The sequence below is a fragment of the Pezoporus wallicus genome, unplaced genomic scaffold, assembly GCF_028554395.1.
Source record: "Pezoporus wallicus isolate ANWC-B61680 ecotype Strahan unplaced genomic scaffold, APGP_CSIRO_Pwel_v1 contig_8705, whole genome shotgun sequence".
In the NCBI taxonomy this organism is placed as follows: Eukaryota; Metazoa; Chordata; class Aves; order Psittaciformes; family Psittacidae; genus Pezoporus; species Pezoporus wallicus.
The window spans coordinates 1,468,630-2,045,345 of record NW_026638439.1 but is presented as its reverse complement, the minus strand read 5'-3'; the positions used below and the strand labels follow the sequence as shown (position 1 = coordinate 2,045,345).

The 576,716-nt window shown below is 43.5% G+C and overlaps 4 protein-coding genes and 6 long non-coding RNA genes across 12 annotated transcripts; 9 read left to right on the top strand and 1 right to left on the bottom strand.

The window, feature by feature from the left end:
• Positions 1–11,292: 11,292 nt before the first annotated feature.
• GTF2I (general transcription factor IIi) lies at positions 11,293–89,874 on the top strand. Its single transcript, XM_057410705.1, has 34 exons — positions 11,293–11,339; positions 23,411–23,516; positions 24,911–25,049; positions 38,007–38,141; positions 38,556–38,739; positions 38,933–38,961; positions 40,095–40,143; positions 40,839–40,882; positions 42,205–42,282; positions 54,414–54,470; positions 55,229–55,285; positions 57,440–57,502; positions 59,211–59,312; positions 65,230–65,295; positions 68,238–68,421; positions 69,947–70,008; positions 71,978–72,049; positions 72,734–72,917; positions 73,270–73,328; positions 74,861–74,932; positions 75,363–75,546; positions 76,029–76,087; positions 76,755–76,838; positions 77,265–77,360; positions 78,665–78,730; positions 79,583–79,766; positions 80,344–80,396; positions 81,308–81,430; positions 82,276–82,359; positions 83,136–83,319; positions 84,337–84,365; positions 85,778–85,852; positions 86,939–86,977; positions 88,933–89,874. Coding segments are annotated over exons 1-34 (3,063 nt in total). The 5' UTR covers positions 11,293–11,337; the 3' UTR covers positions 88,992–89,874.
• Positions 89,875–99,566: 9,692 nt separating this feature from the next.
• Positions 99,567–107,247, top strand: NCF1 (neutrophil cytosolic factor 1). The gene is made up of 11 exons (XM_057410707.1): positions 99,567–99,740; positions 100,213–100,293; positions 100,611–100,686; positions 101,476–101,641; positions 101,748–101,803; positions 102,058–102,180; positions 102,666–102,773; positions 103,568–103,685; positions 104,518–104,625; positions 106,179–106,321; positions 106,960–107,247. The coding sequence occupies exons 1-11, from the start codon at positions 99,669–99,671 to the stop codon at positions 107,106–107,108; spliced, it is 1,200 nt and encodes a 399-aa protein (XP_057266690.1). The 5' UTR covers positions 99,567–99,668; the 3' UTR covers positions 107,109–107,247.
• Positions 107,248–108,720: 1,473 nt separating this feature from the next.
• On the top strand, positions 108,721–123,571 carry RCC1L (RCC1 like). Its single transcript, XM_057410706.1, has 11 exons — positions 108,721–109,014; positions 109,870–109,999; positions 112,130–112,258; positions 113,098–113,164; positions 114,264–114,315; positions 115,345–115,429; positions 116,424–116,605; positions 117,990–118,074; positions 119,131–119,304; positions 120,605–120,690; positions 122,281–123,571. The coding sequence occupies exons 1-11, from the start codon at positions 108,721–108,723 to the stop codon at positions 122,356–122,358; spliced, it is 1,362 nt and encodes a 453-aa protein (XP_057266689.1). The 3' UTR covers positions 122,359–123,571.
• A 13,237-nt stretch (positions 123,572–136,808) lies between these two features.
• On the bottom strand, positions 136,809–283,773 carry CASTOR2 (cytosolic arginine sensor for mTORC1 subunit 2). 2 transcript variants are annotated; one of them, XM_057410709.1, is made up of 10 exons: positions 283,741–283,773; positions 250,990–251,080; positions 187,322–187,392; positions 147,029–147,222; positions 146,363–146,495; positions 144,940–145,063; positions 144,267–144,377; positions 142,837–142,919; positions 141,205–141,299; positions 136,809–137,306 (listed from the first exon to the last, which is right to left on the bottom strand). In XM_057410709.1, the coding sequence occupies exons 2-10, from the start codon at positions 251,061–251,063 to the stop codon at positions 137,241–137,243; spliced, it is 951 nt and encodes a 316-aa protein (XP_057266692.1). In that variant the 5' UTR covers positions 251,064–251,080; positions 283,741–283,773; the 3' UTR covers positions 136,809–137,240. The 2 variants fall into 2 exon arrangements, with proteins under 2 accessions (XP_057266692.1, XP_057266691.1); XM_057410708.1 differs by lacking the exons at positions 250,990–251,080; positions 283,741–283,773 and adding an exon at positions 248,738–249,161.
• Positions 283,774–284,023: 250 nt separating this feature from the next.
• LOC130599942 (uncharacterized) lies at positions 284,024–388,628 on the top strand. 2 transcript variants are annotated; one of them, XR_008972327.1, is made up of 6 exons: positions 284,024–284,153; positions 311,500–311,623; positions 351,365–351,546; positions 351,774–351,899; positions 373,589–373,749; positions 388,182–388,628. It is a non-coding gene; the product is annotated as an uncharacterized LOC130599942 (long non-coding RNA). The 2 variants fall into 2 exon arrangements; XR_008972326.1 differs by lacking the exon at positions 388,182–388,628 and having other exon boundaries at positions 373,589–374,294.
• Positions 388,629–411,753: 23,125 nt separating this feature from the next.
• LOC130599884 (uncharacterized) lies at positions 411,754–415,106 on the top strand. Its single transcript, XR_008972313.1, has 4 exons — positions 411,754–412,327; positions 413,457–414,309; positions 414,561–414,632; positions 415,016–415,106. It is a non-coding gene; the product is annotated as an uncharacterized LOC130599884 (long non-coding RNA).
• Positions 415,107–422,238: 7,132 nt separating this feature from the next.
• On the top strand, positions 422,239–428,474 carry LOC130599943 (uncharacterized). Its single transcript, XR_008972328.1, has 4 exons — positions 422,239–422,307; positions 422,616–422,655; positions 422,803–422,894; positions 428,387–428,474. It is a non-coding gene; the product is annotated as an uncharacterized LOC130599943 (long non-coding RNA).
• A 5,519-nt stretch (positions 428,475–433,993) lies between these two features.
• On the top strand, positions 433,994–439,744 carry LOC130599946 (uncharacterized). Its single transcript, XR_008972332.1, has 3 exons — positions 433,994–434,193; positions 435,941–436,130; positions 439,608–439,744. It is a non-coding gene; the product is annotated as an uncharacterized LOC130599946 (long non-coding RNA).
• Positions 439,745–459,191: 19,447 nt separating this feature from the next.
• On the top strand, positions 459,192–463,372 carry LOC130599892 (uncharacterized). The gene is made up of 3 exons (XR_008972316.1): positions 459,192–459,340; positions 460,408–460,505; positions 462,937–463,372. It is a non-coding gene; the product is annotated as an uncharacterized LOC130599892 (long non-coding RNA).
• Positions 463,373–469,004: 5,632 nt separating this feature from the next.
• Positions 469,005–551,038, top strand: LOC130599902 (uncharacterized). The gene is made up of 4 exons (XR_008972317.1): positions 469,005–469,075; positions 488,252–488,379; positions 542,629–542,785; positions 550,552–551,038. It is a non-coding gene; the product is annotated as an uncharacterized LOC130599902 (long non-coding RNA).
• The last annotated feature ends 25,678 nt before the right edge of the window (positions 551,039–576,716 follow it).

The following is a 576,716-nucleotide window of genomic DNA, read 5'->3' as shown; positions in this document are numbered from 1 at the left end:
TTGGAAAGGCACAGAAGCGATTTTGGTTGCCTGAGTTTAACCAGCTTCTGAACAAGGAAAATATTTCCATCTGATGAAGTTCTTCACTATTTATGATTTTCATAGAGTCAGGGAATGGTTTGTGTTGGAAGGGATCTTAAAGCTCACCCAGTTCCAACCCCCTGCCATGGGCAGGGACACCTTCCACTAGAGCAGGTTGCTCCAAGTAACATCCAGCCTGGTCCTGATTACTGCCAGGGATGGGGCAGCCACAGCTTCTCTGGGCACCCTCTGCCAGGACATCAGCACCCTCACAGGGAAGAGCTTCTTCCTAATATCCAATCTAAATCTCCCCTCTGTCAGCTTAAAGAGGCTTTGATGCCTTTGGGATGGTGGGAAACTCCCACAGTAAGTACAAACTGATCCTGCTGATGCTCCACAGGTTGCGTATAACTCTGGAGCAAGAGCTGTGAGCATCCAGGGGACCCCATGGCTCCTCCGTATGCCTTGGGCACTCCATATAAAAAGCAACCCAGTAAATGGAGGGATATTTTGATTTCCTGCAATTTTAATTCCATTCCACTCCTGGAGTTTGGCAGCAGAAGCTAATGGTGCCAACCATTATTATTAACCACCACACTTACTTAACTTATGCTTTGTGCCTGCTGAGAGCTGTGCAGGGGCAAGACGTGGCAGGAGCTGATGCAGGTATGAGGGCAGCATAAGAAGCCAACAAGGAAAGATGCTGGCTGGTGTGTAGGTAAATGCAGCCCAGCATGAGCCACCAGTGAAGTGGGATGCCCTGGAGCTTGTACCTTTGTTACCGTCCTGAGCAGCAGCGAGTGGTGTCACTGCAGGGTGACCACTGCTGGGCATCCCTCTGGCCTGCAGGACCTGTCTTAACCTTTTCACAGAACAAACCTGTCCTGAAAGCAGTGGCCATTGTCTGCTGGAGGTGGATGGTAGCAGACACAGGATCAAAGTCACTCGTGGCAGCTTTTCTGAGTGCAGTGCGCTGCTTTATTTGTTTTACGGGTTTTTGGTCTGCTCAGATCGTTGTCTTCTCAGGCAATGGGAGGGTTTTTATGGTGAGTAGGAGTGTTTCAAGGCAGCTGCAGTTTTATTTCCTGGCTCTGAACTTGCACTGTCTGTGGAGTTAGATGTAGATGATCACATGAGATAATAAAAGCCTAAACAAACGTAGGAGCGGGCACAAAGGCGGCAGCTGAAAGAAGGGCAAAGATCTGTATCTGTGACCCCAATTAGAAATACTGTTTGACATCTGAGTGGTTGGCATCACAATCTGATGCCTTTCATGTTTCTACCTGATGCTCAAACCTGTGGCATCTGCCATTAGAAACATGATCCAGAGGTAAAAATCCAATTTTCTCTTCCCGAGCTTCTAAAAGGGGCATATTCACAGATCAAACCCCACCAAGTAAGCGTCTCCTAAGAGGGCACGCTCATTATATTTTGACTTGACTCCTTTTTTTGCTGTTAAAGAACTGAAGGTCTGACACCATAGCACCGATGGCAGCGGCGTAGCTCAGTAATGAGTGGAGATGTCTGAGGCTGCCCTGGGTCTGCTGCCGGCCCTGGCATCCCATGAAGGGTGTAGGTCTGGAGCACTGTACCCTGCACGAGGCCTAATTACTGCTGCTGAGAGGCAGGGTGAAGGTAGTTGATAGAGAGAAATCAGAGCATGAGAGCTGTACTGCAGGCTAATGATTTAGTTCAGAGAGCTGAATGCAGTCATACAGGCTGCAAGTGAAGGGAGGGAGGGATGTTTCCCCACTTTGCCTCTCCCCTCTTTCTCAGCTGGCATCCCTGGTTAGAAAGATGGGGCAGGGGAAGGCTGGCTGTGCCACTACAGCATGGTCTGAGCCAAAGCTCCGGGTTCAGGTTTTCTTCCTAAGTTTCCTGATCCATTCACTGGCGCTCTGCATCCCCCAGGCCCCACTAGCTAAGGGATAGTTTGTGGCTGCCTGGCACCTCCAGTATATCCCCAGGCTGGGTTTTGAGGCTGCTGGGTTCTTGTAACAGATGCATCATTGGGAAAGAATAGTGGCAATTCCTGCTGTAATTTCAAGGAGTTTCAGGGCCACAACATCCACTTCTCATTTTCTATGGCTGGGGTGGGAAACGCCTGCTCTCAGTGCCTGTGTTTGCTTGTGACCCTTCCCACTCTGGGAAAATGACAGATATTGCTTTATTACTGTTTTCCCTCAGCTGTAATTCTCGCCGCTTCCCTAATCTTGATCCTGCAGTTGCAGGGTATTTTTATACCCAGTTTTTGTCTATAATGTGATTATCTGCTGAATAGGATCTGTTCCATTACAATTACACAAGTGAAGATGCAGATCTTAACGCTTGAGCCACGTTTCTCATTTATTACTTTTCAAAGACTTGGGGGGGAAGGGGGGGGGGTGTTGTTTATGTGTTTACAAATCCAATAACAATCCTCATTAAGAGTTGCAAAACATGAAGCCATTTTGATCCCAGGCAGCTGGCAGCTAAATGAAGTTTAATTAAAGAATGAGAGCTTTGATTCCAATCATTTTTAAAAAATATAGTGCACCGAGATGCTGGAGAACAGCATAAACAGCATCTGTGCTTTTATTCAGAAGCATTTGCAAGGAAACACTTTGCAAACCCTTTCGGAGCAGTCACGGGTTGTGGGCTGCAGCTCAATGGGCCAGCACAGCAGGCTAGGTGAGCGTAGAAACCTCCTTTCCCTGCTGCTATGGCAAGGCTAGGAAACTAATCATAGAATCCCAGATTGGTTTGTGTTGGAAGGGACCTTAAAGCTCATTCAGCTCCAATCCCTGCCATGGGCAGGGACACCTTCCACTAGAGCAGCTTGCTCCAAGCCCCTCCAAGCCTGGCCTTGAACACTGCCAGGGATGGGGCAGCCACAGCTTCTCTGGGCACCCTGTGCCAGCACCTCAGCACCCTCACAGGGAAGAGCTTCTGCCTAAGAGCTCATCTCAGTCTCCCCTCTGGCAGGTTAAAGCCATTCCCCCTTGTCCCTACATGTTGTTGTCAAAAGCCCCTCTCCAGCTTGGTGTAGCCAAGTGTGAGGTTTTGCTTCCTTCCTTTTTTTTTTTTTATTTTTTAAGAGTTCAGCTGATGCCAAAGACTTGATTTGAGACACAGTTGAGTTTCAGGTTGTTTCCAGCAGTCATTACACCCTCCAGGCAGTAACTGGCCCTTCCAGCAGCATGTGAAGCAGTATGGCTTGCATATACATAAAACTTGTGCTTTGCATCACTTGGATTATTTTCTCTGGTTAATGGCTCAAACACCATTCAGTTTAAACTAGTAACCCTATTGATTAGGATTACCAGTTAAAACTATTAATTAATCAAATCCTATTGATTAGGCTTGCCTTACCCAGAGAAAGAAATCCACTGATGTGCCTGTGCTGTTGGGCAGCAGTGAGGCTGGAGGCTCCGAGGTCAATCAGGGGGTGGAATTGCAGTGCGGTAATTCATGAAGACACTGCAGCAGAGTATCGAAGTCTTTTGTTAAGTGAATTATCTGTCTCAGATTAACAGGTCCATGGGGCATAAAGGCAGACTGACGTAGCTGAATTGAACTGACACACTCTCATGCAAAGATTAACGTCTTTTCACGAGGAGTTTTTTTGGGGGTGATGTTTAAGTGGAACGAATCTCTGTGAGCCATCATTAAAGTTATTTATTAATTTTTTCCCTGATAAGATTATGAAATGGGCACTCATAGAAGGGACAGGTCAAATCCCCAGCAACATCATTTGTCTTACTAAAATGGCTTCATAGTCCCCATGGTAGGGGGAAATGCAGTGCTGCAGCACATCAGCTGCCATCGCAGCTCAGGAGGGAGGCAGCTCTGCCCTGTTCTGCTAATGGCAGATGGGCAAACAAGACTGATGGACATCTCCCCTCGTAGTAGCTGGGTGGTCACAGGAGGGTAACAAGGCTCCTTGTTAACCTGCACATTAAAATCTCTCTGAGAAGGGCCTGGGCAGGGGCTTTTTAAGGGAATGGGGAGGAGGGGAAGGGTGTTGGGAGTGGTTCATCAAGAATCAGGGAGGCATCTGTGCAGCTTTGTGGCAAGGGATGCCACAAAAGTTTGGGTGGGCTCAAAGGCAGGCTGGAGAAAACTTGGAAGCAAGATCTGTTGAGGGCTACCAAGCAAGCAAACCACATCAGGTGTGGGAACCTCCCCAAAATAGCTGGGGTCTGGGTAAGTACTTGGGGAAAGTACTTTTTGCCTGTGCTTGTCCTGGTCCCTTCTTAGGCCCCTTGTGCACAGCCACAGCAGTGCCCATCTGCGCCATGACCCACCCCCAAAGCCTGAGCAAGCATTGCCATGCCCCTGTGAAGTAGAGGAAGTGCTCTGGGTGGGAGGCATGTTTGGTTTTCTAACTTGGAAAACTCCAGTTTTAAGATAGACCCTAGGAGTGCCAGTGTTAGTCTATGGAGAACAGACTGCAGGCTCAAGGTCTTATGAAGGATTATAAAATCCTCGTGAAATAGGTGCATCTAACTTGTCTATGGGAATGAGCTTCCTTGCAGTTGCTTTACTGATATTAATGGCTCGTTTTAAGCTGCTGATTATGTTGCTGATGTCTGCATCATTAAATCTGTCTTCTGTTGCAACCTGGACAAAAAAAGACCCACTTCTTCACACACAAACGTTGATAGACCTGCATGTGGAATAATTGGAGATAAGGACGCAATAGGCTGGTTATGTTTGGAAGCGCTAATAAATTTGCAGGCATGTAAGTGATTGTGACAACCGACTGTGTTCAGCCAAAATCAAATAAGATGACCCAGTGTTCGCCTCAGGAAGCCTGTGCAGAGGATGGCACGGATGTGTGCAAATGCTCCTGTGCAGTGTGTTTGCATGCTGCTTGTGCACCTCCCCAGGAGCATCACCTCTCTGGGAAGGATGGTGATGGATGCAGACAAACACACTCTTCCTCAGCGGTGAATGCTGAATGGTTAGCTTGCACAAAACCCACACAGCTCTAAGTGAGGAAAACTGCATCTGGCTTTGACTTCTTGCCACTATGATGATCAGGGAAGAGCAATCCCACACCCGAGGCTCCCTGCTAGGAATACCGGCTGTCTCCTTGCTGCTCAGCTTTAAACTCGTCACCACCACTTTCAGGTGGTTTTTGGCCCTTTGGGAGAAGTCGTGCTGTATGCTGGGGAGGTAAGTTGGGGTGACAGGTTTAGAGCAGCTCTGCTACTAACCCTAGGAGATGATCCCCATCACAGCTCGCCTGCTGCTGCTCCTTGATGCTGTGGTTCTTAGCCACCCTCTATACTGCTCGTACAGGATTATATTAGGGGAAGGGATGGGCAGTGTGTAGGAAGATCAGACTGGAACCATAACTAGAACACAGGCAATTCCCTACAATGTTTATTGATTTTCTTGAAATCTTCTTACCTGTGTAATTCAGCTGCCAATGAAATTGTTCTGTAATGTAAAGCAAAACTGCTCCCATGCTCCTTTCTTCTAGAAACATAGATTGAGTCTGTCTTCTTTTATTGCAAACAAGTACAAGAATCCCTTTTCAGTCTTTGGTGTTGTGGGCATTCATATCAAATACGTAGGTGCCCAAATTGCTGCTCTGTTTGTCAACAGTTTGATCTAGGCTAAATGTTTACACTGGCAAAGATTTCTTAGTGAGGAGCATGAAGGGGGAAGAAGAACCCAAACCAAAATTAAAGAACCCCAAACCCTCTCTTGGATGATAAAGCATCACTGGCAAACTTTCTCCTAATGGCAAAAAATGAAGTAATTTAAGTTTATTTGAGGGATTGGCTGACTATATGAGGCACAAGCACTGCTGGCTTCTGAAGGTCTCTGTTTCGTGTTTGCTCCTCTGCCTGTCCTTCTGCTCAAGGCTCTCTACAGGGCTGGAGCGGGCGGAGGAGCACGTGATGGGTGCTGGCTTGTCTCCTGCTTTGCCATCTTGTGCACAACCATCTCGGCTTTCACTTTATAAACACTTGAGCCCTGGCTGGAATGGCTGGGAGAGAAGTTTGGGGAGCAGGAGCTGATGTGGCAGTGTCTGTAGGAGCCTGTGAGAGCAGTGACGGTTTTGAGATATGAATAATTACTCAGCAGCCATGGATAACATTTAACATTAACACATTAACTACTGCGCTCATTGAAGCATCTTACAGTATGGATTTGCTGGGATTTTCTAAGTGGCAGCTTCTTTGTGCTGTAAGTAGATGTGTTTAGGTGCCTCGATGACCTATTGCTAGCGCATGCAGGTTTGGATAGTGTGTCAGGTTGTTTATAGAGTTGTTTTTATTCCTGATCCTTGGAAAAATGCTTATTTACTGTCCCTGTAACCTTCTGTCACAAAATAGTGAATTATTTTTAAATGCTTCCTTCCTCTTTTAAAGAGTTGCAGGACACAAGCTAGTGCAGAATTCCTGCCTGCTCTTTATATTGTCGTTAAAAATAATGGTAATAGAAGGCTCTTAATTTAAGACCATCACTCTGTGGGGGATATAGAAGGGAGAGCCAAGATAGTCTAGTAAACATTCCTTGCTAAACTTCCCAGAACATCCTGAACTGAGTGCAGAGGAGTAAATGACAGAGGAAAACAGTGCCTGTGCTTTTACTAGCCAAATATTTGTACTGCCCATGTGTTCACCAGCCTTATCACGTGCACCATGTTCAAAGGAAAAATACAGGATGTCCTTATTTACTATTTACCAGAGAAAAAAAATAGTGAAAGAAAACTGCAGGGGAATATAGACAACTGGAGCAAAGGAGAATTGGTAAAGGAGCGTGAAATAACCTTATCTGGAGCCATGTGCTGGAAAAATGTGGATCACTGTAGTATTGTGCTGGTCTGTTATCCATACTGTGCTCTAACACAAAGAGTATGTTGCTGTTCCTGGGCTGCAGTGGAGCTACATTGTTCAAGGAATTGCATTTAAAAGAAATAATCTGGGAGAAGGAAAGAGATGATATCCACATAGAAATGGTGCAAAGCAGGGAACTCTGAACCCTGAGCTCTGAGAGTCTCATAGTTTACTCATAGCTTCCAGACTGCAGTCTGACTTTGCACAAAATGTTGGGTGGAAGTTGTCAAGCATATTCAGATTCACCCATACAAACTTCAAGGGCAATTTGACTGAACCCCTCTGTACATGTATGAACACATAGCTTGAGGTTAAACCTGTAACTTCATCCACATAGTGAAGCAAAGCCTTCTGATAAAGACAGGCTAATGTTTGTGAGTGCTAAAGAGAACAGTGCATGTTTCTGGGAATGAAGTAGAGAAATTCCCCAAACTAATAATAAATAGTAAATAATAATAAAAAATATGTATTGATCTCAATTTCTTTTCATAAGACGACTGTGAACTCAAAATAGAATTTCTCTGTTATTCGATGATGATAAAAATAACTCTGGCTCCCTTGTTTAAAAATAAATGTTTTGCTTGTCTTGTAGTCCTGTGAAAATCTCATTCAATCTGTAGTGGAAGCCCAGCTGGTTAACTAGTAGAAGGAAAAGCAAAGTGACATAAAATACTTTAAACCAAGGAATTTAGACCAAAATATTTTCTGCCAGAATACTGGTTCTTGAATTTTAAATCTAGAAAGAATATAAAGGTTAAGTGGTCAGATGCTATATGCAACAGTCAGTTCAGCAATCTGCTGGTAAAATTCCCCAGAGGCTGCATATTACACTGGATGTCTTTTCTAGAAGGAAGTTCCTGAATTTCCAGGCTCTGATCTGATGGAGAAATTTTTGTGGTCCATGGTAATGTGTTACAGTTGTTAATTACTCTAGCTACTAAAAACATACAAGTTATTTCTAGTCTGAGCTCTGATTTACAACAGCCAGCAAATGTCTCCAATGGATTTAGAAGCCTTAAGGAACTAATTTTTCTGTTAGTCATCCTGCAACCACACTGGGTAAATATTATTTCACATAAAGTGTGACTTCAGTTAACTCTCTGACTGCATTTAACTCCTAAACTTCATGCAGCTCCATAGCTCATGTGGCTGGATCAGGTGGTAGAGAGGGATATAGAAGAGTGAGAAAGAATCTTGGCACAGAGAAATGCCGAATTTCCACTCTTTGGAGGTCCCATGTGGTAGCAACAATGGTCTTAGCAGCAGGAAGCAGCTGCCATGTATGACTCTCAAAATAAATCTTGATGTGGTGCTGTGCAGCTAAAAGGCATCTTCTCTGCCATCATGAGCAGTCTGTGCCTGCAGGACAATGGTCTCCACACAGCCTCCAAATGATGTCCTGGAAAGGAGCTTCCATTTCTTATGCAGGTAAAATTCCTCCTGTCTTCCAGGAGGATTCAATTGAGTAACTTATGGACAGGGCATACTATGACATGTAAATCTGCCAGTATGGGCTGCGTGTGCAGTAAGGGTAGAAGATCTTGGAATGGTTTAGGTTGGAAGGGACCTTAAAGCTCATCCAGTTCCAACCCCTGCCACGAGCAAGGACACCTTCCACTAGAGCAGCTTGCTCCAAGCCCCATCCAACCTGGCCTTGAACACTGCCAAGGATGAGGCAGCCACAGCTTCTCTGGGCAACCTGTGCCAGCACCTCAGCACCCTCACAGGGAAGAGCTTTTTTCTAATGTCTAATCTCAATCTCACCTCTGGCAGGTTAAAACCATTCAACCTTGTCCTGTCCTACCTGCCCTTGTCAAAAGCCCCTCTCCAGCTTTCTCATCAGACCTGGTCGCTGCCCAAAGTTCTCTCCTTAAGGAGCCTTCTCTTCTCCAGGCTGTACAAGCCCAGCTCTCTCAACCTGCCTCCGAAGCAGAGGTGCTCCAGCCCTGCTGTCATGCAGTTATCATGGAGTGATGCGTTCCATTAAACTCATGTCTAAATACAAAAGGGAGCTGATGTATTGCTATAGAAAAGTTGTGGCTGCTTAGAATGATCTGGTGTCCCCTGTGCTAAAGTCCATCACCAGAAGTCAGGCCTTTCTCTGCAAAATGAAGCCACCCAATTGCCCCAGGGTAAAATGTGAACTAGGTAAAGGTGGTGATGAAAGGTGGGTATTTTGTCTTTTGAGGTTTTGGGAGTGTTTTGGTTTGTTTTGTTTTTGTTTTGTTGGGATTTTGTTCATTGGTTGCTCATTGCTGTTGTTTTTGCTAGGCCACTGCAGAAGGCTTCGGTCTCCTTTCCCACAGTATAAACAATGAGAACAGGTACGTCCAGCTAAATAGTGGCAAAGAACCACCAAGAGCCACAACATCTTCACTCACTCGAACATTTGCCATGGGGACACTGGTCGATGATTGCAGATGGGTGTTTTGCACAAAGATGATGTGGGAACTGCTAAAGCATCTCCTGCAGAGACCTTTCCCAGCAGACAGCTTCTGAACTTTATTCCTCACCTTATCACTATTTATTGCAACTAGGAGGAAGCTGAATGCTTTCAACTGAGCACTCTCCAGCTTCCTTCAAAAATCAGAATTACTTGAAATCATAGTGTTTGGTGGTTACTCTTGACAAGCTCTAAACACAGTTAATGTTTCAAAACGCCATAAAGAGTTTTATGTACATCCTAACAGTGCTACAACCACTATAAGCAAAATGTTGGATTTATGAAAATGATGGTGTGATTTAAAAACTAGCTCTTTTTTTTTTTTTTTTTTTTGCTTTGGAACAAGGTTTGAAACGCAACATTTCCCTTTGCATGGGAATCTGTTCACATTGCACCTAAATTCAAAGGAATAGTGAATTCAGCTGAAACATTTGCCTGGTTATACGAAGGAAAACAAGTCTTGTAGATGGCATCAGCTATACTGAGCACCTTTGTTAAAGAAATAACCTAACTTATATTAATGTAATTATTAAATATTTGAGGGTGCTAAGGCACTGGCACAGGGTGCCCGGAGAAGCTGTGGCTGCCTGTCCTGGGTTCAGCAGTAGCAGTCATTTATTTCTCCTTCTTAGTAGCTGGTGCAGCACTGTGTTTTTGACTTTCAGCCTGGGAACAGTGCTGATAACACCGATGTTTTTAGTTACTGCTCAAATGTTTGGTCTGGCCAAGGACTTTGTGAGCCTCATGCTCTGCCAGGGAGGAGGGGAAGCCAGGAGGAAGCAGACAGGACACCTGACCCAAACTGACCAAAGAGGTATTCCATACCACAGCACGTCATGCCCAGGAGGTAACTGGGAGTTAGCCGGAAGGGCTGGGACTGCGGGGTTGGGCTACGTGTCAGTTGATGCTCGGAGGGGCTGGAGGGGGCGAGCTATCAGTCGGCGGCTGGTGAGGTGCTGTATTCTCTTCCCTTGTTATTTCCCTTATCGTTACTGGTGGCAGCAGCAGTGGTTTTGTGTTATACCTTAGTTACTGGCCTGTTCTTATCTCAACCCGTGGGAGTTGCATTCTTTTGATTCTCCTCCCCATCCCTCCGGGAGTGGGGGAAGGGAAGGAAAAGGGGGGGAGTGAGAGAGCGACTGCATGATGCATGGCTGACTGGGTTTAAACCACGACACTGCCCCATCCCTGGCAGTGTTCGAGGCCAGGTTGGACACAGGGGCTTGGAGCCACCTGCCCTAGCGGAAGGTGTCCCTGCCCATGGCAGGGTTTGGGACTGGATGAGCTTTAAGCCCCTTTCCAACCCAAACCACTGCCGCCCACACACGTTCCAGAGCCTCCACCACAGGAACCCGCTCCCATTGCCGCGCGGTGCACGCCGGGAGCTCAGTCCATTTCCCGCCCCTCGGTCGGATCCCGCCGCCGCCATCGGACTGCGGCTCCCGGCGTGCCCCGCGCGGGACGCGCCTGCGCGGCCAGGGCTCCTCGGACAAAAACCTCCCCCTCCGGCTGCGTTCCCCTTGCCGGAGCGGCGCTGGGCTCAGCCCCCGACCGTGAGGGAGAAGAGCAGGGCCGTGTGGCGGCCGGACCCATCGCCGCCGCTGAGAGCCCGCGGGGAAACCGCCTCCCAGGAGGACTTGGGAGCCCGGCGGTGGGTGAGTGGGAGGGCGGGACCGGGCCCCGCCGGTACCAGGCGGGAGGGGAACGGCACCGTTATACCGCGGGTCGCTGAGGGAAGGCCTCCCCCTCCCTCAGCGCGGTGGGGCCGCATCCCCCGTGGGGCTCTGGCTGTGTGGGTGGGAAATGGCGGGGCGCGGTATGTAAAGGGCTCTGTGGGCCCTTCCTCACACCTTCCTGAGGGGTGGCGGTGGGGCCTGCACCGGGGCCCCGCACCCTCCCAGGTCGGGAAGCGGCTCGTTGCGCACCGCGGTGCCGGGTACCCCACCAGGGATGGTACCCCATGCGCGCCTGGGACCAGGACCGAGCCCCTTGTGTGAGCCGCTGCCCGAGCCCTGGGGTGGGGGTGCCGGGCAGCTCATGTGAGGAGTTCCTGCAGTCGCATGCAGCTCGCGGGAGGATTTTATTGATTCTTTTATGTTGAAACCTAGAGGCCTTTAGGGCTTCTTTTCCCCCCTTCTATATACCAGGCACCCGAGTCTTACCCCGTAGGTGGCTGCTCTGCACAGAAGCCGCTGTCAAAGGGAGCAGGTTACCTGGGGGGAATCAGAATCAGCTCGGTTGGAAAAGACCTTTAAGACCAGCAAGTCCAAGCTTTACCCCAGCACTGCCAAGGCCACCAGTAAGCCACGTTGTTGAGGGCCTCATCTACGCAGTTCGTGAACCCTTCCAGGGATGGTGACTCCCTGGGCAGCCTGTTCCGATGCCTGACCACCCTTTCATTGAAGACGTTTTTCTTAATATCTAGCCTAAGGGGCAGGAGAACTCGGCAGAGAGACCCAGAGGGTGCTCCTGCACACTGGCTCCTTGAGGCTGGAGTTCATTCAGGGTGGGTTTTTGTGCAGCAATGTCTCTGTTCCAAAGGACCTGCCTACCCAGCAGCAGAGAGTTGTTATAGAAGCCTATCGACCTGATGTTTAAGGGAGGTCAGTGTAAAGTCATACACCTGTCTGGATGTGTAACATGATCCGCCTCTCTTGAATTAATGACAGAGTTTTTAGTTATCATGTTTTGGGTATCATCTGTTGTGTTTCTAGTTCTTTAATTGCAGGCTTAGTGTATAAGTTACTTGAGAGAAACATCCACATGGTGACTGTTTAATGAGTGCAACCACCCCCTTGTAAGCTAATTGTGTAGTTGAGGAGTTGTCAGTGCGTGCGAATCTTTGGGTTAAGAGCTTGCAATAAAGCGCAACTCTTAGACTCTGTTTATAAACATGTCTAGGTTTTTTTTTCTACTTGCCTAACTTGAGCTGTGCAATTAAAATAACCCCTATGAAACTTGTTAAAGGATAAACAAAAGTAAAGGCTTATAAATCCATTAGGTAAATTAGATGATATAAAAGTTTGTCCCTACCATATGGACTGGTAAGAGGCTACAGTCACTTCTTTGTCTTGTCAATCAGCACATAAGAACCTTTTCATAGAAGTTTCATTGAAACTCGTGTTCCTCTGTGTCCTGGGTTCAGCAGTAGCAGTCATTTTTCTCTTTCTTAGTAGCTGGTGCAGTGCTGTGTTTTTGACTTTCAGCCTGGGAACAGCACTGATAACACCAATTGTTTTAGTTGTTGCTAAGTAATGTTTACTCTGACCAAGGACTTTGTGAGTCTCATGCTCTGCCAGGGAGGAGGGGAAGCTGGGAGGAAGCAGAGACAGGACACCTGACCCAAACTAGCCAAAGAGATATTCTATACCACAGCACGTCATGCCCAGGATGTAGAACTGGGGGCAGTTACCCGGAAGGGCTGGATCACTGCTCAGTCAGGCTGGATATCGGTCGGCGGGTGGTGAGGTGTTGTATTCTCTTCCCTTGTTACTTCATCATTATTGTTATTGGTGGTAGTAGCAGTGGTTTGTGTTATACCTTAGTGTCCTGGGTTCAGCAGTAGCAGTCATGTTTCTCCTTCATGGTAGCTGGTGCAGTGCTGTGTTTTGACTTCCAGCCTGGGAACAGTGTTGGTGATACTGATGTTTTCGGTTGTTGCTAAGTAATGTTTACCCTGACCAAGGACTTTGTGAGGCTCATGCTCTGCCAGGGAGGAGGGGAAGCCGGGAGGAAGCAGAGACGGGGCGCCTGACGCAGGCTAGCCAAAGAGGTATTCCATACCACAGCACGTCATGCCCGGGGTGGGGGGTAACTGGGAGTTACCCAGAAGGACACGGGCTTCTGGGTGGGACTCGTTTCTTGACTGGTGGTATTGTATTCTCTTCCCTTGTTATTTTCTCTTATCATTGCTGTCGGTGGTGGTAGTGGTGGTGATTTGTGTTGTACATTGTTTGCTGGACTGTTCTTGTCTCAACCCGTGGGAGTTGCACTCTTTCGATCCTCCTCCCCGTTCCTCTGGGAGTGGGGAAGGGGAGAGCTCCGGGGGGTGGGGTGGTGGGCCTAGACTGCTTCCAGCCCGGCGCCACTCACTGGGAGTGAGTGAACAAGCTGTCTGGCTAGGGTTTAAACCACAACAGTTCTTTTGGTGCCCAACGTGGGGCATGAGGGGTTGAGACGAGAACAGTCCAGCAACCAATGTACAACACTGTCCTGGGTTCAGCAGTAGCAGTCATGTTTTTCCTTTGTGTTAGCTGATGCAGTGCTGTGTTTTGACTTCCAGCCTGGGGACAGTGTTGGTGAAGCCGATGTTTTCGGTTGTTGCTAAGTGATGTTTACCCTGACCAAGGACTTTGTGAGGCTCATGCTCTGTCAGGGAGGAGGGGAAGCTGTGAGGAAGCAGAGATGGGGTGCCTGACCCGGGCTAGCCGGCGAGGTATTCCATACCACAGCATGTCATGCCCGGGGTGGGGGGTAACTGGGAGTTACCCGGAAGGACATGGGCTTCTGGGTGGGACTCGTTTTCTTGGCCAGTGGTATCGTATTCTCTTCCCTTGTTATTTTCCCTTATCATTGTTGTAGTTGATAGTAGCAGTGGTGATTTGTGTTGTACATTGTTTGCTGGACTGTTCTTGTCTCAACCTGTGGGAGTTGCACTCTTTTGATCCTCCTCCCCGTTCCTTCGGGAGCAGGGAAGGGGAGAGCCCCGGTGCGGGGGGGGGGGGGGGGGGGGGGGGCGGACACGGACCTCGATTGTCGTCTGCTCGGCACCACTCACTGGGAATGAGTGAATAAGTTACCTGACTGGGTTTAAAACACGACAAACACAAATCATGCCCGCTACCACCAACGACAACAATGATAAGAGAAAATAACAAGGGAAGAGAATATGATACCACTGGCCAAGAAACCAGTCCCACCCGGAAGCCCGTGTCCTTCCGGGTAACTCCCAGTTACTGGACTGTTCTTATCTCAACCCGTGGGAGTTAACATTCTTTCAATTCTCCTCCCCATCCCTCCGGGAGCAAGGTTTGGGAGGAAAGCAGGGGGGGAGTGAGCGAGGGCTGTGTGGCTGAGTTGCGAACTGGGCTTAAACCACGACACTCTGTAAGACTGAGTTTGTCATTGTCCTGGTTTTGGCTGTGCCCTGGGTTCAGCAGTAGCAGTCAATTTTTCTCCTTGGTAGCTAATGCAGCGCTGTGTTTTGACTTGCAGCCTGGGAACAGTGCTGATAATGCCAATGTTTTCAGTTGTTGCTAAGTAATGTTTACCCTGACCAAGGACTTTGTGAGGCTCATGCTCTGCTAGGGAGGAGGGGAAGCCGGGAGGAGGCAGAGACAGGCCACGTGACCCAAGCTAGCCAAAGAGGTATTCCATACCACAGCACGTCATGCCCAGTGTGGGGGGTAACTGGGAGTTACCCAGAAAGACACAGGGTCTTCTGTGTCGGACTCGTTTCCCGGCAGGTGGTATTGTATTCTCTTCCCTTGTTATTTTCTCTTATCATTGCTGTCGGTGGTGGTAGCGGGGGTGATTTGTGTTGTACATTGTTTGCTGGACTGTTCTTGTCTCAACCCGTGGGAGTTGCATTCTTTCGATTCTCCTCCCCATCCCTCCAGGAGTTGGGGAAGGGGAGAGCTGTGGGGGAGGGGGTGGGGTGGTGGGCCTAGACTGCTTCCAGCCTGGCACCACTCACTGGGAGTGAGTGAATGAGCTGTCTGGCTAGGTTTAAACCACGACAGGCTGGGATAGTGTTAATTTTATTCCTAGTATCTGTCATAGTGCTCTGGTTTGGCTTTAGTCTGAGAACAATGCTGATAAGCAGTGCTTATCCTAATCAAGGACTTTCCAGTCTCTCATGCTCTGCCAGTGAGGAGAAACACAAGAAAGTAGGAGGGATCATAGCCAGGGTACCTGACCTGAACTAGCCAAAGGGATATTCCATACTATAGGACATCATGCCCAGTATGTAAACTGGGGGAGTTGTCCAGGAGGGCTGATCACTTCCTGAGGATGGGCTGGGCGTCAGTCAGCAGGTGGTGAGCAATTGTACTGTGCAGAGCAAAGTTTATTCCTTCATTTCTCTCTCTTTATTTTCTATAGTTATTGTTGTTATATTGTTGTATCTTCAGTTATTGAACTGTTCTTTTCTCAGCCCTTAGGCTTTTACTTTTTTTTTTCTGATTCTCTTCCCTATCCTACTGGGGAATGGGGGAAAGCAAGTGAGCAGCTCTGTGGTACTTAGTTGCCAGCTGGGCTTAAACCATGACAGCAATTTTCTGACAGAAAGTTGCTGACACATTCCCAAACTCTTGCTTATGGGATTGACTTTTATTTCTGGTCTGGGGTCCTGGGTGGAGAGAGACTTCTAATAAGATTGACATAAATGCTTTAGTTCTTAGAAGAACATGTGTAATAGATTCCATGAAAATCACTGTTCTGGTTCATTTGGTTAAATACAGTACTAGGAACAAGGGAGAAGATGCAGAATGAATTAAGTGACCAGATAGAGGAGCCTGATTACTTCTGTACAATGATTGGGTAATGAGTTTCACAGGTTTCCCAGGGTGGTTGGATGCATGCTAAGCTGGGCAGGAGCACACCAGTGTGGGCACAGGGTAGTTCACTGCATGAAGCTACTGTCTAAGGTGTATGCTTCAGTCAGTATGTAGCTGGCATCTGGATGATTCTTTCTCAAGGTGTTTGAACACAAATGGATGTTCATTATCAGTTTAGCTCTTTGTGGGAACTCCAGAGAAATTGAAGGCGTTTTGTTTGCTCTTAAATGAGTTTGTCCCTTTTGATCCCTGTGACCGTTGCAGTATGACATAGAGATCCAAAGGACCAGCTCGCACTAGCAAGGATGACAATTTCTCACTCTGGAAAATGTGCTAGCACCAATTTGTTCTATTTAAATAAATACAAATGAAGTTTAGACTAACTCACTTCTTGGATATTATGTGTAAGTCTTGATGGGCAGGAACTAAGGTAATTGTTACTCAACACGATCATCATGTTGACTAAGTAGATGTAGTTACACTGGTAAAGACAAATTATTGGATGGTCAGGACTGCTGTGATTAATATTTTGTTTATGTGGTTTCACTGTAATTTATGAATGCCTTGGTGTTGCAGTGGGGCACTGCATACTTAAACACTCCAAAACTCAGTGATTTGTTCCTCAGGTCTGTCTGGCTTTAATGCAGCAATGATTTTACACTAATGGCTTCTTAACTACTCCAAACTGGGTAGTAAGTTCACTTCTATATAGTTGCCTTGTGAGGTACAAAGTTAAATACTGCATTTTCATTATATAACATCATTACATGATTGTTTACATTGGAATCTTCAATGAAAATCAAATTTAAATATCTCTTTGCAAACATACAGACTTATGAGAGAAATCAGGTGCTTCTAAAATAATAGTTGCTCAAATAATGTTTTTCTTTTTTAATGTCTATGAAGAGTAGCAGAGCTACATCTAGGCTGACTAAAAGTCCTCAATCACGAGTATCACAAAACTACCTAGAAAAACGGGAATTAATTATTACTTAATTATTTTAGTGGGTGAGTCTCGGAGTGGTGTAGTGAGCACTCCTAGCAAAGTGATGCTGGTTCTGTCAGACTTTGTGTTGTCTCTGTGCTCTCTGGTGTGTTGAGCACCAGGTGTTTCCCCCCAGAACTTTGTTGTTTGTTAGGGACCCTTTTTCTCATTCTTGATGGCTTTTGGTTGCTGACCTTCCGCTTTGGTGGCTGCCCTTGAAGGTAAAAAAAAATAAAGCAAGCTTAAGTCAGTGAGCACTACAGTAGGGATCTGGGACAGCGTGTCGCTTTACAGCGAGATCATGTTACCAGGTTGCATGCTTCTGCAAATCCTTTCATTAACTGGAGTGGGATGTGCTGTTGTAAGTAGTTGCTGGTGGGTTTTGTTGGGGTAGGCCTTAATATAGAACATTTGGTGCTGAATCTTGATGTTGCTGCTGTGAGTTAAATCTGTGTGGTGGGAGATGGACTGAAATGGTGACAGCAAATGTCCCAGCTGCTGTGTTTAATGGGTCACTGTTGCTGCACTTGTAATGGTGTGGGGTGTGAATGAGAAGAGTATGCTTCCCAGGAAGCTGCTCCTCGGGTGAGACTGTGAGTGCCACATCTGTATTCCTGGTGTCTCAGACTGGAAAGTGATATAGCTAAAGGCTAGGGAGATAAATACACTATATTTTTAGTGAGCAAAAGAGCAAGACGACTGACTGTGCACCTTTCCTGAATCGGCCGCTTTGCTGTTCCAGGTAAGAGGCTGGGAAAAAAGGCAAAAGAGATACTTCAGGGAGTATGTGAGGGGGGACAAGGGCAGAGCTTCCCTGGTACATTAAAGCTTCTTCAGGGCTGCTCTGCGGTACTTCAGAGTTATTTTTATTCATTCTGGGGGTGAGAGGGGTAATAGCCTGGGTTCTGTCTTAGCTAACAGCTGACCAGGCATATGTACATGCTGACTTCTGTAGCCAGTGAGTCCAGGTTTGTACCTCCAAGGGAGCCAACTTCTATCTGGAGCAGCTGACAGTAAGCCAGAAAAGAGTTTGAATTGACTGAATGCCCTCTAGTATCTCCATATTGTCTTTCCTTCCTGTTCCTGATGCCAGGAAGCTTAACCCTCTCAGTTTTGGTGTAGGCTGTAAGCAGAGTTAAAATCTGTCAGACCTGCGTCTGCCTCTTTGCATTGGATTGAGCTGCCTCTGAACATCTGGAGCTGCTTTTGTTTGGTATGGTCCAGTAGTCTTTGTATTTCAAAACAGGCTGGTCCTCCACAGAGGTAACATGGATGTTGCTCATCCTAATTGATTCGTAATCCATATGCACCAGATGCAGATGGTGAAGAACTGGCAATGTTTATGTGGAGGAACTCCCAGATCCTTTGCTTCTGTATCTCGTGGGCTACAGCTGGTAAAAATACTTCCTTTCAAAAAATAGCTGCATGTATCTGAAGGTAGGGCTGTCAGACAGTCTGAGCACCCTTGCTGTAAGCTTGTTTTGTTTCTGCTCTGTGTGAGCAGTTTAGTGGTTTGGAGGAGCTGAAAATTGTTCCTTATGGATTATTTGTATAATTTTATGATGATCAGTGACATGACATAAGAAGGAAAATAGGGCATTCTAACAGGATTGTGTAGGTCAGCTATGAACACACATTGGAGAGTGAAGATGACAATCTGACAATCTCCTAAATCTGTGTGTACTGCGGCTAGGGTGGATGTGTGTCCTGTGTTCAGCAGTAGCAGTCATTTTTTCTCCTTCTTGGTAGCTGGTGCAGCACTGTGTTTTTGACTTTTGGCCTGGGAACAGTGCTGGTAACACCGATGGTTTTAGTTGCTGCTCAAATGTTTGGTCTGGCCAAGGACTTTGTGAGCCTCATGCTCTGCCAGGGAGGAGGGGAAGCTGGGAGGAAGCAGGGACAGGACACCTGACCCAAACTGACCAAAGAGGTATTCCATACCACAGCATGTCATGCCCAGGATGTAACTGGGAGTTACCCTAAGGGCTAGAGGACTGCGGGGTTGGAGGAGGTATTGGTTGGTGCTTGGTTGGGCTGGGGGGTGTGAGTTATCGGTCGGCGGGTGGTGAGGTGTTGTATTCTCTTCCCTTCTTATTTTCTTTGTCATTATTATTACTGGTGGTAGCAGCAGTGGTTTTGTGTTATACCTTAGTTACTGGCCTGTTCTTATCTCAACCCGTGGGAGTTGCATTCTTTTGATTCTTCTTCCCATCCCTCTGGGAGTAGGGGGAGGGCAAAAAGGGGGGGAGTGAGAGAGCGACTGCATGATTTATGGCTGACTTTGTTTAAACCACGACAATGTGTTGCAGAAAATCAGAAGATCCAGTGGTGGCAGGTTTGCATCCCAACAGTTTCTCTGCTAGGTTAGGTCAGAACTATCAACCGTAACTCCCTCTGAAACGAGATCACTGAACCAAATTTTAGGAAAAATAACCGTTTTTCAGCCAAGATCCTTTTGAAAAGATTCATTGCACTTAACAGCTTGTGCATATTAATCTGTACAGTTTGGAAAGAACCAAATTCTCTCCTTTGTCAGAAGGCCAATATTTTGGCAGAGTTAAGTATGCTGAAATTGTGCCCAGAAGGCAAGGAAGCCCATGGGTGAAAGCTGCAGCAGCCAAGAAGCAGTGTAGCTTTGTTAGATTTGGTTTTCTGTAGTGGTATATTTTCTTATGTTCCTTTTTATTCCAGCTTTGTAATGAAATGTGTGCTGTTGTACTCTGCTAGAATAACTTTTTTTTCCCTGAAATATCAAAAGTGACCCCTGGGGATCTAGCAGGAGCTGGGCTTCTTTCCCCTAAGGAGCAGCAGATCTGCAGTGATGCATAGGATCAGCTCATATTTTGGGGTTCTTGAGAGTTACCTTCTGTGACAGGATTTGATTTAGTGTTGTAATGTGAGGTAAGGGGTTAGTGTAGAGAAACCTGCTTTGGCATCTGCAGCTACTTTCCTGGAGAGTAGCAGGCAATGGGTAGATTTATCGTTTGAGGAATACCCACTTGCACTGCATCTGACAAAGGGTTGTTGGTATTGCTTATTAAGGCTTTTCTCTAAGAAATGCCTATTCCTTCATCCCTGCCCTAATTTTACATGTGTCCTCTATATGCTTAACTAAAAGCTTTTCTTCATAAAGCTTAATTATTTTTATGTGTCTGACAAGCAACTTCTAGAGAGAGTATCCATTTCAGGTGCATTTATAGAGTTTGGCATGTGTGCCCCTGGATGAGTACAGGGAAGATGGAAAGAAACTGCATTTTGTGGTTTTGTTCTCTCTTGCCTTGAGTATTTCTATTTTTTGTGTCTTAAAGAAGCAGCCAGAAAGAAACATGGGGAGTGAGATACATGATGTACATGATGGTTTGATTTGGCTTCCTGAAAAGCCACTTGTTATTTTGTCCTTGGCTTTCTCCTTGTAAAAGGAAAACACAGAGGGTTTTCTAGCAATATATCCTGGTGACCTTCTCATCAGACAGTGTGCTGGATATATCTGGGATAATTTTCTTTGTAGCAGCTGGTATGGAGCTGTGTTTTGGGTTTGTGCTTGAAACAGTGCTGTAATTCAGGGATGTTTTCGTTATTACTGCTTCTGAGTGGTGCGTAGTTGCTGTCTGGAGTTAAAAGGCAGCCAGGAATGTCTAAATGCTACATCCTTGGTACTTTACCAGAGTGTTTTGCAAAGCTTTATTCATTGTTACAAGCCTTTAGGTGGGCAAAGGCTCATCTTGGCACAGTTAAGCTGAAGGATTTATATGTAATTATAACTAATATTAACTGATCTGGAAGTTCTTTTTTAGCGATATGTGATTAAGATTAATAGATACATCATAAGTGGTACTCTGGCAGCCACCTATAATTGTTCAAAGGGTGGTTTTTAAATTGGCCTTTTTGTGTAGCATGTTGGTAATGGGTGTTACGCTTTTCCCAAGCCTTTGCAGGGGGATTTATGTGACAACAAAGTGGGGTCAAGATATGGGGTGTTGTGTGACCATGTTGGGCAGTGGGGTTGTCACACAACTCTCTAAGAGCTTGGTAATGCAGCCAGGTTCATAAGATCTACTCTTTTTAGATCTACATTTATTCCTTCAAATAATAAACACTGTCCAGTGGTACAGATATAGTGGAGAAAACTGTTGTTTTAAATGGAGAAACTGGCAAAATGTGTGTGGGAAATCTTTTGCGTCCGACTTGCTGTCATGTAGGTAGGAAAAATATTGTTGTGGTGCCATGGTGCAACAGAATGTCTCTTGACTCTACATTAAACACTGATCTGGCACCATGCAAACTGTTAAAGAATGGGTATCCTAAAAATACAAGACACTTTATGCTTTGGAACGACTCTTCCAAATGGTATTAGAAAAGCAGCCCAGTGATAACATTACCCAACTCCCGATCCAAATGTTATTCCAAAATACTAAAGCTGTGGCCTCATGTACAGCACTAAAGGAACCCGGGATATGTTGTCTTCTCTGCAGAGTCAGGGTGGCTGTCTGTGGGGCTGTGCAGTGAATCAAGCTAGGACCTGGTCCAGTGGAGCAGTTTTCTACCCTGTTCCCTGGACAAGCTCCCTGCCTGTGGATCAGAAACCAGCTTCCAGGGATAGGAGAAATTCTGGCATTTCTCTGATATTCATCTTCAGCCCTCAGGTGATTGCTAGAATTTTCTTGGTTTGTTTTGTGGATAAGATACCTTTGCAAAATAGAAAGTAAGTTAACTCTTGTTTTTACACCACATGATTTTTCACCTAGAATCGGGTAGGTGTGTATGTTTGCCATTGCTGTCTTGGGAGATGTTGAACTTGATGCAGAACAACTGCATCAGACAATGAATGGAGACATGGGAGGAAGGGAAAATGCGTAGCTATGATCTCTCATCTGTAATATCAGATTGTTAAGATATGTTAAAAAATCTAAAAGCCATCATGTTTAAAATCACTGTCAGCATCCCAACCCTAAAGGAGCTCCAAAGATGAGCTTGAGAACTCTATTAGGTATCAAAAATAATGGCCCAGTGAAGACTGATTTATGTCATGTTATACATAATTTTCATTTCCCTCTGATATTCTGTAAGCAATAAGATGCCCTTCTTCCTTTGTAGACTAATCCCATCAGCTTCTGCCTCCCCATCCCCAGCTGACCCTTTCTTAGGTTACTGAAGCAATCAACATCATTCAGCAGTTGGTACTGATTTATATTCACTTTTGAAGTTCAGCTCCTTTCCCAGGCCTGGTTAAGGACCTGTTTGCCTACCCCTAGATGTAGCAGGCACTGGTGGTCAAACCTCGCATCCTCAAACAGCTACTGACTGCCACTGCCGCTTTATCCATAGCACTGTTTTAAAGCTGTTTAGACCTTGCTGGTCTGTGCCTTGAGAGCTGAAAGGCTGCTGGATGTCTGTTGTGAGCTTGCAGTCTTCCTAGCTTTTATTTTTTTCCCTCCAGTTTGTAGTCTAACGTGCTTTAAGTCCTGTCAAAGGAACAACACCCAGTGCCATTTATTCCAGTGTAAGTATTATCACATGCAATGGTTATTTGTGCTTCCTTGACTTATCTGCACATCTAATAGGCTTCACGTCACCTTTGAAAACTCAAGCTGTGTTGTGTCTCCAGGTTCTACGGGAGCAGCAAGCTGTCTCATCAGGCTGTTGTGAAATGTCTCATTTATCTGAGCTGTCTTGACTTTTAAAGTGATTCTGCTCAAGACTTGTGCATGGAGTAACACCTAAATCTACTGGTTTTCCTCCAGGCATGTCAGGTTATTGCTTTAGATATGTATAAACATAACAAGTTGCAACACTCTGATAGGAAAATGTGCTCTTACCAGCTGCTATATGCATTCTTGTACAGGCGATTCTGCAATCAGAAGCATAAACAACCCCTGATTATTACTTAAATAATTGTTACTACTTAATTAAGTTGAAAGTCTCCTGAATGACACACAGAAAATAGGTTAAAATCCCTTTTCTTGTCACTGCTGAAACTCAGTTTGTAATGTTAGCACCTTAATTGGGACTACTTTGCTTTGGACTTAATGCTACAACTAAAGAATATGCAAATAAAAATGTCATGTTCTGTTACTGCTCCTGCAGTTTCTGAGGCTGTGATCTTGGGGCAGGGTGGTGGCGGCTTGTTTTGAGCTAGGCCATAATAATTACAGGGAGGATTGTTCTAATACTTGTCTCATAACGATGATTTGCCATTTCTTTTTTGTATGTTAATGCCAGTGGGTTTTGCTTTGTTTAGGCTGCTGGAGCTGGAAACATGCTTAGGAAGAAAAATCAATGTAAATTTAGCTTATAATTTAGTATACATCTTTCTAAGCACAAAGAGTTTGTAGACTAGTAATGGCACAGCATTTTAACTCTTGAATGTTTAGCTCCAGCTTTGGATGAAACAGCAGGAAGCATTAAAGCATAGAAGAGCAAGGACTTCCTGTTAATTTACCTGTGTATTTGCTTGGTGGGGTGTGTTCTGGGGTTTTGAATAGTTTTTGATCTTTGCTTGCTTCAGAGGCGTTAGTTTTCTTGCACTGCTGTGGGTATCTGAACAGGGTTATTTTATTTCATTTTATAGGAAGAAAATGGCCCAAACTACTGCACCAGCAACATCCATTCGTGATAAGGATTTCTCTGAAAGCAGAATGGTGATTACATTCCTCATGTCAGCACTTGAGTCAATGGTTAGTAGAGAAATTAAGCAGCTGCATCATTACTCTCTTGGCATGTGCAGGATTACACCACGACATTGCCTCCTCTGGGGAGCAGGAAAGGTGTAATTTCATCTTCACCTTACTGTGTGCCGTCCAACCTGCTGTTAACTCTGTCTCTTTGCTTATGGCAAATCATGCTAACAGTCTTAGCAATCATCTTGTTTCTTGTTGTGATGTGGTTGTTTTAAAAATTATTTTGTCAAATAAACAGGAAATAATTATTGATTGCTCAGGTAGAGTGTGGTTGAAAGGCAAGAATCTGTTCTGGTCTTTGCCTTCTGTAATACAGGGTGAATAAACGCTCTTGAGGCTAAAGTCTTGTCCTCAACTGCTGTACCAATTCAACAAAACTTGTTCAGAAAAGACTTTTGTATTTAGTTGGCCTATCATCCGTTTTGTAGAAGTTATTTAATCATTGTGTTGTGGGGTTTAAGTTTGGCCCAGGGCTGTGAGTAGAAATGCTTGTCCTGTTTTCATAAGGTTGAGGCACTGTCAAATATTTGGTTCTTTAAAATCATTTTCTTAAATGATAAGAACAAAAATTTCCTTTTTAGCAATGGAACTTGAATGGGATGGTTATAAGGTAATTGATTGCAAGCCTTTTTTTCCAATGTCTGTATTCAATTCCTAAAGGTTTTGTGTCACTTTTTGCTCTTGCGCTGCAGTAGGTGGTGTTTTTTATAGGTTGCAGTAATCTCTGATTTGAGTTCCTAGGAGAAATTGACTTCTTGTGATCCCTTCTTGATGATCTCGCTAATTTTCTTAGAATCTTTGCTCTCTCCCTGTGCCACAGGCTTCTTACTTCACTTCTTTGCCAGAAATTTCTCCCAGCAGAATGCATGTAGGCGTTCACAGGGAAGGTGCATTCCTTCTGCTCAGGAGGAATTCACCTGAGCCTGAGCACAGCAGGTGGGACGAGGCAGACTGCAGGCAGCTTTCCTGCGCACAACCACACCTTTCTGAACAAACATGATGTGTGATAAGCCTGCTGCGACTGAACAAACTCCTGTATGCTCTGTTGAAAGTTGCAGTAAGACACTCAATATGATTATCTAACAGGGAAGTGATAATTTCACATGGATTGATGTCATAAATCACTTTAATTAAAAACAGTGCAATCTCTGAGTCTACACAGGGCCTTAATTTCCCTAATGCATCTACAATGCTTTTAAGATTCCTGATGAAAAGCACTTCAGATGTATAAATTATCCTTTGCCAATCGCTGATGTTATGTTACTCGCAGTACCTTCTAAAGGGTGGATGCTGGCAGCTGAAGTAGTAACTGTTTTACATGATACCACGTATATTTCTATTAACTGTACTCTTAACTATAGTAATAAAAACTTTTGTTTTTCTTTTTATAGTGTAAAGAACTTGCCAAGTCCAAAGCAGAAGTTGCCTGTATTGCTGTGTATGAAACAGATGTGTTTGTAGTTGGAACTGAGAGAGGAAGAGGCTTTGTCAATTCTAGGAAGGATTTTCAGAAGGATTTTGTTAAATACTGTAAGTTCCAATGTTGTGTTTTTATATTTCACAAGCTGTGTAATGTGTTTTGCATAATACTAATAACTTTTGGGAGCAAAGGTCTATATATCATGGCTACATGGTATAATTATGTTGACTATAGCAAAACCAGCTGTTTAAGAACATAAAAATGATCAGTAACAGTGGTCTTGTTTGGAGTGTTATTTCAACTGTGGATGAAAATGGTTTGTTTTTTTTTTCTTTACATAATGTGACAAACTAGTACAGAGAAGTATTAGACTTACACCACATCCTGCATTTCCTAGTACATGTTAATTTTTCTTTGCAATTCCTCTAAATCTTGCACTGGCAAAGGCTGGATGTCACATTCAACAGGTAGTGGACTTCTTCTTCTGGCAGCTCACATGGGCCTGATTCTTCAGATCCCTTCATGCCTTATTAAAGCAGATGCACATTTTTTGACAAGATATTTTTATGTAGCTTTTCTATATCACTGTTACTTACTAGACAGAAAGATGTATTTATATCCTAATGACTTAAAATCACATCTGCATTACACACATCTAGGGTGTGCTTTTTGTTTAATTTCAGTTTTATAGTAAGACAGTGGGACTTAATGGTTTCATAAACCCTTATCTATTGAGTATAGGACAGTATTTTTAGGAGGTAGGTTTCAAAGTTTCAGACTCTTTCGTGAAGAATTGATGTGCTCACTTAGGAAAGTGATGTCGATGGACACTGCTCAATAACAAAATTTACCTGCATAGGGAAAGGAAGAAGATGCAAGTTCAAGAACAGAGAGAAGAATCACTTTGGGGAGGGGGGGGGGAGTTTGGGCAACAGCTATAAAATATTCTGGTTTGACTAATTAAAAACTGCTTGGAAAGCAACTATGTTTAACATGTAATAAACATTTGCTTCTCAGAATGCTTTTGTTGCTAGCTAAGTTTCTCCTGGAGGTTTTGTCTGGAGGCCGTTCGTTTGTGGTGAGGCTCTGGATTTTTGCCACTGTCCTACTTGCTTGGACAATGACTTCGTGTGCAAAAGTATATTTACTCTAAGGAAAGACACCCCAATGTTGCGTTGTAACAGATAATTGATATCAAAACGCAGAATTACAGCCTGACTGAGGCAGTGCTCCCATACTGGTATTTATGAAAACTGTTAGCTGAATTATGGGGGAAGTTCAGTTTTTCACCTTATTTCCTCTTTTTGCTTGTTATTGTCCCTTAAAGGACTTCCCTGAGATCCTACATACTTTGTTTTATTGCCAGTACAGTGGTACTATGGGCCCTGATATACAGGAGGCTGTATACTGGGTATATCCATTGGCAAGGAGTCTGAAATAACTGGGATTTGGTGTTTAATCCAGGGAAGCACTGGCTTCTCATCCGTGCTTATGTTTGACTGTATCGTGTCCATGTGTTCAAATTTTACATCAGAACTGATAATCCTGATCCTTTGCTTTACTCCAGTTACAAGGTGCTTGTTCTTGGGCAGTGATTTTTATGCTGTCAGACTGATGAGATGAAACAGTATCCACTTTGGACACAGTGTTTTTGTTCTGCTTCTTGCAGAACATAGGGGTGTAAATCCGTCTGAATAAAGCCAACTAACCTCAGTCATTGCTATCATGATACGCACTTCACTAAGTGCGTATCCCCTGTTCTTCCTGGAGAGTTTTGGTGCTGGAGGTAGTTTCCTCCTGTTGCTGACAAAGGTGTCTATAATTCCAGAAAACCTGACTTCAGAACACAAATTTTTAGGAATAATAGTATTACATATTCCTGGTGATGCTGGTTCCATCACTGCCTCTGACAACTTTGAGGTCTTGATGAAATTTATAGTGTAATATCTTTTGATCCAAAACTTAGAACTGTGGAGGCAACAGTGCCTTTCCTTTAGCACCTCATGTCTTCAGTTAAACGTGAGAGCTAGCAATAGACAGTGTTAGTTGCAATTTTAGTAGGTCCTTTGGAAATGCCCAGGAAGGCCACAGTTCTGTGTGGTTTTAATACATTAGACTTGGGCCCTTTTTGTTCCTTTCTGATGGATAAAGGCTTCCAAGCAATTCTTATAGGGATGTTAGAAAGAAACTGTTAAAAATCCAGCTGGGATGTTGGCCTCTGGAGCACGTGGTGCTGACAATATGGAGAATTAGCTCTCCACTTGTGTGGGTCTCTTAATTTCTCTGTAAATCTGGAAACAAGCGTGGCTACTAAGCATTCCTCTGGTTATGTTTGACTGTTATGACAAGCCAGCATGTGTCTCCAGTCCTTACTTCCACTTTTCCCACAACTCTTGTGTGTAGTTCGAGTAAATATGAAGAGCTTTCCAGCATTTGGAGGGCTCAGGCTTCAAGCCTGCTGTTACTTTTAGTAATAAGTATAATTTAGTGGGCTAAATTGATGAAATGTGCACATAAGCTTTATGAAGGTAGTAGCATCTATGCTTTCTAGGAGTATAGGGCAGATAAAAATAACAGCAGTTCAGTGGCAGCAGCACTGGGGTTGAGTTTCCTGTGGCTTTCATTCTTGAGGATTTTCACCCACATGGGTTTTCTAATGCCTAGTGCAGGGAAGAAGTCCTGCACATATCTCATGTACTGTGGTACCCTAAAAAAATGCATTAAAACAAATTATAGCAATGTTTTGGGCTTTTTAAAAAAAATATTAATATGGGTTGTGTAGTGAGTGTTGAAGAACCAGTCAACAGGCAGTAGTTATTTAAAATTGGGGCAGATAATGTATTCTTCTGACGTGCTTAATGAAGAGGGCTGTAAGCAGTGTCTTACAGTGAAATGGTATGTTTCAATAAGTGTAGCACTGTGCTGTGCTTGTATGTATAACACGTAGCTTAAGTAACCTACAGTGAGTTACTCTAAGCCTGTGTAAGTTTATATTGTACATAAAAGTGTATTCTTCCAGTGCCTGCTTATATTCAGAGTATGGACAAGCATGGATACTTGTGCCCTGTAAGGAATCAAGATCATACACGTCTTGCTCTACCAGTGCCTCTTTATTTTAGTTGAAGTCTACTGTGTGGTCCTTAGTTCCTCTTGGATGGCCTCAGCAAGATGAAGTGCCTCCTTGCTCTCTGGATTTCTGTGGAGTTATCATCTGCCCTGAACAGGAAGACCTGTTGCTGGCAGGTGTCTCAAGAATGCTGTTTGCTTCATATATTCATCTGCATCATCTTGTCAGTTTCCCTTGAGTTTTGGTTAAGGCTTGGTGTCAGCTCTGTGGAATTCACTCTCATTTGATTGGAACTGGAGGTGGTTTATAGCACAGACAAAAAAAACCCAACCAAACTGTTACTGCTGAACCCAGGACAGACTGTCAGGTGAATATCAGAACAGCTTCCTCATTTGAATACCTTTTTGGTCATCTGCTCTGGACTTCGAGAGAGATGTGGGTTCCATAACATCTGCCAAGGAACTGATTGTTCTCCAGGAATCCTGGTTGCCTCTGCTAGCATTTCCAGTGGTCCCAGCTGTTGCACCGTTGGTATGTAGGTCTCACAGAAACATAATCCTGTGAGTTCTGCAACTTTCTGTCAGCTCTCCCAGTCATGCTGCTTTTTCCTTCTGTGGTGCCAGGGCTCTGGGCTCACTTGCCTGAGGTGGGGCCATCTTGCTTCTGTAGGTGGTTCATCTTGGATGATAGGTTCTTTATTAGCAGCCTTCATTTTCCTTCTGGTGGCCTTATGTTTCCATGCTGATCTTAACAGTGCATCTGATATGGGCCAGAGTTTGGCTTCAAGTCCTGCTAGAGACTTTTATTTCAGCGTCTTTCATTCTTTTTACCTGTACCTGCATGTCCATCCAGCCACAGGTTGTAAGAACTCCTTGTAGCTTCAAGAATGCTTAGAATCCGTATGTTTTTAATGGGCACAACTGTTCCTCCTGTTTGTGATGAAGGAATGGCACACGATGCTCCAAAGACCTTTTGGGAAAGATTGCTCAGCTTTGGCTCCTCAGTATCTTTGGTGTGTGGATCACTGTTCCCTTTTGGATGTTCTCCATCATCTGTAGGCAAGTAAAATGACTCTTCCCATAAACTAGGTTGCTGTAGCATCTGTGGCTAGGCTTCTGTCTCATTGAATTCTTCTGGCCTTTGAGCAAATACAAGTATCAGGTTTTCTGGGGAGGTCTTCATCTGACATTGTGCTCCCTTATCTCTTTCTCTGTTACTAATGTAATGCTTCAGCAGTTTAGAGGGGGATGGAAAAAGCAAACAAAACCAGAAACCTGAAAGGCTGGTTTAAAAACAAAACAAACTCAAAACTGGCAAGTTCTGAACTGGACTGGCAACTGTTTGACTACTTTGGCCTGCTGTAATTTCTGTCTGAATACCTAGAGTTGGCATTTCTGGGCTTGCAGTAGCTTGCCCCAGTAGTCTAGAGAAAATTAAGCATCTCTGGCTGAAGTCATACCTCATCTGGGGTCTTGGTATGGCAGACGCCAGCCTCCTACTCCATAGCTGAAATTACAGCCATGCAGTGACTGTCCTTGCTTCAGGGTTTGGCATCCACAGAAGCTGCTGTTCACTGTGCAGGATCTCTTCTCTGTAAAGAATGAAGGCTTCAAATACACAGAAAGACTACAGGGCAATCCTTTGGTCTTTGGGGATATGTAAATGGGATTCTGAGTACATCACATGTACATTGGCGGAGTGTCAGTCTGCTCCATCCCTAGCTGTTCATCCCCATAGGCTGGAGGATGCCTGTGTGGGATTAAAGCAAAGTTGCTGCATGGACCTTGCCTTCAGGCAGCCTCTTCCCAGCTATGCCAAAGAGGTGCAACTCACTTCTGTCTCTGCTTTCTGTGTTCCAGTCAGTGTCAGAATTTTAAGCTGCTCCTAAGGATTCTCCTCATGAAATCATACTCTTGCTGTTCAGTGAGTGACAGAAATCGTTTTCCTCACATTAAATGTTAATGTTTAAACTATGACTACACGGGACAAAGCTGCTCAGGTGTTGCTAGAGGCTGTTTTGCATCTCCAGCTCTGATGCTGCAGCATAGCAAAAGTGGTGCCAGTGAACGTGATGGCTTTCCTCACTTCAAGACATCTCACCAGCAGTAAATATGAACTCTGTGGCTGGTGTCTGCATGAGGACTTTCCTACAGAGGAGTTTGTGGCACTGGCTGGAGTCATCCCCTCTCAGAAAGTGCATATGGATGCGCAGCCTGAAAGTCCAACTGTTTGAAGGCAGTAGCTTCTTTTGTTTTTCCATCGTCTTACACTGTTTTTTACTGACATGCACTCCAAATTGCCTAATACATTTTTTCAAACTGGAGGAATCTTGTGAAATCAGTCTATACTTTTGTGATTGAAGCTTAAAGAATGTTAATATTCTCCATTGCATTGCTACAGGTGCAATTAGTTCTAATACTGGCCATAATAGTAATGCCAGCAACAGGGCCAGATCCTTAAGGCAACTTAGGTACCTAAAAATCTAGAGCAAGGCTTCTGAAAGTCTTGCATCTTCCTCACATCACCTCTACCTGTAGGCATCTAAATAGCTCATCAATCAGTGGGGTTGTCTTGAACTGTGTTTTCTTTGTAGGTGACAGTATCAAAAAAGCATGGTGTAGAAACACATGACTGAAGCATTTATTTTTTTTTAACCAAAGCTAAGTAAAGAGTATAGCATGTTGGTATAAATACAAATTTCAACATGCTGAAGCTCTGTTTGGCATGTTACTGCTTTCATTTTTTCTAATGGATGAAGCTGTTTACGTGTTTGTGTATCGTCTGTGTACTTTCACAATAAGCAATGCTGAACAGACTGTGGTATTTCAGGCCTGAGAGCATCATGCACAGATCGTGTATTTAGGAGGTGAGGGGTGGGAGTCAAGCTACAGTAGTGTGACTATTTTTATTAACTCAGTAGCTTTGGTTTAATTTTAGAATTGTGCTTAAAAATGTCTTTGCAATCTGCTGAGATAGCCGCTGATACTGCAGCATGCTAGTTAGTGCCTGTGCTGTACTGCTGGTCTGGATGTAGTGTTTCTATAGTACTTTATCTGGATGTTCCAGTAATGATGGAAATAAAGTAGTAATACACTTGATCTGCTTCTTCCTACCTGTTGTAATTACCTCTGTGTTCTGTATATTTGTCATGTCTGTAGGAATTCAGAAGCAGTATCTAAATGGGGTGTTTAGCTTTTCAGCTCTAAAGCAGAATGTATCAGACTTGAAATTGAGTAGACTGAATCCCCTGACCTGTATAGAAGCAGCCTAATGTCTTTCCAGTATTACTCTAATAACAGAGGGCATTAGTGGGTCTAACTGCTACTGATTGTGTCCTCATTGTAATATCTAAATGACAGTCTTCATCTTTGTCTCTGATTATCTGCTATGCTTTTATAGTGATGGTGTCCTTGGTTCAGCAGTAGCAGTCACGTTTTTCCTTTGTGTTAACTGGTGCAGTGCTGTGTTTTGACTTCTAGCTTGAGAACAGTGTTGGTGAAGCCGATGTTTTCGGTTGTTGCTAAGTGATGTTTACCCTGACCAAGGACTTTGTGAGGCTCATGCTCTGCCAGGGAGGAGGGGAAGCTGTGAGGAAGCAGAGATGGGGCGCCTGACCCGGGCTAGCCGGGGAGGTATTCCATACCACAGCACGTCATGCCCGGGGTGGGGGGTAACTGGGAGTTACCCGGACAGACACGGGCTTCCGGGTGGAACTCGTTTTCTTGGCCGGTGGTATCGTATTCTCTTCCCTTGTTATTTTCCCTTATCATTGTTTTAGCTGATAGTAGCGGTGGTGATTTGTTGCTGGACTGTTCTTGTCTCAACCCGTGGGAGTCACGACAGATGGCCTGGGTTTAGCAGTAGCAGTCAGTTTTTCTCCTTCTTGGTAGCTGATGCAGCGCTGTGTTTTGACTTGCAGCCTGGGAACAGCGCTGATAATGCCGATGTTTTCAGTTGTTGCTAAGTAATGTTTGACCTGACCAAGGATTTTGTGAGGCTCATGCCCTGCTAGGGAGGAGGGGAAGCCGGGAGGAAGCAGAGACAGGCCACGTGACCCAAGCTAGCCAAAGAGGTATTCCATACCACAGCACATCATGCCCGGTGTGGGGGTAACTGGGAGTTACCCAGAAGGACACAGGGTCTTCTGTGTCGGACTCGTTTCCCGGCAGGTGGTATTGTATTCTCTTCCCTTGTTATTTTCTCTTATCATTGCTGTCGGTGGTGGTAGCGGGGGTGATTTGTGTTGTACATTGTTTGCTGGACTGTTCTTGTCTCAACCTGTGGGAGTTGCATTCCTTCGATTCTCCTCCCCATCCCTCCAGGAGTGGGGAAGGGGAGAGCCATGGGGGGGGGCCTTGATTGCTTCCAGCCTGGCACCACTCACTGGAAGTGAGTGAACAAGGTGCCTGGCTAGGGTTTAAACCACAACAAGTGAAAATACTATTCTATAACTAGCTGACATCTTTTTGGTGTTGCCCAAAATAACACAAATGCAGCTAGTTTAAAAATACAACTTTCTGATGATGATGTGCCAGTATGGAAACTGGTTTCCCACAGTCATTTACTTTGGCCCTAAACTAATCCATAGCCAGCTGAGACTTTGGTGGCTTTTGCTGCTCCTGAAGCTACAGAATACTTTGGAAGAGAAAGGAGTCATTGAATTGTAGACCTAAATAGTAAGTTAAGAAGAAGAGTCAGGCGGAGGATCCCAACAAAGCACTCGTACAGTTTCATGTCTGCCGTCACTAATGTTACTATTTTAAATACAGATGGAGGGCTGTATCTATAATTCTTGCTTTAGATTTGGTCTTCCAATGCACTTCGAAACAGGTACACTTTATGGAGTGTGTAGCAGGAAAAAGGGATTTTGGAATAGTTGCTTTTTAAAGCTGTGACTGTCCGGATGGTTTTCTGTTACCAAGCCAGAGCTGTTTTACACCTCTGTAACTCTTGATCTCTTTTTTTCATGCCAGATTTCCTTCCAGCTGTTTGGCAGCGGCCTCTTTGAAACAACCTCTGCTAAATTCTGTTTCAGTATCTGCTGGAACAGGTTCTTCCTAGTCACCTTCATGGGAACTAGCTCAGCTGTGGCTCTCAGTTATGTTTCTGAGTTTTCACCTCCCTTTTTGTGCAGATGACTTGGAATATCTTGTACTTCTCCATATTGTAAGAACAGAAGAGGTTGCTGCTGGCTCCACTGACTGTAGCCCATCACCTTTTCTCAGACTAATTATGCCGGCAAACATGATGTTTAACAAGGTTTTAACTCCTGTGTCTGTCACTTGGGAGTTAAGACCTTGCCTCTCTGCTAGTGGAAGGGATCACATGAGTGCATTCTGTGAGCCAGGTTGCATCATGCCTGTTCAGTGAGGTGTTAATGATTACCTGTCTGGCTCTGCTTGGGCTTAATTAAGCAACAGTTTTATAACATTTTTGCTTGGGAGAGTTGTGGACATGGCAACAGCTGGCTTCTTGTGTATCTCCTTTCCTGTTCTGCAGCCCTCTGTGCAAAATGGTCTTCTGCAGTTGGGCCCAGACCCCTGCGCCACTGTAAAACCTTGCATTGTGAGTTGGTTCTGGGAGTCCCCATCTCCAAGGATGCTACAAAGATGCTTGTAGTGTTCTGATTGCTAAAATTTATGGAATATCTTTGTTTATTTAATAAAATAAAATAATGCTTAATAAAAAGCATGAAGCTTCAGATGTGCTTCCTAGCAAGCGAGGACACTTTGCTACATACATTGTGACTGCCCCCAGCACTCTGGGCTTCTGCTTTCTCAGTCTCTTGAAGTATTTACACTGTACTCTGTTTATTGGAAGCACTAGTTCATATTTTGCATCTGTTTCTGCCCCACCTCTAGCTTTTGGGGGAGTTTATCTGTTGTGGTTGTAACTGCTTGATAAAGTACCTAGTGTGTTCATTCTTGGCATTGCGAAAAGCTTTTTTGATTTAACATTTTGGTTTCAGTCACTGTCTATTTTGTATTTGCAGAATGTAGTTATGAGTTAAAGCATCTACCTTTGAAGACGTGATCAGTTTATTCTTGATAAATCACATGCATAGGAATTAGTTCAAAGATAACATTCCTAGCACTTGCCCAGCGGTTGCAGTAATAACTCTAAAACCCAGAGCAATCATCCCTGTCTGTCTTGCTATAAGAGCTGCTTCTTTGTTTGCCATTGCTGTTTCCATCTGAGCTCACTTAAATAGTCCATCTTACCAGTCCTCTTCTGCCTGACCTTTTGAAATGCAAATAATGTAGGGTTTGAGCTGTCCCATGTTGCATTTCTCACATGTGTTCATTATGTATTCATATGTATATATATATGAATATTATGTATTTATATGTATTCTCAAACACATGTTCATTAGCTGAACCCCACATTAACAGCCTAGATCTTCATGAAAGACTTGGAAATGTCGTTTAGCTTTACCTTGTGGCCTGCTATACTCATCCTTTGCTTTTCTACTATTATTCTTCCTTTTCCCAAGTTCTCAAAATGAAAAGAAAGATTCATTTTCAAAACCTCTGTTACACAATTAGACACAAGTTATTTTTTAAAGTGTTTTAGAAGCTCACTTTATGCCTCTCTTCCTCAGGGGTGCTTCCTTTGCTTCCATCCTGCTAAGAGCTAGTTTAAAAAACTTTCTTAGTAAGTTCAGTCACATTTCAGTGGAGACCACCCATCTCGTCTCATCAGAGTTGAAAACAGACAGAAAATTACAGTAGATAGCTGATCTGTTTGAAATTCCCTGGTTTCTAAATTCTGCCTCAGGTGATTTGCTTTTCTTGTGGTTTAAGTGATCCTTTGATAATCCTGAAATGATTTCTCTTTAATTTGAAGTTATTGTCTAATTTCCTGAACTGCAAAACTGGATGGCCTTAAAAAGCTCACAGATGAACTGGGTGGATGCATTGCAAAACAAATCAAACAGCTTTTAGCTACACACGTTTACTTTCCCTCTTTCATTGCTCATAGTTATTTTCACAGAGTAATTTTCCTTAAGCACAAATGGTAAAATGTAGGTACATGAGTGGTGTCACAAAATAATTGTTGCCCTTAAGTTGCCTCTCAGAGTGTCTGCACAGGGGTGACATTCATACTCTTACAATCACTTCGTGGCTTTCTCCACCTGGGGGATTAAAAGCCAAACCACCTGATTAACAACCTGATGTTTTAACATGCCGTATGTACCGTGGCACTGACAGCTCTTCTGCTAGAGGAGTGTTGAGCTCCATCACCTTCAGATACTGAATCCTACCAGCTTTCTCTGTTGTTGTTTGTGTAGCATCTCCTCTTCAAGTGACATTTTGGAGGAAATTTCACTCAAGTAAACTGTGTCTCTGCTAAAGCTTGATTTTTGTGTCTTACTCTTTGGTGACATGCAGATAGTGCTGATTTTGTCAATTGTCTGCCTCCTCCATGCAGCGGCATTCCTCTCACCTCTGGGTCGGGTCCTGTGAATACAGATGTGCTTTATGGCCTCTAGTCTGCCAAAATAGCACTTAGGCCATGCTTTAGAATACATGTTGTATAACACTGCTGAGCTGTAACACTCTTTTATCATTTTATAAGCATAACAGCATCTATTTAAAGCAGGAAGCTATACTGTCTACCCCTCTGGAGGTCAGGGTGTAGCTATCTAATTGCTGCCATACAACAGGAAAAAATTGCCAAGTTCAAATTTGATCATTTCAGGTATTTCCTTTTTTGTTCAGTCATAAGAATTTTTGTAAGAGGCACTTTTACTTTAAAGCAGCCTATTCATTTTATAGTATTTCCATTTTATATAAGGATGGTGGTAGCTGGGAGATTCCTTTTCCAGCCAAGTGGTAGGCTGGGCTGTCAAACCCGGTCTGCTGCTGATCAGGGAAGAGGGAAGGGTGTTCTGAATAACCAAAACATGGATGGTACAAGAAGGTAAGAGGCACTGAATCATATATGGACTCTTGAGTGCAAAATGAAGATTGTTGTTAGGAGCTGGGTCATCTTTAACCATGCTGAATCTGGAATAGCTTTTGCAGAGTAACAGGTCTAATCCTGCAGTATGCTCTCAGCTGTGTAGAAAGCAATTCTTTTCTGATATAAACATTCCTTACCCTTCCTGAGCTATTTACCTTGTAAAAACAGCCCCCATCCCTCTTTCCCAACAGGTCTTATTGCACATGTCCCAGGCATTCCCTCCCAAATATAGCCTGAATCCTCTTGGGTGCTCTGGTAGTTGTGGCAAGGGCTTGGTCAGAACCTGTAAGGTTTGTAAGCTTCAGCAAGTGGAGATGTGTCCATTGATGCTGCCACAGGAGATGAATGGCTGCTGGGTCTGATCAGTTTTGCAGAGCTCTCATAAATCTTACTGTGTTTGAGACTTAGTCTTGTTTGTCAGAAATTCCGTCAAAAGTGGGAGAGATTAGGGAGGCGGATGCATGATGTGAGCTTAAGAAAATGGGTTCAAAACATGTAATGAAACCCAACGATAAGAGTTAAGAAGGAAAATTTCAATGTCTTTTTGTCTAGTTCTCATTTTAATGGGAAGTGAGCAGTGTCATCATTTTTGTTTTGCTTATATTTAGAAAGTGTGGGTATGCTTTTGAGAAGCTACAGTCAGTAAAGGCGTTTTCAATGAATCGGTCTCATAGGTAGAAAAAAAACCCCACCCAAAAAGCAACATTGCATGTGGGTATGAATGGAAACTGATGTCTCTTATCCCCAGGTCTTCAGGCAAACTTTATAAGCTGTCATTAATTATACACCTATGTTATAGGTGTATAATAACATTCCAGTTTTGCAGTATTGTTTTTGTTATGGTACGCGCTGTCAGATTGCAGAGGAAGCAAAAGTGTCAGGCCTGAAGAGCTGGAGAGCTGAATGTTGTGTGGAGGTTGGATTCTAGTGCAGGAAGCAGACATGTGATTTGTAGAGCGAAAGAGAGATTCTTTTTTAAGCATAAAAATCCCAGTTTTTAAGATTATAAATGTCTTTAGTAAAAGCAGTGGTGTTTCAGCTCATTTCACAACTCATTTATAATCAGTTGTTTAAACAGATGTTTGTTTTCTTGTGTTAGTGTAAAGTGACAATACTGGCAGTGCAAAGCAGTGTTTCAGCCGTACTGCTGTGACTGCTCACAGTTAAGTCATGACACAGCTTCAGCACCGATCATCCTCTTGCACATAGGAACACAGATCTCCCATGCTTTTTCTTTCATATGGAGAGTGTCTGTTGTTTTCCCCCATTTTTGCTGGGTGATTCACAGTAAATCTTGGCAAGAACTGAGTGGTAAGAAAGGAAGGCTGCCACCTGAAAAGATCACTTCCATTTGCTTTTAAATACTGAAAGTGTTACTCCATCGGTCTTTTGGTAATGACTTTTGCTCAGAGACTATAACAAGGTCTAGGGCTGAAATCTTTGTTCTGTGTGCTGGTGTCTTGTTTACAACTTCTCCTATTCACTAATGAGGTGTGTATTTGAAATGTCTTTGAAAGGTAGGAGTTGTTATGACAAGTCAGATTCCTTCTCAGCTAAGCACATGCAGCATAAACAAACCAGGATGTAACGTAACATGCTGCCATAGGGCATCATGGGTAGCACTTTAGAGCTATGGAACCCTCTATGCAGGCATTTTAACCTTTTCCCTGGTGATTGTGTTAGTCCTACTTCTCTTGGCAGCTTTGCATTTTATTTATACTGAAATTAATAGTTTGCTACCTCTTCATGCCCCAAAAAATCCCTGCTTGGATGTCTCTTAATTCATCATTCTTATACCTCAGAGGGTGATATTTCTGAAGGCTGTAAGGAGGATGTAATGATTTTAGGGTAAATTTTAATTTATTCATTGTTCATGTACAGATATAAGTGCATTTGCTTCTAAGACGAGTGATTTCTTATGATTTTTTTGGCAGGGATCCTGCCCTAGTGTTACTACTCTAAACTGGAGGGACTGGGTACTGGGAGGTTTAATAACTTACTTTATTTTTGTCTTATTTTTATAACTAACTGCTAGGTGTTACAGAAGAGGAGAGGGCTGCAGAACTGCAGGAAACAAAGACTATACCACCTATAAATAGACTGCCAGTGGATACTGTGGAACTCGAAGCTCTCAGGAAGTCTGTGGAGGACTTTTTCTGCCTTTGCTATGGTGGGTGCTTCAGAGTCTTCCAAACAGATGTCCTGGATTTCTAACTTTTATTCCGGTTGGGAGGAAAGTACTGCATGGTCTTAGCCTTCCAACTACAGTGCTGTTAAGGTGGTAATTGTAACTTTTAGTACCCTATTCTAAAACATACCAATACATTGCATAATTTTCTTGATGTGGTTTGCATGGTGAGATGTGAAGGTATTGTACAACCCATTAAATTTCCTTTCAGGAAAGCCTCTATCGTAGTGGGTTCCAGTGCATATTAATGTGAGCAGTACTTGGTTTCCTGTAGAGATTTGCATCTACACTTTGCTTTTCCTCCAGACCTCTCCAAGTAAAAAGTTTTATGAGGGTCTTATCCTTTTCCCAATTTGAACACTCTTGACCTCAGTACAATCTCTTTTTATTCTCTAGGTAAAGCTTTAGGAAAGTCAACGGTGGTACCTGTGCCATATGAGAAGATTCAGAGGGACCAGTCTGCTGTGGTAGTGCAGGGCCTGCCTGAAGGACTTGCATTTAAACATCCAGCAAATTACAACGTTTCAACCCTCAAATGGATTTTGGAAAACAAGTCAGGGATCTCATTTGTCATTAAAAGGTTATTTTCTCTATCTTGTGCTAGTCTGTCCATTCTGGTTTTGTACTAAAGTCCAATTAATTTTAGTTTTTAATGAAATAAGTTGCAGCTTGTTTCTCTTAAACAGGAGCGCTCTCTCATTAATTTTACACTACCAAGTAAGTTATGATGTCTTTGCTAAAACTGTGGGTTTTCTTTCTGTATTTCCACGCAGGCCTTTCCTAGAGCCAGAGAAACACCTAGGTAAGTTATTACTTACTCAGACTAAATAGAAATCAGAATTTTAGGTTAGATAGCAGTATAGATACAAGAATTAGTTGTGTGGATAAAGTGGCAAGCTGTGCAGAAATTCTGGAGTGTGAAATGCCTTCCTTATGGAACTAGAACCTTTTCCTTTATGCGTTTTGCCAGGAGCAATTAATTAGAGATAAACTTTGTCTATTGCATTCTTCATTCTTTTACTGAATTTGAATTTATGTGGATTGGATAGTATCCTAGGGAAAGAAGTGAACTGATGAAGGACTGTATTGCATTTTTAGAAGATGCCAAGACTTTGCAGTGTTCTGTGTTCCTATGCAGAGCTGATTTTGGCATTTATATCTCATTTTAAACATTGATCTGATATTCTGAAGTAGCTAGGTGATGTAGTTCCTATGAAAGCCTCTATAGATGAGAAAAATTGAGCTAGAGTGTTTTAAAATTGCGCAAAGATTCACTCCTAGCTTAGAAGAAATCCCTGTTCCTTTCATGGGATCATGTTGTTTACTTGCAAAATTTGTACATGTAAGAATTTGTTTTATGAAGAGGATGAAGGAGTCTCAATAGGAATGTAGTCAAAAAGGAATGTCTTGGGAGACACAACCAGAAACTGATGCTGGATTAGTAAAATTAGATATGTGTTGTCTATGCCCAGTAAAAAGAATAAAAAGTGTGTAATCACAGAGAATCTGGTTATATTTCTATTAAAAATGCAGGACAGGTTTTCAGTGGGTTAAATGACATTCTAGAAGCATGAGCTGTTTGTGTCTAGCTGTAATTTAGAGCTATGCTGAATCTCTATTGAACTACCTGTTTTAGCACAGTTTAGGTGAAAGATTTGTTTACCTTTTTTCCCCGAATTTTCACCTGCCATCATGAAAAGGAGCAGGGAAAAGCATGAAATGTACATTTGAAGTAACTTTATATTGGTGTTGCTTTATAGATTAATAAAGCAGTTTAACGAGATCCTTCCCTCGTATCTGTGAATACAGAAAAGAAGCAGATACGCTTGTGAAGTGTAAACAGGTTTTCACTTCATGAAATCAATGTTACATTTTCAATTTGTATTTAAGGTAAATGGAGTGCAGGAAATTCAAAGATTGTCTTTTAACTTTCAGGAGCTGCTATGACAGATCCGTCACAATCAATTATACCTCCAGGTGGAAGGTGAATTTAAAATCATGGAGGTTTTTTGTATCAGCTATGTATTTTCATACAATTTCTTTCTCTTAACATGCTTTTTCTGTCCAGCTGACCTTTGGATAACTTCTGCTTGCCTGGGGTTATAAAAAGCATGAATCTGAATTTTCTCTTTCTTTTGACCATTATTTGTGGGGAAACTGTTACAAATTAAACAGATGGCAAAGTTTCCTTTTGGTTTAATTAGCCCAGTGAGTGTTCTTAATTCACAGTCTGTCAGTGAGGGATAAGTTTGTCATGTTTTATGCTATGGCAGCAATGGGGAACAGATGTAATGTTGTTTCCTTCCTCTTCCTCAGTAAAAGAAAAGCCGTAAAATAATTTTTTTGTTAGTAAATGGGTAGATTATGTCTGAAATAAATAAAAAATCAGTTAATGTGAAAACAGGGATCAGTTTGCTCTGCTGCTGAGTTTGCTTCTCATTAAATGGTAAATGTGCTTTGAATATCGTATATGCCAGGAATGTCCTATCCCTGCATTTCTGGGACAATTCCCTTGAGATAAATCAGATAAGCCAAAATGCAGGATTTCTTACTTTTGTGTTCCTAGTTGGAAAAAAAAAAATACTGGGAGATTGATTTTACTTGACAACCTGTAAAGCTTGAGGAACTTCCCAGAATGTTTTTATAATGTCAGTGTGCTTGCTTTGTGTATTTTTTTAGTTGTACTCCTGTTAAAGTGAAGACAGAACCAAATGAGGACTCAGGTATGTTCAACAATTTGCTCTTGTTTTCCAAAAAATGGTCAGTTTCTGTTCAGAAGGCTGAAGTTAAGCAAATATAGGAAGCTTTAAGAAAAGAGCAGCAAAGAGCCATCATTTGTGGGAAGGAAAAGCTTTCCTTAAAATTGTCCACTTTTCAGTTGGAGTTTTATCAAGCATTGAGCCTTGGCCAAATGTTTCCATTTCTAGAAGGGGGAGATCTGTAAAATTTTGTGGACTAAACCAATTTATCTTTGTAAATAGTTTAAACTGGGGAAGAAGGAAATCACAGGTTTTACTTTGTTCTAATTCAAGATTACTTTGTCCCTAATTGGGAGATAAAAACTTGGTTTAGTTAATATTACTAAAATGTTGAAAATTACAGAATTTCCCTTTTTCTTTCTAAAAGGGAAATGAACAAATAAGAGAGATAGCAAACCAGGTTAGTTTTTCTTGAGAAAAGCCCAAGCATTCCTAAGTTTCCTGCAGTTAAGACGTGATCCTGCAGGCATTGTCATCCACAGTGGAGCAATGCTTAAGTGTCTGCTTTGAGGTAAGGGTGTGAATAATCCCATTAAAGCCAAAGAGACACAGGTGTGCTTTGAGATAAGCTGGTGACTTTTCCTTTTGTTGGGTCAGGCCATACTGCTCAGTGTTTTGTATAAGAATGAAGTTTTTATGTTTAGTCCATTTCTTTGCTTCTTTGTGCTTCACAACTTAAACTTGTGATTTGGGAAACCTCCATGGTTAACATGCTCAGCATACACAAAGAGTTAACTTGAGCCTTTTGTCAAGGCAGTCCCAGACTCTTTCCAGTGCTGCTTCCGGGCATTTTAAGTAATTCTCCTTTTGTTGGAATGTTTTAAAAGCGTTGTGAAGGCTTATGGAGGGGATGCTTCACTTGAAGGAAGCCAAGAGCAGTTGAGCACTTTTGGTGTTGCTTCATCAGCAGCACAGTTTGAGGCAGGATGTATCCCAACTTGGCTGTGGAGAGGAGTGAGCAGGAGTTAGGTCTACAAGTACTTTTAGCACAAGTGATAAAACATATCTGATCAGAGATAGCATTTGCAAGGATTCCTACTTTGTACGGAAGCATTTAATCCTGAATCCGTTTGACAGTGACCAAACTGAAACATAATAAACCAGCAGGTCACTTGGTCACCTTTGGTTTAGCTCAACAGTTGTTTGGTGTCTCAGCACCTGATCTTTACTTTTCTTTTCTTTTTTTTGAATAGAGACCAGGTAGGATCTTGGTGGGTGTTTTGTTCGTTTTTTAAGAACCTGGTTATAATTAGTTTCCATATTTGATTCCTTTCTTGCTTCTACAGGAATTTCTCTGGAAATGTCAACAGTAACAGTGAAGGAGGAACCAGATGATCCTGATTACTATCAATATAATATTCCAGGTAATGGTACTAGCTTTCATATGTGTTTATCTCATGAAAATGTTGATTGCTTAAGTATTGCTCTCTCTGTGCCTTTCTTTTTTATTTATTCTTAGTCATTAAACATGCAGTTACTTTGTCAGGATATAACATTTCCATGCTGGCTATCATTTAAGTTATTCTGAAGAATACCAAAAGAGCTGAAGTATAAGAGCATATCCAGATGTGTGTGCTTGCTCTGTAGGAGAAGTTTCAGGAGTCTTTTCAACTGCTTGTGGTTTTTCAGTGACCTCTTTAAATAGGAAATAAACCATAATGACAATGCTGTGCAGAGCACTGATTGAATCTTGTATTTATTTTTAAAGCTTCAGTAGCTTTCATAGTGTATTTATCAGTCTTCTTGAATAGAATGACCAATATGTGTTAAAACTATTGAAAGGTTTATCTGGGCAAAGCATAACAACATTTAATGAGGCTCATGACTGGGGGCTCTGTGTATGCTTTAAGGTGTCTCTTAGTTGCTTTTCTTCATCTCTACATATCCGGTTAATACTGCATGGTAACTTCAAGTAGGAGCGGGAGAAGAAATTGTTATTTCTATAAGTTGACGTTGATGAGCGGATTGACTCCACAACTCATTAAAGTTGTAAAGTAGGTATGCTTTTTATTCAGCACTGAGATGCACGGGGATAATTCCTCAAAGTCATGCGTACCTCAGTGTTGTTTCCCTCTACATTTATTCTCTAAAGTTAGATATATTCATAAGGTTGCACAACACGCCTAGACATATTCATGTCCTATCCCCGCTTCGTATTATGATGAGCCAGAAGGTCCTCTGCACCTGTGCAGTGTCCCCTCTGGTCATGGGCAGGGGTCTCAAGATGAAGTAACTGAGTCTTCCTCCTGTGGGTAGGGGTCTTCAAGATGAAGTAAATGAGTCTTCCTCTTCTTGCACTTTTCACCTTTCAGTCTTCACATATGGCCTTAGGGTTTGGTCGTTATCCCAGCCATAAACCATCTGCTTCTCCCCCTTATCAGTTCCATATCAATAGCTGCTTATCAATAGGATCAAGTGTCTGCATTTCCTTATCAATAGGACCAGGTGCCTTTGTTCTGCTTAGCAGGCATTTACAACAGACAATACTTTTGTTTAAGCAAGCAAATTCCTCTAACCCCCTTGTACAACCCCCCTGTACATTGGTCAACTCTCTGCATCAATCCCCCCTTTTTCTATAAAGTTAGTAATTTCTTTTACTATATTATGCATGACAGAGCTATCCATGTTCCATCGATTTATGAAGTTATTTTGATATACACTGTGTTATACAAGGTACAATCATTAAAATGAGTAGTCCTGTAGCCAAGATTAAAAGGCCTTGTTTCATTATGTCCCTGAACCATCCAGTAACTCCTAGGTTATTTAACCATTCATCCAGTCTGCCTCCAATAATTCTAAGCTCTTGCATATTTTCCTGCAATTTTCACAGTTTAGCATGAATTGATTCAGAATGGTCAGATAAGTTCATGCAGCACATACTTTTGAAAACCCCACGACCATCCTATAACAATCTTTGTTACCTCCCGGGCTTGTGTGCTTCTAGTTGAAAGGCTTCTGGTCAACCTGAAAAGGTGTCTGTTAGTATTCGCAAATGTCTATACCCCTTTTTTCTGTCCTTTTGCAAATTCTTTTGCAACATATTTTCATCTAGAGTCTTTTTGAAATAGTTTCTTGTTTCTATTTGATACTTAAATTTCATTTCTTTTTCAATTTTCATCGTTTATCATAGATCGTTTACAATTCCAGGAAGAAAATTTTGTTATACCACAAGTAATCAGTATTTTACACCTGTGGTATTTAGTCTCCTATTCTGGTTCCTGGTGTAATACATATTTAAATTTCATTTCTTATCTGTTTCAGGAAGGCCCTGATCTTCTTCTGATTCAGGCAACTGTGCACACACCCAACAGTCACTACAATTAACAACTTTAGTAACATTCTGCATTAATTTCAGATATTAGTCCCAAGATGGTATGTCAGTTATCACATAAATCCAAATTATGACTGATATAATTTCATATGCGAGGGTCCTGAAGGTTCAATCCGCCATGTCTTCTCTGGTTCTGGTGCTTTCTTTATTCTTGCAAGCAGGTTGTTCCTTCATCTTCACTGCTGTAAAGGTGGCCAGTATTGTCTGATACAGTCAGCTCCACTTCTCCTGTAGAGGATCGCCTGAAAAATTCTTAACATAAACCCAGTCTCTGGATCTAAAAGGGTGAGTCAGGTAATCCATGCCTCTCACTCTTGTCCTTAGTATTCTCTTATTTCTTCTAATCGTTTTCCCAGATTGACCAGAAATTTTAGGAGACAACCTTCTCCCACTTCCAGAAGACTTTCTCCTTTAAACTGGGACTGATATGGTCTTCCATATAAAATTTTTACATAGGATAGCCTCTTCTTTCGACCGAGGTTTAGTAGTTGCCCTTGTAACTATTTTGCACTAAAGGGCGAGCCTTGGTCGGAAGATAGTGCCTCTGGTACTCCAAAACCTACAAGGGAATGCTTCTGGCCACCCTAAAAAAGTATTTCGTTAACACCAAATATTGGTAAAAATTTATTTGTCTAATTGAACTATGATATATAGATTCCTTCCTTCAATTTGTTCATCTAAGTATTTATACAAAGACTTGCTATCTCAATGAGTTTTATTATGTTCCTCCTGAGCTAGCGTCCAGAGTTGGTTATAGGGGATTATAATTCGCCCATCAGGTATCTGAACCCAATCTTCTTTGTTTTCCTCTCCTCCTCTGAGATCTTCAATACATTTTCTATCCTCCTTTGATTTTCTAGGTTTAGATTTCTCAATTGTTAGTTTGCCGTCAGGGATTAAGGGAATGAGTTTCAGCCAAATTTCACCTTGTTGATATCCTTGACAATACATAATAGCTACTTCCTCAGGTAGCTGAACAGCTTTCAGTAGTCATTTCTCCTGTGTGTTCAAAGGTCCTCGTTCTTTCCAGATGGCACCATGTGCATGGACCACACCAAATGCTTATTTAGAATCAGTCTTTCAAATCTGGTCTAATAGTTGCTGGATTGAACCAGTGGGCTTCTTTCTGTTCCAGGAATGCTGATACAACACAGGACACTAGTACAGTAATTTTTGTCCCAAGGTAAACATGCGGGCCTCTTCAACATTCATGATAACTGCTGCCACAGCTCTTAGGCATCCGGGCCATCCTTTGCTTGCTTCATTCAGCTGTTTTGAAAAATACACCACTGTTCTCTTCCAGGGTCCTAGTTTCTGAGTAAGGACCACCAAAGCTATTCCCTGTTCTTCATAGGAATATAGCCAAAAGGATTTAGTCACATCCAGAAGTCAGAGCTGCAGCTCTCATTAGCTCTGCTTTTAAATTTCTAAAGCCCTCCTCTGCTGAATCAGTCCATTCCAAAGAGAGAGGGGTTTCTTTTAACGTGGAGCTCCTTGATGGTTGACAGTTATGGAGCTTGACAAATGGCTTCTTTTCTAGCAGTTCCAAGTTTTCTCTGTCATCCTAGGTAGGAAACTCGGGTTTGGATTAGTTGGGCCTTTTGTCTGGTTACCCGATAACCATTCAGTCCCAGAAAATTCAATAATCCCACCGTCCACTGGATACATTCTTTCTTTGTTTCAGTAGCAATTAATAAGTCATCCACATATTGTAACAGAGTCCCCGTCTGAGTGGGTGGTTTCCATGACTCTAATTCCCGTGCTAACTGGTTTCCAAAAATTGTTGGACTGTTTTAAACCCTTTAGGTAACACTGTCCAAGTTAATTGGGTTTTCCTTACTGTGTCAGGATGTTCCCATTCAAAAGCAAATAAGTTCTGGTTTTCTTTGGCCAATGGTAAGCAAAAGAAAGAGTACTTTAAATCCAAGACGGCAAATCATTTTTTATTTGATTTAGTCAATACGGATTAGCTATTACTGAATATCCTCTACAAATTTGTTGATTCCTGAGATCTTGAACCAATCTGCAACTTTTCTTTACTGGCAAGATAGGAGTATTATATTCCAATTCACATTCAATTAAGAATTTATATTTTAAAATTTATGAATGGTTTTTTCATTCCCTTTCCTGCAATTTTAGGGGCTATTGTTTTATTCTAATTGGGCAGGCCCCCCTTTTTATTTCTACTTTAACAGGTAAAGCATTTTTCGCTTTACCTGGAACTTCAGATGTCCATATTCCCAGATATACCTGGATTAAGGATTTCTTCTATTTCAGGGAGGTCCTCCTGTTTGCTTTTTCTGTTGAATTAAAGATAAACTCAACTCTTTTAATTCCATTTTGCCTTCTTTAAATGTTGCTTCTTGTCCTAATAAGGATTTCCAAGAATTTAGTATGCATAAAAATTTTGTGCATTCTTATTTGTTTTTCCAATTTGCTTTTTTCCTTTTTTTTGGTTTGTTTTTTTTTTTTGATTTGTTTTGTTTTTTGTTATCCTTGGTGGCCAGTAGCTCCCACATCTGTAACAAATTCTTTTCCTTCTGAATTAACGCCGAATAAGTTGCTCCTGTATCCACTAAAATTCCACTTTATTTCCTCTGGTCTCTAGTTTTAATTTAACCAGTGGATCTACTAGGGTAGATTCCCCAGGTCCCTTGTCAGTCTAGTTTCAGTTCAGCCGCCGGAGTCACTCCGTGGCACTCTCTCCCCAGGGCAGTCTCACTTCCAACGTCCAAAATTCTCCACAGCACACACACACTGATCCGGTCCCATAGGAGAAGAACCCACTTCCCCCACCTTTGTCCGACATTCCTCCTTCACCAGTTTCAAAACATTCCACAACCTCTCAGTCCCGTCTATCAACACGTCTGTTCCCACTTGTTTGCCTGCCCCAGCACCCATCCCGTGCTCAAACACAGGAGCTGCGCGAGCTCCCCTCCTTTCCCAGTTTTCTCTCCTTTTTTTTTCCTTCTCACGGCTGCTCACCCTGCTCTGCAGGGGTTACAGATGCCTGCCTCTGCAACAGCACTTCTGGGTTAATGTGAATGTGCTGCTTGTTGCCAGTGACAGAATCTCCTCCTCCTTATCAATATCTGATAGGACAGATATAGAGGATGCTCCTCTCAGAGGTAACTGTGATATATAATTTTTCCAATATCACAGGCTGAATAACATCTCTCCTGCTTAGCTTTCTGGTTTTCTCTGTCCTTTTTCAAAGCCAAAATTAGGGATCTGGCAGAGCTATATTAATTTCACATTCTGTCTGCCACTCCGGGTGGTTTCTTGAAGTGAAAACCCTATCTGTATATAGTACTTCATCCCATTTTCCTGGCCACCTCAAAATCAACATTAATTTTAACAATGTATTGGTGCACGGATTGACTCCACAACTCGTTCAAGTTGTAAAGTAGGTATGCTTTTTATTCAGCGCCGAGACGCACGGGGATAATTCCTCAAAGTCATGCGTGCCTCAGTGTTGTTTCCCTCTACATTTATTCTCTAAAATTAGATATATTCATAAGGTTGCACAACATGCCTAGACATATTCATGTCCTATCCCCGCTTCGTATTATAATGAGCCAGAAGGTCCTCTGCACCTGTGCAGTGCCCCCTCTGGTCATGGGCAGGGGTCTCAAGATGAAGTAACTGAGTCTTCCTCCTGTGGGTAGGGGTCTTCAAGATGAAGTAAATGAGTCTTCCTCTTCTTGCACTTTTCACCTTTCAGTCTTCACATATGGCCTTAGGGTTTGGTCGTTATCCCAGCCATAAACCATCTGCTTCTCCCCCTTATCAGTTCCATATCAATAGCTGCTTGTCAATAGGATCAGGTGTCTGCATTTCCTTATCAATAGCTGCTTATCAATAGGACCAAGTGTCTGCTTTTCCTTATCAATAGGACCAGGTGCCTTTGTTCTGCTTAGCAGGCATTTACAACAGACAATACTTTTGTTTAAGCAAGCAAATTCCTCTAACCCCCTTGTACAACCCCCCTGTACATTGGTCAACTCTGCATCAACATGAACAATAATTAAGAAGTCATGATTATAAATGGCAATATAAAATAACTAGAGCCCTAAGTTTATTATTTCAGCCTATTTGCAGTTGTCATTAGGTTAATTAAGCAATGCAAAAGAACACGGGCAAGCTGCCATGCACCTCTGAAGAATAGCTGCATTTTCAGCAGTGAAGTGCAAAACTGCACATCCTTTCATTTTGTAATATTCTGTATTATTGAGAAATTTTTTTGCACATGTTTAGGCACAAGAGTCTTGAAAATATTTTCTAATGTGCTTTGATAACTAACTACAGGACTGTAGAATCAGTATTCTTGTACTAGTACATGTCAAGTAGTGTACGAGCACTGTTCAGGGAGATCTTCATGCAGCACAGCAAAATGCCACCACTCAAGTTCAGAAGTTGAATGGCATTAAGATTATCTTTTTCTTCTTTTCGAGGCTCAGAGGATGGGGGTGTTCACAGGCATGATATAAGGTGACAAAAATATATATGTTTGTGGAGACAGCCTAAACATTGTTCCTTCTAAAGCCAGGTATTGTCATCTTTTTGCTTTTCGGCCCCTTGTGGCTTTCCGTGTCATGCATAAAAACAGTGAATTTGGCCAATAGCCCATAGTGTAATCCAATGCTGTTTGAAAAGAGTCTCCCCTGAAATTTGGGGGGGGGGGGGGGGAAGGGCAGATTTTTCTTGGCGTTGCAGAACTCTAAATCTTCTGATTGGTGAAGAGCAGTATGTATATCTTTGAGATAAAATGGTGCTCTCTTAATAACTCCATCTTGTCTCCTCTCAGTGTAGTCCTCCAAACTTGCATTTAAAAATGAGACAAAACTGAGTATGTTGGTAGAAGTGATGGGGTGCTGTGAGCTAAAAAGAGATGTTGTCAAGTCAAGCTACCTTCCCTGGAGTAAAGCAGTTTCCCCTTCATTTCTTCAAGTTGCTACCACTCAGATTCAAGCTAAAGGTTGTACAGCTATAAATTCAAGAGCGTATAGGGGTTTGTGTGTGCACGATGGTGCTGTGCAGAGAAGTGAACCTTAGGAAAGTACAGTTGTCCTTGGGAATGACGCAAGTCTGCCCAAGCATTGCCTTTGTCGAGATGTGCTACAAAATAAAGAAAATGGCTAGGGTCATAGTTCTTACTAAAAATACCCTCCAGCAAAAGCTTATCGATTTATGAGAAGAAACAACTGTTAGAGAGCAGCAATCTGCTTGGGGCTTCCAGGAGAAAATGATCTACTGATGAAATTTTGCAGTTATTGTTCTTTTCTGAGCTTTTGCTTCCTCTCGCAAGTCTGAAATGCTGACCAAAGTACTCTGCCTGGCTGGCACACAGAATTCTTCTGATAATCAAAGGGGGAAAATTATACCTGTAGGTGGGCGTTCTTTTAAGGTCTTATTATCTTGTGGTAAGTTGCACCATTCAGATGTCACCATGAGTTAATACCGAATTACTAAATTTAGAAATGTTTTAGTAGTACACAGTAAGACTGAGAAATAAGGACTTTAGCCATCAAAAACTTCATGTGGGTGTTTTGACAGAGTATTAGGGCAGCTTTCCACTAGTGGCCACTACCACCAGTAGTGGCAGTGGGTGTTTTTTTCCAGTATCCTGGGTAATTGTGAAGGTCACTGCAGTGTTAAATGCTTTTTCTGACACCAAAGACAGCCTGTTCTGGAAGAAAGGCCCAGATTTTGACTGTTAACTACAGGAAAAGGACTGTTGAGGAAAAGGACTGAGCAGAGATCTGCAGGACTAAATAATGCATACTTGAGCATTCCAGCTATCACAGTTAATACTCCTGCGTATACGTTATCTGTAAGTACCACTTACGGCTTTTATGAAAAGAAACATTAGTTAAAATGCTATTTCTTAGATTAGGTTTTGAAATGTGGTTTAGACCTTGAACTGTGGTATGTACTTTTAGATTAAGCATATTACTATGCTGTAGGAATAGACCTGTTGCAGGGGGATAGCATTCATATATTCTGCCAGAGCTCCAGACCAGCTGGGTGTGTGCAAGGCCTGATCCTAAAGCCAGTACAGGGTATGTGTTCTGTACTGGTTAATACAAGTATACGCCTATAAATCCTCCTAGCTTCTCTACCAGCTTCCTTGCAGTCAGGAGGCTGTTCAGCTGATGGATAAATGTATTGTAAAGTTACAGACATGAAATTTGGCTTCTTATTAAAAGGCTGCCCATAAGACCCAGGCTATCCTGAAGAGTTTTAATGGAAAAAAAATGAGGTCAAAATACCAGTGCCAGAATGAGAACAGCTCTGAATCAATTAACAGAATAGAATTAAGAGCTATATTTATTTCTTTCCCCCACCCACTCCCGATTTACAGAGTAGCAGGAATACATTAAGAAAATGTCTTGGGGATATGTGCCACCTTCAGTCCTCTTCATCAGCGCAGAGTAAACGAAGGCTTTTTGGAGACAGACCAAGTAGAATGGAGTAATATGCTGACTAAGGACCAAATATGTCCTGAAAGAGGCATGTTATCCTGTGAGTTTTGTGGATGCAAGTCTTCAGTTACCACTGATGTCTTGAAGTTAAATCCAAGAGAAGAGGCAGTGGAAGGACAAGGCTGGAAGCAGTGTGTCCTGTGAATTGGCTGGTTCAGCTTATAAACCACAGTCTAATCAACTGACTGATTTAGCTTACAAACTTAGAAATGAGTAAAAACTGCCCAACATCTCTTTAAGACACCATGTGGTTGAACAGTGCAATTGGTTTTGGAATTTCTGGAAATGTTAGTGAGGCAGTTAAAATCTAGGACATTCATCCAAAACCAGATGAGATCGAAAATATCTTCTGCTGTGAAAAAAAGCCCAAAATGGGAATGTAAACTGTGTTTTTATTCTCTCTCTGAAACGTTGAAAGTCGTGAATGTCTTTTAGTATGTCTCTTAACAACAAAATACTTCTCCTTTGGAGATCTCTCAGAATATTATAAGTAATATCCATTTTTATGGGTCTAAAACTGTAAAGCTAGCAGTACTCTCATCACCATAGTGTAAAACTCAGCATGTAGATACTATTTTAAACCAAGAAATTCCAGAGAATATATCAAGATGACAAGGAAGCACAATGTTGTGCTTCCTAAAGGTGTTCTGTTATTATTCTGGTAATTACATATTGTTCATAATGTTACCATTTGCGTAGCCGAAAACAAAGACATAAGAAGTGAGCATTGCTAGTCCATGAGATGATAAACCCAGATTCCTTCTGCTGAGTGGCGCAGGTATGACTATGTGGACATAATCCATTAGAAACTGAGGCTGTGAGATTTGAACTCAGTGTAAGTACATGGTTTGTGGTGGGTAAGCAGAAGCAATAGCTGACACTGTCAAGGGACTGGTATCTACTCTTTAAGGGAATTGTTAGAATGTGAAAAGTGACATGTTTGTAACAGGCATTTCAGAAGTTTACAATTTCTGGCAATAACTGTCTTTTACAAAGGTTTCACTGCACTGCAGAATCCCAGCCCAACTGCATGATGTCGGTGCAGTGGTCTGTTAGGTATTTACCCGCTCGTGAATGACCAAGTTTTAGTGTGTTACAGAATATCTCGGTGTCTGTGTTGTGTGGTGAAGTTGTCTGTTAGCAGGAGTGTACTGAGTGCTTTTACTGATACTGCTTAGCTCCGCCTAGGGATCTTAAGTTCAAACTCTTAAGATGTAACCATACTGCAAGATTTTACTTCTAGTGTGTCCTGTTGTTTTAGTAATTAAATCTCCTACCTTTGTGTCCATCTTGCCTATTGCAGTGGAATTAGGTTTTTTCTTAAGTTGTTTTTTTTTTTCTTCTTTTTTTTTGTGACTTCCTCATCCTTTTATTCCTAGCTGGAACTTCTTTGGATCTGGTTACCACTGTAATTGGTTTTTGCTTTTCTTAATTATGTGATGTATGTGTATCTGCCTGTTACGTGCATGAATGCAGTGAAGTGGAAACGTATCTGCTTTTGTCAGTATCTCCCAGTGGTAGGAATATCAGAGTTCTTTTAAATTGAATTTTCTAGTCTTTACTAAATGAAGGTAGCAGAATATATTCATTTACACTATTTAAACAGTTTTTTCATACTGGTTTTTCCTATGTCAAAGCTTTATAACATGAAAAGAAAAAGCTTCAAGTTTCATCAAGTAATTCATGTGGATCACTTTGAAAAAAATTGGATGGATTTACTATATGTACTTTAGTTTTATTGTCATTAAAGCTGAAAGGGTTGAATTCTCCGTGCTTAATCCCGAGTGCTGCAAGCCTAGTAACTTAACTAAAGAAATTACTTAACCTAGTAATCCTTAACTAGAGAAATAAGTTTGAATGTATCAAAGACTTCTATTTTTCCTTTATTTGTGTCACAGCATGTTTGAGGCATGACGATAATGCAGTATAGAGAATACCTCAGAATATGTAGGTAAACCAACCCTGACAGGATTTCTGAATTAAGGAACAAATATAAAAATATGTGCTTATAATTGGATGCATGTTTCTGTGTGTCAGTGTGTTATGAATTATCGTAATTGCATGTTCAGAAGAGTTCCTAGGAAATGACATACCCAGTTGGCTGCATGCATTGAACTTGCTTATTTAAATAAAAGCAAACTGACTCCACAGGGATGTTTTCCAGCGCACACAGGTATGCTCTGTTCTATTCCCACATGCCCATGGCTGTTGCAGGTCACACTATTTGGATAAGAATTTCTTCTCGTGTGGTCTAGAGCAGCACCATTGCCTCTGCCTTCTGACCTGCTCCTTTTCCTCCTCCTGCTTTTCCCTGTCTTTGGACTGTGGTTTGTGCCAGTACCGCTCTTCCTGGAGCAATGTTTTGAACCAAATCAGGGAGCTTCTCTGAATTGAACAGACAGATAGGACAAAAATCCAGGCACCCCCCAGCAAGGAGAAAGGGGCAGAAGCAAATTAAAGCAGCACTTACTGAAAGAAATGAATGGAAAACAAAGATCTTTGTATAGGTTGCTCACTTGAAATCCTGTTAATTCAAAATCCCTTTGAAAATCTGAGTAATCAAATTAGGCAGGACAATCTCAAACCAGTATTTTGTAACCATCTAATAGTCATGATTTTCTTTAATCCCTGAATATTAATTATTCTTGAATAACTTGTAATATTGTATATGTTTTCAGTTGGTTGAAATGCTTATGAAGGCTAATTGTGACAGTATTTTCTTGCTTACTGTGCATATGAAATAGATTTTAAAATATTTCACAATAGCTTTCCTATTGTGAAGCTATTCATGTTCATTGCTGATACACTTGCAAATCTACCTATGAAGAGCTGTAATTTCTGGGGAGCTATGATCTTCTGCAGATTACTTTTGCAAACGAGCACAGAAGTGATTTGATTTACAGCAAACAACTTGTCCAAATCCTTCAGTTCCACCTAGTCGTAACACGACATTCCCGTGTGCCACACACAGGTTAGTTTTATATACCTGTGCTATTTTTGTGCTGTAGAATGATCCCCTGCTCAGTGTGAAGCCATTTGTGCTGTAAGCAATTCACTCTTTCAATGTAACTTCGGGAGCACTGCAGCATTAAGCAGTAGGATTTTAGCGGTGTTAATTTAATCTTTTAAGTGTTGTTTGTGTGCCGCTTTCTGTGACAGCCTCTTTAAAGCAGTTGGTATATATCCTTCAAAAGAGCTGCTGTGATGAAAAGCAAACAACCATGAAGTGTCTGAAATGATTTTAATCTCTCTGAATTTGTCTGTTTAATGTAGGTAGAAATTTTAGAGTCAAAAAGAACTCCCTGGGAGTTCAAATTTTAACAAACAGGATCAAGATTTAGCTGATTAAAAATCATTGGAAAAGGGCGGATCCATCAACATTTCATGTTCTAAATAAGTTTATTAACACCAAAATATTTTAAAACCTGCTGTGCTGCATGAGTCTCTGACTGTTCAGTAGTCAAGCAATGCACACCCCTGCAATTACCTTCTCAAGATGCTTATTTTGTTGAACTGTGTAAGTAAGGATTTATAGACTTCTAATATTTCACAGTCTTTCCAAAGTTTAACATTACAGAAAGTATGAAACAAGTATGTGATATATTCAGTGTTACTTGGCAAATTCCTCTATGGGCTGGAAAAGTGTTTGATGCAAGATGTTCTCTTTGTTCCCAAGCAGGCCCTTCCGAAACATCAGAGGTGGATGAAAAAAATGTTCTTGCAAAAACTTATACAGGTAGATCTTTTAATTGTATTTTTCTCACATCTGTGTTGGAAATGGAATGTGTGAGTTTCACTTTTCAGGGATCTCCTCCCTTTACTTAAAGTAAGAGGGTATTGGAACTTAAACTTCAACAGAAAGGAAAATTACGTTGCCTTAATTTTCAGGTGTCCCAGTAGAGACACATACAGAAAGGGAATCTCATGTCTTTCCTTTTTAAATTGGAAAAGAAACATCAGGTTGATCACTCTAAAATACTAGTAATTTGTGTGGAATATGTTTATCAGGAAATTCAGCCTGTTACGTAATTGATTATAAGGTTTAATAAACCTCTGCTTATGTATTATGACTACAACTTGATCATTCAGCTGTGTGTGAGGTGAACAGGCACATGCAGAAGAAAGTACATGGAAAGTCTGTTTAGGGGAAGGAATTCCTTACTGGACCTGAACAGTAGCTTAAATAAATTTGCCCCCAGACTGTACATTTATTTTAGCTTCTTACAGTTTGCATTAAAAATACCTGTTTGCTCATTTGCAAGCACTAAAAAATACTGATTTGTATTTCAACCCATGAATGTCTTTATGAAGTCAGAGTGCTCCTGCTCTTAAAAAGTGTTAAGATTCAGAAATTGAGCCTTCTGTATTTTATTTATGTGGGCATTATAGTTCTGGATTTTTTGCTTATGTAAATCCTTACTTTCAGTAGTTGATGTTAAAAGTTCCTTTTCTATTTTTATTATGGCATGTTTTGTACTTTGTATTTGTCTAAAGGAAGCCACCAGGGTTCCGATTGCAGAGAAGGAGCAGATGAGGAAATGCCAGTAGAAGGTTAGAGATACAAAATGTTTTTTCATGAGAATAAATTAACATCATTGGATGTTTTTTTACAGAAATGTTTGAAAAGATGGCACCTTAAAGTTGTATATCTCCAAGTGTTCTCTTTCCCCATTTCCACAAGGCTGGCTTTGGTTTTTTTTGGTTTTGTTTTGCTTTTAATCTCCCAAATCATGCCACTGTGCGGCTTATTATAAACAAGTTGTGATGGGATTTCTCATTCTTTTAAATCATAAGTTGTGAGGTGCTTGTCACCCAGCGTTTAGTGTTTTGACGTGACGTTGAAAGGACATCATTCTGCAATTAGTTTCATTCTGAGCACCTGACTTTCAAACCTGAGTCATGAGTATTTAAGGCCAAGTTATGCTAGCAGCAATACTCATTCTTGCAAATCCCATTAGTTTTGCTTTGAAGGTAAATATCACCATAGTTAAAGGGTACCATTACATGAGATTTAAAAGCTTTTCTCTTGATAAAGAAGAATAAAGTTCTTTGCTCTTGCTGAACTCTACTTATTTGAGAAAAAATAAGCTAGATACTTTGTTTTTCTAAGTATAATGCCATGAGCTTTATGCCTGGCTGTGAAGAGAGCCTTAGGAAAGAGAAGTGTCTTACAAAATGACTGAGGCTCTGACTGTGCTTTGATTTTTGACTACATAGAACCTTACAGCTACAGATTGAGTGCCAGAATATAGTTTTGTTACGCACCCCTTTCTCAAATCCTTTTTTCTTTGCAAGTTTCTGTAAGAGATGTGCTGAAAGTTGCACTGTTTTTGCTGAGTAGGATAAACCTGTTGTTCATGAAGGTTGGTATTTATGAAAAAGTTTAAAAACCAAACACTTCACTTTAGTGTTTAAACCAGTTGGGTTAGTATGACTTCAGAAGAACTGTCCCATCTGGGAGCTTTCTTCCAGAACTTCGATGCCATCTGCTTTGATATATTGACACATTCCTCTTAATTATGACTGTTTCTAAGGGATTTGTTACTGGACTAGATGGAAGATTTCATAGAAATGAAATTGTCATTTGCCAGTCCTTGTGGCTGTCCCTGAATTTCCAGAAGTTATATTTCTTCAGGGTTTTTTTTATACTCTTCTGATGCTCTCAAAAATTGTTCCAAGTAATCAGTTGATGTAATAGTCATTTTTATGACCATACTTTCCATTCATATCTACTAAAAGACCGTTGTCTCCTAATTTTTTCCTTTTGTTGTGCTTCTGATTTGCTGGTTATCCACCCTGCACTCACTCGCTGAGTTAGATCAAAACATCATGCTGTGTTTTCCATGGACTAGGTAATATATTAGACATAGTGCAAATATACTCCAGTTAAGGTGTCTCAGTAGATACTGCTGAATCTCTACTATACACAACATCATGTGAAGAGCCTTTGAAACAGAGATTCCTTCAGACTGGCTCCCAAAGTGATACCGTGCTTCCAGCTTACAGAGATATGAAAGAATAAATTCATCAAAATGCACTAGCACAGCATCACTCTACTTTGATAATTTAAACAGATACCTTCATACACTGCTACTTAGTTGTGAAATAGTTTCCAATACAATTAGCTTCATGTTTTCCAAACTTTGCTACTGCTAAGTGCAACTTGCTCTTTCTCCCATAGAGCATTGGTAGGGCTAATCCTTTTTGTGTTAGTGCAGACCGCCCCAATGAACACATTGTGATTATGAATTTCCCTCTCATTTTTCACTGTTGGCCTTGCAGCCTGTTACGGAAATCATTACAGTGCAACAGCTATTCATTAGTATAAATGGTAAAGAAATATATCATCTGTAAGGGCATGCAGCCTTTGTTTATATTTTCAGTAATCCTTGATAACAAAGAGAAAAATATCTCTAATTGTATTAATCGTATTAAGCCGAGAATAAGGAATTTCCTACTGCCATTAACACCAACTCTGCAGTGCTGCACATGCAGTTTAGCAAGTATAATCTCCACATCCTTACCCTTGTCTAGAGTTGCTTAAAAGCTTGTGGTAGAATATCTTTGCTCCTGTTTTTTGTTGCGCATTGTGAATGCCAGGGGCTTCTTTGACAAGTGCTACTTTAAATACATAATCATGGAGGGTTTGGTTAAAAATCTTTTCTGTGTCCATCACTCAGTGGTCCTGTTTTTTCCACCCTTTAGATTCCTCCCAGCAAACCCCTTCAGAAACGAGTGAGAATCCTGAGGTCGAGGTCACCATTGAAGGTTAGTTCTCCAGTTCATTGATTTCAGTCCATTGAGCATTTTTATGTCCAAAAAATGTTCTAAAATGCCTGCATTACTTGGCACATATAAACAGGATTATGTGCCAGTGTTGACTGCAGTTTGGATTGTGCAATGCTTGGTAAACTTATCCAGTCCAGAAGTTTTATAAAACCACAATATACTGAAGCATACTGGATTTATTGGGCTGGTTTTGAAATGCATGAGAGATTTGCATCTTGCATGTACATTTCAAGCACTGGTAGTGAAGAATACTCATTATTTAACATCCATTAATTTAGATTTTAAAAAGATGTTACAACATCCATTCTGAAGAACCTGTTGCTTTTATAAACACACTGTAGTTAGGCAAAATTTCTAGTTAACACTAGCTTCTGGGAAGAACTATACCAAACTAGAAATGGTGTTACAAGTTGTGTAAGTGATGCTTCAATTTGTCTAATATCGATAAATATAAGATAAAAACCTTTCTCCTTACTACCTCATCCTTACATTCTCATCTAAATGGCACTAAAGCCACTAACCAGCATCCATGTTGTTTTCATGCTAGGATGTTGGTTAAAAGTCAGCAGTATTTCTTGTGCTTGTGAATTACATGTCCTCTAACTGCTTTAAAACACTTCTGAGACTGGCTTTTGCAATGCTTGCTTCTGGACTGGGTAAGATTAAGACCAGCAAATTAGCAATTTAGAAATTAGGCAATGCATTCAAGGACAAAGTTGACACTTTGGCATTCATTTCACCCTTTTATAATCCAGCAGTAAAATAATTCTTTAATTATTTTACTCTCCATAGAAAAGGTGATAAGAGAACAGTCATTAACTGCTGTGTGTATGTAAAGGCTTTTACCACAAAAGTAAAAATGCTCTGAGAAGAATATGATATAATAATAACAGAATATGGTACAACCGCATAGGTGTGAGAGATGTCAATATGTAATATTACTTGTTCTAAGCAAACTATACCTTATGACCTGGACAGATGTTATTCTGTATGTGAAATTAATTTATCTGCTTTAACCATTTCCTTTCTCTAAGGTTGCAGGTATAGGTAATTGGACAGCCTTAAAAACTCATTAACTGGTAGGGAAGATCGTGTTTTGGATTGGGAAGTGACTGGCTAAGTAGCAGCTCACTGAAAAATACCTGGGGTTTGCAGTTCCCCCCCTCTGTCTGTATGTGATTGAGGTAGGGCTGATGCATTAAATAAATTTCAATTATCTCAGTCAGTTTTTTACATTGGATTGAAACATTTTAACGTATTTGAGCTCTTCAAGATAAAACTTGGCTACTGTCAGGACCTGTTAATGGAAGGATACTTCCAACTAGGTAAAAAAATGTAGTCGGTGTCTACATACTTTATTTTCTAATGTCTTTTGCTGTTGTGTAGTCATTTTATGATCATGAGATGTCCAGTGGTGTTTCAGAACACCATATTGTCTTCCCTGGGATGTACAGAAGCAGCTTTCCTTTTTGCTATTCCATGCTTTGTGCTGGCTCTCTTAATCAAGTTGTTCCTACTAGGCCAATAGCTTTCTGAAATTATTAAGATGAGTAATTCATTGCAAAGTTGATGCCCTGATAAAGTACAGTTCAATGCTTGCATTAGAACTCCGAAATTCAAAGCAGTTCCAACCTTGCATGTGACTTCTCTGAACATTAAAGCAAAGATATTTTTATGTTTCTTTAAGATGATGATGACTACTTGCCCCCTAACAAGAGACCAAAGAACACTGAGTCACCTAATGAAGCTGCCAGTACTGGGAGAAGAAAAGTGAAAGAGTTCAATTTTGGTAAGATAAGAATTAAAGATTATTTTGTCCCTTTTATTTTATAAGAAGTTATTAAGTAATTTCATACTGCAGAAGTGTGACACATCAGTGCCAATACTCATTGAAGACCCCAAGGCTCTTCTCGGATGTATTGCAGCAGTATCATCATCATCCTAGGCTATCTCTGTTGTTTCTCATGATTCAAAGTAACCATCTAAATAGGCACTGCAAGTATTTTAATAAAATAAAAATAAGTAATTTTGTTTGCTGATTTTTTGAACAAAAAGATAAGACTGAATTCACTAGTGCACTGAATCAAGACACACCAGAGGTCAGGAACCTGTCTAGCTGCTCTTTAATACATGCTGTGAACAAGATGTGCTGAGGGAGCCAGATTTGGGAAGGTAACCAAATGACTGGTATAGTGAGTAGCCTGCCTTGATGCCTGTGGACACACAAAGTTGGAGTCTTTCTGGTAATGTTCTTTCATGTTAGCTTTTGTAAAGTTCTCACTGCAGAAATGCATCCACATGCTGTAGTTATTCTGGTTAAAGACAATTCCCATGGGATTTGTTGCACTGTATACCTCTCCTTTGTTTCATGGTTTGGTTTCTGGGCAGATAGCCCATGAATCTATGTACTTCCTCAAGGTTCTGCGCAATCAAGGATATGTCCTTTGGCACAGTGTTTGAGATGTTTATTAGGAATGCTGGGATTTGACTTCAATTGGAAAAGTCCCCATGGAACCTTTTCTGACATCTGTTTTGTGTGAAACATGTTATTTCACACTAATTCCACTGAAAATGAATAAAACATTGTTCAGAGCTCTATTATCTAAAGATCATTACTTGTAATAGGCAATTCCACATGTAGCATTAGCCAGTTTTGGTTGGGTCAGGGAAACATAATGGCAACATTAGTAGAGAAGATCGAGCAGTTAATACTGCAGAAGCTTTTGCAAGACCAGTTTTGGTTGGGTCAGGGAAACATAATGGCAACATTAGTAGAGAAGATCGAGCAGTCAATACTGCAGAAGCTTTTGCAAGACTCTTTTCCCTTAGTAGAAAACAGCATCTAAGCTTGGCAAGCCAGCTTGAAGGAATAAACAGTGGAGAGCAAAGAGATATGGAGAGCAAAGATAATTATTAAGATGATAAAAATTTGAGTTGAGCTTGCAGTGTTAAGGCTGCAGTTAAAGAACATCTCTCAATTTACCTACTCCCTGTTCCTTCTGAATTCATGTGGTAGATAATCTCTCTGGGCTTTTTTCCAGGAAAACTTTGCTCTTAGCCACCTGCTGTGCTGTCAGATCACAGTTGTTTGTAGCTCCCAGGATTTTCAGACATCCTGGGCTTCCTAAATTGTATTGAGGTTATTGCCCTTCATCACTCTTGGAGTTCACCTGCAGAAAGTGGTATTTCATAGTGGTGTTGCAAGTTCTGGGTAAAACAAAATGAATTTGAGAAGCTGTGGAGTAGCAAACTTCATTTACTGTAAAGTAAAAAAAGAGCATCTGTTGGTAGTTGCAGTGTTGCTGTTTGGACATTTTGTAAGACCCCACACCTTTGTCTAATAAAGTCTAGTGTTGGATAATTGGACAGGAGAAAGAAGGTGTATAATTCTATCATGAATAGCTGTAAAATGACAAAGGCAAATGCACCCAGAGGACTAAAAAGGAAGGTAAAGATGCTTGAGATACAAAGCTATCTCATCTGATAAGGACTTGTGGTATTTACATAACATTGATGAGATCCAGATGTTCACTAGCTTTGGGTTGGAGACACTTCCTGTATGTCTTGATTGAGTCAGAGATCAGGTACCCCATGTGGCCCGAGAAACTGAAAAATGTGCAGTGCTCTTTGTTTTGTGGAAACAGGAGAACAAAGTGGAAAACTAAATTATTGTAACCCAGGGGAAGAATGAAAAGTGTCTGGTGAGATACTTGATAGAAATTCATCATCTTTGGAAAGAATTTCCAAAATATTTCTGACCCAACTATTTAAGGTTAAAAATATCTTTGCTGGAAGGAACTGACTTTGTCAGTAAAAATCTCTTCTGGCGATGGTTTTTGCTTTCTTAGACATGCTATTGAAAGCTCAGACACTTTGTTGTGTCTTGCAGTTGTAGAATCTTAGAATCATAGAATGTTTTGGGTTGGAAAGGGCCTTAAGATTATCTAGTTCCAACCCCCCTGCCATGGGCAGGACACATCACCCTAGACCATGTTGTCCAAAGGTCTGTCCAACCTGGCCTTGAACACTGCCAGGGATGGAGCATTCACCACTTCTTAGGGCAACGTGTGCCAGTGCCTCACCACCCCCACAGTAAAGAACTTCTTCCTTGTGTCTAACCTGACCTTCCCCTGTTTAAGTTTGAACCTGTTACCCTTACACCCCTATCACTCCAGTCCGTGATGAAGAGTTCCCCTCCAGCATCCTTAGCCCCCTTCAGATACCTGGAGCTGCTCGGAAGTCTCCACGCAGCCTTCTTTTCTCCAGGCTGAACAGCCCTGACTTTCTCAGCCTGTCTTTGTACAGGAAGTGCTCCAGCTCTCGATCATCCTCATGGCTTCCTCTGGACTTGCTCGAGCAGCTCCATGTTCTTCTTACATTGAAAACACCAGAACTGCACACAGTACTCCAGGTGGGGTCTCATGAGAGCAAAATGGAAGGGCAGGATCGCTTCATTTGACCTGCTGGTCACTCTGCTTTTGATGCAGCCCAGCACACGGGTGGTTTCTGGGCTGTGAGCACACACTGAAGTCGTGTTCAGTTTCTCATTGACCGACACACCCAAGTCCTTTTCCATAGGGCTGCTCTGAATCACTTCTCCACCCAACCTGTTGTGTGATACCATTTTAGTGGGAAAAAAAGTCCCCTTAGCTGCTGTCTCACTGTGACAGTGATGGAAAGCGTGCATAGTTTTTCCCTATTTTGACACACCATTGAACACAGGTTTTGCCAGCTGCACCATGCTTAGAATTGCCGTATGTTTTCCATTTTATTTCCCCACAGTACTGTGGGGTATATCGATGGTAATAGGAATGTGCATAGTACCTGAGCATCTTTTCATGTGTGCTGTACAAGTTGTCCCTACTGCAGTGAATGTTACCGGAGCATGTCCCCAGGGAATACAGAACGGGGTAAATTGAAGAGACTGTGGACAGCCTGGGGAAGTTTTCAGGATTGTTATTTAATTGGGATGGTGTTCCCATGTATGAGAAGGTGTGTATATATAGGAATTGAAGGAAGCCACCAGTTATCTTGGTGCTTGTGGGAAAACTGAACTGCTTTGCAGAGAGTGATTACCAAACCAGAGTATCAGCTTAGTTTTGGGTAGGTCTTCAACTTTCCTATGTGAACACAAAGTGTGTCACAAAAGAATGTCTTTACAGTAATTGGTCTGAATCCAAGGAGTTAATAATGCTGACAATTTGATCAAAATTATGCCAGTTACCTGATAACCCCTCTGAATATTGAAATATCTCTGTAGTCTACCTTGACAATTTACTCATGAAATACAAAAGTAGCTAAAAAAAAACCCAAACTAGTGCGCTAATCAAAATGTGATTCAGTTTATGTTTTTTTTAATAACATTTTTCTGTGTATTCACCATTCCAAATAAACGTGCCTGTGTTGTGATGTATTTGATTTTTAATCCCTGTAGTGTTGCCATTAGAGGGAGAGCAGCATGGAAGTAGTAGCTTGAAAAGAGCCACATGGAATATTTGGCCAGTGATTGTGGGGTTTGGTAATTGAGAAAAATGAAGCCTTGACAACTTAATGGCTCATGTAGGAACACTTGTGAGCATGCTAACAAGCAGAGGGAGAGCAGGCTGTGTGGGAGCAGCTTCTCCTAAAACTGCAGCAACAGCTATTCAGAACAATATTATTTATAAACTTTTACATGGTTGCTTTGTAATATGGTATGACATGCTTTTGGCAGTGCTCCCTCTGACGAAAACCAGGCTGACATTTCATAGAATCACAGAATCAACCAGGTTGGAAAAGACCTTTAAGATCATCGAGTCCAGCTGTTCCCCCAGCACTGCCAAGGCCATCACTAACCCATAGCATTGAGGGCCTCACCTACATGGTTTGTGAACACTTCCAGGGATGGTGACTCCACCACTGCCCTAGGCAGCCTGTTCCAGTGACTGATTGAAAGGGAGAGGAAATGGTTTGCTGAGTTTGTCCTGGAGTTTGATGAACTGAAGGTGTCTCAACTCTGAGACAGTTTACTTTGGGTTACAATCTAGTATTTCACAAGTGCCCTTCAAAACCCTTGACCCTGGGCTGTCCATGTGTGTTGACCAGCTCTGCTGAGGAAAGCAGGGTTTCCCCTTTAGGCCACTAAATTCTGACTCATATTTTCCAGACTCTTACTGGAAAGCTGATGCTAATCCATGTTCAAATCCATTGGTCAACAGAAAGCGCTGTCAGAGGTTGTACTGCAGTCAGAACTTCATTTGGCTATACATCTGCAGAGGGGGAAATGTCACAGAAATGACACAGGAATAGAGAATATTGAGCTCAAATTGTTTTTATCATCTAAGAAGCTGTGCACTACAAAATAGCAGCAAAAAGGGTGGCAGAAGCAATTATGTAGATTTATCCACAAGGATGCTACTTCAAAATATAAACAGGTTAATTGGTGTAGGTGATATGCCAAGTGATTAGAATGAAGAGTTTATGTGTGAATGCAAGGCAGTATGCCAAAACACCCTTTCCCCTCTAACCAAGGTCTTATTCTTGCCCACATCTGAAGCATGCTGTCCTGTTTCATGATATCCATGAAATTACATTAGAAAAACATAAGCTTAAACATGAAAACCAAAGTTGTCTGGGTTGGTCTGAGAATGAATATTTAAACCCCTTTCGATACGGACTTGAAATTCAATTCTCTGTGTTGTCTGATATAAGAAATTTTTGACAACTGAAATGTAACAGCTTAGATCATGTCATTTTTTTAACCTCTGTAGCTACTTAGATTCAGGTGTTTGGTGTAAGAAAGAAGGTGTAAGTACACTTGCTTATTAACTCATTCTTCAAAGGCCAGCCAGCATCTGGTACCGTCTACAAAAGAGTTGTGCACTTTCCTAAAAGCATTGAGATAGTACAAAAGGCTCTGAAAACATGTGCTCTCTGTTGCAGGCAGAAAATTAGATGTTAAAATTCTGCTGTTTAATCCAGCTTTCCGTGGAACACACGATTGGATTTGGATAGCTTCTGTTCTGCAGCCTGTATCTGCTTTCAGAAATAGGATTTATGGGGATATTTTGCAACATGAGGACTTAGAGAAATACTGGATTAAGGTAGAGGATTGCACGATGCCTCCTGACCCAGATAGTTATACATAGTTGTGCTAAAACAACTCTGTGTACTGTCTCTAAGCTTTATCAAGCTTCAGTAATTGGGCTTTTCAGCACCCAGATTTAGATAATTATCATCACCAGCTGCAAGATGACTTTACCCCAGTGGTAAGGATAGCTGCTGACTGAGCTCTCAAAGAGAAACCATTTTTGGAAGTTATTTTAGCCTGGTTTGTGGGGTTTTTTTAGACTTGATTTATCATCTGCACAGGTTTAGGAATTAAAGATTTTATTCTATAATTTTTCTTTCTGAATGTATCGATATAATTTAAAGTACAGCCTATAGTATACTCATAGAATCACAGAATGGTTTGGGTTGGAAGCTCACCCACTTCCAACTTTCCACTAGAGCAGGTTGTTCCAAGCCCTGGCCTTGAACACTGCCAGAGACAGGGCAGCCACAGCTTCTCTGGGCAAACTGAGCCAGAGCCTCAGCACCCTCACAGGCACCTGTGTGCAAGTGAGTAGTAAAAACACACTGCGTGTTTCGGTTGGCGGTAACATCCATTTTACAGGAGATTCTCAGTTTGGTTTGTAGTCTGACATGTCCTCCTCTTTTCCCTGCAGAGAAATGGAATGCGCGAATTACAGAGTTGAGAAAGCAAGTTGAAGAGCTGTTTGAGAAAAAATACGGTATGTGTTACACTCCCTTCCAAGCAATTGCCTCTACTCCTTTTCCACCTAAATCACGTGTCTTGTTGGTTCAGGAACACACAAGTGCTGACAGCGCCAAAGGGTTAAATATTATCAGAAGACTTAAATCTGGGGAAAGAAGCTTTTTCAATGAGAAGAGCAATTTCAAAATTGGCACCTAAGTGAGAAACTTTATCTTTCAGTTGTGCTGGGTTTCCTGGAGCTCCAGCATGCTCATGTCTTGGGCACCCGTATTTGAAGAGAGCTGCCTTTTGTTTCTGTATTTATACCGAGTTCTTAAGTGAAATGATCTTTTAAAACAGCTCTGGGGAGAGATTACTACTGATTGACTTTTTCTCTCTGGTTATGATTGATCTGCAGTGAAGCAACATCATATATTAATGGTTCTTGGAGAGAAAAACAAGCACACATCTTAGACTTTGGAATTTGTCTCTAGATGCTGCACCAGATGTATTTTGTGCCCACATATCACAGCCTGAAGGTGTATCATCAAAACTTTCAAAACAAATAGTGGTGCTCCTCTTCTGTGAAAAGTGGAATTGCTTTCATAATGGAACTTGTGATTTGGAGTTACTACATGTTTTGGGTGTGACTAGAGTCTGATATGTAAACAGCCCACTGAAAGCAAGTCACACCAAGTAAAAACAGTTTAGAATCTGATTCACAGTATTTTAATTGCTTTAGAAAGGAGCATCATCTGGGTAAATTGCTTTAATTTGGGTTTCGGTGCTCGCACATAACCAGCCTAAAACTCTCCTGTGGAGTCTGTTGAATACAGAGATATTCTTGACTCTCCATAGCAGGCCATATGGTCTTAAATTATCCCCCTTTTCCCTGTGGATGGCAAAATTTCATTAATTCACAAGCCAGTTCCATATCAGAATCTTTCTGTCTGTATGGGCATGCAATTTCCCGTTTACTGAGATGAGTTATGGATATCCAGCATTCCTAGAATGCTGCTCAGATTTGGTTGCTTCTGTAGCTCCAAAGTGTTCTAGCAGTGTCAGTCACTGTCATCCGTTGCAACTGACATGTATGAAAACAGATTTAGTTTTGTGTTTAGATGTATGCTAAATGGGATTACTTTTTAGTGTGGCTGATATATATGTCTTAATTTATAAAAATAAAAGCTATATTCAAGAGGATTTCTATTGTAAAACATGTAAGGTTACAAATCTAAGAGTCCTCATTGCAATGCTGATCATGTTTTTAGGCTGTCTGAAGAGTTTGCTAAAACATTTGCTGATTTAATAGAAATAGTCTGATTTTTCACTTGTAGAAACGTAGTCGCTTATTTAAACAGACAGGATTTTTGTTACTCTGAAGCTGTTTTTACTTGATGTTGTGTAGTGATTTAGATGTCCTTGATCTTTTTTCCTGTGGCTGTGGTTCACCAACTATCATTTCCATCTGAGGCTTGTCTGCTGAACTTGTTATGCTTCTCGCCACTTGACACAGAAGCCTCCAGGGCTGAAAGTAGCTTTTTTCCCCCATTTCTTGGAAGAGGAATATGACTGCAAAAAAAATGTAATTTAATGAAGAACTGGTGCGATACACGATACACAACAGCTCCTTCAGTGATTGTTCTGCAGCTCCTTTGACGCTAGTTTGAACAGAGTTTCTTCAGTCTATTTGCAAAGAGTCATCTTCAGGTTCATGTCCATCTCTGTGTGTATGGATTCTCTCTCCAGTTTTGGCCATCTTATATTTGGCAGCTGAAACTCAGTCTAGTTGAAACACAGTTCTTAGAGTCCTCACAGACCTCTTAGAGTGTTATCAGAATATAAGACTTAGATGCATGCAGTATTTTCAAAGCTTCCCTGTTTTGTGATAAACATGCCTAGGAACTGTTCTGCTTCCAAGTGGTTGAAAGAGCATGTTACTCAAATGCCTTTAAAACCCAAAGCGTCTTACTGCTTTTAAGAATTTGTGAGTTAATACAAGCATTTTGTATATACCACTGTCAGAACCACTGACTGCTTTCACATTTCCTTAAACTGCTTGAAAAGGTGCCCTGTGGGTAGTTTTGCTTTCAGAAATGACGCAACATCACTGTACTCTAAAATCGGCCTTAGCTTTGCTGTTCTTTCTTCAAATAGTTTCTTGCATCTAATTGCTGGAGCAAACCAGATTGTACCAAACTTTGCAGACCAGTCAGATGGTAATAGAGAGTTCTTGTTGTATGGCCTGCGGAATTAACATACCCCTGTGAGCATAAAGAAAACAGTCCTCTTGGTATTTGCAAGCCATGATGTCTCTGTTTGCCAGCTTTATAGGTGTGTTGGTATGAATACAGTCCTTATAACCTGAAGAAATACACTGAAATTATTTTTCAGCTGTGGGTAAATCTTGTTTTCATTTACTTCAAAGATTTCATTAGTAAGACCGTGCTTTAGAAGTGTACTGTTTATTTCATTAGTGATTCTTTGGCTTTGTAAAATATACCAAAGCTTTAGGAATTCACTCAAAAGAAGGCATGTGTGCCCCTCCTCCAAGGCATTAATGACTCTTGTAACCCAGTAGTAGTAATGAATAGTCATAATCAGAACTAATGAACTGAAACATGCTTGGTTTATAATTAAGTCCAGATAACTTCATCTGTCAAAACGTGCTGTTAAACAAAACCAAAATACTGTTAAACTTTGCTGTAGCAGGTGCAGTCTCTGTTATTAAATGTTTACAGGGTAAAGGGAAAAGCCAATCTGCATATGTAGGCAGGTCTGCAGCTTGTTTACTGTGAATTAGAGTAATTTTGCTATAAAACAAAACCAGCCCCCTTCAGTGAATGCTTGCATGTTTGAATGTGTTGAGGGGGTTGTTGCCTGTTGCTGGTTTTAATGTTTTTCAGAGTGATACCAAACAGATAATTTGAGCAGAGCCACGAGCCAGTCTAACGATTTTATTCTCCTTTTATCTTGAAGCACAAGCTATAAAAGCAAAAGGTCCTGTGTCCGTCCCATACCCACTCTTCCAGTCACATGTGGAAGACTTATACGTGGAAGGGCTGCCAGAAGGAATTCCCTTCAGGCGGCCATCCACCTACGGCATTCCCCGTCTTGAGAGGATACTTCTAGCAAAGGAGCGGATCCGGTTTGTGATTAAAAAGTAAGGAATTTTGTATTTGTGTCCCTGTATTACTCATTGTTTTCTGCTGAATCCACTCTGCTTCATTTTGTTTTCCAGAACTTCCAAACTTCAGTGGTGGCTGAGATCTAGACAGGTCTCTTCAATAGTACAGACTTCTTGTAATGAACAGATCTCTTTGTACTATTTTAATCATTGATACTTGTTGAAAGCCATTGACTTGGGGATGTTCTATGCTATCCGAGGATCCTGGCCTAAATTTTAGCTTGTGCCTTTATTTTTTTCTTGCTGGAATGCTGTATCAAGGTGTCTATGGCTGTATCTGCATATAGGACGTCCCATGGCTGGCTTGAGGACAAAATAGCTATTGGCCTGTGATTTACTTGGATCCATATCCTTATGTGTCTGGAGGTAGATTAGATAGTGTACATGAAGGGAGGGGACCTTAGATGTATGTAGAAACTGCTTGAGGGCTCCACAGCCTGCCATAGCAAGCCTGGCAGCGTATTGTCTGCCTTGATAGTGAGGCCATGAGATGCTTTGGACACCTTTCTTCTGCTTTTCCTCCTTTCTTCCCTTGGTGTCTTTTCTAAAAGAACCCCGACATTACTTTCTGCAAATGCAGGTGGGATTGGAAGGGAGCCTGGATGGAGCCTGAATTCAGGATATGCAGGGAGAGCTGCCGACACCTGTAGATGCTGAGTGCTGGATCTCTGAGCTGCAGAGCACTTTGAGACCCAGTACTGTGGAAATGACTGTGGCAGACTGATCCGCAGCTTTGGTCATGGGTGGTTATTTACCTTTGACAGTTTTGTGCTTCACTTCAGACAGATGTGATGTTTCACACCACAGAAGCTTCATTTACAGCTGAAATAGAGCTTCTGTGACTAACAGCTGACATTTTACTGTTGTTCAGTGCTGTAGCCAAATGTTTTTCAAGCGAATAGCAATGTGCTGATTGCAGTGGTCAAGTTTATGTCTCTGCCTGCTGCATTTAGCACAGATGCTAGCTTCTTGAACTTAGATGTGTATATTCATCTATATGTCATCCTAATGCCTACAGATAACCAGAAGAGATGAGAGTAGATCTACCTTTGTCTTACTTGTCAAAAAAAAACAGTTCAGCTCAGTGAGAAATGTCAGAATTTTTAGATTTTTGTGATTTTCATGTAGGTAAAACTCAATATATTTGGGGAACAGAAATGTCTGCTTTGAGATTTTCATTTTTTAAGGTTAAATTTTTGATTGGATCTTTGTTTCTAATGAAGTGCATCTCGGGCTTAAGAGATAGTTTTAATGTCATCTGCATGTTAACATGAAATGTTGTGACTCAGCTGCATATGGTAATGGGCATGAAAAATGTTTTTGTCAGTAGGGTTTCAACCAGCTCTAGAACACTTTGGTGTTAACTGGAATTTAATGTTGGGGGTCTTGATGTCCCCTGTTTTGTTTCAGTTTTGTGATCCTTCAGTGGTAACCTGAGGCTGTAACTACTGGTTTATCGAAGTGTATGTCACTGCTGAAGCATGTATCTTTCATCTTTTAGGCATGAGCTTTTGAATTCAACACAAGATGCGCCATTGGACAGACCTGTTGCAGGAGATATGTGTGAGTTGTGCAAGTACAGTATGATTGCCTGTTACTCATCTTCATAGTGGTGTCTGTAGTGGTCACCATTATAGTAGTTTCTACCATTTATTTTTACTAATAACGCATTGCAAATAGTTCCTCTTGTTTTACATCTCCTTTAGCTGCCAGGTGAAAGCAATATTCCTCTGACTGTACAAGCCAGTGCTGCTAACACTGTTATCAAATGATTTGATTCAGCTGGCCAGAAACAAAAACAATGAGCTAAGTGTTACTCTGAGATATGGAGAAAAAGCAAAGTTGATAGATTTTACTGGCTAGAAAACTGTATGATGGAATAATTGCTTTATAAGGTACTTACCAAAATTAGATTTAACTGAAATTCAGTAATGAACATAGTGGCTACAGTAATATTTATTATTGTAGAATCTGACTTGCTTGGATCATGGGACTTTTTATTATTCCGTTTTCACACAGCATTGCAAAGAAAATGTATTCTAACCAGTTTTGCAGCAGATGCATGCTCTACAGTGGCGGCCATGAGCTCATTTCCCTTCAAGCTGAGAGAAAAAAGTTCAATATAGAAAGAAAAAACACAAGTTTTAAAATAATGGTGTCTTTGTATGGGCAATAGTTCGGAAATTACTTTTCTGGACTTGTTTTTTTTCTTCAGTTGTATTCTACTGTCTCTTGGGCTTCAGGGTGGTTTTTAATTGTCCAATTAAACTAAGAGTTGAAAGCTTCTGTGCCTGAACCAATGGTAGCGGACAAATTGCTCCCAACCCCAAAATGCTAAGTGGCAACCTCAGCCTGGTTGAACTGTGAGTTTTTACTAGCACCAGAGAAATTCTTGGTTCAGATAAGGATGCAAGCATATAAATGGTAGTATCTGCACTACTGCAGCACCATTATATTCTGTTATATACTGATAGTCTTCTGTTGTAAAAAGTGTATCAAAGACTGTACTTAAAGTGAACATTACAGATATGAATTATGTCATGAGGGTGTCACTTTAACGTGTGTAGGAATTAAACTTTTCCTGCAGTCTAAGTTAACCTAGTGTCCTGACTCTTAATAACTTGCTGTTCCTTCAAGCACCAAATTTGACTACAAAAATAGTAGGTAGGCTGATGACTGAGTCATAAACCTAACTGTACTCTTACGTAGGTTTTAAAATTGGCCTTTTTCTCTGTTTTTGTTGTATTTAATACGGTTATACTGAAGACAAAACAGGTACACTATGTATCCCGTAAAACCCCTGTAGCTAAGGGGGGTAACTCATTTTAATGGCACATTTTAAGAGTCACTCTGTGCTGCTTGCTTCACTAGCTTGTGATGATAGTATATTCATGTGTGCCCCCTGCATTATTTCTGAGAGGACATCTGTGAAAACTATGATCCTATCATAGGGATAAGAAGACAGGAGCTGTCTGAGCCTCCTTTCCCTCAGTTTTCTTTTCTCCCTGTTTGGATTCCCTCTTTCCCAGTAGCTCTGCTGCTCCTTGTGTCTGCTACCATCTCAGGAGAGAGCTATGGAGCACCAGCCCCTGTTCTCAGCTCCTTGTGGCTCCATGTCCAGTGTCCTGCTCTGTCCATAGCCCCTACTAGCCTGTGTCCTGAGGAGAGGAATGGGATGGGTGCAGAAGCTGTAGTTTGGTTGGCAGAAGGAAGATGATTTGCATTTGCATTCCTGTGGGAAGTAGGCTTGTCAGGAAGATTTTATAAAATGGCCTCAGCTCTGATGCCCTGAGAAGGCTGATACTGGCTCCAAGAAAAGCCAGTCGAGCAGTAATGATTTGGTTCAGGAGTGACTGGAGAAGTATAAGCTAGGTTTTCCTAGTTCCAGGTTGAATCCATACTTCTTCTGCATAGTATTTTCTGTGTTATTGGGAAATGCAGGATGGTTGTGCATGCTATAAGCTGAACGACTGAAAGTACAACCAAAATGATAGGGAATGTTCTTTTTGTTCTGTGTCACTCTCAAATACAGTGAAAGAGGAGTGGCTTGCCAGAATGACCAAACTGAGAAAGACGGTAGATCAACTCTTCTGTAAAAAGTTTGGTGAGTTCAGTATTGCTGTTTTCTTTTCTGGCTTTGTATTTCTTGAAGGTTGCTTTCCTAATTTCCTTTGACCATCTACATGAAAGAGACCTTTGATCAGTGTTTTCAAATATTTACAATCCTGGCACTTGAGTGAAGAACAATGTATTTCTTTACTGCTTATGCAACCAGGTAAATTCATCGTTTAAAAAAGTATGTCTTGTATTTACAGCTCTTCTCATTGCTCTCAATTCCATCCTGTTTGGTTACTTTTTCCTTTGATGGGGAATAAAACAACCATTTACTTATTTATATCCATTAGTATTAGAATACTTCTGGGTGAATTTTCATGTTCTCTCCAATATAAAAAAAAATAGTCAGCTTCAGAAGAGCTAGAATAAAATGTTGTGTCATGCTCTATAATAGATTAAAACCTTCAGATAAAACTATGGCTTTATGCCCCAGTGAGGAACCCGGTAATCTTCAGTTAGCATTGGGCCTGCCCGATAGCAACATGATACAATAGGGTAGATTCTTATGGGTTTGATGTGCTGAGATTTGGACTCTCTTGTGTTTAGATATCCTACATTGTCCCTGGTTCTGAGATAACGATTACAACAGCCTGAAGAATCAGTAGCTTAGCTAGCTTTTGGTAAAGGTTGATGGCTGAACTGTCCGGTTATTGATGTATTTTGTTCTCAACAGCCGAGGCCTTGGGGAGTACTGAGCCTAAAGCTGTTCCGTACCAGAAATTTGAGGCCCATCCTAATGACCTTTATGTCCAAGGGCTGCCAGATAACATCCCCTTTAGGAGTCCTTCCTGGTATGGAATCCCTCGCCTAGAAAAAATCATTCAAGCGAGCAACAGAATAAAGTTTGTGATCAAGAGGTACGTGTTTGGTTTAATGCATGAACATGTTTGTGGTTGGGGTTGTGTTGTTTTGGTTGTTTGGATTTTTATTTTAACAAAGAGGCCCAGCAAAGCTTCCTTCGTGTCATCAAGCAGTTGACTTCATTAAGTCATGAAGCATTCAGTTTCTAGTTGGCAAATAGGCAGATTAAATATTCTGCATTATAAAGTGGCTATATGCAATTTGGGCAAGTCTTCCAAAATATCTTTGTAGTGTTCGCAAGTGTGAAATGCATAATAGAAAAAAACAAACTTTTCCATTCTTTTCAGGGTAGGTAATGGTATTTAGTTAATGTCAAGAACGGGCAGATTATTTGTTTTCTGGTTGCAGGCCAGAGCTTCTAAGTGTCTCTTCAACTGAAGTTATTCAGCCCAAGTCAAACACCCCAGGTAAGACAGGTGCTGTCTCCAGGTGGGAATGGAAGGGTTTGGTGGGGAAACGCATTTGGATCAATGTAACAGTTTTCAAGAAGTGTGGTGAGTGTGCTGACATGCTCTTCGTGAGGTCTGAAAAGAATAAATTGATCATTATGAGCATGGATGGCTTTTTGCCACAGATGTAGAGCAGAAGGAGACGGCAGCATTGGAGTTGGTTTAGGGTGGTTTTTTTGTGGGGTTTGTTGGTTGGTTTTGTTGCCAAAATCCTGATTGTCACCAGATTTGACAGTGAATCAGTAGCAGCATGTGTCAATGGTAGCAGTAAAAAAAGCAGCTAATAGAATCCTCTTTCTGAAAGAACTGATGCACAAGGATCATGATTCTTAAAACTCAGACTGTTCGTGTGTTCAGAATGATGTTTCTTTTTTTACCCTTATTTCACTGTATTTTTCACTAACTTCTCAGTGAGCCTGGTGTTACCAGTGCCCACAGAGCTTACCAGGGTCCAGGCAAACACAGCAAACGTTCTCTTGGGATAGAGCCCAGTGAAAACCATTTTTCCCAGGCAGCGGCTGAGGATCTTATTGAAGATGCAAACTTCATGTTGCTAAAGAATATTAGACCTTTTTTAAATCGAGGTATTACTCTGTTGCAAAGTCATAATCCTGTGCCCTCAATAGATAGTGTGTGAACAGCAGTTTAATTTCTTAAGGTACATCAGTCAGTCTGATTCCTTTGTTGGTAAGACCACAACATGTGAACAGTATAAACACATGTGCAGGTGTTAAGCAGCTGTGAAATCTATCACGTGAGTAGGACAGATTGCAAAAACTATTAATGCATCTTGCCTTGAAAAATCCTAGAAGCTAGAAATAAACTAGGTCAGGTAATTTGTTAGTCCTAAATATGATTTGGAAACAAAAAAAAATCCTGTATAGCTTCCTTCATGCATGCTTTCCACAACTCTGGTTCTACCTCAGGAGCAGGTAATTGTTATTTGTGGGTTATGATAAAAAAGTAATGAACTCTGATGCTGTTTGTCAGAAAAGAAGTGCTTTTTATCGCTGCTAGTGTTCTTTGCTTTCTTCTCTGGCTAGTGCTCCTGTAATTGGCTTTTATTTGCAATAGAAAACAGGAGTGAAGATGATTTTATTTTTTTTAATGCTAATCAAAATGTTTAGCAGAGCACTCCTTAAATCCTCATCTTTTATTCTAAAGAGTGTTATTATGCACAATGATGAATTAATTCCAGTCTGTAAAAGCCACTAGAATAATTTCTTCCTGTGTTTGAAGGTTCTGAAGATCAAGTTCTCCTGCTTGGGCCAATGACTGAAATACGTAACTACATTTAAACAGATTTTTCCATTATGTAGAAGGAATTGCGTGTATCGTTTAAGCTGTCATTAATAATCATTCTTCATTGTGTGGCCTTGTTGACTGTGATTGTGTTGATAGTTTTACAAGTTACTGTGTTAAAAGAAATGTGTTTGAATGTATGTCTTTATCAGAACTTGGTAATATTCTGACATATATCTGGTTTTCAGTGAAAGAAGATTGGAATATCAGGATCGCAAAGCTAAGAGCGCAAGTAGAAGAGATATTTAATACGAAGTTTGGTAGGTTAAATGTTAAATGAACTGTTTCATAATTCTGCTGCATTTTAAAATTCTTCTGTGAAAAGAGTTTTAAATTTTACTTATTTAAACATCAGAAATGTACCAGGACAGATACGGAAATCTTGACTCCTCTTGCCTATTTTTTACTGACTCTTCCCTGTAACTGACATAAATGACTTTATAACAACATCCTAGGCCTAAGAAAGTTCTCAGAAGAAAATATTAGGCACTGCAGGCTAAGGTGTTACCTGTAATAAGATGAACTAAGTCCCCATTTGCAGATTTTCTACAGAAAATAATAGAAAATCTGATTAAATATTTCTCTTGGGTTTGTTTTTTATTATCTGAGTAGCAGAGCTTCTGTAAGATCACTTGAGATGAAATACCACCCATTTGAATGTGTGAACTCTCATCAAATCTCTATTTACAGGCCAAGCTCTGGGGCTTTCAGAGGCAGTGAAAGTTCCCTATCCTGTATTTGAATCAAACTCTGAGTACTTGTACGTTGAAGGCTTGCCAGAAGGAATCCCCTTCCGGAGTCCCACGTGGTTTGGAATTCCACGCCTTCAAAGAATTGTCCGTGGGAGTGGCAAAATCAAATTTGTTGTTAAAAAGTATGTTTGTAATTCAGTTATTTTTACTCCTGATTTTGAAGTTATTTGATTTGCTTTAGGCTTTAAATGTTACCTAAATTCTGTTTCTATGAAACAGAACATTTTGCATGTAATTTATCTCATGAAAGGATATACTGTTTTAATAAATTTATATAGATGTATAAATTGCACAATTCATGCCGGAAGGATCTGGCGAGTAAATGGTCTTGTTTCTGGAGGCTTTTTTCCCTTCTTTTGTTTTTTTTTCCTTTAAATAAGTCCAGAAGAACATTCCAGGGTATAAAATGTAGCTTAAAAGTGATAAAACCTTTTGTGGTTTGTAATAGATGGAGAGTCACCCATGCTTCTAGCAGAATTCCATTTTAGAGAGCTGATGTTACATAAATTGGAGCTCAGCTGAATTCCCAGAAATGTGTAGCATTTGGCTGTATGTTTTTTTGTGCGTGTGTAATTGATTAGATCATGTCCTGTTCAACTTTTAGGCCTGAGCTTGTCACCTCCTATTTGCCTCCAGGACTGGCTAGTAAAATAAACACTAAAGGTAAACAATTAAGTATTATTTGCTGCCATCAATTCACAAGTACTTATTTTCCTCTTCCTTAGCAGATTGAGAGGTCTTTCAAAAATAGGGGTGTTGCAAACAAAAGGCATCATTTACGATGACCTAGCATAGTAGCCTCTAAACCTGCTGTTATCAGAGAAAGTTATGCAAAACAAATATAATCTACTTTTAGCTGAGATTATTCCAGTACAGAAAATGGAATTTACCTGATTTCAGCAACTTTCATTTTGCTATTAATGGCCTAAACCGTAAGTAATTTACAGCTGTGAACTGAAGGAAATAACAATGAAGTTTTGTAAGAAAAGAATAAAAAAGAAACTCTTTGAAGTTGTCATAAAAGATTCAGAAGTTAACAGTTTTGTTAATAAAAAGTTCCAAAGCTGTCCTTCACAACGAAGTCTTCTGAGTTAGTCAGTGAAAGCTGAGGTGTGATACCTGCCTTTTTTGAGTGTACTAAGCTCCGTTTTTAAGGATGTGAGTGCCTCTGTGTTGTTCAGGATTTACAATGCAGACTGTACTTAGTACAGGTACAAGTGATTCTTCAGTCTGCTGGAGCTTGCAGAATCCACCTGCTTTTTCATTACTGGTGCAGGATTTCCATTCTAGAGGGTTTGTACATTACACCTTATATTATGTTGATTTCCAGCAATGAGTCCAAATTGTTCAAAAGGATCACAGAGTCCTGCGGGTAACTCAGCTGTTCCAGAGATTGAAGTTACTGTTGATGAAGGTATGGAAGAAGTATCATTAAATATTCTTCTAATGTTCTTCTGTTCTTCTAATGTTTTCTGTTGTTCTCAGTTTTCAAAGCCCATAATTAACACCTCATATGAACCTCATGTGGCAAACACAGTTTTATTTTTCATTTTTGAATAATTGGGTAGATGATAGTTATGTAAAATGTTGGAGTTAGACAGCTTGCTTGGGCCTTTCATTCCAGGCAGAGATGTGGGACTGATGTAGTCCTAAGCAGAGAAATGACAGACATGATCAGTAGTGTCAGATGCTTAAATACAATCCTATAAGAACTTTTTGATGGGTTGTTTGTTCTACTCTTGATTCAGTTTTCTCTAGTAACCAAGTTTGATGTGTTGTTCTTTTCATATGATGGCTTGCTTGTGCTCTCTGCATGAATATCTTTAACACCTTTTTACAGGTCCTAATAAACCACAAACAGCAGATGCTGGAACCAATTCTCAGACCAATGGGTCCAATATGACTTACAAGCCACGAAGAAAAGAGTTTTCTTTTGGTAAATATTGTGGGAATTAGCACACATGCATTCTATTAATGTCGGTACTGAAATTTCTGGTGATTGCCTATAAGAGAGATTTTGAATTCATGTTTTGTTGTACACTTAGTGAATGACTGAAGTTCTTGTTTTCATGTAAATTCAGGTCTTTGTCATGTAGAATAATCTGCATCAGAAAAATCCTGGATGCTCTATGGAGAATGCTGTACAAATGCAGTGCTAGTCCACTAGCTCTTATTAATGTAGGTTCAAAATCAGTCCCTTTCTGCTTCTGCTCTGTTGTTTCAGTGCTGCAGATCCTTGAAGGACTTTTCTGGTGCACAGCACCACCAGAGCACAGAAACCCAGCTGAGATCTGATGTTGTGCATGAACTTTAATAAGCTGATTTTGCACAATTACCATTATAGGCCTCTCCAGTTCTGGAAAATCGGTATAGGAAAAGCCAGACAGGACTAGAAGTCATGTAGTTGTGTTGTTCTATTCATATAGAAGTTTGTTGTATTTGATTTATTTTATATGTGTGCATCCTTTTTTTAGTCCTATGATCATAAAACACGAATCAAAAGGAATTCTTTATTCCTGCTGTGTAGGAGTTTAAAATTAATGTAAGACACCGATTTGGTGCAACTCCTCCTTTTGGCATGGGCAGTATTCGTATTCAGAGTTATGTAGAGTTTTCTTAGCCTTGCTTGTTATTGTTAGAAATAGGCTTTTAAAAGACAAGAAGTCTGCAACTGTTTAAACTTTCAGCTGAGTTTCTCATTTTGTAGACCCGCTACAGACCACTTTTGCAGCCACAAGTAAACTGGTTTAGGAAATGCTGCTGATTTCTGTCAGAAACAGCATGTCTAGCTAGATGGACACTTAATCTTACCCACTGAGGATGAAACTATGCTAGAGTTTGTGGTTCTCTAGAGAGAGGCATGTTTCTGGGCTGTGCCTCTGAGCATGTGAAGAACTTTCTGCCACTATTTTGGGTGCTGGTTCAGATTAATAGATTTTATGGTGCCTGATACTGTAAATTTGGATCACCTTTGGATTAATTTCAATTTTTTATCATCTTTCCTTTATCTAGTAGCAGTATATTTCAAAGCTTCAGGAAAATGAGGATTGAAATGGATATAGGTTTAGACCACAACAGAATGTTTCAGTGCTGTTTGCAGAATGAAAGCCACTTTGCACATTTTACTGTCATAGTAAATAGGTTATCAAGCATAAAAATGTATTAAACATTTGTTAAAATGCTTGTCAAGGACTGATGTGTTGTGTGTGTGTTGATTTAATTCTAATTTCTTCCTGGCAGAGGCGTGGAATGCCAAAATCACTGACTTAAAGCAGAAAGTCGAAAATCTTTTTAATGAAAAATGTGGTAAGTTTATCGATTCCTTTTTACTGAGATGTCTTTCTTATGAACAGGCAGTTAGATGTATGAGAGAGAAGTTCACATGTTTATTCCAAAGGTCCTGCAGTCCTTGCATACTGTAGGTAATTTCTTACCTAAGTTCATTCTCATGTAGTTTGCTTACAATTCTGCATCACATTTCCACTACTTACTTTATTTGGGTTTGGAAATTGAGAAATTGTAGTAGTTGGATTACTGCTTCTTTAATGATCCAGAGGCATTGTGAATCCACATGCTGGAACATCTTTTTAAGCTTTCTTCATTCTGCTTATGAGTTGGAGCTTTGTATGACTTCAGCCTCAGCATGACTCAAAATGTTATGGATGGTATCTGGAGAGACATGCTCTGGTTATCCCAGTGCTGCTTCTAGTGCATGCTGTTTGAAAGCTAATCACTTTTGAAAGCATTGACTTCTCATTATTCTTCTGATTTGGGTTTTTTAGCTCAAGAGCACTAATCTCAAACGGCCTTTGTACTGCTCTCTAGAAGAGACAGGGACAGAATGCATTGCCCTTAAAGTGGAGTACAGATGGCATAGTCTTGTACACAGACCAAGCCAGTGGCATGAGCTGGGTGCAAATAATTCGTTTTCAACTGCAAATTCTGATCAGATTTACTGCAACAGAATGAGTTATGTTTAAGACTATTAATTTTATTCCTGCCTACTCATAGCTGTCACCAAAAAAAGGCAACGTGTGATGGTTTCACGTAATCTGTCATGTATGTGCCAACTATTACATACTATTTCTACCTGAGGTTTTCCTTTTTATATACACATCAGTTATCTCAGTGGTCACTTATTGCTCTGTTGTATTTCAGGTGAAGCTTTGGGGCTGACTGAACCGGTGCAGGTGCCATTTGCGTTGTTTGAATCGTCCCCGGAGGTTTTCTGTGTGGAAGGACTACCCGAGGGGGTGCCATTCCGCCGACCTTCTACTTTTGGAATTCCAAGACTAGAGAAGATCCTGAGAAACAAATCTAAGATAAAATTCATTATTAAAAAGTAAGACTCCCATATGTCTTCAGTAATCCATCCTATGAGAATTGAAATGTAGACCAAAAAAATGAAATTGGGTTGCTGAGTTGCTAAATTACTCCATAAAATACACACTGCGATATCCTCAGTAAATGAGGAAATGGTCAGAAAGTTCTTGTAGAGGTGGAGCAAGATACAGTAAGTTCTTTGTTCTGAAAGTCACTCACAACCTGTTTCGGGAAGGAAGAGCAAGGCTAGATTCCTTGCTCTTCCATTTCATTTATCAAATCACTGGTTTAGTTCCTGGTGTGTGGAGCAGTAGGGGATTACTCGTAAAACTTGCTTGCAGTTTTTTTGAGCTGTGAGGTGGAGATTCATATATTGGGGGTTGTAAGAATTTACTTTTATTGTCTATAATAGGTTTACATGTGCCAGTGGCAAGAGAAGTTGTGGAGCCTCTCAGCCATTGTATTCTTGGCTGTTTGGGTGAGAGGATATCCCTTAGTTCCTGTCTTTAATAAATTGCTATTAGAAAGTTTTATTTTCTTTAATGCTGATAAATGTAATTGTATTCTTCTACATGAAATGTTCAATCTGTTTGCAGGCCTGAGATGCTTGAGGCAGCTGTTAAGGAAATTTCTGCTAGAAGCCCCCAAAGTGAGTTCTGCAACTGCTTAATGTTCTAGATAACTGTCTTTTTCAAGGATTCACTACGAATCAGGAGAGCTGCATGGTGTTAACTAATTCCTGAAAGATTCATTCTGCATTGTGGGTTGGTTTATTTTGTTTGGTTTGTTTTTAAGATGAGCAAAGCACCAGTTACAGTTTAAATGCAGCTTTAGCAAGAGAGTATTACATTTTTTGAGGTTGCTCACAATAATCATGCTTCTAATATGTTCTTTACTCCCTTTTTTGAAAATGTAACAAATAATGTGTGATCCACAGAAGTAATTCAGGTCTAGAGAGAAATTATTTGTTTCTACTATGTAGGTCATCTAAATGACAAGTGCGCCACAGATAGGCATGCGGATAGCGAGTAGGAAATTGTGTCAGGCAGGTCATGGGTTAAAAGTTTTCAATCATGTTTTTATCTGTTCTTATGGGTTGTCAAAACTCTGCTGAGTTACTTGAGCTATGCTAGCTTGTGCCATTGGACAGTGGGGCTCACAAACATAACTGTAAGGGATTTCTCTTCTGAATGCACACAAGGAACACATGGGTCAGTAGGTGTTACTGAATTAACTGCAAGTGCTGTGATTTTTCTGTTAATAAGAATACCAAAATATATGCTCCACATACTTCTCTTTTCCTTAACAGTCTTTTTAGAAAACCAGATAGGTAAAGATGAACATTTTCTTTAATCTAGCTCTTCCTCCTTCCAGGTTGGAAAGACAGAGTACCTTCAATAAGTATGTCTCATGGGAAGCTGCTCCCATTTTGAAAATGGAACTGGGTCCACTTTGAAAACTTGGGAAACATCTGTCATTTTGCAATATTTTTTTACATCTGACATTCAAGATTTTGGGCTCTCTACAAATGTTTTTTTACATTAACTCCCTTACTTTTAGGTAAAAATAATTCATCAAATAAACCCGATACAGCAAGCACCCCAACAAACACAGTGGTGAACACAGCGGTGAACACAGCTGCAGGTGTTGAAGATCTTAACATCATTCAAGTAACTATACCAGGTGTGTATACCGGCTGATCTCACATCATACTTTGTGCATATATTCTTCATAACACTTGTTTAGTCTGATGGAGTTTTCCTACAGTCAAGCTGATTCGCTGAAATACAAATACAGTAAACAATGAGCACAACTTAGCATTCTGTTTTTACTAAGACATCTCTAGAATATTCTTGGTCCAGCCCCTAGTTAAGAAGTATCCACATTTTTCCCTTTTTTTTTTTAATGGCATAAAGTAAATATGGACTTGCAGTTTTCTGGCAACTTCAGGAGAGCTACTCAGACTGAACTGAGTAACCATCCAGACTCAACTGCTTTGTCTTAACACTGATTGCTGCTTTCTCAGGCATATTTCACTTTCAACGGTGAGAAACGTTGCATGTTGTGAGCATCTACTGAATAGTCACTTTGCTTTACCTTTCCCCACCGTTATATGTATTCTAAGAAAATAAAATGTAATTTGTAGGTATAGATTACGTTTTCAAAATTATCTCTAGACAGCAAACCTACATTCATCTGTGGCAGTGTTTAAGGCCAGGTTGGATGCGGCTTGGAGCAACCTGGTGTAATGGAAGGTATCTCTGCCAGTGGCAGTGGAGTTTGGAACTGAATGAATTTTAAGGTCCCTTCCAACCCAAACCAGTCTGGGATTCTGTGATTTATTATCAGCCACCTATTTTTGTGTATTTCTACAATTCTGTGTTGCTGCTAAAGCTAGGGGAGAAGTCGGTGCCTGTTTTTGAAGCATTTGGGTAAATCTGCTTTGAGTAAACACACAATGGTACACAAGCTTCAGGGGAAAAATAAAATCTGCTTAATTCTGGTGCTATTCTAACAATTTCTTCCAGATGATGAAAATGAGCGACTGTCAAAAGTGGAAAGGGCCAGACAATTGAGAGAGCAAGTCGGTGATCTTTTTAGCCGGAAATTTGGTAATTGCTTCTTACTCCCCATTTTTACGTAGGTGTAAATGCAATGAATGTTTCTCATGTTGAAGTTACTGAATCATCCCAGTGGATGAAATAGCTGATCATTAAAATAAACAAATTTGAGAACTGTATATGAATGTTTTCCTTTGACTTCAAAAAGAACCTTTTATGAGTGAAGTAGCTTGTTTGGTGGTTTAAACAAGCAATCTTAAGAGTATGGATTTCGTTCTGTTCCTCCCCTCCTTTTCCTGCTTGTTTCTGTGTAAACATGGATGAAATATTATTTTGCTGGCAATCCATGAGTCATCTTAGTGCTTCATCATCCTGACCTCTTAATACTTGGGACTGGAATAATTTTAAATATGCAACATAATCTTTTTGCTGTGTATAGTTTTCGTATTTGCGTTGTAGAGGAATAGTGACCTGGATTTCTTCATCTGAAATTCCTTTGCTAATAGAGTTAAGTTGCTTTTGTGGCAGGAAACGCCTTGTTTTCCTTCATGTAGCTATTGCTTTGCATATCCTGTTCTATACCTTTTTTTAGTAAAAGAAGAATCTGTGTTCTTTCTAAGGTGAGCTTTCAGAGTTGGGTTGTAGCTAACACTCTCATGGTAATGTTCATGAGTGTAATTCGGATGATTCACTGTCATGTGACCTCTCAGTTTCTGATCTGATAGAAGGCTTGGGTTTGCATTCAGGTTCTTAATTGTCTGAGGATTTTTCCTTCAATGTAATTATAAATACGTAGACTAGAAAATAAACATGATTTTCTCATGTAGGTGAAGCCATTGGTATGAATTTTCCTGTGAAAGTCCCATACAGAAAAATCACCACCAACCCTGGCTGTGTGGTGGTGAATGGGCTGCCTCCTGGTGTGGCATTTAGAGCTCCCAGTTACCTGGAGATCAGCTCCATGAGGAAGATTTTGGAATCCGCAGAGTTTATCAAATTTACTGTCGTTCGGTATGTAGTTGCTATCAGTGAGATTGTTCACATGTTGCAAGAACTGCCCAATTCAGTTAAGTAGATCTATTCAGTCTAGCTTGAATAAATTGAGATTTAAAAGAATAAAAGTTGTATCAGGTCAAACGAAGCCCAGGTGTTCATTGCATGAATGAAGCTGGTAACTCTTTGAAGGACACTTCCAATTTAGTATGACAAAGGGCATGTTATTAATATTGCCTAGTACAGCAAACTGTCTTTTGAGTTGAAATCTATTCATATTATATATATGATAGGAGTCCTAAAGTGCTGTGGGCCTTGCTCTCCGATTTATCAGATCAAGTTTTGAGACAAGTCCAGAGCTTGTTGGCTCTTAACAGTAAATAGTATGTTTGTAGTAGTATTACCATTATTATTTTTTAAATATTTCAGATAAGAATCCTGAGTTAAAATAAGCCCTTTGATAAGGGCTTTTTTCCCTACCAAATGGGTTTATCTACAATATTTAAAAATACAGTATTACCCAATTACATGATAAATTAATTTTGTCTTTGTATATTTCCATAGACACGTATGCACGCGTATATATATGAAGTATATTTGTATGCATGAAGCAGAATAGATGAAACTTTGGCAGCATGCTAAGAAGGAGTTCAGGAATTGAAATGAAACATCAGTTTATGTAACTTCTCAAATCACAGACTGCTTCACAGGAGTCCAAAAGTTTCAGTTTCTGTGTAAAGAGATTGACATTTCTTCAGTGTATTTTACGAAGGGGTCTGAATTCTCAACCCTTGATCATGAAGCATTTCAATTGAAAGGACTCTTGCTTGATACCTTTTGTTTAATTGAGTTACATGCTGGTGAACAAGCCACAGTGCCCAAGAGCTGCTGAGATAGTTCCCTCTGGTTTGTTTGACTTCCTGTTCATTTTTAGCATGATCTGTTACCGAAGGTGAGGGTGCTTTGGCAGGGAGACCCCATGCAGTGTATTTTAGAGTCAGTAATATTTTTTTCATTATTTTTCCTTTTTTACAGACCATTTCCAGGACTTGTGATTAACAATCGTAAGTATTTGAGATGCTGATGGCAAATGTATTTTTGTAACTTACCCAGATTTGTTTTCTACGTCTTGGCTTGGTGGTTAAGTTCCGTGTATAGCTCTTGTCTGCGTCTGTCTCATTAAGCTTTCCTGACTAAACCTGCATGTGCAATTAACTTGAGAGCAGTGTGCTAAATTTACAGAACAGCATAATGTTCCGTATGCAGATGAAAATGCAAGACACTGATTTGTGTATTTTTCAGCTGCAGAGTCCCAAAGAGCTTTAGGACCCTGACTGAGCAACAGACTTACAGGGGACTTGCCTACATTTTAGGTTCAGATCCATCACAGTAGCAGTTAATAGGCGAGAACTTTCCAATAGCTGCACAACCATGTTCCAGTGAAAAACTCTGCATTGTGCTGAAACTGCAGCAGTTTAGAGGGGCAGAGTGGCAAATTTGGCCCTGTTAATGAAATTGTTTGGGGGCTTCAAATATAAAAAGGTTTTGGTATTTTCAAATATAAAAAGGTATTTTGGTATTTTGGTATATTTCAATTTGGTATTGCCTAAAATAATTGTGAACAGGCTTTCTAGATCTTTTCTAAGGAAAAAAAGCCAAGCTGCAAAGCACTGTTATTAGTGTCACGTTCTTGTGTCATGTTCTGTCTGAGCCAACGTCAGCTTTGAAATTCAAAGGCTAAATAACCTACTGTCATTAATTTGGCCTTACCCAGCCTGAGCCTTAGTGACCCGGCATTCAGTCATTTGCATTCAGCCACCAGTATATTCCAGTTAACGTGCTGAGGTCTATGAACTGCAAGTATGACGTGTTCTCAGGAGCTAGTAACTCACACCAGCCTGCTCGCCCATCCTAGGCATGCCTTCTTAGGGGGGAAAGAGGGAACCTTCCAGGCAGATTATTGTGTAATAGCATTTCCAGAAAACTGAACTGGAAAGAATCTATTAAACTGTTCAGCATAACTGTCAGCTTGTTTTGGGACTGAAGTAGCTAATACTCTGAGTAAGAGCAACATAGATAACTGATCACCTACCATCACTGGAGAAGCAGGTTGGTCATTGAAGACACGGGTTTGTGCATCATCCATGTTCATGAATGATGATCAAAATGAACTGATATTGATAGACGCCAAGGTGAATGATTGAAAGGCTCTGAGCCTACTGCTTATAGGTATGATGCTTTTATCTTCTGAAGAAGAACATGTGGGAACTTCAAAGAAATTTTTGGTGCTTGCAGGCAAGATAGGGAATGGCTTTTGTGTAACAAAAACTATTGACCTGCAGCTCAATCACAAGTGTTAGCAACCTGTTCATGCAACAAGTTTCAGGATTTGCATATTCAAGAAATAAGACTGTCCTTGTGCTACATGTGGCCCATTTTCATTGTGAAGTTAAACAGTGGTTATGTCTAATCTTAGAGCTGATGGAAAAAGCTGAAGCAGAAGCACCACCAACAGCACCAACAACGGCACCAGCAGCACCAGTACTACCAGGTGATGCAGAGTGTGATGCATGTCCTGGCAGGAGGGGTAGGCTATAGAGTTCTGGATCTTATTGGCAGATGACATTAGTAGTCATGTCCTGGCTATGCGCTGCTTGTGATGAGACATTTCATTTTGACAGATGGTGTGCAATGGTGACTTTTATAGCTATTAAATATTAATAACTTAATAGAAAAAGCTGTTGCTTCCTTCAGGCTGTATCATTGGCGTGTTCCTTAATTTGATTTTGCAGATGATGAGTGAGCTGAAAAGGATGAGTATGGGCAATTTATAAAGCCAATTCAGTATCCATTTATTGAGGTCTGCTTAACTCAAAGTGTGTTTATGTGTCTGCACTAGATGGTTGCTCACCCAAGTGAGGTTTGCTCATGTAACATAAGTACCTCAAACTGGGTCGTGATGGCACTTGTGCTCACTGTGCAGTTCTGTGACCCCTGTTAGGCTGTGTCTCGACTGCACACGCATCATCTCTCCTAGTGTGGATGGAGAACTCAGCTTTGTGCTGTGAATAGCTAGAGTAAATGTGATTGAGCAACTTCCTGTTGACCCTGTATAGTTTCTAAATGTTCACAGACCTTTCAAAAATATCTATTGCAAATTGCTGTAGTGCAGGAAAGGCTTTTGCAATTGAGTGAATAAAGTGTTACTCAAAGAAAATGGGAACCTGAAAGCAAGCATTCAATAAGCATTTTAAGAGTATGGGACACTTGTATGGTGAAAAGAATTATAAAGGAAATTGCTAGCTCCCTTCTTTACATTTGGAGGTAATGGAAGGGATGAAAACAGCTGCTTATGGTCAGTGGACTTGCTGTAGTCTATCTGTCCTTAACACACCCACAGTGATAAAAAGGTTAAATGGCTTTCCCATCACCTGCTCATCTATAACCCATCAACACAGATAATGGAAAAATCATTATGAAATTAAAACACATTTATCTCAAAGATATTTAAGTCAGATCATAACAGAAAGAAATGAGGCACCTTCTTCAGGGAAAACCTAATTTCTAAGATATTTGATTCATGTTGTTTAAACTATATTTGTATTCATTTGACTGTATTTTCTCTTTTTCATTTAAGAGCCAGCTGACCCAAGCCAAATGGAAGTGTCTGTAAGAGGTAAGTGTTTGTCTTCAGCTATTGACAAATATGTCAGGTGATCTTGAACAAAGGTGTGTATTTTTCTTTAAAGGAGCCAGGTCAACAGAAACAGGACTTTTATTGGTTCCTAGGACATTTTTTCATCCGATTTAATATCCTGCTGCATCCTGTGAAAACTACTGCAGTAGAAGTTATTATTCACATAGTTTTATAGAGGAGTTTTAAGAATTGTTGTTCTCTTTTGGTGCGTCATGACTATATATAAGCTTTGATGGATTGTTCATATCCTGAGCATTGCATCTAGTTATTCAGCACAGTAGTTTCCACAATTTGTGTAAGTGAATGATTACCATCATCAGGAACTTTGAATGTCATGTTGGCCTGAATATACTGCGTTGGGGAGGGGGACTGTTGTTTTTCTTCTGGAGCTTAACCTCTGAAAAAATCCAACAAGCACAACCAGAATTACTGTTGCACACTCAGCTCCAGGTTCACTCCGAGTGTTGTGAGTACATCTTTCTCAGAGTGTGGATCAATTTTACTGCAGCAGTCGAGGCAAAAAGTTGGAGTCACGAAAGAGCTGAGCTGCAGATTTTAACCTCACAGTTGGAACATCAGAAGTCTTTATAATGCCAAAACTGTGTGGGATCATTGAAATTGTTAGATGAAGGGAATACCCAGAATACCTTCATGTGGAGGAAATCTAGCTATGGACCATCAAAGTGACGGTTTTGGAGAAACAGAAAAGCAGGTTTTGAGTTTCTCATCCAAAACTGGATTCAGACCCAGTAACTAGAGGAATGAGCTTGAGAAAAAGCGTCCACTTGCTAAAGAACTCAAAATCACTTCAGAACTAGGCTGGAAGGTATAAAATGATCATGTGGTGGAATGGCTTGGCTTTGTAGTGATGAATTACCCTAGCCCCAAACCTTCCAAACAACTTCAGTTGAAAACCAATTTCCTTCCAACATCGTACTCTCTGTTTATAAAAAGAACAAAATCAGGCCCCAGGTTGTATAGACACTGCTGTACCAGCACAAGATTTCTTTGATTTACCTCCAAGCATCCTGTGAACAAGAAAAAGCAAAGATTTTGTAATGAAGCCTTGTGGAAATGAAAAAAAAAATATCAAAAGATGATGAATGCTTTAGCCAACAAGATAAAGTTTCCTTCCCTCTTTGTTTTTTTTAAACATACCATAATGCAATATGTGATAGCATGCAGTGAAGAAGAAAAAGTAGCTAACGTCAAAAAATTGCTTTGGACAGATTGAAATACAGTAATGCAAAATCTGTGTCTAGTTGAGAAGGAGTCCTACAGATGAAAAAGAAATCTGGGAAATAGTGCTGTAAGAACAGGAGTTAGTGCTGGGAATGTTAATGTAATAACCCAAAAGGCATGACTTGAGCTCAAGTAGGAGCCGATGTTGTGAGCTAGCTCTGGAAGACAGCATCTTAAATAACATGAAATGGTGCTCTTGCCTGATGTATTTGAAGTAACGGGCTACAGACTCACCTGTGAGTGTTTGTAAAGCTTCACCCAGCATCACATATACAATGAGTTGTTGGAAGGAAAGAAGGAAGGAATGATGGTGGGGATTGACAGACAGGAGGGAGAAGGACTGAAGAGCAGGATGCAGACCAAACCAGTGCTACGACTTTTTTCCTCACAGTCCTTTTATCAAGTACTTTTCCAGTTTCATACACTTCTAACGCTGGTTTTAATTTTAGCTCTTTAAAAACGAGAGTTCTCTAAGATCCCAGGCTGCTTTACATTGAAATGAATGTCGTAATTTCTGCAGAATCAGACTGTTGTGAATACATTTTCATTTATCCTCAGTAGTTTAAAAGGATAAATCAATGCTTTTCATACTTTTCATGGTTTTTTTTTTTTTTTACTTAAGTACAACAGTAACAATGGAATTGGTTGGGAAGTTTCCTTTTTTCTTTATTCATTACTGCTTTTTTCAACAGAAATTACAGAAACAGAAGAAAATCCTCAAATAAAGCAAGAGCCAGACCCAACGTGGTAGACCTCATCAGTGCTGGGTAAGAGAATTTAGTCTATCTTGAAGTCAATACCTTTTAAGGTAGGATGTTTTTTGTCATTTGGGGTATCAGAAGAGGTCTGAGATACAGGACTGAATGCCAAAAGGTACCAATTCTTATAAATTATGTCATTTGTCTCAGTTCTCAGCTATAAAATGGAGGATGTTTTCAGTACCTTACCCAAATGCCATGTAAAACACACTGCTCAGATTTGGGAGGCAGGCAGCCCTGGCAAAATGTGGCCTATAAGGAAAAATGGGTGATGGTAATTACATTGCTCAGAGGCAGAATAAATGAAGGCTTAGGGAATTAGTGTTTATGAAGAGCTCTGACACAGTTATGTGAAAGAGCAGCATTATTGTTGGTATTTCCAATGTATTTCCAAACTGTAACTGAGCAGGAAAGAGAAAAACTGCACTCTAATTGCAGTGTTGTCTAAGCTTGGGACACTTGGTAAGGCTATTAGCTGTGGTGACAAACCAGCTTCTTTAAAAGGTTTTTTTTTCTTTTCCATTAACTTTTATGAAAAGCTTAGTTTAATTTACAATGCAGAAATGTCCAAAATTTTTTGTTACACTATTTTAAACTCCACATATTCCTAAAACTGACATTTTGATGGAGGTGGAAAGCAGTACTAGCAATGCTGGCGTGTCACCAGATGTAAAAGGCTGACCCACATGGTTGTGAGTCTGCTTCATTCAGAGAAAATGCCAGTTTTTAGCTACCGCAGCTCTGTCATGCTTTCTCCTGTTTCAGTTTTTAGATAATATTCCAAACCATGTATTTTCCTCATTGTGTAGTGTTTGATACTTCACTAATTTGATGTGATTGGTACCAAGTTGGCAGCATTTCTTTAGTACACTTGAGCTGTAAACACTCCAGTTTAGTAAGAAAAGAACATGGTATTTGTCTTGGAGGTCTGGGAACTGTAACAGTTCTGAGGGCACAGACAGCCCACCCACAAAACCAGGCTCTGGGTCTTTATCACTCTCAGCTGCTCAGGCCAGCAGAAATAATGTGGTTTGCCCTTCACATGAGGCTGTGGGTAGGGGAGCTGGAGCCTGCAGATTCAACTCCTGGAACCATGCAAGTTTTGAAGACTAGGACACTCTTGGCCATGGCCCTTTGTCCATGCAGGAGATGGGATAAGTGGCTGAAGAGACAAACCCAGACATGATTTGGTAGAAACTTGCAGAGGCTGAAACAGCTGCACCACTGAGAACTGGATGTAAAGCAATGGTGAAGAGGTGAATTCTGCTTTGGAAATATTCATCACAAAATTGAACAGGGCGGGAGAGAATACACTAAAGAAAAGCTTGTGATCTGTGGTGGGAAGCACTTCAGCCAGTGGAGGTATAAAATCCCATCTCACTTGGCCATTAAAAGTCATGGAAATTATGTCTGTGCAATGGCTGCACAGTTTGGTGCTGCAGTGGTTTAGATATTTGGATGCTTTAGGCCATCCACTGAACTTAAACTAAAGCAAGTATTTGATCTCAATACTTACAGAGACCACTCAAGCACATATTTAATCTCACATTTGTTGAGAGCCATATTCAGCTTCTGCATGCTTCCTGAATCCAGGCCTAAAGAACTCCAAAGACAATGCCAGCTACTTATATCTGTAATAAGATCCAGAGCTGCATTAAACTAACTGACTTTTGTAATTTGTCTTATCTAATCAGAAGATCCAGTTCTGAGAAGAGCCTGCTGGGAATGTCTGGAGCTGTGTAATGGAGCTGTGTAATATAACTGTATAAGAGAAGTACCTTCTATACAAACCCTTTTTATATTTTTAGATAGAAATGTCTACTTTTTCAGCAGATCTGTGAATTGACTTAAATGAAAGAATGACTGTAGATTTGGAATGGCTAGGTTTAATTTGGAATATATTATAAGGACTAAATTTGATGCAGCAATGCTGGGGAGAGGACAAGGATTAAAATCAACAGGGACTTAACAGCGACTGTCTGTGTTTCCCAGTAAAGCTGAATTTCACCTCACCTAATGCATCATAGCTTTTGTAATGCAGAAAAATTCCTGCAAGTAGTTCAGTTTGTTAGTTTTACTTTGGAAAAAAAAAAAACACAAACATTACTTTTTGGTTCTGACTGCTTTAATGGCTGATTGAACAATACTATCTGTATATTTGAACAGATTTTTCCTAGGATACCTGTTGCAATTCATATGATTTTCATAAATAAAAGATCAACTGGTTCACTTGACCTTTAGCACGCAGTAATGAGATGGACGGTGAAATGGTCACTATTTCAGTGTGTGGATTAGGAACCCATTTAATTTAAACCGTGTTAGAGATTGTTCCATTAACTCGAAGTAGTAAATGCATGTTTTCTCAGGATATCACATGGTTTCTATGATGGGTCTGATCTCACAGCCCTAATGTAGGCAAAGTCCATGTGGACCCGTGTGAGAGCGTTTCTCATGAAGGCTCTGCAGATGCCCTTCTGATCTCTAGAACTAGTTATAGAAACGTGTGCGCCAAGCTTCTGTAAGTCCCACTCTGCCAAAAGTTAAGAGCCTTGTAGTCCCAGTGACTCCCATATGGTGTAAGAGACTCATGTACACATTTAAGTTTCACAAACTGTAAGAGATGTCAAGTTCTGCTTGTATGATAATCTCCATAGCAGAAGATGCAGATTATTGTAAAGGTTTCTTGTTCTGGTTTGGTTGTGGTTTTTTATTGGCATGAGTTTGGGATGACTGCATTATGCACAAATGGTAAATCTTATGCCCTGACTAAGAAATAAAGACCTTTCTGATGGTTTTGATGACTGTCCATGCAGAATACATTTACAATTTCACAACAAACTCTAGCAGTGATTCTGCAGGCAAGCAGAACGTGCTGCGGCAGTTATTGATGCCCACGAAAGAGGTTCCAGTCATGTCTTTCAAACACAAATACACCACTGGGTAGGTGAGGTCCTTCTATCTGCAAAAAAACACACGAAACAACAACAGAACAACTGTAAAACAGCAAAACTAGACCAACTTCAGAACAATAAACTCTTAAATAAACATCAGAAAAAACAGAACAGGTTTAGTCACATCCATGAACATTTTAGAAGGCAGAAGATGCTCTAACAGCTTAAATATGAAAATAAAGTGTTATTTCATTAAAGAACATTTCAATAGCTGTAAATGTTTCCCCCTTTCAGACTGCACCCAACACTCACAATCACAAAGCTCAGGGAGTAAAAGACCTGGCAGCGAAGCCCTCCTGGGGGTGGTGGAGACCCTATGGGCCGTTCTTGGGTGACCCCTGGCTCCAGCAGCCTCTGCCCCGCTCCCACTGAACAGCACCAGGGCAGAGAGCACCGCAGCTCCTGGGAGCTGGTAAATCCCAAATGGGTGGGGATGAGCCACAAGTGAGAAACAATTTGGATTTGGTGATGGGGAGGACCCCATCCCCTCTGGACTCCCCCAGTGGCTCCAGAGCACCCTGACAGGGGGAGGGGGCACCAGCAGAGAGGGGATGAGAAGGGAGGGCAGAGACTGCCAGGGCTGCATCAGAAGTTTGCACCTTAGGGCACGCGGCAAAATAAAGCCAGGATGGAAACGCTGCACAGACGCCCAGAGGTTCATCAGCCTCGGCTGGGGGACTCTTCCAGCTGGAAGAGTTCCCCCTGTCCCACCCCAGGCGCTGCCACCCAGCGCGGCTTCTTGCCGGCAGCAGAAACGAGGCCTTGCCCCACCACTCCGGTCCCGCCTCGGGGCTGCTCTGGACCAGAGCCCCTGCGGGTGAGGCCAGCAGCACTGGCCATTACTGATTGCAGAAATGATGGCTCCGTGCCTTGTGCCGCTTGCAGGCTCTGTCCCTGGATCTTGACCGGCTGGAAGAGGCAGGGCTGGACGAACCTGGAAGCACAAATGTTGCTCAGGTCTCTGCAGCCGCACCCTGAGCTGGCACCGGGGTTACCACCATCCCTGTTCCTGGGGGAATGGCAGGTTTTGCATCCCTGGAGCCCTACCCCAGTAGCTACCACCCGAGCCGGCTCCTACAGCACAGCCTGGCCCTTCCGCCATCCCCCAACCCAAGGGGACAACGCAACGCACCAGCTCCTCAAGCCTGAAGCACCAACTCCGTCCTTACCGGAGGAAGAGGCGTCTCCTGCAAGGCCTGAGGGGCGCTGGCCCCAGAAGGGCGCAGGAGTCCCTGGAAAGCAGCACACCTCTGTGAGCCGGGGTCGGCAGAGGAGGCAGAGCCCGGCTGCAGGGAGCTGGCAGCACCCGCAGGAGCCGACGCATCCAGTGCATCGAGAGGGGGCAAGGAGCGGCGTTTCAGATTCCCCTGCACCCCCCAGGGCTGGGGACTGGGGCAGCGAGTGAGGGAAGCACCTTCCCTTTGCACGGCAAAGCTCAGCCAGGTCCGGCAGCAAAGCCGCTGCCTAAACAAAGCCCTGCCCTTCACCTCCTGCAGAAGCCCCGGCCCCTCCGACTCACCTGGCAACACGGGCGCGCTCCCGCTCCTGGGCTGGGTGACCGATGCTGTGGTCATGGACGCTGCCCGTGTGCGCCCGGTGCCTGAGGAGCCCTGGTGATGGCTGCTGGGAGGGACTGTACCAGTCTCTAAGAGCGTCAGAGCCCAGGCCCCGGCAGCACTGGTCCAGGAGCTTCCTCAGCCTGTGCTACACAGGCACCCGCTGCCCTGCCAGGCCAGGCCAGGCCGTGGCTTTCTCCTCCTTGCCGTGCCCTTCACGTTCCCAGTCTGCCCTTACCAGCCTTAGGTCCCAAGAGCCATTGAGGGTGCTGCCATGCTGCCTCCCTCTCCCTCTCTAGGATCTCCTCCACAATGGGGTACTCGAGATTCAGCTCAGGGAACTGCCAAGAGAGAGCAGTAGCTTAGTTCCTTCTGAGGGCAGCCGGCAGAGCCACTCTGAAGGAGGTGTGCAAGCAGGCCTGTGCCAGACCCATGAAGCCGTGGTTCTGCCACAGCCACCGCAGAGCTCCGGTCCCCATTCGTTTTGGCCCTGGCTTGGCTCCGAGGGCACGGCAGCCTTGCCCAGGCCACTACCTGCTCCAGCAGCGGGCAGCAGTCACGCACAGCCACCACGCACCGGGGCAGGGGAGAGCCTCACGTCCCACCCAGCCAAGGCCGAGACCTCCTGCCCCAAGGCAGGCAGGTCAGCCTGCCCCCCGCCCTGCAGGAGTTGCACTGAGCGCGTTCTACCCCAGAGGAGGGCAAAAGAGGCTGCGAGACAGCGCCAGTGGGTGGGTCTTGCCAGGCACCAGCAGGCAGATGCTCCTCCTGCGTGGCCTTCCTTTCCCCACTGAAGGTGGTGGGCTCGGGGACTTCTCAGGCCTCTCGACAGCTACAGGAGGAGACAAGTCAGGAGCAGCTCCCAGCAGAGGCTTTGGCCTGCACCAAGGGGGTTGTCCCTTCTCACTCCTCTCTGGATGCCCATCCCGGAGGGCAGAGGCAGGGACAGGGCCTTAAGCCGAGGACAAGGCTGCGATGCCCTGGGGCAGCAGCTTGGCCCCAGGAGATCCATGGGGAAGCTGTCACAAGAGCCCGCTGGGGCTCCACGAGCCAGCGGCCCCTTCCCACCACCACGGACGCTCCTTGCACGCTGCCCACCCGAACCACAAACCACACAGGGTGCCGCACGTGGCCACATCTCGCGCTGTGCCACGGGACCCTCTCCGCCGTGGGCACACGGCGTTTCCTCTCCTCTCTTTCAGCTGAGGAAGTGTTGGCATGAGCTCCGCCTGGCATCGGAGCAGGCCCGCACCCGTGGCCCATCCAATCCGGCACAGAGCTGGGCCCCACCTACACTCACCTTCCTCGGTCTGCACGGCCTTGTTTGCTGTCCCCGGGGTGCTCTCTCGCCATCGCCGCGATTCCCGTTCCCCGTGCGAGTGGGAGAGAGCCAGTTAGGGTCAGCGCCAGGCTGGGACAGGACATGCCAGTGCCACACGGCAGCGTCACCGCTGCAGCCGTCTGAGCCCTTCAAGCTCCAACCCGGCCTGGGGCAGGGTGGGGATGGTGCCGGTCAGTGCTGCCATCAGCACCGCAGTGGAACAAGGCAGTGAGGATGCTGATGGACACAACAAGGGGGCTTCCCCACTGCTGGGTGACCCAGCAGCCATGACTCACGGGCCTGGAATAGCCCAGCTCCGGCGGAGAGCAGGCCTTGGGCACCGGGTCAGCTGGGAAGGTGACTGCTTTCTTCCTGGCTGGCACTGACAAGCGGGCACTGGCTGAGTGAGCAGTACGTTACCTTCCTGTCCAACGTGGCGCCTCACGGGAGGATCCTGCGCGGGACTCCAGGGGCTCCCTCACGCACATCCTCTTCTATTGGAATGTGGAGACCAGGAGGAACTAATTTGGTTCAGGGGAGCACAGCCTCCCTTTCTCCGGCTCACCGCAGAGTAAATCCCATTCCCCAGGTGCTGGCTGCCAAGCCCGGAGCCTCTCTTACTTCAACGCTGCTCAGCTCCCCTCCACCATGTCCATGGAGGGCAAAGTCTGAGCACCCCAAACTGAATTCACTCTGGGAGCAAGCGGCCTCCAGGCTCTGAGGCGAGTGGCCTCGGAGCAAACCCTTCCCTACTCACCCACCCTGGGTAAAACCTTTCCCTGCACAGCTGCAGAACTTCATCAGCCAGGACTACATCCCACTCTCACATCTGCAAGCATAGCCCAGGATGTGAGCAGTGTTTTAGTACAGCTCAGCAGGTGCTGAGGAGACCCACATCAAAGTGGCAACACCGGGCTCCCAGGCATGCTGCTGCCTCCAGCCGAAAAGGTGCCAGCACAGCAAAGAGATTTTGTCCTTTCCGTTCCCCTGGATGTGTCCCCCCTGCAGACTCCCAGGGCAGAGCGGGGACAGGAAAAGAGCTCCGTGCTGGGCCGTGGGCTGCGGAGCGGTGCTGGGCGTTGGGCCCATGGGGAGCCCCTGGGCACCTGACTGTCCCAGCGTACCGGCAGCAAAGCGGCCTCAGGGCTCTGTGCGGTCCCGGTGGTGCACGGTCTGCGGGGGAGCTGTGCTGGGGCACAATGGTCACAGCACTGTTAGTGGCAGGAAGATCCCATCCCATCCTCCCCCCAAGCTCACCAGAGGCCGTAGTGGCAGGATGGGTGCTCTCAGCATGGATGGTGCCTGCGGTTGGGCCACTGTAGGCGCTATTTTGCCGTGCAGGTGACACGAAGACAGGAGCTATGCGGGCTGGCAGGGTCGCATCGCACACCAGGACCCCTGCTCCCAGCAGCGATCCCCGCAGCACCACGCAGTGCAGCGCCAAGGCCAGCAGTATGGGCCCGGCACCGCCATTGCTAGGCCACCCGTGTCCTTCTCTCACCCTTGCCCTCTGACACCCTCAGCCCTGACAACCTATGTCCCTGTGCCACCTGCCTCTGTCTCCAACCCGTGTCCCTCTGCCGCCTTCACCCCTGACAACCAGGGTCCCTGTGCCCCCGTGCCCCTGACAAGGAGTGTCCTACTGCCACCCGTGTCCTCATCCCACCTGCTTCCCTGGGCCACCCGTGTCCTTATCCCACCCCCATCCTACTCCCTCGCTCACCCCAGGCAGTTGCTGTGGGTCGGGGTGCTCCCACCGCGGCCGATCACAGTGGCCGGTCCGCTGTTAATGGCCGTATTCGCCCGCAGGCGCCAGACCACCTGATCCCCCGGGGCTGGAACTGGGGCGATCAGGCTGGGGCTGGGGCTGTACGGTGCTGCCGCGGTGGTGGAGAGCGCTTGGGGGGCAGCCACCGCGGTGGGGAGCGCAGGGGCAGAAGGCGCCTGGCGGGCGGGCGGGACCGCAGCGCCCAGCGCCGCTCCCAGCAGCGATCCCTGCAGCAGGCTGGTGACCGTCACCAACAGCGCCAAGGGCAGCGCCACGGACCCGGCAGCGCCATCGCTCTCGGTCTCTGGAGCAACGGCCACCGGCCCGGAACGCGCTGCGGGACCTCGACAGTCGCCGCGTTCTAGAGCTCGTGGCCCTGTTCCGCTGGCCCTCCCTTCCAGCCGCCTTCTACTGACGGCCCTGTGCCACCCGTGCCCCTGACAGCCAGCCTCCCTGTGCCGCCCCTGTCCTGAGCCCACCCTCGCCTATGTGCCTGCAGCTTCCAGAGCCCTGCTGTGTCCTGCCGGGATGTGCAGGGTGGCCCCGTGCACCCAGCGCTGCAATAAAGAGCGCCCGCTTGCTAAAACTCCACGTCGAGTCTTACAGAGTTCTTTCAGCCGCACTTTCGGTCACAGCACGCCAGTTGTGCTGCTGCTGCGGACAAGGGCTGCTGCCCAGGGCTGAACCGGTGGAGCCGGGGAGCTGTCTTGGCACACGTCGCTGCCAGGGCAGGGCAGGGGCACCAAACTCCCCAGGAGGGAGCAGGGGCACACAGGGAATGCCCACGGGAAATAACAAACCGAATGTAAATGACCAGGTTTCTGATCTCAGCAGCTGCCAAGCGCCGCTCCTGAGGTGCAGGGGAAATCCGTGCTCAGAACTGCCCTGGGGTTTAATGCAGGCAGAGCAAACTTTGGTCTTTACAGCTGATAAGGGCATCGCGGGCTTCTCCTGAGCTCCCCGGGGACAGCCCAGCACTGGCACCCGTTGTAATTTAGGATGCCCTTGCTGGAGACAAGTTGTGTTGTATTGAGAACGTGCAGCCCTCACGTCCCTTCAGGTCTTTCTGTTGAGAGCTGGGGGCAGAGGATGCTGCTGCTGGTGTGCTGCCGTTTCAGAGGGGCTTTGCAAGGGTCCCTCATGCTCTCCTGATGGGAGGCAGGGCTCCATCTCCAGCCCAGCGGTTTCCCCGTTCCCCATGGCCAGTGGTGCCATGCAGTGGGCACAGCTGTAGCACTGGGGCTGGCTGAGGTCCTCGAGGGGGCTGCTCAAGGGAGCCTTTTGGGGGCAGAGTCTGGGGGAGCTGCAGGTGACTGAAAGGAGCACCACAGGTGCTTTGTTCAGCCCATCCACCTCCGCTCGAGCGCGTAGACTCCTCTGGTTGCTGTTGCCAAGGCATTTGTCTGTCCTTGACCCTCTGCAAACCGGGTGCTGCAGCACCATGGGAAGCATCTGCAGTCAGAGGGGGACACTTTGTGATGGGGCAGCCGACCTTGCCCTGGTTCTTCACTGTCCTCTCATCTCAGAGGTGCCTCCAGAGCATCCCCAAGGGCTCCCTGCTGCCTGCCTCTGGGCTGGGCTGGGCTGGAGACTCCCCACGGGAAACCCTGACTCAATACAAACCACAGCGTGTCCATCTGATAGCCACTGGAAGGTCTCCAGCTCTCAAGCCTCAGGTCCTGCATTCAGAAGCCAAAACACAAATCAGCTCTCGAACTCCATATTGACAGTAAAAAAATACTAAAATGATAGCAAAGTTCGGGTAAAAAAGCTAGTTTACTATTGTTACAACAACAACACAACAGTGTAACAACAAAAATACCACAATAAAACAACAAAACTACAGTGTAAGAACAAAACAACAGTACAGCAAGAATATTAGAACAAGTGAGAACGAATGCAGAACAATAAAAATTTTCAACAAATATCATAGCCACCGACGTTTTGCCCCGGTGGTGCAAAAGGCCACTTGGCATCTCTGCTGTCGTCCTCCTGGGGGAAGAACAGAAAACCAAACAGAACAGGTTTAGTCACAGCCGTGTACATCGCAATTTAGAAGGAAGGAGATGCTGTAACAGCTCAAATATAAAACCAAAGTGTGATTTCATTAAGGAACGTTTCAATGTTTGTGTTTTTTTCAGTAATCCAGACTGCACCCAACACCCACAATCACAGGGCTCAGAGTAAAAGAGCTGGCAGCAAAGCCCTCCTGGGGGTGGTGGGGACCCCACGGGCGGGGGGGGGCAACTCTGGGGTGACCTCTGGCTCCAGCTGCCTCTGCCCCTCTCCCAGTGAACGGCACCAGGGGAGAGAGCACCGCAGCTCCTGGGTGCTGGTAAAGCCCCCTTGCTAAAACACCACATCGGGTCTTACCGAGTTCTTTTAGCCGGAGTTTCGGTCACAGCGCAACAGTTGGCAGCAAGGAGGAGCAAGCGATGCTGCTCAGGGCTGAAGCGGTGGAGCCCGGGAGCTGTTGAGACACACGCATCACGGCCATAGCAGGTCAGGGGCACCGCACAGCCCCGGGGGGCTGCCGCTGGCAGGCTCCACGCGGGCCCTAGCATCTTCCCTCTCCTCCCGGCCGGGGCCCATACAAGCTTCCCGAGTCCACAGCCGCTCTCACACGGGACTGCCCCCGCCACAGCCGTGTCCCCACTCCGGACCCTCTACGAGCCTCCCCCTGTATATCAGCCCCGCGCCCTGCCCGGCAGTGCCTGCCGTCGGTCACGCTGAGCTGAGCCACCCCAGGACTTCATCGCGGTAGCGCCGATCTCGAAGAGGTGCCCCCGCGCTGCACCCGCACCACGGCCCCGTCACAGGCGGATCCCGGGCGGGCGGGTGCCCTCGGGGGTGCCGGAGCGGAGGGAGGCGGTGTCCGTGCGACGGCCGGGCGGTGCCCGGGAGGGAGCGGGGAAGGGAGTGTTAGCAGTTAGCGCTGCGACTGCAGCCGGAGTTCTGCTTTCGCGGGGGCTTTAACGGCGGAGCGGAGCTGGGCGAAGGCAGACGGGAGGAGAGGACGGCCGGGGAGGCACGAGCAGGGCGGGCGGAGCGGGACGTCGCGGCTCGGAGCTGCCATGGGGGATGCCTTCATCCGGCACATCGAGCTGCTGGGCTACGAGAAAAGGTTCTTCCCCAGCCAGCATTATGTGAGTATGCGACGACCTTCTGACAAGCTGAGTAGTGAGGACTGGATGTGTAAAAAGAGTCTGGACAGCAAACCTCTTTAGATAAACATGACCAAAGGCCTAAAAGCAGCCTTTGTTTTCTTTTTTCTTTTTTTTTTTTTGGGCGGGGGGGTGTTGGATCATGGCTGATGGTGTGAGCTGGATGGAGGCAAAGGCTAAAATGTCTTTAACACACAAGTTTTGAGGCACCTCCTTTTCAATCCATTGGTTACTTTGCAGGCTTGGAAAGGGCTTTACCCTCTTTGATTCCCACTTGTCTGCATGTTTCAGCCCCCCTTTTTGTCCCTGCTGAACTTCCCTAGTGCCCAGCTCACTGGCTACCTGGGCAGAGCTACTCGTACTGGGGCGGTGGGAGAAAAACAGTTTATTTGAAATGGAAGCACCCATAGGGCTTCAGCCTGCAGAGCTGCAGCTTCTATGCTTTGCCCCTCAGGTCTACATATTCCTGGTGAAGTGGAACGACCTCTCTGAAAAGCTTGTCTACCGCAGGTTTACTGAGATATACGAGTTCCACGTAAGTTGTCCCAAGGTGGGCCCCAGCCCTCGGTCCAGAGCTCCAAGGCTCAGGCTGTGGAAAAAGAGAGTGAATTCAAGTTGAAATTGCCCCAAACTAAACCTGGCTTGGAAGAAGCACATAGGTGCTAGTGCTTCAATGTCCTTTGCTCCTAGTAAGGAGGAGCCATCATCTCTGTGCTCCCCAGGAAAATTTCTCCCAATGTCCTGGGTCCAGCCAGCACGTTCTGGTAGCAGGGGGGTGAGCATGAGGAAGGGGTTGTTCCAGAAGGGTCTCCTGGTGCCACCCTCACAGGCGTACCTGGGTCTGCTCCACAGAAAGCACTGAAGGAGATGTTCCCTATTGAATCCGGGGACATCAATACGGAGAAACGGATCATCCCGCACTTGCCAGGTGAGGGACAGGCGCTGAGGCTGGGGGTGGAACAGAAATTGCAGTTGGCTGGGAAATTCCCCAGTGGGCCGAGCTCCACTGGCTTCCTCCAGTGCAGGTGCTTGGTACCATTGGCGTTCCTGCCCACTGGGCTTGAAAGAAACCAAAGCCCCAGAAAGGTCTGAGCAGCAGCAACAGCAGTTTAACCCGAGACTTACCAGCCCTGCAGATCCTGTCCTTCCTCCCCAGTGGCTGGGCACCCTGGAGGCACATCCACAGCACTGGCTGTGGGAGCCTCCTTGATGATGCAAAGGGTTTGGCTTTGGGGAGCCTGAGCTGAGCACTGCTTCAGTGACACTATCAGTGGATTTGGTTTTAGTGCCCTTATGGCAACACATATGTTGTAAGAGGAAGCAATGCAATATGTCTTTGATGACAGGAAATGAACTGATGAAAAGAGCTGATGGTTTGTCCCCAGGCAAGGTACAGGTCAGCAAAATTCCCCCTTTATTTAATTTCCTCCTTAAAAAGGAAGCAGGGAGGATCATGAGAATAGCTGCTTCTCCCCAGGTTTTTGGGCACTGGGCATGTCTCCCTTGTGCTTGCCAAGGCTGGAGCAGCAAAGGAGGAGATGGAGCCATGCTCCTACAGAGCTTCACCTTATGGGCACCATGCAGCCATGCAGTACCCTTGGGGCCAAATCCACTTGTTTTCAGGGCTAAATTAATGACTCAGAGAAGCCTGCTTGAGCAAGTAATCAAAACAGGGCACTCTGTCTGATTTTTCTGAGTCTTTTTCCCTCTCCCCCAGCCCCAAAGTGGTTTGATGGCCAGCGCTCTACCCAGAACAGGCAGGGCACGCTGGCCGAGTACTGCTACACGCTGGTCAACCTGCCTCACAAGATCTCCCGCTGCCTGCACGTGGTCAACTTCTTCAAGGTCCGTCATGATGACATGAACCCTGTCACAGACAGCCAGTGAGTCCAGCTGCCTGCCATCTGGGGGGAAAATCCTGTGTTCCCAGCCTATTGCCAGCAGTGAGGGGTGGTTGGCACTGAGCTGCCTTTGCTCTGACCCATCTAGGATCAGGAAGCCTGAGGTCTTCCTCCTGCCGAAGGATGCCAAGAAAAACTCCACAGGTAAGAGGCCTCGGAGGGGTGCAAGCGGCTGTCTCAGCAGCAACAAAGCCTGGCAGGGAGACGGGCAGCCATCCATGGCTCTGGCCAAGAACACGGTCTCTGCGCCAGAGCTGAAACCACAGCCTCAAGGGAAGTCCCTGTCCTGGGATTCAGTTGGTTTAGGACCAGAAGAGGCTGGGAGAGCACTTTGGGCCACCCTGGGGCTGCTTTTGGCATGCTCAGAGTGGGGAACATCTCTCACTTCTCCCATACAGACATCACGGGCCCCATTGTCCTGCAGACGTACCGAGCTATTGCTGACTATGAGAAAAGCTCTAAAACTGAGATGGCTCTAGAATCTGGGGACATGGTGGATGTCGTGGAGAAGAGCGAGAGCGGTATGTGTCCATCCCTCCAGAGACCCCTGAGCGCCAGGCGCATCCTGGCCACTGTTTCAGCAGGGATGGGGACTGCCCATGTATCTTGTCTCCAAACTCAAGTCAGTTACGCCAGCGCGTGGGTTAAAGGGTAGGTGGTTGTAGCAGGGTCTCCTGGTGGAGAGAAGAGGCTCAGAGCAAATGTAACCGGCCTCTCGGCACTTCCCGCCCCCTTGGGACATGTTTCACATTCAGATGGAGCCACATGACAGTTAGTTTTGGCCAGGGAGGGTGAGGGGCAATCCTGGCAACCTTCTCACATGCCTCAGCCTGGTTTCCTGCCCAGGAGGAAGCGGGATGAACTGGCCAAGCTCCCTGGTTGCACCATGTAAACAGAGACCAGCCCTGGTGCCGTCCCTTCCGCCCCAGGCCACGTGGATGCCTGTACCCTGGTGCTGGTGTCCCCAAGCACCCTCTGCTCTTGCCCATGGCTGCTTTCCTTGCAGGCTGGTGGTTTTGCCAGTTGAAGAATAAACGGGGCTGGGTGCCAGCATCCTATCTGGAGCCGATGGATGGGCCTGATGAGTCTGAAGAGCAGGAGCCCAACTACGCAGGTGAAATGTTTTGGTAACCAGGGTGTGCAGCAGAGCAGAACCTCCCCCAGCTCCCAGCTGGAGTGGGTTATTCGATAGCCCCAGCTGGGCAGTTCACATGGAGCAGGAATGACGGGCAGGGAGATGTCGCTATAGGAGCTGCCAGGAGGGATAAATCTGATGGCTTTGGTGCCTCAGTGTCAACCTCAGGAGCTTCCCATGACCTGCCGCTCAACATCAGATGCTTGTTTTGGCTGATCACAGATGCAGAGCTTCGTCCAGTGGCCATCCTGGGCTAGCTGGATGAATGCTGTGTTGCTGGGTTAGCAAAGGAGCACTGTGTAGCACCTGAGCCTAGGACCTAGGTGCAGGCTTTTCCCAGTGCTTGGCTCCTGCACTGTCCTCATCAGCCCTTCCATGACAGCACAGAGCAGGGGGAAGATGCTGCCGCCTCATGCTGGTCGCTCTCCCAGCTTTGTCTCTGTGGTTTTCAAAACACTGCAGCAGACTCTATTAGCACAGCACTTCCCTCTTCCTCATTTAATCGCCTGAATTAGAAACATGCTCTTCAGCAGAGATAGATGTGCTTCCACTGCTTGCATTCACCAGCTTTCTCCTGGAGAGGGACTGGGAGGGCTGGGATGAGCTGCAGGCTCTGTCAAGGCTGGAGGAAGTCTGAATCCACACTTGGAGACCTTGGTCTTGCCTAAAACGTGTGGTAGATGCTCTGGTGCTTCCTCTCCTAAGTGCTGGAGAGGCTGAGCCCCACCCTTCGGGAGGTAGCACACAACCTGCTGACCCGATTTTGTGTGCAGGTGAGCCGTACGTTGTCCACAAAAGCTACACAGCCATGGAGGAGGATGAGCTGACCCTCAAGGAGGGTGATGCCATCGAAGTCATCCACAAGCTCCTTGATGGCTGGTGGGTCATCAGGTGAGAGATGCCAAGAACAAATCAGGCGAACCAGGGATCCAGGCAGAGGGAAGGGATGAGGCAGCAGTCCTTCACATCGGGGCTGTGGGTGCGCTGCCCAGCACTTCCTTTTGCAGGGCTGCTTCTGATAGCCTGTGCCTTTGCCAGGTGTTAAATGTTGCAGCTGGTGCTTCCTCTGCTGGGGGCTTCTGAAATGTCCAAGAAGGAGGCAGGTAGAAAAAGCCCTTGTTATTTTACTCTAAGTATTGCAGCACATCTTCCTTTACAAAACCTCAGCTTCGATTCCAGCCTGCCCTGCACAACTCGGGGTTTCCCAAGGGGAATCCCAGCTGCTTTTGTGCTCTGGAGAGCCACAGGCTGTGCATTCACAGCAGGACACGGTGTGGCTGCAAACCCTGGGGATCCTCCTTTACCAGCTTGTGCATAGGCACATGGCACCAGGAGGATCTCCTGGTGTTTGCAGATGTGCTGGGCTGGACGGCGTAATGGGCCAAGGGACCAGGGAGCATTTCTTGAGCACGCAGCAGCAGGGTGTCTGGCAGGAGGCCCTGAGTGATGCTTTGAGAGCCCAGAGAATCCCCCAGGGGAGACAGTATGAGCTGGTGAGACCCTGAAAGCTGTGAGCCATTGCTCTTCCTGCTACCTACTTGTTTCTGGGACTCAAGCCACACTTTCAGGGAGAGCCATGGGCACACAAGGTGCAGGGACAGTCAAAGCCCTCCTCGCTGCAAGCAGCAGGAGAAATAACCCATCCAGCAGCAGCTGGGGGCATGAGGAGGTGATAGGTGCAGAGCCATGACTGCAAGTGCCGTTGCTTTGTGTTGCTCTGCAGGAAGGATGAAACCATGGGTTATTACCCCTCCATGTACCTGCAGAAAGCTGGGGAGGTGAACACCTCTGTGAAGAGTGAGCTGAGGAACCGGAGCGCTCCTCCACGGAGGTAGGAGAAGCTCGGGGGGGGTGAGTGGGCAGGGAGGACTAAAGCTCTTTTTGAGTGGGCTGAAGTTAAACCAGACAGGGGTTTGTGGTGTCCCTTGCTTCCTTGGCAATAAGGAACTGCCTGGCAGAGATGTGAGCAGGGCACACACCGACCAGGGGGCAACCCCCTGGAGCAAAAATAGCTCTGTGCTCTCCAACTTCCACAGGCAGAGAGGCACGCCAGCATTCCTGATGTAGGGCTGTACGCTCCTTGCTCCAACAGGTCCTCCAGCCAGGCGTATTTCTCCTTGTCCTTCTGCAAAGTTTCTTTTATGGGCTAATCAAGTTTAATTTTCAGATTGGCCTTTTTCTTATTTCCTAAGTGCATCCACTGAATCTTTGAGAAGCGAGGAGAGATTTGACTAATCAGAGCTGCCAAATGGCCTAATCTGATGGGAGGATTTGAGCTAATGGAAGGGATTTTATTTTGATTTAAAAAAAAAGATAAAGAGCAGTAATAACTCATTAATTCTGATGCAAAGAGAACTGCTGGGAAGGGCAGACCTTGCTGCTATCTTTTCTTCCCTATGAGAAAACATGCTATAGAATCCTTCCAAATCTAGCTCTGCTGGAGCACAGATTGAGTGTGAAACAGTGTGAAATGGCCCAAATCCACCTATCTGAGTGCAGTGATGCTTACTGAAGCCCTTAAGGTAGGGTGGTAGCCTGTGTCAAGAACAGTGACCTGCCCCCAAGGGTGAACCCTGTCCCTATGGCTCTGGTGACAGCAGCCAGGCTGAGCCCTGTTGCAAAGGTGGTGACCTGCTGCTGTGGGTAAGAGCTTTGCTGTGAAATGGGGTATGTGCTCAGAGCAGGGAGGGTGCACATTGCCTCAAGCAGAGCAGGAGGACAATGCCATGGGATGGGTATCAGAAGCCACCTTGCTCATACCCTGGTAGCGAAGGCAAAGTGGTGGCCTCCCTCTGCCTGCCTGGGGACTGCTGCTCAGCCTTTCACTTCTCTCAGCAGTTCCTCTGCTGTGGGTTCAACACTGCACATCCAGGTGCACGCTGACACATATCTCACATGCTGTTCTTATGGCCCAGGAACCAATCCTTGGGTGTCAGGGAGCCAAGCCAAACCCCACACCAGGGATCTCAGTGTTTCAGCCAGTACAGAAGCAGCAGTGTAGATCTATTCATCAGTTATATATCACTTCCAAGGCTTTCTTGGATAAACCTCACGTCCGTCTCATCCTTCCAGCCTTGCGCCCAATCTACCTTGTCATTCCCATCATTACTTTCCAGACTTGTGCTCAGGCTTCACCCTTCAGTATCTGCTTCCAAAGCACCACTCCAGCTACCTCCTAACATGCTGTACATCACGTCTCCCCTACAGCTGCCCCCAAGTACTGGCTTCCACTCACTGCTTTCCACTGGTCAAAACCAAACAGCAGATGTTGTGGTTTGGGTGAGGCAGAGGAGGAAGTGTGTGGGGAGAAATGCTCGGCAAGGAAGTGCACAGTGTGAGCCTGCTGACATGAAAACTGAAAGTGTTGTTTCTAACTCCCTGCAGATCTACCATCCGGAACGCAAAGAGCATCCACAAGCAGAGACGGAAGCAGATCAGCCAGGAAACCTACAGGAGGAACAGCAGAAAGTACATCCAGAGCAGGAGGAACATGAAGGAGAATTTCCAGAACAAAGCCAATGTCATCAGTGAGTCTCAACAGGGCCTTTGCCCTGGCCATGGGCTAAAGTCCTGCAGGCATGGCCTGTACCTTCCAGTGCTGGTTGCTGGAGTAGGACAGCACATGAAGGCCACAACTTGTCTGTCCACCCTTTTCCTATGGGGAAAGCATGTGCAGGGCGGTGTTTCTTTTCAGTGAGGTTTCTTACCTCTGGTTATAGTTCTGACAGAGAAGGAGCAGAATAGGGTCCTGGTGGGAGGTCAGCCCACATTTAGGACCTTTCCTTTGTCCACCTAACCTCACCTGTGCTGCCGTTACCACTACCATTATCATGTACGTTAGCTGCCAGCAAAGCACCTAGAGGGAAGTGATGCACGAAGGAGGTTGCTGTTGTTGCTTTAGATCTGTAATCCCCACAGCTTTCCCAAGGGAGAGCAGCTCCTTGCGCAGACCTAGGGCTGGGCTTCCAACTGGGCAAAGCTCCCAGCTGGGCACTGGTGGGCTCATCCCACCACCCTGACCTCCAGAAAGACCATCACATGCACGTGAGACAGGAGGAGAGGCTGGAGCTTTGGTGGCCATTACATAGGGAGCTTTTGAACGTTGACATGAAGGTGTTGGGTGGTGGAGAGCTCTGACCCACCTGTACATCTGCTTTACCCACAGTTGAGAAAAACGAGCCAGAGGAGAACAAGCCCAGGGCTCAACCTGCTGTTCCTCCCCGTCCCAGCAAAGACCTCATCCTGAACCGCTGCACCGAGAGCACCCGGAGAAAGATCTCCATCCACCGTCATGACGAGCCCAAGATGTCCTAAGGACACCATGGGCAGGGTCCTGCTGCAGCAGCTCCAGGGGAGCTGAGGCCCCCAGAGCCTTGCCACTAGGCCCCCTTTTACCCCCCATTTGTATTTTGGATGATTTTGCGTTTTTCACCAATAAAGGAGAGACACTTTATAGACATGTTGGCACAGCTGGTCAGTGCAGGTACCAGGGAGATGCTGAGAGGATTGGGCAAGGGTCTTTTGCTAAAGATGATATCAGGGAGGAAATTTGGCTGGGGAAGCAAAAGGATGGCAGCTTCCTCCTGGAAAGTGGCTGCTTCACTCCCTCTTATGGAAAGTGAAGGCTGGGATGTGCAGGTAGGAGCGATGAAACAAGGTGGACCCCGAAATAGCAGCACAGGTGTGGCAGTGGTGGCCTCCACCATGTCAGGAGGCCAGTGGCCATCACAGTGCCAGTGCCTCTGGAACAGGGCTGCTGCTCAACAGGGAGCATGGTGTGAGGGCTGTGTTTGTGTGCCACCAAGCCAGCCCTGCCGCTGCCATGCCAGGCAGGTTTGGGTCTGCATCTGGGTTTGTGATGGAGCCTGGGTCTGGACCTCGGTGTAGGTTTGGGTTTTGGTCTTGGTTTAAAATTATGTCTGAGTCCGGGTCTGGAACTGCACCTAGGTCCAGGTTAGGGTCTAGGGCTAGGATTGGGTCTAGTTCTCAGTATGAGACTAGGTTTGGGTCTGGGTTTGGATTTGGGCCTGGGTGTGTTGTCCCTAAAATGAGGATTCTCCAATAAGCAAATCAAGACAAGGAGTCAAATTACTTGGTTTTATTTCAATTCTGCAGATTCAGGTGCTCAGCCTCCGCCACAGCCAGAACACTCTTGTTTCAACTCGTTTGCCATTTATACTAGCAAGGTGTAACCGATTGGCAAGTAACAGTTTCCTTTACCACCCATGATGACATATTTTCATATGCTTCATGTTTAAAACAATTAGGGAGGTCCTCTAATTAGTCTCAAAGGGGTGTGTACTTTGGTATTAGAATTACGCAGGGTTAGTCAAGGATTCACTCCTGTCTGAACTTTCGTTCTAATTCATGCACATGTCTCTGTCTAATCAGCAAGGCAAAATACAGCCTGTGCTGCCCGGCGGCTGTCCATGATGCTCGTCGTGGTTAGACACATTCCATGGTGTACAACACAGACCCGTGTGATTGCTCACCTGGTCACTCTTAACCCTAGTACTTTGGCACCAGGCGTAGGTTTGGAATTGGGGCTGGGTCCAGGTGTGGGTCTGGGATTCGATCTAGGTCCAGGTGTGGGTCTGGGATTAGATCTAGGTCCAGGTGTGGGTCTGGGATTCGATCTAGGTCCAGGTGTGGGTCTGGGATTAGATCTAGGTCCAGGTGTGGGTCTGGGATTAGATCTAGGTCCAGGTGTGGGTCTGGGATTCGATCTAGGTCCAGGTGTGGGTCTGGGATTCGATCTAGGTCCAGGTGTGGGTCCGTGTCGGACGCTCCCGGGTGGCGTAGCCCCTTTAAGAAAGCGCCGCGGCCCCGCCGCTGGGCGCATGCGTATAGGGGGCGGTGAGTGGGCGCCGGCGCAGAGCGGAGGCGCGGGTGAGAGGTCGACAAGATGGCGGCCTGAGGGAGCGCGATGTGGGGCTCGCTGTGGGGCACGCTGAGGGGAGCGCGGCCCCTGCCCGCCCCCAGCCGGGGCCTGGCCAAGCCGGCGGCCCCGCAGAGCACCCGCCAGCTGAGGGAGGCCGAGGAGGCCGCCCCGGTGTTCCAGTACGCGGGGAAGGCGGCCAAGCGGAAAGACCGCGTGTTCGTGTGGGGCTTCTGCTACTCGGGCGCCCTGGGCATCCCCAGCTTCGTAAAGCCGGACGCGGGCTGGAAGAAGCCGCGGCGGATCCAGGCCACTCCCTACCGGCTGGAGACGGAGGAGAAGGTGTGCGCGGGGCCGGCTCCTCCGGCCGTGCCAGCCCGCCTGGGCAGGCTGCGTCTGTCGGCAGGGAAAGGCGTTCCGGAGCGGGATGTGCAGGCCTTGCCGTGATTCATTTATTTCATGGCTGCAGAGGCACTGGTCGGGGTGGTTGTTGGTGTAACTGCGGTAGCACAGAGTTCGGAAAAGAAATCGGTATTCTTTTGTCGAAGGCGTGAAAGAGCAAGATGGTGAACAACGTTTATCAGAGAAAGGGGGGGTCATTTTCAGTGGCTTTTATGTACTCTCACCTCCACGAAATTGGAACCTTGGGTTGCAAATCGCGTTGTTACTTTGCCTGCACGTTTCAGCTGCTACACTGTTGTCCAGTTCAGGAGAGTCAGAGCTTTTATACTGGGCTTTTCTTTGGCAAAAGGACTAAAATGGGAATGTTATTTTCATAATTTTCTTTGGTTTGTTTTATGCGCTGCTGCTCGCCAGCAAGTAGCGCTTCCTGTTGTGTTTGAATGGGTCCTAAATAATGCAGTGCTATGTGACCTGCTCTCGTTGGCCCTGTCTTAGCAGGGGGGTTGGACCAGATGATCTCCAGAGCCCCCTTCCAACCCTGATGATTCTGTGTATGTATGCACACGAAAATAAAACTAAAGCAGTAATGTTGGACTTGAGTTTACACTATTTTACGTATCACTGAGGGGTGTTTCCAGTCAGTTTTGTAAAGACCGTGCGTACTGTGAGTCTGGGCTGTGTTTGGATACAGCTTAAGGAAGGCTGAATGCTGATGGCCCAGTAGCGTAGGGTGAAACTTGTTCTTCTAAGCTCCAGTTTGTAAATGAATGGTGTGGTCTGTGTTTGTTCTTGAAGATCTCCTCTGCTGCCTGCGGTTATGGATTCACTCTGCTGTCCTCTCGTACCACAGACATCACCAAGGTGTGGGGAATGGGGCTGAACAAGGACTCCCAGCTTGGATTCCAGAGGAGCAGAAGAGACCGAAGTAAGGATTGAAGTGTTTTATAGACTTGGAGGGCAGCACTACAGGATACATCTGATGTGAGAAACTTCACACTAGAAAGCATGAAAAATGTCCAGGAGGCTTTGATGCAGAGTGCAGGGCTGTGCTTTTGTTTGGTTGTTTTTAAGGGGGTATTTTTGGGAACTTAGCTGTGTTTTTGTATGCCTTGTAATTGGTCACAGTATGCATCTGTTCTGTGCACTGTGCTTACATTTTTGCCTGGATATAACTAAAATATCACAGTTTATTCTGCAGAAGGGGGTGTGTGTGGTTAAGGTGTTGCTTTGAACCTCTCTAATTTGGTAGTAGACACTGTAGTGGACTAGTTAATAAAAGAGTTTTGGCAAGATGCTTTTGCACCTATAAACTAATTTGCTTTCCCACAGAGATCTTTCTGTACAGCCAGTGGAATTTTTTGTGAGCCTGTAGAGGTTTTTTATTTTAATACCAAATTGCATTTTGAAAGAGAAACGTGTTATTCAGTCACTCTGTCTCATACCAGACTCTCGAACGCATTTAAGATGATAATTTCAGTGGAGAACATGGCCATCTTCCACCTAAGACAGATAGGAAAACCACTGACTTCTCCAATAGAATGGCTGTCTCTGACTTGCTTCAGCTCTTAGTTCTGCATGTGCTGAAGTCTCAGGGGTATCTTGTAATTGACTTGTTTTTCATCTAACCCGCTGATTGTTTTTGCCAGAGAATCCAGAAATAGGTTAAATAATTTTGCAGTTCAAGCACTTCTAAAGAAGAGAGTGTTCAGTGTGTGGTAGGATCTGCTGACAGTGCAGTGCAGATCAGTGGGATTGCTACTTAACTTCCCAGACATGAGCTTCCTGTTGTAAAGCTGAGTTCATTACTCAGTTTTACAAGCTTACTTTGGTACCTACTAGTCCCAGCACGGTGTCCCTGTAGATCCTTTGTTTCCAAGGGAGTATGCAGCCTTCTGAGTTATTTCATTTCATGCTCTAACTGCAGCTGTTTCTAAGCTAAACTGTTCATAATTTGCTCTTGCCCTCCTCTTCCTTAGTTACTTCATTGCCTCTTTTCTCCAGAACCCCTCTGATTTCAGTGATGATTACCACAGATCCCAGCAGCTTGTGGCGCTCTGCTGGAAGGAACAGTGAGAGAAGAAAAGGTTTTTTGCATTGTAACTCCCATGTCTCTAGACAGACACAAACGTCGTGTTTCAGTTCCTGCTATATTGCATGCCAGGCTCCCACCATTGGCAAACAGCCAGTTATAATGCCTGTCACATCAAGTAGTGTCTTGCTGTAAAAGGTTATCTAGATTTTCTGGGTATTTTTTAAATGGGAACTAGTTAAAGCACTGCTGCATGTGAGCAGAATACGGCTTTGGGTGCTCCTGGGTTTTGTTTCAGTTGTTACAGTAGCTTTGATATCAAAGCTTTTTGTCTCCCCTTAACCTTTTCCCTAGTACTGGTTAATGTTTTGCTGTTCTTCCTTTTTTCCTTTGTTTCCCAGTTGACCATAGCTGATTACATATTCTTCATGTTACTAAATCTTCTTTCTAGTACAGCCTGTCGTTTTCTTTTGTAAATGCTGGATCTTTTACCCCCTGGGGAGCCAGGCTAGCTAATGTTTCCTGCATTCCTTTTTTCTGAAAGGGCATTTAATCCACAGTTGTTTAAATATGAAGCCCTAAGATATTTTTTGTTCACCTTAATGATTGCTGCTGTTGTACCTTGACTGCAGTATTCCTGGTTGCACAGAGTGCTTAGTTCGTGCATGGTGTTAAGCCATAATCCAGCCTTATTTACCAGAGTGGGTAAACATGTGGCTGAAAGCCTCTGTTTCTGAGTTCTGGCCACCTGAAACCTTGATGACATCTACCCTGTAGATGTGGATTTTTGACTTCAACCAGTGATTATTGGCTTCAACCATCCCTATGGCTTTTAACTTCTCCCCCCCCGCCCCGAAGAATCCCAGTCAGCCTTTTACTTAGGTTAGTATCTTGGCTTTCTAAAATATATCTGCTTTCGGAGCAAAATAGAAGCGAGTGTGCGTATGTACAACAGGATGGGCAAATAAATGATGAATTTGCTTTGTGGAAGCTACTGACTTGTAAAATTTCTCTCTCTTCCTTAAGCTAAGGGCTATGAATACATCTTGGAACCCTCTCCAGTTCCATTACCACTGGAGAAGCCGCAGCAGACTCGAGTCTTACAGGTGTCCTGTGGGAGAGCCCATTCCCTGATCCTGACGGATAGTGAAGGAGGTATTGCTTGTCAGGTGTCCATTGTCACCAGCACTGTACTTTTATTAAAAGCTCTGAGAAAGATTGTCTCTCAGAACTAGGCCCCAGGCAGCCTGTTCACACTGGAAATGGAATGCAGGTTGCTATTGGCCTTTGTGGGATTGTTGCTGGGAGGGAGAGCCCTGAGCTGATAACTGCATTGAGCTCTGCTTGGCTCAAGCTATAAATGTGTTGGAAGCTTTTTCACTACAAGTGTTGCAAAATATGGATTGTTTATGTAGCCTTGGGCCTTGTTCAAGTGTAGCCTGTCTGGCTGAACAAGACAAACATGGTTTTGAATGCAGTTTTGGATGACTATACCAATACTCCTGTGTTACTTTCGTCTTGAAGCCCCAGAGTGCTACACTTACAAAAGCAATTCATTAACAGGCCTTTACACAGAAGATCCTGTTTGAGAAGTGGCTTTCCACATCTCTGGGAATTCTCTGGTGAGGTGGCTTCAGTGCTATGCCTAGTGATCCAGTGCTGCTTCTCAGTGGGTGAGCTGGTTCGTGGGTTGATTTAAAGCTCCTGTGGGAGTGATGATCTATTTCTGAGTCTCCTTGGCAACAGCAGGATGTTACTAAAAACAGCCAATGGGCTCCAGGTGCCTGCAGTAATATTGTTGGGATATTGTTGACAAAAATGGATTCAGTCACTTGAATTTAAGTGGACTTGGTTTGAAGAAAGCCAGTGCCAATTTTTACAGCACTGTATTCTACCTTTCATACTGAGGACCACACGAAAATATTTTGTGTACCTGAAAAGAGGCTTTCAGGGGAACAGTAATAAAACCAGTGCATTTTATTATTGTTTTTCAGTTTTCACCATGGGGAATAATTCTTATGGACAGTGTGGCCGGAAGGTTGTTGAAGATGAAACGTACAGGTGAGACTGAACTTCCTTAATCTTAAAAAACATAATTGCATGAAAACAACCCTACAGAAAAGCCTGGAGTTGGGAAAAGTCTGGTAGTGTAAGGATCCTGTTTTAAGTATTCCAAGGATAGGCTTTTATGCTGCAGGCATCATGTAAACAGCCTGGCTTTAAATCCAGGCTGGGCTCTAGCACCCTTCTGACTACATTCAGGAAAGGCAGAAAGATGTCAGCATGTGACAGATTTCACAGGGCATAGTGAGAAAGCTCAGCCTTCATAAACTGCTCGTGGTAATTGGTGTTAGTAGTCAGTCTTTCTCCCTTTAGCCTCCTGCAAAATCTGAAGGTGTTAGAAATGCCAGTTAATGATGAGAGAGACATCCTTTTGTTTAATCTCTTTGCTGTAACTACACTTAAATCTGCAGTGCTTTGCCTTTACAGGGTTTTTATGGGCCACACCAAAGTGCATTCTCAAAATGCTCTCTCAGATGGTATTGATGGAAGTGGATAGTGGGAATATGTTGAAAGTCACCGATTCCCTGGCAGGGCCTAGAAGAGGTCTTGCTTGTTGCTCTCTCTGTGATCCACAAGAGTTTTCCTGTGGAGTTAAAGAAAACAACTGTGATTTTGCTAGTTTTTTTTCACCTTGATACTGGAAGTTAGTCATTAGATTGTTCAAAACAGCAGAAGTCATGCTTTTGTGAAAGAATGACATGGATGTTAACACTACACTGTGCTCTGGGATATCTGGTGAGTCTCTAGTGAGGTATAGTATTTATATAGGTGCTGCAGTATTATCAAGTGTCTGTGTTCATTCTAGACTAGGGAATTTGAGGATTGCTCCCACCCCTAATTCCCATGAGAGTTTATATTTTAAAAGTGACAGTTCTTCTGAAATAAGAGAACACAAAATTACTTTTCTTCTTTGTGCAGTAGTTTTGTAGTGGAACTGCTCTTTGAATATAGAAAAGAACATGTGAAAGAATCTCTTTGTGTAATAGCAAAGGGGCTTTCAGTAAAGGCAGGTCTACCTTCATGTTTTTTGGTTGCAGTCCTCTGAAATCCTCTGTGTTGCCTTTTGTCTTCTCGGTGGTTATTTGATGGTGTCCAGTGAAAGCCATGTAATTCATCAGCTGAAGGACTTTGACAGCAGAGTTGTCCAGGTAAGAGGATCATCTGAATTCTGAAGGTGGATTGAAAACTGGCTGGACAGCCATGCTCAGAGGGTGCTGATCATTGGCATGGGGACTAGTTGAATGCCAGTGAGTAGAGCTGTATTCCCAGGGGTCAGTGCTGCGTCCAATTCTGTTTAACATTTTCACTGATGATCTGGATGATGGAGCAGAGTGTACCCACAGCAAGTTTGTAAATGACAACACAGGGAGAAGTGGCTGATAGACCAGAGGGTGGTGCTGCTGTCCAGAGGCTGGAGAAATGGGCTGATGGTGAAGTTCAGCAAGGGGAAGGGCAGATTCCTGTACCTGGGGAGGAAAAGCCCCAGACACCACTGCATGCTGGGGGTTGACTGGCTCAGCAGAAAAGGTCCTGGGGGTCTCAGTGGACACCAGGTTGACTGTGAGCCAGCAGTGTGCCCTTGCTGTAGAGAAGGAAATGATATCCTGGGCTGCATTTGCTCAACTCCTAGGTAGTACCTGTGTGGCAGGGAGGTTGTTCTGATGCCTCCACTCTCTTAACTTGTGGATTAAATATCTTTAATCTTTGGCTGATTTCTAAGGTCTGCTTTTGAAGGTCTTAATTTTAGTTCCTGTTAAGCCTGTGGCAGGCATGGTTGCTAGTTCAACATAAATGTCAGTTTGAGAACAGATGTGTTCCTAGAGCGCTTACATGGCAAGGAATCAATAGCAGTTTGTAGCTGGCATTGGAACCACGTGGTAGCACTCTGGGAAGGGACATCTCTTACTTACTCTTTGTTGCTGAATTGAACTTTCTGTTAACCAGGCCTTGCTTTGGATCTCAGAACAAATCAACTGCAGCAGTATTTTCCACAAGGAAATTTCTGTATCGTGCCTTCCCTGTCTGTAGAGCTTTCAATAGGGAGAGAACAGTCAAAATCTGAGATAATGGGCACTGTAGAGGTTCATTGCTCAGCTGGTTTGCCAGTAATGCTTTATTAAATCCATTCTCAACACATGAACTTCACTGACCAGCTCTGACTTTCTGCTTGTGTGCAGGTTGTATGTGGGCAGGACCACAGCCTGTTTAGAACCAAGAAAGGTACAGTCTATGCATGTGGATGGGGAGCTGATGGACAAACAGGTAGGACCTCAGTTCAGCTTGCATTTCAGTGGGTTGATGAACATAACAAGCTGTCCCTAATTCAGAGCTTCTGATGTATATTTGTCATGCATGTATGGGCAGAAAAGGGCTGGGATGTTTCCAGCTGTGTGCAGATGGTCTGAATACTCTTGTGTAACCAAACTGAGACAAACCAGTTAATTTTTAGAAGAGCTTTAGGATGCCACGCTGGCAATCTAAGCACGCTTGTGAGGGGATGTGGAAGTGGTATGGGAAGGTTAGCTCCCTTGTTCTGGGCAGGCTTTGCCTTCCCAATTCTTATTTCAGGGTCTGTTTTGTTTCTTGCTTCCTTTGAACTGACAGAAGGTTTTGGCAGCTGCTGCTGTCTTAGCATAGGATCTTTGGCCATGCCCTTTTTCTGGTGGCTTCTGTCAAAGAACTTCCTCACAATCCTTTCTACCACTCCTTCTGCTGCTTCTGAATCTGGGTGCTTCCCGTGGTTGTCTTGTGTAGACATACTGTAGGCCATTCTTGTTTCTGTCCTCTGGCAGCCCTTTCTGTCCTCTTTTCCAAGCAGCCCTTTGCCATGTAGTGTGTTTCCTTCCCAGCCTCTTTTGCCACTTCACCTGTTGTCCGATTGCAGTGTGCTGTTAATCATGGCCTTCCTTGCAGAAGGCAGGATACAGCCAGTTTGTGAATCTTCACCTCTGTTGTGATATCTGCCTGGCTTGGTTACTGCTCTCTCAAAACACTTTGGTCCATGTAGATGAGGGAGGAGACTGTTTTCTAGGTGTGATTGTATAAAGGTGTTTTGTACTCTAGAGAGGCTAGTAGAACTGGTGTTTGTGGCTGCTTGTCCTTTCAAACTGGTAGTTAAACAGATGGACAGGAAGATTTCTTTTGGAGGAAAGGTGATTGGATTCTAACATGACAAAATGGTCCTATGTCGGTGTTAAAAGTATGTCTGGAAAAAATGCTTCATAATCCCTCTACTTTTATTTCTTTTTCCTTTCAGGTCTTGGACACTACAACATCACCAGTCTTCCTACTAAGCTGCGTGGTGACATTGCTGGAGTAAATATTATCCAGGTCTCTTCCTACGGGGACTGTTGCCTGGCTGTTTCAGATGAAGGAGATGTCTTTGGTTGGGGAAATTCAGAATACCTGCAGTTGGCATCTGTCACAGAAACCACACAGGTCAGTTAGCCTGAGGGCATGGTTTTGCATGTTTCAGTTCAGCTGCTGTGTGCACATTCAAGAATTACACACCTCTCCCTGCTCTGGCTTCCTTAGGCAGCGGTATAAATCAGTATAAACTCACACCACTAGCAGGCTGATTTTACCTATGTTCACAAAACCACTCTCTCTGAAATGTTTGTACAGCTTTAGGGCAGTACATTTCCCAGCTATTGATGTGCAAAAGTTTGTGTCACCTCACCCCAGTTTGTCTGTTAGAAAGGAAGAGTGCACCCCGTGTTCTTTCCCCATCCTGTGGATTCTGCATCAAATTTAGATCCAGCTTGAGTGCCTGTATTGGTTTCAGGACAGGATTTAGGCTTTTGGCTGGCTAATCTAGACTTTGGAGTGGTCCTGCTTTGAGCCCGGTGCTGGTCCATATGATCTTTGGAAGTCCCTTCCAATCAACTTGTATGTTGGTGATTTTTCATGAGCAAACTTAGTAGGTTTATAGCTGAGTCCTCAGCAAATCCCAGTGTCTCACAGCTTAGTTTTTTAGAGCAAATTCGAGGGGCAAAGATACAGTGCTGACTTGACACTAAGGATTGTAGTACTGAGGTAACTGGGCAGATGGTTTCCTCCTACAGTGAAAGTAGGAAATGGAGTCAAGGAATTAATTGATACTCAAACTACCCTTAGCAGAAGACTAAGAATGGACAGGTACCTCTGTTTCCTATGCCTGTTCTTGTAAGGCTGCTTACTGAGATCTGTAAGGCCTGAAACAGTGACCAGGTTAAGTAGTGTAGTAGTTTCCTGGCTGGGTGCTCAGTGGAGGTCAAGAGGGTCTGAAATGGATGAATGGCGTGTTTGTCAAAGTGGGAATTCTAGGGACAATGTAGATAAAGGCCAAATTCTGGAATCGCAGAGCTGGATACTGGAAATCCAGGGTCACTGTTCACATGTGTCAAGCTATGTATGATTCTGTTGTGCTGAACTGTACCAGATAAGAGTGACTTTCTTCAAGTGATTTTTTCATAGTCTGTTCAAAAATGCCATGGGCCAATTTTGTGAAAACTTGCCAGTGTACTGACTTTCCCATTGGGTCTGCCTCAGAGAGCCAGGGATGTAAGCAGATGTTAAGCGTTCCCATCTTTGTTGCCATCCATCTAAGTTTTCCAGTGGGTAACTTTTTCCACTTTGTCCTCGCTCTCAGCCTTAATGCATTTCATGTAGGTTTTTTTTAATGTTGGGACTTGCATTCAATCTGTAATTGAGGCAATAGGGGTTGTCTGTATCAGCAATTCAGTGAATGTAACCCCTAATCGGAGCTAGAGACCAAGTTTAAATTGTGTATCTAGTTGGCAGTTTACATTGTCTGTAACAAGTCTTTTGCAACCTCACACAGGTGAATGTTCCCAGACATTTGCCATTCAGGATTGGGAAGATAAAGGAGGCTGCGTGTGGAGGGACTGGCAATGTCGTGCTGACGGGTGAGCTTGCTTTTACATTCATCCTCTTTAGTGCAAGCCCATGTTGTAAGTGGATTGTAGCATCATGGAGCATGCTGGGTTTTTTTTTACTGGAAACAGAAGAATACTGTCTTTAATGAGGAAGGGTGGGAGACTTGAGAAATCTGTGATGTAAGAATATACACAGGGAGTTACTTTCAGTAGCCACAGTGTGTTGCTTCCAGTATGTGCTGTGTGAGCACTTGAGCAAACTAGAACAAGAGCATGGTTGCTGCTTGTGGCTCTGATCTCGTTTTCTGATCACACGGGCCATATGCGTCTGTAATGAAGATGGATATAGGGAGGAAGGATGGCAGCACTTGAGAGAAAAAGAGCCCTTCAAATTCTATAAATCTGACACGTAAATAAATCTTGATAAACTCAGCTGGTGAGCAGAGAGTTCTGAGAACAGTGAAGCTCTGCAGCAGGCTTCTTAATGAGTGCTGCTTTGGATTGCTGGTGGCCAAGGGAGCACAGCTTGAAAGTAAAGGAACGAGGGAGAGGATTGTACTACTTTCATGAAGGATCATCTCAAGGAAGATGTTCATATATATGATGTGGTTGTGAAGACAAAGATACTTGAGTTTCTAGCTTGAAGGGAGCAGACATAGCAACATACTGTCTTATGCTGTCCAACTGCTGCCTTTCTCAGGCACCCAATGTAAGGCAGAATGCCAGGCAGAGCTACTGCCCTAGTGCTGGTTTGGCCATGCCTCAACGGAAACAGTGGTGGTAATAAAACACTCAACATCTATCCCATCAGTCAGTAAGCTGAAGTATTTTTATCCAGCCCACACTGTGTTGGCATGATTTCCCAATGAAAGTTTTGCCTGTGAAGCTTGATCCGCTTGCACTGCTTAGGAAAAACTGAAGGCATTTGGATGGGAATGCATTGTTTGGAAGTTTGAAATAGTCAAAAGGTGCTAGACTGCTCTGGGAGAGAGGAAAATATCCTTTTGGACCTGATTAACTCTTGGTCGTGGCACGAATTTCACAAGCACAGACTTTCTTACAGAATGTGTTCTTATTGTAATACAGAAGAAGGAAATGTTTTTGTCTGGGGATATGGAATTCTTGGGAAAGGACCAAACCTAATAGAGACAGCAGTGCCAGAGATGATCCCACCCAGCCTTTTTGGCTGGTCAGACTTCAATCCGGACATCCGTGTTGCTCACGTTCGCTGTGGACTCAGCCATTTTGCAGCACTTACAAGTAAGTTTCTAGTCCTGCTGTCATGGAGAAGTCCCATTACCGTGTTATTCGCAGTTAAGAGAAAACCCAAGAATCTGTCTTTGGACTTAAAGCTCACTGGACTGCAACAGGAGAGGCAGGCAGCACATTTACAGGCGTCAGCATGGTTTCTGACATGGGTACTGCACTAGCATATGCTTCAATTAAGGAAGTGTTATTCTTGTAAAGCAAACAAAACAATTCTCTAAAACAGGAAACCTGGGACGGTTTTTTTCATTTCCTTGTAGAGATTAAGTCAGCTGCACTTCCGAAGCAGCAGGAATTCATGTGATAAATGAACAAACTAAAACTGAGTCTAAATCAGACTCGGGGTTTCTTGGCTCCTCTGAACAATTGAGTTAACAATCTGAGGTGAGAAGACCTCGGATTTAACCTGCAGAGGGTATGGTTGATATGTACACCCTGTGCTTTGTACCAGCTTTAAAAGGAAGTTTTGGATTTGAGAGCCATCTGAGAGTGGGCAGCAGAGGGCAGCAGCGCAGAAAACCCATTGCTTGGTGGCCAAAGTAATAGTTTACCAATGAAACAGGCCAGGTGCCATCGTGCTTAGTCCTTCTTGGGGCTGTGGTATGCATGGCACTGTAAGTCTGGTTACAGGGTGCTTGTAACTGGTCTCCCCCTGGTATCGAGGAAGCTTTAAAAGCTGCCTTCTGATTAAACTGTGCTCATGTTATCGACTGTATTTTGTTTGTCTCTGCTAGAGGCTGATCTCAACACTTCTGAGATCCACATGTATTGCTGAGGAGCTTAAAACTCTCCCACTACTGAACACAAGTTCCTTTTCCCCAGTTGTCATTAGAAGGTCACTTCTATCCAGCAGAATAACCAGTCCCTGGGAGGTGGCCTGGGACAGATTTCGCTGCCTTGCTTACCTGATTTGCTGTGCTGAGAGCTGATGTGGGTCAGCTGTTGTTGCCTAATTTCCAGCACAAATGATTGACTTCACCATGAATGATTCCCTGGCATCTCTTCTGCTGCGCTCTTTCTTCAGCTAAAATTCCAAAGCAAGAGCTGTAAGAGGGGGAAGCAAAGACTTGTGCCCAGAACTTGCTGCTTGTCCTGCTCATTAGGCATCGTTTTCCCTAAGCACAAGTACATTTATTGTACTTGGAACTAAACTTAATGGCTTTCATACTGCATGTATAGCCCTTTATACTCCCAGAAGCACTGTAGCCACAGTTGTCAGAATCTCAAAGAGAATTCTTCCTTTTTAATGACTTTGCCCTGTTTCATTCTTTTGATTCTTTTTTATCCTGTATAGACAGAGGAGAACTGTTTGTATGGGGCAAGAATCTAAGAGGGTGCCTGGGAACTGGAAGAATGGAAGACCATTATTTCCCATGGAGGGTAAGAATGGAAGTATTAAGGTCAAGAGTATATTCTTTAGCTAGTCTTTGTTGTCTTGAGGGGAAGAAACATGATTTGCTGTGTGGTTTTGTTGAGTAACTTTGAAAAAAGTGGACTCCCGAGGTGACTGTGGAACTGCTTTGTTTTCCAGAGGTCCTTGTGTAGCGTGCTTGGGGATGGAGAGATTCAGGAATTCTTTAGTCTGCTATCTCAGTATCCATTTCGGATCCCAAAGCAACATCTGGTACTCTGTTGCATCTGAACAGTTCTTGCCTCCCACTCATCCACAGTTTTCTACCTGCTGCCTCTTACTGCCTCTTCCCTCCCTTACTAACCCACACTTTTGTACAGGCTGCAAAGAAAACCACCAGTATTGGTCATCTGTGACCAAAAAGGCTTGCATTACACATCTGAATTAGGTGAACATTTTGGTCATTGGTCAGACTATAGTGGCAGAAAGGTCCACATAGGAGTGGACCTATGACCTTCCCTTGCTCCTCTCCCATGTCAGGCAGCTATGGTGGTGGGTCAGTGGATGGGTTATGTAGCTGTAGTAGGAGATCCTTAGCCACTGAACTGTTTTCATAGCTGTTTTGCAATGCTTCCAGTTCCACTCCCTTCTCTGATGGCTCTGGGAGCCAGACTCTGAGGGTGTAGAAGAGTCTTTGGCTCTGGAGTTCAGCACTCAGCCTAACAGATGTTCCCAGTCTCCATAAAGGCCGAGTAGGAGAGGAGGGAGGCAGTTGGTGGGACCACCCTGGAGTCCTTCCCTATGTCTGAACTTGCAGTGGATGTGTATCTTTAGCATGCTTTCTTCTGTTAAAAATGAATTAAAAAGACAACTCTGGAGCATTTGCCTAAAACCACACTGCTGTGGCTGAGTGGAGTTTGTGAATTCACCAAGTGTGGCATGTCCAGGTTTCCCTAAGTGTGGACATTGAGGGTTATGCTCCCTTGAACAGCCAGCTCCTGTTTGGCACTACTGCAGCAATGTATCAAAGCAGGGGCAGTTACCAGGATATTTGTCTGTGACGTCCTGCTCTAGAACCAGCCACCTCTCCTCTCCCTTAGCTCTAACTTCTTTTGTAGCCTCTGCTTGAAGTCAGCTTTACATGAAAGAGCTGTAACTGTTCTAGTGAGTGAGTTGGATCTGCTTAGCATCATAGCAAAAACTGCCTTAGGCTGGAGTTGAGCTTTTGCCTTCTTCCAGTCCTTGCTGATGAGAGAAGAGGCAAATCCTCGGGCAGATCCTCTTCCTGCTATCTGGATTACACTCTGTTTGGTCGTGCTGTTTCTGCTGCAGAACAGATGGGCTGAGGTTACGGTCTCCTCACTATCTGCTAGTGAGTCCTCATGTTCTGTCCTTCCAAAGGCTTATGTCCTTCTGTGGAGTGTGGAGGGAGACGGCTCAGCGCACAAGCGTGTCTGGTGCTGAATCTTCTTTCTCTGGGTTTTCAAGGTGGCACTTTCATTGGCACACGTCCCTGTGAAACCAGCTGGCATGTTAAGCAGGAGGAGAAGGAGAAATAGGAAATACCAGGTGGAAAGTCCCAGCTGAAGAAATAATGCACTCTTGTGTGTCTGATGCAGGTGACTGTACCCGGTGAGGTGGTGGACGTTGCGTGTGGAGTTGATCATATGGTAAGCATGGTTAAGTCTTTTACCTAGTCATACTGCTGGGCCTCAGCACTGTGCTAAGAAGATGGGGGCACTTGGTGATGAGCTCTTGGAAGGGAAGACTCATTCTGTGAAGCCAAGCAAGAAGTGACTGTGAGCAGAGATGGCCGTAGTAGCTCCTGGGTGTGTTGTCATCTCTGCATCACTGAAACGCTCCAGCCTGGCTGCAGGAAGGAATTACGTTCCCTGAGGAGTGAAAATGCAAGGAGTGCTCTGGATGGTTTGTGATGAGCTTACGAAGAGACTGAGGCCAGCCACAGCTGGTGAATCCCTCTGTGCCTAAGGATGGAGGGCATCTCCATCAGGGAAGACTGGCATGAGGTGAAATCTGTAGCACAGGACATTAATTTATAGACGCTTTCCCTGTCACCAGCTCTGGGGTGTCAGGGTTGGCCTTATCCAAAGTATTTCTCAAGGAAAGGGGGGTTTTTTAATAACTATTTCTTTATGTGAAAGAAAAGTCATGCTGGCTGTTGGAGTCCAGCACAGCTGTCCTTGTGTGCACCACTAGCTGCACTCTGCCCAGGCTGCTGTTCGTGTGGAAGCTGAATGCACAGTGGCTGGGAGGCAGAGGTGTGCTCTTACCCTGGGCTGTTACAGGCTTTCCACGTGAGCTCTGAACACCAGAAGAGCACGTTGGTTAAAGTGGAGGAGTGAGATCTTGTTTGCAGGAAGAAAGTACTGTTAAATAAGACAGCCTGGAGAGGTAATCATAGGCTGTCTATGCTGCTGATGCTGTGGAAGGATAGATTGATAGTGACAGTAGCCAGTCTGTCCTGTTTATGGAGGCAGGCTGGCAACAAAGCTCCCTCTTGGCTGCTTGCAGGGTTGGTGCTCAGGCAGTAGATGTGAACAGTGACAGTGCTTGCTGCTCAACAAGTACTTTAGTCTTCATGTGCTGACCACAGACCACTGCCTTTGATTTTTGGGGAGCGTCCCTGCACTCTGCCTTCAGGGGTTTGGTGGCTCTCAGTTGCAGAAAGCCTTTTATATCATACAGGCTTTTTGGGAGCACCGAGCAGGGTATGGAGTCTTACTGGGCAAGAAGCAGAACCTTGTTTCTTGGTACCTTCTTAGCACAGAAGTTGTGGTGAGCGTGGTTAGGCCACGGTGAGCTGATGGAGATGGGATGCAGGAGCTGTGTGTACCTGTAGCAGGCACTTACAAATGTCACACTGAAGTGTGGGGAGCTCCCTCTGGTGAAATACCCAAACCATCAGGTGAAGTTTTGTCATTTCTCTCGGGGGGGGATGTGTGTTCTGTGTAAATGAGTTTGGCAAAACCCAAGCTGGTGCATTTTTAATAAAGTGATTGTAAAGTCTTTGTCGGTGGTAATGGGAATATTCTTGAGCTTGACTTCACACGTGAGCTGCTCCATCTTGCACTCTGCACTTAAACGTGAGCAGTCACAGCGGTGTGACAGGAATCTCTTCTCTCAGCTGAGACACCTCCGTATCTGCAGGACTGATCCCTGTGTAGGCAGGTCTCCATGGACCCAGGGGACGCCACGCACTCACATTTAGCTGAAGTTCTGTATCAAATCTTGTGTAATTGCCAAAAGTCAAGGGGTAAACTCTTGATGAAACAAGTCTTGAAGAGCTTTGCATATAATACAGGAAAGGTGAAATAAAGTACGCAGGGACATGTATATGGGTTGTTATTGATGTGGCTGTGTAACTGGTGGTGTGTGGTGGGTTGGGGCAGAAGAAGCAGAAAACTCCTGTTAAATTGTGGCACAGCTTCACTGCTGTGAACTCCATTAAGTTATCTTTAATTTATATCTTATTTCTCCATGCGACTCAGGCAGCTTGAGCTGCTCAAACATGTCTTGTTGGCCTCCTGGGAGCAGCTGTGCCCTTTTAATGTGAGGAAGCTTATTAAAGCATTGAAAACAAATATGAGGAGTTAGGGGAAGAAAGGTGTTGCCAGCAATTCCTGTCGTGGATGTTGGTGTTTGGGAAGGGCTGCCCAGGCTGGCTGGATCGTGGGGGGGGAGCGCTGCAGGCTTTGAACTGCTCTTGTTCACAGCTGCTTCCTGCTGGGATGAGGATTCATGTCATGTCCTACCTGGTTGTGTTGCACTCTTGCTGTGCAATAAATTGCAAATGCAGGGTGGTAATTAGATGCCAGCAAGGTCTTTAGCCCTAACTAGAAGTGTTGTATGGCTTAATGCAGTGGGAGTGTTTGCGCTTTCATTACCGTGGCTCTGGGCATTCTTGAACGCGCTGTTTGAGGGGAAGGAACAAGGTTAGTGGCAGGGAGCTGATGGCCTGGCCAGCACCAGCACTGACCCTTGATGTCAGTCAAAGTGTGATTGAAAGCTTGTGGGTCAAGATGAGGACAGGGAGATCACTCACCAGATGTGTCTTCAACCAAAGAAAGGCTCGGGGCCAGGCCCTAGCAGCATTCCTGCAGCAGCAGCAGCCCCTCTCCATGTGCCGCTCTCTAGTTAGGAATTAACAGACAAAGGTTTTATTTAAGAAAAAAAAGGCTAAGAAAATAGAAAAATAAGGCCAATGCTGTTCCCTCCCAGCACCTACCGAAGCCATCCACACCCAGGAGGGTGCAGGAGCCCTGCTGTGGTGCAGTGACCCCAGGTCATTGCAGCTACGCACTGGAAGGCAACTTGGCATCACTTTGTCCTTCAAAGTACAGCAAATGAGCCAGCCCGAAATACACCTGCATCCCTAAATATACCTGCAGCAAGGGGGAAGGGGGGGCAACAACAGGGACACAGCTCAAATTAGAACTAAACTAACGTACTTGATTTCGCATTGATTAGCAAGAGTAATTCACCCTTCAAACAGCACCGTGCTGCTGGCTTTGGCTTAAAATAACCCGAAAGTGCTTGAGGACAAGGCACTTGCCTAGAGCCACATACAGCTCCAGGCACGTTGGTGGAGGAGCCATCTCCAGGGCTGCAGGGGGGAACAGTGGGAGATTGGTGCCTAAATTCCACATCTGCATCCTGCACGGGGCTGCTGGCAGGAGAGCTGGCCCGGACAGAGCTCCCGCAGCCCCTGCACGGCAAGGGGGTAAACCATGAGCAAGCCCATAAACAGAGCTTAGCTTAGGCACCTGCTGCACTGGGTGCCTTTTGTCAACAGGATCCTTTGAAAAACAAATGACTCAGCCAATGATGAGCCTGAAACATTCAGACTGCTCCTGAAATAATGGTACTTTGTCATGACTCATCAGAATCTGGGGTCTGGAGCGTTTCTGGAAGGGGCTGTAGCCTTACCCCCTCCCATTGCAACCCCAGCACCTCCGTGCAGGTAAAGAAAACTACTAACGCTAAGAATGTCTCAGTGTATGCAGTGTCTTTGGGGTTTAACAGCCTGAATCCTGCGTTTTTAGCCTAGAACATCACTTGTTTTGCAGGTAGCTGCAGGCAGTGTGAGCTTGTTGGCAGTTCAAGTGTTGATTTGTGTTTGTTTAATGGATTAAACCCTGGAGGCAATGCTCTGCACTAAAGCTGCATTCCAGATAGCAATCCCACACTGAATTCCTGCATGAATGCTCTTACACTTGACCAGAAGAGTCAAAAATAGGTTACACTACACTGAAGATATGACTATAGTTCATGTAAATGAGCTGCTTCCCTTTAAAAACCCATATAAATTGTAGTAACTGTGTATGTTGTAAGTGATAGGGGTGATGATCCATCTCATTTCTCTGCTTTTTCTGGCACGGTTCAGCAGGTTCTTCAGCTCCTCCTTACCGAGAAGCTTATGGCCATGGCACTGCACAGCTCATTGAGTATCCCGGGATCCAGCGTATCCCACTGAGTTCTTACTTTAAGGGAACAGGATGGGGCAGGTTTGGTGGCTCCCAGAGAACACCTGCAGGATGAAGGTGATGGTGGGTACCATCCCCAGGGGGGAAACACACCCAGAGGCAGGTCCAGGACACCAGAGAGCCTTGGCTGAGCTTCCTTAAGGGGTGTATGTAGGCAAAGGGCACTGCTGGGCGTGAGGCCCAGGGTGGTTGTAGGTTGAAAGAATAAGAGCTACATCTTATAGACAATGCCAAGCTCTGCTTTATTTTCATCAGTTTGATCAGTACAAAAGCAGACAGCGTATGTTTCACTTTTTATTCTTTTTAATTTTAATTAACACTTTACAAAGTACAAAATATACTGTCCTTTATTTTGGAACATTAGGATTTTTTCTTTCTTTTTCTGGTATTTTTTTCATACAGTACATAAATCTCAGCTTTTCAGCGTAAGACCAGCAAAGAAAAGAAGCGTGTGCACTCGCTGGGAAAGCAAAGCATCCACTTCTCAGTGCACAGAGCACAATCCTCAGCTGCTTCCACTGCTCCCTCTGCTCCCTGGTGGAACATTCCCCTCTCCCAGAGGCCAGCACAAAGGCCACCAACGGTGTCCCCTACATCCCACTGAGCGCAGCCTTCCCTCAGCTGCATCCCAGTGCAGGGGGTGAGCACAGGCTGACCCCCCCCCCCCCAGCAGTTTTGCATTGGTCTGGTAATTAAAGGGAAAAATACACATTTCTGCTCCCACCAGAGGAACGGCTCCTGGGGGGGTCTGAGAGGGGAGCAGGGAGGAGGCTGCAGGTCCTGGGGGGGTCTGAGAGGGGAGCAGGGAGGAGGCTGCAGGTCAGGGTGCCCAGGGCTGCTGCATCCACAGCTCGACCTCAGCCCATTTGGTTGGTGTCTGAGGCTGGAAGCGGGGCTTCACTTACACAGAAAATGAGACATAAAAGAACTGGTTTTAAGAAGGCCCTACAGGTTTGTGCTTCCTCCCCACGCCGCCCAGCACAGCCCTGCCAAGGGGAGCAGAGGGGCAGACCCTGGGCCGAGCTGGGCAGACGCTGCACCAGGAGCCTCTCTGCCCTCTTGGCAGTGCCAGGGATGCTGTGGCCATCCTGGGCATGTGAGGAAAAACCGGGCTCCTTAAGTCTGAAAGGGAGAAAGAGAAATGCTCAGTCTCGTTCACGCAGTTGGGACACGGATAAAGCAGCGATGCATCACGGCCGTGGAAGGGCAGACAGCACCCACCCAGCTCTGTATGTGCCCAGCGTGGTGGAGTTCCAGTGTAAACCCACCCCGTGACCCCCCAGGGTGACAGCTCTCTGTGTTTTGGCCCAGTGGAACCACAATCTGTCCCTAAGCTCCCTCCAAATTAACCTCCCGGGTGCCTTGTGGTGCCCAAAAAGCAGGAGAGAGCCGGGGTGAGCCAGTGCTGTGCCATGGGGCCATAGCAGGACACACCTGCGAGCTGGGGCTGTGGATCCTGAGCGTGTTCCCAGGGCGCTGTGGCACCGAGGATACCCCACGTCCCAGCACCCACTGGCATGAGGCAGTGTTCACCACACAGAGCTCATCCCCCCTAATTTCAGAGGAAACAAGGGGAGAGCGGGCTACCTGGGGAGTTAACGGGGAGGGAGGGACAGGCTCTTCCAGGGGCTGAATCAGAGCATCCAGAGCTGGATCCTGCCGTGAGTCACTGCCCAGCAGCCTCCTTCTCCCCCGCCTGTCCCAGGAGCCGTGGCTATCTCACTGCAGCACAAGTGATCCCACCACCATCCCTGCAGCTGCAGAGGCAGCACAGAGGAGGAGGAGGCAGAAAACACGGGTGCCACAGTGCCAAAACAACTTCGTGTCTTGTAAGCCTCAGATCCAAGCCTGCAGCTCACGTGCAGGGGAGGGATGACAGGAAGAGCAACCCAGCCACAGGCACTGGGGACAGGACCACACTGATGGGACACTGAGAGTGGCAAGAGGCAGGAAAGCGCCACCACCCTGTATAACCAGGCCCCTCATCACTGACAGCCCTCAAATGTGGCTCTCACGCCCCTACCATCAATGGCTATGGGATTAGCACGAGTATTTCTAGCAGCAGTTGCAGCGAGGTTTTTCAGGCGAGGCGAAGGGCAGCCCCGGCTTCAGCACCACCAGGAACACGGGGAAAAGACTTCCAGTGCCTCTGGGGAGCTGCAAAAGCCCCCCAGCCCCCGCCCCACGGACACTGATGTGCTCCTCTTTCCCCCCCGTGCTATCGGAGCCCTTCACAGATGCAAATAAAATCCCCGAGGAAGGAAGCACTGAGACAGCGCGGCTCAAGGTGGGAGAGGGGACCCCGGGGGCAGGGCCTGGAGGAGATGAGGGCAGAATTCATCGTTTACTTCCATGACAAATCTAAAGCAAGGCTGAGGTCACCGAGCTGGGGCAGACAGCGTCTGCTCCTAATGGCCAAAGGGAAACTGGGTGCTCCTAGTGCAGAGCCGGAGCCGTCCTTTCCTTAGCCTGAACCTCCCAGCCCAGCACAGCCCTGCCCACGCCAGCACAGGGCCAGCCCCTGCTGAACAGCACCGACACAAACACCCCATGGGGGACAAGGGGAGGCTCAAACCCAGTCACCACTTCAAGAACAGGACCGGGTCACTGGGCTGCCCGTCAGGTAACTGCAGTGTCCTTAAAGGGACCAAAAATCACAGGGCTGGCCTGGACATTATTTTACAAGAAACAACTACAACAAAAGGCTGGGGGGGGGGGGGGGGCCACAACACACACCCCCCTTCCCCCCTTCCTTCAGCTTCCCACATGGCAAATGCTCTTTTGTTCTTCCCACTGACCCCAAACCCAAACAGGAGACCACTGGTTTCCTTCAGCAAAAGGGAAGTTCCCTTTCAGCTGATGGGAACGATTCTGCAAACGGGGCTGAACTCCCCTTCCAGCGGCGGAAGCAGCACTAATGCTCACAGCCACCCGGCAAGCGGGGTGCTTCCAGTGGCATTCCCACAAGGGCCAGGGAATTGGGTACCTGGAAAACCATGGGATTCAAGTTACACAAAGAGCTGGTAGGAATCCTTTGGGAAAAAGCAAGCGCTTATTACTGCAATTGCAGGAAGCTGGTTTCAAGCCCCAGGATGCTGAGATAGCAGCAGGAAGCTGGGCAGCGCAGGGGGACCCCAAAACACAGCCAGTCCCTGATGGCACCTGTCCAGACGTGCAAGAGACACAGCCTCTGCCACAGCCACACGGGCAGTAAAAACCAACCAGCCCCCAAATGAAGGACGAAAGGAGCCCTGGGCTTTGGCATCATCTTCTAGGGTTGGGAGGACACCAGCAAAACCACGGGGTCTGCCTGCAGAGGGACACTCGGCAGCACATCAGCTCTCCTACGGCACAGGCAGAGGACAGAGCTAGGGCGGAGGGGAGCAAAGTGCTCCTGATACTTCCCAGTTTGAGTGCTCCCAGATTCCTGCTGGGCAGCTCTGTCCATCACCTCCAAACCCCTCACGCGTCACCTACAGAATCCTGCAGGAAGCTAAAAAAGGGTGAAAACAAGAACCCCAAGGAAGCCCAGGGAATTCAGTGGCTGGTTTGCAACCACAGCACCACTTGCACCCAGCCGGGCAGCCAGGGCAGGAGCTGTGGAAGTTCTGGGCTTTCACTGGGATGAATTGAGTGGGGTTCGTGCTGCTCCCTCATGGTTGGGTTCTCACCAAACCCAGGGCAGGCAGCGGCACAGGCAATCTCTACAAGGGAATTATAGAGCAGGGAGAAGCTATTGCATGTAATCTGCCATTACAAGGTCACATTCAGTCCTAGGTATACAAATTATCTTCCCAACCTGAAGGAGAAACGGCTGGTGCTGTCCAGAGAGACCAAGAAAGGGATATCTTGGCCATATGTGTTCCAAAGAGGTACGGAACCCTAAAATTCATACTCTAAAATTAGAATATACTTTGTTTTCATCCATACTTCCATTTATTTCCCCTGCTTGAAACAGGGTCTGTGCATTGCTCCATCTCAGCAGAGCTTCTGCCAGGGCTACAGCTGCTACAGCCAGGATTTGCTGCTCAGCCTCTGGTGCACATCCTGTGCTGCAAAGCCCAGTGCTTCCTTCCCCCATGCTAACCAGAGCTGGTATTGCATCTGAGCTGTGCTTCGTTAAGATTAAATAACGCAGGAGGCGAGGGATGGGGAACAGGAGACTGAAGACAGCAGCGTTAACTCAAGATTCACAGTTAAGTGTTTCCCTCAGTGTCCCGGGAAGGTGCTGAACCCTCACTGGGAACGTGCACAGAGTGTTCCTGTACCAGCTCAGTGCTGCCGGGATGCCCGAGGGATAATGCTGGCCCCTGTCACATAGAGCACACGCAGGGTACAGACAGACAGATGTGCTCACGGGGAGAAGGTATCTGAATCTGGAGGCAGACCTGCACATCTCGGCCAATGTAAACACACCCCAGCACACACTATGAAATGCAAACACTATTTGGCAAAGAATGACTGGGTTTTACTCTCCAGCAGGTAATAAAAGTTTAATCCAATCCAACGCTTGCAGGCAGGACTGGAACAGGTAAGTGAGATGCCTTAAGCTGCTTACTGGAGATGTCACAATAGTCATAGTAACAGAGAGGAAAGAAATCCTCGTCAGAAAATGATTTCTGGCCCATCAGCGAATGCTGCTGTGACTCTGCTCAGGAGCCAGCAGCCAGTGCTCAGGCTGGGGCTAAAGGAACCACTTCTCCCTTGTCATTAACAGAAAATGACAATTATGCAGTGCCAAGACAGAACATTTGCTCTCACTGAGCACTGACTGCAGCAACACAGGACACAGCGCCCTCTACTCAAGTCACTCAGGAGAGTCTGAAAGCCCAACAGCAAGTGTAGGTACACGGAGCAGAAACCACTTCATGTGACCAACCCCTCTGGCCTCGGTGCCAGACACCAGCTTTACCTCCGAACACCCAGGGATACCCAGAGTCTTCCTCCCAAAGGCAAGCATCTGAAGGCTTTCTGAATACTGGGGGCTTGGGAAGGCTGGTGCCACCCTTGCTGGGATGGTGCTATGGGGACAAAGGCATCCCCAGGGGGTCACTGGGCAGGGCGGGGAGGTCTGCTTGATTCCCAGAGGGAAAAGGATGGAAACACTTTTGTGTTCACAACAACGATGAGCAAACCCATGTACATTCATATCTGCAAATTAAAAACCACACAGAGTAACTCCTTGGCATCGCTGGGCACCGCAGCAATCCCTGCCTTTCCCCTGCCCTTTCCATGCCTGTGCACTAACAAGAGCCCTCACTGCTGCATCACGGAGATGTGTGGGAAACTGCACAGACAGACACAGGGATGCCCATGGAAATAGAAATTCTGGGGCCAACAGTGTGGCTGCTGTGGGTCAGCACAGACTGAGGCCATGGCCCTTCTGCCATGACGGCTGCACCAGCTCACACCTCTGCAATAGGAAGAAATACAAGCATTGTACAGCAGAGGGAATTAAAAACCAGCTTCTTTCAGAGCCAAACTGATCAAACACATGCAATGTAGGCTCTAATGTCCCATACAGCTTCCCTACCTTTACAGGGTGCCAGTCACACTGTTGAACCCTCATCCCTGAACCCTCACTGGAGACAACAGGTCCCTGTGCAGGGCAGCCGGTGGGGGAATGTACTGGGAGCTCATGCCCAGGGATGGTAAATCCAGCCTCTGAGCAGAGCTGCTTTGTGCCTTGCATCCCTCAGGTGTCTGCCTGCTGCTGAGAGCATCACGAGCATCAGGGTGCTCATGGAGCTGTGCTGGAGCCTGAGTGACCTCCTCTGCACTCCTTGCTTCCCTCCCAGCATCTGCAGGACAGAATCTTGTGCTTTAGAAAAGTTAAACCTGATAAACTGCTGGATGCTCTTCTTGGCTAAAGCAACCGTGACCTTCCAGTAACACTTCCCTTCAAGCACCAGTCCTGAGAATCCCCACTCCAGCTCTGCATGGCACATCTGAAAAGAGTAAATCACTGCTCAGTGCCATGTGCAACCCCTCAAGCAGGGTCTGACACCAACAAGCATTTTGTTAGAGGTGAGGGTTGATTCATCTCTGACCGACAGCATTCCCTTCCTGTGCCCTTGGGAACGGTAACACTGAGCTTGGAGTTAAAAATACATTCGGAGGCAGCAGCATATTTATATTATGAATGCTCTTTATAAATGGCATTGCCATTAAATAAGTCTTAATACTAATGTCACCCACTGCAGGTGCCACCGTCTCTGTGCTCAAGCAAACCCAAATGCTTCCATTAACACCTCCCTATGCAAGAGAGATTAATACATGCCACTTGAAGCACAGCATTTAGAAACTCTATCACTGCAAATCCAACTGACTTCAATGTCTGAACAGAAACAGCAAACTGCACAATCCTCTGCCAGGATGCACTGACTGGGCGGACTGGAAATCAGCGACCTGGAAGTGCCACCTGGAAGGTCAGCTGCAAGGGAGCACCCTCAGTGCATCTGGTGAAGGGTAACTGAAGTATCAAATTAGAGGATGGTTTGGGTAAAAACCTTTCCCCACCTGGACTACAACAGCGTTCCTGATCAGCAGGAAACTGATGATGCGATGCAAAGACCGCACACTTCCCACAGCCAGGTTCCAACAGCCTCTCCTGCTTTAAATGATGCTCCAACATTTCCATCCATTTAAAAATAACCCATTTATGCTCCTCACAGGCCAATCAAGGCAAGTTTCCCAACCCACACCAGAACTCTGCATTAGCCCTCTGGCCACCGAGCCACTAGCCGGCACATCTGCCAGGAAACCCTGCAGGAAGCCCCACAGCCTCGCAAAGGTCACCACGAACCAGCTCCGGAGGAAGTCCAGAGACAAGCCCAGGCCACCCCGAAATCCTTCACAGGCAGGAGGCTCAGGAGGTGCTGGACCCAGCCCGGGCACTGGTTCAGTGCTGATGGGGACTGGAAGCCCCACTGCAAACCCCCCAGGCAGGGTCTGGGCAGGCACTTTGCAATGAACCATCACCACTTACAGACTGAAGCAATTCAGGGCAGCAACTAAAAGACTTATCTCAAGAAAAACAAACAACTTCTTTTCTATAGTCTGTGTGCTTGAGGCAACCAAACTGAAGAGGAACAGGGTGTTCCCGAAGCAGGCAGAGAACCCAGTGCTGTGAATCAAGCAGAGGAACCACAGCTTTGCTCCAGGTCAGCTTCTCTGCTGCTCGTCGCTAAAAACATGTAGAGAAATCCCGAGAGCGTAACTAAGTATTCGTATTGCCTATATACTTGAATTAAAAATATATGGTGAATACGTGTGTCTATACAGCACTTACTACGTATATACACACACCGAGAGTGTGCCTGGAGTATACACACATGTACTCACCCAGTATATATTAACCTATATTGCTCAAGTATATATGCTCTGTACAGTATACAGCCATACGGACACAGAACACAGGTATTTATACATGTGTACAAGACACACTACGCATTTCTATGTAAACACTATACAATTATATGAACATATGCCCACACTTGCACAGTAGAAAGGAATTTGCAGCCAAAATCTAACTGGGGTGGGGGGAAAAAGACAAAACCCTACATAGTAACACACACAACGTGAGAAAGGTTGACGTTCCTAAGAAAACAAAGGCCTCAGAGAAGCAAGGAGGGCATAGGAGGGCTCACGTTCTCCTTCCCTGCCCACCCCTCCTTGCAGGGCTGGCAACGCTGGTTGCATTTCACTGTTTGCTGAGGTTTTGTGCAACGAGAGGAACCAGGAAGGTTCGGGTGATCCCTGATGAGCAGCAGCCACGGCCAGGGATGCTCCCGCAGAGCCAAGCGGGATGCTCGAGGCAGGGGGGGTGGCTGATGGGTAACCGGGGCCTTCAGCGCCCAGCCAAAGGGTGTCCCACCGAGACATGCTCCTCCTTTCATCCACACAGTGTGAAACAGCACAATGCCAGGGATGCTCAGAGATGTTATTATCATAAGGCATTTAAAGAAAAAAGAAAAGATCCTTCAATTTTTCCCCACCCCAAAGGCCAGGAGGTGCTAGGAGAGCGTGAGCTGCTGAGCAGCTTGAAAAGCCACTGCTGTGACTCATGCAGCATGTGGTGGTGCATTATTACTATTGTTTTCAACAAAGCTCCTACAGACCCCTTTCTGCCTTATCCAGCCAAGGTCTCACAAGCAACACCACTGCGGACATTCACACCCATCCTGACTGCACACTTGACTGCCCGTCCCCAAGGCTCTGTTTCCAGGTTCATCCAATTCTGGCTAAATTCAGAGTTATCTCCCACCAGCAAAGTGACGTGGGGAAAACTAAAGGGAAAGCATCAAACTACCCCAAGTTGTCTGAAATAAGCTTCTGCGTTCTCAGGACAAAACAAGAGAGGAAATCAAGAGGTGAAGGTGAGCATGATGGCAGAGACAGAGCTCCTCAATGGCATTTTACATCTTGTGACATTTCCAGGCTGGGACATCAACCTGCGTTACGGAGTTCTGATCCACCCCAAAGACTTCTGCAGATTTCACAACCATAAGCCTGACTCCCCTGGGATAAAAAAGGGAAAAAATTAAACTAAAAATTCTGCCTCTGGAAGAGCCTGAGTGCAAGGTCCAAAGAATATAAAAAGTAATTAAAAACTATTTTTTTCCCACTTTCTCTTAAGGCTCAGTAAAGTTTTTGCTTGTTTCAAGTAATTCCTGATCGTACATATGATCTTTAGAAAGCAGCACTAGCACACGCAGAGCAACGCACGGTGCCCTCCCTCTGATGTGGGAAGTGGCTAAATCATCATTTCCCAATGGCTGTAAAACCTGGAGCATAAAGAACATCCTGTCCTGGTGACACCGTCCATGCACACAAGGAAAGCTCAGGCTTAACTCAGCCAACCAGAAAGTCTGGCTGGTGACTCAGCAGCTGTACACCAGCCCATGTGCTGGCATCTCCTCTCCTGCACAGTCCCACAAACACCCTAACCTGCCACCCCGAGGAGGAACCCTTGCATCCTTATGGCATGTGGTGGAAGAGCAAAGCATCTTTCTAAGCAAACATCCAGAGACACACCTGGAATAAACCTTTACTCCAGAAATCCGGAGTGAATATCATGGGGCAAGACCAAAAACGCATGTAAAGGAACAGCAAAACGTACAATTCAGCAAAGTATTAAACATGTGCCTAAGTAGGTGTTCCTCAGTAGGGATGCTTTAACTTGGGGCCTACAAATGAAAGTCACCCATGCTTTTTCCTGTGGATGCTCAATTCCCTGCCTAGCTGCTACACAACATCCTACCAATGAAATTCAGATCTGAAACTCAGCGTCTGGGTTCAGCAGCACCAGAAACCACTAACGTTAAGCTCAGCCCTCCAGCACCGTGAACGCACAACTAAACAGCTGTGAGCCAGTGTGTGAATCTGCATGTCCTACACACCAGTATAAACCTGTCTGCATGAACCTACACACCAGTATAAACCATGCCTGTGGCATGGTCTCAGGTGCTTGCTTACTGCCTCCAGATCAACGCAAAACCCTGGCTCAAATCAGCAAGACATACCTCAGGAAAACCATGCTGGAGGCTGACTCCTAGCAAAGCTGGAAACTCTCAGTAGAACTGCAAGACCTTCAACTTCTTCATGTCAAAAAAGAAATGGGAAGAACTCTAGAAATGCAAGATACACTTGGGCTCCTAATTGTGAAAGCAGAGACCTCTGCAGATGATTTCTCCTTTCCACCACCCCTCACTGTATGGTCACATCATGATGCAGACCACTGGTGCCTACAACTTGGGTGATGCCTGCTCTCCCAGCAAGTCCCTGCTGTCCTCCATGGAGTTTGTGGCTGTGGGTGCCATTCAGAGGTGGGTGCCACCATGGGCCTGAAGGCCTGGCTCCTGCTGACCCACAGCTTTGGTGCAAGCCAGGAGCAAACACCCTCCTGCTGCCCCACTGTAAAGCCCACATCACCTTCCCCTGACAGGACCAGAGGGAAAAGCCTTGGGTTTTATGCACTATCAGCATCATTCTGTTTTCAAAGAAGAGAACCCCTGGGAGACCCCACCCTGGTGATGAAGGAGCTGATGAAGAGGTGGTGATGAAGAGTCCCAGCAGGGCTTGGGCACCTTCCTGGCCCCCGTGAGGACAACCTGCTGCGTCTCTTGGCTGAGGTGGCCCAGGATGTGCAGGAGATACCCAGGGACCCCGGGCAATCCTTCACGTGCCCGTGTACAAAGTGGATGGGAAAAAGCCTGAGGAGACAGGAGGAAAGATGCCTCCCTCGTCTTGCTGGCCCTGGGGGACAGGGGATGGTTCTGATGCGAGGATGAGGGGACAGCAGCTGTCCTGGAGCAGAGGACATGGCAGGAGGACACTGGGGGAAAGGGGAGGGTGATGGGGGAAATCTGAGCTAAAATGGCCATGTTTCAATACAGACAGAAGTCTCGGTGTCCCCACCTGAAGGTGGGTCAGAGCAATGCTCTGCCCAGGCTTTCCCGGAGCAGCCAGGCTTTGACTACAGGGAAACAGGGAAAAGGGGAAAACCCAAACAACTGGATACCTTCCCCTTTTCCAGTGCCAAACAGTTTTGCCAGGGGAAACAGAACCCAATTCCCATCCCTATCTCAACACAGGCAATGAGGAACAGTCCTCAGGAAGTCTGATGCGAGGAGACAAGCCAGCACTATGCAACATCTTTTCTGTTTAATTCCACATGTCGTTGGGTTTAAGGTTCTCGGGGCTCTGTCTGAGCAAGGGCTCGTCCATCCCAGCTGAGCAGAGCACCCGTGGGGGGAGATTGTGTCCCCAGGCAGCTCCTTCCACCCCGAGAACATGGGCAGGTTACACCTCACCTTGGAGAGGACCATCAGGAAAGTGTCTCACCTCCCCTTCCTCCTGCCCCTCATTCATAAATTTAATAAAATAACAATAATAATAATTAAAACCAAGGCTTATTGGAGCTGTTTCTGCTCAACCTTCCACAGTCTCTTTTCATGTCACTCTCTGGAATCAGATTTTTCAAGAAATACTGTGAGAAAAAAAGAATAATAATTATAATAATAATAATAATTATAATAATAATAAAAAGCATCTGGAACCAGCTCAGAAGATTTCTAATGCTTTTCAGCTTGACTGACTTGGAGTGCATTGACCACACCGTTTATATTTTCTTCAGGTACCTGCAAGAAACCAGAAAGAAAAGTCATGCTCTAGCAAAAGCCAGGCAGGGATGACACAGAAAGGGACAAGAGACGAGGCAGAAGAGTCCCAAGGAGCCAGGTATGTTGCTCTTGTACACCTGAACTCCACTGCGAAAGGACTCCACCTGTAAGAGACACCCTCTGGTTCAAAAGCATCAACCCATGGTACCCCTAGGAGCAAACACTCTAAGTGAGATCTGGCTGGTTTGCTGTCTGCCTGGTGGGTGCTGGTGGGGAGGCAACTGTTTGGGGGTTTTCATTTCCTTCTCCTCCTCTCTTCTCCTCCTTTCCCTTCCTTTTGTTCATAAAGCATTTGTATGACATGAGCTCCCTCATGCAAGGTGTCCGTGCTGATGCCTAAGGGCTCCATGATGCTCTCTGAGGCATCCTACAGGTTTGGGACCTGTAAGTGTGGTGGCAGTAGAACATGTCCATCAAAAGAAGAGAACTGCCCACCTGCTTGTGGTGGGGGGTTCTATTTGGTGTGGTGTAGCACCCGAGCTCTCTTACCCAGTCTTATGATACATTTAACCATAGAAGTCCATATACAAAATTATTAGTGAGTGTCTTTTCACACTTACTGCAAGAAAAAACTCTTTCAACACAAGATACAAAAGATGTCAGAGCAAGTGTCACTGGTATAAAAGAATCACAATCAAAGTTATATCAGACAGAAAAGAGGCATCTGACATTATATAAACTTAAAGATGGCAATCAGGGGACAGGCAGTGAACAGCTCTTGGAAAGTGGAAAGGGGGCTGAGGGAAAAATAAACAGCCTGCGAGCTGCTGCAAGAAGCCAAAATAATTCACGTTAAGTTGAAGAAGGATCCTCTGTGAGGTATTTGAGTCCTTGGCCAGGAGTACAATACCTGGATTCACTGGACACCCTCCAGAGCTCAGACAGTGGAAATACAACTGGACTGTGATTTTCTGCAAGGCTTTTAAGAGAAATGGGGGGAAAACCCATGAGAAAATAACAAGAAAAATGTTCTTTTTTCCAATGGAAAGATGGAATAGGAGCAGGTAACTGATGATGTGTGAACACAAGTCAGCTGGGAAAGGAAGGAAATAATCTTAAAACCACCATACAGCAAAGTCTTATGGGTTAGGAAGAAAACCCCAGCAAACCTCTACACACTGAGACAGGACTCTCCACTGCCTCCCCTTCATTATTTTCCCAGTACATTGAACACTGCAGTGGTAGAAGCCATATGACTCTCTGACTCTCCAGAAGATAAGACACAGGAATCACTTTTGTAAACCACATTTTCTTTGCCAGCCCAAGTGGATGATCAGTGGGTCTCCTGACCGACCTCCTGATCGATCATTCACTGCAAAATGCTTGACTCCCTTCATGCTGAGGAAATGGTCATGATCATACCACCAATATCTGGACTGGATTTTCTCCAGGACAGATGGGCGAACAGTTCTTATTCATAGGAGACATCCTAATTGGTCACCAGTGGAGAAGTCCTACCCTCTCTGCCCCTTAGAAAAGGTCCCTATCCCAGTGCAGCTGGTGTAAGATGTTCCCTTGTCAGCCAGAGGGTAGATCAAAGCATCTACCACAAAGTGAAAAGTAAAGCTCTGAACTAAGTCCCAGACATTACTTCAGCCCGTTAGATGCAAAATGCTGGTGAAGAGCAAGATACCTTTGAGCACGAGGCAGAGAGAACAGAGCACCTGGAACAGGGACTCTTCTCACTTGCTCTCTCTAGAGGGAGCTGGAAATCACAGCTCTCTCCACCCTGACGGCACAGAGAGGACACACCAGAGACCTGGAGGTTCTCATCCCACCACTGTCTCCCAAGGAGATTTCTTCTCAAGCATAGGCTGTGATTTCCAAGTCAAAATTCTACAGCTACAGCATTGCAGGAAGACCTGAATATTAACATCCAGGCCAAATAAAAATTAAGCAACAAAAACCACCTTAATATGCACAGGAAAAAAAAAAAAAAAGACGAAATCAAAGGGAAGAAAGCTTTTATAAAGTACTCTAAATTTTTGAACAACCTTAAAGAGAGAAAGGATTCAAAATATGCTCAGACCCTGACAAATGTCAGTAGAAGTCAAGGTGTTTTGGTGGCAAAGTTAGGGAAAACGAGACAAAATCTAGGTCAGGCTCTTGGCCAACAAACCCAATCTACAGCCAGCATGCACACAGCCTAGGAACCACGCCTGCAGCAAAGTCAAGCAAAGGAGGGCTTGAAATGCACCTTTCACATGGAGGAAAGATTTGACAGCTTGAAAGGCACTGTCTAGATAAAAAGGCTTTCGAAACCTTAGAAAAAGAAAACAGCAAGTAGCAAGGAAAATGCTAAAATACTGATTTGAGTAAGGAAGAGCTGCAGACCTCAGTGCATCACCCAAATAATACCCTGCCAGCTGCTGGGAGACAGGCACCTGCTGGGCTCAACTTAGCCGGATGAGCCACTTTTCAAAGGCGGAGCTGCCTGCAGAGTCATCACAATTGCAGGGCACAAGTTGTAAGTGAAATATCTGTTTGAACCAACAGGGCTTAGCTTTCCAGATACTGCTTGACAACTGGAAGCGCTCTGCACCTTGTGCCTTGGGCAGGAAGCATGCACCTGGAGCCACAACAACAGGCAGGAATGTGAGGCAAAGCTAACAGTATTGATTTTAAAATGGTGTTTTATTAGCTTATCTTATCGGCACAGTTAATATTCAAGAAAAGAAGACAAACATATATAACACTTTGACCTTTGCTATCTGGAATAATATTTACTTTTGCTCTTTACACACATGACCTATAGTCTGCAAATGGTTCACACCAACTGTGAAAAACCAAAGTGATTAGCTGAATAAAACCCGCCTTGAACTCACTGGTGCTTCTACAGGTCAAAAGGAAGGCCTGAGCAGTGAATGTACAGCCATAAAAGGAGAAGCATAATGCAATGAAGTGCAAATTTAGGAAAAAAAAAAACCAAAAGCACAAAGCAGCTCTGTGTTGCTGGCTTTGTTAGCACATGGACTACTGACTCCCTCCCTCAGGACTAAGGGAATGGGCTCCAAGTCAAATGCCATCCTGTTTGTGGCTACAGACCTAGCAATTTTCCCTTTCCAAGGAAACGTCTCATTTTTGAGGGTGTCCTATACAGCCAAAGGAAGAGCAGAGATAGGCTTAGATGGTAAAATATCCACCAGGATAAAGGAGAAGAGAGCCCTGTATGAATGGCAAGACCCTCATGCTGATGGCTGTGCTGCAACTGCTTGTGGGCATTCAGAAGAACAGACACAGCAACATCCTTCTCTGCTTCAAAATCGCCTCCCCTTGAGGTACTGACAATTACTGCTATTTATCAAAGGCCCACAAGGAGGATGAGGCAAGATCAGCTGAGCTCATCAGATGGATCTTAAAACACAAAGGTTAGAGCCATGCAGGCTCTAATCTTCATGAGATGAAGGCAGGGGTTTGCTATTGGGAGACTCTCCAAAAAGTCTCCATGTACAAAAGCACCCACCTGAGAGCCTGGAGCCTCCGACTATATATGCAGGAAAAGACGAGGTCTTGTCTCTGTTTGTAATAAAAGGTGGTGGTACAGTGGCACAGAGTGCTCAGGGAGGTCAGGAGGTCTCCAGTGCTGTAGATCTTTAAGGACTGAGACCAGCCTTTTGCAAGAATGACACTGTGACACTCCCTAGCATGGCTCTGCCTTGGGGTAGGGCTGGCCTTGGTTCAGAAGCCTCTGACCCAGGGCAGTGACAGCCAGGAGGCTGGGGAGAGGTATTTGCTGAGCTATGTGAGGGCAAAGACACTCCAATAAGCTCTCCAGATGGGAAATAATGTTCTCATCATGAATTTTCTCCCAGGGGAAAGATTTCCCCTATTCCAAAGAAGCTGTCTTGATACTCACCAACGCGTGATCAAACTTAAAAGTACTGATGTAGTAGGCTGGGATGTCAGCTGCGGCCAAAGGCTCAGAAATCTGAGCAACAATTCCACATTCATCTGTGGAGGAGATACAAATCAATCATTGTGTGAATGGCACCTGAGTATCTCCCAGAACTCCTGGGTCTCACCAGCTCGACGCCTATACCGGGAGGAGTTTGTCTTCACAAATGCCAGCCAGAAAGGACCTCTGATTTTATGTGTTGTTTATCACAGAATCAGGCTCTTTGGGCCACCACGATACAATGCACATTTAATTTTATTGCCTTCTTTTTGTTACAGAGAAATGTAAGTCCCCCAGAGGCACAAACATTAGGAGTGGAATGATTTTCAAAGGTCCAAAGAAAGGCAATTAATAATCATAGAATCATAGAACAATTAGGGTTGGAAAGGACCTTAGGATCATCTAGTTCCAAACCCCCTGCCATGGGCAGGGACACCAATAATGTTTAGGAAGGAGGCACCAAAACCAGTCTCATATACCTTAACCTCCACTTTTCTCTTTAATTGCTATGAAATGCTTTGTCCTGCATCTCTTGAGAGAAGAGATGCTGACCTGCTGGTTGGCCTGGACACATGGTTCCTAGGCTGTAGACCACCACAGCCCCTGAGACAGGACTTCATGCCAATTAAATTCGTCCTGCTTATCGCAGATCGATGGTACATTGTTTCCACATGACATCTGAGTTTCACTGATCCAAACGGAACATTTCAGCTTTATTGTAAGCTAACATATTTAAACACTGCATACTTAGGGGACTGGTGGGTGTCCTGATGTCCCGCAGGTGACATACAACGTGCTATTTCTTCATATTTTGCATCTAAGATGCATGAAGAGAAGGTGCATGAAAATTTCCTCCTTGCACCTTCCGGCTGGCCAGTGTAGAAGCTGCAATTAAATATAAAACTTGGCCAAGCATTTCTCAGACATGCTCCTGAAGCCTGTATTTTGTAACTGCTTCAGAGACCATGGGAAAGGAGACCTAATGTTTCCTAAACATCAGCCATTGTAGCAATATTCACATTGGACTCCTTAAAATGACAAGGGACATAAATATAGCAAGGACACTTCTGCAGGCTTAAAGCATTTGCTCTGTACTACTTAGGTCCAATATTCTTCTGAGGAGAGAAAATGTTTGCAGCACTGGATGTGAAACAGGTCTGTGAACAGGACTCCCACTTGGACTGCTATAAATCTGTACTACATCTACTAAAGCCAGAGCTGCCCAAGGAGCGCACTGGAGCATGACAGTGCCTTCTGCCCACCGACTGCTGTAATCTGCAACACATTCCCATGCCATCTTTTTGTCCACTTTTTCTCTTTAAACAGAGACGCAGCTGCAGCTACTTCCCAAGTCCAGCAGATGAATGTAATTTAGATGGAGCTGTCAAGCATGTAGCACTTTCCAAAGTATATTTAGAAGTCTGACTTATTAGGTAGGAGTCAGACTCCTCCTGTTTGAAAATCTCAGCTTGCAAAGTCATCTTAAGATGCTCTTAAAAAGCCTCAGCCTCAGATGGATTTTTCCATCATCCCTGAAGGCCCTGAGGCAAATGACTACCTGTGCACCAACTGATCCCCCAGATGTCTACCTACCAAAGCCAAGAGGCTGCCCACCAATCCGCACCATCTTCCAGAGCTCACCAGATGCACTTGTAAACAACAAATTATTAGGAAATCTGTAAAAGGAAAAGAAATTCCAAACATGGCAATTAAAACACAGCAGTGTGTCAAATTCTGCCTGAGGGGATGCTGCTGTTCCTGTATCCCTGCACTGCTGGAAGCCGACAGCAGCAGCAGCAGCTTAGTGAAACTGAGAAAATTCAAGGCAAGAGGGACAGATGCACCTGCCTGCCCCTCCAGACATCCTGTGGTTCATCAGCATCTGACACTGGAGGTGTGCAGAGGCACCCAGAGAGACACAGGAAAAGATCTGTAAAAAACAGGCCACACCCCATCTTTACAAAGGTTGAGACTGTTAATCTGAAGGCTTGACTTGAGCTGCATTTAGAAACACCTAGGGACAGAGTATGTTTTCACACCTACTCTCTTAGGAATGTGAATGGTGACCACTGTTTTTGTGTCTGAGCATCACCAGTGCCTTTTTGCATGCCATCCCTGTTTGATCCCTGCTGAGATCCCATTTCTTAGCAGGGTTAAGAAGAGCAGTAGCTAAGAGACTTGCCCAGGGTTAAGCAGGCAGTCTGTGACAGAGTTCTCCAAGCACCAGGCTGCAGGCTGCCACTCTGTCTAGCCTCTCTTGAAGGCAGACAGCACTTTACTCCTATTAAGGTCAAAGAAATTTTCAAGGGGGCAATTAATAGTTTGCAAAACAAGTCCCTAGGGCAGGCAAGAATCAAACCCAACCACTGCACTGTGTGTCAAGAGCGAATTTATGCACTGCATCTCAGCGCAGCATCTGGCCTAGCCTCCAGACCTCAGAGACTTTTGTGATGTGAAGCTGCAGAAGTACACACACAGACACAGGCTGATCTTTGCTCCCAAGCTGATTTTTTCCCTGCCAGACAAATGAGTCCTGGTCTCTGGCTGCACAGGGGTGACTCAGTACATTATCATCACAAGGAGACTCTGAGCCCAGCCATGTGCAAAAGCAAAGCGGGAGGACAGCATCGCTGACATCTCCACCCTGCTTTTGGCCTTTAGCAGTAAATATTCAACCACAAATACCAGAGTTTCTTGGGTTTGCTCTTAAAAGCACAACTAATGAACAATGGAGTAAAATATCAAAATCACTTTGCTCCAGTGTTCCTCTTTCAAAACTGAGATAACTCTACATTATAGTGGCTTGTCATTTCACTGAGGGCTTGGATAGATAAGCCCAAAATTCAGGAGCTGGAACATGCCAGACCTCACTCAGAAAAGTGACACAGAATGTACGAGCACATCACAGCCATGCAGTGAGGCTCCCAAGAATTAATATGGAAGAGCTTAAGCTGCTTCCTGCTCCTTTGAAAACCTCTTAGGTGCTTTTCTGGGGTCCATAAGACCCTAAGACCAAAGCTCACCTCTGCTGTGTCTGGACATCCATGACCAACGAGATGTAACCCTCGATGAGAGAAAAGGAGAAAAAGCGAATGTGTCCCGAGTCTTCATTGCCCACCACTGATTCTTTTACTCTGAAGAAACAGAAGACAACAGCATTAACTGTGGCTAGAAGAGCAAAAGAATCTTTTTAAAGCAGATATATATAGCCAGTGACATCAGGGATGTTCATACACTGACCTGGGGCAGTGACACTGTGTCCTGTCACATAAATTTTGCTGAGGAACATAATGCCAGTCCCCACAATTGACAAAACTCTCCCATCCCTGCCCCAAGGTCCTCTCACAGGAGGCGGTGGACCAGGAACCACAGGTGCCAATGGGCAGCAGCCCAGGCAGCTGTGCATCCCCTGGTCATACGTGGATATACAGCACATTGATCACACTGCTGCTCTTCGCTTAAATCGGAAAAGACTCAGCTTTCCAAAGCCAGCAGACATCTTTGGGCACCTTCAGTGTCTTATTTGGCTTCCATCTCTCAGGACAACCTTCTTGAGCCTGTGAAACCTCCCTCCCTAGGAGCTGAGAACTGCCACAGCATAAGGCCACAGCAGATCCCTGGGCATCCTGGTGGGGCAATGTGCATTTGTGCCTCCAAACACCTCCCCCAGGAGTCTGTCTCCCTGATGGGACCTACCCATTGGAGTAAAACATGACATCCATTAGTAGTGTAGCAACAGTGGGAAGGGTATCTGGATCCAGGCTGGTGACGCAGAACATATTACTCGGACTGGAAAGGGGATGAATGACAGGCCTCTGAACTGAAAGAGACACACAGAGACACACACAGCTATGAAGCCGCATCTGCAGCAGGTTCACGTTCCACCAGACATTATCCGTGTACTGGTAGTGGCCGCAGAGAAAGCTGACAGCATTTGTAAGGAAGTTATTTGCTGAAGTCCTCCTGGCTCTCAGACAGGGACTGAGGAGCCTGGGGATAACCTGTTCCTATGGTGTTCTCCCTGGGGTATACGGTAATATCATCCTGCATGGGGCACAGGTCAGCTCCCTGCTCACAGGGGCTCTAAGGCCATCAGATGCATCCACATTAGACAAGGGTAAGCTAAAGGAGCTGCCAACACAGACTGAAAGGTAGAAATAAACTCAGGCTTCTATCATTTAAAAGACAGAGCTATGGAAGGCATTTCTGGCAGTACACTCTCGTCTCCTTCCTTTTTGGGGGCCTATTTTGCCATAATGTCTACAAAAATTCAAAACCAGATGCCACGCAGCAGCTTGGTAAACACACTGCAGCCAAGGACTGAAAAGCAGCCAGTATTCAGGCATGCAGCTACTGAACAGAACAACAAAGCACATTGCATACCTGTGCATTATCAGTGTGTGTTTCACTGTGCCCTTCCTTCCCACGTTTTGCCCCAGGCTCATTTTCTTAAACAAGATGATTTATAGCTCTAGAGTGACGAGGCTGAGTGGCACTTCATAATAACTGAGCTCTGCTTTGTTTGGTTATGGGCATAAAACTACAGGCAGGTGTGTAGGTCAACATACGGATTTAAGTAGTTGCTTTTTCTGACTGTGTCCTTTGCCTGATGCTTGTTCCTCTAGACTGGAAACATCCTTACGTTCTGTACAGACCTGGGCTCATTGTAGCCTTGATCCTGACTGGTACTTAAGTGTGAAAGCTGAATAATATTCTCTGTACATCACTGCAAGACTTAAAACAAGCTTTTATATAAGCCATTTTCAACTGCAATAATGAAACATGGAAATACAGGCTACACATAATGTTAGCTTTGCAATTAAAATGAATTGTACTTTAACCTGTAGAAAGGTTAAAGGCATGGCTCCTCCAGAGATGTGAAACCAGCATTACAAGGCTCAAATTCAAGCAAAGCTCATCAGCACTGCTCAGAAAGTTAAGCACCTACTCAAATCCTTGGTTGAACTGGGACAGACTCAGGTGTGTGCTAAGATAGTTTATTATCTCACAACAGGAAAATCACTCATCAAAATGTTGAAGGGAGGTAGGAGGCAGACTTTCACCCCCATGTGTCATGGAGACCAACTCCCTGGCAAGCTGAGCCCATGCTGATCCTTACCTAGTTTTGGTTTGACAAATCCATTTGTTATCCCAAGGTCATCAGCAGCCACTGTCTCCCCATTTACTACTCTGAGGATGGTGAACTCAGCAGCCAGTGTGTGCATCACGAAGGGCAGGTCTCGCTCACGTACCTGAAGTTGACAACAGGATTATCTCATGGTGGTGTGCACCAGAGGTGAGAATACACTGCAGTGGATGTTATGTGCTCTGAGGGCACAGAAAAGTGGACACATCCCTGCTTGAGCCAGCAGGGGTGTAAGGATAAATACCACCTGGATGCGTCTCTAGAGAAGCATATCTGGAGATATATCAATAGTATTAAGCACCACAGTGCTTTTAATCAGAGAATAATATAATCATAGAACCACAGAGTGGTGTGTGTTTGAAGGGACCTTAAGGCTCATTCAGTTCCAACCCCCAACACTTCACACTAGACCACGTCACCCAAGGCTCTGTCCAACCTGGCCTTGAACACTGCAATGTCATCACCCCATGGGAATAGCTGCCAGAGAGCCTAACCACATGGCACAGAGCTCTGGGGAAAGGCAGCTTTGGTACTTCTGCTGCTCCTCAAACAACTTGTTCCCAGAAATGTCATTAAAACTGCTCAATGGAACTTTCATCTGGTGGCAGGTAACTGCCTGGTCCTCTCATGTCCTCTTACCAGGATGAAGTCCGTCTGATAGGTGGAGAGCATGAACACTGAGATGTTTTGGTCAGCTAGTGGTGCTATTACTGACTTGGCAATTTTGGTCACTCCGATGGGCTGGGAGCCGGAGAAGCCACCTCCACCAGACACCACGTTGAGGGCAAGCCATGTCGCATCAGCCACGCTCAAGTGTTCCGAGGAAGGAAGCTCTGCAAAGAGACAGCGGGGGAGGTCAGTGGTTTGGTTTAGAGGCAGAGAGAGCCAGGTCCACATTCTGGTTTGTATGTGGTTAGCACAGACCCCAGTGCAATGAATGAGATGAGCCCATTGGGGTTCCCACGCTGCTATTCCAGCCAGCCTCCTGGGCTTCCCACACTGCTTCACAGGGTGGTACTGTGCTGTGTTTTAATTACACCAACTGCATCAACTTCCACTGAAGGAGTCATACAGATTTTCAAGGACAACACACTGCATGCGCCTCAGCAACTAGCTCAGATGCTGGTGACCAGCACTGCTGATTTCCCCATTTAACTTAAGTCAAATCTCTTTTATCTCACAATTTCTCCAGATGCTTTCCTTGAGTTTTTCTGGTCTCTTTTGTTCCCTTTCTCCTGCTCTAAACCCAGATTTTATTCTCCTGGACTTGAAACAGAGGCTGACTTTGGAGATGCAAAGCATGGACCCTATGCATCTGTGGGGTGCTGCCTCCATCTCTAGAGCAGAAGTCAAGAGCTTCACAGCTCTTAAAATATGGATGGTCTAACATATACACCAGAGATCAAGGTGACCATGTACAGAGATAATGGAAATCTTTTTAAGAATAACCCCAGTTCCATTCCATTTGCTTCTAGTCTATTAAGGAGTTAAAAATGTGCAGCTTAACCACTTAATACAAATTATTAACTGTTTTAAAGAAACCTTAATGTATTAACAGTCCATAAAACCAGGTGCAGACTCTGGAATGAAGGCAGAAGTCTCTCTAAGTTTTTCTGGACTTTGGATTTTGGTTTGGCAAATTACAGAAACAAACAGGTCAGATCCAGATCCAGATTTACAAATGCATAATCCCAGTTAAAACTACCCAGCATAAGGAACCGGACCTCAGATGCAGATGCAGCAAGTAAAGACACAGCGGAGATCCCAACAGAAACCTACACACTCTGCTTAGAGGTTAGATGCAGCCCAGCAGTTCCAAGCACAAATCCCAGCACCTCTGCTCTTGCAGTCAGTGCCCTGGTGCTGTAGGCAAGTCACTTCATGTCTCCATCCCCACGTGTCCTACTCTGTGCACCCACTCCTGGCTCATCCATAGAGTTTTTTCTCCTTTCCTTCCCCTTCAGCAAGACCTCTGGGAGCTGTTTCTGTACAGCTCCAGACACCATGTAATAAATTCCTAACCTCACCCCCTCTGAATCCCCAGGCACCACTGCTGTGAGACAATGACAGCGCTGAAAACCCAAAATGAACTGAATAACAAATACTATTCATTTTGCTCTCCTCAATAACCTCAATTGTGTGTGCCATGAAAATAACCCTGAGCAAACACACTGCAAACAGTGGGGACACTGAGGGTTCTGTATTTTGATGTTTAGCTTCATAGACCAATGTTTCTTTTTCACTGAATAATCACAGCTTACATGGAATGAAAACTAGACACCAGGGAGAGGGGTAAGTTTGTGCATGAATCAACACCATGTTACCTCAGAGAGACCAGTGCAAGTTGCTTGCAGAATATTATTGCAGCAAAATACCATTTTCTGATCAGACCGCCCTTTGCATCAGAAAAGCACCCCCAAAACAAAGCTTACTACATCAATTGGCATGGAGGAGCTAGGGCTCAAAACAACTGCTGCTGAGCTAATAAGCAGCTGACATCTTTTTTTCCTTTATTCCCACCTCTGCTCCTTGCCTGTGAAATAAATAAGAAGGAAAAAAAGCCCAGATGTGTTCCTTCTTTGGACATGGACTTGCTCCCTGGCAGCACGGAGTGGGCAGGCACAGGCGAGGCCACCTGCACATCACTGGTATTTACACTTCCATTTCCCACATCCCAAAGCCATTACAGCAGCCAGGCAATGACATCACGGAAAGGTCAAGTGACACCTTTCCTCTCTGCAAGCTCACCCCCAAAAGCCTCTGGCAGCACAGCCACCCGAGTCAGTGCACAGGATGCACGTGCAGCTCCGTGTGCTCCGGGGTCCAGTGCTCACCAACCTGGAAACCCACAGTGAGCAAACTGTCTGCTCATCATAGATTTACAGACTGGTGTGGGTTGGAAGGGACCTCAAAACTTGTCCAGCTCCAAACCCCTGCCATGAACAGGGACACCTTCCACTAGAGCAGCTTGCTCCAAGCCCCTGTGTCCAACCTGGCCTTGAACACTGCCAGGGATGGAGCAGCCACAGCTTCTCTGGGCACCCTGTGCCAGTGCCTCAGCACCCTCACAGGGAAGAACTTCTGCCTAAGAGCTCATCTCAGTCTCCCCTCTGGCAGGTTAAAGCCATTCCCCTTGTCCTGTCTCTACATCCCTTGTCCAAAGCCCCTCTCCCAGTTTCTTGTTGGCCTCTTTAGGCCCTGGAGCTGCTCTAAGGTCTCCCCTTCAGGAGCCTTCTCTTCTCCAGGCTGAACCAGCCCAGCTCTCTCAACCTGGCTCCAGAGCAGAGCTGCTCCAGCCCTTGCAGCATCTCCACGGCCTCCTCTCCGCTTGCTCAAGGAGGTCCATAATGACTTGCTACCAGCAGCAAGTTATCACAACTCATTTCACTCTCTATAAACAGAGAGGATGATGCTCCTGCTTTGTACAGGTGACATGGCCCTGGCTGAAGTTCATTAAATACCAGTTTCAATACTATGCTGGTCAGGGACGTGGCAGAAGATGCAGTATTTCACGGTGGACAGAGGCGTTACCACATTTCACTTTGGTAGGAGTGGGACTGGAGGAGCTGTCCTGAGAAGACCTCATCAACCTTCCTCAGGGGGTAGGAAGGCTGATTTGTGCACTGCATTTGTAATCACTGGAAAGTGTTGATCATGGTTGGTTTTGTGTGTTTAACAGGACATATGAAGTGTGACAGGGGCCACTGCATTTGCTTAAGTAACCTGCTTCTCATCATTCAATTAACTTATAGAATGCAAAAAGCAGTCTGCAAAAAAAACAGATAGAAAGCGACTGAAATACTGATTTTGGACACTGTTTCTACTAGGCAGCCAGATGGAAAAGTACAACCCAAATTTTAATGAAACAAACCCAAGCCATAAGCTCAACAAATTCACCTAAATAGCATCAAATAAGCCACGTAGGAAGGGGCTTTGCCCAGGAAGCTGTCAAATGCAGTCAACCCAAGGAGAGCTGAAAACACCAAACATAACATTAACACAGACTCAGGGAGGCAGAATAAGGTAGTAAATAAAGAGCAAAATGAGGAATCACCCATGTTTCAGCACCAACCCACCAAACCCACCATTGCCACTACTTCCCTGCACAAGAGCAGAGCTCCTGACACCCCAGAGCTGCTATGGAGCCCCATCAACTTACACAAGAGGTGATCACCTTGATAGCCCAAGCGCAGAACTCAACCTGCCTGGCAGTGCAACACCAGGTACCAACTGTTGGTGGGCTCCAACAGCCCATGGTACCACTCACCATTTTCTCTCATGCAAAATTCTCCCTGCTGTATGCAATCTGCAGTGCCACCAAGCAGACACACAGATGCCATGTGGGACACAGGACCCCCCCAAGGGAAATACTAAATCAATGCCAGTTCCTGCTCAAACCAAACCTCAAAAACACATGTCAGATAAGGTTTAGGGCATGAGTTAAACTGCTTATTCACACCATGCGTGATTTAAAAGCCTCAATGGCCCATGTGGCAGGTAGAGCTGAAGCAAAGCAGAATCCATGGCACACATCATCCAGGGATGTGAGGTGCTGAGTATCATACTGGCCATAATTGGCTCCTGAGCTCAAATAATCAATACCATTTCCAGGGAGGACAACAAACACTGGCCAAAACCCAAACAAGGATTGAATTGCTGCTGCTAGAGTGTTACAAAATGCTGTAAGTACTGTGAGCTGGTGCTCCACGTGGCACTCTTAAAATACCTTTGGAAGGATGGTAGCCAGACGATGAGCTTCCAGCTCATAGGTCTCTGCAAGCTTTTATGGTTACAGAAAGCAAGGATGGACAATCTCCTGGTTGACAGTCCTGACCAAAGAGTCATCCCAATGGTGTGGGTCTGCACGTTTTTCTGTCTCCATTTTCCACCCTGGGGACCCCTCAGTCTCCCACACCAAGTACAGCAGGAGCAAAGCACTGGGATAGAGTCCTCCCCCCTCTGGAAGAGCACTGGGAAATATGCATACGCTCTGAGAACATACAGCACCACCAGAACTTTTTATCCCCTTTCTGTACCTAATTTAAAAGGGTTCAAATGTCTCATAAAAGGGTTACAGTGAAGGGGAAAATGCACAGTTCTGTAGCAGAAATGCATCTCACCTACCCACACTGATAACTGGATCATGGCTGTGCAAAGCACTGCCAACCAGGGACTTATTCCCTTCCTTCAAAAAGGATACCCGGTGAGCTGTTCTCTGTGGCCCTCATTCCAACTTAATGGTGAACGCAACTGGTGACTCCTATTAGCTTTCAAGTGAAACTGCAGATATATGATGAATTTCTTGAAGAGCTTGGAGAGAAATGAAGACTCAGCTGGTCTGGGTTCTGGTGCGGTATGTTGGATCATCTCCTTAGCACTCATCCTCACTCAGTTCACATAATTCTGTGTTCTAGCAGAATACTCTGCGTGATGTACTACTCCTTGAGTTGTTCTGGTACTCTGAATGAAGCAATTGCTCATCCACTTCATCATTAGAGACTTATGTTTGCTGCCATGGCTAACTCCAAATGTTAAAAATAGATGTTTAAAACATCCTGTGGATTGTTTGACCACCCTTCTGGCTATTGTTCCCTTGCACTGGACTTATCTCACCTTTTATAGCCTCCCTCTGCAAAAATGTCAGCAAGAGTCCTGCCTGTATAAAAAAGATAGAGGAAAAGGCTCTGGCAGCAGCAGGACTCCAATGGTCAAGCATTAAAAATAAAAGTGCTGCCAACTGCAAAATCCATGATAAATTGGGAGAGTTGTCGCCAATGCCTTTATGTGGCAGCACAGTTTATATATATATATATATATATATATATATATATATATATATATATATATATATATAAATATTTCTAATAGGATTTTTATGTTTATTGAAGGGTTCTCTTCCCACTGCCCGGTGGAAGCTTTTCATTGCTCTGCAGTTTTCAAATCCCCTCTTGTAATAAAGTAAGGGATTATCACAGATCATAAAGCCTGATCCAAAGCTTGGGCATCCTCCTGACTTCTCTGTTGGCTTTATCACACAGTCACCGAGGAGGAGGTGGAGATGCCACTGGGAGCTTCCGAGAACAGTGTGTGATGGGACAAGCATCCATGGGCTGATGGGGAGCTGGGCTGCCCAGGGCGGTCTTCAGCACCCACTGCTGTGGTTTCTCTGACATCTGAGAGTACATGTGTTTAACTGGATGTCTCTGCTCAGAAAATGCTGTAGAAACTTAATTTCCTTGAGACATTTTGGCCACAAAAACTCAAAATCTGGAGGGGAGAGTGGGAGGAAGATAACAACCTGAACCTCATTCCTTTTGAGTAATTGAGCTAACTAAACATTCCTTTCATGTTAGGAAACGGAGTACTGTTTCTCTCACTTCCAGAGAGCTGTGCAAAAGGGGATAAAGCAGGGTAAAGATGTCATTTATCAGATTCTCTAGTGTGCCAGAAAGAGCTCTGGAGCTGGTCCAATGCCAGCTCTATGCGTCCCAGGCTCACTACCCTGGAAGCACAAGGGTTATTCCTACAGGATGACCTGTTTCTCGCTTTGCTCTGCCTCAAAGACAAGGCAAAGTGATCCAGTGCTAAGCTTCCCCCACAGGGACATCACCAGGGCAGCAAAAAATACCTTGGGGATGTTACAATGCAAATCATAACCTTTCAGAGCAATGCAAATACCCTTTCTTTCTGCCCCCAAACACAGACACTACCAGCTTCACACTTAATCACTGGAAGCAAAGACTTTTGCTGCCACACAAATCCTAAACAAGCCCCACGAGCAGTTTTTGTTGTGGTGTGAGGTGGCTGCCAGGCAGAAAGTGCTTGGTGTTGGTTGGATTCAAGTGCCATGGAGCAATCCCACACGGAGGAACTTATCTAAGCACAATAGCCTGGCAAGATGAAAGCACCCCGCTTGGCTGTGCATTAGGAAACGCGGTGATTAGGGCCAAAGAGTTAATGCTTTTGCACACAAGAGAAGGAAGAAAATCCCACAGCTCTGATTCAGCTGAAATCATGTCAATGAGCTCCAGCACGTCTTGGGAAGAGGTTTGTGTGCTCACAACAGAGCAGCTTTTGCAATTTTTTCCATTGATGTTAACGGTTTGGTCGGCTGCCGCCCTCTGCAGAGGGCAACACCAGAGGTGATCATAGAAACAAAGACTGGTTTGAGTTGGAAAGGACCTTTCAAGGCCATCTTGTCCAACCCCTTTGCCACAAGCAGAGGTATCTTCAAGTAGATCAGGTTACTCAAAATCCCATCCAAACTGGCTTTGAATGTTTCCAGGGATGGGGCAATCTATCACCTCTCTGGACAACCAGTTCTAATAATGGGTGCAGAAGCAGGCACAGAAGACAGCCCTGACAGCATGACCCAAGGTGCACAACACCTCCAGCATCACACGTCTGCCCCCCAGCATGCGCTGGGACATGAGCAGTGAGACATCTCACACAGCAGCATATCAGGAACTTCTAAATCACTGATAGCTCCAAACGTTCATTAGATACCAAGTGCTACCAGCAAATGGGACAGCAGGTTTCTCCAGGATCACAGTATTGTGATTTCAGTTTTTTGTCTTTTATTGCTCTTCTTTGTGCATCCCAAATTTCCTCCTGATGGGATGCTCGGGTACTTCTGCAGGGCTGGATCCCAGGCCAGGGAACCTCACCTAAATGGGTGCTTCTCTATCTTTGACATTTTCTCCTAACAGAGAATGCAAAACTGAGGGGTTTTTATTCCGAACTCCCTCAACACGGAAGCTGTGAAACCTGTCATCTCATTTTCCCATTTAGGCATTATCCCACTCACAAAACTGTCAAAAGAACATCATTAAGTTCATAAACTCCAATACCATGCACTGAGGAAATGACAGCTTGACATTTTATGTATTTAACCTCAAAGTTTGTGTGCCTCAGTTTCCTACCTATAAAGTGGGTACAATCCCCTCTACCTCTTCTAAATCTTGCTCTCAAGAAACAGCTGCTCTATTTAGCTGAGGTTTATGTACGTCTCACGACTGAAGAATTTCACAGTTAATGCAAAAATCAGCACAAGCAGCATGGAAAATTTCCAGCCAAAGAGGGAGTGTGGCAAAGATTTCAGTGTCTGAAAACAGGGTGAGAATGGGAAGTTTTCCTCTGGCCTCCGAGCAGTCTTCCTTTATCACTGAGGGAGGAAGCTGTTGGTGCTAGTGCTATTGCAGGGATATTCAGGTAGGTTTGAAAGTCAAAGGTCTCTCACTTTCCACTGTCATGACTGTAAAAGACAGACAAACAGAGAGACAGAGGGAATGAAAGACAAAGACAACAAGAAAGAAGCAAACAAGAAAGCACTCTCAGGAAAATCAAGCACCCAGAGCCTGTCCAAGTCTCCCTCCCAAAACTCTGAGGAACCAACACTCATACAGCACCCAGTACGGACCAGCTCACCCTAAATCACCTCCCAGAAGGGCTCCTACAGTAAGGTCAAGCAACATCTCCCCTCATTTCTCACCTGGAATTTATCTTATACTGGTCCTTGTCTGCTGCTGCAGGTTTTCTTTCAATTCTAGATTAACTACATCTTAAAGCAATGTATGGGTTTATTATCAGAATGGACGAATATACCCAGTGCAATTTCCTCATGTTTTCCTGATAATTCAATTCAAACCCTACCCAGTGTAATAACCAGTTTGAATTTCAGACTATTCATGTGAATAGGACAAATTACATTTACAGGGAATTGCACACGGTGACCCCAGGTCCCATGCCCATCTCACAGAAGCTACTGTTATTACCCACAAGCAAGGGAGTTCTTCAAGCCCTTTACCGGAGGGAAATTACAAACACATTCATCCCGCTTTTAGTTGATAAAAACTGGGAGAGTAAAAAACCTGCTTCAGAGAGCACTGAGGTCAGGGTGTTTCTTCAAGCCCTGTTCAGAAAGAGAGAGAAATAGCTCCTAACCAGAGACATCAAGTGATTTCATACTGAGTATTTCCACCCACCTTGGGAGCTACCAGAGAGCCTGTGTCAGGTCATCTGTGCTGAAGCTTCACTGGCTCCATACACCATTCACAGGGACGTGAGTATTGCGAATTTTCAGATCAGCTGGGAACATTTTAGGTAAAGAACCTGTTTTTAATAAGCAGCCCCATCCACTCTCCTCTACAACACAGCCATTTCCACACTCGAGCAGCTCTCCGGCAAGGCCTTTGTAAGAAGTTTGCAGGGAGGGAACGCCACTGCACAGCCCCTCCACTGTTACAGATCTGTCACACAACTGCATGAAGGAGGAAGCTCTTTCTGACAGCACTGGAGATGTCATACTCAAAGATGAGGAAGTCAGTGTATTTTTACCATTCATAGTACAGTTACACAAAGACATCCTAGGCTCTGGGATGGTGCCCTGGGATGACGGAGGAAGACAGTGTTGCTACTTCTCTTGCCTATCCAGGAACATGTGCATCCCTTTCTCAGCAGATGACCAAGGGACCCATCCTGCTGACATGGACAGATGTGGAGAATGGACTCCACATGGAGTCTATGTGGAGAGCAGTGAGATGCTGAGGGGTGGCACCTCCCTGGAAAGTTGACTTGCTAGCCCGTTAAGAGCAGCAGATGTGGCAATGTATTCACACCGATTCCAGAGCCTGGGAAGGAGTATGTGCTAATTAAACTTATTCTTTCTGCTCAGCACGTCCTCAACTGCATTTGTACAGAGCAGAGATGACGCCATGTGGCTGACTGATCTATTTACACCTCTGGAGTCCCATGCTCATCCCCATTCCCATTTCCCAATTAAGGGTGCAGACAGGAATTTGGGCTAGTTCCAGCAATCCGATATGCCTGGCACACCACTGGGACTGAAGAGACAAACCAGTGACTTCTACCCAATGTAAGCTGCTCAGGATCTCTCAGCTGCCTGAAAGGCGGGAACCTGAAAACCTGGGGAAGAGCTACAATAAAATTAATCTTGTTGCTGGAGCCTGTCATGAATGCAAAAAGCCAGCAAATCCAGGTTAAAACTGCCTGCCAAGTTTTCTGACTTCAAGAAGCAGAGGCAAGAAGTGGGCTGCGAGTCCATGTCCCCCCACCACAAGCAAGGGACCATCATATTTGGAAAGACTCTCCTGTACCTGTTAAAAGAGAAGGCTGAGAGCTTGTGAATGATCTAATTCAAAGCTAATCAAGGCACTGCAGACACGGAAAAGAAAGCTTCTGGATGTGCTTTGCTATCAGCATTTGCTGGCTCCCCAGCTAGTCCTGGTCACTGAAGCACCGGGGGCTGCAAGAGTGATTTTAACGCTTTGCTCTTGCAGGGATAGGCTGCTCTCTGCACCCCACGCCTCTGTCAGCATGGGCTGCATTTCTGCCACGTGCTCAGCGTACAGATCAAGAAAGCAGAGCCAGAATTAAAGTGCAGCTGACTTCTCAGGAGGTGAAGAACAGCGCAGGGGATGAAGCTCTCCTGCTACACTCTGCCCTGCTGGCTTGGACCTAAGAAATAGAGATGTTGACAGATGCCCTTCCAACTTGGACGTGTGGGTCCCTTCCCCCTGCAGTGCTCCAGGCCTGTGGATGAGGTGTTACAGCTGGAGCTTCTCAGCACATATTTCCAATTACAGAATTTTTCCTACCTGCAGCATTTTCATGTTTTCAATATCATTGCTCCCCTCTTCCATAAAAAACCTCTGTAAACTTGCGCAAGTATTTGTTTGCTGCTCAGTGGCAATTTGGACAGTCACAAATCCAGGAGTGCAGTTGTACAAGCCTGTACAGAAGGGGCTACTTTTCTGGAGGGAGACAGGTGTTAGGTTAATATTTCACTTTCCAACGCTTATCATTCAGTGGTAGACAACTGCTACCCATTTCTCCTTGTACACACACACTCCCCACCTGGAGACAAGCCTGCTCCCAGCAATGGGATACAAAGCTCATTCTGCACTGGATTCACACCACTGCTGTCCTGGTGGGGTGCAGCTTCCAGCACTGGCCTTTTGGCTCCCTTCTGCTCCCCTGCCCCAGCAACCCTGCCCAGAGCAGCCCCATCAGCCCTGTCCTCTTCCCTGGTTAGCAAAACAACCCTGGTTTTATTTATGAGGTATGACAGCAACTCCTCCAGGTAAACCGAACCTGCGCATCCAAGCTGGGGAGAGAAATGAATGCAGATGAGTTTATTTTTGCACAGCCTCCTACAAGAGCCCCAGGAGTTGCTCACATTACATCATACCCCCACCCCCTCCTCGAATCAAACCCTGCAAAGGCACAACGCTGATGGCTGCTGGGAGCAACGGCCATAGGAAAATTAACTCTTTGCTGTGCAGGATGCATGCTGCTCTCTCCAGTGGCCAGCAGCGACCCAGTACTGGTTCCCTGTGGTTAGCTGATACAGAAAGGGATGTGTGAATCCCCAGACACAACCTCTGCCTCCAAGTATTTATTTAACAGAGGAATGATTTTGTTAACAGGACAAAGAGTCTGAACTGCCCCCAGTCTGTCCCAAACACAGGACGAAACATGGGCAAGAGAAGCCACCTGATACATCAAGAACAGCCTAACAGTGCTGATGGAGGGACGTGACTGAGCAGGACTCTCGATTCCCACCCACAGACTTCAATTACACAAGAACGGGTATTGTTAGTGTCAATTTTCCTCGAGACCTACGTGGCCTGACGGAGCAGCCGCCGCCGGAGACACAGGCACAGGCATCTTGTCGAGAGCAACACAAAAGCTTTTCTTTGCAGGAAATTAAAACCAAGGAAACAAACACCAGCACTTGCGTAAGCCCCAGACTGGCTCAGACAGAAAATTACCTCGAGACTGTTTGTGTTCCAGATCAATGGATCAGCTGCGGCACGGGGCAATTAGCACCTTGAAATTATTCAGCAAGCCAAGGAGTGGGAATTTTAAGGGAGGGTGGTGAGGGAAGGGTGAAAGCAAGCAGGAATAACAACAGATGTTTCTGGATACAGAAGTCAACGCTCGGCTCCAGCTGAGCCCAAGTTACAATATGAACGTGGCTGTTGGATGCTTTTGCAACCAGGCAAAAGGGGGACGGGAGGGAGCTGGAGGGGAGCTGCCACTGCACCCTGGGAATGGGTACTTGGTATGAGCATGGAAAGCAGAGCACATATTTTCTGGCTGGGACTAAAGATATATAGCTCAGTTATACCACAAGCCTATTTTCTGCTGTACCCAGGATGACAAGCAAGGCAAAACTACTCTGTAAGCAGATCCTTACTGTGCTTGGTATGTGCATGGGCACAAGGGGAACCTGGCCAAAAGGCAAACACTTGCAGGAGGTACCAGCTTGGTTAGGGCTCTGCCGAGGACTGTGAGGGGGCTCGGGACCAGCGCAAGGATCCTCCAGGTACTCTCTGCAACCCCACTCCCCAGCAGGAGACACCCCAAAAACCTTCATCTGTCTGAATGTTACCACAGGATCATAGATTACCAGGTTGGAAGGGACCTCAAGGATCATCTGGTCCCAACCTTTCTAGGCAAGCATGACCTAGATTAGATGTTCCAGCACACTGTCTTATGAAGATATTGATCTGATTATTCCTGCCAATATTAGGAACAGAAAAATCTCATTATTTCCTGAGTTCTGATATAATACTGACGTAGATGTAACATCCTTTACTATCAGAGGAGGAGGAGGGAGGGGAGAAGGGATGACTGTGGCTGGCTCTGGTGTAACCTCTTCCATGGCCCTTCTTTAAACAAATCAGATTTCCAAACTCATCCAGGAGAAATGAGATGCTTGCTCAGAGGGGCCTTGTTCCCAACCCACTGGGATAAACAGAAATCACTCCCTCTCCCTGTGACTCAGGGAAGCCTACATGGCCTTTTAAATGGGACGTGGGAGCTTTCCCCACCATACCTGAACACAAAAAAGCCAGATACCAAAGACACAACAAGGATTAAAGCAACTACATGAGAAAGCCTTGCTTCTGGTCTCCATGCTTCTATTATTAATCTTGGATGAAAAGAAAGCCACCTCTGTCCAAATAAGTTTCTATTATCATGAACGTATTTGCATCTAATCTGAACACAAGGAGGCCATGGCAAAACTCTTTCAGGCACTGATGCTCTTAACACTTTGAAATCATGCTAATCTGATAAGGCACTGAAAGAATTATACAAGTAAACAAAGCCAGGCCCTGATAAGGAGTATTAGAGATACAGCACACCACATATTTAGTGCTGGGAGGGCTGCAGGGAGGCTGCAATGGGTAGCACCATCCATCCTGGGCAGCAGAGGCTGCAGAGCGCCCAGCATGGGGAGTGAAGTCAGCCTCCCCAAGTACGGATCACTGCAGCTCACGACAAGGAAAATTAAACAGCAGGATGCAAGCGCTGCTGCTCACAGCTAGATCTTCCTGAGCATTAACATTTGATCACAGCGCTTCCTTCACCAGGATACAGGGAGATGCAGGAGAAGAACAGGCTGAAAACCACGAATAAAGCCAGCCAGGGTATCAGGATTAGCTGCAAACGAAGCAAATGGGAGACAGTGAGGCTTTTTCCTCTGCATGGTTGGTTGGTGTTTGGCAAAACCTGAGTCCTCTCTGCATTCCAGGTTGTTGGTAACACTTTAGCTTTGTGCTTTGTGAAAATAATGCTGGAAGGCTGCAAACTGCCTCCCATCCTCCTGCCATGCCGGCTTCGCTGGGAACTCGTCTCCCTGCAGCATCCTCTGGAAAAACAAGCTTCACAGTTGGAATAAAGCTGATCCAAGTCCTGACTCCTAAATCAACTCCTAACTTAGGGGCAATTTTTCAACAGCCTCTCCCCACCCTGGCAAACACTGAGCCCAGCTTTGAGCAAGCGCTGCTCCGGGACTCGGCACCTTGGGAAGTCTGACTGCAAATCAAACCCCCAAACCAGACCTGCCCCCGAGCACACACTTCCCATGAGGTTTTGTTGGTACCTTCTTCATGTTGCTTTCCTTATTTATTTATATCATGGGGATATGAACCTTGTTGTTTCAGGAATGCTGCTGAGTGAGTAATGGCTGCGAAGCATTTGGAAGGTGAAATGGTCTGGGTAATTATTACCCTGAGCGACAAAGAACAAGACAGTTCAAGAGTACACACTGATAGATTACAACATCATACTACAAGGGAGCACCCAAAATGTACCAGCAATTCCTGCTCGAGGGACCAGGTCCATATGTTGTGAGATGCCACGGTGTTTTCCTCTCTTCTTCAGCATTTGATTCAATTGGTTTTATTATGGTAATTGCCAGTGAAAAAAATAGATCAATGGGGTGAGGAGAAGGGGAACAGAGACTCCAGGAGAGGCTCATATTGATGGGATGAGCCAGGAATAGCTGCTCTCCTACGCTGGCTCCCCTTTCCTTGGCATCTGCTGTCTGAAGCACAATGGAATGGGAGCAATGTGCATGAAGAAGTCTTGTCCCCCTGATGTGTAACATGGGACCTTTCCCTTGAGCAGGAAAGGGTGAGCAAGGACACAATACCTCTCCCAGTCCCCACTCACCCCTTTCCACAATTAATTGCAGGAATCTGAGATCCTTAAAGGGCTTTTCCACCAACTTTGTTTGAAACCAGCCAAGCAGAGAGACTCATTCGCTGCATGTGTGCAAATCTCCCTTTCCTATGGAGAACACGGGTGTTCCTGCGGCAGCCAGGCTTCGGGTAATCCAGCACTAAGTGCCACTGAAACAGCAGCATTAGCAGTAATTAAAAATGAGATGCTTTCCACACCAGGCTGTATACGTTGGAGGCAGCCAGTTCACCCAAACAGGATTACAATAGCTAAGGATTTTACTTCTTTATTTCCATTCCCTTAACCATGAGATCAGTGCAGCTGGCCTTGGAAGAAACAGGCTCAAAATTCACTTACGCTGAGATGGGTCTGAAGTGAACAAGTATTTTTCCTCTATTTCTCCAGAACATTCAAGACAAATACAAATATGGAACAGGACTGACACTGGAAAGCAAATAGCATTTAGTCACCCACACAGACCTCTAACAAGCACTTTACTGCGTAAGTGAAAATCCCCTGCAAAAGCAGTTTAGTTCAGGGGAAGGAAACCTTTAGGAGAGTGGTAGGAGAACTCCCTGACCACTCATTTGTGGGAAATTAGAGGTAAAAACAAAACATACAAGGGAAACCAGAATGGTTTAAGTGGGAAACCTCCAAGCTGAGGAAGCAGTTGGACTGTGGTGGCCTGCTAGCATGTAAATAGATAATGTGCTTGTATACATCTGTACACATGCTCCTATATATAACATACGCACTCCAAATCCTGCACATCCAGCAATGCTCTCCTCCCATCCAGCCCCATTTTCAGTGAGTAGCAGGCTTGTAGGACAGGCAATTTGTCTTCAGGCCACACATGTGAGCTGGCATCAGGAGCATTTGTCCCCTTTCTGACCCCAGAGCGCTGGTTCATTCTATTTATGTATTTTTGATCAGTAACCCACCACAGAGGGGTTTGGCACTGCTGCTGGAAGGTCAGAGAAGGACCACAAGCAAGTCCCAGGCACAGAGCCCCTGCAGAGCATGAGCTGTCAGCTGCCTCTGCCAGGAATTTGCTGTGTTTTGAATTCAAAGAATCTCTTTCAAAAACAAAGATCCCACTCAGGCCTCCGCGGCAGGATGGCACACTGGCAGCCCAGAGCTGGTGACACAGCACAAGGAGCATCCCACATTCAGATAGGGCAGCCAACCTTACACTCAACTATGAGACCTGCAAGAAGGTCCTGGGGAGAGGGAAGGGATGGGGTGAGATGGAGAAGGCAGATGGATGCAGGGGGAGAAACTCCCTTTGAGAACAGGCTCTATTCCTGCCCAGCACTAAGCATGCTGTTGCAGCCAGTTTATCAGCATTGCCTAGAACAGGAGAAACGACCTGCAGAGCCGAGGAGGACCTAAGAACCATTCCCTGGATTTCCTTTTCCCTCCAACGGCGATAAAAGACATTTCATAACTTAGACCCTGCTTCCACTAGGTGTTGGTGAACATACCTTGAATACTTCTGGCACTGTCTTCTTGAAGGATTTGATAAGAGAGTCCAAGACAAGTGCCAGAGAAAACAGAGGCTCAGACAGGAGGACAACATTGGTCCTGAGCCCCTGCGAAACTGTTAAGTGAGGCTGAGGATCAAGAGATGACTACATAAGAAAGAGCCACATCCATCAACGGTGGGGAGAAAACCCCACCAGGGGGTTTTCACAAGCCAGGGTAAGAGTACCAAATGTACATGTTCTCTCATGAGTTCCCAAGCAAAATCACGTGGGTGTCCTGGGAGAAGATACCAGGGGTGGAAGGAACTATGAGGCTGGGTTTTGAAATTCTAGAAGAGCACAAATCTTGAAGGGATGGCACTCAGGAGTCTCCAGCAGTCCTATTTCTAAAGCCCTAATTCCCACGTGTCTGAAGAAGCTCTATAGGAGAAGGTGGATACAGGGGCCAGAAGCTTCCCCTTGCACAATACAGGCACGTATTTAAAGAAGCAACAGCAGGGGAAGTTGGGTTGTACATTCCCTGCTTGAGACAAACCAGAGCATCCTATTTTTCAGTGCCCAGGTTTACAAAAATCCCCCAAACTTGAGAGTTCATTCCCACTGAGCTCACAAGACACTACCAGGAGATTTAATCATTACAAATGCTTCATCACAGGATGAAGCTTCTGCGGCTTCACATCCCACGGTGGGAACAGCCTTTCCTGGGAAGGGACAATCCCCACAGGATTAGAGCACTTTGTGGACTAAGCACACACTCGCACTACCCCCCCCCCCCTTCTTCAAACACGCTATTGAACAGGCACAAGTGATGATACAAGACATACATAATGATGGGGATTTTCCCTGGGTGGATAATAGCATCTCTCTTCTGAAGGACCCCCTCCAGGCTGCACTGGGGATCAACAACCAGGCACCCCTCTGGCCACAGCGGGTGCGCTGCCACTGTCACCCACTCCTGCTCTGGCACGTGAATTTGCTGTTTAATAAACTTTCCTGCAGTTTGTGCTTCTCGGTAACCCTGCAGTAGTAGTCATGGTGACAAAACTGGGGTCCTTGGCAACACACCAATGATGCTGCAAATCTACGATGACTAATCCTAAAAGCCTAATTTGTGGAACTCATTTAAATGCTTAAAGAGATGCAGGTCACCACAGGGGTCGATTTAATGGCTATGGCATATCTGGCGGTGAAGCAGTTGTTGCACAAGGAGCAGCCAGGACATCTTCTGGTCATAAAATTAAGTGGATTTTTAATGCAAGATGCAGACTAAAGAGATTAAAAGGAAAGCACAAATTAAACATAGGCACAATAACAAACCCAGCTGATTTCCAGTCAAAGAGCTGGGCAATGCTTCCAGATAAAACGCTGTTTTAAATAACAATCCCACACAACAATATCACTGATACAGTACTGCCTAGTTTATTTGTGCCTATTCAGAACATAATGAATGCTCTTCTCAACACATCTAGCCCATGAGTGTGCAAAACCATGGTGCAGCACAGTCAATTCCCCAAACTGGCCCCATTAAAGGCACACAGAGGATGCAGAGGACTTACCAGCGCAATGGTTCCCAGCTTCACCAGGAGAGCTGATGGGCCAAGCACCTGCCCATGCCATCCTCTTCCCCAGGGCATTCCCCACGGGGGAGCACATACAGGACAACAGCCCTCACTACCTATTCAGTGCTTCAGACTTCCAGCTCTTTGCTGGCACTAAAAAATTCATGGCCACATCTCCAGTTAATACACTGACAACATCACTGAGGGAAGAGCACCAAATGAAGAACGTTGCTCTAACGGTGCTGGGCTAGACCAACAGGGCAGCATTCAAGCCACTGGGCTCTTTTATCCACAGCTTTTGCATTTCTCCTCTCCAACTGTCTGCCACCTGGCAGTGAACACACACAGGCACAAGGACATGGAGTGGCTTCTGCTGACACACAGATCAGCAAACCTTTGCATAGGCGCTCTCTCCCTCTTCATACAGATAGAGCAACAGCAGTATGGACAATATCTTACCCCACAAAAAGCAAATTAGGCTGGCCTGAGGCTGCAAAGCTCTAAATCTTTATCCCATAGTGCTAAACAATTACCACTCACCTAATTTGTTGTGGGTTTGAGTAAGCATTCACATCACTCAACTCAGCAACTACCAGAGGCAAGCATCGACACGTAACCAGGTAAAGTCATTTGATCATACGGTGATATGATTTCCATGTCCTGACCCACGGCCTCAACCCACTGCCCTTCCTACGCAGGCACTTTCCAGAGAAAAGACTTCTTTGATCCAACCAGGAGCTGGGACATGAAGCATACTTATGTTGCAGAAAGTAGGCAGCTTCAGTTGAACACAAGCAGACAAAAACACTTGTTTGATAAAATCCTAGTTCTATTTATTTATCAAAATTTCCCCCTCCTTAAAACTGGTTGTAGCATAACTGCACTTGCCATTGTGGCTGACACAGAGCTAACTTGTGAGCAGAGCACCATTGGTGCCCTTCATTAGCTTGTCCATGCTTCTGTTCCTGCAGAAGAAATTCAGTTTACCCAGGAGTTATCTGCAGTCATACTTCATTATATTGCTGTAATAAAGCAACAGCAACAACAGTAATTACTATGGGTACTAATGACTTCTATGGCACCTTCAAGAGCAAAGTGCGTTTGGATGAGGTCAAGACGCTTCTTGGGTAAGTTAATGCAAAACAAATGCTCTGTAAGTCCTGAAGACAGACACAACCTTGGCTCTTTTGAAAAACAAAATCCTTGCTGATCCCACTGGGGCCTGAATCAGTAATCCTGGAGGGCCTGTATAGTTAAGATAGGATGTCTGGTCACCTAAAATATTAATCTCCTTGGTCACAGAGATGCCATACCTGAATGCGGATTTATCCCATTGATATTGACATTCCGGTCTTAGTGCTTGGGCACAGAACAGCACAATGACTGTTTTCAGTGATGAGAGACCAATATGGCAATGTTAGACTCCAACTGTGGCAAAAGATGGAGTTCAAAGCCTGCTTTCCGAATCTCTGTGATCCAACTGAAGTTGCTCCAACTTCTGCTCAGTTTCACCACTGGTGGTTAAGAGATTCAGTTGCCTGGTACAACTGCGAAGCTTTAGTTCAAGAACTCATAATTTTGTGACACACAGCGTTATTTACAGTCTTATAAGTCTCTATGCAGACTGAAAATTCTAGACATGTGGATGGGAAGAGGTTTTTGCTAGTGGCTTTTCCAGCCAGGACTATTTGAGCTTCTCTTGTCAATAAGGCAAACCTTGCAGGGTCCCCATCAGTCATGCAGCTCAATGCTATTGCCTGCCACCTCCCTGCAGCTCCTCTTTGGGCCACCTCCAGTGGCTGTCATGTCCCTTTGTCCTCTCACTCTGTCCAGGGACCATAGCCTGTGTCTACTCCTGTTTCCTAGAGCTCCACCAAGACGCTTCCATCTCACATCACTGTTCAGCCTGGGCTGCCCTCCCTGCCTCTGGAAATGGCGCTCTGGGCCCTTCACAGCCACATCAATGTTTTGCTACAGAAAACAAGGACAAAACACAGTTCACACTGCAGCTCTGCAGGGCTGGGTAAGGGCACCTTGGGGGTTTACTCCATTTCCGAAATTTGGGCATGGATGTCAGGTCCTGCTGGCAACTCAAGAAGGGAGCTTAAGGATGGAAAAGGCAAAGTACTTCCAGCTGCAGCCCAGCTACAGAAGAGCGCCCTATAAAACACTGCCTATGAAGCTGTGGAGTTTTCAATGGCTGCTGCATAAGCAATTGCAAAATCTATTCCCTGCTACACTTTATACTCTGCTCCTCCTGAAAACACAATGTCTACCATGCACATTTAAGGCTCAGCTGAGCAAATCATTAGGAAAGGGGCCACGGAGACCAAAGGCACAGTCAGTGGGGGTGTGCAAAGTGGAAGGTGTCCCTGCCTGGGAATTGGAACTGGATGAGCTTTAAGGTCACTTCCAACCCAAACCAGTCTGTGGTTCTATTATTCTGTATGTAAAATTACAAATAGAAGAGAAAAACAAGATTGGAGAAAAAGAGTCAGAACAGGTTGCTGCGCAGTCCAGGGGCTGTGTAAGCGCTTCTCAACTTCTGCAGCAGGGTTTGAATCCCAAACCAGAAACCCTGGGATGATGCTGGTTAAATGCTTCAATGAACTGAAGTTCTCTTCCAGTATATTTTTAGTTGGCACCAACAGGCATTACATAATGGCTATTGCATAAGAGCACTACAGCTACAAATACGCTCTTTGGGCTTTTTTGGTTTGTGTTTCTTTCTTTCTCTTTTTTCAGTATCTTCTCCTTAGGGGGGGATGGATCAATAATTGCACTTTCCATCAAATGAGGGAGGCAAATCCTTAGGATAAAAACCAAAAGGAATAAAAATATTGCCACTAAGCCTGTGAGTGCTTCTCTCTTGCCCAACCTCAAACAGAATTAACTATTCCCAGAATAGAAATTCCACTAAGGCTTATCTGTAGTTTAAAGGGACAGGCTGTGATTCTGTACAGACACTACGTTTCTCAATACCGAAGGGGGTTTATGTCGTAGTGATGCTAGCTCAGAAGACAAAAATAAAGGGGGGAACACTTAAGTAAGAGATGATGGGGAAGAACTCCAGAAGATTTTATCTGCCAGCAAGATTATTGCTGTTGGTGCTCCTCTCAAATCTTCCCCTGGCATATTTTTTATCTTTTATCCTAACAGCACTACTGGCAGAACCACAAAGATTTTTGCTTCCAAACGAGGTGCTACATGAAAAAAAGAAGAGCTTCCAAAAGCTAGAAATATTTCCTTTCCTTTATTTGGTATCTCTGAACCTAAAGGGAGCTGGGGCAGGCACTGCAGAAATAGACATCAGTTCAGTGGCACACCATGAGCTCCTGCATCCCACTGCCCTACGGGCTTAGGCAAGGGCTCACTTGGCTTTTGTTACCCCAGCACAGAGCCTCCCTGATAAACACAGCACTCAGCAATTCTGCCTTTTTCGGGCTGGTCCTCTGAAACAAATGAGCTGATTCCTGGAAGAGCAAAAGACATCATCTGACAAATAAGCACTTCTCTGCTAGCAAGCTGCTCCTGTGTGCTGTTTCCCTCTGCCACCTCCCCAAAGCCGGTCATGTCACTGATGCTCTCCTGACTCGCGCTGGGTTTATAAATAAACCCAACCCTGGGCTACCTTGATGGGAAGGCGTCGTGCTGAGCACATCACTGGGTGTCACACACAGGAACAAAAACAACTCTGAGAGAGGGGAGAAGGGAAAAATACAAGTGCAGCTGCTTGGAGAGCACTAAGTCAATCCAGGGAGAGGCTTTTTGGCTTTGAAAGCTCTTGTGGCAAACAGCAGACCCCGCTGCTGTTAGTGGCTATAAAGGCAGTGATTGCAACCCTGTGCAGAGAACAGCCTGGCAGGGCTGGTCATGTGAACATGAGCAAAAAACACAAGAAAACAGGGCAAACAGGGATAAAAAGGAATTAAAAACCAGCATGACAGTGCTAGGTTTGTGCTAAAATAGTGCAGCTGGGGAGAGAAGAAATAGCATAACAAAACTTATCAAATGTACTAAGGTATATAACATGAGGAATATGGCCTTGCTTTGTTTGTGGGCTTCTGACACCTTGCTATTACAATCTTCAATAATTAAGAAAACAGCAATTTGCTGGAAAAGCTGGCTTGAGAAGTTGTTTGAGCTTTGAAGATCCGAATGCATGAGACTTGCTCTGCAAGTGGTCCTTGTAACCACAAAAAAATACAGCCGTTTGTCATTCAGGATTGAAAATATTAGAGAAACAAGCGTCAAAACAAGCAAAAGCAGGAAGTTTACTTGCATTTGTCATGGTTTTCTCCTCTGTACAAGCCATTAAGGGATTTTACAATAACCGATCACTAGCTGCACTGGGAAATAGCAAAATCATGCTTAACTGAGACAAATGTTCATGGTTCTCAGGAGAAATGCTCGTAATTCATTTCAAAGCTGCTCTGCCCTGCTGAGCCTCCAGCCCTAGGTGCTCAGGGTAAAGGCATTTGCTACGGGTTTGAAAGCAGTGTTGTTTCTGCTGTTGAGCGCCCTTCTCAAGATCAAAGCTCTGCAGCAAACACGGCACAACTGCCAAGTCCCTTATAATCAACCTTTCTACATGGCTGTATGTATCTGTGGGTAGCTTGTTCACGCATGTATGCAAATAGTGGGGGGGGAATAAAGAGCCATCCTCAGGAATCAACAGCTGAACATACGGTGGGGCACTGTTTATCAAACAGACGACTGCAGTTGCTGTTGCAGCACTTCTGTTGGGAGTCACAGCAACCAGCCTGTCCACAAACAGCGCAGCCACAATGGGAGCACGCCTGGGGGTCTTCCTGCCAGGGGGGAAGCAAAGGATGTTTGATTTAAAAGGAAGCAGTGCACAGGCTGTGTGAATTTGTAAAAATCAGGTTGCACTCTGACATACTCAAAGTTTGGCCAAAGAAAACCAGCTGAACTCTGGGAGGACAGAACAGCACAGCCCTTCAGCAGGAGCTTCCTCTGCCCAGCTGCCCATCAGTCCCTTGCTCTGCCTCAGCTGCGTGCTCACATCAGAGCCCAGCCACTCACCCTTTCAGACCAGTGTCCAGGAAGTAGCTCACTCCAGCAAGCAGCTCACTCCTTCCCTCATCCCACATCTCAGTGGACCCAAACATGCCCTACCATTGCCAGTCCCACCCAGCCTCTCTGCATGTGCCTTTGCAACAGCCTGACTTCTCTCCTGGGAAAGCAGCACTGTCACCTTTTATCACCTTCAGGCATGATGCCCTGAGGTTCAGGGAGATGGTGTATCAGAGCTCCGTGGTTTTTTACTTTTAAGACACTTGTGGGGAAGCGAATGCAACAGGACAGTGAGGAATCCTAACTAACCAGCTGTATGTCCAAGCACGAGCTGCTGCAAAGAGGCTGTTGCTGAGTAAAATAAAAGCCAGCTTCACTGTAAAGCTTGTTCCACTGTATTTGAGATGGAATTAAAGCATATTTAAACTCATGTAAGTGACATGTAATAAATTTAAGAATAAAACAAAAAGCCTCAGATCTGCAAAATATGAACCATTAATCAGATAGACACTCTGAAAGACTTCACTGTGAAATCTCCAGTGATTAGCTATGGGCACTCAGCCAAAGAGGCCTGCAAGCTCTGTTTCACTGACATGTATTTTTAAACTAGCTCCAGCAGAGAGGAGGCCATTTGGGGCACTGAATACCAGCTCTGGGGGCTGGGACCAGCTCCTGCAGAGCATCTCTCTGCATCTCAGTTCTCCATCTGTAAGACTGGGATAACATGCCCTGCTCCTAATTCCTGCCAAGATTTTACAACTAAATCCGCAGGGCACAGACCACCCCTTCCTACTTTTATATATGCAATGCAACTCTGTCCCTGTTTGGTGATGAGAGCTGTGTACATCTGTAATATACACCATGGAGACAATAAAAATACAGGTTTGAAAGATCTTCAAGCATAACACAGCCCGTCTATGGCAGGGCCAGTCAGCCCTAGATCATTCCCAATTCTATTTAATGCATTATTTGACACCACCCAGTGATAGATAGCCTACTGCCTCTTTAATAGCATATTGATTAAATGTATTGCCACAGCCCATGACACAAACTACTAGAAGCATCTCTCAGACTGCATTAACATCCCCTGCAACTCCAGGTATGCCCAAACCTGCCTGTGCTGGGTCAGGAGAGCTGATGTTTCATTAAGCTGGTGGCCCCTGCCAACCTACACTGAGCAAAATACCTATTAACTTCCCTTGGTTTGCAAATCACCCAGAACACTACAGACACAAGAGGTTACACTGGTAACAAACACAGAATTAAGCTGACAGCTTTAAAAGATTAGTGAAGTGTTGCTTTCTATTCAAATTAGAGGGGGGAAAAAAGATTACTTATAAAAAAAGAACTTCCCCAACAGAGTGTTTACTCTCTCCTGAGATGCAGTAAGATATATTTGCAGTACTGCAAATCCTCATCAACAGAAAGGCAAGTTTTTAAAAAGAGGAAGAAAAACATAAATTTGGAAAATAATGCCAGTTAAAAGGTTTTCAGCTTGGTCTGCATTGGAAGAAAATGGGTACGCAGTGCTCATGTGAACTCTGTCAAGCAATAACCATCTAAAGGGTGCAAAAGACCTGCAGAGCGGTACCCAGTGCTAGTCCCACCATGGTACCTGACCCCAGTTGTAGCCCAGTGAAGCAGCCACCAAGCTCACTTTCATGTTCTGGTCAGAGCCACCACCTCCCTCCCTGGAAGCAATGGTGGGGGTTAAACTCACCATCACTTTTGCAGCTTCTGGAGACCCCCAAACAGAACAAGGTGTGCACCCAAAGGGTGGCCATGAGGGCAAATGTCCGAGCAGGGAGCACTGCTGAGGCTTAGCTCCTACCTGCCAGGTAGAGCTCTGCAGGACACCACAGCAGGTGGAGAGCAAAACCCTGCCGAGGAAGGTGAGGTGTTAATGCACCATCAGTATCTCCAGCATGCCTCACCAGCTGGCAGTGATCTGATTTAACATGCAGGTTTGCTTTAAATGCTCATACTGTGTAAGGTTTTAATTTAAGTTTTTACTGATCACTTTACTTGCAACACACAGATCAGAGAGAGTGGTGCTCCGATGGGCTCTGTACCAGTTTCAGAAAGATGTTTCTTGTCCCCATGAGTTTACATTTCAACCTAATAGAGAGTGACAGTGGACGTAAGCAAAAATGCATTCTGGCTGCTTTCACAGCATGAGAAACATTAGAAGACTAAAGAAGATAAGTATAGGCAAGAATAGTTTAAATTCATTTCTGCAGACATAATCTGAGAAGTGCAAAGTGGAACTTCTCTGTGCATTGCAGGGAACCAGAAATAAAAGAAAGCCCCATGACAGGGCTTAGCAAAAGCTCAGCACAAGCTCTTGAGCAAAGAAATGAAACATGCATCTTCATACGTACACAAGGCCTGAAAGAACTGAAGACAGGCTCAGAGAGCTGGGGTTCTTTAGCCTGGAGAAGAGAAGGCCCTGGGGAGACCATTCTGGAGAAGATTTCCAGTGCCTAAAGGGGCCTACAGGAAACCTGGAGAAGGGGTCTGGATAAGGGCCTGTAGAGACAGGACAAGGGGGAATGGCTTTAACCTGCCAGAGGGGAGATTGAGATGAGCTCTTAGGCAGAAGCTCTTCCCTGTGAGGGTGCTGAGGCACTGGCACAGGGTGCCCAGAGAAGCTGTGGCTGCCCCATCCCTGGCAGTGTTCAAGGCCAGGTTGGACACAGGGGCTTGGAGCAAGCTGCTCTAATGCAAGGTGTCCCTGCCCACGGCAGGGGGGTGGAACTGGATGAGATTTAAGGTCCCTTCTAACACAAACCATTCTATGATTCTGTGATTGAGATGATGGATGTCCCAGAGAAGGACGCTTACAAAGTGTTGCAGACTAAAACAATGCCCCACAGCTTTATCCTCTCCTCCTTGAGCTGGTCAATCTGTGGAGAGATGGGCACACGGCCTTACCAGCAACCTTACTGATCAGCATGCTCTTTGGCTTAGGACTCTTGCCTTCAGGCTGTCTTTCTCAGCTCTGTTTCCAAAGTGCTACCCTGACACAGCTAAACTCTAATTTGTAGGAATTAGAATTGGACCTACCAATCTTTGCTTCTAAAAATACTAATAAAAGGACAGCTAACTTCTTCAGCTCTGCTGTGCCCTGTTGTTGTTGTGAAACACCATGGGACAGCATGGTATGAAAGAAAGCATAGAAGCAAAGTGTTCTGCAGAACAAAGCCGTTGTGTCTTTGCTGGACTCACATGACCTCTTCCTTAGGGTAAACAAATCTGGACTACTTCTGAACCAGACACAGTCGGAGATGGTTCTCCACTCCCAGGACTCCCAACTGATCCTGAAGATGAAAGAGAGCAAGAAATCCCTACACGCTGGGTTGCTGCAGCCCCATCTCTCCCACATGTGGCATGGATGGCCCTTCAAACAAGTAAAAGCAATCTCTTGAAATGCTGGACTTGAATTAATCACTGACCAACTACTTATAATTGATTAACCTTTTATAACTTCCCTATGTACATGCCCTTAATAAAAAGGGTAATTCATCTTCTCAATACAGCTGGACATTATCTGCAGTTTTTCCATAGGGACAATTTACTCTAGATCCTATGACAGCTTGGAATTTGGCAGCTACTACCCAATAAATATTCAACAATGCATTCATCAGTGGTCAGGGATCACACCCCACAGTACCTGTGAGTCCCCAGTGGGAGAGTTCAGCTACAAATCAAATGAAGCACTAATGTATGACCCCAAGTCTCACTGATATTCAGTGGGGGTTCAATACTCATTTAGCACCTGGAGCTGGAAACAATGGTTTCTTGCAGACAACTTGTTCCAAGCCATCACCCTGGAGCCTGCTTTACACCAACCACTCCAGCAGAGTTACTGAGGATTAAACAACAATTCAGGCTGAGAGAGCTGGGCTGGTTCAGCCTGGAGAAGAGAAGGCTCCAGACAGACCTTAGAGCAGCTCCCAGTGCCGAAAGGGGCCAACAAGAAAGCTGGAGAGGAGCTCTGGACAGTGGCCTGTAGGGATAGGACAAAGCGGAATGGCTTTAACCTGCCAGAGACTGAGATGAGATCTTAAGCAGAAGTTCTTCCCTGTGAGGGTGCTGAGGCCATTCCAATCTCAGACTCACTATTTATACCTTTATTTCATTTCTTCCTCTGCATTATGGTGGCAACAGCAGGACAGAAACCTCCCTTGCTCCTGCATACCCAGAGGGTCCCTGCTCCCTACTGCAGCACTGAAGCAGTTGTCACAAAGCTGGTTTTTCTTACCCATAACCTGAGGTACAACATGCTCTGCCAGCATCAGCATGAAAAACTCAGGCCCCCTGGTATAGAGAACCTCACCCCAGGCTACCAAACCCAGCAGAGAATCAGGCAAAGGCCTAGGGCATTTTATTGGGAAACACTGGGCAAAGTTAACAGCAGGCTCTACTATCAGCCCCACCTTTAAACTTCTGCTGACACAGTTCATTATCATACAAAACAAATTGCTCCAAGTGAACTGTGACATTAGTGTGTGTGATTCTCCAGTTGCTCAGGCTATTAATGTTTAAGATGTAATTAGAAGTAAGGCTAGAAAATAGCCTTTGCAGAATATTTTTCAGACCATTAGTTGAAAGAATTTTCCACACAATTTCTCTCTGGCATTTCTGAGTACAAGGGCCTTCTCTTCATCAAGTGCTCCCTGCTAAACCCAGGGCATCTCTGGTAGTCACTCCAGCCAATACACAGCAGCAACTCCAGCTCTTACTCCGCTGTTTTACCAGATTAGAGAAGATCAGGTCAAACTGAACTTATGTTGACAAGGGGCTGCCTTGTGTCACTCACCTCACTGGACAAAAGCCAAATGAACCTTAATTTCTAAGCCACATGACCTTCTTGGTAGCCAAATTGTTAAAGAATTGAAGAAAGAAGCTGGGAGAAAAACAGCAATAGATTATTGCAGATAATCTCCAGAAAATCATATGTATTGTTAGTATGCAGCAACAGAGACTCTGTCTACTTACTAACATGCTGCTCATTAAGGGAAGCCTTTTTATATAGGAAATTGTTCACATGAAGCCTCTTGCCTTCTGTCACCTTGGAAATAAGTACCTTCTATGCTTTATTTAAACCCTTTCTTGCCACCTAGAACCATCTATCTGTGATGGCTGCTTGAAGAAAAAGCCACCTGCCAAACACACAAGAGACTTTTAGCTTTTGCTTCATGGACCACATTACTGTGATTATTTATGCTATAGCAGAGGCCAGGAGACCTGGACATGGACCAGACCCCGGCTGCCTCGAGCTCACTGGAGGAAAACAAAGAGAATCAGAAAAATTCAAAAGCATGAAAAGCAGCAGATGAAGAGCAGTATATGATTCTTTTCCCCATTTTCCACCAAGTGCTTTTTAAGCATCATCTTTTCATTTTCAAACAAGGCAGCCAGCTGCACCCTATGTCAGCAGCCTAACTAATCAAAACTGACAACAGAAGTGTCCCCACCTAGAACAATCCATCAGAACATACCAAACTCAACCACAGGAATCTCTATAGAATAGGCTCTTTTTTCCCCTAATAAATTTCCTTTAGAAACTCTTCAAGTGATTTCTATGGCAGCTGGGGAAGGACTGCGATTCAGTGACAAACACAGCCTGAAACACTGCGGTGCCCATTGGAGCTGCCCTGCAGCAAGCATTCCAGCACGTGCCTTGTCTGCTGTAGCGAAGAGCCCTGCACAACATCCAGCGTGTTTTAGTGCCAATGGACCATCAACTCCCCTCACCACATAACCCAAGTCAGATACATCCACATAAGAAGGCTTGTACGAGAGTAAAACCTCTGCTGCTGCCCTCCTTCCCGTTGTGAAGAACTCCCTCACAGCTGCCTTGCCTTTCCCTGCTTTTTTTGCTGGGTGGTACATGAAGGGGCCCTGATCTTTGGGATATTTAAGCCACATTCAGCATGCAAGTAGCTCTCTAAGCCCCGGCTGAATATGCTTAAAATGAAGCAGGTGCATATGCCTTAAAATTGCAGCCACTGCTCCACAAAAGCATTGCTATTATTGCTCCTGTTCTCAGGAGTGTTTTTCTTTGGGGCTGGTGAAGTGGACTCCACAGCTTCTTTGAACTTCATGTTTATGAGACACAAGTTGTACGTCTGAAAGCAAACTGGTTTCAGTTTGTGGTTCCCTTTCATCCAACTGGGAGGCAATCTGAGAAGCTGGCATGGATTGTCCTTGATTCTTGGACACATAAATACATTTCCTTGTATAGGTACAGACAGGGCACTAAACCCAGGCACATTGTGGCATCCTGGAGTACTCATCTAGGTCAAGAACTTGTTTATAAAAATTCTAAAAATTGATTTGGGGTGAAAAGGATCTCTTCTCTGTTTAGAGCATGAAAAGACATGGTAAATATCCACCAGAGCAGGCACTCCTGTCTGCTGCAAACAGCAGAGAGCTTGTTCAAGAGGCTCTTTTATTTTTTGTTCCCTGGTTGAAATGCCAAAACAGACATCCCCCAGAGGCTCATCCACACCATGGCCCACATAAATCCTCATCCCACATCTCCAAAGGCTCAATTCTAACTTCTGGTTTGGTTGAGGATTTTTTAGCAAAAACAAACTAATCCATTGAACCTAAAACCTGGAATCTCTGCAGATGTCAGCTCTATGACAGCAGTGCTCAGAGATGAGGACACAACCTGTCATCTCACTCCTGAGGACACCCTCTGCTGTACTGCCCTCAGTTACAGATGTGCACATCTGCACACGAGCTGCCTATTAAATCCACCAACTAAAGAAAGCCCCGGTTTGGTCAGGGACTGCTGAGTCCTGGCAGATGCTCTCACTCGATCTATTAAAGCCTGAAAATCCAATATACTGTTCGGGTTTAAGCTGGAGTTGAAGGATGAGTTTCTGAAAAAGAACAGCTCAAAATGCTTAATCCCCTTCTACATCCCTGAATAAATATATACATATACAAATATAGGTGTATACACACACATGCACACAGGCTTTATGTATACATAAATAAATTGGGAACTCTTAATTCCACCAGTTCAGCTCAAAGCGTTTCAGTAAATAAACATCTTACCCAAGGCCAGGGAAGCAGAAGAGAAAAACAACTGTGAAGTAAATACCTTGCAGACACAGTCATTCAGCAGGACTCCAGAGATTACCATTTATTTAGCACTCCCAATCTGCTCAGCAGTGTGGAAGATACAAAGCAAAGAAATGAGGCTGCTGGACAAGGACACGTCAGCCACAAGCACTCCAGCCCTTGAGAAGTCACCTCTCGCATCTTAGGAAACTCTTCAATTTCAGGTATTCCAAAAGCAACCCAAACAATACATGCAGACTGTGACAGCAGGGACACGGCTCATTCTGACTTCAGTAAATGTGGAAGCAGAGAAGTTGGAACTGAATCTTGTAAAGTAAGTATGAGAATGTTTTGGTAGGACATGGTGATAGAAATCCCAGATAGAGCAAACCCAAAGAAAATGGACAAGACTCACACAAAGCAAAACTGGGGACGTGTTTACCACTTTTTGCCTAGATGGTATGCAGAAAGCTTGGAGAGGGATTATGACAGAAACAAGCTTTTTTGCTACTCTGAAGGAAGCTAACCACTGTAAGTTGTTACCTTACAGCTAAACTAGGTTCCTAGGGTCAGGATTTAGGATTAAAAACTTACGTGATTTAAACTGGCACATACATTTGGGGGTAGAACGAGGGGTTGTGAACCTATGTATATTGTGATTCTTTCCATTTGTCTTTTGGGAAAGAAGTGTTTGTATTCTAGAAATTTATTCTTCCCTATCATGTCCTTGCAGCCATAAGGCAATCTGAGCTCTCACCCCCAGCTTTTTCAAACAGATCAGCACCTCAACAGAACTGGGTCAATAATTAACCAGATTAATGCAGACAGTAAATTTCATTGATATTATACACTGCAATTGATGCAGTAATCTCTCACTGTATTACCATGTCTGAGCAGAATCAGTCACCTAAAAGCAAGTGGATATAGAGAATCCATACCAGGAACCTGCAAAGAGCCCTCTGGACAGTGGTATAGGATGCGCATGTAATGACTTCCCAGCTGAAAGGCAGTGCTAAACTCTGACTGCAGATTAGCAAACACCTCATTAAGGCTGCAAGGCTTTTAAGCAGACATCTGATCCATCAGAACTGCAATTCTGCACCATGGTTATAGAAACAGGACTTTAAGGAAAGAGTTTAAAGCTCCACAATGATGAGGATTTGGCATGGGAACTGTCAGAACTGTGAGCTCTGGGAAGGAGTTAAACAGGGAGTAAAGCAGTGAAAAAGGCAAATAAAAAAAAAATCTGTTTTCTTTTAAATTCAAGACTTCAAGGGAAGTCTAAGAATTAAAGGAGGGGAAGGACTCCTGAACAGCTACTTCCTGCTGTCACAGGAGGCAGATCAGAAATCATCAATTTGTACAGCCCAATGCATAAAGCTTCCATAAGCACAAATCATGAGCCAGGATCTAATTAACCTAACCTGATGCTAACACCCTTTCCAAATTGAATAAATGATTTGGAAGAGTAGTTGACTTGTATGTTTATTTCTCCCGCTGCCTGACTGCATACTAAGTACATGAGCCATAAAAGCAACATATGGGCAACTCCGCGGTGTATTATAACCCCCAGAAGCTACAACCCACAACCACAGGTAAATCTCATACGTTTTCTTGTTGCCTGCGTCTCTCTAAACTGCTCTGCAGCCTCAGCTGTGCAAGTCCTGTTAGTCTTGTTGTGCTGATAAAACATATTTCTGGAAGGTGGTTACAGCTGAAAGACAGATTTACTGATGACACAGTCCAAAAGGATGAGAAGCGCTTTAACCACAGGGGCAGGGGAGCGGGCATGCCTTTAGCATTATGCACTGAGTATCACAAGATAGACACATCTCTGCCAAGGGGAGCTGGAAATGCAACTCTCTCGACTTTCTCATCTGTAAGCTGCACACAGAGCATTAGTGCCATGGTCAAATAAAACATTCTCCCATTTTAGGCACATTGCCTAATTAGAGGCCATTGTTATCTGAGAGCACTGTTTTTGCAGCTGTCAGGAAATTAAATAACCCAAGGGTAACTTGGAATTAAATGAAGCTGTACAAACACACAGCCCAGCTCTGAAAGCCTGACTGACAAGTAGCTCCTCTGCTTTCCCAGGGACTGAACATCTAACTAGGGCATGCAGCTATCCTCTTCTGTCAAGCCATAGGATGACACAATACTGGTCCTCCATGAGAGGCTGATGTGGTTAGTAATGTTATAGAGACTGGGAACTGGCAAATCCATGTATATGCACAGGCATTGCCTTCTCTGCACTTAAATAATCAGCGCCTCCTGAGGAAAGACCTTCAGTGCAAGCGTCCACTAAGACAGCAATCAAGGACTGATAAAAGGAAATGCTTAAACAGAAACTCTGCTTTCGATTCACTTTCAATCAATTACTTCTTCTCTTGCGGTCCCTGTAACTTTAGACTTTGACTGCAATCTAAAAACTAAGCTGGTTATACTTTTACACTGACTCTTCAAAACTGAAAAAAAAAAAAGGACTGTGTTTCCAAAGAGACTGGCACAGTAACGTGAAATGCACAGAAACATCTCTTTAGAAAACAGGTTTATGGTGGCCTCCTCTCCTAGCTTCTCTGCTGGGAGAAACAAAAAACTCAGACTAATAGCAGGAGTCTAAGAGCAAGGAGGTGACTTCTTGCCAGGCCACACAATAAATGGCATTGCACAAGGAAGTCAAGTTGTAATGTAGAAGTTATTCTAATGAGATAGCACACATCCCACCTGGTTGTGAGCCCCGAGGGAGAAGTGACTCACGCAGACTACTGGGAAGATCACCAGAAAACTGTGGGTTTACAATAGTGTCAGAATAGATATTCAAGTCTTTGGAATACAGTGGTAAATAAAATCTGATCTGAAGTGCACGCAAGTAGATGGCAATTTGGGTTTGCTGTTAAGGCAAAACCTCATCTGTCCCACAAAGTGTGTATGTGACTTGACTCAAGTCATTTGTCTCCATTTTATCAGTTTCCTCATATGTGGGAGAGAAAAATTAATTCTTACCTCACAGGGGTATGGTAAGACAGGAAGTATGAATATACTCCAACAACAAAGCATCATTATTATGTTTGGCTGAAAATGTGGCCCATGGTAAGGTAGATTCCAAAAATAATCGTTATATCCACTCTCACTGGAGAACCGGGTTAGGAAGACAAATCCAGGTTAGGCTCCAGCCTGCTTGCAGGAAATCAGGCTGCTTTCTTCCTTCCTCTTCACGGGATAATGCACCACTAATAATGAGCAATCCTGGAAAATCAAAACCAGACCCAAGCTCCAAAAGCTGACGCTTGTTCGCGAGAAGAAAGAAGGGAGAAGAAATGGCTTTTTTTCTTCAGTAATAAGGAATGAGGATTAAAAGTTTGGCTCCAGATGTGCTCAGAGCATGGATACGGGTGTGCAGATTGTCTCCTGAGTCACTGACTTTGATGCCCTCTCTGTGCCGTAAGAGCTGCGTCCTTCCCAACCTGTTGACCAAGCTTTTGCTCCCAGACAGGGGAACATTGCTCATAGCCAGCCTCTCCTCACCCATTCTCTGCTCCACGAGTGAATGGGCTCCACAGTCCCAAAGAACTGAGGATTTCTGTCTTTGATAATCAGGGGATTCCTCAGGAAGTGCAGATCAGCACATTTCCCACTTCCTGACTAAACTTTCCCTGTGTTTCAAAAACACTTGGCAAAGGCTATGCTCACAGGATCAGTGAGCCAAGGGATGGGGAGGACCTAGTCCAAGGCAGTCGAAGGCAACACTGAGGCAAGGGGATACATGCAACACAGTTCACTGGAAACCAGAAACCACAGAAGGAAAGGAAGGTAAAGAAAAGAAACCAATGCAGTTGGACTCACATTCCCAATTCCTTGTGTGCTTTCATACAAAACAGCACATGGAATCCTTTTGTTCTTCAGACAGTATTTCACTGGATTGACAGTGCAGAGCAAATAATTACATTTCAAACAAGACTTGAAGATAGAGCCACTAAATTTCTAACCCTTGTATGACTGTAACCTTGATGTTGCGAGACTTAATGCTGTGCAAGATTAAATACCAGGATATGAGATTCTAAAGAGATTATGCAAGTTTTTTTTTCATAAAAGTGTATTTTTTCTACCATAATCTCCAATCTGTTCCAGTGTAGACATGATTTATTCAACAGGTCTGCAAGTATGAAAGTGAATCCTATGGGACAGAAGCTACCTCCATTATTATCATGGCCCTTACTGTTTGTTACCAAAGCATTTCCACATGTTTACTAATTACTCTTTATAGGGCCCGTTATGAGGTGATTTAATAGGATTACCCCTATTTTTCAAATGTGGAAACTAAGACACAATGAGACTTGCCCAAGGTCAAACAGAGAAGCCTGCAGCAGACCTGGGAACTTCATCACACTGCTCTGGCCCCCTGTCCCTTCTCCTCAAAAAAGAACTGTAACCCATTCATCACTGTGCACTTCCAGAGTTAGATACAAGGAATTCAACTGATTGGAGTGAAGACCATAGACACATTGCACTGGGATTATGGGAAATGGGATCCACCATTAGCTCTTGAGACTTTTTACCAAGGCTGGCAGAAACCTGTCAAAAACTGATCACTGCATCACGAGAAAACTAAAGCTGGCAAAGTTTCTGGGCACGTAACTTGCCACCTCTGCCTGAAAGCCTCTGTCTAGTACAGACTGGATGTAAGTTTGTTGGGCTTTCCCTTCTCACTTGACCAGGAGATCCTTCAAGCCTGGGGGAGTGCCATGTGCTGGCATTTTGCAAGGGATTACCACGAAAGAAATGTTTTCTTTGTTTGCAGGTGACGACAGACTGGTTTTCTGGGAAGTTATTGTAGTCTCACCATTTCTAGACTAAGGTCACAGCATTTATGAGATGCCAAGGCGGAGGAAATCCACTTCCTCGTCAGGTCACGAACTTGAGAAAAATATGGCTTGAAACTTAATGGTTCACAGCAGCAAGGTTTGGGAACTGATGGTTGAATGCTTTCAGCCCTGGGAAAAGGGGTTTCTCTCTCTGCTGTGTCACTGATCCCTCCGCTCTTCCCGTGATTCTGTTCTTAACCTGTAACGGAGGGGTAACAGCACTTCCTCATCTCTCACAGGGTACTCCATATAAAATTGACTTAAAAAGCAGGAAAAGATCCCAAACCGCAGTCCTGCCAACACATACAACAAATGCTTCAAAAGGTCTTAACAGAGCATATTCCACCTTGTCCCTTCCATGCCACGGGCTGCACAGTCAGCTACCCTAGCGTGGCTCCACCAAGCTGTGGTCAGCTTCAAATACAGGCAAATAACAAATGCTACCAACTCCCCTTAAGTCCCGTCTTAAGTGAGAAAAAGCCTAGAAATGCACCAGTGGGACAGCAAGTGAATCATCAAATGCTCTGCAGTGAAATAAATAAGCAGGGTGCTACTTCTCTGTGAAGTGGCATCATGCTTTTAGATACAAACCTAAAATTTCAGTAGATCATTCCATCATTTCAGCCAGAAAAGCTTTTTTTTTGGTTCTGCATTATGAGAGCAGGTTGATAAAAGCAAGCCATGGCATCTATCTTCACCTATCTCAGACTTTGCAAAGTGCTAGGAAGCAGCCAAGATGTAATAAATTTAAAGGAGGAAATCATGGCTAGTCAAGTGGTTCAGGAAGAGATGTCGGGGCTTTCTCACCACAGGCTGTGAAACAGAAATAGATATTGATACACACCCATCTGCTGGAGGAAACAGTGAAAAATATCTATTATTTATACAGTATTTCTTTAAATAGGAGCAACCAAACTGGACCAAAAGAATTTGCATGGCAAGTTACAAACATAAGGAATAATGTGGTCTAGCAACATTCACAAACACACTCACATGAGTTCTGAAGAGAAGTTAAAGTGCTCCTTTCCCCAGGTGACGTAAGCCAGACCTTGAAATATTACATATTTCTCATCCTCCCCTCCCTTTCCCTAGAAGCTTTAACTACCAAACCCATCCTCCTCAGGAGAGGGCAGCAGTCCCATGTCGTCACAGGGCCCAACATGCTTATAGATCTGTATCATTGCAGGAACACCCTCCTCAGCCAAACGCTACAGATTTCTAATCAGCCAGTTGTCAAACCCCATGGTTTTAATTTGAATTTAGGTCATTAATACCACATAACCTCAAAAACCTGAAAACCACAGAGCCAGTGTAGTCTGGCCAATACAGAGATCCAAAAAGAGAGCGACTGTGCACGTGTTTAATGCAGAAAAACATCTTCTGCCTAGCAACCAGCAGGCTCTCCTGGCGGTCCAGGGGAAGGAATTCACTGCTATAAATGTCAGCAAGCAAATTAAGCCACTGTGTCCGAGATACAAAAGCCCAGTCACTGGGCAGTAAAAAACTAAAGGAGAAATAGTTCTAGCAGAAAAGTTCAAAAAACCCCAGATGCATCTATTAGCTTGCTTCATTCTGTATCTTTATTTAAAGTTACAGATTGCTCTCAGCTAGATGGGTTCTGTGCCTGCACTTATTTAAAGGCTGATTTCTTGCCCATTTTATATAGAGGATGAGAGAAAACACACTGAAAGCAATTTACTATTTTGATGTTACTGAAGAAGGGACTCAATGTGGTACTAAAGCATATGATGGTCCTGAATCCAAGGTCAGATAGGGTACAGGTTGTATGAGGATGATGGTTACCAAAACAAAGCACTGCCAAGCAAGAGGGCTTATTTCCTTTTTATCCTTTCTTTTTATTAGAATGAGGTCAACATTTTATGAATTCTGACAAAACCTCTCTGGCACTTGAACTAGCTGAGCTTTTTCAAACAGTTCCATTATTTTTAATGTACTGGGCAATTTATTGTGAGGCATGAACTGAAAATAGGAGCCTTCTCATTCTGGGAAGTGTGTAAATGCATGGATTTCTGGCCTTAGAGAAGTTACTAGACATACAAGACAGCCAAAGAAGGTTAAAAAGGAAGGACTGGCACCCTTATCTTGCAGGTGAACCCCAGCGTGGGAAGACTGACAGTCATGCTCTATATTCACACCAGGGATCTGCCCCAGAGAAGCAGATGTTTCCCACTGCTGCTTCAGTACTGAAATCAAATTGCCTTTCCTCTCTGGTTCACACTGTTCTGTGCAATTAGAGAAGTGCTGTAAAATGGGAGGCCGGATGGATGACATTTCACTGAAAGCTTCCCAAGCAGAGCTATGACTAAACCTAGCAGTGGACTTCCAAGAGAAAAAAGGATGAGTTGGACTGCAGACAAACCAGCTGGACAAACCAGGAACAGAAAAGGGACAGTCAAAACAAACCCAAGCACCCAAACTGCCCCTTTATCTCCAATAAAAGGCTCTCTGGATATATGGTGCAGAAGCTGTGATGTGACAGCTGTTGGGAGTGCCACTGGAAGAACATTGCTAACCCCAAGCCCTATTACATTTTATCCAGATGGCACTGCCAGGACAGGAATGCAATGTCAGCAACTGCTTCCTGGTACACACCAACAAGGTTTCCAAGAGCATGGTCACCTCCAGGCATGCTGGCATGGGCTTTCCTTTCAGTGTGTGAAAGCTAAAGCCTTTAATGAAGGGATACTACTAGGACCAGCGAGACCACAGGCTCTGCTGGTGAAGACTCCCAGAGACGGGGGATGTCCTTGCTGCCCTTTGCAAAAGGGACTATGCAGTTATCATGGGGGCTATGGTATATCTGCACCATGCGCAGGCAACTTCCGCTTTCAGTCAGACCTTGGGAGAGAAGCAGACCAAACAAATATACCCGTATTTCATAGGGCAGCAGCTGCCTGACTCTTGTGCCACGCGCTGGCTGCTCGGCGGGTGATAGATGCAAGGGTTTAACACGGCTGTCCAAGCGCCCCACTAGCTGAGACACTTGTCTTCACAGGAGGGCCCACGGCCAAAGCCCTTCTGCTAATTCATCTCGGTATATCAGCCAGGAAAAGAGCTTTCTGTGCACTGCCTCCTGTGTTATTTGCTGAATTCTTCCTCATTAACAGGCCAAAGCCCAAGAAACAGCCACTGGAACAAACAGGGTTCTGTGCAGATATAATCCCCACCTCACTGCTGGGGAATTAAAGCAAAGAATTAGGCTGTAGCCGTTCCCTTCCAGCATGATGAATACTTAAGCAGGTTACAGCTTTGCACTGCAGACATTTTCTGGGGAGAAGAAATAATGACTTCTTTCCCAGCCTGACTCACTTGCTGCTCTCAGGGAAACAAGCCTGAGGATTATTTTTTGACTGAACAGTTAAGTATGATTACTGTGTGTCAGTATACTTGAAGTGGTAACCTCAAGGGTTGCTGAAAGTGCCAGCATTTCTCTAGCCTGTTCTTTTCCCTCCGGTGCTCTTTGTGACAGGCAGGAGCAGGGGCCTGGCTAACACAAGAGATGCCAGCTAACAGGACAATCTTCTCACTGCTACTGCTGCAAGAATTCATACAGGAGCCCGAGAAAGAAAAGTCCTGAGACTCACTGAGTTTGTTAAGCACTGCAAAACCAGAAGTTACCTGGAGAGGAAAAGAAGTCCCTTGCTACTGGACTTGCTACTAAACTGCTCACCAAAGGTGAAGATTTACCCTGCAATTCTTGATCTGAACCTGGCACTTCAGTGATGCACCTGAGGCAGAGATGACTGGTCCTGTTTTGCAAGAAGGTGGGGTGCTGCAATTCTCACAGATTTTGATCCTGTTCAAACCCAGGGGCTGACTGCACGCTGTACAAAAGTCAAGTGAGATTCTTCCTCCTGCGACATCTACAGCCACACTGTGAGGGGAAGCAGGCAGCAAAGCCCTGTTACAAGGCATCCTTAGGTGGTACATCTTTAATTCCTCCAGACTGACGAAAACTTACAGCATATGGAAATGAGGAACAGGGATGGAACAACAGTGGAGAGGCTAACCCTGAGAGGAAGCTTTGGATGTGGTGGGGACAATTCAGAAAGAGCATGAGCTGGACACAAACCCAAAGAGCATAGGGGTTGTGTTAGTAGAGTTAGCAGGATGAAGAGCATATGAGTTTTGCCAGCAGATCATCACTTACTAGGAAGAAGCAAAGAAAAGATGGGGAGGCTGCCAGCTCCATGACTACTACCCACACTGGGGTTTTGCACCTGGTTGCCATGCCATGCTGTAGTAGAGGATGGCCTCAGCATGCTCCTTCCTTCCTCTCTGTTGCCTGGCAGGTGATAACTTCTCCTGCATAGCTCTGCTGTAACACCTTGAGTGCACCCAGAGTATTTGAATTCAAAAGGATATTCTATGCTGCCAAACCCACAGCCTAACAGAAGCTATAGGGGTACTGGAACTATCAGCAGTAAATTGCTGCGCCTGTGAGAGCCAAGGTAACAAAGTCAAAAAGGCCAAAGCAGAGAACTCCTGCTTTGACATGTCTGCTTCACAGAGACAACCTGGGGCACCAGTGGGACATGCAGGTCCAGGACACTGGTTTGGCTGGACCTGGGATTTGCTCCACTTACAACCAGTGGCACACACACTGCAACACACTTCCCCACTAAGGATGCACAAAACAACTGCTTGAGTTTACCTTTGTTTCAAGCTGGAATAACTTCCAGATAGATAAATAGCAGCGTGGCTGCTGGAGGCTGAACCTGGGAGGTTGCAGTTCAAACTTGCCACCAATGATCTCATAGAGGAATCTGCCTTGTGCCAAGCAGGCACAGAATCAAGTGCCATGGATGTCACAGACACAGATGTGATGTGGGAGACAAGCATGCCTCTAGTGTGGCAAATCTGCAGGGACAACACACTCCAGTGATGCACTCTTGCTCTGCCACATGCTGTGGCCTGTGCAAAAAAACCACAAACCCTTTCTCCAACTTCGGTGACTTCAGACTTAAAATGAAGCTCTTGAAGGGAGGTTTGCATCCTGCTATCATGGTGAAACAAAGTTTGATTTCCCCCAGATGCCACCGATGATAAAAAGCTGATACTACCAATAGTAATACAAGTTTTGTGCAGATGCTGCTCCCTGAACAAGTGCAACAAGGGACATTCTGGCAGCAGCATCGTTCTGTAACCTCCTCTTTTGGGAGCAAAAGCCGAGCATGTGACATATGCTTTCAGTCAAACCACACAACTCCCACACTTCAAACAGCAAGAGCTGTGAAGAGCCACTCACCTATGCTCAACCCAGTGATTATTTTATGATAATGTTTAGCCACCACTGTAGTGTTCTACAGTGTAATAATTTATTCTATTCTATGTTTATGAGCACTCCTGAAACAGAAAGGGGAATAATTCAATAATGCTGCTGATAATAAAACTTTTGACTCTGTACTAAATAATGATGTTATAGTTTCTAATTTTCTCCTTAGGGTTTGGATATTACAAACCCATTGACTATTACAGTGTCACAAGTGGCTACTCAACAGTTAATCCCTGTTCATGAATGAAATCCTCTTTTTTCACATTTTAATATATTTTCTCCAAACCAGTAAGATGTGGAGACTTTTAATTCCAATCACAGAAAGCAGCGACTGAACATGAGAACAGCCACACAACGCTTCCTCATTCCACCACCTCAGTAGCACTGCTACAGACAAAACCTCTGCACATGGTAACAGTTATTACAAACTATTTCCATCCCCAAAGCCAAACCATTCTCTCCATCAGCACTCACCCAATGCCAAGCTTCTGCAGCTCCCAAGCACACACCAACCACCTTCTCTGACACAGAGCCAACCCCACCTTTGACACAGGCTGAGAGAGACCTTCATCCACCACAGGCAAAGACAGCACATTTAGCACTGAGAAAGCTGGGTGTAAGAAAGGGAGATCAATCCCAGCTTTCAGTGATGAGCTGAAGGAGCTGATTTGCAGCCCCACAGCACTGTGACAGTTATAGGGATGACACAAACCACTCATCTTCAAGTGCTCCTTTTAAAGAGAGAGGTTGAAGGAATAAACTGGAATAGGAAGATGTGGTGTGCTTGGGGAGGCTTGGGGACAAAGGTCAGCTCGCTTTAATACAGTGATATACAGATGAGTTTCCTTTTTCAAATATGCTTAAACTGCTCTTCAAGGCTTGTGTGTACTCTTCTCCCAGCATTAAAATATATTCATATTCCATGTGTGAAACGCCTTGTAGAGCACAGCAGCAGAGACTGTGTGCTTAAGTGATCAAAGCACCTTTCACAGCTGTAGCACTAGCACTGACAAACAGACCTGTTCTACAAACACTCTGGCTTATAACTCAGCGAGAGATGACATGTTTTCCTCCTCCACCCCAGGCTGGATACCCAGGTGGCACACACCAACACTTACCTAGGAAGCCCTCTTCATCCACAATGATGGTGTAGTCCTCTGGGGTTTCTGTGAGGCTGAAGAACTTGCACCTGGAAAAGGCAAACAGCAGGAGAACACAATTAGCTGCTGAACAGAGCAAAGAGGCTGGTCTTCCACCTAAAGCAGAGGTCCTTTTCCACCCAAGCTGTGCTGGAGGAAGGAGTCATGGTCTGGTGTTTATGGAGGGGCCCGAGGCATTAACAGACCTGGATTTTATTCCTAGCTCAGCCACTCACGCTGTGTGACCCACATTCCCTGCTGCCTGCCTATGCACAACGGAGCTGGTAAAACACTTATTATTTTTATGACTTAGTTCTTAGTTACTCTTCTTAATTACCATATCCCTTAAGGCTTCCTGTCACGGCCCTGAACCTGCTGCATTGCACTGACACAGAGCACTAACTGATCACTCCAGCATCCTCCAAAAGCCTTCCATGGTTCACACGTGCACTCTTATTCCGTTTGCTCACTGAAGTTTGCTGCCTTGCCAAGGCTGACATCTAATCAAGCTCCCATGTCACTTGCTGCTTCAGAGGCTTTTCCCACCAGCAGAGAGCATCCCAATTCTCCTTGCTGGCCCTTGCCCCTTCCCTCAACAGATGCCTCCGAGGAGCTCCAGATGCAGAGACATGGGGCAGTGGCCATCAAGCACATGAAAACAAGGTCAAGATGCCTCATCCCCCCTGATCTCCTATTGCCTCTGTTTTGCTCTGTGCTCATCTTTCGACACCACAGGCAGCACAGTCTCTCCATCTCATTCACTACTGAGCACAATGTCACCTCTAACATGAGATACAAAGCCAATGTGACATGGGATTCTTCCACTGTACACGCACAAACAAAAAGGGCTTCTCAGCACTGCTGAGTATGTGTCCCAAAGTCTTCAGGACTTCTGAAAGCCAAGAACCTCACACTGGCGGCTCAAGATGTCAGAAGATGGGAACATTCACTTGATTAGAGAATCAGACTAAAAACTGGCTTGAGTGTTCTTTTGACTGGCTGAAAAAAACAAAGATTGCAGCTATTCCGTCCAAAAACAAGGAGAAAAATGAGATGGCAGCTGCCCCCCCCCAAACCCATCAGAAAAACTAGAAGAACCAACATGCAGCTCTATTAGTGATCTGCCATGTAACCAGCAGGACTTCATGTAAATGGAAAGCGTTACACAACCTGCCTTTAGAGACTCATCCTGTTTTCCTGGAAGCATCCGTCACAACAGTCCAGCACGACACTCTCTCTCCTGGCAGACGTATCACTATAAAATACAGAAGTAGCCCCACCACAACAGAAACCACAACTTAATTATTTTGTGTCATTGGTAATAGCTACTGTGACAGGCACATTTACTAACTCAACTCTCTCCAGGAATGGTGCCAAGAGAAGCAGAAAACAGTAGCAGCCCACTTCTTTTACTCTCACTTCTTAGCTGGGTAAAAAGGACTTTTTACTGCTCCAGGTGGGTCCCAGGAGGTGTAAGTATTTATTATTTAGTGGATGAATACCCTGGAGAAGTCACCGAGCTAAAATTCTTTGCTACTACTTCATGTCTGAGCCACATGCATGCTGACTAGGGAGAAGCTTGTGGTCTTGAAGAAGGAAACATTAATATTACAAAAGGAGAAAATGTGTCCTGATCTGCAATGGCATTTATGGTGGAATTTTGTTCCAGAACAGTAATACACGTCTGTGTGCACACACTGGCCCCAGCAGAAAAAGTCTGATTGTGACAGATGTCATTTTCTTAGCACACATCTAAAAGTGATGATATTTAAGGGATATGTACAAATGAAATCCTGTAATTGCTCACTCAGAATGCACATCAAAACCTCACCTCTTCATATACCACCTCCAAGCCCAATCCCCACCTCAATGCCAGCAGTGTAGAGCCATCTGAATTTAAAGTCTCTTCACCAGCATAGACATCAATGGCACAAAGTGGCACATCCACTTTGTTCAAATCGATGAGACATTCTTTTTCCCAGGGAAAATCTCAAACTGAAACGCTGGAATTGCAAACACTGTCTGATAAAATACAGCATGGAAAATTCTCCTACAACTTGGCAGCAGCGCATGCTGCCAAAACTCAAGTCTTCGCCCTAAAACCTGTGCCTCAGCATGGATATGTAAAGATCCACTGTGAGTGCAACTCAAGATTCGTCTTGACTCATCAATGACAGAAGGAACTCAATGTCATATTTCTCTCCCACACTATACACTACACATGCCTCTTCCATTCATGTTATTCCAATCATTTCTCTTTCCTCTTACACCAGTTCCTGATAAGCTGAATTCCAACAGCATTTTTTACTATTACACTGAAGCCAAGAAAGGAAAAGAATTGCCCTTTAATCATTTCGAAACATCGGGCAAACAGAATTTCTCTGAGTACGCCTGGAAAGCATATATGTAAGAGAATATTTTTAGCTTCCTAATAGCCAAACCTCAGATAGATCCTTCTGGATTTCTGTCTTCTTCGTGTTTCAGCACATTTCCACTTCAGCACTGCTGCTGACTTCGACTGCCTGACAACATATGTCTTTTTCTGGCAACGCAGCAAATGTAGACCAATCTATTATTAGATTAGATCTTTGAAACTGCAAAGCTCACACTGTGTATGGAAGTAATGCCCAAGCCTGCACAGAGCAGGAAAGCACGTGTAGGATGCAGCAACAGCATCATCTCAGTTTTCAAACAGCACTCAGGTCTCCACAGGAGAAGCAAGCAGACAGGAGAGTAGACTGATTGGCCTCACAGGTCTGCACCAGGGGTGTCTCCTCAAGATGTCTGGTCCCCAAGGCCTACCTAGATCACGAGGTGATAATATGGGAATGAACATGACTTTCATGGATTGCGGGCGTGACAGAAAGCACAAATTTGTGGGAATACTGCTACGGGTCATTGGAAAGTTCAGCACAGAATAGCCCTTTAAGGAAGCTACAAGTCTTCTCATTTATAAGGAAACTACTTAGTTAATTGTTGCCTCAGGAGGATGAAGTGCTGCAAAGCTGTCTGCTCTGTGGAAAAGATCCTTCCCAGCAGCAGATGGGCAACTGGCCTCCCAACATGTCAGAAACCATGGCCTAGTGCCATTCAAAAGCAACATAATGCCTAAAAGGCTTTCAAATGCAAACTCTGGAGGTAATCCACAAGTTTGCAAATAAGCAGTTGAACCGAACAGGAATTAAGCAGCAGAAAGTTGATCTGACTGAATATGAAAAACATAATTTGTTGGGTTTTATTCCAGACTGTCTTCTCATTTTAGATGAGAAGGGATTTGTACGCTTCACTCTGCATGTTATCAATATAATACATACTCTTAGTACAGAAAGACAGTCTCATGCTCATCATCTAATTCTTGGTGATCTTCTCTGCAGTTTATAAATAATGACAAGAAGGGGATTGTAGCATGACATATTGTGAAATGTATTTAGGAACACAGTGAAGAATGCTTGTGCTGTTAATGTGCTCCTGAGTAACACATGAGGAAACAGCCTCAAGTTGCACCAGGGGAGGTTTAGATTGGATAGTAAGAAAAATATCTTCACCAAAAGGCCTGTCAAGCACCAGAACAAGCTGCCCAGGGCAGTGGTGGAGTCACCATTCCCAGAGGTATTTAACAGACGTGTAGATGTGGTGCTTGAGGACAGTTTACTGGTGGACTTGGCTGGGTTAACAGTTGGACTCGATGATCTTGAAGGTCTTCCAATCTAAATGATTCTATGGCATATTTGTGTAACATGCTAAGTACTTCACACCATCAAGTGTGATATACAAGCCTGTATCGTCAAATGGCACTGAAAATTGCACAGAGTGAAATGGTGGGTGTTTTCTAAACAGCGTATTTGTTTGTTAGCCAAAATACTTCGCCATCTTTTCAGTGAGACTGATAAAACAGCTCAGCAGAACTCCGAAGACAAAATAAGCCCCTTGCAACAGGTGTCAGTTGACTTTCCACTCAGATCAGAAAGTGGTGGGTTCACCTTTCTTACGGTACCTTAATTCTGCAGCCTGGTATTCGAAGGCTGCACCCTGTTGAAAGGAGCATTATTGTTCCTATGAGCTGTTTAAACAAACTCCACACTACCAACCCTACCAGGGGAAACTAAAGATGTTACAGCACTGTTAGGAAAGGCCAAAGGACAGCAGCAACATTCCTTACCGTCATTAGCTGTGCTCAGACCTGGGACGGAGACATGAGCAAATACAATCAGGGACCGCCAACTGTGATAGCAGAGTTTGGTTCATTATAGACAGTTAATCATTTTCAAAACCAACACAGAACAAAACTAACAGATTTGTGGCCAAGGAAAGCAAGCACTCCTGAACAGACATAAATTCAGGGAAATCCTACAGTCTGTGCTATGCCAAAACCTCCAGCACAATAACCATGACAGTCTTGTCTAATCCACAATAGTGACAGTTTAAACTACAGATTACATTGTGTGAATTTAAAAGGGGGGAACCTTCAGTCAGCTCTTCTCCTTGCTACTTTTGTGCAGCTGGGGAAGTTATCTAAGCCTTGATTTAGACTATGAGACAACTGGGAGAAGAATAACAGAGAACCGGTAGCACCCTGAAGGAACAGAAATCAAGACAAAACATAAGAAGGATGATGTGCAACACTGAAAGTAAAATAACCAAACTGATGTGGATGTGCTGAACAAGATACTGCTCTTAAGTACAGCCCACTGATAAAGGCAGGACACGCGGCAAAAATGGATTATGCCAAAAAATGTTAGCTGGGTGTCTACTGCATTGGCCCTCATCAGACCAGTATCAAACTGTGGTTCAAGTCTTCATCAGAACAGCTCCATGTGGTCTGGACTACAAGAGCCCATACAAATTAAATTATTGCTGCAAATGAAAGATCAGCCATAGCTTGAAACAAAACCAACCAGTAATTCTGATAGGATTCCTATTTTTCTGGAGTCAGACTTGGTCAGTCCAGGCTTCCCAAGCTGCATATTAAACAAAGCTACAATATTCAAGGGTTATCCTGCAACATAACCACATGACACATTTTTTTGGTTCTTTAAACACACATTTGGAGTTTACTTTGTACAACCAGCAAAGCCCAAGTCATGATGTTTTCAGTAATCAAAGTACAGCATCTGCAGCATTACTTACTAAAACTGTTACCTAGGATACTAAAACATATCCTTCCCTCATTTGTCATGACAGCAGTTTTTAAATACTTCCTAAAAAAAAACAATTAGAAAGCAACACACAACTTGGCTGGTTTATCTCCCCACCTTCAACAGGCTTCCACCACCATTTACACCATTCTGTGAGAAAATCTGTTTTATCTCAAGTTATGTGTAGAAAAAAATTCTTGCCAAATGTGAAGACAGAAGCCAAAACTATACTGAAGCAGTAGTAAGAAAATACACATGAAGAAACTAACGCATGTTGTATGCTGGAATGAAGAGGAAAGCTCAGCTTACTGAAAGACTCTATCTAAGCGAGATAAAAAGGTCTGAGTCCACTCAAGTGCATCTCCCTCATTAAGATGAATGTGAATAATGCCAGTTTCCCACCCCAGCACAAATGCCAACAGGCAAAGAGTCTGTGGGGCTTAGCAGAGATGCCCTACAAGAGGTGAAAATGTGGTTTAAGTCCATGAAAGCATTTCTGCGCTCATCTGTTACCTGTTCACTGAAGGAGCTAAACAGAGAGTCTTTTTTGTGAACTCAATGAGAACACACAAACCAATGACTTTAGATGCAGATATACTGAAGCTAATATCTTCTATTTCCAAGACGTGTCCCAGGCATGAATCTGTAATATAATTTACTGACCTGATGTAATTAAAAGTTATTCTTAGCACCCATTTTTCTTGTTGGGTCATAAATTATTTCAAGTGAGCTCTGCTGTGCAATTTTTACTCAGAACGTCACCACTCACCACCTATGCTAGTGAAAGGGGCTGAACCAAAAATCTGGATCTGAACTTTACTGCTCTGGCTGGTACCCAGATGATGCAAGTGCCAGGTGCTTGGCAGGAGCCCTTCCATCCACACACTGAGAGAAGTCACCCAGTTACTTCCAAATGCCTGCTTGCACTTTGGGACTCCAATCTGTAAGGCACCGTGTAAGCACCTGCAGCGATAAGGGTGCTCAAGGGTGCAAAACACAATGACAGGAGCCTGCAGCAGATCTGCACCCATGCTGCGCCTCACTTCACACAACCACAGGGTGTCATTCTTGAGGTTTTAGCATTCTTAACTGCATGTTTAGTGGTACTGGATAATGGTGTTCATAAGAACCTGGTAGATACAATGCATCTGAAAGCCTATCTGGTGCTCAGAGAGGAAGCAGCTAAAATAACATCAATTATAGCAACGTAATTTCAGTTTTCCTGATGTCATCTTAAAAAGAAAAAAAAAAAAGCAAAAGTGAATTACCTCACCTTTGCTTCTCATTTACCATGTTCTTCTGTCTTCTCTGCCATCGAACTTCCCAAAATGGGGCAAGAGAAGTTGAAGGAACAAGTTCTTGATAAATCAAAACTAGGAAATCACTTCTAGTTGCAAGCTGAAACACTTCCTCTTAGTATTAATTAAAACAAAATATTTCATGGAGAGCACTACTCCATTTTGACATAACTGTGCCCCTCCAACCTTAGATCCATAAATAATCTTTGCTGGTTGCTGCCTTCTGCTTGGGAAATGTTTACCTTGGTGCAGCAAGCGACAAGGAGGATGGGAGAATCCAGCAGTCATGATTCAGAGTTGCAGACAGGAACAAGATCCTCCACCGATCTTACAGGTAAACAAATATTAGAACAAATCAGCATTTAGATGGGTAAATGCTCACACCTCCTACCCTCTCTTCTCAGGCCTTTGAAACTGCTGTGTTTCACAGCACTTATGACTGCCACATACATCTCACTTGCTCCCTGGCAACTCAAGGTTCTCTCTCTAGCTTGCATATGTCACATGCACTACAAATGCTGCTGTTGAAGTAGGTTTCACAGTCCCATCACATTAAGTGAGCTACAACAGACCCCACCTTCCTCTTCTGCAGCCACAGATGAGTTGCAAAGCATTGTGCTTTTTCTCATGTTGGAAACCTCATTTTTATCATTGGCTTAAGCAGGGAACACTGTAAGGCAGGAGAGAAGGCTGGAGGAGGGGAGAAATGAGAGGAAAGAAATAACATTTGGTTAGGTTTTGCTTTCCCCAGTGCTACTTGAACTTTCTGGATTTATTATGGGCAAAGAATGCCAGGTGTCAAGACTACTGATGGAAGTAGATGCTTTTCTCCTTGAAAGCAGACATTTCTCCATGCTCTAACTGCTGGAGACAGGAAACAGAGGAGAATTACTAGGTCATTCATCTTCTGTTATTCTCACAAACATTGAGAGCTGTTGCTTAATACTGTCTGCAAGGTACTAGTTTTCTTTCCTGTCATCACACAGCAATTCTGAGCCCAAATTCATCAGCAGATGGGTGAACATTAATGGAGTGGACTGTGTATCACTGTCCTTTGACTGTATGGAAAACGTGATCATGCTTGTCTGTAGGGAAACACAGCCATAAAGTCAGTAACAGGTGCTCCTTCACACTCCAAATGATTTCCTATTTTTCTTACAGCACAGATTTGGCAACTTTGAGTTCTGGAAGAACAATAATGATGAGCTGATTTTGCCTACCTGTCTACAAGTCAAAGTCACTCAGCTGCACTCAGCATCCCCAGCCTCCAAGCCTGGTGGGATGGGAGCAGCCCCTTCCCAGTGCTAAGGCAGGTGGTAACACACCTTCTGGGTTATACGACCCAATCCCAAAGGCTGCAGGCACATTCCTATGTGTGAGGAGGTGAGCAGGGGAGGTTGTGGCCATTCTTCTGACCTAAGCCTACACAGAAGCAAGGAAAAGCTCTTCTCCCTTTAGGCAAACCCATAAATCAGATCAGGAATTAACTTAGTCTTCTTATTTAGACAGCAATGTCTTTGAATATACAAATAGGAAAGCGAGACAAGACTCTTATCCACTTAAAACAACAAAAACCAACTCACACCACAACCACTAGAGTTGTGTTACTAACTCCAGAGACTCCAAGGGAACACCTTGCTCCATACTGGTGCTATGGGCCAGTCTATGACTCAGCTTCCATTTGTGATACAATTCTAAAACCACCCTTGATTGAGAAGTACGGGAGTATAAAACCAAACCAAACCTCATCATATTGTCATTTATTGTGCTAATGGGAACTGAATGAGCATCTCAGACATTACTCTGCTCATGTTTTACTGCTGTTCTTCCTCCAGCATTTTTTTTTTGAGCCAACATATCAGAAACAAAGCAAAAGAGCAAGAGCAAAAAGACTGGAATCCCCAAACTTGCAAAAATCCTTACATCATTTGCAAAGATGAAGCTGCTACCTGATGCATCATGCAGTGCTGCCTGTGCAAATTTCCATCTCCAAGGACGATGGCAAAAGTGCACATAATTTCTTATTCAAGTCCTTTAACATGTTCCTTTTGGTTTCATGTCCCGTCCCCCCCCCGTCCCCCCCCCCAAGCATCTTTAACAATATTGTTTACAGGTTTATCTTTATTAATGCCAGGAAAGTCATTTTTCAAATCTCCAGAGAGGGTCAATGGATGTTTACATCAAAATGGGAAGAGCTCTCTGCTGTGGGAGAATGCTGTAATCAGATCACTGAAGGGGAAGCAGGGGCAGTAAATGAAAAGGAAGCTTACTTTGTGTGCATTGGAAGAGGATTTATTTTTTATCTCACACTTAACTAATTGATCCAGACACACCTTTTCCTCTTCTTTCTTTGCTCTCCCTGCACTCTTAAAGCCAACCTATTGAGAGCCAACTTGCCCACACAAGAGACACAAAAGCAATTTTTTCCACATGAAATAGCCCATCATTTATTTAAACAGAAAGTAACTGGCTTTAAAACCTTTTTCTTTACAGCAGTAACAGTATCCCCTGATCTGTCAAGGCTGAAGTTTCAGCACAGAGAGGTGGAGCACAAGGCACAATTTTCCTTAACCACGAAATTATCGTCCACAAATCAGACACTGAACTGAGAAACATGTTACAGATGTGGGTGTGGGACCTAAGGTTTGCAATTGGAAACAAACCACGATTTAATGTACAACAAAGGCTCATGAATACATTTGACCAACTGAAACCAGAAGGATTATTGGATGAAGACAATGCAAATGCTGAGAAAAAGAGCAAGCCCTGTTTGCTTTTCCTTTCCCAATCAGGCACAATACATCAGTACTGGCAAGTTTGACCCTCTCCTGTATTACTCCTTTAATGCCCTACTGACTTTGAAATGCTACCAACAATAAAATATAATGAGGTTTTCCTAAGTGCAGTGCAGCTGCACATCCAAACCCAAATATTTGGGGTTCATAGTAGCTATCATTGTGTTCAGCCAAAACCCAATGATTATTTTGTGGACAGCACTGAAAAACACAGAATGCAGAGCATATGCTTTTTATTTCAAAGATGGGAGAAACCCAGGCTCAACCCAACAGGGGCAAGAGGTTCTTATAATATTGCTCCGAGATACAAAAGGAGGAGGAAGAAACAGAAAAACTGTGGTGGACTGGAATTGATGAACTTGTTTCCCTGCAGGAACCATAAACACAATTTTCCCAGCATGGGACATAATATTCTCCCACAGATTACTAAAATATATTTCCAGCACTCAATATAGAAAGCTAGATGCACAAGAAATGTTTGCAGCTTCAATGCAGGCAGTAATTGAGAACATGTGTGGCAGGGGGATTGGAGGGGGAGGAGGAGGAGAGCAAGCCATACTCCATTGGAACAGAGCAGCAGGAGAAATACATTTCAGTCCTCAGCTTCCATTTGCAAGCGGGTCCAAACCCCACATTTAACTCCATCCGGAGGGAACGCTGTCTGTGAGGGTGCACCTCAACCCCAAATCAAACGCACATTCACAATTTAAGGGCCATTGTTCAGCCTGAATAAAAAAAATATGTAATTTCATCAGCTTTCCCTTAAGCACAGAGAGTGAGTTTAGTTTCTTGTATGAATTAAGGACATGTTTATGGGAAAAGCTACCTTTGATTCCTCTGGTTCTCTCAGGCTCTGCTTTTGGGTCCTGCCCAACATGGGTATTAACTAGCCCAGCCATGAACAAGAAAAGCAGTATTCCTGCATATTCCAGCTGACATTACATGCAAACACTGTTGTGGATGTGCCTATAGCCTGCCTTCCATAAAACCACAGTTCAGGCGTTTACCAATTCTACCGCGCTCAGAGGGACTGAAAGAAAGCTTCATTTGCTTCCTTTGCTAATGAAGCAAGAGGAAGGCCAATTTCGCTATACACATAAGCATTTGGAAAATGCATTTCAAGATCTATTCCTTTTTAATTCAATACTGACAACCCACAAAGTTTTAGCCTTGGAACAACCAGCCAGTATTATCTTTAACAATGCTCTGCCAAAACACTTTCTAAATCACTCTCTTCAGGCTGTGAAGGAAGAGCCCATGGTAAAGGTAGAAGCATCAAACTTCTTCCCAGGCCTATCAGAGCCAAGAAAAGCATGACAAATTATTCAACAACTGAGCATTACCTGGCTCAGGCTGAAGTCTGTAGTTTCTGAACACTGCTCCTGAACTCCAGGTTTCAGATCAACACCCAAACCAGAAGTCAGGACTCCTGGAGAAGTCCTCGGATAACACAGAGTGGGTCACTGTCTGGGTTGAAACCAGCATCCCATAGACACTCTTGCTGCTTGGTCACTCTGAATGAATGTTACAGCCACTCCCCACAGGGCTTAAGCCCACAGGGTTTATCTCAGATCCCTGCAGGGCTACCAGTGTGGAAGGTGTCAAACAAGCTCAAAGGCCTCTCAAGCCAGGGTATCAAATCAATGCCCCAAAAGTCTCCAGCAGTCAGTGGAGCTCCTCATTCTTTCACTGTGTTCTGGCCTTTGGGTATGTGTGCTGGCTACTTCAGCTGCACTGCACCTGCAGTGCCTTCATGTTTGGCTTTTAATCCTTTTGGAGTTGAGCACAAGAACTCTCATGCTGTCTGCACAGCACCCAGCACAAGGAGGCTCAGGCATTCCTAGAGAGGCACAGAAGTGTGCGTTAGGAACACTGTTTTATAAGGCTGTTAAGTTTTCTGGGTGAGGAGAAAACAGCTGCTTAAGAGCCAAGGATTCATAAACTCAATTTTCACTTAAAGATCTTATAATGCCTGGTGACAGTAATAGCATGGCAGGTGACACACAAAGTCAACACATGGAAATTAATGCATACTGGGGAAAATAATTTAAATTCCAAATGAAGACTGACAGGCTCTAAATGAGCTATTACCACTCAGGAAAGAGATTCTGGAGCTGTCACGGGCTGCTCTCCGAAAGGGTCAAGGCTTTCAAAGAACCCAAAAGAAGAGGAGTAACCAAGCAGGGAGGTGAGAACATCTCATTACCCCAAAGCACAAATCAATCACATACCCAGCTGCCAATTACTCAGTGATCAAACCATCCCAAGGCTACCAAATAGGTTGGAATTCAGTTGGAAGAAACACAGAGAAGGGGCCAAAGGTGATCCAATGCATGGAAAACTGGAGATGAGAACAGTCCAACCGCAGGAAGTGATGGCTCAGCGTGTGGATACGGGCTTTAGTAATGGTTTAGAGGATTCAACTACCAGAGATTGGTGTTAGCTGGCATTTTAGTCAAATTAAAAAAGACCTAAATGGCAGCGGCTTGTCTATGTTTTAAGGAGGAATTTAAAGCCTATGGGAACAAATCCAATGCATTTAACATGCTGGGAAAACCCTTCCATAAGCAGAGGTAGCGAGAAGTTAAGGTAGTTCTAAGTGAGAGCCTGCGGGCACAGACAACATCATCTTTCCATTCATTTCCAATTGTCTCTAACTTATCAGCATTTTGGAAGGGAAAGGAAATGCTGTGCCTCTGGCAGCTGTTAATACCTGAACTAACAGATTTTCGCCTGCCCTACCTGCGTTGCTTTAACATGTAAATGAATCAAGCAGAACCACGTAAAATACCACTTTGAATGGAATTCTAATCACCATTTCAGTTTGTGTTTTACAGCAATGCTCATCCCTCCCTCACCACGGAGAAGGGGAGGAAGAGAAAAGGGAAGAGAAGATGTTTCAGCAACCAGCAGGATCCATAAACATGTCCTCTGGAAACAGCCAAAGATTGCAAAATGTCCAGGCCTCATGAAGACCCAGCAGGCTGCAACCATCTATTTGTGTCTGTCCTCACCAAGTGCCAAGCAGGGTAAGTATTAAAATAGATTGAAAAAAATTAAAGCAACAAAATAACAGCTGTCAAAGATTTACAGAAAATTAAAATTGTGAAATCACAAGCTGGGATTAAAACCCAACGTAACAGAACCACACAGTCTTCCTCTTGTAAGGGCTTGGGGAAGAACAAATGCTCTCAGAACAACATCAGGTGCTTCATCAAAAGATACCTCCAAAAAGATACCTCTGTGTGTGCCTGTGTAGAAGGCCACCAAAGCTGAACAAGGGTACGGCTGAGCATCATCAATATTCCCAGCTGCCTGGGAACACTCCTTACTTCATGTTTCCTTCCAACCAGTAAGTGTTTAAGTGGACAACACAAAAAATCCACTGCTGTATGTTACTTCTGATTTTCATCAATAAATAACACTTGAGCCATCAGGTTACTGAAAAGGGAAGATGAGACATGTCTAGAGAGGTCCTGATACACTTCCAGCACCCAGGACACCTGTGTGCTCATCCACACTGGCTGGGCTGAAGAGCTCCAAAAGGAGAGTTCCTCTGCTGTAGGAAACCACCACCAGCTTGGGCACCGAAGAGCCCAAGTCTGCAACAACAGCATCCAACTTAGAAAGGAAGCAAGTCAAAGCCTTGGTAAGCTGAGCCTTTAATACAAAAAGCTCTCCTGTCACCTCAGTCCTGTACTTACTTTTTAACTTAAGTCCTTCAGCAGTGTAAGATTCTAGGATAACAGACTTGTGTGGAACATTAAGTATCTATAACGTAAAGCACAGTGCTGTGAACTGAGGGATATGCTTGAGGTATGTTAATAGCCTGTTTCCACTCAAACCAGGATTCAACACATATTATACAAATACAAATGAGGATTCTTATTCACTGCCTGCATGGGTCCCTTCTACCAACAGTGTTTCAAAATGCTTCCAAGCAAGACAATAAGACAGAAGCTTATTTGGTTCATCTGGGTGAATAATCTAAACTCTGCTTAATGCTTCCTGAAGAGTCCAATGAAAAGTCTGTTCTACTGAGGAACCACAACCAGGATATGAATGGCAAACCCTTCAGGTGAGATGCAGCCCTGGACTTTGGACAGTGTAACACAAGATGTAAAAATATCGATCAAGGCTTATAGCCTGACTCAGAAAATACAAATCTTCTTTCTCCAGAGCCAGCAAATACTCATGGTTAGCACCATCAGAATGCTCTCAAAGATATATTAAGGTCACAGAAAACACCTGGATATCCTAGAAGAAGATACAAAACTAAGAGCAATGTTGAACTAAGACAAACACAGGTGGAATAAGAACTAGAGAAGAACAAGTTATTGCTAGGCTGTGAGTGGACCTGATAGGGAACTGCTACATTACTACTACTGAGGAACAAAAGACAACAAGACTCTAAGGGGACACAATTCCACCTGGCTCCTATCTGCTGCATTTCACAAGTAGACCTCAAAGCACTTTGTAAAGAAAGCATCAATATCAGGTTTTATTGCATTGCAGCTTTTCAGGACAAAGCACAAAATAGCAATTCTCTCTGGCTTCACACAGCCAACAGGTCTGAACATTTACAGCTCTCCCAGCAAGTCCTCTAGTAGAATAAACAGTTCGTAACAGTTAAAGAACATCTTTGACCTCCGCTGAGGACAAAGGGAGCACAGCCTACGGCAATATACAAGACTTTGCTTTCAAGCCAAGACTTTGCTTCTTTCATAGCAGAAAGAAACAGGAACAAGCCTACCAGGTATTGTTGTCTGCACTCTTCACACAGTGAAAAAGCCAAGAGGAGATGAGAAAACAGCAGAGTCCCACAGGACAGCAGAGTCAGGCCTAACCATCAGCACCCTGACATACTCATCCACAGATGAATCCAAGCAATGGCATAAAAGCTTGAAGAGAAAGAAACGTCCTGAAAAATAAAATTTACTCCTGGACAGAGGATGAATACGAGTACCATTTCTTAAGCCTGACTAGGGATCTACACCAGATTTGGTCTGATGTGGTGCATGGGTCTCCAGCAGGATCTGGCCCCCAGGACCAGTTGACTTCAGCAGCCGTTTGATGAGGTGTTTGTGAACACAGGCTGCCTATGCTCCTGCCATGGACTGCACTTGGAGGAGTCGCAAGAACCCTGTCTAGAACTGGGACTTCACTGGCAGGGCAACAGAGAGGACAGTCCGGGGAAGGTGGATCTCTCAACATGGACAACTTCTGTTTTGCTGAGGCCAAGGCTTTACTGTCAAGCTCGCACTTGAGATACAGCCTGCAGGCTTTATTCTGGCGGAAATCAATTGGCTTAGTCACCATTTTTCTCCTGCTGTCATTGACCTATGTCACTAAGTAAACAACACGGGTTTTTTGATCAGACAAAGAGGGAGGGGGTGGAAGCTGCTCAAAGAACAGAAAACAATCATAAATGAACCTCTGATCTTAGAGTCTGTTATAAATCAAAAGGAGGAGCAACAGAGAAGGTGGTAGGAAACCCACTGGTTATTGCACAAGCTTTTCCTCCCTCAGTGCCAAGATTCAAATCCCACTGGAAGGTCAGGAACAAAACAGCCTTCTCCACAGCTATCACAATGTGCCTAGTTGCCAAGCCAAGAGACATCTTCATTACTGCAGTTCAAGATACTGCACTAACGTACCTACATTACTATAGACAACATCTGAGACTCCACAATGTCCACACCTTAGTCCAAATTGAGAGTGTTTGCTATGATTCTTGATCCAGAATATCTCAATACACAATTCAAGTCTATGCTAGCCCATCCTGATGTATCTTCTCCCACTGCTTATACTCTGCTGGGTATAAGCATATACGAGGGAGTACTCTTCCTTCCCTACCGCCTTCACTGTGGAGACGGGAAGCTGCACAGCCTATGGAGGCTGCAAAGGGAGGTGAGCAGCCACATGCTCCAGATGCAATGTCCGTAGGGTAAGCACTATCTGTAAACCTCAGCAGGATCTTGTTCCATAATTAAACACATCTGATCTTGTCACAGTAAGAGTGATATCAACTTGAAACGTAACAATACAATGCTTAAAATTCAGATGTGGTGCAAGACACAGTAGTTCAGGGATGATGAACGTCACTAAAGGGGTGTTTTGGGAGAGATGGGGTAACTTATTTTCATCTACCTGTACAACTAAAGTTTCCTTAAACAGCAACAAAAGCAAACCCATAACTGAGTACTTGTGTATTTAATGAACTAGATCTCATCATATTTTTCCCTGGAGGTTATTTCAAGATCCACTTACACAGCCCTTCACAGGCCTGCTGAAGGCATCAATCAACCTTCCTAATGCAGGATGACTGATTTCTCTGGCCATCAAGAATACATTTATATCTCAAAGAACTAAGTAAATCTAACAGAGGGAAGTTACCATTAATTTATTTGCCAGCAAGTTTTTGCCACCTTGCCTCTTGCTTCTCTGCTAAAACGAGTACTTCCATGAATCACAGAACGATCCTCTGACATACAAAGCAGTCAATTCCTATCACATCAAAAAGTCCAAAGAGCATTTTTCACCATACACAGCAATTTTCCTCCATGGACTTATCTAGGTGCTATGCACTGTGAGTGTGGGATCAAGAGTCCGGTCCACGACAGAGCTGCTAGAAGGCTAGTAGGAATGTCTATGCACTGCCGTCTCTTGCAGATCTGGCACAGCAACAGGAATGCTTTGGGAATATGAGCTTTTAATTGCTGTCTTCCCTATAACTACATTTCACTGTTTAACCTCAGAGAGTTGAGATGCCCAGGAGGCATGTGGATAAACTGCACGTGTGCTCTCACAGATGAAGCATGATCCAGGATCACACCTGGATGTTCCTCCAGTTTGATGGCAGCTACTGAGGGCAGTGAACTGGCTCTGAGAGACAGCGCTGTCTTCCTTCCAGGTAGATGGAGCCAGGCCCAGGGCCATTGAAGGTGCCCAGCATGGAAGAGGAGCATGGACCTACTGGAAGAACTAAGATCTTACTGAGAGGAGAAGTTCTGCTTTTTTTCTTGCTGTTCAATTGCTCAGCAACAAGTGCAGCATGGACAAGATGACTGATCACTCTCTTCCCAAAGACAGGGTAGGGAAGATCTGGGAAAAAAGTACTGACATATCCCCTATTCTGGGCCTAGCTTTAAAGAGAAAGGCAGCTTTTAATGCAAACGCCCTATGCCACTTGTCCCTTCCATATAAGTTTTTGACCTATTGGCTGATTTCTGTTAAATGCCAGAGCTGAAGATTTCAAAGGGACTTGAGGTTCATTATGAGGTTCATTAAAAAGGGTGCTAGACAGAAGAGGAAAGCCTGTCTGCAGCAGCACCGAGGGAAAGGCCATAATGCAAGCACAAACCTTATTAGACAGCGAAGAATCTACAAAGGGCATGTCCTGAGCACAGGAAACCTAGAGCTCACACCATGCTAGACTTCAGAGAGCCTTGCTACAACAGAAAGTGAGAAGAAACCAGCTTTACTAGTCTGGCTGCTGGTTTTCATCAGGGCAGTGCAGCCTGGGTATGCTTTGCAAGGCAGAGTCCTGGTAGTTTTAGAAATCCCACATACAGTTGTATTTCTTTGTATCAGCTGCCTGGAAGGGCTGGAGAACCCAGTGAGTATCTGCAGCAGTGGGAAGAGCACAGGGACTGCTGTACTAGTGGGAGAAAGCTGCTTAGAGCCTGAGCTGGGTACACAAATACATTAATGCCACTACCCCAGGGGGGAACCAGACCTGACCCAAATCAGCAGCCTACACCCCAGGACCCAGATGTCCACGTAAGAAATAGGATCTGATCCCACGCTTGCTCTGGGGCAACTGTCATGACTGAGGGACATCTATAGCAAAGGAGAGAGCTCAGCCAACCCTCCTGTCCTGCCAGGCCACAGCAGGCCCTGCTCCCCTCCTCAAGCCCCTTGTTCCTTCTGGAAGCAGCTCTCCTCTGCTCTGAGATTCTACAACAGAAGGCAAGCCTGAGTATGAGGTTTTGAAGGCTGAGGACTGGCAAACTTTCATTAAAGCAGTCCTGAAGTTTTCAGTTACCTCAACATCTGCCCGTATAAATAGAACAAAGTCAAAGTCAACAGTGGTCTGTTTTTATCTTTGCTACCCTTTGATGTCATTGCCCAGAGGGCTGGAAATGCTACTTAGCAGCATCACCGCAAAAGCGTAGGTAGCAGGATCTTCTGCATCAATAGCTGATGACTCAGGAATCCAATCTAATCCAGCCTTCACTTTTGGCTGTTTCCATTACCTGGATTTTCAGCACACTGCAAAACCTGTACAGAGTGTTTCGTATCTTCTCCTTGGAAACTGCCATCTGCTTACTTTGACATGGCTGAGTTAATTTCAGGTTTCAAGACTCTGTATTAGCTGTAAGCCACCAAGCAAACAAGGTCTGAGGAGAACCTTCCAGAAAGCAGGCTGGGGAAGGAAGGTATGTTTTAGTCATTGGTATCAAGGGAAAATCAACTTGGAGCTGCTTCTGTCTCACTGACAGCACAACTTTTCCACAGTTACTCGCCAGCCAGTCAACTTCCAAACTAAACCCAGCAGCCTGACTTTCAAAGGTAGGCAGGGCTGCTAACAGAGCAGACTATGAGGCTTCCAAAGCATCCACCCCTTCAAGAGAGACAGAAAAGCAGTCAGGCACTTCACTACCTCTGAAAATCCATATGAGTAACCCCATTATGTAATGAACTAAACCCCTTTGCACATGCGGTGCCTGGTCTCACCCTGTAAGTGTGGGGAACTCCTGCTTCCCACCCAAGGTGTTGCTGCACCACAGGGTCTCTTTCCAGGCAGGATGAGAAGGAACTTATCTAGGAGCTACTGTTATTTCTAGACCCAGTGAATCACTACACACTGGTAGTACAGTGGGGGAAACCCCATCTAAGCAATCCTTGCTGTCACAAAAGTGAAATAAGTTAGTTGAACTCCCAGTAAACCAGAGATCATTCATGTTGAGTTAATCTGGCTAAGGCACAGCTCCGGCTCTCTTCCAGGCTGGTAGGAGGCAGAAGACACAACAAGTGAGATCAAAACGAGCTTGTGGTGCCAAATGCTTTCATGCAACACATGGAACAGAATGTCATCCTGCACTAATCTGCGCTATGGTTTCTTATTCATTCCTCTCCATCGGTTTCGGATATACCCAAGCTGCAGAACTTTACATGGACATGCTAAGTATAAGCTACAGAGATGACTGACAGTTTTATTTTTGTCTTTTATTTAAAGACATGACAGAATCTCGTATTGCTGGTTTCCTCTCAGCACCCATGTTCATCATGAGAAATTCCACTCCACAGCAGGCAAGAGAGGTAGGAAATGAATTTCCCCTTAAGAAATTATGTCTTAGATAAACACTGCTCACATCCTCCTATATAAACTCCCATCTGCTTCACTACACATAAGTATACCAGTTATATGGAAGCATACAGAAATGATTTGTAATATTCCTCTGTTATTACTAGTCCAACAATCTTTGTAGCCAGTCAGCCCTTTAGGGAAACCCAGAAAATCCCATTCCCAAGAAAGCACGTTCTCCGAATCATGCATGGGCAGTGTTGCAAATTTGAACCTATAGAAATTACTTGTACAATAAATGTGGAGGAATGAGCCAGATCAGTCTTCCTAGTTTGTCCTGTTACTCCACTGGATTTGGGGACGCTTATGGCATACAAAGATGCCTTTCTAACTCACCACAATAAAAGGAGTGCTCACCAGAGACAAGGAGACTCAAATGAAAATGTTTTCACCTAGTAATGGATATGCTTCACCCCATGTATCACACAGATGCCACAAAACTGATTTGTTTTGTTAACACAGGCCAGCATCTACTAACTAGAAAAACAGATAATAATGTAGCAATAGTATAGCAATAGAAAATAGTACAGCATCTACTTCTACTATCTGATGCAATGAAGCAGATTTAGCTGGGGTTTCACTTCACTTTCATCTTTCAAGCTATGTACCTCAAAGGCAAAGAGTGTCACAATAGTTTCATAAATGCCAGCCCTCCAAAGATGGGCTTTGGGGACCAAAAGGAGACATTTTCCTGCCTGATCTTCATCCCAGCATGTCACAGATTTTGACATCACGTCCAAAACCTGCACGTAAAACACAACCTCAAGAGTGGGAACACTGCTGCACATACAGGTGCTGAGCTCTCAAAGACCCGTGGTTTTAGTGGAGAAAAGAAAGCCAAAAAAGATGCTTCTCCATTTTAAGATGCTTTAGTGTGTGTGAGAGCTCTTGTTCTCAAGAGGTGAATGTGAAGGGCAGCCTTGTTCCCTTGGGAAAACATCAACGCCTCTACTCTAAGAAAGAGTCTCTGCAAAATAAGAATGCAGCACTCGCTCCTGCATTCCTCCCCAGCTTTATGCCTGTGATTGAAAAGGCTTTTTTTCCTCTCAAGCACAGAAGTGGTCAAATTACTACCTTCAATTTCTGCCCAGATGAAAAGAACACATCCAAGAAAGCCAAAACTGAAACAACCCCACAAGTAGAAAGGCATGTGAGAGTGCAGATGGTTGTCTGAACTGCCAGGACAAGCCTGGATTTTTACCTGCAAGTAACAGGGAAGAAATCTAATGGAAGTGGCAGCACTGGGACTTAAGGCTCTTAGGCGCAGCTCATGGCTTCAACATGAATTCACTTCAGTATTTTGGGCTGGCTGCTCAAAACCCCTTTCCACCTATTTTTTTTTTTTTTCCCAGTGAAAATCAAAGCAGAACAAAGCAGACCAACATCTCAGGAACCCTCTGAGCTTACCGGCTGTAGTGAAGCACTGTATCTCATAGGCATGTCTTTCACTCACCATCAGTAAAGGAGCTAGTTAATTCATTTTAATTTTCGTATGATAGATAGGTAGATATGGTAAAATACTAAAATCATGGAGAAAGGTCAGAAAATAGAAAATGCATGCAATTTGGGGTATGCATTGTGGTTCTGCTGCTACTAATACAGCATGGGTAAGGGTTTATAACAACCTATCTATTCAGAACTTTCATTCAGCTCTTATGCAGTTTGGAATCATCTTTAAAATTCATTAAAGTGCATTGAAGTGCCAAGGTATGAGGAAGAGATAAGGACAGAAGCATTCAACATTGGGCATACCAGAGCTTATGTACATGCTCTAGGTGTTCATATACCTGTCCCTCAAGATGCAACTTCAGGTTCATCTGTCATTTTACTGGGAATCGTAGAGTACTTAATTTCAAAACACAAGCAGTTGCCAGTGCATATTAATGAATACGAATGCTGACAGCATCCCACCAGACGGTCAGACAGGTGCAAGTGGCTGATCTTCATGATTCTGAAGCACAGAGGTAGGTGGGTTTGCGCACATATTATTCAGCTGTCCAAGGGGAAAGAACAACCAACCCACTGTGGTGAAAAACCAGCCTGCTGTGGTGAAGACAAACCAGGTTTTAGTAAAGCTGTTGGGGACACTGTTAATGACAAATGCTGAATTCTGGCTCGAATGTGCGGGGTGGGAAGATTAAACGTGCTCTGCCATTTAATAAACTTTACACTAAGCTGGTTTTCTCTGCCCCACTCCCTTATCAAAAGAATGAAGCAACTTATCAGATACTTCCAGGCATGCTTCAGATATTATTACCAACCTAAATAATATCAGCAGCCCTTGCTGCTAGAAAAAGAAAGAAAATGTGAGACACAGGTCAGAAACCCACAGTTTAGATCAAGGACAGTCCCCAAGTTAACTCCTTTTGTTACAAAACCAAACACAAATTTAGACAAAAAGGGTCATATTTTAGGCATCAGACAATTTCAGCAAGCGTGGAGGCAAGAGAAGCACAATCCTCATGTATTATTAAATGCGAACCACGTATGAAGAAATCCAGTTAATCATAGGGACTGCTGGCACTTTATTGCCCCTGTGTGTCCACTCTCCATTGTGTACCAACAGCTCAGAAATTGTTGGCATAAAAGTGAAGGAGCATCAGAGCAAGCAACACTCCCCAGCACACTTCTACCCAACTGTGGCAATTTGGTGTTGGGCCATGCTATTGAATTTGCATGGTTTTTTTGACTGTCAAATCTTATGACTGCCTTGTTGCTGCTGTATCTAAAAACAGGTTAAATTTTCATGTTATCACATGGCATTTAACAAAAAAAAAACCTTTTTAAATGAGCAGCTAAGCTACACTTCACAGGGGTGGAAAAAGGTCCTGAAGCATTAACCCACAATGCAAAAACAGGATGCCAAATTATGTGCTTATGTGAAGATCTGATGTACCTTGAACGCTGCAGGCTGACGTTAGCATAAATTCACAGATTTCTACAATCTACAGATTGTGGAAATTGGATCACTATAGAGGATATCACCATAGAGGAACAGTATCCCTGAACTGCTCATCTTCAATTAGAAACTGCTTCTTGCGTATATTCAAGAATCAAGCCTGTAACAACCCTAACTCTCACCTCCCACAGAAGAGCAAGGAGGAGAGAGAGCAAACTCTAATATGAACCCACAGAACAACTAACCCCCTCCCGTGCCTGGCTACTCGGAAACACTGCCATATCCACAGCACAGCTTTTATCAGTTACCATATAATTCTTTGAGTATTCAGTTAGCAGTGGAGATCTGGAGAAGTGCTTGAAGAGACCTCTTCCTTTTCAACCACCTGAAGATCTTTGAAGAGGGAGACTGTATTAATGAAAGCAACAGATCTACATGAGCCAACATGTTGCCATAGGTAAGAGAAGTTTGGTGTCCAGGCCAACACAGAGCTGCATGTGCTGAAAAAGAAGCCTGTAAAGAGAATCAAGCAGTTGTATGCATAAAGGAGAGCAACTGGCAAAACATAAACAAGATGGGGAGAAAAGAAAGAGCCTATAGATGGAACTAGGGCTTTCAACTACATTCAGGTATGGCTTTAAAATGTAACTACTGCATATTTTTGCATAGAAATAATAATGTTCTATTGTAGTGCCAGACTTAGCCTCTATGCTAAGCATCAACGTCTTGTGCTCTCGATATGCTCAATGTTCACCTCTTATACAAAGGAGGAAGAAAATAATAAAGGCATATACTAGGGCATTATTGAAGATACGGCTGCTTCAGTACAAAGCCTATTATATTATTAAGTACTCACCTATATATTTTCTCTCTCAGATCTCTCTCCTGCTATTAGATTTTACAGACTTACTAGGTGCAGGGAACACTCAAACTCAGGTGTCCTGGCAGCCCCATCTTGCTAGTACTTGACACTGCTGGCACCAGGAAACAGCAGCTCCTTTTTAAAAATGCATTTTACTTGCTGTAACAGTGAGATAAGTTCACTCTCCTGCAAGATCACAACTGCCCCATTCCTGGGCAACAGCAGGTTTTCCAGGTGAATTCAACAGGGACAACTGTGTCTGACACAGAGGACAAGGGTTGGGAGTCTCTCCTTTTCCTCTACTGGGAACTCAATCACAACTGTCCCGGCAAGATAACACAAGGGTAAGAAAAGATACATCTTCAGTAACTTTGTTGTACACATATAGAGCAAGAATTTTGTCACAACCTTCACTGAGAGGAGGATTAGGCCATTGTGGAGATGGGGGAAAATCAGAAGCAAAAGATTGTGATCAACTGGGCTGGAACAATCCTATCAAGTAAGATCAATGCAATATTAGCAACAAACCAGCCATACTCTTAACTCCTGAGCATCACATCACCGTTACTGGTCTAACACCACTGGAGCTCACACCTGCTGCTAAAAATAGCTATGGAGAGAGTCCATTTCCTATAAAATTTATGTCTATCGGGAACTTCTTCCCTGCTTAGTTTCTTGCTATTCATGTTCCTCTGCAAACTCAGGCCAGCATTTCCAACCTCACTCCCTAGAGGCAGGCACCTACACCTGCTTGCACATCCTTCAGCAGCAAGTGCTGAGCTACTGGTAATTCCTGCTGCCAGCAGCTGGAGTTGCAGTGGCTCAGCACCTCTGTAGGGAACACCATACTCAGCATTTCAGTGCAGATGTGGCAATTTGAACGCTTCCATTGAAAGTCTTGCTCCTGACTTTAAACATTCCAGAAAGGAAAGGCAAACAGCACATGGCCACTGCAAAACCAGCCATGGGTGGCCAGGGACCCCCTTGGGTGAATTCCCAAATAACCCTGCACATAGAACAGAACAATTAATTTCACTGTGTTCACACTCCTGGCCTCCAAAAGCTCATTATAAGCATGTTTTAGCTGTAGCACTACTCTAAACTGTGCAACAGATCTCCCCATAACTGATGCTCTTACTTTACAGAGAAAAAGGCTGCTTAACAAGTTCTCCCCTCCACCCCTAATTACCTCCGAGTATTTCATTCAGCCTTAACATCTCAGATGTGGAAATCAAGCTACACTTAATTGGTAGCATAAAACCTCAAGCTATAGCATGACCCCCAAGATTTCCTCTCTGCTCTGCATAGACTCAGAAGCCAATTTTGCTGCTGCGCTTACAGCAGTATCCTCAAACCAAATGCATTCATAGAAACCAACCTTACTCTAACTGCAGCTACAGTCAACCCAGTATTTGGATCTTTGGAGATGACAAGAATCTGGGGAATGTTTGTATTACAGTAGCAATCCCAAGCCTGCAATACAACATATTTATACAGTCATCAGAACTGTAATACCTTATTTTCTGAACTGTCCTTGATGCACTTACCCTTAAAAGACTGAAGGGGAATCTCCCCCCTCCCTCCCCCCATGTTTTACAGAACAGATTTGACAATTCAAAGCTTCCTGCATTAGCATTCTAGGATTCTTGTGTTATCTTACACCTGTCTCTTTGCTCTGTGAGCTCCTTTGCACACCTACCTCCAAAGAAAGTATGAGAAGGACTGGCACTGCAATGCCGTGCCAAAAAGCCCAGGAGCTCCAGGGCAAGCCGAGTAGGCTGAGCCCTTTCAAGGATGAAGCCAGTGAAGCACAATCACTAGAAAGCAAATCAGAAGACACTGAAGTTTGATTAAAAGAAAAGCAAAGAGCCCACACTAAAGGGAGGCACAGACACACTGCTGGGCTCAGCCCAGGCTAAGAGCCCCTATCAAAATGGTTTTTAGAGTGAAGAATTGCAGGGATGCCAGACAAATGAGGAGAGCAGCAAGAATCAACTCAGTCAGACCAGAGAAAAATCTTTATAATTGCTTAAAACTCCAATTAAGCAAAAATCTGGTGTGGTTATACAGCATCCCTCCCCAGCCTACGGAGCAGAACTGAGCCCATCCACAGCATCCGTCCTTCTGCCCTCCCACCTGCATGGGAACAGAGTGAAAACTGAGGACCTGAACCCCATTAAAGAAAGAACCCAAAGCAAGAGCCACTGCCCAGATCTCTGTAGCCAGGCAGTTGTCCACATGCTCACCTTGCACAGCTGAAGTCCCTGGCTTAAGGAATAGCACTGCCAAAGCATCAAAATCCAGACTAGACATTATCATGCACAGAAAAAAAAAATCAGTCCATGCGTTTCCATGGGGATAGTGGTGATGCCATGCTTGGCAGCAGTAGGATAAGGCAGCACACATGATCAGCACACCGATTTCCTTGGAAGCAGAACAGTCACAACACCTAAAAGCCAGGACAGACTCAAAATGATAGATGCACGTTTCCATTCAGGCTCTAATGCCGAGGCAGGATTTTCCGCAGAGCAGGAGCTGGTGGAGAAGGTTCCTACTATTCCGTGTCTTGGGATCAGAGAAGTGATCCTTAACTCCTCCCCGGATTTGCTTGTTACAGAAATCCCAGCAGAGGAGGCCCGCCACATCTAAAGAAATACAAGTACCACGACTCCTCCCTCCCAATTTCAGAGTGCCAGGAAGCATCATCCGACCTCACAACTTCCATGTGGGAGGAACAGGCAAGATGCAAGGGCTGCCTGGGGACACACAGTGTAGGGTCTTGTGGCAGACACAGGCAAACATGCAGGACGGTGCAGGAAAGGCGGTACAGCAAGGGGCCCAGCACAGCTTACAGAGGACTCCTGCAGTTCAACACGCAGGTTTTCTACAGAGCCACATGCACCAGGCTGTGGGCAGAGCCTAGGTCAAGCTGACACCTGCAAAGCCAGCAGGCAAGCTCCCCATTTGGAACTGCGCAAAACAGAGCTGAAAAGGCCGAAAGTGAGACAAAGCAACAGGGTTTCTTGTGGACCATAATGTCTGACAGGGCTGATGGGCAGCAGACATCTCCCAGCACTGCAAGAACATCCTCAGAGCAGCTATTGGAATCTTCTTGACCCTATTAGACCTCTGGTGTCTTTTTATCTTCAAAAATAAGAGTAAGGCAAAGCACCACAGCAAAAATAATAAAAATACAGAATCAAAGAATCATAGAATAGTTAGGGTGGGAAAGAACCTTAAGATCATCAAGTTCCATGCCCCCCTGCCATGGGCAGGGACACCTCACACTAAACCATGCCACCCAAGGCTCTGTCCAACCTGGCCTTGAACACTGCCAGGGATGGAGCATTCACAACTTCCCTGGGCAACCCATTCCAGTGCCTCACCACCGGTACGGTAAAGAACTTCTTCCTTATATCCAAACTAAACTTCCTGTGTTTAAGTTTTAACCCATTACCCCTTGTCCTATCACTACAGTCCCTAGTGAAGAGTCCTTCTCCAGCATCCTTGTAGGCCCCCTTCACATACTGGAAGGCTGCTATGAGGTCTCCACGCAGCCTCTCTTCTCCAGGCTGAACAGCCCCAACTTTCTCAGCCTGTCTTCACATGGGAGCTTTCATATAAAACTTTTCAACCAACTGAAATACTTAGAGGCCACCTCTGCACAGGTTTATGTTGATACTTTTGCACCCCAAGCGGCATGGGGCAGGGATCAGAGAATGGTTCCTTACACAGCTGCACTTGCGTGCCAATAGCTTTACGAAAGCAAATGAGGCATTTATAGGCAACTCAAATGCACAAAGACAACTAAAGCATGCAGTTACAGAGGGCTTGATAAAATTAAACTCCCCAATGAATTTCAGTTATATTCCTTCAATGGTTTAATAAACAGTAAGCTTAAACTACTGGCAAAACCAAAGTGATTTGACTGGTCACTGAAATACATTTATATGCCTTAGGTAACTATACTCCTGTGGCAAAACTGCAGCCTTCCAGCTTTGCCAATACAGTCCTGTTTGAAGAAAGGGAGGAAATTAAACACCATCCAGTCACCGCATGCCAGGCCAAAGATCTCAGTATAGAGCTCTATGCTGGCAGGCAGCCTTCAATCACCAGAGCAGGGATAATTTGTGTCCAGGGCTGCCAGGTTAAAAACAGGGCTCTGGAGGCCAACACCATAGACTCCCCCACAGGAATGCTGCAGCATCCAGCATCCCTCACCAGGTGTTCCAAGAGCCTGTTTCACACCACCCCCCAATGCTTAGAAATTGAGGACATACATCATCTACAAATGTATTTTACAAAGAAATCCTCACATCTCCCTAAAGCAAACAGGTGTAAATTGTCATTAACTTCATCACTTTCATCTTCACACACAGAAGTCAGGGTAAAACCAACTTCCAGAGCACAGATCAGAGCCAAGTTTAACATTAATCTACATGCCACATCTGAGCTCAACTCAGACATCCCACCCTTTCACTCCTATATCTGCTCCATAGGGAATACAATGCTCCTGCCATGCCTCCGCACTCCTGCTACTGGAAATGGAAACTGGAAGCAGCTATCAAGCAAATTTAAGAGCTCCTGAATTAGGATAGTGACCCCTGAAAACAAGAGTCATGAGAGCATGGATCTGCTTTAAAAGATAAGACAGGCTTTACTTCAGCATCTAAAGAGTGGTGAATCATTAAATGGACTCTGAAATTGGTATTTTAAGGCCCAGAAGGTCATTTCATCACTCAATCCAGGCCTCCCTCAGTGCCGGTATCACACTGGAGATGGGCTTCATGGGAGGCAGGATGAAGGACTGTGGAGAATACAAGTTTCCAGGACCATTTCCTGATGTTATTCCAAACTGGGCACATAACAAATAGGGTGCTTTGAAACCAGCACATCCAGAAATCCTCAGAAACAGATGTGGGAAACGAATCTCACACACAACAGGCAATCCAGGACCAGGAGTCAGGATAGTATCATTTACATCAAAACTACCCAAGTGTTCATTTTGGGGGAGCTTTTCACTACAGCAGATCCCATTCCTCAAATAAGCCCTTCTCATAAACTCTCAGTCATTTCCCAGGTAGCTCCTGTCACAGAAACCAGGAGTACTGTTTGGAGTTACCTGCTAGGTATCATCCTAACAACCTCCTGGTCAACTGAAGGCAATGCCTGCACAGCTCTACCCCAAGCAGCAACAGCCCTTTGCTGACAGGCAGCCAAGGCACAAGGCGGGTGTCAGCTGCAGAGCCGCTGCTCACCACTTCCCTTCCCAGCCTACAGCTGTGAGTAGTAAATATCAGCGTAATTAGAAAGAAGGGGAAAACACACAAACAAATCTAACACCCGGGCAGCAACAGCAGCACTGTGAGAGCCCTGTCCTGAAGTCAGCTGCTTTCTTGGCTTGCTGCTGATGCCCTAAGGCTCCGCTGGAGGAGGACAACAGAATGGCAGAAGTGTCCCATACATCCCCTGTAGAAAGCTATGGCTGTAACACTAGTGATGTCCTTTTCCAGACAAACACAGCAGGACACTGATCCTGCTTTGCAGATTAGGAACAGGACAGAGAGCAATTAAAGCCAGAAATGCCAATACTTAGCTTCAGGAAGGTTTTTGCTTCCAAAGATGGGCTATTGGTTTTGAAACCTGTGAAGCAGCTGCAGTACCAGTATCAAAACTGAATAGCAGAAGCCAAACCCCAGCCGAAAGACTAACCCAAGCCCTCTCTTCACACCCTACAGAAGCAGTTACAGGTCCCCGTTTGCAGCCCATGGACAAAGCCCAGCTACTGCAAGCACCAAGGATGTCTCCATTCAGTCCTGACATGTTCTGTGTGTCAATGTGGCTGCTCCCTCCAAGCTGCAGAGACACCTCCAACCCCTCAGATTTGTTTCCACTAAGGACGTGTACTATTGTGGAAGAAAAAAATTAAGAAAACAAGGAGACAGCAGGACACAAAGCTCCCATTCCAGGGAAAATCAGAAGCTTCTCTATTTCTGCTGTAGGCAGGTCTTGGAGAGCAGCCATGGAGGCTGCCACCATCCCTGGGATGCTTCTGGGAGCAGAGGGCATGCAGCTCTCCAGACTGTGTTGGGGAACTCTGCTTGCTGTACTGGAAGGAAACACAGGCAAGAGTCAGCCATGGGGGTCTCAGGGCTGCCTTTCCATCTCCAAATCAGTATTTAAAGTTACAATGGGAGAAAATGGCTACTTCTTGGTACAGAGTTTAGTTCTGACAATAAATCCCAGCTGAGCCACAGAGGAGACACACAAGGAGAGCAATTTTCCCTACCTGCGTAGTGAATGAACTGTGTAATTCTATACTCCCCCTCATAGATGTGTTGCTACACTGTAGTCATTATGGCTCAAATACTGTATTTGTATTTATTGGTGCACTTCCAAAAGTTGCACTCTAATATACCCTGATGTGGACACCAAGAATGACTCTGTTATCCTATGGACACACACAGCTTTCCCCCTGAACAGCACAAAGTACATCAAATGGCTACCTACTGTTTTGAAGGTTTGTGCATTAAGCACTACTAGGTGTAAGCACTTGCTCCATAGACTGCATGGGATGGAAGACTGAGAATGTAACACCATAGCAAAGGGAAGTGATCATTTCTTAAAATTATCTAGCTGTCACTCATGCTGTTAGTCCATATACTAAAAGAGTGTCCAGCTATCATCTGTGATGCATCTGTCTGCTTACACTTGCCACCACTGTCCCCTGGTAATAAATACAACTGCACAGTAACCCAATTTTCTTGCAACCTGATCTATAAAAAGCAGCTGGCTCCCCTTTGCTATCCCAACACTTGGGTTTCCTGATATTCTTGGAAACCTAACACAGTTTTTATTGAGCAAGTTGGCATTGGGTAGCTATAAACATGAATCCTAACCCTATCTCTCTAGTATTATTTACAAGGTCAACATCTCTCACCTACCCTTCACCTTGCTCTCCCAAACAAACACCAAACACAAACTTTCTTTAGCTCCTTTTGAGTTTCTGGAATCTACCGAGCATAAAATTAAGATACCACCTTGTTGTGTACTCTGCTTAAACACTTGGCTGACATGGAAGGAGAGGAGTCAATCAGGGGTAGCTGAATGCAGCTTAAGGAAACTGCTCCCCTGCACCCAAATTGGGAGCAGACCAACATGGCAAATTCTTGTTCCCTTCCCTGAAATGTTGCTTGTAAACTGGTCAGCTGAGGGCACCTCTTTTAGGAACCCCATCACCACACTCCACCTCCACTTCATCAATCCTCCCTTGGCCTGCAATGATGCATGGGATGCAAGAGCAGTGGGCACATCTCAGCCCTGTAACTTCCTGCCACTGGATCACTAGACAGATTAAAAGCCAACAGGAACAAAGAAAACCATGCAGCAAGCAGGAGATAGAGATGTATGATTAACTTGAAGCCAATTCTGTTTTCTAGGAATAACGAAGAAAGAGCGAAGTCCCAGGACCAAAGTGTCTTTCTATGGCTCAGCTCTGACCCAGACTTTCATGTTCCCTGCAAATCTTAATCCTCACTCCAAAGCAAAGGAAATCCCATTGCAATGGCACAGATTAGGTCAACATGTTCAGTCTCAGCTTCCCAGATTTTGTTATACTTCTGTCCGTTCCTGTGTAGCCTCTTTTTTCCCAGCACTTTCAAACTTCCTTGGATTAAGGCTCCACAGTGAGTTTTACCCCATGTTCCAGACTCAAGCCAAGGCCACGAAAAGAGCCAAGGATCCTCCCTTGAAGTCCCCTAAAACTGCATCTGCTAAGAAAACATGATGGGGCCACATGCATTCTTCATAAAATGACCAATAATGAAAGGGCCAAGTGCTGCTGCTCTGGTCCAACACCTTACATTGGAACATCACCCCATTTGGGGTACTCAGTCACTACATAACCCTCACCAGTCTTCTGTGCCATGCCAGACTTTACAGGCCGGGCAGAAAGAGTCAGGTACAGGTTGCTCTGCAGCAGGTTTGACCCCTCACGAGTTCATCCACTGCCTTGTTTCAAAAAGCACAGAACTGCTTGTGCAATGTTGTTTTGGTGAAGAAATAGTTTATTATTTATGACATGTTTTTCTCAGGGAAATATATATTCAGGCTTGAGTATAACCTTAAAAGTAGGCTGAGAGTACATCAGGGAGTAAGAATGAGTTGAGCTAATGACTTGCTCAGATTCAGCCTTCGCTTTCTGCTCTGATTACTGGGGGAATAAGCTGCTCCTACAGCACAATTTGGTATCACAGCATTTAACCTGTACATGTCGTCTCTTCCCTGCAGTCCATACACAAGTATTCTGGGATCTGTACCTGGCTATAATAGGAGGTAATTCATCAATAACTTCTCCTTTCCAGGTCCTCAAGGAGTATTTACCCAACTCTCAGGTAAATGAGGCAAGACAGAGCACGTCTTGTTCCCAGAACCAGCCCCTCTCTATCAAGCATTAGACACACTTGCTGAAAAACAAATTAGAGCATGTTAAAACACTTCACTTAATTAAAAATAATCCTACCAGTATCACAAAGGTAAAAGTAATTCAATGTTTTGGTTAAACACTGAAAACAGAACCGAAGTCTGTGAGATCACTCTGTGCATACCAAACAGTGCTTTATTTTTAAAGCATACTAATGGAGCAAAACCAAAAGCGATTTAAATTAGCTTTTCAATCACACAATTTATCCTGTAAATAACTATCAGAATGAATCTGGACACAGGTAAAGGTCACTATGGAAAGATGGGGTGTTTCAGTGTTAAAAACTGTGAAGATGCATTATCAATATTTTGAATTTCAATGAAAACCAACCCAGAAAAATACAAGTTTCTTCCATCCTCCAGGGCCTGACTTTTCTCCAGCTTTACAAATAATACCCTAAGTAGATACCTGGCTTCTTGCATGAGCATGACAGAACAAACTCATTACCTTACACAAACCAGGGATGAACTACTGATAGGATACAGAGCTCCTCTAAACTCCCACTCGCAACCTCCCCCCAGCACCACAGGGTCACCTTCTCCCTCCAGCGAGGGGTAATACACAGGCTGCAGTTTCCCACTGAAGCCTGACCACAGGTTGTCAGTGATTGCTGCGGTTCTCCAACAGGCAGTTCATAAGAAATGGATCTGTCTGGCACACCCACTTTTGGCTATGAAAAGCTGGAGGGGGGAAAAGAAAAACACACAAAAAGAATGGAAAAAAAATAAGGAAGGAAATTTGCAGCAAGCTGCCTTCATTTAAAATGAAATGCGGTAGAATAAGCCACCACCATGACTTTAACTTAATTACTTTTTTCTTTCAGGCTCCTTCATGGTGCCTTCAAAGGGAAGGCAACATACATCTGAGCTTTTCCAGCACGATGCTTTAGTTCTGACTTCCTTAGGAAAACACATCAAAAGTTATTTATAAGAATGAAAAAGAAAAACCCCCGAATTACTCATTCCTTGGCATTCAGATAATAGGAAAGCTCCAGGAAGATAAAAGCAAAACAGTTTCTGCCATAATGTATGCCTGTTTAAGAAGGTGAAGTCCATTGCTCTGGACAGCTTTCATTCATTTCAGTTTTAGTGTCACTATTTGATGCCAAAATACATTTTTCCTGAAGAATTATGCACTTGGATCACTAAAGCCAACATCATTTTTGTTGCTGAATGCAACAAAAGCAGAATTTAGGCTGTGGTGCCTAGCATATCCATGTCCAGTTATTTTGAGGACATAAATTAACACTGAAGCACGCATCTGTCACAGCAGATTGTTTGGTGCACTTCGTCCCCTGCTAATTCATCATCAGCTCTACTGGGTAACAAGAGCTTCCCACCTGGTTCTCCAGGTGGGAGGAGGACAAGCTGTGTGACCACAGACTCAATGAGTAACGGCTGATGTTGCCATCAGGCCTTTTAAAGCCTTTTCAATAAGACTCCAGTAGGCAGGAATTCCTTGGCCAAAAAGTATTCTGGAGAAGAGAGATGGTTAAGTTGATTGATTAAAACCTGTCCTATTGTGAAAGGTCTGTGGATGTCGAAAAGCTCTTCTGATTTGACAGCGTGAAGAAAGTCAGAAGAACTGACAAATTTCCCACCCCCAAACACCACTGTAGGTACCAGAGCAAAGGGAGAACACACCAATTCCCAGACCCTCAGGCCAGATCACACCGCAGCAGAGACCTGGCCCACCACAGGGTCACAGGATGGGGAAGGACATTGCTGTGTTAATCCCGCTCCTCATGTAAGCCACCACCTGAGCTGTAAGAAAGCTTGCTGACAGCTGAAAACAGACTTCCATGACTCTGAAAATGCGGAAAACATGGGGTTTGCTTGCTGCATCTACATATGCAACACACCCTGGGAAAGACTTTGTTAGCAAACTCACTATAGCTTTCACGGCAAGAACAGAACAGAAGTTAGGCTCTGCTTAAGCTCACTTGCCAGTGAAATTCCTGCAGTGTTGCTGGATTTAACCAGTACTAGCTGGTTATCTGCATTTCTTCCCAACTGCCAACCTGTGATGCTGAAGGAGCAGACGCAACCCCTGGGAAGCCAATGGAAAGCAGAAGGCAGCTCTGCTGCCCTGAGTCACTGGGTGCATGTACCTTCCTGCACCCACAGCACTGCCTGGGCCCAAAGCAGAGCCTCTCAAACCAACCCAGGAAGTCAGTCGCATCTGTCAAGAATCAAGAGCTTAACTTACTTGAGCCATTAACAAGAAAATTACTGCACATGAAAATGCTCTTTAAGCTCTTTATTGTAGCTCAGCAACAATGATTTCATTCCTCTGTCTGAATTGGCCTGTTTACATGAGCTAACAAGAAAAATCTCAGAACAAGCTTGAGGAAAACAATTTTTCCTCAAAGTCTGCCCATCTGTCATGGTTTAAGCCCAGCCAGCAACTAAGGCCCACAGAGTCGCTCCCTCACTCCCCACTGGGTAGGATGGGGAGAGAACTGGAAGGGTAAAAGTGAGGAAACTCATGGGTTGAGATAAAGGCAGCTTAACAGGTAAAGCAAGTCAAGGAATTCCTTCAGCACCTCCCATGGTCAGGCAGTTCACCCATCCCCAGCACAGAAGGGCTCTGTCATGTGTAATGGTGACTTGGGAAGACAAATGCCATCACTCCAGACATTCCCCCTTCCTCCTTCCCCAGCTTTATATGTCCAGCACGGTCCCATGTGGTCTGGGATATCCCATGGTCAGCTGGGATCAACTGTCCCAGCTGTGTGCCCCCAACTCCTTGTGCTTCCCCCCACCCAGCATCCTTTCTGGTGGGGTGAGGAACAGAAAAGGCCTTGACACTGTGTAAGCACTTGTTCAGTGGTAACAAAAACATCCCTGAATTATCAACACTGTTTTCAGCACAAATCCAAAGCAGCCCCATACTAACTGCTGTGAAGAAAATTAACTCTATCCCAGCCAAAACCAGCATGCCATGTGCTAAAAATATTCCAAATACACTTTTGGAGATAGGCAACTTTCTTGGAAACTACCTTTCCCAATTACATCTATCCCTCATCAAAACTGCATGCCAAGACAGGTCTTGGTGATCTCTGTAAGCACCTTAGGGCTGCAACCACATCTCCCAGTGCAGGTCTGAAGTTCCTTACCACACTTCAGGGTGATACTATAAGAATATTCAAGTGCAAGGGTCTGGACATAAGGTATCTCACAAGCCAATGAGATACTAATCAAAATAGAAAGCTGATTAAACACTAACAATTCAGTGAACACCCCAGTTCTTTGTCACCACTTCCTTGTATACTGTTTGAGTAAGTGGGCTTGTACACAACAGTCTATTTTTGAGAACAGGGAGCTGCTCTCTGTACCTATGCAGATGGGTTTAAATATCTGATGTCAGAAAACAAGGACTTTCAGTCCCTGGCATCACCACAAAGCTGCCTCAGACAAGCCAACAAGAAGTTTGTATAGGGCAGGATGTGGGACAGAAGAAATATTTGGCTTATATGCTCACAACGTAATAAGAACCCAAATGCATTTTAAGTCTCTTCTATAGGATGTCAAATTGTGGCAGGGAGCTATGCTGATATCCAAACTGTAGTTCAGCTAGACATCTCAAGGAAAACATGGGACCTGTACTTATACTGGGTCAGGGTCTTGAGCTTCCTGCCTGTAAAAGGAACCAAGCAAACCCAAGGCACAAGGTACACAGGACTTAAGTCCTATGCACTGGCCAGTCAACAAGTCTGGGACGTGATGCAGAAGCTGCCAAAGGATTGAGTGTAACTTTAAAATAAATGCCTGTCACAAGGAAAACAACTGCAAAACAAAATGCCTCCATGAACCAGCCACCCTGTCTGCCCTGGCCATGCCACCATCCATCAGCCGCCGGTGTGCCGAGCTTTAGCTGGCACAGGAAGTCTGTTCAAGTGAGACCTGGCCATGAAGTAAAGCCTCATGAATGATCAAACACTACTGGTACACCATGATGGCCCACAATTCCCCTCAAGTACTAAGTTAGATAACACAGCTTATTTTATCTCAGTTCCACCCTGACTCCTGCAGATCTTTGGTTCTATTTATTCCCCTGCTCACTATTTCCTCACACACACCCCTGGCTAACACTGAGCAAACACGAGCTTCGTAGGGCTGTAACACAGCAGCAGTGCAGCTCAGAGGAGGAAGACATGGTGAAAAGATCACTCACTCTGCTACAAAGAGATGCAAATTACAGCTCTTCCTATGCTGCGGCAGGACAAGCCTCCTGTGACTGCAGAACAAAACCTCCTACAAGACGGATCTGTGATGATCAAGGTCAGGAAGAAGAAAGTCAGTGTTACAGTAGGGAAAAGAGGTTCCCCCAGCAGCTCTGAAGGATCCTTGAACAAACCCCACACATGTATCACCCAAGTTCCCACTGGCTGGCCAAGATCCTGGTGCTGGTCAGAAGAGCAGGGGAGCCAGCGCAGCACACACCATTTACTGAAGCCAAGCACTGGGCAGCCCCATCCAGCACACTTTATCAGCAAGGCTCAACTTGGGAGCTCCTTAAACACGGATTTAATGGAAGTTACTTGCTGAGAGCACTGAGATCTTTCATAATCCAAAGGTGTGCAGCCATTTATCCATTCAAGTAGCAGCCAATTTAACTGGAGCAGTTATTCTTCAACTGCAGAGGCTCATAATCTGAAAACATGGTAATTTCAAAGACAAAAGAGGAAAAAGGAACCTCCTTTCTCCTTCATTTACTACCTTGTTTTAGTTTCTTCTGCTCATCAACCAAGATCTGGCACTGTTCTTCCAGGAATACTTTCCAATAGATGCCATTCATTATTGAATCTAATTATTGCTTGACATGTTGATTCCTTACCAAGCCACCACATCCCTTCAGTCTCTCACGCAGGAAATTCCAGGCTTTGTCAAAACCTGGCTTGAGACAAGAAATAAAAGCTCTTCATGTTCAGATGTCACATAAATCTTCTGAGCGCTATCATTTATACAACCATGAATATTTAGTTTAAACCTCTCTCACATGAGAGCCACATGTTCATTAGTCCTATCTCAATGTCAATTAATCAAACCTTCCCTGGAATCTAAAGCCTCTGTATCAGCTGTCTTTAGAAACATATTCACACCCAGAGTTTACAGCAAGGTCTTTGGGGCTGCAGGGAAGGGGATGGGATGCAGCTGGAGGCAACAACTCTGGCAAAGACATGGGATCATATACAGATGAATGATTTCTATGAACTTGGAGAGGTCAGAAACTGCTGAGATACTGCAACTTTGGAGCGACCCACTCCCTTCTTTTAGCTTCCTGCATAAATACTGGGCCATCATTCACTGCAACACAGTTAAGAAAGCGGGTATATTTTTCCCCCCTAAAAGACAAATAACATGATCACGCAAGACTAAACATAAAAAATAAACAGGTTGTCTTGCTTGCAGACAAACCTAAATTGAAAGCCTGGATACTGACCACAGAAAGGAGCACACATTGATTAGTTTTAAATAAAACTCACCTTTTAAAGCCAGTCTTCCTAGTTCTAAGAGCCCAGCCTCCTGGAGTTCTTGGGTATCTGGGTATGTAAATGCTGAAAATGCCATGTCCAGCCCACACCTACCTCACACAGGTGTTCTGTGGCTTAACCACTCGTAATGAAATGCTGCTGGTCCTTTGACAGCTATTTCTGTTCAGTCTGTGGTAACACCACGCCTAAAATAGCTGGCCAGCTACAAGAGGTCTCTGAGCAGTGTTTGCTCTCCAGCTACTGTGCAGCACTGACCCTGCACACCCAGGCTAGAAGTGACCCAGCAGAAGCCAGAGGAACAGCTTCACTTTCTGCACATCTTTTATGCTCATGTTCCTCCAGCAATCACCAAAAAAAAAAAAGATGTTTTACTGCAGCAACCTGGAGAAACAGCTCCAGCAAGCCCACTCCATCACATTCTTTCCATTTGGCCTCTGGCAAACCTCTGCCTGTTTGAACAGATGCCATCAGCACTTGTCCACGTTGTGCTCTGCTGGATTTTTTCTACTTACTCCACCTTCTTCTGCTTAAAAGAACAAACCAGCTTTTACAACCTGAATGTTTCCCTGATGGCAAAAGGTGGCTAAACGTCAAACCAGAGCAGTTTCCCATCCAGACCCCTAACTGCGAGTCCACATTTAAGTGTTGTCTCCAACACAACTGCCCCTATAGAGTTGTATCTATGAAGTCAGTATCAGCTGTTAGAATGGTGCTAAGAGGCAATGCTGAACAAAGCTGCTCTTCACTGGGAATGTGTGTACAGACTTGCACCTAAGTACAACCCAAACTCAAAACCTTGGCTGAGAGTCACCTCAGAAGCTCTATACAGGCTCAGAACAGGCTTGATCACTAAGATCTGAGCCTATTCTTCAGCTGAAGACATAAACACTCATCGAGCTTTAAAAAAGTAATTTCCATATCTTTTCTTTAGTTTTCCAACTGTCAAGCATATATTACACTATCTGGGATTCCATTTGAAATAATCAGCACTGCTGATCTGGTTTACTCTCACTGATCCCACGACATGAGTTTTTCCTAAAGCTCCAGTTTATAAAAATATAAAGCTCAGGGATATATATTTTAGGCACCTGAGCAGAAAAAAAAAGGTAAATGCAATGCATGTGTAACTAAAGAGCCTGAGACTGGAATATAAGTAAGACTAGCTCTACTTCTATTACAAACAATAAGATTTTAAAATTACTTCCATTGTTTTGACAATGTAGGTATACTTGATCTGAGCGATAAATGTTTCAAACAATCTAATCCTGCATTTTTAGAACTCTAGAATCCAACAACGAAAACAGCCACAGGCATGAACAGGTTGTAAAACCTCCTTGCTACAAAGCTTGTGGGCAGACAGCATTATTGATTTTACTACTCTTAATATATCATTTAATATATCACTTGTTGAAAAAGTCTTGAGGAATATCATCAGCACTTACAGGAAGTTAATAGCTCTGTAAAGCATTCACAGAATTGTAATCCCTCTACATGAGATGCTTACAACAGTTCACACAACCATGGACAAAAAGTTATTTTTGATGATACTCTAGAAAATTTAGCTGCTTTTCAAATGAGTTTTCTGGTTTTTATCACCCTTGAATCCCACAAACCCATCTTCAAAGGAATCACTTGACTTTTCCCCTGCCAAACTTTGAAGAAGTTCATTAGTGAATCTTGGAGTCAAACAAATCTCTCAATTACTCCACCAAGGCTGGGGTTAGGCCAGATGAGAGAGTTGGGGAACAGCCCCCCAATCCCTTCTTACAGCTTGCATTCCCAATTTATCACGTTATTTAATCACATACCTCACTAACAAATTTTAAACGGAGTGACTCACGCGCTTGAAGCCTGACATGCCCTAAGGCAGTCTGATGAACCAACGATACTGGGAACCATGAACACAGAACACACCATGCACACTGACCCTGGGGAACAAACAACCCATCTAATACAAATGCTGTTTAAAAGCACACCTTCATATTGCCATCACTTTCAGAGAGACATCCCCAGACTGTCTGGAACTTACAGTGCATTATGGAGCACTGCACTTTCCAGCTTGTGCCTTCAGTCACCACTGGGCAGTCCATTAACAGAAATTCTAGATGAAAGTTTAACAACTACTACTTAGCTCAGAAGTTAAATACAATTCCTTTCAGCCTGCATTACATGAGCTATCCCAAGAGTTCATGTCTCCTTGTACTGAAGGAACACTTGATCAGGAAGCAATAACATTCTACTTCCCAAACTGTCCAAGAACAGGTGGCCCTTAGACTGGCACCTCTGTAAAACACTCACACACGATCCCACTGAAACAACTTTGTAATGCTCCCAAGCTGCCTGATGCAGTTACTGCCTCTCTTATCAAATTAACGTAAGAAATAATATGAAGAGACAAGGAGAAGATATACAGCTTAATTACCTAGAATACTTCAGTTAATCAGAGCAAGTCACAGGGCTGAAAGAGGACAAATACATACTGACTTCCTATACACAATGGGTATCTACTGTGTACCCCTAACAGCTAAAAGTACTCAGCCATGGGCTGAATTTAACAGCATAATTACACCCACTGAAGACAAGCAACCAAACAGAACTCTGTGTCCACACAGAGCTACAGGGTGTGGAGCTCAGCTCTAATGTTTTGTTGTTATTAACTATGAAAACTAAATTCAAATCTAGGGACTTAAAAAATACTCACATGCACTTAAATTTTTCCCCTCACCTGTCTCTTTTGTGAAAGATTAAGTCCCATGTTTTCTTACACAGAGGATGCAAGAAGGAAGTAATTAGCCTTCATATCAAGCTTGAAAACAAAGCCCTAAATCATATGATGCACTAGTGTCAGTGAAAGGAAATCAACAGAACATGAACAAAAATTGCTTTATAGCTGAAAACCCAGCGAAAATCATGGGAAAGAACTATCAGCCTATGAAGGAGCCCAAGAGCCTCTGTCAGTTTTTAAGCAGGCTTTACACAAAATATTCAAAGCATCAAGTGAACAACTTGGTCAATGTGGCCTACATTCAAGTGCATCTGAAGGTACTAATCCAGTGCAGTGCTTGGAAAAGCACAGCAAAGGCTTTTTTTCCTGGCCCTTTTTCTGATGCCCATTTTGCTGGGGACAAACCCTCCTTCTCTTCTGGGCTGAGAAGCACTCACAGCTGCTACCCTCCCCACGAAGGAAGGGGGAAGAAAACTGGAAGCTCACATCTGCTTTGGAGTCCTCCTAAGACAAGCAAACCAGCCAACTTACCCAAATATCTCATGCTTTACCCACAGGGGCTGCTGGTGCCCTCAGGCACAACAGCAGCAAACAGGCAGAGCCTTCCCCTTCAGGGCAGGAGGGATCTACCAATTGATAGAGGAAGAGGGCACGGAAGAAAGCAGGAGACACCTATACCTGGAGAATGAGAAAGTATGCTCAAATAAACATTAGAACAAAATGAGGGGAACCTCTCTGAAGAGCAGGAGAGGAGCCTACTGCACACACAAAGACTTCATGTCCCAACCACAAGGTGACTGCAGGAGCAGTAGGACACACATTATCGTCATCATTATTATCTGGAGGCACAGACCCACCTCAGACTCTCTGTGGCTATGGATTGCTTCCCCAGCACTGATGTAGGACATGGGCACTACCAGAAGCTCCACCCAAGGACCAGGAGTCACCAGCACTGGTAGCAGCTCCAGCCCATTGCCTCTAGAGACAATTAAATAAACTGGAGAGACAGCAGTAAATATATATGTGTATTTAAAGGTACATGCATGTAGCTCCCAACAAACTAAAAGTCATCTTCAAGTTTCTGCCTATGGGCTATCAGCGCTTTTTGCACCATTGCCCCTCAGGCTCGCAGAAATGGCTTGCTGTACAGGTCAGGACAGTATTTCCATTCACTGGGGAGAGAGGAAGGGAGGAGGATGTTCTCCCAGCCTGAGGGGCACGGGAGGTAAATTCTACTACTCTGCATCTTACCTTACTAAATCATTTATTCAGCAAGGCCTGCCCTCTTTCAAGCACTGTTAGTCAAATATATATAAGCACTGGGACAGACCTGCCCCTTCACAGGCAAGAGCACAAAGTGCCACCACACCAACAAACATTTCCTAAGAGAGAAAACAAGAAAAGCACTACCAGGCTCTCTGTTTTCAGAGCCAAGTTTACAAAGAGACCATACTTTGCCTAACACTTATCAAAACCTCAACTGACACAAAAATCAAGCTGTTTTTTCCCCTGCTGATCCCCCACTGAAAAGCCTGCTAACAGATTTCTGCCAACAGCTCTGTAGATTAATCCACCCCTGCCCCTGCAGCAGGAGAATAAAGCCTCACACAACCCAGCAGAGCAAGATGCTGCACTCGGCAGACACCAGAACTGCACATGCTACAGAACACAGCACAGCAAACGTAAAGGTAAGGGGTTTGCACATCAGAGTATCCTTTCTGCTGTGCCCTTTTATCTTACAAGATACTCCAGAAATTAACTCCTAGCCCATAATGCTTTTAATTCTGTTTCATTTTACGACTGCAAATCATTTTAAAACCAAAGTGCCATACAAAAACAAGTGTTCCCATTTACCTTTGCAAAGGGGTTGGAAATTAATTTAAGGCCAATAAAAGCAGAGTTCACTGAAGGTATTAATTTCCAACTCTGAATTTATTGACAGCCACAGAACTCCTCAATTTCTAGCTGAGCCAGTAGTATAAGGAGAGAAAGAAGCAGCAGCACTTATCTTGGCATACAAAGCAATTGAGCAAGGTCCACGCTACGCTGACCTTGCCATCTGGACACGTGGCAAACCCAGGGCAGAGGCATCTCCAGCATTATCCTCTATAATCATGTAAAACTGTATTCTGATGAGAGAGGCCAAAAATCCCATGCTCCAAACATCTAGCTGGTAACAGCAATCAGTCAATCCCCCTTTACAGATGTCGGGTCACACATATCACACAGTGATGCTCGTGTTACTGCTTCACAAACATGAACAAATTATCACACTTTCTGCATAAAGGTGTTGATTTTCATTCCCCAATCCTACTGAGTGAGAGAAAAACAGCTGTTAAGAAGCTGATCCTGTGTCCCCAGTGAAAAACTGAAAGAACTAGTATTGGGGGCTGCTATATGTGCAGGATTAGGCACAAATGGTTTGCAAAAGGTTTTGCAATGAACTGGTTAACTGAGCTAAGAATAGAAGCTGGGAATCTTGGTTCCCAGCTCAGTCCTCACTCCACAGGTGGATGCTCAGCCTCTGCATCCAGTGCCTGCTCCCTTACTGGGTACTCGGGCACACACCTGGACTTCGATGTAGCAGGAGGACACACTGCCCTTGTGAGGCTTCATTCGGGAGTCTTCCATCAGCTACGGTGCAAGAGCCCCGTGCTGGAAACTATGAAACAGCTGTAGCTTCAGCTCCTACTTCAGTCTACACGCCAGTGCTATCAGTCTCCATCTTTATGCCAGGAATCCGGCAGGAATTTGCCTTCTGCAGACTAAAGAGAAAGAAGAATGAAAAAGATAAAGGGAAGAGATTATTTTATGAGAGAGAGAAGAGAGAGAAGATGAAAGGCTTTGTAATCATATAGCTTAACCTTCTGCAAAACATAGGCTGAAAAAACTGTTTTAGGAACTCATGTATCAAACCCAGGACTGCTGTTTAAGTCTTCTGTATGGCATCCACCCAACTTGCTATCCCACCATCTTTATTTCAACAGTTTCTAGCCTGCATTCAAGCCTCTTCCATGTACAGTCTCTGCCCCAAGAAGCTTGCTCAGCTATATCAGACATCCCATCGCTTTAGAAGCAAAGGCTTTGGCCAGACAAGCACTAGTGGCATTTCTTCAAAACAACCAGTTTTGGAAGGAACATATGCCTCCAACGCCTGAGATGTGTAAGATAAAGGACTCAAAAGGAGATCCCCCAACACCACAACCCTCTCCCAGAAACCCTGACATAACAAGACTCTACAGGCTTGAGGGAACAAGCACAACAGTTATGGTATGTTGAAACAAGTCACGTCACTCATTCCTTGCCTTGTACGACAATTGAGAGATTGTCAGTGCAGAACCTGCAGTCAATTTCAAAAGGCAGCAAGAGGCTGAAGACAAAATGTCAGCGAAGGGACCAAAGTTATCCTCAGAAAATGAGTCAACACAATCCCTCAATCTCCAAACACACCAGACTCCTGTTCAGACACAAGTACAATCCAAGAGAACAATCCTGATATGAGCCCAGAGAAGAAGAGTCTGTGCATCTTTTGTAAGTAGAAGCAGCTGTTTTCATGAAGGATGTCATTATTTAAGGCTAAATCCAGACTAAGAAAAGCCGGTTGGTTATGGAAGAAAACAGCCAGGAGACAGTATGGGGTTCTGAGAAAGCCAGCAATGAATCAGCTAACTAGACCAACAGATAATGTCAGTGAAGCCAGCCTCCCACAATGACACTTGCCCATTCTGGACACAGCCATGACATTCACTACTTTGGCGTCACGTAGTAACTGTATGACACTGATTTTCTGCATGGCATAAAGAAGAAAACGTGCTCCCAGCCTGTCAGCTGCAGGATGGGAAGGCTGCTCCACAGATGCAAACACTTCAGGAGGAGGCTCCATGTGGCCACATAAATGCATGGGTAAAAATACTAAAAATGGATTTACAGAGATTGTTGCTTCAAATCTGTCAGTGTGCAAGCCTGTATTGAAGTCTACTGCTAGGTTAATAGCAATGTTAGAGGCTGTGAAGGTACACAGGCCAAGGTGAAGCAGTTTTGATGTATTTCCTGGGCAGCTGCAGCACCAGGGCAGTCTCCCAGCAGGGAAGAAAGTTATCTTCACAGGAATCAGCTCACACATGTCAAAGTAATAATGTTGTGCTCAGATGAATAAACGAGAGAGGGGAGGGGAAATCCAGACTGAATTGCAGAGAAGCTTTCTCCACAACAGCTCAACAGTGCATCAAGGTTTCCAAGCCAGACACTGCTGACCTGTCCAAAGAAAAGCTGAAGTGTTGTTTACTGGATTTCTGTAAAGTAAGCTCCAGCCTCACCTGAGGCTGCAATAAGCAAAGCTACAAGTGCTGTGGAGTTTTAGTTGGTGCACAGGGTTTCATTCTAGAGCTGTGTAAGCAGTGGGCAGCATCTACTTAAAGAACTGAATTCAAGTGTGCTGGAAAAAGAAACACTCAAATCTGTCACCAGACAGGGACAAAGTCCATCCCTTCCCATTATGTTAAAGTCAATATGGCCACTGCTTTCGATCAAATAAAGATTCCTTCTGTTACACAGGATTAGCTTGCTCCGTGTCTACTAAAACCCACTCAATATTGAGCCATGCTCCTGTTAACTTCTTCCTTGAATAGGAGTAATGCCCTGAATGAAATGAGCCTGTTATCACTGCCAGCTGCAATACAACCACACAAGGTACCTGGACAAAAAACAACAACAAAAAAAACCACACAACAAAAAAAAGGACAAAACAAGGGTCTAAAATTATAAAGACAAAGATTTGGTTAAGTGCTCATATGGGTTTACTGCAATTAGCTGAGCACCAGGAAACTTTCCTGCTCTGAACAAAAGTTTAGAACAAAAGAAGACCACTCCACCTCTCTACACCAAACAAGAGGTCTGCACTACTGTGACCTGTACCCAAGGGATGAACCTCTTCACTCAAGCTTACACAATACATCTGTAGAGAAAATGTTCCCCTCTATTTTAAAAACAAAGCTCAACCCTCCCCCCCCACCAAATTTAGATGCAGCTTTTCCCCTCTGTTCAAATCTGAAACCCTTTCTTCCTTGCATTCTCCGAGTATGGACTGCCTAGCAGGTCCAGAGATGTTCTGAGGCATCACAGCTTGCTCCAGAGAAGCGCTGACAGCTGTAAACAGATCGAGACATCTATGAACAAGACTACCGAGGGTGCAGACCCATAAAAATCTTCTATCTGGCCAGGCTCCCAGGCAAAGGTAGTCCTGTGCCAGTTACTCTCTTAATCAGCATTGTCGTGCCCAAGGAGCAAACCAGTTTCTTCTTAAATCTCTCCATCAGGAGCCTGGTGAAGAGCCGTTCTTTGAAACGATGGTGCAGAGCCACCATGGATTTCTTTCTTCAACAACCTTAGCACTGAACAGAATCTCACAGCCACAAAGGCAGAAGGGAAAGAGGTAAAAGAGTAAGGCTTAGGCAACCATCACACAGAAAATCAACATCTTCACACTCACTACAATACACAATGGCTTCAAACCCTGGTGGAGCTTCTTAGCAAGAGGATGGGAGCGCTGTAAACATCAGTTATCCAGGAGAACAAAGGGATGGGAAGCCTTGGCAAAACAAAACTTTAAGTAGCAAAAATCATACAAATGAGTCTGGAATGGGATGTCAGGGAAAAAAAATGCAGCAATCCTGTCACCTGCTGAGTTTCCCGAGCTGGGAAATCAACAACAAAATGCCATGCTGCTTTCAGTCTGCTCATCTAACCCAGACAGGATGTTTTGTCCCCTAAGCACAGGAACTTCACCATTTACACAATTCACCCAGAGATAATCAAGAGCTAGCTTTAATATTCCATGAATTAATCCAAGGATCATAATGCATGCTACATCCAGCAAAGAGGGTTATTTTCCCATAAACCTCAAACATACTCATGACTGACTTGCATGAACAGGATTTTGAAGGAACATTCCCTCTCACATGAAGTTTTCAGCCTGGGCTCTAACTCACTGACAACAATGTAGAGAAACCTGTTGACTTTGCCAGGCACAGAACTGGGTTATCAGGGCATCCCAAGCAGATTTGTAACAAAAGCACTGCCTTGACTATTGCTATTTCCATGACTGTATCTGTAGACATGGTAAGGAAAGAAACACTTCTTGCAAGAAAAAACTCTGGTGAAGCATAACTACCGAGTCAGCTGTATCTCACTACAAACAGAAAAGTAAATCATTACACAGTGGTTATGCTGTATCAAAGTACACATTGGCATTATTTCATCCCAGGTTTCAGGCTTTTTTGATTTCATTCTATTCAATTTTTTTACCTGGCTTTTCAACTTAGAACAATTAAAAAATATAGTGAACTAGTACAGCCCTGGAGTTTGGGCTGAATGCAATTTGTTACCCTACAACAACTGAAGTCCATAAAAATGGGGCTTATTCCCAGAAGGAAACTACCTGAACAATGGTTTTCAAAGGAAGACTGCAAATTCCTGGAGAAGTGGGAACCGTTCCTATGGAAAAGACAAAGCCACACCTGCAAGCTTCAGCTATTTCCTTATTCTGAAACTTGATCTTGGGGACAAGACATACTTACTCCACATTTTTCTCACTTACTCAGCATTTTTCTCGCTTCTTGCTGCCAGAAATAGGTGATGTATTTGAAGCTTACACAATGCTAAGTCTCTGGACAGACCATGATTTCACAACCTGATCTTTTCTGTTTATTAGCAGAGGCTGGACCTAAATTTTTTCAATACTCTACACAAAGTCCTATATAATTTGAGCTAGAACACTGCCATAATTGACAAGAATAGGAGCTGCCAAATGTTTTCTGATGCCACAGTTAGGCACCATCTTCTCAAAACATAACAGAAGATGACACTTCATGAGACAAGGGAGATGTGCCAGGCAAAAATCTTGCAGCAGAAGGCTCCTTCCTATTTTAATTCCAGTCACCACCGATGGAGAGGTACAGTTGTCTTTCTCAAGACAGACACAGGAGAGGTGAAACCAAAGCAACACCTCAGACAGCTGAAAAATACATGGAAATACTCAGGGCTTTATTTAAATCCTGGTGTACCTGTTCTGGTCTAATAAAAATAGCCCACCCCACTGTTTGCACAATTCCTGAGATGAGTAGGTAGCACCCTGCAGCTGCCTGCACTTCGCACAACAGCAAGGAGGCTTGTTTGAGTTAGGCAAATTCATCTGTTTCCCCCTCCCCTTCTAACAGATTCATCAAAATATGGAACAGGTTGGAAATCCCCCCCCCTTCCCCACATACCCCCCGCCATGACTTGTGTATCTGTGCACTACTGACCATGAAAAGGTGTCTCCACAGCTTTGGAACTCTGCACTATTCCAGGATCTTTCATCTAAAGGTTAGCAAATAAACTTGTTTTGCAGTACTCCATGAGAATGGGTTTTATTTGGCATGTGACCATTGCTGCTGCCAGGGCATGAAGAAAGGGCTCTCATACATGTAGCTGCACAGACCAGCATGGACTACAAAAAAATAATCCATCTAAAACCAGAGTAAACACTTGGTCACACAGTCCACGCCAGCTTCTGTGTTTTACTGCTTAAAGCACCAGACAGATTTATCCAAGCTACTTAGTTTAAAGCTAGGTTCCTGCTGTGTGGATTGGTCTGAGGAAGAAAGCTTTATCTTTCCATCCACTGTCACAAAATTAGGCACCTAGAAAGTGCAAAATAAGATCCTTGCGTTCTCCAGCTAGTAAGGAAAAATTAAGCAGTGGCAGAAATAAGAGTTGGAGCCAGAAGAGTTTAAAATGTTACCTCTTAAAGATTCAGATATATTATCTAATAAAATTTGTGTATCAGTGGCCACTTTCCTCCAGAAGAAATGCTCCAAGGCTCCTTCAGTGCCAGCAGCTCAGAGCTCACAAATAACCCTCTGACAGGAAGCCAGCACGCGTTCAGCAAGGATATATGGCCTACTGGATCAGGACTCACCCCAGCTTGCTTCTCCTCCTTGTTCTTCCACAGCTCCCTGCATGCCTGTGGGTAAACCACTCCATCTTCCCGTGCCTAAATTCCACATTTGTATAGGAGGAATAATCACTTCTTGTGGCTACAGAAGGCCACAGTGCCAGGGTACATTTACTAGTGACTGACAGGAGCCTACATACTATAAGGAATCACCCCTCTGCCCCAAATACTTTATGAAAAACAAATGTTCCTTGAAAACCAGGTTTCAGATTCAGTTCTCTAAGATGTTACCACAAAGAACAGCAATTTAACAAAAACTTTAAAAAAGTAAAAAAATCCCAACACAATTTGACAACGCCCTTTCCACCTGACATCTAAGAAAATCACACGCACAACTGCGTATGATAATGACGACAAAATAAGAGAACAAAAAAAGTGGGCAATATTGTTCCTTCTAGCTTAAAATCAAATTACAGTGCACTCAGCTTGCCAGTTTAATAGGTGATGTGACAGGTCCTTAGTTCATCTCGTGACAATTTTGAGAACAGAATGATTGGCAGTGTATGATGACAGTGATCACTAGCTGGTTCCTGGAGAGCTGATAAGTTATTACGCTAAACAATGCATCACTATTATGAGCAAGTCAGTGCACTAACTGTAATTTCCTTGAAAGCTGAGCAGTGCATGATTATACTTGTCCACTCAGGCTGCCTGCTGGCAGCTCCGTATTCTGCTATTGTTCTCAGCTCCAGAGCCTCCCCAGCACCCAGCATACAGCCGCAGGAAAATGTATTCTTCATATTCAGCCTTCCTTGTGGCAGCTGTCATCTGAAGGGTACTGGGAAGAGAGACATTCTCTGTCCTGAAGCACAGCTATTAGAGCCCCTAAAACCATGGAGCTTTGCTTGTCAGCAGCAGCTACCTCTCATATCTAGCTGAGACAATCTGCATTTCAAGAGTGCTCTGACTTTGGAATGACACATCTATACCCACATATATATTTTACATACATGGGTGTGTTTCTATGTATTAAAAAGCCCCATATACACACAAGTACATTCCTGGCTGCTTGCTTTATGACTTTCAGGAAGGCTGCTGTTATTACTGGAAGCTCAAATGGACATCTTTCAACTCAAATTTCTCTCTCAAGGTATAAGCAGAGATGACCAAGAACACCTCCGCTAATGAACCAGGCAGCAGCTGGGTGACAAGGATTCCCAGGGGCTAACACAAGCATGGACTGAAAGCACAGCCTTCATCTGTCCGACTGAAAAGAGGCAGTTATAGTGATGGAGATGATGAAGGACTTGGGAAAACCACCACCAGCTCCTACTGCAGACCTGCTCTGTGAGATGGATAAGCTACTCATCCTCTCATGTGCCTCAGTTTCTTCCTCTACCAAGCAAGCAAGCAGCACCTCCCCACCTCTCAGAGGACTGGAGGCATTGCTGCTGCACACTGGGGCATGGCAGGGGCCTGATGCTGCACTGCTGGAGAAAAGACATTCCCTAACATATGGTTATGGACGGAGAGAAGAACAAAGAGACCCCCATTTTGAATCCTAAACTAATTCTCAGAAATCTTCCCTCTTACCTGCATGAACAGTCACACAAAGCCTCCCCTCCCTTTGCTGCATTTTTAACATGCTCTTGTCCTGCATGTAATCAACTAGTCTGACCAGAAGACAACAGTTCTGAAACCCCTCAGTGTCTTCCCCTGCAACAGCGACAGATATTTCTGTGTGTAAGCCCCACTGGCTTCCAGTAAGCCCTGGGGTGCCAAGTGCTTAAGGTGTTATTTTTAAATGGGACTTAGGTGATTCCAAGAATATTATCATATAACTCACCTTAGATTTGATAGGAAGTGAACATTATGTGGAAGAAAACCTGACACGGAGAACATCTGACAAGTGCTGAAGAGGTAAGTCCTAATTCATTTTAAATTGTTTTATGTAAGACTCATTTAAGGAGTATCATGAAATCCTTTCATTGTCTTTTCACCTGTGCTGATCCTGCAAGGAACATATCATCAGTAATATGTTTAAACAAGCCAAAGAAAAAGTACCACTCTATGCTGAATCCAGGAACTGTTCTATTCCTGTCACTGAGTTTCTTCAAACTCAAGAGAAAACCCGTTACTGTTTGAGTTACGGCACAAAATGAGCAAACGTAACATTCAAAACATGATACTAGTAACATAATGTAGTGAATGGCTTTAACCTGACAGAGGAGAAACTACAATGAGCTCTTAGACAGAAGCTCTTCCCTGTGAGAGTGCTGAGGCGCTGGCACAGGGTGCCCAGAGAAGCTGTGGCTGCCCCATCCCTGCCAGCATTCAAGGGCAGGTTGGATGGGGCTTGGAGCAAGCTGCTCTAGGGGAAGGTGTCCCTGCCCATGGCAGGGAGCTGGAACTGAATGAGCTTTAAGGTCCCTTCCAACACAAAACATTCTATGACTGTATGAGAACATATACAGGATAAGCCTGCCCTATAGTTTTGCAAAAAGGTGAACACCATTGCTATTTGCACACCTCATACCTTTACAAATAAGCTGTTTCTACCCCTACAACAAGAGCTCATCATCCGACCATTCTCTTGGACAGTAAAGAAAGGTTAAGAAGTCAATCCTATCTACTCCAACTTTGATACTAACCATCCCATATCTGCACTACCGCAACTGCCTGTGAGCCTGTGCCATATACATACCCAGAATGATGCAGCTTCAAAGGTGGGCAAGTTTTCTTTGTTTTTTTTTTCCCGCCCTCCCCAAATTTGGATAGCACTCAGCAAATTAACAGCAACTTCCACAGCACTGGGGGTGGAACTGTTGACTCAGGGCCAGGCACTTCATCAACTGCTTTGCTATGATCCTCCAACTACCCCCTCAGTTATCCAGCCAACGCAGACTGCACCTAAGGATAGAGCACTAACTGTTCTAAGTACTGTAGCCACCTACAAACCCATAAGAAAAGTGCATGGTTATGTTCTGGTCAGTAGAAAACTCCAAAGGAGATAAACAACAGTAACATGCTACGGAAGGCTATCAAGCATGCCTTAACTGCCAAGGATTTATCAGTTTAAAGCCCCAGTGATATACTATAAACACAGAAGAAAATGAATTTAAAGCCTATGCTCATGTACATCTCAAAAGGACACAAATCTTCACAAGCAGCATTTTACACACACTATTTATTGTTTCTGACTTTTTTTCCTAGGTCATTATCACCTTTACAATGAGATATCCATTCAAAATACACTGCTTTCCAACATCATTGAAAGCTAATAGATCATCATATTGTTTTGAGACTACTTCATATTTAAATCATTGCCCAAGATTACAATTCAACCACCAGCTGAATGAACAAAGCTATTCAAATGGGTACAGAACACACAAAGTCCTTTTACATCAGTCATTCCAGGCTGATTTCACACTCCTGTGCAAACTGAAAGTATTTCTGGCTTGTCACAGAGCAAGAGCTATCAGGGGATAGCTCCGTGATCCAGCTCAAACCCTTCCCTTGGAGACTCCCATCCTTCCTCAGACAAGGCTTTCCCTGCACACAAACACAGAGCGCTTGTCCTGGGGTGAAACCTCAGCAGCCCCCAGTTACAGCACTGCAATGGGTGATGTGACGAGGTGTAAAGTCTACAAAATGACTGTACAGACAGGAATCATGAGAACCACTCAGAAATGGAGGGCCTTGGAGGAACCTGATACCAGTAGGAGGACCACAGAGAAAACTCTCTCATATAGTATGGTTTCATTGCATGACCACTGTTACAGTAGAATTTCAGAAACTGTACAATAACTAAAGTACAACTTTTACTGCAGGGCATCTAAGACAACACTGTACATTAAGTATCATTTGGACTTCAGGCCACTCAGTATTTTCCTTTACATACAACAAGGACATGAATAAAACTCTGTTCTTGGCTGGAAGTAGCTTCATTAGTCTTGTACATCCATTTACCACCGTTACAAATTGTAATTCAGCTGTCTGCAATGGTACAGAAGTGAGCACATGCCCTTTCCCAAGGCGAAGTTTGCTCTTACCCAACTATGGAATTTTCTGGCTTCTAGTTTAATTTAGAGCAGCCTTGATGCTCCTCTAACTTCAGCTAGTTCTTCACAGTTTACAGCTAATAAGCAGTTTCACACGAAATGCCCACGAGAAGAAACGTAAAGGACCACTAAATTACTGCATTAGACAGTTTTTCCTCCATACCAACAGTTCTCTCCAAGACTGAGAGGTTGTACAATCTTACTCTTAAGTTAAAAAAAAAACACTAAGTCCTGTTTAAATGAGACATTAGATCACACATTATAATGGTATGCGGAAAGTAACACCCAAAGCATTACAATGTCAACAAGGTCAACAACATGTTAACACACTGAAGTACAAGATCCAAATGGACAAAATCCTGAGCAACCTGCTCTCCTTGGCTCTGCCTTGAGCTTGGGGATGGCTAGATGACCTTCAGAGATCCCTCAATCTCAACTATTCTGTCAAGATTTGCTATTTTCCAAGTTGTGCTGATATGTGATACCAGGCTGAGCCTGAAAACAACACCAAAAGGTTAAGGCTCCACCAGGGCATTAACTGTCAAAGCCGTGAATGAAGCTCCCACAGTGTAATAACACATCCATGATCATCTTATTTACCTCGATCGCTCCCCTCCAGAAGACCATAAAGCCTGTCTTGGTCAAGCTGAATTCTTAGTAACCTCCTCTAAGCTTAGCCAAAACTACACTATGACTAGCAAAGTGATTCTTGGCAGTCACCAGAGTACTGTTACACCTGTAAGCCAGAAATACTGAAAAGCAAGCAACCATTTAAAGAAAAAACAATCATCTATGTCAAAAGCAATGCTCGGTTCTTTAGGAATCCAGTTGGTTTATATATTTGTAACCACCACCACCTTGCCTGCAATGCTGGTAACTCAAGCCTGTTTCATCTTCCAGAATAATGTACTGGTATCATTTGCAAAGAAATTGTATAGACTTGCTACACTGCTGAGTTTTGCCAGCCATCTACCTCAGTTTGTGTCCCTTGGTAAAAGGGAAATACTGCAAAACACACAGTCCCACCACTCAGTGCAGAAATCCATCCACTAACTAGTCCAAAACCTGCAGTAAGCTCAGGAGAGAAGAAGGCCACAGCACAGAGGCAAACAAGCAAGGCACGTTAAAACCCTGCTTGGCTTATGAAATGCCTAAATGGGTAATAACATGCAGCTCAACACACATCATCTCAGCATACCATAAACCATCCTAAATTTATCCCCACAGCCATATGAGACAGGTTAATTCTAACACTTCCCTTTTGCAACCAAGCAGATCAAACATGAAAACAATTAAAAGCACCATTTTGACATTAGCTAGTAGGATTTAAAGATACCTGACATCATTTTGACAGTGATGGCATCTCAGGTGTAAATAAGCTAATTTAAACAACACTTATCTAAGCATGTACCCTACATAAACTCCAAAACAAATTAAACAAGTCAATTGAGGAGAAATTGGTGACAAAGCAATTGGAATCAGTCCACTGATGCAACAAGCCAGATTTTGACAGCAACAGCATCTTCCCTCTTCCCCAAGAAGGAAGAATATTTCAAGTGACTCGGTTTAGCTCAGAATGATTCATCCCAGGTTGAGAAACAAATTAGGAACTGAAAAAGCAAGTAAACTTGTTGTGTTTCTTCCAGTCTGCAAACAAGCAGTAGGTGTGGGAGGCTGAGATCTACTCGCGCCGATGCCCTGACAAGCACAGTCTGAAGTCACCACCAGCTTCATTTGTTTAGTACAGGTCACACTGCACTGCTTAGTTAGAAATACAAAATAGGCTGAGATTATTTTTTTTCCCCAAATACTCAGCACATTTAAAATCGTTTATTAGTTTAAAACCACCAACTGAAAATGTTTGTTTTCCATGTTACAACCTAACTCCAATTTCCACCCAAAAGCAGCTTGAAAAAGATGCCAATTGAAAGATTAATCATGTAATGTCATCCATCATTTTCAAAAAAGACTACGTAAATCTATGTAAATGTATACAGTTGCTTAAATGCATACAGAGTATATCCTTCTCGCTATTAAAAACAACCTTTATTCCTTTTTGCCATGACTAAATTTATTTGCAAGTTAGTGCCTTAGAGGTTATCGAAAGAGTCAATCTTTCTTTAGGAAAAGAAATAAAAGCTACAAATGTTAAACAAGATTAACATGGGCCATTTCAATCAAGGTCTCTCAACTTGTCAGCTTAAACCAACTCACCCTGTAAAACAAGATACATGTGTAGCATAATAAAAGGTTGAATCCTGATCTTTTAACCACAGAACTAGGATAAATATTCAGGTATCGCTAAACCCAGTGCATATCATTACCCAGATCCTCTGACACGTAACATTTCTAAGAAACCTTAACAGAAAGACAGGGAGAGTCACACCTACGTTTTAACTGTTCTATCTGTGTCAAAACTTGTAAATTATCCCCTCCCAGCTTTAAAAATACCCCCAGTATCAGTTTTAGTTCACCTATTTGAATACATAAGACTTAAAGGTTGTGTTTTACTCTCAACTTGAGTGGTGTAGCTTGCAACACCTTGTAACATCTCTAGTATCCTCTATAACAAGAGCACTAAAGCTTTGCTATTCAAGAAAATTAACTTTTCCATTACAGTAACACCTTTATGAAACACACAATCACACAAGAGAGTTGGGTTGCTACTTTATAAGCTGGGTGTAGTGAAACAATTCAGATGGGAGACAGCCTACCACCAGTAACAGCCTGTATCTCGCTACAACTACTGGCCAGTAAGTAGCACAAGTATCTTAAAAACATCTATTCCATTGTATTAACAAAACTTACATGGACTGCAAAGGGCTGAAAAAAATCCCTTTGCCTACTGAGACATCCCCCAAAAGGGTGCCTCAGAAACCCCCAAAAGATTAACAAATGGTTTGCTGTCACCAAGCAAATTTGCCACTTCTCTTTCCCATGTGCCAGCCTTGTGCTGAACAGCAACTCTGGTACCTCAGCATTACTGCTGTGAGCCTTCTAGAGCAGGCTGAAGGTCACAAATAAGCTTTTTATTTTCATCCTAGTAAAGCACATTTAACAGGAGCAAAGTAAGAAAACTGGTTCTGGTTGGTGAGGAAGTTCAGGCATTCACAGCTTTTCTTTGGATGTGAAAATCAAACTTTATCAACCAGTACAAATTGGTTTTATGCATCAGACCACAAATGTCCATTTCCATGGTCAGCACAGTGAAACTTTGTGCAGTACCTCTGAAACGAACAAGGGTTTGTATAGTCACAAAAGAGGCTTCAGCACCCTTTATTTCTTTTGTGCCATGATAAAACAGTTTTGTGTTGTCTCCTCTCTTTAGCAAATACATCCTCTAGTTAGCTACACAAAACCAAGCTGAGCTCAAGGATCTTTTTACTTTGAAATGATAACTGCAACTTACAGGCTGTGCTCTATGGATTCTGAACTGCAATGAATGGAGTTATTTCCTCACATTCCTGTTGTATAATTCTTCTTTTACCAGCCTTCAGCTATCAGCAGATCAGAGTTGGAGTTTACTCTGGAGTTGGCAGTAAACAAAAGAACAAATCTGCACTGTTTCCTCTGAAAAAAGAAATTGTAGCCCTTGTCCAAATATTAAAACATTGAAACATGCAGGACGATTAAGGAGCTGTATATTAGATAAATGAGGCAGTGTGCTCAACAGATCAAAAAAAAAAAAAAGGAAGAATTAAATGGAAAGATTTACATTTTTATAGAGCACAAACAAGGCATTGTCAAATAGTTCCAGCCTCAACTGGAGCCTAATTTAAGTTATAACTCAGTGGAAGGAGTAGCCTGTGGATTCAAACTATTGTGTTAATGAACAACTCGCCTGTTACTTCTTTATGACGAATGCACAATAGTTACACTTTGCCTTAACAGACCTGCAATGCATCTGCTCTGCTGCTGAAGCACAAGAGCACCCAGGTTGTAGGAGGAGCCACCTAGGAACTAATAAAAGCTACATTTTTAATTTAAATACTGACTTTTATCTGAAAGCAGTAAACAGGTACTAAGCTGAAGGCATCTTCCATGAGCTACATGGCAAAAGAGAAATATTTTCTCCCATTTTTATTTCTCAGCTCAACATCAGCGGGCACCAGGATAGTTTCCCTCACATCCCTGATGTTGCACTGTACCTCCAAATGATGCCTTACATCGATGCAACAGTTCTGCCAATGGATGGAAACAGTTTAGAATGGGAAATAAGGAAAAACCACCAGCCCACTACAAGCTACAGACAGGTATTTATTTATTTAAAAGGCAAATGGCCAAGTTCAGGCAAGAGGAAGAAAAAAAATCTTAAAGAAAAAATGAACAAACATCCAACATTTCTCCAGCACACAGTGCTCCCCAGCACTGCACTGTGGGTTTGATCCAGTACCTCTGTTCCACCTTTTGAATTTCATTTAGTTTCTAAGCACTCCTGTCAGCTTCTGACTTGGCATCAGCTTTAGCCTGATGGGACCACATGGTAGGTTGAGGATGGCATGACAGGACTGTCAGGCAAAGAAAGACAAAAGAAGGCAGGGACCTGCTGGTCAGCCCATGTGCCAGAAGCAGAAAAGAAAGGGAAATAATAACATTCGTAGATAAACAATAAGAGACCAACAGGAAGGAAACCTGCTCTTTCCAAAGTTTCATGCAGAAAGTGGTCACAGTCCAGCAGCAGCTGAAACACCCAGCAGCCCTGAACACAAACTGGTGACGTTCACAATTAAACAGCTTATGTCCTTTGTTAGCCCAAGCGACTTCTATACTCTCTCCTCCCCATTTACCTGATTCTCATTAGCTTTTAGTCATCCTGAATATCCACCAGCAAGTTCAGCACCATACATGCAGATGCTGATGCAGGCAAGCAGCTTGAGTCGTGAGGCTTTCACCACTCTGGTCTCCTGGCAGGTCTGGACATCAGCACTCGGTCCTTCTGTCACACACATATATATCTATATCTATATCTATCTATCTATATACACACACACATGTGTTTGTATATATACATAAAAATATATCAAATCAGGCTAAGAAAAAAGTCCCCAAACCTGTGGTATCCCCACATATGTACACCCCCAAGAAAAAAAAAAACACAAAAAACCCAATCAAAACTCAAGATATTTGGGAGTCTTTGCCACACTAAAAGGAAACACAAGAAATCTGTTTTAGATGAATAAACCCTGTCCTAGAATTTGCAAAAGCCACTACTCAGTGGTCTTCCTAGGACGTACAGGATGCAGAAGACAAGGGGAAAAGAAGGTTTTACCAACAGGAAGTAGCTTGCCTTTGCCAGATGACCACCCAGTGTTCCAATTTATTTCCTATAAAGGGCATAGATAACATTTCTTTGCCCGAGTTCATACCAACGAAATGGATTACTGATCCCTTGAATGTCCTCAAATGATGCATGGCTACATTTTAAGCACTTGCTTGCCCTACTGCTCTGAAACCCAAACTAGACCTTTTATTACAGTATCTCAAATTTCAGGATACCTAGTAAACAAGTGATGAAGGGATGAGAAACACATTAATAGCAACAACACACTGCTCAGAAGTAGAGGTGTCAATTACTACTAACAAAATGGATGGATTATAAGAACCACCACCACAAATTGAGCAAATATAACAAACCTGGTTTCATTTTCGGTTTAAAGACCAGAGAAAACCCAGTATATTCTGTATAGTTTATCACTGGTTACTTCTTGCTACATTTCTATTAGAATTAATATTTTTAAGCACCTCTCCACTCTAAGAATACCTCCTGCCTCCAAGGATTCCATCACAGAGGCTGCATTCAAGCAGCACTGACCATGGAGCAGAGCCCAGCCTGGCTCTTCCACCCTGGCTGGTTCCTCTGGGAAGCATCCCACTCACCCAGCCGGTCTTCTGCACTTGGTGCCAACTCTGCTGACCTGCAGTTCTGTGCTTCAAGTCACCAACACACACAAACTGCACCACCAGAAGACCACCTGAGCAGCTTGGGAACAAAACCAGACTCACAGATGCTTTTGAAATGCCTGCCTTAAACACTTCTGTGACCAAGGGGTCACCCCAATGCAGAACATGTTCCTTCTCTCCAGCATGCTGAAATCATGACCACCTCAAGCTAAAGACTACCAGCAAACTGAGATTGTAAAATTTGCGATGATAGACACATGACCTACACCTATTTTAGCTGCCAAGCCCTGTGAACAAACTGACCTCTCAACTTCATCCTGGTTATAACTTGACAGCATGAGAATTTAAATAATACCTTTCTCCCTCAACTACTTTATTTCACTGTTTACCACCAAATCTTTATCTTAAGTACCATAATAGAAAGAAAAGGCTACTTGTGAACTCATTGACTCCAGATGTTCAAGGGCCTATCAAAACACTACCCAGAAATCAGGCTAATTACATTATACTGGTGCAGTGCTTGGAAGAGCCCTGACCCCATGTTATTCTCCAGGACTTAAACTCTCCATATATTTTTATATACGCTCAAAAGACAAGGTCAGGCTCACCTTCCTTCTCCCTACTGCATGAACTGGTGGCACAGTGCAAGCAATACCCAAGACTGTCCTTCCCTCCATTCAGATTTCAGTCCTATGTGGTGAAAGGAGATGCCATTAAAAAATCCAAGACAAGAATGTAGCAGCACATTCACATGTCTATCAAGTCCTCAAGCAGGTCACTTGTGGCATGTCACCCAATAGCCTGAGATGGTTTAACTCTGACCAGGGAAGACGAGACATCAGCTCTGGTGGGAGGGAAGCTGTTCTTTTTGTAGCAAGCATGGAACTGAAGGTGAGCATTCACAGATGAGTACAGTTCTTTGCCCGAGAGAACCAGCATTTACAGAGGCACGTGCAAAAGAAAGAGGACACAATGGTAAAACCAGGTACAGTTGTATTTACACACATCAACACGCAGTGCACCTTCTGAATAGATGGAGATCCTTGGCACCAAGGGACTCCCAAGCCAAAACAGAGACACAACACACTCAGTGGAACACCAGGATGACAATGACAGTAACAGCAAAAAAGATCAGACACATGCAAATCTCCAACATGCAACTGAAACCCCCCTGGATCTGACCCTCCACTCAGTGCCTGGCAGAGCTCAACTGAAACCCATAGCTCTGCACTCACACAAGCAGAGAATCAAGAGCACATTGCTCAGTGTGTAACTGCTAGTATTTATTTCTAGACTACCTGTCGCAATGCAACTTTTCATAAAATACCTCATGCCTAACTGAAAGTTATGGTTAATAGTAGTTTTCTTTCAGCTCAGGTCAGCCCACCGTTTTATTCACTACTGGTCTTACCTCTTCACCTCAGGAACTGCTTTCTTGCTTCTGGCTATCGGAATAGTTCCAAAATTACTGTTCTTTGTTCAAAAAAAACCCCACTGCTATTGGAACAGAAGCTAAATTAAAAGACTCAGATCACGAACAAGGGCAAGCTGAAAGTGGCAAGAGGCCAAATAAAGAGGCAGATTTGTTACTTTTCCTTCCCAAGAGGATTAAGAAAAAATTGTTCTAGCTCTTCTCCCTGGTGCATGAGAACATGAAGGAGGTTCCACTGCTCCCTTCAGATCGCTCCGCAGAAGAGCCTATGTAAAAACTGTAGTTTCTTGCATGACTAACACGAGGATGCTGATGATGTCACTGCCACCTCTCTGGATCGCATCTGTCCCACAGATCATTATTTCTTGTTGGCAGCCTTGCAGCACAGGTAAAAACTCTGTGTAAGGTCTCACAGGGAGACATGTAAGAGGTGTAAATAACTGGCATCTTCGCTATCTCATCAGAAGAGGTTAGCAGGGGTGTAGGCCACCTTCCCCTTTCACCCCTCTGTTGGTCCTTTCAGACTGCATGGCTGGGAGTGGAGATTTGCCTTGCACCCACACAAGAAGCTGTTGTCTACAGGGCACATCCACTTCTTTGAGGAAAAAGAAACAGCAGGATCATAAATTTAGGGAGTTCCATCTCCCAGAGACCACCATCTTCCTCATACAGATGGTGTTCATCAGAGCAGGTCTGTGGGGCAGGGACCTCGTTTGCCTCAGGGCACGTAAAAAGCACACAGGAGAAAGCAACGGCTCAGCATTGCCGCTTGTCTCAAGAATGACACAAACAAGCTTCCCATTCCCTCCCCTGCACCTCTACTGCCTGCAAAAACATCAAAACAAAGGAGAAATAAATGGAAGTTTCCCATTCCAACAAACCAGTGAGATTCCCTGAAAGCCAGGGGAAGGTTATTGATGTTCACTGTGCAAGGAAAGGGACAGGGACCTCAAGAACCACAGCAATGTCAGGTGCTGCATCCAAATGCAGGGCAAGGTATCACACCCCAAAGGGTTTATCTTAATGTCTTTACCCTTTCACAGCTCTCCAGTGCTGAAGATGTGAAATGCAGCGGGAAACAAAAAGGCAACAGGACCATCCCTGAGCTTAAAATACATCAGTAAATAAAAGAAAACAAACCACCAACACTCAGTCTTATGCATTAAGTCTTGTGCATTAGGAGTGACAGATTTAAAGATTTCACTGTTGACGTTAACAGTGACATTTTAAGCACGGGAAAGGGTGCAACAACCCCTCCAAAAAAACCCAGCAACCTCTTGCAATTATAATGAAATAACAAATTAAAAATAGAAATTCAAGACTGAGGAGCCTTTAATGCCCTGGGTGGGTATTCCAGGCCAGCAGTAAACAAGGTGCTGATATACTTTACACTGCAACCCAGGGCAAGCCAAGTGGGATGAGCCCCAAATCAGAGTGAGATTTCAATGCATGAAGTTTAACTGAAGATAAGGGACTGTAATCAAATTACAGCACAAATAGGTCCATTCATCCGTGAGCTTTATCACAGAGAGGGGATTGAATTACAGCTTGGAATAAAACAACTTAAGCAATAAAAAGCAAATTTATTATCTATTTATTGTTTCCCCACCTTCACCCAAGACCACTATCTGAGAGGAGCCTGGGGAGAAAGCTAAAATTCTAATTATGAGGCTGGAAAACCATGAGGAGTTTAAGTTGGGTTATTTACATTCCCATTCCTCTTTCTCAGCAGAGCAAAGTCAACAAGCTGAGCGAAGACACAGGAATATGCAATTGCAATTCAAGTTGTTTTGCAGCGAAAGGCCTAAGCAGCTTACAGACACTCAGTAACCCTCAGCCAGAGGGTTTTTTTTTCCTCTCCCTAAAAACAATATAAATTCTCACACTGCCTTCCACTGTTTTTCCCCCCTTTTTTTCCCCGAAAGCTATCACATATTGCTCAATACCAGGATTTTTAAAGAGAGCCAAGCTCAGGGCAGGCATTGCCCCTCATCCTCCTCCAATCTGGCAGCACTGAAAAAGCGCCGTTTAAAACAAACGCGTGGGGACGATTCGCTCTCTCGGCGAGTGCTGTAAGGAACAACAACTGGGAGAAAAACAGAGCGAGAGGAAAAAACCACCGCGGCTCCCCCCCTCCCGGGGCTGCCGGTGCCTTTGTTGTCGCGGCGCCCCGCGCCCGCCACCCCCCCGGACCCCTCCGGTCCCCCACAACCTGTTCTCACCGGAGCCTCGCCGGGGGGACCCCAACGCCAGCGCTCACCCCCGGCACCATCTCCCACTCTTGGGATAATGGGGGTGTGGGGAAGAGCCAGGTGTCCCCCCTCACCCTGCCCTCTGGACAGGAGAGTGTCCCCCAGCACCCCGACTGCTTGCATGGAGGGCGTCCTCGCCCCATAGCGCCCTGGCCCTTATCAGGGATGGTGTTCCCCCCGCTCCAGCACCCTGCCCCTTTGCAGGAATGAGGATATCCTACCCTCTTGCGATGGGGGTGCCCCCACCCCAAAACCCTGCCCCCTTGCAAGAATGGTGCCCGTCACCCCAGACCTCTGCCCCCTTCCAAGGAGGGGTGTCCTCCATTCCAGGACCCTGCTTTATTTCAGGAAGGAGGTCGCCCCCCACCCCATCATCCCACCCCCTTGCAAGAAGGAGGCTGCCCTGCCCCCTTGCAAGGAAGGTACCCCCCCCAGCCAGCCCCTTCGCAGGGACAAGAAGATGCCCTCCCAGCACCCAGCCCCCTAGTAAAAGGGAGGATACACCCCCCAACACCCCGTCCCCCTGCGAGGAGGGTGCCCCCCTGTCCCCCTCAAAAGGAGGGTACCCCCCAACCCCTGCCTTCCTCACAAGGAGGGTTCCCCCCAACATCTTATCCCCTTCAAGGGGGTGCCCCCTAACCCCCATCCTTCTGACAATGAGGGTGTCCCCCAACCCCTATCCCACTCACAAGGAAGGTACTCCCCAGCATCCTGTTCCCTCACAAGGAAGGTGCCCCCAGCCCCAGCACCTACCTCGTCTTAGAGGACAGGAAAGCAAGTTTGATTAATCCATAGGTAAACAACTGGATGCTCTCCTTGGCTATGCTGGCCACTCTGAGCCTGTGCTCTAGGATGTGCAGTTCCATCTTTTCCTCTTTCTCATTTGTAGTTCATCTATCCCCGGGGTTTATTTTGTGTTTTTTGAATGGGGAGGGGGAGGGGGGCTGTTATTGTCGGTGCCTTTTTTCCCCCCTCCGGTTCCTTCTCCCCTTCCCGGCTTCGGGGCGGGCAGCGGCGGGTGCGAGTGAGCAGGGGGTGCCCAAGTTGGAGCGGGGTAGTGGTGGGGAGGCCGGCGGGGCGCGGAGCGGAGCCGGGCAGGAGGCAGCGGAGCGCCGAGCAGCTGGTGCTCGCTGGAACAAACAACTTGCCACTCAAGGCCGGCCCAGCGCGCCTGCGCGCCGCCCCGCCGCATGCCGGGCCTTGCAGTCCGCAACGCCGCGCCGGACGGGGCCGCGCCGCGGGGTCCGGCGGCAGGACGGGACGGGCCGGGCCGCGCTGTCCTGCACTGGGGAGGGGACCCGGGCGACCCCACCCCGCACCGCTCCTGCCGCCAGTGCAGAGTTGGACCGCTCACTTCAGGAGATTTGTAAATAGCACTCATAAGCGACCAGCAGGGTTGGATCAGTTTTCACTGCACCCATCGTTCGACTCGAGTAGGGGGAAAGAGCTACAATCTCAGCACCCAAAAACCAGCAGAAAGGAGAACTTGAGAAGTTTTCACTACCGCTATGGAAATGCTCCAATTGTACCCCGTTGGTTCTCGCCCGCAGAAGGCAGGAGTTCTGCCCTACTCCCCTGTGCAGCAAAAATAAAGTGGAAAAAAATACTCACTGCATGGAAGTGTTGTCGAGGTAAACCGGCAGTTGTCAAGAACACAGAAACAGCCTTGTGTGCATGACAGTTGGTAATGCTGAAGGGCGAGTGGCTTGTTGGTCCCAGTCGTCACTCCGCTCCTCAGCACAAGGAGGCTGCAGGGAGGCAGGAATGGACAGACCTCACACCAGCACCCCAGAAACAGGGCTGATGGGACAGCAGGAGTGCCTCAGAATTGGCATCCAGACACTGACCCTGCCATGTTTGGGAGCACCAGCTCCTCAGCACAGAGCCCATTGACAGCACACAGGCTGAAACTGGAACTAAATTCAGTCTTGGGGTATTCTTAAAACAGGACTTAGCCCATAAACCTGATTTTAGCCTCTGTGTGTAGCTCCCTTTGACTTCAGATCACACTGATTCTGCCAGGGACACACCACACACCACCTTCATCAGTAGATCTCAAACGGGCTAGACCATCAACAGCAACCCTTCTGTTCTACGCACGGGGACAATGAGGCAGAGGATGTGTCCAAGGGCACCAGATCAGAGCTCAGTTAGTCAAGCTCCACTCCAGGCCATTCCTCCTCACTGTACAGAAGGAGGAGCTTCTGCAGTGTTTTTTTTGTAGCAGAAATGCCTTGAATCCAGCTCTGGAGAAAAGCTTGTGAAACTAGGCTTTCCAAACCCTTTTTACTATGTGACTTCCCACTGGATGGCTGTATTCCTCCATGGACATGTCTGTCTGTGGCCATACTTCTGAAAGGCTGTTCTAATTTGTAATATCCCCAAAGGAAAAACTTGAAATTAGAGGCATTTATATCAATAGTCAAAATCAGTCAGAGGAAAGGCAACAAAGATAACATTTGTAAAAGCCTTTAAAACCCAGGGAGTTGCTTTCCTTCACTGCCTCACACACAAGTTCAGATGGCTGTAGGTGTTGCATTTAGGAAGCTGAAGAGGATTTGTAATCTGCTTCCACTGCCAGTTCAAGGTCTTGGTCTTCAAAGCTCTCAATGTATCTGTGCCCAGCTACAAAATGTGCCTGCACCTGCATCTACAAATCACAGAGATATTCGTGTTCCTCTGGGACAATGCAGACCACAGAGCCCAGAAGGAAGCAGCCAGGGACAAAATATGCACTGTCTAGGTTGCTGTGAACTTCCAGAGGAAACCAGAAAAATGTAGCCTGAATCACTGAATCATGTCTAGGAAATGCTACAAAACTTTCCTCTTTTAAAAGATTTTCCATCATAATCAGGACAACATTCACATCCACTCTTCCCCTTCCCACTTAAGAAAGAATCTGGTGCCCCCAAGCACAGCTTTGTCAAAACAGGGAGGTCAGAAACTCCAGGAAGGCCACCAGGGATTCTGCTATTACCAGTCTAATTACTACTGAAAATGCTTACTTGAAACAATTGAGAGATGGCAGAACAGACCCAAAGGTAAAATCACTGGGGACCTTTTGAAGCAAGCAAATCATCGGAGGCTTCGTTCTGCCTGCAGGGAAGGAGAAAAAGAGGCCCTGAGTTAGTCATCTGGATTTACTAAAAAAGAAAAAAAAAAAAGAATCAAGTAAACAAGAAAAAACAAAAAACTCCCCCCAAACCCACAAAACACAGAAATACTTCTTCATTTTGTAAGTTTACATCTGGTGCTCTCCAAAATTGCAATTTCTTTCCTGGGTCTGTTTGGCTGCTCTGGTTTTCCAAGTCTTTCAAAGAAGGCCTGAAGGCCTCTCTGAGCTGGAAACACAGACCTCATGGCTACATGAACTTTCACAGAGCTGATTGTAGGAAGCATTAGAAAAATATAAAGCCCCCCCCCCCAACACCCAACCTAGTTTTCTACACATGAAAAATATGTCTAGCTCAGCACAGGCGGACTTTTCAAGAGCACGCAACATGGCAATTAGCCAAAAGACTATTAAGGCCCCCTCCTCCAACTGTCATTAGTATTCAGATCTCTCTCTCCCTTGTTGCCAGGTATACCTGGGAGATTCCATGTGGGGAGCAGCTTAGAATGTCTTGTTATTATACATAACATGCTATAATGTCTTTTGATTATTGCAATTTCAAGTTTTCCATATTTTTGCAGCTCAAAAGGACTCACTCAGCCCAGCCACAGAGTAGGGACCTGTCGTGCAAGATGATGTGACCAGACTTTATTACACTCAAAACCCATTCCCTGCCCACACAGCTTCCAATGGCAGTTACCACAGCACATGCCGGGCAGACAGAACAAAGGAACAGGGAGAACAGGTAAGAAAAGAGGAAGGTGATGTAGTGGCAAACTAAATCTCAGTATGAGGACCAGGCACTGAGAGTCACCTCCTCACCACATGGAGAATGAAGCGCTGATGAGCCATCACAAGTATATGAGATTCCCAAGTGCTCTAGGTCAGACACCGTAAAACTTGGGGTTTGAAGCCTTGAGGCCAAGGGGGTTGGGAGGTGTTGGTGGTGTTCATTTGTAGAACAATGCAGACTGTATTTGGACTGATGGGCAGCCTTCAGATATACCAGCTTCCACTCATAATCACAAGGACCTTCTTACTGGTGAGCAGGGCAAGAGCCATCTCCTGTTTGCCCAGAGGCATGTATATCCGGAAGCAAGTTCCTCAGAACTCCTCTAGTTTTTCCACAAAACAGTCTTGGCAGCAACCAACGTAGAGCCAGGCAGAGGCCACCAGCAGTCCTTTGGGAGACTGAATTTGGTCTGAATGCAGAATTTCTCATAAAACACACTGCAGGAACCCAAGTGTTTGCAACAATCAGTCTTTCAGGAAACAGACATTTAACATTTGTAGAAAGAATTTACGTAAAAGGAATGTAATTGCACACTGTGACAAAGAGTTCCTGAAGATCAGCTCTGTACACAGAGGAAAAGTAAAGGAGAATTTCTAATCACGCGAGTCATCATGTTTTATGCAGTTACTCCCAACTACAGCAGGATGTGTCAGTATTATTTTATTTAGATGGTGGAAGGAAGTTCTTAAATCATTTGTGGTCTCTTCTGATACCATAAAAAAGCCCCAAATTACCATACTTAGTTCTCAAAGATGAAGCTCTGGTAGCCTTTTACAGATGGATTTTAACATGCAGGATCTAAATTTTTGGCAATAAAACCTCATTTAAAAAAATAGATTAAATTACGTCACGTGACTTGTATGACATTGCGCTGCTGCAAATCTTACAGCACTCTGCTGTTGACAGAATTTTGCTCTTCTTTCAGAAACATCTTAAGTTCAACAGTGTCTTGATCTTTGACTAGGGCCTGTAACAGCTTCTAAGACCTAAAACAGCAGATAGTACAAGTTCTGATGTGAATGACATAATGGCAGTACCCTGGATAAATATGCCCAAGGCAAGATGAATCCAGTGTCACAGTTGTTTATACTGGCATTTGCTTTTCTGCAGTAGGCTAAGCATATGAAGTTCGTAGCACGTGTGTAGCTCTGGTGTGAAACCAGGGTCCATGTGCACTTCTGGGGTCCCTTTGAGACTCAGTCCATAAGGGGACACAGCAGTCTGCTCCAGCTTCTAAGCTCAGAGAGTACTCTTGGAATGCAGGCTGTGTTTGAAGCTTTGAGGAACAGAGGCATCTTCAGGTCAGATGCTGGTTTTGACCAAAAGGGAAGCCACAACCTTTCTTAACAGCCTTCACCAGTTTACTCAGAGATGAAAGTTACTAAGTAACTATAATTATCCTGGAACTCCTTGCTTAAGTTAAACAGGCCTTTCTGACCCAGGGAGGGTAATACTTCTTTAGACAAAGAGGTAAACAAAGGCACAGAAAGGAAGGCAGTGAACAAAGGTCACACCATTGGTTATCATCATTTTGGAAGTACAATTCATAGGCCACTGCTTGATCATGAGACCTCTATGAGGTCTGAGGCAGACAGGATGGGTTTGCAAGCTGCTATCCTACACTTCAGTGACAATTAGCCTCTTCTTAAGAAAAAAAAATTAAAAAAAAATTGTGTAAAATATGAACACCCCTCCCCCAAAAACCAACAAAACCAAAAAAAGAAAAAATAAAAAGCTTCCCAAACGTTAGCTCCTGGGCTGGCTTGTGAAAAATTACCCATTTGTTTAATTGAAAAGAGTGATTTATCAAGCTAATTTCCTTCCAGCAACCAGAGACCTTTCAAAACTTGATTGCAGTTAATGTACCAGTGTTTCAAAGCATTTTATTCAACTATCAAATAAGCTAACGAAGACCTTTAATTTACTGTTGAAGTACAAAGTGGGCTGAGCAGGTCAGACATTTGAGCTGACAGCTGAGGTGCAGATGAGACTTGGTTGTTGCATCAGCTCCTCAGATGTCCTGCAGGAGAGCTGGGGGAAGGGAGTGGGAAGAGGCCAAACCAGTAAGAGGATGTGCAGGGGCAGCTCTTAACTGTGTGTACAAAGCTAACTTACCCTAACCTGGTAGCAGCAAAGTGCTCCAATTAAACATTCAAAAAACAGCTTACAAATGGAGAATGTACAACTAAATACCTCGGTGAAGAAGGACAAATCTCATATTGTGGTTCCCCCCACCTATGTTCTATGCTTTGGTGCCACCATAAAGCTACTGGCCTGGAAGAACAGAAGACAAAGGGACTCCTAGTACTGGGCTGGGGAAACTTTGGCAATTGTAATCAATATTACATAGCCTCTGGAGAGAAGAGATGCAACTGCACATACCTGTCATACATAGGTGGACATAGCAACCACTAACTGCAGTACCGAGCAACTTCAAGAAACTCACCAAAGCTCAGCACACTACATAGTAGCAGGCTGGTCCTGTCCCCGTCCAAGGGAAGCAAAATTTGCTCAACTTTGGCCTCCAGGAGCCAAGCATAGATATTTGGCCTTGGTATTTTACTCCAATTCCTTGCTCTCTTCCCTAGTGGCTGGCAAAGCTTGGACACATCCTTGGAGATTCAATGGCTCCTCATCCTCAGTAACACTTAGATGCATTTGTAAGTTGCACCTATGAACTTCAGTGGAAAGATTCAAACTCTGGGAGGTAAAATGATTATTAAACTAAAGAGGAAAAGCTGTGCATGTGTTGCTGAACCAAAGCGTCACATGAGACAGAACCTGAAAGTTTCCTAGACAACATGCTGATCACACTGGTATAGTGATCAGGTGAGCTACTTAAACCTGTCTGCTCCAATAAGCAATATTGAAACAGACCCAGTTCAGCCCATTAGCTCTGTGCAAAACCAGGTGAAATGACTGAAGTCATGTCCACTTCAAGGCTGAAATCATTATTGATGCAAAACTGAGACAGCGTGGCTCAGGATGTGGGAAGGATGTTTCCACAGGTACCAAGAGGTTTTAAAGACGACCTCATCTTCTCATTTACTTCTGATACTGTAATAGGAAATTGAAGAAAATACCCCCTCCTTCCCTGCCAGCCTCCTAAAGATCAACACATCTGCAAACACATTCTGCAAACCTCAGGGAAGAAAGCCAGATTGGAGCCTGCCTTATCTCTTCTGACTTGCTAAATGCATTTCAGGCCTCAAGCATCACATGACTGTACATAACGTGTGGATACAATAACTAATGCAGTATTTATAACGGATCAGCAGGGATCAGCAACATTGAACAAACACCCTTATTTGCAAAAGCACCTTCCCAGCCCATAGAGCAGGCGACCTTGTCTCCCAAGGGCTACAGTGCAAAGGTAATGATCCAAAAATTAACGATTAGAAACTCCAATGAAATTTATCCACAGCTCCCCCTTAACCTCACAGTTTTCCACTGAATCAAACAAACCCTGTCACTGCAATACAGAAACCAGTGCAATGGAAGAGGCTGGTCCCTCAGTGCAGTAGGCAGTGGATGTGCTGGTAAGGATAAGAAAGCACAGATCAGTATCTTGTCAAATGTCCTCCAACTGAAGAACATAACACATCTCTTACATAGTCCTACCTGATCACATGGTAGACTAGGTAGGCCTCCAACAGCCATATGGGGACTCCAGAACAGGTCAATGTATGAGCTATTAGCATTGTCCAGAGCAGTTTTCAACCCACTGGAAAGTTCCAGCTGTACAGGGCAAAATCCTGCATGCTCTACTGGACCACAGGATTCAGGTATTCGCAAGATTTAATTGCAGATGGATTGCCACATGGAAAATTCCCTGCACATTGCCTCTCACATTCTCAATAAATTACATCCCATCTCTCAACAGTGAGGCCTTATTTGCCCTTGTATTTAGAGTAATCTTATGTTCAAAAAAGGCAGTACACTTCTGACCACACTACACTTCTCTTTACAACTGGCATAGCTAAGTTGGGCTCACAGGGTTTTGCCATTTCCACTTGAACAATCTCTTGGTTAGTGTAACCCCTGGGTAATCCTGAGTCTTTGTTGACTTTGTGGGCCTGTGAACACCAAGCTCTTTCCTCTCAAGGGAGTTTTTCGCTGTGGCAATGCATTTACTGCTGGCTTTAGGAGTCACAACCTGCCCTAAGGGACTAATTCCTCCACAGTTGCTGTGCTAGTCAAAGCTTTTGTCTGGCTGCAGGACTGAGAGAGAGCTCCTGTGATGGAAACTCCCAGCAAAGAGGAAACTGAATATTGTAAATGCACTCTAAGGCCTGCCCTCTTTAAGAGAGGCTGAGGTAAGCTGGCAGGAATCCCAGTTAGGCAAGGTGGCTTTGTTGAGACAAAGCAGGACCTGTTGGTCATTGGTCTGTAAGAGGTGGAGGGCCTGAGCCAGCATGTCCAGGTCTCTCCTGGCAGGAGCTCCAACAGGGAAGCAGCCTGGTCTCTCTAACAGCTGCCATTTCCTCCAGCACATTGTTGGCATCCATCCCCTCCTGTTTGTAACCCTAACCCTGGCCCTTCCTCAGAAGGGTCTTTCTTTTACATGATTACAAATGAGCCCTCCTGGAGTCATTTAGAAGATAAAGCCCAGTTGTTCCCACAGTCTGTAACCTGGGTTCTTCCTTCAGGTATCTCAGCCCTTTTGATTCCACATAGCACATTCCAGCAAATACTTGAAAACACACTTCTCACACCTCTCATACCAGGGTAAGACTTTTAACCCATGGTTATGCCTTAAAAACAGGGATCAGCAGCATGCACAACTACTCCCATGCACTCTACAGAGTTAAATGCTAGAGACAGACCAAAACGAAGAATGTTCTAAAGAAGACATAAAAATGACTGCACCATCAGGAGATGTACACACAGTTGCTCATACAAGGCCTGCTTCTGTAACACTTGCGAGTCATGTATAATTAATTGCTCCAGGCTCCAATTTGCAAGAGCAAAAATCATGGAAATATCCGATCTGTCAACAGGATACCTCTGCAGAGGACTAGAAATGTGTTTTCACATCTTCAGATTTTGTGTTCCACCATGGTGACCAGGGAATACTTTTTACTTGGTTTATACACTGTATCTGTGGCTTCATAGATGCTGCAAGGGAGGAGTTGCTGAAACAAATTCATCAATGAACATCATGAGCTGCAGAAGTGGACCATCTCTTTTTGAATCCCATTTCTGAGCATAGCAAATAAATGCTCATGGCAGAATGTAAGAGTACGACATGTTTGCAACCTCTTCTGCTGTACCCTCTCTAGTGTCTAACAGGTACAAAAACTCACACTTCTAAACCACTCTGCAAATCTGAGCCTTTATTTTTAGTGCGAAGTTTTAGTAGTAATATTCTGAGTGCCCTGAGGAACTAAAGCTGAACTGAGGAACAAAGAGGAAAAACCACAGAGATACTATAAAATGGAACATTACAAATACTGAAAACAAACAGACTAAAGAAATAGGACACTGAGACACACAAGGGAGCAAATGGAAGGAGGCAGTCAACTGCATTTAACTGTGCAGAAAGTTTGCTTTATATAAGGTATTTCCACTTCTAGGTTTAAATCATGGCTTTCCTCTGCCACTGGCCCCAACAAAAACACAACAGCAGCAGCAGGAGCAACATCATGAAGAAATGTTCCAGCTTTGGGTATCAAGGGAGAAACTCAGACACAAGGTTCTGTAATCCCCCTTCCAACTGCTTTCTCTCCCTCTGCTATAACCACTCATGCCTTTGTCTGGAGAGCTGACAGGTTTAAATAGAGCATGGAAAGCTGGCTGTTTTCAAGCCCCTGTTTCTGCCTGTATCAGAGAGAATGGAACAGGCTTCTTAACACTCAGAATCACTTTCCAAATTCCAGTTGTGATTACTTCAGGGCTGTGTTTCACTCTACGCTGTTATTTACTTTAATGAACTCTGCCTACTCTATCATTTGGTTCAAACAAGGAGATCTTTGGGAGATCAAAATTCAAGATGATACAGCAAAGTAACCTAAATGGAATGAGGCCAAACAACACGTAATCATGTCTAACAAGGAGCAAGGGGAGAGAGTGCAGAGGGGGATGGGTGGGCAGAAGTGGAGGTGCAATAAATGCCACACAGAAAACTGATGCTTCTCACTGTACATCAGGCCTGGGAAGCGAACAGGAGAGCAGCTCCAGCTGAGGAGAGCTGAGTGCTGGCATCAGGTGGAGGGACAGTGAAAGCCATTCTCCGAGCTGGCAGCTGCCTTGTGCAGTGGCCTGTTTTCAGAAGTGGGGACGTGGTACTAGAGAAAGAGCCCTGCAATAAATTCCTCTTACTTTTTTTTTTTTTTTTTTTTGCATTGCTGTTCATGAAGAGCAGAATGCAGAAAAGGAAAAAGTAAAAATAATGGAGTTACACCAAGAAGAGACCCCAGTTAGTAGTGCATCCTAACCTGCTTGTTACCTGAAGACTAAGCCTTCTCAGTTCTTGGCATTAACTAGAGTCTTAACCTCTATTCCCATGTAACTCAAATTAATTTCTTACTCTAAACGGAGTGAATAAGCAGCGCTATTGTGATCTGCTTCTTGGGCAGAGCTAGAAATGGGATAAACTTATACGATAACTTCAGAGACAACACTAAATGGGGCCACGTGTTTGAAGAACAAATATGAGTTGAAGGTAAGGCAATTATTAGACTTTTTTCTCTGCTTTGGTCCAGTAGGTCAAAGGACAGGTATCTGCACTGGGATAATTTGTCACAAGGGAAAATGATGACGGAACAAACTAGTACACAGTATCTGTTTAACTTGAACATGCAAAAAGAAAGAAGAGCAGGAGATGATGAAGCCTAAGGAAAAACAGAAGTCCCAGAGGCTTTTATGTCTTCCTCATATACCAACCACACTCATGGAAGCACTTAATGTTGTTCAAATTCTTGGACATGAACCTATAACTAAGCATACCAGAACTCCCCCTACTGAGGAGCTACCACAACCACAACTAAGTATTTGGGGAATTTCTTCAGCAGAAGACTTCTCTGTGGGAAAGTGCTGATTTGTTGAAACTAAAGCTTTTTGTGGAAAAATGTCAGCTTCCATGAAATACTAGCTGGGAAGAGGTTCTTGTGCTCGCAGTGCAACTGCAGGCAGAGAACATTTCTTCTGGGGTTCTTCTGCAGTGTCCATATACTGATTGTAGGGTCAGAGAGACACAAACCAGAAAGGGCAACCTCTGTAGTGTGCAAGGCCAGATTTAAAAGAGATGTTTGAACGTGGCCTTTCCCAGTGGGCTACTACCATATGGGAAGGAAGCTGGTTCCTGTCTCACTGTCTTTTCTCAGAAGATAGGGTTAGGCACTTGGGTTTATTTTTCAAGAGAACAGACAAAAAGACAAAGTGTTAAACTTTTAATGAAACAGCACTCTGCTCCCACTCTCTAGTTTTAACACAAATGATATTATTGCACTCACACTGGGGACTTAATATTATTTCGGCTAAAGAAAACTAAACAAACAAGAACAAAGCCTTGTAACTCTGTGTGATAGTGCTCATTTAGAAAGATGAGGCATAACACTTCAAATGAAAGAAGCCCTGCCTCGCTCTCTACCCTTCAGCCTGAGGCTTACTCCATGCATGCAGACTGCCACACTTGTTGCCACCACCATTTCATTAACTCAGTGGAATGAGGTACAGGCTGAGCGCCCTCACTACAGGAACGGCATTTTCTGATGATGTGTAAGAGTCCTAGATATCTGTCTAAAAAATTCCAGATCTCTGTTTAAATGATGTGGCTGCAGCAAGATTTTGTTTGAAAGAATCCAACTGCAGGAAGCTGGGGTTTTTTTTAGCCCAGATGGAAAGTAGAAAGGCTCTTTCTGCCACACACAGAGAGGGGAGAACAGTTAAAGCATGCTGCTGTGCCATCAAACCTTCCCAAGCAAGTACCAGAAGAAAGCTTAGCAGAGACACTTTGGTCCCAGGCTGTGTTTGCCCATGAGGTTTTCAAGCTGAAAGGCTAGAAAAAGGCTAGAAAAGGCTAAGAAAATTCAAGAGCTGTTTCGTGATAGGGAGAAACTATTTGCTGAGGCATGGATCAATGGAAATTTGCTGTGACCAAACCAGTAAGTAATACAAAGATTGCCAGTAATACAAAGATTGCCCTCATGTCACAGCTTCTATTAGGATATTGACTTTCAGAATCCACATGACTGCATCCGACTGACAAGGTGGCCATGATTCAGTTAGCAACCTGTCCACACCCACTGTCAGTACCATCCTGGACGTGAAAAGATACATCTAGAAAAGGAATAACAAATCTATTCATCCAAAGAGCATAGAAGATTATGTTCCTAAAATGCAAATGTTGAATGTCTGATTGATGCTGATCACTTATTTTGTCTTTTTTTCCTTTTGCTTTACAACGTAGTTTTCCTGCAAATGTGTGCCCCACTTGCTTAGATAATCCACTCTCAATACTTACAAACTTTGTAGGAAGTTATGGCTTGGCTGTAACTTTTTGACTAACAGTAGGAGAAAGATAGATACACAATATAATCCTGCAAAGCTTTATTCAGTCATACTTCAGAATCAGATTTTGGCACTTGTCATCTCTGTATTTAGCATCATTGACATATATTTACAGCCTTTTAAGTCTGTTTGTTCCCAGCTTTCAGTCTAAGTATTTCCTTGAAAACACAGAAATATCCATGACAAATTAGAAGCTATGCATCAACCAGCTGATCACAGAGGCTTCATCTGATAGGCAAGAACATTATTATTACACTGCTGTCCAACACAGAGGCAAAGATTCTTTATCAGAAAGTATCTTGCTAGAACTGAGGGCTTGCCAGAGACTCCAATTCTCTGAACACAAACGGCTTGAGAATGACGATACCATGTTAAGACCACTGCTGCAAAGCTGAAGTGTTGTTTTTTTTCTTTTCGTCACACAATAAAGGGATAAATTACTTCTTGTCAAGTGCCTCTGCTGTAAGTTACAAGAAATTACTGCAAGTTTGGTTTTCACCTTCTTCCCCCACCACTTTTTTCCCCTTTAAAGGGAATCCCTCCTGGAGAGAATATTGCTAAAGAGTAAAAAAAAACTGAATGCCAGGTGCCTCCCAGATATACCAGTCCATATATTACATCTGGTTTTATCTGCTCCAGCAGCAGAGGGAACAAATTTAGGCAGCCAGGACTGTTGCTTCCATATTATGGTCATTTTTGTGAAGGTCCTTCTTTGAAAGCTGGTATGAAATAGCTCACCTCTACCAGACCTCCCTAACATAGCACTAGTTTATACCAGCTCTGATTTTCAGGCTTATTCTCTAACTCATGTGTGTGTGTATTTGTGTAATAAAATTGTTTCCACACATCATACAAGAGATTTAAGGAAAAGACTGATGATGTCTTTCTGTAGTTATTCCATACTTTCTTGTACCATGTTTTGCTGATTTACAGATGACTTGTTTATTAACCCAGTTTCCCCTCATGGTATCGTATCTAATCTAGGGGCTGGCTCCTGCTATGCTAATCTGTCACTTTGTGCAAGAGCTGCATCTGAAATGGCATGAGAAATACAGATTTACTGCAAAGTAGCAACAAGCCATCCTTAGTACTGAACCAACAATCTTGAGGAATTCCCATGGAGTTTTAATTGAGAATTCACTTTTAAAAGTTGTACATGAACAGAAACACAGTGAGGGCAAATACTAGCAGGGACTCTTCTTGTGGTCCTCAGAAAGGCAAACTGTAACTTTATAAGCTAAGGATACCAGGTGTTGAAGTCCTTCTACAAAGAGCAGAAAGTAACTGTTCTTTTGCTCTGTTCTCTTATTTTTAACTAGATATTTTCCCATCCCTTCATTTTTTAGAATAGACTAAGAAATGCTCTTCCAGGCAATATGAATGTGATACTTGAAAAATATTTTCCTCCTTTAAATTAAAATGAAAAATTCAACTTTTTCTTTCCTCATTGCACCTATTCATTTTGTCTTATCTTTTTCAATTTAAGCTTCCATTTATGTTTCTCCAATAGTACGGTTTATAAAAGAACCTGTTCAAAGCAGATGTTTCAACAATGTCAAAACCTTTCCTGTAAAAATGATTTTTAAAAGACAAAAAGCGACATGAGAGTCTCAGAACAAACCCCCTCCTGAAAAAAAAAAGGTTTGATTTTAATGAATTGTCATTTTAACAACGCAGACATTTCAATAAGAACTTCTTGATTAATTCCTCCCAATAACCTCTCAAGAAGGAACATCCTTTTACTATCTCTAAACCTGGAACTACTGTGCAAGTGTGCTGAAGTGTTAGAGATTTATGTGCTCATAGGCACCTGAGCACTTCTCCTTCAGGGCCCACTCTGGTAACGTCAGAAGAAGCACAAAGGAAGTGTTCCTCTCAAAAGGACCACAGAACAATGCAATCCCCATGCCCCTGACAAATCAGGCCAGAACAAAGTAGGTTGCCTTATTTTCACTTGTCACTCCAATATCCTTTTGCACGCTCTTGAACAAGGAAGACAAGAAGAGTACATTACGTGGCTTTACCTATTGCATACTAAACTGTGCTGCATCTGTAGTGAAGCTATAATGCTGAGTTAAACTCATTCTTTAAAGCATGGCTGTATCTGAAGTTATGATCGCTTCCCAAGGATGTGAGCAGAGAGCATTTTCCGAATCTTGAGATTCCACTCACCAGTGGAGAACGGTGCCATTATGACATTAGCTGCCATGAAAATAATAGCTTCAATTACATTTTCATGATGAGAAGTTTCCACTGAAGCTGATTTAACAATACATTATTCTGTCGATTTTCTATGCTTGTGCCAATGACTCGGAAAATTGTAAAATTGTGAAATTTTGTTCAAAAGAATAAGCAGACCTGACTCCAATGTCCAAGTGTCAGCACCGCAGCTTGGGGCTTTCCACGCCACTGCTGCAAAATTCAAGTCCACAACCAGCACCCAAATGTGGGACTTACTACTCACTCCTGCACTCATCTGATCCTTCTCCAAGCTGGTAGATAGAAATATCTCTCAATACAAGCTTGCTGACTTTTAACACTTCTCATTTTGCAGCAGCAAATTATATTGAAAAAATCTTTGGAGAATAGAGATGCCATTAATAGATGAGTAAAGAAGGGAAAGAAAACCATACTGGTAACAACTATATGATTATGAAATTGCAAAACTTTTCCAGATGAGCATTAAGATAGGTTCCAAAGGCTCACTTCTGCTGTTCATTGTTGAATAGAAGTTTGTACAGTCAGATGACAAAGTTGAACATATTTAAAAGTTTCACCTACATAAGCCAAAAAGTAACACCAAGGATACATTTCAAACCTTGTCTTCATAACATCTTTCTTCTCCACAGCTAGCATACCTTGCAAAAGATTCTTTTCAGCTCTATACCTCCAAACAGACAAGGGGCTGCACAGTACATTCTGCTCTTTTACTGTTCATTAAAAAGGGAAGAAAGCAAGCATGCATGAGTGCATGGAATGGACAGATGAGACACTTGGGGCGACAGACAACAGCAGGAATATGTTTGCTTCCATGATGTGCTTAGAAAGCACATTAGGAATATACTATTAAGAAAATGTTGCGTGCCTTCTTACACTGAATAGAGAAGTTTAGCTTTTCTCAGGTCAGGCCTTGAAGATAAAAATAAATTCTATAAAGCAGCAACGGAAAAAGTCCAACCAAACCAAATCCACACAAACCCCCCTAACTTTGTGGTGATTTCTGCTCAAACTAACACTACATGATACTGCTAAACACTGAAAGCATATTTTCCTGCATAACCATGTAGGGTTTTTTCTAATGCTAATGCAAATCATTATTATGGGTCCAAACACACCACTCCAAGTGGATCCACTTTGGAAAGATGTGAATAGAGACCCAGCACTGTCATCAGAGATGTAGCACAAACACTCGGCCTTTGTTCTAATAGATGTTAGCAACATCAGAGGAGTTTGGTGAGACCAAGAACCACAGGTTTGGTGTCTCCTGGTTTTAACAGTTATGCATGAACGCCTCTCTTCCAAGACAGATGACAGTATTTGCCTGCAGAGTCTCACTGCAGTTTTTTCCAGGCCCAGCCAGAGCTGCTGAATGCTTGTAAGCAATCTACAGAAAGGTAAGGCAGGACTGGAGCCCAATAAATCCAAGACCATTTACTAATCGCCCATCCCATTGCTTCCAGTCTTGCCTCTCCTCCCATTTGCCTGGGGCCTGAGGCTCCTTTCATCAAAGGATGAAAGGCATTAATCTAGATCAAGACAAATAAGTCTTAGAGTTGAAAAGACACTACAGAGGTAACAACAACCAGACACAAAGAAACAGTTAATTGGAAAGCTAAAGTCCAAATAGCCTTTCTTTTCCTTGCTGCAGAAAGCATCTATCCTTATCCCACACATCGTCCTACTAATGAAACCCACTGTTGACCACAGCCAATGTTCACAGGAAATACTCTGCTCAGCAAACAGCCAACCAGGTCATATCATAGAAATCACAGACTGGTTTGGGCTGGAAAGGACCTTAAAGCTCCTCCAGTTCCAATCCCCTGCCATGGGCAGGGACACCTTCCACTAGAGGAGGTTGCTCCAGGCCCCGTCCAGCCAGCCTATCTCTGCATTCAGCTTTAGCTGGCTGCAAAGAGTAATATGATCTTTGCAAGTGATGCACACAAGACCTGTGTAAACACAGTATCTGGTTTTAAAAAACTCTGTCAGGATTATAAAAATCTAACAAACGTGAAAACAAAAAAAACGTCCCACCAACTGACCCTCATGAAAGCCACGTTTAGAAAGAAATACAGTGCTCTAGCACTGCACTTACGTTGCTGCCTAAATCCACTGGGCACTATCAAGGCCAAGTTGTAATCTTCCTCAGAGAGGTTACCCCTCCCTTGTAGCACAGAACACACACTCAGTTTCACTGGGACCAATAGTTGGCTCTCAGAGCATAAACTCCGAAGTAGCAGCCAGGCCACACTGCTGCAAGCTCACAAAGCCAATAGCAAGAAAGGAAATTAAGAAGCAAGTACTGCCAGTACTTTGGAGGGGGAATGAAGAGGTCAGCATTTCAGAGATACATTCCACATATAGACACGTATGTATGCATTTGCAAGTAACTGGTTCCCTCCCCATGGTGTGCTACATGTTGTTTTGTACCCACATGCCCGCCCCCAAGCAGGCCTTGAGGAACTGGATCAACCATCCTGGACGTGCATATCACTGTTTGTCTGTATTGTACTTATCAAGCTTTGACATGCAAGTTTCACATCCAGAAACACACAAAAGTGGGCTTAGATACAGGGAGGCGATTTGGACCCATTTCAATGTCATCCTGTTGTCACTGCCTAAGGCTTATGTTGTGCAGACTTATTTTTGTCACTACCTACAAGAGCTGCAATAGTATTCGCAGACTGTTCCCGACAGTATGTCATTGACATTTCTGTAACACCGGAATCAGGTGGGCTTTTGCTGTTTCATCCCTGTTCACTTTGTTTTGTAATAATCAGTCTGTTTTTAAAAACAGAATTATCTGTCCTGGGTATTTGGCTGTGTGAGTGCAGAACATGAATTATCCTTCAAATGTGCAAATATATCAGCCTGCAATTATTGCAGTCATCTTTCATTACAGACTCTCTTCAACAAACCAGGGTTTTTCCCCAGATAGGATGAGCCTCCCCAGATCTAGCAAAACCAACAGCACAGACATCAAACTGAACCACATGTTCTCTTGCTAGCAACAGAAAGGAGGCACCAGGGGTATGAGCCAAGAAGCACAAATTGCTTTGGAAGGTGAGCAGTGTCCCTCAGCCCCAGGGAAGGTGTGACTGTCCCTGCTGTCCTCCCTAGAGCTTTGCCAGGGAGCTGCACATCACCACACAGCGTCTCAGGTTGAGCTGGTGTGACAAACTGCTTCATTTCAAGCTGTGGCTCAGGGCTCAGCACAGAAGTAGCTCTCCTGCCACTTCAATGGATTAGGAGAAGCATCTGGCCAAGAAGTACTACGTACAACTAAGAGAGGTGATGTCCAAAGCTGTGACAGTAATAGTCACCTGCACTCATCTGCTTATCATTAACCCCTTCTGAAAGTCTTCCTGATACTAAAGGGACTTAACATGTGCTTGAAGGCTCTGCTGAATACATGAAATGAAGCATGTGGTTGAAAGTGGTCTGATGAACAAGAGTCTCAAGAGATTGAAAAGTTATTTTTGAAGGCGGCAACAAAAGACAACAATTATCTTCCAGAAGGCTTAACATAAACCCCTCAAAATTGGGATGCTTAGGATCACCGACAATGAACCAAAGCCCAGGATTTACTGGGATCCCATTTCATTAGAAGTCAATGTCTAGATGCTGGAAAGATGACAAAGGGGGTTGTAGAATTGAAAGAGTATTTTCTGGTATCTAACACAAAGTATTTCTACACTGTATGCTTCAGCACAGTTTTGGCCTTTTACTTTTTGTTTAAAGTTTGCTTATAAATAATTTCCCCTCCTTTAATGTTTTAACATGTCTTTTCCTAGTGTAAGTTGCTTAAAGATGGGAAGTACTTCTTCCATACATAACGCAGGTGGATTTTCAAATTCAGTTTTGCAGAATTTCAAGAATGAAATATGTTGATTTACAGAAAGCGCTGCTCAGATGCTGAAGGCACTTTCTACACCTAGGGAAAACTGATCTACTTAGCTACTACAGAATAACTACTTCGCAGCACTCCTTTCAGTGCTGTTTAGTTATTCAGAGCAGCTCCAGATATACTCCTGCAAAATAAAAGACGCTTCAATTTTAGATGAAGGAGTGAAAACAGGATGGCTGTGCTAAACCTGCTAATTCTGCAGCAGCTAAGCCACAAAGAATTCTCCCTGGCATAAAAGTAGGTCCACTTCTGTAATGTCCTTTTTTAAAGGAACAGTTGTGAAATGGCCACCAAAAAAATCCATTTTAGGGAGGAGCAAGAACGTATTTTGCACTCTTTCTCTCCTATAGATTTCATTGTACAAGCCATATACTGGGACTGAAAAACAGGCTTCAGCAAAACGGTAACCAGAATATTTTCCACAATGACCCAAAGATTTGAGATTCTCAGTTTCATTTGAGTGTATTAAGAATTCTTAGAAATTAGACTTCATATGATATTGCAGTAGTGAACATACTTTTTAAAGAGTTTTCCATCCTTTGATCTCATTGGTTTCTGCTATTTGGAAATCCCAAATTTCTTCATAGCAGACGTTCAAGATAGCACATTTTAAAATGGAATAAATTAGAAGTTAAAGATAGCAGTGATTACAAGTATGCCCAGAAACTACCCTGACTGTTTGTTTCCCATAGTACAGTAGCTAAGCTAGTAGCTGTATTATTTTTGGAGATGTTGGCTTGATTTTCAGAACTGATCAGATACATCTCACATGTGTCAGCTTCCCTGGAACTGGTGGTTTCCAAGTCTGGCTAGCTAAGAAAATATCATCAGGGCACACACATGGCCAATGTGACAGAAGATTTGCACCTAGTTTGATGTGGCTGGTTTAGTTTGCAAGACTTTCTTTCCTTTACCATGCCTTGCACCATTCAGCATTGAAAGTGTCTTTGCTGTGAAAGGACATCACTGAACTTTTGATTAAGAAAAGCTCACCTTGACCCTTCCCTCTAATCTTCCTGCTCCCAAGTACTGTCTATTAATTGCCCAACTCAGCAATTCCCTGCCCTTTACTCTAAAGAAAACATCTATTATTCCAGCAGTTTTCAGTGACTTTTGCCTCGCTATGGTCATTCAGGAGGCCTCCAAAAGACAGATGACTCCAGCTATATGATATGAACTTGGGCATGCAGCAAACATCCTCCTCCCAACTGACCAAGTCAACTTATCTTCTAGCCTGCACTCATGCCTGACCTTGAATTTGCCAAGCTACTCTTGGCTTTGAGGACAAAACTGTGGTAACTTCTTTTCTTTACTGCTTTCTATATGATTTGATAAATGTAACTATTCATCTGTGAGACTTGTGTTGCCCTTTATTCCCCAAGTAAACGCAGAGAGCAAAAGGCATTTCTAGAGCCAGGCCATGAAGCAAAATGGCAGACTTACCTTTAAAAAATGATTACAGCATTCTTATGACACTCAAAGATGATTCATGGCACCTTTTATTTGGTACTCGTGTATACTTTTTGTCTTTGGCTTTTTCCCCAACATACAGAGGAAAGAGGCAGAAACTGTGTTTCCTCTCTGAAATCAGGGAAAAAAAGTCCTGTTCTCACACCTAAATGTATTAAAGTGATGGAACACTACTATCTCAGCTTCTAGACACAAACAGCGTAGACAAAGCCTCTGACAGGCCTGTCCCCAATATGGTTTAATTTAAAAACAGAACATGGGCATTTGTTCTGGTTCAAGCAAAGTTCAGCAGAACCTCAGCGAAATGTTGTCTTCATGGCACGAGTGAAGAAATCAGTGTATAGATGAAACATTATTCAGCTCAGGGACTATACCAGGAGTATCAGCCAGACACATCAGAGCCTGTTCACCCCTCAGACACAGTTCCACAAGCCATCTGCAGTGCTTGTCTTACACTGGCAGCACTTGGCCAAGGCTGAGAAATGCCCACACTTGTACTTCCTCCACTGCAGGTTTGGACACATTGCAGAGGAAACAGAAGGAAGAACCAAGAATATTGGGCATGCTCATGTTTGTGCTATGCAGTGTAACAAGGTGTCTCAGGGGCATGGCAAACAATTACCCCTTGGCCTAGCACAGCTTCTCAGGCTTCTGAGTAGATCCTACTGACATTGATGGACTGATAGTAACTGCTGGCAGTAAGAAGAACAACCTAAATAACCAACATCTGCTGACCTAATAATTGTTTTGAAGCTTACAAATAATATCAGCAGATATTTCTGTAAAAGATTCATAGGCCTCAATGATATGTTAACATTTTGTTACATAGAACTTGTAACCTCTGCCAAGTTTAACTGGATATCCCTTAACAGACTGAATTAAAAAGGAAAACAAGTGATTACTCTCTCCTGTAACATGTCAAACAGTGAGAGGATAGATTGCTTATTGTCTTTCCTCTGCTCTTTGGCTTTCAAACCATAGCAGCAGAGGGGTGGGAGTGTCCCATTGCTCTGTACCTGAGACCCTTCTCCTGGCAGTCAAGGAATGCTGACAGCAAAGCAGGCACTGGGGCTTCACAGCCCAGATCTGCTGCTCCTGACTGCACGCAGCAAAACTACCAGGAAACACCCCCTTTGCTCTCCACTTGGCTAAGTACTCTCTTATTCAAAAATTATTTTAACAAGCTAAATACTCAGACAACCTCGTCTCTCAGGAAATTATATGAAACTATATGGTTTTCAGCCCATAAACTGGCTCATAAAAGGCCCAATATAGAACAAGGCTCAAGATTCTAACTTTAGTATTTTGTACAAGGAATCACATTAAAGAGAGAAGCATCATTCTCAGAGGGCTCTCCCTCTCCAACAAGGTACTACAAGAAAACAACACTCGATTTTCAGTGTAAGACTCAGATGCCCCTTCAAATGCTTAAAGCTGAAAACTGTGGCAGCTCCCATCTCCTTATCTACTAGTGCTTCCTCGTCCTTATCAGGTGCTTACAGACAGCAACAGAATGATAGGGAAGCTGCTGCTTGGGCTGCATCAGAAAGCAAAAAGCAGCACAGATGTCTACACAGAACTCAACCAAGCCAAGCTCCAGTTCCCCACCTGCTTGTATGAAGCCAACAAACCAAGACCAGTTGAGAATACACTTGCCTAAAACTTCACATTTAAACTGATCTCCTGACGGAATACACACATACCAGAAATGTGATTAACTCCCACTCCAAAAAGGGCAGTATAGCCCTTCAATACCTTTTCACTGAGTCCAAAGGACAAGATAAAATATACTTCAAACAATATTCAACCCCAAGATGGTGCTTCCCTTTCTCCAGTTTGTATGGCATGCCTGCCAAAAAAGAGCTCATACATCAGAGATAAAGGTTACCACAATGCTCATTATTGAAAACATACAATCTGCACATGCAACATCAACCACATTCAACTTGTGACCACTTAAAAAAAATCTCAAGACAACAATGTGCACAGAGAAGTCAACTGCATTTAAGCTCTAACACTAAAAAGGAAATAAACTTCCAAGGCACATCATGTACTAAACTTCACCCGGATCTCATGGTCCTGGAAAGCAATAGATTGCAGGGGAAAAACAACCACCCAAAACCACCTGCTTCCCCCCCGCCCCGAAACCTGTCCCACAAAGTACATATTGCATGCCAGTGCACTAACAAATACAAACTCAAATTCAAACTTCTTTCTAGATGAGCTGAAGCCACCTATTAGTCATTCACATTCTCAATTTCATCAGGAATATAAACATCATGTGTCCAAGCACAGTGGATCAACAGATGCTCAGTCAGCACAACTTAAAATTGAAATCAGTCATGGAAGGACTGACCACTCAAGTTTCGTACCAAATTTCAATGGCTTTTTATATTTAAAAACCTCAGAGATGAATAATTAAGCAGAACAACAATAAAAATAACATATCTGGAGAAAGACAGGAGTGTGCAAAGAATAGTTTCATACAGATATGCTTCTTTATTGAGAAAATATAAGTTTCTGTTGATGAGGTAAAGTAGAATCTAGATCAAGATCTACCCACACATGGTAACAGTGTAAAGGAAATAATCCACTTGAGCCATGTGTCTTGAGAGCACAGACATTTGCTGTAGATGCAAATGGTTTTGGCTAACTTGCATGAAAACAACAAGGGAGGCATAGTTTTTCTCTACTTAATAAAGTTTCCATTGGAAGCTGATCCCAATCGTTTGCACATTTGCCAACCAAGCAAGTATTTTCCTGTACATCTTTCCTAAGCACTAAAGCCTGTCATAAGCCATGGAAGTGAGGCTAAATCGCACAAAACAGCACATGCAGAGAGGAGCCCTACAAAGCACACAGTCACTGCCCCAGTGTGCCAGACAAGGTTAGGAGTGTTCATACTGCCTCAAGCTTCAAGGCTGGGTGGAAGAGATGGTTAGGAAAGATAAGTTTCCTGTGCTTTTAAATCAGTTATGCAGGAGTGTGGAAATTACTGCCATACTACCACGGTAGGCAGGAAGAAATCCTGGATTGGCATCCTAGAGTTCTGACAACCATCCTCATACTGAGATTCTGATGATGTGCAAAGATTATGTGCGTTATCCATTATTTTACTGCTGACATGTAAAAATTCATGACTCATTAAACACACCTATGCAGATTCTATGTATTTTCTGTTTGTCAGGCAAACCAGCCTGAGAAGTACCCCCTTGAACTTTCTCTCGGAATGTGCTGCTTGGATGGAAGAACACATTTCACAGGGATTAAGTGGAATAATCTCTTTGCCTCCAAATCGGTGAGACTCTTGACAAAGTAAGGGAGAGTTCAAGGGATCTAGAAAACATCTAAACTTAGCCCATAATCCTTCTTAATTGAATGGAAAAAAGTTGGATATTGTTCTACATCCAATCTGATTTTATATTAAGACTGCCATGGCAGCCTCTGATACCATTTTGATACAGGGTATGTGCATCATCTCATGGGTGAGGGAAAATCGGGTTTTTTCTCTTATAATTGGCTTACTTTGGGCAGTTTGGTGAATAGAGGTGCTGTATATTTATTTGTTAGCACTTCTGCTCTCAATATACACCTGGTTCAGCTACCTTTGTTCTCCTTCAGTTAGATGCTCACGTAAGCTCAGCTGAAAACTCCCATGGCAAATTAACCTGCCAAAGCTTGTATAGACATTAAGAAATATATGAAGCAGAGGATAAAAGCCTATTGCCTCTCTGCCCAGACTTTGGCGATTCTGAGAGTCTCTAAGCTGAGAGCTACATTTTGTTTGGCACTGACAAAAAAGAAAGAGGCTGTGTAATGATTAGTGTTTGGCAAGGCCCAACTCAGAATCTTAGAAAAACACTGTCATGGGTTTAGAAAACAACTATGAGATCACCATCATAATAAAAACTACTTTATCGCAGAATCCTAGACTGGTTTGGGTTGGAAGGGACCTTAAAGCTCATCCAGCTCCAACCCCCTGCCACGGGGGTTCCACTAGCCTAGGCTGCTTCAAGCCCCGTCCAACCTGGCTTTACCCTAAAAAAGATTAGTTTTCAGATCTAAGACTCAAATCCTACAAGTTCCTGGCACTCACATGAAAACCTTTTCCTATAAATGTAGTTAAGAAATTAAATTTTCCCAGAGGATCACAGAGCAACTATTAAAAATAATCAGTCACACAGGTCATCTCATTAAGAATTAAATCCACATAGATTTCAATTGGTCTCATTTCTAACTAACATAACAATAGACCTACTGGGGCAGACAATAAGATCTGAAGTTTCCTTTGGCTATCTTGTGCAGATTCTCAAAGAACTGAAAAGGACAATATCCACCCAGACAAGAAGTTAACCAGGCTCATAAAACTTTGTCATGTTTTAACAACAAGGGAATGACATAAGTTTGCACAGGTTGAGGTGAAGCTCAGCAATACAAGTCAGACAATAGTTTGAGTAGAGGTTTTACATCTCTCTATCGTGCCTCTTCTGCAGATGCCTGGTACCCTGCCACATATAATAGCCTGGGAAACCAGGAGAAATGTAGCTGTTAATCCCCAGTATCTTTCTAGCTTCTAGGTAACCTGCAGCTGAGAGAACTTCCCAAACTAACCATGGTTCCTCTCTTGAGTAACTCTGGATTACTTTTTCTCAGCAAGTTTTTCTTGGTAAGTCACGTGTTTTTCTGTCCACAACATTCTGGCTGCTCGCTTTAAGGTTTATTAAGTTAGACTTAAATTCAGAGCAGGACTTGTCCCATTTCCTGTTGAGGAACAATTCCTATAAATAATTTGCTTTGTAAAGTTTTTGTTCACTTCCTCCTGGAACCTTGAGAAGCTCTTCTCTGCCTAGAGATGATGCACTGGCATTTGTCATGAATTCCAGAAACCAAACCTGGCAGACTTTTTGTAGAGGGAGGAGGATGAAGCTCCCCATGGTACTAATGAAGCAAAAATGCTGTTTCATAAAGGTAGACAAACAGACATAAAGCTCTTCTATTTAAATCACCAGTCTCACTCATGAGTCCCTTCCTGCCATTGATTATCATTCTTCTCTTCCCTATAACCTTTGTAGGAAAAGGCCATGCCAGTCCCAGCAAATGCCAAAGAACAGCTGAATTCCCACCTCAAACCTCAAATTCACTCTTGTTTCCCAGACAGGAGCAAAATTCAGGAAGTTAATGTAATGCACTATTATTACAATTATTTTTATTATTATGGGACTGATTAAAAACATTTATTTTAGTATATTTTAGATGCAAATTACCATGAAACAGCAATGGCCTAAGCACTATCTGTAGCAGATTAACTCTCAGTTTATCTGGAGTGACTTTCACAGAACAATTCATGTGTAGTAGCTTTGAAAGCAAGCTACTAAGTAATCAATTACAAACACAGCATTATCTAGAAACTTTGCAGTAAGACACATGATGCTTTCTTTAGCCTAAATTTCTACCTTCCCAATGCTCTAAAGACAGGGTAGTGATGTAACCCACTACTCGGTATGCACTGCTGCTTCCCTCTGTACGTGATTCACAGCTGATGTGAATGCATGTTAGCTTTCAGCTAGGGAACATGTTCTTTCACTTTAAAGGTTTTTGCTGTTAATTCTACAGATCTTTCAGTGACAAAAAGCATCACAGAAGAGTGGTGCAGTAGTAAAGAATGCCTTGTACTAAAGGCCAGAAGATACAAAAGCAAAGGTTACTAGGCTAGAATTTTTAAGGAAGCCTGCTTCATGTTGGATACGCAATTTACAAACTTCTGTGCTATGTCCTTCACAAGAGCTAAGTAGTCCTTTAATTGAACAGAACATGAGCTTGCCTTTTGGATGAGATACAGAACCAGAGCCTATTAAAAAGACTGTTCATTGTAAGATTATTCACATTAGCAGCATTCCTCCTCCCTTCCCAAACTCTCCCTGTTAGGGTTAGTAATAATGGTCATAGTATTGACCCCAGGTTCGGTACAAGTTAGATGACTTACACTGGCAGGCATGTATTTCATATTAACATGAATCATGAACTCCTGCTAAGTGAGCTAAACCACAACTTAGTAGGAAGAAATAGTTGTAAATAACTGCTTGACCAGAGATCTCAATCCCTCTCAGTATTCTAGAGCAGCAGCAAGCAGTCTGGCACATAGACAAAGGTCTATTCAGTGACAAGTCCTGCAGTTTTGGTGCCTAAAATATTGTCTGGTAAGTCAGTCCAGAACAGGCTCACACATGTTCAAAGGTCTGACTCAAACTCCTTCGAACTGTGCATCAAATGATTTAACAACCAACTTGCAGAAATGCTCATTTCTCATCTATACCTGGCAAAGATTCTCCTGAAATCTCTCATGTTTGCAGCTAGCTTTGGCAATCTGCATCTGAGATGCAATTAGGGGGTCAGCCAGAGTTTGCCCCCTTGCCAAATTCCTTGCATACATAAAGTCTATAAGGTCTCTTACTATTCAACTTAAAATCATACCAATAGCCTTAAAACACATCACTGCCACAATCCACAACATGTATACATTTGTCATGTTTGAACTGAGCCCACACATTTCTATGGTAGGATTAAGTACACTTCTAAAATGTGCATTTATGATGCATCAGATTGTCGTATCAGCTGTCGGCGTAGCAAAACATCAGTGCAAGTTACCTTAACTGCCTCCTCACCATCATTTTGATGGCAGTGCTACAGCTATATACTTTGCCAGATAAGCCATTTCAGTAGCTTGAACTCTGAAGGAAGAAAACTGGTGAATGAAGTCACAGGGGTAGATTAAGTCATGAAGTAAGGTGCAAAGCTACATTCAGGGTGATTAGAGTGTAATTTCCCATTTAAAACATACAGGATGCATGCACACGACTTTAACTTCCTCTACGTCTCAACATACCAAGCTTTGTCCCAAGCTGGCAGAACAGCACTAACACTATTTTAGGTGATCACAGCCAGCTCCTGCAAGGCAGCCAAAAGCACATCAGGGGAACCAAGAGGCACAACCCCCTCTTTTTCTCCACATACAGATCTGCTGTACAGACATATGTTCAGTGTCAAAGGAACTTGGCCAAAGTGCAGTAGAGTTAATTGAATTCACTGAGCATTTGTACTGAAAACTTTCCTCCGAAAGACACTTCACTGATATATGTAGGCTTTGCCTCCTCCAATAAAAAACAACAACAACAACAAAAACCAAAGAAAAACCCCACAAACAAACAAAAAGAGGCTTTGGCTGTAAATCAGTTCCTTGTTTTACACAGTTAGGGACATTTTTCTTTCCTTTGAACGCTACTTGCGTGAAAGAGCAGGTAAGATTCTGCCAGGTAGCGAAGATGACTTACAGCACACAGGAGAGCTTTGCGGTTTTGCTCACAGATTTTTTCTTGTATGCTAGCACCTACTTTTGAAGACACATTGATTTAAGAAGCAATAATTACCATTTGCCTGTAATTAAACACTGCCTACAGTGATTAATATGCATGCATATACAACACATAAAACACATCACAGGGAGGAATGAAGAAAAATGCCTGACCTATTGGCAGAACAAATAACTCACTTTCCCCCATTCCTCGGGTGACACACTGTTTGCCTGGAACATACCAGTCATGCACACTGCAATTAAATACAGGTTTTTGTAATCAACAAAACCATTAACAGAAGAGGCCATCTCCTCCCATGCCCTGGATTGGGGATGGTATGTTTTAATTTACTGAATAAAGACAATCTCATTGAGGGGCAGATCCTCATTTTGAGAGGGGCATGCTCTTGAGCACCTATGTTAGCAGCAAGCTTCTCTTGCCAAATGCAGCTAAAATCAAGGTCAAAAAAGCATCTCTCTCCTATGAGAGAACAGCTTGATCTCTCCCTGATTAAAACCTGAAAGTTTTAATCAGTCCAAAGAAACTGACCTCCAGTCCTCTAAAGTTTGTTTGAACAAGGCTGGAACAATACAAAATAATCACCTCTCTCTGCAACAACAAAGCAGAGAGAGGTGATGCTGCTCCTCTCTGCTTTAGTATTCTTCAGAGGTAAAGAATTACACTGAAGTTTGTCAGCTAGCAGAATGCCCAGAAACACAAAGCAGAAATCTAGCCTCCAGTTTTATCCTCTCACTTCCACACTTGGAGTAGTATTTCATACCATTATCACTGCAAGAAGTAACAAGGATTAATGCAACAGGCAGAAGTTTGTGCAAAGTAGGTGAAACATGGGACAGTGCAGCACACACGTCAGTGAAATGTGAACCGGGAAGTTTTTAAGTGGGATCTACCAAACTCAAGATAGAAAAAGGGATGAGAAACCCATAAAGGGAACATTAACATGCCTATTTTTAGGAATAACTTGAATGTGTTCTTAAGATAAGATTTTCAAGCAGAAAGCTCCAAGTTCTTCTCCCATTAGTATCTGCTATCCTGGGTTCAGCACTTAAACCACAACATCTGCTCACCAAGCTACTGCTTCTGCATGACCAGTAGCCAGAGGTGCTCCTGATAACACAAATGCTGGCAGGAATACTGACACCCAGCAAGGCTGCTTTTCTGGAGTGTATAGTTACTTTGAGGAGAATCACTGTTGTTTAATTCTTTATATGAGAACAGGGCTAGAGCCAGACATTTGCTGCACGCATCCTTAGAAAATGGACAGAAACCCAAAGTAGCACAAATGCATCCTGCCACCGGCATCCCTTTTCTAAGGCATGATAGCCCATCTGACTGACAGATCCACAGCTACATCACTGGCTTTGATCCAGAAAGCTGTATTCTGAAGCCATTTGCTCAGAGGCTGTTAGGGTACAGCTGATAATTCAAGTGCATTCAGAACAGAACATTTGCCAAGTTCACCTCTGTGCTCTTCATGACTCAGATAGGAAGCTTTTGCATCCATCAGGTCTGTCTGCTTATTTGGGCACAGCAGAGGCCAGGAGACTTATCTTTGCTCTATGCAGGGAAGCAAAGATCCATCCTGCAGTGCACCCAGCCAATTTTCCTTTCTAGCTATGTGCGCAGGAAATACACACTGGGCACTGCCCTGAGCTGATGAGCCCCTACCAACTGCCTTACTTGAAAGCAACCTGTCACTTTCATTACACAAGACACTTGAAACCATATTAACCCCAGGCAAAAGATGCATTTCAGGGACCATACACTTACTCTAAGTACAATGTTCATTTTGTTTATTAGAAATGATAAGAGTATGCAACAACCAGAATTTAGCTGTGAGTTTGACCCACAGGAACTGAAGTAGCAAAATTCAGTGCTGTCTACAAAGATTAAAATTATCAGATCAAAACTGTATCCATGAAAGCCAGTTCATCCTCTCTGTAAACACAGAGAAGCCCAGTCATTTGTTTGAACAGGATGAGTGTGACCTATCAAATTCTTTACAAACCAATCTTTATTAGGTATATTTGTCTATATATTTCAGGAGGATACAATAAGTAATACAAATATAGAGATAATCATAAGCATATTAAACTGCCATTTTGGAAAATGGCATCCAATTTTTATTAACAAGTAAATATTAGGTTGGGCTGCACTTTGGATTAAAATTAACCAAGACATTAGAAATCAAATATTTAAATTATTTGCCTGATTGAGTTTGATTCCCCAAAGGAGTTCTCAGATCTACAACACTATCAACCACTTGCAGGAAATAAGCAGGAAAGGAACCTCTACTCTCTTTTGTCCTTGAAGAAATACATCTGTGGCCTATTGCAACAGGGATCTGGTAGGAGACAGCCCCATTTCTTAAGCAGATAGTAATCTCAAAACTGAAAGAGGATTCATCTTTTCTGGACACCCTGAGTATGTCTACTCTTGTAATACGCATCATGGCTTAAGGCAGGGGAGAGATTGTTAAAAGATTCGTAAGTAAAGTGCATGTCTAGGACTGAGAGCAGGAATAAAGTATTGACCAAGTAGCAAAGAGTGAGGCAAAGCAGAGAAGCAAAGTGAGACCTTGGAATGGCAGCAGGTGGAAGCAGCTTAGCAAAGTTTGCATGGAAGGACTTTCTGGTCATTATGACCAGAATTATGAATCCGCAAGTAAACAAGGCTGGTTAGATCTCTAATTACCCAAGTCAAAATGAGTGGTCTTACCCTATATCAGATATACATACTGGAGAAGCCCACAACTATCATTTAATCAAGCACCATTTAGACTTCTGCAGAATTTATGCAGATCAGATTCTCTACTGCATTACAGTACTTCACACACAGTTAGCTCCAGTGAGACCAAGGGAATTAAAACTGAACTCTAAGTAGTGGAAAGGAAATTTAGATCCACTGTCTTCATAATTCTGAACAGCCATCTGACCACTCATCCTCAGTTCATACCTTTGAAACTTACTGAACTGGTAAGAAAGACTTTTGAATGCATTAGGTTCTCATTTGAATCAAGATCTTGTTATGCTGTCTTTGAACATTTTGCCTGGGTGTGGCTGAGGAAACAGCACTGCCAATGCATGTCCTTCCATCTTTTGCAACAAAGCTTGGTTTGCAGACTCCTTGGTTGCCAAGAGTTGATGTAGCATATGTCATATGCTACATAGTTGATGTAGCATTTCTGAAGTCATATAAAGCATATGACTTCAGAAAGTAGGAAGTGTGCGTGACAAGATGGTTAAAGGCAGAAAACCAAAGGGCACCAAAGTGTCATGAGAAAAAATAAGTAAAAGAACAAGCACAGAGTCTTCTGATGCATTATTACTCTTCTTAAGATACCAGAAAACTGTGTTCCATGCAAAGGAGCAAACTCCGCTTTTTAAACTACTTCATGAGCTTGCTGAGCCTGGTATTTGGAGAATGAGTCTGATCAGCATAAATGAATTACAGCAGAGAAATTAGTTACAACATACTTGCAAATTGCTGACATTTAAAAAGAAAAACCCAAATCAAATGAAAAAAGAAACAGAAAACAAACATTGCAGACTTACTGGAATATTCCCCATGAGAAAGAAAAGGCGATTTACCAAATTTGGGATCCCTATGAAATTATAAAGCAAGCTACAATTACAGAATTAATGATGCAGCACCCATCTGACCAGCTGCCATGTTCTGAGTAGCAATAAAGAGACTCAAAGCTTTCAATAGAAAGGTATAACTATAATCAGCCCTGGTTTACAGGCAGAAAAGGAGTAGGCAAGTTAATCACTGTCATCACCTAAATACAAACTCAGAAGTATATGATTCCAAGTTTCATTCTAATTCTTTTGGATCATGCTTACTAGATCAGTTCATTAAATTTATTCTACATTGATGACACACACTCAGAAGAGCAGCGAACATGCAAGCTACCTAACTCTGTGTGCAATTAGTCCACAAAGCACCCTGTAGTTACTAAAGTGAAGTAAATAGGAATTCTATCACAACACAGTATGAAAGATTAAAAGTACATCAATGAGCAGGGAAGCCCGAAATGCAATTAAATGCATCAGTTTGATAAAAATACCTTCCCCATCTGTACAAAGGATAGCTACACTGCTCTACTTCACCAAAGGGCAAAAAAGGGTGCAGAAGTAACACTGCCATAGAAAGCCTGTAAGCAAGTAGAATATATTTACCAAAATATTTTTTGCTAAATTCAACAGCCACTACATTTTCTGCATTTAGCTTAAAGAACTCTCACTGTCCTGGAAGAAGTGAATCAGATCTTCCTGGCCTAACAGTGGTGGGATGGAAGATGTGAACTCATACACAGAGAACAAAATCTAACAAAAATTTCATTGAGAATAAATACTCTAAATTGATTAAGAAAGCAAAGGCAAATCACCCATAGCATGGTAAAAAGTAGATACGCAACTTTAATTGTAGCTCCTTTCATATGTGCTAGACACATTTCCTTTACCTTGGATGAGCACCCATAAAAAGAATAAACAACTTTAGCATAAATATAAAACTAGAATGAATAATGACCCTAATTAATTCTTTATTAAAATAGAACTAGAACCACCCATACTTATCTGAGACATCTGAGGGTGGAAAAGGGGATTTATGCATGTTTTAACTACTATCGCTCTGTGACTTTTAGTTCAAATACAGTTTGTGCTGCTGCCCTCTCTCAGATGCATAAGCAAGTTCCACACAGGTAGCATTGCCCCAGAGAACAAGTACAGATACTAGAAAACCTTCCAAAAAGCCCTGTCTGCAAAGGAGAGAAAGTTCCAGGCTCCAGATCTGTATGTGCTGTAACACTGAGCAATGCTGACATTTGACAACTAGGAAAAGCATGAAGACTTTGGGTGGCCAAAAGGTTATCAGTATTATCATTCTTTATACACACACACATTTACAGTACAACTGTTCTATCCCAGAAATTAGACTTTAGGAGAAAAAACCCCACTCCTTTAAATAAAGCAAGGGGCTTGGAAAGCCTTATTCTAACAGTTACATATGCTGGTCACGAAGCACTGACATTGCAGATCTAGTCATACATCAAGTACTTATATTCAGCCTCCTAAATCCAAATGTATCACTAAAATTAAATTAAAATCTACAGACACAAACAGAAGACCAAGTTCTGTTCGGATTTAGTCACTGATAAAAGAATTATATTTATCAACATGTGGCACATTTGGAAGAGTTACAGCCATGAACCGGATGGGGAGTAAATCAGGACAGAATTAGACCTCTGGAGCGCATGGCTGTATGGCAGCCAGATGTGCTCTCTGTCAACAAACATAATCCCTCTCGAGTCATTGACTCCATAACCAGCAGAAGTGGCACCATTAGCCAATGCTGTGCATGCAGTTTCACTAATGTACTCCCTAGCTTCCAGGGATAAACATATGCATGATCCTGCACTGCAGGACTCCCCCCCACTCAACAGGAGTCAGGCAGATTGGTCAGACCACCCAAGCTGAAGGTCAAACAGTGCAACTTGTAGAATGTCCACACTGCAAACCCTCTACTCATACTGGTAAGCAGTCTTCTTACTTCCAGTTCACTGAATCAGCAGGTAGCTGCTTGCCAGAGATTCACAGCTTTGACTCAGAATAGCAAGGGTACTTTTAAGAAACACAAAGTGATTGACATGGTACATGTGACAGTAAACTGGGGCAAAAAAGATGGAATTCATAACCAGAAGTACCCCAATAATCTCAAAAGAATTCTCTCAGATTGATATCCATCTTCAGACTGCAGAAGAGATTTGCAGAACCTGGATCATGTTCCATGTTTTGTGATTAGAATAGCAATGATTCTTCTCTGGAAGATGATGACAGATTAGATGACCCTGCAAGTTCTTTCCTAGTCTGTATATGCCACTTCTAACTTTTAATGGCTAAATAACGCATAGAAAAGAGGGTTAAAGTTTTACTACTCAACATGGATGAGAGCAGAACACTAATTCAAACAAAAGTTCAGATTCCTCTACTGATAATCAAGATAATCAGGATTTCACCTATGTTATTGATGCCACTAGGACTATCCCTTGAGAAGAGTATCACCCTAGCCTAAGGATGTCTAAGGATGACAAAAACATGGCAACTTTATACAAATATAAGGATGACAAACTCATGGCAACTTTATACAAATACCACCACTTTTCTTAATAGGAGAATTGTTCTCATGCTGTGTTGAACTTACTAATAATTACTATGGAGCTTCTTTCTAAAGCATGCCTGAAAACAGAGTTTAACACTCTGATCTTAGGTTGAGCACATAATGCAGGAGCCTTTCCTAACACTCTTATAAAGCAGCTGCACAGTTTAACTGTTTACAGACAGCTCATTAGGAAGACAAAGACTGGGGACTGGCCTGCTCCTGATAGTGTCTTCTCCCAGCTTCAAAAAGACATTTTCCCCGAGTTCCACCAATACAGTGAAATATTAGTGCTTGGTTTAGAGCAAATTAGCAAGTTGCCAACCAATGCAAAGAGCACTTATTTGCATTGCTTCCCACTAAAAGTTATTATTTTAATAGCTGGTATGAAATTCCAGGACTATCTTTTAAATTCCATAGGTTAAATACAGGTATTTCATATGCAGACAATAAAAATCTACCCTGCTTTATGTCTTCACTGGGCAATCAAGCTCTAGAACATTTTATACTACACAAATGACAACATCACTCTGCCATACAAAGAAGAGCTACTGAGAGATTATTAGTCAGGAAAATCTTCAGCAATCCAATACATTTCTTGCTGCAGCTGTTTTCAGAATGGAAGCAATCATTACTCAGACTTGCCAGAATCCCTAAAGGGGCGGAAAGTCATTCACAGTTCACCATTTTCTGCCTAGAGACTGCAGTAGTCATGGTAGGCGTGGAAAAAAATCAGCACATTAGAGAATTTACATAGGAGTAGAGTTCTCAACTGGAGAAATAGGTAATTTTCACAGCATCTCCTTCCCCATTATGTAAGTGTTCCCAAAATAACTGAACTACTAAACAAACAATTTTTTTTTTTGGTGGTGTCTACTTCTGTAGACCACACATTTATTTTAACTTTTATTTTTGCCTTTTAGAGCAGAAAAATACGTCTAATGCCTGGTGAGATGATAATACCTAAGGGGCAATTTACAGAAATCCCTTCCAGGGCTGTGCAAATGGCAGTAAGGATTACAAAAATAGACAGGTATGTTTTCCCTCTTGAATAAGATGAGGTGATTGGCACAGGAGACTGCACCACAGAAAAATGATAATAAAAAAAATTACACATAAAGCAATCACAGGAGTTCTGGAGTAACTGTGGGTGCCATGCTTAGTTTTGCTTCTCCCTAGTACTTACCATGGAAAAACACCAGAAAAATACCACCACTATTTAGTGTATTTCCTCTGTGCACAAGATTACTATTGGCCATGGTGAAAGGAACAGCCCACTTTTAGCTTCTACCCACAGCAAAACCAGCCTGTGTGGTGCTGAAGGATTTCTTTGCAAGCTCTAGACCTGAGCCTAGTGCTCACTGTCAAGCGTATGAGTTCTGTCAGGGCCAGCAGCAATCACACATGAAAAGAAAATGTTGCACTACAAACAGCAGCACTGGTTGGTGTCATTCACTGCCTGCAATACAGGATTTAGGTTTTTTAAATCCAGCATCTGAGATTTTCATACATAATTGGATTTCAAGTAACAAAACTGGAGAGGAAAAAACAGTATTAGCCCTAGCCAATTTCTTTCTCATTTGCATCCAAGCAGTATCAAGCGAGTTGTTTACTTCAGAAAATGCCTGAGCTATTTCACTGAATAATACTACTAAAAGAAAATTTAAAGTCCCTTGGGCTAAATGAATTTGGCCTAAAACTACCACAAATTAGTCTTACCTGTGAACCATTTTGATCCAGTGACAGAACCTTTCTGATCACAAGCAGCAAGCTCAGCATTTCTTACTACCTACAGCTCCCTGAGCCCCACTCCTGCAAACCGAGCCTAAGCACAGGCAGAGAGAGCTAAGGGAATTTGTTTGCCTTTGGCATCTTACTGAACGAGGCTTTAATCTCATGCTTGCAAACTCCTGTCTAACAACAGCACCCTTATACCTTTTCCCTCTCTCCCTCCCCTGACAACCATTTTATTTGGGTTATTGAAACAAGAATAGAGTTCAACACAATATCACCAAGTGCATTAAGAAAAACAAAAGTCAACACACCGATCTATATAATTAGTATCATCTTGTACTAACGATGGCTTTCTAGATAAAAACTTGCATTGCCTTAGCTAGTACTAAAAGCTGACTCACCTTCTGAAGTATACTAGTATTACATTCCAACATCTGTTGCTGTGCCTCAACTAACATGACAGGAAACAAAACAATCCACCTGTTTAAGGAACTTCCAGAAAGGAGCAGAAACACTCATTTAAAGGATTTGGCGCTTTAATTAGCGAGAAGTGGAAGAGGTGGCCTCCTCAGCTGAAGCCTTTCTTCATACCTGAGGTAAAATGGCGGGTGGTGAGGTTTATGTCCTCTCCTGATGCATGGGGGCGCCATTTTGTCTACTTCTCTCAGCTCTTCGCCCCACACGGTCTCGATTCTACAGCGCCCTGAGGTGGGGGGCGCCGGCGGGGAGGACCGGTAGCTGCTGCTGCTGCTGCGAGGAGATGTGCTGTGACGAACAGACGAGTTAGCAGTTATTTCTTGTTAAATTATCTCACGAAGCCCCAAGCACTGGGAGTTACAGGTGACTTCTGTGGCGAGGGCAGTGCTGAATGCTATTGCTGAAACGGCTCGCAGGTGAGACCAGTCTCCAGGGTGTTGCGTTTGTGGTTTGAGTGCTTTCACCTCCATCATATTGCAGTTGTTGTTGTTTCTGAAGTCGGAAAACCTTTTGGGCAGCTCAGTGTGCTTATAACCGTATCAGGAGTGCCAGTGTCTCGAGATGTGTGTCAGCCCTGGTGCTCTCCTCAGGCTGTGAGAAGGTAGGCGGTGAGGGTTGGGGCTTGGGGTCTGTTTTACCTCAGGGATGTTACCAGCTGCCCCTTCAGAGGCTTTGGTTCTGCAGTCTCTCTGGGAGCCTCTTTACTGACTTCTTGCTGTGTCTTAAGGAAACTTCCTTGTAATGTGTTGTGCCAGTCAAAGTAAGAAAGGTTTTAACCTGAGGTACGTGAGAGTGGGTGTTTAAAGTACCTGTTGGAAAAAAAAGAATAAATAAATGGCCTTTGCCATGAGAGTGGGTCCTAAGAAAGTTTGGCAGATAACTCCCAAATACAGCTATTTCTGTGCCACACAGCACGAGTTAGTGCCGAATTTTGCAGCATGCTACATTCCTCTAAAGACCAAGCTCACCTTTATTTCTGTGCCTGGCTGACAGCTTTCCAGTACTTGATTAAGCTTTCCTGGTTGGAATGGATTTTCCTTTTCTTTACAAGTCTTTTCCCTAATCAAGGATTTCTCTACATTAATGAAGCAGTATGTGCTTGTATCTATAAATGGGACAGCATACACTATGAAGCAGGTGAATGGGGAGCAACAGAGAAACCTCTAAGAAAAACAATACCTCTTTTATTGGAAAAATCAGCAAATGTGTAACTAAGAAACACTTCGTAAGGTCTTTGGTGTGGCATTAGCCTTAGGTTTCCGTAGTATTTATTTTATCATCTTTGTGCTGTAATTCAGCAGTAATGAACTATCAATTTCTTGCCTTTTTCAATATAAATTAATATAGAACAATGTGTTTTTTAAAAGCATTTTTCAATTTCTGTATTTTTTTCCCTAGTTTTCTGTTGGCAGTCCTGTAAATGTTACTAGCAGCATGGTGCCGCTGATCCTGTTAATTGCTGTGTAGAACTTGCATTGGTTTAGTACGCTCAGTTGTCGTTTTGCTACTAATGCAGATACCCCTTTCCTGTTTCTGGCTTCCTACCAACCGTTGGTGAAAGCTTGCTGAATAAGAAGGTTTGGCCGCCTGGGTTTAACTCATTGGGGTTGTTGTAAAGATGGAATTTATATTGGTGCTGTGTGTAAAGCATTCAGTGTTAATCCTTCAAAGAGATATTAAAAAAAACCTAAACCAAACCTCTTGTGCTAGATAGCGACAGCCTAAGAATCCTAAAGCCATCCCCGAGGAGCACTGCTTCAGAAAGAGATGGTGGTACAGGACAGTTAGATAAGAATTTGGTTGCTAGATGAAAGGAAATGTGGGCTCCCAAACCCCCATGGGAGCAGCACAAATTGATTTACCGTGAAGTGGAAATGATCAAAATGAGTAAAATGCAAGTGTGGAGCAATTTTGCGTTCTTCTTTCTTGCTTCTCTTTCTCTGGCAGCAAAAAGATAACATTTTGCACTCCAGTAATTTGTTTTTTAAATTGAAGATTTACATATAGTTCTAAGCAGTCTATAATAGTTACTTCACTCACAAGTTACCATTAGGATTTCATCCTCAAGGCGTTTGTATGTGAAAGCAGTTCTCATTAATGCCAAGAGGACCTATCTGGTTGACTGAGCTGTGTGGCTTAGCTTGGTGTCTTTGTTGGTGGACTACACATACAGAATTCCTAGGCAGGTGGTGGTTTGAGGAGAAGGCAGATGTGCATGCAGGTCAGATCCTGACTTTAATCAACATAGCTTTCCAAGGGTCTGGTTCAGGGCAAGGAAGGGCCATGATCAGAATGGTGTTTTTCTAGGGTGATGTTAATGCCTTATACTTCAAATAGGCTGACCCTAAAAACTAATCACTTGTGGGGGGGATGATATTCAGAGGTAACACCATGCTGCCCAGGTACTAACCCCTTTTGCCTAAGGCTAGAGTGGGTTTCATATAATGTGGTAGGTTTTGCAATGCTGTGGCCAGGTGGAAGCCTTCAGGCTATTACGCATTTGAAAGAAGTTGGCTTCTAATTTCTGTACTAAATGAAGTGTTTGAAACTTTAAGTATTCTGCTGTGGGATGAAAACAAATGTGAGACTTGACTGCAAACATTCCCTGAGAAGAGTGTAACTGGCCTGCTGCTTTTCAAATAGTAGTTTTTTTTCTAATTGTTTCCCTGTGAAGAGCCTAGTTAGAACAACCTCAGCACCTTTGTACCCCTGTTCACAGCTGTGGGAGGTATGGCACAGCTGTGTTATTTCTAAAGCTAGGACATTGTACCTCTGTAGACCTTGCTCAGCATGCCAAAGTTAACCTAAATGTTTACGATGGGAGATGTAGTCTCACTGTTTTAAAAGTTTTTTTTCTTGGTGCACTTCTTCTTTATCCTCTATTTGTTCAGTGTCTTGCTAAGGATGCGTATTTCTGTCTGAAAGAATCCTGCTGGGTTTGCCTTTGTGTAGATGTACACCCAGCAAACTTGGCCAGAGAGTCCCTGCAGAGCAACTGATACCTGTGAGTTGGGCTTCTTATAGCTGAGGCAACTTGTGACCTGTGTCCTCTTTCCTCTGAGAGGCTCAGCTAGAGCTTTCTACATTGAAACCATGCATGTTTGAGCAAGCCTGGGAATGAGCTGCTTACACTGTGGGAAGCAGCAGCTGAGGCAGTGGGTAGAGGAGGGATGCTGTCCTGATTGGTGCTTTTAGCCTATCCAGTTCCTTTGATTTCTGTGATGTTAGGGAGAATGAGGTCAAACCAGATTTTTACATGTATATTTTAAAAGCAACAGAAGCTTCCAGGAAGGTAGAAATTGAAGAAATATAGTACAAGGGATGGAGAGTGGCAGGAGGATTCGTTTTCTCTACAAATTAGTGCGCAACATTAAATGATTCATCAGGGAGGTATAAGGGCTTTTCAAGGCCCAGGCTACCTGACGGGAAGCTCCCACTGATTTTTAACTGGTTTTGTGTCATGCTTCTGCAGAGCAGAACTGACTCTGCTTCTGATGAAGTCATGTGTTTTTAAAATTGCTAAGCATACACAAAAGCTCTTCCATGGGATTCCTCCAGGAAGCAGTAGGAATACAGATGAAGCTTTTAAAATGAAGGCTTGTGAAGGCTAGGTCATGTAACACGGGAGGATCATGTCTGAGACATGAAATACACGTATAATTATTAAAGCAGCGATTGTAAGCTTGCTGGCATTGGGGTAATGTTAACGAATTTGTTTGGACAGTGGGTCGCACAAAGGCTTATTGGTCCTTACACAAGACCTTATGTATGATTAATAACAAACCAGCAAATTTACTTGAAGAAACCACATCCTTCAAGGTTTGAACTGTCAGAGCACCCTTGAAGATGTGCAGGGTTTATATCTTTACCAAACTCAGCCTAACAGCTGGGAGCAGTGGAAATAGTTCTTTGACCATGCAGGTTATATGAAAGTTTCTCTTTGTGTCCCTGTGTTGACCAGGTAGTTCTGCTAGGAAGGCTTTGTCTTAATGGTAGCATGGCTTACCTTGCTGCTTTGACTAATGCTCTTTTGTATTCTGTTCCTTCTCTGTTTTTATGTGATCCCATTTTCTGGGAGATGGAATTTGCATGTCAAATGTTTGCAAACATGACTTGGAAGACGTAACTGTCACTAGCTACATCAATGCTTACAGTATATTGTGGTGTTCAGCCCCTCCCCCCATCCCCCTCAGCTTTTCATGTGTAAACACCAAAGCAACTCAACTATTATTTATATATAGTCAAACAGGAGGATGGTTTGTAGACCTGTGGCATGTGATGCTGAATCCCAGAGTTTGATTACAGCAGACTCAGTAATTAAAGGTCTCAGTACTTGATGTAGCGAGCAGAGGTTTATGGAGGCAAACCTAAGAGGCAGAACAGTAGCAGCACAAAGCTTTTAAATAATATTTATTTCCAGGTAGGTCTTAAATCTTTAAAAAAAAAAAAAAGCAATAATTTCCCCTGTATTTTACAGGTGGAGAAACTGAGGCACAGAACAGTCAGCGCTGTGTATCACTGTGCTGGGGGGATCAGAGCTGGTAAAATAACTTGGATTTTTTTGAGTCTTAAATCAGTGATTTCTGTAATGACATTTAAATATTATATTTATTTTTGCCTCTTGAAGCCTCCCCTACAAATCTCAAGGAACTTACATGAAATTTTTTATGGATCCATATGCAGGTTGCTCATGGTGTGCCATAGGTGCCTTTCGTGGATCTCTCCCAAATTGTTTGTGATCCCTCTCCCTGCCCACCAGAGCAGTGTGAATGACAGGATAAAAATTGGTGGTGTAGGAGTGTTACTAGCTGAGGCTGTAAATACTGAAGGATGAAGGAAAATACATCTGAAAGCTGGTCTGGGCCAGCTAGATTAATGTTCTGCTTTGCTCCTCAGATAGCTGCAGCTGGAGAAGCTTAAGTGAAATGTTTGTCTGATTTAGGGTAGGCCAGAAATGGGTAGTCTTGAGCTTTTGTTTGTGGATGCCACCTGTGTGACCACCACTGATGCAGGTTGGGGCAGGGATGGGAGTCTTCATGTGGAGCAGCTGTGCTTGTTGCAGGAGTCAAAACTGGGAGGAATTTACATGGTAAGAGGCAGACACCCCCTCAGTGCTCTGCTGCCTCAGTAGTGGTTTGCAGCTTATATTCAGGAACAGTTTTAGCAAGTTTGTCTGTTGCTGGGATTATCACGCTAGTGCCAGTGCTGATGGAACGCTGTCTGGCAAGTACCATGAGTGTAGGGTTTAAAGAAAAACAGGCTGCGGAACAGTGCGTGAGATTAGAAGTGGGAGTCTAATCCTATGTGTAGAATTGTGGGCTTATGGAGTGGAGGGCTGGAAAATGCTGTGTAGGCTTTATTAGTATTTTGGTTTTTTTTTTCTTTAAATGTAATTTTTGAAAGATGAAAATAGATTTTGAGGTGAGGCTTTTAAGCTGCAAGGAGCAGCATTAGAGTGTATTGTATTTGTTTTTCTCCTTTTGGAATGTAATTTAATTTTTTGCAGATTCTATCCTCTTTTAGCAGATTGTTTGATAGCCTCAGTGTAGGGCCAAGAGACTGCATTAAAACTTTAGCTCTCTTGCTGGCTCTTTCTGTGTGTTTAGATGAGGTCAGTGGGACATTAATCCAGTTATGAAATGAAGAGGTTGCCCATAGAAGAATGACACCTGAGTGCATGATCCTGCTGTGTTTGTGTATTTGCTGTTAACTTAGACCAAATATGAAACGGGAACAGTAAATCATTCCTTGTTGTTATCTGTCTGCAGCTGGTTCTCTTTGCTCTAAATAAAATAGCAGGGGACTTGCAGTGGAGTACAGCATAGATGATGGAAGGCTGGGTTGAGCAATGCCTTAAACTTTGCCTGGAAAGCTCTGGTATGATTGTGTTATTCTCAACAACCACACTGCGCCAGTGAAGAGCTCTTCTTTGGTGGTATCCACACTGGTCCCAGGGAGGAAAGCATAGCTGGTCGGTGTTGGTGCTGTAACACCAACTGGTCCAGCATGTCCTCCTGTATCCCATGATACCACTGAGCAGGAGTTACAGATTGTATTCAAGTAGCTGTTCATGAGTTTAGGACAGTAAATGAAACTGGGGAGTGTTGTCTTTTCTTGCAGTGAAAATCTGCATTGTGTATGTGTAGAGCTTACTGCTTTATATCTGGAATTTGATTTCTACAGAAACAAACTGAATTTTAAACACTGAAGTATTTCCATGTATTAGTTTACCTCTGATTTATTTGTATAAATGTGACAGATTTTAAATTGTAATTACCTTCACCCCTTCACACTTCTGATGGTAATAAATTCATGGTATGTTCCAGCACCACTCATTGCAGGCTTAATCACATCCTCAGTTGTGGATGTTAGCCACAACATCTGTGATGTTTGCAGCAAACCTGTAGGAGCCTGATGCTGTATGAAATCACTGTCATTACACAGTTCATTTTGAGATTGGAAGTAGCCATGCTGCTCGGAAAACAGGATTAGGGTGAAGTATTATATTAACACACTTAACCCATAACTAAAATAATATTCATTACTCCTGTCCTGTTTTAGGAGACAAATGTTTTATTTAAGCTGAGAATGACCTTTCTGAATAAGACCTATGTAGTTACATGATAAAATTGAAGTCTATAATGAGAAAGATTAGTTGGAGCTTGTAATACAGCAAAATTATGTGTCAGATAGGAGGCAGCTGTGTCAGAGGTGTCACCACTTTGTCAGGGAGTTGCTCCTCTGCAGCTGGCAAGCTTAAAATTGTAATTTCTTTATTTAAATGTTGCACTCTGGGAGATGCTAGGTCCAACTGCTGTGTCTTCCCTGGATATGTCGCATTGGACATTAGCTCTTCAGACCATTGACTGTCTACTGGTATTTCTACAATGCCTGTGTTGCAGCCACAGCATTGGCTTATGCTGCAGCACTGAAGTAGAGGACTCCAGAGCTAAAACAATGAGTGCCGACAGCTTCAGTGAAAGAGCCAAGCTCCTGTTGAGGGTGGCTGTCACAACACATATGCTTTGCATGTGCACTAGAGGATGGACCTGAGCAGTAATGCTGTGTTGTTCTCCATACACAAAGGCTGTCTGTAGGCTCTGTTAGAATTATTTCTTATGGGTGGAAGCACCTGCAGGTTGTTTGTCAGTGAGCATGCTGTGGAAGAGGTGTGCTGGTCTAATTGAGGTGAATGCAAAATGGCTGCCTGGCTACAGCAGAACATTGTACAGGGAAAAGGAAGGCACTACAGTGATGCACTTACCTTCCACAACTCGCCTTAGCTTACTGCTAGTCCCAATTAGGAATAAAAAAAGAATTTTATTTCTTAACCACGTATTAAAGGTTTTCTGTGACTGAAAACATTTTAATAGCCTTTGGGTACCTTGCTTATTTGAGACAAAGTCTTGCTGGAGCAGAATGAAGCTTCACATTTTTCATCTTGCTTTGGAGAAGATACTTGAGAATGGATTTGCACTGGGCAGAGGCATGTCCCCCTTTGGTTGTAGTTTGTAGCCAGAGCATGAGTGACTGCCATGTAGATGGTGCATGTTTAGTTTCTGTTCCCACTGATTCAGAGTGGAGTTTTCATCCTGCGTCATTTCAAATGAGGCAGAGTAGTAGCTAGAGTCTTCCTAATCAGTGCACCCTAATTAATTTTGCGCAACTTTACATGTCTGAATGCTGTTTTTCTGAAGTATAGAATCAGCATATGGAGGTGGAAAAGAGAGAAGACAGTGTTGATGTGTGGGGAGAGGGGTAGAGATAGAAAAGAATTGGTGAAATAGTAGAGCAGGTAACAAGTGTTAGGAGTAACAAAACTGAGCTAAAGCTGGTTTGTTTTTTTTTTTTGCAGACTGTTGTATACATGAAGTCTTGCAGAATGTTGGTGTCTAGCACAGAATGAGATGAATGGAGGGAAGGGAAATATTCAACAATTCATTCTATAACAGTTTCTAGGTTTAGTGTTTGCTTGTTTGTTGGCTTTTATTTTTTTGTTTCATAGTATTATGAAAGAAGCATCAGCAGAGCAGCCTGGGATCTGCTCTGGATAGGAACAAATCTGGATAGAGCCAGTCTTTTGGTTAGATGAGAAACAATTTTACATGAGGAAACTGCCAGTCCTGTGAAGCTTCCTGTGGCAGTGGGCAGAGGATCCTTCAGGGTTTCTTTTCTGATAGTGAAAGATTTTCTTGCATCAGAAAATCTTCTACTGTGGTTGTCCCCAGAGGATAGCCATGAAACTAGCTTTTGAAGGTGCTTTCCAGAACCTGCCTTGAGTCAAGAGAATGTGAAGCCCTTCCTGCAGCAGGCCTTCTGAATTAAGGCTCATCTTTCGTAAGAGTTTCCTTTATTTTCTGGTTCACCAGTTGCCTTTCTGTGATAGCATTTGTTGAAACCAAGATTTCAAATACATGGCAACAATTTGGCATTTTTGGACAAAGGTATCATTTTTGTGTTCGTGTTAAGCAGCTGTAGGAGAACAATCACAATGATGTGGATTTAAAGTGAATTTTCAGTTGAAATTGATATCGGAAACAAGGGATGGAAGTAGGTAACAAGCACAATACAAAACACTTGTCAAAAATATGGATGAGACAAATGGTTCAGTTAAAATGCATGAGTATGTTCAGATATCCTTTCTTCAGGAGTGTGTTCTTGTGAAAAACTGTACTCGCCTTCAGAATTTTCTATTATTCCTCTATAAAGCTTTCAGGGACTGTTCAAACAGGCAGTAGAATATAATTTTCTATTATCATTTTATAGGCTTTTGTATGTAATTTTAAAAGAAACTATTCAATCCCATCTGTAATAAATTGAATGGGTCTGCTCCATATGTGACTGCAGAGATGTGGAGTACTGTGCTTTAACTACCTTTCTGGGAAAACAACGTAGCAGAAGTCCCTCTGTAAGAATATGACTTTATTCAGACTATGCTTGCGTGTGGAAACAAACCCAAATCTTGCCAGACTAGGAGTCCTTGCAAAGTAAGCTCTGGTGTTCAGTCCCTTGGCTTAGTTTCATCCAGAATCAAATCCTCTGATTACTGTTAATACAAACTGATTGTGTAGGCGTTTTACCTCACTTTGGGCAGCGCAGTGAAAGTCTTGCCACATTTGAAGCATTCCCGACAAGCTTCCCTTCATAAATAAAAGGCATGGGTGATTTACAGCACTGAATAGTGGTGATTAAGGTGTGAAATCATTGGTGTCCTTTGGTTTAAAGCGGAATGGGCAGAGCTGGCACCGGCAGATACTGTGTCTGCTGTGGTGCCTGGCTGAGGAACTCCTGAGAGAGCTGGGCCTCTCTGCTCTGACTGGGGGACTGGGGGGGACTGTGTCCCAGCCTTGGAAGAGAGCAGAGCCGTCTGGGCTCTCTGCTGAAAGTCAGTGGCAGGCCCTTTGCGGGGTGTGACAGGAGCGTTTTGCTCACCCTCTGTTGTGAACATGCCAATACAAGTATTGGTTCTGGTTTTGTGGTTTAACAAAATAGGAAGGCAAAAAGAAAACCCTCGCTTGTAGAGATTTCGTGTAGCACAAGGTGGCAGTAATGCTCTATTACATTGCATTCACCCTCCTGCAGTTGAACAGACTTGAGGTTGGAGCTGCAGAGTGCAAAGCTGAGATTTTATTTCTTTGTAATTACTTCATCTCTCCCCTTGGCACCCCGGTCTTTCTTCCTGTGTTTCCCTGAGGTCCAGGAGTAGGCTAGAATGGGGAGGGCTTGTGACTTGAGTCTCAGTCTGGAGTCTCCTACCTCAAAAACAGAAAATTGGGTCCATTTGAAGTTGGTGCTGTGGGAAAATGGCTGGGAGCGAGTTCCTAGGGTTACTTAAAATGTACTCACCAGCCCTACTATCACTGCAAAACCTGTGCTGCCTACGGAGCCCACAGAGCCTCACAGGAATGACAATGTTAATATAGAAGAGACCAGGATTCAAGTGTAAGGAATATTCAGTCACACTACAATGTAGATCTTATTTCTGTTACTGCACAAAGAGATGTTTTCCTCCGATGAGCTTCCTTGAAATCTTCAGAACTGATCTGGTTATTGCCCTCTGTAGCCTTTGCTCAGGAGTGGCACTATGTTGGCTGTAAACACCATTGATTTTGGCTTATGTGGATGTGTGCTGAAGTTTAGTCTTGGTGTGCAAATGCCAGGTCTGTGTCATTGTGGAGCTGCTTTCCTGCCCCGATGCCTTTTGTTGGCATTTCCTGCTGACAACTCATTCACTTCTATTACAGCACCCTTCCTGAATTTGTCAATACTGCAAAATATCTGTTCCAAATTATAGTTTCGCAGAAAATAAGCTTTCTTTCATTCAAAGATAGTATTTGCAGTCCTGTCATGGGTAGGTCTGAGATTAGTTACTTAAACAATACCTGCATATTATATGTAAAAGGGGAAAAAAGTATTAGAGTGATGAAATTTGTTCACAGCCATTAGGCACTGGTACAAGGCCCTGTTTTGGGATAATTTCCTATCTTGGCAAATTTGAGGAGGTAGGTGGCACACATCTGGTTGCAGCAACATTGCCTATTGCTTTCCTTTCAAGCTGCACTGCAGTATTGTGTCTAAAGCCCTGGATGTGAGATTTCTTTGTCTAAGATAACAATGTTTGAAGGCATTACTGTTTGAGGGTGGGTTTTTTTTTTTGTTTTTTTCTGCTTATGGCCATGTTCTCTGTTCCACTTCTAGGGTAGTATCGCTGTTCCTGTAAGTCTGGCATGACAGAGTTGGAAAGGGTTACAGTGAATGCTTTTGCCCTTTGATATCCCGGTTTTTTGTCTCTTTCCCTGCTCCGAAGTGGACACAGATATCCTTTCTTCCTCACAGAAGGGCTGTCCAGGTCAAAGCCTTTGCTATGTGGGCCGTCAGCGCAGTGAAAGGGGCCCCCGGCTGGGCTCGACTCCTTTAGGTGCCGGAAGCCCGTGTGCCGCAGGCCGGGTCCCGGCAGATGTCACTCTTGGCTCGCGGAAAGAAGCTGGGTATTGAGCAATCCCACGTTCTGGCTGCAGGACTGTTTTTCCTTGTGCACGCTGCTGTGACACTACCTGGTGTGCTTGTCCTCTCTTCTGATACAGTGTTTTGCTTCATTTGCCTGTACTATGGGAGGAAAACAGGGTGGTGTTCCTATAGCTGAATGTGCAACGTGTAACTGCCCAACATTACCAGCTTTCTGGAACAGAAATGTGTGGTTTACAGAGAGCTGTTTCAGATGCAGCCACACAGTGTCTGTGTGACAATCATGACTTAAAAAGCATTTGTGATTTCCCTTTATCTGTCTGATTAAGTTTGAGTAACCAGCTAATTTCCACAGTAATTTTGGTGCGCTGGTGCAACATGTAATTTTTGATGTATTTCAATCTGTAGCACCTTCCAAATGTGCAAATGATGTCACTCTAACCCTTCTGGGTGGCACATATTGAGGATTATACTTTGCTATACTTAGTTTGTAGACTGATATGCAGCTGGAAAATTGCCCCTTGTCCTGCTGTGTCCCACAGCCTTTTTACAGCTGTGTGTGAGAGAGGTTGTCTGGCTTATTGGATGAGGTTTTTTGCCCTGCTGTGGGAAGAGCAAGGGCTTATTGGGCTCAAGCTGATGGTGGGAGAGCATCTTTCTCTTGACTGATGGTTGCTTTTGTTTTTTTGTTTTTGTTTTGGTTTTGGTTTAGGGTTTTTTGGCCTTTTTTTTTTTTAAGATTTTGTTAGGTTCTGAGGAACTAGGACACTTTTTACCAGCTTACTTCTGTGTTGCTTAATACAGCCTAAAGCACTGTTTGACCGTGGACAATATGTGTTGTTGAGTAATATCAAAGCCTGTGTGGGTATTTTTGACATACGTAAATGCATCCATATGTGTGTTTTTGTATACAGTAAGAAAGTGGTATCATTGCTCAAAAAAGCAGACTGTAGCTATTAAACATATGCTAAAGCTCAGAGTTTCCATTAATTTAATATACCATGTGTAGCTGCAGAGTATACTGTACTAACAGGAGATTCCCACTCTAAGCAGCATTTGGATTTGGGATCTCATATGTTTTGTATCACTTCCTTGTCTTGACTCCAGCTTAAAAGTATTGAAGTGCTTTTTGGTAAAGTTCTCCCCCCTTCCTTTTCAAATACTCTCACAAATTGTTAGCTTCAAATTTAGTAGTGTGGTCTTTGTGGTGCCAAAATATAATGAGAGAACAAGATCTTGGCACTCAAAGTGGTTGGAGTGAGTTTTGCTACCAGTGCACTTCATTCTTGGGTGTGCAGTCTGACCTGTGCAGGTTCCTGAAAGGAAGGCCAGGACCTTTGTGGGCAGTCTGAGGCAATAGCTGGAGACTGTGAACCAAAGAGCCTTTCACTGGGATGTAGTGACTTTGGTATGAGCCAAGGCTTCCCTGGTCACACAGAGCTGGTTGGCCTGCTTTCCCTGCTGGAAAAGACAGTAAGGTTAATGTCTGCCTTTGGAGAAGGTTGAGACTGCAGTGCACTCTGGGAGGTTGGATTGAGCTGAATGGGCCTACTAGCCAACAAACGTAGGGAGGATTTAGAGGAGAGCGCTTTTACTTGCTCTTGGGAATGTGTAGCCAGGTTGTTAGCTTGTTATTGTCTAGTTTTGTGTTTTATTGTTTTCTAATGCAGCTCTTCAGGCTACATGGGTTAAGCTAGTAGATACACTATATACTACTGGATATATCTGACCATATCTTTGTTTCTCTGTGTGGACAGTCCCTAGGAAGACACTGCCAGGAAGCTTCAGGCCTATGTGTGGTGGTACTTTGTGCCTAGTGCTGTGAGGAAGTTGAGCCTTTTGGGCCTGAAAGGTATCACAAAGTAACTGTTTCTTTGTTAAACATTTGATAGGCTGGACATTTCTGTTATCCCTGCCCTGAATTGTGATTATTGGCTACTAAAATGCTTGCACCACTTACTGAACATGTAATTATTTAGCATGTTGTTTTCAACTGATGCCTTTTGTATATGCATTGTTGGGTCAAGGCAAACTGTGTTCATTCATGCATACAGACCTAAGCCTGCCTTCTGCCAAAGCAATTAAACTCTAGAAATGCACCACAACTGTGGCATCAGTCAGCAATGTCAGAATCTGCTTGCATAGCAGTGAGTAAACTGTTCTTTTCTCTTGTGACTTACCCGTATGTGCTCTCTCCTTTTCCCTTATTCTTGGTGGAGCCTTAAGAGCCGGATACTTGTCAAATCCTATAACGTGAAGTTAAACATTTGACTTGGGGAGAATGACATGTTGACACTTTTCATAATAATTGCTTCCTACACTGGAAACCTCCAGCTGTTTTGGTGGAAATAACATGATGTGACTGTGACAATAATACAGTCCCAAAGCCTGCAGACTGAAAATAGAAGCTTCTCAGCCCAATTTTAGTTGAAAAGTAGGGGTTTAACCTTTATGGCACTGATCATAAAGGTGTCTACAGGTGGAAATTTAAGGAATCCCAAGTAAGTTTTGGCACATATGCATGGGTGTTTGGGTGGCTTTATGAATAAGGATTATTTTTATGTCTTTGCAGCAGTAAATGTTAGGAATGTCCTTTGAAGAGGAGTAGTCTTAGATCCTTTCTCTGCTTTGGAAAATTCAAATTGCAAAATCTGTTTTGCAGAATCCCCCTATTCTGTCCTTATGCTACTTAATGTAGGCAGCAAAAGAATCTCAAAGGCTCTTTTGCTCTGAAGAGAGTGTATGGCCAATCCAAGTTGAATGGAAAGTCATCTAAAGGTTAGTCTGTTGTGAGATGGCTCTAGGGTAGCTTTCCATCCTATAAGCAAAATTAATGATGTAAATAATAGTCACTAAAATTGAAGTTGAATGGGTAATATTTATTTTGAATATCTTTTGCCCACCTGAAATGTTAAAGGCATACTTACTATCCAGTTGTTAATGAGATATGTGACTGTTCTGTGAGAAGATGAATATGGTAACTGTATTTCATTAGCTATTTCTGTGGAATTAGTGCTTCTGGTCTCCCCATCTCGCCCATCTTCTCTCCCCTGCTAAAAACAGGGTGAACATACATCTGCTAAATCTTTAATGTCTCTAATGGCCTCTTGATCATTTGCATTTCAGATCCTTCTTTATACACAGTTGCAATTTGTGATCTTGGAATGTGCTGGTGATTGGAGCTGAAGGTGCTGCTTATTATTATTTTCGCCATTCAGCCCTAGGATGGAACAGATCAGACTCTGCCGTGTTATTTCTGAAGATTCACTGCTGAGATCTCAGCATCGAGAGGGTACAGGCTCTGCTAAATGTATTCTAAAGGGAATATGCATTTATGCATCTTCCTTTTTGATGACAGGGATTCAGAGAAATCATTTAAAAAGAAGGCATTTGTTTGAGACTGTAGCAAGGCAGGTAGGCAGCAATGTAGCTGTAGTCATTGCCCACTCTGTTCTGAAGATGGTCCCAGAAGTCCCATCGGGTGACTTCATTAGGAGATGAGTTAAAATCAGTTAAGTTCCATGTGTTTTGTTGGGGGTGACAGAGCCACTGATGGAGCGACTGCTCTAAAAACCACCTCATGGAACTGAAATATATCATTAAACCGTAGTCTGCTTTTAGAAAATAGAGTACAAAGACTTGAGTGTAATAGAGGTTTCTTGAAGGAACCTGTTCAAAGAACAAGGTACTTTCTCATCCTGCATCATGCTGAGGTTAGTTATGCCATATGTCACTATAAAACAGCAAATCCAGGAATAAATTTCTTAGAATACATTTATAATAGAATATGTACTATATTCTATCAGAATATATAATATTCTATTTTTACAGTATTCTGTTATATAATATATACAGTATTCTAGCCTGGATTAAGTTCTCTAATGTCTGTCTGAAGAAGACTTGGTAGTTCACCGCTCTAATTGGATTTTTTTTTTTGACTTACGCCAGTCACCAGGCAATATAATCTACTTTCATTTTTCAGTAGTAGATACTGCAGCTTCTTTGCTTTGTGTGAGGTACATTAAAAAGAACCATTTTTATTAAGATGGCAAAACAGGGCTGTAAGCCACTTGTAAAAGTGTTTACTTACATCTTGAAGGCTTTGTCTTTTTGTAGGAATAACGACAGATACTGTGGCTGACAGTTTTTTTCCTCCCAAGGCAGCAGTTTCTCTCCTTCTGGGCCCTATCAGATCCCGCCTGATCTTCCTTGGGAACTCTTCCATGCTTCTGTGAGTGTAAAGTTATAGGAGACTGAATCTGGTACATATCTGGTATGTAAACCCTCTGCTCTCACTGGAAGGTGGAACTAGATACCAGATAACTGGATACCGGGTTTCAGAATTTGCTAGTTGCAGTTCAAAGAATACACAGATGCTGTATCTCCTGTTTTCCAGCTTAAAATGTTAGACCGAAGTGAATCCTTCCATGTTACATAGGATATTTTTTTTATGGCGCAATCATTCAAAAGTCTCAATAGTTTTCTGTGTTTAGACACAGCATTTTAAAGTGCAGTGCCAGCTTTACTCCAAAAGGTTCCTAGCCCTTATCTTAGGGAAAGATACTTCTTACTTACTGCACGACTGTCATTATCACTTCCAGTTAGCATGAATAGCTGTTCAGTGAGCCACTGCAGGAGGACCGCAAATAGATTATTTGAGCTCCTCCCTTCCTGTAGTGGGTCCATGTGGATGCTAAGCTTGCCAGAGAGGTTTATGGTGCATAGGCCCTTGGCTGCTGTGGATGCAGACCAAGTGCCAGTGCTGATTCTCATCCCCCAGCCTTTTTTGTAGTGCCAGTGACAGAACAGAGCAGTGGTAAGTCTGTTGGACCCTGTCGAGAACAATGTTAGATGCCCTCAAGTGTGTCTGTTTTTCATCCTTTGAGAACTTCGTGAAGTTTCTGTGTGATTTCTTATCTGCCTTGAGGGTTATCTCTCCTGTCATGGATTAGAAACCCATGCTGGCATCTGTGCTGCTTAAGGTTATGAAGTGATCTGAACAGCAGTGTGTTTGGATGCTGTAAAACTGGACTTGATCTGTTTTGCTTGATCCATATGTTGTTGACACACGTATATGGGTTGAAAGTGACGAACTGAAACATGACCTAGATGATGAGGGAAATGTTCAGCAGAAATGGCCATAGGTATGGAGTAACTGGTGAAATTTGTTTGCATTTTCTGACTGTAACTTGAAATCTGGTGGTTCTTTGTTGACTGCTGTGACTTCCTAGTATTTCAGCCAGCCTCTTACACTTTTTAAAGATCAGTTCTTGCCTGCAAAGTGACTGTTTCTGCAAGATATAAACTGTGTTTTGTAATTGGCAGTGTCTGCTTTGCAACTCCCACTGGATTTTTACAATGCATTTTACTTCTGATTACAGTTGCCTGGCTGTTGGGTGTCATTAACTACCTTTATATTTAAGTCTGTCTAGTTCAGCATGTGGCTTTGTGGCAGCTTGTGTTCAGTATTATTACTGTTTGTGTACAGGTACAGCAGTGGTAGTTAGTGCTTGTCTTGCTTGTAAGATACAAGGTATCAGAGGTGATGTTGAGGCTGTTCTGAAGGCAAGAATACATGGCATTTTAAGAAAACAGGTATTTGTTAAGTTGTTTGACTAGTAACAGGGGAGGATCTAATAGTCTCTGAGTATGACTCCATGTATTTCATGGCCATTAAAATATATGGACATTAAACGTGCTTTCTCATTGCTGTAGATCTTAACTCTTAGGAATGGGAAAATGGGCTTGCTTTGTAAGAGAACTCTGCTCTTCTTCCTCATAGAAGGGTCTAAACCTGAAAAAAATAGAGTATATTTAAAGAATAAATAAATGGCCTGTTTTTCTCTAATGTTTAGTCGCTTGCTCTTTTTAAATGGCTCTTCCCGTCTGAACAGCGATACAGATAAAACTCTGACCATTTAGGAACATGAGTCTGATAGCTTTCATAAATTTTACTGCTTGCAGAATCTGTGTTTTGTTGACCAGAAGACTTTGTCTCTTTTTCCTGTCTTATCTCTGTCTCTAATAACTTGGTTTTGACAGACTATATTCCATAGTTTAGTACTTCAGACAGACACTTCATTATTGAGCAGCTATACTCTAGAGGAGCTTCTGATGTAGTACGTCTTGCTCAATCTGTTAAACCAAGGCCTTCAGAATGCCTGACCACACTAATGGCATGGTTTTGTCACCCCTACTTCCAATTTCTAGTTGGTGACTCGTGCCACACATTGTCACCATATATCCTTTTTCCAGCAGTCCAATTTACATATTGCTACCATTGCACTGGAAGTTGTAATAAATTTCCTTTGGTGGCAGAAAGCTATTTGAATAATGGCTGTGTCTGAAACTGTCATCTTAATACCTTCTGAGCTTGTCATCTTCCTGGAGCTTATTACGCAAATTTTAACATCCTGTAACTGATGTCCTGCCTGCATGGTTGTCTTTTAAAACCCTGTGAACTTTCCATTGCCTGCAGTGACACTGCGAATACTGGCAGTCCTTTAAGGTTTATCTAAGGAAACAGACTTGAGTCCTCATGTGTGCTGGATGAGGTGCTGATCACCTTCAGTACCTCCTTAGATGTTTTTAATGAAGAATAGGTGAGAGCCTTCTGGAACCTTGTCACAGGAGAAAGCTTTAGCTTTTGTTGTGCATGTATTTTATTACATACTGTCTTGGAGTGGCACATCATTTACAGACCATGCATAATCCAAGCACTTTCACTGAAGTTATATACAGACCTGTCTCTTTTCTGTAACCAATTCTTCTTTTCCAATTCAGTATTTATTTATTTTTCCCTAAAGATCTTAGAAATACTGGTGATCAGGGGAAATGGTTGAGTCCACATGGAAAAGCTGAAATGCTATTGGGTTATGGTTTGCCTTAGCTAAGGAAGGAGATGCTAGGAGCTTGTAAGCCAGCCCTGAAAGTTGTTGAAGCTTCACTGGGAAACAGCAGTTACTTATGTGGAATGTGTATGTGACCGGCAGCTGTTGCAGGTTCCCTTTTTTTAGTCAAATGCACTGTGGGTACAGTTATTGTACAGGAGGTATTGTAAATAGCTGTTTGTTCTACTTGTAAGCATGCAATCTGTCTTGTCCTGCTCTCTTCTTTAGGCTTTGTATGTTGTTGCTTGCCGCATTCAAATTTGCTTTGCACCCTCTGACTTGACTAGTTTGAAGCAGTACAGAGAAAATGAATGTTGGGGCAATCTATAGCACTAGGACGGTTTTGTGGAGGCAAACCGCTTGCATATAATAGATGAATTGAAGTTTTTCTGTTAAGATATTAAATAGGCTATCTATTCTTCAGCCAGAAAAGCGAGGCCATCTATAGAAGGAACTCAGTCTTTGAATGGGTCAATAAGCAGGTGCAAAATGAAAATGGGTGTCAGAGAACAGTTGGCTCCAGGGCTGATCAGATCCCTGTCATGAAGGTGCAGTAGTTGGAGGGGTATAGTGGATAAATGTTTGAAATGTCCTTTCCAACAGAATGAATCTATAGTGTTTTGTTTTTTTTTGTCAGTGGTGCTGTTCAGAACCAGATGTTGCAGGCCAATACTGATATGTAGCTTTTTCTGATGACCATTTTTGCTCTAAAGGCTCTGACACAATTTCCAGTGGAATTGCTGTGCGTTTGGCTTGGGAGCTAGTGGGAGCAAATATGCAACATGTGGGAAAATAAAAGTGTCATGCTGGAGACTGGGAAGCTGTGAGTTCAGCTCATGCTTGCTCCCTTTGATGTCCCCAAATAGAAAATTGGTGTGTGCTCGCATATGATGAAAATAGCCAGTATTCTTAAAAAAAAACCCAAACTATAAATCTGATTAAGATAGACTTGCACAGGCTGCCACCTTGATCTGTGCAAAACTGGAATTGACGCCGAAGCTCACCTGCTGTTGAGGTGCTCAAACCCTCTTCATTTCCTGGGGTTTCATTAATATTGGTGGGAGTGAGGTGGTTTCAAGCAGTTCTGGCTCTTGCTCCAGATCACAAAATGCCTGGTTAAGCACACAAGTGGTCTCACTGTTTCAGTAATACCTTGGTAGACATAATATGCAAGTCTGCTTTCAGGACAGTGATTTCTGGGGCTTTTTGAATACGTTTATAAGGGGGTCTGATTTTTTTTTCTCCTCCCCCCCCCCCCCCCCTTCCCTCCACCAAGTGTGCTGAAAATAAAACCCCTTGAATGCTCCTCTTGTTGAGCACTTCTGTATCAAGTACTGCTTTGGAAAATTGTATTTGGTGTCACTGTTTACTATTGATAAAATTTGGATAGAAGCACGCCCAAAGAGTGATACAGTCACAAGTGCTCATGGAGTGAAAAACACCTTTTAAAAGATGTTATATCCTAGGTAAAACAAGGTAGAAAACAAGTTTAGAAAATGCCAAGAAAGAAGAGCATTGCCTGTCTGTTAATCTCTTCTCTGCCTCTAGGTATTGGTTTTTGAGCTGCATGTAGAGTTTTATATCCTACCTATAAGTTAACAGACTGCCTCCCTGTAAGATACTTAGTGCAGTTTGTTGCCCTGTGCAGCATTCCACTGATTTCTGTACCTTGGTTGTACAAGCACATGCTGAGTTGTTGGAGCACAGACAGTCTGGCAGGTGGCTGCACAGTGCTTAATTACAAAAGGGGAACATGGGTTTGCTGTTGAACATGTATGTAAACATAATTCAGGCATGGAGATAATGCAGAAATATTCTTTGGCCAAGTCAGGAAGCAAAACAGGAAAAAGAACCAGGCAGCAATGACTTTGAGCTTTGGAATTAACTTTGTTGGGTATTTCCTACTTTGGAGCTGTAGCACCAGTGTCTGTTGGGCTTCTGGCATCAGAGGTGGAGAAAGTCAGACCTGCTTCCTGTGACGGGAATCAGAAGGCAGCCAGAGGTGTGAATTAACTCTCATGTATCTGTTCAGCTAGTGTTTATAAGGATCAGCTCTTGCAGAGATTCCATTTTGGTTCCCCTTCCCCTAGTAGAGGAAAAAATTTGTGGAAGGTATTAGCTATGTCACTACTACACAAATGGAAGAGGTTACAGTCATCTAGCTTTGAGACCTGTATGTCAGTTGGGTTTAACTGACTCATAAGACATACCTGCTTTGGGGTGAGGGGTATGCAAGAATATGTATAAAAGTTTTGAAACACAAAGCTAAATTGTTTTATGTGTCAGCTGAGTTTATTAGGAAATGCAGTCTCTGAGCTACAAACTGCTATGTAAAATTCATTGTTTAGTCAGTTGTTCCCAGCTTGAACTTTAGTTTATTTATGTGACACTGGTGCTTTGAGATTCCAGTGGAACTTCGCCATTCATTGCTCTGAGCACTGCATGGAATGTACCCAGAGAAGCCCTTCTGCCACTAAAGAACTGCCATGTCCAAGTAAGCAAGGGATTTGAGCAGTGCTGGTCAAATGTCCAGCTTGAACACAAGTCACCAAGTCCAACATCTCATGAAGTGGAGTGTGTGACCTCCTAATCAAAGTATGTGTGTTTAATACAGCCACTGAGCCATGAAAAAGCTGTTGTAAAAAAGAGTAGGTTGCCAGTGCCTTGAAGGTACATATTTGCTAGACTTAAAGGGAAGGTGTGTTTTTAAACAGCCTGTGTTTTTGGTGTTCTAGCTAAGCCAGCTAATGTTTCCACACTCACTTTGCTCCTGGCTTTATGCAAGACAAACTGTACTCTGCCTGCACAATAAAGAGGGATAGAGGAGGAGCTGGGAAGATAACTATTGTTGGAGGTAGAAATACAGAAATTGGATTGTGCTGCTATGTTGAAGGGATAGTATGGATGGAAGTGCCACGTTTGATGCTAAGCTGCTGGCAAAATGATGGCATCTGTTAAAATATGTAGCCTCTGAGATGTCTGAGAACTGTTTTATTTTGGGTTAGGATCTTAGCACTGAGGGTGATAAGGAATATTTTTCTTCTGGTTTTCATCTGTGACTAACTGATAAATAAACTAATGTGCTGTTAGTGTGAAATGAGAACTGAATTATTCATCCTTGTGGTTTTTGGTGTGGTTTGTTGTTTTTTTTTTTCTGTGAAGACATGGAAGTCAGGAACAAACAGTGATAATAAATTTTGGTTGGTATAAAGTCAGTAACTGGCTGCAGTACTGGAGCTAGGTGTTTTAATAAATGCCTAACCAGCTGTGTGTTTTGGGCAGGAACTTCATGAATACCTAGAAAAAATAGCTTTTTCAAAGTACCTGGTAGATTGCAATGACACATTGAATCTGTTTGACCCAGGGACTTGCAGAGGAATAATTCCTGTCTACAGGAAAGCTGCCTACATACACAAAGACTGGTAAATCACTTCGGCGAAACTCACCTCCTTTATCAGTCAGAGCAGACCTTTGATAGGATGTGTCTTTGATTTTCATCACCCTTCCCTCTTTATCATTTAAAGAAGAGCTAAGATACCAACAGGTATTGAGATGTCTGCACTTCCAAAGGTAAAGAAGTATTTTCATTAAGGCCATTTCCCCCCAAATTTCTGAAAAGATTAATATATGAGATGTTTTAATGTATCATAATAAAAAAAATAAAGGCTGTATCTGCATTGTTGTTCAGAAGAACAATATCGAGTTGTCCTGGAAAGTGCTGTCCTGTTCAGAGGGAGTCCAAGTGGAGAGGAAATAATGTGCTGTGGCCCTCAAGCAGTAGTTATGACTGTTGTGCTCTGGGAGACCTTGCGGAAGCCCTGGTGGAGGTTTCTGTCCCTTCTTCCTGGCTCTAGTTTTGCTGTTATCTGTTTAGGTGCTATGTACAGCAGGTAGCACATGGAGTCTTGCTCTGCGGGCACTGTGGCAATATGAATAATAATCCTTAGGCTAGGAAGCAAAGCACGTTTTCCATTTGCAGTATAATAGCACTTTACATTCCTCTGCTGTCCTAGGTTAGATGCATGCTGACTCAGCAACACAAGGAGACACTACAGAAATCTCTTTACTTATGCTATGGGTTTGTGACACTCCTTCCATAGCCATGTAAATCAGAAGTAACTCTGCTGAAATGAATGTTTTATGTACTGATACATAACTGTGGGAGAGAAGAACAGATTTATTTTGAAAAATGAGTACAGCAGCTTGCTTAACGTTTCTTTCCTTGCATTAAAAAAGCAAAATGTGTTGATGATGTTTTTCTAATGGACTCTAAAGACTCAGCCCTTAAAATGAGTGGGTTCATGAATAAAAGAATTGTTCCTAGCAAGGGAGAACTGCCAAAAAATATGCTGAATTTATGGCACTAAGAAAGAAATACTGATGTAATAAATGAGTTAGTTTTGCCATTTGATTATGCAGCTAACATTATGGGTACTATAATCTTTAAGTTGTTTCCAGTTTGTTTTTTGTTTCTTTCCTTCATCGTATAAATACTGTAAAGTAGTTTCTAGTTTAAAATGGGTGAGTAGTGTTGAAAGGCAAACTTCCCCTTGGTCTTTCTTGTGTTAACTTGCATGCTACCAGTGGGTGCCCATCAACCACGTTGGGTTACCAGCATACTGACCAGCTGTCCTGGGTGTCTGCTCTCAGTAGGTGACATGGATAATACCCACATGTGAGGAGACTGCATTGTGCTGATAAGTGCTCTTGTAACGTATATCTCTAAAATACTACCTTTCATTATAAACCAAGAACATTGTGAAATGTTGTGTTTTGCCCATCTAGTGACTTTTCTCTTTTGTAAGAACAGGTTAAAGGACTACTTTCTATAAGGTTAAAGAACTTTTAGGTTTCATATTTTAACAAGAGAAAAAAAACCCAAAAGGTTTAAGGACTTAGGGTTGCTTTTTGACTTTGTAATATGCTCTGCTGTGGACCCTGAGGAGTCAGCATTAGCCCTTAGGTGTCATGTTGCCCCAGAGAACAAGTGATGGAGCCTGTTCTGAAAATTGAGAGAACAGGGACTTCGAATTAACAAATTTGATGATGGTTGTATGAAGCTGTGACTGAGAAAACAAATGCCTGGGTGAAAAGATGGTGGTACACTCTTATGTATCGCATTTAGGGCAGTTTCCTGCACATGGAAAACTCAACATTTATTTCCCCTATCTGCCTGCTTCCAGCTTAAATTTGCCTCATCTCCTGCCCAGGTCTGATTGCAGGTTCCCAGCCTCTGAGGTTTCCTGGCTAGTAGGGCTGTGAAAGGTGCTTGAAGCTTGAACTTTCTGCCAGCAGAGGAGGAAACCAAATTGGACTTCCTACATCTTGGCCACATTTTTTCACCGCTAGGGCATTGGGTGAAAGAATGTCACTATATCCCGTGTCAGCTGTGTTTCAGAGGGAAGGGTGGTAGCTGTCTGCTTTTCAGTAGAAAGATCTTCAAGCGGACAGTTCACAAAGATGTTGTAAGGTGTGTGAGCTCTGAGAGAAAGATGGACTCCTGCAGGAGAAGCAAGATACACTCCTGAAAGAGGCCATTTAGATGGCAATTTAGATAGCATTTAGCTCAGCGTGAGGCTTGCTGTGAACACCACTTGGATGTACTGACTGTCTCTGTGGAGCTTCTGTAAGCTTTAAGAGCCTCATTCACAGTGATGGATGGCACTGGTGAGAATTGGTGAGTATCTGTGATGCTCTGTGTTGGTAGAAATAAGTCTTTTTGGAAAGCTGATCCTTGGCTTAATAAGTGTGCAGCTTAACTGCACACTTCTGAGGGACTCATCAGGGCTGCAAAACTGGAGTGTCTTGCGTACGTGGTATTAAATGGGAGGAGAATTTTGAATCCAGGAGAACTAGAAGCTCCCTTAAGCAGAGGAACCCAATGTTGCTGGTTTTGTTTGTAAAAGTATGCATGGAAGAATCTGTGAATGTATAGATCTAAGGCTGTGGAATGGATGGCTAAGGCCTTGTATTAAAATCCATTTTTTGTGGCCATATTGGAGTCTTGCAAAAAAACCTGCTGGCATTTCATTTATGTGAGTTTTGGGTTATCTTAGAAAAAGGGCAGATAACACTCTCCAGATTACCCTTCCTCAGTTCTTTCGCTGTCATTCCATTGTAACCTTGACTGTTACAATCTTGCTTAAGTAACACGAGGGATGATTTGCATCAGAGTCCCTGCCCCTGTTAGTCCTCAGATCTTTGCCTTTGGTTTATTTTCTGACTTGCTTTGTTTGTAAAAGGAGGCTGAATGTAGTATGAGCTAAGGGCTTATATTTGATAAAATGTGCTATTGGAGTGCTAGAGAAATCAGGACCTATAGTTTATTCAAGTGTAGCAATTCCTGAAATTCCTAATAAATCAGGATATGGTTAGCCTTTTGAGAGTGGTTCTTGCCTGTAGGATCCATTAGTGTCTGAGTCTGTAGCTTTTAATTTGCCTGAGGAGCTCTGAATTCATAAGGATTTTATTTGGCTTCTGCAAAGGAGGTTTCATTTATGGTTGTTGTTTTCCTCCACTGAAGGAAATGCAAAGCTATTACCTGTAAGCCTGCAGAGGTGAGTGGCTGGGGCTTTGCTTCTATCAGCTGTGCTGGTGGTAAATCTTCCTGAGGACAAGGCAATGAATAGAAAACCTAAGCTTTAATTGACAGGCTCAGACATGAAAAGAGAGACCTGTTTGATGCATTTCTCATTACTGGGCCAACAGAAGGTCAAGCTAATTAGTTCTCTTGATAACTTGCTTACTTCACTGTGGGAAAACTTGAATGTGTCTGAACAAAACTGGCTTGCAATTCAACAGAGAATTACCTTCCAAAATCATTAAAGAAACATTAAGGAAATCACAAGTGTAATGCACCTGAGCAGATTACAAGGTTCTGTTAAAATGGTGCATATTTAAAATTAGATACAATTTCTGCCTTCATTTAATGCACCTTCATCTCTTTAATGAGGACTCTTGTGAATTTTATAAAAGGGGAGTGGAAACTGTCCCAGGGCAACACTGTTTTACCAGTTGTTGTCTGGATCTAAGGCCAGATCTAAGGCTGATAGTACTTTATCTAGTTTGAGTCCAGTGAGTGTGTGCTCTGCGCTGAGGCTGGTTTTGCCTCTTACGTTTGTCAATGTGTATCATAATTATTTAAGGTTAATGTGGTCTTGGCAAGGGGAAGTTAGTCACGTTAATGTATTGCAGTATTTTACCTAAGAGTGAAGGATGTTTACAGCTCCCTTGGGAGAGCAAGTCTAGGGAAAACAAGAAGTTGAATTCCTGAAACAGAAAGTAGTTCCCCAGTAATGCAACTACTTTGCATGTTGATACATCTAGTCCAAAAAGCACCATGGGTTTAGCTGCTTTGTGCAGTGGAGGAATAAGCCTCTAGGGGTGTACTTGAACGCTTTCTGAGAACAGTGTCAGAGATAACTGTCTTGTAAAGTGATTAATTTTTTCCTTAAACATGCTCTGTGGTTCACATCAAAAGGGGATACAGATCTTGATAGCAGAAGTAATGTACAGGTGAACTAATTGTAAAAAATGGGAAGTATTTCAGTGCGTATTTTTCTGTTGGCTTTCTCTTGCAAAAAGGGCCCAGTTTTAGTAGAATACAGCAAAATTTGGCTTAAACACAGGGGTTAAGATTTTTTTTCTTTGAGAGTCCAAGTATGAATAATGTACTAAATTGTCTACTTTTGTCTTTCTTAAAGTGTGTTTAAGTCCTAAATATCAACTCTTTAATGTCAGTTTTGTGTTTAACTTCCCCTTTGAGAGAGAAGGGGAAAAAGCATTTTCATTTTTGTTTGTTTCTGTAGTTAATCCTTCTCTCCTTAACACCTTCTTCTGTGGTCTATTCCCTGCTGGCTCCTTCTGTTTTGCCTTGACATCTAGGCTTGGATCATGCATAAACAACATCTGATGGTGTCAGTGGGACCACTGCATACATGAGTGTCCTCGCAGTAGTGCCCTGCCAGCAGTAATGACATTCCAGCCCTAGTTTGACATTGATACCTGTTCCAAAGGCAGAGAGGAACTTTATCACATGCTTGTGTTGAAAAACACATGCATATGATTTTAAAGGGTTTTTCTTTTTTTTTAACGTGTCTGAAAGGCAGCCCAGCCCACACTGCTGCTTTAATAATTCTTCAGTATGAAGCCGTATATACGTGTGTATCTGTACAAATTGTGTGTGTATATAAGAAAAAACCCGGAACTGTGAGAATCCTACTTTTTCGTGTTTAATATTTACATTAGTCAGTTGCTAAAATGAATCTTTGAATTATTTTTGGTGCATAATTTATTTTGATGTGTCTGTTACTCTTTTGACTTCCCAGACAAATCTAAAGAAGTCATTTAAGAACCTTTTTCCTTGAGACCTCAGACACTATTTCTGTAGCTGTTGTGAATAAATGGAAATTGGTTTCTATGTGCCATCAACACATAGTCCAGTGAAAAGATCTTTCTTTTTGCTCTGGAGTTTAGAGTTCATTCCTCTTTTTCCACAGAGCTACATAAGAGACATGATCTGGTTGCAGTTCAAATACTGATGTCACTTCATGCAGGTTTACTGTGTGTCTTGTAATAATTAGAGACCATGTGTAATGGTGCCTTTTCCCGCATTTGGATTTGTGTTAATAGACGGCAGCTGCTCTTTCTGTTACTGAAATAATCACAAACTCTTTTGATTCTGGTGTTAGTATGGATGAAATCATATTACTGGTCATAATGCTTACTAGTCTGAGTGTTCCCCTTGGCTCTGTGTGACAAAAACTGTGTGTAAGTGAAATCTGTTTGAACTGTATTTGGACACCTTAATGAAGTTCTTTTTAAACTGAAGTCCTCCTGGAAACCTACTGTTAAAAATTCAGCATTTGAGTTTTGTGGTATATATGAAGTCAAGGACTGATCTGGACAGAATGAGTTTTGTTGTGTAAATGGTGAACAAGGAGTCACACTGATCTGCAGCTAAGACCAGCAGTGTTTTTACTACTTGACACCTTTGTTCTTCCTTACATAAGCATCTTGATAAAAGAGGAAACGTACTCTACTATTGGAATTGAGAAAAGTTTTATTTGTTATATTTGCAGTAATATATGGGTGGTAGCTGTACTGCTGGAAGTGGACCCAAGTGGAAGTCATGCTAATACTCTGTTTTCATGGCCTCATTGTGTAAATACTTAAGTTCTTCCTTGTCATGTAGGTCCATGGGTGTAGTGCACACAGATTGATGAGCATCATGATAAAATCAGGGGTCTGGCTACAATGTGTACGTCATCCCTGGATGGATTGTTCTGTAACACTAGCAAGTGCTTTGAAGTCTTTTTGAAGCAGGCTAGTTTTAAATTAGTACATTTAGCAATGACCTGCTTCCTATTTTACTTTGGATCAAAGCTTTGAGGCTGCTGTTCCGCAGCAACAGGCTGTAGAAGTTTGGGTGGGTGAGGAATTGGGACCCTATGGGACTTTTGCATGCCAGTGCACTGGAAGTGCAAAGGTCAAATGGGAGCCCTGAGCCCTAACCTTAACATAGCACTGTCTAACCTAGCAGGCTGCCCTTTGCTAAACCTTGAAGTGCACAGTTTACAGTTGATACTAATCACATACCAGTATTAAACACAAATGCAGTATGTGCTCATGCAAGAGCAGTGAGATGTGGGTCTGTGTGAGTGAATAGAAGTAAAGGAAGCAGAGATGGCAGCTCATGTGGAGCAGGATTCCAAATACAAAGTGTTCCACATTTATCTGGGAGAAGAGAGAACTGAAGCCATTAAGTTACAATTACTTGACTCTCTTTGTCTCTGAACCACAGAAACAGTATGCACATTTTAATAACGTTGTGGTATGAGTAAGGACATCATTGTGCACAATTCTTTTGCTGACTCTAGTAATAAAGCATTCTGCCCTTTATTTATAGGACTGCCTCAAGGATCTGACAAGAGAAATTGAGTATGCTGCCAAGATATTAAATGAAATTCCCCAGAAAGACATTCAGTGCACTAAAAGAGCCTCAAAGGCAGAAAGGGAAGGAAATGGGCAAGGTAAGTCATACATAATGATCTCAGTTGGCGTCCATTGATCTCATCCAGAATCCTTTGAGAGTAGAATATCCATAAAAGTCTTTTAGATTCACTTGGATATTGTGGGTAGTGTTTGTGCTTACAGACATGTACTGTGCAGCACTAGGTGAACTGTGACAAGCCATGTGCTTATGACCCAACTAATTAAAAAATAAAAATAAAATTGTTGGCTCAGTCTCTTGCTGTTAATCTGAAAAGTCAGCAAAGGAATGCAGATTTTATCCAGAATATCATCATTCTCTCTGTAGTTTACACCCGTTTTCCCTGAAGGAGAAGCACCAGTAAGGAACTGTACTAAAAGAGATGAAAGGTCCCTTGAGCCTGTGCTTTGTCTCCAGTGGAAGGCAGTGATAGATACTTGGGTTGAAGATAGGAACAGGACAAGCACATAGAGATGTTCTTCAGAGCTGTGATTCTTAGCTGTCTGTGGCTTGGAACCTTTCTGAACCATGTGGATTTATCTACTTTGGTTTTGAACTTTATGAGTTCCCACTCACAATGAACTATGTGCACCCACACGGCCTTGTACAGGATGTTCCAAAGGTGAATTATATGTTAATTTCAGTTTCTGTGTTGTGTTCAGTGCTTCCCCTGAAATTTCACTTGATGCTCCCTAGTTCTTCCGTTGTAGAATTCACAGGTGCTGACCCTTCCTGTTATGCTTCATGTGACTTCAAATTTCCCACCCTCTATCTCCTTTCCTACCAGAGAAATTCTCATCTACTTAAGTTGTTCCTCGTAACAGAAGTTGTTCTGTTCATGTATCTAACCTACCTGCTCATGAAGCTTTTGTTGTATAAGGAAAATGGGTGTTTGAGGGGAGAGCTGTCTGTAGTTCAGTTTTGTAACATCCCTGGCCTGAAAATGGAGGTCTTGAGATGAGAAAACTCTTGTTTTTCACCATATCCAGAAGTTCTGTGTTTCAGGTGGCTGTGTAAAGCAAAAGGTATTGATATCTATGGATCTTTGACAAACATTTTTATCTTTTGGGAAATTGTATTGTGATCAAAGGAACTGCTTGTGATGTGAGGAAAGCACTAATAAGTTTTGAAGGTCTTGAACACTACTAGTGTTCAAGTTAATGTTCAAGTGTTCCAGTGTTCAAGGTGAGGTTGGACAGGGCTTGGAGCAACCTGATCTAGTGGAAGGTGTCCCTACCCCGTCACAGAGGGTTGGAACTGGATGAGCTTTAATGTCCCTTCCAACCCAAACTAGTCTGGGATTCTATGAAGTTCTGTAAAAGCACAGTGCATGGTATTTTTTCTTGGTTTTGGTCTCCTGTGTTGGGAGGGAACATGTTGCAGAGCTGAGTTTGCGCTTTCACTGTAATGCTTGCACAGCTTCTTTGAGAAGATCTCATAGTAAGCACAGATATTTCACGAAGGATCAATGAAAAGTACATTCGTGTTCCCAAAATGCACTTAACACTTTTATGTCAACATTTTCCTGCAATACAGGAAGGTGATGCAAATATTTCTTAATATTACAAAGGGCTTCTAACCCATATCCAGAGAAAATGGAACACTGCTGTGTCTGTGGCTCTGTGAGTGAAGACACAGGAGCTGATCGGAAAATACGCAATCACTGTCAGCTCGGAAACTTTCTGTACATCTAGCTTGCAGTTTGCTGTGTTAGACATTGTTTACTGCTACTTAGTAGTCTTGTGCACAAATCTAGTTTTCTAACTGAGAAGGATGAAAGCATTTAAGCATGATTCGTGGTTTTTTTTTGAGGTGGTGGTTCTGGTGTTGATGTGATGCCGTCAACTAAGGTATCAAACCCAAGAGTGATCATGAATCAAGAGCCACCTAAATCTTTTGGGTAGGTGGTGGTTCTGTGTACCAACATTATATTGTGAATTACATTTCTAATCCTTCTGTTTCCTCTTGCAGCAGAAACAGAAGGGAATTCTAGTTTTACTGTGTTCATGAAAACAGTGCTAGTGCATTACCGTCTTTATTTAAATGATACTGAGGAAGTGCTTGAAGCTGTAGAAACTGTGTAAGAAATACTGAGGTTGTAGCGTCTGAAACGTGCCAGTCTCCTTAATTTTGCTGTAATCACTGATTTGGGTAACTGGCAGAGGGTGTAATATCTCTTACTATTTTGTTTTCCTTTGTTAAATCAACCATTTAACTCTATTCTCCAGTTTATATAAGGTAGTTCATTACATGCTTTGTATACACAGACTCTAGATAGCATTAGACAGGCAGATGTAAGCTTCATGTTTGCATCTCACAGATTTTCACTGGGGTTTTCTGGTATGCTCAGATTGCTCTGGGGTACAGTAACAAACAGAACATTCTCATTGTGACAGTCCATGTCCTTTCCAATAGGAATGTTACCTGCATGGTACAGGTGTAGTGAGTGATGCTATTGCTGAAAAACTGGAATTTGTCCATTTCAGTTAAAACCTTAAATCCACAACCAAGAGGGACAGCACTGTGGCTAAGGATTGTAATAGTCCACATTGACACTCTGCTGGCCCAGATTTATGCTCCTGTCATGTGAGGTGGTCTCGTATGTAAATATCATTCAGGTTTTCCCCCAAAAGGAAAAGAATGTAGTGATGCCATGTAACATGCTTTGCACACAGATCTGTATAGACTTGTTAAAAAGAGTCTAAAGCTGGTAATAGGCTTAACACAGAGTTGTTTTGTTCACCACTGAAATGCAGGAAATACAGCAGATGTCCTGTACCCAAAATTAAACTGGTTTGGGGATCTTTATTCTTACAATTGAAACAACTCTGACTGCTTTGGAAAAGCAGTGAGTTATGGCCTGGTTTGCACTTAGGCTTGGGCTCAAACACCTGTGTGACACTAAATGAAAAAAATCTCTCAAAGTTTGATAAGCAAAAGATGTTGGTGTTTAAATAAAAACCCACTTTGAACCTGAGCAAATTCTTCTCCCTGCTCCATGACATTTCTATTAGAGTTTTTATTGATTGCAGAAGGAGCTTTAAATACTGTCTCTTCCAGCATTGGACCTCTTCCCTAAACAGCTGCACCTAAATTCTAGCAGATGTTTCTCTATTTTAGGCTTTTTGAAACCTCTGAGGATTATTTCCATTTAAGTACATTAGGACCAAATGGTGAATTACTGAAAGTCAAGAAACTTCACTTGTATCATAAAAGTGCTTTCTAATAAATAGAATAGGCAATATCAAGGCCTTTATTATTGTCTTCTGGATCAAATTGCTACAAATTAGTCCATATTTAGTCCAGTAAAACACTTGTGATTACTTTGTATTGAATAGGAACTGTGACGAAGTAACGTGGCAGTTGAATGAGCTGATGAATTAAAAAGGAGAATCTTCTACAGCTGGGAACCTCTTTGATGTGTCATTTATTATTTCTGTGCTCCACCATGTGCTGGTGACTTCTTACAGTCTGCCTGTGTGTGTGTGTATGTGCACTAGGACTCTCAGTTTTGCTCCTGATGTTCAGATGATAGGGACCCAAAACCGCCAGCCCAAACCCCATCTTTGGAAACTGCACTGGTTAAAACAAGCAACTAAACTGGCAGGCAATCAGAGGGTGGCCATGGCAGAGACAGTAAGGGATTTTAAGATCCTCAGCTGGTAATTTCTGCTTGGATAGGTTCTCCTACTTCTGTCATCTAAATTAGAACATTTCCTTTAAATTTATAAAGTGAGTGCGTGCCCTGTCTCACAGAATAAACAAATTCATTTTCATCATCTGTAGGTGTTAATCCCTGCCACACTAATTCAGAATTCCTAATGAGTTTTTGGCCATCATTTTTGGAACAAAGCCAGTTAGAGGGATGTATTTTAAATGGAGGTAATGTTAGGAAGGATATTTATGTGAATAAGAAGCTGTAGCAGTAGTAGAAAATTCTATTTTTAGTATAGTTTCTAGACCAAAGTCTGGTAAAAAATTGTGCCAACTTCCATGTATTGTTGTAGCTGAAAGAATAAGAGAATTGCAACTTTTTTTGATCTTGAACATCATCCTGATTTAGATCAGTGTGTTTTAAAATGCAAGCTAGCACCTGAAATTCATTTTTATACCTTCACATTGTGGCTTTTCTTGTTCATGTTTTTTTTTTTCCACCCCACATCACCTTAGTTTGTTCTGTTAAACAGAGATGTCATTTCCTTCTCACAGGGTTTCAATGTTGAAAATAGTGACAGAAAGAAGTGATTTTTTTATTTTTTTTTTTCTGGCAGAAGAGGCTGTCAGTCAACTGAAGAACTTCTGTGTTTATGTGCTGATTGACGTTTGGGTGGTTTGGAAAAGTGGTTTTGAAGTGGCTTGAGAAAATGGAAGTGATAAAAACTAAGACATTTACTTTCATAGTTGACTTATGTCCAGCAGCAGCTGTATTGAATGGAGCAGCCCTGAACCTGGGAGGGAATGTGCTCTAGATACGTACTTTATAATTTGCTTTTGCCCACAAACCAGCTTAAATGTTAGCTGTGAACTGCAAACATGCTGCCTTTGGTGATACTCGGAGGTGGTTATAGCTTTACCTGACCTTCAATCCTAATGGTCGTATCCCTTCTTTAATTTTCTCTAGATAGCGAGCTTGTCTCATCCTGAGCATTCATCTTTGGTTGCCTTGTTTGTTTTTTCAGTGCTGCTATTTCTATGTGCAGAATTGAGTTTGGGATGACATTTGTAGGAGCTACTTTAGGACAATAGATTGCTCTCAATTCTAGCCTTTCTGGCCATTGCTTGGTGTTGGGGATAGCTGGACTGATGCTATCCTCAGATGGATACCATCTTTTTGCAAGCATATGCATTTCTTTTAATGAAGTTAATTGTAGTTATAGCTGCTAAAATTCTACTTCTTTTGCTTAGCTGCTGGGTCAAGCTTGAAGCCCTTTGAAACTCTGAGATCTGAGTTGATTTTTTTAAGCCATTTAAAATGCACCAAGGACCTGTACTCTTGCTGTTAGAAGGAGGAATAAAAGCTTAATTTTTATTTTTAAGAAGGCAATTTCTGTAGTAATGTGGCCATCTCTTACAGGGGCTATGTGCTAAGTAATGTGCAATTACTTCTGGCAGCACGGGATTAGTGGTGTAATACCACTTCTCATATATTAATGGTTTTATGATTACTGAAATGATACTTCCAATCCCAAATGTATCCAGTGGAGCTGGATATATTTAGTCAAAGTTTTCAGGCTCTCTACAGGAAAGAATGAGGTGTCTAAGTGAAAATGTAGTCTTTGGAGATAGTACTTAGAAGGAACATTTTCTCTGTGTGTTACACATTAATCTCTATTATCACTAGCTTTTTATTAAGAATTTCCTTGGAGAAAAGACTGCAAAATCCAAATCATCATAATAAAATATGAAAAGAATAAAAGGTAGGAGCTGCAGCAGGTTCCCATGCTCAGTAATGGTGTTTTCTCCTGGGTTGCTTCCATTAATGCTAGTGGAAATTGGAGATTTCATTGTATTTTTATTGTATTTCCTGTTACCAGTTGTATCTAGGAAGGTGCAAAACATCCTTTCTAACTTCTGAGGAGTACAAGTAAGAATAAAGGTGTTTAGAAGCATAGAGGACAAAAGACACCTGGCTGAAAAGGTGTGGTTGTTAGCATGAGTTTGCTGTGGTCGTGGCCCCACAGGAGTTCCAGGGGTGAAGCCACAGTTGCTCCCTCTCAGTGTCAGAGCACAGTGCGCTGGGCTCCTTCCTGCTCTGGATCTGCAGCAGAATGCACTCACGTTGCAAAAAGGATGTGAAGGGGCAGTATGGCACAAGGCAGACAGGTCGGACCAGTAGCAGAGCAGTTCACTTCCACGGATATTCTATGATTTTGTTTTTTATTTTGAGAGGGGTATAAAGCAGACATTTCTGCTTCTACCAGGAATGGCTTGTTCCATTGTTCAGCCGGGTGTCACGTTTGAAGACCTGACTAGCTGCTTGCACTCAGAGCTTTGTACAATTGCTTGTGTCATACTTCAATAATTGCTTTATTAAACCTCTAGAAGAGGGAGGCTTTATGCATCTTTTTGAATGACTTTTCCCCCCCTCCCTGTGCTGTGGTTAATGGATTAATGTCTGCTTTTGTATAGCAGGGTGGCATCTTCTGTGCTCTGTAAGTTCAGTCACTATCATATCAGGCTCTGACATGTAGTTTTGTGTAACTTAGCACTTGTGTGCTTTGCAGCACCAGTGTGACTTTCTTCTGTTGTCGCTTGGGGTTGTTTTTGTGGATGCAGTACTGACCTGGGACTCTGCTATTGCTTCCTAGAAGAGGGATGCTCCCTTCTCCTTATGGATGTAAAAGAAGGAAGGTGTCATTGCTTTTATTTATTTATGTATTTATGTCTGTGTTTGAAGGGTGGGGGAGAGCAGGGAGAAGAGTTTTCTGCAAACTTAAAAGCTCTCAAAGGAAAGTGGTGGGAGGTTATTGTCTTTCTGGGACTTGAGAAACCAAGTAGAGCAAGAAACAATAGTACTGGAGACTCATATTTGCAGGGAAATGCATCAGCTGAGGTATTCCAACAAGCCTTATCTTCTGTCTCAGCTATAATTATGTGTCTTAGAGGCTCAGTGTACTAAGGCATGATGACTACAGATGTTATCTGCTACATGATGGAAAAACAAGCACTTTAAAAGCCAAACAAACATGGTGGTTACAGTAATCCTCTTTCCCCACAACGGTTTGTAAACCACACAAACATAAACAAATTCTATAGAATTTTGAGCAAGTGTAATCTGCTCCCATTCAGACAGAGAGGATTGTTGCTTTTCACAGCTTTAGCTTATGAAATCTGTAATGTAATTATAGTGTAGAAATAGCAAGAATGGGAGGAATTTAGCATAATGTGCAGTGAGTTTTCAACTGGGAGATAAATACAGCTATTGCAGGAAACTGCACAAATTGAGCAACACAGCTACTGAATGAAAAATACATCCTGGCCTGGAGAGCATGCTGACCTCTTCCTGGGCATGCAGCACTGGGAGGAACATGGTGGAGTTCTGCTGCTTCTTTTTAAGCAGCGAGTGAAGATCCTGTGATCTAGGTCTTGTCAGAGGTGGGTCCCATCAAAGAACTAGGAGGAAGGCGGGGGGGAGAAAGCCATGTTTTGCTTTCCTTATTCTAGGCCTTGAGCACAGTTTACTGCTGGCTGGACATTAGATGACCATCACTGGTTTTAAGCTGCCTGCTCAAGGCCCTGGTTAGCTGTTGAACTCTGGGAAAGTCCCAGAGACTCATCTTCTGTCTGCCCTGGTGCAGCAGTCAGGAGAAGAGGGTGAAGAAAGCTACTGCTGTGCCTTGAGAAACAACCTGGTTGCTCAGTAAGGGCTTGTGTCCATCCCTTTTCTGCCGCTTGAAAGTGATCTCGTGGATCTCATCTGGCTGCATGAGCGCAAGAGTGTAGGTGATGCTATGGAAGTGCAAGGGTGTTTAAAAAGGCTGCTGTGAGTGTATGCATGGCCTGCTGCTCTAAAACATAAGCAATTGTGATAAAAAACTGTGTTTTTTCATGACTAGAACTACAAATATGAAGGCATTCTTCACAGCTCTTGTATCTTTCACAAATAAATTGTGGAAGGAAGTGCCTTTCTGTTGAAACACTGGAGTGGTTTAGTTAATAATGGCCAGTTCTATGTAGCTAGGAGCTGAAACACATCCATAAATAACACCAGCTATGTATGGAACAAAAAAAAAAATCTGCCTTGTGCATATAGTTTGCTAATGCACCTAATAATACAAATGCTGAGTAGGCTGATATTATTTAATGTGAAATCCTCTGATTTGAAGTGCCAGCGCCTCCCATCAGAAGAAGATGGGCTCAGCTCGTGGAAACTAGTATTGTTCTGTCCTTGTGATAACTCCTCTTGAAGTTTCCTGGAGTTCAGTGAACACACACTACTTGGTGTTTCTGCCTTTGTGGACTTAGATGAGTGTCTCTCTCTCTGGTGCAGCAGACACGTCTGTGTGGGAGCTTGCTATAGCTGACCTGACAGATGTAGCTGACTGTATTTGAGAATTCTGCCCTTAGGTTATCTGAGAGCTGACAGGAGATTAGGGTAGGAGGGGTGGAGGAAAGATCGAGAGAGAGAGGGGCAAAGATGAAATAATGAAGGAAGGGGAGAAAAGCTAAGACGTTCCTGTTGTCTAAACAGAATATTGATGAGGTGTTTGGTTTTGTTTTGTCTTTCCAAACGGGCTTTGTCCAAAGAAGATAGAACTCCTAACTCAGGGCTGGAAAGCATTTGTTTTGTGCTCACTGTTCAGGTTTCACTGTTTCAAAATTGGCACCTTTATGTGCCATATAGCAGGGGAAATGAAATGTATTTACAAAAATGCCTTTTTTTTGCCATAAAAGGTCAGTCCTATTTACATGCATTGGCTGGATCTCACCTCCTCAGAGGAACCCCATGTGTATATTGGAACTCAGTCAGCTTTGCTTTTTAATGTTGTGTGATTTGATCTGTCCTCTGCTGCTGTTAGCTTTGAGGCTAATTTTTAGTATGTGCTCTGCCTGTGCCAGCAATATAGAGCCTGTCTGTGATATGGCTTTGAGGCCGGACAGGCACACAGCAGGTAACAACCTCTACCTGATCGCTCACAAGCAGCAGTAATGGCATGAAAGGGCAAGTCCTCTCAGTACAGTTCTGATAGTCTACATTCTCTTCTTCACCAATTCATTATACGTGAGTGGGAAGTGATCAACAGGCCTTCCTCATCCCGTGAATGTTCATCTACCTTGGTACCAGGTGGAGCTGGCTTCTGTCATGGGCTGGGGGAATTGTGGCAGCGTGTACCCTCCTCACCACGGACTGTGTGAACTCCCCTGTCACAGGGTCCCCTACCCATGACATACAATGAAGTATGCAGTCTTGCAGATGGTTTCTCTCTTCTGGGTATTGTATCAGTATGAGGGAGACATGTAAAGACTCACGGGGCAGGCATGAGAATTGAGCACTAGCATTCATTCTTCAGTATTTTAACCTTCCCAGGAATGAAGCTGTAGATTAACTAGCCGTATTTACATCCCTATTAATCATATTCAGGCAATAAAATAGCTTCTCTCCATTGTGGAGATAGGAAAGCATAGAAAACAACACAGAAAGGTAATTTCAACTGTGTTTTAAATTAAATGTGTTAACCCTCTCTATACAGGCACCGTGTCAGAGCTGGAGTGGCTTTAACTTGCTTTACATGTTACACAGCATTGAGGCATTTTCATTTTTAAACGAGAGGGTTCACTCCAGGGTTTATAGCACTTTCTACAGAGAAGCCCATATGCATGTTTTCAGCAGAAATGTTTCCAGGCTTTTGATGAGCAGGTTATTTTGTAATTGCTCAGCTCTTGATGCTCTCATTTTGTTTCAAGGCATGTGTTAATGAACTGTGTCAGGAATCAGAGGACTCTGGGTGGACTTCTGGACTCTTCTTGTATGGCTACTCTTGCCTTCATTGAGCTGGTGGAGGAAGGGCATTAAGACAAGATGGCAGTGAATCAATGTGCTGGCTGTGCATTTAAAACCACCTCTTCTTGGCATCTCTGCTCTAGTAAAGCTGGCACATCACCTAGTAGGCAGGCGGTGTGCCATACTGACAGATGGCTTTGGAAGCCAGCAGCCAAGAGGCTATACATGAGCATCAACTGCATTTGTTGAGGGCAGGATACCAAGCCAGAAATGTCAGTGGTTTTCAGTCCAGAGCTGCTGAACCTCTATGCAAGAGAATGTCATTGATGCTTCATCTCAGAGCTTGATTAACTGGGTAAAGGTAAAGCTGGAATTCCCAGATAAGTTTCTGTCTAGTCTTAGATCAAATTTTGCCTGCCCCAGGGTATAAAAGGAAAAGGCTATTGCACTGACCCTTCTCTCTGTAGAAGGGACAGTAACACATCCTGATCTGCTTCTGGTTAATGAGATAAAGCTCCTGGCTACCTCACGGGTTACTTTCAATATTTTTTACTTTCTTTTTAAACCTGGACAATATTTCTGTGGTTAGAATCCTTTGGAAGTCTCAAGTTAATACTAAGATACTGTGTGATGGAGATAGCATCCGTGTTGTAGCAGCCTAGTAAACTGCTGATGGGCTTTCACAGGGCAATTGAGTGGGACTCTGGGTTTCTAAAAGCAGCCCTTTGCTGACGTAGCACCACAAGGCATGAAATTACTGAGCTTCATCTTCCAAATTGCAAGCTTTTAATGAAATGTTCTGATTGGAAAGCAAATGGTAGGAAACTTCTTCCAATTCTTTTTATATAATTGAATTTGAAAGAATAATTTGTAGCCAATGTATTTTTTTAAAAAAAAGAACTTTATAGAAAACTCTGGTTTAGCAAATCTGAACACCAGCTGGCACCTAGAGAAATATTGTCTGTGATGATCTGTGGGTCCACAGCATGCACTTTTAAACTGGGTGATTACACTGATTAGCTTTATTCATACAATAATCAGATCAGTGTCTGCTGAAATGAGGGGGTTTTTATTTTGTGACATAAGAAGATTATTTTCATTTAGTAGGTTTCAGCATTTGTTAGTGCCAGTATGCTAAAAAAAAAACCACAAATTTTGCCTGTTGTCATGTGGGACAGTTGGAGCACAGTGAGTAAATTTGTGCTGAGACAGGAATGGATCTCATGGGGAATGCTTTAGTGTGGATTTCCATGCTTTGCAAAGGAAATAATGGTATTTCAGACTGTCAGTTTCTCACCTAAACATTTATTTCTATTGCAGTGGTACCCAGAGGCCCCTCCCGGTAGGGACCAGGTTGCACCGACAAGGTGAACTGTTGGTCCAGGGAAGCCGATGATAACCGTGCACCCTGGCTAAGCTTTCCCAGCACTGCCAGGCTGTGATGGCAGTGGTACTGGTAAGTTCAGAATTGCAATCCACTATCACTGTGCTGAGCTGGTTTTCTGCACAGTCTGAAAATCCTCATCTTTATTTTCCATACCATGGTCTTAATTTTCCCATGTTACATTAGGGTAAAATGAAGACTAAAATTTGTAATTTGTTGCAGTACCTTGAACATATCTAGAGACCAGATTTGATTCATTGCTTCCCTTTGACATTTGACCTAGGAAAGGAATATCTATAATTTACATAAGAAACTTGGAAGATGCATCAGGCTCAGTAATAGGTATTCAAACCAGAATGAAGTCTACATTTTTCCTATTTATTTGAATTTTAAGCAAAATGAAAGCTAATTGGTACTCTTCAGTAAAGATTGGTTGTTTTCCTATCAAATACTACTTCAGCCTTATTAATAATTCAGCCAAGATTCTATTGTTGGCCTGTTTTTTTAAAGCTTTATTGCATATTGTTATGTCTCCCAAGTATTATGACTGAAAAGTGCATTTGTGGGTCTTCCAAAATTCAGATAACTCCATAAATCTCCCTCAATCAGTAATGCATTAATTAAGAAAATGTATTGTTCACGCTTTTTGAACACAGACGTTCATTATTTTGCTTGATGAAGTGACCTTAGCCAGAACTTGTTAATGTCCAAAGGGGTAAGCTTGTAACCTCAGTAATGTGGTTAATTTTAATTAGTCAAAGACATGCTCAGGCTCTCTGTAGCTTTGAAATATTTGAATTCAGTTTTGATGGCATTATTCTCAGGGAGCATGAAACAGATGCACATAATTCTTGTTAGCATATTACTTGAAATTGACTTCAAACACGTGTTCACTGTAAATTGTTAGACTGAGTTCATCTACTGGGAATCCAGTCTGCCTATTTGCCTTATTTTGTAATTACTACTACTATTACTGTTTGTAACTCACACCTAGGAGCCTGGATCACATTGTGGGCCTTTTGTATGCTGAGATCTGGATGTAAAGTCTCTGCTCCAACAGTTCAGAATTACAGCTTTAGAATTTCTCACTTGGTTTTATCTTAGACAAGACTAACTTCTGTAAATGAGAGATTTTATTCCAAATTACAACTTTTAATTTTATTTTTTGAGCATCTTTGTGGTCCTTCTCTGGACCTTCTCCAGCCTGTCCACATCTTCTGTGCAGAGCAGGGACCAGAACTCAACGCATAAGTCCAAGTGTGGCCTGACAAGTGCTGAGTACAGCAGGATAATGCCACCTTTATCTCTGCTGGTGATGCCCTTATTAATATTCCCCAGCATCTTCTTGGCTTTCTTTGCTGTAGCAGCAAACTGTTCACTTCTATTGAGTGAACTGTTACAGAAACAAATAAATAAAAATTACTGTGATATTTTTATTTTAGGTTAACCTGGTGGAGAATCTCTACTTTTTAATACTTTGAGAATATGTTTTTACAACTGAAATTAAATATTTTTACTTGTACATCTAAAAACAGAGGTATAAGAAGAATAATTAGAGAGCATGTAGGTGTCTCGTAATCCTTTGTAAGCTTCTGTGCACTGCTTCATTGTCCAAGTATGAATTTATACGCTCCTTTCCTCACCAGAGCGTTCCTAGCAGAAATGCATTCCAAATGATTCTGAAATTTTTATTTTATTACTTTCCATGCTCTAAAGACAAGAAATACTCTAAATAATCTTGTTACAGCTGAGTGTGCTGCCTCCTGTGTAGTCCCATTGCTTCACCAGAGTTCCTTGGATTTTGTCTTCAATCAGTATGTTAAGATAGCCCAGCTGTAGAATAAGGCCTTGAGTTTGGGACAGAAGCAGCTTGTTTGCAGAGTGTGTGTGGTTTTTACGTAGATGAATATCTTGGTTTTGGGGGATTGGTTTTATTGATTGTAGGGGAACAGTAGTTCATGACTTCCCTGTGTAGCCACTGACTAGTATATTTTTGATGACCTTCTTTAAGCAAAGAGAAGGTTCAGTTTTCATGGTGACTCATGTCAAATCATAGCAAGCCATTGCTTTCTTGCTGAGATGGTATGAAAAGATTGACTGAGTATAGCAATAATGCTGTTCCTTGCTAGGGTGGAGCTTTATTTTGCAGTCTTGGCTGTAGCTTTCTTCCTGCCAAGACTGGAAGAAGGTGTAAAGTTAACAGTGAATTTTCTGCAAAATTGACCTCCCTTCTGGAAGTGTTGGGAAACATTCTTGGGGTGATAGTGGGTGTTAACACCTCTTAGCTGGGGAGAAATAAGGTAGCCAGCCAATTTCTCTTGCTGCTCTAAATTGATTGATGCTTTGTATGGTACATAGTCTTGAATGCTTTTAGTATGTGTTTTCTTATTTCTTGTAGTGTTCTCATTAAATGTTAAATGAGAGGTTGGGATTTGGGTATTTTTTCAGTGGCACGCAACTTGGATTTAAAATACTGTAAGATGTGGCATTTGCAGAAGATAAGTTTGAGGGAAAAGACGATAGCAGAGTTTATGTAGTGTCTAGTGACAGAGGGCTTGAAGCTCAGGGCAGTCTCTGGCATCTAGGCTTGCTTAGTGTGCTGCAGTCTCCCCCCGGCACGCAAATACCTTTCATTTCCTCGTGTCTTCAGAGCTTTCTGAAGTGCAGTCAATAGCCCAGTCAAACCACAGAGAACGGTTTGAATGGTTTGATCAGGTCACTAGTGTGCACCAGCACCTCCTGGGCATGTGAGATGATACAGAAAACGCTGATTAAATATACACATTTACAAGTGAAGATGCACCTAATAAATTTCAGCAGATAAAGAACCAAGTGAAGTGCTGGTTCCTGCAATATCTTTCTTAAGCTGCATGGCTTTAAGTAGGGAAAGGTTTTATGGTTTTTGCGCCTCCAATAGTAAAAGCCATATTCCTGTAAGGATACAATTTTGAACTCCTTACTGGAATTTGCATTCCTTGCAGACTTTAATTTGTACCTGAGGCAGGGAAATGAACTACTGTAGGATTAACATGGTGTCTTCACCCCAAGTACTTTCTGTAGAAGTACCGAGTGTGGATCTCTGCTTAAACCACTCTGTAGTTAGAAGGCAGCTCAGTGACTCTGGTGTGTGGTTTGGCTGCTGCACAAGAGAACTAGTAAAGACGTTGCTTGCTTTATTTATTTTATTTCATAAACAGACTTCTGGGGGCACATTAGACTTCAAAAGTCCTTTCTTCCTCCTCCTTCCCTGAAGAAAAAAGTTTCCTTTATGCATATTGCTTTAGGCTTGTATTTCAAAATGACACATTGGTACCAAAGATTGGAGAGCTGAGCACATCACTCATGATGCATTGCTCCCTATCCACACAGTTCCTCCATTTTATGATCAAAATAAAACACTTGAAATATGTTCTAGTCCGCTGGGTGGAAGAGAGAACAAAATGCTGGAGGGGAACCTTTAAGTAGGATCTCTCTGGACTTATTTATAAGATTGCACTATTTTCCCCCCCTCCCCTTCCCTGTTTCTCCTCCTCTTTTCCTTCAAATATTCTGACTGGTGCTGACAGAAATGATTATAGCTTATGAGTGATAATATAATTCAGTTTCCCTCAAGGAGAGATGCTATCAGAGAAGGGTTTCTTTTTAAATATACTGGTTGAAAAAAGCCATCTTTCTTCCTGGAAGAACAGTTATTAATCTCTTACTAGTACATTTTCATATCATTTTGGACATTTATTTCCATGCTGTGATATTATAAACCCAGGCATTTGTGTCAGTTTTGATGCAGTGCAACATGCTGGAACATGAAAAGCCATAATTACCAGTGTGGTCATTTGAATTGCTAACCAGATCCTGACATTTCCAAATCGGACCCATTTCTTAGTGATCCAGAAGCAAGCCTGGGTGCTGTATGAGCTGCATTTCAATTAGGCAGCTCTACATTTCAAAAGAAAATGCAGAGCATTCACATTCCCAAAGCATTGCTGAAGTGAAGAAGTGCTTTGCTAGTTACTGGTGCCTCCTCTAGACCCCGTGTTTTATTTGTGAGGGTTGTTTGATAAAGTTGTAGTTCCTGTGAATTTTGATGTGTTCTAAATGTTCAAGAAGATCTCTATAAGGAACTTTTCCTGCAACTGTTAACTCTTTTTAAAGGATATACTCGTAGCAACCTGGTCTAAGGTTTGTATGTGAATGTGTTGTGTGAGCACATTTGTAGGTGTGAGCTCTCAGTGCTGCTGAGGTTTGGTGAGCCCTGTTCATTTGGGTTTGTTGTGGTGCAAGCCTCATAACTTGAGCTTCATTTTAGCTGGTAGATGCATTTGTTCACGCTTCTGCTTGCTGAAGTTGCTCTGCTGGTTGGTGTTGCTTCAGGAGGTTATTTTGTGAGAGCTCTCCAGCTGCACTGGCAAAGTTCTGCACTTGGGCTGGGGCAATCCCAGCACAAACACATGATGTGAGAGGCTGGATTGAGCAGCCCTGAGGAGATGGACTTGGGGGTATTGGTCGGTGAGAAACTGAACATAGCCAGGCCATAGTACGTGCAGCTCAGGCCCCTCCCATGTCCCGGGCTGCATCCCCAGAGCATGAGCAGTAGGTTCAGGGAGGGGATTCCTCTCCTCTGCTGCACTCTGGGGAGACCCCCCCCTGCAGTCCTGATCCAGCTCTGGGACAACAGTACAGGAGGGATTTGGAGCTGTTGAAGTGAGTCCAGAGGAGGCCATGGAGATGCTGCGAGGGCTGGAGCAGCTCTGCTCTAGAGCCAGGCTGAGAGAGCTGGGCTGGTTCAGCCCGGAGAAGAGAAGGCTTCAGGAAGTCCTTAAAGCAGCCAGTGCCTAAAGGGAACTACAAGAAAGCTGGAGAGGGACTTTGGACAATGGCCTGTAGGGACAGAAGAGAAATGGGTTTAACCTGCCAGAGAGGTTGACATGAGGCATTAGGCAGAATTTTTTCCCTGTGAGGGTGGTGAGGTGCTGGCACAGGGTGCCCAGAGAAGCTGTGGCTGCCCCATCCCTGGCAGTGTTCAAGGCCAGGTTGGATCTGGTCTAGTGGAAGGTGTTCCTGACCATAGCAGGGGCTTGGAACTGGATGAGCTTTAAGGTCCCTTCCAATACAACCAGACTGGGATTCTATGAAAAATATTTACTTTTTTTATTCTGCAGAGGGGAAGTGTCAGTTGCAAAGTATCTTCCACTTCAGTTCAGTTACTATGGAAAACCAGTACCGATTCTAGGCTAGGGATAAGGGAAGAAATCAAGAAACAATTTGAAATGTGTTTGAGTTAGTGGGACAGACATGTATATTATTACTTTCTTTATTATTTGCTTGGAAAATTTTGTATCTAAAAACCTGAAGTTTGATCTTTATTTCTGCCTCCTTTCCTTTTTTCTTCGAGAAGTGCCAGAGTATTTTCCCACAAAGCAAAGGTGAGTTCATGGCTCAGTCTGGGGAGGTCACTTGTTCTTTTCCTTGTGTGGACCAAATCATCATTTTCCTTAAGCCATGGGTCTGCTTATTGAATCAAGGAGGGAAAGAGATGACAGAAGGCAGCTTCAGGCTTCTTTTAAAGATCAGACTTCAACCTTTCATATATAGGGATTTCACCTTTCCTGCCTGAAAATATCAGATTTGCATATCTGTCATAATGTTTTTGTGTATTGAACTATGAAAGTGTAGCTGTAGACAAATGAATCTAAAAACTGGCTTAAATTAACAGTTGTTTTCTTTATGACTGGTTTTGCTTCTTAGAGGATTGAGAGAAGTGCTTTAATCTGTTTTTGTGACAGTATTTGGAATACATAATTTCTAATACTGCACACAATGTGGTAGTTGTTGAAAAAATACTTGTCAGAGCTCCCCTCCTGATTTCAGTCCATCCCTCCTCAAAGGGTTTTTTTAAGATCTATTTGAATTGCATGTGAGTTTTGGAGTGACTGAAGCAGTAGTGATGATGTTATGATGTATGGTATTTAGCGCAGTCTTTTAGGAGACAGAGTTGAACTTGAGAATAAAGATAATTTTGGCATATTATGCTTTGCACTCTAGTTGGCAGTGGATAATTTTCATGCAACAGATGTGTTTGATTATAGCAACCCAGGGCATGAAATTACTCCTAATGCTAAAGCTGGTGAATTCAACGCAGTGCTAGGCTGTGCAGTTATTTCCACTGCAGAGATGTCTAGACACCTCACCCAGGGAGCCAGGCCCCCAGGTACTAAGCTCTGTGTGCCTGTGTAACAAAAGGCCTCTTCCAGACTGAAACAGCTTTAAAAATACACTTGGAAGCACGTTGGTTGTTCCAAAACGAAGAAAAAAAGGGCTATTATGATTGTGAAACCCCTGTGTGTGTAAAAATAAGAAAACTTCATGTGGCAATCAGTGAATGAGTGGCAGTGTGCACAGCTACCAGCTGACTCATTACCCTGCTGGGTTTCCTCCTTGGTGCATGTCTCATTGTCTCCTCAGCCTAGTGTGGGTCACAGCAGTCACCTGTCTGCCTCTTGCATTAGTGATAGTGTGCTCAGGTAACGGCAAGTATAGATGATGCAAAGAGTTTTGAGGCTGGTGCTGTCTCTTGGCCTGCTTGCTTCCACTGGTATGCTCTGGGTGGCATGGGGTTGTTTGGTTTGGTTTAAAAGAAAACATTAAAAATGGCTAACTAATAATACTGTTGTCTGCATCTGTGATGTCTGAAATCCAAAGTATGAAGCAATGAATAAACTTGTTGGCATTTGTCCTTGTCTTCTTCCATAAGGAGCATTGCTTTGTCTGAGCCAAATCACTTCTGCAAGTGCTTTTGTAGGTCTGAACTACTTGCCTATGAACTGCTACTCTCTTGAATCAGATTGTGCTGGTTTTGCTGAAGCACAAATAGCCAGTTTCCTTAAAGGGCATGGCTGCAGATAGGCTTCATACTGCTAATAAAGCCAGAATGCATGTTTGTGTGTGTCTGTAACATGGCATGTCTTTTCCAGATGTAATTGCTATCACTGTTAAGTTGGGGTTCCATTTCTGTGGCATTTTAGAAATATGATACAGAATATAGATGTGGATTTGTGTTTTAAGTCAGCTATGGTATAAAAATAGGAGGATTCTGACACAGCTTGGAGATGCAGACAGAGCTATGGTCACTGCCATCCATCACGTCCCTTCTCAGACAGAAGAGGGGAGAAAAGGGGAACCTCTTCTCATCCCTTTTGAGGGCACTCTGGCCCCTTGTCATTTCTCCATCAAGAAGCACTGTCACCTGCAGTGACAGCACTGACATGAGTAAGTGGTTTGCAGGGATAGAGGAAAGCATCACAGTGAACAAAACTTGTCAGCTTTAATTAGCAGTGTTGAATGATGTCTTGAAAGCCTGTAGGTATAAACAGACAAATAAGCTGGTAGAATTAAAAACAGATGTTAGAATTTAACTCCTTTAATAACAACATCCCCCGCCTCCTCCCCATTAAAAAAGTCTAATGTCAGTTAATGCCCAATTCTATTTATACATTTCTCATTTACATGCAGATTTAGCATAATGTATTCAGGAAGAAAACATGCTTTTCATTTGAACAGAGGTGTCTCTTGGTGTTTGTCAAACCTCTGCCCTTACCTTGTTCTTAGGCACTTGTCCAGACAGAAGGGCCTTGACATAAAAACTGACCAGGCCATATCTCAGATTCCATAAATTCCTGATCCTCCAGAAGAAGTTAAAGAAAATCTGTATTAAAATACTAGAAAAATGTTGTTTAGACTGAGTGCACTGAAATCTCTTAACATGAAAGTCATTCAATGCAATAGATGGCTTAATACATGACTGTTTCCAGGGTTTCTGTGCCTTTGCAAAGCAAGCTGTTAATTGTGACCATATGCAACTAGAAGTGGAAGCAGACACCATCTTCATGTGAACAGCATGATCCCACAGTCTCTGACCATGGCTGTGGGGTGGGATGTAGCACACACTAAGACAGTATTAGTAATAAGGTGGTGGAAGTGGAAAAAAAAGACATGATGGCTCCCGTAAGCCCTCAGATAAATCTGCATCCACTTTGGCTTGTCTTTGCTTGTCTTTGCATGTTTTTATTTGCAAAATCTTTGTGTTGCTCTAAGTCTACAGAACATATGCAAACTGTAGTTTTCTGTCTTTAAAACCTGGATTTAGGCTGGAGGTGCACAGTGCAGAAAGGGCCATGGAAACGAATATGATCTTGGAGCAAAATGCTTTTTCAGTAAGCCCCATTTGGAGACATACAAATGCTTCCTGACAGAGTGAGGAGATGCATGTGTTTTCTGGTCTGTTAATCTAAGGATCAGTCTGTGGCAGGGATGCCAAAGATGGCACCCAAGCAAACTCTGAATGGCTTTTGGCAAGGCTGCTACGTTGTGACAGGAGAAATAGCTGAGAGAAACAGGATCTCCTTCTGACAATGTCCTGTTAAGTTGCAAACATGGCCAGAGTGGAATTCCTATCTAACACAAGCATGAGGTGGTACATAAGCAGTAACTTTCCTCTGAGAGGCAGCATCTCTTGGCTCTCTGCTTAACACTGAAATTGGAAGGAGAAAATCTAGTCTGGCACAGGTCCTCTGAAGCAGAATGCAGCATGTCCCAGCAGTGGGCGCGCAGCTTGGAGCTCAGCTTTTCCCCATCAGCCTCCTTAAGGGGTTCATATCTTTGGGAACTTCTTTAAAGATAAGTCTTCATACTGATATGTACCAGGAGAGTAAGTCAGTCTCTGATCTAACTGCTATTGCTGTTTGAAAGTGACACATTTTTCTGGGTGATGTATTTGATGTCACACTTCGCTATTGGACTTTTCATGGCACCTGAGGACCAAGCAGTGCACACGGGTGTACTTCAGGATGAGTAATTGGAATGCTTTCTTTTAACTATTAGTCATTGTTTTTCCTGCAGGCTAGACCTGTATTTATGACATGAGCTGCAAATGCTCCAATAAATTATGAATAGGCATGTAAATGTTTAAATCCTTGTGTTTGGATGAGAGGAAAGACTAGAAAAATAAGAGCAATTCTTGATGTATTCTGATTTTCACAATGCGACAGACTGTCAAGGTTAAAAGGACCTTCACAGATTTTTATTCACTCTTCTATTACTTGCTTGATGTAAAATGTAGATGGCAAAACAGGAGACAGTCATGGTGAGGTGTCAAGTTATTAAGTCTTAATTGCTTCTAGAAAGTACACAAGTGAACATGTTCAGTGCTGTGATGTAAAAATGAAGTACGTGTTGAATAGATTGACTAAATATGCAGCTTGAGGACACATCTTCCATTTTTATGCTTTTGGCTTGCTGATCTTTATAGCTCGATAAGACATGATTAGCCTCACAATCATTAATATGATACTGCTATAAAACATTGCTCCTGTTTCTGTTCATTTTGCTGAACTATGTCCTGCTGAAAACAGAATAATGGGCAGTTACAACTGAAATCAATAGCTATTGTTTCTCCTGTTCCAAAGCATTAATAGGGTAAAACTAAACATAGGCAGTATAGATTTCCTCTCAGAGTTATGAGCAAAGTTGATTATAGAAGATGTCTATGTATGAAAAACTCTCACCTTTGTATGAAAATTACCTGTAGGAAGATTTCTTGGGCACCTGAGAGAGGTGATGAGCCAGTATCTGCAGATCTGCTTCACCTCGATGCTGGTGAGTGGGGTTCTGGAGCAATGCTGCCCATCTCTGTGGTGGCTGTGGTCCTCCCTCAGAGGGCATTGCTCTGAGCTGAACCTCCGGTTTGGCGACTGTGGTTTTTTTTGCTTGTCATGGGTGAAGATTCTGCTGTTTTTAAAAACAAAAAAAACACCACCACAGAGTAAAAGCCACAGAAAACCTCCTAGGGGGAATCACCTAGTGCTGGTAATCAGCATGGCCATGGTTCTGCCCCTCAAATGGTGTCCACTGTTGTAACTGGCTTGTTTTTTTCAGTTACATGGAATCTTGAAACATGCTGTGTGGAAACTGTGAATTTGGTATGCAATTTTATCACTGCAAGCTGTTAACCCTTGGGATGACAGCTCTCTAGCAAGAGGGATCCTGCACTGAGGAGGTAAAATTGCTTAATTTTTTTTTTTCTAAAACAGGTACTGATGCTCAACTAGAAGTTATGCTCCTTTTGCAGAAATACACTGGTGAAGCTGTGTTACACTTCATGGGGTACAACTTTATGTTCTCTCATGTCCTTAAAATTTGACTATCTACATTTTGGTTTTATGTTACAATGGTGCTTTCAGCAAGGAGTAGATGGGAGGGTGGGATCCTGAAGACAAATTTCTCTGCTTTTCCTTCCCAGGAGGTTGTTGTACCTTCATCTGCTAATAGCAGGCTTGTTCTGTCCAAGTGAGGCACTCAGGTGACTGCAATGTTCATCTTGTCATGAAAACTTTGTTAAACAATTGTCCATTGATAATACTCCATGTTTTCTTCCTGTGTTAATTTTGGGCTTGGACAAAGATCAGTTATCACAACACTCCTGTCCAGTGTGTTACTAGGACTTTAATTTAAACACAGAAAATCATAAGCTGCTGTTCAAGAAAGGTGAATTCACCCTGAGACTGGGGGAGAAGGGCTACAGGAGTGATGTGGGGAATGAAGAGCTCATGGCAGGAGACAGAATGAGCTAGCTCAGGTGTCTGCTGTATGGCACTTCCGCATGCTTTGCAAGCATACTCTTAGATAAAAGGCTTCCTATCTTGCCACTGTAGTGTCTCAGCAGAGTCCATATTTCTCACAAACAGATATTTGTGCTTAAATGTCTAAAGCGTGTCCTGCAATGATAAATACACCACTGTGGGCAAGCAGAAAAGGCCAGGAAAGACTGACTGGTGCCTCTTCCACACTGTGCTGGTGAAAAATAATTCTTCTTCCCTGTGTAATGCAAAGCACTAGAAATAATCCTTCCTGGGTTGTTCTTGGCTGGTGATGTTGAAAGCTTTATTACGTTTCCCTGTAGTTGGTACAATTTTGCTGCCAGCTTGCTGTTTGGGTTTATGTGTTCCTCATTCATTTTCAAGGAGTTGCATACCATGGAATGCAGAGAGCAGGATTAGGACATTAGATTCAAAGAAAATAGTTGTGAGGGGAGAAAATGACTGTTTTCAATAGAATCTAAAGTATTGAGCAGTTTTTTGCTGGTGTTTGTTTTTAATAGTTGCTGAATTCCTTTGTCTATTCCCCCAACATTGTCAGGAGCTTCTTGTTGTTTAACTTATTTAATAGCAGTAGTTTCAAAATCAATAAGCAATGAGAAAAAACAAACCCCCAAACCTGAGCTTGTGCCTCCTTGGCAGAGAGTACTGTGTTCCACATCTGCTAGCTGAAACTTGAGCAGGCTTCATCCTCATACCCTCAGCCTGGAACCTGATCCTGTGTCCATTTATGTGGAAGAGAGTCTTACTATGAATTTACTGGGCTTGACTTCACACAGTCTCTGTAACAGTGGTTTATCAGTCAGAAATGTGAACCCTTGTGTGATTTTGGTGGGGGTTTTGGTGAGTGTTATTTAAGAGTTTGACTAGCTGGTACATTTGCTTTACTCTTAGAAATGCAACTGTTTTAATTCTTTAAGTCTTCAGCGTTAAACATATGCGTATCTTAGCAAATACACACGTTTCTGCAGTTAACTTCACAGAGACACAGCTATTTTCCCTCTGTAACAAAGCTGGCTGGAAGGTTTGTACTATCAGTAGAAAATACTGGTTAACCAAGAGAAATGAAAATCTGCTTGGTATTTTATTGCCTTAATCTTGAGCAGTTTAGCTTGTCTGTGTGGTTTAAGACTTGCAGCAAATTGGACATTACTGATGATGGAAAATGAGGTGTGTTTGAATTTGGTTCTTCTTCAGATAGAAGGTGGCTTCTACTCTGTGTGCAGAGCAACAGCCTCGCATCTTCTGGTGGTTCTAACCGCCTGGCACTTTCTCTATAGCTTGATTCTTCGATTCCCTGGTAGATGGATTTTTGGAAAACTAGAGGTAACACCAGCCAGTCCTGGTACTTCCAGTAGGAATGCCCAGAAGGCCTTCTCCTAGGTGGACGTGTTTGTAGCATGTTAAAAACTACTAAATAAAAATAGGTTTGATGCAAAAATGCGGTATTTGCATCAAGGAGGGCAAGATGATTACTTTCTCTAGGCTGTGGGAGAACACTAACATATGCCATCCTTACATCCAGTTAGATTGATGAATACCAGATGGAAGTCATGCAGAATGTTTTCTCTAGTATGCATAAGTATTGCTGGCAGCTTTTCAGTTTTTGATATAGCAAAAGACAGTTGTACTTGCTTTAGTGAGTTGAGATAAATGCCTGCAGACTCTGAAATCTGTCTAGGAGAAGCACTTCAACTCCAAAAGCTTTCAATGATCCTTCGCTTATTGTCAAGGTATCATGACTGTGGCTATCACTTAATGCAAGTACTTGACACAATCTCTTAGTTCCTGCTAGTGCAGATAGGTAGCTCTTTTGCACAACTTTATTTTTCATTAATTTCTATTTAAATCTTAGTTGTGCATCTGTTTTCCTTTTAATAACCAAAGACTCATGTTGAAAAGGGCACTAAATAGTTGTTCATGAAGAGCACGACTGTGAATTTGACATTCTTCTGTTTCTTTTCCCCAGCACTTTGTCCATCTTGTCCATTTCGGTCTTGCAGCTGCATTTAATCTGTGTCAGTGGAGTCTTGTCAGTTGTGCCTTAAAACAATGAGTTGTGCAGTGCCAGCAGAGTCATCTTGTGTGCATGCTCCTCACTGCCTGTGTTGCTGTGTTCAGTTACTGAATGTGTTCTGGTTACTGACTTGCCGTAACAAATACTGAGATACTATGGAGGTTTTGTCTATGAAAATACCCATGCACACAGCTGTTATATTTTGGCGCTGTGTTTTTATGGTCTTCTCCATCAGTAGATTTGCTCTCAAGGGGCCTAACTGGCTTTATTAGTTTGTGACTTCTAGTTTTTAAGCTAATGATCTGCAGCAGTTTGTCTTTTGTAACTGTAGCCTGTGATCTGGGTCTGGTTTGGGTGTGATTTCCATGTGGCTGTTATTTGTTTCCACCAGCCCAATTTGTGACTGTTCAACATCATTCAGTTGAGACCAGTTTGACATAATTTCAGGTGAGACCAGGAATGAGTAACGGAAATCCATCCTGAAGAACTTCTGCACAGAGTGGCATTTGTGTCCTGCTTGTGCGGGAGTTCAAAAGAGGCTGTGAACCATGGGGTGGTTGTGGGGAAAAGCAGTTCTGTAACTCATTTCCTTTGGGAAGGAGGAATGAGACTGTAAATGGCTGCAATGACTTGCTCTGGCTGGAGAACTGCAAACTGGCTTCAGTTGCTGAGACAGCTCAGTCTCCCAAGGGGGGAGCATGTGCTACCTCCCACAGGTAGCAAATACAGCCTGTTCTCCCCTTACTTTGACACAGAAGTACTGAGCTGCTGCCAACTCAGGAGGCTGCACAAACAGAGCAGCCAAGTAAAGGAAAGGGTAGAGCAGTGTGTTTGGACATGTTTGTGGAACTTGATGAAATTACTTTCCCCCAAGGTACCCAGAGGAATAGGGTAATAATTTCGGATAATAATTTAGGATACTAATTGGAGCTGGTTGTAGACTTTTCAATGACTTCTTTTTATGTTAGAAAACACCGGCTCCTCAAAATGAGAAAAATGTTTTCTTGAAGGATATTTGCTTTGTTAAAGCTTGTAAGAGGCTTCCTAGTCTTCTGAACATGAGTTTGTCCTGAACCCAGGACAGAGATGCACCCATTTAGCTGTTCGAAAGCCTGGTTGTCAGAGCTCTCACCCAGGATGCCAGATGGACATTCTTAAGAGTTTGCTGCATCAAAATGGTCCTCAAGTCCAGTTGGAGGCAACGCATGGATGGACAGCAGAGACCATGGTGCTTGCAGTGGCTGACAAGGTCACCTTGGCACTTCCCTGCTCCCCAGGGACCAGGTAACTGAGCCGCTTCTGAGTTTGTCATTTAAGTGCTACATTTCACAGCAAGGAAATTGATGATGTTTGCTATAAAGATCACTCAGTAAATGCCCCACTGCAACTTCATTAGTCACTCAAAGCTATGCAGTCCCTGCTCATCAGTCCTAGAGCTCTGTGATTAAGGCTCATTAATCTGATGCCTGGGCTGAGTTCTCCACTGATTCAGGACTGCAAGGTAGCGCACTGTGCCACATCCCCTACTTTGCAGGAGTTCTGGTAGAATATCTTGTCTTGAGGTTTTATCATCTGATTTCCCAGCTCAGAGCTAACAACGTGTACTTTCAGCTCTTTCCTCTTTGGCAGGAGCTCTGCTCTGCTGTTCTCCCATAGCAGGTTTATAGGGTGCCTCAGAGGTCGAGGTACTAGATGGAGTCATCACATCCTGCTTGACTGCAAGGGAGGCAGAGTTAAACCTGCCCTGGGCAGGAATGTCTCTAATTTAACAGTTAAGAAGTATTTTAAAATAATAGTAGAGGTAACATGCAGTAAAGCGCCATCAGTCTTCCTTTGCAATAGACTTCTTAGGTTGTAAAAAGACTGAATTGGAGCCATAGTTGGATTTACGCTTATCTTTCTCACTGAGCTAGCAAAATTGGTTAGGGATTTATTTGTATTTTCCTGGATGAGGGATTTTTCCAAAACTCATTTGAAGATCTGTTGCTTTTAAAAATCCCCTCCTGTGAGACTTGGGGAAAAGGAAGAACTAATGGAACTGGCACTAGGAAGATGAAGAAAACAGTGGTAAAATGGTAAAAACAGTACTGAGAAAATTATTTTTTCAGTCTAAACATAATTACGTGAATATGTTATAATACAAAGTAAAACCCTGTGTGATGCTGTGATAGGTATTAAAATGTTTATGCTCACACCAGTCTGGTGGTAAGAGCAGAAAGCAGTGCAGGCGTTTCACCAGGTGATGGTGCTGTGGTTTCACAGAAATTCTCCCCACTATTAAATTCATTTTTTGACGTGGCTATTATTGAGCTTTGGTTCTAGCTAGGCACATCAGCAGTGTTAGGCCTGCAGTGCTGTGTCACTTGGGACTCCTGGCCATGACTTGCGGTGATGTGGAAAGAAAACTGCTTCTCGCTCCACAGAGTAGAGACCCACGGTGAGGAATGGTTGCTTCTACAGCGTCAGTTCTTAGGGGGATTTGGGATAATCTTAACCTTTGAGTGCTGTGTACTACTGTGGCATACACATAGAGTCAGCTCCAGCATATGGGGAGGGAAGGCGTCCTGTAAAACTGTTTGTGGTTTGTTCTTTAGCCTCGACAAACCTCAGCATGTTGTGTCCAAGTCACATGTTGAATACCACAGGAACTGATAACCATCAGAAGATGGTCATGGTGCAGCCATGGGATGCAACAGGGTGTCAAAGAGTGGGTGTAGGAGAACTGGGAAACTATCTGATACCTTTTCTTTGAAAAAAAGTATTAAAAATTGTAAAAGGTATCTTGCAGAGCCACGCAGTCAGAGCAACACAGGTCCTAGTGAGGCTTGGTAACCAAAAGCATCCAGATCAACTAGGAATACAAACCTCCTGGATTTTTCTTCCAGTGGGAGCTCTTTGCATTTACTCCTATGACACTGAATATGTCACGGTGTCTTAGCAAGCAACTCATCAGCTAGGCTTCAACAATTAACCATCTGCGTACTCCTGATTGGTAAATATGATTGGTTTAACTACCATCATGTGTCATTATAATGTAGTATATAGTATTTTGTGTAGTAGTTTGTGGGCTCTGTGATGGCATTCGGTAATTGCCATCATGTTGCTTTTAGCAAAACAACGTGAAAAGCTGCCTGAGCAGGGTAAGGTCCTAAATGATGGTTTTTACTTGATAGATATACAGACAGGTGAGGCTCAGTTACACCATACAGTTTTTTGTATGATTCTTAAGTACTGAACATAGAGCCAATGACAGAGGAAGGTAGATAATTAAGGATATTGCAGTTTCACTGTATACTGTACTTGGATATCTCAGTGGTGCCTTAAATTTCCCAGCTAAGCTTTTTGCATCCCTTCTGAATTCCTTTAACTGTCTGTAGGGGTTTATCTGTGAGCAGTCAGTGCTTGTTCGCAATATCTCAACCAAAGTTGACTGTAAAGAAGCAAGTAGTACCCAGGGCATTGTTAAGAAGGTTTTAGTGGAAATGTTGCAGCATGAAGTTTATTCTCTTGTTTGGGATGCAATAGCGCTGTAACAGTCAGTCAAGTGTGTTATCAGATGAGTTGGTCCTGTTGAGTTTCTTTGACAGCTGGGGAAAGAGCTGCTAAGGGCTCTTGGATGCTCAGCTTCTTGATTTATCGCTTCATCTAATTACCTTACTGTGTTTGTTATCAGGGCTTGGACAACAGGCTTCCTTCAGGCACAGTGTAACTGTGCGAAATTTTGGGTGTTCTATGGTGACAAGAATCACATGGAGTTTCCTCTGATTTCCTTTTCACACTGGTGAGATCTGTTGTCCCTTTGCTTTCTTTCACTTTGATTTAGGATTTCCACCTTTTTGGTTGCTTGGATTATTGAATGCAGATACACAGAATGGCACTGAGAGCGTCCAATCAAATTAGCAAATACACCCACAAGGACAGGCTGTTTGTGTAAACTCAGCAGGACTGTAAAGAATTATGGAGTCCAGATCATAATAGATGTCTTCATTTTAATCTTCAGATTAAAAAGATAGAGCCTATTGCAAGTGCTTTGCAAGTCAGTATTTGCTGAGCCTGATTTTACAAGTGTCACTTTAACAGCACAAAGAGTGTCTGCTCTGCCACATTCATACATTGACTGTCAAATCTGTGGAAACTGGAAGAGTTTCAGAAATATAAGGCAATGTCCCTGAGAATTAGAGTTCACTGAGGTTGCTGGGGCCCTAGGAATGAGAGGTACAATAATTAGTTTGGCAGCAATTATATGAATAGGCCTGAAGGATAAACCAGTAATGATTAACATCATCTTTAGGGCATGTAATAGTAGTACTTTGAATGATATTGCCGAAGCATAGATATTTTATGTGATTCCATAGTGGAAGTCATAGCAACTATTTCCTTCTGATGGAAATGTGAGGACAGAATTTGGTTTAAGGGTTTTTAAAAACCACCAAAAACTTGAGCCAATAGCTGATGTTTGCTAAGAGATGTCTGTGCAGTCATGTTGATGAGCTTGGATGTAACAGGCTGTGAGCACTTCAATATCTCATTGTAGACAGAGGAATACCAGGTTCCTAAATGGAAATGTGGCAAAGAAAGAGCAAACTGATGGGATTATTGTAGGATAGGCTAAACCCTGTGATCGCACTGTGTTTTTTCTACACGCTGCAATTTGAATTAATTTTGTGTCATTTACAGGGGAAAAAGAGACTTAAACCATTTAAATGTTATACTTGAAATCACTTTGTGAATGAAGTATGCCACTATTGTGGTAAGAACTGGTAAATAAAGAGAACTGTAAATTTTATGTTAATAACAATAAATGGGACCAGAGGGATGCCTGGTCTAATCTGTATTTGATTGGAAATGCAGTATCCCAGAATCACCTATTAAATTGCAGGGTGGGTGGTTTAGATAAAACCAGCATTGTATTGGTATTACTGTCTTATAGCAGCAGGCAATAAGACTTGTCAGGACAAAGAAAAACAAGAAACTTTGCATTGGAGTGGGAAAAGAGGGGGTGAAAGAGGAGTTTTGTCTGGATCCTGTGTGCTGAGGTCGGAAATACATTCAGTGGTGTACCCAGTGTGCAAATTGTGATTGCGGCTGTGGCTGACATAAGATGCATATTTTCAGATAAAAAAGTTGTAAAGACACTTATCAAAGAACACTGTAATTCACTTTTTGTGTGTCATGGGATGCGCTCTTCTGCTCAGAGCTTTCCAGCACCATCAAGTATCCAAGCTGTGAAAATGTATGAGTAGTCATCTTTAACAGCAGAACACAAAGGTTTATTTCAGCTTGGATGAGCATCTGAAAAAGTGGGTGCTTGCTTATTCAAATTACAGTATTTTAGTTGTTCTCATGCAGAAATTGAATTCTTGCAGAATTGCCATGTTTTTCGCAGACAAGTCCTGCGTTTCCCTCTCACTAGCCTGCAGACGAGGCATCAGCTGGTTTTCTCCTATCTGCTGCTGTAGTCCTGAACACAATCTGGATGTGGAAACTGGAAATATAAAAGGAAATGGGGAAACAAGAATTAGGTGTTAGTCAAATGTCAGAGATCTTGTAGAAGATGATAAAAGCATATGCATGTAGTGCACTTACTTGGTACACCAAAGCCAACTTTCAGCATCATCCGTCTGACTTCACTGGAGTTTTTCGGACACTTGGAAAACCTTTCCTCCTCCTCTCTCCCTCCCTCTTTCTCTCTCTCTCTCCCTCTCCCTCCCCGTCTTTCTGCCTCTCTCTCTCTTTCTTCCTTGATGTTACCATGGCTATCAGTCCATAAGAAATGACTTGATTTCTCTGCAGCTTGGCTTCATCTGTAAAACATGGACAAGTGTGCTGTCCTTGTCAAGTACTTTCAGTGCTAAAAAATGCAGGGTGCATGTGGCAGCCGGGGAGGTGCTGCAGCTTGCTGCTGAAGGAGTGTTAGCCTTCTCTGCACAATTCTAATATGTCAAACCTTTCCCTTGAGGTTTTGAGTCGCAGGAAGAAGGGAGGGGAAGGTTTACTCCATGGTGACTTGTGACTTCTACGTAAAACACTTGCTCAGAGCTAATTAAAACTTTGAGAAATCATCAGAACTTAAATGAATCACTGCAGTGTGACTAGCAGCTTGTGTTAAAGCAAATAGCCACAATGCATCAGTAAACATGCACATTACTTTTTCGTGTCGGGCTATGTCTCGCTGCAATGCTGTGCATTGATAAAAGATTTCTCTCTGTCTGTAACTTTCTACACGTTGAAGTTTATTGGTTTTCTGAACTTCTTTCAGGCCTTTTAATATATGGAGAAACAGTCTTTAAAATGATTTACCAAGGAAAATTCACTGTGCTTCAGCAATAACTACCTGTTAATAAAGTGTCTAAACTAAGGACTGAAACAAAGCTAGGACCAGTTCCTGTTCAGTCATGGCTGTTAATTTGGGTAATCCCCTTTAAAAAGGGTTATTGCAGTTATAAAATATTTTCCCATGGTTATGATGGCAGTTATGGAGAAGATACATGGCTTGCAAAACTTTTGTTGGGCGTTGCTCACTCCTGGATTCTTTAACTGCTGCTGTAAAGTAAGCCTCAGTTTGAAGAGGCAAAGGAGTGGAAAGGATTGGAATTCAGTAATGAATATAATTACTCCCACTGGCTGCTTCTTCAGTTGGTTTTCATAGCAATAACCTCCTATTGCTTGGGCTGTTTCTAGCTCTCTTAGATTCTTTTGGATCACTTCGTACCTTCTGTCTGTGTGCATAATACATCCTAGTAAGCAGTATAGTTCTCCCTTTGCCTGTTGCAAGAGTGTTAAAAGCTTGCACCTGCTGGCTGGCAGATGCTGTTGGCATCTGATTTTTCATTCTCTGCAGACCTTTGCAGGTTTTTCAGGCTCTGGCTCTCACCACTTACCCATTCTTTAACCTTGGTGCTTTGTGGTAGCTAAGGGTGTTCTTTCTGTTTGTGCAAGAGTGCAGGTAAAGACTGGAACACCTGGCTGGTGCAAAATCTCCAGTTTGAGCTGACCCCTCTTCCTAAACATTCCACATCTTTCTGTGGTGGTTGAGGCTGTGGTGGCACCTCCAGACTGATTCAGACTGCGGAAAGGTGTGAGCTGAAAGAGAGGACACCAGCATGCATTTCCTAACCTGGCAATGGACTGGGTTGAGCTTTTGTCTTGACTTTTTCAGAGCCAGGGTATTCAATTCTTGGCTTGTGCAGTGCAGGCTAAGAGTAAGCAGTTGCAGTTGGGATATTTATGGGAAGCTACAGTGGAAGTAATTAAAAGAATTCCAGTACTGTTGCAAGGATAATGAATGATATCCCAGATTATTGCAGTAATGAGCTTATAACAGTCAGTTGTATCAATGCAACTAAAGGGAAGAGCAGAAAACTGCAGCATGGTAATGGGGACAAGGAGGGAGAGGTGAGCAGAGCAGGAATTCTCATGCTGGCTTTGCCATAAAGGAGTACACATGTAACTATACTCTGCAAATTAAATGTTACACTTTCATGCCTTTGGTGTTCAGCATGTCTTAATTAAAAGCCCCTTAACTGGTTCAAGGATTCAAAACTGTGTAATACTGGTAAACAAACAGACATCTGACTACATTTCTAATCTACCAGATTAGTTTATTTTAGTAGTTCAGTGAATAATTAGTGACTAATGGCATATTATTAAGGGTGGATACTGATTTTTAACTTGAGTAGGACTCTGTCACTGGAAGTGGGTGTCTTTCTGGGATATTCAAGGCCAGGTTGTATGGGTCTGGGAGCAACCTGCTCTAGTGGAAGATGTCCCTGCCTGTGGCAGGAGCTTGGAACTGGATGAGCTTTAAAGGTCCCTTTCAACCCAAATAGTTCTATAATATCAAGGATTTCAGGTTTTAAAAAAGGAGAGAAAAAGTGTTTTTTTGTGTGTTTTTTGTTTGTTTGTTTGTTTGTTTTCAGAAACGGCAAGTTTTGCAGCTATTCCACCACTAAACATGCATCATTTCCCAACTCCTCTCGAAATGAAAATCAAGAAATTAACTTGGAGCAATCTTATTTCCAAATTGAAGAGCAGACGAACTGAAAAGTTGATGAGTGTGTTTTTGTCCAGATGTAGTTATAATAATATAAACAATATTATACTTAGAACTGTAGGGCTGTAAGGATAAAAAGACTAGTGGCTTATGTAAACTCAATTCTGCTAAATAACACAAGATGATGGCATTTAGTATCTGGGGTGGTTTCTGATAGCACCTTGGCCCTCCACTTGCCAGATCAATGCCAGCATTGTTGCAGCCAGTGCTGAGCCAGAGCTTTCAGAGCAGGACCAGCCCCTCTGTGTAGGGTGTTCTAGGCTTTGCACGTCAGTGTGGTGAGTGCTGGGTCCTTCAATGATGTGGGATGGATTGTTAGTTTCATGGGCTGTGCTGTTTCATGGAAGGGTGCTGCTCGTTCGCTCTCACGAGGAGGAATCCTCAGGGTTAGTCTAGTAACAAACATTTGTTTTGTGAAGAAACCACTTTCTCCCAAACAGGCCAGAGAGTAGGAAAGAAAACTTCCTGACACGTTATATTAGACTTCATTTGCATTTATGTACTTTGGAGGGAGTCCTTGTTTTAGGTTAGGGCTTCTGCATTAAGATGAGAAACATGCTGTGCTGGAGTCTGCACATGCTATTTGTATTCCTGCATCCTGGTTTCTCAGTGTTAAATAGTTGAAAGAGTATGTGGAAAGACATGACTGTGGTTTTGTTTTGTGTATTTGGAAGCTCCACAAGTTTGTTTTTGTGGGAGGGCAGTATAGGAGGTGGAAATAGAAAATGTTCTCTTTTGCTTCAGAGAGATATGCAGTTAAATAAAATTTAATTGCATATGTTTTGATACAGATTTTGTGTTTCATTTTAATAACTTTAGATGGTGAGTCAAAGTAAAATGAGGCATTAGTAGAGCACCTATGCAGAATAACTTCATTGCCAGAAAGGTGACTGCATACTCTCAGAACAACATCATGTTGCATTCTTTTTTCCTCTTAGTTTTTAGACTTGAGCTGTTGGTTCCTCCGTAGTTTCAAACCATAAACTGATTTAAACCACTTGATTCCAGCAACTGGCTCCTGATCAGAAGCGTTGCAGGTAGCAAAACTCGTGAATAAGGTTGCTGATGCTGATATTGCTGCCCAGGTTTCTGAAGCACCTTGATCATGATTATAATCTCCCAGTATCAGTGTGATGTTTAGCAGAAGGCTGGCCCTTCTGTTCTGCTAGGACTCAGTACACAAAGAACACTCTGCTGGCCATAGCCTCAATTTAGAGACTCAGGACTGAAACACTGTAGGTGCATCCTCCTAAATGTGAGGTGAAGGAACAAGCCTACAAGCTTTTCTGCTTACTGGTGTGTGACCACCATTAACCTTGGCTATTTTACCTGGTCAGGCTGCTCACACCTATCATGGTGTGAAAAGGACTATTCCAGAAACAGAACTTGTGCACTTAAAGGTGCATGTGTGACTGTTCAACTTGTCATGATTGTCAGTTCCCAGCTTCTTTCCCTTGCATTACACTGGTGAACTGGAACTCTGATAAAGGAGTTATGTACAGTGATGACAAGAATTGATTTCCAATTTCCTGTAGAATGACTTTATCATTGCTTGTGACTCAGGCAATTTAGCTTATATTACAGTGCTAGCTAGGGGCTATAGATCACCCTGACAGTCGTCTAGTCACAGAGCATGCTGATTTTGACAAGATATTGAGAGATTTTACAAGAGTTTCCTTTGTGATACAGCTTAAAGTGCCGTTTTCTGTTGTCAGATCATGTTTGAAGAGATTTTGTATGAGCCAGAATAAAAAGTATCTGGCTCAGTTTGTATAACTTGCTCTTAATCTTCGCACTTAAGAGCCTATGAAAAAACTGAACAGCCCTCTTGTCTTGGGTATGGTTTAGGACATGCAGGTATCTCTGTGAAGTTAGACAGAAGTTTAACCTTTTTAGGTGTGGCAAGCAGCAGATGCTTGGGGAAAGGGTGTAAGTAATGAGGCAGATGTAAGATGTAATATAGCCTTTCCTGCATGTGCCCTGACACATTTTGCTGTCACTGACCTGGAGCCTTGCTGAGTTGGGTGAATAACACTATACAGGAATAGATGCTATTGCTGCCCTCATTAAGAATTTCTGTTACTAAACGATGGTCTGATTTGCTCTCTCTCTCTCTCTCCTAGAAGCTAAAGCACTCTGCTTTTGGGTGAGCTCATCATCTTTTGACACCGCTGACCTGTACACAGAGCTGGATGGGGGCTTAGTGTTGGGTTGCCAGCACCAACTGCTTCAAGCATGCCCTTTTTTCAACTCTGTCACTGTTAACTTGACTGCAAGGCCCCTGTGACTGCTGAGGGGCAGTGAGTGATTTGGGCTCCTCTGACATTGCATTATAGAAAATTCAGGAGTGGACTTCAGCTCAGAAGGTATGGCACATACACATTAATGAGTATATCACAGCATACTTGTTTCTCTGCATAATGCTGTGACATTCCTTCCCCCCCGTCCTCTCTTAGTAATTGGTGTTTGGAAAACATGTAAGAAATGTAAAGCTCTCAGTAAGAGGTAAATGCTATTAGTTGTAATTACCAAGTAGGTTATTTCTTAGCTTTCCATTCCCTTAGGAGAAACACCAAGGAATGTATAACTTGAGGGGGGCTTGAGACCTCCTGTTCTTGTAGCAGAGTGGAGGTGATGCGGTTTGTGCTTGTCTTGTCAGCGGGAGGGGGAACCAACTACAATGCCATGAGTTTTCCAAGGATTGCTCTGGTGTCTTAATTATGGTGAGCTAAAAATACCCTGTCTGCAAAGCAGGCAAGTTTGATGAGACTGAATCCCTGCTGGGTCTCCAGCTTCAGCTGTTCCTTGATGTGTGTTTGAGGATTGCTCTTTGCATAAACAGTGATTCAGTTCATCTGTCCCCAAAATGGTTTTTACCTTAACCTTCCAGTGCTTCATCCCCTGCACCTTACGAAGCCTCTGCCACTGTCACTCATGTTTGTGCTGCATTAATGGCTTCAGAGGACTGAATGTGACAATATAATGGCGCTGTTCATACCTGTCAGGTACAAGCTGTATTAAGCAGTGCATGTGAGGCATTTTTAGCCTGTGATTGAGGGAGATGTACCCCAGGGGTCTTAGTTAATTGCTGTAAAAATGACTTGAACATACAAAGAAAAAATTGCTGAGAAGACAGCATGATGCTCTCACTCCTGGGAGCTATGGCTGTGGCCTCATTGGGATCACAGAGATGTACTAAGATATTCACACAACTGGACTGCAGCAATGGCTGATAGAAGCCCTTCAGGAAAGTCAGGCTTGGGGGTGGCCAGCAGAGGCCACCTGCAGAGGTGCAACAGGAATGCATGGAGTTCTGCTTTGAGGGCAGTGGAGAGTTTGTGGGTCAAGATTAGCAGATGAACAATACAGGCCCTGTTGTGGTGAGTGTCTGCCATGGACTGGCTGATTAGGAAGGAGAAATAGGTCAGGCCTTTTTCATCTAACTGAAAGAAGCCTCATATTCGCAGGCCCTGGTCCTCATGGGGAATTTTGACCACCCCAGTATCTGCTGGAAGGACAACCCAGCAAGACACAGACCATCCAGGGTGTTTTGGAAGTGCATTGCTGAAAAATTCTGACCAAGATGATTCCTTTCCAACCCTAACCATTCTATGATTCCGTGATGATCAAGGAGCTGACAAAGGGAGGTGTTCTGCTGGACTTCATGCTTACAAACAAGAAACAACTGATTGGACATGTGGGTGGTGGGGCAGGAAATCACACATACCCTTTCAGTAAGCTGTGGGGAACTGGAGTCAAGTCATATGCTCTCCGCTATGCGAGTAGTGATATCCATTTAATTCCTAACAAAAATGTATTCAAAAGATTAGTGGCAGAACACTGGAAGCTGGAGCCACTCAGGACTAATGATACAATTACTCTATAAAGCCATTTGTAAAGCAATTATGTCCTATTGTTCTCTTTTGTTCTCTGTCTCTCTAAAAGTGAGCCATTTTGGCAGGCTGGAAGGTGAAGGCACTGAGCTGGCTGCTTTACATGAATATGAGTAATTTGTGTGCATATTTATAAAAGAAAAATGATGCTTTTACGATGGACTGAATTGTTTACATGTAGAAATCTCTGCAGAGAAACAGCTCAAGTTACAGCCTCTGATGTGGCCAGTGTTTTCAGGAGTCTTGGAGCTTCTGCAGCAAGGGTTTGTGGGCTTGGTTTTCCCCCTCATCTTTTCTGCTTCTCTGGGCAACCTGTGCCACCTTCACAGGGAAGAACTTCTTCCTAAGATCTCATCTCAGTCTCTCCTCTGTCAGATTAAAGCCATTCTCCTTTGCTCTGTCCCCACATGCCTTTGTCAAAAGCCCCTCAGCAGCTTTTCTGTAGGCCTTCTTGAGGTATTAAGGTAGTATGTTAAAATTTGCCTTTTACTGTGAAGGAGTGGGCTCTACACAGTGCTAAGGGTTAGAAATCACTGTTGTTTACAGCATTCAGTGTTTCCAAGTGATGGAAACCTTTGCTCTCTACAACTTTGAAGGAGGCATTATTGGATTAGGTGTCTAAGTGTTCCTCAGAGGAGCTCTGGTTTCCTCTCATTATTTTCTGTGGGCAAAATATTCTTAATAATATTTCACTACTTAATGTAGTGAAATCACTACAGTGGAGCAATTGAGTATGAAATGAATGATCTTGGATGACAGAAATGCTGGAGAAGTTGAAGAGAATTGTGTTTATCAGGTGTTAGTCTCCAGCTTGGCTTCCTGTGAATTGCTGAGGAACTTGTACAAGAAGAAATTATGCTCTCCAAGTATTTACCTTCTTGAATTTGTCTACATAGGAGTAAAACACAGGAAATGAGAAGTGATTATGAACCACTGTTGAATAAGGGATCATAGAGGTTCATCCAGCTTTATCACATGTAACTGCTGTTCCCCGCATTAAAATCCTGCATTCAAACCTTGAAAATCCCTGTTAGGTCATGCTCTGGAGTTTCCAGGAAACACTGAGTAGTCTCTAATGTTTTTCCCCTTGTTTTTTGTCTTCCAGATAGGTTGCATGGTGGTGCTAGGATTGGATTTTCCCTCCTGCTACATGGTGGTAATACTGATCACTTCCAGATCTTTGACTGGGATGTTCTGCTTCTATGAATGCAGAATACAGCCTGGGGGAGGTACTGGGCATCTTACCTGGCTCAATTTTAACTTGTTCAAGTTTTTTCTGTCTTGATTCCTTTTCCCTTGATCCTGCTTTGCTTTTCAACCTCGATGAACAGGCTTGCTGATGGAATCTAACTAGCAATTTTCTGTGTGGTATGAATTTTGCTTGGTGTTCAGATCTGAATGCCAAATGACAGTGACCCAAACGTTAGAAAGCACCTTCCAGTTAATATTGCTGATCTGTGTATAAACCATCATAAAAGGATTTCAGGTGTGTACATGAGACTGTGCTCCTTGAAGCATCATAGGAATCTTTGAAGTGGAGGTGTCTCCAGCATTAATAATACAAAAATTTGGCATGATAGCAGGGAATATCTTTATGAGGTGTTGTCAGTTCACCTGCTGGAGCCTTTAAAGTGCTAATTTAGGTATCTCAAACAAACTTAAACCAGAGATAATTTGCAGGCAGGGTTAAGGTGGGAAAAGGAGTTTCTCTTGTTTAAAACACAATAAAAAGAAGACAGAGGACAGGAAAAGAGCACAGAAATTACATTAAATTTTTTTGAAGGTTTGTGCAGTCATATGGTATGTATGTGTCTGCCCTTTGCCCCTCTTGGACTGTTTCTTTAACATCTCTTAACCTGATTAGAAAAAAGGGACTCAAACACAGTGTTCCTGCAGGAAGTTAATGTTTTAAAACAGCCTTTGAGCCAAAGCCTGCAATGAGAGCTGACTTCTCCCATTGACCCTCCATGGGAGAGTGTTCCGTTGCATGTCTAAACTGGAAGTGTTCCCATGTTGAGGAGCAGCAAGAGCAGAGCAAGACAGTAGCTGGAGCTGATGACAGCACGGAGTGGGCATTGATCACCCCAGAACACTGGGGCTGGATGGGCAAAGCTGGAAAGTGAAGGCACCAACCAGTCCCATGGTCATTCCTAGAAATCCTAACATGAACTCAGGGATAGAGCTGTGGCACATCTTGGGCTGGTCCTGAAGGCCTGAGCTGGAGCTGCGGTGGAGCCCGGGGCAGCTTGTGGGGGGTGTCCTGGCCATAGGCTGCAGATCCCCAGGCAGCCAGTGGCGTTACCCTGCTGCCAGCACAGGCGTGTGCTTGCAGCCATAGCCCACACCTCTGTGTCTGCTGTGAACACATAGGCCCAAAGAAGTTGTAGCTGCCCCATCCCTGGTAGTGTTCAGTGCCAGGTTGGACACGGGCTTGGAGCAACCTGCTCCAGTGGAAGGTGTTTCTGCCTGTGGCAGGGGGTTGGAACTGGATGAGCTTTAAGGTCTCATCCAACTCAAACCACTCTGTGATTTTGTACTTTTTCCAAAGAACCCTTAACAAAATAGTTTCACATACATGCTGTTTCCGATAATGTAGATCCGTGATATATCTTCCTTATCTGAGGAAGGGATGTCTTGCCAAGAGTGAACATAGACATTTGTTACAGCAAACGCTGCTTGCTTTCTGCCCAGTCTGCAGCCTTTGAGGGAACATGAGACACATGTTATTTGCAGAAGCTAGCTATTATTTCAACAGAATTTTGCCCGCATTTCCATACATGATGATTGAGGGTGACAGGGAATTCACATAGTTGTAAGGAGTGTTTTGGAGCTGATAACATCTAGAGCAGGAGTGGGAGTAATTTATACGCAAATTATTTGCCATGTGTGTCTGTTGGTGCCATTTACTACAAAAATATTAATTGTGATTAAATTAATCTGGTCCTGTGGAAATATAATCTTGACAGAGTGCTTTTCTTGCTGCCACAGAATGCTGTTAGCTCACCGAGTTTTATGTGTTGTTAGTAATTTAAGTACTGCACCAGTCAAAATAACTGCAAATTACTGGTACCAGATGTCATTAATGCACAAAAGCATTTCCCTGCCCTAACCTTATTTCCAGTAATGTAAAGAAGATATTGTGCAGTTAATGAGGAAATTAACTGTTACCTGGTAATCTTGAGTTTTGTTTTCTAAAGAAATTGCTTTCCTCTGCATGCAGACCAGCGAATGAATCAGCATTATTACTAATTCCCCCACTGGAGGAACTGGTGGGGAAACTTTGCTGAAGCCTTTTCAGTTGGCAAGTGCAGAGACCTTGAAGTCAGTCTCCTTGTGCACAATCTTAAGTGCAGGAATTAAAATATCACAGAGGGGATGGGGAAATTGAGTGGCCGGGTGAGCTCGGAACTGCTTGCCAAAGGAGATGAGGGAAAGCCTCTGCAACAATGGAGGTACAGACTCAAAGCCCTGTTCCCTGTAATAGCCAGCTGGGATCACATTTGGGGTTCCAATTTTTCCTTGGGGAAGGTGTGCTCTAGTCATGCTGTAGTCTCAGATGCTAAGTTAGGGGGATTATATGAATTAAAAAATTTGCACTATTTGCCTAACTTGAGATCAGCTGGAAGACAAAATCAGGTTTGTTAAACAAGTGCTGGTCTCCAGCAAAGAGTTTTTGCTGGCATTTATCATATTCATGGCTTTGTTTTGTGTTCCTTGAATGCTGCACTAATAATTCCATTCACCTGCACATCCTAAATACTGGAATAATGTTACCACTCCTGCAGTCTTTGGGAGTACACAAACTTAGCCTTGAGCTGGGCCTTAGTCTCACTTGAAATTAATTTTATCACTTGGGGGGAGCGGGACCCAACCCAACCCAACAACCCTGAATTTGGGGATAGTGAAGTTTTCCACAAATTGTCATCCCCTTTGGAAAATGTAGATGTATGAAACTTACTTCTATATAGAAAGCCACCTCTTTTCTGTGTAACCATGGCTGGTTTCCTATGTTTTTACTGAAGCTAACAGTTTTCCCTCCACTATGGGAAGGAATGCATGGTTATGGCTAGAGGAGAGCACAGAGCTTTCAGATGTGCCCCTGTGGAGGTGTGAGGTGCAGTGCTGGCTCATTGCCAAAGTTGTCAGTAGCACAGGAAATAAACACATCAATGTCAGAAAACACTGCAGACTTAGTGGGACAACTTGGAGGAGAAATGTATCAGCTTGGAGTGATCAGCTCTGAGAAGGCATCAGGAGCTGTCAGCACAGCCCAGAGCCATACATGTTTAATGTATTTTGACCCTTTTGATGTTGACAATCAACATTGTTCTCTTCTGTTGCAGATCTGGGACAATTACACTGACAATGATACCAGTCAGTTTGTCGATTGGAGTGGCACTATCTCTCCATATTCTGTTCTTCCTGGTCATGGGATCCTGTCAGAAGCCTTTGCACAGAGTGCACAGAGGGTGTGAAACTTGTAGCTGCAGTCCTACTCTGGAGTGGAACAGAGGAGCATTATTGGGTAATACATCTTGTTAAGGATAGTTTCATGCAACAAGATGTACAAAGTGTAAACTGTCTGCAAAAAAACCCTCACATTAACTAATGATAAAATTCTGAATGCTTAGAAAAGTCAAATGTTAACATTGTGGATTTGCTTTGTCACCACTTCTTTCATTTATCATTGCATTGAAAATCTTTGCACTGAGTTAAAGGTATGATGTAGCTGTGCCAACTGTTCTTTTTCAGCAGACTTTGCCTGTTATGAAGATTGGTGGTGAAACAGGTTATGGCTGTCCAGCAATTACACTGGCACATTGATTCCGTAAGTCTGGAGTGTATATCAGTGTTTAAAACAGTGTTTCAGTGAAACAGGTAAGTCATGTGAAGTGAGGTAGCTAAAACAGTGGTTGGTTTCAGCTATCAAAGAGAGGGAGAATTACATCCAAGGTAAATGGATGATTATGGGTCCTCAGAGCGATGATAATTTTTAATGTAGCATGTTTCATACCAGTAGGAGCTCAAAAGCACAAGATTTCCTCTGTAGTCACTGCAGGTTGCAGATTTTCTGTGGAGTTTGGTCTGACTCAGCAGCATTTACACGCTGATTTGTAGGTTAGGAATAGAGAATGATGCTTCCATTTGAAACTTGATAGAGCTCTCTCAAGGTCCATTCATGTGCGTGAAGTCTGAAGAAATGACATTGCTACCCAATTCTTCTGAGAAGTGCTATGGACACCTTGTGGTATGTATCTCCTCCAGAAAAAGGGAATTAGTAGAAGTAAGGCATGTCCTGGTATCACACAGTAACCTTAAGCAAGGTGCCACCTCCTAGAAATCATTATTTCTCTGGTTTCTCCCAACCGTGCGGCAGACCAAAACTGTGTCTGACTTAACTAATCATATGATTGGAGTCCCATTGGATCCCAGTTCCAGACCATATCACAGCTCTGGTGGTAGTAAAAAGTTCTAATTTACAATGTGGGTAAGAATACAAACAGAATGAGTCCTGCAGGGGTTTCCTCTTGGTAAGCAAAAGCATGCAATGGATTGAAAAGGTGTTAGAGCGGGTGTTTTGGCTGGATCGCAATGGCTTTTTCACGGCAACGTATGAGATGCACGTTTTCACAAGTGTCTTTCTCACAAATATTTTCATTAATAAAAAGTCATGAAATATTGATGAACAGGATATTACATAATGTGTTTGTGGTTTTACTACTTATGGACTGGGCTTCCCAGCTATCAGCATGCTCCTGTATGGCGCAGTTGAGTTGAGTGGAACCTGCTAGGAGGTGCAGTTTCTCAAAACCATAAAGTGGCAACTCTTCGGGTCTTGCTTTCTCCTGCCAGGGAGCCCCATGGGATTGAAAACTGGTGGAACTGGGCATTAAGGTCAGTATTTTCTTCATGATGGACACAAGTTCCTATGGGTAGGGAGCATTCTTCCTGCTTTATCCTAAAGCCAAAACCCAGCAGCACAGCCTCATTTCAGAGCGCAGGTTGGTGGAACCATGTTGGCTGCTAGAACATAATTTCATCCAACTTCTACTGATTTTCTCAGTCAACACCACATGCTTTTGTTTTAATCCTGGTTGACTGCTGTTCTCCTAGACTGTGGATGAAATGCACTGCAGATAGGCGACTGAGCGAGCTCTGTCTGTCCCTTCAGTGTGTGTCCTGTCTGAATAAGCACCTATTCAGCACTGGGCTGTTAGGTGGTGACAGAGAGGAAGTGAACACAGGAATTGAAACAACAGTTTTGCACAAATGCCTGTCGGTAGAGCTGGACACCATCTGTAAGAGCTAGTTGCAGAATCACACCATTTGGGAGCCTTTTCACGTGGTTTGTAGCTGCCTCTGCTTCAGATCAGAGCAATTAAGCTAAGAGCTAGAGGCTACATCCAGCCCCCGGGGACAGCTAAGTGATCTGCCAACAAGCAGCAGCAGTTGTCATCTTCACCTGCAGCTGTGGGCAGATTGGAGGAAGGCAACCTGTTCTGTCTGCAGTGTTGGACGAGGCTCTTGTCTATGATTAATTTCCCTGTGCCCAGGGAAAACAAACAGCACAGTACCTGCTCTATCCCTCCCAACTGTATTAATTTAATTAAAATTTGGAAAAACCTGGAGTGAAGGGATCAGTTTGGGGGTGGACTGTGGTTTCAAGAGCAAAAGATGACAGGATTTAGTTCTCAAGTGCTGAAGTACCTTGGGTTTTGTAATTTTTTTCCTCTTAATTTGTGATGGATAAACCCAGTGCGATGAAGTGCAGTACACAAATAGGTTTTTTTAGGATAAATTATTTAGCAGTTGACAAAAATACCTGAATTAAAATGTGATGGAAGTCGGAGCATAAACATTTACAAAGGAGAAGAATCGATAGGTCTAAATATTGCATCTTGAGAAAACACCCACAGAAAGTTTGTTCTTAAAGCAATCCCGCCTCAAGGCATAATAAACAATGTCACCAAAGCAAACAGGAACAAACCAGTATGTTGAAATAGCCTCATTCTGAAGGAGGGTGACAAAGCTCTGTTGCAACTGTGTGATGCCTTTGCTTTAATTGAATGCATTTTGCAGCCATCTTGCAAATTTTCTGTAAGAGAACATGAAAGTTTAAAATTTGTCTTCCCCACCACTCACAGTGTCTGTGAATTGGGGTGAAATTGGAGTTTTGGTAAAATTACTATTTTTCTTTCAATATCCACTAAAATATGGAGATCTGCTGTACAGTCATCTTAACGTTTGGGCAAATTTTAAGATGGGGTTTGTGTTTTGGCAGTAGGAATTGGGTGATGCTGGCTGGATTTCAAGACACTACTTGTATTACAACAGGAAAGGTTGGCTGGGTAAAATGGTAGGAGTTCCTGTAAAGAAATGCTTCATCTCTTTGGCAATTATTTCTCTAATATTAACAAGTTAATACAAGGCAAAGAGCAGTTTTTGTTCCATTGAAGTGGTCACTGGAATCAACAGGCAGTCCTATGCCTGGGTTTGATGGATTTCCTTCAGATGCACTCAGGGACCACAGTGTTCATCCCTTGGCCTGTGTTTTATGCTCTTGCTTAGTTTTTCAGTTCTTTATCATCAGCTTAGGTGGTGGGTTCACAGCAGTGTGAGGAGTGCATGTGCATTGCTTACCTGCTGTCTGTTCCAGCTGTCTGGAGGGGAAGCAAATGGAGCAGTGCACAGCAAGCTCATACCAACTACCTGGGGCACACTTATGCTTCCTGCTACTGTTAGTACCTGGATGCTGTACAGCTCTCCACTGTGCTTTCCTGAAAACACTTTGTGAGATGCTGAAGTGCTTTTAGTTCCACTTCACTAACAGGGAATGGAGCATCTTTACAACCAAAGGAGACACCAGGTCCATTTCAGACGCATTGGAATGTTTTAGACCCCTTGCTTAAGAGGTGAATTCCAGCCTTACTTCAAATAAAGTGTCATGACATCAACAGTTGGCACTGATTTGTAATAGTTTATTTCCAGTTTATGTGGCTGGCTGCACTGCCAGTTCTCCTTCTGAACTGTTGCTGAAATGCTTTGCATTTCATGCAGTCCTTTCTCAGCTGCTACCAACAGCAGGTAAATATGTAATGGTAAGTGGCTGTGCCTTCTGGCATAAAAGACTGCTATTATAACATACACAGCAAATGGCAATACGCGAGTCCAAAACCCATGTGTAGGTTCTGCACTGTACTGGAGTGTGGCAAAGTGGCTTGTTTGGGTGATGGGACTGAAGTCAAGATTTGTTCTGTGTCGTTCCCCCCTCCCCGGCAAATTGCCATCCTGAACTCCAGGTCCATCTGCTGAGGCTGCTGCTGGCAGTGTTGGATCCATGCATGTGCCAGCTGGGGTGCTGGCATGTCATGCGTTTGCAGCCCAGGACTCTGTTTTCTCTTGTGGTTCAGGCTGTTGCAGAGATGTGGGATGTGAGAAAGGTGCTGCAGTGCTCCAGCTCTAGGTGCAGCTTGAGCTCCAAAGCTTCCCAGCTCTCCCTGCACACACCCACCTTCCCCAGGTCCAAGCTTTATGATGCTTCAGCCCCTTCCTGCCCTGCAAACTCAACACATCCATTGGGTTGTCCTTGGGGTCCATGAAGAGCTCTCTGCAGCAGTCTGCCTGCACTACATCCCATCCAGGGAAGTAAATGCTTTTAAATCCAGCCTGCTGTGGGGCCTAGAGGCACTCAAGTACTTAGAGCCAGCAAGAGGGGAGTGGGGAGAGTGAATGTGAATTGCTATTATTAATAATAATATTAATGAAAAAGCTCCCAAAGATCAAGGACTTTGAAATTAATTATTCCTAGTTACCATATACAGCATGAAAAGCAGCTGCCTAAACCAATAATAGGCTTCAAGTCCTTTCCTTATTAAATTAATGTTGTTTCACATCTTCAGCTTTTTCCCCATCTGTGCAAATTTTTAATAAATATTTTAAAGAATAATTAGGGAAGATTCAGGAGAGCAGAAGCAGCAGTGAGCTACTGAGAAAAGAGGGGTATGGAAAAGAACTTAGGAGATACTGAAGCATGTTTGAATAAATATCCTTCCATTTTTATGACTATTATAATTCTTTTCAGATATTCTCATGACCAAATCCTACATTTCTTGTGCATTTAAATCTCCCATTAACCTCAATGCCGCAGTATTCAAAGGACCCAGTCTTGCATTCCGTGCGCTCTTTGGGACTTTGGATTTGTGAGGAATGGAAAATTGTACCTTTAGGATAATCGAGCCATCCTTTTATTCTCAAATTGATAGCAGAGGTTTAAGGTCATCACGTACTTCCACATGAATTATACTTTCTTAAAATATGATCAGTGCCTGGGTTAATCTGAACTATAGATGGGAATTTCACTTCTGCCCATATGGATGAATTTTAATTACCTAGCTCTTCTGTGGTTAGCTGGCTTTTCCTTGAGCACTACACCCTATGTGGGCCAGAGGTGACACCCTGCTTCCTTTGAATTCACCAACAAAATCTCCTGGACTTCACAGGAAGTTCCTCAATCCTCAACAGAAGTACACTGGGAAATATTTACCGTTACCACTAGACTCTTGGGAATTATCCTGGAATGCTGTGCTCATACGCACACCTTTTATTTAGGGAAGGCCATTTCTACCAAGTTTCTCATTTGTGGATATGTTGAACAGCAAGCAAAGATCAAAGGATGGAAGATACGCTGTAGTTGCTTTGTGTACCACTCTGTGCATAATGGTATGATTTTCACATGCTTTTCCATTGTTGGGATTTTATTTATGCCACATTTTTGAGCTGAGAATTTAAAAATGTTTGGAAGTATAGATCATTTAATTCTCAGCAGGGAGTCTCTATTTTTCCTCTCGAAGAATGATGATGATAGAGTTGCAAAATATATAGCAATTAAAAGGAATTATTTTGACCAAAACAGGGAGAGAGACAAAACCATGTGCTTTGCTTTCCTGTGATTGGTGCCTCCTCTCCTCCCTTTACCACTCATAGTCATAATTGCCTAAACGAGGCATTTGGATGCCTGGCTGATTTGTCATGTCCATGATTAACTGGTACATGCTGGAAATAACAGGAATTTTGCACACCAGAGGTGTACATACCAGCTTGGAGTGTGTGATGTGTCCCATGACTGGTTAAAGCAAGCTATCTGCTGTCCTCTTGGTTCTTACATTTAGTCATCGAGTAATCAAGTAGCTGCTTGGGAGTGATTTCTTGGCTTATTGTTAAGCTGATTGATAAACCATTGCAGGTCTTCTGTCTGTCATTGACCTGCACAGCACCCGTCATGGGGTGTGAAGGGGGTCTGTATGACTCCTGTGAAAACATATTCAATAAGATGTTTCAAAATCATGCTTTGATGGCATTAAGGTTTTGGGGATGCTCTGCTTCTTTTTAAAAAGACCTCAACAACAAGGCAAATAGTGATGGGGAAGAGCAGAGCTCTGATTCTGACAGATTTCAGTCTTGTTTACATCCAAAGGGTACAGAACTTAATAATCAATATCCCCATCCCTTGTGTTTAAACATGAAACAATGGATTTGGAAGCAGCAGAGTTATGCAGCTGTTAATTAACCTGTGCATATTAGTGAAGCCTGGGATATGTGTGTGATGTGGGAATTAGATTTTTTTTTTCTGGTTTAAGATTTATAAATTTCTTAAAAAAGAAGAATTTTAAATTCTTAAAAATTCTTTAAATTCTTAAAAAAGAAATTTATAGAACAATTAAAAAAATATTAATAGCCCAGCATAGACAAAGCTTTCACTCTGTAACCTATTACTTGTATAACTTCCTCTTTCAGCATGTTGCTGAAGTGCATTTGTTGCCATTTCATTTTCTTCCCTGAAGAAAAATCAATCTTATTAGGTCAACAACGTGTTTTTAAACCACTGTTAAATGTCCATTTTATTATTTGAAAGTAGAACAGCCTTCGAATGTTCTTCAGGGTAAAACATTAGTTAATAGAGGAAAGGCAGATGGTGATAAAGAAAGGCTTGGCAGGGAGTGGGGAGATCTGAGACCTTCCAGATCAGCCTGTTCAGCATGTTTGAGGGGACGTCTGTGCACGCATGGCCTTGTTCCTTTTGTCCCTTGAATCAATGCAGTTCATAGCCTTCGTGAGCATGGTGAACCTCAGCGACATTTAATGGATAATAAGAAATTATTTTGCTGGTCTCACTTGGAGATGTGAATTTATTACTAGTCTCAGATCTATTTCTTTTCTTCCTTTGTGATGCTTTGCAGGGAGGGAGGCTCCTCCTAACAAAATGGAAGTGTTCATTTAAAATTATTTTCTTTTTTATTTTGCCATGGGTGATCTGTAGCTGTTAACAAAACAAAAACCAGAGCAGCTAAAAACAAGAGAAAATTCTACATGGGGGGAGAATGGAAGTAAATGAAGGACTTGCCTTTTGTAAAATAGAAACAAGTATTGTGCTTAGAGAGATTTTTGTTGCTTTCTTATGACTAGAAGGAACTAGTGTGGATGATTTGCTTCTAATCTGTTTATTTATAGGGGACAGTTCTTAGAATATGTAATCATAATTTCAATTTGCATTTCTGAACTACCTGTTGCTTACAGCAAAGCTTTGCAAGGGCCCTTAGACAAAGAACATATTGGCTCCTTTACTCACTTCTGTTGGCAAGTACGGAACGGCAGAGTTAGTATTCTAACACTGCTTATCTTCTGATGACAACAGAATTGAATCATTACAGAGTTTTTCGTGAATATTCCTGATGTAGCTTTTAACAACATCTGTAGGGTCACTTTCAATATTATTCTGTGTTTTCTTGTCACTTCTAATCTGCTTCTAAAATTGCACTAGAAAAGAGGTTGCATTTGTAATCCACTTAACCCATCCCTGTACCACCTCATGCAGAGGTGATGAAATTAAACATATCTTTGGCCATTATAGCAAATAATAAATGACTGTGACCTGACTAAGGAGCACCATTGATCTGACCTGCTCAAGAGCAGCTAAGGAGACAAGGTCCATTAGAAGAACATGCCTCTTGAAGATCGCCAGGGGCAAGAGAAACTCTCCAGGGCTGCATCTTTTCACAGCGTACAACATGTTTGATCATGGAGCTCTGCAGGTTGGTGTGATGTGGGTATGTAAATCTTAATGGAACTTCTTTCCATTCCTTTTTGTACAGATAATGACCCCAGGGATATCTAGTTTAAAGAAGAGCCGCTTTAAAAGGGAGGTTTGATCAAGGCAGACCAAATGGGTCTTCTGTGGCTACAAATTGAACTACAGGAAAATCAATTTAATCGTAAGAAAAAACTATTTTACTGTAAGAGAGTGGTCAAATGCTGGATTAGGTTGTTCCAGAGGGGTTCTTCATCCTTGGAGATACTCCAAACTCAACAGGACACAGGCATGAGCAACCTGTTATAGGTAGCCCTGCTTGGAGCAGGCGCTTGGACTAGTTCCCATAGGTGCCTTCCAACCTCAGCCACTTGGTGATTCTGTGCAATAATGATGTGGTAAAAGATGAGCCAGGTGACCATAGCTTACCCTTTTCAATGTCAAGCAGACGCATCAGAAGTCTGTGCTACGCTTCTGGGATTTTCAGCCCCAGAGAGGGCTTGGTACAGTTCAGGAGCAGAAGGAGATGGGATGGAGAAGAGAGTGGGTGCTAGGAAGTTTTGCATTTCTATCTGTAGGCATTCATGTTTGTGTGTGCCTGGGTGCTAGGACAAAGACTGGATTAATTAGCTTCTGCAATAGTGGTTGTACAAATCCATGTGTGTTCCACACATTGTGTTCCTAGAAATGAGATGAGGCTGCTGCAATTTCTGTTTTAAGAAGAAAGTGTGGAACTGAAAGGGAAAATAATGTTCCTTTTGTGTCACCTGGGACCACCCGTTCATTCTGAGCACATCCTTTGCTCAGGAGGTGGTATTATTTACTGACCAAGAACATTAGCGTGGCAAGCTATGGGCATTTCAAATCAGGAAAAACCTAATAATAAAGTCTTCCTCTGACACTATAGCTCCTCTTTATAATTTATTGTTCACAGTAGGTGGAGATTGAAATTATAGTGGTGATTAAAAATGAGCAGACAGAAACTTAGCAAAGTAGTTTGATAGCTTTGAGAAATATCCAGATCTAACTTGTAAGAAGCCTGAAATCAAATGCAGCCCTTCATTCTGCACTCAGAACATGCCTGCCAGTGTCTGCATCTGGCTGTTCCATGGCCACTTTCTAGCACTTGATGAGTAGGAAGGTGAGGTAGAAACCAGCATTTTGTGACTCTGGTTCTACAAGATGGTTTAGTGATGGAGTTGGCAGTGATGGGTTAATGGCTGGACTCAATGATTTTACAGGTCTTTTCCAATCTAAATGATTCTGTGATTTTAGGGAGCTTCAGTGGGTGGGCTAACAGTGAGCAAAATGTAAAGCCTTGCTGCAGTCAGGCAAGCTGTGTTAGAAATGTCTTGGAACTTAGCTGGAGATTAATGATGTTATGTGCTTGTCTCCAGATGGCTCACGAACGAACACACTCTGAGAGACAAAATCTGAGATGTGCACTGAAGTTTCAGGGCCTTTGGATCTGGTATTCAGCAGATGCAAAAGATCACTCCCTTTGGGTAGTTGTAGCAGACAGTTGTTCTAGTAATATATTGTGTATTGAAAAGTTAATATAGTTGTGTAGAAATTGCCTTAAAACCTCAAAAAGGAAAAAGAATGGGATTCTTCTATTCTTCTGGGGTGGGTGTGGGAGGGGAAATTGCTGAGATCAACTCTGACATACTGAAATATGTTGACATGGAATAAATATGTAACATCTGTAAAGCCAGATGTCTTCTGCCAGCCCTTCCCAAGAGAACAGTATTTGAAGAAGAGGTGGTCAGTGTTGATAGTCTATGAGAAGTTCTGCGTGTTTGAGAGGTGAAGGCAAACACTGGTCCTGCTGGAGTCCATCAGGAGAGGCCATTAACAAAACCCAAGTTAGAGAGTAATGTCTTGAGGAGGTGAGATACGGGTGTGTGTTAAAGTCCCTAACATCCCTGTTAACCTATGTGAGTGCTTACAGGCAAATAAGAGTAACTTACTGTGAGTAAAAACTCACAGTGAGTGCTCAGGTACACTCAGTTGGGACTGACTTGAAGCAAATGCTTAACTCTTTCTGTGACCTGGTGCGGAAGTGCATCAAGTCTGTGTAAGACTGGGGCCTGGAGCATTTGGATACTGTGCATGGCCTCCCTTAATCTCTCCAGTCACGTGTGCACATTGTCAGTGGCTTCCATTCAATATTCAGCACACAGAGCCTTTTCCAAGTAGAGAATATTACCCTGCAACCAAACAGAAGTTCTCCCATTAATCTAAGGTTTAGAATTCATGATGACAAATCTTATTTAAGGGCCTATGTAAATTTTGACATTAATAATTCTCTAGGACTCTGACTTAACTCTGGGAGCTCCCTGCAATGCCTGGCCTCAGAATTGTGCTACAGTCTCTTTTTCAGTTGCTTTTACGGCAGCAATTTGTCTTAACCTGTCAGAGCACATTGTCTCTGAATAGATAGGAATTGTCACTAACGACTGTTTAGTTAGTTCTTTAGTTCATGACTGTAGAATGACAGCTTTCAATTGCCAGGGTTTTAATGAAAAGTTTGATAATGCTTTAAAATCCATGTTTTCTCCCTGATAGACTCCTTGTGATCTTTAAATATGGAGATGCTTTATTCTGTGTGATAAGATGCTACTGCTTTTCCTCATCAAATAGCTACACCCAGTGCTGGACAGAACAAGTAAGACTTTTTCAGCTTAATATTTGAGATTTTCCTCCCCTGCCCCTCTTTTGAAAATTTATATATATATATATATATAATTTATTTATTTTAAAGCTGCATGGATTTAACTGTAGGTGTTTGGAATACATAAAGTCTTTTCCAGTACTCCAGGAACTCTTCTGTTCCCAGTTTTCCTCATCTTCCTCTTTCAAAAACTGACCTTATTTTAACATAGTGAGGAGACATGTCATCTTTTTTCCAATGACATCTCAGCAGTGATTAAACAGAACACTGGTCATCCTGGTGTGTTCTATCTTGCTGTTCCTTTGCGCTCTACATTGCAAATTCCCATTAAAGTGTTCAGCATCCCTTAATTTCCCCTGTTTTCAGGATTGCTGATGTTCATGGGCTACTGAAATCTAACTGTGAAGGTCATTTTATCTGAACATGAATTAATTTTAATTTCTAGGTTTTAATAAGGTGGTTAATTACTTATGACCGTGTTGTATCATTGGTGACATTTCAGTTGTTAAGATAATTACACAAGTACGCAAAGCTAAAGTATTATTCTTTCCAGGCCTGTAAATCTTGCTGTTGTAACACAGCTATGACATAGAGCCTCATAATTCTGAAGGCTTCAGTTTCTATCAGTTAAATAACTATAAATTGTTTAGTGAAGTTATGTGGTATTTCTAGAGCAACTCACAGTAATGCAGAATGAATTGTGTGTTACATATAACCATATGTCTTTTTAGAGGGCAGACTAAATATTTATTGAATTTGTTTATCCATTCTCTGGACTTCTAATTTAGCTTCATTAAATTGTATTTCGTTGGCTAAATGTAGGAAGTGTGACCTGAGATCCTGAATGCTCCCATTCCAGCTGTGGGGCTGCCTTCCCACCTGAAACCTCTTCTTCTGTTGTGCTGTTGACTGTTTTAAGACACTGTCTGCTAATTGGTGAATTAAAATTTACCTACAATAGGTGAATTATTCTGAATTGGCCTCCATCAGATATTTGCTTGATTGTGTGATTAGCAGGAGTGCTGACCTGGGGCAGTTATTTTCTGTTTTGTCTTTGTTGGGTTTATGGCAATTCCTTCAGCAAAATATGTTAAGAAACTCTTTTGTGTACAAAGATACAGAAGTCTTTGTTTTTACAAGAAATGATTCCTTGGGAAAATTCCCGGCTGTCTCAACTGACCCACCCTGGGAGGTTCTCGCAGGTTCACAGCTACCTCCTGTCTTGCCTGCTGAGACCTTTGGTTCTTGTGGTCAGTCTACACAGCGCTTGGAACAGTGGGGCCATGAACACAGCTGGATCCTCTGTATATTCTGAAATGGGAGAAATTATACATAATGCATATTCCAAGCTCAAATACATGAGAGTGAACTTGACTTACAGCTGCCTGAACAAATGGGAATGCAGCTTGGTTGAGCTGAACCCATTCAGTGATGGAGCAGGTACAACATCTCGTAAATGTAACCAAGTGGCAAATGAGTTTGCATATTTTCAGTGACCTATCAGCACAGGGTCTGCAAGTGTGAGTTATTCCTGAGCAGTTTTGGGTAGTGAATACATTGCAGGATTTCACAAAATGTTCAGAGATATGAAAGGTGAAATGCAGTGAATAAATTATTCATAACAAATTATTCACTAAGCTCTGTTCATCACTGAGATGAGACAGAATTATTGACTGGACATGGAAACAAAATTTCATTTCAGAGAGATGATATTAAAATACCAGTACATTGGTGTAATTATGCTGTGACTGTAAAGGCTTTACTATTCTGCAGTAAAATATGCCTTGGGTACTGCTGCAAGATTGATATTCTCCAGGGCAAGTACACTGGATTTTTCCTTTAGCTACATAATGGAATTTAGGTACGCTATTGATCTCTTCCCATAGTGAGACAAATTTTTTGCTCTTTTCCTTATAGTCTGCTGTAAGGCAAACACTGTGCTCAGTCTGATGCGATGAAGAGTGGGGAAGCTGGAAGTGGTGTATAGATACAGGGTTTAAGAGTTCTTCCTTGTGGTTGGCTGGCAGTCTGCAGTGTCTTAAATGCTTCTAGGATGGGAGGAGGGTGCCTTCTCATGTTTCGTACGTGGGCAGGCATACACACCTGAAGCAGGACCCAGATGCTCACATATGAATGCTGACATGAATATCGGCTTCCCCCATCACTGCCGCGGTGGATCTAAATGGATACTGTGAATGTGCATTTGTGTTTCTTCAGCCCAGGGGAAGCTTCCTTTAGTCAGCTCCTTAGGCTTTGAAAACATTCTCCTCTTTGCTTCTTGAGGTACATTAATATTAGCAGGTCTGCTGCAGCTTCTGCGTGGTTATTTATTACTGACATGACCCTCATTCTCCAAGTACCATATGGAATCAATGTATTATGCTAGGAGCTGCATTGCTACAAATAGACATTGTGTTCCCTGCAGCAGCACTGTGTAGTACTTTCTGTCCATGGGCTCCTAATGTTGCAGTCTTCCTAAGCTGCTGGTGAATTGAGGCATAAATTACTCTTCCCTCGTTCAGGCATTGTGTTTGTCCCTACGTTGTGAACTCTTTGGTGTATGGACCCTCTCTGTAATCAGACACTTCTACTGCATAGAAAGTATGTTGTAAACAGTAAGCAGGTGGGGTCACTGAATGGCAGAACTGTGCTTCCTTTGAACTCATTGCCTGAGGGATGGAACATAAAATAAATTAGCTGCCTGATTTTAGCACAACAAATCTAGTGTTTTGGTCAGTCCAAACAATTCACCATTTCAGAAATCACTGCTCTTTCTGCTTGTCCTGGGCTTGTTTTCAAACTCGCATAGAAGAACTGCTGCTTGTTCATTGCAGATGAGCACATATTGGTTTGTACTGGAAGGCCCAATTTGTTCCACCCCAGTTAAAGATGTTGGCCTAAAACCAGGAAAGGGTCACATGAAGACTGCACAGCAACACGTTTGGTGCTGCTGTAAGAGCTGTAGCTTTGGCTTTGGTTACTGAGTGGCTTTCACTTATTACTGATAGACAGTCTTCCAGCAAAAAGAGGCTTTTCAAAATGCTAATAGAAGCATTAGTGCTCCATCATCATCATCTTGCAGAAAACAATGTCTAGATCAATCTCTCTCGTTCTAAATCTTTAGAGAAACAAAATTTAAACTCATTTTGCCAAGGCCAAATGTCAATCATAAGAAAAAAATCTATATGAAATTTTAATTGCAAGATGTTCAGTGCAAATTTAATGAGTGAAATAAGAGATCTGAGAATTCAAGCATGCTCAGCTCATGCATAATGTTGACTTAAATTGGCTCTCTAGAGGTGCAGGGAATTGCGTTTTTAGAATTTACACACTGATAGAGCAAATGTACTGGGCCCTGTAGGTTAAGGTCATAAATCAGAATCATTTAACTGCCTTTGAGTGATTGCTACAGACTATAATGGTTGGGAGAACTGGCTTCAGCTACAAGTGATTACTCTGCTTGGATTATTGAAATGCTACTCAATATTCATAAATCAGTGATCATTAATCCCCCAAATAGTTCCTGTCAGCTTTCTAAATAAATTTCCTACTGGCTAATTGAGATTGAAGGAGACTTGCATGCCCTGTTTCAGAATTAGGACAAACGAGCTGGTTTGCCTACCTAGGATCAGAACCACATCTAGGGGGGAAATTGAACCATACTGAGTACATATGTGGCTGCTAAAATTGTCACATTTAAGCTGTTAACTGGAGAAGCCTTTCTTAGCACCTTTTACCCTCCTGAGTTCCAATGATTATAAAAAGACTTTGTGGCTTTTTTTTTTGTGATAAAGTTATTTGCGTGTTACGCATCAGAAGTAGCTCAGCTGTCAATCAGTGGCATTCATCACAGTGCAGGGGGGGCAAGCACTGAGAGACAAGGATCCGCAACCCTGGAACTGCACTGGTGTAAGCTGCTTGTCGTGGGCTCCTCAACACTTGAAAGGAATTAAAATTCAGAGCTTTGGTGTTGGGATATAATTGGAACATTTTAGCTCTGTAGAAGTTTTTATTAGCTGCACGTATTAGCTTAGTTAAATTCTATTTACTGCTCTAAATGTTTATACTTGAATGTGAGGAGCTTTTTACAGATAACTCTGGTCTGTCTTACCTCCTGCTGCAGGAGATGTGGATTTATAGACTTCAGATAACCAGCTTTTCTGGAAGTAGAGTTTTGAACTGTGGAAGATCAGATTTGAAGGTTGTTTCTGTGGGTCCTACAGAAGGACCATGGTTTTTTAACAGCTGAGGGGCACAGCATGGTCCTTGTGAATACAATCATGTAAATGGCCCAGAGGTATCTGAAAACTGCCATCTAGGTGTCCCTGGCACATGCCATATGGTTGGCAGTTTGGAATCTGTGGACCAGCTTGCACCAAATGCTGAGCAGGAGGGGGGTTAAATTTGTCAGGTTCTTACCACTGGGCAGGGAGGAAAAGCCCCTCCTGCTTATGCACCCCACTAAGGAGGGTGGTAGTATGAGCTCAGCTTCTGTGGGCGCTGGGGAAGCCACAAGGACCATATCCCACAGTGCTCACAGAACTCCTTGATTTTCAGTTGTCCTGTTGAAGTCACTGTTATGTTGTTGGAGAGCTTGTATGTTTTTCAAAACCATTAAGTGCTGCCCCTTTCTCATAGTTTCTCTCTTCACTCCTGTTCATTTATGTGCATGTTTCCTTTAAGAATAAAAAAAACCCCAGTATTTAGTTGAAGGGCAATGGACAAAATACAATGGCATTTATAGGTGCTGCTGCTGGCAGGGTCTACTGCATTGTCATGATGATGTACAATATCGAAAGTCACTGAGGAAAGGAGAGATGCTGGAGCCTTGTAATTATCTCAGAATATCTCTTGTTAATAGGATTTATGAGAAGATGAGCTTGAGAGGAAGGATTTATTTTTTATCTTTTTTTTTAATGCAAAACTTAAGCCAGAACTGATGTGTATCTAGATTCCTTTCCTATCAGGACTACCAGAGCTCTACGTAATAAGCTAATTGTATCAAAAAGCCATACTGAATTTGACACAGAGGAATTATTTTCAGAACATGTATAGGAGGATTAAAGTGTGCTTAAGAGTAAGTGTACTTCTGCTGCAATGTGTCCTTTTATTGCTGTCAACACTGACTCATATGTTAACTGAAGTCCTTTATCTCTAATTGCAGCTAGCGATGTCTTTAAAGCTGAGGATTCGATGAAGCGCTTTGAGGAGAAAACCTCATCTTTTGTCTCTCCCTCATTGCTGTTCCACTTGCTCGATCTCCAGCCCAAACCCTACCTAGCTGGCTGCTGTGTTAAATTGTTAATGACCAGTTATGTCTGGGTGGAGCACACACCCTTGTCAACTACAGCAGCTGCGCACTGAAACAAGCTTTTCAGTGCAGGCAGTCATGGCTGCAGTTCCTGTGCTGTTAACGCTTGTTTTCCTATTACATGTAGTTCACGATCCTAGAAACGTTCATCATTTATAGTGTGTTGTTACTTAATTGCTTTGCTCGGTGTTACAGTTTGGTTAGTGATAGATTGTAAATACTTTGTAATCTCTCCTGGGCTTCCCGAGTCAGGGAATGACAAGTGTGTTCACACAGGTGGCTCCTTCAGGCTCAGTTGGGAAGTGCTGCTCTGCTGGTAGGATTAGTGGCACAGCCTTGGAGTGGGGAAGCATCTCCTAGTGTACCTTGTGCTGGCAGTGGATTTAACTTACTGCTGTTATGTAGCCCCCCCAGACAGCTCAGATTTCCACTAGACACTGCCCACATTTAGATGAAAAAGTTGCTCTTCAGTTTACAATTTAAATGCAAAACATTTTTCGTGCTGCTTTGCCAGCACTTCCTTCTAGTGCTGTGAAGAGTGATTGTGAAATGATAAATAGCCAAACCTTATTATGTCTTGTTAATAGTGTAATCCCATTGTCATGTCACATCCTCTCATCTTGATCCAAATTTTGTCTGCTGATGTAATTACATTTTTCATTTGTTCCTGGCAGATCTCTCCTCTTGGAGTCACTGGGCTGGCTCTTGAGACTGCTGAGGTGGAATGATCCATACGGTTCCTAGTGGCTTTAAACAGAAACATCTGTCAGAAACAAGCAATTTGGTGGCTGAGTTTAGCATTTAGTAAAGTTGCATCTGACAGCACTGCTCTTGCTTCTGAGTGACTTCAGTCAGTGAGAACAGCTATTAGGGGCTGTGAGGTCAGCAGAGATCACCTGTCGCTAGCAGGGTCTCTAGAAGGCACCATGCTCTCTGGTAACCTGCACTTGAAAATTGAAAGTACACACAGACAATGCTGATGCATTTCCATTCTTCGGTCATGTTTTCTTCCCTTTGTTGGAGAGGAGACTTCAGCAACCATATCTTCATTTTCATCTTGCTGTCTGAAGATCAGCTTTATTTTATTTTACAGTCGTCAGGGACCGACGCTGAAGCGTAAAGTTATGAGTTTAAATACTGTCCTGAACAATCTCCTGTAAATTAGAGTCTAATTTAACCTGTCTGGAAGGAGTATATATGTAGTGTATGTATGAAAACTACATATGTATACACACATATATAAATAAAACCAACTGCCTCTTTCCTTTTATCATGATAGGTTGCTTTGTGCCAGCCATCCTTAAGCAGTATAGTTTTGAAAGAAAAGTTTAAGCCATTGACAGCATTCTTAAATCAAAGAGAGTGGCATTGAGGCAGTGAGACAGGGGAGATTGTCAGTGTGTTTCTTCCTTGGGCCACATGTCCTCAGAGAACAGCAGGAGTCACTAGGCAAGGGTCTTTAGCTTGTGGATTTGTCAGGTCAAATTGTGGTCACAGGCCTGCTCATGAACCTGCAAGGAAATGCAGACACCACAATTCCATTGTAATCCTGTTTGCTGCAGATGGATCACACAACATCACAGTCATCTGCTGGGACAGCAGCTTTCCCAGGCTTGTGGTGGCTCCAGCACTGCTCATGGAGATCTGTGCAAGCTCCTGCTGTGTGCTGCCATGCAAGGAAGACCAAAATGCTGCTCTCCTGAGGCTGAGACATGAACCAATGTACAGCCTGCTGAGGGCAGAGAAAGTAGCTGTGTGCCCACACATTGCCTTCACAGGGCAGTTATCTACAGGAGGGCATTTGGTGAGGCAGCTGGTGTGAGATTGACAACACTGCTGTCAAAATTCTGAGTTTAGCTTTGCTTATCTAAGTAGTCTGCTGCTGTGTGTTGGGGGAGTACTGTTGTCTTGTATCTCCCACTACATAAAGGCAGGGTAAATTAAAATTGGTTGTATCACAAGTCTAGTGTCTCCATGAAATGCTAGGGGTTCAGGAACCTGTCAGCTGCCGTGGGGCTGCCTGCCCCTGTCTGTGCACAACCAGGTGATGCATCTCCATGTGTGTGGCAGGTCAGGCCTCCACATTGTACCTCCTGCCAGGCTGGAAGTGCTGGTGTAGACTGAGGTGATTGTGGGGCCTTTCCTTTGCACCAGGGCTGGGAGCCTGAGCTGGGTGACCGACCCATAGGTGGAGGCAGTACTGGGTGCTTCTCCTTTCCTATGGCAGCCCTGTGCTGGGGCAGAGCTGTGCCTGTAGGACCCCAGCTGAGGGATTTCTCCACTTTCTGATGCTTCAGCTCACTATCAGTTGATTCCTGTTGTTTGATCGGCTTGGAACACAAGTCCTCACAATCCTGCACTGATCCTCTATTTAAAATGAATAAAAATACACAAATCCTTGGCTTGTTTTATTATGAAGTTTTAAGTCTTTTCTGCCTATGAGTGGTGCTGCTTGGAGTGATGTATAAAGCACATCCAGTTTATTCTGATCCTCAGTATCTGCTCCAGATTCATGGGTAGTGTGTTGCTGTACTTAGCAAATATTTCCTGCAGAGCATGTGGATTTTGGAGATAACAGCAATGTGTGAAGCAAAAGCATGAAGTTAGTTATCTTAGCTTTACTTTGCAGGGAAGCTTAGGTGTAGCTTAACTGTGATCCTTAAACATTCCTGCTCCAACTCACAAAGCTGGAACGTTATCATTGGAAAATGGGAACCACGTTTTGTTTTGGTTCTGTTCTGTCTCGTGCAGTACTTGGATTAGTCTCTGCAAAGATAAAATCACTTTGAGTTGAGGTACCTTGAGTTACAAAGAATCAATTTTGAATGAAAATGATCAAATGTTTTAATGGAAGTAATAGAATTGATCCAAATGTTTTTGGTGAGGATAAGGTTTTCAGTAAGGAGTTTACATGCTGTGCAGGTCATACAAATGTCCACCTTCCAGTTGTGCATCCAGTCACACAAAGACCCCAGGTTTGACTTAGATGATCTCTAGTTACCAAGAAGCTCGGTTACTCTTTCCCTATGTGTTTCAGCCCAGGCAGTGGTTTTAATGTTGTTCTTGACTAATTAGGCGTATTATGTCTAATCTTTTGTGGCTGTTATGAAAAAGGGGAGGAGAACTGGTGGATAACAGAGGTTCAATATCAGCTCCTCTTTAAAAGTCCAATTATCACTCATGGGAGACTGCACAGGCACAAAAAGCAGATGTTATTTTAATGTTTAAATCGATAAAGCTGCCTTGTTTTTTCTGGTGTTTTTCCAGTATTGATGTGATTTGTAAAAGGATGCTGTTTTCACAAAGACTGTCTATCTTGGGTGTTCAGTAGGAAGGATGGATCAATTTCCTTAGGAAGATTCTGAAGGAGTATAAAACAAACAGATATGATTAGTGATTCTGCAACCCAAGATTAATCTGAGTATTGATGGTTTCCAATTGGGGGGGGGGGGGTGTATGCTTATAGAATCTGTGTAGCCAGCTGTGAGCTGTGCTCTGGTTAAACCTATGTGGCCCCAGTTGAATGAGAAAGGCCTGGGAAATCCAGAGTTCAGGATGGTCCACCCAGTCATTCCTTCTGACATGAGACTTCCCCTGCCATTGACTTTCTACTCAAACTTTACCTTATTTGGGGAGAGGGAATGAAATAATAGTAATATTAAAGAATCAGGGTATTGAGGAATAGGGAGAAAAAACCCTTAACCTCTTATAATTAATTTTTCTCTTGATTATGCTTGATGGCATATTTGGCTGTAGGGCAGCAAGCCACCCTCAGAAACAAAAGGAGAAAGAGCATCTGTACAGACGACCTCCCAGGGTGAGTGTGTGGGGAGTAGCTGTTCCAGTACAAGGGACTATAATGATTATATTTCTGAAATGATTGAGATAATAAATGTTGATATGTAAAAAGAAATGATCCTTTTTTATTGGCTCATTGAGGCAGGCTGTAATTTTTTTTGATCAAGCTCTGATCAGAAATTGAAGTGACATATGGAATCCGAATAGAAATACAGCTCTGTGGAATACTTTGTCAGTAGGAAAAAATTGCATATGATCAAGCTGCTGAATTTTTGGCATTGATTACAACACCATCTTGTGAGCACTGGTGAGAGACATGCCCAGGTTTCAGCAGTGTTGTGCTCCGAATGAATGGAGAATCTCAGATAACTGCATTTCCCTTTTCTGTTCCAAGTATGTGTGGGGGTATTCTGCAGGGTTTGTATTAAATTGAATTGTAATCAGATACAGTCACTATTTAGCTGCCTGGAAAGATAATTCCTAAGAATGAGAAATTAGGGTGAAATTAATTCTTCTGGAAATTTAGAGCTCTTCAGCCTACCAGATTCTTCGGGATGTTTCACATCTCTGTTCCAGTGCACATTTGAGAAGTACAGGTATCCTCCAGCCCAGAGCCAGGCCCCAGGAGATGCTGAGTTCTGATCTCCCCTGGCTGCAGCCTATGGTAAGGGGTGTTATACTTTTTTAGAGAGCACAAAGCCAAACCCTGAAGATCTCGCAGCCTGCCTAGGTCTGTGGTTGATAAAATAAAACCCTTGATGTCACACAGTTCCACCTTGACTAGGATTTTTGATTGAAATTCTGCTGCATCCTGTGATATGCTCCGTGCTGGCACGTTCCACAGTGGAGGATCGTAGTGGGCTGGATGGTGTTCAATGCCTGTGTGAACACCTACACCCAGACTGATCTCTCAGGAATGTGCTAATCTAAATGAGCCCTCCAGCCCTTTCCTATTTGTAATACTTGCTGTAACTGCTTTTCTATTCTGGTTTAAACCAGGTTTTAAATTCTCGATTCCTCCAGTGGTGATAAACCATGAGAAGCTGGGCTCAAGCTGAACACCCTCTGGTCAGGTTAAGGAAGTTTAATCACTGCCCTTCATTGTGCTCCAGCTGCAGCCCTATGGAAGTCTGATCCTGTTGCTTTGGAATACTTATTAACTGGATTAAATCTGTGTAGACACTTCACCTATCTTATTCAGAGTAAAGTTGCTGTTCAGCTGCTGACTGTAAGAAGGTCGTTGTTGCACACCTTGATACACAGACACAGGACAAGGGGTTGTAAATACTAAGAAGGAGCAGACTGATGAGTTACAGAGGAAAGTACAAGTAGTTTAAGGTAGGATGGTTATGTGAAATGGGAGTAGCTGTTGTCTGTATATCAGCATTTATTTATCTATTTGATTGGAACCTGAGGAGATTCTTGCTGTGTCCCTCATGGTATGATTTCTGGACATCTCATCCTCTGTTACTATGTGAGGTTCTTTTGAAGTAAACTCAGTCAGCATCACATCAAGTAGAGCTCTGATGAGAGCCTCCTGCCCCTGTTTGTTCCCGCACCCATGGCGCAGATTGCCATCATGTCAAAACAGGTCTGAGTTCTCGCTGATCTGGGTCAGAAAAAAACCAAACCCCTTATTTTGCAGTTCTTAAACTTGAAGTTTTCTCCCCAGAAGCTAACATCCTGGTGCCCCTGGAGGGGTTTTATAAACAAGCAAGAGCAGCTTATGCAAGAAAATGTTCTGCTGGGACTGGTCAGATGATTGTAAATTGAAACCACCTGAGATGCCTGACCGTCAGCAAGTGAAAACCTGAGATTGCACTGTGAGTTCCGCATCGTTAGCTGCTATGTAGTTGTACTTCGGGATCCTTCATGTGAGTCAGGGCCATGTATGTCACTTGAGCAACCTCACGGTAGGCAGATGGACCAGCCCGAAGGAGTTAGCAGAAAGAATCCAGCAGATGGAGAAGCAGAGAGAAATGATGAAATGGAACTGGTCGATGTGTTAGTGGGTCCTCTTGGCACATCAGCAATCTCTTTGCCCTGAGTGGGCTCCCCAGGTCCGTGATCGTGCCTGCTAGTGAAGTTAATGCCAGTGAGAAGCAGGAGAACCCCAGAAATCAAGCAGAGCCCCAAAAACAAGCAAGCCTGTTGCCCCTTCAATCCCCTTTCTTAGTGTTAAGACCCCTTCTCTTTCAAGGTCGCTTCAGTCCAGAGGCTGCTGGTGGTTTATGGGGCACTGTTTTTCAAGGGGACTGATACTTTACAAAGCTGCTTTTTATTTTTTTCTTCATAGTCCGTAAAGCTCTTGCCAGTCTCTCTCTTCTAAGTTTGAAGTGCCATGTGCTCTGTGCTATTCCAAGCTTTTCTTTTGGCAAGGAGAGAAAGGCAGGCCTGTTATGCTGTAATAATAGTTGCCCTCATTCACTGAAGATGCCATGTGTTGTGGTTTCCAGCCAAACATATTTCTGATTGTGTGATACCTAAATCTACTACCCAATATTTTCCATGCTTTAGCTTTCAATAAAAGCCATTCCAAGTTGTGTGTATTCCAAACAGAGTGTGTAATCTCTTTATTATGCCTGGTCTGGCTTGCTGGGCACATGAATAAACCTGGCTGTGTGTCATGATGACTGTTTGTATTGCCTGACAATAATTGGAACAGAGTTAAATAAAATCAGTGTTTTGTCTTTCCTTAGATTGGACTCATCAGCAGATGGGGAATGCTGCCATTCTTTCTTTATTTCTGGCAAGGACCTGTGTGGCTGACAGACTCCTGCTATGATGGAAAGGGATGGCTCAATGAGGTTTAGGGAAGAACTAATAATACGTAATTTACTTCTGTCACACTTGGAATATGGTATGATTTGATCATTTTAAATGTATTTTTTTAATCTTAAAGGAACCTGCTTTATTACCTACCTCCTGCTTTGACATCTGTGTAGCAAAATGTGAGCGTTTGGAATATGCAAACTAAAATCAAAGTGTAGAATTCCCTTTGAAGCTTAGTTTCTAGCCCTCCCCCCTCCCCACCTTTTAATATTCTGCCTGCTGTAATTTTATTTCTCTGAAATTTTCAGTGTAATTGAAAGAGTGTTGAAGGAACAAAGCAAATATTTACATTGCACAAATGCCACTTGATGTGATTAGTTAAAAGCAGTCTCTTTAAAATTTAATGTGTGTATTAAACACGTGCATGCACACACAGAGAAGCCAGTGGAATAAATTCTGAGTTTAGAGAACCTAGAAGCTTCCAGGCTCTGGAGCACAGTGTCTGGAAAAATATTTTGGGCAGTCTGATCCTTAGGTTTTAAAGGAGAAAACCCATCTCTAACTCACTTCAGGATAGCAAAGCTAAAAGGCATTTAGAGACCTCTAGCGCTGCCTTCTGAGTTGATGTGTGTGGTCCTGTAAGGAACCTCCTCTTTAACCTTGGGTTTCTTTATCTAGCTTATTATATGCTGGATAAGGGCCAATACATAAGCCTGGATAGGTTTGTTGTTTTATTTTTTGGTGGAGTTAAATGAGAAAAAACCTGTATTCAACTCTGTGCTGCCTGTCCCTGCCTGGTGCACAGGAACTGCTGGGACAACCCCCTGCTTCAAAGCAGGAGGAGAGCAGGGCTGGAGCTCTGGCTGCATTGTGCCTGATGCATGATACCTCAGTGCAGTGCAAATGAGGCCGATATTCCTTGCTCAGGGCTATGTCTAGGGTAACCATGTAGCAATTTTTCCCTGTGCTGCTAATGTAGCAGCTTATTGGATCTGTGTGTCTTAACATGTTCATGGACCAGTTCAGACTGCAGGTACTGGAGCTGCTGCAGAGCTTTAGCAGATGGATAGCAGTCACACATTTCCTCTCCTCGTTTGCCTGAAGCTTAAGGAAGTGTTGCTTTTATCTGTTCTTTTTTATGTCTGAGGCAGAGATGAATGAGTAGGAGAGATGGGATAGAATATACAAGCTAACTCAGCCAAGTGATCTGAATTATAGGTCCTGGACACAGCAAAGGGATTGTTATTTAGGGACCAGCTGATGCTGGCAGACTGTCTGAAGAGAGGGATGGTGATTTTCATAGGAAGCTGAATTACTCTCCTTTATTTATGCATTTTTTAATAAATTTGTTTAATGTTTTATGGCAAATTTAGATAAAGTAAACAAGCTGTTTGATTTTTCATCCTTTTGTTCTTTCCTTGATAACTTTACCAAGGATACTCTGTTATGGAAACACATATTTAACCATTCCCAGAGGAAGTGAAATCACAGTAAATTGAATGAAGTCTTTCTAGAGTTGCTAGATCTCATGGTTTGTGCCAGACTCTTTCTCAGACCTTTGATGGATACAGTGCCATGGCTTTTCTAGTGGTGGGATTCTCAGATAACTTCTTGGTCTCTGTGGTTCAAGAGGTGGTGAAGCTGCAGCACCTCACCCCTGTGCTCCAGGGAGGCTGAATAACACATCAGTAATTGCTCCTCACTGTGGTCTTATTTGACCCATAAAAGGCCTTGAATAGAAAAGAAGGGGGAGCAGGACAGCTGGGTAGTATGAAAATAGAGCTGGATTCCTCCATGTGTTCTATCCAGGGAGATGCTGAAATGTCAGAGAAAGAATTGGACTTGTGGCTTTAACCCTAAAAGTAATGTTTTAAAGTGTTCAAGGCCAGGTTGGAAGCAGCTTGGAGTAGCCTGGTCTAGTGGAAGGTGTCCCTGCCTGTGGCAGAGGGTTGGAAGTGGATGAGCTTTAAGGTCCCCCCTATTCCATGACTTAGGATTCCTGAAAACCTGCATCCCCCTGCCCCATACGTGCCATAGACACACATTCTGTTGCAGTTGTGATCCACCATCAAAATAGACATTTTTCATATGCTTTCATAACAGTATAATGTGCCTTCTGTGGAACTGAGGTGAGGGTCAAGTTTCACCAAACCTGATTTGTCAATTAGAGGAGGAAATAACATTTAAGCCATATCATAAAGGCTGATTTCACGTTACTGGTCCAGCACTGTAAATGCTGGATTAAAAGGGTATCTTTACAAAATTGTAGAGCACAGAGAAGGAGCCATGTAGTGTTTTTGTAACAGATACCTCTTTTTCCTGTGATCGTCTTTTAATGTGGCTTTCAAAATTGCTCAGCAGTACAGTATTATTTAGCTTTGCTTTAAATGTTAAAACACATTTCTCTTTTTTCAGCCTAAAAGAGACATTTATACGGAATTAATCCACAAAATCACAAGTAAAGGACCATTAAGTGAGTATAATTCTGGGGGGGAAAGTGTGCTTTGAACATTGTTTCCATTATTCAGAATACATGAAGTTTCAGCCCAAATAGACATGAAAGACTATTGAGGAAACTTTGCAAATATGTGAAATTCTGACTTTACTTTGCTTTTGCTAACTGTGTCGTGGTTAAGGAATAAAGGAAAATTGTGAAGAGGCTTTGCCATTGTAAGTGATATAACTATGACCCTGTCTTAACTATAGGCATGTGCAAAAGTTCATCGGTAGCCAGTAAATGCACTGAACTTCTAAAATAATGTTCTTTGATACATCAAACTGAAGGGAATAATGTGCTCTTGAAAGCAGAAGAAAACTTTGTGTATTTGCCCGGTATTAATGACATGAGGTTGTGTTTCTGCTTCAAGATGAAATGATGCGATTGTGTCTCATGGAAAATAGTTTCTTATCGCTGCAGGTTTGGTAGATTTTACAAATCCCATGCTGCTTCCCATTGATTTTGAAGGTAAGGTAATTATAGAGATGTGGAAGTGTAGCCTTACACCTCATGGAGCCCATCATTCAATAGCTGTTTCCGATGGGCTTTCTGGACAACTTTTGAACGTTTTCCTCTCTGCTGGTGTTGCTGGGGTTTGCTTTGTTCTAAACAAACCTGCTTACCCTGAGCACTGGGCAGCAGGCTTATTTCATACCATTTGCTGGAGATAATTATGTTCTTTCCAACCCTAATCATTCTATGATTCTGTGTTTTCCTTTATTAGGTGGGACTGCAGCAGTGCTCTACAATCAGATAAGGGCCTTAGAAAAGGGCACTGTTTGAACCTTGGACACTTGTTCTTCTTCATGAACATGTAAGGTGGGTCTGCTTTTGTGAATATTCAACCTTAAATCTTTCCAGACTGGCTGCCCATAAACTACAGCAAAACACCCTTTCCTCTGGGGTACAGTGTTCTAGCACATTTTGCCACTGATTTTATAGAGAGGGAAAGCTAGTATTTTCTCTTTCCCTCACCTTTTTGTAAAGCAGGTGTTTGTGCTTTCTTGCACGACTGTTGGTTTTTAGTAGCTATTTTTTTTCAACTGTGATAGTTTAAAAGAAAAAACGGGGAGGGGAATTATTATCGATTTCAATTCCTGCCACTGTTCTGTATTGACAGAGCAGACAAATACAATAAAAGAGGTGGAGGTGGTAAATCAGGGATGGCTTTTGTAATTGCCTGCTCATATCAGAAGGATTCTTGGCCTGACCTAATACATTCTTAATCTATCTTTACAATATGTGAATGTTGCTCACTTAAATGGATTTCAGCTGAAGCAGAATTCTCTAATTAGGCAGCAACACTAGAGAAATAGAGCATTATCTCCAGTTATTGAATTTTCAGGCAGCCTGTATTAGCAGTCATGCTTCTACCAGTTGGTCTTTAAACATGGAAATAATGCATCCAGAGATTATTGTTCAGAACTATTTTCAATAGTCTAATAGCTTTTTAATTTTTTTAAACAGCTTATGTTCATCAGCTGGAGCACAGGATAATCAGATTGACTCCATCAGCTCACTTATTTTGTCCCTCTTAACTAATGACGGGCTGTATTCAGATATTAAACCAATGGGGAAGCTGTGATTTTATTATTTTTTGGTGGATAATCTTATAAGCAGTACCCCATGCAGTCAGTGAGTCAAGGTTGTGGGATTCTCTGGCAAGTAAAACGAGTCTTACAGGCTTTACATAAATGTGCAGAGTGGTTTGAGTGATTCTTGGTTACTTTGCTCTGTTGTGCTCTTGTAGACTCATCTATGTAGAGATGATACTGAGCAGTGTATGAGTTCTTCATGCTTTACCTACACCTTGGGAGGGTCTCTTTGCAGATGCTTTGGGAACAAGACGAAAGGGAGCTTATTTCTTCAGAGACATCACTTGTAGTCACCGAGCCCAGCTGTGATAGGGACGAAGGAGTAAGCGTGGGCTCTCTGGTTATCTAGCACTTCTCCTGTTGTGACAGGAGCATGTGCTTCATGGAAGGGTGAATGGAGAAAGCCAGTAACCTCCCCAGACACCTTTTCTTTGATGCAGCATTCCACAACTCCCTCTGACCTACGTCCCCTATGTAGACAAGCTCTCAATGTTAGCATCTCTCTAATGCAGATGAAATTTTCCACTAATATTTATATGTTTCTGCCCTTGGTTGGAAGTACAACATTTTAAGTAACATAATGCCTGGGTGTAGTTGGGAAAAAGGTGTTTGCAGAGTGGTTTAGGATGTGCAGAGAGTATGGGGAGTTGGAGCTCTGTGTACAAGGCCCAAGGATTATGCACAGACATGCTCAAAGAAACAGGCGCTTCTCATCAAAGCCAACTGCCTCCTTTCAGTTCAGTGCCTGTTGCTGTGTGTAATGCCAGCAGCTAAGAGACCTATTTGCCTGTGTCACTTCAGTGTATTTTAGTTGTTCGTGTGCCAGCGTGGCACCTTGTTGCATATTTGCCTGAAACAGATGTTTGGGTCATTCTGTAAGTTATACGATAGAGTTAACTTGATATTTCCTTGGTTACAACTACAGGAGGTAGTAGTGCTTCAACAGCTCAAGGCTATTTTTCCTCTGCCAAATCTGGACTTTATGGGACAAGATTTGAACTGGAGACTCAGGCATCATAAATGCAAGGCTTATAAAGAAGGTCGACAAGGGTTTCCACCTCTGTCTTCTGTACCTGTAGTTTCTTCAAACAAACGCGGGTGGCAGTTCAAGCTAGGTAGCTGTTCACATTTGCAGCATCAAACAGCAAGCTGTCTTACAAGTTTCCCATAGGATCTCACAAACCCAGGCAGGTGAGTTGATCATAAGCATTGATTCTTTTTAACTACTGCCTAGGTAAGATTTTTCAGCTGGCAGATCTGGGCCACAGAACTAGAAAAAAACATTTCAACAACTTCAGCTGTGCAATAAGGTGCTGCAAGTCTGTGCATGTTACACTTTTTAATGGTATTCTGAGTCTCAGCACTTCTGGAGTCCTGTGGTTGGTGTATTGCCCAAAAGCTGATAAATTAATGCCTTTATAAGTCAGATGTGGACAAGTCTGGGGAATGCAAATACAGTGCGTGCGTATGTGGAACCTCTGTGGTAGGTATGTAATATCTGTATGGTGATATCACAGAGTGAAAGATATTAGCAAATGAGGCAGTGTTCAATAAATATTGATCTTTGCAAGCCCTAATGTATGAAATCGGAAGAGTTAACACAAGCAAGGATGACTGTGCTGAAGGATAGTCGATGTGCATGTTAGCATTCAAACTCGGATATCCTTTGCTCTTTGAATAGGCCTGAGATAAATCCTTCCCCTATGGTCCTGTAGTACTCTGTGGTTAGATGAAGTACACTCAGTTCTGGAGGTATAAAACTTACTCTTTCCTCCTGAGTTTTGGGTTTGAGTCATCCTTTCTGGGTCAGCTTTTACAATAAAGCATAGCAGAACCATCAGTAGACTAAGGGTAACGTTTTGTCTCCACCCAGGTGTTCAATATCAGCATAGGAGTATCGGCATGACCCAGGGGTGTTGTATGAAAGGCTCTGTTTGGATCCCTGGACCAGCACTGGTCCAGTGACTGGTGCCGACTGACACAGGTGAGACTCAGTATTGGTTCTGTCTTACTACTACACTGGCTCAGAAGCTGGTTTGTTTTTTGCTGGCTGTAGGATCTCCCCAGGGCTCTGTGCTGTGCAGTGAGAGGCATCTGCTGGCACTGAACTTGCAGCATTGCTATGCTTGTGTGAAATTGTTGATTATAAGAATCTTCAAGATGCTGACATGACAGGAGACAGATGTATTCCAATCAGCTAATTTTTCCATGAAATCGATTTTCCATGGAAAAATACTCCATTTCATTGAAGTGCAGTGAATAAAAGTTAGTAATTTAAGTGTATCTTTTTCTTTTCTAAAAGAGTTGTTGGCTAAATATACTTTGTTTTTCATACAGAAATCCCAGATGCCTGAAATGAGTTTGCATGTGAACAAAGGTTGCTTCAGTCCACCTTTTGCATCTGGTTCTGATTTGCTCTTAAGAGATGCTATAATTGTTTGCTGGGAATGTTCTCATCCATGGGAATACATAACTACAGTCTGGGCCATTTCAAGCTTAGGTACGGTCAAAGGTTTGAGGGAGGACAGTCAGGAAATAAAAGAATAACAAAGAAGCTCTGTTTTTCCAGGTTCTGAAATAAGGATGATAAAACCCTTACCTCCTTCTCCTTTGGTTTTAATTTTGGTTTGAACAGAAGAAGCTTGCAGCTGTCATATAACAGATGTGTTTTGCCAGCAGTCTTTAAGGCACTGCTGATTGCTCTGACATTGGCATGCCTGTTAACACAGTCCATGCTTTTGTATTTGGATGCACAGTGACCAGCAGACTTGCTACAGAACGATTAGTTCCTATTCTAGTAAGTGTTCAATCCTCTCAAAATGAGTCAGGACGAACCAGAGCTTTGACTTTCGTTTGCACACACAGTCTGCTCCCTTCTGAATCAAGAACTAGAGCAGCAAGGGCCCCTCTTTCTATTCCAGACAACAGGTACCAATAATTTTAAGGATGAATCCTGTTTTCCAGATGTTTAAATTAAAAGTTACTTGTTCTAAATGGTGTGAAAATGTGAAGCACTGAAATTTCCAGCAGAATGGGAATGCTGAAGGTTACTTCTGCAAATACATGGACTATTTGAATAAATAACCAGACTTCACCCAGTTCCTGGATGCTGAAAACCCAGAAGGCTGGGAGTCCTGGAGTCAGGCTTGACTACTGCCAGAAGGCTTTGAAGGAGCTGGAGACTTGAGAAGCAGTGGGGTCGCTGTAAATCCAAGGCAGTTTGCCTGATGATTTACCAAGTTGACAGGGAGCCTTGCAAACTTGGCTTGTGAACTTGCTAGTCAGTGAGCTTAGGGCTCAGGGTTTCTTTATCCCCAGGTTTCCATCAGCCTGCTGGGATGATTGCAGCACAGCTATGAGGAAATGAAGTAATTTTCCAATGGAAACCTGCCTGGGTTTCATCAGAATTTTAGCCAAATTAATCAGCTAAGATGTTTTGATTAACTTGATTTTTTTTTTTTCTTTTTCCAAGTGGAAAATATTCCACTGGAAAGTTTCTGAATGGCCACAAGGACCTGGGCCTCTTGTTACAGCTCAGTGGTGGTTGCTGGTTGTTTCAGTGTATTTGCTTGAGATGATCTGGATAATGCAGACATCATGACTCTGTCCTCAGTCACAAGAGGAAAACCTTTTACAAAAATCCATCATGTTGTTTATGAAATGAACTGTTACTGTGAATCAGAAGAAACATGCTGTAAACTGCTTTGCTGTCTCATAAATGTGAGTGATTTATTTAGCGTGGACTTTTTCTTAAGTTCTAAATATAAGGAGATTACAAAAATGTGTACAAATTTGTGTGTTCAGTGGAACTTCCATACAGTGAATGTTAGTCAACTATTCTTGCCTTAGGGTGAGTCCTGGTACCCCATTAATGGTCAGGAAAATGATACAAAAAAATGTTTGTTCATGTTGTGTTTCATATATATATCCTTCAATTCCTGCTCACTGGGACAGAAGCACTAACTGATGTACTCCCTGTGCAACTTAAATGCTGGCCACCAGTTTTGCTCCTCTTGAGGAGATAAAGATTCCTGGGAGAGATCTGGGGAAGAGGGAGCTCCAGATACGAACAGTGGCTACTTGCTTCACAGGGGCTTACCACATCTATAGTGTGCTGGCACAGGAAGAGTAATCGCGGTCCTTGAACTCATGCCGAGGCAGATTCTTTGGTGGAAGCTGCTGGGAATGGAGTCTGAAATGGCTTTGAGTCAGCAGCAGCTGCAGAAAATGTGGCCTGGGGAGAAGATGGAAAGCAAAGCATGCAGGTGTGCAGAGTTGAAAGAATTCTGCCCTGCAAAACTCAGTTAAGTATTCAAGCAGTGCTGTACAAACAAGACCAGGTTCCAGCTCTGTCTAGACTCTAGAGAGACCTCTCATACAGTGAAATGCTGTAAAAGTTTTTGTAATGGAAACAGAGCTGTGTTGCTGAGTATCAGCTGTGCTCAGGTGTGTTCAGTCAGGAGTTTTTTTCCATGTCTTCAGGGGTAGTTATTCTTCATTCCAGTGTAGACAGCCAGCCCTGCAGAGGCTTAAGTGCAAAAGCTTTGTACCAGGGCAGTAAGACCTGAAATTGGAAGGTTTTCACAAATGTTGGCACATGTTTCAGGAGATTTGAGTGCTGTATCACTTGAAGGAATGGTACAGTGTGAAAGCAAATGTTCCAGACCAACACTTCACAAAGCTTGCTTTTGAATGATGGTTGAATTTCACATGCAAGGTGTGTGTCAGGTCCTGGTTGAGTCTTCAGGTACCATTTAGTGGTGATAGGTGCATGAGGAGGATAACATGTGCACTTCTCATGTTAGTCTAGTCACTGATTAATGATGACTGTTGGGTGAGAATGGCAGACCTCACTGCTACTGCTCGGGTTCAGATCCTCAACTCAACGTTGAGGTGTGTCACTTCACTTGCTTGTGTTTATAAGGCTTTTGTGTCTAGGAATCCATGTGAGTTGGGCTCCAGTGAGTGTATCTTCTGCTCTCTACCCTGTGCCACATGCAAGGAATCATCCTTCAGTGGTTTTGATCTGCTCCTGAGAATATTCCTGGGTGGTGAATGAGCTTGCCAGTAGGCCTCGAAGGAATTGCTGCAGCTGGGGTGAGTTATTACATCTTTGTTGACTTGTAACCTGAAATCTATGTCCCACTGAGTCTTGCTGTGGAGCCATCATCTCTTTACCTTGGGATTATTGATTGTGTTAAAATGTTCACTTTGTACTCCACACAGCAAGGATGCTGATTACTTTTATTCATGTTGCCACTTGGAAAGGTTACTTATGTGGGATCATTTCCAACATCTGTGCCAATCTGGAAAGCAGGATGTTTTATCTTTATTTATTGGAAATCTTTATACAAAGTAAGTTTCTTACTGCAATAAAATACTTACACAAGCAGACATCTTGCCCTCTTTATTCCTTAATTTTGGTGCGTCATCTTCAAATTAAGAAAACATCCAACCTAAATGGGTTTCATCCTTTGTTAATTATGCAAAGACTTGTGTTCCTAACAAAAGAGATCACGCTGTCTAGGTTTGTGTCAGAATGTTTTTTAGTCATAGTAAATGTGCTTGCAGCATTGTGTTGTCACATAGGTGTAGGTATAATTTTATGTATACAAAACGCACTTCCATGGTTGTTCCCTTAAATTTGCCTTTTCTGTCTTGAAATCATGGAACCAAGTTCCTTTACCATGCTGATTGTTCCCCTTTCTGGACTATTAGTAAAACACAGATTTTACTATGCTATTAGATCACCGGGATTTTGATTTCTGAATTGCAGTATCAGACCTAAGAATATCACTTTTCAGAAAGCTTTGGCATTCATACTCAAAGTCATCTTCCTTTCTACCAAGCTGCTTCATCAAACAGGACTTCCTAGGATTTCCTTCAGCCACTTGCCATAGGGGCCAGTTTGGCATATGATTCTTGCCCCCTGTCACAATAGCCTGTGGGGCAATCTTAGGTTAGGAAATGCTCATGTAAATATTGTAAAGTATTGTAAAGTTAGTCCCTTACAGATCTTACAGAGGTTTCTACAGGCTCACACAGTTGCTTTGCCCAGCCATAACTGTCATCTCTTGTCTTCAGTGGCAAGGCCAAATATGTTTCAAAACCCTGCTTTCAATTCTGGACACAGAACATTAGGACCGAGGAGCTTGCTCCAGCTTGGAACCATTTGTGCTGTTTGCATCCTTATTTTCCATTGAAAATTAATTTCTTAAACAACTGGATCATGAATACCAGATAGTGTTTTCTTTTAAATTCATAATGGTGGAAAGCCAGAAGACAGGGGCATGAACCCAGAGCAGATCCAGAGTCTAGAATTTCTGCTTCATTTTCATACTATGCATAACAAAATCCATGAAGTGAGTCTCGGGAGTCAGGCTCAAGGGCCTCTTGATTAAGATTTAAATTACAGGTATGATTTACTAAATTTGTGCTTGGGGAAAGAAGGGGTTTGATGATGATGTGATTGGTAAACTATGCATTTCCTCAGCAACATATTAACATTAATGGGAATAACATAGCCATCCATGCAAAATACTTCACAAATCTTGGGAAATAGGTTCTCTTGTAAACCAAAAATCTCTGTCCATAACTCCTTTACTGAAGCAAACCCAAGGGGAAGTATAAAGCTGGCCCCGCTCTGGCTGAAGTTTCTTCTGCTGTTAAAGATGACGCAGTCAGAGCAGCTCTTCCATCAGCTCCTTTATCTGAGTTTTCCACATAGTTTTCACATGATTGTTTTAAAACATTGAAATGTGGAACCATTTGATAGCATTTTCCCCCATGGTTGTGTATTTTTTTATTAGGCTAATTTAAAATTCTGTTAATTTTATTTCAAAATCGCTTGAAATTATATTTGTTGTATCTTCTTTGTTGTGGAAGTTTGGCCTAGTAGGATCTTTGCCATGTTTTGGGCTTCAGGATGCTGTTGCATACAAGCAACAGAGTTTGTAAAGAGAAATAATACAGTTACTGCTAACTTATATGGATGCAGAGATGCTAGAGCCATGGGTGTGCAAGTCCCTATGCTGCAGAGGCTTGGTTCAAGAGCTTGTTTGTGTGAATCTGGCTTATAGTGTTTGGTCAGCAAGGGTATGGCAGCATACTGTTCCATGTGATGTAAAGTTGTGTGTGGGACATCAAGCAGTCCCCATCATGCCAGGTCTGTAAATCTGTGGTACATATGACCAGCCTGCAATGCAAAGTCTGTTCTCGCCTGTTGCTGTTTGGCTGTCTTAAGGCAGGCAAGTTAGCCTAAATAATGGGCTAGTATCTTTTCCATGGATGCAGATATTTAGGAATGCAGTATGTGTGAGTAGGAGGAAGGGGATACGAATGGTCAGGGTCAAGTTTTTGAGCAATCTGAGATCACATCAGTTACTCTAATCCAGGAGCAGCTTTTTGCTTGCAGCTTCAAGGGGTGCTGCAGCTGCCAGGATTTGAGAGGGTGGATAACAGTTGATCCCACTCCATCCATCTGTTGTATTTCATTAGGATTAAAAATTGCCCTGTTCTTCTAAAACCTTCTATTGGCAGTCATTGCAAGTTTGGAGCTTTTGACCAAGAGCAGCAGAGCTCTGAAAGCAGAACATTGTTTATTGTGGAAAAAGGGCTTGATTTACCTTCCATTTATGCCCAGCTCCCTCACCTTCAGCCCCAAGATTCATTAAGGAGAGAGCTCTCAGTCATATCGCAAGAGCAGAGAAACGTGAAAGTCTGCTTTATTCTAACATGCAGCAAAGCACATAATTGAAATAAACAAACTAGCGTTAACCATAATGTCTTGCTGGTGTCATTTTCAAAGCCATGAAGGGATTCTGGGATCTCTAAGATCTAATCTGTTTGGATTTCAGTAAAGCATTTAGCTACAGAGCCATGTGGGAAATTACTAGTTAAGCTGGAAATTGGTACAAGCTAGAAAACAGCCCCATTTTGTGATGTCAAGGGAGATACTGGGCTGGGGGGAGATGAAGCTAAGATGCCCCCCAAACAACATGTGACTAACTGTAATCACAACAAGAATGAGTTAGAGATTGCTAACGTGACTTACTGATGGTGCCATGTTGGGGAGCTTTGTCAAAAAGGGGCAGGAAGACATAACATGACACTGGAAGCTGGGGGGCTGTCTTAGGGGCCGAAATAGTAGACTGTGAAATAGATTGTTATGAAATACAAGCGAGTGATTTGGGGCTAGTAGGAGGTATTTCATTTATAAAGGTGTTTCTTGTAATTTGTAAGTGTCTGAAGAGGACACTCAGGGCAGTTTTACACTGTATCCAGCAAATCGTCAATAGTACAACCATGGTGATGTTTATATGGATGTTGTATGACTCTGTGAGTGAGACTGTGCTCAGGTCTGGTTACCTGTATTCAAGAAAACTGAATCAGTACAGGCATAGCTACAGGAAGTACTACAAGGAGGCAATGGCAGTGCAGGTGTGTGCTTTTAACATCATGTGCATTGTTCGGGAGCTTTCTGTAAGATAAGAATTGTCTGTTTCAGTGGTTGACATATCTCCATGACCCAGGAGTACACTCTTCCTCCTGTTGCGTTAATAGATTGCAGTGTGCCTGGCATTGCGGAGGCTTTTGGAGATGGGGTATGTCTGTGATGGACAACTGCAAGGAGGTGGTTGTTTTTTTTTTCCATGTGTAAATATTTTAATTTCATGGCTTAAAGTTAGTTACAAATGTGTTGTTACAGGTACTTTCATTACATTTCATGTATAAGCCATGGCTATAAGGAAATTTCTTCTTAATTCTGCTCCACAGCATTTCATACTGAGACACAGCAGCTACAGGGAACAGCAACTAAAGAGTTCTAATTAAGACTCGGAGTGCTTTCAATAAACTTGTGTTGCAATGAACAAATTAACTGACAAGGGTAAAAGACAGTATTGCCCTCGAGGGAATGTGCTGACACAGAGGTAACTCTAAGTAGTTCAGCAGTCTTTTGATTTGGAGGAAACTATGAAATACGAGTTCAGTAACGTTTGCGTCTGATGCGTCAGAAGGAAGAGCACAAAAATGTCACATTAGGAAACAAAAAGGTTTCTAGCTAAGGAAAGTGCATGCAGGAAAACGAGTAGAAAGAAGTTGTTCTTGTGACTGTCTGCCACAGTGGAGGTACATATGGACAGTGGTGGTGCACGAGGACAGCGCTGTTTGCAGCCCATGCACAAGACCATGCCTTGCACATTGGTGGGTACGGAATTCATTGAGGGGAAGCCTCAGACACGTTCACTTTTACTACTTGCTTTCAAATACAAACCATTTATTTTCATGTGAAGGTGCCATCCTAAAGAGGAGCAGCACTTGCTGTTCTATGAATACCCTCTGCAGTACAGGAGATGTTAAACTTGGGGCAGATGCAGGAGTTTGAGCTGTGCATATGGTGACAGAAGAAGCAAAAGACATTGTTTCTTTCTAGTGCTTTGGGTAGGCGTTTTTTTGGGGTTTTTTTGGTTTATCTGTTCAAAGCTGTTAACTTTTTCATGGTGTCAGAGAGCACATGCTTGCAGTTTTGATTTCTGACTCAATTTAGTACAGGAATGTCATCTGAGACCTCAGAAATTCTCGTGGATTGGGAGGTGTTTTCTGTGGTGTTAGGCAAAGTAGTACATGGATCTTTCAGTGTATCTGGGTGCCAAGTGTTGATGTGTCCTCTCAGTAAACCCCTGAAATGAAAGATTTCAGAAGCATTGATCCCATTGAGATGATAATGGTGGGTAGGAAGACAGTGACAAAGACTTTTGTCAACATGAGTAACAGCCCTTTGTTCCCTTTTGGTGGCTGGCTTGTTTGTGTAACATAAGTCCTTCATTTAGAATGTCCTTTAGCTGCAGCAGTAGGTTTGGATCTCTAAGTTCCTGAGTTTCATCTTCACAATTTACAGTTGTTAACATTGGATTATTAATCATAGAATCCCAGGATGGTTTGAGTTGGAAGGGACCTTAAAGCTCATCCAGTTCTAACCCCCTGCTACGGGCAGGGACCTTCCACTAGAGCAGCTTGCTCCAAGCCCCTGTGTCCAACCTGGCCTTGAACACTGCCAGGGATGGGGCAGCCACAGCTTCTCTGGGCACCCTGTGCCAGTGCCTCGGCACCCTCACAGGGAAGAACTTCTTAATATATTAATGCTGTTTATGATAGACTTGCTAGGTTTCAAGGTACAGGCTAGCAGCTCTAACAGCAACAGTGCAAGCCTGAGGAACACTGGTGGGGAGTTAACTGCTTGCCCAGCTTGAGGCTCTTCTGTCTTTGTGAGCGAGAAGAAACATGATTTGCAGGGTCCATTCAGCATCATTCATGAATACCAAATACTATCCTTAAACAGGCATGGCGGGGAGGGAGAGAGAAAGAAATAAAAGGGCAGGCAGCTCGCATTGTTCCTGTGCCACTTCTGTTTTCTTTCTTTGTTTCCAGAGCCCATAACTGGAGGTCATTTTGGGATTAATTGGAGCTAATATCTTTACTTCAAAGCAGCACAAGATCAAGCCAAACGTACATGCACCGCAATTAAATATTTGGCAAGGTAATATGGATTGGCTTCTATGGCAGCGGCTCTATCCCTGTGCTGTTCCACTTGTTCAGGCCTTTGATGTGCTTCAGAGCACAACTAGCTGGGCCTGTGTTTTAAACAAAGGAGTGTTTTAGCACTGTATTCTGCAGAGACTGGCTGTTGGGCTATAGTTAATATATAAACTGTAAAACTGGAAGATTATGAATTGGTAGTATGACTGGCTACTGGTAATTCTGTGGGTAATGAAGAAAATTGCAGGGGGCAAATGAAAAGATTTCTCTTTAATATTGTATAGTATCAGTATTTCTTTAGTGCTAACAAAGATGAGGCCAATTTAGTATAAATCTTCAAAGCAACATGTGTGAATTTATCTGTCCAGCGCTCATTATAGTTAATGGGAATCATGTGGCTGGAACTTTGCAAGTGCTTTGAAAGTGCTCCTTTTATGGTTACGTTATAGTCCCCGATGTTAGCTGTTTTCTGGTATTTTTATATTGCTCCATTTGTTTTCTTGACATTAAAAAAGCCAAACCAGCAAATTAATTAAAAACTGCATCACCCCCTCCAGTGTTAAACAGAAAAATACTCATTTTCTAAAGTAAATAAAATACTACTTACACGTAAATCAACTTGAAACACACCATGCATCTCTGCTGGTTTAAATCTCTGTAGTATCAGATATGCTGCTGGTTGCACACTAACTAGGGTGAGCTTAACTGGGAAGTCAGAATGGTGATCCAGGTATGCGTGTTTGAAGTTTGGACTCACTGCACCCTGTCACCATGGGTGGTACATGAGCTACCTTGGCCCCCTGTGCCGCTGAGGGAAAGAGGCAGAGAAATTTGGAGTGAAGCTGAGCCCTAGAAGGGAGGAATGGAAGAAAGGTTGTTTTAAGGCTTGGTTTTGTTTCTCATGATCCTACTCTGATTTGATTGGTAATAAATTAAACTAATTTCCCCAACTGGAGTCTGTCTTGCCCCTGTCCTTATCTTGACCCACGAGCCTTTTGTTCCGTTTTCTCTCCCCTGTCCAGCTGCAGAGGGGAGTGACAGAGTAGCTTTGGGGGATGCCTGGTCAACCCACCATGTACTTAAAAACTTGATCTTGCAGTTGTTTACTGTGAGTGATGCTGCAGATGAGGGGTTTCTTTTCCATAGCTTGGTTTCTGAACCTTTGGGTGCATGTGGTTTGAGAGAAATGCCAAATTTTGTCAGGATTGGCAAACTGAGAAACTTCAGTAAAAGGCAGTGTTCAGACCTCTTTGTGTCAGGCCTCAGAGAAGCCAAAATCCAGCATCAGATGGTGGCTTGAGGCCACTTGAGTTGGTGATGCCTTTTGCAGGCACTCTGCTGTCCCTGTTATTCGTAGGGACAAGGCATGGGTTTTTGCTATGTTTTGTTCTCCCTCAGTGTGAAGTAAGCTTGCAGCCATGATTTAGCACTGAGCCTTACAAGGGAGCCAAAATAGGAGAACAGTTTCCCCCTCTGCATGAGAGCCTAGAAGATTCATACAGGCGCTTATCACCCACTGCTGCCGAAGAAACAATGCTTTTGAGGCTCTCCAGAGAGGCAGGAAAGGAGCAGAGCTAGTCCCCAGGCTTTTATTTTCATTTCATCCTTACAATTCCTTCTAGGAAACCAGCTTTTGACCAGTGAGAGATGGGAAAGATGCAAATATCCCCCTACTGTGGCAGTAGCAGATAGCTTTTGGGGGTTTGCTGAGTCTGGTGAGAGGGTGGTTGTTCAGAGCTTTTACTGTGGAGGGAGAGAAAACACTCAGAAGCACTGAATATGAAGACTGTGAGCAGGTACATGGAGCAAGAATAATGGCTGGCACCGAGCTTTGCTGCAGGAAACCAGCTTTGTTGTATCAGCTTTCCACTTGCCGTTGCTGTTGCCAGAGGGAAGGAGATGAGGGAAATGGGCTAGAACAGCAGAAAATCTGATTTATTTGAAAAAATACAATCCTGGGGAATTGCCAGTATTAAATGTACTTAGCACTTGTGCTTGAAGGTAAAAATATGGCATATGAGAGAGAAGTAGGGACTTTGCAGGGAAAAGGCAAACTAAATACCAGCGTTGCAGTTGCCAGCTTTTGTGTTTCGCATGCAATTACAAAATGTAGTAGCAGCCCATTTGTATTGTGCATGATTTGTGTATCATGATTAAACACTGAGGTCTTGACTGGCAACAGCAAGTTGTCTTAGTAAACTATTTTGTGCAGCCTCCACAGCAGTAAGCGTCGTACTAGGTGGAGTGAGAAACAAATCCCTTTGGAAAGTCATTGGATCTCTCTTCCCTTGGCAAAACTACAACAAAATTTTTGTCCAGCCTGTCAGATATGTCATACAGGTTTTGCTGCCAGTGCGGTGGTCTGATCTAAAGCCTGTACTAAGCCTCATACTTACAGTGGATTTTAGATTACTGTGATGAGTAATCAGATTAGTGAGGAGGCCTCTAAGTGTGTAGAAGAACCCTGCTGCTGAAGGAGGGAACTGGCCTGAAGGGTGAGAGTACACCTGAATAGGAGCTTCTGGAGTTCAGTAAAGAGGCGTCATAGAACCATCGGATCCAAATGATAATGTGATAGTATCAATGATTTCTAGTACTAGACTACTAAAACTGGGCCATCTTCCCAATATTAATGCTGGAAATAGTATCTCTAACTTAAAATTAACTTGTCTTTGGCACAGCCAGTAATATAAATTATTCTCAGGTTCCACTGTGCGTGAATTTAATCACAAGTGAATTTATGTACAGGAGCAATTCATAATGACAATGGTTTAAGTTAGATCTGAGTGTAGGTGTTTGTATCACATAACAGCATACCATCTATAGGAGGGCAAGAGTTTACGTAACATTCTTGCTCTGTGTTCCTGTGTTATGGTTGGTAGAATGAGACTGGGGGCCAGTTTGTGAATTGACACAGAGCTGAAGTGACTGTTCAGTTTGTGTAGGACTGTGTCCGAGCCCCAGGAGGACCCTGATAGACTGATAGAGCCTCCAGGGACTAAAAAGAAGACTGAAGAGTTGTTTATATAGTCTCAAGGTAACCTTCGGTTTGGAGGTAACCAGTGAGGTGTTTTCAACTAAACAAAAAGGTTTCTATATAATTACAATTATGATTTTTTTTTTCCCCAGATGACATTTCCACTCTTATAATTTATTCTAAAATATTCTTGTGGGAAATATCCAGTCCATTTTCACTGTGTGCTGTACTCTGGGGGGTAGAATGTTAAGCATTTGTAAAGAGTACATATGTGTAGCCAGAACCAAGTCAAAGCAAGACTCCCTCATAGCTCTCAGGGTCTGTGTGGCAAACAGAGCCATATGGAAGGAGAGCTGGTACGTGATCCCCCTTCTGCCCCTCCTGAAATTTAGCTGAATTGATTTCTTTTTTAAATTTCATGTGGTTCCTGCTAGACGTCTTTGCACTTTTATCAGAGCCAATGAAATGGCTGATACAATCCTTTCACCCCTGTGGTCTTTGTGCCAGCGTGTACTGATCTTTCCAGCTTGCTTTTCCTAACTTGTTGCTGTGGGAAGTACATGGGCAAAGTGTATTTTGTGACCCTGTGAGCTCTGTCCCATCACAGATATTGAGGAACTGCTAATGCAAACCAGAATTCAAATTCTCACACTGATTCACTGTCTGTATATGTCAGCAGACTCGAAAAACTTCAGGAGAATTCAAATCAGCTCCAACACTGAGGCAAGAACATTGTACTAGCAGACGTTAAATGCTGTTTCTTTAAAGCTAAAGGTAAATGATTACCTTCTGTGGAAACCTCCTCTCTCATACCTTACTGGAAATAATGTCTTAGTTTTGAAATGAAGTTTGTCATAAGTGTTGTGGGTGAAAATTATGTTTTGACTTCATCTTCAAGCAAGCTAAACAAAAGACATCAAGGCTGAAAAGCATTGCTATGGTTACTTTAGTTAAAGGCAATTGTTAATGAAGGAGAGAAAATTTGAACTGAGAGGCAGTAATTGCAAAAGCATAGAAGTTAGACTGTATTTTTCATCACAACTTGATGTGAACTTACTTCATGTTCTGTTCGTTAAATACCCATTTTAAGGATGCCATCTTAGCACAGAGAATATAGGTAGGAGAAATCCAGCTTAAGAAGAAGTTTAGGACTGCGTTGCTGTTTTGAATTCCTGGGCAGAGTGGGCTGGATGGAGTCCAGTTAAACTTTAGAGTGGGAGGTTTTCTTCCTTCCTTAGTACTTTGAGAAGAGATAATTGGTTTTAAAATGGTTGCAATGTGCCTTTTAAATCACATATGTTCTGATTTTGCTTCCTTGTTCTTTATCATGGCGCATTACATATTCGCATGGGACCGGAATCTTAGAAGCAAGGAATTTGAGCTTGAGCTGCTAGCCTGATTTAAAACCCAAGCTTGAATATTTTAAGTCAGCTAACATAGAGCTTCCAGTCCCAGGGTAGAGTGTGGGCTTTGTAAAAATCATAAATATGCCCGCAGTCTGCAGTCGAGAGAATGCCATGCACTGGTAACGTGGTTTGTGAAGACAGGGACTGTGTTTGCCTGCACAAAGACCCCAGCTCAAATCTTCATAGAGTGTTCTCTAGTTACTTCCTTTCTGGGGTACTGTTTTTGAGTTCAGAGGAATTAGACCAAAGCTGACTGATGGCCTCCATTTATGCAAAAAGGGCTTGTTTGCTTTGAAAATATGGGTTAACTGAGTATCAGCCTTCCTATTAGCCTACTTTAGCACTTAAAAGAGATGTTTTTCAATTGAAATAAAAAGTATTACATACCAAAGGTTACAGAAACATGTTCTTCAAAAATTAAGTTAAACGAGAAATGACATTTCCTCTTCTAATATTGATGTTGTAGCTGAGAGTTAAGCTATAAAAGGAGTCAATTAAATTCTCTGCAGCTTTGCTGCAAAATCCAAATTTAAGCCACAGAGTAAAGCAGTCGTATTAACGCTGGCAGTTTGACTTAGTTGTGTGTTAGTTCGAGCACACGGCTCTGTACTCAGCTGACCTGGCCTCTGTGTTCAGGTGTGCTCCCCTCCCTTGTATGCTGCTGCTGTGATGCTGCCACCAGCGCCGAGCTGAGGCTCCCGCCTCCACGTGTTTCTTTTTTTCCACTGTGTGTGTTTTATGTAATGTTTGTCTCCAGCAGCTTGACTTCCCTTGTGTTTATGTTTAGTGCAGTTCGGATCCTCGTTCTAGCAGTTTTCTAAATCACACTATGAGTGAGCTCAAAGGGACTATTTAAGAGCACTGCTAAGATGGTTTCTGCTCTCTGTGCTGCTTTGAAAACCAGCTGTGCAGTGAAGAGTAGAGCTGTTTCTGACCAGAGTGCATTAAATGCAAACACTGAACATGTCTGTGCTAGCTATCTGACCTGTAATCTACCCTGATGGGGTTTTGCCCTGGGGCCACCAACCACTATTCTTAAGTGTTGTAATTGCAGTGTGCCTAGGATTGCTAGCCTGCTATTTCTAGCCCAGCCTATAGAAGCAGAGGATTTGGTTCCAGTGAAACAAATATTTACTGAAGCTGAAAGTTAATCTGATCCTATTTGTAGCTGGCATTCGTGTAAATCATTTAGACAACTTCGTGCAAGGACTACTCTTTATTCCATATTTATCTACTGCCTACCGAAGCATAATCCTGATCCATACCTACCATCTCCTGATGTTATTGCATGACAGTGTTTAATCCTAATGATGGACCTTATGCTTTTCCACAGTGTACAAGGCAAATCAAGCACTTAAGAGCTGTTACTATGAGCATGCGTGCTGGCAGAGTTGTATCAACCAACAGTCAGAGGTGCTCACCTAGCAAAATGCAAGTACTTGTTAAACTTGTGCTGTGGGGAACAATAGACCAGCCAACTAAAGCAAATGCAGGGAAAAGAAACAGTAATTTACGCTTTAGTGGAGATGTATAATACAGGTGTATACAAACTTAATTAGTGTTTCCAAATAATAGGTTTAAGAGAATCTGTTTTCTTGCATAGCGTCTAAAAATGCTAATGCAGCTTATATAAATTCAGCCTTTCACAGTACAAAGGGTGTTATAAATAAAAGCATATTTAACCGTAAAATGTTGTGCAACAATGAGTGAATAGGTTGATTTCCATTTTGTGTCTAAGGAAAACAAAGAGATACACCTCTTGATTCTGGGTTTGTTTCTATCACGATGTGAGATACGAGCATAGATGTTACGTGTTGTTCTCTTCTGGAGCCTCACTTCATGAGTCACTCCACAAAAGCCTATTTTGATTTCAGGAGGACCAAGGCTGCTGGGAGGTGTTGACAGATCTGTGGCAATGCTGCCTGGGCCCTGCTGGGTGCAGGTAAAATCACAGCCAGTTCCCACACTGGCTGTTAAAGCCACCTCCAGCAAGATCTGGTTTTCTGCCTCTGATTTGTTGCCCATGACTGTCTAAGCGGACAGCTTCTCCTCACATCACCTTTGCCACCCTGTGCTCCAACCTGGAAGTCTCTGGTCCTGGCTGCTGTGTTATGCAAAAGGAGTCGGCCAAGGGATTCTTTGAGACTCTGAGGCAGTAGCATCCTGGATTGGAAGTGGAGCTGAGGGTGGCAGAGAGGAGGGTTGTGGTGTTTGCACATGGTTCAGGGGCTAGAGCTGATGCCCATGTTTTGGAAAAGTCCACCCATTCATTTTATTTCCAGTCTCTTGTTTTCACATGTGTGAAATGGGATAGTAATGGGATGCTTACCTCACTCAGAAAACACTTCCACTTTCATAGATCTGAAGTCTTTTATAGGACTGTTCTATTATATTTTTTTCTGGGAAATCACAACTCAACCATAAAATTCCACTCTTTTCTATTGCTAGCTTCAATCTCTTGTACTTTGCTCAAGAGGAATTCCCTTTGCTTCCCCATGTAAGATAAACATTTAAAGTCACTTTGTCATTTTGAATTTGAGTTAAATCTTGCCCATAGTAGTGTCATTACAGCTGTGATTTAGAGATGGGTTTGAAAAATGTAAGAATGGCAAGTTTTACTTTTAGCTCTCAAACAGACAAATAGAGATGATAGCCACATTATCCAAGAAGGATGAGCTAATGGATTAAAGAAAATAATGTTAATAAATTCTGGGGTTTTATAATTACTTGGAGAATACCGTACGCCAACAGAGAGAATTTATTTTCCTCTCCCATTCTCTCTCTTTGCTTCTTAACCTACCTGAGGATGTTCTGTGACCCAGCCAGCCATAATGATACCAGACGTTATAGTCTATTGTGTTAATAAGCCGTGAATTCAAGCATCCCCCAGCAAGCTCTTACTGTGATGGATTGTATCAGTGATGTGTGCTAAAGGGTCCCTGAGCAGGCCTTGACAGGATAGACCAGAGCACTTGGGAAGGTCTGTTGTCAATGAGCTGCTGATGATACGAAGGTATCTAGAGGAGGGGTGCAGGGAGGCTCTAAACAGCGGCTTAAGCTCTGTCAGATGTTAGGGCTGCCTGTTACATATGGAAAACTGGCAGGAAAAGCACATGGTGCCTGGATATGAACCAAGCAGTAGGGCATGAGGAACTTCAGAGGAGGTTGAAGGTGCTCATCAGATTGCTGGGGAATGAGGACTGGGAGACTAAAATACTTGGAATCCTCTTGACGAAGAAAAGCAGAAGTCTCAACATTAAAAATAGATGCTTTTTATCTTGAATATGATACAAAATCTCTTGTGATATGGTATTTTTTTATTATACTTTAGCAGCTCCAAGCAGCCTTGGATTAGGCCTGTATCACAACAGTAATACACAGGAGGCTATGTTTTGTCTTGCTATGACACCAGCTACTATTGTTTTTGATCTGCAGCCTCTGAAGAGGGATGCTGCATCTTCTACGGAAGGTGTTATGAGTGCAGATTAGTTAGACAAGTGCTGGAGTGAATGCATAAGTAGTGATTTTGCATAATGAGGTATGTGAAATCCCAGTGGAGGTTGTTAAAACAGATAGGCAGCCTGTGGTAAACAACAAGGAAGGTAGGCTTTGAAAACAGATGGCTTTGAAAACCTGGCAAATGACTGCTCCATACTTAAAAATCAGTTTTGTTAGTGGAAATATCTTATTTAAAAAAAAAAAAAAAAAGGAAAACTGAAAAAGCTTAGCCTGCAGATTTCCATAAGCCTGAATGTGTTAATAAAGTTCCGTGGGTAACCACGTATCATCTGTCTTCCCTGCTATATGTGTGTCTGTCTGAACGATGGAGACAGTGAACTGAATGTCTTGAAATGCTTTGTGGTGATCCACTGGGCTTCAGTGTGCAGCTCCTTCTACCTGGCAGATGTGCTGGTCTTCATTAGCACTGTGACTCGCTCTAGGTATGAGCTTTTCATTGGGAAATAAATCTTGAATCAAAGCGTTAATTCATCTTGAAAGAGCCTGGGAGTGAAATGGGAATGTAGAGGAATGTTCCTGCTAGTTGGAAAGGACACAGAGAAGCCCTTTGCCAGCTGAGATACCACCATAATAAGCTGCTTAGAAGATGAGACTCTGGTTTTAAGCTTCAAAAATGTACTTGTTTTCTATGTCTTGTACGCCTTTGGTGTAAGCAGTAGAAGGTATGAGGCTGGGACCAGCTTCTGCTTCCTTGGTCTGTTGGAAGTCAGGTCAGGCTGGAAGGTTCTAGTGAGCACACAGCCCTCTCTGGTGTAACGTGCTGGGGGGTCATACTCAGTATTCCCCTTCAGAATAGCGGCAACAGAGATGTGTACAGCAGTAACCCCAACTCTTGAAGTGCTGACACTGAAGCACACAGTTACAGTGGCTGTTAACGACATTCCCTCTTGGCCTGAACTGAGGATCTGAGACTGTTTTAGCAGAATACTGCTCTTCATTCTTTTCCAGTGAAACCTCTCAAAGCTTTCTTGTGGAGGTGCAAGATATTCCACAGCATGTGGGTAAATTAACTTTCCTTTTCTTAATTACTGTCTCCCTTAAACAAGGCCATAGATGACAGGGCTCTGTGGAGTCAACCAAGAGGTGGTGGAAGTCGTTGGATTCCTTTTCTGAAAAGGATCAAAAGTGCAAACAGGATTCTTCAGTCCCCATCTTCTGCTGGAAAAAGGCAAGTTTCTATGAATTGGGAATAAGAAATGGGTCATCCTGTGTCCTGGGAAAAATCAGAGGCACAGGGACTTGCCACCCACTTGTGCTTGCACACTGAAGCCGCCTTGGCTAAGCTAGTTTGTGCAGTCAGCTGCAGCAGCAGAGTTCCAGCTCTGTTGATGGCAGTTCATGCTCTTGAATCCTGGGGAGGAGGACAGCTGCTGTGCTCTGCTGTGCTGCTTCCCAGATCATTGAAAACGTGTTGAACCTGGGACTGCACCTGGGAGCTTGCCACAAAGATTCTTAGTGCATGTTTGGCACAAAGCTTGTGCTAATGCCCCCAGAGTGAGAGCCAGGCGGGAAGGGTCCCTGTCCCCATTGTGCTGTGGTTTGCAAGGCCAGTGCTGGGAACCCACTGATTCTGAAGCTGGATTTGTAGGCAAGAGAAGGTAGTGGACTTCTTACAGCAATACCTTTCTGATTCATTTCAGTATGTCCTATTTTAACATATCTAAAATGACCAAGTGGGCTTCTTTGCTGTTATTTGACATTGTTATCAACATTTAAAGCTGGAAGTGTTGTGTTTGGTTGAAATAAAAATGAAATTATTGACCTGGTCATTTTTTACCTTGACGTGGTTTTGATTCCTTGACTTTGTCTGGATTTTGACTTTTGGCTGTGTCTGCAGATGGATACCACTGAGTGAGCAGCATCTGGAAAGTCTGACAGGACAGGAAACTGGTTGTGTTTTCTGCTTGGAGAGAAACCTTTGCTACACAGAGATTGGTCAGAGCTGAGAGTCTCTGCTGCTTCTGCAGAGGTAAGTTCTGTGTTTCGTCTCTCATTGGATGTTTGTACCCATCACTGAGGCATCTTCAGAGCTCTGAACTATGCTCAGCATCATGTTTAAAAGCTCATTTTTCCAGAGACCTGCTCTTCATAAAATGTTGACAATATTACTCTCAGATGTATTTTTTTTAAAGCACTTCAGTCAGTGTACTGAGAGCTTTCAAATTTTGATTATTTTTGTACCTAAAAAAACAGTTAAACTACTCAAAAAAAATGACCTTGTCTCAAGATCTATCATAATAAGATTGTCACAGATGTCTGTCCGAGCTGTAGAAGTTACCATAGAACAAATGAGAAGGGATTGTGCTGTCCTGGCATTAACAGGGTAAGGAAAGGCCAGACATCCCTGTGCTAAAATATTTACCTGATTTCTCATTTGGGTTCAGCCGCAGGGAACCAGGGTATTTTTGTCCATGACACTCCACCAGCACTGTGCTAAAGGCAGCATTTTTCAGTTCCAGATCCCTGTTTATTACACATGAGGGCAGTAGCACACCATAAAGATGCTGAGTGTGTTCCTGCTGGCTGGGTTGATTTATGGGTGTGCAATATACAATGGGATATTTAGTATTTGTTAGCTGGCTGTATGTTTGACAGAGATTGGCGAGAAGTATTAACTTACATCCAAGTTTGTCTCCACTAATAAGTGATGAGCAAAAGGAAGTTTTATTTGCTCTCTTGAAACCAGCTGTAAATCTTCATATGTCAAAGTTTTTGATTCCAATGTTGACACGTGGCCACTTTCATCTGTTTAAATGGGGCAGGTGCCATCAGAAGTCAGAAGTGAAAAGACTGCTCTTCAGAACAACATGAAGCCATTCTTGTGCCTTGGAATCAGGACTTGTATTAAATGGATGTATTTCATCTAAGCTATTTTTTTAAGCTCTTTTGAATATATTTTCTGTGATAGCGGAAAAGTTGCTCTACTTTTTTTAAGGGATAACCAAGTGCTAAAGTGCTTTGCTGGATCCAGGCCAGAGCCAGCATCTTGCACAATAGAGCCCATGACAAGTCATTGCATCCCAGTATCTCAGTTTTCTTCACAAACTCCAGTAAACAAAGTCTCCTGATAGCCTGTGAGTACTGAGGCAGCAGCAACGTCCCAGCTTTCCAGATGGCAAAGAGAGTGGTTAAATGACTTGCTCAAGGGAGTTGGGAGATGAGTGAGGCTGGGCAGATGTAGGAGGCGGACTCTGGGGATGGTTTTGTTGGCTGCGTTTATTACGTGTTTGTTATATTTGTGCTGCTGCCTGGGTGGTGTGATTGGGGTGTAATTGCCTGAGTCCGTCTGTTCTGGGAGGTGCTTTCTATGAGTATACCTGGAGCAGCCAGAGTGAGGGTGGAGGGGCTCTGGTTGCTCTGGCATGGAGTCATCTGAATGACACTGAATTGCTCCTGGAGTGAGGGGTAGGGCTGCTGGGGTGACAAGTTGCTGATGGTAGTGCCAGTGGTTTGGTGCATGCTGTCACCCTGGGTCACTCTTGACTGTGTGTGAAAGGAAATGATGGGGAAAGATAAAAGCACAAAATGAGCAAACAGAAATGCTGTGTAACACCTCTTTTTTTTATGCTTGTGCTTACAATTTACGTTGGTATTGGTGACTCCAGTCAGGAGCTCACCTAAAGCAATTATCCGGGGACTTCCTAATAGTATTCCATCATAACCCAGGGTATTATTTTAAGGTAATCCATTCTGTGTATTAATCATTGGTTGTTATTGACTTAGTGACACATTGCTGTTGGTGAAATGAACTGTGATATAATTAGGAGCAAATAATACCCAGGCATGCTGTGCTAATTATTTTTATGTGAACCCAATTCATTGCTAATATAAATAGCAATATTAATCACAGCAAGTATCAATATTTAGGCAGCATGCTTCCATTTAAGTGCAGCTATAGAGCTATAGACAACAGTGCTCTTATGTACATTGGAGAAAGAGGCACATGTGGGATTAGTCTTTCTAATCACACTACTGCATGTCCATTACATGACACAAGGTGACTTGTGCTGTGGTTATAGCTGTAAGATACTACTCCAGGCTGCTTCTCTGCAGAAGCCCCAGGTCTGCCATACAACAAACTGAACTGCATGTAAAAGTCTGCGTTTATATCTGTTTGTTTTTCCTTCCTCCCATTCAGACCACACAGGCTGTTAACGCCTCTTCTTAGCCTGTGACTCCAACACTAGAAGAGTGCTGGACACAGCAGATGTCTTGAGAAGATCTGGTGTAGGAATGAGAAGCCTGTTCTGCTCCATTTCCATGGAAATCTCCCTGAAGATGAAGCTAATTTGGGTGAGGTAGGGTCATCTTTCTGTCTCTCAACTTCCTCATCTTTAAAAGATAGCTGTCATACAAGTAGGTGAGTGTGGCAAGTGGAGAACTCAACTCTCCTAGCTGTAGAGTAAAGCCAGCAGAGTCTGTGTTTGGGTGCCAGTGTCTGCGCATGTGCTTTGCTTCTTCCAGTGGCTCCTGCTGGGGTGGCACCGTTCCTATTATTGTGTGCTTTTCCCAGGATATTGCTTCTAATGAGTGTGGTGGGTTGTTTGTGGCTCAGCTTTGTGCTGACTGTACACCTGCTCTGAAAGGAAGCTGTGTTGGACTGTGCAAGTACCTGTTGTGATCGGCACTGGCTGTACGCGCTATGGCAGTGCTGGCACTCAGAGCCGAGTCCCAGGGCTGGGAAAAGCAGCACTGAAGATTGGCACCGGATCCTGACCCTGGGCAGGGATGTGCAGTGCATGCTGCAGAGGTGCACTCAATAAATTAGACTATGATGTATGGCATAGTACATCACATTCTTGAAGGCAAGGCATATATACTCACCAGATAATGTGGAGCATGTGAAGTATTGAATATATCAAAGAAAGATTAATCTTTGTCTGGAAGTAACCCTGCACATTTTCTGTCTAGCTGAGCCAGTGCTGTATAATTTAAAATGTGGAGGGACTGTGTGTGCTCCTCTAGTTGGGCATGGGAGGAATAGGCTTGTGTGGGTTTGTGCTAGAGAGAGTAGGGTGCACATCTGTATTAAATAATATGAAAAGATTTCCCTGATTTCTTTTTTGCAGAAGAAAATGTTCTCTCCACATCTAAGGCTGCCCTAGAGAAACTCAGAAGGAACAGCGTGTCCTGTCCCAAAAAGGCTGCAGACAAGTGAGTTCTAGTCTTTCCTAACTGAAGAAAGCAGTGGCCGCAGTGTGTGCTGAGTCATTAATTCACTCCTCAACACATCAGCTGAAAAATGAAGGGATAGGAACTGACAGAGGAACTGCAAGTACCTACTACAAAATGGCTGTTGTTGGGTGAAAGTGGATGTCTGAAAGGTTAGCTGGAAACTCCCCGTCTCTGTTCTGTTGGTGTTTAAGGACTGATATTTTGTTATAGTTAAAATTGCTACAACAATTTTCACCTCAACAATTTGCATCTGCCATAGTAACATGAAAATGTAAAACCTTGGTATGATGTATGAAATGATGATTAATTTACAGCATTTATCTTGGTTTACTAATCATTCTGGTTTTAGCTGATAATTTTATTTGTAATCTCCACAGTTAAATTGCCATAAAATATCATAGTTATAAAGACATTCATGAGCAGTTGAAAGGATATGACACACTGTAATTTAGGAATTAATGCACACATAAAAAAGGCAAATTTAAGAGAAAGCTGCTAATAGATGTACGTTGTGGGAAAAACAAAGCAGGGGAAAAAAAGCTGCAAACCAGAAGATAAGCACATGAGCATTGCAGCTGTATCATTAAATGGCAGTTTGAAGATATGGTAAAACCACCTCTGAACAAAGAGTAACAAAGGGCAGAGAAATGTAACAAAATAGCCTAGTGCTGAGTGTGAGTGGTACCAGCTGGAAAACATTCCCAGTCCCTGCCTGATTAAGCTCTGCCTTGCCATCTCTCTCAACAGGAACAGCTAAAGAATGTCCCCCATTTAATGAAACTCGGACATATCACTTCCACTGTGGAAGCACTGGGGAGCTCCACAAAAGGATCAGGACCTGCGTTCCCAGGGAATGCAAAACTGTGAGCAAGATGCTCTTTGCTGGCAGTACTGGGTAATCCCGATTTACAAGATATCCAAGTGTAGGACAAGACCTTTGAAGACTGAAGCAGTCTCCAAATACGCCATCTGCTGCCTTCTTGGGTTTCTGATCCTGACTACATACCCCAGGGAAGCGTGGCCATGGGCTTCCACTGGTAGATTTGGGCTGGTACCTTGCAGAGCCTCATGGTGTACACTGGGCTCGGTGCTGGCTGGTCACTCAGTGCTAGGTTGGGAGTGGTGGGAGCTCTGTGTTGCTCTGTTTTCCTCAAGTTGAAGGCAGCAGTTTAAATCTAGGCTGGGCATGTCCATGTTGCCGCTGTCTGAAGTACGGGAGTACTGGCAGTATCAGCCAGCTCCTCTTCACCTGCATGTCTCTCTGGGTGATGTCATCACCAACCACATGTGACAGGAAGGAACACACAGTATCTACAGTCTGCAAGCAATGCAGAATTAAAGTTTTCTTCAGAACAACAACCAGAAGCTTAAGGAAGGGGGTAGATAGAGGTGCGTGAAGTAATCAAGAAAATTATATGGACTTTGGTACATTCAACATGCCCTTACATTGGTAGTAGACTATTTATTTGTTTAATTTGGCTACTCTATCTCTTTTAATGATTGGTCATGCTGGGTTGCATAGATATAATTATCCTTTTTAGATCCCTGTAATTGCATGAAGAAGAAATGTAGAGTTATGTTTTCCTTCACTATTAACTGTGTAGCTCTGCAGAGGTGCACAGGGAGAGATCCATCTCCTTATGGCTTGAGACACACAAATTACAGGAAATTAGGGAAGTTCCTCCCCCCTTTTCTGTACAGACAACCCTTTGTTGTGTGTTTGTTCTTCATAGAAAACAGTTAGTCATTAATCATATGCAATCCAATAGGGAACCTTATGATCAAGGAATGAGGAGTTCAGCCATCCTTCCTTTGAAGGATGTTTTTACAAGGCACAGATTATCCCATGGCAAAAGTAATCCTTAGCAATAAAGAGAAGAGTTGGAAGTGGTAGAAGTAGAGTAGCAGTAGCTCTTTGGTTACTTTGAACTGTCTTGGGGAATTGCAATTTATACCTACAAAAGAATGGGAAGAGTTTGAAGAATGGTGTGATGAGATGGAGCCTGTATCTTAATGGGTTGCTGTGTTTAACAGGGTCCTGGCTTCAAACAAACTCATTTCCCTTTCCAAGACTGCTCATGGAAATGCACATCTGTTGGTCCCTGCTCTCACTCTGCTTTCATTCAGACACCCATTCTAAAGAATAATGAACATTTAAGACCTAGCAGAGATTTTATTAGCTCAGTCCCCCCAGCACAATTTTATTTTGTATCTTAAATTCCCCAATTCTCTTATTTTCTGTTCTAGCGTTGCCTTGACAATACGTATACTGCCATTCATGAAGGATTTGCAATTTAACTGATTTAACCCTTGGATTTTAATGTAGAAGATTGAGTACATTTTCATTTAATCCCTCATAATAAGAGTAACTGGTCACTTTTTCTGACCTGTTAATTTTCTGCAAGAGTGTTACCTATGGTAGTACCTGGCCAGGGGGTTTCTCTGCCGTTAACTCCTGAGTTGGTTATAGATAACTGCAAGATAAGTAACCCTTGGGTTTCGCCAGCTTTTCCTTCAGCCTTCTGCAGGTTTCCTTCTGTTTGAGTGGGAGAGAAGCTGTATAAAATAACAGGTTTTTTTACCTGCCCACATCAAACTGAGCATGAGCAGTCCTCCTGCCCCTAGCTCTTCACTCAGCATCCCCAAACATGTACGTTCGTTCTCTCCACATCAAGCGGATTCTCAGAAAGGGCGTGACAGGGTTGCAGGGTTACAGTCCGGTCCAGGATCATGGGAATCTCCTGTGGGGAGTGCACAGCCAGAAGTGTGCAGCACTGAACGGGAGAGGCAATGACATTGTTTTTTAATATGGGGTGTGTGTTTTTCTGGAACACAAAAAGGTGCCAGTAGCTGCTGGGCAGCTGTTCTATTTGGTTGTAATGTTCTCTCCATTGATGCTGTGTCCCAGTAATCAATAAAACTTGATTAAGGATAACAGTGAAAAGCAGCAGCCTGCAACCTCATTAAATGTGGAAATCCAGGCCAGGGTGTGAGGACTGGAGTTAAAGAATCATGACTCAGAGGACAAGTATGTAGCTACAGGATAGAAGAAACTGGCTGACATAGCCAGGGTTTTTTTTGTTTCATTACTTTGTCCCACAAGAAGGAAGCTGCCACTTCCATGAGCTGGACATGGAATTACAGTTGGAGAGGAAGATGTACCCTGCATGAATAAGTGCCTTGTTAAAGATGTGTTTTTATTCCAGACCAAACCTCAAGGGTTGGTTCAGAATGATTGAGAAAACAAAATAGTGAAGGAGAAAAGTAGTTCTGGGGGCAGAATGAATGCTCTGCCTGAGTCTGAATGAGACATTTTGGTTTTTGTCTTGAATAGTTTTAAGTACTGTATCTGTGATTTAAAACGTTTGCCATTAGGGAATGAAGCCCCATTCCAAATTTTAAAATGTGGAAATATGTTTTCCTTTCTCTGGATATCTTTCCAAGCAGCAGTGTGGTGGAATAGGCACACAAATGGAAGTGTCTGTGTTTGGATTTGGCATCTTCCACTCCAGGAAGGTCTGAGCGCCACCAGCTCTCTTTGAAGGTCTGAGTTGGAAAGAAACCTGCATTTTGGTTTTTGGAACAGGTGAGAGTTCTGCCCTTCAGGTGATAGAATTGGGAAGTTCAGGCTTCCTAGCTGCATGTTTCCAAAAATTGTGATAGTGACTTCAAAATAATGAGTGATTGCTTTAGTGCAGTTGTGGATTCTTCTGATCTGCCTTCTGGTTTCCAGAGTGGTGGCACATTCATAGGTATGTTTCCATCTTTTCTGTACCACCACGAAGATGTAATAATTTGTTACATAGGAGCATCACAGCAAAGCACAGGGAGCTCTGACTTTAAACGGGAAAGCAACACTGGAAGTCTGTAAGATAGGGAAATTTCTCCAGGGTTGTTTGGTGCTTCTTGGGAGCACAGGTATCTGATGAGAAAAGAGCTGGTGTGCCTCATGCTGCTGTGGGTCCTTATGCTGAAATACCAGAGATTGTAGTTACAGTAAGGGCAAAACTTCATCTCTGGAGGATCTGGTGTCACAAGGTGGGTGTGATGGGGTTTGATGAGTGCAGGACTTTGGGATGCTCTGCAGGTAGGGAGTGCTGGCTGCTGTGCTTTATCCCACATAGTTAGGAAAGCCCTGAACCCTGTTCACGTTCTCAGTGGTACCTCTTCTCTCTTCTGGCTCTTTAGCTGCAGCGTATGGGAGCTTAGCCATTGCACAAGCATTCTCTCATGCTTTCTATGGTGTCAGTAAAATAGGTAGATTCTGGCTCTCAAATCCATCATGGCATTAAGGCAATGTTCTAATCATCACGTTTTAGAAAGCAAAATGTAATGTTAAACTAAAGGTGGATGATAACTTACATGTTGGTCACTTACTGTGTTGATGCAAACTTGGCATCATACTTCAACTTGTCCAGTTAATAGATGCTATGTTTGAAATTGCTTCTCTTTCTCCCCAAATGGGAAGTTAAATGCAATCCACTCTCTAGAAGCTGGTTTTAATTTTGACCATCCCATTACATGCTCCAGTAATGAAACCTGTACCTCGATTTAAAGGTCCTTTGTGTAATTTATAGACCCTATTTTCTTCCCTCATAAATTCCCACCCTGTTTTCTAGGGACGCAAAGTGTACATGAGCCACTCTCCCGAGAGACTTCCATGCTGTGCAATATAATAACTGTGAGATAATAACTCAGCCTGGTGGTGCTGACTGCACACGCCTTCCAGCACCGGGCAGCATTGGGCCCTCAGCTTGACTCCAATATGAGCCAACAAGGGGTTATTTTTCTTCCAGGCAGCACAGTTTTTGGTGCATCATTTTTTCCAAAGCCAGTGACTGGGGGGGGGATTTTCCTGTTGCTCTGTTAGCGTGCAAGTCTCTGCCACGAATGGGTCTTTGAAGTGTCTTTAGGATGCTGTAGGGCAACCAGAGTTCTCACTTAAAAATATCTTTTACATGACTAAAAACTTCAGATGCGTGTGTTTGCGTTCATAACAGAACGCGAGCAAGAGGCTGCAACTGCTAACACACAAAGTCAACTTGGTCAAGCTACACCAGGGTTGCAATTTCCCTTCAGTCCTGCGGTTGGGGACCTTTTAGATGAAATTCATTAGTTCATGGTAGTTTCGAGATGTAACATAAGCCTCCAAAGGGATCTTAAGCTTTTCTTTTTTATTAAAATGAAATCTTCCCTTGGCATTTCTCTCGGCACTTCTCCAGTCACAAATAAAAGGGGACACTGCTGAAGGATATTCTGCTGCATGCCTAAATGCCAGCAATCCAATTAAAGGAATCTTTAACCTTTTGTAAATAAAGCCATGGCTTGCGCTGCCTTTTGGCTAAAGGAAAAAAAAATGAACTAATTTATTAGTAAGCTCCTTAGCCACGACTGATGCATGCATTCACTTTACAGTGTACAGCGTCGTAAGGCCAGAATGCTGTTAGAATTATTGTGTCCCAGAAGGTCAAGTGCCTGCAGATTCAGACACTGCTTTCAAGACAGCTCTAAATGATGTCCTCTCCAAAGCTGCCTCACTCTCTAGTCACAAAAGTCCCGATCCAGATTGTAAGATTTGATATTTCTTTTTCTCTGGAATATGGTCTTAGTTAAAATGAGGATCATTTTCCAGTTGCAAACAGTGCACATGGTTTTCAATTGGAATGTGTTCAAACTCTGCTGTACATTTTTCTAAGCCTTGCTCTAAAAGCATTTTCAAAGCTAAACATGTAATTCTCAATCTGGCTGCCAATTTTGTAGACCAGGTAGAAGGCTGTGCTCTAATCTATTGCCTCTTCTGCTGCTCCTCACAAACTTGATCTGTTGGGATGTTCTGTCCAGGAAGGTTTGGCAGGTTCAGCAGAGCAAGCCTGGCTCAGTCAGTTCTGGTAGCAAACCTGACAAAGGCTTATAATGGACATGGAAGAGAGTGGGAAAGTTAGATGTTTTCCTGCTTTTCAGCATCCTGTAACTCTGTAGGGCTTTAAGCAGAGATCCCTGTGATGGTAGGGAAACCCCTGTAGTGGTTTGAGTGGTGAAGTTGCTCTAAGACAAGACACCCAAGTACAGGCTGTATCTTTTACTCGAGTGCTGATATGCATAAGACATGTAAGATGACCTGAATTATGAAACAGAAGTAGCATGCTTCAAAAATACCTACACCTGGGGAGCAAGCACACGGTGCATGTTTCAAATCTGCTACTTCTCTGAAAGAGAGTTGAAAATAGGAGCTGATGGACCTAAAAGCTTGGGTAAATTTTCCAGCAGTAAGAATTGGTTTAGTCTAGGCTATGACCTCTGTGTTTGAATCCCGGCTTCACTTCTCTGGATGTATCTCCTGCTTCCCTGTCACGACATCCCTGAGGGAGGCTGCCCTGGCAGCTCTGCGTACCTGTGCTGCAGCAGGAGGTATTCCCATGGGAACAAGCAGCACAAGGGCGGTGGATAGCAGTACTGTGCTTGCTACAGGAGGGAGACAGGCAAGAGCTTGAGCCGGAAGGTGAGTCTCAGCAGGGCAGGACAAACAGATAGCACTTGCATACCCAGTGCCAGCTGCCTCAGCCCTCAGGGAGCGGGACAGATGCTGCAATTACCACTTCTCACAGCCTTTACTTTGGTCTGCACATTTCATTTGATCCAAACAGTTTGCAAGCAAAGGCGGGAAAATACATCTATATTCATTGCACAGAAAGGGAAGTCCTTTCCTAGGTTCATGTATGTGCATTTGCTGTGTGGAAAAAGGTTAAATGGTAACAACAAGGACTGGACAGGAGCCCAGCACTTTGTAAGTATGTATGACCACCTTAAGACTAAGTTCATTATTGTGGTGTGGCCAAGACTGCAACAACTGAGGTTGTTCAATTTGTTTGTGACTCGCCCCTGTGAAGTGTGTTGTGGGTCTGTGGGGGAAAAAGGGTTGTATTAGAGGCAGGAATTGCACATATGGAATTCCAACTGTTTTGTTCCGCTTGAAAATCACAGACCAAAAGCAGGCCACATCTCACCAAAGCTTAGCAGTGAGGTGCCCTGGAGAACAACACTGACTATAGCTGTCAGTGCAGCACAGCCTTAAAAAGGCCTGAAACTGTGGGGAATGGTTTGCTCCTTCATGTGACCTCTGGTTCAGAACTGAATTTGCTTTTGTTTCCCCGTAAGTAATCATTAGCAATAGAACTGAAGGAACCAAGATGTCAGTGGAATGGGGTTGCCCATTGGGAGGCAGTGACTTTGCTTTCCTTTTGCAATCTTCAAATGGGGCTTGATGTGGAAAAACCATGAAGTTAAACTCGGGGCTGCAGCCCTGGCAGAGGGGTTGACAAGGTGATCTTCAGAGGTCCCTTCCAACCCTAAGGATTCTGTGCTGCTGTTTGTATTGCTGCTGCTTGCAGTATGGCAAGATGGGGTTTTCATGTTGCTTGCAAGGCAGATATATTTTCTTTTTCCTTGTAAGCTATGGAAAAACCTAAAGCTTCTTAAAAGAAATTTTTTAAAGCAATTCAGCTTTTTGAAACTGCCTAATTGAAGAGCTCTGAAATAATTGGCTTATTATAGTGCACCCGTAAAAATGAATTTGCATCTCATTTATGAACTATTAGATTCCTTATTACATGAGACTGATTGTTCTTAATGTGACTTGCATGTAATTTAGCATTCTTTACTCAAACACTTTGTAGCTAAACACTGGGGGAGGGAAGTTCATTCCAAAATTATGGCACTAGAACTTGGAGCACTCACACCCGGATCCTGCTCAGTGTGCTCTCATTATGATGTTTGTCTCTCTATTCCCATCCCAGTTCTACACTGGGGGCCAGAAGTCCAAGATTACCCAACCGATTTTTTTCCTTAACTGTTCCCCACCGTTAAGGCCTGTTTATAACCCAGTCTTCCATGAAACTGAAGATAAACGTGAGCTGTGAGTACCCAAGACTGAGCTGTGTGGTGCTGTCAACAGGCTGGAGGGGAAGGGGTGAGATCCAGAGGGACCTGTAGAGGATGGAGAGGTGGGTCCATGTGAACCTTATGAAGCTGAGCAAGGTCCTGCCCCTGGGTCAGTGATCCCAAGCACAAGCACAGGCTGGGGAAGACTGGGTGGAGCAGTCCTGAGGAGGAGGATGTTGTGGGTGTTGTGTAATGAGAAGCTCCCCATGACTGAGCTGCATGCGCTTGAGCGCAGAAAGCCCCTTGGGTGGAAGCCTATGGATGTCTGCAGTGAAGTCACTCCAGTGGTTAAGTCCTTGTCTGGGGATGTGTGTGGGTATTGCTGAGCCAGTGCTTTCCAACTGCTGGGCTGGGAATTCATGTGTATCAACATGTTGAAAATAGCCACGTGTAACGGTACAGAAAGCTGTTCCCTTGCAGCAGAAACTGGGCACTAACACGGTGAGGAATCGTGCCCTCCCCTGTGTGCTTCGCTCAGCATTTCTTATGGGTGAGCATTGGTTCAGTTAATTACAGAGCCCAGTCTTGATGTCTGTGACACCAAGGTAACAAAACACAGGGTCACCTTGCGAGGGGAGGAGGATTCTGGGGGGTGATTGTAGAAATCATGTCACAGGGTTGAAGGGCAGGTGACAAGCAGCCCCTTGCATGAACTACTGCAGAATTACTGAGCTGTCGTGTCACAATATTTTATTTAGTGTAGCTAGCAAATGGCAAAAGAAATGACATCCCCCAGTGCTTCCCAGTGGATACAGAGGAGGCTGATGTTAGTGCCTCTTTGGACAAAGCCAGTTAACACTGCTAACTTCAGCAGCAGCAAGTGCAGCAAGTCCTGGGGTCACAGGTTTGAATATCGGTGGTTCCAAAAACAGGTGGATGCTCCTGGGTGCGTTTTCTCAGAAAGCTTGTAGAGAGTTGAGTTGTTAATTGGCCTTTTCTGTTTAGCTGATGGAGCATGTGCTTTAATCCAGTGCATTAATTGCACTGGAGGTAGCAGGGAATGGGGCACTGGGTGAGGAAAGGCGAAGGAATTCTGGGCCTTATGCTCCTTCAAAATACAGTACATACAATTCTGTTGACTGTGGAGGAGTAACTGGCAATGTTGACAGCAGTTACATTAGAACAGCACTGGAATACTTTGTATTTCATTTGCCTTTCTTCTTGATTGTAAAACCTCTGCATTTCCATTCAGCAGTACAGTAAATACAGAGGAAACATGGGATACACCAACAGCCAGGGAAGCAGAAATTACCCCTGCAATCCCCTTATCCCTCCCTTACACTCCTTTATAACAGATTGAATTTGGGTTCAGATATGTGGATATTCTGCCCCTTTAAGAACTACCATTTTATGTAGGGGAAATTAGAGCAGATCTGGAATGTGTCAGGAGGGATCCTGAGTGTTTCTAGGCTGTCACGTGCTGTTTGGGGAGCACTTACTCCTGGTCAGATCAAAGCTTGTGCTGGGGCTGAGGCTGGTGCAGCAGGGGCAGGGCTCTGCATCCCAGCGGAGGAAGGAGGGCCCCTAACATCTCTCTTCCACTTCATCCTTTCGGTGCTCCCACACTTGGTTACTGTTTTGTTTAGGGGTGATTTTACACCTCAGAACCTGTGGAGGGTTGTAAAAAGCATTCAGAGTTCAGGGGTTCAGAACAGTTGATCTGTTGGCCTTTCCAGGACGGGTGTGCTGCTGCCATGGCCTTTGCAGGATAAATGTCTCACTCTGACAAACCCATGGTGCTATGGAGAGGACTGGGTGTGCTCAGAGCTGTGCCCAGACAGCAGGAGCTGCAGAGTGCTGGAGCATGGAAGGGTAGAGCCGGCTCCTGTGTTCTTTTAGGGGAAGGTGGAAGCACCTTTTCAAAGCAGCTAGTTGTTTTGTAAAGGGCTGTTTCTGATTCCCAGATAAATGCGTTTCCAGTCTGTTTCCATCTCAGAAGGTGGAGTCTAGGCACAACTGAAAAGATTCCTTTCAGCTTTCACTACTTGGCAATCAAAAGCACCCTTCGTCCTGGATCAAACATTTTAATTCTCTGCTTTGGCTTAAACTCAGAGTTGTGAGCAAAGAAAGGGTCTGTATGGAGTCAAGGCTGTAAGATCCATTCCCTCTCTCCCTCTCCTCTTTGTTAATATGAGTATTTTATGAAGAAAGCTTCACTTCTCCCACCACAGTTAAAGGTTACGTGGCTGGAGTTTCTTTGTGGAGAAAACCATTGCCATTGTCTAACAATCCTGAGCTGCGAATGCCTGGGGGTTTGCTGCTCTGCCTCAGACACAAGGACATGGTGAGGCCTCTTCTCTCTCCCAACACTGACTTGACATGGAGGGAGGGAAGAGGTGGGAAGGCGTTTGTCCTATTACAGCAGAGTGCATAGAAATTGTGAGGCTTTGCTGGAGTCGTGCAGGAAGTCTGCAGCGCACCAGGAGCGGAATCTCCTGGAGCAGCACTTGCTGCTGTTTGTTTTCTAAAGCATGTATTTAAAGGACACACCGTGATTACTAATAAACTAAATTAAAAGGGCAAAAGGTGGAGAGAGACAGTAGAGGGAAGTTCTTAACACCTGTCACCGTGTTCATTACTCACAGCGTGTGTGTGTTTTCTCCGTGCCACAGATCACTACGCAGACATAATTATCTGGGCAGGAGGTGGGGTTTGCATGCTACAGGAAAACACTGCAGTGGCTTGCTAATTTGATTTTAATATCTGTGCCATGCTATTGTTTGGCCTAGAAATTAGATTGCTTTTTACTAATATAATTGGCTAATTAAAACGTCTTCTGCAGGAGATGGGGAAGATACCCACAGTCCTTATGTGACTTGGGACATAATAAAGTAAACATGAGTCGGTTCCTCATCCAACAAGAGCTCATTTAGAGCACAAAGAAAGGAGTACCTACATAGTAATTTTCTTAATAGGTTTCTGAGATGATTTAGGGTCCAGTCCTCTACCTTTGGATTGGAGACAGAAACCCTGGAACACAGAAGACCCAGCCCTGCAAGACTACCTGTGGTGATACTGACCTGGTAAGTAATTATCACCAAGTCCATCTACTTGCAGTATTCTCTCCAGTTAGTCATTGTAAGTTCCGTACCGGGGGCTGGTTATGAAGACGTAAAGCAACAGAAAATAGTAAAGTTCCACCAAAACATACCCTCTCTGCCCAAGCAGCTAAACCATACGTGGTTTTGCAACATGACCATACAGTCTTGGTATTTCCATCCTTCGCTCCTACCCGGTCCAAGTTGCTGGAAGGGAACAGATTACTGGCTTGCCTTGGATCCCAGCTGCAGCAGCCACAGCCTCTTTACTCCAGGATGCTTATTGGATTCCACCTTGAGTACATTACCCTTCAGACAGGACTTGGGGAAAAGTCCTATCCTAGACAATCTGCCTGGGAGCCTGGAAAGAGTTGGAGAGACTTATGCTAATCATAGTTAATTTGTATGTGCAAATGATTCTAACAAAATGTAGGCTTCCCTTAGTATCTTCAATTAAAAGCTCTGGATATACTCCAAAGTTACAAATTCCTTCACTAAGCCAGTAGGGAATGATAATGAATTATTGCTAATATAGCCATAAAGCTTTTATTTGCATAAGTAATATGAAGCTAATGTGTGGATAAAATTAAACTTTAAAATGAAATATTATTAAAACAAAACTGTTAATGAATTTGGACACATTACTGAGCAGGTACATTTGGCAGCTGGCTAGAACAGATAACTCTAATAGAAGTCTCATTGAATCAAAATCAATATTGAACATTACATAAGACACTGAAGGTAGTTGAGCAAGTTGTATGTGCTCATCTGCGCGCTCCTGGTGTGCTTCATCATTGTTTCATTTCACAGTTAGCACTAAAACAAAAGAAGGTGCCATAATGCAGGAGGGGGAACTAAATCTATGAATGGGACTATTTCATTCCATTTTTTACTGGTATAATTAGATTGGCTTGAGAGAAGATGCTCTGAGCTCTCATGGGTATGGAAGAAAACCTGAAGATTGAAAGTCACATTAAAGGGAATGATGGACATGTGCTGCTCACACAACAGAGTGTTACTGATGGTGTTATATTAATATTGTTATTACCAAGGCTGGACTTCCTGGTTCTTGAAATGTTTCACTGATCAATTTTTACTCCTTTTCATATTGCAGAAGTCTCTCCTCAGTCCCCTGCAGATACTTTGGGCTACAACAGTCCAGGGGAATTACTTCAGCCTAACATGATCTTAGAACCAGAATAATATTAGATGAAGGAATTTCCTCTGAATTAGTAGTTTCTGCCTCTCTAAGTATGCTGTAGAAAGACACAGGGTGCAGTATTTTGATCAGTTTGTTCTTTCTTCCACTGTCACACATAAAGCAGACTTGAAGCAACATCTCTCTCTGTTGGCATTAAGGGATTGCACGTGCTTTGTGGTGACTTCCTGACAAAAAATGCAGAGTAATTGCTGTGCTCCCAGCTCTTAAATGTGTACAACACTTACCTCCATTTCAGTCGTGTATGAGCCGTGCCGCTGCCTTTTACACACGACCCATTTACACAGGCTTAGCTTTAGTCCTGATTTAGATCCAGCTGCTCCAGCACAGATTCAGTTACAGTTACATTGCTGTGCTGTTGTGCTGCTCTTCTGTAAAGCTCATGGAAATGTGCACAGCCACCCCTGGCTGTTACTGCAGGATACCCCAAACCTCCCCATGCCTGGAGCTGCACACAGAACACCCTGTGGGTGCTCACATCTTTTGCCAGTGTCACAAGATGGAGTCATGGACTGCCTGGACTGTCAGAGGAAGGAGCATTTTCAGGGCTAAAGGGTTCATGCTCATGAAAGGAATGAATTTTCCCTTTTGTGCAGGAGGATTCTGTACTTCACCTTTTTGCAGAGGCCAAAACTGACACCTGGAAAGATAAAAGATGTCAGCTCTCTGCTGGTGTTTCATCCCAAGTGGAAAGACCTGTGCTGACTTCAGCTCCCAAAGAATTTGTCCATATCTGTGTTCTTTCAGAGTAAGTGTTTCAGAAATAACCTCATGAAGTTGCATTTCTATGGGGCTTGTGTACCTGACCTACATACCCAGCTTTGAAACTCCCAGTGCTCAGGAACAAGGTTGAATTCAGTGTTACTTTGTGGTGCAAAAAGTACATTAGGTTTTCCTTTATTTTTTCCTCTATATTCTATATGAATAAATTTGGTGAAAACCATTAGGAGATGCTTTCCCCAGTGTTCCATTTCAATTTCTTTGCTGTTTCTTGTACAGGATGAAATGAATTCCCTTTCTGTACTAAGAACAGGCTCCGAAGTTAAACCCAAGCTGGATGTAGATGCTGTGGTAAGTCAGAATGGCTAGCTTGTCATTTGCAGCTTGATTTGTACATGTGGGATAACCCCACTGCTGTGGGATACCGGTGGATTGGAATTGCTGACGGATTAAAGCTTGGAAATGGGGCTGGGTAATGGAAATAGCAACTTGGTGCACCTCAGTCCCAGCTGCAGCGCTGGCTGTGGCCTGTTCACACACAAGAACTTGGTATGAGAGGGTGAGCACAGGAGAAAAACAATCTGTTATGGGTGATACTAGTTGTGAGTGTGGGCTTTGTTCACGCTGGCCACGTGCCTCAGTCAACCTGGGAAATGTTACTGAGCCCCGCAGGGGCAGCACAAGGGGAGTGGGACAGAAATGACAATTGACCCTTTTTGTGGCGTGTTCTCAAGAGCCAGGCTCAGTATCTGGGTGGAAACGTGCCCGTTGAACAGCTTTGTTCAAAAGGAAGCTCAGGAAGATTGGACAAAGCAGTGGTAAGAAGTTAAATCACCAATTCAGATGTGAATTTACTGTTCAGATGTGAGTTTACTCAGTTCTTCACTCGCTGCTGCGGCTCTGCTTTAGAAAAATTCAAATGCTGAAATATATGTGACCATTTTGAAATGCTTAGAAGACAAGGCCAACATTTCATCAATTTATGTTTGGCCCAAATGGCCTTTATATCCAAGAGTGTGCTTGAAACTCTGGATTATAGGCATAAAAAGATGAATAGAATTGTAATGATTTGCTGTAAAAGAAGACTAAGATTTGGGGAGGATGATGAAAGCCAGCTATAGCCGAAGCAGTTTTCTTCTGTGTAGCTCTTCAAAGGAGTACAGTGGCAAAATCAAAAGAGATGGCAAGGATATGTTTTATATTACTATACATAAGCAAACAGATGGTTTACTTTTTCTCCTCTTTTAAATATGTAGCTGCTACAGTCTCGTTATATCTCTTGGCCTGGTTTCAGATCTCAATTGAGTTTGCAAAACTGAGTTGATTGAATAATAGGTATATCACAATTTCAAATCAATTAGAAATATCACTCACCAGAGGAGCTGATGATGTACTTGAATGTCAATACTAAAACCATGTAAGCCATGAATTACTTTGGACTATTTAACATTATTACATTTCTCTGTAAGGGGGACAGTTCTGCTGGTAACAGTTGGCAGGAGCTGCTGGGATGGGGCAGGCTCATTTGTGACCAGATGTAAAGTAGCTCTCGGGGCCCTTTGGGGGAATTTGTCTCATGGTACCTGTGTGAGTGATTCCCTCCTGTTGGCTGCTTTTATACGTGAACCTTTCCCTTCTCTCTGTCCTGCTCAGCACTTGCTACTAGAAGGGGTAGGGTCCTTGCTTTTGGCTTCAGTCAGCTGCCTTTGTGCTTCCTCCGTGCTTCCTTGTTCTTCCTCTTTTCTTGATACTCGTTATTAACTCAGTATGTTATTTACTCTTCTGCATCAAGAAGGATGAGATACAGATGGGTGAGTGCTTTATGTTGCTCACTGTAACCAAGTGTTGTGCCCAGAACAGCTTCTTGTAACCTGGTTTGCCTCTCATAATTATGTACTTCATAGAAGTTCTCCTGAGGGGATGAAGCTGTCCCTGAGAGAAGGGATTGAATCAGGTAATACTTGTGGGCTTTAAAACCCCACAGTGTTATTAGTATCCTGCCTATAGAACACTGTTGATTGTACTCTAATCTGTTACTAGTTCAAAGCGTGATTATTTCCTTAATCTTCACTACCTCACCCCATGGGCCCCCACCACAAGGCACTTGCTCAGACCTGTTCTGTCTGATGACAGCACTTCTGCAGCGAGCTCTCACAGAATTGAATTGACCTCAAATGTCTGCCCAAGGTGCTGCCATTTCCACGAGGCCGTGAGTGTGCTTTGGGAATATGTTCTGTCTTCCTAATGAACCGTGATTTCCAGCACAGTGCATTGGTAACAGAGAGCCGTGCAAGAAAGGATGTAATGCACCAACAGGAGCACGTGCAGCTCTTGTGCTGTGCGACACGACAGGGTTTATGGATGTTTGAGGACCTTTCCTTTATGGACAGCCTGGCAGCTGCCTGGGAGGGTTGGAGTCAGTGGAGTTTGGTGGGGTTTTATCATTGTTGTGTTCTGGTTTTATTTGCTTCTGTTGGCACTGATCTCTGGAAGGCAGTAAAAATATTTATTCAGCATAGGCAGGGTGACAGATCTCTCTTGTATGAAGAACTATTTGATGAGCTGTTATTTTGAGTGCCTTTCCTATTCATTGAACTAATTAGCTCTACAAATCTTGCTGTCAGCCAGTCATAGCCTCTTATTTATTTGCCCATGTGCAGGATTTCTACTTTGCTGCATATACACAGATCTATAAAACCAAATGCACCAAAAATTGTCTCTTAGCTGGATATAAATGGAAACAAAATACTCTCGGAATTATTATTACATGTGCCATTAATTTTTATTTGAACTGTCTTATAAAGATGCCAAGTGGCTTTCATTGGTTTTCACTGTTCCACTTGTGTAAATGTAGGACAGTTGTTGATTTTTTTTCTTTTAATGCTGTTTTACTGGCTTCAGGGGGAAAGGATGGAAATGACTATGTCTAGGTTAGGGGAGAACAGAGATTTTAATGGGTACCTGGAATCTCCTGCTGTAACCGACTTCTACATCTCTTTAATGCTATTGTTTGGTTTTAACCTCCTCTTGTGCTTTCTCTCCTTCTGCAAGCTTTGCAGTTTTGGCAGCCTTTTTAACATCACAGTGAGCGGAGTTAAGTATTTGATATGCTTAAAGCACTTCAAGCTCATGAACACACAGCCTGCAAGGCTGGTGTTCAGTTGCAGTGAGCCAGGTTGTTTCTGGCAGTGCTGGTACAGAGCATGTTCTCATGGAAGATATCTAGAAAATGTACTTTGTGGGAAAGCAAAATCTGACTGATGTGATTCCTGGCACCAGTGTCTCTTGTGATGTGACTGCTGTGGCATTTCTGGTTTGGGACCGTATCACAGTGGCTCTTAGAGACACAGCACTACTTGTCAGCAGCCAGTGCTGCTGTCATACAGCTGTGAAGTGGGACCTAGGAAGTGTGTGCTCACCCTGTGAAATACAGCCAGATGTTTTACAGCTGCACAGTTGCCTACACAAGTTGCCAGTAATCCCTGGAAGTTGTGCAAGGCAATGGCCAACTGGAATTGCACTGCCTGGTGGGAAGGGATTTTCCATTTTGTAACCTGATGTCTTCAAAGTCATCACAGCCAAGATTCCTCTTCAACATCTGCAGCATCCTGTGCTCCTGAGCATGGAGACCACAGAGACATTGCCAGCTGCAGAGCTGTGCTGTCAGTGGTCAGGGTTGTAGTGGCCACATGATGTTCAGTTCTCTAAAGTTAGGGGGATATTTTTTACATCTTGGTTTCTGCTCATGTCCCCCTACTCCTCAGTACAAAAGCCTTAAGTACACCTCATTTTGGAAGCAGAGATGTGGCTCCCTCATCCCTGGCAGTGTTCAAGGCCAGGTTGGAAGGGGCTTGGAGCAAGCTGCTCTAGTGGAAGGTGTCCCTGGCCATGGCAGGGGATTGGAACGGGATGAGCTTTAAGGTCCCTTCCAACACAAACCAGGCTGTGATTCTGTGAATCTGTGTAATGGAATTGGGTAGGATCTACACCAAGCACACACTGAACTGCAGGAAAGCAATCATTTCTTTTTTTTGTCCTTTCCGCCAAAGAAAGCCCTGTTCAAATGCAGCACAAACTGAGCGCATGCAGCCCAAAGGCAATGAGTGGTGACAGCACAGCTGTAAAATGGAAACCTGCTCAATAGAACTGTGCTGATTACCTTGAGGGCTCTCACTTGATGATCAGAAATGTGTGTCCAATTTTGATGTGAGAGCTTTAAAAAGGATGTTGGCAAATTGGAAACTATTTAGGAAGGGGTTACAGGCAAGATTTGAAAATCAGGCTGTCTAAAGAGAGACTTAGATTCTTAATCGCTTTATCTTGTTTGAGAAGAAGAATAAAAGAGTGCTTGAGGAGGAGATCTGTGATGGTAACGACTCTTGAATCTGCAGTCAGGAAGCACTAGGGTGATGTCGGCAGCTGTGGCCATGGTTGAGCTATGCAGCCCTGATTGCGGGCACAGTCACTTGAGCAGTGTCACAGTGCTGGGCACTGTCTGCTGCTTGAAGCCTGTGGTCCAGACTGAGTCCTTGAAGCTGTAGGTCTGACGAAGCTGTGAACCAAGGGCTCTGGTTCATGTCAGACAAGTGAGATACTTACAGCAGAGCAATGGCAATTCCAGTGTACCTGATTTTCAGATGAAATTTGGCAAGTTTGGGAATGTAGCTCAGCAGTGTGACCACCTCTGTGGAAGACACTCAGTCATCAAGGTGATGGGATGAAGCAAGAATTAGTAAGCTGAAAATTGTGAGGAAGACTTCAGGCCTGGTTTTTGGTCCATTCTCTTTTGATTCCCTTGATGCATTATTAAATGTTGAGGTGATGTTGTAGAGATTAAAATAAACCTGACTGCTTGTATGAAGTATGTAATACCTCTCTTTGGGGAGAAAGAAGTCTATTGATGATGGAAATGGTGTTAAGCCAGCACAAACCCCTTGAGTTAGAATGCTTCATGTCAAGTTCTACCCAAGAGCTCGAATGAAGTGGGGCTACATTGTGGAAACTCTGCAGCCTGTGTACATGTATTTTAGAGAGAAGGGTAGTGGAACAGGAACATGGTTTGAACGATTGGGAATGAGAGGCTCCAGGTTTCATATTTCAGTGTTTGGCAGGTACCAAACAATTTTATCCTGGACAAAGCCTTCTCTCTGTGAGTTTCTATTACCATAATGCATCCCTTGCGTTCTGGCTCCTTCTCCTAAACTTCCTTCCCATCAACCACATCTCATCCCATGTCACTCCTCTGCTCTGAAATTCTGTAACTTCTCTAAATGTGCAGGTACACACACGAGGCTTCAGCTGTTTGCCAGTTGTGGCTGAAACCAGATAGACCTGGCTTCTACTGAAATAAACAGCAACAGGACTTCAGCTGTGCTAGCCTTGAGGTCAGAGACATTTAGAACTGGGTTGTAACTTGGGCACGTGCTGGATTATTGCCAGGAGCTGTGAAAGGATGCATCTGTTGGTACTGACTGACCTCACTATTGGGAAGTCTGTTCTCTGGTGCACAGCCCCTCTTGGCCATCATAAGAGCACAGTATGTTAGTTTGATTTGCTTTCTTTAAGCATGTAGGCCACTCTGTTGTTCCACCTGAAGCTTTCCTTGAAAGAGAACACGGTTATGGTACCAAGCTGATCACAGCTTCTGGAGAGAAGAATAATAAACAGCTCATTGAGGTAAAAGGAGAGATTTTGCTTGAGCTGTGTGCGCTTTTGATCAGAGAGGTTAATCTGAAAGGCATTTAGGCGCACGCCTAAGGAATAGAAATTGGCTTTAAAGGGAAATACATGCTACATTAGAATAAATTACAAGCTAATGTGATTGGGTAAAGCAGGGTGTAGAACAGTTAAGCTGGAGTGGGCTGTTAATCCATGTTGCCTGTTCATTTATTTTAATAGTGAGTTTACAAAACCAACAATAAAGCAGACTATAAAAGATGTAACTTCTAAAAAATTGTGCTTTAAACTCATAGACTTTCTCTGCACCCAGTTAAAAGGAAGCATGGCATTATGCTAAAAATACATACACTTGCAGACTGCTCCTTGGGGTGGCAGATCTCAGTGGTGCTGGTTTTCAGATGTGTTTGATTCTAAGTCATGCTTGTACCTCAAATTACAGGAAATTGAGTGTTCAGTTATGAGAGCTTTAAATTTTAATTCAACTTAAAGCATATGTAATATATTCTTTAGTCTATGGAGTTAATAATATACTCTATAGTCTATATTTCAGTACAGTTTTGAGACATTTCTCTGCTAGTAAGCACTTATGTCTTGGCAGGACTAGAAGTGCTTTTCCATATCGGCAACAGTGCATGAATGCTGAAATCTCACTAGAGGATTGTGCTGTGTGTCAGGAGATTCTTACTCAGGCAAATGCATAACTGGCGATTGTATTTAGGAAGTTACTATAGTAAAATTAAGAATTAGTCATCTTGGATGCAGAATTTAAGTCTTTGACACAGAATTTTTCACATCCCAAAACTTCTGAGTAGAAGTTTGTACTGGAAGTTATTACAGAACAAAGTCCCCCCATGACACTTACAGCACTCCTGTGACCTTTGGTTCTGTTTCTACAGCCCAGAGTCAGGATTAGGGAAGAATTTACTGGTTTTAAGATGTAGTTTCTGAAATGGCTTAGCTTCATGCAGGTGCCTGTGGCAGCAGAGAGGTGAGATACCGGGGTGCAGAAGCACTATCTTACCGCATTACTGAGGGCATCTGGACTTAGCCCTTGACCGCAAAAGCTTCAAGAGCTGTTAGAGGGATCAGGGAGTATTTGCCTGGAAACCACACAAATTATGTTCCATTTGTAACAGGGTATTCAGGTTTCTGTTGGATTCTTACACCAATTTACAGCATCTTTGCATTGCCTCCCAGACTGGAGATTCTACTCTTTCACCAGCATGTGGGTGAGTGTTTGAAAGCTGATGGGCTTTTCTTTGCAGATAGATTGTCAGAGATGTGCAAGTGTACCTGGTGTGGGATGTAAATACAGCCACATATTGAAGCAGCGTTTTATTGTGTTTATCAGAAAAACTTAACACCGAGGAAAAGCAAGGCTATTTTTTATGTTGATATTCATCATTTAGCAGCTATAACCAAATCTGGGGAAGCAACCAATGTTCTCAGTGAAACATCAGTGGAAACCTCCCTGGAACCTCATTGCTGTGCTGGTTAACTCTGCGGGAGGAGGTGGGCAGAACCTCGGGGAGGGCCACACTGAAAACTGTATTTAACAGGAGAGGGTAAGAAAAGCCTAGGAAAGTTTTTAGTAATCTTGGCTTGAAGGGTAATTTTCTTGTCAAGTGTATAATTAATGCACCATACATTACAGTAGCCTATTGTTATTCTCAAATGCCTGGATACATTTCAAACTGAATGGCTGTTTAACAAAACACTTGGCAGATTTATTACCCTAAGGTGATTCTGTCAGTCAGCATTTTCACGTGGTTAGCCTGAAGGGAGGCAGAATCAATTCTGGTGTCTATTCTGTGGGATGCTGAGCTGTGAAAAGTAAACCACACACCCACATGCACAGCCCCCTTGAAAATCAGGGCTTGTATTGGATCTTCATCTGGTAGCAGTGAAATGGGAATTACCCTTGCAAGCTCCTTGGTTTTTTGCTCCCATGGTCAAAGCATTGTCTGCTGCTTCCAGTATCTAGGAAGGGGAATTCTCTGGCCATTTTCAGATAATGTCCTGAACCTTGTGTTTGTCTTTTCATTACAGAACACTCAGGAGCTTCAGAAGCTCAGCAGTAACTGTGTGTGTAATGGGAATCCTTAAAGAAAGAGACGTCACATTGAATTTGCTGTTGCCAGTTCTGCAAAAGAACTCATGGTGTGACCGAATCTTGGAGGGATATGTTAGGCCTCGATCTTTATCCCCATAAAACGGTGGTTTAAGTTTCTTGTGACACATCATTGAGATTTTGAGGGTATTGTTTTTATTTGTCAGGAGGAGGAGATCCAGGTGCAGGTGGCAGATGTGTGTAGCCAGGTATGAGGATACAGAAAACATGGGGTAGGTGAGAAACAAAACAAGTCTGTTGCAAGTTTGAAGCAGTAAAACATCACATCATCATATTGTCCCATCTTCATTGCTGAGCATCATTTTCCACTCCTTAAATACTCTGTGTGATATTACTGGATTTTTAAACTTAAAATGAAAAAGGAATACCTTCAGTCTGTCTGGTTTTAACTCCCTTCTCCCTTTCTGTCATACCTGTGCTTTTGCTACTCTGCTTTCTCATTTATTTATATTTTTAGTTTTGAGATCTATGAATTGTCAGAGCTGTTACTGCTTTGCTGTGTCTTCTTTCCTGTTTCACAACAGGTTTCTTTGCTAGAGGCTGAAAAGTCAGCAAAGAATAAAGGTAGGAGTGGACAGGAGGGAATTTTAGTTGTCACACCTGATCTTCTATGAACAGGTTTAAAGAGAGGGAATTACACTTAAAATACATCAAGAAGTAATTCCTTCCTCAAGAATTCAGATAATTTAAAAATGCTTGGTTTTCATTTAGAGCTTCAAGAAAAAACCAAGAGAAGAGAGGTGTTCCTGGTGGGGCACAGCCTAGAGGGGAGGGAGGGCATTTGAAATGAAAAGATTCCAGAGGTAAAACTTCACTGAGCTTAAAAAAAAAATCAATTCCTACAAGTTGGGCATCAAGGTACCCACCTGCTGAACTGCTGTAAGATCAGATTCCTTCAGCAGAGGCCCCAGGGTGCATTAAGCAGGGCAGATTTGTCACTGGGAGATGGTTCCATGTCAGTCACTGTCACACCTAACCCCAGCTGGTGGCAATCCATCTGTGCTTGTCAGCCACGATGGTGGCTTTGGGCACTCGTGCGTTAAGCTGGCACTTAGTCCGCTGTGAGCCTGAGAGTAGTGCTAGACCTTCCCACAGGGAGAGGCCTCTCAAATGAGGCTCATCTAGATAGCTTTAATTAAAGAGCAACACATACATATGCATAGGAAGCAGTAGCTGGTGGGCAGCTTCCATGGGAGTTGGAGGGAGGGTAGGAAGGGGGCTGGGAGCTTTATCTTCCCCTTCTCCCCTCTGGTACCAGGGGGACCCTCTTTAGTTCCCTCCCTTAGAGCTCAAGGCAGTGCCCACCCCCAGGCAGCCTTCCCAGGTCACTGCTGCCGTGACTCTGTGAGCAGATAACGTAAGCTGGTTTACAGCAATGGTTGATAGAGAAGTTTGGGGATCAGCGGGAGCTCCAAGTGTTATCTTTGTCTAATTGCTGTCAGACCTTGCCATGCTGTTGTTGGTGTTAACAGAGGCTCCCTGCGAAATAATTATAATAACTCCCCAGAAAACAATGATTCACTCTCAAGTTGCACTGAGCAGTTGTGTTCCCCTGCTGAACTTGCAGCAAGACAAAACAGCCACCAGCACTGCCTGGGAAGTGGTGGGATTGATCTCCTGTTACAGGCAGGTTCTCTCGGCCTAGTTAGGCAGTTCCTAATGTGAACAGGCAGCTTTTCTGCTGTGGTTTCAAAGCAGGTCTGGGTGCTGGTGCACTGCACAGAGCTGTTAGGAACTGGTTTTCTCCCAGTGCTCACATGGGCACCTGCAGTGCTGTGGATTTGACATTGCACAACATCCAGTGCACTAATGAGTCTAAAGCTGATCATGTAGAGGCAGCAACACCACAGAGCTGCTGCTGCACTGGAACAAGCTACAGGACACCAGGAAGGGCTCCACGTATTGAGTTCAAACCCACTGCATCAGCCCCATGGTGCCCACACTGTGCAGCAGTGTGAAGAGGGGGCAGTGTGTGCAGAGCAAAGTATAGGATCAGCTCAGAAATGCATGAAAAATTAGAATGAAAGCATCAGCACTGGTTGTGGCATCACATCTATGATTTAAACATGTCAGATTGTGTTTTTAGAAAGAGATCCTGAATGTCACTGAGGATGTTTATTCCCTTCCACCTTGTCTGCGTGCACTGTGTTAACCCCCAGCCTTCTGCTGGCACATGACCCTATGGCTGTGTGCTGGGCACAGCAAGAACGCTTTACAGTCCTGAACTGGAACACTGACGGCTGAGCTGGTGAGTCAGAAATGGCTTTGATTTTGTCTGTGTTTAAGAAAGCATTCGTTTTCAGTGACATTGAGTAACATGACGGTCTTTTTCTCCACCTGATCTTTGGTGAAACCAAACCATCTCAGGAGAACGCAGTACTCACACTCTGTTTCACCTTTCTGTGGTGCCTATTTCAGTTTCTGGGAAAAATAAGAATACCCAATGTATAGTATTCCCACTCTGGCGGTTAATTTCAATCTAGGCCTATTCTGTTGTACTTTTTCCTGAAGGGAAAGGTTTTCTGGAGACTTCTCAAAAAGACAACAAAGGTATGGTTGTGTTTTCCTGTCTTCTTTTAAAACAAATGGATATCTTGATCTCAATCTGTTCAGCTTTCCTCATGAGAAGTGACCCCACTTTGTGTTTGTTCCGTTGGCATTGCATATGTGGATGTGTATTAAGCCAGTTTTCCAGATTGAACAAAACTTGCACAGAGAACTAAGACGGCAGATTTATTTTCCCATTGCAGTACATGTGAATGGGAATTAGAAACAACTCCATTGCTTCCATAAGCAGGATAAATCCTTGTACTTTATATGCTTCCACTTGCTCTGTACCTCAAGGCATCCAAGAGCCATCCTAAAGTATAAAATGATGCCCAGAAGTTAGGAAGTAAAATATCAGCCCTGCATTTGCTCTCTGATTATTCCCACGCAGGTGTTGGAATTAAGTCTTCTCTGGCCTTAAGAAGATCTCTTGTTCCACAAACGCTGGCTTTGCTGTAGCATTGTGGGGTTATTTTCATAATTCATAATTATCTTGGTTCTTAAAAATTTAGACATACATTTAAAAGCATGATCCAATCTTGCCTGATTGCCGCCACATTGTGTCTGAAGTAATTACCATTCATTTGGCTTTTGAGGCTGCTGAATGAATTTTCCACATGAGATTCCTTAATTTGTACATATTTTATTGCTATAAAATAGGTATTGGCAAGCTGCCTAAACTGTAGCGAAGGCCTTTAATTCCTATCCCTATGTTATGAAACAAATTAGGTGCAAGTGAGGAGGCAGAAGACTCCTTAAACCATGTTTTGTTGCCATTGCAAAATTGTCCTTACGCAGGTGCAAATGCACAGGTAAAATCCAAAGTAGCTTAGTTCTGCATTGAAGAGCCCCAAATGGTTACTTTTCATACAAGAAAGATAACATGCCTTTGTGGTATAAAAGCTCTCTCTTTCTATCCCTGAGCTATTATCCCCATGAGAAAATGTGCTCTGCTTGAAGAGGTTATTAGTGCCTTTGTGCTGGCTTTCTGCATACAAAGGGAAACATCCAAGAATATTAATCCTCCCTATCCTGTCCATCCATCCTCTTAAAGCTGAACAGTCTGCCTTGCTAGCTGGAGTTTAGAGGCCTGGAGGTGCCTGACTATATGAAACAGCTGTGATTAGGTGGGGATGAAACCAGGGGACAGGGACACAGGGAAAGATTTGTGGGGCTTCCTTGAATATGGGGCAGCTTCCTCCCACTATTAAACTGAGCCTGTGTTCTCTGCATATCTTCATAAAGAGTCTACTGATAGATGTAAATACATTAGAATGCTGTAAGTAGAGAGCGAGATACAGAGCTGCTCTTGAAGCACACCAGGTTTCATAGCTGTGTTTTGCTAAACAGTATTGTAACAGAATTTTAGGATAAAAATTTAATGGGAAGAAACTTTATTGGTTTTGTTGCTCATTTGCTTTAAAGAGTTGCAGGAAAGTTGAGGGATTTCCCCGTTTCCCTATCGGGACACTTCATGTACGACCTTTAAGGAAGAAACCAACAAAACAACAGTTCTTGGCATATGCCTTTGTATAAGCATAATTGGAACATAATTCTGCCCAGCCCAAACTAAGTGAACCACCCCTGGTGATCTCGCATCACCTGTTTATCATAATCACAAGGCTCTCATAAATTAAGCAGCAGGCCTGGGGAGGTTTGGGTCTCACTAATGAGCAGCACTTGTTGACACTCAGCTATTCTCTGGGAAATCCAGCCTTGCCTCATCCTTCTAATGGGGAAGCACGGGAGCCCCCCAGTGCAGAGCTTGTTACAAACCTGCCTAATTGTGTTCAGCTGTGCAGGAGCACCACACTTCCACAGGGAGAACTTTAAGGATTGATGTATATGTGGCTTGCGCCTGGTGCTTATGTTGAGGTGTGTGGTCAGAAAGTTGGTTTTAACCACCTTGGCTTACTCTAGGATGGACAGACTGCTCTGAAGCCACACTGGAGACAATACAATAAAGGCTTTGCTGAACTTGAGGACCAGATTGCAACTTCAAACATACAAAATACATTCAGAATAAGAAACGAGCCTGACACTGGGCATCATAGGGAATAGCACACCTTCCTTCCCTCTAGCCCTAGCTACTCAGCAGAACCCAGCTGCTAAAGAAACTTACATCTTCATCATACTAAACCTCTACCTGCTTGAAGCTCTTGTTTTCACTATGCAGGGTTTCTTCTGGCCTGGGAAGAACATCATGGACGCACTTGGCATCCTGTGGCCCTCTCAGTGCTGAATCAGTTGAGCTGTTTATGAAGGGATCTAAATTTAACACCAGAACTTCATGGACTGTTGTTCAGAGAGGACTCAAGGACACAGTTTCTTTCAGGGTTGGTGTTCAGCGCTAGCTATTTCTGTATCAATTCCAAGAAACTTTGGTTTCTCTGCTTGCAAGCATCACCCTTTTTCTACGTGCAAACTGCAGATCCCAGCACCCTGAAAACAACAGGAGGGAATGTGGCCTGTGTCTCACGTGAGATTTCACTTGTGTTTCCCAGTTAATGGCAGGCAGAATTCAGAATGCTGCCTCTGTTATTGGTTCCAGCCCCAGACTGAGCTTGGCGGTGGCTGGTTTCTGTGCTGCTGCCCTGTGCCGTGTTGTACATGAGCCGTGCACTGAGACATGCACCTTCTTGTGCCTACGTACCAGAATAAATCAAAGACAGGGTTGTTCCGTGTATGAGGGAACACCACATTGGATTGTCAAGCTAGTCATAATACTCTCAGGACCTTCATTCTCTGTGATCTCTTCATCTGGGAGTATTTGCAGTCCCTTTGATGATTCTTTACAGAGATGGAGAATCCCAGAGAGGAAAAATGCTCTGTTTTATTATGGTGATACATAACTTAATTTTGAGGCAGATCACAGATTTCTGTCTGACATTTCTACCTTTCAACTATTGTAAGTTTTTCAGCAAACAGTGAAGGAAAGGGAAAAAGACAAAACCACCACGTTAAATGTTAATGTGCTTTGCTTCTCCCTCTGGAGGGAGAGCTCCAAAAATGTATAACAGGTTTAAATCTTGTTTCAATACATTTTTTTGTGTGAAAATATATGAAGTGTAGTCTGAAAGGACAAAAGAAAATTCTCGTTTGTCCTTTAGGCAAAGCTTTTTAAGTGTTCATACATAAAATATGATTGAGAATACCAGTGGCATTTCAACTAGAGACAAAAAACAAGGTGAAAAATGGTCTGGCTTATCCTAAAAGCAGAAGTTTCATTCTAAGGTTTTTTGTGAAAAGCTTATCAATAAAATAAGGCAGGACACAAATGAACTGCTGAACGCAAGCTTACTCAGTTGAAGAGAGAGTTCCATTAGGGCGCTGCTGGCTATGAAATGTGTCTCTATCCAAGGTGTAAATGGGACAGTACTGGCTATGAAATGTGTCTCTGTGGTGTAAATGGGACTGTGGCCTGCTTTGTTGGTGGTGTGTGTCTTCTGAAAGAGATAAATGTACAGATTTACTCATCAGGTGAGCTTCTACCTTAATTGTAAATTCTTAGGAGCAACCTTTGCAGTTTGGTTTCACCATGTCAAAATAAAGCACCAGCCCTGGGTTCCCACTGTAGTGAACTGAAAAGTAAATGTAGGATTTTCTGTCCTCTTCCATGGAGGACAGAAGATCCTTCTTGTTTCTAGAAGAAGCAACACTTCATCAGAGGGGGCTGTAGTTAAGAAAACAGCACAAGTAAACTTTAGAATGTGCATTTACAAAGAGAAAAATACCATTTGTGTTCCAGATCCTTCCTGCCTCTGTGGATGTGGGTTTGCTCTTAGAGGCACCTCTTGCTATTCCATTGCTGCTCTCTAGAGTTGGCCAGTTATGAATTACAAAGTACAGAAGTGAGTAATACTTTGATTTGGGCCTTATCCTGGGTGGAAGAGCAAGAGTTTGGTTGTCTCTCGTGCTGTCTACATGCAGGGGCTTGCATTGCAGCTCACAGTCTCTAACCTAGCTGCGACTGCACTGCTTCAAATTGGCTGCAGGAGAAGCTGAAGGGAAAGTGCAGACAGGTTGATTTATCAGAGAAGCTCAAAAATGCTTCTTTCTGTTCCGTTGTTTTCCCCTGGCTGATCTGAGCCCCTGAAGCTGCTGACACAGGCAGGAGATGCATGTGAGCAAAGGGAATGAAAGTACTGGAATCCTTTCACATAAGGCAGAAAAATCTTGGCTTTGAGTCTGTGCCTCTTCTCCCTGCACAGATCTGCATGGTCCCTCCTGGGCTCAAACCTGGCCTGGAGCAGTGTGAAGATGGCTTGTGTGCGCACCCTTCAACACCAATACCGGCACAGTCTGTAGCTAGCAAGGCTTATTTTGTTTGGGAAGCCAGTCAAATGCCTTTGCAGGCACTAGAGGGATCTGCAAGAACACCTGTAGCTAGCTAACAAACCAGCTTTGCAGAGGTCTCCACTCAGCAGAACAGGTCACAGGCCACTGACAGGTTGAATGAAGTAACCATTTGCTGGATAAAGAACCCCCTGTCTAGAAGTCTGCTCTGACTTTATATTCCTACCTGTCTAACACCCTGTGTGCCCAGGTTCCTTATTTAAATGTTATTTTGAACAACTTCTATCCTCTTGTCATCATTTCTGCTCTGTAGCAGTAGCTGCTTATTTTGATGTTTTATCTTTTCCTCTTATTATTTGCAATCCAAACTGACCTTTTTACTACATAACCACTTGAAAAAGACATGTCCTGCTCACATGAGGGATGCCTCCAGAGAAGGGCAGTCCTGCATAATTTCCTCTTCTCTACAGAAAGCCTTCATATTGGAAAACTGGGGAATATTACTTTCTGGCCCTGCACACTCTCCTGGGTAGAAAGGTCCTGAAACACAACTTATTGTAAAACACACAGTGGTTACAGAGCTAGCACAGTCAATGATATTCCTTTTATTACCACTCAGATGAGAACACAAAATGACATTGGAAAGCAGTGAACTCACCAGAAGGGCAGAGAAAGCCATTAAATTCAACACACATCATATTTCATAATCAGAATCCTGCAGTCAGAGCTGACACCACTGAATGAGTTTGTTGCAGTCATGATAATATAAAACCTGCTGCATCTGCTTCCCTTGGCACTTTTCTTTGTAGACTCTTGCAGTGTATGGGCTATTAATCATCAGTAGCCAGGGACACTGCAGACCAATGCACTTTGTATTGCATAAATTGAAAATGCATCACTATTAGAGAGAAAACTGCCTTCTGTACATCTCTATTTAGATAAGCAGTTTCCTAAAGGGCTGCCATGTTATTATGGCTAACCACTTAATTGGAGCCCTTTCCACAGGCTGGTGATTGGGGAGGGGGTGGTAATGCAATCCCTTTTGGAGCATGTATGAAAACAAGGCAGGGAGCGCATTCCCTTTCTGACCTAGGAAGCCTGACAGGGCTGGAGCTGGAGGAAAGCAAACAAAAGCAAATATATTGTATCATTTAACCTCACTAAATTAACTTCATAAAGGAGAGGGCTGAGCGTCCCTGTGAGTGGGAGAGGGATGTTGTGTAACCTGCATGGGAGTGGGTTCTCTGTAGCTGACTGGAGCAATGGATCAGCAGAGAAGGGATGTTGCCTTTCCCTCCATTAGCTCTGCTCACAGAAGAAGGTGAGCTAAGGTTTAGGAGGATAAAAAAGTTTTGGTGGCAACATGAGAAAAGGCAATTGCAAATTCAGCACTCAAAATTGCTTTTTAAAGAGAACCCATTTTCTTCTACTGTCATTTGTCCAAGTTTTATATGTAAAGAGGAAAGATCAGCAACTAATGCAAATGAGAGATCAGAGGTAATTTGACAATGGAAATACAGCTTTTAAATTGCATGTGTTCAACTCTCAATTGCTACATGGTTTAAGTATTTTCTCTTGAAGGATCAGCGTTTGGCACTTCATTCATCTTTGGTCATAGCTGCCCACACTTCATTCTCATGACACATGCCGTACTCTGTGAATCTCATTTCCTTGTGTGTGCAGTCAGTGATGTGTCAGAATGACAGGAGTCTGAGTTGAAATTATGTGAATTTGTGTTGAAGCCCATATCTCCTGGTACTTGCTGGCTCAAACACAGGTTTATTGGCTAAAGTGCTTGGGCCGGAGCCAAATCAGAACTGAGTTTAAGTTGGGACCCATACACATACCTTGTTCTATCACATACCTGTGATCCTCAGCTTCTCCCAGCTGCTGCCTAGCCTGGGGGTGTTTATGATTTGCCAACTTCACTTGACTTCTTTGGACAACGTCCTCTAGAAAGTGCAACCACAACCCAAAATATTTCTGTCTTGATGGATCCAAAGAGCTCAGATCTCCTGTCACTCAGGTACGATGTCAAGGTAAACTGAACTGGGGAGGTGCTTCAAGAGCATGTTTCTCAGTGAGGTTATTTATGCAGAGCTGGAGGATATGGAGAGCACAGATTATTAGACAGAAAGATGGCAGGATCATGACTACAGGATGGAGAGAGGAGGGTCAGGTTCTAACCCACAATCACAGGCTTCTGTTTGCACATTAACAGTAAGCCCCAGGAGTGGTACTTGCATCTGAGTTGGGTTGGGCTCTCTGATCTAGCTGATTGGCATTGACTTGCTTCTGTAAGGAATTAATGCCGAAGCTCTGACAAAGAAGTGACAGAGATATGAGGGGCCCCTTCATGTAGAAAAAAAAGGGGGCATGGCCAAGTCATTCACAGAACAGTACATAGTAAATATCATCTTTTAAGTCCTTCCAGTTTGTGCCTTTGACTCTAGGCTATAATCCTGTTAGAGGTTAAGCTGGTCTAAATCCAGACTGCACTTGTTCTGCCTTCCCCTCTGGTCTGCTCCTGCGTGCTTTGGTGCTACTCTGCATGGCTGAGGTTAAAACAGGTTTTGATACATATTTGCGTTACCTTTAAGAACTCAGAGGGTGTTTGTGTATGTGAGCCTGGTGCCCAAAGGGGAACAGAATTGAGTTTTAAACTCTGATCGCAGGGTCAGTAGCAGGGATGGAAAGGTCACTTAATACAGGAGTTATGAATGAGAACAGAGTTGTCTGTGAGGGACAGTGGTTTGCCTCTGTGGGGAGAACATTAAGGACCGAATTTGGATGAAATCTGATATGGGATGTGCTCTGTTGGTAGCTCCACTCAGATGTTGGCTAGCTGCCTTCATCTTGCAATCTAACAAGAATATAATTTCATTCTAGGTAACCTGGTGGTGAGTTATAACCTATGTGGTAAAGCAGTCAAGTGATTCATGAAGAACATATTACCATCTTTAACTGGAGGTAACAAGAAGTATGTTCTGTTTTAAAGCAACTTTTGGTTTTCTCTGATTGAATCATGGAAGGATAAAAACTATATTCCACCTGAGTTGAGGACCAGGGCAGTGCAGGTGGCTTGATTCTGGGACTGATGCTTCTGTCTAATACCTGAACATTAATGCTACCTGTAAGCACTCCCCTGCCCCCCGAAATGGATGTAGGGAAATTCTGCATGCTCTCTGCTGTCTATCACAAAGGACTCTGAAGCCTCGAGAGCTACTAGATCTGATTTTAAAGGCAAGTAGTTAGAACAAAAACATTCAGGTTATGAAAACCTCTTTTGAAAGCCAAGCAACTGCTCAGAAGATTGCTACTGCTGAGTATTGGTTTCTACAAAATTACCTAGTTAAAAATAATGATTTTTTTGCTTTTAAAACACGAACAACCCCCCAAATCCACTCGCTGATACTGGAAACTGCCTGTGCTTCGCTCCGAGCTTTGAATGCAGGTTGTTTTGCAAAAAATAATAATGTTGAAGCATGGAAATATCTTGTTGAAAGAAATAAATTATGCAGAGGTTTCCTAAATAATTGAACAGATACAGTAAACAAAAATTATGACTCCTTACAAAACACCTCATCCTGGTAGCATTTTGTTCTGCGGGAACAGATGTGGATTCTGTGTTTTGAGGCTTTAATTTTTATCACACAGTATCCTGTCCTTGGGCAGAGCAGTGTGGCAGATGCAGAGTAATGTCCCAAAAGGCCTGTCAAATGTTGTACTAGCATCCTTCCAAGTTTCTGCTGTGAATTAATGTAGTTGTATGCCAGTATCCTAGTCTTTAATGTCAAACTATTGTATTATAACTTAAAATATTCTAGTATCAGCCAGTGAACATGGCTTCGAAAACAAGATCTCATTATATTTGTTAGTTAACATTATTAACGTGATGAGGTGTTATAACAGGTAACCTGTTCAAATAGTCAGTAAAGCTGACCTGAAAAGACAATAAAAAAGCCCCATGGTGTGGAAGCCATCACAGATTTCTTGTCTGTACCCTCATTTCTTTAGATGAATGTCTGTTAGTCAGTAATGCCTTTTATTAATGCTTTGATTTCACTTGGGATGTCCCAACCTCTGGTTCAATCTGCTGATAGGCTTTGACAGATTGCTTTTGCTATACATAAAGCCGTATTTAATACCAATTTAAGCTCCTTCAGTTGTAAGAGTTACTCATGAGAAAACAAATGCAAGTCAAAAAGAAATGCTTCTGAAGCACAGGAAATTTTCTTTCTTAATGTATATAATTACTTTCCTCTTTCAGTATTGCTAATATATATAATTGCTTTTCTCTTTCAGTATTGGTAATGGGAAATTTGGGATCACACTCTGTTGTAAGGCTTTGCAACAAGTACAACAAGCTACTGCAGCAAAGTCAGGGTTTACGTTTATTTAGTCCTTGGGGGGGGGGGTGTGTGCTGGAATTAAGACTAGAAGTAAAATGAGGCCTCCCTGATTTAGAATACAGTGCCTCAAATGTGTTAACCAGTTAGTGTGATTTATGTGTTTCCTTCCTCACACACACCCTCTGTAAAAGAAAATCTAATCAGGATTTAAAGTCAGGCTGCATCTATTGCTTTGATTCTGCTGAATTGTTTCTGTTTCTTCTATGTGAAAGAAAAGCTAAGCCAAGCAAATTACAACAAAATAGTCCAATTAAAGCTGTATTTGACCCATAATGCAGTGCAGTATGCATCACACCTTGCTTTTTCTACTGTTAGCCACCTTTCAAATTGAGAACATGATTGCAGTAACTACTACCTACAGTAGTTGATACTGTTAAGTGGGGGAATGCGTCAGAACTTTTGCTTTTGTAGTCTGGGGATACAGAAAAATGAGCTGAGGAGTCAAACAGAATTCGATCTTCCCTCACTCACTGCAAATGCTAAACCCCTGACTCTGTGAGTAGTGTTTCTGTAGGATGACAACTTCCTGCAGCATCCCTCGAGATCAACCATGTCAAAGTGCCCAGTCCTGGTGGTACTGCTGAGAATGAAGAGAGCAGACAGCACAGCTTTAATAAGATCACTCAGTAGACTTTCTTTTCCTTCCTTTTCCATGTTTGTGTCTTATTAATCTGCCTTTTTCTTACTTGAATGTACAGAGTAGCAGTAAATGGGTCCATCTGACTTGGAGAGCAGGGATGGAAGAGTTTTGGCCTTACTCCCTGGTGAGAACACAGAGGAAGAGGCCAGCACAATCAGACTAGATGTCTGCACCAGCCGTGACTATCTTGGTGGATCTAGAAGGAAGGTAAGAACTGCGCCTTCGAGGTACAAGTGATTTACACTGCTGAGAACAGGCTGTGTTAGAGGACATGCAGTGAGTTCTATACATGGTGAAACTGCACATGGATTTTACTTCACTGTGTAGTAAACTGAAGAGAAATGAATTCAAACTGCCACTGACCTCTTCAGGAGGGGGGAGTTCAGCCTGAGCCCAGTCTGCTCAGCAGGGAGTGGGAGCAGCAGGGGCACAGTGTGTGACGCTGGTGCGAGCCTGGTATTTTATGCACTAGAGGGATGTCAGGGTGGATTACACAGCAAAATCCTCACCACTGATGTGCCTGGTAACAGTGTGTTTCCAGGCTTATGTTCTGGGAATCCTTCCTTCTAGTGCCACTGGGCCTTCTGATTAAGCGCAGTTCCCCAACATAAAGGGACACAAAGTGATTTCCTTGCAGACTTCAGTTGTGCATCCCACTGGCTTCATGCAGGCAGACAGGGATGACAGCTAGTTTGATTTGGCAGTAGCCTGGTATTTTCACTATGGGGAAAACACAGCTTTAAAATCCCCTAGTTATTTCTGTGAAACAACATGCTCAGGATTGATTACTTCTGGAAACTGTTGCAGCTGAAAGGTGTAGCTGTGTAAAGACTTACAAGTGCAGCAAGTCATCATCCAGATAAATCATTGCTTGCTATTGACAAGGAATTTAAGTTTGGGTTAGTTGTTAGGTGAGCATGCACAATGGGCTGTGTTGAAATCTCAGTGGGGCTTTTCCTTACTGTTTGATAGAGCTGGTAAAAAAGCCCAAACAATAAAACTCCCTCACCACGAGCTTTAATTATTTTATGATGTCAGCAGGAATGTCTTGAGACTTAATGCTCAGAAAAAAGCTGCAGTGGATCAGAACCAGATTCCTCTCTCTGCACAACTGGGTGATTTGCATGCATTTCATATATTCATCTAGCTATATTTGGAAAAATCATTGTCACAAGCTTCCTTGCTGGTAAGGGAGCTCAGCAGAACAGGAGGAGGACAGGGAATAAGAGGAAACACTGCAGGGATATGAAAAGAAAGATGTGGTACAGCGAGTTAAGGAAGGTGCCTCGAGGGGAAGAACAGAAGGGAAAGGCTTTCTCATGTCCCTGCTTTGCAGTTTTCCATACTGCAGGCACATGAGCTCACTTCCATACTGCCTTCTAGAGTGAGCCCCAGCTAGTCCTGGAGGAAAACATAAACCTGCATTTAAGGTTAGTATGTTCCAAGATTATATATTCAAACTAATCTGGCTCTTCCACCCAGGAGGGAGGGCTCTTTGACAGTACACCACCAGGTAGTTGCTCACTATCAGGAGTGTGCTATCTGTGTCCTGCTGCAAACACGCCTTCATTTTGAACTGAAACAGAAGAGGAAAGGGAAGTTTCGTTCTGTAGGGTTTTTTCATGGTTGTAGGGGCCTTAGAGAGCATGAAGGCCAAACCTTGTGCTGTGTTGAGCCTGCTCCCATTGGTGCCAGCTCAGCGTGACTGAGATGCGTACACACAGCCTTAGGATACACAGGAGCTGATTTAAATTACCAAACACACCTTCCTTCACTAGCACTTCCAAGTTGCATGTTTTCCTTCTAAACAGGGCGTGCTTTAAAAGAGGTATAACGCTCTATTGAGTTTTCTTCAATAGTGTTACGTGGTCTGAGATATGGAGAATGACAGACCAATCTTCTAGTTTATAATCTGCAGTATTTGAGTTATTTTTTATTAAATTGTTTATCCAAGTCATCTTACAGATTACTGCTTCGTCCAGGCATTTGTCACAACCAGCTCTCCACAGAAGCTGTCTTCACCATTAAGGGAAACTTGATTTACAAACTATATTTAATGAAAGAAAAGCATCCTGCAGCCAAAGCTGCAAATATTTGGCAAATGGCTCCATTGAAAGCTTTCCACAGGATGTCAGTCAGCTCCAGTAAGTTCTCATTAATTAAGCACTGTACTAGATGGTAAGAGACTTTTAAGATTCACAGTGTCAGCACTGCCTATAGAACCAGTAATTAGCTGAGCAGTTTTTGTCTAAAACAAAAGCCTCTCGCGCTACTGATGAGTGCTGAAAATGGGGGTTGCCAAAGTTTGGTGCCTCTCTCTGTTTGATAGCAAGAAGAACTTTTGAAAGGTTTCCATAAAAGCAGAAAACATGAAGGAAATTCTGTAGAACCTTCACATTGGCAGTACTGTCACAAGCAGGAAATTCTGTTCATGTTGATGGAAGGTTAGAATTAATGATTAAAAATGGTTCCTAAGTACAAGAGTATCTCTTTCATGAACTGCAGCATATGAACTTGCACTTTTCAGTGTCATTCAAAACCAGGAATTCATTTAAAGCACATATACATGTGGTGCCCGTTGCCAGAAATGAGCAATTCGGAGCGGAGATTGGAGAAGGGATGTATTCCACCCTTTGCTGGTGTTAAGAGTTTCAGGATGTATTTCTTAAAGGTTTCTGAGATGAGTCCTGAGCCCTGGAGATTTTATGCAATTATTTTGGGTTCAGCAGTGCACAAGTATAGATTACCATATAGACCCAGCCAGGAGCTGTAAGCAAAATGCTGGCCATTGCATAATACTTCATTTTTTATATTTCTTCCCTCTCCAGTTGCTGAATGCTTTCTTTGGCAAAACTGAAAACCAGCCCCTTAAGAAATAGCTACCCTGTGAGCTGAGGGTTTGGTTTTGTAACAAGATAGTGAACTAGATTCTATTGCCTTGCTCCCTGCAGAACTATGAAAATAGAAATACAATTTTCTATTTCTAAATATTGAGCTTACCACTTATATTTTTCCTCTTCTTTTTTTTTTCTGGTGCCAGAGCCTGCTCACGCTGTAGTCTAAAAGTTGCATAGTTACCTCTAAAAATAAAGAGAACAATTAAGGTGGGAAGACAGAGGTTGAGATCCTGAAGTTCTGTGAGTTACGGGCTGGGAGGGATGGAAACAGACTCTTGATTAGCTGATACCATTGAAGCACATGTCCTGAAGTTGTGCAGGTTTTTCTGTTTTAAACTATTAGCTATAATAACTAACTTAATCTGAAAGTGTCTATTTCAGTAAGTAGGAACCTGAAAGCAAATCTGTTCTATTCAACAATTATGGAAGGCATTAGGAAAAGATCATTTAATACTAAAAATATAGTGATTCCTTTGAACTCATACAAGGTATATGTGAATGAAGCGCCATTTGATTTGAAATTCAGGTTGTGGCTGAGTGCAATCCTTTTTTTCTAGCAACACCGTTCACCCTCAGGCCCCTAAGACCATAACACTAAGTTTGATTTGTGAGTTTTAACAATCTGTGGTTTTGCAAATAAAACTGCAACTCAGGATATGGGTTTGACTTAGATTTGTAACATACAACAAATTGCCACTGTCAGCGGATCTCTCTTGTAGAAGTTGCAGTCATGGCTCTCCTTAAGCACTTGTATGCACTCCTTCATTCCAAAGCATAAGGTGCATTTGCAAAGTAAAACCAGAGTTATCAGAGCAGATTTCACTGCTCCAGCTTGTAGTACCATTGCAGAGATACAAGTCTCATGAAGCAGCCAGAGAGGGAAGAAAAGGTGAAGATTTTCCACAAGACAGCTTTGGACAAGGTAACACCCACGAAGCAGACTGAAGAGTGTTGTTGGGTGTAAGAACAGGTCAGTGTTTTCTGTTAACTGCTTGTAGCAATATTCAAGGTGATGTAGCCACAGTCATTACAGAAGAAGCCCAGCATCAGAGAGACAGAGTATTTTGTATTCCTCGTGCTGCTGTTTACACTGTGTTTTGTCTGGGGCTTTGTCAGCCTTTTCTCTGCTGGGGTTTTCCTGAGCGCTTGAAAGATCCCTCTTCAAAGTTACATGGCTTTTAAAGTCCTGGTAAAACAAAGACCTCATGTCAGAGTTTAGTATTTCAATTAAACTACAAGAGTAATAATTTGCATTAATTGTAGCCTATTAGTTGCAAATGACAACGTTTTGTTTTGTTGTACTTAAAGATTTTATTAGTAACAGACACTTTTAGTGAGTGTTTGTTGCCCCAAGAGCTTTAGAGGAACTGATTTTCTGTCAGAAAAGATTGGAATCAATTGCATTCCTCCCTTCCATATAGTGCTAAAACATTTATTTAAAGGTTTATATGCTCACCCTGCCTTATCTGTATTCCGAGTCACTTGTCCAATGAAATAAAATTCATTCATGCCTTCCTTCACTGTGTTATTGACAAAGTGTAAGCTTTATGTGACTGGAAGCCAGAACTCTGTCTTTTGGGAATACCTCTCTCTAAACTTGTCTGAAAGAATTATTTTATTGCATTTTTCATGCCAGTTCAAGTATGTTTGAATGGTAAATCCCAGAAGCTGGGCTGTCTGTGACCGTATCAGCCTTTTGAATTAGCAGCATGCACAGCATGGTAGAAATATTAGGTTGTGAGGAAGGGGTGTATGTGCGACAAAGTTTTTATTATTAAGGTGTTTGTTTTTTCTTTGCAGGTAATAAACTACGTGTCATTTGTTTCTACAAACCAAAACTAGGTCAAGTCAGTTTCCTAAGTGCCTGGCATTATGCTGATGGAAAGTTTGCCATCACTATATGTTTCTTTAGGCCATTCTCTATGGAAGAGCATTGCCTGAAGAGCAAGTGCTGCAGGCTCTGCTGTGTTTCATTTGGGGACAATGAGAACCTCAACAGGTGCTTTGGCCATCCAAGCAGCCAGTGCTGCAGGAGTGATGTTCAGCTGTCTGTCATGAGACAAAAGAAGATGTTATGATCTAGGTGATTTCTCCAGAAGATAGAGTAGCTCATTGTTGAATTAGATACTCAGTAAAACAAAGGAACCTGGCCTTGCAGCTGCAATGCCAAGTCCTGAAGCGAGAGATGTCCATGACCTGTCATTTCTCTGCACTGCTGTGTTAGGGTAACTCTTGTAAAGCAAAGGAGAGGCAGAGGTGCAAGTAGGATTTATCAGCACTGTGCTAATTTGAGACTAGAGTCTGAGAGGAAGAAATAAAAAGGTTACCTTTTCCTTTTGTCACTCAGCAAATTCCCAGAGCTGCCCCTGGAGAGAACAATGTGCATACAGGCACAGGGGTGTTCCGCACATAATTCCACTGCCTCAACCACAAACTAATTAAAACCCCTCTGATTCCCCCAAACCCCTTCCTCTCTGTTTTCATTTCCTCTCCGAGCAGGACTTCAGTTTCAATTTGCCATCCTCTGGGGACTCCACAATGAATAAGACTATTTGAGTTGTTCTAGAGCTTTCTTAAGCTTTCCTCGGAGAAACTATCCAAGTATTTAGCAATGTGCATGAACTGAGAACTAAAAGCAGAATATATCTGATTGTTTGAGTTCTCAAAACTGTCAGAGAGGAGGCTTGGAAAGAGAAATTAAGATAAATTCTGTTTCTCCTACAGAAGCTGCTATACCTCTAATGTTGCTGTTGAGAGCCAAATTACCTGGAGGAGGTCACCAGAGCAGACCACGCCAGCCTGAAGTTACCCATGCAGCCCTTGAAAAGGGACAGGATCTGATGCTGCAGAGAGTGGAAGCTCTCAGGTGTGCAGCCATTTTCTCTATAACTTCTGGTCACCCTGAAGTGGTCAGGCATTTGGATGAGATGATCATTGTAGGTCCCTTCCAACTGGACTATTTATTCTATGCTCATGTCTTTTTGTACAGTAGTGCTGGTTTAGGAGTATGTCATATTTTAGAGTTGTCAGGAATACATCAGTCTGACACAAGCTCATGTGAGGACCTGAAGAAAAGCAAACGTGGCTTTGAATAATCTGAGATTTGGCAGATTTGGGCCTAAAGATCAATGCTTATTTCTATGATAACCCTTCCTTATTGTGCTGCTGTTGTTAATGAGGGTGCTAATTAGGCTGTGGTGTCTGACCAACAGCTTACCTGTGTGTGGCCATTGTGTCTGAACATCTCCTAGCTGTCATGGCCTGTGACCACAAATAGGAATTTCTTGTACCTAGTAGCAGAGACTTCCATTTTAGGGCAACAATCCTCTTCCATTTGGCAAAGATTATGGATAGCATTGCAGGCTTTCAGTATAGTCCTGAAAGCACCCTCAGCACAAATACCTGTGGATTTTGTGCCGATTGACTTGTTTTCGTTCTGAGGCCAAACAAAGTTGGGTATGTGACCACCTTTACTTTCTTTATTGTCAGATGAAATGATAAGAAATGGTTCACAAATCTGGGTAGGCCTCTGCTAAGTAATACCGAGCAACTCTTAACTTCCAGATTCTGGTTCTGGACATTCAAGGAAGCTTTCCAAATAGCATATTAGTTATAAAGTAATCAGTCTGCTACAGTTCAATGTAATTCTGGGCTTAAAAAGAAACACCGCACACTGAAAGACCAGCCACACTCCTGGAGCTCATGGAGAGCTGCAGTGTAAATACTTACCTGATGAACTGGTCTCTGTCTCAATAAGCCATCTTTTCTTTTGGTGTCTGTAAACTACCTGATGTGATCTTGGTCTATCAGTGGGCATCCTTGGCCCTGCCCCACCACAAGGGATTAAGAGCCATAAAATACGTTTCTCATGCCATGAAGGAAATGAAACGGTTCCCACAACCCTTTCCCTCGGAGCAGACAACTGAGAGCACACACCACTGTGAAAGCACTCCATGGTGTCAGTGTTAGTAAGTAATATTAAGAGGGCTCCCCCTCCTCCCTGCACACAAACTCTGTGTACAGCATCCCACAAGGTTAAGTGCTGTGCTGCTCAGGGCACAGCGTTATATCCTGGTTGCCTAGAGGCAGTTGTTGGCTCAGTGAACGTGATGTGTCTGAGGCAGGAAATATAATCTCAGTGGGAGAATGGGAACTCCTTACAAAAGTCATGAACTCATTCACAATGCAGACATGCCCCAGGAGTTGGTTTTCAAGTGACCCAGTTTGCCCTCTGTTGTTACACATTTGTCCCTGAGGCATTATTTCACAGGCAAAAAAAAACGGGGGGGGAGAAAAAAGAGAAATACAGATATGAGTAATCAAAGACAAAATGCTGCTTTCAGCTGCCAGTTGGCAGCTTTCACCCTGGTGGTGGGTAGGTGGTTAAAGAAGGAGAAAGCAAATATTTGGATTCTGCAAACACTCTTACAGCACCTTTTTGGTGTGTTTACGCTTAAATAAACCGCCAGCTGAATGGATGATTAATTCTAGAGAGATGGATACATATGGATGTAAAAAGGTCAAGCTGACTTGCTAATGCAAAGCTGATACTCTGCTGATTGGCAAAAGGGATTTTCCCTATTTATATGGAGAGAGTGGAGAGAGCTCTTGGTAGAGCCTTTTTGAAGGGAGGAAACAAAGATAAACTCTCTAGTGAGCTCTCAAATGTTTTTATAATAAAATTAATTATACAGCCCCTCTCATCCTTATTTTATCATGCCCAAGAATAACCTGACATCAGAGGGAGCATAAAGAATAATCTATCAAACAGGCACAAACATGTCCTGAATCAGAAGTTTCCCGTGTGTGATCACACAGGGGGAGCTCCCTTTCAAACAGCTCCTGACTCTGGTGTATGAAGCCTACATGAGAAATTTCTGCACTGAAGTTCTTCATGCATTTCTATTCCCAGTAAAACCAAAAAAGAATAAGTTATCCAAATTGCTACCAACTTCAAGAAGCCCTTCTGCAACGAGAAACAAGCAAGTTCACCAGCCTTAACCTTCCATCATATTGCCACAAGAAGAGCAGTCCATGATCTAGATTGCCTGTGGTGTTTCTGCTTATTTTATGATGGACTCTTCTGACGTCTGATTAAGACAGAGATCTGAATTTGAAAGACCTGAGTGCTCTTCGCTGTGAAAATGCTGAGCCCACCTTGTCTAGCAACCTTTGACATATTAAGAGGGCTGGTAATTGCCACTTTCAGTTCTAAATGTTTTAAATGACATAGCAAATTATGACTTGATAGGATCTACTTTTAGATCTCACTGTAAAAGGCAGACAATTCATCATAGAATCATAGAATTCTCAGAGAATAAATCCATTTTCTTCTCCTGTGTTTGTGGTTTACAGCCCGTCCTCACCCCCAGTGTCTAATTACGTTAGATGAGTGTGTGCAAATATGTGCCTTACCTGCCACAATCCAAATCTTACCTTACTGGTTTATACAGAGGTTAATAAGCTCAGTCTGCTTCCCTACTGTTTAATGTTTTTAATGCCCTATGCAACTTCATGGCCTTTTACCAGGAGTACAAAGGATGGACTTAGAGAATGACTGTCTTTGATGGGTCTGGGCTCAGTAACACTTTTAACTTAGGAGTTCATAAGCAGAAGTGCCAGTAAATACTTTTTGCAGAAACCATCACAGAATGGTTTGGGTTGGAAAAGGACCTTGAGATCATCTAGGTCCAACCCCCTGCCATGGGCAGGGACACCTCACGCTAGACCATGTTGCCCAAGGCTCTGTCCAACCTGGCCTTAAAAAACTTGGCCTTGAAAAACTTAATTTGTTTTCCAGAAGCATTAATTTTTAATTTTATCCTGTTTATCCTTCTGTGTAATAATTCCTTGTTGCTGATTTGGAGAGGAGACTCATGCATTATCATTCAGAATGCTACAAAATTCAATTACAGGCTGGTGCAGCATCCCTTCTTGCTTTGTGAATGATTTACCTCTGTTGAGAAAACAGGAGGACTTGTTCCCTCCCAAAGCACAGTTACTCATTTTAACACAGCAGCCAGCCTTAAGCTATGCAAGCCAGGGTTAAACAGTAAAGGAACATTAATGAAATGACTTGAGGGGTGGTGTCCTTTAGCCATGAGTACAACTGTCCCTTGAACTCACGTAAGGACATAAATGGTATGAGATCTCCAGGGCTGTAATTCTGCCTCCACCAGTGTCCAGTCTGTGCAGGCCCCACTCGTTCCTCCAGGCAGACCTTGCCCGGCACCTCAGTTGTCTTCGAGTCAAGTATCATTGTTCTGCTGTCAGCACTTCAGCCCCCCTACCTCTGAGCTATAGAGGCACCTGTCAGCTTCATGGAAGCAGCCCATATATATCTATAGGATGAGAAGTTAATTCTGATCTTCTTCATTACTGTCATTCATCTTATTTATATTTCAGTTTATTGCTCAAGATGACCAGAAGTGTCCAAGACAAGCTTTCATTTCTCTATTCAGAAAACTTAAGACATCTTTAGGCGTGCTGGAAAATGCCCCACTTTCCCCTCACAAGTGTTTCATCAGTATTTTCAGGCTTTTACCAGCGTGGTGCATAGTCACGTTTTTAATTCTTCCCTTCATGACATGAGGGAGTGAGGCACAGATTAAGTGTTCTATTTAAAAACCACTTTGACACATTTTGTTGAAGCCAAGACAATTCTGCTGAAGTATTATCATGATTTACTTGAGGTAAATCGGCAAATAACTCATGTTGCCCCATAGGGCCACTCAGATAAGTGTGTGGTTTATATACACAGAGCCCTATAGCTGCAGCAATTGGCACATTTCCTTCAAGTCAAGGCAGAGATTACACAATAAGACAGGGATATTTAGAGAGATGCTGCTGGTGGTGTCTGAGCCCTTAGGCTTTGTTCAGGCAGCTCCATCTGAATGGATCACTTCCATACCAAGAGGAAAAAAAATCTCTGGAGTGCAATGTGAAGTGTTTCCTATTAATGGCAACATGAATGTTATTGCTGAGCTGTGTTATGCTGGATGATTGTATGCAGCAGAAGGTAATTTAACTCACCAGAATTTTGTTTTGCTTCCCTCCCCCAGGTTAAAAGTCTGATCAGATGCCTGCTCTACGTGCAAAACCATCAAGTGACTGCAGCAAACGCCTCTGGAACACAAAGCAGAAGCAGGCAGACAGCAGCTGAATGGAGCCCCTGCTGCCAGGGGAAGCAGACAGTGGGGCTGGGGTTTCCCACCGAGTCCTCCAGCCCTTTGCTGCTGGGAGGAGGGTTATTAAACCCTTCTGCTTTGCTCTGAAGTGCTACAAATAGAATGGTAAATCTAAATAACGAGGTGCACGCTGTTCCCTTCACTATGTGCTGCAGATGACAAGCAGGAACCAAAAACCAAAAGGAAAATATAAGTATAGCTGGAGGCTATTGTGCCCACCATGGAGCTAACTCTTGCAGTGTGTTCAGGTGTATACCTTGTACTTGTGTTGTACATCCTGCAGTGGTGACTGCCTGCTGCTGTAAGTGAGGCTGTTTATTCAAGCCAGGATCCTCTTTGCACCAGTGATGCTCTGTTACATGGCTCAGCACCTACTCTGACAAGCTGCAGAAAAGGGAGGTTGTATCCTGAGATGGGAGCAGTGGTTCTTAAACTTTCCCTTGAATTTCCTGCTCTTCTGCCTTCTGCTCCCCTAAGGAAGTTGGCCAGTATGACTGCACCAGGAACACTTTCCCCATAATGGTCTTTGTGGGTTATCCCAGCCCACAAGGACCCCTTGCCACAAAGAGCCCGATGGAAGGTCTTCTGAAGGAGACTACTTCTCATGCCTGCCCGCAAATAAATCCAACCTCTCTGTTCTGAGGTTCAAAAGCTCTAAGACCTGCCAGCTAGATAACAAATCTGAGAGATGCCAGTTGAAAGCTGACAGCAAAGGGAGAGGACAGGGATTACACCAAGGTTGATGTTATTTGTCATGCATTGGCTTACCCTGAGACAACTATTGCTTTGCTCACCTACTGCAGACACTTAAACCCTTGACGTTGGGTTTCTGGATATAGACACCTCAGAAAAGAGGGTGAGTGCCTACAGAAACAGAGATGGAATCAGGCTGCCATCTCCAGCACCGATCAGTCATGTACAAAGTCACTGATGCCTCATCCAAATTTCTGTCTAACTGGCATGACAGGCTCAACTCCCCAGGTCTGAAAGTAGCATTTTTACAAGCAAGTGTGACTGTTCATAGGCAGTGAACAGGTCTGAGCCACTTGCCAGCTTTGTTACCTCGGTGCATTAGAATTAAGGACAAGGGTGCTTTATTTCCCCAACGTAAGTATTGAGCTAGAAATTCACAGCTGCTTTCAGAAGTGATCCAAGTCCCTCGTATTCCAGTATTCCATGAGGAACAGATGGACAAAAGTGTTTTCATCTATGAGCAATTAAAGGCTAAGAAGGGGTCTTCAGCAACACACATTCACACTCTCTTCCTCTCTTGATCAGGATCCTCAGCTGAGAATTCTAAGGCCACTTTTCAAGGCTTTCTTCTTGTGTGTGTGTCTAAAGCACCACTTTGTGAGGTTTGGGAGTGGATTAATCTCCCTCTATTGAACCTGATGAAACTTTTCTGATAGAAAGCTGATTTCAGATTTAGACTCAACTCCTGTCTGCATTACCAAAACCATTCCTGACCATTCCTTCATGCTCCTGAAGCCTTTCCATGAGATTCGGTGACTCACCAGTTACTGGCAACTGGTGATCCTGTTATCAGCAGTTCCCAGAGCCCCAACCAAGGTCAAGGTGATGACAGGACATGATCTCAGCGTGCTGAGCCATTGCTGAAAGGGAGGCCTGACACCTGTAAAAGAGGCTGTAGTGACTTGCCATTTCTCTGGGGTAATTCTAGCTATGAGCTGCATGCCTGGGTTGAGTACATCTGCTCTGGGGAATGCTTCCTAGAATGCCAGATTTCAGAATAATTCATGTTATATACTTGGATAACTGCTTCACAAGCTGCTTGTCTTTGAGAAATGATAATGAAAGGCAGATGATTTAAAAAAGAGAAAAAAGAGCACATCTCTAAGTGAAGACTAGTGTTTTGGGGCCCTGGTTTGAAAGTGGAGCCGACTGCCAAAGCTCCTGGCTAACATAAATTCTCTTTCAATTTCTTTGTCATTTTGAAGCTAATACAACTCTAGTGGAAGTTCCTAATGTTATTTTTCCTCTCTTAACCTAATTAACAAACTGAAAATTGATGTAGTCCTAAATGGAATTACTTTCTCCTAAGCACTGCAGAGGGAGTTATTTCTCATGTCCCTATTAAAGCATGAATATCAGTGCTAATGCTTCACACCAGCAACCGTACCTGGATTTTCTTCACAGGAACAGTGAAGAACACGGACAGTGCTCTGAATGAGGCCATGTTCCCTTATGCCAGCTGCTGACATTAACTCGGGACAGCATCACACTGCCTTTTCTGTTGCTATTTTCAATGTTAAATTGGAGCTGTTGGCATATTAACCTGCTGAATATTCAGAAAAGTCTGGGTATGGCTCAAAAAACTGTTATACTGTTAAAGAACTAAACCTAAACCCAACCCAAACCCTTGGTTTTCATTTCATAAAAGGCTTCAAGAAATCTTTTGATTAAATTGTTAAAAATGAAAATAAATTGCTTAAATTCTCAGAGAGGAATCATTTTTTTTTCCCTGAACATGATTTTTTAATGATGAATATTTCAACAGAGTTGTATTAAACCAGGATTGCTCCTTTACAAAAACCTGCCATCACTTTTAGTGATGTTCTGTGGTATTACCAACACTGTGCTAATAGCTTCACATGCAGTTAGTTTCTCAAAAACAGATTTGACACATTTCCAAACAGAGAATGTGTGTATTATTTCGTGGCTTAAATCTGTTTTATCGTGATACCACTTCCAGAATACTGAAGGCATAAAATGGTTTATGGTCCAAAAGATAAACTAGTACAAGCCACTATGTTGGAAAATAGGGAAGGATCTGAGAAAGTGCTAAAAGCATTATTACAGCTACAGAATGGACTCTTAAATCTTTTATGCAACTTGATCAGTCCCCACTGGAACATACTGTATTGTTTTCATAAATAAGCACCTGAAGTTGCTGTGCACAGTGTTTCTGGACTTTAACAGACTGCTTTTGTGCTTTAACAGGTTTTGTGCTAAATTGTAAACTACAAATGTTGCCATGAAAAATTCTTCTTTCCAGCACTCTGCTGGTGAATGGCACGTCATCTTTCTCAATGATCAGCAAAGCCATCCCATGGTAGAGCACTAAACCACAGTCAGATGCTTCACTTTCCTGGTGTCTTCCACGAAGCAGGAGCTGTTGGACACCAACACAAGGATGAGACCTCCCGTATGAGATACTTGTTTGGAAACGGGGAGCGTCTGGAATGACGTTTGTGCAGCTGAGTTCCCAGCAAAGCCCACTTCATGGGTTCACAAATTACAGATAGAGTCTCTACTCCTGTAGGACTAATACCATTGTTCTGCACCTTCACTGAACACAGCAAGAATCTGCAGGAATTTAGACCCAAGCTAGAACTGATTGCTGTTGTACTATAGTTCAGGGTGTTTCTGAGCATACAGGAGTGAAGGCAGTAGAAATGAGCAGCCATTTAAACCCATGCAGCTACTATTAAGCATGTAGCGTAAAGTGGACTTGAATAGTAATACTGGATATTTCCTTGCCCCTGCATGCCACAAAAAGTAAAGTTCATGCAGAGTTTTTAATTATGAGCCATACAAAAATGCCTTGCCTCTGTGTCCTGACATCCTCAGGAAGAATACCTTCATAAGCAAATGAAAAAGAAGTAAGACTTGATGCCCCACAGCAAAAAAAGGAAAGGAAAAACCACACTATTGGCTGGCTGAGTGGAAAGCAAACATCAAGAGAATAGAAGTGGATATATCAGAACTTCCACTGCATGTGTTCATGCGCACGGACAAGGCGTAATTTAAAGAGCTGTGGTGTTGCTGAAGCTAGGGACACTTGTGTTGGTGTCTGTTGAGAATCTGTTAGATAACTCATGCCCCAGCACAGAGGAATGTCAGAGAGCCCCAGCAGAAATGTAACTTGGAAAGATTTGTCATTACAGATGGTCTAAATTATACCTCACAGCACAGCCTGTGTTTTCTCCTACAGCATTTTGCAGGCTGTGTATGTAAGAAATCCTGTATTTCCTGCTATAGAACTAGGAAATGGATCCTGAAATCATTTCTTAATGTTAAGTCAGCAGATATAAAACTAATGAACAAGCCTTGACTCAACATAACTTTCTCAGGGTGCCAAAACAGACCTTAAACCAGGACAGGCCAAGAACTACCAGTTCTGATGTGACAGTGCAGACATCATAGGAAACAAACAAACTGAATGAATAGGTGTTTTTGTCCTTAGGGTCTGCTGACAACCTCTTACATAGACAGATTTATCTGTCACCCAGGAGAGCCAAAGGAGTTAAAAGGCGCTTTTGTGAGACACCACAAATACTGGGAAGTACCTTGCAAAATCTGTGCCACCCTTCATGGCCTCAAGACTCATTCTGTTTTCCTCATAGAACTTCCTTGTGCTCCTCTGCCACCTTTAGGATTGATTCATGTTTACCTCCTCTGCATTGCTTCTGTTGAAGAAGGTATAAGGCTGCCTTCAGCACTGTCTCTCTCATCTTCCTCAACTGACTCCTTAGTATGTTCATAGGGATGCCTTATGTCTACTTCGATTGCCTACTGGTCAGTAGTAGCTTTGTCCACAGCCCTGTGAATGTAACGGCTCTCACTGGCTTTGAAACAGACCTTAGAAGACAACAGAAGTTATTAGCACCTTTTCAGTAGCCCTTAAACTGTTTAAGAAGGTAATAGAAACAAAATTCTTTGACTTTTGTTTGTGTAGCATCTCCTAAAAAGTGGGGAAGGTGAAAGGAAGTTAGAGCTAGTCCACAGTCTACAACAGAAATTAATTTTAATGGAAAGAATAATGTTGATTACAAACCAGGGAAGCTGCACTGCATAGGAAATAGAGCATGAAAAGGATTTGTGCTGTGATGTTGAGATTAGAGAGAACAAGCAACATGAATTAGCAAGAGGAATGCAAATATTGTATATTCAAGTGTAACTTCAGTGTAATACCAGAGATGGGAGTGCCTAAGGAATTTGAGTGTCTCTAATATGAAAACTGCTGCTCTCTGCTGACTAGAGCTCATGCGCAGTGGCTTAGGTGGCCCAAGCTTGCATTGACTTAGAGCTGAGGCTTTCGCCTTACTCCTCTTTAGGAGTTTTTATTGCATGAAGTACAGATACTTTGCATTTAGGACAGTGACTTGTGCACAAGAACATGTAGAAGTTAACAGGTCTTGGCTTTGGACAGAGAAAGCAGGAGCTAACCAAAGATAACATAGGTCCTTTAGAGAGTGGTGAGGGGGGAAGAAATGCAGATCTGTGAGGAAGGGAGCATGCTGTAAGCACAAGCTAGGCTGTTTTGTTGGTCAGGTGGATGGGTAACTAGAGCCTGCAGTCTCAGCCTTCTGCACTTCTCTTTGCACCTTCTTGCAAGATGAAAGAACAGGGCAGCATCTAATATTTTTTCTAATACAACATGATTTAGTTTCAAGGCCTTGTTGCCTTCCTCAACATGGAGCTCAGAGGTGGATGTGTAATGCTGCACTTACAACAAAGCAGCTGCTTAAATGCTTTACTGAATCAGGGCTGTGGTATACTAAAAGCTTCCTGTAGTTGGAAGGATTGAACTAGGAACCTCCTGAATGCAGACAAGAAAAAGGAGTCCTCTTGTGTAACATTTTTAAGGGCTTTGCATGCTTTTTGGGCTTGCAGGAAGAAGTATTTTAAATATGAGCAAATTCTAAGCAAGACTCCTTTAATTCTGTGAGAATGGAGCCTATGTTTTTAAACGAGAGGCTTACGGTCTGAGCTTGTCTGTGCCTATACAAGTCCATTGGTAAATTTAAGGTCAGTTGGGTGATTATCATTACCAAGCTCTCTGCTTGTCTTGTTCTGTGAGCTCCAGACTTGAACACAGACATGACATGTTTAGGGCTCACGGCATATTATTCCTCCATAGTCTCATTTACAGGTATAATGCCATAGAAGTTCTTCTCTCACCCTCATCACCTGCCCTTCCCCCTGTCAATAGTGTAGTTGTACTGGAGTGACTGCACTTGGCTCAACAGCTACTTTCTGTGTGCGTTGCTCTTCCCTACTTGACCCAAAAATCATATCAGGACTTCATTTTTGGAGACATTTAATTGCTTTTCCTTAAGGAAATTAATTCCTTCCTTGTACAAGAAAGCCAGCTTCTGTTTTCCACTTGAACACTTTTTTAGGCAGAAAGGGGAGTAGGAATAAAGTGGGTAATTTGGGGTTTTAAATTAATAAATTTCAACTCCCAAAATACAGCACTAGTGCAAAGGGCCAAGTATGTAATTTTCTCAGTAGCAAATATAGCTACATGTATCTAAATCCAAGCCATCCATCAGCTCTTTTATAGGACGAGACAGGGCTCAGAAATGATTTTCTGTTTAAGTACATAAGATCAAACATATTTGTCATTTTAGCCTTCTCTTTATTCTATCTGATTTCAAGATCTTCAGACAGACTCTCTTTAGATGTCATTGCTTCAAGCTTCTGCTTTTATCACATTAACCACCCTTCATGAGCTTTTACACATCAAAATGTCTTCAGATACATTGTTGAAGGGAGAGTACTTGTGGAGACTTTAGTAAGAAGTTAAAGAATCCGCGCCTGAAACTTTATACAAACACACTTAGAGAAGAAAACACCAAAACCAACATAAAACCCAAACAAAACCCCACAAATGCTGCATTCTCATTATGTTTTTTCAAGCAGGAGAAAAAGGCATTTTCATTGTGCTTGAATACAGCTTTGTTAGTGTGCAAAATCCCAGGAGTGGTGAGCCACCTCCTGCCTGTCTGATTCTTAAGTTTTTGGGGCTTAATACTTTTGCCTTTTTGAACTCTTCCCTCCCTGCTGCACTAAGCAGATGGTTATACTGAGCTCTTTAGTTATAAGACCTCCATTTCACAATGGATTGCCTAGAGTTTTGCTTATCTGCATCTCCAGGTATTTGTTGGTCCTGCTTCTATTTAAGTTTTTGACTCTAGGAGATTCTTCCCAGCAAGCAGGAAGGGCTGGGCTGTGCTCTCAGTGGTGTTAACTGAGGCTACAACTATCTTTTTAAGTTCATTTGGTGATTTCTTCAGTGGTTGCCATCACTTGTGCTTCACCAGTACCTTGCAGTGAACACTAATGAACATAGGACAGCAGTAAGAACACGTGTGTGGCATTAAAGCTCTCTCATCCCTCACAGAAGCAGGGCTGGACTCTGGCTGATGGGTGTGCTTGTACAAGGAAAGAGACTGTTTCCATCAGCAGTGTGGGACCACAAGTTCACCAGCACAGGGGCAGGATAGTTCCAGTGTAAGTATTTCATACTGGCAGTTTGCATACCAGTTACGATTCACTTACTTCTAGGATAAATGTGTTATTTTTGGCACCACTGCTTGTAGTCAGACCAGAGCGTGCAAGGACTGCTAGAAAGAAACCTCGGAAGCATTTTCAGGACATTTTTGTGCATATTCATGTAGGTAGATTGATGATAAGCTAACTAGCCAGCTGGGCTGTGCTACCACGTGGTGGGGAAGTACAGCACCAGGATTTGTAAAGTATAAAGGGGAGCTACCTTTCCTTCATCAGCATCCACAAAGTGCTGGAATCATGCTGAAACTCACATTGTGACACTGTGGTGTGTCAGTATGTTAAACAAGATAAAGCCCAGCCACTACACCTGCCTTGCCAGGTATGAGAGCCAAATGCATCCAGCTTTCTCAATGCATTCTCCTGTTATTTCCCTCAGAGTACCTAGGGAAGTGAACACTGAGCAATGTTTGGAAAAGATGTAGTTTAGTTCCTTGCATTTAAAACAAGCAAACAAAAAAGAAAAATCACACATACATGGTCACCCCTAAATTCTTGTATAGAGCTGGTCACTCAGTGCAACTGGCAGCTGTGAGCACAAGTATAAGCACTACAGTAGTACCTAAGGATCCACAGCCTTATTGTGTTGATTGCTCGGTTTTGAAGTAAGAAGCTATGCCTTGAGGAGCTTACAGTGTGATTAAACAGCAAGAGTGGAAGCATTTATGTTGCCATAACTACAATAAACCAGTACCTAGATGGTCATTCACACGGGCCTTCCTGGCTAGAAAAGAAACGGGCATCTCCTGCATCTTTGGCAGAGACTTTCCTTCCTATTCTCTAGGTGTGGGAAGCCCCTGCTCTCAGCTGCATAGCCCAGGCCTCCCACACACTCTTTTCAAATGCTGTTGCCTGGAGGAAGTGTAGAGCAAAGGTGTTATTAATCACTAGGAGCAGTTTTCCCTCAGCCATTTCAAATCTTCCAGTGCAGAATGTCCTGTAGTGTCTCACCTGTTAGCAAGTAAGACCCAAAATTACCAATAGCCAATCCTAATGAGTTCAGAAATTAAACACCCCCCAACATCCACATCCCTCAGAAGCAAGATTAAGACCATTACTTGCCAGAAAACTAACAGAAACACCCCACACGCTCCCAACTTGTCTAGTCTGAAAATAATATATAGATTAACAGCATTTGATGTAAAAAAATCCTAAAGAATCCCACTGGCTTGTCTGACGCATAAATCGTTGCTAGTGAATTGTCAGCTTTGTAGTTGTATCTCTTGGGACATCAGGAGAGCACTATAAGATGAATGACTGTAAAGACTGAAAGAAACCAAAAGGAAGTCTGAATTTGTTGCATAATTATTGGCTTTATAGCCAAGCTACACCTGGTCTAGTGGAAGGTGTCCCTGCCCATGGCAAGTGGTTGGAACTGGATAAGCTTCTAGGTCCCTTCCAACCCAAACCAGTCTGGGATTCTATAATAGCCTCTGTCAGAGTTTGAGCATTGATGTCGCTTAAATATATTAGCATAGAACAAAAGAATCTGTATTTATTGCCATAAATGAGACCCAAAGGAAATATCTTGTCTTCATGTAACCACAGAAAAGGTTTGAACTAAGAAGACCTAAATGGTAAATTCAATTGTCTTTCAGTTTTGTGCTATTTAGAGAAGACTTTTTGCTCAGAATGTCATGCATTTTCAGCTCCTGTTCCCTGTTAATTTGGGAGGTTAATTATGTGCTAAATGTGGAGCACCTAGGATTAATGATAAATAATTTACTGTTTGAAACAGGCTGTGTTAACATAGGATAGGGATTGCAGTTAGAAACAAAAAGAAAGACCATTCAGTGGCTTCACAGGCAAGCACTCCTGGCATGCAGCTGAAAGGCACAGCAGCAAATCATGAACTTTAAGGATTGTTTTCTAGTAAATTTAAGCCTTGATTTATCAAAATGAGGAATGCTCACTCCAGGCTTTTAACTATTTAAAAGGGGGCTGTTCTTGATAATCTGGTTCCTTGATTCCTGAAGTGGAGAATGGATGTGTCTGGGATGAAGGCTGGGAGGCAGACTGCTGAGCAAAACCTGTGGAAGGCAATTAAATGAGAAATGTGGGAAGGCCATTTATTTTATTGCTTTTTGTTCTGCATTTGTACCAGGTATTTTTTTCCTGGTTTACTAAAAGGTTCTTTCTTTGATCTCTTCTGATAGCTGCAGGTGTGACAGCAGGAAGGCCACCACCATGGAAAGGGTGAGTAGTGCAGCAGCCATTACGTTCTGACTGTACTTCTGTTGTTCATCACCACTCCTCAGGTTTGTTTACAGCTGCAAACAAATGTAATGCCAAATTGTATCTGGGAAAAAGCTTAGAATGGATCCCTAGGAATGTAGCTTGAAAGAGCTGAAGGAAGGACATGCCTCAGTGAAGAAGGAGCAGCATTATGGTGAGCTTGCTGCATTAACACCAGTTGATAAGTCCTTTCAGCAGACTAGCCCACTGCTGACAGTGCACACTGTACTCCTTACACTGTCCATTAGAAACAGCTTCTTGGCTTTAGGATCGCATGCCATTTCTGCGATCATTTTTTTCCCCTCCGCATTTAAATATGCTTAAATTTGGAATGTTCTTGCTCTGTGATCTGTACTCCCAATTAGGTTTCTGAGCAAAAAGTACATGTATGTGTGCACCAAAGGTTTAGTCTGGTCTGGCCTAGAAATTATGTATTTGCAGTTTGCTCTGACTGCTCCTGACAGCAACAGCTCTGTTCTCCAGCTTGTCTCTCCTGCTGAGCATAGGCACCATGCTTCAGGCTGTGGAACAGAACAAAAAGCAATTAGCACAGAAATCTGATGTGGGTCCATGTCTGTGGTGTACTAAGACAACCTGAGCAGTCTGTAAGCAGCAGATGAGGTGCACAAGGTGATCTGGACTGCCTGGCATGGAGAGCTGTCTGTCTGACGGATGAATGCAGACACACAGCAACAGCATCACACAGTTTCCGTCCAGATCTCGGTTTGAAGAGTTGGCTTTTGGGAATCATTTCAGTGAACTGAGCATGGAGTAAGGAAAGGCTAGGGCATGGGTGGGTATCCAGTCTTTCTAGAAGGATCCACTAGCTACCTGGAGGGAGAAGCTTCTTAAGAAATAGACATATTGGGGTTTTCTGAGTTAAATCCTCCAGTGTTTGCTCACTGGGCATTTTTCATATAAAAATTTATGCCTTCCTCAGTTTTCATTCTGCAGTCGCATTTCCATTTATATCTTCTTATAAGGAGTCATCTACCAGTTAAAAAGGGGGAGGAAGGAAATGAAAATGGAGAGCAAATAACTTGCAATAATGTAAGATAAAATTGTTACCTTACAGAGGAAACGTGTGACACCCAGCACACTAAAAGGTATTACTTCCTTAAATAAGTCTGGGTTTGAATATCATACACTGAATGTTGTAGAAGATGAAATGCTAATAATCAGATCAGAAGTGGATATATGAGATGGGAGAAGAGGCTGGGAAATTGCTTGCCAGACTGAACAAAGAGGAGGACAGGAGTAAAGGTATTAGCTCAATTAAGGAGAAAGATGGTTTGATGAAAACCTGCACTCACAGGAATAAATCAAGTATTTACAATATTAAAAAAGGAGACTTAAATCTATATGCAGCTTTTCTTCGACACCTTCTATGCCAATGTAATCTAAAGGCTTCTCTGATTATGAATGGGTTTGCAAGAAGTTATCTGCAAGAAAAAAACATAACATTTAGCAGCCTTTCAGTGTTTTACAAAGAGTTCCTCAAATGGATCTCACAGATGGAAAATTACTGTTATCCCTGCGTTTTATGGACAGGAAGGGAGAACACTTGTGGTTGCAGCTTTCCCTGTTCTAACCCTCACCCCTCAGGGTAGTCCGTGTCTCTCCTGGTGCTTGTCCCCTTGCGGGCCAGCAGCGAGGCCATGAACTCTGCTTTCAAGACTGATTACAGTGATGGAGCATTAAGGAAGCATTTTAGGTACCAGCCATCCCCAGTGCAAGATATCGGTGGATGCTTATGAAGCATTTTCTTATATCCCAGTCTGTTAACTTTTCATTAATTCATGGATAGTTCTAAAAACATAAAACGTGTAACAATGGATTGCCTACACTATAACTAAAACTAAACCTAAAGTAACTATTTTAAAGCCCAGAGGCCCTCGCTAATTGACCTGCCATGCTAATTAAGCAGTTTTGATCAGAAATAATTAACATAATCCAGCTAGACCAATTAGAGCACAGGAAAACAAAAGGAATTAGAATGTTTTAGGAGCTTTAATTTTAAGAGTATCATTTGCAATATGAAATACCAGCTGATTCAGCAAAGCAAGCAGGAGTTTTGTGTTCAGGAAATAAGTTATAACCCACTACACAAGGAAATAGATAAACTGAAAGCCATGACCTAGACGCTTTCTTCGTGGCAGTGAGAAGACAAGCAGAAAACCTTTAAAACTTATTATCACCTCTAGAAGAGGCAGAAGAAGACAGAGTAGTGTGGCTGCTGCAGCAGCTCTGTGAGAATGATCTAAATGCTGGTCCCACACCACAGGCACTGTGGATAGGTGAGAAAACACAGCCTGTGGGAAGCCTGTGTCTGAAATTCACCCTTGACAGCCGCTTCTAGCAATTATTATTTGTTATTTCCACTGCAGAAGATGGGAAACCTCAAATCTCGCTGTCCTAAATGCAAAGGATGAGAGAAGGAAACTGTTAATGAACCGAACAGTGAGGGATATGATTGAAAATGAAGTGAGAGAGCTGTGTGTGGAGATGGTGCAGTCACTTAATTTAGTTTTGGTAAAAACCATTCTGAGACTTGAACCTGTAGAGAGGATCAGCAGGATGGAAGCAAGGCAGGGTGAAGTCTGACTTGTAACAGCCAGGCTAGGAGGGAGGCAGCACTCCACAGGATCACACCAAGGATTGCTTCTGGGGCATCCTTCTCTCTCACAGCCAGGAGCCAAGCACCATGCTTGCCTCACTATTGAGGTGAGCTCCTAGATAAGATACCCACATGCTTTAATTAAACAATCTCAGTGCCTCTGCTATTTTTCCTGCAGTTTTCAGCTGCACGATGGGGTGTCCTGTCCCAGGCACACCATCCCCAGGTAGTTCCAGCCAGTCGCCAGTGATGTGGTGGTTCTGGACAGTGTGCCAGCATGCCTCTTCCATAGACACGCGCCTTCCTACAGGCTGGACACCTGGGAGGGCTACAGTGCGCTTGGATATATTAGCAGGAAGAGTATCAATCTGCTGTGATGATGCATGGTATGGATATGTTTTTCTGGCAGAAAGCTGTATTGAGAATTGGAGCAGCTGCACACATAGACTGATTTTCAGAACATTCATTTGGGTCTTTAGATCTTTGCTAATTTGACCCCAGGGAGAGTCTTTAGTAAAACACTGTAAGAAACCTTTGTGAATGAAAACTCCCTACCAGGGAATATTCCATTTATAACTGCCTGTTTTGGTATGTAACTGTTGTTGGGAGGGTTGGAGGTTTTGTGCTTTGGTTTATTTGTATTTAAAAAAAAGCCATTCGTACCTATTTCACAAAGTACATTCCATGTGTCTAACACAGGGAGATGTCAGATCCTGTAGGAAACTAGCTAGGTGCCATCTTGGAACTTCATCTTCTCTCAGTGGCACCAGAAAGATTTCCTTATGCACAAAATAATCAGCGTGAAAATCACAGAATCACAGACTTGTTTGGGTTTGAAAGGACCTTAACATCATCCAGTTTCAACCCCCTGCGTGGGCAGGGACACCTTCCACTAGAGCAGGTCGTTCAGCCCCAAACTGTGTGAGATTTGGGCACTACACGTGAAATATTCAGGAAAGTTTTTTCCTCCTCAACATTGACACACTCTTTGCTTTCTTGCACATCCCCAGAATTCCTGTCATCTCAGGGAATGTGGATTTCAAGGCTCAGATTCAGTTGGACTGACTAATTACTTGTGTTGTAATGATCAACCTGCTTAATTTATCACTTCTTTGAACATTTAATTAGCCAACAGTGCAAGACAATTAGGTTCTGAATGAGGATAAATTAAAATGCTAGCTTTGCAGCTTTAAGGATATGCAAGCCACCACCAATCATTGCTATGAAAATATCCAACAAAGCAGAGAAGAATGCAGAGATCTCAGCCAGGTTAATGATTCTGAAGTAACACAGCCTTTGAAAAACTGGCTGTGAAACTTGTGTGTTTCATCACACGTCAGTCTTTCCGTGCTGGAAGATAAAAACAAGAAGCTGAAAATGGCACTTTCCTCCTCTTCTAGGCTCAGCTCCAGCTGCCTCTGGTGAGTGAGGCTCATCAAACCACCTACATTCCCACTCCCCACCCTGGGTAGCTGAGGTCCTGGCTCAATCCCTGTACACATTTGTCTGGGGCATGGTTGCATTTTCCTACAAGCAAAGCACTAATTCATGTCTCTTAGTGCTTTAAAACTGCTTTGGTACTGCCCCAGTAACAGGCAGTTAAATGTTCTTGAACAGATAGAGAATAATAAATCTGAATATAGAGCTTTAATAGGAAAAGTGAGCAGTGGAGATGGGTTAAGATTAGTAGTCAGTGGAGGCGCTTTTGTACAACTAGCAGAAATGCTTTCATTTTGTGTGCTGTCAGTTGGTTTCCATGACTAAGGCATTGTAAGAAACTGAAAAGAACCATGGATAATACTTTCGAAAGTGCAAAGGAATCACAGGCCTAATTCTTGCTGTTTTTCTAAGAAAGTAATTCTCAGTCCTGCACCTGCAGCACATTTAGGTGCCTTATTCGTATTTTTATAGGGTTACTATGGAAAGGATGAGACTCTCTATCTATGATTCTGTATCTTTGTGTACCTCAACATCTGAGTCAAACCCATGATAGAAAAAAATGGATTGTCCAAATCTTTGGGCTGTTTTGACCTCTGCGAGTCTTGGTTCTTGAGGTGTTTATTCAAATAGTGACCTCACGTGTTTATAGTACAGAGTTGAGGACCAGTGGATGTTTCTTTCTCGTCTAATGAATATAACTCTACAAATGCAACCTCCAGGGAAATGCAAATGTGATTGGAATATCCTGAAGAGCCCTGAGAGATGCCCACATACATCAAGATCAGGCAGCTATTGATACAGAAACCGGGGGCTGCAACCAGTTTAGTTCCAAATAGTTCTGACTCCACTTTTCAATGGTGTCTTGAGTGCTAATTAGCCCAGTTTGAATTATTTGCCCAAACTACATGATCATATCGCTTCATTAGAAAGGCTTCAATTAAAGAAGAGAGAAGAAAGTTCCCATCAGAAGGCTATCTGCACACGTTATACAAGCATTGTCAAATTAGAGATAAAATTACAGCTTTCCTGTTACCATGAGAACAGCAACATTTCTCACAGCCCGTTAAAATTATTAATGCAAGGAGCATATATTTTTTTAAACTTCAATATTATTTATCTAGGGTTGTGCAAACTTTGGTTGTGCCCACACTAACCACCATTAATCACATGTCAAGTGAACTAATGCCAGCGTGGGGAGAGCCTCCACCATTTTTTGCCAACAGCTCTAATTAGCTTTTATCCTTCTGTTGTCTTTTTTTGTACTAGCAATGTGTGGACATTACAGCAAAAACTGATATAATGAAAAACCCACCCCAAAACCCAAACCAGAGAAGCTTATGTCTCCAGGAATCCTCCACACAGCACTTCATTGGTGGTCCAAGTTCAGTGGTGTGGGGAAAAAGAATAGTGCTGAGGGCCTCAAAACACTTTGCTCACAGCCAGTACAAGCCAAAGGTTTCACTATGGCATCAGGGCATCGAAGAGCTTGGGGTTGCCATAGCAATGTGCTCAAGCAGGACAAGGGCTGCATGTTCTCCCTTTGGCAGCGATTCCATCCCCTGATGCACAGGCTGCCCTGTCCTCTCCTCCTCACCTTGGCAGCAATTTTAACAGTTTGCTTTCAACAGAGAGGGTGAGGAAAAGCCACTGTGAGCATTTGGGTCAGTGCAAGAAAGATTAACGGCAGGAGCAAGGGTCTGGACCAGAGAGCCTGCTGTCAGCATGTGCTGTCAGCAAAGTTGCCCTGATTCATGGCTGTTCTTCATGTGCTTTGCATGTCTTTATGGCTTAAAGGAGATGGAGCCATTTCATTTTGAAAATGAAGGATTCCAGCTGCCTGAGCCATCCATCACTGCTCTGGCTCCCACCTTGCTGCCAGCTCTCAGGTTATTCCAGGAGAAGTCAACTTATTTGGCCGCATGTCAAAAGGAAATACAAGGTGAATTCCGGTGTGGAGGTGCACAGCTTAAAGGTGTTTCAGTCTTAATGACATGCTTGTTACTGGACTTGTGCTGCCATCCCAGGAAAGGACAGAAGAAACATCTGGGATTTCAGAAGTCAAATTCACAGAATTTCTTGACAGTTCCGATTCTCTCCTCGTGTTAAATTGCTGCCTAGATACATTCAGACAGGCTTCAGGGCCTTATGACTAACAGTACTGTCTCCTGTAGTGACCAGTTCAAAGGCAGGCAGTGGCTGTGAATGACAGTTTGAGGGAGTGGTAGTACACCCTGGGACAAGTTTAACAGTTTCTGTCTGCACCTTGGCTCTGTGGTCAGCGGGACCACTGCACACGTGCAAAGGTTGGACCACACACTGCAGCCTTCTTTGCACTCTGCAAGTGCAGCATGAGGTAAAAATCATCCTGGATTATTTATATTTCCATAGGGAAAAGCAGCTTATGAATGGAGAGCAGCCCTGTAGCCCTCACTGAACCCCGTTTTTAAGTACGCTCAGGCATGAGGCAGAGTGCTCAGGCTGGTTCCTGTACAGTCAGATTATACTTCACCTGTCCCCAAACCACATAACATTTGATGTATGCACTTGACCTGCATTTTACCAGTATCAAGAGGGCCTCAGCTCTGTATATTATCGGCAGCATTTACAACACAGCAATTTAGGCTGGCACTTCTCAATACTACTGGAATTGCTGAATTTTAAATGGCTTTGCATTACTTTGCCATCCATCAGATTTTTGGTATTTGTAAACGCTTAATTTCTCCTTTAGACTCTTACCCAGTGCTTCCAGTAGTTCTGCTGCCTCATCTTCATCTTCTTGATCAATAGCCACTTGTTGTTTGCAAACCCAGAAGTAGGATAATAAAGGTATGTTCATACTAACTACGAGGATAAAGATAAGATAGAAGAATATCTGAATAGATGAAGTTTTGAAGTTAAGAATAGTTTTGAAGATAAGAAACGCCCATGAATTCTGGGGAAAATAATAAGATTCCAGAGCTAAAGTAAACCATAACAGTCTTAGGATAATGGGAGAAGAGCACATTAAGAATTTTATTCGCAAGAACTACAAAAATTAGCATTCTCCATTTTCATTTTAGGATCAGTGAACATTTTGTTTCGATAATAAAAACAGCAATGAAAAGAAAATTGGACACAGGGCATTACACTTCTTCCTCTGCAGGCAAAGATGATTTCTCCTCTCTCAGAGGACTAATATGGACAATTGAGGCTTTAACTCTGGGGAGCACAGTCCATGTCATGAGTGTGCCATCTAACCCTCAGCTACCTGCACTGCATTTGATGAGCATGACTTTGGGAGAGTCCCACCTTCTCAGCTAGTCACACTAGGAATAGGAACCATTAGGAAGGGATAAAGGGAAAAGTTTTCCTTTATTCCTTTCTGTGCATTGGCTTCAAGTGAACCCAGGGCATGATTCTGTATGCACACATGCTACAGTGCAGGACCTCCCAGCTGATGCTGACAATGCCTACCCTCAGCAGTGTATAATAATAGAGATAGTACACAGAGGTTAGGAAGAAAACTGTGCCATTCTGAAACTGCAATGAGAGGCTTTTTATGGCCTCCCCCCTGTCTCCTTTAGTAATCAGATAAGGACCTTGGGATTGCAGAGAAGTAGCGGAAAAGACTCTGTGGATGAAGCTCAAGAGCAGAAAAATCCTAGACAGAGGCACTGGTAGACCTGTAGGGAGCAGAAGTCAGCTGGGAACAGCTTCAGATACGTTCCTGAAACAGAGTGAAGAAACTTTGCTCAGCTTGACTGAGTAGTAGATCCCATCTAAGGAATCAGCATCTTCAGCAGTTCATGTTATGACTCAGTTACTAGAGCCATTTTATTAATCTCTGGCAAAAGTGTAAGTAGTACATTGTGTTTGGTGCAAGAACAGCTTCTTCAGTCACAGAAACTGAGAAGGAATTTAGAAACTGGCTGTCAATCCAGCATTAACTTGAATTAAGACTCCTGGGATTTTGCAACATGACAGCCACTAGACCACCAGGAACTGCAAGGCTGTAGCTGTGATACGCTTCAGGCTTGGAGATTTCTACATCTTTAGCTTTTCTGAAACATTTTTTGCCAATCCACCTCAGCCACATCGTTCTTTCTTAGCACCATCCTAGAGATAAGGGACTTTAAGAATGCCTCATTGCCAAAGCCCAAATTGGGTTTGGGTTGGCTACTGAAGCCTCACTGTCTGGGATCTGTACTCCCATCTCAGTAAAATGTGCACAGCAGTTCAAGAACAAAATACACCCCCATCTTGTAGTGATCATTATGCTGCACTTTGAAGCCCATTTGTCACTTCTCAGAGCCATTTCTAATATAATAACTTTGCATGCTCACTCACTGTGAGAAAAAAAAAGCAGTTTCCAACATCCAAGCCTGAAAGAGTAGATGTGTTCAGTGACTGCTCCAATTGCATTGCCAATGAGTCGAAACAGTTTTTGCTAGGGCCATTAAGCAGACTAGAGGAACATTCATGTATGTTTAATGCTCAGGAAATCAGTACAATTGAATTCCAAGGATCAGAGAGAAAACGAGTAAAATTAGAAAGGTTGCTGGAATGAGCAGGGGAAAATGCACACACATGGCTGGAGAACCTCAGCTTGAAAACCTGGCTCTGGGATTTTTTGCAAGTTTGTATTATGGAGACTTATCCTGGGTCAGTTTAACCAGTCAGTTACTTTGGTATAAGCACTAGCTCTAAACCAGGAGACTGCATCGCAGAGGCACAACTCCTGCAAGGATGAATCAACCAATCCAACATATATAAGTTTTGATGTTAACTCCATTCCTGGGTTCACAGCACTGGAGAGTTAACATGACAATGTCTTCACATTGTGGAGGCTCAGTGCCCAGATTGAGACAGGATTTAGCTTATTGGTTGAGATGTAGTAGCTACTCAGCATTGTTGTAAGTACTCTCTCAGCATTGTTGTAAGTACTCTAAGCTGGTATTGGACTAAGTCAGTTGATCAAGACTGGTTTTGTGTTCAAAGGTGGACATTGAATTCTGTGGGTTTCTGCAGTGAAGCATGAGACAGACTGATTGACTTCTAGGCCGTTACAGGACCATCCTGCCAATAAACCTGCCCCTTCATTACTCTCCTTCCTTTCCAAGCATGTAGAAAGACCTAAAATTCTTTTTATTTTTTTTCTCCTAAGAGCAGCTGTGGCCACTTATCCCAGGGAGGAAAGTCCTCCTTCGAGAATTCCTGCCAACATCTCAAGCTGCTTTAGCACTATGCATTGGGTAAAAGCCAGTGAATTTCTTTCCAGGCCACTCCATGACGTCCATGAGAAGCAGAGCATATTTGCCCCACTGCTGTGCCTTCAAACCCAACCCACAGCACTGAAGACCATCTCATGGTAGCCAGGAAGCCTTGCATCCTCTCTGCTCTTTTTGGAGCCTTTTGCATTTTAAAGAAGTGACAGGCTTGACATACATGGCTGCCATCCCTTTAAACCATTAAACTGCTATGGATCTAGTTTATTGCCCTTGATTATGAGTCCTCTCTCTTCACTGAGCTGTAAATAAAGGCTTTTGACTTTAAACACAGCTCAGATATGTCATGATTGAAAACAGCCTGCTGCTCTCTCAACATGTTTATCTAATGTCTGCAGGAGTAAGAACAGGGAGCAGGAGAGCAGATGGTGCAGCTCTCAGTGCAGAGTAGTCTATGTATGCAGTATGTAGACATCCAGTATTTTCTAATGCAACACTCTAATTATTATGTAGAGGATTTTATTTTTAAACTGCAGCTTAAATAAAATGATTGCTTCAGACCACACAGGCTCAAATGCAGCTGGAGTTCTAGCAAACCTTTTCACCAGACAGGAGGGAGAATCCCAAATACACAGGCTAAGGTGAGCAGTAATGTGGGACAAAGCAGCAGGGCAATAAGCTACTGAAGGGAAAAGGGGTTTCCAGTACAACCTGTGAGTGAAGAGTCTCCGCAGGTTTCGTCTTTAGAAACATACTGGAGTGGTGTGAGAGAGCTGGTGGGCTTTGAGAAGAGTATCAGTTGAAACTGCCCAAAACAGGGAGGAAGTATAAACGGAAACTGCAAAACTAATGAGGAAAACAACTGAAAACAAGAAGTGGGATCTTTCTGGGGGAAATGAACTGGTGCAATTAAGGTGCTGATTGCTTACCAGGTGGTAAGCAACTAGTAACCAGCAACTAGGAACCAGCTGTTCTTCCATCATCCAAATACTTGCCTCTTTCCCCTCATGTCACATGCATTATTCAGTAGGAACAGAGTTACAAAGATCTAATTAATCCTTTCAATTAAGTTAACATTTTCAGTACTTCATTCTGCAGTGTTTTGGACTGGTTCAATAAATAGCCTGTGTCACTTGTCTCCTTCTCACACACAGAATCTCTGAAAGACTAAATAGAGCATGCTGAAATTGGTTTAATGAAAAGGTTTCTTTCAGACGTTACCTTGGGAAGTAAGGAAGTAGCATAAGGTCTACATCCCTTTGAAATGGGACTGGAAATTATTACTTATTTTGGTACAGAAGGGACAGAGTTGGGGAATAAGGGGAGGGGTGAAAAGAAAAGAATGAAGGTGCTGGCTGATGGGTGCAGGTAGGACTGTGCATGGTGCTCTACAGGAAAATAAAACAGGCTGTCCTTAGCCCAAATGGCTCATCCCCAAAAGCCATCCCAGCTAGTCAGGGGCCCCTGGGCAGCCTGTGCCCCACAACACCTCATGTATTGGTGATCCACCAATGTGAAGACAGGCTGAGAAAGTTGGGGCTGTTCAGCCTGGAGAAGAAAAGACTCTGTGGAGACCTCATAGCAGCCTTCCAGTATCTGAAGGGGGCCTGTAAGGACGCTGGGGGATGGACTATTCATTAGGGTCTGTAGTGATAGGACAAGGGGTAACGGGTTAAAACTTAAAGAGAGGAAGTTTAGACTGGATATAAGGAGGGTGTAAGGGTGGTGAGGCACTGGAATGGGTTTCCCAAGGAAGTTGTGAATGCACCATCCCTGGTGGTGTTCAAGGCCAGGTTGAACAAAGCCTTGGGTGACATGGTTTAGTGGGAGGTGTCCCTGCCCATGGCAGGGGGGTTGAACTTGATGATCTTAAAGTCCTTTCCAACCCTAACTATTCTATGATTCTATGAATTGAGAGCTAGGGCCTGCATTTAGGCAAGAAACAACCAAAATAGCAGCATGAGTAATGGAATTTAAGAACTATCACACAACAAAGGAGTCACAGCGATGCCCTCCACAGTCATTCCTGCCAGGCAATCAGAAAGCATTTTACTTCTTCAGTGATCTGAAGCTTTTGAAATGAATATACACTTTCTATTTCCTCCTCCTTCCTCAGATAACGGCAACAGAATACTTAGTGATAATCAGTACTACTGCTAATTTTGCATGGTCTTCAGTAATTTACTTTCCCCATGTCCTCATTTTCCCCATTTGTATAGTACAGCTTGTACCTACATCATAAGAGCTTTAAAAAGAGAAAAGGGATTTATATTAAGCATGATTCTAATCTCTTTTGCAGCATATATAAATAACTTCTGCACTGAAAATTCAGCCCTCTATTCTGGCTTATTTAGATCAGTAGATGTTTTTTAAATAAAAAAGTATTTAAAATTACAGAACACTTGAAAATAAGTTACTGGCTAAAGCATTTTGTTTTCTAACAGAAAATATTTGAAAGTACAAAATGACTTCATAATCACAGGCTGCACATAGCACAGCAGAGATCTGTTGAAAGACAATCCTAAGGAGGTGCCAAGATTTGATTATTCTTTTATTCCTTGCCTGTTATTGTAATGTTGGAAAGCCAGAGCCCTGAGAACAGGGAGCAGAAGGGGAGCTCTCTGTGGGTACTTGCCAGTGGATAGGGAGAAGAACCATCCCATGGTAGCAGCCCGGTTGGGAAAGGAGTGCAAGTGAGGAAGGGCACTTGGCTGGACCCCTCAGCTCTCATCTCCATGAAAGAAGCTGTGGTATTTTTACTGAAATCATATGTTCTCTGCAACTTGCAATAGTATTTGCACTGGTGCTTGGGAATGTCTGAACAGGAGAACTACCTTGATGTTACCTGCCTAGTGTGGCCAGTCTTGTCAGAGACGGCAAGCTGCTGACACAGTGTGAAAGAGACCCACAGAGAATTAGTTTGTTCTGGTTACAGGGAGTTATGAAGGCTGCTGCTTCTTTTCTAAAAGAGCTAAAATATCATCAGAAGCTGCGTCAGAAGCAAGAAGCATCCCTCCATCAGTAGCTTCTGCAGCAATAACAATTCCCAGCAAGCTGGGGCTGAGGACAATGCTGAGTAGCAGAGCTCCCTACCCAGCACAAAGACTACCTGTGGGAGAGACTGTGCAGTCCTAGGCACTTCAAATCCCTTTAGAAGTAGATGGTGAGTACCAGCTACCTCAGCAGCCCTTCACAGCTGTGGAGAGAGATCAAATGCATTGTCCTCTTACCCCAGGCTGTAAAACTCTTGTGTATGCTTGATCGTTCAGTTATGCCACACTGTGGGCTCCCTTCAGTGCATTATGCTTCTTTAAGCCCCATGTGTAAAGTCAGTGTTTGATAGTGAGGAAGCATTATTCATTCCTGAATGTCCTGAAAATACGATTGAAGTTCCCAGGATAATGACTAGAAACTTGAGCCATTTAAATTCAGGGACCTAATCTCCTGAAGAAAACAGACCTTTGTGACCTCATCCAAACCAACCAAACTAACCCAACCCCCTAGAAAGTTATGAAATGAACCGGGTAGCCTATTTTAACAAATTTTGCAGAGGTACAGACAATTCAAAGATATTTACATTCCTACAAGTTTTATAGCAGTTAGTGTGTAGCTAGAATAGGGACCCAACTGAGCACCTCAGCCAGAGAAAAGGCAAGCAGATCTCAGTTGTTACACATTCTGCTTGGGGGTCGCCTTCTGGCTCTCTCTTGCTCAGTGTGTCTATCACAGAGGACACACAAGGAGGCTGCAGTTACTCTGTGTGGAAAGAGAAAGAAAAAAAAAGGAACAAAAAGCTCAACTTCATAGGAAACCGGACTCCATTATCTCTGTTGTTCACAGAACAACTTGGTGTTTTTAGCTGAGACCACTAGAAATCAAAGCTTTACTTTTTAGTGCCAGAACAAATGGTTGAAGCAGTTGGAAATTTCTGAAAATACTAATGGTGGTAGTAATAAAGCACAGAAGGTTCACCCTGTGGTCTGGTTCTTGTTCTAATGAATTCTGAGTAGAAAACTGTATTTTAATCATGAAGTATATGAGAGTAGTTCACAGTGTTGTATTTTTATTATTATTTAGAGAATGATTCTCTTCACTAAACTCCTGAACCATTCAGGCAAAAATATCCACCCACTATTACCTCCTCTGACTCCAACAATTCAGGGCTGCACTATCACATGTTTTAGAACAACACTCAATCTATTTATTAAAAGCCTTTGTAGTCAGCTGGCAAACCGTATCTGTAAATAGCAAGTAGCTGTTCTGCAGCCAGAATTCCTCACACCACCGAAGGAAGAAGTCCAAGTCATTTGGATGACCTCAGCGACCCCAATTAACAGCAAAGCACTGAAGTTCATAGGCTCGACTGAGCTTACACTAACAACACTGTGTTCAAAGAAATACTGAAGATTCCAGATGTTTCAAATTTTCTATGCAGTTATAAAAATGAAATGACCTTTTCCTGACTTACGCAGCAAACCCAGAAATTAACCTGAAGGTTTTTGGGTTTTGCTGTCCTTGACTCAAACAGAAGCATGCTTCCCCTTCATGTTGCAGAACAGTCTCTTAACACTGGAGCCCGGTCATCCTCCACAGCCCCATCCAGCCTGAGATGGTTGAGGAAGCTGCGCCAGCAAGGCTGAAAAGCACTCATACAACAGTCCCCTCTTTCAGGTACTTTTGTCTTGCACAGGCAAGACCGCTGGCATCTGGCCCATCCCTGGCAGTGTTTGAGGCCATGTAGGACAGGGCTTGGAGCAACCTGCTGTAGTGGAAGGTGTGTCTGCCCATGGCAGGGGTTGGAACTGGATGAGCTGTAAGGTCCCTTCCAACACAAACCAGTCTGTGATTATGTGATTATCTGATCTGGACCTGCTGGTTGGTTTTTTTTTGTGATTTATTTTTTGTCTGTTCCATAGCGAGAAGGGGCACAGCTGGGAGCTTTGAAAGTAGTTCTCCCTGTATTAGTGCTACAGTAAACAAGTGGTTTCATTTCTCACACTAAAGAAGAAAAAGTAATCTATACAAGGTGATGGATGATTGCACTCACCATTTGTAACAAGTTTTAATAAAACTGGAGGAGGGTTTTTCCTCCCTACCGCATTCCAACAGCAGGTAATTTTTAAAACCTCTTCCAGAGTCACAGATGTTACATCCTTCTCTTTAGCTTACAGATATTCCTTTTTTAACAAGTACTTAAAAGGCACAGAGGTTATTTCTGTAGCCTTTTCAGATGATAAGATGGATACATCATTCACACAAGCACCAACTGACTTGCTATGAAAAACACTCCAGTGAACCTAGGGCATATCCAGGATTTCCCATCCTGTGCCAGCTGTGGCACCTGCATGGGCACATTTCAAGAACTGGCACTTTGCTTTGGGGGCATTTCCGACCGGAGGCAGCCTGGTTGTTGGGGGGGGGGGGTTGTCAGAGCCTGATGTGCAGCTGGACTGCAGTGAAGCAGCAGACACAAGCCCTGCGATCCCAGGACCAAGTGCACACCACGCACGCTGCTGTGCGGGAGGATGAAGGTCCCTTCCAACCCGAACTATTCCATGATTTTATGATTCTGGTGCCCAGGTGCTACCTACTCTCTAGTGGATGCATGACCGTGGTATCTGCACGTTTGAGCAGGCTGGGATGCGTTCACAGCAGTGCTGGCCGTGGGGAACCACCGCTACGCAGCTCAGGTCCGTATATAAATTGCATTCGCCTGTACTGGGGCTGTATTAGGATACCCGAGGTACCCCTCAACGGAGGCACAACTCGGTTTACTAAATTACCTTCGCGGGTGCAAGCACAAGGCTCCGGGTACCCCGGGGGAGGATCCCTTCATGGCCGGGGGTTTATCCGTGGGTTCTAAGGGGCGGAGGGCGCTGCCGATCACGCCCTCCCCGTCCTATCACGGGCCTCATGGAGGGTACGTGCCCTTAAAGCCGGCCCGGAGCAGCTGAAAGCGCATCGTGCTGCACCTTACCAGTGTCACGGCGTCTCGCTGTTCCCTCGTGGGCCGGGCAGCAGTGTGTTGTCCCGTTGGCGGCAGGCTCCGACGGCCGCCGGGCCTCGGGAAGGCTGCGGCAGGAGGTGAGCGCGGCTCTCCCCTCAGCAGCACGGTGGGGCCCGGGCGTGTCCCGCTGTTCCCTTCAGCAGCACCCGCAGTTCTGCCGCTCCGCTCCCCTTCCCCCGCCGGAGGTAATCGGGGCTGTGGCTGAGAGCTTCCAGCATGAGCACCCCGCTCGAGGCCGGGCTCGGCCGGGACCCCGCGGCTTTTCCGCCGCTTCCAGGCGTCGTCTGTGGGGCGGTGATGGCGGGGCCTCGGCGGGCGGGAAGGGCCCGGCTCGCGCCGCGCTCCTCAGACGAGGGCGGGCTCCCGAGCTGTGGGGTGAGGGGAAATGGCGGGCGGGGAGCGCAGCTGCGTGAGGAGAGGGGGACAGAGACGGCGGGGGGCAGAGGAAGGGCACATCTAAACATGATGTGTGAGTGGAAGAGACGGCCGCACCTCACAACGGCTCGGAAAGCGTCAAAAAATGCAGTTGTTGGTAGAAGAAACTTCAGCCAATGACTTCATCTGGGCCCTGAGGCTGGTGGGAGCCTTTGTCCCAGAGGACGGGGCTACAGGAGCAGCGTTTATCGGATTTCTGAGCACATACCGCACTGAACAGCAGTGTAATTCTTAAGTAAGACGTATTTTTAGTGCGTGTTAGTTGTAATTAGGTTTAAACGTAGCTGAGGAAGTAGAAGTGCCAGGCAAATGCACGGCACTGTTGGCCCCTCTAGCTGGTGGGGAAGGTGGGCCCGTGCCAGCCGCATCTTCATGTCGGTGAAGAGCAAAACCCAGGTTGGATGTGCTGAGGTGTTTCCTAGAGGAAAGGCAGTAATTCGAATTGTGTGTGAAACAACCACCTCACACTTCCAGGTGAGGATAAGGGAATAAATGAGACAGTTTGTAGGTAATGGGGGGGGGGGGTGCGTTGCAAATTCTGTAGCACTCCTAAGTGCTGATTTACAGTAATCCCTTTCATTTCTTTTCTAATTAAACATCTCCTGAAGGATCAGGCCTGTCAGTGTGATCTGAGGCCTATAGCCTAAAGTGTAAAGTGAGGCAGATTGCCTGACTTACTTGCAATGATAGAGTCATTTTGGAAGGAGATTGAAAATCAATACTTGTCATCCCTGTGCAGTGCTGTTTATTCAGAGGGGCAATTTGTAAATGTAATCTGTATGAGTGTAGTGGGAGCATGCAAAGTTACAGTACTAGTCATGCAGAGTGAAATGACAGGATATAAAATACAGGCGTATTGCCATGTTATTCATATTAATGCCAAAGAAGCTTACTCATAAGTGCAACATTTTAATTCAGTGCTGTGCAGTCAGGCCACTTGGTGCAGTTTTTGGCTTAAGCTGCAGTCAACAGCATGGGTACCAGTGTTTGACAGAATTTCTCTGTTGACAATGTCAGGCAGTATCTGTGTGCAGCCGCTCTCAGCTGCAGCAAGGCAAGCAAGGGCTGAAAAAATAAAACTAGGTCGACCCCACATATGCCAAGAAAATGGCAAACAAGCTCTCAGTGATCATGGGGTTTAGTGAAACTCCAAGAGGATGGCAGCACTGGAGTGCAGATGCAATCACAGAGGACAAGAGGCACTCAAGATCTTGTGCTTCTCTCAAATGAAGGTACTCAAGAGTGGAAGACTGACAGCTCCAGCTTACTCCAAGCATAATACAGTCAGGTGCCTTGTTAGCTTTCCCTTGAACTGTGTGACTTGTGTTAATCTGCACTGGTAACTGTGAACAGTTTCCTCCTGAATTTCTCCTGAACTGAATTTACCAGTTATGACACTTACTGGAACAAATTAGTTAGGACAGTTTGGAGAGGGACAAACAGGCCTCAGTTACTGCAGTAAGGTTGTTCCGCTCACTTTTTCACTGAATTAAACCTAGAGAAGTGACCTGTAATTCTGGTTGGCATTGCTGCCTCTGTGCTGTTATTCATAGCAAGTATTTTCTCATGCTGAAAAAAATCTGACATCATAAAATGCAATATGACTTTTTTTTTGTCTGGAAAATGAGTTTAAAAAAGACACAATTACTCAGGGAAAACCCCATGTTTTATTTTGAAGAGAGCTCTCCTGAGAGCACCATTTCCTTCCCAAGATAGAGATTATAAAATGACTAAGGTTATGAAACTGGCCTAAAGCCTTCCTGTGGGAGGCCTGTGCCCAGGAATTAAACTATGGAGAGCATGGGTTTCTTGTGGATGTATGTTTTACTTATCTGTCTCAGAGTGAGTTTTAAATAGCTATGTTTGAGCATTCTTCTTGTCTTGTGGGTTTAGTCTAGCTCAAGAGGTTGAGTGGACAAACAGAAAAGGAACACTTCCCACAACATCACCTGCCAGAACTTCTTGATTACATTATAATTATTTTAAACAGTGAAAAGATTTCATTGCTGTTGTCTTCCCATTTAAAGAATAATACTTTAATAACCAGACCTGTTGACAAAAGCAAGTTTAGGAGGCAGTGTAAATAGCCAAAGTTTTTCTAAAGCACAGTCTCATAAGATTCCCAAACCGTATCTGCTTGGGTGGGAGCAGTAGAGAAGCTCAGTGATGTGCTTCTTGGTGGTGCTGCATCCTCCTCCCAGCCCACCCAAAAGCAACTGGCATGTCATGTTCCCTGCAGATGAACCACAAATGGCTCATGTACAGCTGATGCACCCTGGCACTCGGGGAATGAGATTGCGTTTGCCAGTTAGCTTGCCAGCCAGAAGCCAGATTTAATTTGGAAGAGAATGGTCCACAGTTGTTGCAGAAATAGCAAAGAGCAGATTTTTAATCATCCTCTGTTCTCCCTGTTCAGTCTCATCCCCTAATTGGTAAATGAGAGGCCCAATCAGCTCAAATCAGGGAAAAAATGTGTCTCAAGCAGCCAGTGAGACAGAAAACAGAGGTGCCCACTCCTTGATATCATGATCTTGCAGCTGTTTACAAGTCAGATTTAGCTAATCACAGGGTCCCAGGGAGCAATTAGTCTCTCTTTCTAGGTTCCATGTGTAAATTCAAGTAGAAAAGAGCTTTTTCCGCTTGCTACCCTGATTATTTTTGCATGCTGTTAACTATTTGCCTTTTTATCCACCAGAAGGGACATATAATGTCATTTTATATGTTTGTAGATAAACATAGCTAGACTGATCAGAAATTAAAGCATTTTAACTGAGTGTAGTAAAGTGCTTGGAAGAAGTAAATTTCACATTATGTTTTGTGTTTATTAATCATGGTGTTTTTTACCTCCCTGTTTTTCTTCTTTGGTAGCATGCTTTCCTTCAGTCTGAATTAGTTCCTTAAGCCCATGATCCTGAAAAATGAATAAAGACTGGCTCAGCCTCCAAGCTCTCAGGAGCTTGAGAAAGCCTTGTTTTTAGCTGACAGAGCTCAGCAGTTGGCCTTTCAAGATACCTGAATTTAGGAAACTTGAAATTGCATTTTACTTTTGGATTGTATGGCTTCATTGTGTGTGATCGTTCTTCATAAGGTGATGATCCGCTTTGGATGCTGCCCTTTGGTTCCTGGTATGGGACACCCTATTGGGGGAGGGATGGGATGGTAGAATATAGACCTGAATGCGTAACAGAATTACTACGTTCTTGAGCACCAGTGTTTAGGTCTGTTTCTTGTAGACTGATCTGCTGGAGCTCTTACTTTCCATCTTATGACTGAGCCCCAGGCATGTTGCACATGTTGACCAATGCTGCCTGTACGTTGTTTAAGTTAACTGGTTCCTATGAGCTTTAGTCTATAATGCACTGCTGTCTGCATCTCTGCCACACAGGCTCCTATCCTGTGGGCTTGACTTGTCTCCTTGGTGATTTCTGTTACTGCAGGATTATCTGTGGGACTGGGTAGCTGGAAAACATCTCAGCTGTTCTAAAGACTTTTATATAGGTACAGTTATTGTTGTCTTCACTTATTATTCTGTTATCTGCCAGCTACGCTTACAAAAGTGCATTTTACAAGCTGTGTGTGTCTCATGTTTCTTTGTGCTTCTTTTTAAGTGGGTTCTCATTGGCTTTAGCCTGTCAGATCCTCTGGAGCTTTAGCACTGGATTTGCAGAAATACAGTGATGTCCTGAGGGCCTTTGTGCATGTCAGATACAGCCATGGGAGGACACTGACCTGGGCCTGTGATGTGATCCACTGTCTTGTGCTTTCTCTTGGAAAATGCTAGGTTTCTAAGAGCCATCAGTAAGCATGTCTTAGTTGAAAGCAGATTCAGCCACAGATAGGATTTCATTGCTTCCTGCCAGGCCAACTTTGAGCCTTGAACACTTGCCCTGAAGGCTGCAAAAGCCCATGTGGGTCCCATTGAACTCTATAAGAAGAGCCATCAGTGGCTGTATCCCAGAAGGTGGCAGCTCACTTCACTGCAAGACATGCTCAACACACCTTTCAGCCACCTGGGGATGCTGCCTGAAACACCTTTGAGAGGAGTTAGGGCTCAATGGCTGTCCCTGCCGTGCACTTGCATGAAGGGCAATGATACCTCCGTGGCAGCTTGGGAAGCTACCTGGAGCAAATTATGACTTGAATTGTGCTTTGGAGATGCAGTAACCATGGAAACCTAAGGGAGAAACTGTTTCTCAACTTTCAATGCCAGCCTGATGGTTTAAAAACTCTTCATTAATGCTTTGATATGTTTAGAGCCTGAGCACTGTATACAAGCTCTTTTAGGAGTAAACAAAAGTGCAGTGTATTAATAATAGAGGTGGGGTTTATGTCAGCAGAGCTGGGATCTGGTGAAGCAGTACTGTTGTCTCCTGCTCTGCCCCAGTGTTTCTTGGGCAGTAAAATGATAGTTTGGTTTTGGCTGGTTTCTCACTGGCTTGTGCCTCATTATGTGTTTCAGTTTAAAACTGGTGTACTAATATGTGATTCCATTAGAGCAGGCTCAAGTACAGATACACTGGCATGAAAGTAGTTGGTCTCTTTAGAGTGACCATGATATACTGGTAACCACATTAGGAAGTCAAACTGTTCATTTTTGAGGTGGCATAACTACAAAAAGTGTGTGCTGCCATTCAGAGCACACTTTAATTGCATGAAAACATCAGCTCTATATTCTATAGCTACCAGAAAAGCAAATAACAACAAAAAAAAAGTTTTTCATAAAGGAATGATAGAAAATAAAATTGTCATTAAAAATGGTAGCAACTGAGTTCAAGACTAACATAAGAAATGTTAGTAAGTCTGTGAAACTCCTTGCCAAAGACTGTCTATTTTGCAAAAAGGATATGTGAGACACAGAGCCTGCACAGTATTTGGAGAAAATATCTGTTTGTGTGTATATATGTGTATATATATATATATACACACATACATACACACACATAGAGAATGTTAGAATCAAGAAACTGCTTGAGTTGAAAATGGCTGGAGGCTGCAAGAGTACTTGGAAAGTACCATATACATTGGCGCAGTTTTTAGTCATCTCTAGGTGTCAGCTTATGGTCCTTGTTGCAGAGGAGGGTACTTGGCTAGAAGAACCCAGGTACAGCTGCCTTCATGTTCTTAGCTGGCTTAATGAGAGTATTAATGCAAAGCAAACATGCCAGGTGGAAGTGGTTGTTAATGTTCACAGGTGTATACTGTAGGCACTTCTCCGACAAGTGTAGTTCAAGTTTTAATTGCTTGTAAGAATGCTTATTGTGGAAATCGGTGTCAAATTTTTACAGAGAATTAGATACTTTTTGTTTGCACAAATAATGGTATTTGCAAAGTGCAGGACTGTGTAGTAGTGATTATTTTTATTTTTTTCTTCATGAAATTCCTTCTCTTTGCAGAAAGAAATGTCGAATGTGATAAATGAAATGGCTTTGAAGGCTCTAAATGTATTACAGTATCAGTTCTTTTCTGTGAACTTTCTTTAACTTCTTTCCCAAGTTCCTGATGCTGGTTCCTACTATTCCATAATTATTTCTTATATAATCAGTTCTGTTTACACAACTTGCGTATGGTGATTTTCAGTTAAAGATCAATATGAAGGGGGTTGGAACACTTCCATGTTTGATCTCATTCAGAGTTTCCTGTCCCATGTTCCATGGCCCCTGTTAGTGGTCTGTTGTAGGGGCAGGCGGCTGAGCCAGGTTGCTCAGCAGCAGCCTTGCTGTAGCTTGATGGAGTGCTTGGAGCTGTGTGTGCCGGCTGGCACCACAGCAGCCTGGAGAGATGGTATGAGGAGGGGGGGGTGGCCCTTCTGGGGTCCCCCCAACTTGGTGCAGGAGAGAGATGTAGCTTAGGGTTGATGTGCTGGGGGTTGTGGTTCTTTTGGACTTGTCTAAGGGCCCAGGTCAGGGTTTGACTTCTGCCAGGGAAGGTTCTCATACAAAACCACCACCAGTTCAGGAGCAAGAAGACCACCAAGGTGTGCCTGGTGTCTGGGGACCCAGTGCATGCCAGTGACAGTCCAGTCAGCATGCATGACAGCAGCAGATGTGTCCCAAAAGCTGGGTCTTCAGACCATGCTAGTGATGAAGAGGTGAACTCTGCAGGTACCCTGTGCTACCCTGCTTTTGTCACTACAGGGTGCTGAGGCCATGCTTCTCTGACTTGGCCTCTTGGTGCACTAAGATCTCCCACCAGGTGCTTCAGTCACAGAGTCCTCCTGTGTGGAACCTTCCCTGAGAACAAGGCAATGCTAATTAAGTAGGATGCTTACTTTTGGAATGAATTTATTGTTAAAGGTGAGTTATCCCAAATCTGGTACAGCTTTTAATGTGCTCGATATTTTAGAGTCAGTTGAAATAAACAAACACTGAAGCTAATGTTCCCAGCAATCTGGAGGGAGTTAACAGCACACTGCAAGGGTATTTAAATTACTTTTAAAATTCTAATTAGCCTATGAACAGCAGCGAGCGTGGGACAAATTGCCTGGCTTCAAAACAAGACAATCAAAAAACAACCTCAAAGGAAAGCAAAGGGTGGAGAATGGCTGCCATGAAATAAATGAAAATGACCCCATCAGTTTAAGTAATGGCCTGTTTTGAGGCTTATGTTACATTGTCCCACATTTACAATGCTCTGGATGATAAAGAGGGAGAGGGGAAGCTTCAATGGGTTAGGAAAAAAAGTTTTTGACTACTAAAAATGCTGATGATAAAATACCAGATGCTTAGTTGCAACGAAATTAGCTGAAAACTAATTTGGGGTGGTTGCAGTTGAAATAATCAAAACAATTGTTCTGCATTAGACTCCACCTTTCCCACAGTTTACTTCCCCTATTCATATGTAAACCAACAGGAATGTCAGGATGCATTTATGGCTGTATAAATAAACTGTCCCCCTAAAAGATTTGGACTCGAAAGGCTTTTCATACTGTTGATATTTTCCTTTATTGTTGCTGCATCAGCATGTGATATAATGTCATACCCTGCAGTGGGATCCCTTGCCTGGAATAGTGGCTGGTGCCAAGATCTGAGATCTTACTAGCAAAAAGTTTCAATGGGTGGATTTTGTCTGTCATTATTTATTACTGTTGCCCTTTCAGAGACCATCTGCCTCTATTATGGAAAATTGAACCCAAGTATTGTCAGGTTTGTGCCATAGAACTTGAATAGAAATGTTTTTTTTCTGTCTTTGTGATGGCACGTGATAACCCTCAAATTTGTGAACATTTTACTCCACTCTGGAGTCTGCTTGCTCTGGTAATGGCAGCTAACTTTTCCTGCAGACTGCCCAAATCCAAAAGAGACAGGAAAATGACACATAATCTCTCTGGATCCTCTGGACATACACTGCATAGATAATACCTTTGTGATGGAATGCTGAATTTAAGTTAGGGAAGGGCTTGTCTCTTTTCAAAGTTATCTTCTCTTCACCCTGTTAGATTTGAGTAATCACAGGTCTTAGAATTGAAAATACTTGGGTCACTGTCTTGAGATTTCCAGATGTGGGCCTCTGGGTTCTGACTACTGAAATTTCTCATAGGACCTAAGGCCGGACTGGAAATTGTCTTTCCTATCTCAGGCCACTGTAGAGACCCCCTTTAAATAGCTCTGCTGAGACACTGTGTGTTCAGTAAGTGTCCCCATGTTTCTTCTTCCACACCCATACATTTGTGGGTTTTGATTTGTGTGTTTCCAAGCTCCTTCCAAAGTATGCCATTAGCTTCTCCCCTTGCATGAAGCAGCATTTCCCAGCTAAGAGATAAGATTAAAATATTCAGCCTGCTGAGTGATTGGACTGAATGCTTCTAGGTGTCCTATAATAGTCATTAATGTAAATCAGGTATATATTTCATTAACTAAGCCCAAACTTACAGTCTGGCTGAATGCTGAAAAAGAAAAACCTGTCTGAATTCAAGCAAAGAAATTAAGACTCATTCAATGGTAGCAATTAATGAACTGTAACTAACTGAAAAAAGTCTCCTTCCAGTAGCAAAACGGAAAGAATCAGTTTGTCTTGTATATGCTCTGGACACACCATTTGCATTACCCTCCACCATTAAATTGCTTAAACTTCACTGAGGGGCTTGCCTGCATACTTGCCAGGCTGCATAGAGTGCATTTCAGCGCTGGCTTTGGCTCTGGCAGTGACTTCCATGTCCCTGAAACATTACAAGGAAAGCCACAAGGGGGAAGACCTCCAAGTTTGGCTGTAAATACACCTCTGCTCCCTTGTACTGAGGTGAAGCTCCACAGTTTTACTGCATCTTCACTACCAGCCTTGGCCATTCCCTCTGTGGCTGCAAAAGATTTTGTCACCAAAAGATTTTTGATCTACAGGTTCTTCCCCCAGAGTCCTCTGGTTTGATTCAACCACTGCAGGAGCAGCTTGAGCTGTAATTGGGGCTGAGCAACGCACTTTGCGGGGCAGAATCGCTTTGTGTTCTGATAGTGCCTTTTGCTGTCTCAACCTGGCAAGAGGTATCTTGGAGGGTATCACTTGGTGGGCAGTTATTGTTTTCTGGTATAGAAAAATGCCAGAACAGCAAATAGCTTCTTCAGTTTTGACTGTCTAGCTTGGCTCGCTCAGTCTAGCACAATTAATCTTAATTTCTTCAGCAGAAAAAAACCTTTAAAGGCTATAGAAGGGAGGTAGGAAACGAGCAAACAAACCAGCCAAAAGGGAAGTTATCTTACGGAGTTGATCTTACTAGTTTTTCCAAGGCTTTCATTCCTCAGGTTACCACACAATGACTGTGTTTCTTTCCCAACTTATATACATGAAAATCTGTATTAGCATTCCTGTGATATCAAAATCACCAAGTTTTTCTCTTCTTACAGTAAATATAACTAGAAATACTGTATTAGCGTTCCTGTGATATCAAAATCACTTTTTTCTCTTTTTACAATAAATGTAACTAGAAATATTCAAGATGTGCGTAACAGAACAGCTCAGCAAACCTTCACTGAACAGTGTCGAACTCCTGGATCTTATCACATTCTTTCCTTTTTGTCTCCAAGTATTGATTTCATCCTATTTCCTGACTTTGATTTTCATCACTTTCTTGTGGTATTTTTCCCCTTAAAACACAACATCAGTGGTAAAACAATTGATACTGGATTTCTCGTACAAGAACAGACTTCTACAATCTTGGGGAGTTCAGAGCTGTGTGGAAATTGTGTCTGAAAACCTTTGAATTTGGATTTCCCAAGAGGTTGTTGGGTTTTATTTACATTTCCTATTTCCTGGCAGAGATGTCGGTTGGTGTTTGCTGAATTTCTCTTCAAATGTAAGACGTGAACTAAAAGATACAGTAAATTGTCAGCTGCTGCCAGGAGGCACCCTTGTGCTAATCTTGTGTATGCCAAGTTTCTGTTTTCCCCTGCTCCATGCTATACCTGAACCACAGCTACGCTTGCCGGGGGGGGTTCTTTAACATCAGCTAATGCTTCTCATGCCATTCATAGGGCTCTCTTCCAAATCTCTCTCCTCTGTGTCAAAGTACAAAGCCTTGAAGATGGATTGCACTTCTACATGACACAATAGTGTTTTAATGTGGCATTAAAGATGGTGAAAGCTGTTCAAGTGTGCACCAGTGGCAATCTGTGTAAACTGTCCTTCCCAAAAGCTTGCTGGTCACACCAATCCCCTGTCCTAGACCTCTATGCCAGCTTGCTGTAGAAGTTAGGGGATGTATTTTGTCCTGTTTTAAGCTTTTAATGTCAATATTCAGAAGCATTTTTAATCTGTAGATCTTTCCCTCCCCCCAGAGAAGAGAATAAAGGGAAGTGGAGGGTGGGAACCCAAAGCTTAGCGATTTAACTTTGCATCATTACAGCAATCTCAGTGGGAGCTATTTGATAAAAAATTTAACAGCCTCATGTTCCTGTATTTCCAACGCAGGTACTGGAAAGACATTATTTAAATAACAGGCTTGCATTTCATATGGTTTCTTCTGCAGTCTTTAATCGATAAAATGTTCTTTAGATCAATACAGATGTTATTTCACTGCTTGGAACCATTTATAAGTATATGACAGAGGTAGTTACAGCATAGTGCATAGTAAGGATAGCTCTTGGGCACAACGCAGTTACAGCTCCACTCGTACGCAGCAGGTATCAATATAAAATTGGATACACCAGCATAAAATCGCAACATCCTCTCTACAAAGCACCTCCAGATAAGCTGCACTGGGGGAATGAGGGCTCAGTTTGTTTAACGCTGTTGTGTTCCCTATCAACAATGTCAGCAAAAGAGTTTTGCAGATTTATGTTGATTATTGTATCAGTAAACTGACATATTCCCTTGCTGAAAGGATGTTTGTAAAATGTGTGTCTGGTGCCTTGGTAATGGAAAATACAGAGGATAATACTAATTCTGCCAGCTCATTTCAAGTAGATGAGTTTTAAGCTGCATGTCATGCATGGAAAGTTTGGACACTGCTGCTGATCTAGTGTGGGAGGCTATTGTCACAATAATGGTGGGGCAGATAACATTTAAAGTGCTGCTGAGTGAAGGCTGGAAGATATCAGAACCTTGTCAGTAATAATAATTTAACTCTGATACGGCTTGTGCCTTCCAAGTAGTATACAAACTGAATAATTACGCATCTGGATTGGCAAAGTAGAGATTTTGTGAACCAAGCCACAGAGAAATGAAACTTCAAGGTCATGGGCAAGTCTAGCAGTTTTCCTGTGTCAGGTATAGGATTCTGACAGTCCGTTGGCAGGAAACCTGACTTTCTGAAGTTGGTGTTGAGCAAGCCTGTGTCTATTTTTGCTCTCTGCAGTGTAAGCTATGCTATAAAACCTTTGCATGTGTTAACAGCAAGGTAGGACTAACATGTCACAGCATCTTAAAGGTTCTCAAATTTGGCTGCTGCACTGGAGTGTGATGAGTGAACCGACAGTGGGGAGAGATGGGGCGGTCTTGGAGACACAAGGGCTGGGCTGGGTCAGGACCGGCTGGGAAAGTGCAGGTTGTTCCTGGGGTTTTGTTTAGCAGTAATTGGGCATGCCAGAGTCATGCAGGAACAGTGACTGTCTTCCAAGTACTTAATTTTGCTATCAATTTTAATTTTCATATTAATTGCTGTTAGTTAAACTGATGTAATGAGCCTAGAGTGGCAGATAAAAATGACAATAGGGGTGAGTATGGATTCTAATGCCAGCCAGCAAAAGAAACCAGCTTGTTAGTGTAGGTCAGTCTGGGCTATCTGCAAACTTGCAGGCAAAACCTCAATTCAGCCTCAGTTTCAGTCTCTTCCTGTTGTGTTTTGAAGCAACTGAATCCCTCAGACATGTAATTGTTCATTTTGGTGCAAGCTGCATGCATTCAGACTCAAATCTCCTGTTTTCAAACCCAATTAGGAGATGGTAATTACCTGCGGGACATGGGGATTTTGTTTGTCTGTCGGGGCAGTGCAGATGCTCTGTTTGTATCTCCCCTTCCAGTTATCAGAAAAACACTAGAGCAAAACAGTGTTTTCCTGTCGGTGTTTTCAGGCAGTGTTATGCCAAATGAAGGCAATATTATGAGATTGCATGTGTTTGGGAATAATCATGCGAGCTATTAGTAATCATGCCTCACTGTTTTTCAGCACTGCTCACCTCCAGCTTTTGTGTGTCTGACACACAAGGAGCTGTTTGATGATTCTCATCACTACCTTATGGATGATGAGGCTGAGGTCATCCAGTCAGGCAGTGACAGCCAGAAGATGAATGGGAATCTGTTTCAGTACAGTGATGTGCTTTTAGGAACTCAGCCCTTCGGAAAAATATGTCTGTAACATATTCTCTATCTTAGTATAAAACAACCACTCAATTTAAGGGCAGGCTAAGCAGAGGAAGCACAATGCTAAGAAACTGTTAAGTGAAGGAGACCTGCAGAACATGGAGAACATACTTCCCTTTTGAAGAATGCACAGAAGAGTGGATTGGGGAGTTTTTCACAATATAGACAGCACTCGGTTGCCAACCACTCTAGGAGGTGAGAAGAGATACTCTCAGTGTAATTTCCAGTAGGGCAAAAAAGGCAGTTGGTAGCTGTTTTATCTTTGGATGAGGATTTCATCTTCATCTTTCCCTTTGTAACGGTCCTAGCCCTGGTGAGGCTGAGAGTGTTAAGGAAGAGAATTACTTCACATGAGCAGGTATGGGGGGGGCAGAGGGGAATGAACACTACCTGTCTGTTTACCTATCTGCTTTAAAATAATTGCTCCCACAGTATGCTGATAAATTGTTGAGATTGTCAGAAACTGTGGTGGTCTTTGTCCTACAAAGCAAATTAAGCGCAGTAAACTGGAGCTGCTGCACACAGTAAAGGCATTTATAAAATTTATTACTGATGAACACCATTCAAATTCATTAGTTTTGTCCTTATCCTTCTCCTGGCCTTGCAGTGAGCCTGGACTTGTGATGAGCCTCGGCCAAAGGTAGTCATTACTTGGACCAGAATGAATGTGAATTGAGCAAGAAAGTCATACCACCAGTCCCTAAAGCAGGCCTGAATGTTTGAATGACAGTTGGTTTGATACTGAAATGCAAGAACAATAATAAAACCTGAGGATTTTGTTCAGCTGTGAGATCTCTTGTTGCCCCTGCTTTCAGGCATGTTGGAAATCGCAGCAGCTCCTGCTATTTGTCCTGGTAAAAGTCATATTCTGACTGGGGGGATGAAACAGAACAGTTCAGTTTTTGGCATGATGGCTGAGCAGAGATTCATTATGTAGGAAACTGTCCTTTGCATCTGTTTTATCCAAACCTGTCTTTCCTGGTTTTGCAAGCCAATATGCAAACAGCAGACGTGCTTTTGGTGTGTTACTGCCCAGAGCTGGTTTCAGCAGAAGCAGATTGCAGGTGTACTGTGCTAGAGAGAATTTGTATTCCTGTGACTTTTCTTCCCTTCACACTTTTCCCAGCCTCAGCTGTGTAGCTCAGCTGTGTACTGAGGGACAAAGTCATCTTTGCTGTTCACCACCCTCGTGTACATCATGTATAAGAGGGAGGAGAGTCAAATGGTATCTGCACGTTTCAGGACAGTGCCCTACTGGTGCACAAGGAAGCTTACTCCTTTTCCTCTTTGTGTCTGTAGGTCAGTCATAACCTGATCCACACTGTATTAAGGTGTCATCATGATACTGAAAGACTGATTCTGTTTTGACAAGTGGGATAAAGAAATGCAGTGAATAGCAGAGAACTGTAATCCTAGATTGGATCTTATAGTAGAGCAGCTGACAAATATACCCACAGAAAAATCACAGGTCTTGCAGCAGAAAATAGAGTGGGAGGAAGTCTTGGTATTTATGCAGTGTCCCAACTAGACAGGAGGTTGGATGTAACTGTAGCAAATCCCTGAAGTGTTGGGCCCTATGTGCCTTAATAGTTGACTACAAGGGGAACAAAGGTTGTGTTTGGTGTGCTGCTGCAGAAGCACAATAGAGATCTGCAGAGATAATTCTGAGATTGCCTGTGGTGCCTCTGGGGTGCAATAAATATGCCCTTGTCCCTTGTTTTACAAGGAGCATGTTTCTTTTGAAGGCAAGAAGTGCTGAGCAGAACAATATGGGCACTTGAGAAAAAGCTTGAGGAAAGAATGATGAAATTGGGTACATCATCTTAAGTGAATTCCTTTAAACCAAAGACTGAGTGCATATGGGTCTAGGGACTTCAGAAGAGCTCTGAACTAGGCTAGGCAACCCTTCTGGTATGGAGTGTGATCAGGTCCTTCCTTGGAGGGTTTGGAGAAGTCTGAGTATTCACATGAATGAGGTGGCAGCTCAGATCAGACAGTCTTCACTATCCAGGAGTTGTCAACCAGCTCTTACGGCACTGCCATGTTCAAGGCAAAACAGCTGATGTAAACTTATGTCAGAGCTCACTTAAACCTGCAGAGGAGCTGGTCTCTTGCTCCCTTAAGATAGGACAGTTGTTCTGCAGAGGGTGCATGGAAGAAAACATTGTTTAACAGCCAAACGTATGAGAGGATTGAGGTGCTTGGACATGGAGTGGTTTTGCTGTTTCATGCAGAAAATGCTGATGGGGACATTATGACCAAGCTCACATAAAAAGTAAGGCACTTAGGAAAAAAAAATTAATAAATTGCTTCTCCACTACTTCAGTTCCTTAAGCCAACACCAGATGTTTTTGCCTTAGTCAAATGCAAGTTACTGATCTCAGCCTTCCGGTAAATGGATTAAGTGTTATGGTCTGTGACACAAAGAAACTGAGACTAGAAAATCTCCTTTGGACTGAAATCTGCAGAATAAGAATTATTTAGCAACATTATTGATCCAATAAGTGTAAACAAAGACTAATACAAGCATGTTCCTGAGCAGCCACCAACTTAAGGATAAATTCATCATTTCCTGTTTGCTATTCAGACATTAGAAATAATAACAAGAAGGGGTGATGTTTTAGATGTGGGGTGCCTTACTTCTGGAGCTATCTCAGTGAATACAGTGGGTAACAAAGGCAGATCGGGGCATTATAGGGATAGCCCGTTGTTGCTGTGTCTCAGCTGGCTGCCGCCATAGAGACACTTTTCAGAAGTAGACTGGTCTCCAGCAGAAGCAATGTCTGATTGATATGTTCAAAAGTAAATACAAAGGGTTTTTCCTTTCGCCATCAAATGCCTGCTGAACTGCTCAGTGCTCGGTTAGTCTGCTGCTACTTGTCTCTGGTTTTTTCCTTTTGGGGAAAATTTTGTGAAGGTTGGCTCGGCTAGCAGCTGAAAAATGCCACAGTAGAGTGAGGAGCAAGTCAGCCTGATGCAGCTGCGCCTTACTTTATTGAAAATGTGGACTCCTGAAATTCCAAAGCATGGAAACAGAATGGGATTTCTGGTGTATTTAGAGCTGCTGTGTCTTGGGGGCTGTATCTATTCCCTCATCCCAAAGGTACATGTTTGAATAGTGCGATTCATCCTATGTAACTTTATACATACAAATCAAAAACATCCTCATGGTACGGAGGCATCTAGAGTCACATATATAGGTATTTGCAGATGAGATGAATCTTCCTGTATTCCATCAACTGTAGAGGGAGAGTGGCTGGCTAATACCTAGCTGTGTACAGTACAGGTTTCAAGGTTTTGTCTGATCATCTTCACCCTTCCTGTTGCCAGTGGTTAAGCAGCAATATGAGTTGAGCACTGAGGATTTTCTTGTTTTCACATGTACTTTCAGGCCACTAATGAAACTGCTGCCTATGAGTCATTGTAACCGTCATCTCACAGGTGGATTTCAGCAATGCATTTCTAACAAAGAAATTAACTGCTAAACGCTTGCAAATATGAAGCAACACTGTTTGTCTCTTGTAAGATTGGGATGATTATAAAGCACTTCAAAGGACATCTCAGGTGCCAGTTGGGAGTGTTAACATCACGTGTTGAAGCAGGGCAGATCTGAAAGACACCATGGATCAGAAGTGGGAGTATTTGCTGTAGCTTGACAGCTCTAGACTTAGTCTGGCATCCATGATGTGATGGTTGAGAATCGCATCCACTTTGCAAGTCTCAATTTTGTATTTGTGAAATAGGAAGCAGCCTTTTCCTTTCAGTTAAGTGCTTTGATTTTGTAAGTGAGAAATGTTAAACAAACAGATTGAAACCACTGCAGCCATGGCAATATTTTCTTTTAACTTCAGGGAGATTTGGCTTATGGCCTGTACCATATTGTATTGTACTGGCTCCATTAGAAAAAGCATAATGAATGAAAAGGTCACAGCTCCTTAATTTAAAACAGGTAAAAGGATAAAATGTGTGTGGTGGGGTTCCACTGTAACTGCCCTGAGCATTTGCCATTGAGTACCAATGGGAACTCTCCATCCAGGCAGCTCACTAATCTCCTTTTAATCTCATTGAGTTCTGAACATTTTCTGGAAAACATTTTTCAGAACTAATGTGCCTGGGCAGGGCGGGGAAATGTGAAACCACACAAAAATGTGCACAACAGGAAATAATGTTCGAAAGCTGTGAAAATCATTTATCCTTTTGAAGCGTAATGGGTTTTAATTTTCTCATGCCCTGATCTCCCTGGCAACAATTTAAAAGTACATAAGCATTCATGAATCAAAGCTCTTCACGTCTGCATTTTTAATTATGTGTCATTGGATTGAAACTTTCCCTTTGATCTTTGCATTTAAAGGGATTTACAATTTAATGATTACAATCCCCATCCCTGCAATGTCTGTGCTTGTTACTGAGCAATGTCACAAAGGGGTCACTGTTGGACAGGGGAAGGCAGTTCTGTTCAGGGTAAGTGTGTCTGAAACCTGCCTTATGCTCTGACTCATGGAGGAGATGCCTGTGTGATCTTGGGGCTTCCCAGTGGTGGTGACTCTAGGCCTTTTGCTCTAGGCAAGACACTGAAAAACAAAGTGAGATAAAATAGAGAACAACAATAACCTGGTTTTCCATTAAGCAGACCTGTGCTTTAGGCAGCTGTGTCTCTTGCCCTGTGTAATGACTTTAAAGCCACATAGTGTGGGCACCATGACAAATGGAGGTGGGAATACTGCTAGCTACCTGCTGTGAGGGCCATCAGAAGTAGTTGATGGCTTTGAGGTGAATGGAACACTCTGTTCCTGCCAGCAGAAATAGTGCTAACAGAAGAACTTAAACACTTTGATTCAAGCTGGGGAAAGCACACGCCTAGTTCAGTGTGCCTGATCAGGAGAAGGAGATTCAAGGAGGCTGTTCTCAGCAGGGCAAAAGGAAAGTCTTGTGGTTAAAGCACAAGTTGAGAGTAGGGGTGTCAGACTGCCTTGGGGAGAAGGGGGCTGCTGATAGGAAGATTATGATGAGAGTCTGGAGTGGGGAACAAGTGAGGAGGCCTGGGGATGGTGACAGTTGTGATGAGTTTTCTGTGTAATACAGGGCTGCAGAGCACCAAGGAGATACCATAGCTGTGAATGCCCCATAGTTGGGTGACCTTGCTGTTGTCTGACTTCTCCATTCTCATGAGACTCATAAATACCCAACTACATCCTGAGCGTGTATGGCAGGGTAACCTCTTTGCCACCAATGAGACTTGTCCCGCTCACCACTGGTGTTAAGAGATATCAACAGCTTCCCATTAAATGTGTGTGTGACTTGATGCAATGCGCATCACATCCAAGGTATTCTAATGAATCCTTCTTTCAGAGCTTTTTGCTAGATGTTTAATTTTCATGTTGAATAACAGTTTAAAGGTCATGTGGGTTGGTAGCATGTGCAAAATGAATGAACGTTACTTCTGATGTGCCAGTGCAAAATGAAGGCCTTGTGCAGACTTCTTTAGATGCACACTGCTCTTGTATTTTCTTGAAAAAAAAAAAATCAATAAAAAGTATTAAACTAAAAACCCTGAATAGAATATTTTATGTCTTATTAAGCTACTTATGGGTTCAGCTGGGATAGCAAGGGTCCTATTAATCAATGCTTTAAGTTGACTCCATGGTGAGTTGATGAGTTGAAAAATTTGTTAAGATCCCTTTTTTCCTTCTCTTTAGAGGGTCTTAATGTGGTAGATCTTGTGAAGCGAGCATACATTTGTGCCATTAGCGATAAGTTAACATTGCATGATTTAACATTAGAAACATCATTTATTGAGCTTATGCTTAAAAGGAAATACCAGGTGCATTCACTACAATGTGCTCTTTGATGATCCAATTTTACAATCATTTTCTGAGATTAAGAAATTCATGGTTCCAACTATTGACAGCTGCTGTTAAGTTACTCCAGATGGGGTTACACTAGAGGTAGACTACTCATCCGCGTAAAGGCTACAGGAGAAGATCATAACAACTTGAATTGTGTTACTTGGGAAAAAGTCATGCTTTTTAGAGCAGAGGTACCATCTGTAGTCTATAGAGAAGTGCTGTAGATCAAGGATAACCATGAAGCAAACTTTGGGGATTGGTAGTGATAGGAAGCAGGTGAGAACAGGGGAGGCAGAGAACTCGCAGGAAAGGAGAGAACTTAGGGCAGTCTTGCTTGCTTTGCATGGTGTTTCAGGTTGCTTTTTTTTGACTGAAGATACTCAGAAGGTAAGAGAGTAGCAGGAGCAGCGGTTGAGTTTTTGAAGCAGCAGCAATCTGTAGACTGTTTCTGCCCATAAGATAATTAGTGCCACAGTATAATTAGAGAAGAAAGAACAAAAGGAAGTGAAGTATCTCTGAGGGCTTCAGTTTAATTTGCAAAGAAATCTGGGTGAGCATCTAAATATAAATATACTCTTAAAACATTATAGGTTGATAACCAGATTTTAAAGAGCACATATCATCAGTGCGTAAGGGTAGAAACACCAGTTCTATACATCCATACCTTTAAAAAATATTTTCTTTAGATTGAATATATTTTTATTGAAATACCTTTTATTTAAATACTCCTATTCAACTATAACTCAGTTCTGTATCCTGAATAGGGAACTGGATGTTAGTTAAGCAGTAGCTGGGTAAGATTAGTCATTTGCAGTTCAGCTCCTCCTCCAAGCCCTGTCCCCTGCAGTAGCTGGTACATGGTGGTGATTGTGCAGTGCAGGAATCTCCTTCCATCACTTGTGTGTTTGTATTCCTGGGCACAGCTGCTAGCAGAAAAGGTGGATCTTGTTTTGAGGCTGGAAGAGGTGCTTCCGACCTGACTGATTTGCTCACTTGCTGCACTGTCTGCAGTCTGTCACTCCAGTTGTCTTCTGTGGCACATAGGAAATAAGTTGTTTGGAAAACTTCACTAAATCTGGTCCTAAAGGCAGGACTGTCTTTGTTGGCAGTGTCAGTAGATGGATTAAGAAAGCAATGAACTTGGTGCCCTCGTTTTCCTTTTGCTTACAGAAGTGTTTTTTAGCATAGCTGGTACAATGTGCCATCAACAACCTGTTGTAAACAGGTTTCTGACACTGTCTTCTCTGAGTTGCTTTGTCCTTTGGTATATTAATATGGTATCTTCTTCTCCAGGTTGAACACATAAAACACACCATGAGAAAGCTCGAAGCTGACATACGGAAGGCTTGGAGCATCTTGCATCTCTGACTGTGCTGAACTTCCTCCTGCCAGGATTCCTCTGAAACTCTTGGGAAGTCCAGGTAAGCCATGATGGTGGCTCTGTAATACTTTTCTTTCCCACCTCTGCCTTATGAGCTTCCCTGTTCACTGCCTTCTGCTTGTCTTAGCCTTCTGTTGTATTTTTTATGTAAAGTTATGGACTGTAGGGGACATTCAGTACCTCATTTTCTGCACAGCTCCTATGAGAAAGATCCTCCATTCTTGACAGGAATACGAAGAATGCTTACAGCTGGCTAAAACGAAATCAATTCTAATAAAAAAATAATAAAGAATGCACGTGCTGGAAATCAGTCATATAAAATAGCAGTTAAAAATAATTAGCACTTTTTGGGAAAGCATTAAATGGATGTGCAGTTATTGCAAAATTAAAAAACCATTAGATTAATTGCAAGAAAAACTGCTTAGCTCAGGGCTATGGTAGTTGTGGCTGGGGTGATGGCACATCAGAGCATCAGCCATCAACTTTAAACAAGGATTCAGGGTCCGCTATTACGCAAAGGCAACAAAAAAGCCCACTGCTGCACTAGAGCCAGTGAAACAACAAACCAAATGGGATTCAGGTGCAGACTTGGATGCAGTCCTGAAGTGATGGTGAGAAAGCAGCACACCACCACAGGACACATGCTGAGAGAGTGAGTAACACTTCCACCCTGAGTACAGTACATCTGAGTTTATGGGGCCATATTTTGTTTTTCTGCCTAGATTTGAAGGTTTAGAACAATTACTCAGGCTCCTGAATGTCAGTTTGGAGGAATACCTTGGGTTGCCAGATGTCTGGAAACCCCAGATGTGTTCCCTGAACGAATCAGCTCTACAGAACATGTGCAATGAATCCGTGGCTACCAAAGCCACACTGAACTCATTATGGCTGTGCTGTATAATGCCAGTCACACAGACCTGGTTGGGAAGTCCTGATCACAAAAATAGCGTCTCCCTGCTCCCTTCTCTTTCCTTGTAAACGTGTGACAAGCAGATGGGCAGATAGCTCTGCTGCTGGTGACTTTAGTGGGCTTGATGGAGGGTTACAGTCATCTGAAGATACACGTTTCTGAACGAGTATAGTAGCATCACTGGAGCCCTCTGTGGAGAGTGCTCAGATCTCATCTTATCTAAGGTTTCCACTAGTGGAAGTCAAACATCAGGCTCCAGCCCTGGGTGATGACTTAGATTGATGAAAGAAAATTAAAACTTTTAACTCCCTGCCCTAGAGGGAGAACATAATGATCCAGTCCAATCCCACTCACCTCTTTGAAATTATTGTTATCTTTTTAAAGGAAGTCAATGATTCATGAGATGTTTAGTGGGCAAAACCCTCTCAAGCACTGGGCTGGCTGGGTTATAAATGATCTGTACACAAGCAGGTATTTTTCTGGCAATTCATATGCTGTCTACCTATGACTAGGGCTTCTTTCTGCAAGCTGCAGAGCATAAAGACATAAAAATGATTTGCTGTGCTTGGGTATAGCTTAGGCAATGGTAATTACTGCAGGGAAAGGTACTCCACTTTATCAGTGGGCTGATGCACAGTTCATTTGAGGTTTCCTCCTTTGCTCCAGTATGAAGGAGGGAAAACGGAGGAAATAAAACTGGCCATGAGGAAAAACGCACAAACTCATTACTGAAAATGCTGTGCACTGTGAGTTGCACAAATACAGAAAGACAGAGGGGAGAAAACCCCAGTACAACAGGATACAGAAAGGACAATGGTAAATGATCCATTCCCGGCAGCGTTCAAGGCCAGGTTGGGCGGAGCCTTGGGTGACATGGTCTAGAGTGGCAAGTCTCTGCCCATGCCCATACCATTTTATGATTCTATCCCTGTCTCTGACCTGGAAATGCTTTATTAAGAACAGAAAACAAGGAGCAGCAGGATAACGGAGAGGCAGGCTCTGCAAAAAAACAATGCAACATTATAATCAGTATTACAGGTTTATTTAGTTACAAGTAGCTTTGAGATACAAACCAATTCACTCTAGAACAAGTAAAAAAGCAATGTGCAAAGTGAAAGCACCTTTCCAGGAGAAGCAGAAGGTGGGATAATGTTTAGTTTTAAGGGTGACTCGGTGGGTTTAGTTTTGTGTTCTGGTAGGTAATTGGGATTGCAGCATGACCTTAGGCTTTTAACGTGCATCGTGTGAAGAAGGGAGAGACTCAGAAGGCTGTTGGATTTTTCTGCTGGTCAGTAAATCTGGATCTTCAAAATAAAAAGCCCTTGTGAGAATCGTACCTGTGCAGGAGTTTGATCAACATCTTAGTACAGCACTTTTCAAAGCTTTTTGGTTGCTTGAATGAAAGTGGTGAGTCCTGTTCATGTGCTTCTTCTGAGTAGGTCGGTCCAGTGTATCTTTGCTAAATGCTACATGCCTACTAAATGGAAGTATCAAATGGTATAAAATAAATATGTGCATTATGTTTCTTAACCTTATAAAGCTGAGGGACAAGATTCTACAAATCCTAAATCCATTTGTTTTCTTTTGTGGTTATCCAACTGAAATTTAACCAAAATGTAGCTGGAAGCTGTGAAGGTTCACACAGCACCATGGTAGTAATGTGAAGTATTGTCAGAGGATATGAAAGAGACTAAGGAAGGTGGAGAGAAGTATATTTTATTAGACACATTTTTCAAGCTCTAAGATGGGCATTTCTGACAGCAGTTTGGTTTGTGTGTCACGCCAGTACAATCAATGGTGGATGTGTTCATGCAGAGGGTAGGAAAGCAACTTCCCTTCTCTTCCTTTTTCTCTGTGGAATACCTGAAGTAGCCAAAATGAACTGTTGTGTGGGTCAGGATTTGGCTTTTCAGGCATCATCAAATTAAGGATGCTTGGGTGTAGACTGCACTGTACCTGACACCTTCTGTGTGCTCAGTGTGCAGCTGCAATGCACAGAAAATACCCTGACCCATGTTGTGTTGAACGACAGGTCGAACTCAAGCTGAGGTGGCTTTGTTGGGAGTTTGCTTCTCTATGCAAAACCACAACAGGATTATGCCTCATCACAGGGGTATTCAAGCTACAGAAATGTGATTGTCTCCTTCTCTGGGCATATAACTCTACGAACACGTGTGTGCACTACACCAAGTGTGAAAATGAGAGATCCCTCTGAGCTTTCTGGGAGATGGTACAGTGTTCCAGCAATGTGCTGTGAACCAGGAAGGTTCAGTTCACAGCACCCACAGGGGAAATTGTGTGAAAATCTAGGAATTCTTCTGCCCTTTGTTTTTCCCTTTGAAAATTTCTTCCTGTTCGGCCTTAACACATGTTGAAGGTATCTAACCACAGGTACTCTGGCTTGGAATTATTTGCCTGCATACCATAAACGCTAAGCAGCAGATATCCATAATGCAGCACAACATATATAATACTGGACTTGTAAAAACATTCAGGGTTTTGGTTGTAAAACTATATGTAATTTTCGTTTTCCTGACTCCCCTGTTTCTGAGGCCTGCTTGCAGGGAGACAGGACTAGCACCTCATCAGTGATTCATTTCCTAATGAAATAGAAACTAGCATCAGGAAAGGAGGGAAAAAAAGGCAAGATAAATGGTTGCCTTTCTGCCAAGCATGCAGTGAAACAATGGGTTTAAATGAGATACATTCCTGACAAAGATCTCTTCTGTTCTCTAAAGGCTTTCATTGTACCTAGAGTTATATTTTATCTTTAAAAAGTGCTGTTCTTTATTTTATGTGAGCTCTCTCCCCCTCGCCCTCTTTTTGTCTTGCTGAGATTTAAGTAAGCTCTTGTAGTGCCTGTATCTCTGATCAGGCTTAAAGATTTGGAAAGCCAAGTTCGCAAGGATAAAAAAGGCCTTAGTATCTAGACACTGATAGATCTGATTCATCACCTCAGGAGGACATTACCACACAGCCTGTGCCACAGATTGTCTTGATAACAAGCCCTGGATTTTTCTTGGCATGCATCTTCATTTAAAGGTCAAAGAAAGAGGAATTTCTGGGTTATGAAAAATAATGAAAAAAAGGGGGTCACATTATCTTGACAAAGCCGTAGTCTTTACTGAGGCCAGAGGATTTACAGTAGGAACAGGGGGCTTGATTAGAGCTGAATAAAAGATGCTTTAGAGCTGTTCTGAGCTCTGCAGAGAAAACAGAGCCACAACATGACAGTCCAGCCTGGGTTGGGTTGAGTGTCCTGGAGCAGGGCTCCACTCCTGCTCCTTCCCTACTTGGGAGCAAACAAATGACAAGAGGGTTGTATCATCCCCAGCCCCTGCAAGACCCTGACCTTGTGGATGAGGAGAGAAAGACAGCCCAATTCAGTGGAGCCCAAGTTCTGCTCTGTGTTATGTAGCAAAAATGAACACCTCCAGCTTTAACTGAAATGCCTTAGTCTTATATTTCTAGTTTTCCTTTCCTTCATATCCAAGCAATAATCTACTGCCTAAGATGTACTAAACTTCATCTGCTCTCAGTCAGGATGCCTCCCTGGATAGCAGTTAAGCAGTGATGGCTACCACTTAATGGGGATGGTAATTCTCACGTAATTGGGGTGTTTTCCAGTGTCTCAGACTGGGGGGGGGGGGCATTGTCTCTCTGGCTTTGTGTGACCTTTTAGAAGGGAGACACACAAAGAGTGGTTTACCTTCACCTTCTCCTGTCTGCTCACTTGACCTTTCTCTACCAGGCAAGGTCAATAAGTACTGACTGTTTTACAGACTCCAGTGGTCAGGTAATAGCGTAGAAATGCCTTGCTCTCTTCAGGAATTTGTCAGCCCCAGCTTGAGCCATGGTGGCTTTTCTTTGCCCCCACATTTTGGCATTAAATTCACTAAGAACAGCAAAACAAAGCCTATCTTAGGAACTGGAACCACTGATGGCACTGTGCAGCAGAATTTAACTTTACTATCCAGCAGCATCAGTGAGAGGGACCCCAGCCCCAGGAGAATGGGATTAGGAGTAGATCTACTTCTTCAGGCTGCCCTGTAATGTGCTCTCTGACACGAGCCTAATGTTTTTATCACTCTGCACTGAAATGTCATGATCTGGAAAATTATTCCACTTTGGAGTGAGCTGCGTGTGAATAACTGATCTGGTTTTGGTTGTGAGAGTGGATCAGAAGGAACCAGGTTCACCGTTTGTCAGGGAATCCAAATGCTAAAAAGGAGTTTGCCCTATCAGAAAGCATTAAAAAAAATTCTAGACATTGATTTAAAAATAACTGAAACTGAAGAAGTGAAACATGGTTTGGAGCTAGAACAAAAAAGGGAAAAACAAAATGTCACATCTTGCCATTTCTGAATTTTTAAATTTAGACTACTCAAGCGACAACACTCAAACGCTGTTTGCCTCAGCACTGCCTCCCAGCCTGTCTGGCTGTGTTTTGAGGAGAAGAAAGTGACCAGCAAATGGAAAACACTGGTCTTTTCCCATGTGCTTATAATGAGATGCTTACAAGGCCCTCCCACAATGGACAACTGAGCATAATACCTGTAGTAGGAAATGGTTCTGTCGTCACAACATTGACAACGCAGGGTTTTAAGGGCTGGAGAGCCTAGTGGAGATATTTGTCATAAGTAGATTCCATCAAAGCTTCTAGATATTTCCCATTTTAATCCTATCTGTAGAACATTGACTTTTCTAATCAATTGTGAAAGTAAATCCTCAGGATTTGCCAGATTATGTGTGAAATGCAATAGGGAGTACTTAAATCTATCAGTAAATAAACACAGAAATCAAAAACTAGAGGGGGGGAAAAAGCAACACTTAGTATCCTGGCTATAATCCATGTTTATTATTTAACTTTAAAATGACAAATCAATAGCAAAATGGAATTAAGTAGCTGTGTAAGCACAGAAGTAATTCTATCAGTGTAGGAGATGCTCATGTTTTACATTATACAGAGCCTGGTGTGTTTACTGAGCAAATGCAGAAACATCAGCGAGAGCTGGAATAGGAGCCAAGGCTGAAGGGAACAGGGATGCCATCTGAGAGATGAGACCCTGGGGACAAGTTTCTGAACAGCACTGGCAGTAATGGCAAAGTGATGCATTTGGGTTCTTCAGAAAAGATAATGAAACTTGCTTTATGGTTTGAAGGTGCGGCTAAGCTAGAAGAGAAAAGACCTTGCCTAGAGGTCAAGGCTGATGCAGTCTTAACTAGTAGGATGTTTAAGCACGTCTGATCTGCTAGTGGATATAGTTGTAACCCTATGACTCACTTTGGTTAACTAAGGTGTGTGTCAGAAGGCTTTAATGTTTTCTCGTGTAGTGGAACTTGTGTAACAGTGAGGTTGCTCAAGCAGAGAGCTGGAACACAAGCAGCATCAAAATCTTTACAGATCTTATACCGTTTGTTCTCTTAGGATGTGCCTCCTTACAGAATACCTTGTAGTGGATTTCTGTTTCAGCCATCACAGGTTGACTTTGGGGGGAATTCCTTCCCTTGTTGTAGTTTAGCTGTATTTTACACTTGACTTTAAATCCTTTTTGGGAAAATCAGTGAAACTGAACCGTCACCTCTGTGCATATTCAGGGGAAGAGGTATTAGCAGCAAGAACAAGGAATTATTGACCCATGAAAATAAACTTGTTATGTGATAGAGGAAAAGGTTCATGAGGGCAGAAGATAACAGATTAATTAAATCACTAGTTGCCACTCCCAAAACAGCATTCCATGACTAGAAGGACAGGGTACTGTATGGTGAACAGAGAATATGTGAACATCAAAGGAAACATTTACAGAATTTACTAACCTCAAGTTGTACAGCTTATTACCATGATGGTTTCTGCAGAACAAGGTCTGATCTGACTGTAATAGTAGGAAGAATTTTACTGTATGTGACCATTTGCTGTGCAACAGTTCAGAGCAGTCAACAGATGAATTTTCAGCTTTTCTTCCACAGTCATGAGTACTCGAAACTCTATTTCTTTGCTCACAAGACCAAATAGCTGAAGCTGTGAAGGAAACGTGGAGCATTAAAGATCTTCAGTGGAGTCAAGAGAGCTGGCAGCTCTGACCTTCTTTCCTCTATGTTTGCATTTCAGGTTTTATTTCAAATCTTCCTTACTGCCTGCCTTCAGAAGGAAGCTGAGGCTCATGGGGATGTTTTTTCAGTAGGTTTTGACCCTGGTTTGAGGGAGCTGTTATCTTATTGATAAGTAATTCCTGAATCTAGAAACAATAGTGATGGTGTTACAGTTGTGGCTGTTTAAGGATGTGAGAGACTCAAGGTTTGCAGAAAAGATTTATTACCTTTTATTAGCTGGTTGGAAGAGCAGTTTTGGACACATCAGCCTTTTCTGAAATGATTCTTTCAGCTTAACAGCTGGAATAAGAAGGGTAGAGATAGAGAGCCCTGTCTTGGTTCTGTCCCCATCTGCTCTGGGACCTGGGTCGAGTTCATTCTCCCTCTCCTGAGCTCGGTTTCCCACTTGTAAAATACACAACACACCTGAATGTATGCAGGAGTGGTGCTTGGGCTAAGGGATTTCACCTGGACAGGTCCTTGGCATAAGACCTGAAATACCTTTTCTGTGTTTCACACAGTCCTGCTCAGTGAGCATAGATGAGCTGTACTTTTCTGAGCCAATGTCTTGATGTATTCCTGGTGTAACTGATTGCTTGTTGGGGTGCTAAAAGCCAAAGGGGTTTGCACCTTCACTCTGCCCTCTGGTTCCTCATTTCAGCTCAAGCAGTTCAATGCACATGCCTGTATGTGTAGGTGACCCCACTGCTGCTCACATCAGGGGTTGAGCTCGTGCCACACTGAAGTCCTGCACACACAATAACTGCCCTGTTCATTAATCATCTCCTGAAAAACCTTTGAAATTACATTATGTTCAGAATCCATAAAATATAATTAAAATATGTAAATCTATTCTATTATTTAATGAGTACATTGAGACCTGAAAGTTTAAATTGGATGTAAAACTGATACAGACCTATTGCTATTGATTACTTATATTAATAAATCATTGCAGCGTTGGACAGGGATTTTTTTCCCTATAAGTGACAATATATTTTTTTAATTATTATTTCATCCATTAGTTCTTACATTTATGCAAACTTTTATTACTACTGTGGAATAGTAATGAGTAACTTTTCTGCAGCTATTGTTTAGCATGATTTCTTCAAGCTCTATTCCCTTCTTTTGCCCTTTCATGGAAGGCACAGCAGGCTGCTAACAGTGCAAATAAGCCCAACCCCTTCCCCCCACATTTTACTTACAGACATTACATCAGACACATATTTTAGGATTAGTATCATTTTCTGGGAGCGTGGGGTGCCAGCACAATGGAGTTAGAGCACTAAAACCTGATGGTGGAGCAGATGTGAAAGTTATTCTAGCTTTGGGGCTTACACTGAGGGAGGAAAATACAGAAATAAGGATTGTGCTGGCTCTACACTAGGAACTGTTTCTTTACTACTTGCATACAACTGGCTGGGTGTTATTAAACATCTGTCATGGTGAAGAGCCATATAGGCTGTACAGTAGGAAATGAGAGTATTATTTAGAGTATTGTCCTAATACCTTAAACCTTATTGTTGACTGCTTTTCCCTCTGCTTAAATACATTTTGCATCCAATGTACGTGGTTGTTTGTTTCATGGTGAAGGCTCTTGTAGCAGAATTGGAAGAAGGAAGGTTCTTTCCCATGGAGGCTGTGTCCCAGTCCTGGGCAGGCTCTGCAGGGCAGGCAGCAGGGGCTGAACGGCCTCATGCATCGTCCTCCTGCCTGCCCAGCCATGCCCCCTGCATCCCTGCAGAGCTGCTGACAGGAAAAACCAAAGGATATTTCACAACAGATTATAAGTATTTGAAACCAGAGCAAATGTCAGGCTGCTTGACAGCAAAAGATAGCACTTTAGCACAGCTGCCTCTATTACCTTCCACTTTCTTGATCTGGCAAGATCGCAGGCTTCAACCTCATTTAATGCCTTTCCTCTGCATTCCCTCCTGTAGGGCAGACGTACGTCTCCTCTCCCTTCGCTTGTGCTGCATAGCTCACCAGCTGCATACCAGAGTTTCCAAGGGGAATATTCAGGAGATGAGAAGTCATCAGCAGCAAAGTACCAATTTGTGTCAGGCAGTGTGTCAGTAACAGGAGAGAAACCAGCCTCTTTCACCTGTTCAAAACCCTGATGCCTGCTAGGTGTTTGGATCAGCACTTCAGGCAAGTTTCGTGTTTTTAGATACCAAGGTTATACTCAAAAGATAGGCATTGAAATCCCATGCAAGAATATGCAGGCAGGAGTGCAAAGAGGTAACTGTGCACATGAAATATGCAGTTTCAAACCCCCACTGAGTAATTGTGGCCTCACAAGCATTCAGCTGCACCTCCAATTTCCTGCTTTTCTTTTGGAATGACTTGTCTGTGTGTTTGTCACATTTCTTCTCTGCACTTGAAGCGATGGCCCAAAGCACCGTGTTGGTGTTTAGCACAGATTTAAGCTGATTTCAGAGCTGCTGTAATTAGTTCCTTGCAGTCAGTGTACTCTCCCAGTTCTTACCCACTGGGATGTTACCAGACTTTATTGTGTGTATTTCTTTCCGTCTTTGTGGAACTTCTGTAATACTTTTCTTTGATAGCAGCTAGGGCTTCAAAGCTGCCCGTGTTTGAGCCAAAGGAGACTAATAATGATCTAATTAATGAAAAATGTTTTTTTCTGCATTGCTGTATTTTATCTCTTCCCCAAAGGTGTGTTGGTGCAAGCCAACCTCGGGCACCAGCTACAGCCTTTTCTTCCTCATCTGTCTGAGAAATACACAGATGCATCTGCATATATCCCATGTTGTCCTCACTTGAGGGTGTAAGTCTTGAAAGATGTAACTTGGATTTAGGAAGTAGCTGTTTTATTCCCAGAAGATTTTCCTTCCAGCTAAGATTTGTTTCTCTAGCTCAAACCACAAAGCCACTTTTACCCTCCCTAAAAGACTTCAGTCTGTGTAAGCTGCAGTGTAGGACATACTTATTATCCCCCAGTGGGTATTCATTGCCCCTCTCCTCCTGCTTTTTCAATTTCACTTTCTTTTTATTAATTAATGAGCTCCCTTAATTATTTATAGAAGCCTTAAAATGCATGAGGGTTGGATTCCAGTGTCTCTTCCTTGGCACCCTGCACTGTTTTGCCACAGGAAGGGCACAAATTCCTTCCCAAAGGCATGAAGAGTGTTAGCAGCTTTAATTGGCAGGGCAGCAGCACATCATTATGCACTGGGGGCAAAGCACAGCAGCTCCTGTGGTACACTTAAATCAGTGAGTTCTTTACAGCTCTACGGGCAGAATAGGCCTGGGCAGGGCCTTGACCATCCTCTTGCTGGTTTCAGGCTGGCACAGGACAAGTTCAGTGGACTGCATGTCTGTTCTGTCGTGCACCCAAAAGTCTGTGGCATGCTGTATGAGGGGCATTACAGCAGCATTCTGCTTTGTGGATTTTTTATTTCTTTATCACAGGGGCAGCAACAGGACTGCTTTTAACTACTCCTTTGGTAGACCTATATTACACATTCCTTGGAGCCCAGCCCTTCAGTCCAGCTTACTATCCCCAAATCTTTCCCTTTCCAACTGTGGCTCAGAGCTACCAAATTAGCCCTCAAAGGTACTTAGTGTTGTCGTATCCACATTGATGCTGGATAGTGTGGGAGGAGGCACAAGGAGGATGACAGTGCAGAAGAGAAGGGAGCAGTTCAGTGCAGAGATTCAGACTGGCAGACAAGTTGTGTCACTTTGTGGTGCTTTATGACCTTGAGACACTGTCTCAATAAATCATGCCAAGTAATTAAAACCATAATTTAGAACTTAACTAGTGTGTCAGAACACTGGGTATACACTGGTGATGCCTGTTTTCCTTTCCTCTCCCCTCCCCCCCAGCATGATGCTGGGCTCCAGCAGAGTAAAACCATCTACTGAGGGCAAAAACTCAAACATAGTGGCTTGCCGCCAGCCACTGGAATACAAATAAGTTGATCCAGGCCAGGCAGTATCTTCAGGTACCCTGGAGCCTCCTGTGGCACCTCTCTGGCCTCCTCTGACACTGCAAGCAAAACCACAGGTTCTCCTGCAGCATAACTATTTCCTCACTCCTTTAAATGGAAAGCAGATGTGTCTCATTTACTTGTGACCCTGAACACTGAGACTAGTAGCAAGGCAAGATATGGGGCAGTTTACAAAACAAAATAGAACTCAATGAAGTTGCCAAGTTAAGGACATCATTTACCTGTCTGTGGGATTGTTAGAAAATATTTTTTTATTGGTGGTAAGGGATAAAGGATTGCCAGGTTTTGATACCATCTGTCCCCGTCCTATGGCCCAGCACAAAGTACAACACAGCTGAGTTGTCTTGTCAATGTGGGGGAGTCTCAGCTCCTGTGTTGTCCTTCTTGGCAGTGTCAGTAGTGAAATCGGGCATGAAAATGAGAAACCTTCTCAGTAAGAAGGGCAGAAGGAAGAGGAGAAAGTAAGAGCTCTTCATTAGACCCTGAGTGTGACAGTGCACCTTAATCTGGGACAGAGCAGGACCGTGGCAGTGTTTCTGGCAGGTTCAGTCCACATGGTACTTCTACCATGAGAGACAAAACAAATGCAGGAGCATAGTATCCCAAATGCTGGATCTCTAGCCTGGACTCAAGCTTCTCATTATGTGACCAGTTAGACAGCAGCAGTCTGCCTGATCCTGGGGCAGGAGCTGACCCAGAGCAGAATTGCAGGTGGAGATACCAGATCTGTGGGAGCAGGCAAAAAACCAAACTAGGATTTAGCAGTGCCTGACTGTGAGGACATGGCTGGGTACGTCCATGCAAGAGGAGCAGAGGAATGCAGCAAACTAAGCTGTGTTCCTCAGTGGGCAGCGTCGAAGGATGAAGGTGTTTCTGTATTTATCTTGCACTTGTTTGGGAGAAAGAGTACAGAACATAAGTGTATCTCTTACAGAGTTCATTTACTTTGGCAGAGGTCCCCACTGGTTTTTTTTTTTACAAATTAAGCAACCCAGAGAGGATATTCTCACCTTTCCTTAAGCTGTGCAGAAGCCTGTCACCACCGGCTGGGTCTGCATTGTTCCCCACCCCTGTCATTTTGGGGGCTGCAGCAGAGCTTATTTCTGCTGGTTGCCTCCCTGCTGGCACTTAATCTGCTGAGTACAAACCCGTCATACAACAAAACCCAAAGAGTTAGTTAATTTTAAATTTGGGTCATTTAAAAACCCATTGTATCTCTTGTAGTTGGGTTCTGCAGTGTGTCATCTCCTCAGGCAGCAGGGCAGCAGAAGATCCAGGTCTCTTATCAAATCAGTGCCACACAGGGGACAACCTGGTGCAGCCCATCTGGATCAGATTAAGTTTGACTTAATTCTTTTTTCCTCTTTTGGCAAGAGCTTTGGTACTTCATTTATTAAAACACAAACCTGACTCCATGCTGTAATTGCCCAGCTTGACAATAATAAATCTTACAAGCAGGTTTGCAGTTTTCATGCTTGAAGTAATGATTTACACTCATTCACACAAAATTTGAGGGCCACAGCTTATTTTTACTGCTATGTATTTGGAAGTCAGTGCAACAAACTGAGGAAGTGTGGTGTTCCACATTGGTGCAAGAGAAAACAGCCTGCACCACTGCCCAGTGAACAGGGTTGCCTTTCAGTTGAGGAGCAGAGGTCTGTGCTGCACTACTAGCTGGAGGCAGTAGGCAGTACCTGAACCCTCAAGGGACAGCTCTGGTATGGTTTTCTTTGTACCATTCTCTGACCATAAATCTCACGAGCATTTATAGTTTGAGCTGATATTTCTCATGCCTGGTTGATGATCAATGAGTTGTTAATGTAGAAAGTTAAAGCAGGATCTACTTGGTTTGCATTGCAAGCAAATAATTGCCTGCATGGTTTGGAGCAAAATGGGACCCTTATTTTGGATGGAAGTTAGACCAGCAAAGCACACTGGGATATTAATGTAGCGTTCTGTTTTCAGCTTCATGCAGAGATGACATTTAGGCTATGGCTATACTACTTTTCTTGGCTATCCTATTTTCTGGTGTACTTGTCTGCACTACACAGCCTGGGGTGTTATGTCAGTAATTCCTTTAGTACTGGGCTTGAATTCAAGGCTGCTCCCATTGCTGGGCCCTTGTTTTCCTGCCAGTTGTGATGCAGCTTGCCTGGCTCTGGGGACAGCAAGAAGCCTGGAGCTGCCACACTCATATAGATACCCTTGCAACACCTGGCTGCGACACAGGCAGAAGAAATATGGGACTAGATCTCAGTAAGGACTAGCTGCTTAGCCCAGCTCGGGGAGAAAAGAGAAATGCCAATAGGAACAAGTTAAAAATAGCTCCAGGGGGACAGAACTGTCTTCTAAATTTGGAACTGCCTATTTCATTTTGCCAGTTCTGTGCATTCAGGGACACTGTTATCTGCATGGTCTGAAATGGAGGAAGGGGAGCTGAGGATAGTGGGAGCAGACACAGAGCCATGGGAATGCTGGGGACACACTGGATTCATTGCTCCTGTGACCAAGGGAGCTGTAGACCTGTCCTTTGGATTTCTTTCTGCTTATCACAAAGGTATAATAATTATGGTGAAGACAACGAAGATCCAACTAGAGGCTCTGCTCACAGGTTTCTGGCAGTTCTCAGTTGCACAGCAGGGCAGCAGGTCCATCATGGTGCCTGATAACCAGCAGCAAAGCCCTGGCTGTCTGCTATGGCTGGGCGAGATCATTAGGGATGCGCTTAGAGTGTTCATAAGCACGGAGCCACCGCTGTGGGGAGGCCTTGAGCCTGAGAGCTGCAAGTGTGTTATTGTGTGTGCCTGATGACTGCCTCATGACTGCCTCACCCTCCCTCTTTCTGCTGTGTTTGTAATGCTAGATGTGAAAAATTAGCAAGATTCCCTCCATGCAAACAGTGGGAGGAAGCCTGCCCCTCCTCGTTTATGCAATATGAGGAGCAAAGGCAGAATGTCACATTATCAACAGGACAGGGTTATCTTGTGCTTTACTGCCTGACTCAATGCATTTCACTGATGTCACAGATTTATATCTGAGAGGGTTTGATCTGTTTGGGTTAGCAGATGGGTTCTCCAATCATACTTCTAAGGTGAAATATTGAGTGACTTATTTATTGATCCTGTCTCCTTCAGGTAATGTTTTACATTGTGCTGATTCAGGCCAGCGAAGGCCCAGGCATGGCAGTGCTCTGGACAGAGCAGTCTTTGGCACTTTACTGGCAAAACCCTGGCCAGATGCATGCTGGACTCACCGTATGGCAGAGGGGTTTGCTGGCTGCTCCCCAGCCTTGCCTGGAGGTGGCCAGCCCTGGAGCAGTACTTCATAGCCCATGGCTTTTGTTCAGAAAGACAGGAGATTTGTTTAAAGAGGAGCAACCATGATAATACTTCAAAGTCAAGTAATTCTTTTCAATGGGGAACAGGAATATGATACTGACAGCATCAGTGTGAGGCTCCCACAGCAACATGCCTCCAAATCCAAGCAGCTGACATTGATCTCCTGTAGGCTGAAAGGAGAGGTTGCCCAAACCCACCCTCTCCATCTGCAGACCCCAAAGATGCTAGTTACATTTCCTGCAGAGCTTTAGTTATCACTCAAATCTTCAAGTCAAACGGAAAAAAATGTAATAATTGTGCATCAGTGAGCCAAAGGAGAAAGAAAAAGATGAAATATTCCAAAATATCAAATGCAAATATTGGCTTGCCCCATTCCCCCCAACATTGGTTATTACTGAAAAACCAAGTTTGAAATGCACTTTGCACACAGACTCATCATAAATAAGGCTGCTTTGCATTTCATCAGCCTTATTTTCCCTATGGGTTCACTGTCATCTCTCATTTAGGCACCACAGGGATGATCAACTTCAGAAAGAAGTTGAGATGGAAGGCGCCAAGTGGGTAAAAGTGGGTAAAAAACTTCCACTCCACAGGTTCATGAGCACAGGGAATTGAGTCTGAAGGAAAGCAACTTCTGTGTCAATCGTGTAAAGATTTGATGAAGTCACAATTTGCTTTTAAAGTGTTTAGTGACAATATTTGGTATTGTCTGTGACGCTGGATGCAGTATTTTGGTGATCACTGTGAAACTAGGAGTTGCTGTGCACTGAGGGAGAGATGCAAGCAGTATGTTAATAATTTGTTACTTAATTTCTATTTCAGAGTGGTTTATGAATTATAGCTGTTAGCTATAAGGAAAGAAAAAAGGTAAAGATAATGGAATTCAGATTAAGAGATGCAGTAAGAAAGGATGTATCTATGGCTGTGATGTCTCAGGTAGGATTCAAATCTGGGTTCAGCTTCCATGTTTCTATTAGATCCAGGGCAAATCTATCTTATGCCCCAGTTTCCCAGGTGCTAAATGGGGTTGGAATATCCCTTTCTCTGAGGCATTGCCTGCAGTGACCAACAAGCGTAGCCTGAAAGCTGAATCAGTGACTTCAGAAGAACACCCACGAGCCTGAATAAGCCCAGGACCTGCTGACCACAGGATGCAATGACTGTGATCTGTGGATGTGCCTGAGCAGAGTAAGGGTAACCTGGGGGTTGGCTGAGGAGGAAACTGGCCCACTCACACATACAAGAGCACAGGAATGCTTTGACTTTGACTAGGGCTTACAAGAGAAAACACAAAGACTAATAATACTAGACAACTGATTAAAAATACCTTGACAGCAACAAAAAAGGGATAAGGTGAGATCAGTTTCTATCTTTCAGTGCAGTCTGGTACATGTGGATGTGCACAGAATAGCTTTGGGAAAGGTGAAGTAATACTCCAGACCCTAATATTTTTATTTAAATCATTTTTATTTGTTTTCTATGCAATTATCTTCCAGAAGGGGATTATTTCAAGACATCTGAGCAATACAGCAGAGCTAATCCACATGTGGCTCAGTAAAAGCCCTCCAGAGATTTATGTACCTCAGTATACATGTATTTTTCTTCTTATTTGGCAGTGTGTTTATTCTTTTGGAGAGCAGTGTCTTGTAGGTCAGTATAAGGTGCCTTTGGAGACTTGCAGGTGCAGAGAATTACTCTGTCTGCCATTAGCAGGTTTTTATACAGTATGGCTTCCTTCTGTATTGGAATGACTCAGGAGTAGCTTTCAGACACCCATCACGCATAATGCTTCCAGATAGATCATCCAGGCTGTGTTTTGTGTCCACTTTTATAGCTATGGATGGTGCTTAGTCAGGCAATTTGCAGAAGGTTGTGGAATTAAGTGGTAAGTGAACGTTTTCAGCCCAGCATCCTTATTAGTTCCCAGCCCTGCCTTAAACACATACGGCCAAAAAGGGTCAGGTTTTCCTGCCGTCCAGCAGATCAGCAGTTGTTTCCCTTCCCTCCTGCTCTCTCCTGTGGCATCTGCCTCAGAAAGGGGATGGGTTGACCTGCACCCTTTCAGGCATCCCCAGGAGTTCAGCCTCCAGTAATGCTGAGCTGCCCAGTGCCAGCCAAAGCCGAGCAGAAACCCTTGGTTCTCTGGACTGCTGCACATCAGGCTCTTAAGATCTCATAAAGCCACTTCTAAAGCATTCTCTGTAGGGTTGTCTGTTTAAATGTTTAATTTAGGGACTAGCTAAGAATAATTTAGCAGCTGATTGAGAGAGATGCCAGTTCTGCTGTTCCAGGATTGATAATCCATAATGCACACATTATTGCTATTGTAGCAATGTTATATTGTGGGTATGAAGTAGCAGCATAGTTTTCTGTCGAGCTTAGGCTACCTTGATTTTGTCAGCTTAATGATAACATTAAGGACTATTTTAAGGAACGTGTTTGTGAGTGTCTTTCTATCAGCCTGATATTGCCTTATGTAAAGATATCCCCGGGAAATAGAAGTTGTAACCCTGATGGAGGCTAACTCTGAGGTAGGTGGGAAGATATCAAGAAGAGAGCATCAGATTAATTTTTTAGCCACTAAAAATAATTGCTGCCCTGCTGTTCACGTGGAAGAGCCAGTTCCATCGCTGAAGCACAGGGGAAATTATGGGATGTGCTGGTTACTGTTAGCATAAAACAAGACTGTGCTTCCTTTCTGGAGCAGTTTCCCCTGTGTGTGATCAAGGTGTGATATAACCAGAGTGTGCTCAGACTGTGAACTTTATTTCCTGGCCCTGACATGACTTGGGGTTACGAAAGCAAATGCTTCTGTCACCAAATGTGGCCTGTCTCTATTGACTCCAGCCATTTTGTTCTGTGCCTTTCACAAACATCTTTTTGATTATGGTAGTGCTATTTACAAGGTTATTCTTTATATGACTTTCTTCCTCCTCTCAGGCAGTGTCTTTGTCCTCAAAGGTCCTGAGGTCTGAGCTTTCATATATTAGAAGCTCTCATTCTTTCTCATCTGCTGTCTGCGCAACAGCTTCTGATCAGTCATTTGAAATCACTGATTTCAAATCTCATTCTGCTAGTTGTACCCATTACGTTTCTATTCCTAATAGCCCCTGGGTCTTGTGGCGTGCAAGATCTTTAAATCAGACATCAGTTTCAGTATCTTTATCCCAATTCTGTATTGGGTAGACTTGAGGTATGCAGAAGAAACTTGCTTTAAGATGTTAATGGGCATCTTTGGTATTGATGAGAGGTGCCTCTCATTGGCTCCGCAGTCAGTGCCAGTTTTGGATGTTCTGTGCTGGATGGGGGCAGGAAGCCCAGATGCAGGCATATATCAAATGCAAATCAGATCCATGTTATTTCTACAGACTAAAATAATAATGGAAAATACTGGAAAAAGAGCTAATCAGTCCAAAATTGCTACAACATTGTCATGTTCATAGGAACTAACTCTTCAGATTCCCTTTGAAGCCCACAGAGAGCAGTGGACATGTTTTGGGCATGATTCTTCTTCTAAAATAGTTATCTAAAAGCAGGACAAAGCAGCTGCTCTGGGAGTGCACCTACTTCTTTGGCTGAAACCAGGCTGGGTTCATGCTTGACATGCACATGGGATGTTGACATCCATGTTGACATGGGAGCTGCCATTAGAGGAGAGAGGGGACAGTCAGTGTTGTCCATAGGCACAGGTCATGTGGAACTGGAGGCAGGGCTCACTTGAGTTCTGCCCCATCTCTTGTCCCCTTAATCTCCTTCAAACATACAGCAGCAAAGAATTACTGGAACCCAAACAGCCTGGGAGAAAGCACAAAGCTGGATCCTGTTCATTTAGCCAAGTGTATGATTTGAAAACAAACAAATGCTTTCTTCAAAACAAATCCAGTTCAGCAATTTATTTGCAAAATTCCTAAAGTGGAGCAGAAGCCACATAAAAGCTTTGAGGCCGTGGACCAAATCAAGGGTATGTTGTATTTAGCAGATGCTAATAGATAAGCTACAGAGAGAGTATAAGGGAAGGGAAAAACACGTTTCTGTGGTTGGGAAGACAGCACATGTGTATGTCCGGTATGTTTCAGTGATGTCTCCTTTTGCACATGTAAGACTGAGCACATTAGTAAAGGATGCATCACATTTACTGATCATTGCACTAGCCAAATCCAGAGCACTACTGAATTCCTTCCACCAGTGGCCCCTTGCAGACCACAGCAGCAGAGCCTGAGGGGTAGCTGTGCTGTGGTTTGGGTATGTTCAGAGGAACGTTGTTCCCAGATCCAAGTGCCACTGTTTGTACATTTCTTGTTACTTGCAGAGCTGTTGTTAGTAAGTGTTATTTCAGGAGCATCCCATGGGCTGTGGTGCAGAGCTGGGCTTTGTGTGGCCACAGAAGAAAAGGTTAGGCCAGTTGTTTTGAGGTTGCAGTTTGCACTGTGGTTTGGCTAATAGCATACTTGGAGCGACAAGCTGTTTAACCGCATCAGAAGCATTTCCTGTCACTGGGAAGCACTGGTTCTGTGGGAAACTGTTGTCCAAAGCAATTGGAAAGACAGTGTGACTTCGGAAAAACCAAGCCCAAGGCCATCATTTTGAAATGGTCTAAACCAACACAGCAATGGTCTTTCATGTGAGCTGCAACTTTGGCCTTGAATATTTGACCTTGGAAACTTAATGACTGAATACTGGAAGTGAAGAAAAGCAGTTTTCATCATGAGGAGTGCATGAAAAATTGCACCTCCTTATTCACACTCTTCTGCTGAGACTTCTCCCTGTACTTAGAAATATTTGGCATCATCTTTGAATAAATATCCACCTTTGATAATATTCCAGGCCTGCACCCGGGTCAGCTGACTGATGCAGTAATGTCTGGCTGGTAATGGACTAACAGGTGACTGGGAACTACTGGTTTGCTCAGCTAAAAACTCTGTCCTGCTTTTCAGGAAACTCCTACCATGGAGGTGGTTAGATTTATTAGGGAAGGTGGATTGGACTGTGTTTGCTCATGTTGTTAGAAGAGGGTTAAGGGTGTGTGGGGATGACTTCAGTGCTGTTTTATCTGATGGAGTCTGCCATTGCAATCAGGGAATTAGGTTCTCTCTCTCTCTCCTCCAAAGTTTATTTATGGATTTGTGGGATGAGAAGAGTCTTGATGCAGGAAGCACAGTGCAGCCTGAGAGCACCTCAGGTTGGAGCAGATGTCAGAGGGTGCTGGCTTTCTGCCTTTACTCTCACTTGGTGCTGCACACGTTTTAACTCAATTGTAACAGTTCACACATCTTCAGAATGGAGTTTGTCATAACAGAGGAACTGTGTCCCATCAAGAGAAATACAAACAGAAGGAAACTCAATTCCTGAGTTCAGTTGTCATCATGAACACTTCACACAGCCCTGGGTGCTCTAAGCTCTCTAACAGTATACATTCAGTGGGAATCTATTGCTTGGTGCTGACATGTGGGTGTTTGTATCGTGGAACTGAGCTGCCACTCACTGAGCACAGCAGTCTGTTACTGCAGTGTTTCGCCATACATAAAGAGGTGAGGATGAATCCATGGCTCCATTATGTAGTGAAGATGATGTACCAGAGATGCTGGTCTTTGCAGTGGGTTGGATCCATGCCGTGTTAGTATTCATGTGCCGTGATGTGTTTGTACTGATATGCTAAATCTGAAACTACTGGGGTGGAAGAGAGCCTTACATCTATATGGCAGATAATATCTATTTCAGGAGGAATGTAGGCATCTGAATCCATCAGCAGAACACTTAATTCACTACTAGTCTGGATGTTCTGTTGTTAGCAGAGGTCACTTGATTGACCGAGAAAGGAAATGCACCAGGAACTGGTACTGAATAGAAATTGAAGTCTCTGCTTTTGAGGTGTCTGCTTGGTTTCATCTTTAAGAAGAAACAGGTATGAGTGAGAGAATTTATATTAAAATTTATATCTAAGATTATTAAATCCTACTTCACAGACTGCAGATATTAATATCTAGACCATGGTACTAGATAATCTCCCTGCAGGGAGTGGTGTTTGAACCATGAAATGTCAGTGTTCAGTTGTAGGAAGAATGGTCTTAGGGCTTTGCAGCTCTGTGTTGGAAAGTTTAAGTTCTTAACTGGTGAATAAATATAAGATACTAATTATTGAAGGATATTTTTGTGGGGCTGTAGTCTAGCAGTGGATGATTGTGAAGCAGCTGCCCCGTGCCTTCAGGGGAAACACCATTATAAAGGAATTGTAGTGGGTAAAGAAAAAATACATCCAATATCTTCTGAAATAAAAATAAATCCTTAGAAATTAGATACGGCTGTCAATACTCTGAGAAAATCTCTAACCAAATTAATGCCATGATAAGTGTATTTGTTGTGGGTTTAATGGATTTTGCTAGGGAGGCATGCCTAAGAATTTGTAAACACTATTTATTAGATCTGTTGGAGAGGAAAATTTTACCATATGGTGGTGAAGCATGGAGTGAACACGCACCGCCTTGCCAAGGATTTCATTATCAAAGTTACTGCTTTTCCAGAACATACTCACCTCCAAGACTGAAATTGGGAAGAAAGAAATCCCTCTTGTAGATGGCTTGATTAAGTTAGAAGAGGGGTCACTACTGGATTGAAAAGGAGGTGATAAGAAGGGAGGTTGGAGTGTGCAAGCAGAAGCAGCTTCATCGCCCCTCCAGAAGCCATCCGGAAAGGAGGATTTTTGGCTTGAGCCAGTCCAGTAAGGAAGTGCTCGTAATCACCTGGGATTGGTGATTTCCACCACTTTGAGGTTACCTTTTCAAGGCAAGGAGCTTCTAAATGTTTTTCAGCTCCTTTTCACCTCTCCCCTCCCCAAGCCTGCCCTGGTGTTTTCTCTGTTGTGGTTTACGAGAGCCTTCAGTACTTTTCCATAGATGCCATGGACATGTGCAGCGCTAGGAAGTGTGTGGGGCTTTTCTGTGGATGTAAAAGGAAGAAAGGAAGAATGCAGTGGAGAGGCTTCCCTCAAGACATGCATGTGAATACACACTCTGTTGCTGCTTAACACTTCTGTTTCCTCCAGGATTCAGTCTTCGGTTCACCTCCTTTCTCATGTTTTATTTAACATCCACTTAACCTTCCTCTTTAACCATCTGCTTGTTTACTGACTCCTGGCTTCTCGTCCTCAGTATTCCCTTCAGCAGTCGTTGCTCTTTATTAAAACTTCATTCTTCCTGCACCAGAACTCCATTCCTTTCCAAAAGTACATACCAGTTGCTCAGTCGAGCAGGTTTTGGTACTGTATCAGGACAGGTTTCTAGAGCTGTTGGTGTGATTCCCAAGACCCATGTTGAGTTTCTAGTCTATTATTAGACATGAAGCCCTTTGTAAACACAGGGTAACACATAGACATGCTTGAATAGTAGTAGTGGCGTTACTTGAGGAAGCTTGCAGCACCATATCTAATTTTTTACTGGATGGATACGTAGAGGAATTTACAGCATTTCTAATAAATTATATTATAACCTTCCAGTAACAGGTAATGTAGCACAGGCTCAAGATCCTTATTCTTGCTTGTACAAAAGTCTTTAGGGGAGGCCTTGGTCACCTTGGATCCATAAGCAGTGACTGCACTGGAATTTGGCACCTGATTTTTTTAATACATTTATGTTTTCTCTAGAGTTTTCTGTGCCTGCACTAAGTGGCAGAGCAAGGACATGTTCCTGTTGCACCCCGTAGTTTCAAATTCACTGTATAAGTGGTGAAGGTAAAAAAAGAGGACAAGTGAAAAGGAGAGGAGCTCTGCTTTGCCTAAGGCAGTCTGCTGGAGATGGGGAGGAAAGAGGCTCTGAGAGAAAATACAAATTGCAGGTATTGAAAAATTGGCTAGTGAAGAGGTCTTGAATTCCAGTTGTAAAAGAAAGTGCTTTCATTCTTTCCCAGATTCAGTGTGCTCTCTGGCAGATGAACTCGGTGTATTATGGTATATCATCAAATTTGAACAGTAGTTCTACAGGTCTGTTCCTTAAAAGTTGCTATTGATGCTTTTGGTTAACACCTTTTCCCAGCTTTCCTGCTATGTAACGTGCCTGTGAGGAGAATACTGAAACGTTCTCAGGCTGGGTCCTCATTTGAAAACTGTCTCTGTGAATCTGAGGAGTTGACAGGAGATGACCCTTCCCTGAAATACTCTGTAGAGGTTGTAATACGATTCCTAAAAAGAGAAAGATGTAAAAATCTGAGAATAGGTTTGTTTTTCACTCCAGGGCAAAGCTTTAGGGATTTTCCTGGCTGTGCCAGGACATTTTGTGGCAGGCACTGATGTGGATTGAGATGGGAGGCTTCCTTGGTGTCCAGAGTAGGATGAATGGGCTGAAAATCATAGCTGGACTTGGAAGGAGAAGCCAACATACGGCTTTCTACTAGAAATGAGACTTCTGTTATGAAGAGTGTTTATTCCCACCAGCGGGACAAGCCCAGCCTCGGGTTGACTAAGACCACATTGGTCAAGCCAGTTTCTGCCTTTCTGGGATGGTTTTGGAGCTTACACCTTTAACATAAAAACATCTAAGCGCAGTCTGACTGTATAAAACACGATTGTATCCTTTTCAAATTGAGATGGGGAAGTATGAAGTGCTTAATCTCAGACTTTCTTCATTAATTGCAAATTGAATTTGTAAACAGCTGCATGAGTTAGAAATCCCATCTCCTGTGATGAATACAGAGCAATTAAGGTTATAAGGAGAAATAATTTATGGGATGTGTCAAAAGCAAAAATAGATTTACATAGAGTTGTATTGATTGAAATGCAATCTCATCAATCTGGAGGATGTTCTGGACAGTATTCAAGGAACTTGGAGATGAAAAAGATGTGAAGACAACACAATAAACTGAACATCTTCATTTGTAAGGCAACTAAAACATATCACTGAATCCCAGCTGCTTTAATAATTTCCTCCCTTCTCACACAGCTCTGCAATACTGACAAATCTAAATATGAAGAAGAAAAATGTCTCTAGAAAGCTGTTATTTTGCTGCCTGAATTGTGTCAAGGAAGTGTAAATATAATCACATTTTATCCTCGGATCTGGAATGGATTTCCATGGCACAGATCACAATGTAGCTTGCCTTGATTGATAATAACTCCCTTGTTACCAGAAGTAATACAGTGAGGTGGGGAGGAAGGAGAAAACAGTTCAGTTCATGACAAAATTACTAGGCAATTCACTCAAAATCCTGTATCGTTATTTGTGCCAGGAAGGGGGAGGGTATGTCCCAAAGCTTTCCTGTGAGAAACAGCCCATCCTAAGGAAATTCTTCCTATAAATATTGGGAGGCAAAGGCCCAAGTGGTATCATGTGAGACGCCACTGCATTCTCTCTCTTCACGTGATCCATAAGAAGCTTACAGTTTTCTTGGACTTGTTTTGCATAAACTAATGCTGGCTGATAACTTGTTGGTGCTTTCAGCAGCAGTCAACAGCAGGTTGGTAGAGATTCAAATCACAAGCTGCCGTGGTCAGTTCTGGAGGGGATTCTTGCTCCTTCTGGTCCACAGCTGAAACCCAGGCTCTTTCTGCCTTGCCTCCTGCAACCCTCCAGCAACAATGGTGCTCAGGGGGTGGAAGGGACGCTTCTGGTTGTGGCTGGGTCAGGTGCTCACAGCTTTGGCTGCTCTGCAGGGCACAGAGGCACTCTGGCTGTGCAGAACTAGCACAGTGGTGAGAGGAGATGGGGTGTGCTTTGGCCTCCTTTGCTCCATTAGTTGGTTTACTTGGCAGGTGGAAACAGGATGAATATGATAGCTCAGGAAAACAGTGGAGGGAAGATGAGGAGAAAAATAGCTGGTGCTGTGTCTACCACCCAGCTGGTCCTGGGATCATCTGTGCATGACCATATCATAGGGTCAGCATTTGACTAAGGAATGGCTGATGTTTGACACACCTCAGCTTTAGAGACTTGCCTGTGTCCATAGAGTGCTTTATAGATTGTAGAGTAATCCCAGACTGGAGCTGTCTCCCACTTTCCTCTCTTCCCAGTTCTTCAGCAGATGAATTCCTAACCTGTTCAGCTAGCCAAGTAACTTAATTTTATCTTGAATTTACTGCTCACAATGCTCCATCCATTTCTTCTCCTTTCCCTGAGCGTGACTATGCAGTAGCTGGCAGAGCTGTACAAGGGAGCACAGCATGTCTGAGGCTCTGCTTGCTTGGTAGGCAGCCAAAAATGACGCATGTGGAGACTCCCCTCCACAGCTGTATCCTTTTCAAAGTGATGTTTGTAGCAGAGAGCTACAAAAGTGCTATTATGTTGTCTTGAGTGGCTGTGCGGGTTGCATTCTAAGAGCAGGGATTAAATTTTGCCATCACTGCCCATGAGCAATTTGCCATTGTGCAGCGAGCAGCTTTCAGAGCAGGTTATTATGGCTGTCTGCACTGTACCATTCTGATTATATGAAACCTGAAACAGGACTCCCAACCTTGGAAGCAAAAAGATAATCCCTTTTCCTCTATTGTTGGCAATACCATCTGAGAAGCCAGAGAAATGCAGCCCCCTCTTCCCTTAATGATCCTGTGCTTTTCTACTCAGGGTTATTTCTGTGTTTGCTTCTGCTGTGTTTGGAATAAAGCTGGGACTAACGTGGCTGTTCCCAGTGAATGGCTTCAGCTGGTGGCAGGCCATGTCCTGCCACCAGCTGTTTGTCTGTGCACAAATGAGCAGTGACAGCCACTTCTGGGTTCAGGCAGTTAACCAGTGGGTTACACTGGACAAAGCCAGTGGCAAAACCTGCTGAGGTGTATTTATTTTGTTTTATTAGGGGTCAGACAGATTAATGCCAGACAATGACTTTTAGGCATGGAAATGCCTAAAGAAAAGAGATACCACAAGGGGTGTTCCTTCCCCTGTTGTTACCTAGGCAGGGCCAGAATTTTAACAGCTCAAGATGTTTTGAATTAAAGCAAGCCCCCGCTCCTTTCCTTTTCTTGTCTCATCTCCCTCCATCTCTCCCCCCAGTCACAATCCAAATCACAGAAATGCCCCTCCTGCCTCTCAGACTAGCTTTTTCCTTCCAGACAGGCAAAAAATGCCACACCTGACTGCACACTGTATTGGAGAGGTACCACCACGTGTTTGCACTTCCCTGGTTTTCAAGTTTTCTCTAACAGTACTTTATACTCCTGATTAACCCCAAATTTCAATCCTTTTCTGTGTTCTGTAAGAATCCAATTGCTGTTTACAATAACTTCATATCTGTTTTAAATACCAGCTTGGTGCCAGCATACATTTACTATTAAAATGAGTTCCAGTAATTTCTTCTTTGCCTCAGCTTCCTAATGAAGGAGGACCTGGCTCTTTGCAGAACAAGCCCTCATGGCAATTGGGTGGCAGCTTTAAGTCTCCTATCTTATCTCAGATAAACTCTGTCCTCTCAGGCCTCCTGTATGAAGATGAATACCCCAAAATCCCAAAGGAATTCCTGAGGAGACCTGAAAAAGGCACCTGTGTGGATGAAATTGCCACAGTGGCTTTTCTTCACTTTTTCTTAGGACCCATATTCACTCTACCTTATAAAAAAGCAATGTCCTTTTCAAAGGAAAAGGCTAAAAATTCAAGGCTGAGGGTCAAAATCAGCTGCTTTAAAGAAAATGTCCAGACACAGAAAGCATCCCAGTGAAGACCTGATTTTATTGCTCCTGATTTTACATGCAGTCGATCCTGCGGTTCTGGAAGCAGCACAACAATCAAAGTAGTGATTGTACCTGCGAGTATCCCGGGGGATGAGGTTCAAGGCATTGCTTTGACAAAGAAATATCAGGGCTTCTAGACTGGGGTCCTGGGTCTGGGTTTGGTTTGCGTGAGCTGGCAGAAAGCCCTTTGCTAACATGGACTAAGGTCTGTAATTGATTCGTGAGCCAGAATATCCTAAGTCTATTTTACTTTGGGTTTCTCTCAGTTCAGTGTTCAAGAAAGTACAAGCTTTGGCTGAAGCTTTTCCATGGCTGAGGTGTTTTCTGCCTACATTGCTCAATGAACTCACACAATCACTTTCACTTCTGCACCTTGAAGTGATGGTGGCCAGGGCCATAAATAATTTGGGAGGTGTGTTTTCCTGGGGGCTTCTAACTCTGTCAGATCTCCTTTAAATAGGCCAGTGGTTCCAGCACGTGTTAGGGGAGGGCCTACAGATGCACACCAGCTAGACAGTGTGGCATTTCCATAGGAAACAAAGCTCCAGCAGCGTTGGATTTGATTGACCTACTGTTTGAGGAGGTTGTGAAATTTAATTAGCACTCAGAGAAGCACTTGATGATCTCGGGACACAGAAGTGTGACTCAAGTATCTTTGTTTCCACACCAGTAAAACCTGCCCCAGAAAGAAATAACCACATGGCTTTTTCCGGTCAGGGTTTGTTGGAGCAGAATGATAATGGGTGCAGGAGGGAAATACATTTGTGCTGTTGCCTTTCTGGCTGTCAACGTGGTGCTCTGCCTGTCAGCCTCACCGCGGGGAAGCGGTACCCACCCGACAAGTGGAGGCATTCAAATCAAGCACAGTGATCACACAGTAAGTACTTAGGAAGGAGCTTTGTGTTGCAGTTTCACATGTAGGAAGGACAGAAACACCTTCCCCTCACTCCCCCATGGCCCCTCATTTCCGACAGGCTCCCGGGCTCTAATTGCGCAGCTCCTGGCAGTTGCAGGGGCTTTTAATGCTGCTGCCTGCTTTGGAGGAGAGAAACTGGAATAATGTGCTTTGTGGAGTGTCCTTTGCTGGAGATAAGGGACAGAAGTGAGTTGCAGGGAATGCAAATTGAATGAACATATTGCAGTTGCTGGACACAGCTCTGGTATGGCTGCTCTGGCTCCGCTGCTGATTGACACAGGCCATCTTGCCCAGTGCCACAGCACCACGTGTCCTGGCTGGTTGTTCCAGTGTGCAGCCATGAAACAGGCTGTGGCTTCATGGAATGGCATCGGCACTTCCAGAGGGCTTCTCGGCATATATTTTTCTGTCTTTACCTTTTTCCCCTTCTTCTGTTCCTGTGAGCAGATGAAACATGCACTTAATTTCCAGGCAAGTGACTGCTGTGGTGGCAGCTGTGGGAAATCAAATGCACAGCAGGCCCCCATAATTCACAATAATTTTGTGTAGCAGTTTCTGATGATGTGATATCAGGTGAAAATTATCCCTGCTACTTTCTCGTGTGCCACATCTTTGAACTCCAGCCTGCTTTCCCATTGGCATGTGTGCCTAGGGCTACCACATTATTGATGAGGGAGCAGAGATAATACCAGAGATTTAGCTTTAAAATCTTCCTTGTAAATATATTGCTAGGGGTGCACACAGGGTGCTGCTGGAGCTTCAGCAGCAGAGACCATTGTTGTTAGCCCTTTAATCTCCAGTGTTTGTATTTATACACCTTCCTTTGCTAAGAAGCATCCATTTTGATCCATTATATTTACCCACAAATGTGATAGTTACTTCTGATGGGATAAAAATGATAATGATATTGTGTCACAGGATTTTATTTCAAATGAAAGATCTAGCGGAGCATATCATGTTTTATTATTGCTGTAAGTTCAGTTATTAGTATCTGTGGAGAGGCATCCTTCCTTGTCCCCATTCAAGCTGTGGGACTGGAGTTTGGCTCAGGACACGAGAGGATGCTCAGTTGAATGTGCACAGCACAGGCTGTGCAGCCCCTCCTTTTAAAAGATTCTGGAAAACATGCTTGGAAGAGTGCGTGCAGGATGCCTATTCCCCACCACCCAGTGTACAGCCTAGAAGACATGAGACCCAGAGCTTTCCATCCCCTCCAGCAGGAAGAGGGTGGCCTCCAGGAGGCATTTAGACCAGGAGCTTTCATAGAATCATAGAATCCCAGACTGGTTTGGGTTGGAAGGGACCTTAAAGCTCACCTAGTTCCAACCCCCTGCCACAGGAAGAGCTTCTGCCTAAGAGCTTATCTCAAGTCTCCCCTCTGTCCAGTTAAAGCCATTTCCCCTTATTCTGTCCCTACAGGCCCTTGTCCAAAGCCCCTTTCCAGGTTTCTTGTAGACCCTTTAGGCACTGAGAGCTGCTCTAAGGTCTCCCTGGAGCCTCCTCTTCCCCAGGCTGAACCAGCCCAGCTCTCAGCTTGTCTCTGTAGAAGAGGTGCTCCAGTCCTCTGGACTTGCTCCAGCTAATCCACATCCACAGTACTTGGAGCTTTGATCCATGTAGTGGTGGAAGCAGAGAAACCCTAAGGCAAAGGGCCAGATGTGCGTGTAGTTTTTTGACATGACATCAAGGGGTTATTTGCCTTCTCTCAGCTGGACAGCTAGTCTTTGGGATTAGAGCAGGCCTGTGAGGACTGGAAAATCAGGTTCCATAGTGAGGTGGCCCGGGAAGAGAATGAAGGTGGGGTTGTAGCTACACAAAGATGTTGGTGGAAAGGTGAAACCTATTGTTAATCTGCTACATCATTTCCATTGCTACCTATCAAAGAAGGCTGTGAGCAGCTTGATATGAAAGAATGCTTAAATATTGATGATGAGTCTGCTCAGTGGAGCATTGTGTGTACTGAGAGGACCCTGAGAATGTGGAATATTTAATGTAATCAGCTGGAATGTAAAGTACAATATGTACAGCTTTGTTCAACCTGTGCATTTAATCACTGCTCTCAAAAGGTTGTTACTTGCAATAGTGCAATACCAAGTCTGAAGTGGGAAACAAAACCACTGTTCCCAAGGGAACAGTGCAGAAACTCCTTAGGTAATTTTGGTTCCCTCTTCACAGATAACACCTTGGAGAGGTATCATCAGAAATAAAGGTGCTCTAATAGTACAGACTAACTTGCAAATAATACCACTATATCCTGTTATCTGTAGTTATTGTTGGGAGCCATCATATGTTTTAACTTAGAAACTAATAAAAAAGTCACTCATTTGGAGGAATTTGGGAATCCTTTTTGCATTTATAATTTATTCAAAGTATCCGTAAAAAATTGCCCCGTTAATGCATTTTTTGGTGTTAAAGGAATTCCCTTCCTACCAGGATCTTTGGCAAGCCCAGAAGAGCACGTAAGACTATCATAAGCAAAGTTAATAGTGAGCAAAAGAGAAGCCAAAATAGAGAAAATAGTTAATTTGAAGGTTTAAGCTAAAGATCAATGATTAATGGATTCAAGAAGGGAGACAGCATCAGTGCACTAATGATCTGTTAGGAAAAGCGGTATGTGTCTGACACATGAGATGTGTCAATAGCAGTGATGGGTTTATAATAGCTGATGTATCCTATTAGTAGAGACATGAACGATAAATGCAGTGATAGCAAGTGCATAGCTCAGGCAGCACTGATGAAATTAGCAAAACCTGAATACCCAGACGTCTGTGGAGTTGTGACTGTATGCTGCATGCAGATGGCAATAGACACAGTTCCAATGGTTAGAACTAGCTATTCCATGTGGATTCTGAGCCCTGGCATCTTTATCCAGGGACTTGGTTGTGCTCAGTCTATGCAAGGCAGAGGAATAAGCTGCAGGGAGCACGCATAAGCTCAGAGCAGTGTTGATTGGTATTAGTCTGTTTGTAGAGCAGAGAAGACCTGTGAGAGGTCAGCTCTGTTCCTGAAGCAGTGGTTGAGCTGGTGTATAAGTGACTTCTGGACATGTGTCTTCCAAGGATGGATACCTGGTTGTAAGACTTTTTCCCTTTACCAGAACAAGGGTTCAAAACATGCTTCTAAAGGGGAACTTACTGACTAGCTTTCCACTTCCCAGCACCTGGTTTTCTTATAGGAAAGGAACTCGCAGAGCTCTTAGAGTGCTTTTCAGACATTTGGCTGTGTATTGTAACTCCATAGGCCTAAAATGAGGGATGCTTCTTAAGTCTAGATTAAACCAGTGAACAGTACAGACACCGCAGCCACACAGACTGATTTCCATGGTTTATGGGAAAAGATGGGCTTGGAGAGAGATGCAGAGGAGACCAGTAATGTTATCTCTTTCCACTAATTAAAACAAACAACCCTCAAACAACCTCCGACAGCTGAGAAGGAGGATTTAATGGCCAAGGAACAGCCCCTGCCTGACCTCATCCCATGTCCTCTGACCTCCTTCACCTGGGAGTGTGACCCAGAGCCTGTTCCACTTACTACACTCGTGGTTAATAAAGACAAGCATGAAGAGGGAAATGGCTTTACTGCTATAATGAAAACTCAGAGATCCCCACAGGGCTGCACCAATTGCATTTTCATTTCCACTGGTGCTGCTAAACACCCAGTGGAAGAAGCACAAACAGCCAGAAAACTACAGCCCCATCATTCTGCAAATAAACCTGTCAAATAATACTGTGTCTGTATTTAACTGCCATAGCCTGAGTTTCTTAGAGGCAGGCAGAACCCATAAAGCATGGCTCAGCACTGGCTCAGCATGTCAGGATCCTTGTACCAGGCGAAGATGTTAAATGAAAGTGAAAATCCATCCCTTTTTATTTGTGCTAAGAGCATGGCAGTGGGCAGGTAAAGGTTTGTAACCAACCTCTGCACTGGAAGTGGACACTAAAGGAAGGTTTGTGAAGAGCTGTGCCAACATGTTCATCAGAGCTGAATGCAGGTAGAAGCACTACATCACTGCTGCATGAGGAAAGGAGTTCACAGGGAGGTGGAACTGCTCTCCCATGAACCAGTGATCTCCTTTCCCTTTTCCAGGTGTGATAAAACTAGTTTCTCACACTCATAGATAGAAACCCCAAAGAACAGCGAGTTGATCCAAATGCAGCTGATTTGGGGTGATTTGTGATTTGGTGCTGCTGTTTTACAAGTGCCTGTGCCAGCACCTGTAGTGTTGACCTCCCAGTACAGAACTATTATCTTCAGCCCTGTAACCACCTACCCAGAGACCACCTTACACCATTCCAAGAGCATCAGCCTTTTAGAAAGCTATTTCTGTGAGATAAAATACCTCCCCCCTTTCATCAACAACTGGCCTTCACCTAAGCAAGCCCAGCCCTAAATCACAAAGATGCACAGCAGAACCAGCCCCTGGGCTGAAGGATACCCTATTTATAGAGGTGGGGCTGGGGCAACGGGAGGTCTCTCTGCCCATACCTGGAGATGGGCTGTGAAAGGTAAGAACAGACAGGGTTTGTCTTGCTTTCTAGGCAGAATTAAAGAGCTCTACCTAGGGAGAAGAGACTAGGATAAAAATCAAACAATCCAGAAATGGGGGAGGAGGGAAGAGGAGAATGTAAAATACTCTGGTTTTAATCAGGAAAAGCAATTTAGTTGCAGTTTTCTGCATAATTTTGTTGAAGAAATAAATTATGCAGAAGAATGTGCTTTTCTCCTGAGGCTAAAAGAAGAACAAGTGGGGCTGAGGGAAATGCCTGGGACTTACATGTGTTTGCTATTTAGCTGCATTTCTTGACAATTCCTGATAGGTTGGATGGTTTATTCTGTAAACTTCAGCTCTGTAATGGACTCCTGACAGGAGCGTGCAGCAGGAGTGTCTTCTCATGTGGGAGACATCAGTTTTCCTTCCTGTGGTGTGGGACTGCTTCAGAAAGGCCTTTCCTGGTATTTCTGGGGCTGTTGGGGCCCCAGTGGAGCAGCTCTAGTCGCATCCTGCCCCAGCACAGACTCTCCTCCCTCCCTGACCTGCTCACTTGGGTACATGGGGCCTTTCCTTGGGATTAACTTGCAGGATACGGGAACCCTGTCAGAAATGGATGAAGATTTAAGCAAGGTTGGTTTTTCCATTGCTATGCTGAAGAAAAACAAACTGCAGTTTTTCTTTCTTTCATGTTTTGCACAACAGTTTCCAACCCCATGACATGAAGCAGAGCTTTTCCTGAAAAAGAAAACAAGCCAGGCCCAGCACACTGAAAATTTGGATTCTTTAATGGGAAGAACCTCACTTTTAAAAGGACTTAATTTTCCACTGAAATGCTTAGAGCTGGGACTATAAAAGCTCAGAGCACTTGGATTTTTTGGAAAGCTTTTATTCTAACGTATAAGATACTAATTTAGAAATACTTGAGTGGGAGAGGATCATCCCAGCAAAGTTTTGTCCATTTCTTGGTTTAGTTGATTCAACAGAAGTAGAGAACTTTTCTTGTGCGTAGGGTGAGCTCGGCGGGGAAGAAGAACATATGGAGATGCAAAAAGCAGGTTTTATCCTCCAGACTTTGGCTTTTCTCAGTACATACCCTACTGCAGACAATTACTGAGTTGCTCCTGCGTAGTCTCAAGTGGTCTTTAGGAATTGGAAACAGCATCTGTTAATTCTTAACAGTGGACTCTTCAGTGGCTTGGGCTTGTCAGCCAGCTGCTGCCGCCACACGAGCTGTGGCTTCGGGGGAGAGCAGGAGGCATCGTGACTTGGGGACCTGGAGAGAAAAGGTGCTGAGGAGAATATGAGGTTGGGAATGGAGATGAACCCTGAGGCTCTGGAGTGCAAGGCTGAGTTCCTGTGAGGAGTTTCTTGCCCTGTGGTACTCCTGCCCTGGAGCTTCCCTGGGGCTCTGTTACTGCCCTGCAGAGGACTTGTGTCCCCATGATGCTCACAGGTTTCATTCCATTCATTCCTTATCTCCTCTTTCATGCCATCTCACCAGCAGCTCTTTGTGGCTGGCGTTACTTTGGAGCCTGGTAAGGAAATGGATAGCAATCCCCTCAGTAGCTGGAGGGGAGAAATGCCCCTGAGTCTGGAAACTTAACTCCTTGAAGCCTTCAGAAGCAAGCAGGAGTGTTTCAGAGAGGTTTGCTGCTGTTGTCTTCTGTGGTGTGTGGAGGAGAGGGAGGGATGGGAGGCCAGCAAACAATTCACATCCCATTTCCAGCAGTTAATTCAAAGCTTTGGGCAGGTCTGTCCATTTGTGGCAAGGATGTAACCTCACCTGAAACAGTCACACCCCAAGGAGGTGCAATACTGCCCAGTTAACTGCCATTTATAACACACAGTGTCCTTAAGCCCAGGTGCTGTAGAAGCTTCTAAATGTCATTTTGTTTGTGGCGGCACTGGTGATGTTTGCTATGGGTCAGGGGCTTATTTAAATGACTGTGATTGTAAGGAAATACATGATTTAATGTAATCCCCTGTTTACTGTGAGTTTGATTTGATGGTGCCTCACAACTGCTTGATGACGAAGAAGACATGCATGATTACAGTTCATAGGCATCTCACAGCTGGAGAAGTGAATATTTTTTCTTAGTGCTATTACTGTGAAAACTATAATGTGCAAGCTGCCTTCCTGCCCTGGTGGCTGCAGTTTTGCAAATAGCTGTGTTGTGCAGTATACCCCCACTGTCTATTTCTAACCAGGGAAACATCTCTATTTTCTATAGCAGATGACTCTAATTTTTCTTTTCTGTATCTGTATGTAGTGACTTATCTTGGAAGACATAAAAGGTGCAACCGGGATGAATGGCAATGTATTGGAGGCTAACCTCTCCTTGAAATAATGGCTTGTTTTGTGAGCAGGGTGGTTAAAAACATAAGAGGCAGAAACCTTTTCTGCTTAAAACTGGACCTCTCTTCTGTGGAGAGCAGTTTACACTCCTTCATATATAAACTGATGAAATGCATATAAAATCACTGATGGGAAATCAGTATTTTCCAAGGAGAAAGTGAGAAGTAGATCAAGAAATTTACTTTTTTAATGCTGAGATTTTGAAATGTCAGATGCAATGCTCCATGTCCAGGGAGTCTGTTCTTTTTTTGGGCAAGTCTCCTGTTCTGCAGGCTCGTGTGTCTTGGTTCAAGTAATGGAGATCACTTTTACACCTCTGTTACAACGCGGAAATGAGCTCCATGGCAGGTGAACATGCTGAAGGTCATTTGCTCTGTCAGAGCACTGGAAGCTCTTGCTTGAGCTGGGTTTTTCTGTGGGTCTGACAGAACACTGTATTTCATGTCGTACAGGGGGACTCTGAAAGGGCTCATTTATGGGACAGTGCCTTCATGGAGTAACATTTGGCAGTGGGTGTGCACACAAAGGCGTTATGAGTGCTGAATCAGCTTACTTTTAAGGCAATTTTCCCCTTGTGCTCCCCCCATCCTCAGCCTGCTTGATTTGCCTAATGGAAGCTGACAGTAAACCTCAGCCCTGATTGTCAGATTTCTCTAGAAACCTCCAGGGAAAGAGAGGAAGGCAGACATTTGAGGAACAGAAATAGCACACATAATGAGCTCCCTTATTTAGCCAAACTGCTTTTTTAATAACCTTCCTTTTCTTTCTCTGTCGTGTACAGACAGACATACCAAACACGTGGCATCATCAAACAATAGGAGGTGCTTTGGGCATTGGTGTTGACAGCAAATAGATAGATTTGACTGCTGGTTATTGCTTGGTCCCTCTGTGGAGATGCAGCTTGGAGAAGCCATTTGGGAACAGTCTGAAAAGTGATCTCTTCCTTCGCAGTGCTTTTGTTTAACTCATCTAAATTCTCAGCTCAGACATGGGAGCCTCACTCGACTCGGCCTGTGCAGTGATGTCGTGTCCCTTTGGTTTGTGCTTAGCTTAGCGCTCTGACGGTGACTGTTCAGGATAGTCTGTGCTGTTTCTCTCCAGCCAGGGAGAATGATTTTTGTGAAGTAAACTTGAAAACCATCTTTAAAGCAGAAAAAGAGAGTCAGACAAAGCATTTAAAGGAAGTCATCATCCTTCATACACTCTTCAGAAGTTGGACATGACAGTCTTTCACTTTTGTGCTTGAGATGGTCTGTGTATGATGTTATGTTCTATGAAATAGGCTTCTTGAAGTGGGTTGTGTTTTTGTAACTGTTCCAAAAGTGCAGCTGACAAGCAAAGAAAGGAAAGCTTATTTATTGACTTTCCATGGAAAAACACAACAAAAGATAAGATGGGAAATATGACAGTCATACAAATAGTCAGAAGATATGATGGAAGATATAGGAGTTTGATTTATTTCACGATATATCTGTACTAGCTCCAGGTCCTTGGAGAGGACAGAGCTTCTACAAATAATCCAGCACTGGAGATGACAAGCTGTGCTTTAAGCATCACCCTCCTATTAAGAAGCTTTCTTTACCTTACTCTTTGCTTGCTCAGTAGTCTTCTTTTATGGTAACCAGTTGACAGTGAGATGAATTGCTGAGGACAGAACATGGCACATCTTTTATAGCATTGTTTGTCTAGAGAGGTCTCAAAACTATAACATACTTAAGCTGTGTATTATCTTGCCCAGTGGAGAAATGCAGCTTCGTTGGGGTGGCACAGAGCAGCTCTCCAGCCAAACTCACTCACACCAGGCACTTATTGAGGCTCATGTGTTGGTGCAACTGAAATGTGCCAAGGGTATGGAACAGTATTTGTAGTTATTACTTTGCTGTTACTACAGGAAGGCTTAATTTCACTGTCAGTTTTAAGAACTTAACAAGTAGAGTAAACTCATCTATTAGTTATCTGAATACTTTCAAATGAGACTGATCTTAAGAAGCAACTTGGCTTTTATACCTTGGTTGTTCAGCTCCTCAGTAACACTGTCAACTTCAGCTGTGCATTGGGAGATAAATGATGTCGGAATGTCATCAGCATGTTAGACAGCTCCAAATAAATCCCAGTAAGTTTTCTGGGTAAAGTGAACACAGAGGTGAGGTATAGTACATTTTGTGTTGCCTTGGAAATTTAAATCCATTTACAGTATATGTCTTATATTTATCTATATTCCAGAACTGTATTACCTTTGATTTTGTGGATTCCTATTGCTTTCCAGTGCTTTTAGTCAGTAAATTCAACCCCGGATGGATGTTTTGTCTTTGATATGTCAAATCACCTTCTTCCGCATCAGGACTGCATCCTGAGTTTCTGTTCAGGCATGCATTTAGGCTAACATACCTGGCTCAAACCCAAGCTGGGGTGAAGCAAAATGCCACTTTGCAAGTGTTTATACGCCTGCGTTAGTGATTTCCCAATCTCACAAGAGCTGTTATTAGTTAGAAAGTAGGAGGTGTGTGTGTGCACTGTGGAATTTTCTGCTGTGTTAGGCCTGTGCTGCTGTGTGCTTTGGAAAGCTTGTCTGTCTTACTCATTCACAAGCCCAAGCTTGGAAACGATGTCCAGGAAAACTAGAGCAGGACAAGCTTTTCACAGCCCCTTTCAGATCTCCTTTCTTTGCAACTGTTGGTTTAAAACCAGATTTTCCTATCTCTGTCCTCTTCTGCATAGTCTTCTTCCCTGCCCTGTCCACTGTCTGCCTTGATACCAGTCTTGCACACGGGGTATTATCAAATGGCTCCTGAGATACTTCACTAGACAGGTTCTCCCTTATTTCCATCAAAAGTAAACTTTCTTCTTGCAGAGATATGTAAAAGAAGACCTGAGCACCCCTCACCTCCCAGCCCCAGGTGAGCAGACGGCACATTAGATCTTTTCAGTGGTTTGGACTGCTTTGCTCCTGCTGCTTGACAAGCCCTGCAGGTTTGTTACTGAGAGTGGAAGAATATAGGCTGTTTATCTAGCCGAAATGAAGAGGAAGCCCTTCTCATCTTCTTAGCTTGCATTAGCCCCTCTCATCCCCTTGGGTGTTGTTTCAGTCCTTGTTAAATCCATTAAACCCTGGGAGATGCTCCATTGCAAAGGATCTGAGTATGTTGTTTTCTACTGATTTAAGAGATACCATTACTAGAACCAATGTCACTCATGTAATCATCTTTAAAGAGCAGAAGTTCATCTATAAGTCACTAATGTGGCCCAGTAGGGATGAGTGTTAGGAGGAAGAGTCCCTCTTTGGAACCAGAAAATAAGTAAGTATCAAATCTGATTGTTATATCCTTTCAGAAGCTGACACAAAGATTGATGGCTAATAAGCATGTATTCTTTATTTGCATTGCAAAATGTTCAGTGCAAACTACAGGCAAGCATCAAAATACTTCATTATTTTGTTAGCCTTCCCTTTTCTTATTGTCTGCTCATGGGTAAGAAACTATATATCAATAAAGGAACACTGAGAAACTCCACTGAAGAAAAACAAGATAACAGATTGCAGGAGGCAGCCTTGGTTCCCTGATTGCTGCTGGGGCTGGTGCCTCTCGCTAGCTCAGAAAGTCAATGGACAATTTATTCTGTACTAAAATATTTTCCCTTCTTTATTTTTTTTACCCGTATATATACACACACAAAAAGCGTATTTCAGATTCAACAGATGGGTGTGATTATAAAGAAAAGGCAGGCTGCTAAAGACAGCAAAAAAACCATTGTCTTTGATTCATGGATTTGTTTCAGTCTGAGAAGCTCAGAGCATTCTTCAGTAAGGGCCACAAGTGATTAGAAAGTAATGAACTATGGAAAAGGGTCAGAAGATGTTGAGATTAGATCGTCATGACTGAGGAGGAGCCAGTGATGAACCCATCTGCATGAAGTGCTGCCTCAGTGTCAGCTGCTCAAAACTGTTGATTTATTCCTGTTATCTTTATGTTTTGCTTCCAAAGAGCAAGATATGAGGGATTAAGTAGCCAAAGATGGGGACATTTTCACTTTATGTTTCATTAGCTTCTGTATGTTTCTGGTTTACTTGCAGCCTGTGCAGATGACCATCTTTTCCTTGTTCGCCTTCTCAGAGATTCATGTTTAAAAGAAGGTTCAAAAAACGTATCCATGTGGAGGGGAAAATTCTCAGGTTAAATTCAAAGCCTCTTTTGATCTCCCTGAGATTTAATCACTGAAAATTCCATGCGAAAGGGAACCTACATTAGACCAAAGAAACAGCATTGCAGATCTCAGAAGTCTTCAGGATTTTTTTCCTTTTCAGGTATAGAAGATCTCATATTAAAATCTGTTTCTGCTTATTTTAATATCTGCACAGTTGAAAGTTTCTTATTGCACTTGTAATTCTATCAAGAGGGTTTGAGGCAAAGGCAGTTCTTAGTAGTGGTAATGTTCCTATCACTGTGATGATCTGGGATGTGAGTGAGGCAGGATTTAGCAGTAGTGCCTTTCAGTTAATCATCTACTGCACTCATCTAACAAAGATAAAGCCAGGCAGCCTGTGATGTCTGGGATTATAATTCTCTGTGATTAATATATGGAAACCTAAAGAGTATCCTTGGGGTATGGAGTTAAATGTTGCATACTGACATCAGAAGACCCTGTCCAAGTCCTCATTACGTGTCTTTTATTTTTAACTAGGAATAGATGGAGAAGAATTATTATCCCTATTTTAGACTGGGGACACACACTGTGGTGTGCTTGCTCTTTACTCAGGAAATGTGTACAAGGGGGAGCAGTTGTGTCTTGATTGCCTGAATCCCAGTGCTGATGCCACAAGGCCATCTCCTGGTGTTTTATTTCTAGTATTATTTTAAGCACTATTTTTAAAGAATTGCTTGGGACATGTGAACACCTAATTTTGATAACTTTGGTGCAATTAGGATGCCAAATTCTCTAGGCAGCTTTGACAGCCTCAGCATATCTGCAGGACAACATATGTATACAGTGTTTTCTTTGTAGGAGTAGAGTAGAAGGATGGTGTAGAATATTAATGAATGTTTCACGGATCCTTTGTAATATCCAGCCATATCTTAGCTCTGTCAAATCCTTAGACTAGTAAAGCTTTGAAATTCTTCAGGGTCATTTGGTCAAAACCAAGTTTTCCTCACTGGGAACTGTGTATATTCAGTAGGTAGAAGAAATAGAAGATATTGGTGCTGAACAGCCAGAGCACATCCCAGTGGATGTACTAAAGCATATGTTTGCAGTATTGAGGAGACTTCAAAATGACAGTCCTTGAAATGTTTCTTAAGAACAAGTCTTCCTCTGTTTCTCCTTTGATAGAACCAAATCTGGGACCCTCTGATCTACCACTTGTTTTCTTTGCCTAAGCCATACTTTGTGCTGGGCAGGGCTTATTTCATCCTTCAGCTCTACTTTGATGCAACTACAAAAGGCAGGCAGTGCATGTTCTTTCCCAGGTAGGACTGGTATCCATCTGTTAAAATAAGAAAAGACTATCTGTATTCTTTCTTGAAAAAACTGAAGTGAGAGCTTCTGGTTTTCATGTCTTGCTTTTGAGAAGTGCAGCTACTCCATTTCTCTTGCCATACCCAGCCATGCAGGTGTGAGTTCACTCTGTCATGAAGATCAGCTGAACATAGAGTTTGTTGTTTGCTGGTCCAGGATATGGTCTCAGAAGATAGCCACCTGGATGGAATATGCATTCTGATGCCCAGTCAGGTGTCACAGGACCTGTTTGTGTTTGTTCTTCTGTAGGCAGCTTTGTGCCATCAGATTAAGGTGGGATTCTTTCCAGTTGAGGCACGTTGGTGCAAGCAGTTATCGTTGCTATTATTTGTCTAATGCTAGTGGTGTGCTGTTGACTTTTAACTCGGAACAGAGCTCTCTGGGTTCTTCTCATATGGCTGTAAAACGATCATATGGTTTTATGGGTCGTTTTTGCTTACCGGACTCCAGTAGTGCTTTTGCAGAGTTACTTGGGAGCACTGGATATTGGCTAAGGGATCAAATGGGACATTGGGCGAGATGCATATAACACATCAGTTACGTACATCAGATGTGCAGAGTTGCAGAGAAGGAGAGGACTCTTGCAGCCCACAAGTGAGAATCTGCCTCAGCCAATTTACAACACTGTGATGTCCTTGTCATTAACACAAGAGGGACGTGGAGCTGTTGGAGCAATCCAGGGGAGGCCACGGAGTTGCTGCGAGGGCTGGAGCAGCTCTGCTCTGGAGCCAGGCTGAGAAGAGAAGGCTCAGGGGAGACCTTAGACATGCTGCTATGGAAGTGGCAGTATGGTGTTGGGGTTTGTCAGACGAAGGCCATCTCTGAAGGGTAAGGAATTACCCATGCAAGTCTGTGTCTGGAGCAGTACCTCTCCAGTGAGTCATATCCAGGAAAGGTGAACTTGAACTCAGTGCTTAAGGGAAAGGGGAACGTACTGTGAGAGAGGGCTTGAAGAGTTTGGCTTGTTTAGTCTAGCAGATCACAGACCAAGAGACAATCTGATTGCTGCCTAAAAATATCACATGGGATTAAAGAGCAGAGAGAGAGAGGAATGTACTGGCTAAGAGCAAAACATGTACATTAACCAGGCAGTAATTTAGGCTGGAAATAAGGCAGCATTTAACCATTAAAGCAAAAGATTCTGGAAGAGAGCAGTGTTGGTGCCAGAATAACAGAGGCAAAGATACTGCCCATTTAAAGATGCAGCTTGAAGCCTGTATGAAGGAGATTATGGTGAGGTAGTGGCCTCTACTATCAGGGCACTGTACTTGGTGACCCATCCAGTCTCTGCCAGCCCAGTAGCCATCGCTATCATCATCCCAGAGGAAATGTGCACTGGCTGGAAAGTTGTTTCTCATAAAATGCCTTCTGGTTACTCACTGACCTGTGACCAGACACACCTTTGAACCAGAGGGCAGAGAACACTTGCTGGAGAAAGGAAGTGTTTTCAAAGCCTTCATATGTCTGTAATACAAATTGGCAGTTCCTACAAAGAACTGGAATTTAGGGAGGTGCAAAGAGGCATTGGATGTGTCTGTGCAGAATTAACCTACTTAATAAAAAGCCTTGGAAGGGGTATATAAATTCTTATGCTCAAGTGTGTAGATGAAACTCTGCTAAATGGGGATTAGGCTGAAGCTTTTAGTAGATGCTGTGAGGTAACATCATCTCTTGCTTAGCTCTGGTAAAGTTTAATGCATCTTCTCTGCAGTACCTGATCCTGGGCATTGTGAGAGGGGAAGTTTTGGATTAGGTTTCTTGAGCAGCATAGAAGTTCCCGGAGTCCTGTTATTTCAAACTCTTTTCACTGTGTAGCAGCCTGCAAGTTACACAGGGCAGGACTGTCATCAGCTCTTGAGTTCCAAGGGATGATCCTGTATTGCTCTTGGGGAGGGTAGAACACTTCATTTGACAAGAAGTAGTTCTTTTCCCCTCTGCCCTCTGGGGCAGGGACTTTGGTTGTCACCACTACAGAAATACACACCAGGCAGATATGCCAGGTTCAACAACCCTTTCCAGGCAGAAGGCCCTGCGTGACATAGCTCATAGACAGGGGTGTAGGGGTCAGTCTGAGTACTGATACTAAAAATGATTTGACTGTGGCCTCAAAACGTATAGCTAATAAAGGCCTGACTCTGCTCCCAGAGCAAGTAACAAACCCCTCTCTGACACTAGCTTCGTGCCTGTCAGCCATCCACCACCCAGAAGAGCTGCTCTTCTAAAGGGCATTCAGAGCTGCACCAAAGGCATGTTCATTTCCTTGGATTTTAGTTTTGGGATTTCTGAGCAGATCCGGTGCCCCAGAGGCTAAAGCTGCTGCTGCCTTTTGGGAAACTCCTGTGCAAAGTAATATCTCAAGGAGAAGACAACAGTCACACAGCACAGCACATCAAGCGCTGGCTTTCATCATTTCAGCAAACACCATTAAATCACACAGCACATCATTTAAAACAAACACTGTAGAAGGGCTTGTAAAATAACAATACAAAGCAGCTCTTAAATTTCTCTGGTGTCAAACCAAGCCAGTTGCACTGGCAAGCGTCCAGCCTCAAAGGTGCATACAGTGTGAGTGTCTCCCTGCAGACAGCCTGGAATTACAGTCCCAGAACTTCATTCCTCCTGCATTATAAGGGGATGAGTTTTTATGGACAGTAAGGACTGTTGCAGGGAAGTGTCATACTGAAATCAGGCAACAGATAACTGCATGGGCAGTGCTGATTTAAGGCTAATGGCATGGTCTTCACCTCTACCAGTGTCTGTGGTCAGTTTTCTGAGAAGTCTGTTTAATGGGGAAGGTGAAAATCCGTCAGGAAATTGCAGGAGTGACTCACAGTGGTTGGTGTTGCCTTTTCTTTTCAGGAAGTATTGAACTCTGATAGCACTGTTTGGCTCTGGAGTGAAGGGCTGTTGGCTGAAAATGCTGTGTTTTGGCTAGAATCTTGTCTGCCTCACCTCGTTTGTAATATGGTTTAATTGCAAGCATTTTCAGTTGGATAAAATATCTACACTTCTGTCCTGATCTCTTTTCCAGATCTTGTGTGACTGACACCTTTGTCTGACAGGTGAAGTGCTTATTCCACACAGAAATCACTTCACCCGTCATCTGAAACTAAGGGAATTTCATTCTTAAATTGAAAGAAGCTCCCTGCCCTTGTGACTTTATAGGGGGAAATGTCCTTTGAGTCCAGTGGCTGTGCTGTTAGGATGTCACTGTGTGCTTCGGAAACTGCTGTCCCATGCACCAGTTTAATGTGTCCCAGCCTCACGCAAGTCTCACTCCTCTTTTCCTATTTACTCTCTACTGCCAGTGTGAAGAAGACTTTGGGGGCCTGGCTAAGCAGGGATGAAATCTCTTGTGAACAGCTGCTGCTGAAGAGGGGGCAGATGGTGATCTGTAAGCATTGGAGCATACACATCCATAGTTACCTGATCACATTTGATGGCTTGCATTTATTACTGCTAGGAAGTTCCTCTTTCTAGAATGATGCTGAACAATTCACTGTTCCAGCCCATTTCTGTTGTCTAGTAAGCTGTATCTAGTAATCATACTGCTTTTCTCACGTTGAAATGGATTTTGCCATTGATGTGCTGGAATAGCAGCATTTGAAAAATGCTCTTGTGTAGGTATTAGTTGGTGGCATTTTTTTATTCATTCTTGCTCTTTCTAGGTGGTGCAGTAGCACTGAGTAGCTTCAGACAGGGGTGAGGAGTGTATGGGAACAGATCCTGAAAAAGTCTGAATGAAAACACATCCCTACCCAAACCAGTATGACTTGGGAATTCTGCTTTTCTTAAGGGATAGAGAAAGGTTAAGTATGTGATTTCTGGATTGTTTCCCTACAACAATTAGTCCGAGATTGAGAAAAGAATAATCCCTTCTTTTTATTGACTCTGCCGTAAGTTTTGTTACTTTGCAGTACAGTTGGATGAGTGGAATGGACTCACCCCATGTTAATCAAGGAGAAGAACCATCACCGTGCAATCACTGATCGGCAATTATAATGTAAAATAACAGCAGTGAACTCAAATTGGCCCTTACTGCCCGTCACTGCTCTGCTTTTTATAGTAATAATATAGTCCATTAAAACCTACAATCACTGTAATGTTTATGCATTATTGGGGAGATAAATTGCATAATTCTCATTTTACAATTTAAATGTAATTATGAGCTTACTAATGACTAAAACCTGAATTTGCTCGACTATCAGTTTTTCTAACACTTGCCAGAATTAGAGGTAATTACTTAGAGCTTACAATAATTATAAGTCCATCTTTTAAATAATTAATGTGCACTTTCATGGTACAAAACAGCTAGTAATCAAATGACCTCTGGCTTTTACAGCAAGCCCATGCAATTAGTCTTATTGTGTAGGTCTATAGAAACGTTCCCATTACAAGAGTCTGTTAAGTTGGCAGGCTTGATATTGATGGCTGTTGTGTTTTATGGTACCAGACAATGATTAAAACAAAACAGCCTTTAGAAACACGGGTAAGGACATTTGCTGAGCCATGGGATGCAGATGCAGGAAAGTAATTCCAGATGAGAGGGGTTTGAAGTTAGGTTCTGGTGTCTGTTGGACTGTCAGGTATTCTGCCAAGGGGATTTCACAAGTCCATTCATCTTTTGCATCTGATCATTAGCCCAAGAAAGAACCAGGAAACTGTCCTGCAGGGTTTGCCTTGTATTAGAACAATCACTTTTGTTGTGGTAGTACCTAGCAGGTTCTTGCCCTAGAGTGGGTGCTGCAGAAGGGTTTCTAAATGTAATGGGATGGCATTGGGAAATAGATACCTAACTTGTGAAGCCCACAGTCTGCTTGCCAGATGCATCTAGCCCAAACTGCCTTACCTTCTGTGCTTAGCATAACCTGGTGGAGAAGCTTTCTTGAGAGCCTAGAGCCCACAAAGAGAAACCAGAAGGCACAAGACTGACTTGGTTGATTTGAGTCCATGTGCCAGAACCTTTTGTAAATTCAGCCCTGTTTCCCAGCAATGCACCATATCCTCTCACTTTGCATTTCTAAACTCCAAATAAAAGGTCTTCATTAGTTAAAGCCAAAGCTGCTAGCAGCAGTGATTCTGGTATTTGCTGTTTCTCCACAAGCCTGTCTCCTGGACAGACTTTTACAATACTGTTTTCTTTGAAGAAACAAACCAAAAGAACAAAATAAAACAACTCTACAAAGGCAAAAATCAAACCTTCAAATCAGTGTCAGCTCTTTTAGGGTCAATATATGCATCTCAGCAGCAGAACTGCTGTATTGCGGTGTGCTAGTGCTCTCTTTGTAGTACAAGTGAAGTGTTGTTGTCAGACTCTTGTTCCTCAGCTCCAGAATCATCCCTTCACCTGCCCTGTCTCCATATGTCACTCTCCTCTCCTCTCTTAGACCCCAGGTGTGCCGAGGCAGTGGCTGTAGTGGCTGCCCTCTGAGGAGACATTACCATCCCTCCTGCAACACCAGAGCATGACAGTGAGCACATCACTTCACCTTTGAACCCCAGTTTACCTGCCTCTAAAAGAAGAATTATGGTAAGAGTTATGTGGCACACGTAATGGGAAGATTAATTAATGTTTATAAAGACTTGGAGGTCTTCAGACGAAAATTGCTACAGTATATAAGTGCAAAGTCATTATGATTATCATTACATTCATTTGCATGTATAGACTGTAATTAGCTGTGGATTGTATTGCATTGACTGTGAATAATTTAAAAGCTCTCTTCATGAAGGTGTCACTTAAAATGTTTTTACATTTTGCATTTAATAATTCCAAGGTTTAGCTACTTTCTCCCTTTCTTTACCTTCTGATAGGGATATATCCTACAGTGTTGGTTTATCGGAGCTCTGCATGTAAATTAGTCTATGTCTCATCCTGTTTTCCTTCCTATTTTAGAATAGAACAGAAAAGAATTCTATGCTGATTAAGGAGCCTGTTTAACACTGTGGGATGTTGCCCTGGCAAGTCCCCCCTGTGCAAACTGTAGGAGGGAGCTTCAGGCTCAGCATTGCACTGGTGCTCATGGGCTGTTCTTAGGGCACCCCCAAACCACCCAGGCACAGTGGCACTGTAGGTGTGATGGGGTATATGTTTATCCATAGCTCTTGTGACAGCTCTGCTGAGTACCAACTCCATATTTGCATGGAGACTCCACTTATTGAGTGTAGAAGGATCCTTATTTTCTCCTTTTCATGCCTTGTAGCATAAAGGAGTGAGGAAGAAGGAGCAGCAGCTGCAGACTTAAATCTCTGGGCTTGTGTCCTTTCAAATGCTTCCCTAGTGTATCTTTAAGCCTTGTTTTGCAAATCCATGTATCATGTATGACAGCTACTCACCTTTTCTAGACGTATTCTCAAGCTGAATGCAAGTAGTCCTTGCAGTAATTCCTGTTCCCTTGGAACTGAATGGATTTGGGGAAAAGAGACGCATCCCCTAGGTTTCTTCAGGACTTGGTTGTAATTGCAAGCAGGTTTGTTCTACTCAGAACTGGAGCAGCTGAGTTAAAAATATTCTACTGTCGAGATCCTTCCATAGTCTGAGGAAGGAGGAGGACAGGCCAGTACCTCTTGCTTGCATAGCTTTGTGGGAGTGACGTTGCTCTAATTTACGTGCCTCACTTAAATGCTTAAAAAAACCCTGAGCATCCATTTTCTTGCTCTGCACCTTCTGAGAATGTGGGCATCTAAATTGTTTAGCTGTCTAAGATCTGTTTGCTCCGATCTGTGCATACATCCACTTACTGTTGGAGGTGAGAGCAGGAGCTGAAGTACTGTTTAGGAGGTGTTCCCCTGCGACTTGAGAATGTGTCGTGTAGGAACATAACAAGCAGTAGGTTTTGATGATCTGTGAAGCCAGGAAGTCAAAGCCAGTTTGTCTGTTCAGTGACCCCAAACCCAAGGCCCTGTCTTTGGAGCTTAGTTGAAGTTTTTATTTTATGCTGTAAAAGCAGCAGCAACTGTGCTTCTTGAGGCAACCACTGAACCCACACTGAGAGTAACATCTCTTAATGAGGCAAAGGAGAAATTGTTTGTATTGCATGTCAGAATTAGGCACATGTTGATAGGAGGCAGGAGCTGCAGCTCCTCTGATACTTGGCGTGGACTGTGCTGTCCCTGTGGTTGCAGCTGCTCAGCCCCCTTTCATGTCAATGTCACTCTACATCCAGTTGAGGTTTGTGCATAAGGCATGTCTGCTGCTCTGTCTTCTCAGTGCAGCACATAAAAGCAGAGATGTCCAGTCAAGTGGCTTATTCTCATCAAGTTTCCCATGACTTCATGTCATGGTCTGGCCTCCTGACTTTAGCTGGAGGTGGTGGCGCAGTGTAGTAGTCAGCAGCACCCCACGGGGTGGTTTCTGGGATGACGTCGGGGTGGTACTAAAGACCACTTGACTTTGTTGTGAGGGAAGGGCTCTTTGTTTTCCAGCACCTGAGCTAACTCTGCAGTTGACAGTGCTATCCATCACTTCAGAGTACCTTGGAAAAACTCATGCTGCCTACAGCAGTATCTGAAACTCATCATCTTCTTAATGTGTTTGTCCCTCTGAGGAAGGGAGGCACAGTGCTGTCATCCCATCCTTACTGGTGGAGAGCAGGAGAATGAGGAGCCTGTGGAAGAGCATGTACTTAAGCAGGGCTAAGGCAAGAGTTGGCATCTTTATAACACTTAAAAAAGGGAAGAGAGTAATTTGTCCTTGTTATCTGTGGTAGATAGAACAAGGACATTTAGGCTTTATACTGCAGCCAAGGAGATTCAGATTGCCTGCTATGGAAGGCTGTTCATGAAATATAAGGTGAGGACTGGAACAGACAGCCTTAGGAGGCCCTGCAGCGGGCAAGGGGCTGTCTCTGAAACACACCACTGAGATACAAGCAAGTAAGTGAGGGGATAAGGTTATCTGTTGTCTGGAAGACCTTTCTGGCCCTGTAATACGAAGCTGCCTGGATCACTCATGCTTTGAGTCCCAGGTCAGCTTCTAATCCCAGGATTTGCCCTTTTCACATGCTGAAAAGTGCATAATTTATAGATCAAGTGTGGGCAGAGATTTATCATAGGGTGATTCAGACAGGCTGAGTTCAGGCATCTAAATGACAGGAGCATAGAGCACAGTGGTTTGGGCCACGTAGCTCAGATGTGTTTGAAGGTTTGATTTTATTTTTTTTTTCTCTTTATGGTTTGAAGAGCAATTTGGGGTTTGGGATTTTCCATCTGGTTCTGCTCCTGTCAGTGTGAGCTACTACTGAGCACAGCACTGATCTCTCCAACAGCAAAATTAGCTGAGGTCAAGCTGGGGACTATCTCTTCCTCAATTATAACAGGAGGCTGGGTACCCCTAATCTTTTAACCTCCAATAAAAGAGAGAATCCACAATGAAAAGCATTTCTGCTTCTTTAGGCTTCTCCTGGAGCTATGAGTCAGCTTTCCAAAGTGATAACTGAAAACTGAATCTTGTTCATTTATTTCAAATGACTACAGGAAATCACGTTATCCTGCAGGTCTGTTCATACCAATATGCTTTTAATTTCTCTTCCTCTGTGGCGAAGTGCACAGTGATAACCTTGTAGGATATGTCTGGATGGCTCCCAGTAATAAGGAGGGTGTGTGTTCAGACTGCAGCTTTGGTTAAAACTATTTAGCACACTCAAGTGTAGAGATTGAAAGAAATGAAGAGTTGTTTACTGTACCCATAAATGTGAATCAATGGCTTGTTAGGCCATGCCAGCCTCATTAAAATTAACTGTATCTGAAAGAGGGAATGATTTTATGGTGATGGATAATCCACCTGGAGTACAACGTTATTAGAGAAGATGTAGGGCCTGGGAACCCAGTGAAAGTAGTTCATTTGAGAAGAGAAGACTGTCGTCAGCAGAATGCTTTTGCAGGTGATTATACATGTTGAATTACAGTGGAGAGAAAGGGCAGGAGCATTGGCTGACCTAACCTGGCATGGCTGTGGTGCCTCCAGTGGGGATGCAGGGATTTACGTCTGCTGAGGACCAGGGTCTGATCCAGAGCCAGAGATGAAGTCCGTTCTGGTGCTTTCAGTGGGTGAAGATTATTAATATATAAATTCACACTGTGCAGCCACCTAAGCCTCACCACACAAACAATACTGCTTCAAGTGAGAATATTGCTCCTCTGAACAGTTACGGCTGCAGGGAACATCTTAGAACAGCTCAGCACCTTCCTGGATGTGCTTTGTCACAACAGGTTCTGTCGTAATCCCACTGGTACTGCATTGATATTTAGTTAAATCAGCACCAAAATAATTAGCACAAAAGGTGTGTCCAGGAAGGAAGATCTTCCTCAGTTCCCTCTGATAGGGTTCCCTATTGGCTCGTCCCATGGAGAAGTTAAGATTTCTCGCATAAAGGGAATAGTGTAAGAATGGCCACACCACATTAGACATTCTCTTCTCCAGATACATGGGCTGAGGAGTGAGACATGACAGCTCGACTTTCTTTTTCGCTGTGCTTTGTCTCAGTGGGTTTTGAGGATGCTGCCTTCTGCTGTGTTGTCAAGACATGGTGCAGTGCCGCTCCTGACCATACCCATTTTCCTGCTGCACAGCAGGAGATGGGTTGCTCCATTGTATTTTGTAAGGGGAGGCTGGGAGACTTCTCTCTGAGTTCCTGGCATTAGGTATGAGAGAAGAACAACAGAGACGAGCACTTTTTTTCAATTTGCACTCTCCCAAGCAGACTAAATGACAGTAATTCTTTGGGGAATCACTATTCACATCAGATCTGCCTGCAAACAGGTCTGCTGTTGCTGTAATTAGGCTTAGTTTACAAAATCCTTCACTAGCGTTTTACAAACTGGCTGGTGAGGTTTTAAGTGCCCAGTTACCTTGAAAACAAAATCATTAAAGTCTCTTATGTTAGAGGCTGAGCAATTGTACCTTAAAAATCTGAGATGAGTGGTTAGCCTCAGTCAGACCTGAAATCTAATCAGACAGCTGTGATTTATCATCTGACAGATAATAAAGGATGCTTAAGAAGGAGTGTGGGAGAGAAGTCAATTTAGGATGACCCTTACCTTGGAACATCCTCCCACCTCCAGGCAATTGGTGCTTTAAAGTCGTTCTGGCTGCTGGAACAGGCAGTGCAGCCTCAGCAGCTCCGTGCTGGACCCAAACTGGGTCCTGCAGACAGGAGAGTTTAATGTGACATCCCCACTGAGAGGCTGCCCCACTCTGTGTACATACATTAGTACCTCCACTCACTAGTCGCAGTCTAAGAAGACCTATAGGTACAACTGTGGCTTGTAATTAGAAGTGACAACCCGTGGCTGTCCTCTCCAACTCCAAAACCTGCTACAACCCCTTCACCAAAGCCACTGGAACAGTGGAACTTTCCCTTTAATGAGACGTGTATTAATAAATTCATCTTGTTCTCTAATCTCCACACACATAGTGCAGTGATTCATTAGCACAGGAAGAAGCAATTTAGATTTCCTCAGATAACAGCAGCTGCCACTAATCACATTAAAGGAGGAAGTGCAGATCTGAAGTTGGGCAAACTAGTCTGGTTGGGAGAAGGTCTTTCATACCAGCCTGTCACCTTCCTCCCAGCTGAAAGGAGGATGGGGCTGCTGGTGGAGGGAATTCCCAGGGACACCAGCAACTCCTCACCTAAGGAATTGCTCCCTGTGCATGGACAGACTGTGGCTGCACTGCGGTCCTCGTGACTAGAGCCTGAGAGAGTGCTCTTCCTGGTGTGTACAACTTCACTGGGACTTTAAGGTGTGCAGAAACAGCCTGTGCACACAGTGCTTTGTGCAGAGCTTCCTCTGTTAACACAGAGACACCACGTTTTGAACTAGAATATAGTTTTCAGAATTGGTCAGGCATCACTTGCCAAGGGTGTGCTCATGTCCTCAGTGGAAGCCCCTTGGGGATACTGCATTACCTGGGCAGAACAACAGCAGGAAAAAAGTTGTACTTGGCTTTTTGGAGTGAAGAATGCAATGTTGGGGGGTTGTGTGGGTTTGGGGAGCTTCCTGTTGTTCTTCAAGTATGATGGTGGCTCAGATGGTACCTGTGCTGAGCAGCATGAGCTGCTGATGTCAGTACTCACAGCAATAGAGGACCATCCAGGCCGGGTGCACTGGCAGCAGCAGCTTTAGCTCACGGTCTTCTTTGTGCCAGGCATCAGAAGCAGATACTTTAGCCTGAAAGTGTTGAAACCCCCAACAGACAGATGAGGAACAGACACCTCACAGGAACCCACACTGAAAGAAAACATTGATATCCTTTCCTCCATTTTGACAGCCATCAACTTCTGACAGCCATGATAGGCCTGTGTATTTCCAGTGCCTTTCCAGATCTTTGTTGCTCTTGCTTCAGGAACATCCCATGGCAGTGAGTGCTGTAGGCTAATCACAGTATAAAAATACTTCCTTTTGCTGCCTTCAAAGTTTTCTCCTTTCAACTTCTCTGAAAGCTCCTCAGTGATGTGGCTGGCAAGAACAAAAGGTCTCATGGTCCCTCCTCAACCTGCTGGTGATGTTGCCTTCATTTGTCACAGTGGTCTTGTTTGTGCCCTTTGGGAAGCAGTGGTTTACTCACAGGTCTTTGTATATGAAGAGGTATGTTGTTGGTTGGTTTAGCTCTATGTGAAAGATGGGAGATTCAGGGCCATGGCCACCCAGTGCAAGGGATGGGGAGGTTTGCTCTGACCCTGGGGTGGAAATTCACAAGCTCACTGAAAAAGAAAAAAAAGGATTCTCTGAGTATCTTCCAGGTTCATAAAAATCGATGGAGTCCTTCTTGGTTTGGGAGTGGTGTAAGAAATGAAATGGATGGGGTAATAGGAAAAACAGGAGGCAGCCTGTCCCCAGGCCCTGCTGCCACTCTGCTGTGTGTATCAGCTGTTCCACGCTTGGGCCACATGCTCTGCCCTGGAGCAGAGCAATTGTGTAGCTTTGCCTGATGTCCAGCCTCGCCTGTGTTTAGTGAAATCAGGAGATCAAAGGAATGAGAGTGCTCCCTTCACCAGCGCTTCAATCGGTGAGAGGAGCAATTAAAATAGGAGTTAATCTAAGGAAGATAAAAATGCAGATTTTTAATAGGAGCTGTTAGAGTCACCTTGAACTTGTGCTTAGTGCTGTTTAGCCTGGGTGATTAAAGACATTTACACTCTATGAAAAACCTTGCTGTTCTAATATGAAATCATAGAATCACACAATTGTTTAGGCTGGAAAAGACCTGTAAGATCATCAGGTCCAACCATTAACCCAGCACTGCCAAGGCAACCACTAAACCATGTCCCAGAGCATCACGTCTGGTGTTTTAAATACAGTGTGTATTCACTGTACATGGTTGTCAGCTTTGCCAGGTACCAAAGCTCTTTTTTTTCTTATCCTGGGAGCCTCAGACATTATTAACTGATCTATAACATGTCCTAAAACAACTTCACTGTGAACAGTTGCTCCTTTCTGGTCCAGCCAGTATATACCACGAATGGAGGCAGCCAGGCCTGCGGGGATGGTGCCTCCTCTCCCCTGGAGGACAGCAGAATCAATGAGTCCTCAACTGTGAAAAATAGAATATTCAGTAACTTGAGGTAATCTTTAAGCTTTTTATGCCCCCGCAAAGTAAAGGTGGCTGTGCTGGGTGGTCCTGTGAGCAGGGGCTCCTTACTATTGCTGCTTGACCATCCTAATGGGGTTGAAAACATTTCTAGGGTTATTAGGAGCTCCCAGTTCTGAAATGGCAAACTGAAATTTTATGAGCAGGATACATATTTACAGAGAAGCCATGGAGCTTTGGTATTTTCTACCTATCCTAGTAAAAACCTTGTTGGAAACGCTAATGCACTGAAAGAAGTAATGCTGTTTATGCCAATAAGCTGCATGTAAAAATGTTTAATCTCTTTTCCTCAGGTCTTTCTGATTGTTTTTAACCGTAACAGCCAGTAAAGATCCAATGCAGTTTCCACTGACATGTGAAAGCTTCTTTTTATCTGTAGCTGGTGCTGAACTAGTTCTTAAATAAACCTCCAGTCATCACTTGAAAGGACTGTGCTAAGTATATTATAATGGAACTCATAATAAACACATTTCCCTGCACTAATGCTATAAGTATAAAATAGCTCAGGTTTCTGTGTTAACTACCTTGCCAAGAGAGGTAAATGGAATTGAAACATCACTTCTGTCATTTATGCAGGGGAGTGAGAGACACACTTGCTCATTACAGGTACTTGAGGGCTGTGTTTAAATGAAACACCTTATGTTGGCTTGCCCTTGAACCGTCCCCTTTGTCCAATTAAGCAGAACTCTGTGAAAGAGAAACATAGCTTAGAGCTTGCCGTGCAAACTGTAGGGCACTAGGAAGACTCAGATCTAATCCTGCCATCATGAGTGGTTTGAAAAGTTTAAATCAATGGTCTGTGCAAAATCAATTATGAAGCAGACCAGTTTGCCTTTGTGGTGAATGGGGCTTATACATCTGTGGTGTGCTTTCTTGTTCAGAAAGGATTCTGTTTGAAGTCTACGGCAGCAAATATTGGGAGAGAAACCAAACGGCTTCCTCCTTAATGATAAGCAAAGTAGCAGCCAGAGCTGCTTTCAGACCACTGAACTCAATGCCTCAGCTGGTGATGGTGGCTCTTTTGCTGTCATGGCTCTTGTGCTGACATGCTTCAGGCCTTCTAGTAAATTCATTGGTCCTTCTTCACTCTGTTATTTTTGTGAAAGCATGGATTTGGTTGACAGTGCAAGTTACTGCAGCAGAGTCCCAGCTTGTAGTGATTTCACTTGAGTCCTTGTTTAATATTTAAAAATGTTGTTGAGCATTCACAAGTTGTCACTGACATCAAGGGATGTTCAGTGTCACTAATGGAAAAGCTCTCTTTAACTTTAGTAACTTCAGAGTCACACCTTAGATCCAGGTATGAGTTCACATTCCCGAAGATGAGCACAGGACCTGCTTATTGTAGGGTACTGCAAAATACTGATGCTGTCAACGGTTTCCACACAGCCTGATTCTAGCTTTACTTCTGTTAGGAGACGAGGTGACATATACAGTGTTCAGTGCAAGGAATTGCGGTGGTACAAGAGAAAAGGAGTAAGGAGGCATTTCCAGATATAAAACCCTTTTGGATATAGTTCTCCAGATATAAAGAAAAGAATTTCATTATGAGAATGATCAGACATGAGCAGAGGTTATGGGTTATTTACCAGTGGAGATACATAAACCAGCAAAGTCCTTGACACTCTGATCTGGTTGGGACAGCTTGGAGCTGGCCTAAAGCCCTCCAAAGGTCCCTTCCAACCCAGATAATTCAGCGGTTCTGTTTCTTACCTGGTCCCGCATCCATCCTGTAACATCCAGTGTCAACATATGACAAATAACTATCATTAAAAGCATTTTCTGGTTGGTGGTGTGCATTTAACACTCTCCAGTGCTTGAAGGTAACTCAGAACAAATCAGAATCCTCAATGAAACAAGTCAGTGTCACCAGTAAGTGATTTGGTTTCCCTGCGCATCAGATATTTCCAAGGGAGCAGAGGCAGTGCTGTACTTCCCATTATTAAATCACAGGTTTGAACTCTGTACGTTTTTCTCTGTCAGTAGCTGCATGTCCTGGCAGTGCAAACAAAGGTAGAAATGTGAATTGCTGGGAAAGACCAGCTTCACTGCAAGCATCTACCGGTCACCTCACCAGCTGCATTGAACTGTGCCCCGTCTTAAAGGAGAGATGAACTGTGTAAACCCAACAACAGAAAGCAGATTCTGGTCTCTTCTTTCACTGGTTTTGCTTCCTTCTTCCAGTATTTCTCTTTTTTCCTCCTCCTGGGCATTTTTTTCAGAACTGTGTGATACTTGATATGACACAAGTGAGTAATAAAGCAAAAATTGTTGCAGTCATTTTAGTTATAGAGTGCCATTAAACTTGTCATTTATTTGCTGTCATTTAATTGACAGAGCTTGTATTAGGAGTAATTGCCAAAGGATTTCTGCTGCTGGGGATGGGGTATGGAATGATAAGGAAAGGAAGTGCTTCATCTTGTCTCCATTGATCAGGAAATATTGTCTTGCCATAATGTTATGCTCAGGCTGCAGGTCCACCTTGGTTGTACGAAGTGCCAAGGCATAGGAGAAACAGTCTATTTGTTGGGTTAAGTCAGGCACAGTCCATGGAATTTGAGGTACTGCTTGAACAGCAGCAGGATAACTCTTCAGGAATCCTTTTAATAAAAAGTCAGTTCAGAAGGGAAAGGTGGGTATGGAACTATAAAACTTGATTGTATTTTTGGCCTCATTAGAGCCTGAATAGGGATGGGGAAAGAGGAAAAAGCAGAAGAGGATGAAACTCCACTTTTAAATCGTCAAGCAGCAGTAATGAGAGGTCTGCCCATAGAAACACCTACCATAGCTGAAGGAGACACAGAGACAGCTCCTCATGTGAGTAACCTGCTCCAATGGCAGGAGTAGACTGAATGGCAATCCATAGAGAATATTACAGATTTTACTTTTCCAGATTTACCATTTTACTGTAGTATGAAGTAGTATTGGGATGATTTTAAAACAATGCAGTTCTTACACTATGACTTATGACAAGAGATTCACTCTGACGTTCTTCAGGGCAGCACCACAGAGTCCCTCAGAACCCCCTCCTCTTCTGCCACCTCTTTTTTGTAGAGCTATGGAGCAAACACTGTAATTACAAGTTGGTACAAGTGAAATTGATTGCCCACTGGCCTGTTTTTAATTAGAATCAGGCAAGCTTAGTAATCTCCTAACATGTCCAGGAAAGCTGGATGAGTGTTGAAATGCACCCGTGCATTTGATTGATTGAAAAATTCAACCAGCTTCTGAAATGAAACCCATAAAAAACAAAGCACGTTCTGGGATGTGAGATTCACTTTCCCACGTAGAGCACCAATGCTGCTAAACAGGAGGCTGCAGAAGAAAGACAGGAATATTTAACAGTTAATAGCCAGGTTCCTGTTTCAGAGAAACAATTCTTTTAGAACTGAGGGAGAGACAAGGTCTTATAATTGCCTATTTCATACCAGGGATGTAACAATCACCACTCTGAGACACACAGGCTGAAATCCATCCCTCCTCCAGCTCAGAACACAATCTGTCCCACTGAATTTGAAGCCCGGCACAGGAATATATGTCATCTAGTGGCTCCTGTGGCATTTGCAATAGATCTCACATTTTCTGTCATAGTTACTGGAAAATACCAAGGTATCTCAGAAATCCTGGCAGAGTATTGATTGGAAAATGCTGGGGGAGGGTTGAGTTTAAAAGCAAGCAGTGTTCATCAAAGGAGTTGCTGATGGTTCTAACACATGCTGATAGCTTGGAAGGGGCTTCCATGCAGGGCATTACCTCTGAGGAAATAACTCCCAGCCCTCTCTTTGAGAGCTGAGATGGCACCAAAGAATTCCACGTGCAGTGCAAGAGTTTCCATTAAAGCATGCTTTAAACCAGCTCCAGCCTGAGGCTGACCTCTCTCCAGAGGATGCTGTGATGGACATCAGGCCAGCTGGGCCTGACTGGCATGCAGGTACACGAGGTCACAGCTATCAAAAATGTCAACTTATATCAAGCTTTCCCCTGTCATGCCCCAAAATACTTCACTGAGACATGTAAGTACCTAGATATGGATTTAGATGTTTATCTTTTAAGCACCTAAGATAAAAAAGACTGCAGGTTTGATCTCCTGTGGCTTGTGTTTCCTCTCTGCTGTGATGAGTGAAACCTCTCTCTGTAGCCACTGTGGTCTCAAGGAGAAGCTGTCTTCTCCTTGTCTAAAACTCAATTGAGGTAGGGCCAGACCTGGCCAGCAGCACAGAGCCCAGGGTCTTGCAGGGTTGAATTTCATAGCAAGGGGTAGGAAGTAGGAAGCTGAGGCTGGCATGGCTTCTCTGAATCCAAACAACCCCTAACCCTCAGGGTTGAGGGCAGATTGCTGCTGATGGCTTTGTGATGTGGTAGCATAAAGGAGGGTAGGAGAGAGCAGTTCTTGGAGGGTAAAATCTAGGGGACAGTGTTGTTCTATAGGTAGCCTCTTGTCTTGGAGGGTCTTTCTGCAGTGTGCAGAGCCAGTGATCAAGGCCCCTGCTCCACAATCCTAGCACTGTGCCTCCTCATCTCAGCATTTTAAATCCACTTACAGCACCAGTATCATCTTCTAAATCTGAAGTGTCACTCCATTAGCCATTACTACTGCTCTCTCCTTCCCCACCTCCCTGGAAAAGCTGAACGTGATTCCTCCTCTATCCCCCAGTTTCTCTCAGTAGAGGATTTTGTCAGTTTATGTGTTGTATCTGCTTGAAGGAAGCGTTTTCTTCTTGCCCACTTTGTTGTGCCTCCTTGTAAGTGTGCTTCCCCCTCTGCTCTAACGTACTGCACCTGGTGGGTTGGCTTTCTTTTAACACTGGAAAAGTATTACCCTCATTAACCTCCTGGTTGGTAAAATAAGAGCCACAACTCGAGGGCATTTATATGAAGCTGACTTCTTATCCAAGACTGGAATAACAAGAATTTCTATGGGATGAGAAGCACAAGGGACAGGCACTAATTGGCCTTTTAAGCAACTCAAGCCTAATACTCTCTTCCTGTTAGTTCTTCATTTTACTGAGCTTTGCAGTTACAGTAATAACATGGCTTGAGGAAGTCGGGGCTGTGTTGGTCCAGAGGAGGGCCCCAAAACTGATGAGAGGGATGAAGCACCTCTCCTGTGAGGAAAGGCTGAGAGAGTCAAGATTGTTCAGCCTAGAGAACAGAAATATTCTGAGGCGACCTTATTGTGGCCTTTCAGTTCTTGAAAGGGCCACAGTTATAAGAGACATGGGGAGAAACTTTTTAGCAGGGCCTATTATGGTAGGATGAGGGGTGATGGTTTTAAACTAAAAGAGGGCAATTCAGGCTGGATGTGAGGAAGAGATTTTGTACAATGAGGATGGTAAAACACTGGCTGCCCAGAGAGGAGGTGGATGCCCTGTCCCTGGAGACATCAAGGCCGGGCTGGATGTGTTTCTGGGCAGCCTGATCTAGTTGAAGATGTCCTTGCGCATTGCAGGGGGGCTGGAACTGGATGAACTTTGAAGGTCCCTTTAAACCCAAACTGTTCTATGTCAGTAATTCTATATTGGCTTAAAGATGGTGAACACTTTAATAAACTGATCTGTAGAGCCGGTGTGAAGTGCCACAGAGAAGAGACAGGCGTGTGGGGACTGAGAGCTGCTGTTTGCTCCAGGAGGCAGCTTTGCTCCACCTGCAAGTCCACGTCCCTGTTGCTCAGGTATCTGCTCTTGCCTAATTAAATTGTCTGTGTGCTTAGGCGGGGAGAGATGCAAAGTGCAGAAGCAGTGCACCGTGCTTACAGAAGCCAAGCGATTCCGGCAGCAATCATTGTAGGAGTTAGCTAATGGCAGGGTACGGGGCCTCCTGCTGAGTTTCCATTACCTTGTAATTTTCAGCTTGTTCACTGTTGCAAGAAAGCCCCTCTGTCTTGTAATTCCTCCAGCATTCACGTCTCATCTTCTGCAGGCTTGAAGTACATAAGATGCTTTCTGCTGGGGATTTATTGAGATAAGTTATTGAAGTCAAGCAGTGAGGCAAGCATCCAATATTATGCTATTCATCTCTGAATTTATGTTCCCACTTGCTTTTGAAGGTCTAATGTAATCACAAACAATTTGTTTTGTATATGTTTAAAAATTCATAATTTTCTTGTACAATGGAAAAAACAGCACTTGTAGCTCATTAGTGGTGGGATTCACAAAACATCTGGCTTTTCCTTTTGATGTAATTTCTGTGTGACTAAAATTCTGCCTTCGTTTGGAGCAGTTCAAATGAGGAGGTACAGTCACTCCGCCAGAAACCCATTAAATGTGCCCATGAGTCAGCTTGTGTAATCTTCCAAGTACTTTTGAGAGAATTATCATCTCTTTTTCCTCTGTGGCATACTCTGATCAGCTTTCCAGGCTGTGGGAGAACCCCTTGTGCTTGACTCTCTCATAGGCAGGGTCTCTGTTCCTCAACTCTCTCTTCTTGCTGCTATGTTAAACCCACTGTGGAGCTCCATGTGCTCGGAGCTGTACACATGCTTCAGTGAGCAGTGCCTCTTAATGGGCTTTCAGCTTACAGTGAAAGGAAAGCAGTAGGATGGTCCCTACCCTACAGCTGTTGATGTTAGCAGAGGTGTTAACATGGTTTACAAATATGCCAAGCACATAAGAACTCCACTAGGTAGCAACTCAGTTCAGGGGAGCTTAGTGCTTCTGGAATAAATCAGAGCAGTCTGGTCAATCTCACTCCCAGGTGAGACATCCCAATGTCTGTGGTTGAGCTGGGAATTAACTGAGCCTTCGTCTTCCTGTTCTTTAACCACAAGCCAGGCACTTATTTTTGAGGAGCTGACATTTGACTGTAAGCTGAATGGTTGGAAAGAACAAAAAGACCCCAGGAGCCACAGCAAATGAAGGTTCAAGTGCTGATCACAAGCCGCACCACTGGTGTAAAGCATGGGCAAGGTCTTTAGGGCTTATTCCAAAGCACACTGGAGTCAAAAAGAGGCTCTTCTAAATGTCAGGTCAGGAACTTACTACTGTTGTGTCAGATGTTAGAGCTGTTGCTGCTGTGTACTGCTAACATAATAGTGATTTTCTTGCAGGGCAACAAATCACAGTGCCCAGGTTGATAGGGAGGAAAATGTGACCAGCCAGCAAAATTGCCAAATTTATAGAAACAGTGGAAGATCCTGGGTCTGCAAAATCATACATTAAGCAGGATATGTTTTCACTTTGTACTAGGTTAACAATATTCCTGAGCTATTCAGTTGTTCCTGAGAAGAAAGGTGAGAAAACAGCCGTAAGCACAGTGAAGCCTCACATAAAACTTCACAGGAGGGTTCTCAGCCTGAATCAGCAGCTGATAGCCCTTGATTCCACGTCCTGCCTTATCAATCAGCCTGTGCAGGTTTGTGCATTTATCCAGCTTAATCCACTTGCAGCCTAGTTGAAACTGCAGAAATTCAGTGAAGATCTGCACCTGCCTGGGGTGGCTGTTAGAGGGCTCAAGCTGCAGCTGAGCTCTTTCCATAAAGGTTTGTGTTTCCAAATAGATGTGCAAAGCCCTGTGGGGGCTGTCCTGTTACTGGGAGATGTGCACACTCTCTCCAAGAGTATCTTCTTCCTTCAACCATCCTGCTTTGATTTGTGTTACAGTTCATGTGTCTTTGGGTGTGTAAATGTACTATGTACTCATGTAATAATGAGCAACTGAATAGCTCAGGAATATTAGTAGAGGCATAACCATATACTGGTGGTGGTGGGTTATCTCTGCCTCCAGTTTATACCTATTTCTCTCATTGCTTATTAGCCTTCTCTATATATCCTGTTAGTCTGGCAGGTTGCAGTTTACATTCCTGAGGGAAAACCTCATTTCCAAGGCACATCCACTGGTTACAGTATCCTGAAAACAGGTTTCATTGGCATGGGCCATCACTTTCTCAGTCTCCAGCTGTTTGGTCTCCCTCATGGAGATCATGTCAGACAGAAAAAATGACTTTCCCAGAGGATTCTGTCTTTGCTGCAGGGCAGAAGGGATTTACAGGCAGCAGAAGCAAAGCTGAAATCAAGCTGAGCACAGGCTGCCAGTGGGGGCTGGCATAGGAGTCAAGTGCCAGGACCCCAGAGCCACTCAGTCAAGTACAGTGTGGACACAGTTAATGAGATTTGGGGTTCTGGCTCCTATGGTCACTTTTTAATATTGTGCTTGAAACATTCCAGCTGGTCAGGGAGCATCTCTGGCCACCCTAGGTTTGGGCTGGCTCCCTGTCCGTGCTCTCTAGTACTTTCCAGTTATGACCATGGGCTTGTGTTAGCGGTAGATGCTGTGGTGAAGCCAAGGAGGTTTATTCCGGCTGCCCACAGCCACTTGCCAGGCTCAGAAGGTGGGTTGGGATGACCACGAGCAAGGCTGCTGAAAGCCACAGATCTTGGCTGGCTTCAGCCCTGCTGTGGTTGTGGGTGGAGCTGAGGATGGATCTCCTCATCCCCCAGCATTTGGGAGGTTACGTTTTGCTGCGTTTAGATGTGGTTGAAAGGTAAGAAACAAATTGAGCTGTGAACTTGGACCATAGTTTGGGAGCTGGGTTTATTCTCTTGTCACTAAATACATCTGGAGGAGGCTGCTTACTCTGAGAGATTTCTGTGTACATCTCACGCTTGTGTGCTCTAGTAGATCTTCCCTAGTGTTTCTTCCCTTGCTGTTAGCTACTGACACACTCAGGCTGTTCTGAAGTAGTGTCTGTTTGCCTGCCCTGGAGTTTGTGTTCTGGGGAATTTCCTAAAGGTTGAGGAAGGCACAAGTTGTTCTATCAAAACAGAACTTTGAGAACAGTGTAAATGTGTGCACCAGGTTTAATCCTGATGTAAACACTAGCCCTGTTCTGCTGAGGGCAGCAGAGTTGCTTCACTTGTATTTACTCACAGCTTTGGTAATTTTTGTTGTAGCTCAAGAGTATTATTTCAAGAGTATGAGAAAACATGTGATCTGAAAGTCCATCTAATCATTTCTGCCTTATGTTATGCATATTTTTTTATTCTCTGAATGCACTATGGTTTTATTAGCCATAATCTATCAGGTTTAAAACAAAGTAGAGCTTGGAAAATTTCTGCTTCTATGCCATGGCTTCTAGTATTAGTCAGACCGTGCTCTGAGGTTTTAGAATATCCTCATGTGTGAGTTGACACGGAGGGGAACATGTGTGTCCTTCTGCCTGTTTGTATTTGTCACACTGGAGTCCTGGGCAGTCTTTGCTGCAAAATCCCAAACCCATTTCCCTCCTAAGTGTGGGTCTGATCATGAGATTTCAACACCCCCTGCTTCCTCTTTCACTGGCAGAATGTGCTTCCTTGGAATGACTGCTGCAGGTCCTGACACAGGACAAAACACACGCAGGCATGCAAAATCCTGCAGGCAAAGAGGGTAGACAGATTTCCATGCAGCAGATGGTGAGGACATTGCAGGGAGAGCAGACGACAGCTAGCTGTGGAATAGAGCAACTCTGAAAGGCAGAAAAATAAGACAACTCCTAGCACACTCCATTCTCCATGTGTGCTGTGCTTCAGACGGCATTGTTTTGTATTGTGGTCTTGGTTGGTTTGCTCCAACATGTGATAAACATTCATACACCTTCTCATAGGCAGCAGGCTCCCAGGATACACAGAGCTGCTGGGTTCAAGCTTCCCAAAATGCTGGGTGGTACGTAACACATCTGTGAAGTGTTTGCAGCATATGGTGCGTGTGGAGTCTGTTTGGATGATCACCACAGCCTCTTCTAGCCCCAGGGCCTATCAATCCCTGTCCACTCTCAGCACAGAGGCTGCTCTGAGCCTTGGCACAGCTTTTGGGTTGGCTTGCCCTAGGGTTGGCAGTTCCGCACAGCCTTTGGAGCCCTGGCTCAGCAGTAAATACAGGAGTGAGCTTGCCTTGATGGGGACATCGTGCCATGTAGCTCGCACATCAGGTGTAGGGGAGGGTTTGGACCTACACTTCCTTCTCCTAGGCACAGTCCTGAAGCAGAGATTTTCTGTAGCATCATGTTTTTCAGGACTGTGTTTTCACATGTCCAGCTCAGGCTGTTTGCAGTATAAGCCCTCTGTCTCTTACACAGCTGACTTGCTTCATCTCCCCACCTTTACATCTGGTTTTGTCTGGGGGTTACCTGAGGACTTAAAGAATCAGTATTTGTGAAGGGATAGAATCATAGAATCATTAGGGTTGGAAAGGACCTTAAGATCATCTAGTTCCAACCCCCTGCCATGGGCAGGGACACCCTACGCTAAATCATACAATTGCCTGAGGTGTTACTAAATCCATGTCAAAGGATTTTCATTCATGTGTTTATTATCCACTTGGTTTTTGCACCTTGCTGTAAACACATGGCTGTAATCACTGCGAGGCACACTGCTGGTTGAAGCAGCACCCTGGTAAAACATGACAGCTTTTGTCTTTACCCAGCGCTTTCAGAGCTTCAGAGGGAAGAAGATGGGGAATTCAAAAGTGATCTCATTATCCTCTATTGTGCATTAACAAAACCCTGGCACTAGCGCAGCGAATACAGATGGACGTGAAAATAATTGCTTGGTGCAAGTCGGATTTGGATTTTTCCTCTCACTTTATTATCTGGATGCTGAGGGGAATATTAGTGAGTTCTGCTGTGGGAAAGTAGGTCAACATCAACCCTGGGACAGAGGGGAAATGTGGTCAGAAAGTACAAGACTGACCCGCTTGTGGATGGGCAACTGAAAGAATGTGCTGAAATGACATCCAGAATGATTCCACATCTCTTCCTCTGCTTGTGCCTTTGAAGAGCCTGGCAGTGAAGCAGCTGTGTAGGCATATGTCCTTTACAATAAAAACGGAGGAAGAAACCCTGTATTGATTTAGACAAGTCAAATATTTCTGTTGCTGCAACTGTGCCAATAAAATCAAGACTATTTTGGGAGCTTCTGGCTTGTGACAGGCCAAGGGGTGTGTATCCTGCAGGAGAACCTCCCCCAGGGGTGGTAGGGGCAGTGGGAGAGGATTAATGCTGCACTGCTGAACCAGGCATAGTGCACAATGTTAGGAGAGCTTTGCTGTAATGAAACCTGCTGCCTCCAGACTCTGAATAGCAGCTGCCAGCACTGTGGAGAAGCTCGGCACAATAGAGAAAAGGTCAGACCGAAAAAGCGGAGCTGGAGTGAGAAAGTAGCAAAGAGAAAAGGGGAAAATAAGCGTGTAAGAGAAAAAGTTGGGTTTTTTCCTTTGGGAACAGCTGCCTGCAGCATTCCTTGTTGGGAAAGGCATCCATGTGGGAGATGGGCTTTTCGGGGATTTCAGTGATTTCTCCCAGGAACTGGCCAGTAGTTCTGTAGCCTTTAACAGCCCCAGGGAAGTGCCACAGTTAATCCATCTTCCTTTTGTCTTACCTTTGTTGGACTGCCATGATGCAGTGGAGTCTCATCATGCAAGGTGCCATACCAGCTACACTAAACACTCCTGCTGCTCCAGGATGGTTACAGTTTGGGTGTAAGAGAAGAGGCGAAGCTTATGTAAAGCAAAGGAAAGCATGAGGAAGAAAGGAGGCATATTACCTGTCCTCCTTACTGTCAAGAGCTCTGGGAAAGCCAGACTTACAACGCATGAAACTCAGCACTTTCTCTGAACTCCACTGTTCTACAGCTAAAATGGATTTAAAAAGGAGAAAAGTGTCACTTCTTCTCACAAATGACATAGGGAGCATTGACTCACTTGACTGCAATTTGGAGCAGTGTTGGTCTGATTCAGCTCTGGGGAACAAATAAATACCAGTGAGTGCACACAGGAAGTTTTGGACAAAGCTCTTATGAACCACTTAAGCCTAGTCAGGAGACTGGAAAGGAATTTTCCCATGGCAGACCTGATAAAAGATGTGATGCTCAGATGGAGCCATAGTCTTTAAGATCCAAAGTCTCTTTCATTTCAGGTGTGTTGACATGCAAAACTCCAGGAGATTGGGATGTTTGGAACAAAAGGAGAATGTAAATTCAAAGGAGACATTGCTGTTCCCTTTGCTAATCACATCTGGTTTAACTTGGTTAGCAGTTGTCGCAAATACCTCCAGCACTGTGACAAGGACTTACAAAAACCTGGGGAAAATCTAGCCCACAGGCTTCATTAAAGAGAGCTGAAGCCTGGGCAGCCTTTGGTTTCATGGCCTGATGTGATCAGGGAACAGACACATTTTCCTGACCTTAAGTGCAATGGCTGATATTTAAGGGGGATAACCTTTAACACAACATGACTGCTGCAGTGCCCTGATAATATATGTGCCTGCAGCGTCTCCTGGGCTTTTAGGTACATATCCATTTTGCTTTGTAAGGATTGTCTGCCTTCTCTATCACCTCTTGTCCTGTGGGATAGGGGTACCTCCATATATCTGAAACTGTTGGTGTACTCTATGGATTAGGCTTGTACAAATGACTTGTAGTGAGGCCAGCTAAAGCGCAGGTAACCAGTGTGTTGTTCAAGTGTTACTTTAACGTTAGTGCTCTTTCTCTTCACATAGATAATTGATCCTAGAACAGTTGCTGGTCGGAAATGAAGTGCTGTACACCCAGGGCAGCTTCATGGATAGCCGCAGTGATGCTTCAGCTTTCTCCTTACACTACTGAGATGAGGCTATGGGTTGTTCTGTGCTCCAGAGAGGAGTGTGATGAGATGGCGAGCAGGTTGTATTGCTTTGCTTTGGATGGGATGAGGTGGGTTTTCCTCCCAGCTGTTTGTAACAAAGGCAGCTCTATAGCTTACATCACACATCAACTTGGAATTTGATTTTATGGACTTGACATGGATTTCATTCCACACATGGATTTACATAGAATAGCTAATTAATGGTTCTGCTGTGATAATACAGAAGTCAGGAACGGTGTTGGGGCAGGGGGAAGGATGGATCAGTGTGGAATGAAAATGCCAACCAGGAATCTCATGACAGAGAGAGAGACGAAGCTGGGAGAAAGCCAGTACACATCAACAGGAGTCTCTTGCTGCTGGCACAGAGCAGAAAGCCCAGATAACACAGCAGAAAGTCACTACCTGCAAGGCGAGCAGTGGCTGCATGCCACCCTAAGGACAGGGCCTGATGCAGCGTAGGGACAGGGAGTCATTTAGAAAAGAAAAGAAAGATGTTTTATCTGAATAATAAGGCAGAAAGCTTTCGCTTATTTATCTGCTTTTGAATTTTAATGATCAGTTCCAGTGATAATTACAGAATTTCTATATTTATATAAAACCAGCACATAAAATAGCACAATTTGATATTTATGAAGTGCCAGTTTTCCATAAATACAGAGATTTGTTAATGAGCGCTGGGAACTATTCATTAAAATTCAGAAGTAGATAAATAATGAATAGGAATTGCTGTTTATTCATTAAAATTCCAGGAAAAAAAAAAGGGAAAAATTTCTCCTCACTTATTGTTGCTGAATCCAGCCCAGTTGATATAAACCCAGCCCTGTCTGTATGAATCCAGAAGTGATTTGGTTTAGAAGTTTAGAAGTGATTTGTTTGAATGAATGCCATTTGACACTATTAGTGCCAGAATAGCAGAGAGTCATTCCCACATTGCAGGCTATAAGGAGGACTGGATTAAAGCTATCCAAGGCCCTAGAATTAAACAGATTTGGGGTCAGTATGAGCATCCCTGACTGCCACAGTCATAGGTGCATCTCCTCTGGGGTAAGAAGGGTCAGTCAGTGCCTGCCTGATGCTGTGTCCTGTACAGATCTGCTGCCTCTTCACAGGGTTTCTGCGTGACTTCTGACACAGGATTTATCCTCCTCCAAGGGAGGCCTTTGCTGATGAAATTTCAGCAGAACAGTGGATTTCAAAGAAACACGCAGTCTGAATTTGGTACAGGTCATAGGGTTTGTGTCAAGCTGAGTCTGCAGACTCAGCCAAAGAGGAATATTGGTTATACTCGGGTCTTTAGTTTTCAAGCATCACTTCTATCATTCCGAAATGGCAGTTGGTCTTAGGAGGTGAGAACTTGACCCAGATTTGAGATCCTGAGCATGGCTCTGCTCTTTAGGCCCCTCTGCTCTGGCTTTTGAAAGGTGGGGAACATCTTTGTAAGGGCCTGTTGCTATGGAGTTAGGCAAGAACACTGTACTGGGGCCGAGGGGCTCAGCACCTTTCTGACATGAGCCCTTGGTGCTTCAGGTTGCCCAGGGGCATGTCTGTTGGAACAGTGTTGGTAAGAAAACAGATGCTAAAACAGCCCTTCACACCACATGCATGCGCCTCTTGTCAGCTGCTTGTCAGTGAGGTTAGCTTAGGTTTTGTGTAATTGCTGGGTGAGGAATAGTTTTGCTGTGTCTGGGAACTTGGATATTTAATGTATTACATGACCATCAACTTAGGATTCAGACCAGTGAGAAATCTGGAGAAACCTCATGTTGCAACCTGGGCACAGGCTGTCAGAAGCAAACTTTCAGACAAAGCCCTTTGAGTTACAGCCTTGTCCTTTTCTTCCTCCCTGTTTTGTTCCCTTTCATTGCTTTGTTCCATATATACTTTTGCTTTTACGCTCTTTAAAAGTGTCCTCCATGCCATGGAGACAGCTGCTGGGAATGCTGATGAGCATCTCTGGGCAGCGTTTTGCTGGCTCAGGGCTCTTCAGGAGAGCTCACTGGCTTCACCACAGCCAGGGCAGGAGCACAGGGTCGGAGCTAAGGGGGTTTTTCCCCACTGGCTTGGGGGATGCTGGATGTGATGCTGTGGGGAGCTGGCTCTCTCCTTTCTGGCTCTCGCTATGGAGCATAAGGGGAAAAGTAATGCTGTCAGTTGTGTAACTGTCAAGAACACAAGGTAAAGGGTTGTCAGGGAGAACGTGGAATTGGAAATGAGGATTCAGGGGCCCCTTTAAAAGAGCTCTTGTCTTTTTTGAAACCGAGACAGACAAAACGGAGCTTAGTATATTAAAAAGGGTCTTAATGGAATTTGGGTTGTAAAAGGTCCCCTCTCCACTTTTCATTCCTTCAGTCTCCCCTTGACCTCTTGCCTTTCCCTGGAAGTTGGATTTAAAACAATAAAACGGGAGGCTTTATGTAGAATACCAAATCGATTCCTGTGGGGAACAGAATTAATTCTACTCAGGAGCAGAAAACGAAACCCAGAAGCATCAAAGCGTAGACATAAATTCAATATCCCACTGAGCCCATCACTTAGGATACTTCACCCTTTCGTGCATGTCTGTCTTTCAATCAAATGTAGATGTAGGGAAAGGGTTTATTTTAGTTTAGCCTGGTGTTACAGAAGCAGAAGGGAAAGAGCAGCAGCAGTTGCTGTCTGTTTGCTGTGTGAGGTTTATAATTTCACAAATGCCAAATGCATTAATCCAACCTGTCATGTTGCAGCTCTGTTTGTAGATCAAATGGGATTAAAAGATTTAGTTGAAGCTTTCCTGATACATTTAAATAATATGACTAGAAATGTAATATTCAGGAAAATGAATATTTTAGAGGTACGGTTTGAAGCACCTGATCTATTAACAACTGCTGTATTAAAAAGGGACAGCAAAGAGATGGTCCAAACCTGCAGAACATGCAGAACAGCCAGAACAGTAACGCACTCTTTTGGCACCAGGAACCTGGCCTGACTCATACTCGAGCATCACCAGGCTGGCTTGCCTGTGGACATTCAAACAAGATGCTTTAGTGAAGCTACTGGTGTGCAGGGCTCAGCATTAAGCCTGTGCTTATATACTTTGCTGGGTAGGAGCCTTGAAAACTGCTACAATACTACACCTGGGGTTTCCCTTTATTTTCCCCAGGATACCCACCATCTGAGTACCTGTAAGGGGAAGCAGTGGCGTCATCTGTTGTCTCTTTTTATCCTGTGGTATCTGTTTAAAAATAAAAGTAAATGTGTTTTTTTTTAGTGGTATAATTTCCCAGAGGTGGGAAATCTGATGCAGAAGTTTAAGCGGGAGCAGTAGGGACTGTGTGACTGAATAAAGCTCTGATACAGAACACGCACCTGGGACTGACTTATTCTGCACCTGGGCATCTGGTTGCAGTGTGGAGAGACACATCCAGAGCTGCTCTGGATAACTTCAAGCATGCTTTGAAGGTTAACGATATGGAGAGAAAGAAAGAAATGTGACCTGTCTCTACCTGTAGTAGATACACTGGCTTTCAGTAGTACATTTAGGTTAGGCAGCTGCAGAGGGATGAACCTGTGCTGGAATAGCTTCAGAGATGGGCTGTTAAGGGTGATCAGGAAGATGAAGAGCTTCTGTCAAGCAGAAAGCTTTGGTAGTGTGGCTGAGCAGAGATATGGTTGCTCTTTCTAAGCCCAGAGGGAGGAAGGGAGTTTATGCTGGATGGCAAAGAGCTGTTGAACAGAACAAATAGGTATAGACAGGCAATCAGTAAACTGGAAACCTCAAGCTATCACAGGAAGGAAGTTCTGGAGCAGCTCTCTATAGCGGGAGTGTGGGATGCAAACTTACCCGCTTTTATAGCAAAGCTGCTCTGTTTCTGGAAGGGTTTGTTGGAGAGGGTTGCTTCCTGCAATCCCAGGAGAAGGCACCCACAGGCACATGATGCTGAAAGTAATGATGCTGAAGTTAATCACTCCAAGCCTAGTCAGCCCTAGCTCTGGCCAGCTCAAGGTTCTTTGCATTGCCTGGGGCAGTAGTTTTGCTAGATGTGGCTGGAGGATGAAGTGGAGACAGAGTGTAGGATGGGGAGGTTCCCAAGCTGTGAGCAGGGAGGAAAAAGACATTTATGCAGTGTTTGTGGATGTTGTGGGAGCAGCAATTATATCTTGGCCTGAGAAAAGAACTGCTGGCACCTCCATGTTCATGGCTGTACGTTATTCTTCAGTGTAGTCAGAAATATCTAAAGGTGGCAGCGTGGTCTTCACCAGGACTGGTGCAAGTGTTGCCAATTGAATGTCAATGCTAATGACTTTGAAAGAACCTTCCTTTATGGCTATTCACCCTGCCAGTCTGCCCGTTAAAGACAGTCCAGCAGAGAATGAATTGCAGAATCACAACATGGTTTGGGTTGGAAGGGACCTTAAAGATCCTCCAGTTCCAAACCCCTGCCATGGGCAGGGACACGGTGAGGCTTGAAATGCTGGCTTTCATTTGAAGAAAGAACATATGAAGCCTTGGACAGAAAATCATTGCCATTTTAACATCTGCTTTTTCCTTTTTCAGTATGCGGGGTAGTAGTTACAGAGACATGGCATGTGTGTTTTCCTATAAGTAGCAGCTTGGTTAAGCAGGGGCCCTGGTTTTCAGTCATTTTGAAGTTTGGGTGAGGTTTTCATCCTCTTTCCCAGACTCTACCAACCTGTCTTCCAAAGCAGAGGCATTCATTATGTCATTTTGTGTCTCATTGTGCTGTCTACTACTTTATAAGCCTCCTATCTTTTAAAGTATATCATACATATGCAATGGAAATTCTCTTCTAGCTTCTGTACTTAACACAACAGAGAAAATAAATCAGAAGCAAACTTACAGGCACCGTATCTTGCAAGGGATGAAATAGTTCCATGTTGTATCTTCTGCTTTTTTTCCCACCTCTCTGAAATTCTCTTACCTACTGACATAGTGAGAACTACATGCTGTGAAAAATCACAGTGTCTATGTTATATATTTCTGACAAGCCCTGGTATTATCCAGGGAACAATCCATTACTTCTATATCAAGAGGTGAGAGCATGTGCCTTTAACTCATGTTAACTCACCGTGATTTCAAATATAAACACTTCTCAAAAGTGGGTAAGTAAAATTGAAGGCATTAGGATTCTGTCATGTCCGGTTACAGTCAACCTCCACATTGTAGCCTGCTGCTGAAAATAAGAAGCTGTGGGGTTTGATCCAGTCATTTTTGGCTCAGGGAAGAAGCTGGTTTGTTGTTGATATGTTTCAAAGAAATGGCTTTTTTGCACAGTTGTTTCCAGGAGTGCAATATCCTCCCAGATCTCTTAATAAAAGTGCTAGATCTTCAGTTAGGTCCAGTTATAGTGGCTGGATACCTGGGAATGGATTCGGTGTCTCTGGTGGAATTAGGGCCTGTTTTCTCAAGATGTATTCATGGGTGATGGAGTGGGATTTCTGTGACTTTATTTTCAATACTGCAGTCAGCAAGGCTGAGGTGATGGGAGTGCTGAGGACCATATCTGTGTGTTCTGCCCCTGCCAGGGCTTGCAGCCAGGCTCTGGATGAGTCCCCAGAGCCAGTACAGCCGAGGCTGGAGCCAGAGCAGCAGCTGGGGTCCCATCTTCTGCCAGAGCCCACCTGGGCAGGCTGCTCACTCCTGACCTGACCTGGTCTCACACAGGCATCAACCTCTCCTGTACCCATCACCCACAGCACTTTAAAGGTCATGGTCCCTGTGCACCATTGTGGGGTGCAGGGCATGGATTGATGGGATCCCCTTATACCTCATAAAGTACCAGGCTGTGTTTTGAAGACAAGTCACCCTAAACTCCTGTTACCACAAATGGAGGAGGAAATTGCGAACTGAAACCCTCTGCTGTGAGCAGAGCTGCCCTAAGGTAACCAAGCTCTTGAAATCAGCACTTTGAGTGGATCTTGAAAGCAAGGAGGATGCATCCTCCCTGCTGCTGCCTCTGTGGACGTCAGCCTGAGCACCTCCTTTGTTTTGAAAATCCATCTAGCATCTTCACCATCTAGCATAGAATCATAGAATAGTTAGGGTTGGAAAGGACCTTAAGATCAGGTAGTTCCAACCCCCTGTCATGGGCAGGGACACCTCACACTAGACCATGTTGCACAAGGCTGTGTCCAGCCTGCCCTTGAGCGTTTACAATCTAGCATCTTTACCGTCTAGCCCTTAATGCTATTTGAGGGGAAAAGGCCTATCTCTGCTCCTAAATCCTGCAGGGTTTGATGAGCTGCTCACACAGAAAGTTTCTGATGTGCATACATGCTTGCAGGAGTAAGACCCAAAGCAAATCAAGTTATGCATGACATCAGGACACACTTGCAAAACCAATTTTAATCAATTACAACTACCATTGCATGCTGAACAAGCCACAACTGGGTTGTCTTATGTGCCAGCTGATCATATTGGGCATGTAAGATTAAATTAAAGTTTTCTAATTGCGTTGAGGAACATACCAAATGCTACAGTCTAAAGTGTAGCAAATTAATTCTTCAGGCGTAGCCTAATTGGATGGAAATTGATTTATCATGTTTGGACCAAATGAGCCAGTAAGGCATGACTAGTAACACTGAGGTAAGGAGAACAACAGCTCTGTGCCAGTAACACTTAGAGAAAAGAGTATGTCCAAAAGAAATGAAAGGTGTTGTGTTGAAAAGCCTCTCTGAAGAGGGAAGAAATGATACATTCAGAGCCTCCATCGTTCATACAAAGTGACTGAAAAGCCTTTGAATGTATGTGAAGCCCCAGGATACAGTTAGGTCAGCAAGGGAGAGGGAAAATGATTTTTGCAGGCTCTGTAAATATTGTTGTTCTGTTAAAAGGAGAATCTCTGCTGATAAAGCCATTATACTAATGCATTGTAGAAAAGGGAATAAAATTGCTCCTTTGTGAGAGGCCTGTAGAATTTCCAGCCATGCAGCAGGGCCAGGTGGAGGCACCCACAGAAAAGGTCTCATTTTCTATAGGAGACAGCCTATTTTAGAGTAGTTTCTGTATCTCTTTGAGTTCTCTATAGACATGATTAAACTCTGGAGCACTTTCCTGTAGTCATGGCACAGAAAGCTTTTGAATTTATCCCCAATTCACCTTTTGCATAAGATGAATATTCCCTTTCATCAATGTATGTTAAGCCTCATTTTGTCTGCCAGCCTGCAGAATGCACTGCCTGATGATACACAGATGTGATAGCCCAGAAAGCACTTGCCAGGAAAGGAAATGTGCTGGAGACCGTGGGTAGGTGGCGGATATCACTTGTGGCTTATCTGTGCAGAGCAAAGGTGGAGGGGGGGTGCTTCTGCATGGGTGCGTGATGTTCTGTACCTGCCTGGCTTACTCCCATGCCTTACCGAATGCTTTGCGCTCTGCAAAAGCACAGAACACTGCGGCTTAACATCATGTTGGGAAGTTCAGCATTGCAGTGGTTTGTTGGGAAAGGAAGAGTTGCAACCAAAGCCCGGAGCCAGGCTGCAAGAGGGTGGGTGCAGGGGCTTTGAGGTGACCTCTCCCTGGCTGGGACAGGCAGGAAAGAAGTGCTTATAAATAACCTTTGTGAATTCAGGACAGCAGCCCTTTTATTCAGTGGTTACCTTGTTGGAGGCAAGGGGAATGTCAGCAATGTTCTGAGATACGAGTAGGCCATTGGCCGCCTCCAGCGGGTCAGTATTCGCTGCTACGTGTATCTTCACTCTGTCTCCACACCCATGGATGAGAGATGGACTGTTTTCCATTTACCCAAATGTTCTATCAAAAAAAAAGGATTTTCCTCCTGACCAAACTGCTTCAGATTGCCTACTATACATGTTCAGGAGATGCTTCAAATTATTATTAATAATACGAGTAAAATTAAATTTCCTTATCACAGTGAGAGGAAGAAGAATAAAGTTTATTAAATCTCCCCACCAAAAGTGCTGACTTAATGAAAATAACAAGTCTTCATTAAGAAGCAGCTAATTTGCCATAAAGAATTGCTTTCCTCGTGGAGAGGGACCAATTGCTCTGATTGTGGGCAGCACACGAAATGTCTCCCAGAGAAGAGCTGTGCTTTCTTGAATTTTAACTGCACAGGTTCTGCTCTCCCCAAAGTGAAATGAAAGCTTTAATCATCTGGAAAATTAGAGGATGGCATTTGGGTATGGACACAAAAGCTGAGGGAAGATACAGCCTTCAGATTAACTAAAAGGGTTATCTCTCTCATGACTTACAAGGTGAACTTGCTTAAAAACTTACAACTGATCAGTATCTCTAATTTTGAGGCCAAAGAGCTACGAGACAAAGAAATCCTCAGTCTGTAAAGCATGCAGCCTTTAGCAGAGCTTTGCAGTTCCTCACAGCTGGGCAGCCCCTCCAAAAGCCAGTAAGGGAGGGGATGATTCGATGACTTTCTGTTTGCCCCCTTTCTACCAAAGAGGTCATAACAGATCCAAGGTAAGGAATGCGGTTTCCTGACAGGTTATTCTCACTACGGATATTAAACAGCTCTGGAAAATTCCCCTCCTCCTGTGGCTCTGATCTTGGAGCTCGCAGTAGGTTCACCTTGTGAACCTGTCAAGTGAATATTTTACAGCAAAGCAGAGGAAGAGGTGGATTGGCTTTACTTCCATTTCTTGTTGGTTTTCCCCCTATCTGTGGGTTTCCAAAGGAATTTTAGGCAAAGTGAGTCTTTTCTTTTGGCTTCATGGAACACGAAAACATAAGGTAAAGCAGGATACAGTAAGAGCTGGTGTGTCTCACATGAAATACCTTTACAGAACAGTAGCACCTATCCTCTAAGTCTGGTCTTTAAGAACATTGATATTCCAAACCATCCACATCTGCACAAAGAAAAAAGTGGGCTATTCCCCATTGTAACTTTATGACGCAGTGGCCCTCTGCATGGCTTCTCTGCTTTGTATCAGTTGTGGATCATCCCCAGAGCTTAAAAATGTTCCTCTGGATGACTTTGAGCACATCTTCTTCTCTGATGGACGCAGGCCAGAACAGAAATTGAAAAGCAGGAGGAAAAGGCCAGAGACAGACACGCTCCTGAGCAATCCAGAGCTGTAGCAGGAAATCCCCATGGAGGCTTTTGGGATTATTTAAAGGAGGTGGTAAATGACTCAGAATAAAAATATAACATAGTCCAGAATCACCAGCTGTGTTTTCCTTTGTAGGGTCTAACAGGGATCGTGTGCTGTGTCTGACAGTGAAAACAGAGCACAGCTCTTCTGCTGGAGTTCACTGGTTGCCAAATTTTGGAGTGATGAGACAGTCTTGAAAGAGAAACTACCCTTTGGCCAGGGGAGAGGGCTCCTACCTGTCTTCTCCTAAGCAGCCTGGTTTGGGTCAGTGAGTCCCAGTCTCATGGATTAGCTGGTTTTGTGAGAGGATTCATATTAGTGCTGGTTTTATAAATGCTTAGGCATAGCTGCTACAGAGGTGGTTAATAATATGTGTTATATCAAACGGTTGCATGCATATCAGTAGTTGATATTGAAGGCGTTCATTAGCAACCTGTGCATCTGCTGGCCTTATAATACTCTGTGCAAACTGATTAATTACACCCTTTAACTAACCCCTCAGATGCTGTTTATAAATACACCTGGAATGCAAAACACTCTCACTCAACTGCTTTCCTGACATTGGGCAGCGCAAGAGGAATCAGGTGCATTGATTCCTTGGAAGCCCAGCTAATGATAACCATAAGACTGAATTTGCCTGTGGATCTGTACATGATTCCATAAGATTTCGCTGGGACTGGTAGGTGGCAGTATGTGCGATTGCTCCTGACCCACACGCATCACTGCACACCAGCACGGGGATGCTCTGGTGCAGAAGTAGGGCAGGATGCTCCAGGTTTTCTCCCATCAGCTTCCAAGCACTTGCAATGCACAAAACAAAACTGTTTTAAAACCATCTGAAATAGTTCTAACAGTGATTCCAAGAAATCAAGTTTATGAGTCACTCTTTGCAGAAATCTATCAATATTTTCTGGGGAGATGCTTCAATAGTGTGATCAGTTGTCTCCATATCAGCTGGAGATCTTGCCCATCAAGGATAATTCTGCCTCACTTGTCTTTTCCTCTTACACATGGTCTCAGACCAAGCCCTACCCAGGTTTTGATTCCTCCTTACTTCTCTCAGGACTTACTAAACAAACCAGGTTTGTTTTGACTCCTTGACATCTGTTTCCCCTCTCGCAGGGATATCTGCACAGTGGCAAATGTCTGTGATGAGGCAGGATTTATTGTTTCTCCCATTCCTGGAACTGCAGATATTAATGATGTAAAATATTGATTTGAGAAAACAAACCTGGGAGCTGTTTCCTGAGCCGCTCACTCCGGCCCAGTGCTGAGATGTCCATCCATTTCCCATTTCCCTATTTATCAGTAAGTGAAAAATCAGGCATGTCAAGCTGTTCAGTTTCTAAAGTGAAGTACTTCTCTCCCTCAGATGCACATGAATAATTCTCATTAACCTTCAAGGGATTAATGCAGTTTCTTGCAAATGGCTGCAATATCCAGCATTTAATATTTATGCTTTCCATATGGCTAGTGCTGTCATACATTCATGTCAGACATGCTGCACAGTTAATGATATTTTAACTAAATGTGGTCTGGAAGACCTGGATGTTTGAGGGACAGTTGTGCCCATCTCCATTTTTATGGATGCTATTTGAGCCTCATAACAAAATTCCTAAAGAGATTAAATCAGCCGCTCTACTGAAATATAATGTTCAGCTGCCCTTAAAGCAGAGCTAAATGCAATGCTGTCAGATGCCACGCCGAGCCCCAGTCAGCTGTTTGCTCCCCATGCAGACCTCGAAGTGCTTATAAGACATAGGATAGAAGATGAGCTGGGAGCAGTTTCCAGGTTGGAAAACAGAACAATAGAGTGGAAAGTCAACCTTGTCCAGACCCAGCAAACCAGTGCCAGAGACTGGGAGAAAACAGTGGTCTGGTCTATCCTCTGGTTAGACCATGCTGTGCACAGGATACCCAGGTACTATGCTGTGTGTGTCTGTCCTCTGGTTAGACAATGCTGTGCACAGATACCCAGGTGTGTGTGTGACTCACCTGAACTGGTGTTACTGGTGTGAAGAAGCAGTGCAGGCTGCCATAAGGCTGTAGCTGTCACTGGGACTGAGTTCAAAAGAAACTAGGAATTTATTGCACTCTTCCTGTTTCAAGTCTTCCCTTCTTTACCACCCCTTACCCCAGAAATGAACATACTCAGAATTTCTATTCAATGTCAAGGCAAATGTCAAGATGTTCACTGTTGATTTTGGGTAGGTCTGCTCTGGAGCCTTGGCCATCAGCTTTTTACTGAAGAAACAAGATGCAGCTGGGAAACATTCTTTGGCTACTTTCTTTATTTACATGTCCATGCATTGCTGCATAAGGAGAGACAGTCACAGACTGCAGGCAGGAAGCCTCCTAATCCTGGGATCTCAGCCCAAACACTTCTGCCCAGTTCCCATGGAACAGCTCTGCCCAATAGCTCAGTCTGGTAAAGTGATCAAAAGGGAATGCAAACAGTGTGCTTCAGCTTCCTGCTTAATGGACTAAATATCCTCCCATCAGTCAGAACTGTGGTGTTTCCTCCAAAATGAAAACCTTACTCTTGTGTTAAAGGGAAAGGACCTGTAAAATGTTGATGGTGCTGCTGCCAAGCAGTGGTTTTACAGAATCCCAGACTGGGTTGGGTTGGAAGGGACCTTAAAGCACATCCACTTCCAACCCCCTGCCATGGGCAGGGACGCCTTCCACTAGAGCAGCTTGCTCCACGCTCCATCCAACCTGGCCTTGAACACTGCCAGGGATGGGACAGTCACAGCTTCTCTGGGCACCCTGTGCCAGCGCTTCAGCACTGTCACAGGGAAGAGCTTCTGCCTAAGAGCTCATCTCAGTCTCCCCTCTGGCAGGTTAAAGCCATTCCCCTTGTCCTACTACTACAGGCCCCTGTTCAAAGCCCCAGAGCACAGTAGAGGGGGAGAAGTTTGTGGAGCAATGTTGTGGAGAGACATGAGTGCAAATTAGCATGACAGGGTCGTCATCACAGGTGTGGATGTCTCTTGCTCTACTGTAACTAAAGCATTCATCTTTCAGGTCTAAAGCAGAAGGAGAAAACGGGAATAGGCAAGAGGGTGAAGAGCTATCTTGAGATCTTAGAAGAGGCTGAAGAGTGAGTAAGAGTCAGGGCTGTGGAGCTGTGTTGCTGACACAATTGGATGCTGATTTCTTGCCCACTCAAAGCATCTGGAGTGTGTTTTTTTTTCTTAGTTATAATTATAGACACACATATTTTAAGGTCATTCAGTGCCAAGCAGGGTCATCACAGCTCATTAAAGCAAAATTACCTTCCCCACACTTGCCCTTCTTACACCAAACAAAATCTCCTGCCTGTAATGGCACAGAATGTGCCCTATGAGTGTGCCCAGAATTAAAAGGTTGAGCTACTCTTGTAAACAAATTACCATGAACAAAGGGGTTTACAAACACTGGCTAATTAGTTTGGATTCCCTAAAGCTTTTAGCTGGTTTTTAATTCAATAACACAGTGTAAATTTTCCAGCCTGAAAAGTCTAATAGGAATTGGCAGAAAACTAAATAATTGATACTGTCAGCGATTGCAGCTCTCGCGTGTTATTGTCTGCCAGGAAGCAGGACTGATTCCTGAGAGGATAAAGAACTGCCTTTAATGAATTCACAATATAAATGGTAGACAGCTGCCTTTCAGCAGCAGCTCAGGAGTCAACCTTGCAAGTTGAGAGTGTGGACCAGTAAAACCCCTCAGACAGGGACTTGATGAGAGACATGCTGCTCACCCGTCTGTACTGAGGGCCAGAGTCATGTGTTGCTTTATTCTCTGTGGACACCCTATTGAAGCGTTCAGGCTCGTTTCCAAGGTTGGAGGGAGCAGGAGCCAGCTCTGCACCTGGGCAGGTATCAGAAGGCACTGGTGGGGAAGGAAGAGGATGCTCCAACCCACACCAACTGCAGCTGCTGGGAGGGTGTTGGAGGAACAGATTTAATGGGGAGCAGCACACAACAAAGAGCCCCATGTGGTGTGTGTATTCTGACAGCTCTGCAGGCTTATTTGTGATGAAGGTTGTATGAGTGCTTTCTGAGGAACTCTTACCAGTCACACCATGTCATTCTGCCTGCTGGGTGAGCTGGTTTGAGAAACCAGATGGGCTGCTCTCAGCAGGAGTGATGGCTTCTGGGATCCCTTCATGGCTCTGCTGCTCTTTTCCTGGTCCAGGTATTTCTCCTGGGTGTTTTTACCCTTGCTTTAAAGCACAATGAATTGATTAAATCCCTGAGAGTGTAACTTGGTCACATCATATGCTTATATGTGATTTAACCCACATTGCCCACCTATATCTTGATAGTGTTGGAAGCCGGCAGTTTGTAGGACTCTTCATGCTACATTATGGTCTCCCAGGCTTTTTTTAGGCTGCATCCTTTTGCAGCCTTATCAAAGTAACAAAACACAGTGTTGTGACAATGGCTGTGTCATATGTAGATTTTGAAGGTTTTTTTCCTTGCAGAAGTAAAGCATTTAGTCTCTAAAGAAATGTTTGTATTGTATCAGTTCCTGTGGGAAACAGCGGGTTGTCTGTGTGCTCTCTGTGATCAGCACCTTGGTCTCTTTTATCAGCACTCTCCTGTTTATCCCAGTTTGTCACCAAAGCAGGCTGCCTGCTTTGAGTAGAAGGTGTAAAGACCCATTCTCAACCCACTCCTCCCACCTTTCCCCAAGAAGAGCTCAGAGCAGATTAATTTGGTCTCCACCAAAAGCTATTGTTTTAAAGCTATCAGTTAGTAGCAGCTGGATCTTGACCTTGCTTCTTACTTTGATGTGAAGGAAACTATTGACTTTCAAGGAGGCAAGCTGTTATCATGTCTTCCAAAGCAGGTCAGAGAGATGAAACATCAAGGAAAATCAGAGCAAACACTGATATGGGCCACAGCTCAGCAGAGTTAATAGCAAGTGAGGCTGTGGGGAGAGCCGAAGTGGGCTTGAATATACAGGGCCAAATCACAAGCTGTCATAAGGTAGGTAGGCTTTGAAGGCAATGACCTGATCCTGTATACAGTGCCTGCAGATCCAGCCTGGAGGAGAGCTAGAGGTCCTTGTCTTTGCTAGCAACAATGGCAGAAAGAAAAGAGAACTCTTCCTTTTCTCTTTTCCTTTATTTGTTGAAAAGGCATTGGTTTCCTCTGAAGAAAACTAAAATAGCTTCATACAACGAATTGGCAGCCTGCAATGTATCTCTTAATAGCCACTGTGAAGCACAGCAGAAGAGCATCTAATTCTTTATAGAGCATAATCCCAGTAATGCCACTCAGAGAGCACTCTAACAGAAGTAATGAGCTTCACAACCTCTTAAGCACACAAACCTTTCTGCTTCTGTAACCATTTCCCTCCAGTATGTCTCTCTCATACATAGCTTGAGACCAGTCTTTCCTTCTGGCCTTACTAGTGTATAGTAGAAAGCTTTCCTTCATCCTTGGTAGAGGAGGATGGTAACTCCTCATCTCTGCATATCTCTTCATAGTGTCCTGCTGTCCTGGTTTCCCCCTAGGACGCAGGGCTGGGACAAATAGGAAGAGACCTAATAAATCCATGTAGGTTGCACAGCTTGCAGGTGATGGTGTGTCTCCCTTTGCAGCCTTTTTCCCACAAAACTCGAAAGTGCTCAAACTAAGGAGTTCGTTTGTTAGCTATAGGAGCACCTACAATGCAATTACATCCCACAGAATACTGACATCACTGTTCACTGCTGCTCTGAAGGATGTGTGGTTAGTCCAGGAGTTGATTTCAGGGCTATAACCTCATGCTATCTCATGTGCAGTAATTGGAACAAACTGGGGTGGTTTAGCCTGGAGAAAAGGAGGCTCAGGGGGACCTTATCACTTTCTATGACTACCTGAAAGGAGGTTGTAGCGAGGTGGGAGTTGGTCTCGTCTCCCAGGTGACAAGCTATAGGACGAGACTAAACAGTCTTAAGCTGCACCAGGGGAGGTTTAGACTGGATATTAGGAAAAATATGTTCACCAAAGGGTTGTCAAGCATTGGAACAGGCTGCCCAGGGCAGTGGTGGAGTCTCCATCCTTGGAGGGATTTAACAGACGTGGCTGAGGGACATGGTTTAGTGGTGGCCTTGGTAGTGCTGGGGTAATAGCTGGACTCCATGATCTTAAGGGTCTTTTCCAAACTAACCAATTCTGTGATCTTCAAGTGAGCTCAGTGAATGTGATCTGATGTTAGGAATATATGTGCTTCCAGTGCACAGTAAATGGGATAAGGAGAAGCTGGGGGTGGGAGAATCTGCGTGATTTGGGCTTGCCTGGTTAATCATAGAGGAAGATTTACAGCTGCACGTGGGCAGAAAGCTGGGACAAGCCTTGAGTGCTGGTAGTGTTGAAACCTGAATCTTCCATGGCCATCCCACTCCCTGGGAGCCCCTTATCGCTACAGCCCATGTGCTTAACACAGAGCGGAGGCAGTGTGGCACCTGGGCTAGATACATCCTGGAAATGGGGCTAATTGTCCTTCAGAATGAAGGCTTTGGAGCTGGATTCTGAAGGTTTTCTAATTGAGGGGGGAAAAAGGGGCTTCTCAATTAGGAAGCTCAGCTTACAGTCAGACGAGGTTTGCACAGAACACTGATTTTTTGTTAATTCATCCAAAAGTACAGCTTTAGGGCCTGCTGGATACCCTCCGCTCCCATTGCAAGAATTTGCCACACTGCAGAATTGCAGTGTAGTGGAACAAAGGTTAAACTGAACTTTATTCATTCAGAAAACAAATAGGCCTTTTTGCCTTGCCAGCTCCACAAGCTGTGGATTTATTCACCTTGTCTAGACTTGGGGGCTTTGGTTCCCCACCAGTGCTCCTGAGCCACCCCAAGTGCAGAAGAAAAATACTTTAGGATAGGGGATGTTTGTTTCGAGGGTTGAGTGACTTGAGCTGTTTGTGTTCCTGTTGTAAGATCCCATCCAAATATTATGAGCTGAGAGTAGAAAAATGCAGTTTTGAGTCAGATTCTCATCAGATACAACTGGAGTAACTCCATTGTAGTTAGTGGAGACATACGAGTGTCTGCAGCTGTGAGTCTGTCTAGGGACAGGTCCTACAGCTTTGCCAGCTCATTCTAAGGGGTCCTTGTGTCCCATGTGTCTAGTCTGAAATGGGCATTACCAGCTCAAACTGACATTGGAGGCACCTCCTGGTTTCAGCATGATGATGGATGGCTTAAGCAACGGTGTTATTTAACACTCGTGTGGAACTGAATCTTGCCTGATGGAGCCTGACACTTTTGCTGTGGACAAATGCTTTCATTTTTATCCTTATTCATCCTGCAGCACAGTTCTGAGTTTTCCCTGGCCAGTGTCTAGGTTTTGTGCACGTAGCTGCTTTAATAGTGAGTGAAATGATTCAGCCAGGGTCAGAGGATTCAACCACTGGGGTTGAGCTGCCTTCCATTCCCTGTGTGCAGGCTTCTCTCACACTCTGCTGAGTAGCACGGGTGGATTAGCAGATCCTCCAGGCTAGGGCTCCACATGATAGGCAGGCTGCAGACTCCCCAAAGACCTAGTTATATTGCTAGGTGACCATAACTAATACTCTTGTTCCTGCAATAGGTCTCACAGGGGAGAGAGTAAGGCACAGGAGGTCTAGACATCAGAGGAAACAGCAGCACTGGGCTGTCAGCCTGTTCCCATGGTTTTAGATTGCAGCTGGGGATACCTTAATGGCTTTGCTTGGATGTATTAGCAAGGCAGGATGTTCTTTCTGCTTGCTTTTATGTAGACTGTAAAAGATACCACAGGAATTGTGAGGCTACAGACAAGTACACAGAATGTTTAGGCTAAGCAGTGGCTGGGTTGCCTAAAACATCCATCTGATGCCCCCAAAGTATAATGTTCAATTGCATGGCAGTGACATTTAGAGGGTCACACTGTTATTTACTCAGTGTATGCACATCCATCAGTGTGCCTGATGTGTCCAGCCCTGCCCAGTCTCTGGGTCACTGCACTGCCAGTCCGTGTGCTCCTTGTTTAGCAGAAGGAGAACTGGAGTTCACCAATCTTTAATCTCCTGCCCAGGGTTATGCAGAAAGATTGTCTCGGGACCAAAGCTCAGACCTTGGGTCCCAGAGCTGTGCTTTAACCAGCATGGACATATGGTTAAGGTGGTAGATCTAATAATACAGCAGGACTCAGCTCTCTGGCCTTAGGTGGCACTGAGCAGAACCTCAGAAGTGCTTGTGAGAGCAGAGGGGACTCAGGAGACCCTCAGTGAGAGCCATACTGAGCCCTGTACCTGGCTTGGTGGCTCTTGCACAGTCATCCTGGGGGTTTTCCTGGGAACATACAGCAACATCAGCCTGGCTCTAACCAATCCTTGCAGTAGCACTCGTGCTGCTGAGATTATATTACTTTTATGGGTTCACTGGTGTACTTTCAGCTAAGAAAGACAACAGCTCACAACTAAAATGTCTCTTCAGACACCCTATTAACGTTGCTGTGTATTGGCTTGCAAGCAAAATACTGCTGCTGCAGTGAGCCTGCGGCTGCAAATAAACTCAGTAAGGTGATGTGGAAATGGACTCTGTTTTGGGAGGCTCCAAATCCAGGCAGCTCTTGCCTGGAGGTGGCAAGACTGGACACCTCCCCATGCTGGGATCTCCTCCTGTCCTGTCCAGCCATCCCAGTTCCCACTCTCAGCATTCACTGGTGGTATTGGGTGTGTAGGCAGGTTGCTCCATCAATAGGAAAATGTCTGAATGTTTGTTGTGTGCTGTCTGGGGAGGGAGCATCTGCCTGCAGGAAAGGAAATTATGGGATTCCCTCCCAGCCCTATCCCTCCAGACTCTTCCACAACTGGTTGGTCAAACTGAAAACTCCATCTCTAGTATGGAAAAGCAGCCTCTTGGCTTTAAGATTACTTACTCTGGTGCCTCAGCAGGTAGAGGGTGGGAGCCTGCTGCTGTGCCAGGTTGTAGTGGTTCACTGTTGTAGCTCCAGAGGTGACCAAGGATGTCAGCAATGATGGTTGTCATGAATTCGCATATCAAGAGAAGTATCTGGGGTGAGAGCTCCCTGTGTGGTTCATGGCACCACCTGCATCCCGGTCTGCATCCTGCAAATACCATCCCAAGGGGATTGTCTCTGTTCAAATTCATTTGGACGTGGGAGTTTGACTTCAGTCGTGAGAGCACTTTGTGAATTTAGCCTTATACATGGTGCCCTTCATAGCAGTGATGAGTAACCCTCACAAGTGGGAGATGCTTCCCTTCATCCCAAATGCAAGCAGCTGTATTGCTCTGCGGGAGAGAGTTTCCTGAGGAGCTCTGCTTTGTGGGATGCTTTCTGGCACTTTATCTTGGGAGGGAATGGAGTGGTGAGGAGCATCTGGCAACACACTGGGAAGGCTGGCATCAGCTTCATGTGCAGGGGAGAAACTGAAGAGCCTCTGGGGTGTGGGCTGGCATCTGTGAGGGGCCAGCTCCATCCTCTGCCATGGAAAACCCATTTCCAGTCCAATTACCCAGAAAATGTGGGTTAAAAAGGCAGTTTCTCTGTGGGGAAAAAAGCTCTAATATTAAGAAATTGAGCGAGTGGAAAATTCCTTTGGAAATCTAATGTGGGGCAAATTCCCATAATGGTATGCAGTTATTTTTGCAGAGAAATAGGCTGATTGTTTCTTTTCCTGCTGATTTTCCAAGGGACTGTTCCTCTGTTCTGGAGAACTATTGTATCTCCCAGTGAGCTTTATCAGAAAGGACATGAGAAGCACTCATAATGAGAATTAATAAGTTTCTGCTGATTAGTAAGAGATACTCAGCACTTGTCGAACATGTTGGAATTAGTAGCAAGTTAATCCATCAAATCTCAGGCTGGAGCCAGTAGCTGGCTCTTCCAGATGGGAACATGGAAAGATTAAGAATAACTTGCTGAAGGCCATGGGAAAAATCCGAAGCAGAGCTGGGATTCTCAGGAGTTAAGAGGATCCTCAAAATCCTTCCACTTGCTGTAAAACAGGAATAATCCCTGGGACCTCCACTGGATTTACATCATGGAGAAGGGGTGCTCTAAAACATGTCCTCCAGCCTTGGTGCTCTGACTCTGGACACACCGGTGCTCTCTATGCTTGAGATGCAGCTTTCCTTTGGCCAGGCATCCTTGCTGGATGGATAAGGCCAGCTGGGCCTGTGGATACCACAGTGGCAGAGCCCAGCCCTTGGGAGGTGCTCTCCCCTCAGTACCACCTCGGGGCTCTTGATAGGTGTACAGCTCACAGCACTGGGAATCTGGACAAGCCCCAGCCCCTCAGGCATGTGTGCTTTTCTGAGGTGTTTCAGAGCTCCACTACAACTGATTTCCAAGGGCATTAGGTGCTCAAGTACTTTTTGAGTATATGAGGCTATGTCTCTCTTTCCTCATACGGGAAATGGAAGCAAGAGCACTTCACCACACTCCTGTGTGCAGACTGCATTAAAGACATCAAATGCTACAGGGATAAAGGGCAATAAATAACACCTTTGCCTTTTTGTTACGATACCAGCAGGGACCCACAGCAGGAACTGTCTCTGCGTCTCAGACATCCCCCGGGGTCTGGATTTCTGGCTTGCTTCTAGCTTTTACCAATAATTATTTGGTCAGTTTTACCTGTTTGGCCTTTTGTGTGTGTTTGATGGGAAGCACAGGGGACTCTTCCTCTGCTTTTGATGTGAGCATGTGGGTAAGTGGTGTTTGATGAATGCAGCCTCGCTGTGCATGCACTCTTGCCCTTTCAAACCAAATCCAAAAACTCCTGTCACTCCACGCTGCTGCTGTGGTCACGTATTGTCTAAGCAAGGAACAGAAGCAAAGCCTCTCAGTTCTTGTATTTACTGCTTTCCTCTTTGTGCAGAATAGCAGGCGTCCTTCGGCTCTGCCTCATTTGAGGCAGCATCAGACTGGATGTACAGCCAGGAGGTGAAGAACTGCGTGCAACACAATTAGAATGACATGATAAAACAAAATGATGGCTTGTTAGAGAGCAAAGCACGTCAAGTACAGGTGAACCAGAGAGGTTTGGTTTCCCTGCAGAGGATACATGGATGTTTTTAGTCCTGTTGCAGTAATAATCAGAACAATTGCCTGTTGTGTGTGCAGAGACATCTGGGGGAATTCCTGCCTTTATCCTCAGCAAGTAACTCATCTCTGTGGGCTGACAGAAAAGCCCTGGTGTGGGGCTGCAGTGGGGAGAGGCAGGTTCTTCTGTGTTGGACTGCAGCTCTAGCACTGCATTGGGATTGGCCGGCATGACCATACTGCAGCAAGGGAGCACAAAATTGCATCTAATCAGAGAGGCACAAGCCCCTCTTTGTCCCCGGGCAGGTACACCTGCATCTACCTGGACACCTGCCTGAGAGCAAAGGAAAGAGAACTTAAAAAATAAAAGGAATTTAGCAAAAGAGACAGAAAGGAGGGAGAAAAAAAGCATCATTGTTAAAGCCGGTGTTAATTTGCATTTGCAATTTATTCTCACAAATGGCTCTTGGGGGTAATGAGTTACCTGAATCAAAACCCTATTGAGGATAGAAATTGTTTTTAATTATATGCACAATAGACTGAATAGCTTGAAGGAGGTGCCCTTTTACTCTGTGTCTGCTGGAAGCAAAGCAGAATTCCTGGTGGCATCTCTCTAAATATTGTGATTTGCAGTAATGATGTGAGGCTGTCAGGAGGTTCCTTCCATTCAAGAGCAGTAGCCATGAGTCTTAATTTGATATTATACCCCTCTTTTCCCACTCCCTGCTTTCCTGTTTCCTGAGGACGTTTCTTCATGATATTCAAAACAGTTACCGGTATTTAACATCTATGCAAAGGAGCTGCAGGAGCAAGAAAACACAACCTTCAAGAGCCAGGGAACAAGGCAGGTTTTGCACCAGTGATAAAGATTGTGACCCTTTGAAGACCTTCATAATTTGGACACAAAGCCCAGGCTCTCATGGGAGAAGGGGGCAGCTCTCCCCCCACAGAGGGTGGATGGAGGTTCTCTGCTCACCTGAGAAAGAGAGGCATGAAAAATGCCCCGTTTCCTGAGCAAGGAAAGGGATGTTTCATCACCAGGGGTGCAGTGATGTTCAGATCCTTACAGGAGAAATTTGAGCTGTTACTTCAGAGGGTGCAGGGTCTGTGCCACGTCCGTCAAACCTGACAGTAACCTTGTGCCTTTAGGACCTCCAGTCTCTCCCCTTCTGTAGGTAATAATTCCACACACACACACACACTCTGCCTCCACTTCAGCCCCTATGACTCTGTGACCCCATCATGTCTGTACTGTGGAAGTTTTCTGGACTGAGCACTCATAAGCTGTTTCCAGTCTGAATGGTTCTGCTGGTGTTTGTGAGAGTCCTGTTTTCCCTGTCCCCAAAGACAAGGGGGACCTGCGGGAAGGACTGGGGCTCCTAGCACAGAGCAGTGGGAGCTGCAGTCCTGGGATAACGGTGGAGAAGTTCCCTACAGAGGATTTTGTGCTCTTTCATAACCGCATGCAGCAGATGAAACATTTCCTCGAGTTACTTTAATCCATTAGCAATGGATTTCAGGAAAGCACCAGTAATGTATGTAACGTGCACCCAGGAGAAACAACAAATGGTTAGTTAGAGAATTTAGATTTTAATTAAGTAGATAACGTATGCTTGCATTTAGTCTTAGAAATGAAAATGTATTCACTGTAGAGTAGCTGGGTTCTATTAGGTCTCCCTGAACATAAAGAGAAGGGTTGATTATTACTGATTACTGAACTATTAGAGGGTTGTGCCTTAAGCTGCTTGATTGTAGCTCTTTTAGCTTCTGTTGCTAAAAGGGTTCTTGTCTGCTACCCTGATATGGGTGAAATAGGCAGTGGCTGGACTCGATTTGAAAATTAATTCTAGGTTACAAACCTCAGCAAATGATACAAATAATGGTGCTGGTTACTTCTCTCTGGTCATAACAGCAGGTTTTCATGGCTTATGGAGGCCTGTAGCAGAGATGCTGCACATTGCTCCCACTCATGAGAGGCCAAGGTGAATGTGCTGCTGAAAGAAGGGATCACTGCAAGAAAAGAGCTCTCGGAAGCAAAAAGCGGACCCGGAGCTCTCCCAGGGTATTCCCATGCTCTGTGATGTCTCCTTTGCATGGCAACATCAAAAGATTACAAGCTACACAAAACACTTACGAAACTGCTTTATCTCTGGATGCCTTGTGAATATTAATTAGATGAACCCAGCAACATCTTAGGAGGCAGCCAAACATTACAGTGTTTTAGCAGTAGGGAGACTGAGGCACCGGGTTGTTGAATGATTTACCTTTGAAGAAAGCTATGGGAGATCCCATCATGGGATGCAAATCTCCCACCTCCAGCCAGTAGCTCTGCCTCTTTGGTGCGCTATTTATCCATGCATTCGTATTCACCAGCATGCCATGGAATGCTGTTCTTTATTTCTAAAGTCACTGCATTAGAAAAAAAGCAAGAATTCAGGGACAGAATTCTGTAACACAGAGGAGTCACGTTTCAGAGCTCTCCCATTCCCTTTCTCTCTGCAGAGTATCCGAAAAGCCAGAGGTTGTGCTTCACACCTGAAGTGATCTCTTTTGATGGGTAATTGCCTGAGGAAAGGGTTTGCAGTTTCACACTGCCCTGATTTGCTAGAGACCAGGCAGCAGCTGCTGACCTCAGGAGGAAGGGAAGGAAAATAGATCTTAAATTTTCTTGTCTTCAGTGTAGTTCAGCATTGCTCAGCCAGACCGCAGCTTCTAGACCAAAGTTTTCTGTTTACACACATGGTTTTGGTCTTTCTTGAGCTCTTGTTATTTATCCCCATCATCTTGAAATGCTTTCCAGCATTCAGAGTTCTGTCTTGGCTGTGCTTTCCCAGCCACCCAAGGAGCATGTTGGTTCCAGCATCACCTTGAAGGCTGTGGATACCCCACAAAATGTATTACCAAAACCATTATCTCAAGGAATGGGCTACATAAGTGCTTAGAGAAATCAGTCTTCCCGAGAAAGCTTATTCAGGTTTTGTTTGATGGCAAAGCCTGAAGGAACTGACTGTGGAAAATGGAAAGAGCCCAAGACCTCTTGTATCTGTGGTCCTGGCGTTATGTCTGAATATCTGGAAGGAGGACTTTTAAACACTTTCCATTAGTTAAAAGCAAGCTTCTTAATCTTAAAACTTTGTGGTGGAACTCTGTTAATGTAATTATGTTTCAGTGAAGTTACCTTTGGAGAGCAGTACTTTGGGACCACAGATGTTGATGAAGAACTTGGGGGAGCTGGCTCTGATCTCTTGCTCTGTGACGGACCCAGTGTGTGTTTATGAAATGTCTGTCCCCCACCTCTGGGTAAAGATTATGGCTGTAATCAAGAGAGCTGTATTATTTATCTTTTGGCATCTATAACACTGGAGATAGCTGCCTGCACATACCCAGCAGCAAATGAGAATGTCTCATCATTAGAGTAAGGCATTCATTAGACACTTGTGTCCTAAGATGAAGACTTCTATGGAAAATGAATACATAAAGATACACTGGAAAAAAAATGGCCTTCTGCTGCCTGTTCTCACTGAGCGCATAGGTGAAGGAAAGGTGACCTTTCCTGGGTCCCACATTCAGCATGTTTCACCTTGTCTTGCGTTTGTGCTTCGTGGCAGAGCATGAGAAAAAAAAGTGAAGGAATCGGGGGAATCTGGCTGTGGGTTTTTTCCTTTTGTGTATTTAGGACAGTGGAGAGTGAGTGAAATTGTTAAAAGGCTGATAGGCTTGTGAGGGGCTGCCTTTCAGGAAGGGAAGGAAAACATTGTGCAGGACAAAGGCAGCGTCTAAGCCTCTAGCTGAGACGAGAACAAAGCCTCCGCTGCTGTTACTGCGTGGCTGCGGCAGGCACCAGCCCGTCATAAAGCGATACAGTGCCTAAAAGGGACAAACCACGGTGGAGTC

What these genes read in the sequence shown, in the direction of transcription:
- GTF2I (XM_057410705.1), top strand. An exon ending in GAAGGATTTTGTTAAATACT is followed by an intron (nt 25,050 to 38,006) that starts GTAAGTTCCAAT and finishes ACTAACTGCTAG; the next exon opens with GTGTTACAGAAGAGGAGAGG. An exon ending in AGAGCCAGAGAAACACCTAG is followed by an intron (nt 38,962 to 40,094) that starts GTAAGTTATTAC and finishes TTTAACTTTCAG; the next exon opens with GAGCTGCTATGACAGATCCG.
- NCF1 (XM_057410707.1), top strand. Translation starts at nt 99,669, where the DNA reads ATGGGGGATGCCTTCATCCGGCACATCGAGCTGCTGGGCTACGAGAAA. An exon ending in CTGAGATATACGAGTTCCAC is followed by an intron (nt 100,294 to 100,610) that starts GTAAGTTGTCCC and finishes TCTGCTCCACAG; the next exon opens with AAAGCACTGAAGGAGATGTT. An exon ending in TGCCAAGAAAAACTCCACAG is followed by an intron (nt 101,804 to 102,057) that starts GTAAGAGGCCTC and finishes TCTCCCATACAG; the next exon opens with ACATCACGGGCCCCATTGTC.
- RCC1L (XM_057410706.1), top strand. Translation starts at nt 108,721, where the DNA reads ATGTGGGGCTCGCTGTGGGGCACGCTGAGGGGAGCGCGGCCCCTGCCC. An exon ending in GAGGAGCAGAAGAGACCGAA is followed by an intron (nt 110,000 to 112,129) that starts GTAAGGATTGAA and finishes CTCTTCCTTAAG; the next exon opens with CTAAGGGCTATGAATACATC. An exon ending in CTGTCACAGAAACCACACAG is followed by an intron (nt 116,606 to 117,989) that starts GTCAGTTAGCCT and finishes AACCTCACACAG; the next exon opens with GTGAATGTTCCCAGACATTT.
- CASTOR2 (XM_057410708.1), bottom strand. Translation starts at nt 248,850, where the DNA reads ATGGAACTGCACATCCTAGAGCACAGGCTCAGAGTGGCCAGCATAGCC. An exon ending in GGATGAAGAGGGCTTCCTAG is followed by an intron (nt 147,223 to 187,321) that starts GTAAGTGTTGGT and finishes GTCTCTTTGCAG; the next exon opens with AGCTTCCTTCCTCGGAACAC. An exon ending in GTCATGTTTTACTCCAATGG is followed by an intron (nt 144,378 to 144,939) that starts GTAGGTCCCATC and finishes CTGTTTCTTCAG; the next exon opens with AGTAAAAGAATCAGTGGTGG.